Source organism: Pan troglodytes, chromosome 4 (assembly GCF_028858775.2).
Source record: "Pan troglodytes isolate AG18354 chromosome 4, NHGRI_mPanTro3-v2.0_pri, whole genome shotgun sequence".
NCBI classification, from domain to species: Eukaryota; Metazoa; Chordata; class Mammalia; order Primates; family Hominidae; genus Pan; species Pan troglodytes.
Window position 1 is genome coordinate 158,804,249 of NC_072402.2, and position 576,716 is coordinate 159,380,964.

A 576,716-nucleotide genomic window follows, 5' to 3' on the forward strand; every position below is an offset into this window, starting at 1 on the left:
ATTCACAGCTGAAAGTAAAGATTTAGATTGGGCATTGTCCTTTGTGCCTGTAATCCCAGCACCTTGGGAGGCTGGGGTGGGAGAATCACTTGTGCCCAGGAGTTCAAGATTACAGTGAGCTATGACTGTGCCTCTGCACTCCACTCCAGCCTGGGCAACAGAGCAAGACTCTGTCCCTTAAAAAATAGCAGTAAAGATTGAGGATGGTTTTCAAATAAAACTGAGTAGCATAACCTCTTCTACCTTAAGAATTTGGAAGACCTATATACATATATCATGTGAATTCAGTTCATTTAGTCATTCAACAAATGTGTATTGAGTACCTGCTATACGTAGACACTATTTTAGGCATGACACGTACAGGAGGAAACAACCAAATTCTCCTCCTCATAAAACTTATATTCTAGTTTCTCATATTTAATCAAAAGAAACAAAGTCAGCCTAGGTAATGTAAAAAAAGCTTTCACCACTGGAAAGGGACAACCAGATATTATTTGCTTTCTTTTGGGGGACTGATGTCTCAGACAAAGGGACATATACCTTCTGGGGGTAAAAATCAGGATTATTAACTAAAAGATACAAGCTTTCATATCACTGAAGCCAGCCAGGAAATGTAACAGAAAATGGACCAGAGGGGACGGTGGTGTATTAAAGAGCATCAACCTAGTCTAAAACAGCAGCATTTTCCCAGCTGTCATGGCTATGGCAACATTAGAATGTAGACTAGTAGTGTCAAACTAAGAATCTTCCAAGAGAAGGCAGAAATCTCATTTTTATGTGTGTGAAATATTCAATTTTTTAAATAATGTAAGGTTAGTTCAAAGTAAAAACAAAAAATAAAACTCAAAAATCTGTCAATTAAAAAAAACACATACACATCTATTTTAAAGCTGACTAATATTCCATTGTGTGTGTCCCATTTTAAAAACTTATTCACCTGTTGTTGGATATTTAGGTTGTTTTCACACTTGACTATCATGAATAGTGCTGCCATAAACTTTGAAGTGCTAACATCTCTTTGAGATCCTGATGTCAGTTCTTTGGAATAAATACCCAGGAGCTGGACTGCTGGATCATAAGATAGTTCTAAAAGAAGGAAATCCAGGAATATGTGACAATATGAATGAACCTTGAGGACATCATGCTAAATGAAACAAGGCAGTCAACAGAAGAATACGTACTGCCTGATTGCACTTATGGGAGGTATCTAAAATAGTTAAACTCATTGAATCAGAGAGTAGAATTTCATTTGCCAGCATCTGGGAGGAGGGAAATGGGGAGTTGCTAATCATGAGTCTGAGGTTTCTGTTAACAAAATAAATAATTCCTGGAGATCTGCTATAAAAAATTGCCTCTATAGTTAACAATACTGGATTGTACACTTAAAAATTTGCTAAGAGGGTAGATCTCATATTAAGTGCTCTTAGCAAAATAACAATAATAAGACACATCTATGAGTCAGAGCCTATCTACATGCCACTAGTTGTGTCTTATTGTGTGTTTGTGTGTGTGTGTGTGTAAAGACATTAGAAACATACCAGCACTGAGTCCTGTGATTGAACAGGAGGAATGTGTCATTTTTATATATTCAGAACATTTCAAGTCCTCTCTTCTAACTATTCTGAAATACACAATACATAAAAAATTTCTGCCATAAACTTTGAAGTGCCAGCATCAAAGTAGGAGTATGGATTTTTGGCAAAAATCACCCTACTCTGCTACAAAACATTAGAACTTATTCCTTCTATCTCACTGTATGTTTGTATTCATTAACCAACCACTATCTACTCCCCACCTGCACACTCTTCCCTGCCTCTGATATCTGTCATTCTATTCTAGTCAACTTTTTTAGCTCCTACATATGAGTGAGAACATGTGATATTTGTCTTTCGTATCTATTCCAAACCTACTAGGATACAGAATGAAGTAGGCCAGGAACCTTATGAAAGGCCCTATTAAAAAAAAAAATAGGGATGAAATCACACACTGAGGAATATACAAGGAGAGCTTGACAAAAGAATCAGGAGAAATGTCAGAGTCAGCATGTACTTTGCTGCAACAACATCACATAGGGTTCATTTTAACCAATGCCACTTCCCTGCAGGCTTTTGTGCTCTGAGATGGAGAACAGGTAGGTCATTTCTTATTTGTCCTAGAGCTTTGGCAGGGAAAAACTTTTCCTTTGAAACTTCAAAGGCGGGGACAAAGAAAGTCTAAGCTTCCCAGAGGAGTTTTTTTTTTTTTTTAAGTAAATGAACTTGAACCCCACCTGTCAATTTGTTCTCTTGCAGGATCGGGGCATTCCAATTATCTAGATATGCTTTGACTTACTTTCCTACTTACACCAGCCACTGATGAATCTAAATCCAAATGAAGAAGATTCAAATTCTAGAATCATTTAGCAGGACATTTTACCTAGAAATAGAAGGAAAAATATCATCCCTACGACTTTGTATGACTTTGTAAGTACAGAAAAAAAACTGAGAAAGTAAATTATTTTATGACATTTTTGAGTATTTAGTAGAAGGTGGATTTCTCAATAAGATGAGAAAGAACAGGAAGTGCTTAGCTAAATGTCTGACCCATGGTAAGCATTGAGTAAAGGTCAGCAATTAATAAAAATTGTGGTTACCAGGGACTGGAAAGGAAGGGGAAAGAAGTTGCTGTTTAATGGGTATAGACATACAGATTTGCAAGATGAAAGTGTTTTGGACATCTATTTACAACAGCATGAATGTACTTGTATTATACTGAACTGTACACTAAAAAATGGTTAAGATGGTAGATTTTGTGTTTTGTTTTTACCACAATAAAAAAGAGAAAGAAAAAAATGCTAATATTCTCAAGCACCAAGTTTATTGACTAGTATCCCACTACTTATAACTGTGGTTGTAAGTAGTAACCACAATTATCCAGAATCTTGACAGATTTCCTGGCAGTTTTCAAACTTCAATGCTTTTCAGCTCTAAAATGTATACTGTAGTTGCATTATTTTTAAAATTAATACAAATATTTGTACATATTTATGGGGTACATGTGATATTTTGTAACGTGCATCGAGTGTGTACTGATCAAATCAGGGTATTTGAGGTGTCCGTCGCCTTGAGTATTTGTCATTTTTATATATTCAGAACATTTCAAGTCCTCTCTTCTAACTATTCTGAAATACACAATACATAAAAAAAATTCTGCCATAAATTTTGAAGTGCCAACATCGAAGTAGGGGTATGGATTTTTGGCAAAAATCACCCTACTCTGCTACAAAACATTAGAACTTATTCCTTCTATCTCACTGTATGTTTGTATTCATTAACCAACCACTATCTACTCCCCACCTGCACACTCTTCCCTGCCTCCGATATCTGTCATTCTATTCTAGTCAACTTTTTTAGCTCCCACACATGAGTGAGAACATGTGATATTTGTCTTTCGGTGCCTGGCTTATTTCACTTAACATAATATAGGATTATTCGTTTTGAGAGCAAAAATCTGCTGATTGTATTCAAAGATACCAAAGGTAACCATTACATTTATATCGTATTTAAAGTTTAATGAGTGTTTTCACATCTATCATCTCATCTGAACCTTTACAGTGGTCTGGCTGGTATACCGTACCTCATTTTGAAAATCAATAAACTTTCTTTGAGAGGTTAAAGGACTTGCCTTGTGAACTCATGACTTCTGACTCTAGTTTCAGAACTATTCTCATTGCCTCAGGCCGCTGTGAGATGTAATGTATTTTTCACCTTGCAACACTGCCTTTCGCCTGTCATTATATGTGAAGACGTAGTGTGCTATGCCATGGAAATCATTTTACAATGTATTACTGTGTTTTTAAATACATTTACAGACATGAATCATTTTTCTACCACTTAGAAGCTAAGTAATGAAAGCCTGAAAGCCCACAAGGGGTTGTTGAAGACTCCAGCGTATTTATTTATTATAATTTAGTTCAGATGTACACTATTCTCTAGTCACCTAATCAATAATAAGTGATTAAAATGACCAATTAAATGATAAACATGTTGGGGTTTTCAATCTTTTTATTGACTGGACTAGATTGAGTGTACAGCTTAGACATGGTATAGGAATTATTCAAATGCTCTCAAAAATTCTATTGGAAAATGTATTCAATCATAGATTCATAATTAGGCCAAGAGGAAATTCTAAGAATTTTAAAAGGCATATCACAAAATGTTTAAGTGCATGAACTGTGGGGCCAGTGAGACCTGAGTCTGGGTCTCAACTATGTTCTGCCATTTACTAGCTATATATCTTTAGTCAAGTTGCTTAACCTCTCCTAACCCTCAGGCTACTCATCCATATAATACAGTTAACAATTTTACCTACCTGGAATGTTTATTGTGGGGATTAATGAGTCAATTGAAGTAAAGCAATTACCAAATATAGCTAGCATATTATAAAATTTCCAGAAATAAATATCAACTCCTATTATGGTTATTTAGTATCTCTAACTTAAATTACCCTGATTTCTTTAACCGTCAAATGTGGTTAAAGACCACAAGTGGTTAAAAATCATCAAATGTGGTTTAAGAAACTTGTTCAGCTCGTTATGTTGATATCAGAGTTAATTGGATAAGGAAGAAAAAGCATTTCCCACCCAGGAATTTACACATCCAGAGCACTCAATAAACATCAGATACTATACTGGACACCTCCTGTGCCCGGCCTCAGGTCCTCTCAACCTGCCTTCTACTCCAGCCACTGCTAGTAACTAGCTTCATGTTGTAGCGGCCTGATAGCACCTCATTCACCTCGCCAGCGCTATATTGGGTCTCTCAGTTTCTGAGTCTGGACCTTTATGTGGCTGAGTTGAGGGATATGTAGGGAAATCCAGTTGGCACTGGTGCATGTACAAACCTAGAAGTGTTAAACTAGTTAACAGCCCAAGGGAGGCTTACCCAATGAAAGATCAAAGCTGGTGGATAAATGCTCCCTTCTTCCAGCCCTCAGTGGCCATTCTAGTTGCACTTTACACAGCTCTTCAGGGAGTCTTTACAGGATTGAGCCTTAGTTGCTCACAGCAGTGATCAGCTCAATAACACATCCTTTTCTCATACCCTATTTCTAATTCCCCACTGCTGTTTCCTGATATCTCTTCCCAAATAAACTACCTTCAGATAAGTGCTTGTCTCCAGCTCTGCTTTCAGAGAACTCTGAATGTCATAATGTATGGCTATACATCTAAATGAAATGTTATTTTGTCTTTTAGGTTGTATCTCCCACAAATCACATTGTGGAATTTTTACTGTATCGAAAGATTGTTGAAATTGATCTTGAAGGTAATTTGCACCAATCTATTGAATGTTTCTAGACCCCTTTATAATGATCTTAAGTGATACTCTAACCCAGAAGTTGACATACTTTTTCTGTCCAGATTGTAACTATATTAGGCTTTGCAAGTCAGGTGGCCTCTATTGCAACTACTCAACTCTACCTTTGTAGCATGAAAGTAATCAAGGATAACAATGTAAATGAATGGAATGGATGTGGCTGTATTCTAGTCAGTCTTTATTTACAAATACATATGGCTGGTTTAGGCTAGTGGTATAGATGTGATATATAACTTCAGATATTTTTCAGGTGGATCTATTTTAAAAGTTATTAATTTGAACTTTTTCCTCTAAAGGTGCTTTTCTCAAAACTTTTACAATAACCAAATATTTTTCCAAGTATTTCTACCCCTTCTTACCCCTACTCATACAGATGAACTACACTGACTCTAGGAAGGGATTGAGATAAATGTCTGAGAACCTATCAGTTAATAATAGCATTTATTGAGTGCCTACTACATCTCAGGTTTGTACCAAGTGCTTTTCCTGCATTAGCTCACTTAATTCTGAGGCAAACTGAGGTTAGAGAGACTAGGCAACTTGCCTGTATCTTCACAGCATGTGTGTGGCAGAAGTAAAATTCAAACCCAAATTCATCTCCAAAGATAAGCTTTTAGGACCACAAAATACTCTGTAGTATATTTGTAAAGCTAACAATTTTCTTTTACAGCATAGAAAATTATATTTCAATATATGGAGGCTAAACCAGGAGTGAAGAAAATACGACTGTGGTTGTCTTAGTAGATTGTATCTTCTTTTCCCTGTCATAATATTGAATGTGGTTTGGAATAAATGACCAAATCCACAACTCTGAAAATATCTAAAATGTGTTGGTGCTGTCATGTCAAACACAGTCTTAGTTATGCCATAGTAATTTTTAAAATTGAATTTTCATAGTTAGTTCACTGAGATGGGTCCAAGAATGAAGCAGAGCATGAAACTTCATATATGGATATTTAAGTCATTTATATCCATGCTGAGAATATATTTACTGTGGTTGACTGACATCTGTCACTGAAACAGCAGCTAATTAGAAGGAAAAAAATTTAAGAAAAAAACAAGCCTGAGTTCTGCTCTATAGTTTAAGAAGACTCAGCTTCATCTACAAGTTGTGATACACAAGTTCATGAGAATGGTAAGAAAGATGTATTTTCCAACTAAACAAGAAGCTGTTTTGAACACCGTAAATGACAGCATGTTTTAAGCAGTCTCTGACTTAAAAAAAGATGGTGGTAGTAGAGAGGAAGGACCACAGATCTAAGCTGACAAACCACTATTATTGATGTCTGACAGATGGTGCCTTTCATTTCTGTGGAATTGATGCACCACCAGACCAAAGGGATGCGCAACCAGAATGGGAGCCGATGATGAATTCTAGCTAGATGCTAAGCTCAGCCATGGCACAGAGTCTGAGGCAAATGAAGCACAAAGCAGAGTGCTCCTTTGAGATTTACCCTTTGACCTTTGAAGGAGAAGAAGAGAAACTAATAAATGACATTTTTTTAATTTTTTTTTTTTGAGATGGAGTCTCTCTCTGTCACCTAGGCTGGAGTGCAATGGCACGATCTCAGCTCACTGCAACCTCGCCTCCCTGGGTTCAAGCAATTCTCCTGCCTCAGCCTCCGGAGTAGCTGGGATTACAGGTGCCGGCCATCACACCTGGCTAATTTTTGTATTTTTAGTAGAGACAGGGTTTCGCCATGTTTGCCAGGCTGGTCTCCGACTCCTGACTTTAAGTAATCCACCGCCTCAGCCTCCCAAAGTGCAGGAATTACAGGCATGAGCCACCACCCCCAGCCCAAATGACATTTAAGGTTAGATTGGAGCTGAGAGTTTGAACAAACTTCAAATCTCAGAATAACAGCAAAATTTCAGTCACGTTATGTGGATTCAGTCACCTTGTGATCAAAACAGAAGAAAAAGGGTTAACTATCCACTTGAAGAAAAAAGATCTTCATGTAGAGGGAAACAGAGACCAAGAGGAGATAAATTGGTTTAAGGATACATCAATACCTTTTCTTTGAATGACAAGAAGCTTTTGATACTACTCTTTCCTCTTGGAAATTATCCAAAAAATAATGTTTACTATTTTCTAGACTGAAGTTTAAGACTTGGTTGGGTTTTAAGGTCTCTAAAGCTAATATACATTTCTTGTTCATTCATTTATTCACCAAATGGAAATCTTTAGTTTGCTGCTCTTCTTCTGGGCAAAACTCAAAGTTTTTTCTTTAATACACATATCCTCTTTGGCACACATAATTAGGTGGCATGGATGGGCTTCACTACCACCCCTGATGTTAACAGTGCCCTTTAAGAAGCAGCTATTCAGCCTCCTGGAAATAGGATTTTCCTCTTTCTTCCATGGTAGCAAGTAGAAGATTTTCTTTCTTCCCTTGATGGTGTGATATGAAGATATGGAGCCTGGAACAACTAAACCCATTATGCTGCCAAGAGAAGACACCTGGGCCTTGGTGGGTTTGAACCACTGAATTAAGTCTTCACCAAAGTCAGAACACCTTCTGGACTTTTAAGTTCCATGAGTTAATAAACCCTCTTTATTGGTTAAGCCTTTTTGGTTCAGGTTTTTTGGGTCATTTGTTTTCAAGAATCTTTGCAGAGTCAAAATAACATTGTGCCAGTTTCTAGAACTAAGACAGTTAAGACTATCCTATGCTTTTAAGAGGCTTCCTTTGTGATGCAAATATGACCTCTGAGCAAGTAAGAGACTGAAGTACTAGAAAAAAAAAGTCTGAATTCAATTTTTAAAAAGGACAATTATAAGAAAGAAAAGGAAGAAATATTTTGTCAGGGGGCCCGGATATAGGAACAGATAACAAAACCTTGTTCCACCTGCCTGCCTAGGAGAAACAACAAACCAAAAAATCATCTGAAAATCTGCAACGTTTGATCTAAATGCAAATCAAACCAGTTTCTGTGAAAAGCACTTAAACATCCAGAAGGCTTGTTGTGCAGAACTGAGAATTTGGGGATTGCCCACAGCCTTGAAAAGGACAGAACATGTTCTTTCCTCCAACAAATAATTGGGAACAAGATGTCTGTCTGAAATTAATTCAATTGGTGTCAAGGGTGAGTTACAAAACCATCAACATCTAAGAAATCAACTGTGTTATCTTTATCCTGTGTTTTTATCCATATGAATAATTTAAACTATTATAAATAGCAGATTGATTGTATTTTCAGCTCATAGCTATATTTAATTACATCTTCTGTCACATAAAAAATGGCTAAGATTTTTAACCTTTCTTTTTCAAGAGTAAAAGCAGCTCCCTGGCATGACCAGGAATGGGCCTTTTGTTGAACACAAAATTGAGATTTATGGTGCTGGGTTATATAAAGAAAAAGGAAAATAAATGTATTTGTCTTGTGACTATAAAGAATGATTTCTTGTAGATTTAGCTTTGGACTTCTACATACAAAAGAGGGATGTGTGATGTGGCACAGTAAGACTAAATCCTAATGTGTACAAATCACCTGGATATTGTGTTGAAATGCAGATGCAGACTTAGGAGATCTGAGGGAGGGCCTTAGATCTGCATTTCCGGTAAGATCCCCATTGATGCTAATGCATTTGGGCCTACTGGCCACACTTTAAGAAGCAAGAGTATAGAAGAAAGAACTAAGGTATATAGTATTCAAGAAGTCTGGCTTTAGTTCCAGTTTCATCACTAATTAGCCATGAGACCTCACCAATATCAGTTAAATATATTCCTCATGTATAAGATGATGGGGCTGGACTTAGTCATCTCAAAATTCCTGACACAAGAACTGGGAGTGATGACGTGTGCCTGTAATTCCATCTACTCGGGAGGCTGAGGCAGGAGGATTACTTTCTTTCTTTCGTTTTGAGACCGAGTCTCACTCTGTCGCCCAGGCTGAAGTGCAGTGGTGTGATCTCGGCTCACTGCAAACTCCACCTCCCCAGTTCAAACAATTCTCCTGCCCCAGCATCCTGAATAGCTGGGACTACAGGTGCCCACCACCACACCTGGCTAATTTTTGTGTTTTTAGTAGAGACAGGGTTTCACTATGTTGGGCAGGCTGGTCTCAAACTCCTGGCCTCAAGTGATCCACCCACCTCAGCCTCCCAAAGTGCTGGGATTATAGGCATAAGCCACCATGCCCAGCAGCCAGGAGGATTTCTTGAGGCCAAGAATTCAAGGCTGCAGTGCACTACGATCACGTCTGTTAATAGTGAATAGCCACTGTACTCCAGCCTTGGCAAGATAACAAGACCCCATTTTCCAAAAAGAAAGAAATGAAAGAAAGAGAGAAAGAGGAAGGAAGGAAGGAGGGAAGGAGGGAAGGAGGGAAAGAAGGAAGGAAAGAAAGAAGGAAGGAAGGAAGGAAGGAAATAAGGGAAAGAGGGAGGAAGGACGGGAGGGAGGGAAAAGAAGGAAGGGAAATGGAAGGAAGGAAGGAGGGAAGGAGGGAGAGAGGGAAGGAAGGAGGGAAGGAGGGAGAGAGGGAAGGAAGGAGGAAGGAAGGAAGGAACGAAGGAAGGAAGAAAGGAAGGAAGGAAAGAAAGAAAGAGAAAGAAAGAAAAGAAAAAAGGAAAGAAAGAAAAAGAAAGACCGAAAGAGAAAGAAAGAAAGAAAAGAAAGAAGGAAAGAAAGAAAGAAAAAAAAGACAAGACAGACTGAAAGAGAAAGAAATAAAGAAAGAAAGAAAGACAGGCTGAAAAATCGAATCCAGCAGGATTAAAGTGGTTGATGATATACTATGCATGGTGTTTTTAAATCCCCTCTACACTTTTTCTTATTCTTTGTCTTTATGGAAGGTATCTTCTCCCAAGTCAGCAACATGAATACTGTCCTTGGCTCTTCCTTCTCCATCACCTCCTTTTATTTAATCAATCATCAAGTCCCCTCCAGTTCTTTCCTAAATAATTCCACTCTCTTTTGTTTATTCGTTTGCTTTTTTCCATCCCCACTGGTACTTCCAAAATTCAAGTAACCACCATCTTCCTCTTATGGTAGATAACAGCCTCCTAAAAGATCTCTATCCCTTCTCTTCCCCCTTCGAACTCATTATTCATTCATTTATTCAGCAAATGGATATCTTTAACAGCCTGCCTAACAATTAAAGAAAAATCTGGGCACAGTGTTTTTTTGTTTGTTTTTTTGAGAACGAGTTTCACTGTTGTCACCCAGGTTGCAGTGCAGTGGCGTGATCTCCGCTCATTGCAATCTCTGCCTCCTGGCTTCAAGCAAGTCTCCTGCCTCAGCTTCTGAATAGCTGGGATTACAGGCACCAGCCATCATGCCCAGCTAATTTTTGTATTTTTAATAGAGACGGGGTTTCATCATGTTGGCCAGGCTGGCCTCAAACTCCCAGGTTATCCTCCCACCTTAACCTCCCAATGTGCTGGGATTACAGGCGTGAGCCACCACTCCCTGACTGGGCACAGCATTTTTAATACACGCTAGCACACCTCTGCTCCTGTCCTCTTAGCCCTGTGGTTTGGGTGGACTCCACTTACCATCCCATTCCAATGTTTAATTTATATTGAATCACTTTCTACTCCTGCATAAAATCCTTCAGTGATTTCTCACTTCTTTATGAATACAGAATGCAGTCTCTGTCATGTCTCTAACATGATGTAAGGATTACAGCCTCTTTCATGACATAGGCTGTGCTGGATTTCACCTTCACCCATGCTTTCTCTTATATTTTAGTCATGCTGGACTCCAAGTTCTTTGAAAGCAACATGCTTTTTTTTGTTGTTTTTCACATCATGTTTTTTTGCACCTGTTGTTTCCATAGCCTGACATTCACTTCCCCATTCCCTGATTCACTGAGTCCCTTCTGATAAATTATTTTTCAGGGCTTAGCTGAAACACCATTTATTGAGTTTCAAGGATAGGTTAGGTTAGGACTCTGTTAACTGTGCTGTAAGTACTGTGCACTTGACTTTCATAATGCTCAGTGACACACTTTTAAATATTTGTTCAATGCCTATTGTCCCCAGTGAGTACATGCTTGATGGGGACATGTAATCATTGAGTTTGAGAATATTCTCAACAATTATTTACTAAATTCAAACAGAAGGATTCTGTATACTAATTTGGCTGTCCTAACCATTTATATCAGGTTTTATGGATGGTACTTCTGGTAATTTGAGTACTTTGGTCTTTCTGCCTCCAATTTCTCTGTATGTAACTCTTTTCTTTATACTACTAGCAGTTATTTCAAACCAGAGTCCCAATCATCCTATGCCATTATTCAAAATTATTTTTATGCCACCTCATTGTCTACAGAATAACCCCCAAACTCATAGGCTGCATTCAGATTTTTTTTATAATCCATGCCAAGGAACCCTGAGGACACTAGGCACTCTGTAGGCAAATATCCTGATATCCAGCCATAGGGTGATTAGCTGTCTTGCACACCACTCCTACATTTTCAGGTTTCATAACTTTAATATTTTTTTCCTAGAATATTTCTATATGCACAGCTTAACATAAATGTCATTTTATTAGTCTTTTTTATATACCCTAGATTAAAAGTTTTCTTTCTCCTCTATATTCTCTTGCTACTTCATCCATCCCCTCATGCTAGAGTTTTAAGAGAGCCTAATCACCCTTATCCTCTTGTCCCAGTTCTGGAAATTGGAATAGACACAATAAGCCAAAAGGAATAATTAATAAACGAGGCTTAAAGTCTCATAAATGACACATCTTCCTGGATTGTTAAACATGGCTTACACCTCAGGGCTTCCCTATTCCTCCATCCCTTCCCAAATCTACAGCCTAAGTGGGAGAAGTTGTCTACTGAGAAGATGCTTATGTAGCCAACTAATTGCAAAACTGTAGCTTCCTTCACACTCATTTAAAAAATGATTTAGGACAGCTCTGTTCAAAAGAAATAGAATATGAGCCGCTGCTCTAATTTTAAATTTTCTAGTGGCCACATAAAAAAATTTCAAAGGACAAAATTAATTTTAATAATATGTTTTATTTAACACAATATACCCAAAACATTATAATTTCAACATGCACTCAATACAAAAATTATTATTGATATATTTTTTATTCTTTCTTTTGTCATACTAAATCTGGTATATATTTTACCCTTATGAGACACCTCAAATGCTCAATAGCCCACATGTACCCACTGGCTACTCTATTAGCATAGCTTAGAGAGATATAGAGACTACCATTGACTTTTTAAAAACAGTTTATTTTGAACTAATTATAGGTTCACAAGATGACAAGAAAAGGGGAGTAAGGCCCTGGATACCCTTCATTCTGTTTCCAGTAATACTGATATCTTACATAACTGTAGTACAATAAGAAAACCAGAAAATTTATTCTGGTCTGTCATTGCCTTTTAAACACAGCCTTTTCCACCCTATATACCTAGATTTCTCTGAGCTCACAAGTTGAATAAGGTCTTTCTTCTCCTATGGAAATAAATGAATAATAAGATAGAGAGATAGGCTAAAGCTATTTCATTCCAGTTTGCTTTCTCCTAGAGTGTATAGCAGATGTCACCTTCCACTTATAAAATAAAGATCTTTTCCATCTACCCACTGCAGTATATTATACTCTTCCTTATTTTAGATAGTTTTGCTTTTGCTAATGTGGTAACAAGATCCTGGGATATGGAAAAAGTCACTCTTTTCTATAGCTCTCACACATACATTGGTTTGCACAGAGAAGACGCTCAGTGAGTATTTATTGAGCTAGATTCTTGACATAATCCAACTGTTATGTGAAAGGCATTTGTTATTCACATTTTCAAGCTACTCAACTGTTGCATGACTGAAAGGAAAATGACATAACCTTTGAATAAGTTTGATGGATTGCTTTTCTCAGGCAAGAAAGATTGTACTTTGATTTACAGGGCACATGTAAATTAGCCAGTAGGGAATATTTTATCTATCTAAAGATACAAGTTCTTTGCTTAACTTTGTTTTAATTAGAATTAAGTCTTTGAATACTTGTCATCCATTCCATGGATAGTTTTATTGACTTTAACATCTCTACACTTCAAAAAGAGAAAAGCAGAGATGCAAAGACCTCCTAGGCAAACTAGCCTATATGATTATTCCACTAATAATTGGTGCATAGATACAAACCATTGCTTTATCATCCCAATTCCTGCAGCCTAGATATGTTTAAACAGCTCCAAAAGCTACACGTAGATTAAAACCCAAGTACCTCAGCTCTGTGATTAGCTGTATGTCTAGATTCTGGGCAAGGCCTTGACTACAGGAGACACAAAAAATGCATGTTGAATAAATGAATGAATAATGTTGTCATTCATGCTATCACTGAGTATGCGTAGGATCTAAGGATAGATTGTCTGAGCTGGAGGATATTGGTTGTCTATAGAGGGCTTCCAGAGTAGACATTCATCAAGAAATGTCACCAGTTGAGCAATATTACCCTGCAACAGCCCTCCAGAGGCTATGCAAAAAACCCTGAGATATCTAGAGCTAATCCCTATCACTTTCATTTTTTTACCCAGGAATATCTTTAAGTCAGAGCTTGGAGTTCTGATTATTGCTGTGTTTCAGGAGTGCTCAAAGTCCACACAATAAATATCAACATGTCTTTATATCCTTTCTTACCATTTATCTAAATATAACTCCCACCTGCCAGCTAGCACCTCCTTTATCCTTTGACAGAAACCAGGGAATCACCGATTGTTCTCTTTCACTTATTTCCCCACATCCAATTTAATGTCCAATCATTTTCATTCTGACTCTAAAACATCCCTGCAATCTGTCTACTTCTCTTTCATGGGGCCACAACTCATCTCCAACTTGAAAGATTACAGGGGTGCCCACAGTGCCTCATATTTCCAATCTTTAAGCTGTCCATTTGAGGGGTGCAAATGTGATCATGTCACTTCCCTGTTTCAAACCCTTCAGTGTCTTCTCACCAGTAACTGAGCTACATCTTCAGTCTGTCTTCAAAAGCCTGGAATTGTCTGGATGCAGTCTGCCTCTCTAGGTTCATCTCTCCCACTGTCTGTTCCCGTACTATACTCACACTGAACTTCCTTCAGATCTCCAAAAGGAACATGATTGTCCTTCTCATGTCCTTTACACATGTTGTTCTCTCTTATTGAAATACTGTTTTTTATTCTGGTTTCAGGTAGTTAATAGTTATTTATCAAAGCAATAAACTATATGTTTTTATCATTTTCAATGCCCATGTTTTTCTTTCTCTCAGAGACCACATTTTGCTTCATCCTAAAACTCTTCTATCTTTATATAGTGTTAATGATAGTCACTTATATGTGTCAGATTATGGGAAACATGGCACTAGAGGAAGCTGAAGTTATGGCGTGGGGAGACACATTTATCTGATGTAACAAAATTATACTCAATAGGAAGTTAAATTCTGAGTTTTAATGCCAGGGTCTGCCCTTATATAGTTATATAAACTTCAGCCAGTTACTTCCTCCCTATGGGTCTTAATTTACCTTTGTGTAAACTGTAAAGTAGAGAAACTTTAAATGACTACCCAGAGCTAATGTTCTGTCTCTAAGGGCTTCCCAAGAGGAAACCATAATAGCTGATCCTTCTGCCCAGAAAAATGCATGCGTGTGTGTGCATGACACTGACAATTTTGCTTAGAATTTTAAGTTAGGAAGCATTGCTTCAAATGAAATTTACAGGTATTTCTAAGAACACTTCTGGGAAAATTTTTGAAAGAGCTGAAGTCTGATTTTTATTTCATTTCACCCTTTAATTTGCTTTCTTTTTATGGGTGCTTGGATCACTCTCCATTTTGATATAAAATCTCTCAAATATTTCTCAGTTGCCAAAATATATTACTTTTCCAGGAGACAGAAACATTCCAAAAGAAATTTAAAAGCCTAGTGATTATGTAATAATATTGATGGTTAATACATGGTGAACGCTCAGTAAATGCCAAGCATTGTTGTAAGTACCATCCTTGAATTATTTAATTATCACATTTCTACTGCCTCATAGTATTTTTAAGACGGATCCTAGTATTGTTCTAATTCTTAAGATGTGAAAATAAAAGTACAGATAACTAATTTCCCCAATAATATTACAAGTTTGGTAAGTAGCGGAGTCACAAATCCAAGTATTCTGGTTCTGAGTTTTGTTCGTAAAAGGCTTCATTAGCAATCAAAGAAAATTAGTTAACACAGTGATATGCTCTGTTGCCTGTAATATTAGTTATGTTTTAAAGCTAGTATTATTGCTACTGGTAAGGTAAATGAATACTCTCATCCACTTCTGGCTTGAGTATTAGCTGGAGAAGCCATCCTAAAGAAATTTCACAATATCTACTAATAACATTAGAAACATTTATATTTCAATTTAACAATTTTATTTTGGTCATTTATTTTAGTAATCAAATGATACCATAAAGTGCTTATGAATAAATAATTTATAGAAGACTAAAACTGGAGATAATTATAATATTTTAAAATATGCTCAATTAACTTTTGACAAAGGCACTGATATAGTTAAATGGCCAAAGGAATGTGTTTCCAATATATGATGCTGGAACAACTAGATAGTAATAAAAAATAAATTATATTTCTTGTGAGATAGATCATAGACTAAAAGTGAAAGCTAGAGGCATAACATTTTCTAGAAGAACACTTAGGAGAATAAATTTATGAACTTGAGGTAGGCAAAGATTTCTAAAAGAGAATACAAACAACATCAATAATAAAAGAAAAAAATTACAAATTGGACTGCATCGAATTTTTTTTTTGGTTTTTTTTTTTTATTATACTTTAAGTTTTAGGGTACATGTGCACATTGTGCAGGTTAGTTACATATGTATACATGTGCCATGCTGGTGTGCTGCACCCACTAACTCGTCATCTAGCATTAGGTATATCTCCCAATGCTATCCCTCCCCCCTCCCCCCTCCCCACCACAGTCCCCAGAGTGTGATATTCCCCTTCCTGTGTCCATGTGATCTCATTGTTCAATTCCCACCTATGAGTGAGAATATGTGGTGTTTGGTTTTTTGTTCTTGCGATAGTTTACTGAGAATGATGGTTTCCAGTTTCATCCATGTCCCTACAAAGGACATGAACTCATCATTTTTTATGGCTGCATAGTATTCCATGGTGTATATGTGCCACATTTTCTTAATCCAGTCTATCATTGTTGGACATTTGGGTTGGTTCCAAGTCTTTGCTATTGTGAATAATGCCGCAATAAACATATGTGTGCATGTGTCTTTATAGCAGCATGATTTATAGTCATTTGGGCATCGAATTTTAAAACTTCTAATCATCAAAAGACAACATTAATAAAGTAAAAAGACTAGGAAGAAATATTTGTAATACATGTATCTGACAAAGAGTTTGTATCTAGAATCATAAGGAACTTCTACACATCATTAGTAAACACATAAACCACCCAACAAAAAAAGATATTTGAATAATCACTATGCACATGAAAATCAATAGTATTAAGGAAATGCATGTTTAAAGCACATTAAAATACTACTATATCTATTAGAATAGTTAAAACGAAAAGACCAAATATTGGTGAGGATGTGGAGCAATGGAACTCTTATGTACTGTTCGGAGTATAAAATCATCAACTACTTAGAAACCCATTTGGTAGTTTTTAATAAACTGTAACAACTCAATCCTAGCCATTCTATTTCTAGGTAGGCATCCAAGAGAAATAAATGGATGTGTCCACAATGTAACTTTTATCAGAATATTCACAGGTGCTTTATTCATAAAAGCCCTAAATGAGAAGGAATCCAAATGTCCACAAGTTCATCAATATTGTTCAACAACAAAATTGTGGTATAGTTACAAAATAGTATATTTTTCAGCTAAAAAACAAACAAACAAACAATGATTCATAGAACAAAATGGATGAATTTCAAATCATTATATTGAATAAAAGAGCCAGACCAAAAAAAGGACACATTTTACATTCGGTATTAAATAATTTATATGTAAATGAAGAATGTCAAGAACATGCAAAACTAATTGACAGTAATATAAATAAGACTACTTCTTTTGGCAGGGTGCGGTGGCTCACATCTGTAATCCCAGCACTTTGGGAGGCTGAGGCAGGCGGATCACGAGGTCAAGAGATCGAGACCATCCTGACCAACATGGTGAAACCCCGTCTCTACCAAAAATACAAAAATTATCTAGGCATGGTGGTGCACACCTGTAGACCTAGCTACTTGGGAGGCTGAGGCAGGAGAATCTCTTGAACCCAGGAGGCGGAAGTTGCAGTGAGCCCAGATTGCGCCACTGCACTTCAGCCGGGTGACAGAGCGAGACTCCATCTCAAAAAAAAAAAAAGAATACTTCTTTCCTTTGGTAGGGGGATTGACTGGACAGAGGCAAAAGGGAACTTTTTAGCATGATGAAAATATTCTACATCTTGGTCTGAGCATTTACTGGGTGAGTAAATTAAGATTTTTACATTTACTGTACTTAATTATACCTCTATAAAGTTCTGTTAGCACTAAAAAAAGAGCATGTAAAATATGAAATGGCTGAACATTGGAGTAACTCGAAGAGTATTAATTATATTATATTCAAGCTTTGCTTTCAGTAAATATTTGGTGCCATGGGAAACGCTTATGCTATAATCTTAAGTGGGAAAATAAAGGACGATTCACAATTTATCCTATGATTTCAAATCTGTAAGAGAAAAAGTATATGTTTATATGTGTATAGAAATGAATATTTGTATATTCACATACCCATTCATCAAAAAAAGACTGCAAGAAAATTTACTAGAATATGAAAGGTGCCTATCTCTGGATGAGAAAGTTATGTTAAACTTTATGTTTTTACATTATTTGGTAACTTTACAAAATATGGAAGAATGGTCTTCATAATTAGATGAAAATAGAAGCATTCTTTTTATAACATCTTAACTGTCCAGAGTCCCATTTCCTCAGAGTCATTTTAGAGCTTATCATAAAAGTTAATTGAATCCCAAGACTAACAGTGGCACAATATGCTATTTATCCAAGATCATCTGGATGAAGATAATACTTTAGTCTTAAGCCAAATAATTTTATATACAGTTTGAGTGTGTAGTAGGCTAAATAATGAACCCCCTAAGATGTTGATATCTTAATCCATGGAACCTGTGATGATGTGAACTTACATGGCAAAAGGGATTTTACAGATGTGATTAAGTTAAGGATTTTTAAGAGGAGGGATTATCCTGGATTATCTGGGTTGGCCCAATGTAATCACAAGAGTCCTTATAAAGAGGAAGCAGTAGCATTACATTCAAAGAGAAGGTGACATGGTGTCAGAAGAAAGAGAAATCTGAAGATGCTCCTCTGCTGACAGTGAGGTGGAGGGATGGGTAGAGATAAGGAATTCAGGTGGTCTCCAGAAACTGTAAAGGGCAAGAAAAAGGGGTTTTTACCTAGAGCCTCCAGAAGGATCTAACTCTAACAACGATCAGTCTGGTAAGACTGATTTTGGAATTCTGATCTCCAGAACTGTAAGATAATACATATGGATTGTTTTAAGCAAGTAGGTTTCGGGAATTTCTTATTGGCAGCAATAGAAATTAATATAGGGAAAAGTTGATATCTTGAGTTTGGACAGAATTTCATTGCTCAAATATACATACCATGTACATAGCCACTTGTGGTAAATCAAGGAAATTCTGAAAAATTTGTGAAGAGTCGAGAGATAATCAGACTCTTTGATATCATCTTTGGTTTATCCTTTAGTACCAGTGAAGGTCCTCAAAGAAGCTCCTATTTACTTCCCCAACCTTCAGATAGATGGATAATGGCACAGAGAACTCCATATGCTGGCCAAAATAGATACAGCCCCTCTCCCTAGACCCAGAATGCTTAAATTTTGGGAGGACTGTATACATCATTGAGAATCTGATAAAAGCTCTGCTAGGAAAAATATACATTCACAAATTTTTGCACATAATTTTAAATGTCTCAGAAAATTCTCTAAAGCCAAACTATGTTAATATTAAGTGGGGAAATGAAGGAAGATGAATCCTGGCTGAATAACTTCTGCTCTGATGGCAAGTAATGAAACTCTTTCTAACTCAGGTGGTCACATCAAACAATTGCCTCTTAGAACTGCAGCACTAAATCCAGCAAGCTTAATAACAACAACAGCTTGAGGTGCAGCTACATCTGGCTGTGCCTAGAACCTGCTTCTCTGCAGGGCCTGAAATTGTGGACAGACTTGAGACTAGAAGCATGTTCTATTTCATCAATTGCTATGGTTTAGAATAGGAGTAACCACCTGGTTTTCTTTTTTGTGAAAATAATGTTTTAAGTTAAACAGATGGTATTTTCAATCCATTCTACATGCCCTGCCAGGTGGGTCTTTCTCCATCATTGCATTGCTAATTTAGCCTGTGTTTTCTTCAAGAATATTAGGCAACCCTTCATTGCTCACTTTCTTTTTCTGTTGTATATTTGCCAGATTCTAGTATAAGAGTGGTGCTGGCTTTGTAGAATGAGTCAGGAAGGAGTCTCTCCTTGATTTTTTAGAATAATGTCAGTAGGACTGGTACCCATTCTTAGTTCTTAGTGTGTTTGGTAGAATTTGGCTGTGAATCCATATGGCCCAGGACTTTCTTTTATTGGTAGGATTTTCATTACTGATTCAATTTCAGAACTCAATATTGGTCTATTTAGAGTTTTGATTTCTTCCTGATTCAGTCTTGAGAGGTTGTATATTTCCAGGATTTTATCCATTTCCTATAGATTTTCTAGCTTACATGCATAGAGGGGTTCATAATAGTAAGTGAGGATATTTTGTATTTCTCTAGGATTGGTTGTAGCATCACCTTTGTTTTTCTGATTTCGCTTATTTGGATCTTCTCTCTTTTATTCTTTATTACTTTAACTAATGATCTAACTAGCAATCTTTTTTATCCTTTAAAAAAACAGCTTTTGGTTTTGTTGACCCTTTGTATGCATTTTGGGGTCTCAATTTTATTCAGTTATCCTCTGATTTTGGTTATTTCTTTTTTTAAATAGTTTTGGGGTTAGTTTGTTCTTATCTTCTACGCGTTCTTCTACGTGTGATGTTACATTGTGAATTTAAGAGCTTTCTAACTTCTTTATGTAGGCACTTAGCACTATTAACTTTCTCCTTAACACTTTTAGCTGCATCCCTGAAATTTTGGTATGCTATGATCTTCATTTATTTCATTCAATATTTTGGTATTTTCATTTATTTCAAATCATTTTTTGATTTCTGCCTTAATTTTACTGTTTAACCAAAAGTCATTCAGGAGGTAGTAGGCCATTATCCTACCTGATTTAACACCGGAACAGAAAACCAAATACCTTGTGTTCTCACTTATAAGTAAGAGCTAAATATTGAGTATACACAAACATAAAGATGGGAACAGTAGACACTGATAAATACTAAAGGGAGAAGGGTGGGAAGTGGAGGAAGCTTGAAAAATTATATATCAAGTACTATGCTCACTACCTGAGTGACCAAATCTTTCACACTCCAAACTTCAGCAACACAAAATTTATCCATGTAATGAACATGTACACATAACCCCTGAAACTAAAATGAAGGTTGAAAAATAAATGAATAAAAATATTTACATTGCTTTAAGCAATGGATAAGAATGCTAGCTTCATTACATTCTCACTAATATTCACAATTATAAATTTTATTATCATTAAACATTGCATTTGTGTGATAGTGATATCATAGATTATGTGATTTTGTGAACTTTATCCTCAGGTCTATGAGGAATTTTTTTTAATCCTAACAAAACAAAGGAAAGATGCCTATTGTCCAAATACATTTATCTTAAGTTTCTAATTGAGGATGTATAGAAGTTTGGTACTTTTCATGGCTAGTGATTCTATAGAAAGACTGTTATTAAATTGTTAGGGCATGGGGGAAAACAAAGAAAAAATATGCAAAACATATAAACAAGGCAAAAGAATTACTGAATGTCCTTTCAAAGTTATATTGCAGCATTGTCTAACCAGCCTGCACAAAGATTATTTTATTCTATAGGATGACATAGCTTTGTTTCACATGCTACTTTTTAAAAGTTTTATTAAGATATCATTGACTTAAAATTTTGTATATTTAAGGTGCATAAGTTGATGTTTTGATATACATATAATGTGAAATGATCATCACATTCTAGCTAACATGTATATATATACACACACACATATATAGACGTAGAATATATACATACCATGTATATATAGATGTGGTATATATATTCTGTGTGTGTGTGTGTGTGTGTGTGTGTGTGTGTGTGTGTGGTAAAATAGCTTAATAGCTATGCTGTTAGCAAATTTCATGTATACAATAAAATATTGTTAACTATCATCACCATGCTGTATTTTAGATCTCTAGAACCTTTATCTGAAACTTTATGTCCTTTGGCCAACAGCACCTTATGGTATGGTTTGGCTCTGTGTTCCCACCCAAATATCATGTTGAATTATAATTTTCAGTTTAGGGGAGGCAGCTGTTGGAAGGTGATTGGATCGTGGGGGCAGATATTCCCCTTTCTGTTCTCATCATAGTGAGTGAGATATCACAAGATTTGGTTGTTTTACAGTGGGTAGCACTTCCCCCTTTGCTCTCTCCTGCTCTGCCATGGTATGATGTGCTTGCTTCCCCTTTGCTTTCGCCATGATTGTAAGTTTCTTGAGGCATCCCAGCCATGCTTCCTGTACAGCCTATGGAACTGTGAGTCAATGAACCTTTTTCCTAATAAATTACCCAGTCTCAAGTAGTTCTTTATAGCAGTGTGAGAACAGACTAATACATTTCATTTCCTCCTTCCATCGTCCCCTGGAAATCACCATTTTCCTCTCTGCTTCTACAATAGGTTTTTCCTTTTTTGTTACTATGAGGCTTACATAAATCTTCCTATAATTATATTTATCTGCTTTAATTTGATAACAACTTAAGTTCAGGGCATAAAAAAACTACATTTTACCACCCTCCCCACAACACACACTTTATGTTCTTGAAGTCTGAGTTTACTTCTTTCTTATTATGAATCTGTTGCCAAACTTTTGCAGTTATTGTTATTCTTAGTATTTTAGTGTTTAAAAAATCTTTTGTATTAGAGTTATGGGTAAACTGCACATTACCATCACAATGTTAAACTGTTCTGTATTTGACTATATATCTGCCTTTGCTTGTGGGATTTATACTTACAAATTCTTTAATGGTACTGCTTAGTGTGTTTTGACTCTATTTGAAAAACACTCTTAAACATTTCTCATAAGGCAGATCTAGTGGTGACAAATTCCCTTGGTTTTTATTTGTCTTGGAAATATTTGATCTCGCTTTCATTTTAAAATGATAGCTGTGCAGTGTGTAGTATTCTTGGTTGACATTTTTTTTTCTTTTAGTACTTTGAATATATCATCCTGTTCTCTCCTGACCAGCAAAGTTTCTGTCAAGAAATACACTAATAGTTTTATAAGCATTACATGAATGTAATGAGTGATTTTTCTCCTGCTGCTTTCACAATTCTCTTTGCTGTTGTCTTTTGACAACTTATTCACAATGTGTCTTGGTATAGACCTCCTTATGTTCAGTATATTTGAGTCCAGATGTCTATTTTCCTTCCCAGATTTGGGAAGAGTTCTGTTATCATTTCTTTAAATCAGGTCCTTTCCCCCCTTTTTTTTTCTGGAACTCATAATGTGGAAATTGGTTTCTTTGAAAGTGTCCTGTAAATATTATATGCATTCTTTACTCTTATTATTATTATTCTTTGACTAGATAGTTTCAAATGATCTATCTTCAAGTTTGCTGATTTTTTCCTCTGCTTAATAGAATCATCTGTTGAAGCTCTGTTGTATTTTTAAATTTCATTCATTTTATGCTTTAGTTCCAGATATTATGTTTAGTTCTTATTTATAATTTTTTTTCTTTTTCTTTTTCTTTTTCTTTTTTCTTTTTTTTTTGAGACAGAGTCTCACTCTGTCACCCTGGCTGGAGTGCAGTGGCACGATCTCAGCTCACTGCAACTTCTACCTCCTGGGTTCAAGCAATTCTCCTGCCTCAGCCTCCTGAGTAGCTGGGATTACAGGCATGCAACACCATGCCTGGCTAATTTTTGCATTTTTAGTAGAGACAGGGTTTCACCATGTTGGTCAGGTTGGTCTCGAACTCCTGACCTCGTGATCTTCCCGCCTTGGCCTTCCAAAGTGCTCGGATTACTTTGGGTGTGAGCCACCATGCCAGGTCCTAGTTCTTATTTATAATTTATATTCCCTTGTTGAACTTCTCATTTTGTTTTGTATTATTTTATGATACTGTTAAATTGTTTTTCTATGTCTCTTGTAGCTCACTCAGCTTCTTTAGAAAAATTATTTTGATTTTTTTGTCAGGTAATTCATGGCTCTCCATCACTTTGAGGTTGGTAAATAGAAGTTTATTGTGTTACTTTGGAGGTGTCCATAATTTTTCATGTTCATTGTTTCTTGTGTCGATGTATGCACATTTGAAGAAGCAGTTACCATTTCCAGACTTCAAAGATTGGCCTTGGTAAGGAAAAATCTTCACTTGAGGTGCAGTGTGCAGAGACTATGGATGAGATGTTTGGAAGCATGCCGCGGCACTGGATCTAGTGGTGCACAGGATGCCAACTCTGGGCCTGATAAAGTGTGATGGTTTGATGGCTCAGGCAGCAGGAGTCCATGACATTAGCAACTACATGGTCTTTGCTTGCAAAATTGGTGAAGAAATGATACTTGGTGACTGTGGGAGCTGTTGGAATCTTCAGTGGTAACCCTGGGTCTAGAGAAGAGCACGCCTGGGGAGGGACGGGGGCTCAAGCCACAGTGGTGATGGCTGAGGCTTGCAGTAGGGGCCAGGGCTGGCTTTAGTCATGATTGTGCAGTGATGAGGCCCAGACAAATGAATAATTATGACTATTTCTCCTCATTTCCTCCCTCTGTTTTCTTACACTCCATCATCCTGAACTTCTCTTTCTCTTCTTCTTCCTCCTGGTTCTCATTATCCTCTTTCTGCTAATCCTCTACCAAACTCCCTTTACTTTATATGCAGGGGGTGATTTTTCTTTGAATTACCACAATCTTAAAGTTATGCAGGCTGCCTCTTGAAAAGTCATTCTATTCTGGCACCTTATGGGTCGATGTCCCTGCAAAAAGTTTATAAAATCTTCAAAACCAGGTATCAAGACACACGCCCATTGGCATATTCAACATGTTGGGTAGTTTTTGCTGCAAGGAATTATCCTTCCTAATATTAGCAGGATAATGCATAAGATTAGGAGAATTCTATTTAGAATGTAGACAACTGAGGAATTCACCTTTATAAGGAATTCACTTCCATAAAATGACAGAGAAGGTTAGGCAGATTACAAAGTCTAATTGCAAAGACCAACCTACTGCTGTTATACCAATAAAAAAAGAAGTCTGGATTTTCATATCTTCTTTGCATTAAAGGGCTTGCGCAAATAACTTTATTACTGATCCTAGGATGCCCCTTACACAGAGATAATATGTGATGAGAGATCAACTTGAATAGCAGTAGTTTATTTTTCTTATGATGTTAAAGAAAAATCCAGGAGGCAGGCACTGCAGAATCCAGCGCTGAATCATAAATGACTGCGACACCTAAGCAGATCTTTTTTTTTGTTTATTCTCTATGACAAAAGCCTGTAACCATCTTCTAAATTTTGAATCACAATATATAATTACCTTATTTACTATTTTCTTATTTGTTGTCTATATTCTCACTGTATTGCAGACTCTCTGAAAGCAGGGACCTTGTCTATTACATTTTATGGTGTATCTCCTGACGTTGCATTGCCTGGCCCTAACCTTGTGTTCTGCTGCTATTTGTTTAATGTATGCATGAATTAAATGGTTTCTTTTTTGTGGCATGCATATTTCAATTAGCTCCCAACACACCAACAAAACCACCTCGACCACTATAAGAACCCAGCAAAGTAAGATTTTGATAGTATTATGGTGGAAATCTTTGCCAACTCAGGGATATTCATTTTCTGTGCCTTTTTCTAGTTTTTCATTTTGCCCTTGGTATTTTCTGATCTGTAGCCCTTGCTGATAGCATTGAAAAATTGGGCTTGCCTAGACATGATGATGCCTAAATCATAGCTTGGATCCTTCTTTCTGTTCAGCTTCAACATCCATCTGAATCTAAAAATTATACAGATTTTACACATCAACAAGGGTAATGTTAAAAGCATTCTAAGATAATAATGGAGTGCAGCCTATTGACGGGTGGCCCAGACAAGTCTAATATATAAGAAAAAACAGAAGACTGAAACATAAATTTAAAAATGCCTTGATCCTAAAGAATAATCAGAACTGAATTATTATCAGAATAGTTTTGTCATCGCTTAGAAAGCTAGCCCAATACCCCAATTCTAATACACTATTATCTTTTCATTATTTGAATTCTCCAAAAACTGTTTTCTGATTTCTGTTTCTAAATTATGTTAGGTATACTAGACATTCTCTGATTCTACTAACATTCTGTGAACTTTCCGTCAAGGTTATAGTCAAGAGTAATTGATTGGTTTCATGCACAATACATTGCAGCAGCTCATTTACTCCTACGTCTCTAGTCTGCGAGCTCTGTAAAATCCCTTTTTTGTTTGAAATGCATCTTTAGCATCCATCACAGTGACTAACATATAGGAATAAATCAATAAATATTTGAATTATTGAAAATTTTAATTTCATAGTCTTGAGTTCCCATACCTAGTACACATAAATCACCAATTAATAGGGCCATAGGATGTTACCATTGGGAAGGATTTCACAGCATTTTCTAGTTGAGCTCCTTCACTATGTACATGAAGAAACTGAGGTACAACTAAGTATCTTAAACAAGTTTCACAAGTCACCTCTAAGAAGTGACTAATTGTGCCTTTTGATGTTCACAAACACCAAAACTTGATAGAATGTATTTAATAATACAATCATAATGAATATAGTAGGATCTTTTCTCAGTAATTCTCCAGCCCTCAAACTTCTTGAGGTTTTTCTGAGTTCTTGTTAGGCATCTTGGAGAGATGTGCCAGTTAACAGTTTCCTGGATTTTCAGAATGTCAGATGACAGGGAGCTTCATTTTTTCTCTGGGTCAACAACAACCAAAAAGTGTATCTAATTTGAAATGCAGCCAGTGCTTCTGAGTTAATAGATTAAAGACCTTCTAATGTTTATTTTTCAATTATTTTGTGCCAGACATTTTTCAAAGTGCTTTATATGAACTAGCTCATGTAACCCTCATGGCTGTCCTGTAAAGTAGGTTTTATTATTATCATTTTTATTTTGTAGGCTGAGGAAATCAAAGGACAGAGAAGTTAAGTTAGGAAGTTAACTTCTGCAAGGTCACACAGCCAGCTAGAAGAAAAGTCAGGATATAAAACCAGACATAGCATTTAAAGACAACAGAGAAAGTGAAGTATTATCAATCTAGATGGAAGTCTCTCTTCCTAAATCATTTGCAAAGTGAATCATCCAGAAACACTCTCACAGACTCAACTGAATAATGTTTAATCAAATATCTGTGGACCCTGTGGCCCAGTCACATTGAAACATAAAATCATCTTTGGACTGTTGAATTATATGAGCTCATAAATACTCTATTGTGATTGGGCCTGCTAGAGCTGGATTTTGTGGTACTTGCCACCTCATTATTCCTAACTGATATAGTTTACATGTTGATTAAATAAGTCATGTGTACACAGAGCTATGCCTAATACCTGGTATGTATCAATTATTCAACAATTTGTATTCAATATTATGCTAACCACGACTTTCTTTCTACTATTTTAAGCATTTCATTACTGCCTCTAAGCTGCTTTCTCAGGTTCTTAATCTCTCCAAAGCCCTCTTGACCTATTAAAATCTTATCTACATTTTGCAGTCCACCTCTCCTTTTCTCCAGTGACTTTGCCCAGATCCCGGGTCTCTAACCAGACTAAATGAGATGCTTAGGGCCTCTTCCCCTGTGTTCACAGAGCACCTTTCTTCTGTAACTTTACACATGGCATTGTAATTGATTCTTTGTCTCCCCATTCCTTGAGGACAAGGACATGTTTTCTATGGCTGTTTACAGACTCACAGATAGTAGACACTCAATAAATCGAAGTTATCAAATTCAGTGAAGTTTCACTACGCAGACTTATCTTAGGAGTAATGCCCATTGTATTAACCTAGGTTTTCCAGAGAAACGGAACCGATACCTACCTATCTGTCTGTCTATCTATCTATCTAATAATAAATTGGCTCATGTAGTTGTGGAGGAGAGAGACATTCTAGGATCTGTAATCAACAAGATGGAGACTCAGAAGATCTGATGGTATAAGTTCTAGCTTGAGTCTGAGTCCAAAGGCAGAGAAAGACCAAAGTCCCAGCTTGAAAACCAACAGACAGAATGAGGGAATTATCTCCTACCCAGGTTTTTAATGGATCAGATGAGACCCACCCACATTGGAGAGGGCAATCTGCTGTACTCAATCTTCAGATTCAAAGGTTAATCTCATCCAGAAACACTCTCACAGACTTGGCAGAACAATGTTTAATCAACTATTTGTGCACCCTGTGGCCCAGTCAAATTGACACATAAAATTAACCATCACACCCATGGAGAGTGAATAGAAAGAACTCAAGAAAGCCTCCCTGGTATATCAGAATCATGTTAATAATTCATCCCTAAGTAGCATAGGAACAATAAAGCAGACACAGTTTTTCTAACTAACTACATATTTCTGAAAATAACAAGGGATTGGTTGACTGGAAGTTACGTATAAAGCTATAATATATCAGAGTCTCTTGTAATGGTTCGTAAAACCTTGATTTTTTTGGTTAGAAAAATATTTCCTCACGTCCTCATCCTAATGCCCCATATTTAAAACTCATTTTTCAAGTATTGCCGAGCGTAGAATCCAACGAGAGGCTCCCAACCCACCCATGAGGAGTTTTTTCATCATTTCTGCCAGTGATCAGAGGAAAGGCTTGAAGTTTTAGGGAAGGGTGGGGGTTGCTGGGGGACTCCTTGCCTTGGCTGTCTCAGTAGACAGAACTTCAGGCCAAATGTTTTCTTTTAATCCTCAAGTTGAAAGTAATTTCCACATTCTGTGAAAGGACCAGAGATAAGACTGAAGTGAGGTGTTCTGTGAGGGAATGAACAACCTCCTACAAGAGGGCTTTCCAAGGAGACTGATTAGGTCTCTTGTATTGTTCAAGAGGAAAAAGGAGAGCAGAAAGGCATTTGATGCAGAACTCGAGCAGAGCCTCTCTGGGATCAAAAATGCTTCTATCCATCTACTCAGACTATTAAGGTCAACTTCAAAACTCTGCTTCCGAAAGAAAAGCTGGAGTATAGGAGACTCCTCTCCCCTGTGCCCTGTGAAGCTGGACAGCCTGGAGCTTCCTCGTTTCATTGTACTGAGCTGGGGATAAGAAACAGGAAACAAGGACAATGCCCTTTTCCAAATCCAAGGAGTGTGAGAAGGTCATCAAATATAAATATTTCAGTTCCAAATGATAACCACTTAGTTTTGGATTTCTAAAACCAATGCTGTTAATCACTATACAACATCTCTAGTCTTAGTAGAGATTTTTTTGTTTTTTGTTGCTTGTTTGTTTATATTACCATATTGTGTTCTAGTTAAGAATCTCTGCTTACTCAGACTTTCTTACCTGAAACGCAAGGTTTTCAGCAATGTTATTTCCACATCTAACATGATTTCAGGGAAGCCTTTTGATTTGAAATAATTTTATAATATCACCATAGCAACTTATGTACATGTGCAGTTACTAAGAATGTAAATCCACAGCTGAACTATTAGGAAGAAAAAACTTTAAGATATACGGTTAGCATTAAAAACAGAATTGTGTTTTATAGGGATGATGGTACAAGAAGTGTTAAAAATGAATCAGGGCCAGGCACAGTGGCTCACGCCTGTAAACCAAGCACTTTGAGAGGCCGAGACAGATGGATGACTTGAGGTCAGGAGTTCAAGACCAGCCTGGCCAAAAATAGTGAAACCCTATCTCGATTAAAAAATACAAAAATTAGCCAGGCATGGTGGCACATGCCAGCTATTTGAGAGGCTGAGGCAGGAGAATCACTTAAACCTGACAGGCGGAGTTTGCAGTGAGCTGAGATCACACTACTGCACTCCAGCCAGGGCAATAGAGTGACTGCGTCTCAAAAAAAAAAATCTGATACACACACACACACACACACACACACACACACACATATATATATATTTTTTTTCCTTGAGTTAGAGTTTCACTCTTGTAGCCCAGGCTGGAGTGCAATGGCACGTTCTTGGCTCACTGCAGCCTCTGCCTCCCAGGTTCAAGCAATTCTCCTGCCTCAGCCTCCCGAGTAGCTGGGATTACAGGCATGTGCTGCCATGCCCGGCTAATTTTGTATTTTTTTTCAGTAGAGATGGGGTTTCTTCATGTTGGTCAGGCTGGTCTTGAACTCCTGACCTCAGGTGATCCGCCTGCCTCTGTCCCCCAAAGCGCTGGGATTACAGGAGTGAGCCACCACACCTGGACTGATTTATATTTTTAATATGAGAAACTGCAAGGGAAATTCAATGCAATGCGACCGTTTTAAAAAATTCCTGAAGAAAATAGCGCTTGTGCAGCAATATAAGACAGGGTTGCAGGAGGAGTTTTCATATTAGAAGCAGGTAGAAAATGCACTGAGTGGGCATAGCTGTTGAATAATTCAAGTATTGATGAAAATGATCAATAATGGTATTGTCAGATTAGTTCCTTCCCCAGTCAAATGTGCCCAAATTGGGAGTTTCAAAACTAGGGAATTTTTCAAAAAACTATTAGAACTGAAAGGATTCTTAGAGGTCATTAACGATGCTTGACTCCGTTTTTTAGTAAATGAATATGCCAATAATTTTACAGTGGTGGATTTGGCTCTTTTGCCTGCACAGCTTCTGATCTTCTTTCATGTAGTAATATATACCGTGATTTTCTTTGGTAGACTACCCTCCCCATTATATCTCTGTGTTTAAGCAGAGCCTAATCCACCCTAACCTGAGGCTCCTGGGGAGATGCATGGCCCACAACATCATTCCCTGACCACAAAAATGAGATCAGAGCCTAAGCAAGGGCTGAAGTCCGACAGATGAGAGCTCACTCAGATTTTTTTTCTAGAGCTATTGGAAAAGAAGATTTCTCTTTCCACTGGATTTGGTAAGGTGGTAGGATATAAGCCAAGAGAAGCAGGTAGTCATCTTGGTATAAACAGGATTGAGCCTGCCAGAGAATGAAGGCAGCCTCCAGAAATGTGACTGAAAACCTCAAGTGAGCACTTGGCCATGCCTGGCAATTCTTATATACAGTCCTGATAAATCTACTTTCTCATTTTCTGTGAGGTCCATTTCCTTTTTTTCCTTCATTTTCCATTTCCTTTTTCCTTCCTTTCCCAGCATCCAATACATTCCCCTCACCATCCACTGGCATCTGATGATCCTGCCTTTTATTTCACTGTGAAAATAGAGGCAATCAGAAGAGCTTCCCCTGTCTCCAATGGCAAACCTATCAACATTCCAGATTCTTTAGCCATATGTTTTTCTTTCTTTCATTACAATGATCTCTCTGTTCTCCCATCTAATAACAACTCCCTCTTATGTGCATTGGATCTCAAATTGCAGAACCTACTACTCAAAGAGGTTGCTCCTGGATTTACCCCTTGTTGTCCTTCATTGCCAATGTTCTCTTCTCTGTTGTGGTATTGCTACTAGTTTATACGTTTTGTGATTTTCTCAACTTAAAAACACATATGCAAAAAAAATGCCTTCCCTTAACTATCATATCTTTCTTCAAGTTCTGCCCTATTTTGTTGTTGTCATCTATAGTGAACATTTTTCGTAATATTATCCACGCTCCCTGTTTCCTCAGCCTCTCCTCTCATTTCCTCTTTAACCCTCACCAATCAGGACTAGAATCCCCTCATCCCCTGAAGTCACTCTCGTCATGTTCTAATTTTCCACAATGTCTCAATAGCATTCGGCAGTTAATCACTCCTGCCCTCTTGACATATTGACTTCAGTTGACTTTGAAGACATCTGTTTTTCCCTTGTCATTTGCTGTTTCTTTTTCATTTTTGTGGCTAGACCCTTTTTCTCTTCTACAACAGGACTTGGTCCTAGCTCTTCTTCTCTTCTCCACTTACACTCGATGTGCATGGCTTTAAACATCGTCTTGCTACTCATGAATAATTACCATGTTTTTACTGTCATCCCTGACTTGTCCCCTGAGATGGTCTAATATGCATTTCTGTGAATCTCAGAATACACTCACGAATATTTTTTTCTGGTTAGATTCCAAAATATCATAGTCAATCTTCGTTCCTCTTTTTCTCTTACACTGTACATCTAGTCCATTGGTAAGTACTGTTGGTCACAAATCTGACAACCTCACTCTCTCTACCTTTAAGCTTTTTCTTTGTTCATCTCTCACTTGGATAATAACCATAGCCCCCTAACTGAGTATCCTGTTCTCGGAGTGCCTTGTTTCCCTCAGACAATACTAATCAGCAGGCAGATTAGTTATTTTAAAATATAAATCAGGTCATGTACTTCAGTGCTCAAAACCTCCAATGGTTTTGCATCAGTTTTGTAGGAAAACCCAAACTACTTACTCTAGCAACAAGTTCATACAGATACTAGTTTCTTTTCCCTCCCAAATTTCTTTTCTACCACTCTCACTCTCACTCATTTGGCTACAACCAGGCAGAACTGCTTGATACTCCTCCAAATGCAGGTATGCTATGTGCGTGTTCCAGCCCTGGCACCTGTACACCTGCTGTTCTCTTCACTTGGGCTGCTCTCCTGAAGGTATTTCTATGGCTCACCTCCTACTCATTGTCATCTCCCTGATCTGTTCTAGTCCAGCCTCAAATCTCACTATAACTCATTTTTCCTTAACCTTGTTTTATTGTTCCTCATAGCACTTATCATTCCCTATGATATTATATATTTATTTGTTTACTGATTGTCCCTACCACTTGAACATAACTTCATGAAGGCAGAGCTATGTCTACCCTACCACTATGTACTCAGCACCAGAATAGCATCTGACACGGAATGTGTATTCAACAGATTTTTTTTGAAAATATCAGTGAATAAATGAATGAATGAAAGCATCAAAGTTTCTGATACAACATTTGAGCACCCAAATCCAGCAATGCCAGAATGCAGCCCTCCCCACACATTCTCAAACACATGAATGAAAAGACCCTCTCTGATTTATATATAAGTTCAATTTCCTGTAACTTACAGCTGAAATAACTTTGGTACAGACAGTGATATCCTAGAACTGACTCACATTAGTTTATGAGCATGGAAAATATTCTCATTTCTTCCCAACTCCGCTTTCAGTTATATTAGTTTGAAGTCAAGTACATTGGGATTATTTATATGATGGGAACCAGCAAACTTACAAACTAGGGCTTTACTTTCTTATGGAGAACTAGTTTGAAACATTTGCCAGATATTTAAAAAATATCACTCTGGTTTTTATGTGGCGTGTAGATTCTCAGTATGAAGCATGTAGGCAGGGAGGCAAATTATAAACAATCCAAGACAGATATGTAGCTTAGTGTCATCAGTAGAAATGATTGTACCTTGAAGGATCTATTTTGAAGGCTGAGCCAATAACAATGGAGGATAAATTGAGTGAAAGTACTGAGAAATCAAGAATGAGTTCTTGGTTGGTGATATGCACAGGTTTATAGTGATGACATTTACTGAGACGAGAAAGAACAAAGTGAAACCAATTTTAAAAGGACCTAAGCCTTTCATGTCAGATAAATAGGATAGCAAATCCTTTCAGATAGTTGCTGTTGAGGCTAAAGAATAATGCATGGCACATTAGCACAGATTTTTAGCTCTAGGTCTCTTGCTGATTATATAAGTAATCCCAAGTATTCCCCTTAACCACACCCAAGAAAGTCTTATATTTTTTAATTCTTTATATGAGTGGACTAACTTGGGTTGTTTTGAAGGTTTCTTTCAGTTTTTCTCTTCTCTTATTTCCAGCAACACCTGCTTCTCCACAGTCCAACACTCACAAGTTTCTGTTGTCTCACAAAAAGAGAACTCCTTGTTTCCAGAATCAGAACTGAGTATTCTGTTCCTTGCCCTCTCATTTTAACTTATTTTGCATTTTTCTGTTGACCAGGCAACTGACTGAACAACAGTTTATATACATTCATATCCTAGCTTTTCCAGCTGTGTAAGTTCATCCCTTTAACACACAGACTTGAAATAATTTACTTTGTTCAAATTGGGTCTTATAATTGGAGAAGTATATTAGGAGTGTGTTTATATATGAGGGAATCATATGTACTTCTTATCTCTGTTGAAGGATATTTTCCGGTGGTCATATTTGTCCAAATGAAAGACCTCCCAAAATGGTATGGGTAGATATTTATAAAGAAGCAGGGTAAAAGGAAACAAAGTAAGAAAGATTAATGAGTCCACCTTCAGGAGTAATGTGCTGCTTGCTTGAGAAAGAACCAAGTACTGTTAGTTCCAATAATGGTTCCATTAATCAAAACCTTGAAGTAACTGCATAATCAGGCAAAGAAGCTAATGGATATTAACAAATTGCTGTGCTCTCTCCTTTGCTGGTATCAGCAGTAAGGTCAGGGTCTTCTTTCTGTCCCAAAATATTATAGCTAGGGAAAAAGAAGCAATGTCTACAATTCCCAAGCATTGAAATCTGCCCCCAAAGAAGGCAGGACAGTTTCTCAGATAGCACATAGAGGGAACTTTGCATATTCTGTACTCATCTTGGAGCTTTACAAAGCACATTATAAATTCTCACAGTAAAATAACCTGTTTAATTCTGTTGCATCCAAAGTTTCTGAAATTACTTTGCTGTTACTACAACAATCTAGAATACACTTTGAGAAAGGTTCTGTTGAGTCTCTACAGCTTTGTTCACTTAATCCTCTCTCTAAGGATAAACAAGCTAGAATTATACTACTTGGGCTCCACAAGTCTCTATAGCATGGCATTTATATTGTCTTTATCTGAGCAGAGTGCTTGGTATGGAATTTGTGCTAAGTCAGTCTCAAAAATTATTAACTCAATTTGAATTACATTGAATCTTATCATTTGCCTAATGTGAATATAGATTGTCCATCTCTGTTTCTGTCAAAATGTGAAGTCATTTTCCCAGTTTAGCCAATCCCTATTTGAAGTCTCTGTTCTAAGAACATGTTTTGAACTTATTTAAAGTCTCTGCTTTGAGAAAATTCCACATAGTTACTTCCTGGTTTAAAATCTAGAATTACTTTTTATTTATTCAAAACACTGTTCTTAAGCTTCATGGAAGTCTTCCTGGTCTTCATTGTTATATGGTGTTTATTTTGTTTCAGAGAAAATCTGCCATTTTAAAGTTTCCAATTGGCTTCTTTGAAGATGGTGAGTCTTAGAGCAGCTTTCTTTGTTCTGGGAAGAATCTGACTGGCTTTTCTGAGGTGAAGCCTAGATACAGAGGTCCATAGCACTTGTGGGGACTGTGTAACATAATCTTGACAGCCTCCGGGCTCGGCTAGGGAGGAAGATTGTTGTTTTCTATGGCTCAAATGAGCCTTTTGAGAGGGAAGGTATGGAAACCAACCTCTTACTTTTTGGAGAAGTTATTAGAAATTATCTGATAAATTAAAATGGTACTACAAAAGTTTTGCTATCTAAAACAAAAAAACCAAGGGCCTTCAAAATGGAATTCATCATGAGGAAAGAAAAATCTAATTTGGTGAGGAAATAGACAGTTATGAAGAAAAAGCTAGTTTGGACAGCGACCAGCATCCTAGCACTTAGAACAAGCTTAAGGACACTGGCCGAACCAGTGAACATAATGTAAAGAGCTTACACAGAGGCAGGGAACTGCAGAAACAATGGTGCAGCACAGAATCCTGGCAAATTATACTACGCGGACTAATTTTCAGTAATCACACTGTGTGGCTGTAATAAAAGCTCCTGTAAGTCAAACCCAGGAATCTTTCAGTAGAAAGATAATATTTTCTAATTATTTTGTGTGGAAATGGATTTAACCCACTTGGCTGGAGTAAGCCCCCAGTGGCCTGTAAATTTGAAGCAAGAGATTTGGGTAATTAATAGGCTTTTAAGAAGATATGTGACCTTATTCTGTATTTGTTGTTTTTCCCACCCCTAGAGTTGTTCCTATTGCTTCAGAAGTCTGACAACTTGGCTCTGTGCTCTTATACCCTGTCCTCTTCCTTGGATAATTTTAGTAAAATACCCTCCTGATGTTATTCAAGATATCCTGTTTCCTGTGGAAAGAATGCTTGCCTTTTAATTTTTTATTATTTTAACAGAAGAGCCTACTAAAAGCATGTGAGACAGCACAAAGAGGACATTTTTCACTAAAAAGTTTCCTTATCTGATAAAAGGGGGTAATGTCAAAATTCCTCCCTATATTATCTAATATAAAAGCTTTTTTTAACCAAAGGAGTAATCTGTCTTTTTCATTTTCTCCAACATCTAGTAAAAATTCATACATATGTTAGGTATTCAAAAAATACTTGCTGGTTGATAAGAGAGCAAGAAACATGGAAGTAACAGAATGATGTTTATGCAGAAGGCAAACATGATAATGAATCCAGCCCTTGAACTTCCCAGGTGTCACCTAGCCTCTCCTGGCTTCACTTTTTCCTTTTGAATTGTTAGGGTTGACACTAAATTCTGGAGTACCATCTAGCACTGAAATTTTGAAGACCTAGGTTAAGTATAGTATTATTTAAGGGATTTATATTTTGAACAAGTTTCCTTGTTATTACAAGATGACAAATTCTAAATAAAGAAGCAGTCCTTGGTTATTATTAATAGAAGTGTGCTGATTTCCATTTAATTCCATTATTTATCCCCAAGACACATAATCATCAGATTCTCCAAGGTTGAAATACAAGAAAAAATGTTAAGGGCAGCCAAAGAGGCCAAGTCATCTACAAAGGGAAGCCCATCAGACTAACAGCAGACCTCTCTGTGGAAACTCTACAGGCCAGAAAGATTGGGGGCCAATATTCAACATTCTTAAAGAAAAGAAATTCCAACCCAGAATTTTACATCCGGCCAGACTAAGCTTCATAAGTGAAGGAGAAATAAGATGATTTTCAGATAAACACATGCCTAGTGAATTTGTTACCACCAGACCTGCCTTACAAGAGCTCTTGCAAAGTATGAAAGTATGAAGAGTAAAAACCATGGCACATGTATACATATGTAACTAACCTGCACATTGTGCACATATACCCTAAAACTTAAATTATTAAAAAAAAAAAAAAAAAACCCATTACCAGCTACTACAAAAACACTGAAGTTCACAGACCAGGGACACTATAAAGCAACCACATACACAAGTCTGCAAAATAACCAGCTAGCATCATGATGACAGGATAAAATCCACACATAACAATACTAACTTTAAAAGTAAACGAGCTAAATGGCCCAATTAAAAGACATAGAGTAGCAAGCTGGATAAAGGACCAAGAAAGACCCATTGGTATGCTGTATTCAAGACACCAATCTCACATGCAAAGACATACAGGATCAAAATAAAGGGAGAGAGGAAAATTTACAAAGCAAAAGGAAAACATAAAAAACTAGGCATTGCAATCCTAGTTTCTGACAAAAAATACTTTAAATTGGCAAAGATCTAAAAAGACAAAGAAAAGCATTACATAATAGTAAAGAGTTTAATTCAACAAGAAGAGCTAACTATTTGAAATATATATGCACCCAACACAGGACCACTCAGATTCGTAAAGCAAGTTCTTAGAGAGCTTCAAACAGACTTAGATTCTGATACAATAATTTTGGGAAATATTAATACCCCACTGACAATATTAGACAGATCATTGAGACAGAAAATTAACAAAGATATTCAGGACCTGAACTCGGTTCTGGATCAAATGGACCTGATAGATATCTATCAGGCAGGAGGGAGGCTATACCCTGCAAAGCCACAGAGGCAGAGCTTCCCAAGACCATGGGAACCCACCTCTAGCATCAGTGTGACCTGGAAGTGAGGCATGAAGTCAAAGGAGATCATTTTGGAGGTTTAAGATTTCACTGGATTTCGGACTTGCATGGGGCCTATAGCTGCTTTATTTTGACCAATTTCTCCCAATGCTTGTACTGCATTGTATCTAGGAAGTAACTAACTTGCTTTTGATTTTACAGGCTCATAGTCGAAAAAGACTTGCCTTGTCTCAGATGAGATCTTGGACTGTGGACTTTTGGGTTAATGCTGAAATGAGTTAAGACTTTGGGGGCCTTTTGGGAAGGCATGATTGGTTTTGAAATGTGAGGACATGAGATTTGGGAGAGGTCAGGGGCAGAATGATATGGCTTGGCTCTGTGTCCCCACCCAAATCTCATCTTGTAGCTCCCATAATTCTCACGTGTGGGAGGGACCCAGTGGGAGATAATTGAATCATGAGGGTGGTTTCCCCCATATTGTTCTTGTGGCAGTGAATACGTCTCACGAGATCTGAGGGTTTCCGCTTTTGTTTTCTCCTCATTATCTCTTGCTGCCACCATGTAAGAAGTGACTTTCACCTTCTGCCATGATTCTGAGGCCTCCCTAGCCACATGAAACTGTAAGTTCATTAAATCTCCTTTTCTTCCCACTCTCATGTATGTCTTTATCAGCAGCATGAAAATGGAATAATATACTGATTATTAGAGAAATGTAAGTCAAAAAAATCAAAACCACAAGGAGACACCATCTCATGCCAGTCAGAATGGTGAATATTAAAAAGTCAAGAAACAACAGATGCTGGAGAGGTTGTGCAGAAAAAGGAATGCTTTTACACTGTTGATGGGAATGTAGACTAGTTCAACTATTGTGGAAGACAGTATGGCAATTCCTCAAAAACCTGAAGACAGAATTAGCATTTGACCCAGCAATCATATTACTGGGTATATACCCAAAGGAATATAAATTGTTCTATTATAAAGACACAGGAATGCATATGTTCATTGCAGCACTATTTGCAATAGCAAAAACATGGAATCAACCTAAATGCCCAACAATGATAGACTGGATATAGAAAAATCTGATACATATACACCATGGAATATTATGCAGCCATAAAAAAGAATGAGAGCATGTCCTTTGCAGGAACTTGGATGGAGCTGGAGGCCATTATCCTTAGCAAACTAATGTAGGAACAAAAACCCAAATACTGCGTGTTCTCACTTATAATAAATTATGTGAACACATGGACACATAGAGAAGAACAACACACTGGAAGGCAGAGGGTGGGAAAAGGGAGAGCATCAGGAAAAATAAGTAGGCTTAATTCCTGGGTGATGAAATAATCTGTACTACAAACCCCTATGACAAACATTTACCTATGTAACAAACCTGCACATCCTGCACTTGAACCACTGAAAAGCTTTAAAAAAAAGAAAACTAAAAAAAATTCCATTATTGTCAGAGAACATGCTTTGTTCCATTTTAACTTCTAAAAGTTTGTTGAGGTTTGTTTTATGGCCCCAAATATGGTCTATGTGCACTTGAAAACAATGTTTATTCTACTGCTGCTGGGTGGAATGTGCTACAAATGTCAATTAGGTCTAATTGGTTGATGGTGTCATTTGGGTCTCTTATAACTGTTGATTTTTCTAATTATTCTGTCAATTACTGAGAAAGGAATATTGAGTACTCCAACTATTATTGAGGTTTGTCCAGTTTTCCTTTCTGTTTTGTTAGGTTTGCTTCATGTGTTTCAAATCTCTGTTGTTAGCTGCATTCACATTTAGAAAACTCATAACTTCTTGGAGAATTGACCCCTTTATCATTAAGTAATATCCTCTTTTTTTCTGGTAATATTTCTTTTTCTGAAGTCTACTTTTTCTGATATTAACATAGTCATTCCAAATTTGTTTTGATTCATGGTTGCATGGTACGTATTTTTCTATCCTTTGTTTATACAGACATTTCTACATTTAAATCATGTTTCTTGTATACAGCATATAGTTGGGTCTTGCATTTTTATCCAACTTGTTTACCTATCATTAGTTAGTGTATTAGAACAATTTTAATTATTTATATTGTTGGATTTAAATCTACCATTTGTTTCATTTGCCTTTGTTCTTTCTTTTTGCCTTCTTTTGAATAAGTGCTTTTTATTGTACTATTTTATTTCCACTATTGGTTTATTATTTATACCATTATTTCTAATTTCCTTAGTGGTTGTCTTAAGGTTTACAATGTGAATCTTAAATTTATCATTGTTTACCTTCAAATAATATTACATGACTTCATACATTGTATAAGAACTTTATGAGTATATTTCCTGTTTCAATATCCTGTCCTTTATGGTTTTGTTTTTCTATGTTTTATTTTTACATATGTTGTAAATATATTAAACAAAACTAAATATAATATAAAAAGAAAATATTGAAAACTAAATATAACATAAAATATTACATATATTTTATTCTAACATATGTTTTCATATGTTAAACAAAATAAATGTCAAATATTTTTGTTTTATATCATTGTCTTTTAGAGTGATTAAAATAATAAAAAATGTCTTCTATATTTACCTTCATTTGAATATTTTCTAGAACTTTTTATTTTTTGTGTGTAGATCCAAATTTCTGTCAGGTATCACAGCCTTTTGAAGAATTTTATTTAACATTTATTATACCACGTCACCAATAATACATTTTCTCTACATTTCTTTGTCTGAAAAGCCTTTATTTCACCTTAATTTTTGAAAGATATTCTTACTGAGTATAAATTTCTGGGTTGATTTTTTTTTTCCTTTTAGTACTTTTAATATGTAACTTTATTATATTCTAGCTTGAAGTCAAATGACTTCTATCTTTATTCCTCTATATGTAATAGTGTAATAATTTTATACATATCTTCAAGACTTTTTGTTTATATTACAATTAATTTTCAGCAGTTTGTATAGTTTTGATTTTTTTTTCTCCCTCTGCTTGAAGATTTCTGCATTTATTGGACCTATGGTTTGATGCCTTTGAATATTTTTGGAGCATTCTTGGCCACTCTCTCTTCAAATACTTCTTAGGCTCCATTCTTTTTTTTTTCTTTTTGAATTTCAAATTACATGTACGATAGATCCATTTACATTGTCAACAGACTCTTTAGAAACTGTATTTTTTCTGTCATGTTTCCTCTTTGTGTTTCAGTTTGAGTGATCTCTACTGACCTATCTTCAAATTCACCAATTATTTCTTTGACTTGTTGAGCCTATTGCTAAGCCTGTTAAATAAATTCTTCATCTCCAATATTCTGTGTATTTGTCTTTTACTGCTGCTGTATCAAATCACTATAAACTTAGTGGCTAAAAAACAACACAAACTTATTATGTTACAGTTATGGAGGTCAGAAGTCTAAAGTGGGTCAGCAGGACTATATTTTTTTTTTTCTGGAGGATTCAGGGGAGATTATATTTCCTTGTCTTTTTCAGCTTCTAGAGGCTGCCTCCCTTACTTGGCTTGTGACTCCTCTCTCAGTCTTCATAGCTAGTGGCACACTATCTTCAAATCCCATTCCTTCTTTTTGATCTCTACTTCTGTCTTCCCATCTCCTTTTCTGACCTGACCTTTCTGCCTTCCTCTTTTAAGGATCTTTGTAATTACATTGGGCCCACCTGAAAAATACAGAATAATCTCCCCATCTTAAGATCTTTAACTTAGTCACATCTGCAAAGTCCCTTCTGTCATGTAAGGTAACATATTCACAGGTTTTTCCGAGCTAGGATATGGTTATCTTTGGGGGACCATTATTTTGTCTACCACATCCTAGTTTTAATTTCTAGCATTTTCATTTATTTTTTAGTTATAATATAATTAATTACCCATTTGCCCGTGCCAATTCCCACCTTTTCCATTGTATCGTTTAACCTGTTAACCATACTTATTTTAAATGCTGTGACCAACAGTTCTAATAACTGGTTACTCTCTGAGCCTTGTTCTTTGGTTTGCTTTGCCTTTTGACAATGGGTTGCTTCAGTCTGGCTTTTTTGTATGTATTATTATTAATGAAATTCCAGTCGTCTTGTATAAAATAAAGGATACTGAGCTGAATAACATTTATATCAGGAAATAGTCATATTGCCCCTTCTCAGGCAATAAGTATAGAGAATTGAGTCAGTCTAGCCAGGAATTGAATTCATGTGAAGTTTGTTGTTGCTAGTTTCTTTCAGTGTTCTACCAGTTTTTAATTTCCCTAATGATGGCTTGGGCTTAGGGTAAGGCTAGAGCTGCCGGAGACTTTTTAACATTTTTTTTCTTCCACTCTAAGCTTTTAGGCTTCCCTATATACCACTGCACCAGCGGGACCTCTTCATGCTCTTTTCCCACTACTAGTGGTAGATTCTGTTGCTTTACGTGGTTCTTGCCAGGCTGGTTGTTAGGGTCAAGGTGTCTTCTGTGATATATTATTGTTTCAGTTTTAGGCAGAACTTGTGTGCCCAGGGTTTCTCATAAGTCCTGTCCTTCTCCATTGCCAGAAGCCAAACTCTCCCTTATATATATAGTGTGGGAGAATAACATTCCTGCACCCAGTGGTATGAGACCTGTAATAGTATTACTATAGGATCGTGTACTCTGGATTACTTTTTGCCCCTGCCTTATGGGTCTAACGCTGTTTTCCATTTATTTTCTGTAATATTTCCTCTTAACCCTGACTCTTGGGGATTATAGAGTGTACTGTCCCTCTCTCAGATGCTTAAGACTTTGAATAAAAAGCCAATTTGAGGCTAAGGCTGACCTTTTGTTCACATTTGCAATGCCAACAGAGTCTTTCTATGGCCACCTGATGTGCCCCTAATCTTTCCCATGGGCATTGGTCAAAGTTCACAGAAAATAACCCGTGAGTAGGTCCAAACTCATTTTTGTCTGTGAATCCAGCAGGTCCATATTGTCACATTAGTCCACATTTGAGTTTTAGCAATTTATAACAAATGTAACTGATATCTTTTAACCTATTTTTATGGTGGCCCCATGTTTTTCTTTTCCTCTCTTACAGATGAGGTCGTCTAGTGTCCCACTTCTCCTTGGGGGTGAGGTAGGGTATTTCTCCTTGGATTTCAGCCTACTTGGTTTCTCTGCCAATCCACCTCTTTGAGGTGTAATGATAATAAATATTGTGATTTTCCAGTTTATCCAGCTTTTCTTTTTCATTGTTTGTGTAGGAGGGATTGACATTCTCTCCAAATTAATACATTCTAAATAGAAGCAGAACTACCTATAAAATTATTTACTAACAAAATATTGATGTTCTTTTCCAAAAGGGAGAAATGTTTTGGTGAACCATGTAATCTCATTCTTTTCAATTAACAGTCTTCCTAAGTAATAATAAAAATGATAATACTGATGGTATTGAAGATGCTATTGATGAGTATGCCAGCTACATTTCATTAAATGCTTACTGTGTTCCAGACGGTGAGATAAGTGCTTTACATCCTTGATTTATTTTTAATACTTTCAGCAAACCTAGGGTATGGGTAATGTTATAATCATCCTCAGTCTACATATGTGAAAAGATGATTAAAACTTTCCCAAGCTACTGATTAGAAGACCTAGTATTTAAGCCTGATACAGAGCCCCCTTCCAAGTTAATCCCCAGGTTATACCATTGCCTGCTTTACTTTCTTTGTATTTAAGTGCTCTTTTGCTCAAATGCCTTTTCTTTCCCTTGACCTTCACTGGGATTTATGTCTTTTAAAACTGTGTCATTGCCCTTTTAAAATAATATATCATTTCTTATATTTATTGTCATGGCAAGTTTTACTTCTCTATTAGACTCCTGAACTTGAAACTCATGGTGGAATTCTAACAAATTTTAGTTCACTGTGGCCTCCAAAGTTTTTAGTGCAAAGCCTTAAACCTAGATAAGTTTTACATATGGGTTTGCCAATCTATCACCTCCAATTAATTTATAGAAATTTTGAAAAGAAATACTCCACTTTTTGCTACTTAACTTAGGAAAATGGTAGAAGACATCTGAAAATGTCATAAATCACTCAGTCATTTCTAGACTTCTTCAGTTGTTGCTGTGGAGTTTGAAGGATCTATAGAGAACCCAAATAATTCATTCAACATCTCTCACTTCCTGATTCCACAAGATGTCCCTGCACCTAAGTATGTGATTCTTCCTGCAAAGTTTCCTATCAAAGTAAAAGCCACAAACTAGCAGCTACCCTGTTTTTAAGACAGGAACCTTAATATAGTCTTTTGTTTCCTATATTCCCACCCTCCAATCACCATATCCAATCTAGAACAAAACACTCTAGATGCCAGCTCTTACATAATTCTTGAATTACTCACTTTATATCTCCTAGCATCACCCTAGTCAGGGCCACTTTTATATTGTCTGAATCTGTGCAATATTTTTCCAACTCATCTTCCTATTTTAAGGGAGGGATGACGAGTTTCTCACATATCAGAGCTAGAATGATCCTTAATATGTTAATCCAACCCTGTTACCCGCTTAAAACCTTTCAGCAGCTCTCCACTCCTCAGAAAAAAAGGGACAAACTTACTAAGAACTGTTCTAGTTATTATTGCTATATAACCGACTACCCCAGGTTGTGACTTTATCTGAGTACCCCATGGACTTTAGATAGTGAAGATGGCTTGTTTCTCTTCCACAATGTCTAGGGTCTTATCTGGGAAGAATTGAAGACTGGGAGTAACATGATGGCTGAGGGCCGGTATTGTCTAAAGGAGAATTCACTCATATGTCTGGTGGCTGATGTTGGCTGCTGTTGTATATCAGCCAGCAATTGTTTAAATGTCTACTTGTGATCTCTCTTCCTCATCTTTTTGCATGTGCCAGTTTAAGGATTTGTCACTGCAAGGTGACTGAGTTCCAAAAGCAAATGTCATCAGAGAGTAAGACAGAAGTGCTTGACATTTGGATAATCTAATCTGAGGAATCAAAATGATCACCCCGGTTCAAGGGGAGAGGTATAGACTACACCATTTGATGGGAGAAAACTGGGAAGGTCATATTCAAAAAAACATGTGGGATGGGAGGTACTGTTGTAGTTATCTTTCGAAAATACAATTTTTGTAAGGCCCTTCATGATTTGACCCCTGCGTACATCCTTATGACATGCCCTTCATCTGCCTTGAACCCCTCTCACCATGGTATCCCCTGAGGCTAGTATGTGCTGGCCTACAGTAGGTGCTCCAAAATACTCATTGAAAAAATTAAGTACTGTGTTTTCTTGACAATATATAGAGGTTTGTTTGGAGAATTCATGGGGCTAGGCAAAGCTCTTTGAAGAAGGCTCCAGGCTGGAACAGTGCTATGTGAACTGTAGTTAACAGAACTCTTCAGAATTGTCATAAGTCTGTCACTTTAGCATCCTAAGGTTTCTTGCAAGCTGATTCTCTTCATTCCCCACTCAAATCAACATTCTCTGCTCAAAGCAAATAAGCTAAATTGGTCACATAAAACTTGCCAAGTGAAGAGCATCTTAAAATTGCTGCCAGTAACTCCACTAGGGATTGAAAAAAGAGATTATATGGTTTTTCCTCCCTCAAATTGGCTAACAGAGTTATGTGAGCTTCTCAGTCTTCCTATAAACATTGCTATGGTGACTGACAGGTAATTAGCTGTTTATCATACACACTCACAGGCATACTCACACAGTTCCAACCTGGAGTCCTCTTGCTGCAACAGCATGTTAGAATAAGAAAAGGAAATCAATCTGCAGACTGTTTTTAAAATTACATTTTTTGGAAAGTCTTCCCATTGTGAATCTTCCAGGTAAACAAAATATTTATGGTATAGACAAACATTACTAAAAATGAGAATATTTTCAACTTTCCCCTAAACATTCTTTATTTCACTCCTCCCTTAAAAATAGCATTTGTGTTTAAAGTTTTATCATATAGTTTGAGCTGAGGAGCTGAGAGAAGAGATTACAAAGCAAAGGGATAGAGACAATAATAGCAGCACTAAAGGTGAACTCAACTGTTAAGAAAATACACAAGAAAACCAAGTTTTCTTTCAGCTAGAAGTCATAATGACTATTATTTTCTTTCTATTCCTGACATCCTCCACAGTGCTAATCTGAAAAAGAAATAGACAAGGCGGATATTAAAAAAGCACAAATTGCTTATTTTAGTCTGATTCGATATTATTTTATGAGAAGAACACTAAAGCCTATTGTGTATTTTATTCACTTAATTTCTGAACATATTTGTATATAGTAACCTTCCCCCTATGTGTAATTATATCCTATTTATGCATAATCAAAAGAAGCAGTTGGAAGAAAAACAAGCTCATAAGATCTGCTGTAGAGATTAAGAAGAGCCTAATTAATATATTTAAGAAGCAATAAATTCTTTCTCAATGCACACTTATAATTATGTCATTTAAGTTTCTTTATACACACCTTTATTTTGCAACATAAAGAAAAAAAACCTTTGAAATAAATTACCAGACTATTTATTTGGTCTTGCTTAAAGGAACATGGCAGCAGATGCTTCAATGTATGGAGACATAACCTAAGCTAGCCTAATATTTATTAAATGAGAACACATATCATAGATTAAGTGAGTTTAAAGAGCATATTTCAGAAATTGTGCTAATGTGTTTCTCAGCAAGGAGCCTGTGCTCCTTGATCACTTCTCTCCAGGAAGCCAAGTCTCATGTTATACATTACCGGAGAGGGAAGTTGAAGAAGACAAGTCATCAAGACGGAGACAGGAAACTTATTTTGTAAACTCTTGAAATCTGAATGTGTAATATATCTCTCAATAAACTATAATATCGTGAGTTATCACAGTTTATTCAGAGGCATATTTAACAGAAAAAAGGCAGGAGGTATATTTTCTGCCTCCTGAGTGTGACATTTAGGGATTATCTTTCTGGTTAAAGCAAGAAACTAGGGGTGCCACCTCCCTTTCCACATTCCAGATTCCCCAGTCTCTTCCAGATTCCCCAGTCTCCGCCCTCACCTCCAATGAGATGAGACTGTTCATTTGAGCTTTCTAGACTAAGACACCTAAAAGAGGGGCAATAATAGGCACCTGCAGCAAATCTGCTGGCTTATAGTTTGGAGAAAGAGGACATATACTCCTGTTCATCTGAGGTTAAGTTTTGATTTGATCTGACCATCACACCACTCTCATTGGGAAGAGGAGATGCAACACAACTGAGTTTTGCTTCCCTCGGCTCCTGCTCTTGGCTAAACTGGGTCCCCCACCAAATTCACATGTTGAAGCCTTACCACTAAATATTACTGTATTTGCAGATAGGGCCTATAAAGAGGAAATTAAATTAAATGAAGCCGTAAGAGTGGGGGCCTCATGATGCTATAGTGGCCTTATTAGAAGAGACAGCCTGTGCATGTTCTCTCTCTCTCTCTGTCTCTCCACTGTGTGGATGGCAACATCCGCAAGCCAGGATGTGGGCCCTTATCAGAAATCAAATCAGCTGGCACACTGAACTTCCTAGCCACCAGAATTGTGAGAAATACATTTCTGTTTTTCATAAGCTGCCAAGTCTGTGGTATTTTGTGATGGCAGCCCCAGCCAAGACAGCCCCAGAGTCTCTGATGGAGCCCAAACTGACAATGACGTTGTCCATACATAAGGGATCTTTCTGGATCTGAAAGCTCCAGTATTGCCATATCCCTGCCCTTTTATACTTGGGTTCCATCAATTAGTACTTCTAATTTAAGGAATGTTTACAAACATACAGCACTCCTAGTTCTCTAGCATCAACACAATCATGTACTTCACTGTGCTGAGCCTGGGGCATAGGAGAGAGGAAGGCATAGTCAGTGCCCAGAGTCCCTAAAGAATATCTCTGCCTCTAGCTTTCTCACTTCCAGGAAAACTCATGTTATTGTACTATCATTACTTCTGGGAAACTTCACCGCTTTCCAATAGCTAAAACCAGGATCATTTCTTATTCTTATAATTCTCACAACACTGTGAGGTGCTATTCACCTCATCACTCCAGAGGAGCCACCTGAGAAGTTCAGTCGTTCGCCCAAGATCATAGGTCCCAATTCTAGATTTGAGCCCAGGGCTGGCTGATCTCAAAGCCCAAGTTGATGATTGTAATGCAATAAATTCATCCAAATATCCAATGTGGATATATTGCAGAATGCAGAACTAGCCTGATGAAGGAATCCAGACTCATGAATAAGCTAATTCCTCTTAGACAATGTACTGGAATCTTAACGAACATCATTTTCCTGTAGAAATCTTCTCAAATTGGGGAGTAAATTTTTGGCCTTTTAAATTAGATGTGTACGAAATTTGATCTACAAGAAAAAATAATAAAAGGCTCATGGTCAGCTTTGTGGTTTATCCAAAGCATGCAAAGGATCCAGAAGACAAAATTCTGCTTTCCAAAGCTAGTGCATTAAGATGAAAAATACTGGGTATGGGTTAGAGTATCACGATTATGAGTGTGCTTGTCTTTTTTCTCATGATTCCTGTAATGTTATTAAACTGCTTTCACAGGTGAAAAAAATTACAAATTTTGTTAAAAACTTACTCTTAAGCTGTACGTGCTTAACCGATTAATAGCTCATTACATCCATACAACAATCTTGTGAGTTAACTACTATCATTAAATTTGTTTTACAGATGAGAAAACTGAGGCTCTGAGAGGTTTAATACTAGTAAGTGGCAGAGCCAAGATTTAAAAGCAGGCATTCTTTCCCCAGAGCCCATACACTGCACTCCTACAATGTACTGCTTTTTTGAATGTATAAATCTAGTGAAAAAGAGAAATACAGAGTATGAGAGACTGGAGGTCTAAGAGAGAGGAGAACAAAAAGGAGATGGGATTAGGAATCTAGGGTGCTGGATAAAGATGCTTGGATACCTGAGAAGAAGTTGCTTCTGGTGCATAAGAGGTGTCAGAAAGAGCTTTGCTCTGTGGCAGTCCCTTTCTAAAGTTAGTATGTTATTAACACCCAGTCTTAAAATAAGTGAGTAGCTTTAGATCCTTGTCTTCTCATCCACAATAATCATATTTCACGCTTTATTTCACTGAGAGTTTCTCATCACAAATTACAAGGCAAATGCCTTTAATGAGTATGCTTTAGCCTCCTAATTAGCAACCTTACATGGCAAATTATTTTTTAGGTAATCCCATCCAGAAACGGCAATACCTGTAATACTAAAGTGGTTTGCAAATAATGGACACAAAATGAGCTATCTAGAAGCCAGGGCACTAAAAAAACTCAGGTCAAGCAAAACAACTGTCTGATATTTTATACTAACCCATCATGCCTCAAAAATAAATATGTAGGTGATATCAGTTCTACTCAACTTGCAACAACGACAGTAATACAAATAAATCTGGGAGCGTAAATATCCTCCTACTGTGCATTCTAATGGTTTCACCCTTTAGAATGAACACATTTTACCTCATCTGAGGAGAACCTTTTGGCAATTAGCAAAATCACAATTTGGAAGGGCTACAAAGAAAAAGAAATCAAGTTCCTTGCCTCCATCCATCCAACTATCCTTTCATCTCTCCTCCCTTGATATCCACCAATCTAACAGGTATTTGTTGAGCACCTAGCACTGAGTGGTATAGGTCAATCGCAAACTGCCAATTTGCTGCTATATACCTTGTTGAGTGCTTTCTCTTTATCATTTGCTCCTTGTTCATTTCTTTTCTAAGTATGTTCTGTGGACCACCTGGCTCAGAATATCTTGGGTGTGTTCTTAAAAACACATACTCCTCGTACTCATCATGGATCTTCCTGGTCAGAATTGGTGGCAGGAATATTCATTTTTTTAAAATTCCAAAAATAAATTCCATCTAGTATAGATTAAGAAAACTAACCCAGACCAACTCTGTTCCATAAGAATGATTCTTAAAAAAAGTTTCAGAATCGCCACAATGTCTTCCACAATGGTTGAACTAGTTTACAGTCCCACCAACAGTGTAAAAGTGTTCCCATTTCTCCACATCCTCTCCAGCATCTGTTGTTTCTTGACTCTTTAATGATCACCATTCTAACTGGTGTGAGATGGTATCTCATTGTGGTTTTGATTTGTATTTGTCTGATGATCTAAAGGTAAGGAAGTGGAAAAGGGTGCAGAAGACCCTTTTAATGTCCTTTTAAAGGACATTAGCGGGAGCTGCATCTCCTTTGGCTGAACCCCAGAGGTAAGAGCCTAGATTGAGTGAGGTAAAATTAAAGATCTCTGAAAATTCTCAGACAACCTTGCTTGTTCATTCATTCATATCTGATGACCTTCTTTTATGACCTCTGACTACTTATATTCTCTTCAGAAGCCTACATACCTAACTCTGAATTTGGAATCAGAATCCCACATTATTTCTATGACCACAGGCAAGGTACTTAACCTCCCTGATCTTTAGATCCCCTATATGAAAAATAGGATGAATTATACCATGTATGATAACTCTCAGACTGTTTAAAAGCAAATGCTGGTGGCTACATTCCTTTTAGTTTTGCAATCCTGCTCACCACTAAATTAGGCCGTGATGGCTCTCAGCTACCTGCAGCTCTCTAGTCTTGTTGGACCTGTTTATTCTTTATTCCTTTTCTTCTTCTAGCCATCTATCTCAAAGGTCTAAACCTGTCCTTTACACTTACAATTCTGTTGGATATGAAGAATTATTTCTCTGTATAGCTGCATGCTAAGATCTAACAATTGTAGTTATCCCCAACAAGTTGAATTTTGAATAACTCAGAATAGGATTTTCTCTAGCAACCAGTGGAGAATTTCATAGTAGACAGCACTGAAAAAGTACAAATGGGAGACCACACTACATATAAATCATACATTTTAGAAATGCTTCTGATGCAAATAATATCACCAAAACACCATTTATGGACATTCAATACTTAATTCATTCACTTATACGTGCATTTACTTAATTATTGATTGATTTTCTATGTCAGACAGTATGCTAGGGGCTAGGGTTTCAGCAGTAAGTAAAATACCTTGGATACCTTCTCTCACAGATCTTATAGTCTAGGGAGGGAATAGAAACACATGATTTTATGCATGTGGACAGAAAGACGAAAGATGTTCTTTTGTCTTAGTGATGTTCCAGCAAGTCAGTTTTACCTGTAGGTGGAAATTAAACTCGTGTCCATAGGTAGATCTATGCGGAATGGAAAAAATATCTAGCAGGGGAAAAAACTGGAAAGAGAAGTTTATATTTTAGTGGGTATAAATACAATACATTTTAGGACTTTTTGTCTCTGTTCTTTAGATTTACCATGACTATCTTTTATGGAGTCAACACAGCATTGTTCATGGTCGTGTTCAAAATTCTCCTCATTCAGTTTTGATACGTCAATTAAAGTGGTGGGTGACCCCTCTGAGGTAGAGCTCTTTGGTGTGCTTAGGGAGGGGGTTGTTGGTGTGTGAGTGAATGAGGCAGAGAGGATGGTCTTTAAACTAGGGTTGAACTTTTCTGAAACTAAAGTGGCAAATATCTCAGCATGAAGGTTGGAGGAAGCAGATGAGAGGAAACAACACCTATGAAAGGGCCATAGTCTAGTTCTTGATAGGGGCTGGTCCCCAGAACCATTGGGGTACACAAAACTCACAAATATTATCTCCAACATCAGCAGGTTGTCATGTGTAGAATAGAAAAGTGCCTTACCAAAGGACATGATCAAATACTTCTCAAAAGAAGACATACATGAGGCCAAGAAACATGAGAAAATGCTCAGTATCACTAATCATCAGAGAAATGCACATCCAAATTACCATAAGATACTATCTCACACCAGTCAGAATGGCTACTAAGAAGAAGTCAAAAATAACATGTCAGCAAGGTGATGGAGAAAAGGAAATGCTTATACACTGCTGGTGGGAATGTAAATTAGTTCAGCCACTAGGGAAAGCAATTGAGATACATTCCAAAGAAATCAAAATGAACTACCATTCAACCCAACAGTCTCGTTCCTGGGTATATACCCAAAGAAATATAAATCATCCTACTATAAAGACAAATGCACAAGTATGTTCATTACAGCACTGTTCACAATAGCAAAGACTTGGAATCAACCTGGATGACCATCAATGGTAGACTGAATAGAGAGAATGTGGCACATATACACGATGGAATACTATGCAGCCATAAAAAATAATGAGATAATGTTATTTGCAGAAACATGGGTGCAGCTAGAGGCCATTATCCTAAACAAGTTAATGAGAAACAGAAAAAAATACCACATGTTCTCACTTACAAGTGGGAGCTAAATATTGAGTACACATGGACACAAAAAGGGGAACAATGGACACTGGGGTCTACATGAGAGTGGAGGATGGGAAGAGAATGAGGAGTGAAAAACTGCCTATTGGGTACTATGCTCACTACCTGGGTGGCAAAACCATTTGTACATCAAACCTCAATGGCATGCAATTTACCCATGTAACAAACCTGCACATGTACCCCTGGACCTAAAATAAAAGTTGGAAGAAAAAAATTAATTTGAATTTTACAAAAGAAATGTAAGCTAAAGTTAAAGTGAAAACAAAGCAGTGAACTCATCTTATATAATTATTAAAATGTAATTTTTCCAAAATAAAAAAGTGCCTTATCCAAGGCCATGAAGTAAGTTGGCAAGAAAGCCCAAGGCGTTCCAGTTTTCTTTCTAATATTCTTTCTACCACATGTCACTGCCTTCATAGACTGAAGCTTGATACTGCTATCTAAGAGGCCACTCATCCTCTGGATCTCTCTCTGGAAACTGCTGACAGAAAACTCATTTTCCACTGACTATGTAACACAAGTTAAGACTTATAACAGATGCCCCAGTGACAGTGGTAAACTTTTCCCTCCCATGGTGAAGATGAACTGCTTAGAGCAAGATGCTCTGAATGTGGGGCTGCAGCTCATATCAAGAAAGGCTCTACACCAAAGGCTTTGTGCCATGGAACTGACACCTATTATCCTCATCATTGTTATAAATGTCAAAGTCATCAGCATCACTCAGACAAATCACATTAATTTGTGCCAGGCACTTCAACATGGTAAAGAACTCAAATAGTATAATCAGATATACACATATGCATACTTAACTTAATATGCATGAATTCAGCTCTGCACAGTTGCCCCCTACCCCACAAAAATGTGTGTAGGGATTAAGGTAGAGACAGAAGAGGAAAAAACACGGAAAGAAAGGAAAAATGGTTAAATAATATTGGCAATTTTACCCAGTCATCCCCAAAAGTCTTTGCCATTTGGCAGAAGCAATGGCTAATTCCAGCCACAAGATTCTCTTCTTCAGGTAAAACATTTGGCAAATTGTACATTATGTGATACAACAGATATATACTAACATTAAGCATTCACTTCATGCCAAATATTCTGCAAAAAGCTCTGTGCATATTGTCCTGTTTAATCTTCCCAGCGGCCTAACAAGCCAATGGCAGCTTGCATATAGCACAGGTTCTAGAATCATGAAACTGAAAAATTTTTATCTGGCAACACCAATTTTCATTTATGCTTGTGTTTATGGTTTTCAAAGTACATCCACATTCATAATCTTATGGAACTCAGTAATTTCACAGATGAGGAAATAGTAGGAACAGTGGTTGTCTTTCTGAAGAGCAAGCTTTCCTTTGGTGAGTGACTCTTTTCCCCTTCTATGTGGTCTTGGAGGGGATGTCAGTCATCATGCTCACAAGCTGCTACTTTGCCCATTACCCTCCCAACACTCAGTTACCAGCCTAACTTCTCAGATGATCACCTTCACCTGGTTCCTTAATTTTTATAAATAGAACACAGAGAGATGGAGAGACCCTTCCTCCTTTGGGTAGCAAGTTATAAGGCAAAATGCTTGAGCCTACCAATGGCTGTATTTACTACCTCGTTGAATCGATATGAGAAGAATGTCTACATAAAATGGGTCAGAGTTTAGATTACCTCAAAAGAAGGAGGTCTTATAGATGGCGAAGAGACAGACATTGCTATAATTGATAAGACTTTTGATCCAGCCATGTCTGAAACCTTCCTTTCCTCTTTGATTATGTAAACCAATCAATCTCTTTTTCCCATCCCCCTTCTTAAACTAGTTTGACCTGAGTTTCTATAACTTCCAACCAAAGCAGTCATAATAAATACACCTACAGAACAGGGACAAGAACCAGAATCCTGGTCTTTTCTGGTGTGTAGTGCTCTTTCTCCTAAATCATATGTTTCGGGCAATCTGGTGCTTAAGAAATCATCCAGGGAAGGCTACTCAGATAAGGTGGCAGAACTGGAACTATTTTGCTGCTAAAGAAAAGAGGAAGAATAACAGTGTGGAACTGCTTGTTCAGTAGGAAAGGGCAAAATGAAAGAGAATAGTAAGTGAGTACAATGAGGACAAGTAACTTCTTTCTTAATTTTGTAGTTATTCCTAAAAATTATACTCAGTTGGCACCCACTGCTCACTCCAAGGCAACAATTCTTGTCAAGGAATTCACAGCTTCATTACTTAGGCATGGTAACCAAAATGGGGATGGTTTTACCTTTCTTTCCATCTTTACCACTATTTTGCACAATCCAGGACTTTTGACCTGCTTAGAATATGTTAATTCACAGAATATAGTCATTTCCCTTATCAGACCCTCCAGGCAGTTTGGCAAGAAGTATTTTCAGCTACAGACCTTGCAATCAGCCACTCAGACCTGCCGGCTCTTGTGCGCTGACAGATAGAGCTAATTAGCACTCAGCAGCTTTTATGCATTATCTCTGACTCCAGAACATCCCTATAAATGAGGGGAAGGTTTGTCTCCACCCCAAGGGACAAGAAGAAAACCTCAGAGATTTGGAGGTTATACAACTTTCTAAAAGTTCCTCCTTCTATCTCAATTCTACTTATTCTTTAATGGTCAGCTCTTGTCCTGTGTTTTCTGAGCAGCCTTAGGAGAGTACATCAACCTTTTTTGATGTTTTGTCATATAGGCTTGTATGTAATTTTTCTAACATACCATCACTATATACAGTGCAACAACTGCTGGCATTGTTCTTATCCATCCATCATCCATTCCTCCATCAATCCATCCAGCACTTATTGAATGTCTACTATGTGTCAAGTGGGGATTCTTAGAACCATGTAGAAAAGAGCTGAGTTCCACACTAGTTGGGAGAGATAGATGATAGATAAGAAAACAAATTAGCAAGATATTTACTGATCATGATGAGAGTTATGGAGTTAATAAAATCAAATAATGGTATGAAGCATGAGGAAAGGATTGCCATAAGACCTCTCTGAAGAGGTGATGTTGAGCTCAGATAAGAAAGTGTCAGCCAAGCAAAGATGAAGAGATGGACATTTTTTCAGAAAGTCCTGAGGAAACAATAAATGCAAAGGGCTTAGTGTGGAGATGAGGTCTCTGCATTTAAAAAACAGAAGGAAGGTCAGCATGGCTGGACCATGATGAGTGAGAAAGAAGAAAACTTGAGAAGAGGTAGAAGATTCACCTCCTCTTTGAAGTTTCATCTAACTGCAGTGGAAGATCATCAGAGGGCTTTTACACCATAAGGTGACATAAATGGATTTAAGTTTTCAAAAGATCCTCTGGTTATTAAGTGGAGAATGGACTATGGGGCAGGAGACAAGCAGAAACTTTACTACCATCCTCCAGCTTACTATAGGCCTGATACTGTGCTGCTTATGCCATTTCTCCTGCATCAAAGAGGCATTGAGTATACTTGTATTTCATAAATGAAGAACCAGTTGAGAATTTGCCCAATATTTCATAAATATTAAGCTAAGTCAAGATTCAAATCTACATTCAAACCACTCCAAAGCTTTCGTCCTTAAATACTTGATTTATTGCATTGAGCTATGCCATAGATGCTTTATCTTTATAGATAAGAAAACCAACATCCTGTGATATATTAATTTTAATTTTGTAGAAATGTCCATTTTTGTGCATTATAAAGGTGGTGTGTAGCAGGAAGACTGATGAGTGGTTCTTCAGTGGAAAATATGCAGTAACTACTATAAAAGATCTCTCTAGAGGATGAGCATAAGAAACATATGATTCTCCAGGGAACTGTGATTCAAGACTGAACATTTTAAAGACTGAACATTGTCTGAATATACCACATCACTCCCTGTATTCATAAAAAGTATACTTTTACTTCTGCAAGAGTACTATTTCTGCTATTGGTGAAGTTTGGAGGAAGATGAAATAGTCCACAGGAGGACTGTTATATTCAAACTCCACTAGAGGGATTGGCTCTAGAATCCTGTGCACTTAAGAGATCAGTTAACCAGTTCCCCACGCCAGTGTATCACATGCTTCTGGCATGATATTTGATGCCTGGGGGCTATGATATTTATGGTGAATCTGTTACGATGCATGAAAATCCACTCGTGTCTCACAGTGTTGTGTCCGGAATTGGTGGGTTCTTGGTCTCACTGACTTGAAGAATAAAGCCGCGCACCCTCGTGGTGAGTGTCACTGTTCTTAAAGGCGGCGTGTCCGGAGTTTGTTCCTTCTGATGTTCGGATGTCTTCCGAGTTTCTTCCTTCTGTTGGGTTGGTGGTCTCGCTGGCTCAGGAGTGAAGCTGCAGACCTTCATGGTGAATGTTACAGCTCTTAAGGTGGCGCGTCTCGAGTTGTTCATTCCTCCCGGTGGGTTTGTGGTCTCGCTGGCTTCAGGAGTGAAGCTGCAAACCTTCGCCGTGAGTGTCACAGCTCATAAAGGCGGTGTGGACCCAAAGAGTGAGCAGCAGCAAGATTTATTGCAAACAGCCAAAGAACTAAGCATCCACTGTGGAAGGGCACCCCAGAGGGTTGCCACTACTGGCTCAGGCAGCCTGCTTTGATTCTCTTATCTGGCCCCACCCACATCTTGCTGATTGGTCCATTTTACAGAGAGCCGATTGGTCCATTTTACAGAGAGCTGATTGGTCTGCTTTGACAGGGTGCTGATTGGTGTGTTTACAATCCCTGAGCTAGACACAAAAGTTCTCCACTTCCCCACTAGATTAGCTAGATACAGAGTGTGGACACAAAGGTTCTCCAAGTCCCCACCAGAGTAGCTAGATACAGAGTGTCTATTGGTGCATTCACAAACCCTGAGCTAGACACAGGGTGCTGATTGGTGTGTTTACAAACCTTGAGCTAGATACAGAGTGCCGATTGGTGTATTTACAATCCCTTAGCTGGACATAAAGGTTCTCAAAGTCCCCACCAGATTCAGGAGCTCAGCTGTCTTCACCCAGTAGATCTCACACAGGGGTCGCAGGTGGAGCTGCCTGCCAGTCTGGCACCGTGCGCCTGCACTCCTCAGCCCTTGCGTGGTCGATGGGACTGGGCACTGTGCAGCAGGGGGCAGCATTTGTCAGGGAGGCTCCGCAGTGCAGGAGCCCACGGCTGGCGGGGGCAGGCTCAGGCATGGCAGGCCCGAGCCCTGCCCTGCGGGGAGGCAGCTAAGGCCCAGTGAAAAGTTGAGCACAGCAGCTGCTGGCCCAGGTGCTAAGCCCTTCACTGCCCGGGACCGGTGGGGCCGGCTGGCGACTCCGAGTGCGGGCCGCTGAGCCCGTGCCCACCCGGAACTCGCGCTGGCCCGCAAGCCCCGCGCGCAGCCCCGGTTCCCGCCCGTGCCTCTTCCTCCACACCTCCCTGCAAGCTGAGGGCGCTGGCTCTGGCCTTGGCCAGCCCAGAAAGGGGCTCCCACAGTGCAGCGGCGGGCTGAAGGACTCAAGCGCGGCCAGAGTGGGCGCCAAGGCCGAGGAGGTGCGGAGAGTGAGCGAGGGCTGCCAGCACGCTGTCGCCTCTCAGTGTGAGATTAGATCATTCTCATTAGCTAAGATATACAGCATTCTAAAGGCTTGAAGCAGGTAGGAAGACCACTATACTTCCCGGAATGGCCAAAGTGTTTTCTTTCATTTTTTTTTTTTCCAGTAGGAAACCCTTTAAATCAAGTACCAGACACAGAAGTGAGAGCTTTTAATAGCGTGTTCTTTTCCTTTTCATTAATCCATATAGTCCCATTCTGGAACAGTTGTGAATAAACAGGAATTTAATGGGGTCAGGAAAAAAAAAATCAAGATGGAGCTGTTGCAGACTAAAATACTGGAGGAAAAGGAGAACAAAAAGGAAAAAAGGGAGAGAGAGAATCCTGGGAGGCCAGAAAAGCAGTCAGTGAGATGCAGATGGAGTTACACAAGGAAGAATATTTACCATGGCACAGAGCATTACAAAAGCCACTAAAACAAGTTGAAGAGGAGGTAGGAGAGGGAGAGAGGGCAGAGAAAGGGGCAGCGACCAGAGGCAGGAATTGGCCCAATGTAATCATGCCAGCTCCCAGGGAGATTGCTGAGGGGTTCCAACCTGCAGATCCATCTGTCTCCTCGAATTCTAGGGCAAACCTCATTAGTGTGAGGAGGCACCCCACGGCTCAATCCCTACCTCTCGGACCTCAGATCCCCATCTGGCAAGCTAACAAAGCAAGTGTGTTTGCTCTGCCATAAGAGTTAGATTTTCTTATTCATTCTTTTTCTGATAAGTAAAATGTACCTTTCCCACTATTTATTGGCTTTTATTTGGTGTGCCCGTGTTATGTTATTCTAGCCTTAAGAGTCACATTAATTCATGTTGGGTTGATTGCTGCAGAAGGTGAATAACTTAACTCTTTGTGTAATTAAACTCTGAAAAGTAAATCCTCATTCTCAGTCATATGACCTGGCAGGAGGACAAGGACATGTACTAGGCTTCCTAGTAGTGGTTCCTTGGATGCAGGCCTGAGGCTACAGGGCTGGGGTTACTCTGAAGGCTATTGGGTCATGTGCTTGATGAGATATTCTATTTCTTCGTGGAAGAAAACAGAAGTTTAGGGGACCACTGAAAATCTAGATATTTACATTTCGGAGGGGGAAAATGCTATTGTATAGAGAACCCCCCCCAAAATCTGAAAAATATAACTAAAATTTATTCAAGATGCATCCATGCCACATAACCAGAGCTTACTTGATGGTGGTTAAAGTTCGCATAGGCAAGTTTCTTTTTTTTTTTTTTTTTTTTCCCCCCAGACAGGGTCTTACACTGTCATGCAGGCTGGAGTGCAGCAGCATGATCACAGGTCACTGCAACTTCGACCTCTGGAGCTCAAGTGATTCTCCCTCCTCAGCCTCCTGCGTAGCTGGGATTATGGGTGGATGCCACCATGCCCAGTTAATTTTATTTTTATTTTTTGTAGAGATGGGGTCCTAATGTGTTGCCCAAGCTGGTCTTGAACCCCTGGGCTCAAGAAATCCTCCCACCTTGGCCTCCCAAACTTTTGGGATTAAAGGCATGAGCCACTGCACCCAGCCCAAATTCATTCTTATCTGGGATTTGAGGGCTTGTCACTCTCTTTATATCTACTTAATACACTGATTTATTCAACAAATATGTGTCAAGTTCTTACCCAATACAGGCATTGTGATAGGTACTGGGACTATAGTCACGTAAAATATTTTTTTTCTTGCCCTCATGAAGCTTACAATGTTTTATAATAATTGAGGTTGGATTAGGAGAGGGGAAATTTTCAAGCAAACTTTCAGAAGACATAGATTACACTCCTCTTCTTTGGGATAGTTGAAGACACTGCTTCCGATTCCTCTCTGTCCTCCAGTCCATTGAGAATGGAGCAAGAAGGTGGGATTGGAACCGCATCCCCTGCCTTGTACTCCTGGCTCCTCTGCATATTGCTTGTGTGACCTTGGGCATATCGTGTAACCTTTCTTTCTGAGTTTCATTTCTGGCATCTATAAAATCCAATGTATCAGATTTACTTACCTTACCAAACTTCTATGTATTTGAAATAAAATCAAATGCAAGAAGCACCTTGTTAATTGTAAAGCTTTATATGATGAGGTGTTCTCTTCTGCCCCTCTTACCTTTGGCTCTGGCTTGGGGCCTCAGGCTGATCCAATCCCCACTCTGCTGCATCCAGCTCTGTGGCCTTGGGTGTTTTTGTGAGACTCTCTGAGGCTCAGTTTCCTCATCTGTAAAGTGGATGTTATTGTATTTAACACATGACTGCAAGGATTTTTAAAAATAACAATATAAGCTTCAACTCTGCTAGACAAAAGAGACGGAGTCTTGCTCTGTCACCCAGGCTGGAGTGCAGTGGCATGATCTTGGTTCACTGCAACCTCCGCCTCCCGGGTTCAAGCGACTCTCCTGCCTCAGTCTCCTGAGTAGCTGGGATTGTAGGCGGGTGCCACTACGCCCAGCTACTTTTTGTATTTTTAGTAGAGACGGGGTTTCACCATGTTGGCCAGGGTGGTCATGAACTCCTGACGTCAAGTGATCCACCTGCGTTGGCCTCCTAAAGTGCTAGACTTACAGGCGTGAGCCACCGCACGTGTCCACGTTTGCCTTCTTACTGCTCTGCCTGCTTTTCTTCCATTCTTAAGTTTACTTCTAAAAACCACTAGGGAAGCAAGATCAAGATTGCTGTGTGTGGGAGGAAAACTATAGAAAAGTTCAGCTTTCCCCATCCATAATAATTTTTAAGCACTTATCACCTCTCTTCTCTGCCAAAACAGTAGTCACTCTAATAGGGTTAATAATTGATGAGATATTAATAATAGCTAAAAAATTAAAGCTCACTCTGGAGTTGTGATCTAAACATTTCATGAGAATATCTCATTTAATCATCCACTCTCTTAATTAGGTACTGTCATCACCTGCCTTTTGCAGTTGAGAAAAATGAGGAACAGAGAGGTTAATAACTTAAGGTTACAGTGATGGAGCCAAACCTTAAGCCCAGAAAGTCTGATACCAGTATCAGCGTTTTTAATCACTTGGTGTTCTGGGCTCCTAATCTCCATCTTTAATTTTTCTCCCTTCTATTTTTAGTTGATAAGTAATAATTGTACATATTTACAGGATACAGAGTGATATTTTGCTATGCGTATACAATGTAAAATGATCGCATAAGGATAATTAGCATAAACACCACCTCAAATATTTATTATTTCTTTGTGTTGTGAGCATTTAAAGTCCTCTCTTATAGCTTTTTGAAAATATTCAAAAAATTATAGTTAATCATATTTACCCTATAGTGCTGCAAACACCAGAACTAATTCCCCCAATATAGCCATAATTTTGTATTTATTAACCAACCTCTTCCCAACCTCCCCACCTACTTCCTTTCCCAGCTGCTAATACCCACAATTCTACTCTCAACTTTCATGAGCTGAAACTTTTTTTTTTTAGCTCCCACATATGAGTGAGAATATGTGGTATATTTCCTTCAGTGCATGGCTTATTTCATGTAACATAATGACTTCCAGTTCCATTCAAGTTGCTACAAATGACAGGATTTCATTCTTTTTTAATACTAAATTTTATTCCGTTGTGTGTGTGTGTGTGTGTGTGTGATATATATATATATATATATATATATATATATATATATATACAGTTCTTTTGCCCACTTTCTAATTGGATTCTGTTATTTGCTGTTGAGTTGTTTGAATTCCTTTTTTATTCTGAATGTTAGTCTCTTGTGTGATGAATAATTTGGAAATATTTTCTCACATTTTACAGGTTGTCTCTTTATTGTTTTCTTGCTGGGCAGAAGCTTTGCAGCTCAATATAGTCCTATTGTGTATAAATATATATAATATTTTCTTTATTCATTAATTCTTTCATGACACTTAGGTTGATTCCATATCTTGGCTATTGTGAATAGAGCTGCAGTAAACATGGGGGTGCAGGTTATCCCTTTGATACACTGATTTCCTTTCCTTTGGATAAATACCCAGTAGTAGAATTTCTGAATTGCATGTTAGTTCTATTTTTGTTTTTTTGAGGAACATCCATACTGTTTTCCATAATGGCTATACTAATTTACACTCCTAGCAACAGTGTGTAAGAATCCCTTTTCTCCCTATCCTCACCAGCATTTTTTTTGTCTTTTTGATAATAACCATTCTAATTGGGATAAGATGATATCTCATTGTGGCTTTGCTTTGCATTTCTCTGATGATTAGTGATGCTGAGCATTTTTTTATGTATCTTGGCCATTTGTAGGTCTTCTTTTGAGAAATGTCTATTCAGTTCTTTTGCCCACTTTTTAATTGGATTCTGTTATTTGCTGTTGAGTTGTTTGAATTCCTTGTTTATTCCGAATATTAGTCTCTTGTATGATGAATAATTTGGAAATATTTTCTCACATTTTACAAGTTGTCTCTTTATTGTTTTCTTTGCTGGGCAGAAGCTTTGCAGCTCAATATAGTCCTATTTGTGTATTTTTTCTTTTGCTGCCTGTGTTTTTGAAGTTTTAGTCATAAAATCTTTGCTGAGACCAATGTCCTGAAGTGTTTGTCGTCTGTTTTCTTCTAGTAGTTTCATAGTTTTGGGTCTTACATTTAAACTTAATGCATTTTGAGTTAATTTTTATATATAGTGAGAGATAAGGGTCGAGTTTCATTCTTCTGCATATGGATATTCAGTTTTCCCAACACTCTTTATTGAAGAGGATGTCCTTTTCTCAAAATATGTTCTTGGTGCATTTTCAAAAATCAGTTGGCTGAAAGTATGTGGATTTATAACTGGGTTCTCTATTCTGTTCCATTGGTCTATGTGTCTATTTTCATCCAAATCCTATGCTATAACAAGAGTGTAAAAAGTAGACGTCCTTGTCTTGTTCCAGTTCTTAGAGGAAAGTCTTTTGACCTTTACTCATTCAATATGATGTTATCTGTGGGTTTCTCTTATAAGACTTTTATTATGTTGAGGTATGTTCCTTACATGCCTAATTCATTGAGAATTTTTATCATAAGGGGATGTTGAATTTTATTAAATACTTTTACTGCATCTATTAAGATGATAATATGGTTTTTGTCTTTCATTCAGTTGGTATGATATGTCACATTTATTGACTTTGCAGAACTTAGATAAGAAAGTCAGAAACAATGTCAATTTCCTTTGACCAGCTCAGGACTTATAAAATATGAAGACCATACCACGATCATGTTAGATATATCCCAGGAATACAAAGGTGATTCAAAATACACATTCAGTGGGTTGTACAAATATATAACGACCTGTATCCATAATTAGAATATCACACGGAGTATTTTTACTTCCCTAAAAACCCTCTGTACTCCAGCTATCCATCCCTCTCCCACCCTAAGGACTAGCAACCACTCATCTTTTCACTGTCTTCATAGTTTCACCTTTTCCAGAATATCATACAGTTGAAATCATAGTATGCTGGCTTTTTAGATTGATTTCTTCCACTGAGTAATACTTAAGTTTAAATTTAAGTTTCCTACATGTCTTTTTATGGCTTGATAGCTCCTTTTCCAGTGGTGAATAATATTTCATTATCTGGACGTACCACAGTTTATTCGTCCACTCATCTACTGAAGGACATCTTGGTTGCTTCCAGGTTTTGACAATTATAAATAAAGCTGCTGAAACACTCATGTGCAAGTGTGTCTATGAACATAGGTGCTCAACTCCTTTGGTAAATACCAAGGAGTGTGATATCTATGTCATCTTGTAACAGTATGTTTAGTTTTGTAAGAGACTGCCAAACTGTGTTACAAGTGACTATATGATTTTGCATTCTCATAAATAATGTATGAGAGTTTCTGTTGCTTCACATTCTTATGTGCATTTGGTGTTGTTATTCAATGGCTTTGGTTACTCTAATAGCTGTGTACTGATATCTCATTTTACTTTGCATTTTTCTGATGACACATGATATAGAATGTTTTCATATGTTTATTTGCCATCTGTAACATCTTATTTGGTGAGATCTTTGGCCTGTTTTAAAATCAGATTGTTTTCTTATTGTCGAGTGTTAAGAGTTCTTTGTATATTTTAGGTAATAGTCCTTTATCAGATGTGTCTTTTGCAAATATTTTCTCTCAGTCTGTGGCTTGTCTTCTCATTCTCTTAACATTTGCTTAGAATGTTTTGCTCTTTTTATTTCCTAATTTTTCCTCTCCTTTTGTTTCAAACATGAACTACCACATTCAACATCCCTTTCTTTATAGGAATGTCACTGCTGCCATTGCAGTTTCAGCTATTACCCTCAGATGATTTATTAAATTTCTTGGACCCCAATCAGTTTGGTTCAAGTTCTATACATCACAATTACTTTTTCATTCAACTCCAGTTTATTGGTTAGGAATAGCAGAGGGGCTGTGGATAATCAATTTGTTACCAATAAAATTGATAACATAACCATTTGTGAGTCCTTTGGAAGTCAAGAATTATGATAGATTGTTTTATCTTTTCCTCTTATTTCATTTGCATAATGTTCCTGCCAGGTGTTATTCTGCTCAAGTTGCTGATGAGGACATTAGGTTCAGAGACACTGTCCACAATTAATATGTAATGAAATCAAGTTCCATGCCTGGGCCTGTGCTCTTTTTTTTTATACTGAGCAAACTTCCACTGTCCTCCAAGTTTCAACTTTCTGATCAGTGAAGTGTTAAATTGACCAGTAACTTCTTTTGGAGCTCAATATTCTCCTTCAGAAAAAAAATGCAAAATTGCTTTGTATGTGTTTCTATTATGAACATTATCTTTTTCTTTCTTGTTAAAAGAGCTGCCTCCTGATTGTAGTATTCTCTCAAGACCAGTGACACCTAAGAGATTTGCTTCATTCTTACATTTTTATTCACATCACTTTTATCCTTGCATAATCGTCACATATCTATTTTAGTGAGGAGTGAAAAAATAGCATAAAATTCTCTTCTTTACCATGAACGATGTGTTGTGACAATAAATGTAAATAGCTTGAATTTATTCCAAGTGCCAGGTCTATTTCAGCAAATGCCCATTGTGAATGTTCATTATAAATGTTAAAATACTGATCTCACCTTTGCACTGGGCAGGCAAAGTCAGGATAGGAGTTGTGACATTTTCTTTTGCAATTACACCATGTAGGTCCATCTTCTATGCCATTTTCTTGTGCTTCTTGTGGAAGCAGCATGTGCATAAAAATGTTGAAAAACATTCCTTCTTATAATCTTCAAGCATGCTTCATTATGTCTTCCTCCTGTTTCAGATGCATCAACGGTATCTGGGGAAAGCTATTATCTTAGTCCATTTTGTGTTGCTATAACAGAATACCAGATGAAATTTATAAAGAAAAGAGATTTATTTGGCTCACAGTCCTGGAGTCTGGGAAGCCCAAGACTGAGAGACCACATCTGGTAAGGTTCCTCTTGCTGTGTCATAACCTGGCAGAAGGCAACACATGGTGGGGAAGTTCACTTGAAGACAGAGAGAGAAAGTTGGGCCAAACTCATCCTTTTATCAGGAACTCAGTTCTGAAATAATGGTATTGATCTGTTCATAAGGGCATAGCCCTTATGACTGAATCACCTCTTAAAGGTCTCATTTCTTGATAACATCACCACAATGTCAACTAAATATTAACATGAGTTTTGGAGAGGACTTTCAAATCGTAGAAGCTGTTAAAGCAGGCAGGTGCGGTCCTAGCTTTGGAATGGAAGCTGTGTTAATTGTGTCCTCTGGGAAATAGATGACTATGTGGAGTTAGGAGTATGAGTTTTATCGGGTGTGAAAGAGAAAAAGAAAAGAAGAAATAGTGGGCAGAGAAGCTTCCAACCACAGTGCAGAAATGAAAAAAGTCTTGACCAACCCAAAGGGGATCTCTGGAGCAAATATTTCCCATTACAGGAGTTTTGGATTGGAGAAAAATACGCTGGCCTTAGAATCCTCACCATGCTTAGTCTTCAGCTGGAGTTGCTCAGGAGGAGCATAGATACCGCTTGAAAACTAAAGAGTCTTGTGAAGGTGTTAAAAACTGAAAGCTGTCAGCTTGCTCAACTACTTGCAACAGAATGACAAGTTCTTTGTTCAAGGGAGATTCAAGTAGCACACCTCCCTGGCTGTCACAGCCCATGAGAAATCTGATCCTGTTCTCACATGGAACCAGTTAGCCCCAAAATCTCCTAAAACATTCTTCAGCATTCTGCATTCTCTTCAAATGCTTTTTATACTTCATTGCATTTTTAAAAATTGTTGTCTTACAGAAAACCATATTCAGTTCATTTAGAGTGAAGGTAGCGCCTCTTCACACAAATACAGAAACTTTGCAATAGTCTACATCCATGTATACCCAAAACTTTGTTATAGTTGTTATAAACATATTCTATGTGTTATAAATTCATAACTATAATAAATTTTTCTTTTACCTGTTGTATAATTTATATAATCTTCCTCATAAGAAAGTACGAGTAAAATAAAATAGAATAAAATAATATTTTGAATTTATCCAGATATTTACCATTTTCAATGCTCTTCAGTATTGTCTAAGGATCTGAGTTTTTATCTGGCATCATTTCTTTTCAGTATGTAAGATTTCCTTAAGCATCTTTGCTAGAAAAAAAAAAAAAAGTCTCTCAGTTTGTCTTAGCCTGAACCTGTCTTCACTCTTGAAAGGAATTTTTTTTTCCTGCATGTAGAATTTGGTACAACTGTTTTCTGTTGCTTTCAGCACCTTAAAAATATTGTTCTACTCTTCTGCCCTCTGTGGTTTCCGGGAAATCAGATGTTAGTTGGATCGTTGTTCTTTTGTAAGGAATGTGTCATTTTTTCTTTGCTGCCTTCAAGATTTGCTTTTCATCTTTGGCCTTTAACAGTTTGACTGTGAGATAAACCTCAGTGCAGGCTTCTTCGTGTTTCTTCTACTTTATGTTCATTAACTATCTTGTATCTGAAAATTTCTTCTATTAAATATAGAGGTTTTTGAGTCATTATTTTCAAAAACTTGCTGTCATAATTTTAGAATTTTTACCCTCTCCTTCTGGGTTTCCAGTTGCATATATGTTGGATGCTTTGATACAATTTAAGAGGTCCCTGAGGTTCTATTTTATTTATTTATTTAAAACATTTTTCTTTCTTCAAATTGGATAATGTCTGCTAATCTACCTTCACATTAGTGTACCTATATCTGTAATCTGCAGATTTTTTCTTTAGCTGAGCTGTTCTGATTCTGCCCATGTGTGGTCCGGGGATTAATTGGAGATGTGGGTAGAAAGAATTTGGAGATCCCCTTTTTTCCCCTCTGGCATTCTCCCATTCTCTTCAGCAGCCTCAGTTCCCTCTGCTAGAAAAAAAAATGCATTTTTTTTTTTCAGTTGCACTCTGCCACAGCATGTGAGCCATAGCGACTGCACTTAGCCCTAGGCTGAAAGCTGTGGTAATAAGATGTTCCTTGTTCAACTCCTCTCTTCTGCTCAGAACGTGCACTCTTCACTTAAGTCTGCCTTCTGCTCAGGTTCCAGTACCTCAGGTCGCTGCTCTTTTTATTATGTTTAGATTTTATAGGTTTTTTTTTATTATTTCTGGGGAGTCATCAGGTAGGGTCTTACTCTGCCGTTACTACTAGATGCTGTTTTAAAAACACTTCCTCTATATTTCAACTATGTGTGATTTTGTTACTTTGTTAACTTTGCTCCCTAAATACCTATTGAATCCGGTCACCTCTTTCTAGATTGGCTGCCACCCTACTAGTACCATTACATCTGTGCTGTCAACTGGTTTCCTGTTTCGTTTTAATTTTCTCAGTCACTCTCATTCCTCCTTAAGATCTCAGCTCAAACATCATCTTCTCCTGGTAAGACCTTCTGGCCCTTCAGGTTAGGATAGAGGCCCTTGTGATAGGCTCTCAGAAGCCATAATTTTTTGACCATCAGTAGTGTATTATTCTAGCCATTTATCTTGAAACAACATCATTCAATAGTAAATGTTTTGGTTTTACATTTAGGATTTTGAGAAAAAGTTATGTCTCAAAAGATTCTGGGCCTTTTTTTAGTTTCTGTAGATTGAGGCTATCATGCATTGGCTGTGTCTTATATAAAGCATCGAAAAAATTACACATTATAGTAATTAGAGAATTCAGTATGTTTTGGCAGTCAGGGCATAGTAAGTTTATTGGCTATCGGTGCTGTGCTTTTAGAAATTTCGACCCTGTTCTTGCATATTCACTTTTGGCAGCTTTCAAATATGATCATCTTTTGAGTTTTGATAAATCTGAGTGCTTTTATATGATTCAGGCCCAGGGCAAAATTGTATTTATTTTGAATTTTTATTTTTGAAAAGAAGTTAAAGAATCTTGGAATTCATAAAAATTTAGTTTAAAAAGATGTTAGGTTTCAAAGTTTGAGCTGTGAATACATAAACCTGTGGAATAAAGTCCTCTGGGAGAGATGTAAGCAAAATGGGAGAATTGGATTTGTTGAAAAATGCTCTCTCTTCTCTTCCCATTTAGGGAAAAGTATCTTTTATATCTCATGAAAACAGAATCAAAGAACTCAACTCACCACCCTTAAAATGTCTTTGATTTCAGATTTTATATTCTTCAAGAGGACTGAAAAAATCTGACTTTTCTGGATTTATTTATGTAGATTTAATCAATACATGAAAATAGGGCTGTATACTCAAATTGTGCCTCATATATTCTTATGTTTTTCTTGCTTGCACTTGTTTTATTAGGAACTAAAGAAAAAAACAAAACCAGAAAAGCCGCACTGCAAACATATCAGCATGTGGATTTCCACCTCAATACAATGCATCACTTTTTTAAAAGGCAAAATTTCATAACATAAAATTAACCACTTTAAAGCATAAAATTCAGTGAAATTTAGTATACTCACAATGTTATCAAACTATCAACTCTGTCTAGTTTCAAAACAGTTTTATCACCAGAAAAGGAAAGCCATATTCATTAAGCAGTCACTGCCGTTCATTTCCACCCCCAACCTCCCAACTCCTCGAAGCCACTAATTGGCTTTCTTTCTCTAGGTATTTGCCTATTTGGGGTATCTATATAAACAGAATTATACAATATGTGACCTTTCACATTGCGGCATTATCAGTACTGCATTTCTTTTTATGGCTGAATAATATTCCATTGTATGCATGTATCACATTTTAAAAATCTGTTTCCACTTTTTGGCTATTCTGAATAGTACTATTATGAACATTTGTATACAAGATTTTTTGAATACCTGTTTTCAATTTTTTTGGATATATATTTAGGAGTAGAATTCTTAGTCTCATAGTAACTATGTTTAACATTTTGACAACCCACCAAACTGTTTTTCACAGTTGTTGCATTATTTTACATTCCTACCAGTAATGTGTAAAGCTTCCAGTTTCTTAACATTCTCACCAAAACTTATTTTCTTTGTTGTTATTATTTTATTACTAAATAAGTTATTACAACTTGTTATGGTTTGTGTATTTTTAAAAATTTATAGACTAATGAGTGTGAAGCTGTATCTAATTGTGGTTTTAATTGTATTTTCTTAATAACTAACCATGTAGAGCACCATTGCATGTGCTTGCCAGTTATTTGTGTATCTTTTTTGGAGAAATATCAATTCAATTATTTTGCCCATTTAAAAAAAAATTGGATGGTGTATCTTTTTGTTATTGAATTGTAAGAGTTCTTTATCTATTCTGGATATTAGATCTTTTTCAAATACATGATTTGTAACTATATTCTCCCATTTTTATGTTGTTTTTTTCACTTTCTTGATACTGTTCTCTGATGCACAAGCATTCCTGATTTTGATAAAGTCCAATTTATTTTTTTCTGTTAATTGTGCTTCTGGTATAATATATAAATATCCTTTTCCAAAATTAAGGTTATTAAGATTATCCTTATGGTTTCTTCTAAGAGTTCTATAGGTTTAACTCTAACATTTAGGTCTTGGTTCCATTTTGAGTTGATATTTGTATATGAATTGAGGTATGGGCCTAACTTTATCTTGTTACATGTAGATATTCAGTTCTCAAAGCACCATTTGTTAAATAGACTATTCTTCAATTGACAACTGATGTATGGGTCTAATGCATTCTTGTTCACCAATGTTTTAACACCCATAAACATTACCTTGCTTAGATAATACAAACAAAATGTTTTTATTTTAATTGGCATACGTTATTTATAAAGATCAGTCTGAACTCTACATTTTACTCGTTAGGGTAAATATTGATATTCTCTACTATAATATACTATGCTGTTCTTTTATTCAACTCTTCATTACTTTCATTGTAGAATTATGGCTTTTTTGCAAAGACCAAAGTTATTGATGGGCATGGGTCCACACTCTCTATCTTGGTTCTTAAGTTTAATATAAACGTTAGGAGTGAGGAAGAGCAACATGGCCAAATAGAAGCCTCTAGTAATTGTCTCCCCAGCACAAACACCAAAATTGAACAACTATCCATGCAAGAAAGCACCTTCATAAGGGCCAAAAATCAGGTGAGCAATCACAATATGTGGTTTTAGCATCATATCAAGGAAAGAGGCATCGAAAAGGGTAAAAAGGACAGTCTTGAATTGCTGACATCACCCCTCACCCAACCCCCAGGAACAGCCACATGCTATGGAGAGAGAATCTATGCTGTTGGGGGACGGAGAGCACAGTGATGGTGGGACTTTGCATTGGAACTCAGTCCTGCCCTGTCACAGTAGAAAGCAACCTGGGGCAATACTCAACTGGAGCCCACAGAGGTAGCATTTAGACCAGCCCTGGCCAGAAGGGAGTTACCCATTGCAGAGATCAGAACCTGAGTCTTGGCAGCCCTGCCACCACAGCCCAAAATGGTTTAGGGTCCTAAACAAACTTGAAAGACAGTCTAGGCTATAAGGACTGCAATTATTCCTGGGCAAGTTCTGGTGCTGTGTTGGGTTCAGAGTCAGTGAACTTGGGGGACATAGGACACAGTGAGACACAAGTCAGAGAAACCAAGGGAGTGCTTGTGCCACCTCCTCCCCAACCCCACACAGTGCAGCTCACAGCTTCCCCTTGAGGAGAGGAGAGGAAAAAGTAAAGAAGACTTTGTCTTGCAACTTAGATACCAGCTCAGCCACAGTAGGATAGGGCACCAGACAGAGTCATGAGGCCTGCATTCCAAGCCCTAGCTCCCAGAGGACATTTCTAAATACACCCTAGGTCATTAGGGAAGCCATTTCCCTGAAGGGAAAGACCTAGTCCTAGCAGGATTAATCACCTGCTGACTAAAGAGCCCTTGGGCCTTGAAAATAAACATCAATGGTACCCAAGCAGTTTTCACTTAGGTGGGACCCAGGGCCATCCTAGCTTCAGGTGTGACCCAGAACATTACCAGCTATGGTGGTCATGGGGAGAGATTCCTTCTGCTAGAGGAAAAGAAAAGAGTAAAGGAGACTTAGTCTTGCAGCTTAGGCACCATCTAGGCCACAGTGAGGTAGAGCACAAAGCGGTTTCCTGGATCCCCTGATTCCAGGCATTGGCTCCTGCATAGCATTCCTGGACCCACCCTGGGCCAGAGGGGACCCCACTATACTGAAAGGAGAGACTCAGGCCTAGAAGCATTCAAAAAAGCTGAATAAAGAGCCCTGGAGTCTTGAGTGAACATTTACAGTAGCCAGGCAGTAATCCCCATGAGCCTATAGGTGGTGATATCCATGGAGAGGAATTCTTCATGAGGAAAGAAGTGGAAAGAGCGAAGACTTTGTCTTGTGGCTTGGATGTCAGCTGAGCTGCAGTAGGATAGAGTAGCAGGTAGATTCATAATGTTCCCAACTTCAGGCCCTGGGTCTCAGAGAACATTCTGGACCTGTCCTGGGCCAGGAGAGACCTCACTACTCTGAAGGGTAGGACACAAGCCTTGTTGGATTCCTCATCTGCTGATTGAAGAGTCCTGGGTCCTTGAGTAAAATCAGTGGTAGCCAAGCAGTGACTGCCATGGGCATTGGGTGAGACTCAGTCCTGTGCTGGATTTGGGTCTGATACAGCACAGTCCCAGTGTTGGTGGCCACAGGGTTGCTTGTGTCTTCCCTCCCCTAGCTCCATGTAACTTAGCATGGAAAGAGAGAGAACCTCTGTTTATTAGTGGGAAAGTAGGGAGGAGAATAAGAGTCTCTGCCTTCCACTCCAGAGAATTCTTCCAGATCTTATCCAAGACCACTGACATGGTAACTCTTTGAGTTTGCTAGTGTCACAGTGTTATTAGGTTTGAGATGACCCCCAATGAAGATGTGACCAAAGCTTTAGATCACAGCAGTCAACTCTCTTTTGATACCTGGAAGGCCTTCCTAAGAAGGATGGGTGCAAATAAGCCCAGACTGAAGACTATAAAAAATACCTAAGTCTTCAATGCCCAGACATCAACAAACATTCACAAGCATCAATATTGTCCATGAAACCATGACCTTATCAAATCAATATTGTCCATGAAACCATGACCTCATCAAATGAATTAAGGAACCACTGACAATCCCAGAGTGACAGAGATGTGTGACCTACAGACAGAGAATTTAAAATAGCTGTTTTGACAAAGCTCAACAAAATTCAAGATAACACAGAGAAGGAATTAAGAATCCTATCAGATAAATTACAAAGAGATTGAAATAATTTTTAAAAAATCAAGCAGATATTCTGGAGCTGAAAAATTGAACTGACATACTGAAGAATTCAACAAAGTTTCCCAACAGTGGAATTGATCAAACAGAAAAAATAGCCAATGAGCTTGAAGAAAGGCTATTTGAAAATACACAGAGGAGAAACAAGAAAAAAAGAGTTAAAAGAATGAAACATGCCCATGAGATCTAGAAAATCGTATCAAAAGGGCAAATCTTAGAGCTATTGGCCTTAAAGAAGAGGAAGAGAAAGAGATGGGGTAGAGAGTTTATTCTAAGGGGTAATAGCAGAGGACTTTCCAAACCTACAGAAAGATATCAATATTTATGTGCAGGAGGATTATAGAATACCAACCTGGTTTAATCCAAAGAAGACTACCTCAAGGCATGTAATAATCAAACTCCTAAAGACCAAGGATAAAGAAAGAATCCTAAAAACAGCAAGATAAAAGAAATAAAAAACTTACAAAGCAGCTCTAATATGTCTGGCAGAAGACTTTTCAGTGGAAATCTTACATGCCAGGAGAGCATGGCATGACATATTTAAAGGGTTGAAGGAAAAACTTTTATCCTAGCATGGCAGAAAAAAAGAAATAGTAAAGATCAAAGAAGAAATAAGTGAAATTGAAATAAAAATACAAAGGATCAATGAAACAAAGGTTGTTTTTTAAAAAAGATAAAGAAAATTTGACAAACCTTTAGCCAGATTGACTGAGAGAGAAAATTCTAAAAAATAAAATCAGAGATAAAAGAGATACTACAACTGATATCACAAAAATTCAAAGAATCATTAGAGATTACTATGCACAACTATATGCCAAAAATTGAAAAACCTAGAAGAAATAGATAAATTCCTAGATACATATAACTACAAAGATTGAAGAACAAAGAAATCCAAAACCTGAATAGACAAATAAGTAATGAGGTCAAAGCCATTATAACAAGTCTCCAAGCAAAGAAAAACCTGCAACCCAATGGCTTCACTGCTGAATTTAACCAAACATTTAAGGAAAAATTAATATCAATCCTATTCAAACTATTGCAAAAAATAGAGGAGGTGCAAAAATTTCAAACTTATTCTATGACACCAGTACTGCCGTGATACCAAAACCAGAAAAGTACACATCCAAAAAAAAAAAAAAAAAAAAAAAAAAAAGAACACTAAAGGTCAATATCCTTGATAAATATTGATGCAAATATCTTCAACAACAGATTGGCAAACAAAGTTAAACAACACATTAAATAGATCATTCATTATGACCAAATGGGATTTATAACAGGATGCAAGGTTCACTCAACATAAGCAAATAATTCAATGAGATACATCATATCCACAGAATGAAGGACAAAAGCAATGAAGGACAATGATCATTTCAATTGGTGCTGAAAAAGCATTTGATAAAATTCAGCATCCCTTCATGATAAAAACTCTAAAAAACCTGGGTATAGAAGAAACATACCTCGACACAAGGAAAGTTATATATGACAGATTCACAGCTAGTACCATACTAAATGGGGGAAAAATAAGTATTTCCTCTAAGATGTGAAAAAAATAAGGATGCCCCCTTACACCACTGTTGGTGGGAATGTAAATTAATACAGCCACTGTAGAACTGAGAACAGAATGGAGCTTCCACAAAAAACTAAAAATAAAACTACTGTATGATCCAGTAATCCCACTATTGGGTATATATCCAAAAGAAAGGAAATTAATATATTGAAGAGATATCTGTACTCCCACATTCATTGCAGCATTATACACAATAGCCAAGATTTGGAAGCACCCTAAGTGTCCATCGACAGATGAATGGATAAACAAAATGTGGTACATATTCACAGTGGAGAACTACTCAGCCAAAAAAAAAAAAAAAAGAATGAGATCCTGTCATTTGCAACAACATGGATGGAACTGAAAGTCATTATGTTAAGTGAAATGAGCCAGGCCTAGAAAGACAAACTTTGCATATTAGCGCTCATTCGTGGGATCTAGAAATGAAAACAATTGAACTCATGGAGAGGAGAAGGATGGTTACCAGAGGCTGGGAAGGGTAAGAGGGGTTGTGGGGATAGGGGATGGCTAATGGGTACAAACATATAGTTAGATAGAATGAACAAAATCTAGTATTTAGTAGCACAAGAGGATGACTACAGTTAACAATAATTTATTGTACATCTTAAAGCAATTAAAAGTATAATTGGAATGTTTGTAACACAAATAAATAATAAATGTTTGTGGCAACAGATACTCCATTTACTCTGATGTGTTTATTAAACATTGCACGCCTGTAAGAGACTATCTTATATACCCCATAAATATATGTACCTACTATGTACCCACAAAACAAAGAAATAAAATTTTATTAAATGTTAAAGAAGTCCTTATCACACCTACCATGCATGTTAGTCTATTATAAAAAATTATTAAGAAGGCTGTAGGAAATGCCATTGATATTAAATATTTTGAATATTTATTTTAAATATTTTAAATATTTTAATTAAATTTTAATTAAATATTTTAATATTTAAATATTTTGAATATTAAATATTTTGAATATATTTTGAATATATTTAATATGTAGTATTTTTATTATGTTTTTAAACTTTATGCTGAAATTGATGCCTCTTGATTATACTGTCGCTACTACATTATTTCTACTGAATTTCATTATGTTAAGTTAAAATGAATAATTTTCCATTTAAGGATCCATACTAAGCACAAATCAATTCCTATTGAATTTGTATTTTATAAAATTTGTCCAATGGACTTTCTTTTCAATTCTAACTCTACTGGAGAAATGCCTCTAAATATATAGAAATTGAAATCTAAAAGTAATGTGGACAAAAACCTAGGGAGATGAATGGAATCTCTAAGTATGTGCGAATGTAAGTTTTGCTGCATTTACTTTGATTTTTATTAATATGTTTAGCTAAATTTCTAACCATAGGCTGCTGTGTATTTATTTGTGTGTGTATATGTATGTGTTCGTATGTGTATGTATGTATGTATGTGTGTAGCCATATAACAAGAGAATGTCAAGAAAGAAGCACAAATTGATCAGGCAAACCTCTAAGTCAGTGGTTGGCAAACTGCAGCCGGTGAGACAAATCTGGCCTGGCACCTACTTTGTATGATCCTTGTGCTAGAAATGGTTTTTAAATTTTTAAATAGCTGAAGCAGATAGTGTCGCATAAAAATTTTGTGAAACTCAAACTTGCCTCTCGACAAGTAAAGTTGAATTGGAACATAGCCTGATTATTCATTTCCTTATTGTCCATGGTTGCTTTTGTGCTACAATGGCAGGGTTGAGACATTGTGACAGAGGCTCTATGGATCACAAGCAATGCCTGAGATATTTGCTGTCCGAGTCTTTATGGAAAGTGTGTGCTGACTTCTACTCTAAATGAAGGCTAGAGTAGAGTGGTAAGCAGGACGCTTTTGACCTAGGGATATTTTGAAACCGGTGAATTTGAGCTTCAGTTTCCCAGGGCCTTTCCTTTCTGAAAAAGGAGTTTTAATAGGAAACTTGTACTGTGTAAGTCTGGGAAAGCACAGGGCAATGCTTTTAGAGTAAGTTACAAATCAGAAATAAATGGCTCTTCCCGCCCCTAAGGACTGTAATTGAATGTTGCCTTGGTGCTAAGCAGAGTACAGGAACCTCTGAATTGTTTAATAATAAGACCTCCTTGAAGGGGCTTCAAAGCACAAATGAATGCGCCTTAGGTAGTCCAAAGAGCTTCAAGTTGTAAGTTTATTTTAAATTTGTCCCGGAATACTTCCAGGTGCCTGGCAAAAGCAAGTTCATATATGTACTTTTATCATTATGTATTTATTATTTTTTCTAATGTGGTGTCAAAGTCTCTCTCAAAAATGGCTATAGGCTGGGAGTGGTGGCTCATGCCTGTAATTCTAGCACTTTGGGAGGCCGAGGGGGGCGGATCACCAGAGTTCTAGAGTTCCAGACCAGCCTGGCCAACACGGCAAAATCTCATCTCTTCTAAAAATAAAAAAATTACCCAGGCGTGGTGGCGGGTGCCTATAATCCCAGCTACTCAGGAGGCTGAGGCAGGAGCGTTGCTTGAAGCTGGGAGGCAGAGGTTGCAGTGAGCCGAGATCATGCCACTTCACTGTAGCCTGGGCAGAAGAGAAAAACTCCGTCTCAAAAAAAAAAAAAAAAGAAAAAAAAAAAGAAGAAGAATGGTTATAAACCCCAGCCCTGCCCTGTGGGACTCCAGAGGGTTTGGTTGTGGATGTTCATAGTGTTCCTTTCATGGGATACTTCTTTATCTTGGTGGATGGACTAATGTCTAAGTGGCTGACTTGTGACCAGGTGTCCTTCTCATAGGAAATTTGTTTAAACTGACAGATGCCCCTGTGGCTCTTGTCTGACCTGTGTCTAGTTTACTCCTACCAAGATACCCTAGGAGAGCCCTAACTAGGACAGAAGTTAGGCTCAGGTGTGCTGGTCAGGCGAGACATAGAGGAGGCAACTCAAAAAACACGTGAAATAACAGAAGCAGTTTATTTCTCACAGATCTCAGAGAGAGGCAGTCAGCATCCTTGCAGGGTCAATAGGAAGGAGGGAGGCCATCTGGGACACACATGCTCAGCCAGTGGATGGGGAGCAAGAGAGAGAGATAGACCTGTGTGCCAAAGCCTTTATTCAAGTCCAGGGCATTACCCAAGCAGGTTTTCTGTGGGGAGTTCTAATTGAGGGGTTTACGGCAGGCAAGAGATCTGTAGAGACACACTGTGACTGCGAGGTGGTCACTGCAATGTATCTGCATAGTCGGTGCAGGGTTTGGGAGTCGGTGGGGTGAATCAAGTGTGTTGTATCTAGCTGTCCCATAGGGAGGTGGTCACCAGGAGTAAGTTGTGTAAGGCAGATATCTAGATCGACCATATTGAGGACTTTGGAAGAGGCAGATAAATGGAAACTGTCAATGGTGACCAAGCCCTGCTTTGGTATGAGAAAGCGCACCTTATATTCAAAATGGATTCTGAGTCAACATAAAATCATAAGAAATCACTCATATCTCATTCTTCCCTTATTTTCATTGTTAGATTAAAAGTAGAGTTTGGAAAGTTGGTGTCTTAGGCTGTTCTTGCGTTGCTATAAAGAACTATCTGAGACTGGGTAATTTATAAAGAAAAGAGAAACCTTAGGAAAGAGGCCTCAGGAAACTTACAATCATGGCAGAAGGTGATGGGGAAGCAGGCACGTCTTACGTGGTTGAAGAAGAAAGAAAAGAGAGTGAAGGGGGAGGTGCTACACACTTTTAGACAACCAGATCTCGTGAGAAATCATTATCATGAGAACAGCAAGGAGGAAGTTCATCCCCATGATCCAATCACCTCCCACCAGGCCCCTCTTCCAACACTGGGGACTACAATTCGACCTGAGATTGGATGGGGACAGAAATGAAAACCATATCAGTTGGTACATTCTCTGTTAATTGTCTATATTGTCCATTTTTCTGTATTCTATTTCATTAATTTCTATTCTTGTGTTTAAGTTTTCCTTGCTTCTATTTACGGTGAGTTTAATTTGTTCTTTTTCTAACTTCATAAGTTAGAAACTTTGATCAATGGTTTTTAAACCCCTCTTGTTTTCTAATATAAACACTTGAAGTTATGATTGTTGTATGCTACAGATTCACTCTAAGCACTGCTGTGCATGCCTTCTACAATTATTTTTAACTTTTTACTTTGAACTAATTTTAGATTTAGGGAAAAAATTTAAAAAACAGAGTACAGAGAGTTGATGTGTTCATGTCCGCAAGCTTTCCCTAATTTTGCTGCCTTTCATAACCATGGGATGACTATCAAAACCAATACATTAATATTGGCATAATACTTCTAACTAAACTATGGACTTTCCATGAATTTCACCAGTTTTTCCAATTTTTGTCCTGTTTTGTTGTTTCTTCTTGTTCTACTCCAAATGGACAATTCCTCAGTGTTTCCTTGTCTTTTATAACCTTAACATTTTTGAAGAATGTTCATCAATTATTGTGTAGAATGTCCTTCAATTTGGGTTTCTCTAGCACTTTCTCATGGTTAGAATAAGATTATGCTTTATTCTTTGTAAAAATACCACAGAAATAATGTTTTGTACTTTTTATTGAAACACATCAGGGAATTCATAACATTAAATCTTATTATTTTTTATTTAACTTTGATCATTTCACTAAGTATGCTGTATGTTCTTTACCATTTGGATGAAAATGTTTTCTAATATTCTTTGTCATTTATTTTTTAAGTGATTGATTATTTACAAGTGTGCTTTGTTTTATTTAACGAATATCTGGGATTTCTAAACATGAATTTATTAATTTCTAAATTAATTCAATTTCATCAGACAGTGTACTTTGTAAGATTTTACTTTTGTTGGATGGAATCTATTAAAACTTACTTTTAGCCAGGCATATGGGTTATCTTGGTGAACATTCTATGTGAACTTAAAAAGAATGCGCATTCTATGGTTGTTAAGTGAAGTTCATAAATGTCAATTCGCTCAGGGTGTTTAAAATCTCCAACTGTGATTGAGAATTTATCTCTTTCTCCATTTAGTTTTATTAGTTTTTCCTTCATACATTTTAAAGCTATGCTATTAAGGCATGTGCATTTATGGTTATTATATTCTTCTGAAGAATTTTCTGTCCATTATTATAAAATGCTCCTCTTTATCTCTGATAATGCTTTTTGTCTTTAAGTCATTTTTTTCTGATGTTAATATAGCCTTTCAGCTTTTTATGCCTACTGTTTGCATGACATTTATCCTCTTAGTTTTAACCTATATATGTTGTTATACTTAAAGTAGATTTCTTTTTTTTTTTTTCTTTTGAGATGGAGTCTTGTTCTTCTCGCCCAGGCTGGAGTGCAGTGGTGCCATCTCGGCTCATGGCAACCTCCACCTCTGGGGTTCAAGTGATTCTCCTGCCTCAGCCTCCTGAGTAGCTGGGATTACAGATGCCCACCACCAGGCCTGGCTAATTTTTGTATTTTTAGTAGAGATGGGGTTTCACCATGTTGGCCAGGCTGGTCTTGAACTCCTGGCCTCAGGTGATCCACCCGCCTCGGCATCCAAAGTGCTGGGATTACAGGCATGAGCCACCATGCCCGGCCAGATTTCTTGTATACAGCTTATCTTATAACTGGGTCTTCTATTAAATCCAATCTAACCATCACTATCTTTTAATTGAAATGTTTAGTTAATTGAAATTTAACCATTGCTATGGATGAACTTAACTGCTATTTTGTAATTTATTTTCTATCCTTCTGCCTTTTAAAATAAATCTTTTGCTTCTGTCTTTCTTAGGGCTAATACTTTAAAAAAATTTATCTTTTAATACTTCTCTTGTCTTTTTAGCTAAACCTTTTAGCATTATTTTAGTGACTTCTATAGGATTGCAATATTTATTTTTACTTTATCATAATTTTCTTATAGTTAATTTGTACCACATCTAGTAAAATAAAAGAATTACAGCAGTATAGTTTCAGTTACTCTCTGGCCTTTGTGTTATTGTTACTTTACATGTTACATCGATATACATTAATGAGCTCCATTAAACATGTTATAATTTTTCTTTGAACATTCTTATGTCCTTTAAAGAAATTAAGAGAAGAAAAAATCATATATATGTATATATATATTTTTTTCAGTGCTCTTTCTTTCTTCTTGTAGATACAGGTTTCCATCCAACAGCTTTTGGTTTCATTCTATCCTAAAGAATCTTGTTTAATATTTCTTGTAGTGTAGGTCAGATGATGATGAATTATTTTTTGTATCCTTTTATTTGCCAATCTGCTTTCCAGTTTATCCAGCCAATGTGTTCTTTCAAATATTATACTTTATAGTTACAGAATTTTTATTTGATTCTTTTTTTAAACCAAAATCAGGTTTAATTTCTGTCAGAAAAACTCTGACTTCACTTCTCAAGTCAAATAAATGTATTAACAGGCATCCCAGTGACCACTTTACTTGATATAAAGTTTTCCTCTAAAGTAAGTCCCCTTCATGTCAGGTATTTTTAACTCACACTATCCTTGCTTTGCTCCAGGACAATCTCACTCAGGCAAAATGCCACCTTTGACTGCACTTGGGGTGAATGAGAGGAAATCTTTAAATGAAAATACTCCTCGCTACCACATACTCTCTAATATGCCTGAATTCAGAACACCACAATACAGGCCAACATAGGCCATTCATAATGCTTTGTCTTGCTGTTAAGGTATCCCAGGGAGGCACTTACCACCTTTTGAACAGCATTAGTTTGGAGGAATGAGTTTTAGAGCCTAGGAAGCCTGCTGCTGTCTCATCCTTCCCAGGTAGCTCATGGAAGGAGTGGCAGCCCACTCTGTGTCAGTTGCCACTAAACCCTGATGACCAGTCAGTTTGCTCTGGTGAGGAAAGCACAGCAGGTGACTTAGCTCAGTCAAGACAAACCTGAGACCCAAGGGATGGAATTGTGACTTCTAAGGTTAGAAAGCAGAGGCGAATGAGAACCTTTATTTGGTTCTTATAATTTCTATTTCTCTGCTAGGTTTTCACATTATTTCTCTATTATATGCATATTTCCCCTTAAGTCCTTGAATGTATTTAGGATAAGCCTCAAAATCCAAATTCTGTCTTCCCTGTGGTGGGCAGCAAGGCAATTGTTCAGCTCTCAATCTTCCATCTATTGCTTTACACTGAGAATTTTGGAGCCTCCCTGATTCGGGAGCAGCTCAGGAATTGCCAAATAATTTAGGCAGAATGTATTTGTAGACCTTGACAGGCGGAGTTTCCTTCATTTCCACAATTGCCACCGTAATTTTCCAGGCTCTCGGCCTGCATTGAATGTCATTGCCTGATTCTCTAAACCAGTGAGAGTGAGGCCATGCCTGAGGTGTTCAATTACATGAAGTAATAAATCCCTCATACACTTCTTTTTGTCTTAAGCTAGTTTGATTTTTTTTTATCTGTTGCAACTGAAGAATGCCTGACTAATATAAAGTCTGTTACTAATTAGCAAGCCCTCTGGCAAAAATTGTTCTTGTTTAGTGGGGAGTCATGGATTCCAATCCTCTTGTTTGTGTTAAATCTGAGTGGGGTGGAAACTGTGCTTCACCTGTGCCTTCCCCTGTGTAAAGTCACAACTGTAGTTGGTTATTTGTTTAATTTCTATATTTCTTGCTAGACTGCAAGATCCTACCAGAGACATCATCTTCTTTGCCACTGTTTTTCCAGTGCATAGCAGGGAGTGATCAACAAATATTTGTTTAGAGAATAAAATGTGGCATTTGAATTTCTCTATTGGATTGCAAATTACTATTTATTCAAGCAGTTATCAAGTCAGGGATTAATTGTCAATCTATTCTCTATGGTATAGCCAAAGTAATCTATTCAAGAATCAAAATAAGTCATGTCACAGATTACTAAAATTATCCAATGGTTTCCAATGCATTCAAGATAAAATGTAATCTCATTTCCAAAGTACAGAAAGTGCTCCATGTTGTGGTACTTTTCTCTCTCTCTCATCTCATGTCTTACCACTCCCCCTCTTTTTCATTATGCTCCAGCTCATTGGTCTTCTTTCTGCTTCAAGAACTTATTCTCGCCAAGCTTATTTCTGACCCAGAGCCTTTTCACTTGCAATTCATTCGGTTTACAATGTTCTTCCCACAGCTTTCCACATGGCTGGTTCCTTATTCAGATGTCAGAAGCTCACTTCTTCAGAGAGCTTTCCCCTTATCTCCTTACCTCTTATAGCACATATGCATGAGTACTTTCTTACCACAAATATACTCTCTTCAGTGCATTACTTCATTTATGCTACTTATAGAATTATTGCTTTAAGAAGCCATCATGATTATTTATTTATTTCCTTCTTTATGGTTTATCTCACGTCAAAAAAGATAATCTGCATGGGAGCAGACACTTCATCTGCCTTGTTCATCTCCGTATCATGCATGGAGTGCCCCTAACAGTGCTTGCTGGATGCATAAAAAGGGATAAAAAGTATTTGATGAATAAGCCAGGCCTGGTGGCTCACGCCTGTAATCCCAGCACTTTGGGAGGCTGAGGTGGGTGGATCACCTGCGGTCAGGAGTTCAAGACCAGCCTGGCCAACATAGTGAAATCCCGTCTCTACTAAAAATAGAAAAAAAAAAAAAAAAAAAAAAGCTGGGCACGGTGGCACATGCTTGTAGTCCCAGGTACTACAGAGGCTGAGGTGGGAGAATCACTTCAGCCCTGGTGGCGATGGTTGCAGTAAGCTGAGATCACGCCATTGCACTCCAGGCTGGGCAATAAGAGCAAAACTCTGTCTCAAAAAAAAAAAAAAAAAAAAGATTTGATGAATAAATAAATTTAATCCTAACAATAAAACCAAGAGTGACTGCAAATAATCCAGCTGTTAAAATGGTCAATTCACTCTAAACATAAGTCAAACCAATTATTTGGAATCATGAGGTGAAACTGTCACTCCTCTGCTTCTGTATGGTGAGGAATTAGTTTGGACCACAGAAACACAGCCTCCTTACAAGGAAAATAATAAAGGACCAGCCCACATTGTTTTATTGTTCTGTTCTTTTTGAAGTAGAATTTATACATACAAATGAGAAGCATTAAAGTTAATACTCTCATACAGCCAGACCACATAGATTTTTCTCCACAATTGATCTTATTCATTCTGAGCATTTACTATGTACTCAATATTCATTTAGGGGCAGGCATTGACCTCTATATTCATATGATCGTTTTTGTTTTTCATTCTTTTATATTTGTTGCTCTAATCACATCCATATGAGTATATCTGGTAATTTTTGCTGTAGGATCTGCCATTGATTTAAATGTAGATCTCTTCTTAGCACATTTATTTATAAACAGAATAGACAGGTACAGCACTACTTGACTGTTTATGCTATTTGCCCTGCAACTGTGTCTGGAAGTGGCATAGAGAAAATGACTTTACCACCAAGACTTCAGTAGTGTTAAGCAGGAATAAAGACAAGTATAGTTTTCTGGCTCTTTCTTTTACATGTTTTTCAGGCTTGCCAATCTCTGGAGAGTTCTATTCCTTCCTGAAGATTCCCATAAACCATGGAGGTGACTTGAGAATAAGTCTGGTCAGTAATCAGAAACAGAGTACTGTGTTTTCTCCCCTTTTTCTGGCTCTCTTTTAGGGAATGTCATATCTCTGCATATTCATCTTTGGGCACCACAGCTATTTCTTTCTATGTGATTCACTACTTATTTTCTCTGGGTACTGCCATGTGCTATTACTGCCCCCATTGGTATGGGGCTCTGGTGCTCTGGTGTCTAGAAGCACTTAACTGCTAATAGTTGGTATGTCCCCACATAACAACTATTGGTAGTTAAGTGCTTCTAGACACCAGAGCCCTTGAAGTGGCAAAGCCATGCTATTTTAGGAAGAACAGAGGGTTTGATTTTCCATTTTTTGTTTCTTACTTCTCCAGATGGCCTCCAACAAGGAGATGGTGCTTCCTGGTGAATTAGCTGCTTCTGATTCGGGGTTCTTTATCTTCACCTCTATTAAGACTTTTGCACAAATCCATAGTAAGGTACATAGGCAAGAAACAAATCTGCAATAATTGTGCACCCACTCTGATGACTTAAGTCCTTGTTACTGAACCATGTGTATCTGCCTGGATCAATAACAACTACTAATATTTATAGAGCATTAGTCATGTGCTTGGCATTATACCAAGTGTATTATGTCTTTAAAGCTCAATTAAATCCTCTAATGTAGTATATTAGTCAGAGTTCTCCAGAGAAACAGAAGCAGTAGGATGTGTGTGTGTGTGTGTGTGTGTGTGTGTGTGTGTGTGTGTGTGTATTTCCAGTCTGAAGGCCAGCAGGCTTGAAACCTGGGAAGAGCTGAAGTTTCAGGTTGATTTTGTGGGCAGAAAACAATTACAACCACAACCTTTGTTCCAACTTGAAGGCAGTCCAGCACGAGGAGTTCCGTCTTATTTGAGGAAGAGTCAGCATTTTTATTCCAGTCTGGAGGCCAGCAGCCTTGAGAACCAGGAAGAGCTGATGTTTCAGTACAAGGATCATACCAGCACAATCTTGACCACCCTGGTGAAAAGCTAGTTTTCTTTTCCAAGTGAACTTACTCATGGCATAACCAAGGCTATTGTTAAGCTAGTCAAAAAATGGTAGCTGTTTATATTAATCATCTCAAATTGTGTAGAATGTGTCAGTTTTTTGTCAATTGCATGCTATTTTGAATATTTTTTGTGCACATGTCCTCTCTTCAGCTAGATCTCAAGAAACTTGAGGACAGAGTCCATGTTCTTTTTTGCTTTACTGCACACAATGGGGAGGCTATTGTTAGATACTAATCATTTGCTAGTGACTAGAATTGATTGGCAGACATGGTGATTAAAACTGGGTAGGCTCTTGGCAAAGGATACTGCTCTTTGACATCACTGTGCTTTCTTTAAACTCCACTGTGTTGAACCTCACGGTCAACATAATTCAGAACCAGAGTATAAAATTCCCAGTTAGAGAGTGTTGCATGGTAATGGTTGTATTCACTTGAGATTTTAATTTTTGATGAAAAGTTCAGTTGCTCACTTGTTGGAAGGCTTTCTAAAGTATCTAAGCAGTTCATAAGTGATTGCGGTTAAACTTTCTGGAGTAGAGAAAGTATGTAGGCAGAGCATTTGTCCAGGGAAATTGATACTGACTATTTTCTTCCCCTGATGATGATTTGGCCTTGCTCAGCCGACCACGGCTCAAAAATCAGAAGAGTCTAGAATGTGTCAATATTACCTTAAATGGAAGTACAGCACACAGAGAGTTAATTTAAGTTCTTCCTGAATGGTGATATGTCACCACAAATTGGATTTTTCTCAAGTCCAACACCACCTTACCCTGCAAGAAGTGCCACTAGCAACCTAAGCCTTCTACTAGGGACACAGATGTAGAGAAAAATCTAAGATGAAATATGCTGTATCTTCATGTGCTACAAAGTTTCTATGCCTTTGGACTAAACATAAATTATAATATTTATGGGTTTCTGTAAACCTTTGCAATCAATCAAGATCATGTCTGAAGTGCTCAGAGATGTCACCTGTTTGTCTAACACTGAAAAGGAAGGGATTATCTGTTAACTCTTTGCAATTGTGTGCCTCATTTAAATAAGTCTATTTTGTCTCCAATATTTTCAATATGAGTACAGAGTTATTTGGCCCTGGTATATCTGGGTAATTATGCTTTTTCTCTGAATTGTTTTGTCATTTAGGCATAGTCAAAAATGAGAAAAAGATATCCTCCTAAATGTCTATAAGGTATGACTTTAACTAGGACTTTGTATCTGTGAAGACATTTTGAAGCCGTAATTCTTGGCTGCTAGCACAAACCTTAATCTCAAATTGCATCATCTTAAAACATCTTTAAAAGCTGTCATTTCATCAATGACAGTTTTGAAATGATAGACTTAGAGGAAGATGAAACTATGTTATCCCAAGCAGATCACTTTGGACAGGACCCAGGAGCAGAAACAAAGATTTAAAAAGGCACCTCTTCAGGTCTCAGCGGAAGGACACTGGATACTCAGATTTCTAAGCGTCCAACCCATGGCCATTTTGTAGAATAAAATGCATGGAGCTTACAACCTATCTTAAGCCTCATGCATTTGCTGAAATGTGCTATAACTTACAGGTATCTTTTATATTTGCTCTATATTTATTTTTATTTATTTATTTTGAAACAGAGTCTCACTGTGTTGCCCAAGCTGGAGTGTAATGGCGCAATCTCAGCTCACTGCAACCTCCGCCTCCAGGGTTCAAGCGATTCTCCAGCCTCAGCCTCTTAAGTAGCTGGGACCGCAGGCATGCACCACCACGCTCAGCCACTCGTTTTTTGTATTTTTTGTAGACATGGGGTTTTGTCATGTTGCCCAGGCTGGTCTTGAACTCCTGAGCTCAAAGTGATCCACTTGCCTCGGCCACCCAAAGTGCTGCGATTACAGGCATGCGCCACCATGCCCGACCTATATATGCTATTTAATTTCATCTTCTCAACCAACTTATAAAGCTGGCAGGACTACATCTGCATCAAAATGTGGAAATTGAAACATGGAAAGCTGATGATGGTATTGAGAACCTTGTTTGAGTTTTGGCTCTGCCAGAAACCCTTTGTAGCTATTAAGTCAAGTAACATAATCTCATTGAGCTATAGCTTCTTTATCTTCTAAATTAGGACAAATAATACATATCCAACTTCTATGAGGAGTACATGAGGCAAAGTGTGTAAGGTGCTTACACAGCACAATGTCTGGCACATAGTTCGTGATTTTTTTTTGGCTTTTTCGAGGTTACTAAGTTAATAAATCACTGAGCCAGGCTCAACAATCAATTTTTATTAAGAAGTAAATAGTCTAAATATTGAAACTCAGTATAATATTATCTGTCCATTTATCCTCGACAACTTTTGAAATTCGTGTCAGTGATGTCAAATACTAGAACAATGCTATAGTTGGCACCTTGCATTTCTATTGCATTTGGTATTTTCATAAAGGCTCCCAAAGGAGATTCTCTTTCCTCCTCACAATAATCCTATTAATCAGGGTAGACCATATACCTACTTTACGGACAGATCAGGAAATTAAAATGTAGGCCCATCTGGTTCTCTGTCCATGGCAGTCATTGCTTAGTAATGAAATTGGATGATACCACAAGATGACAGGGCTTTTTTTCAATACCTCTTCAAATTAGAAATTGTGGTTGACTGGATTCACTTGTCCATATCTTTCCCCTTCCTTGTGAGTAAGTATTTTGGATTGTACTTTGAAAAGAGTTTCAAATCCATCCACTTTTCTTCACCTAGGTCAGAACCCTGGACCAAGCCACTGTTCTCTTGGAGTCCTACAGTACCCATCTAAATGGACTTTGTTTTCACTCATTTCCCTCTAATCCATACACCATGCTGCAGTCACAGAGACCACCTTAAAGTCTGGTCACATCATGTCTCCATCCTCCAATGGCTTCCCATGCTTATGGGAACGAGTTACAAATTATCATTGTGATCTTGGAGGCCCAGGGCAACCTGGCCTTTATCTCAGGCCGCTCTTCCTCTTGATCATCAAGTAGGAGACACATTGGCTGACTTTTGCTATTTTTTTTTTTTTTTTTGAGATGAAGTTTCACTCTTGTTGCCCCGGCCAGAGTGCAATGGCGTGATCTCAGCTCACTGAAACCTCTGCCTCCCGAGTTCAAGCAATTCTCCTGCCTCAGCCTCCCAAGTAGCTGAGATTACAGGTGTGCACCACCATGCCCAGCTAATTTTGTATTTTTAGTACAGATGGGTTTCACCATGTTAGTCAGGCTGGTCTCCAACTCCTGATCTCCAGTGATCCACCTGCCTTGGCCTCCCGAAGTACTGGGATTACAGGCGTGTGCCACTGCACCTGGCCGTGACTTCTGCTTTTTTCAGCTCAGGAAGCTCTTTTCCATCTCACTGTCTTTGCAAATGCTGTTCCTTCTCTTGAAATTCATGTTCTCCCAACACCACTCATACATCCACAAGGATATGGCTGGTTCTTTCCAGTCTTTCCACCTTCACATAAATGTCCCCTTCACAGAGCTAATATCTTTGGCCTCCTTGACTGAAGTCACCTTGCATGGTTATTCTTCACACTCTTTCCCTAATATTTATCATAATGTGTAGTATTTTATCTGTGTGCATTATTCAATGTTGTGCCTCCTCTTTTAGACGGAAAATTTCTTGACAGCAAATACTAGGCTTGTTTTGTTTATTGCTGTATCTTCAGCACCTAGAATAATACCTTTCTTATTCTAGGAAATTTCTGTAGATCACCAAAGCATATTTATTGAGTAAATGAATCAATCAACCCATTTGTTGTTTACTTGGCCATTCTCTGAGCCCAAAGAGGGCTCAGGGACCAACTAGTGGTTTTTGAACTGCTCTTAGGAGTCTTTTGTTCTATGTTTGTGTCTTAAGGAAGAGCTGATTTCCAACTAGCATGCCACAGATTGACCTAGGTGTACCCAATTCATCATTCCCTCAGCTTTGAAGTGACCTTAGATCCCCCGCCAAGTCTAAGCTAAACCCCCAAGTCATTCACTTTCACCCAGTCCTGCCATCAGCCCATCCATCTGCCTAGGTGAGCTACACAAACATTATCAGTTCCTATGTGTGCCGGAAGTGAAAAGAGTGCCTTAACCTTGGCTCAGTTTGAAGTGGGAGACTGTGGGTGAGTAGAATGGTTTGGGACTGAAGTCAACCTCCTTTCTTTGCACCTGCTGCCCTATCCCACCTGCAACCTGAGGATCAGAGCAGCTATAAACTTATCAGCTTTAACAAGTGAAGATTCTGGTTAAATTTTACTTCTTAGATTTTTTTTTTCATGCAAAGGACTCTGTTCCTGAAAAGATAATTGCAAAATATTATTTAAAAGGCCTCATTTTACTAAATAAAGAAATTTAGGCAAATGATCCTCTATGATGGTCTGTTCTTTATTTCCTCTCAACAAGACATTATAAGGCAGTGGTTCTCAACTTCTAAAGCTGCAGGGTAGAATCTGCTGGACCCTTAAATATTTTTCTAATACCCAGGCTATACCCCAGACCAAGTAAATCAGAATCTCTGGAAATGGTTCCCAGCCTTGAGGATATGATTAAAAATAACAAACACTTGTCAGGATTCATAATAATAATAAATAAACTAAATCTCTGACCCTTCATCTCCCTAGTGACTTGTGGCTTCAGATGTCTCTGAATAATGGCAATAAAACTAAGAAATAATATTAACTTAGCTTTAAATTAACTGGCCTAAAGGCATTTATTCAGTAAAACTTTTTTTAATTGGAAAAGTGATCATTTTCTTTTAACAGTGAAAGAGCTCTGGAACTGAGGATTGAGTTCTGGAAAAAGTTAGGTACTTGCTAAATTTAGCAATTTGTTGCCTAATTGGAGATAGCTATTAACCTCTTTTTTTGAAGGCAACATAAAGTTTTTTTCATATTTATAATAGAGTATTGGTATACTATACAGGCTAGAGTACCTAATGCCAGTTTCAGATTTATGGGGAATATTACTTAATCCCATAAATAATCAATGATATGTGGCCATTTTTAACCTGGGGGCTGTGATTCTCAGTGATGCTCCACCAAAGGCATGTCTGTTACATCAAGTGTGGTGATTAGGCATACTACAGTTTCCTCCTGGAACTGTCCACCTCTACTCTGGTGAAAAGAGTCGTCACTTGCGGGTTTTCTGTGAGATTCAAATGTGAAAAATTTATATCAAGCACTTAGCACGATGCTTGTCAAGTGACATATCCTCACTAAATGTTGTAGGCCATTGTCATTCTTATGATTGTGTTATTATGATTCTTTTATTACTAAAAATAATCTTAAAACCAAGAGGGCTGAAAATACCCTTTTAGCACACTCCGTATTCCTTTGGCTCATTCTCAGCACCCAGTACTGTGTTTGGTGTACTCTTTTCTTACATATAAACTGTTACTGTACACTTAGATATTTAGTAAGTGAGTGACTTCACGGAAGAAAACCAAATCCAGAAGTTCTCCTAACTTGTTAATTAGTGGAGATCTTTACTGGTTCATCAATTTTTCAGGTTCTTATGAAGAAAACATTAATAGTAGAAATTATATACACATTATTCCTCTTTCTGTCAGCACTGAAAATTTCTCGTTGATTTCTCTTTATGAAATGAGATTCCACAGAAGTCAAAGAGTAAGAAGATAAGGAATGTTTCCCCCTTAGTAGAGATAATATAAGGAAAGACAATACAAGCCCATTCATTGTAAAATTACAGATCATAAGTCACTGCTATTACCCTGCAGGTCTTGGTGTTAAATGGAAAACACAGGAAGGGGAGGGAACATTGGTTAAGTTGTTTAAAAACATTTAACTATCCTCACTTCCTGGAAGCATATATAGAAAGGCATACATTTAAATGTCTACATAATAAGAGAAAGTATATTGCACCAATACATCAACACTAGAGCAACAATTACATTATGTCACTCTACAGTGGTGAATCATTAGGAAGCCACACTCAGCATCAGTGAAAAGAATGTTTCCTTGAAATTGGATTGTTTAAATTACAGGATGTGCATTTGGATACTACATTCACCATGCTGGGTTTTAAATAAGACAATTGAGTTACAAGTCTTGTGGAGTCCTGACTTCCGTCCCCTTGCTTCTAAGCAAGAACAAATCTCCCTCACACACTTGCTCTCTTGCGCCCTAATCTTTTACTCTTTTCTCCCTTCCAAAGGATCACCACGTTGTGGGTAGGAAAACACCATCAGCAGTTTTTCAAACAACAGTTGGGTTCTCTTCCAGCTACAAAGATTTTCTTAACTGCTCCTTCATTTAAGCAGGCTTCCCTGATAGTCATGTAACACTCCTGGATTGGAAGTGGACATGTCCTTTTGGGGAGCCCATAGTCTTGTTCAGTCTTGTTCATAGGAACTTGGGATGAAGTGAAGGGAAGAGGAGAGAAGGAAAGGTAGGGGAAGAGAAAAGAAAAGAACAGTGGCTCCTTCTTATCTTTGAGTCTCCACTCAAATGTCTTTCCTTAGTCTCAACTCAAATGCCCCCTTCCTTGTAAAAGCCTTTCCTGACCACCCAAGACAAAACAGCGCTCTTCAGTCACCACCCCCCTATTTTACCTCCTTTGTGCCATATATTCCATGGAATACTATTGTTCTTGTTTGTGTATCCCATTTCCTATCTCTTTTCTCAGATGATGACTGTGCAGGCAGTGACTTTGTTTTCCTTGGTCACTATGGCTTTGAAGCCTAGAACAGTCCCTGGCACACATAGACATTCAATTTGTGAATGAGCTTTTGGAAAAAAAAAACAGAAATATGATTTTTTCGGAGACTCAGAAGCCATAGATCAATATTTCTTTGTCCATACAGGGTACCTTTGTCTGATGTCTTAGTGATAATTCACTTAAAAATATCAAAAGCTAAATTCTTCCAAAGGCCTTCTTCCTTCAAATCATGCTTCCCTTTTATATTTACTTTCTCAGTGAAGGATACTCCTCAAGATGTAAGAAGCACCTTCTAGGATTATTTAACTCAAGTCTATATGACTATAAGCATTTCTCCTTCATTTTCCTTCCCAAATCTCATAGCGAAGAGGAAAGGTGGATTGATTCCCCAGTTCTGGGGGGGAAAAAAAGCCTAAAGAAGAAAAGGAAATCACTAACCTCATTTGAAATTTTGCAAATGCTTGGCTTCCCTTACTAACTAACTTTGAGCTTTAAAATAGTTAAATGCTCTCCTGTACAATAGGAACTAATCACAGGGCAGAGGATTCATTCACTCATCATTTAAGCTAACTTTATTTGAGACCTGTCATGGACAGGGAATAGGCTATACAAAACAAACACATGAATTTCCTCCAAGAGTTGATAATCTAATCAAACATTCTAAATGAGCACAAAACATAGTAAAAAATAAAAAATAAAAAACTAGGGTTAAGTGCATAACTGTACAGCACATAAAAGGAGCCATGAAAATTCATAGGTACAAGAGCTCATTTTTGGAGGTAGGGTAGCATTAATATTTGGCCAACTAATATTTGTTTATAAGCAATGATTAGACATTAGGCCCTGGGTGGGTAGGAAAGAATTGGTCTCTTTATTTAGAAGAGGGGAATGAGAAGTAAAGAGATAAATAATTACAAATTATGATAAGTGCTGTTACAGAAAAGATCAGGGTAGTATGAGAAAATTATCTTAGGAGACCTACTTTAGGTGGTAGGCAGGAGACAAGTAGTCTTGAAACCTTTCTGAGAAGATAGAAGTTGGGCTTAGATCTAGAGCAAGAGAATGACATAGTCAAGAAGCAGGAGGATGCAGGCAGAGGAGACAGGTTTGAAGGACCTAAGGAAGAAATCACCCAGGAATGTTAAAGGAAATGAAAGAAAGTCACATGGCTAGAATAAAGAGAGCAGAATGGCCTGAGATGAGCTTGGAGAAGTGGGCTGATTATGCAAAGCCTTCTAGGACATTGTAAAGTGTTTGTTTGGTTGGGGAAGATTGAAAATTAACCAGGTATGTCATAGCTCCTCATTTATCTGGATATCAGTCAATTAATAATTACTGATTGGGCATAGTGCTAGGCACTGCTTCATGGCAAGTTGAAATAAATAGATCTCAGCTGAATGTTGCTGAAATGGATTGTTGACATCTATTGATAAGGGTGCTTGTCTAAGAATATGATGCTTTCCCTCTCAAGTCCAGTGCTCACCCTCGGTCTCATTAAAAGCATTCAGAGGTATAAATAGCCTCATGTATTCTCTGCTCATTATTGGTAAGAGGAAATTACAAAAGGGGAAAATGCCTTCATCAGAAGAAACTTCTTTAATCTAGTTATAACTAGATAATGTTTTATATCTGCTTCAGCAGCATCCCAAAGGGAGGCCTTTTATTATTAGCATCGCCAAAGTTGTGCTAAGTCTGCTGTATGCCAAATGCCTTGGAAAAATCCCACTGACAGCCATGGCTGTTGTGATGTTTGAAAATTACAAGTGGTGATAAGATGTCAGGAGTCCCACCTGCTCCAATGAGTTGGAAGAGTCTAAAATAGTACTTTGAAGGTAATAAGTGTGAAGAAGAACATGAAGCTTTTTCTTGATTCTGGGAGAATGGGGAGGGGAAATTTCAAACATTTCTATAGCCAGTTATTTCCTCTTTGATCTGGCATATCTTAATAGGTTGGGAGAGCAAAATGGGATTTAGACCAACCTGCAGAATCTTTGCACAGCTTTTCCAACTTTAACATGCAGGTGATTCATCTGGAAAGCTTGTTAAGATACAGATTCTGCCTTAGGAGTTACTGATGAGGCTTGACATGATGTATTTCCAATAAACTTTTAGAGATGCAGGAGGCGCTGGTCCGCAAGCCACAATTTACAAGAAGCTAAACAACTACTTTAGAAGTAGAGTGATGCAGAGCTGTTGAGGGATATTAGAAAGATACTTTTGTCCCTAAATATTTTCCTACTTATAAGTCTTTGTATCTGGAATGTTCCCAGTAAGTTATTTCCTCCCGTGTTTTCCTGTCTCAATTTCTAGTTCAAAATGCAAATACTTTATGAGCTGAAAAATATCAAAGCTCACCAAATTCTGTTGTGTTTACTTCCTAATATCTATACCACAGCCTCTTAATTTTTCATGCCTTTATTCATGCCTTTATCATTTTTCCTCTAAACTGCTCCAGCAGCATGTTAACTAAACATCCTCCCTTTTGTTTTCTTGTTTTTCATACAGGAGGCAGAGCTATTTTTCTAAAATGCAAATCCTACATCATTCCCCATCCTAAGATCCTTCCACGGTGTCTTATTGCCATGAGGATAAACTTTAACAGTATCAAGAGAGGGATTTTTCCTGTTATTCTGAAATTAAGGCCCAAAGTTGAGGGCAAAAGGCCCTAAATTTTTTTATATACAAACTCATCAATTGCTCAGAGAGATTAGCAAGAGATAGAGAAATAGAGATAGAAAGATAGATAGATTGATAAAAAAATTTTGAACAAGGAATTGGCCTGAAACATTTGTGAAAGCCAGTTAAGCCATCTCTGTGAGCTGTTTTCTTTGTGCCTTGTGGGTAGAGAAGATGGATATAAAGTGGGGAGAACAGGAGTAAGCTGGAGCCCCACAAGACTGGCTGAAACCCTACCAGGTTTTCTTGTCTCTGACTTTGGTGACAAAGGTGCCCTGTAGAAGCCAGGGTCCTTCAGCTGGAAACTAAACACATAGACTTTGCCCAGAAGTTAAAGAAGCTAAAAAAATGATCCAGAATAAAGTACAGCACTTTCAGATCTGTCTTCTGCTTTACTAAAACTGTGTCATCCGGTCCGGAAATATGTATGTGAGCTAAATAATGGCTGCTGCTTCCCATTCTTTCTCCAAATTTTCCAAGGATCTTCCCTCAGCACACCCTAACTGGAGAGATACACAAAACAAATACTGGAAAATGTAGTCAACCTAATCAAGATGACACATTATAAAGTCATTACAGTTGAGTTCATTTTTTAAAAATAGGCTCCTAAGACCATATTCTTTTTTTTTTTTTCCTCCAGAGTACTTATCTTAGAACTTGGGAATACATTTTTCTTTAAGTAGGCAAGGAACTCTATTAAAGCAGGAAATTTACTTGGTTTTGCCCCCAGATTATATTCAAAATGACGAGCAAAAGGCTTCACAATAATAAACACTCATATACTTGTTAAATAATACATGGATGAATGCACAAATATATAAAAGCCAAGAAAACTGTAGGAATAAAATATGTTAGTTTGTATCAAGTTTCTGATATATAGAGACCCTAAGCCCATGGGACATTTGAAGTAATTAAAGTTAATAGGACACAGTACTGGAGAGGAGAGAACTCAGAGAAATAGCCACAGAGGGTCTTCACAGAGTATACAGCAGAGTACTGATCAGTGCATGAATGTTAGAAAATTCCCTAAAAAAAGAGACAGAACCATCCAAAAGGATTAAAGACTTAAGTGCTTGGCATTCACACAGGGCAAGAAACAGTGACACAGAAGTGACACAGATATTAGAATTAGCAGAAGAATACTTTAAAGTGGTAATTATAGCCGGGTGTGGTGCCTCACGCCTGTTAATCCCAGCACTTTGGGAGGCTGAGGCAGGCAGATCACCTGAGATCAGGAGTTTGAGACTGGCCTGGTCAACATGGTGAAACCCAATCTCTACTAAAAATACAAAAATTAGCCAGACATGGTGGCAGATGCCTGAAATCCCAGCTACTTAGGAGGCTGAGGCAGGAGAATTGCTTGAACCTGGGAGGCGGAGGTTGCAGCGAGCCGAGATCACGCCATTGCACTCCAGCCTAGTTGACAGAGTGAGACTCTGTCTCAAAATAATAATAATGAAGAAGAAAGTGGCAATTATACATTCAAAAATTAAGTAGAGACATGAAAGATGCAATAAACCAATCAATTTGAACTCCTAGACATGAAAACAACAATATCTAAGAAGAAAAATACACTGGATTGACTTAAAGGCAGATTAGGCATTGATTATATATTTCAGTATAGACTAGGGAATTTGAAGATATATCAATAGAACATATTCAAAATGAAACACAGTAAAAATAAAGAAGAGAAAAATCAATGAAAAGAATGTCAGTGTACCCAGGGACCACTTCCAGTAGCCTAGTATATGTGACAGTAGCATCTACCAAAGAGAGGAGGAGTCCAGATCCATAAAAAATTATCAAGAAACATTGGCCAAAAACTTCCAAGATTTGATGGAAACTATAAACCCACAGGTGCAAGAAAGAAAAAATTTTAATCTTAAGAATTATAATTTTAAAAGCTATGCAAGACATATCATAATCAAATTGCTCAAAACCAGTAATAAAGAATATTATGCATAAATTAGCGAAGTTAAGAATAACAGTAAACTTTTCACCAGAAACAATGCAATCATGTGTGAGAAGACATCATTAAAGTACTGAAAGTAAAAATATGTCAGCTGAGAAATCTATACCCAGCAAAACTATCTTTTGAATAAGTGAAATAAAAAGGATTAAAAGGGAATACTGTGAACGACTGTATGTCAACAAATTATATAACCTAGAGAAAGACAAATTTTTAGAAAGATTCAAACTACTGAAACAAACTCAAGAAGAAAATGAAAATCTGAATAGATCTGCAACAGAATATATTGAATTAGTAACCAAGAAATTTTCCCCAAAGAAAAGCCCATGACCAAATGGCTTTACTGTTAAATTCTAATAAAAACTGAAGAACTAACACCAGGTTTTCAAAAACTTCCAGTAAAATAGAAGATGGAGAATACTTCCTACCTTATTCTATGAGGACAACACTACCCTCATCCAAAAAGCAGACAAAGACATCATAAGAAAACTGTAGATCAGCATCCATTATTCATGTAGACTCAAAGCTCCTTAACAAATAGTAGAAAACATAATTTATTAACATGAAAAATAATCACACCACCACCAATTGTGATGTATCCCAGAAATGTAAGATTGCTTCAACATATGAAAATCAGTAAATGTCAATATACCATATTAGTAGAATTAGAGACAAAATCCCCGTGATCATCTCATTTGATGCAGAAAAAGCATTAGAAAAAAAAAGCCAGCCCCCTTTCATCTTAAAAACATTAAGCAAACTAGGAATACAAGTGAGCTCCCTTAACCTGATAAAGAGCATCTATTAAAAAAACCCATAGCTAATGTCATGCTTAATGATCTAAGACTGAATGCTTTCCCCCTGAGATCAGAAACAAGATAAGCATGCTTACCCTTGCCTCTTCTACTTGACATTGTACTGGAGGTTCTAGCCAGGGTAATTAAGCAAAAAAAAAAAAAAAAAAAAAAAAAAAAAAAAAAAGAGAAAGAAAAAGCTTTCAGATTGGAAACAAAGAAGTAATCTCCATTTGCACATGATTTTATACATATAAAATTCTAAGGAATACACATAAAAACTATTGGAGTCAATAAACAAATTCAGCAAGTTTACAGAATAGAAAATCAATATATAATAATCAATTGTATAATGCTAACAACAAAAATTCTGAAAATAAAATATTAAAATCAATTTATAATTGAATTAGAAAGAATAAAATACTGAGAAATAGTTTTACCTAAAAATATTCAAGGCTTGTGCACTGAAAACTGCAAAATATTATTAAAAGGAATGAAAGAAATCCTAAATAAATGGAATGACATCACATGGTCATGGATTGATCTCTGCTCATGACTAGCCTTCACAAATAAGGGCTATGTTATTCTTCTACAGAGTTTTTGTGCATGACTAGGATTGGGACTGTCTTTGCTACTCAACATGAGCATCTTGGATGAGTCCAGAGCATGCTAAAGACTTCTTGGAATCTCCATTTATCAAAGCTGAGGAACTGGGCAACTCAATCAGTCCTGCGTCTAGTCAGCACTGTTCTTTTGCATTGAAACCGAGCCTAAGCATTGACTCTTTCCTTTCATTTTCTTTAGTACACATCTCTTGGTTTTCCCCTTGTTTGTCCACTCAAGTTTCCCACAAATGAGATGAGAGTATAGTGCTGAAGAGATTCTTGTGGCCTGGTTGTTTTCTCATATTTGTTCTCATCACTTGAATACGGGCAACTGTCAGTCTCCCAAACAAAATTGTCCATCTTACATGCCAATATTATGTTGCCAATATTAGAACACTGAAAATATTTCAAATCAATGACCTCAATATCTACCCTATGAAACTAGAAAAAAGGGGGCAATTAAATCAAATGTAAGCAGAAGAAAGGCCAGAATCAAAATTAAACCCAAAATAAATGAAATAGAATGCAGAAAATCAACTGAAAAAAATCAAGAAAGTCAAGTGGCCTTTTTGAGATCAATAAAATTATCAACCTCTAGCCACACTAATAAAAAAATAGAATATACAAATTGCCAATATTAGCAATAAGAAAAGTGATATCACTACAGATTCTACAGATGTTAGTAGGATAACAAGAAAATATTATAAATGACTTTTTTCTATAAACTTTCTAAAATACACAAACTATAAAGAAAGAGATAACATTAGCCTTGTATCTACTAAAGAAGTTAAAATTGTAGTTAAAATTTTTTCCATAAGGAAAACACCAACCCAAGATGACTTCACTGGTAAATTCTACCAAGTATTTAAGGGGAAAATAATATCAATTCTACACAAAATTATCTAGAAAATTGAAGAAAACGGAATAGTTTTGAACTCATTCTATGAGACAGCTACCAAAACCAAAGACCTTACAAGTAAAGAAATCTACAGACCAATAACACTTATATACATGCATGCAAACATTCCAAACAACATTTTAGCAAATTGAATATTGGGAAAGTACAATACATTGTGACTAATTGGGATTTATTTCAGGAATGCAAGTTTTGTTAAACATACAGAAATTAATCAATATTTTCAATATATTGCCTACCAAAAAAAGAATAGTCATCTCAATAGACAGAGAAAAAGCATTTAACATAATCCAGTATTTATTCCTGATAGACACTCTCAGCAAAAGTAGAGGCCCAGTGGAACAGAATAGAGAGACCAGAAATAAAGTTGCACACCTACAACCATCTGCTCTTCAACAAAGTCCACAAGAATGACCAATGGGGAAAAGACTCCCTATTCAACACATGGTGCTAGGGTAACTGGCTAGCCATATGCAAAGGATTGAAACTGGACCCATTTCTTAAATATCAAAATCAACTCAAGATGGATTAAAGACTTAAATGTAAAACCAAAAACTACAAAAACCCTGGAAGATAACCTAGGAAATAGCATTCCAGACATAGGCTCTGGAAAAGATTTCATGACAAAGATGCCAAAAGCAATGCAATAAAATAAAAAATTGACAAATGGGACCAATTAAACTAAAGAATTTCTGCACAGCAAAAGAAACTATTAACAGAGTAAACAGACAGTCCACAGAATGGAAGAAAATATTTGCAAGCTATGCATCTTACAAAGGTCTAATATTCAGTATCTACAAGGAACTTAAACAAATTAACAAGCAAAAGACAAACAACCTTATTAAAAAGTGGGCAAAGGACATGAAGAGATACTTCTCAAAAGAAGACATCCATGCAGCCAACAAACAAATGAAGTTCAACATCACTAGTCATCAGAGAAATGCAAATGAAAATCACAATGAGATATCATCTCACGGCAATCAGAGTGGCTATTATTAAAAAGTAAAGAAATTACAAATGCTGGCAAAGTTGAGGAGAGAAGGGAATGCTTTTATACTTTTTTCCACAATGGTTAGTTCAGCCGTTGTGGAAAGCAGTTTGGAAGTTTCTCAAAGAACTCAAAACAGAACTACCATTTGACCCAGTAATCCAATTACTGGATATATTCCCAAAGGAATACGAATTGTTCTACCACAAAGACATATGCAGTATCTTTCACAATAGCAAAGACATGAAATCAACCTAAATGTCCATCAGTGTAGACTGGATAAAGAAAATGTGGTACATATACACCATGGAATACTATGCATTCATAAAAAAGAATGAGACCATGTCCTTTGCAGCAACATGGGTGGAGCTGTAGGCTATTATCCCAAGTATACTCTCTTTTTCTTTCCATGACTGCACTGGATAGAATCTTCAGTACGATGTCTAATACGTGTAGTGACCAAGTGCAATGGCTAATGCCTATAATCCAAGCACTTTGGGAAGACTGAAGAGGGAGTATCACTTGCAGCCAGAAGCTTGAGACAAGCCTAGGAAACAAAGTGAGACCCCCATCTCTCCTAAAAATAAATAAACAAAAATTAGCCAGTCATGGTGGTACGCACCTGTCATCCTAGCTACTTAGGAGAATACAGGGACAGAAAACCAAATACCACATGTTCTCATTTATAAGTGGGAGCAAAATATTGAGCACACATGCACACAAAGAAGGGAACCACACACACTGGGGCCTACTTGAGGGTGGAGGGTAGGAGAAAGGTGAGGATAAAAAAACTATCAGTTTGTACTAGGTACTATTCTTATTACCTGGGCGATTAAATAATATGTACATTAAACCCCTGTGACATGTAATTTATCAATATAACAAACTTGCACATGTACCCTTGAACCTAAAAGTTTTTTTAAAAAAACTAGGAATAGAAAAAGAACTTGCTCCTACCACTTGTTTGTTCATTTTTGAGACAATCTCGCTGTGTCACCCAGGCTGGAGTGCAGTGGCATGATCGTGGCTCACTGCAGCCTGGAACTCCTGGGCTCAAGCTATCCTCCTTCCTCAGCCTCCCAAGCAGCTAGAACCACAGGTACGCCCCACCATGCCTGGATAATTTTTATTTATTTACTTTTAGTAAAACAGGGATCTTACTTTGTTTCCTAGGCTTGTCTCAAGATCCTGGCTGCAAACGATCCTCCCAGCCCAGTCTTTCCAAAGTGCTTGGATTATAGGCATTAGCCACTGTGCCTGGCCATCACACATATTAGATATGGTGCTAAGGATTCTACCTAGTGCAGTCAGGGAAAGAAAAAGAGAGAAAAGGAGGGAGGAAGTAAGGGAGAAATGAAGTAAACAAAGGAGGAAAAGAAGGAAGGAAGGGAGGAAATAAGGGAGGGAGGATGGAAAAAAGGGAGGTAGGAAGGCAAGAAAGGAGAGAGAGAAGAAGGAGAAGAGAGGAAGGGAGAGAGAGGGGAGAGAAGAAAAAAGAAAGGAAGAAAAAAAATAAAGAGACATTCAGATTGGAAAAGTGAAATAAAACTACACTGGAAATGAGAGTCAGCTGATGCTATTAGATGAAATTTACAAAAAAAGCTACTAGAACTAATAAATGAATCTAGCAAGTGTGTAATATAAAGTTTGACAAAGATCAATTGTACTTCTGTATGTAATCAATGAACAATCAGAAATTGAAATTAAGAAAGCATAACTATTTATAATATCATAAGAATGTTAAATACTCGGGTGGGGGGAGGTGGGAGGGATAGCATTAGGAGATATACCTAATGCTAAATGATGAGTTAATGGGTGCAGCACATGAGCATGGCACATGTATACATATGTAACTAACCGGCACATTGTGCACATGTACCCTAAAACTTAAAGTATAATAATAATAATAATAAAAAGAAAAACAAAAACAAACAAAAAAGAATGTTAAATACTCAGAGATGCACTTTACTAATGACATGAAAGCCCTACGATACTGAAAACTGTTACACATTTATGGGAGGAGTTAAAGATTTGAAAAAACAGGGAGTTATCAAAAGACTAAATACTGTTCAGGTATCATTTCTCCCCAGATTATCTATAGATTCAGCACAATCCCAATAGCATCAAAGTTTTTCCCAGAAATTGAAAAACTGATTTTAAAATCATTATGGAAATAAAATGGACCTAGGCTAGACAAAGCAACTTTAAAAATTAAAAAAAGCTGAATATTGGAGAATTGATACTACCTGATTTCAAGACTTCGTATAAAGCTACAGTAATTGAGATGATGTGATTTTGGCACAAATATAGACAAATAGATCAACATAACGAAATAAAGACTCCAAAAGTAAACCTACACATTAAGGAACAACTAAATTTTGACAGTGGTGCAAAAGAAATTCAGGAGAAAAATAATAGTTTTTGACAAATTGTACTTGAACAATTGAATATTCATATACAAAACATCAACTTTGTTTTGTACCATATAAAGAAATTTAACTAAAAAGGAAACACAGAACTAAATGTAAAACCTAACATGTTAAAAGTTTAGAAGACTATATGGGAGAAAACTTTTGTAACCTTCAATTATGCAAAGATTTTTTAGACATAACATCACAAGCACAATCCATAAGAGACCAAATTTTAAAATGTAAGCATCAAAATTAAAATCTTTTGCTCTTCAAAGAAGTTTGTTAAAAGAATGACAACAAAAGCCACTGGGATAAAATATTTGTTTATATCTCTATCTATCTATATATTATAAAGACTTGTATCCAGAATATATGTAGACTACTTAATAATTCCAGAAGAAAACAAACAATCCAATTTTTTTAATGGTCAGAAAATCTTAATCAACAAACACATGAAGAGTCTCACGTCAGTAGTCATTAGGGAAATGCAAATTAAAATCACAATGGGTAACAACTACACACCTGTTAGAATGGATAAGATTTAAAAGATCAACCCTACCAATGTTGGTAAGGATGTGAAAATCTGGAACTCATACTGTACTGTTGAGATTGTATAATGATACAATCACTTTGGAAAACAGTTTGCAATTTCTTACAAAGTTAAACATACTACTAATATGTGATCTAGCCATTCCATTTGTAAGAATATACCCCACCAAAATGAAAACATACATCCTACAAAGTTGTACAGTAATGCTCCTAGCAGCTTATTTGTCATAACCAAAAATTGGGAACTCCCATTCATTAATAGATGAATTGACAGACAAATTGAGGAATATCCATATGGTGAATTCTACTAAGCAAAAAAGGGAATGAAACATTAATACATGCAACCACATGAAAGAATCTCAAAATAGTTATATTTAATAAGACAGGCAAAAAAGAATATGCATTGCATTTTTCTATTTATGTAAACATTTTGGATATGCAAACCAATATATGGTGACAGGAAACACATTAGTGATTGCCTGGGGGAGCAGTACAGGAATGGTGGGAATAAATGGTTGTAGAAGACCAGGATGAAACTTCTGTGGGTGATGGATGTGTTCATTATTTTGATTGAGATGATGGTCTCACGATTGTATAGATACATCAAAATTTATCAAATTGTACACTTTAAATTTGTGTAGTGTATTGTATGACAATTATATCTCTGTAAAACTGTTTCTTTTTTTAAAGATCAATTTTAACCTTCCAGGTATTACAAAGTTTGAATGATTCTAACTCTGTTATTTGATTGTCATAAAACGTTTAAATCAGCATTAGGACAGATGCTAAAGGGCATAGAAGAGCTCAGAATGTTTGTGACATCTTGTTATCTGCTGCCTACAGAATCCAATAAAGCAGCAGCTCCCTGCAAGTACAGTCAGATCCTCTTAGAACTTTTTCTTATTTAGTTGAATGACTTTTCTTTTTTTCAACTGAAACGAGGAGTAAAAAACAGCAGGGATTTAAATGTTGTCAAATGTATTTATACAACTCCATTTTCAGTCTTCATGTCTATTCAAAGTTCTTTCCCAATTTAAATTCAAACCCCAAATTTTCTACGTTCAATTTTGCACAATGCCTATTAATTTCTAATTTGCTATTATTTAAATGATTGGCACATGACAAATGTCATTAAAATAATGGAAAGAAGTTATTGCAGTGTCACTGCACAACGTTTGTATTTATATGTATTTCAGACTTGGGTTTCTCATATTACCATGCCAGTGTTAAACTGTTGTGATTTAAAAAACAATAATAATAAGGCAACAACAATAAAAATAAGCCAGAATGATTCTGTTTTCTGCTATGGCACTCATTCAGCAAAAAGATGAACTGGTCGCTCCCTATAGAAATAGCCATGATATTGCCATTAGTCAATGTGCTAGCCTTTTAGTTGATCTATGTTTATTACTTCCATACCTGGTCAAAATGATTTATTATATAATTCTCACTTTTTATTATCTTGTCTCATGCATTTTTCAATAAGGGGATGACCATAATTCTTTACAGTTTTACTAACAATAAAAGAAGGCTATCAGGATAGTTTTCTCTGGAGACCATTTAAAGTCCATAATACCTGGGATAACTTAAGTGATTTGTGGACTGAAGTTACAGATGACACCCTGCAGAAGAGTTCCCAGCTGGAAATTTCAGTTTGCAGTGAGGTTGCCTTGTTGTTGTACTATACCATCAGCTAATTCACTGAGATATTGAAACAGAGATTGAAAATACTTTTGAAACAAAGCAAGAAAAGTCCATTTAGGAGTGGACCTAGGTTTTATGTACTGTATATAACTTCATATGATTTAAATTTTTAAAAGTCAGTAATTCCTTTGCTGGTATAGTTTTATAGCATATATTCATTAATTCATTTAGCAAAGATTTACTAAGAGCCTACATTGTCCTAAGTGCTAGAGATACAGCAATGAACGCATCAGATACAGTCCCTGTTAAGACGTGACCAGTATAATGGAGAATAAGACTGCTTAGATATTTTTACCTTTGGAAACAACCTTGGAGAGTGTTACAGAATATATTATTTTTAATAACTATCTATGTATACATCTATCTATTCATCCTTCCAAGACAAATAGGGATCTCTCTTCAGCTCACGTTCCCAATTAGATGTTACTTTGTCTCCAATAAATAGCAGAATTTAGCCTTTTCTATGAGAATCACAACACAGATACCAGTTCAAATCTGCAGGACAAAGCTGCAACATCACCAAGGAAAGTCATTCCTGGGTAAGGAGAAATTAACACTGAGAGACACTGGAGAACAGAAGGATGGAGAAAAACAAAGAATCTTTCCTTCCTGTATACATGACAGAGACTGTTACCTAAAGTAATTTTGAGTAATGTCATGAAGGCATGAGGTTGGAGTAACATAGAATTGGATTGCAGTACTGGATGTGGATCATGCATCCCATCCCATCTCACCCATTGCTTTCATCCCCCTACCAGCTCTGGGACAATGGGCAATTACTTAATATTTTAGAGACTTGATTTCCTTCCTCTAATTTTATATTAGGTCAGTGCAAAAGTGATTGCACTTTCAGACCATGAATCTTAAATCTTTGTAACTAGGCTCAAACACATCTTTATTAATTAAAACAGGAACCATTAGAATCAACACATTTTTGCCAATGATAAATAAGTTTGTTTATTCCTGTGGTGTAAAAATCCCAGCTTTGGGATTTGGTGAACTCTTGAAAAGCATTTTCTGCATCCTGCTGGTTATGGAAGTGTTTTCCCTGCAAAAAGTTGTCGAGATGCTTGAAGAAGTGGTAGCTGGTTGGCGAGAGGTCCGGTGAATATGGTGGATAAGGAAAAACTTGGTAGCCCAATTTGTTCAATTTTTGAGCTGTTGGTTGTGGAATGTGTGGTAGAGCATTGTCGTGGAGAAGAATTGGGCCCTTTCTGTTGACCAATGCCAGCTGCAGGCATTGCAGTTTTCAGTGCATCTCATCGATTCGCTGAGCGTATTTCTCAGATGTAATGGTTTCACCGTGAGTCAGAAAGCTGTAGTGTGTCAGACCAGCAGCAGACCACCAAACTGTGACCATGACCTTTTTTTTTGGTGCAAGTTTGACTTTGGGAAGTGCTTTGGAGCTTCTTCTCTGCCTAACCACTGAGCTGGTCATTGTTGTATAAAATCCACTTTCTCTCACACGTCACAATCCGATCAAGAAGTGGTTTGTTGCTGCATAGAATAAGAGGAGATGACGCTTCAAACTGATGATTTTTTTTTATTTTCGCTCAGCTCATGAGGCACTCACTTATCAAGCCTTTTCTCCTTTCCAATTTGCTTCAAATGCCAAATGACCTAGAATGGTCGACCTTGAATTCTTCTTGTGTAGTTGTAAGAGATCAGCTTTGATGACTGGTCTCAATTGGTCGTTGTCAACTTCCGATGGCCTGCCACTAAGCTCCTCATCTTCAGGGCTCTGTCTCCTTTGCAAAACTTCTTGAACCACCACTGCAATGTACGTTCAGTAGCAGCTCCAGGGCCAAATGCATTGTTGATGTTGTGAGTTGTCTCCCCTGCTTTACGACCCATTTCAAACTCAAATAAGAAAATAGTTCAAATTTACTTTTTGTCTAACATCATTTCCATAGTCTAAAATAAACATAAGCAGAAAGTAATAAGTCGTTAGCAAAAAATCATAAAGCAAGAAATGCCCATTAAAATGATGCATAACATAACCACATTTATTTAAGAATGTATTCCAATATCAAATGACAAGATCTAGCAATGCAAAAATCACAATTACATTTGCACCAACCTAGCAGAATTGTTGTGTGTATTGAATCAGATGATCCACGGAATAGTTTAACATTGCCTAATACTTATTAAGATTCATTAAGTATTTATTTGAATAAATAGTCAGAATTTGGTTGAACAATCATACAAAACTGAGTAATAATATATAAGATTTGAACATCACCACAATTGATTTATTCTTTCTTTCTACATAAATATAGATATAGATATAGTTAAGTAGACCTCATATATCTTTTGCATATGCAAATATCTATATCTATATAAAAACAATGTATCTAATATGCAAAATATACATTCTTTTCAAGCACTCATGGGACATTTAAAAAAATTAACCCTGCAGTGGTAAATATAATATGTTACTTTTTAAAAGGTTAAAATCACTGTGATGAATACAATAAATTATGCTGGATAACTATAGAATATTACTTGAAAGAATATATATACATATATTTGGAATTCAAGAAACACATATCTAAAAAAACCTATGTGTCAAATACAAAATTTTAATATAATTTATAATATAATTATAATGATTATATATAATTTATAATTATAATAGTTATCTATAATTTATAATTATAATTTATAATTTAATATAAATTACTAAGTGGTTTAAATTATATATACAATATATATAATAGTCATTCATTTAAGCCACTTGGTAATTTACATTAAAATTTTGTATTTGACTCATAGGTTCTTTAGATATGTGTTTCTTGAATGCCAAATATATGTATATATATATTTTCAAGTAATACTTTATAGTTATCCAGCATGGTTCATTGTAATCATCACAGTGATTTTAACCTTTTAAAATGTGTTGTAACTTATTATATTTCCCATACAGGGTTAATTTTGTAAATGTCACATGAATGCTTGAAAAGAATATATATTTTGCATATTAGATGCAATATTTTTATATAGATATAGATATTTACATATGTATAAGATATATGAGGTCTACTTAACTCTATATATTTATGTAGAAAGAATAAATCAATTGTGTTGGTGTTCAAATCTTATCTATTATTACTCAGTTTTGTATGATTGTTCAAAATATATATTATATATATATAAATATATAATATATATTCAAACGTGTGGGATATATTATATATATTATATTATATATTATAATCATTCATATATCCTCATATTCATGTTTATATATACTATATCAAATGATATGTATTTATTTGATATTCTACATGGCAAAACATGTGGGATACGGAATACAGCTAACGCTATCTTTAAAAGGAAATTTGAAGTTTTAAGTTCCTATAGAGCAAAAGAAGAAAGGATTATAATTGATAAGCTAAGTATTCATTTTAGGAATTTAGAAACATAACACCAAATTAAGCCTAAAGAACATGGTAAGAAGAACAGTCTAAAGATATGAGAAGAAATTAAATGGAAAACAAACCATGCAACAGAAGAATCAACAAAGTCAAAAGTTGTTTCCTTGCAAAGACTATGAAGTTGGTAAGCCTTTAGGTGAGACCCATTCTCACATACAGACACACACACACACACACACACACACACACACACAATGAAAAGAGGGTCCTCACTACAGATTCTACAGACATTGAAAACAAAGAAACAAAAACCTAAACTAAATATTATAAAGAGGGCATGAGATTCTTTTTATTTTTTTAATCCACTGGGCGAGTGCTTTTTTTTTTTTTTTTTTTTTTTTTTTTTGAGACAGAGTCTCACGCTGTTGCTCAGGCTGAAAGTCATACTATCTAGGCTCACTGCAACCTCCACCTCCTGAACTCAAGCAATTCTCCCACCTCAGCCTCCCAAGAAAATGGAACTAAAAGTCTGCATCACCATGCCCAGCTAATTTTTCTATTTTTTGTAGAGACAGGGTTTCACCATGTTGCCTAGGCTGATCTTGAAGGCCTAGTCTCAAGCGATCTGCCTGCCTTGGCCTCCCAAAGTGCTGGAATTACAGGCGTGAGCCAGCACACCAAGCCAGAGAGTGCTTTTAAAAGACTGAAGATAATTGATGTTTATGTCACAAAGGCAATTTATAATGGGCCTATTTGTGGGACAAGCTGAAAAATAAATGGTGCTACATAAGCCCTCTGTTCCTGAGGTAGAAGATTCATAAACACAAAGGTCAAATGACTGAGAAGATGCTTTGGACCATATATTATGCATCATGTGGCAATAAATGACATAACCTCTTTCTTCAGTAGCAATTTCGTGTTTCTCTCTTGTAATTCAATGTTTATGAGAACTGAGGTTCAGAAAGGCCAGGAATCTTGCCTAAGGTCACCCAACCTGTATAAGATGGCTTCATCTCAAATAGGTTTGCCTGCTTGTAAATCTAATATTCTTTGTTGTAGTTTAAAATCCATTCACCTCATTAATATGTAATTATGGTTTTATGTTGGTTTTAGACTAAGGAACTGAATACAATTAATTTGAAATTTTGAAATTAATTTGTCTTTTAATATTTTGCTTTAAGTTTCATATTTTCAATAATAGGTGGGCTTAAGTATAAGACTTATTCAAGGCTAATTTTGCATCACTTCTGGTTCAGCTTTCAGACTTTTTCAGTTCTTCAATAGGGCCCCCCAGAAAATCATCTCTAGGGAAGAAAGTTGGAAGGGGCACCAATCTTACTCTCATTCTTTCTTGCTAGTACAAGAATGAAAACAAGTTAACAGGTATAACTGTTTTTCTCTTTCTGCTAGGCTGAATGACCCAAGGGTATTTTTTTTCTTTTTTTTTAAAGAGAAGTCTATCTACTTAGGTCTAAATATTGTTCTTAAAAGCAATTTTTAAAATATAAGGCATTGTATTTGCTAAAATTCAAAGTGATATATGAGGAAGGCCAAAATCCCAGCACAATGTCAAAGAAGAGCACAAGAAAGAATAACTGAATTCAAACATAACATGATAAGGAATAGAATGAGTGCCCAGTATGGAACAGTAAAAAGACTAAAAATAACCAATAGGGCTGAACCCTTCTATTCACAGAAAAGAGGGTGATTTCTCAAAAAGACAAGAATGAACAACTCAGCTAGGTGTTCAGCAGTGGGCTTACATGAGCCCAAACTAACTTATTTTACTCGATACATGTTTACTGACCAATAACTATGTGTTCAGCACTTATTTAATCATTGGAAAATCAGTAGTGACCAAATCAGAACAGGGCATGTTTTTGAAGCTTGTATTTTTAGCATTTTAAGTGAGAGGATCAAACAATAAACACTTAAATATATATATATTTATATATATACACACACACACATATACATACATAAACACACACACATATACACATACTAGGTCAATTATAAGGGCAATGAAGAAGCATAAATCATGGTGATGAGGAGAACTGAATAAGGGTGGAATAATGCTAATTTATACGGAATCAATGATATACCCACTACAGCTATGATATCTGCATAGAGGTATCAGTGAGGTGAGGGAACCAACTATATGAATATCAGGGGGAATATTATTGAAGGCAGAGGAGAGAGAAAGTGCAAAGGCCCTGCGGCAGAAGCCTGCTTGACATATTCAAGGAACATTGAGAAAGCCAGTGTGGCTGAAATGGGGCAAACTAGGTGGAAAGTTATAGGAACCAAAGTAGGAGAGGCACCAGGGAGAGGAGTCAAGCTGACTCCAGGGATCTGAGCTTGTTACTACTACAAGGATTTGAATGCAAGACTATCAAATAATATTTAAATAAGGTGATATATTTAATAAATAATAGAAAATGCATAATGATAATAAATAAAATGATTTGAAGTGAGATTACTCTGGTTCATGTAGAAATTTTAAGTTATTTGCATCTTTGCACTAGTATAAAATAGTGCTGCCATGAATGTAACCCTGTAGATATATATTTTCCTATTCACAATTTAATATTCCATTTTTTTCTTTTGGAAGGGTTTGCATTTTAGCCTCACGTATTACTTTTCAATGAGGACAAAATGGGGTGATTTTCAGAGAAGTCAGACTTTCCCATGTTGAAAATGGGAGAAAACTACAATTATCAACAGTATGCTATCTTTAAGGTTAAGAGATATATCACATGATTCCATTTATCACCCCAACAAATATTTAATAAAAACCTATTAAAACTGGAGATTTGGGAGGAATACAAACTTAACTGAAACACAACATAGGCTTTGATTTTTCAATGTCATGCATTGACATGTTATTGAAGTAGTCTCTGTACTTGAAATTGGAGTACAATTATTTTAGAATTTTGCTAGTGTAATAAAATTCTAATCATGCTTAGAGTCAAAATATTGGGGTTTAACCTCAGTCTTTAATATCTACCAGCTTCAACCTTGAGCAATGTAGTTATTTTCTGTTTTCTAATTTGCAAAAGAAGGCTGATGAAATATTATTATACTAATAGGATAACCTAAGATGATTAGAAATAATACAGTTTGTTAAAGAAAGTTCAATAATAACATCAATGATTCTGCTAATGAGGGAAACAGTTCAATGTGGGGATTAAATGTACTTGGGTTTAAATCCCAGCTTTTGTGCTGGGATTAACTTTGGTCAAATTCCTTAATTTTTCAAGCCTCAGTTTTTCAAAAGTAAAATAAGGATAATTATGACAACTACTTGTCAGAATTGCGGAGAGACCATTTTTTTGCTAAAGACATTTTTGAATGTCCATGAAGTGTTTAACAGAGTGTCTAGCACACCTTAAATATTCAGTAAATTTTAGCTATTAAGGGTGATGAAGATGATAATTACGATGATGATTATACTACTCATGAGCCATAACTGTAATCAAAAGAAAACACTTCTGGCTGATTTAAGGTGAGAGAAATAGAAGCGATGTTGGCAGCTCACAAAGCACAGGGTGAAAGACTAGAAAATCGGGTCCTGAAAACAGGCAAGAACAACTAGGACCTAGGTTACCCACATCACAGGCAAAGTCACTACAGAACCAGATGGTGAGTACAGCAATGAACATGTGACGTCATGCTTTGTGCTGCAGCCACTAAAGGAACAAAGCAGAGATAGTACCAATTTTGCCATCAATACCACTGGAAATCTGTTTGCTACTCCTCGCTTGTCTCTCTTTCTCTGAGTCACTAGTTTCCATCTGAAAGTTCCGGGTTATTGCTTTCGATAAGCAAAACCTAGGTCATATGTTTGTGTCTAACCTCTTAGAGGCATAAAAAAATCCTCATTTAGACCTTGTTTCTCCCTTAGGAGTTCATAAGATAAGTGTTATTCAACACAGGAAAAAACTGCTAATTCTGGGAAGCCAGAAAAAAAAATCCACTAAAATTTTGAGGATTATAAATAGTGAAGATGACATACCTTCATGATATTTAGAGATTGCCCTGAATGGCAACGGAAATGAGCCACTTGTTTGAACTTTGCTTGCTCTTGCTTTTGTCACCACATAGCTGATGCTTTTCGCTCTCTGCTTTTCTCGGGACCATGTTGTAAATATTAGCAGAGAGCCTTTTGGATGCCCTGTGAACCCTACTATTTCCTCGTGGTAGAAGATGGCATAGACAGGCCTTCTTCGTATAAATCATCACTGTTATAAGAGCATTATCCTTTGACAGGATGCAGGAACAATAGACCAAGTAGCACACCTTTGTTTTATAGCTAATATTCATAATAAATCATTTTAAATCCATTATTTAAAAAGTGAAATGATCAATATATACCTGATACTGCTGTAGTATAACCTAGAATAATAATTATTTAAGTTTTGGGTAAATTCTACAGAATTCTTCTCTGGATCCCAACATGTAAGCACTCCTTTTTGGTTGCCAGGCCTTCAGTTTTCAACTTCCACGAGAGCAATATGCACTGTGTTACTCAACATTACCATTCAGGAGTGACTCTGGAGACCTCCTAGTTTCTCAGTGAGTGGCATCCACTGTAGTACATCACTCAGTTTAAAAAATGTGATATTCTACAATATCTTACTTGTCTGAAAAGAAAAAGACTTTTCCTAAAAATATATCCTGTAAAAAAATACCCTGCAAGTCCCACGTGTCTATGGTTTAAGTGATTTTAAAATGGTAAAGTTATTTCAATCAGGTTGCACTCTTTGCTGCTTCCATGTTTCCCTTGTTAATCAGTCTGGTGTTTGGGGTCATTATTTTCTGGATTTTCTTGTTTGTGTTATGTTGTTTTGTTTTGTTTGCTTTCCTGATTCCAGAGGTGCCACTGAGATGCTGCGAAATGCCTTTTGACAGTCTAATGGGCGAGGAGAAAATGATTTGGAGTCCAAAGACTCCCAGTTGTGGATAAGTCTGGTGTAACCTCTCTCTTTGGGTAGTGTTCCCAGATGAATGCAGAATTGTACAGCCTTTATAGATATTTCAGCTCAGAATAGAATACTCCCAATCCCTGAAATTAGACTGAGGTGATCACAGAGTGCCAATGCTTCAAGGCATTCTATAGTATTAGTCCTCATAGGCCAAATGTAAGTCTTTCCTAAAGAAAGATAACATCTTCCTGGAGTTCAAATCATTTATAAAATATTTTTTCAGACAAAATGCCTAGCACACATTATAAAATAACAAGGTACATAGCAGACTATGCAACATTGATGACATTGGACAATATAAACAGGCACAGAGTCTTCAGTCAGGAGTGTCTTGAAATACAGACATTTAAATAATATTTACATTTAAAGAAATTGATGCAAAAAAGATTAAAAATGGACAGTTTTGACTGAGAACTGGAAACTAAAAAAAATTTCAAAAACAGAGAATAAATAATGTGAAATAAAAGACTGAAAGGATAAAAGCATAAGTAAAAAATCCAGAAAAAAATTGATATACCAGAAGGTAGGTAAAAATAAATAAATAAAATAGCCAGAATAAAACACAGAAAGACAAAAATTGGTAAAATTTAAAAGAATAAGAGGTGGTCAATTGTCATGTACATGTGTAATAAATATTCCAGGAGAGGAGAAAGATAAGAACAATATTTGCAAAGATACTGGCTGAAAATGTTCAAAAAGTATAGACATTCGGTCACAGGGCAGGATATACAGTTTTACACACTTCGAGCAAGATAAACAGTAAGAAACCTATCTCTACACACATTATAGTAAAAATGTTCCCAACCAAGAAAAAATATAAATGTAGCCAGAAAAAAACCTTTAAAGCAGCAACAAAAGAACTGACAGCTGACATTTCAACAAATATACTGTAAGATCAAAGTCAATAGAAGCAAATGACCTTTTAAAATTGTGGACCCTCAATTCTATAATCAGCAAAAAGTATTATTCAAGAATAAAAGCAGAATTAAGACACTGTCAGACATAAAAATGTCAAAGGAATTAGTCACTATCAGGTCTGTACTAACATAAATACAAAAAGATGTTCTTTGTGCAGAAGGAAAAGGATCTCATAAGAACTGTCAAAGACGAAAAAAAATAAAGAGCAGTGAAAAGGTAAAAAAAAGTGGGCAATTATAAATAAACATTGATAGTGCAACATAATGTTAATAATATTTTGTTGAGTTTAAAATACATGTAGAATTGAAATATGTTAAAATTATATAAATTAAGAACAAGGTACACCAAATAAAAACATTCTGAAGTCTTTAAGATGATAAATAGTTATTAATGTTAGAGTTTAATAAGTTAAAAATACATGCAAATCTTTAGAGACAACACTATCTATCTATCTAATCTATCTATCTATCTATCTATCTATCTATCTATCTATCTATCTATCTATCTATCTATACAGTGAAAGACTACATATCCTTCAAGATAGGAGAGGAAGTAAAATCCCAAACAGATCAATAATGAATAACAAAATTGAATCTATAATTTAGAAAACCTACCAATGAAATAAAAAGTCCTAGACCAGATGAATTTACAGCTGAATTCTATCAGACATATAATGAAGAGCTGGTACCAATCATACTGAAATTCTTCCAAAAAATAAGGAAGGAGTTACCTCTTTCTAACTCATTCTATTAAACCAGTTTCATTCTGATACCAAAGTCTTGCAAAAACACAACAAAAAAAGAAAACTACAGGCCAATATCCCTGATGAACATAAAAACAAAACTCTTCAACAAAATACCAGTAAACCAAATCCAGCAGCTCATCAAAAAGTTACTTCACCACAATGAAGTGGGCTTTACTCTTGGGATGGAAGGATAGTTCAACCATAGAATCATCTCAATAGATGCACAAAAAGCATTCAATATATCCAAAATCCTTTATGATAAAAATCCTCAATGAAATAGGCATAAAAGGAACATACCTCAAAATAACAAGAGTCATCTATGATGTCCACTCTCACCATTGCTATTCAATATAGTACTGGAAGTCCTAGGCAGAGCAATCAGGCAAGAGAAAGAAATAAGCATCCAAACAGAAAAAGAGAAAATCAAATTACTTATCTTCACTTAGGAGATGATTCTATATCTAGAAATCTCTAAAGATTTTGCCAAAAGACTTTTCTAACTGATAAACGACTTTAGCAAAGTCTCAGCATACAAAACCAACGTATGAAAATCAGTAACATCTCTATAAATCAATAATGCTAAAGCTAAGAGCCAAATCAACAACACAATCCCATTTACAATAGCCACACAAAAAAATACCTAGAAATACACCTACACAAGAAGGTGAAAGATCTCTACAAGGAGAGCTACAAAACACTGCTGAAAGAAATCACAGATGACACAAACAAATGGAAAAGCATTCCATGCTCATGTGTTGGAAGAATTGATGTTCATACTGCCCAAAGCAATCTACAGATTCAGCGTTATTCCTATCAAACTACGGATATCATTTTTCACAGTATTAGAAAAAAACTATTCTAAAGCTCACATTGAACAACAAAAAAAGAAGCCCAAATAGCAGAGAAAATCCTAAGGAAAAAAAAACTGAAAACATCCCATTACCTGAATTCAAACTATGACACAGGGATACAGGAACCCAAACAGCATGGTACTAATAAAGAAATAGATACGTAGACTAATGGAACAGAAAGGAGAACACAGAAATAGAGCCACAAACCTACAACCAATTCATCTTCAACAATTGACAAAAATAAACAATGGGGAAAAGATATCCTATTCAATAAATGGTGCCAGAAAAATTGACTAACCATATGCAGAAGAATGAACCTGGACTCCTACCTCTCATTATATACAAAAATTACCTCAAGATGACTTAAACACTTTAATGTAATGCCTCAAACTATAAAATTTCTAGAAAAAAATCTAGGAAATACTCTTCTAGACACTGGCCTATGCAAATAATTTATTATGAAGACCTGAAAAGCAAATGCAACAAAATAAAAAATAGACAAATGGGACTTAATTAAACTAAAGAGTGTCTGCATAGCAAAAGAAACTCTCAACAGAGTAAACAGACAATCTGCAGAATGAGAGAAAATGTTCTCAAACTATGCATCCAACAAAAGATTAATATACAGAATCTATAAGGAACTTAAACAAATTAATAAAAAAAATCAAACAACCTCATTAAAAAGTGGGCACAGGACTTGAACAGACACTTCTCAAAAGAAGACATACAAGCAACCAACAAACATGAAAAAATATTTAACGTCACTAACCATCAGAGAAATGCTAATCAATACCACACTGAGATACTATCTCACAGCAGTCAGAATGGCTATTACTAAAAAGTCAAAAAATAACTGATTTGGGCGGGGTTGCGGAAGAAAAGGGAACACATACAATATTGGTGGAAATGCAAATTAATTTAGCCCTTATGGAAGGCAGATAGGAGATTTCTGAAAGAACTAAAAATAGAACTACCATTTGGTCCAGCAATCCTATTACTATATATATAGTAATGTATATATATAATAATTTTATATATATATTATGCATATATATAAAATATGTATTTTCCTATAAATAGTTGTACCAAAAAGACACATGCTATTCACAACAGCAAAGACATGGAATCAACCTAGGTGCCCATCAACAGCAGACTGGATTTTTTTTTTTTTTATGGAATCTGTCTCTGTCTCCCAGACCAGAGGAGTGAAGTGGGGCGATCTTGGCTCACTGCAACCTCTGCCTCCCAGGTTCAAGTGATTCCCCTGCCTCAGCCTCTTGAGCAGCTGGGATTATAGGTGTGTGCTACCACAGCCAGCTAATTTTTGTATTTTTAGTAGAGATGGGGTTTTGCCATGTTGGCCAGGCTGGTCATGAACTCTTAACCTCTGGTAATCTGCCTGCCTTGTGGATTTTTTTTTTTTTATGTGATACATATACACCATGAAATACTACAAAGCCATAAAAAGGAACAGGAGTGATGGGCTTCAGAATCCTTGTCTTATTCCACTTCTCAAGGGGAATGCTTCCAGTTTTAGCCATTCAGTATGCTACAGTTGGGTGTGAATCCATCTATTATGGGCTTTTTTTGGTTGGTAAACTGGGGTGACTAAGACAAGGTCCTCTATATTTTTAATGATGGTTTCATCACTTGAACTGTCTTGGATTGATGGGTATGTTCAAGTAAACTATTATTAGTCTGTTTTTCCTATTTCTTTTTTAAAATTTGTTTTAAGTTCTGGGGTACATCTGCATGGTGTGCAGATTTGTTACATAGGTAAATGTGTGCCATGGTGGTTTGTTTCACCTGTCAACCCATCACCTAGGTATTAAGCCCAGCATGCATTAGCTCTTTTCTCTAATGCTCTCCCCGCATCCCCACGCTTCCCTGACAGGCCCCAGTGTGTGTTTTTCTGCTTCCTATGTCCATGTTTTTCCTATTTCTATTGGCAATACCTGTGGTTTCTTCTCCCTGAAACTTGCAGCTGTAGTATTTTGGTACATAGATACTAATAATCGTTATATGTTCTTTGTGGACTGTGGTTTTCATTTCTATAAAATATTCTTCTCTGCTTGATTTTATTTTTGGCCTGATGTTTTTCTTGTTTGATAGCAAGACAATGACACTTGATTTCTTTGCATATGAATTTCTCTAGTATATCTTTGCTGTCTTTTTACTTATACGTCTTGATATTCCCTTTGTTAAAGTTATGCATCTTATACCCAACATCAAATTGTATTTTGCTGTGTTAGTAAATTTGAAAATGTTTTTATTCAGATAAGGGGACTCCATTAAGTGTATTGGCATGACATAATGTCTGTTCTTGTTTCTGATTTTTTTTTATGATTTACTTAAAGTCTTTTACTGAGGTCTATTTTCCTTTTGAAAAAACAATTTTAATAGAATAATTTGAATTTTTATTGTCTTCATTCCTTTGGTTTCTCTTTAATTTTAATACTTTCTATAGTTTTCTACTACAAGGCATAATGAATTAATAACTACTTCTTTCATCTCCTGGCTAAAAGTGGGATAACTTGAGCATTAAAAAGAATGAGGGTGGAAATTCTTTTTTGTAACTATATAACAGTTATCATGTCAGCAGGCCCCACGCTATGGAAAAATATACAAGACTTAAAAGTTAGTTTATGCAATAGAAAATAGTGAAAAAAGAAAAAAGATGGAGTTACCTAAAAATTAAAAGATAATTAGGAGACATAACCATTTAAAGTGCATTGGCCTTATTTGGATCCCAATTCAAACAAAATGTAAACATGCATACCTACATTTATAAGAGAATTAGTGAAATAGAAAACTGACGTTATCTGATGATTTTGAAAAATTATTTTTAACTTTGATTAGTTGCCATAATGGTAGTGTAGATGTGATTTTATTTTTAAATGGGTGTCTTTTTTATAAGCTATACATACAAATACTACAGAAAGATATAAAACATGAATTTGCTTGTAAATCATGTGGTTTGGGGGATGTAGAATGTGGACCTATAGGAAAAATATAATTGCTATAAATTATAAATTGCTTAAGCTGGGAGATAAACACATGGATTTATGATTTACTATTCTCTCAATAATTATATACATTTGCAGTTTTCAATGTTAACAGTTACAAAAAAGAAAAAAGAATAATTACTGCAATTCAGTAGAAGGCATTAGTTATACTTTAAAAGCTACAAATTCAAAAGACATATCTCCTACTCACCAAAATAAGGAGATACAGGAACAAAATATATGTCACTGAGAACCACAGAAGACTGCTAGGATTTCAACCATTTGGTATAACACTGGTAATTAAAGGGAAATAAATAAGTATTTATCATGCTTTTGCCTTTGACCTTGACCCCCAGGGGATTAAATAGCCAAAGTGAATGAGGGACATTTCTTTTTATAAAGAATTCCAGTCTCAAACTTCTGGGTTCTAGCAATCCTCCTGCCTTGGCCTCTCAAAGTGCTGGGATTACAGGCATGAGCCATGGTGCCTGGCTAATAAAAAAAAAAAAGAAAGAAAGAAAGAAAAGAAAAGAAATGAAAATCCAGATAATAAATGCAAAAGCAATGATAGAATTAGAAAAAATACATTGCTTTACAATCCATGATAACATAGATGATTCAAGTAAATGGTCATCAAATAATGGTGAGCCATTAAGTGAAAGATTAATAAGGTACTCTATAATGAAAGAATCAGGTTGTCTCCATCCATAATTATTGATCAATCTTAGTACCACTAAAAGTGAGACATGTATCTTGTCATATGATGCAATAGAAAAGATATGATACCACAATGAATTTTGAAAAATTCAAATTCTGCATTTCATTGTACAGAAAATACAGTTATAATAAATAAGTTCAAGTATACAATAAGGACACAATCTGAAAAATCCAGAATGTGGAGTAGCACTTCATATTTGAATGCTTCAACAAATCAGTAGCATCAAAAGTAGAAGAGGAAGAATTGTTCTATCTTAAAAGAAACTTACGAGTCCTAATCACTCAATACAGTTTAGTGAGCCCTGCTTAAATGCTAATTTGAACAGACTGAATATAAAAAGACATTTTTTAGACAATTAAGGATATTTGAGTTTAGATTTGGTATTAGATGGCATTAACAAATTTATGTTGATTTTGTTTTGTGTGATAAGGCATTAAGATTGTATAAGAAAATGTCATTTTTGAGATGCGCATTAAAATACCTTGAAGTTAAATGATGCTACACCTGAAATTTGCTATAAAATATTCCAGAAAAAAACCTCAGAGAATTAGTTGAGATAATAAAGCAAAAATATTGATGGCTATTGAAGTTGGGTAATTAGGAGATGGGGGTGATCTTTACGTTCTATTTGGGATATATTTAGAAACTTCTAAAATAAACGTGTTAAATGGTCAAAGTTAAAAAATATAAGATTTACAAACAAATCATGATGGCTGAGACAGATGTAAAATCAGCCTTTAACACTTTGCTAATGAAGCCATTAATCCTTATGTCCAGCCCCTGAAACATATATACACATACACACATTTGCAAATCCAGAGTTATATGTTCCTTTTTGGAGATTTTGCCTTATAATTTTATCAATTCACAGAAGTTGAGGAGGAGACTAAATCACAACTGCCTTTGACAATCAGTTTGAAGTCTGACATTTGGTGATAAAGAATAGGCAAAAAGTCAGAACATATATGCCCTCAAAGACTTTCATGTTTTCCAAAACAAACCTGAATCATGCAAGCAAAATGCAAAAGGAACTGTTCGATGACCTAAAATATACAAGTGAAAGGCAACACATGCGTGTATATACAGAATATGTAAAACCTATGCAATGCCTTTGCAAGACAAACACTACTTTTCATTGAAGTCATGAGAAATCTGAATAATCACTTGAGAAGATCTTTTTATTTCTTCTTATTTTTTTGAGTAGTCAAAGGTTTTATTTTTCTATGATCCAAACTGAATCTTATGAGACAAAGAATAAGAAATCATGAGTTTGATAGGCCTTTTTGCCTCTTATTTGCTGGGTGAGCCTTGCATGCTAAATCTGTACGATGAGTATAATAACAATTGCTTCATTCATTTGTGAGGATTAAATAATAAGTACAGAATAAATTAAGTGCAGTACCTGACACATTGGAAGTCTTCACTGACAGGGAGTGCTTAAACAGGGATATCTGTTTATGATGTCTGTAGCAGACATCTCTTTTGATTTTGCTTGCCTGGAATGAATTTTTCCTTCCTCAGGCTGCAACATTTTTATTTTCCTTTGGAAACATTTCTTCTGTACTTCTCACCCTTGGTTACTATTCTCTTATTCCAGGTATAGGCATTAGTTCCAGGTATGACCAAACACATCCTTCCTGTACATTGGCTATAGCAAGTTTTCCCAACTTTGGCACTATTGAATTTGGAGCTGAGTAATTCTTTGTTGTGAGGGGCTAACCTGTGCACTGTAGAATGTTGAGCAGAAACCCTATCCTCTAACCTACTAGATATTGGTAACACACCCAAGTTGTGAAAACCGAAACTGTCTCCAGGCATTGCCACATGTGTGAAATTGCTCCCAGTTGAGATCCCTGGACAACAGTGCTTGACTCTGGAATGCAGGATGTAACTCAAGTCGATCCAACTAGAGTCAATTATTACAATTACTGTATAGGAGATGCACTGTTTCTGCTGGGTTTGCTCAGCCAAGGGATCATAACATTGGAACTACAATGGATTTCTTTTCACTATGTGGCAAGGCTTTTCCTAAAACTAAAAGAGTATAGTCCAGAGATGGAGAAAGAGGAAAAAGACGTAGTTTTGGTGACCTTGTTTAAAAGCTTGTGCGTAGCCATTTCTGAAACAAGATATTCCTGGACTTTTTTTTTAATAACAAGAAATAACACATCCCATTTAATTCCTAAGTCAGTTTGAACTGGGTTTAGGCACTTGCAAACTAGAGACCAGCTGTATTGCAGCTGCAGGTCTGGAGTGGGATCTCAGATTCAGTATTCTGTGAGGCAAGCTAAGATGATCAGTTTTTAACATTTTCATGACAGGGAACCTTATTAAAATATGAAAAAATGTTGAAGTCTTTCTCTTACAACATGTGGATAAAACATAATTTTATATCAATTTCAGGAGACTCAGGGACAGCTCCCCAAAGCCCTAAATATAGTAAATTTCAGGTGTGAGTTTGAGAGTTACAAGTTCTGAAACCTGTTCTGATGCCAGGACATAGCCTAATAGATTCAGACACATTGAATTATTCAGTTGGTGCAAAAGTAATTGCAGTTTTTGATGGTTACTTTTAATGGCAAAAACCACAATAACTTTTGCACCAACCTAGTATGTTTCTATTATCATTTTTTTTTCTTAAAGACACAGACTGAGAGTACAAAGACATGTTTCATTGTCCCTAGAGCCTCCATTCTCAGTGTCAAAGCCAGAAGATGATCAGGATGAAAAAGACACTATTCGTTTCCCTTGTATTAAGAAAAAGAGAGAGATAGCCTTATGCCTCACAATGGTAATTACTGCCTGCCACACTAAAAAACCTTTAACAATCAGTAGGAACTTCACTGAGCATTCTCTGGGCTGCTGGCAGTAAGACTGTACCACATGACCCCGTGCAGCTGGGAACAGCACAGGAGAGTAAATACAGCTGCCTGTGAGTCGTCCTATTTCAACTCACCTTGAGCAATGACGAAGCTGGGAGATATTTTTTTCTTTCACCTAAGAATTGGAGCATCAAATAGGAGGCCTTCTCAGCTCTCCACTTTGGGAAGAGCCTGGGGATTTACCAAGCAGCTTGAAGTAACCTTCTGCTTTACCTTTGAAACAGGTCTTTTGCCCCGTGGCCTGCTAGCTCCAGCAGAAACTCCTACTCTTTGGTTTTTATGAGGGGGGAAAAGAAAAAGGTGTCAGTCGTTTCAGGCACAAATCTTATGGTGGACGTTTCAGGCACAGGTCCGAAGCCTGGGCTTCTGAATTCTTTACTGCCACTACACACATTTCTGCTACGTAGCTCATGTGACTTCTTTGTGATGTAAGGTTCAAACAGATAGCCTTGTTTAATCTCTTACTTATAATAGCCTCCATTATTTCTACATCTCAGTTTTTCCATCTTTACAAGGGGAAGTGATTTGATTAGAAAACCTCTCTATGTCCTTAATATCACAGTGATCAGGGCAGAGTGGGGACTTGGTCATTGAGTTCTAACTCTGTGTAAGTAACTCTGTTAAGTGTTCCTTATGCATTATCTCATTTAGCCTTTACCACAACCCTTTGGTAGGTAATGCTGTTATCCCATTTGAGAGGAAAGTGAAGCACAGTGATGGTAGATGATCTGCTTGCAGCTACGTAACTATATGATGGGAAGCCAAGCTTCTAACCAGGCCACAGGCTACTTTTTCACCTTCTTGTCAATGTTACCTGCTTGATTTTAGATCCTGTCCTTGGTAGCCAGATGTTCCTGACAACTACTTTTAAGGTTTGACATGAAAATCAATGTTCCATTATGCAGCATCTTTAACCAAGCACCTCAAAGGGATGTTGTTGGCACTGTGTACCTATAACCTCAGTGTCAGACACCTGGAGGAGCAGGGCCTTTCAGCCTGCTGAAGTTATCTTGATCCTTGGCTTTTGACATATAGCTGGAGTCCCAAGTATTATATGGTGAAAAATTCAGCATCTTCCTCACTATCTTTGTGGTTTCTTGTGAGAGTCATGTTTCTCCTGGTTATCTTATTTGGAATCTCTGCTTCCATTAATCTGTATCTTTCTCATGTCTCTTCTTGTGGCTATTTCCTTTTCTATGCTCTTCGTTAAACAACGTAGAACATTAAAGAACAGGGCTATTTAATTTAATTTCTTTAATTTCTCCCTGTACCACTTAAATACTTTATGTAATAGATTTTATTGTTTGAGATGCAGGATAAACATAGGGGAAGTTGTATTATCTTAAAAATTTTTCAGTCCCTTTAGTTTTAAGTGGCAATGATTTGGCAGGAAATGGCACAATTTTCAAATTCCCATTCTTAAAGACTGACATCAGTAACCTGCTATACTGGTACCTTGTTCTTTACTGCTTTGCCAAACACCAAAATAAATTAATGCAATAATGACAAATCTGGGTAAATTCATACCTGTCCAGTGGAAAAGGAGAAAAATAAACTTTTTCTAATTACCTAAACCATGTTTATTCTCTTCAGTCTCATAGCTAAGAGATTTGGGAGTATTATTTGGTTAAAAAAATGGGACTAAATGAAATCTACAAAGGCTACTGATTTTCTCTGTGATAACAATGAACTTGGGAGTATGACTGCTTTCTAGAAATCCAGCTGATAGAAATCCAATGCAACAATCTATACGCAGAATTTATTATTTATTTGTTGAACTTTCAAACCTGCTAAAAGTATAATACCTCCTTTATCTGTTGCTTTGTCAAAATTGAATCTTATCAGTGTAATCAGTACTACTTTCATTTATTTATATAAACTGTAAGACTTGAATATGTCTATGGGTTGTTGTGGGGTAAGAGGTAGCTATTAGATGGTATTTTAGTGAAGAGATCCTGGAATAAAATATTCTTGACCCAAGTTACAGCCTTCCTTCCTCTCTGTGTGTTTTCCAGTAAAACTACAAGCTGGAAAAAAAAAATTCAAGTATCCCTTTAAGATGGGCTTAAACTTTAGAAGTGGAACTTTCCGTTTAACCATAACCTTGCCTTACAGTACAGGCACAAGGGGGCACTCCTTTTTCCTAATCCCAAACATTCATCTTCAGCCTCTAGCTTTCTGCCTCCAGCTTTCTGCCTCCTATAACAGAAGAGATCAGAGAGAGGAAAGGAGAAGAAGGTAACTGATCTGTGTACTGCTCTTCTGATATAGTGACCCTATGTCCTAGGGAACCCTGTGCAACAAATATTCCAGAATCTGACAAAATTCTCTTCTCTTCTTGGTTTATAAAGGATAGGTGTGAGAAAGAGAAGAGGAATGTAACTGTTCTATGTGCTGCTCTTCTGATATAGTGATCCTATGTCCTCTAGCTTTCTGCCTCCTATTGTCATAACAGAAGAGATCAGAGAGAGGAAAGGAGAAGAAGGTAACTGATCTGTGTACTGCTCTTCTGATATAGTGACCCTATGTCCTAGGGAACCATGTGCAACGAATGTTCCAGATTCTGACCAATTCTCTTCTCTTCTTGGTTTATAAAGGATAGGTGTGAGAAAGACTTCCCCTGAAGAGAAAAAAAGTTTATTCCCAGTCCCTCTCCCCACCTCTGCTATTGCCTTCACTGTAGTCCTTCACAAAAAAGGAATATGAAACACTTACGTGACCTAAGATAAATGCACCCTAATTTATTTTCATTATCTTGTTTTCAGTCATTTCTTTTTCCAGTGAAAAAGGAATTAGGTTGATGAGAACACAGCTAGTGCAAAATATGTCAGCCAATAAGATACCAATTTTGAAATCTATTACATAGGTGAACATGAAGGAGTAATTTATCATGCTATATTTTAATAATTAATGTACTCTGGGAAGCTGTGAAAAAGCCACTCTCTGGGAGGCACTGGTATTTTGAGGCTCCATTCCTAATATTCCATGTGATTAATAAGCACAGTGAAATTTAATCCAAAGTACTTTGCATATTAGAAAAAAGACCTACACATATACCATGAAAATGAGATTTAAAGGAGACAGTTACCACCAGATAAGTTTGTAAATGAATTATTCCTACCAATTTGCAGCTTTTTAAAAGCTTTTATAGTTAGGTTCTTTGGCTCTAAGAGGTATATTAGGGATGTGAAAATATGTTTGTGGAACACAGCCATGACCAAAAGATGCTATTGAACTTTCCTTCTGCTTTATGCATATATTCATGGAGATAAAATTTGATTACCAAACTGGCCCATAGCAGATTGAAATGGGAGAAAATTAATTTTGGGGGAACTCCCCACTTCCTCTTTATGAACTTTTTGCTCTTTTTGTGACAGTGAGCTATCACCTTTCTTTTTGCTGATCACAATCTGCTCTAGAGAAAATCTAGGATATAGATCATTTTCAAATAGTTTAAATTTTAGTTCCTGTATTTCCCACCCAAAGGGGATTTTTATGTCTTGAGATTTTGACGTTATAGCTTATTGAACAACTTCAAGCATCAAAAAGCAGATGGAGAAGATTTTCTTAGATAGAAGGATCTTTTTACTTCCCACTATATTTAAACAAAAGTTAGAGACTATTTACCTAGTTTTAGTTTTGTTGAAATAATGAAAGAATTTTCATATTGCTGTTTAAAACAACACATTACCTTAGAGTGACAAGGTATTTTCTTCTCATTTAATACATAGCTTTAACCCTAACAAAATGGCTTTTCAATGGCCTTGTAAATACAGCTTTTATTCCTGAACCCCTTTGGCAAATTTCTTTATTCAGAGTTCAGGGGGATTGAGCGGCTGAAAGGGACTTACTGTGATATTAGAATACATCAATTCCACCAACCACAACTCATTTTGGTGATACAAAATGGATATCCACAAAGTCTTCTGTTAGAAAAAATGAGGTTGATCATTTCATTTTGATGATAATTTTTATCATCTTCAATAATCATGAATGCATCCACAGACAGAAATTTATTTCCCCTTTATTTTGTCGAATTCCAATGCACATTTAATTTCCTAAGTTCCATAGTGCTAGATGATAAATAATTGGTTGTGTTCAGTCAGCGATGCCCAGATAATTTATATTTTTAGGTGGCAGTTATTAAAAATGATCTTAATCAATGAAATCACTAAATCAGCAAGCACATTTTCATAAACAAGCAAGCAGCCATTAGGTAATTATCATTACCCCATTTTGTAATGCATTAAGCATGTGACAGAATACCGAAGACTGGATGATTTATAAAGAAGAAAGGTTAATTAAGCACATGGTTCTGTAGGCTGGGGAGTTCAAGATCGGGCAGTTGCATCTGGTGGCCTCTGGTGAGGATCTCATGCTGTGTCATAACATGGCAGGGAAGCAGAAGCAGAAGCAGGCATGTGAAAGGGACAAAAGAGAAGGCACAATGTTTCTAACAACCCATTCTGACAAAAACTAACCTAGTCTAGCAGGAACTAATCTAGTCTCACAAGCAAGACATTAATCCATCTAATCAACCTAATCACATCTTAAAGGCTCTGCCTCTCAACAGCATTACTCTGGTAATTAAATTTCAACCTGAGTTTTGTTGGGGACAAACCACATTCAAACCATAGCACCTAGAGAGAGAGAGAATAAAAAAAAATCCTTCTGGATGGAACTTGTACTAAACCTGAGGCCTGGGAAATATTTTGCAAATGCTTCAAGGAATCAGTTTCTAGCATAATGTCTATTTATAACAACCCCAGAAGCAGCATATTGGAGGTATTATATCATCTGATAGCTGAGAAGTGGCTAAGAGTGTATGCTTTGGGAAGGCATACCTTAATTCAAATTCTGTCTCTTGTAGTTACTAGCTCTATGTATTGGTTAGGATGACCCTAGCTGCTGTAATAAATAAACCCCTAAATCTCAGTGGTTTCACAAAATAGGTATCTCTGGTTCTTTTATGAAAATACCTGAATAAGTACTCTGATTGGTTAGTGGTACTTCAAGAACTCAGGCTCCGTCTGCCTTATGGTTTTGCCATTCTCAAACACAACTTCCAAAGTTTATGGTAGACAGAGGAAGAAGCATAGAGAATTGTCCATTGGAATATTATTATGAGTTAAGCCTAGAAATAGGACTCCTCAATCCTCAAGAGTACTTTTGGTTAGAACTCAGTAACATGGCCACAATCAACTGAAAAGGAAAGCTGGGAAATCTCCTCTGAGTGTTTTTCCAGAAAGAAGACAGAATAGATTGGGTTATGAAGTAACCAAGCTCTGACATTCTGTGTGGCCTGCGAAATACTTAATCTCTCAACACAATTTCCTCATTCATAAGTGGAGTTAAAATGCCTCTGCCCACTGGATTGTTGTGAGGAGTTTATCACAGTGTTCTCCAAATAGCAGCATGGCTATTGTAACTAATAATAACATTTCACTGAACATTTCCTCTATGTTGATAAAGGCTTTATTAATCCCTATTTTTGGCTATTCAATGTTAAACATTTATGCACAATTCAAAATGTATTGTTACAATAAATGACTCTTCCACCCCTACCCTAGCTCTGTTCAAGAAAATCAAGAAACATGACAATGGTAAAGTGACAAATGACACAGAATTTATGCATATTCAAATCAAATGCAGCAGAGGGGAAGACTTTTAAGACTGGCTAAAGTAGTATATTCTTTCTATAATTGTAAGAATGAAGAAGGCTTGAATAATTTTGTTGAAATTTTCCATCACCTACTTACAATGGGAATTGTGAAGATGCCATTTAGCAAAAATCATAATGCTTTTATCAGAACTTCTTTCTTTTCTTTTAACTTGCTTCCCATCCTTTGGATAAAATATAAAGAATTCACCCTCCAATTGCTGATCTCAAGAAAACTAAAATGATAGTTAGACCTAGTCTAATTAATTGAGTCCTTCAGGTAATATCTTCATACACAAAATTTTATAAGAATTTTGATTGGTCTAAAACCATCTTACAATATCATGTTTTTAATGCAAATGAAAGTTTTCAAAGGCTACCAGTTGAAACTGGTTTATAAATCATAAAGAGGTATAATTGTTCTTCTCCACAAGGGCAGAATTTTGTACCCTGATGGTTACTGAATCTGCTGCATTTTCTTTATGAGACATTTTATTTTGACTTATATCAGAAAAGCACCCATTCTTGGCTTGTTTTTATGAATGATTTCCACCAGCCTTTGGGAAAAATCTTTAGTGACATTGATACATTCATGAACTAGTGATATTTTACCAGCCTAAAATGACTATGACACAACCAAGAAAGACTTGGTTACCCTAATGGATCAAGAATGGATAACACTGGAAATAAAACCACTTTGGCACGCTTGAAACAGTTGGGTGCCAACAGTAGGATACAGAGGTGCTAAGTCAAACACGTGGCAAGGAGAATTTAATAGCATGGCTGTAGGCAAGATATGAGGATGGCTTTGTAAAATATATCTGCCACATAAAGACACAGCTAAAATTACCCAGAAAGGGACTAAGGGGCAGAGACTCGAGCGTATAGAATAAAGTAGGTGAGCCTAATCTTAAATATCTTCACAGGGCACATGAAGTGCTTTATGATATGGCTGCTACTCATCTCTTCTGCCCTATCTTTGTGCTCTCCCTTTATTGAACTCAGCTCTTGCTAGATGGAAGTACTTGCAGCTCCACATTTTTCTCTTACTTTTATTGCATTTTATATTCTTTTAAGCACAAAGTCGTGCCTCCCTTCTTGCTCTGGCAACTCCTACTCACCCCTTCGGTCTTGGCTTAACTGATGTTCTTTACAAATAGCCATTCCTGATGTTGTAAGACTGAATGGCGTGTTCTTTTTTATATGATCCTACTTTGATACAGTGATTATCTATTATGGCAGTTATGAATTGCCTGTATCTTTTATTAGCTTTTATGTTCTTTGAGTTTAGAAAATAGATAACTTGTTATTGTGTTCTTCTAGTATCTTATAAAGTGCTACACACATATTAGGTCTTCAACAATTTTATTGAGTGAACAAATGACCGAAGAATGTTATCTGCCCTATCATTTCCCTTAGAAGGGTTATACCAGTTTTTATATATTGGTGAGGCTATGCTATTAGATTTATGCTAAATATCTATTGCCTTTGTTAAAGTCTAGCTTATTTCAAATAACTTCAACTCTGCTGAGATCTCCCTAGAGGTGGCAGATAAATAATGGAAAACACCAAGAACTGGCCAGGCACAGTGGCTCAAATCTGTAATCCCAGTGCTTTAGGATGCAAAGGCAAGAGGTTCACTTAAACCCAGGAGTTTGAGACCAACCTGGGCAATGTAGTGAAACCCCCATCTCTACAAATTTTTTTGTTGTTTAGTTAGCCAGACATGATGCAGTGAGCTATGATCGCACCCCTGCACTCCAGCATGGGCAAAGGAGTGAGACCCTGTCTCTGAAAACAAAACAAATAAAAACAAAACAGAAAACCACCAAGACCTATCTAATGGTTTGGTGGTTATTTGATCTGAGAAAAATGGTAACTCCTTCCCCTGTGCCTTCCTTGGAAGAGTACTTATGTCTTTCTACATTTAAAAAGACATATTTCACATTTCTCAAAAGCTATTTCTTCTTGTCCAAGTCATTCAGAGCAAAATAAATTATGTTTATAAAACCATTGTAATCTAGAGAAGAGCATAGCTGTGTAAACAGAAGATGCTGCATTGTTATCTCCAGTCACCTTTGGAAGTTTTGCATCTGAAAAGCTTCAGTTTCAAAATTAAATTATGCTCCATTTCATATTTCTAACTCATGATTAAAACAGTGTTTGGACCAGCAGGTTTTCTACTAACACACACTTGTATACAAGATGCTGCTCTGCCTTGCTGTCTAAATAATTCTTTGCAGAGATGAAAGGTTAATTACCAGCTGTTCTAATGATTTGTTGTTATTGATTTAAATGCTCCATTTATTTCAATCACATTAGTACAATTTATATTACAAAAGTTTCCATTAACCCTCTAAAGAATGTGCAGTTTCCCTATCAAATAATGCTTTCTAAAGGTCTGAGGCAAGGGTGGCAAGTTGGATGGGGGGAGGTGGTGGAGGAAAACAAATACTTTGGAAATCCTCTCAATAGAAAATTCCAGTGGTTTGTGAATGATTGTCACTCCATGTGGGGAAAAAATATCAAGATTAAGCATATAATATTGTTACTTTGCATTTTGATTCTTAAAACAAGACCATTCATGTTCAAATTTCAAGTTTGCAACTGAGAGAAATGGGGAAATAGCAGTAATGTGATTGTTCAGGTATACCTACTAAATTAAAGCCAAATGCAAGTGTATTACTCGGTTTTCACACTGCTATAAAGATACTGTCCAAGACTGGGTAATTTACAAACAAAGGAGGTTTAATTGATTTACAGTTCCTCATGGCTGGGGAGGCCTCAGAAAATATACAATCATGGGGGAAGGGAAATCAGACACCTTCTTCACAAGGCAGCAGGAGAGAGAGAGCATGTGAAGGAGAAACTGTCAAACACTTATAAAACCATCAGATCTTGTGAGAACTCAATCACTATCAGGAGAGCAGCATGGGGGAAACTGCTTTCATGAGCCAATCACCTCCTTCCTTTGGCACGTGAGATTACAGTTTCCTCCCTTGACACCTGGGGATTATAATTTGAGATGAGATTTGGGTGGGGACACAGAGCTAAACCATATCAGCAAGACTAAAATTTAGGTATCTTTTTCCATCTAGAACCCACATACACATACACACACACACACACACACACACACACACACACACACAAGTGGGCACCCTTGTAAACATTGAGAGAGATAAACGTTATAGGTACTTTATAAATACATACTATGTTTTTGCATATTACCAAAGTAAATAAAGTTATGACTCTGAGGAACTCCTTCAATAGCAAAATTTCCCTTCCTTTTTTATGTAATTGGAATAAAAATAAAATCAGTTTTGAAGAACTCCACAAAATACTCAATAGTAGACGTTTTCAAAAAGGAGACTGAAACTCTAGGAGACCCTGAAAAGTCACTAGTTTTGTTACCTGGAAGTTAAGTTTTAGGCCTTGAAATCTCCATTTTTTCTGACAATTCCTGCAAGAATTGTCTTCAGGGTAGCTAACCAGCTAACCAAAACCTGTTTAAATGGATCGAGTGCTATCTTAACTTCTGGTCTTGTACCCATTTTACATATTGTAGTGGTTTGTTAAGAATTAAGGCTGGTTCAGATCTGCATAATAAATGCTCACTTCTCTTATCTATACACTGTTTTTTTTTAATCTTATATTTTTAAAACCTTCAAAGGTTGCTGAAAGGTTTGTGTGAGCTAACTACGAAGCCCTTTGCACATAGCCTAGCACACAGTATACTCTCCACTAACGGCAGTCACTATTGATGCCATTACCAGCAATAACTACTTACAAGTGGGGCTAACAGAACTTCATAGGGAAATGCCTGCATTACAAAGTTAACTATGAAGTATTGCAAGTACATTACATCTTCATTAAATTTACTGCATGGATACATTTTAAGTGTAACTCTTTTTAAAAAATAGTTACCTTAGTTTTACACTTACACCAATTATGCTGCTATTCACTCAAAATGTTAGAACACAACACTGAGACCAGACCACAGAACCAACCACTATACCAAGTGAAGCACAGATTTACCACTTTACCATTACGCCTTTTATATCCACAAGACATTAGGGTTTATTTCTGAGGGTACAAGTATCTTCACACCTCATTTACTGCAAACCTTTTTGTCCTTAACTGACTTTAGAGCCTAAAACAAAAATCCTTTGTGAATGAAAAATAGTGAAGATTAGCCAGGAAAATGAAGTATTTGTGTCAGGCCTCTGAACCCAAGCTAAGCCATCATATCCTCTGTGACTTGCACGTACACATCCAGATGGCTGCTTCCTGCCTTAACTGATGGCATTCCACCACAAAAGAAGTGAAATTTGGTGCCATGACTCAGATCGGGGAACCTCCCTTGGGAGATCAATCCCCTGTCCTCCTGCTCTTTGCTCCATGAAAAAGATCCACCTACGACCTCAGGTCCTCAGACCCACCAGCCCAAGGAACATCTCACCAATTTTAAATCGGGTAAGTGGCCTCTTCTTACTCTCTTCTCCAACCTCTCTCACTATCCCTCAACTACTTTCTCCTTTCAATCTTGGCACCACCCTTCAATCTCTCCCTTCTCTTAATTTCAATTCCTTTCATTTTCTGGTAGACACAAAGGAGACACATTTTATCCACAGACCCAAAACTCTGGTGCTGTTCACGGACTTGGGAAGGCAGCCTTCCCTTGGTGTTTAATAATTGCAGGGACACCTCTCTGATTATTCACCCATGTTTCAGAGGTGTCTGACCACACAGGGACGCCTGCCTTGGTCCTTCACCCTTAGCAGCAAGTCCCAATTTTCTGGGGGAGGGGCAAGAACCCTGACCCCTTCTCTCCCTGTATCTACCCCTTCTCTGCTTTTCTGGGGGGCAAGAACCCCCTGATCTCTTATTTTCATGCCCCACCCTCTTATCTCTGAGCCCCGATCCCTATTTCCATGCCCCGTCCTCTTCTCTCTGCACCCCAACTCCTTATTTCTGTACCCCAACCTCTTATCTCTGTGCCCCAATCCCATATTTCCATGCCCTGAACTTTTATCTCTGAGCCCCGAACCCTTTATTTCCGTGCCCTGACCCCTTTCTGACTTTTCTGGAGGGCAAGAACCCCCCACCCCTTCTCCCCATGTCTCTACTCTCTCTTTTCTCTAGGCTTGCCTCCTTCTCTATGGGCAAGCTTCCGCTCTCCATTCCCCCTTCTTCTCCCTTAGCCTGTGTTCTTAAAAACCTAAAACCTCTTCAACTCACACCTGACCTAAAACCTAAATGCCTTATTTTCTTCTACAATGCCACTTGACCCCAATACAAACTCAACAGTGATTCCAAATAGCAGAAAATGGCACTTTCAATTTTTCCATCCTACAAGATCTAAATAATTCTTGTCGTAAAATGGGCAAATGGTTTGAGGTGCCTGATGTCCAGGCATTCTTTTACAAATCAGTCCCTCCCTAGTCTCTGTTCCCAATGCAACTTGTCCCAAAGCTTCCTTCATTCCCTCCCGCCTGTCCTCTCAGTCCCAACCCCAAGCGTCACTGAGTCCTTCTAATCTTCCTTTTCTACAGACCCATCTGACCTCTCCCCTCCTTGCCAGGCTGAGCTAGGTCCCAAGTCTCCCTCAGCCTCTGTTCCTCCACCCTATAATCCTTTTATCATCTCCCCTCCTCACACTTGGTCCGGCTTACAGTTTCCTTCTGTGACTAGCTCTCTCCCACCTGCCCAGCAATTTCTTCTTAAAAAGGTGGCTAGAGCTAAAGGCATAGTCAAGGTTAATGCTCCTTTTTCTTTATCCCAAATCAGATACCATCTAGGCTCTTTTTCATCAAATATAAAAACCCAGCCCAGTTCATGGCTCATTTGGCAGCAACTCTGAGATGCTTTACAGCCCTAGACCCTAAAAGGTCAAAAGGCTGTCTTAGTCCCAATATATTTTATTACCCAATCTGCTCCCGACATTAAATAAAACTCTAGAAGTTAAATTCCAGCCCTCAAAACCCACAACAGGACTTAATTAACCTTACCTTCAAGGTGTACAATAATAGAGTAGAGGCAGCCAAGTAGCAACATATTTCTGAGTTGAAATTCTTTGCCTCCACTGTGAGACAAACCCCAGCAACATCTCCAGCACATAAGAACTTCCAAATGCCTAAACTGCAGTGGCCAGGTGTTCCTCCAGGCCCACCTCCCCCAGGAGCTTGCTACAAGTGCCAGAAATCTGGCCACCAGTCCAAGAAATGCCCGCAGCCTGGGATTCTTCCTAAGCCACATCCCATCTGTGCGGGACCCCACTGAAAACCGGACTGTTCAACTCACCTGGCAGCCACTCCCAGAGCCCCTGAAACTCTGGCCCAAGGCTCTCTGACTGACTCCTTCCCAGATCTTCTCGGCTTAGTGGCAGAAGACTGACACTGCCTGATTGCCTCAGAAGCCCCCTAGACCATCACAGACGCCGAGCTTCGGGTAACTCTCACAGTGGAGGGTAAGTCCGTCCGCTTCTTATTCAATACGGAGGCCTACCCACTCTACTTTACCTTCTTTTCAAAGGCCTGTTTCCCTTGCCTCCAAAACTGTTGTGGGTATTGATGGCCAGGCTTCTAAACATCTTAAAATGCCCCAACTCTGATGTCAACTTAGACAATACTTTTTAAACACTCCTTTTTGGTTATCCCCACCTGCCCAGTTCCCTTATTAGGCTGAGACACTTTAACTAAATTATCTGCTTCCTTGACTATTCCTGGACTACAGCCACATCTCATTGCCGCCCTTCTTCCCAATCCAAAGCCTCCTTTGCCTCCTCCTCTTGTATCCCCCCACTTTAAGCTGCAAGTATAGCATACCTCTACTCCCTCCTTGGTGACTGATCATGCACCCCTTACCATCTCATTAAAACCTAATCACCTTTACTCTGCTCAATGCCAATATCCCATCCCTCAGTGCACTTTTAAAAGATTAAAGCCTATTATCACTCGCCTGATACAGCATGGCCTTTTAAAGCCTATAAACTCTTCTTACAATTCCCCTATTTTACCTGTCCTAAAACCAGACAAGCCTTACAAGTTAGTTCAGGATCTGAGCCTTATTAACCAAATTGTTTTGCTTATCCACCCTGTGGTGCCAAACCCATATACTCTCCTATCCTCAATACCTCCCTCTACAACCCATTATTCTGTTCTGCATCTCTAACATGCTTTCTTTACTATTCCTTTGCACCCTTCATACCCAGCCTCTCTTCACTTTCACTTAGACTGACACTGACACCCATTAGGCTCAGCAAATTACATAGGCTGTACTGTGGCAAGCCTTCACAGACAGGCTCCATTACTTCAGTCAAGCCCAAATTTCATCCTCATCTGTTACCTATCTCGGCATAAGTCTCATAAAAACACACGTGCTCTCCCTGCTGATCGTGTTTAACTAATCTCCCAAACCTCAATCCCTTCTACAAAACAACTCCTTTCCTTCCTAGGCATGGTTAGTGCAATCAGAATTCTTACACAAAAGCCGAGACCGCACCCTGCAGCCTTTCTGTCCAAACAACTTGACCTTACTGTTTTAGCCTAGCTCTCATGTCTGCGTGCAGCAGCTGCCGCTGCTTTAATACTTTTAGAGACGCTAAAAATCACAAACTATGCTCCACTCCCTCTCTACAGTTCTCATAACTTCCAAAATCTACTTTCTTCCTCATACCTGACACATATACTTTCTGCTTCCCGGCTCCTTCAGCTGTACTCACTCTTTGTTGAGTCTCCCACAATTACCATTGTTCCTGGCACGGACTTCAATCTGGCCTCCCACATTATTCTGGATACCACACCTGACCCTCATGACTGTATCTCTCTGATCCACCTGACATTCACCCCATTTCCCCATATTTCCTTTTTTCCTGTTCTTCACCCTGATCACATTTAGTTTATTGATGGCAGCTCCACCAGGCCTAATCGCCACTCACCAGCCAAGGCAGGCTATGCTACAGTATCTTCCACATATATCATTGAGGCTACTGTTTTGTCCCCCTCCACTACCTCTCAGCAAGCCAAAGTCACTGCGTTAAGTCAAGCCCTCACTCTTGCAAAAGGACTAAACCTCAATATTTATACTGACTCTAAATATGCCTTCCATATCCTGCACCACAATGCAAGAGGTTTCCTTACTATACAAGGGTCCCCTATCATTAATGCCTCTTTAATAAAAACACTTCTCGAAGCTGCTTTACTGCAAAGGCCATCAAAGGGCATCAGATCCCATCGCTCAGGACAATGTTTATGCTGATAAGATAGCTAAAAAAGCAGCTAGCATTCCAACTTATATCCCTCACTTTCAGTTTTTCTCCTTCTCATCTGGCCACTCCCACCTACTACCCTGCTGAAACTTCCACCTATCAATCTCTTCCCACACAAGGCAAATAGTTCTTAGACCAAGGAAAATATCTCCTTCCCAGCCTCACAGGCCCATTCTATTCTGTCGTCATTTCATAACCTCTTCCATGTAGGTTACAAGCCACTAGCCCGTCTCTTAGAACCTCTCATTTCCTTTCCATCATGGAAATCTATCCTCAAGGAAATCACTTCTTAGTGTTCCATCTGCTCTTCTACTGCGCCTCAGGGATTGTTCAGGCCTCCTCCCTTTCTCACACATCAACTTCAGGGATTTGCCCCTGCCCAGGACTGGCAAATTGACTTTACTCACATACCTTGAGTCAGAAAACTAAAATACCTCTTAGTCTGGGTAGATATTTTCACTGGATGGGTAGAGGCCTTTCCTACAGGGTCTGAGAAGGCCACTGCAGTCATTTCTTCCCTTCTGTCAGACATAATTCCTCGGTTTGGCCTTCCCACCTCTACGCAGTCCGATAGTGGACCGGCCTTTGTTAGTCAAATCAGCCAAGCAGTTTTTCAGGCTCTTGGTATTCAGTGAAACCTTTATATCCCTTACAGTCCTCAGTCTTCAGAAAAAGTAGAACGGACTAATAGTCTTTTAAAAACACACCTCACCAAGCTCAGCCACCAACTTAAAAAGGACTGGACAATACTTTTACCTCTTTCTTTTCTCAGAATTCAGGCCTATCCTTGGAATGCTACAGGGTACAGCCCATTTGAGCTCCTGTATGGATGCTCCTTTTTATTAGGCCCCAGTGTCATTCCAGACACCAGACCAACTTGGACTGTGCCCCAAAAAACTTGTCATCCCTGCTATCTTCTGTCTAGTCATACTCCTATTCATCGTTCTCAACTACTCATACATGCCCTGCTCTTGTTTACACTGCCGGTTTACACTGTTTCTCCAAGCCATCACAGCTGATATCTCCTGGTGCTATCCCCAAACTGCCACTCTTAACTCTTAAGGTAAATAAATAATCTTTGCTGGCAGGGCTATGCTGAATCTCCTTAGGCACTCTCTAATTAGATGTCCTGGGTCCTCCCAATTCTTAGACCTTTAATACCTGTTTTTCTCCTACTCTTATTCCATTTAATTTTTCAATTCATACAAAACCATATCCAGGCCATCACCAATAATTCTAAATGACAAATGTTTCTTCTAACAGTCCCACAATATCACCCCTTACCACAAAATCTTCCTTCAGCTTAATCTCTCCCACTCTAGGTTCCCACACCACCCCAATCCTGCTCGAAGCAGCCCTGAGAAACATCACCCATTATCTTTCCATACCATCCCCCAAAATTTTCACCGTCTCAACACTTTACCACTATTTTATTTTTCTTAACATAAGAAGACAGGAATGTCAGGCCTCTGAGCCCAAGCTAAGCCATCATATCCCCTGTGACCTGCAGGTACACATCCAGATGGCCAGTTCCTGCCTTAACTGATGACATTCCACCACAAAAGAAATGAAAATGGCACGTTCCTTCCTTAACTGATGATATTATCTTGTGAAATTCCTTCTCCTGGCTCATCCTGGATCAGAAGCTCCCCTACTGACCATCTTGTGACACCCATTCCTGCCAGCCAGAGAACCCGACTTTTCCTTTTACCTACCCAAATCCTATAAAACGGTCCCACCCCTATCTCCCTTAGCTGACTCTCTTTTCAGATTCAGCCACCTGCACCCAGGTGATTTAAAGCTTTATTGCTCACACAAAGCCTGTTTGGTGGTCTCTTCACACAGATGCGAGTGAAAATTTGGGCTTGAAAGACAAGTAATTCTCTTAGTAATTTAACATATAAATAAAGAATAAATAATTTGATTTTTCTACACAATTGGAAGCATTTTTTTCAAGTCACCTGCTGACATCTCTATGACAATTTGGAGAAACAAATAGGAAGTCAGGCAGTCTGTGCACTTTACTTTTTAATGATTTTAGAGAGATGAAGGTCTTAGTACAGGCTAGATTGAAACACTGGGCTCAAGCAATCCTCCCACCTCAGTGTCCCCCAGAGTAGCTAAGACTACAGGTGCAAGCCACTGTGCCTGGCTAGTTTGTGCACATCAGTTGTCTTTCTCAGCTAGAGAAGAATAGAAGGTTCCCATGTCAGTTTTGCTGAACAAAAGATCACCTCCTGCCAGCCCAATGTCTCCTGTCCTTTACATTCCTATAGATCTCTGTTCTATTTTTTTTTCTTTAACATTTTTCAAAGTCACTTTTCAACGCCCTGAGACTCAGTGTTACTACAGAATCCTTGCCTAGGTAAGTACTTTTGGTTTCAAGTAAGGAAAATCTGCTCAAACTGTATTAAGTCAAGAAAGCACCTTAGAAGGAAGCAGGAATCTATCGCAGAAGCATGAGCAGTCTAGTCTTAAAAAGGATGGAAATAAGAAAACAGATAACGTGCTTTGAGGCAGCCAGGGCCCATCCTCATCTGTGGACCTGTCGCTGCCTCCCTGGAACCATATCGTCTTTCATCACTGCTGCTCTCTTTTGCCTCACTCTTTCCCCTTGGCTGACTGGCTTTCCCTTCTTTCCCTGCCCATGATGTCAAATGGTTGCCCTGTAACCCCTCAACTTATATCTTCTTAACTCAAACAAAATGAAAAAATGACCAGCATTTTGAAATGCAAATTCCAAACTCCTGGGAGAGGAATTAGCATTAATCCACTGGAGTCAGTCTAACAGCTTCTTTCTGGGACAGACGATTTATGTAACACAAATGCCACATCAGCACCAGCCTCCACTTGCCCACCCCCCACCCCCATTCTCAGGATAGAACACACAATCTTCAGAGAGTGTGGTATGGACTGAGAACAAGTTTCTATTTTGAAAACATCATTTCTGATCCACATTATTTGGTAAAAAGGTTTTTCTGTTTTTATTACTTCAGGGAGAATGTGAAAAGGATACCTCCTGCCAAGCACTTCCAAAGCTATTCACATATTCAAAAGCAAATGAAGACACCACAGCTAATCTCTGGGAGACATCCTGTGCAGCTTGGTGATGCCCAACAAATGGATCAATTTGGTTGAAACAGAACCACACAGATTATCTTCCTGTAAACATGCTGAGCAGCCTCTTCCCTGCTTTTGCTTTGTAGTAGACATTGGTGCTGATCCCATGGAAAATGTCGAGCACACGTTCCAGTCAATATGAGCTTTCTTCTGAATACAAATACAAACACGCTTACTGCCACATGCACAGATGCATTTTTTGAGAAGTAAAACTTAATTTTTTTTTTTTTTTTTTGAGATGGGGTCTTGCTCTGTCACCCAGGCTGGAGTGCAGTGGTGCGATCTCTGCTCAATGCAACCTCCGCCTCCCGGCTTCAAGTGATTCTCCTTCCTCAGCCTCCTGAGTAGCTGAGATTACAGCCACCCACCACCACGCCTGGCTAATTTTTGTATTTTTAGTAGAGACAGGGTTTCACCATGTTGGTCAGGTTGGTCTCGAACTCCTGACCTCGGGTGATCTGCCTGCCTCAGCCTCCCCAAGTGCTGGGACTACAGGCTTGAGCCACCGTGCCCAGCCTTAGATACTTTTCAAAAACAGCTGGCATCCCAGTTCAAAATGACTGGACAGCACTGTACTCTATAGCCCAATCATTTGTGTCTAAAAAATTTCTGACGCTCTGCTAGTGCCAGATGAACTCAGCTCAGCCTGATGATACAGGAGTGCACAACCATGATCCATACCTTTAGAGGGATTTCAGTTTAGTAGGAGGGAGAGTTGAGCATACAGGTTATCAAGATGCAGAACATGAGTTTTAAGATGGGTGAAGGACAGAGTGCTTTGAAAGAATACTTTCTGAGATAAGACCTGAAGGGAGTTTGAGGGAGGAATGAGAGACACTCAAGAGGCCAGTGCAGGTGAAGGAGGGAACTCCAGCAAACATGGTGCAAGATGAAGTGGAAATGAAGGTAAAACCCAGTTGTGCAGAGCCCTATGAATCAAAGATTTTCAGGCCCCTGAGCCCAAGCTAAGCCATCATATCCCCTGTGACCTGCACGTACACATCCGTGTGGCCAGTTCCTGCCTTAACTGATGACATTCCACCACAAAATAAGTGAAAATGGCCTGTTCCTGCCTTAACTGATGACATTGTCTTCTGAAATTCCTTCTGGCTCATCCTGGTTCAAAAGCTCCCCCACTGAGTACCTTGTGACCCCCCAACCCCTGCCCATCAGAGAACAACCCCCCTTTGATTGTAATTTTACTTTACCTACCCAAATCTTATAAAATGGGCCCACCCCTATCTCCCTTCACTGACTCTCTCTTCAGACTCAGCCCACCTGCACCCAGGTGAAACAAACAGCCTTGTTGATCACACAAAGCCTGTTTGGTGGTCTCTTCACATGGATGTGAGTGAAATTTGGTGCCGTGACTTGGATCAGGGAACTTCCCTTGGGAGATCAATCCCCTGTCCTCCTGCTCTTTCCTCCGTGAAAAAGATCCACCTATGACCTCGGGTCCTCAGACCCACCAGCCCAAGGAACATCTCACCAATTTTAAATCAGGTAAGTGGCCTCTTCTTACTCTCTTCTCCAACCTCTCTCACTATCCCTCAACCACTTTCTCCTTTCAATCTTGGCACCACCCTTCAATCTCTCCCTTCTCTTTTTTTTTTGAGATGGAGTCTTGCTCTGTCACCCAGGCTGGAGTGCAGTGGCGCGATCTCGGCTCACTGCAAGCTCCGCCTCCCGGGTTCACGCCATTCTCCTGCCTCAGCCTCCCGAGTAGCTGGGACTACAGGTGCCCGCTACCATGCCCAGCTAATTTTTTGTATTTTTAGTAGAGACGGGGTTTCACCGTGTTAGCCAGGATGGTCTCGATCTCCTGACCTCGTGATCCGCCCGCCTCGGCCTCCCAAAGTGCTGGGATTACAGGCGTGAGCCACCGCGCCCGGCCTCTCCCTTCTCTTAATTTCAATTCCTTTCGTTTTCTGGTAGAGACAAAGGAGACACGTTTTATCCGTGGACCCAAAACTCTGGTGCCAGTCACAGACTCGGGAAGACAGCCTTCCCTTGGTGTTTAATCATTGCAGGGCCACCTCTCTGATTATTCACCCACGTTTCAGAGGTGTCTGACCACACAGGAATGTCTGCATTGGTCCTTCACCCTTAGCAGCAAGTCTCGCTTTTCTGGGGGAGGGGCAGGAACCCAGAACCCTTCTCTGTCTCTACCCCTTCTCTGCTTTTCTGGGTGGCAAGAACCCCCCATCCCATATTTCCATGCCCCAACCCCTTGTCTCTGTGCTCCGATCCCTTATTTCCATGCCCCGACCTCTTATCTCTGCACCCAGATCCCTTATTTCCATGCCCTGACCTCTTATCTCTGCAGCCTGATCCCTTGTTTCTGCACCCCAATCCCTTACTTCTGCACCCCGACGTCTTATATCTGTGCCCCAACCCTTTATTTCCATGCCCTGACCTCTTATCTCTGCGCCCCAACCCATTTCTGCGCCCTGACCCCTTTCCCACTTTTCTGGGGGGTAAGAACACCTGAACCCCCTCCCTCCATGTCTCTACTCTCTTTTTTCTAGGCTTGCCTCCTTCACTATAGGCAAGCTTCTGTCCTACATTCCCCCTTCTTCTCCCTTAGCCTGTGTTCTTAAAAACCTAAAACCTCTTCAACTCACACCTGACCTAAAACCTAAATGCCTTATTTTCTTCTGCAATGCCACCTGACCCCAATACAAACTTGACAGTGATTCCAAATAGCCAGAAAATGGCACTTTCAATTTTTCCATCCTACTAGATCTAAATAACTCTTGTCGTAAAATGGGCAAACGGTCTGAGGTGCCTGATGTCCAGGCATTCTTCTACACATCAGTTCCTCCCTAGTCTCTGTTCCCAATGCAAGTCGTCCCAAAGCTTCCTTCTTTCCCTCCCGCCTGTCCCCTCAGTCCCAACCCCAAGGCCCTCAGTCCCAATCCCAAGCATCCCTGAGTCTTTCTAATCTTCCTTTTCTACAGACCCATCTGACCTCTCCCCTCCTTGCCAGGCTGAGCTAAGTCCCAATTCTTCCTCAGCCTCTGCTCCTGCACCCTATAATCCTTTTATCACCTCCCCTCCTCACACCCAGTCCGGCTTGCAGTTTCGTTCTGTGATTTGCCCTCCCCCATCTGCCCAGCAATTTCCTCTTAAAAAGGTGGCTAGAGCTAAAGGCATAGTCAAGGTTAATGCTCCTTTTTCTTTATCCCAAATCAGAGAGTATTTAGGCTCTTTTTCATCAAATATAAAAACCTAGCCCAGTTCATGGCTCGTTTGGCAGCAACCCTGAGACGCTTTACAGCCCTAGACCCTAAAAGGTCAAAAGGCCGTCTTATTCTCAATATACATGTTATTACCCAATCTGCTCCTGACATTAAATAAAACTCCAAAAATTAAATTCCAGCTCTCAAACCCCACACAGGACTTAATTAACCTTGCCTTCAAGTTGTACAATAATAAAGTGGAGGCAGCCAAGTAGCAACATATTTCTGAGTTGCAATTCTTTGCCTCCACTGTGAGACAAACCCCAGCCACATCTCCAGCACACGAGAACTTCCAAACACATAAACCGCAGTGGCCAGGCGTTCCTCCAGGCCCGCCTCCTCCAGGAGCTTGCTACAAGTGCCAGAAAGCTGGCTACCAGGCCAAGGAATGCCCGCAGCCCAGGATTCCTCCTAAGCCACGTCCCATCTGTGCAGGACCCCACTGAAAACCGGACTGTTCAACTCACCTGGCAGCCACTCCCAGAGCCCCTGGAACTCTGGCCCAAAGCTCTCTCACTGACTCCTTCCCAGATCTTCTCGGCTTAGCAGCTGAAGACTGATGCTGCCTGATTGCCTCGGAAGCCCCCTAGACCATCACGGACGCCAAGCTTCGGGTAACTCTCACAGTGGAAGGTAAGTCTGTTCCCTTCTTAATCAATACGGAGGCCTACCCACTCTACTTTACCTTCTTTTCAAGGGCCTGTTTCCCTTGCCTCCAAAACTGTTGTGGGTATTGATGGCCAGGCTTCTAAACATCTTAAAAGGCCCCGACTCTGATGTCAACTTAGACAATACTTTTTTAAGCACTCCTTTTTAGTTATCCCCACCTGCCCAGTTCCCTTATTAGGCTGAGACACTTTAACTAAATTATCTGCTTTCCTGACTATTCATGGACTACAGCCACATCTCATTGCCGCCCTTCTTCCCAATCCAAAGCCTCCTTTGTTTCCTCCTGTTGTATCCCCCCACCTTAACCCACAAGTATAAGATACCTCTACTCCCTCCTTGGTGACTGATCATGCACCCCTTACCATCTCATTAAAACCTAATCACCCTTACCCCACTCAACGCCAATATCCCATCCCTCAGTGCACTTTAAAAAGATTAAAGCCTGTTACCACTCACCTGCTATAGCATGGCCTTTTAAAGCCTATAAACTCTCCTTACAATTCCCCCATTTTACCTGTCCTAGAACCAGAGAAGCCTTACAAGTTAGTTCAGGATCTGAGCCTTATTAACCAAATTGTTTTGCCTATCCACCCCATGGTGCCAAACCCATATACTCTCCTATCCTCAATACCTCCCTCCACAATCCATTATTCTGTTCTGGATCTCAAACATGCTTTATTTACTATTCCTTTGCACCCTTCATCCCAGCCTCTCTTCGCTTTCACTTAGACTGACTCTGACACCCATCAGGGTCAGCAAATTACCTAGGCTGTACTACCACAAGGCTTCACAGATAGCCCCCATTACTTCAGTCAAGCCCAAATTTCATCCTCATCTGTTACCTATCTCGGCATAATTCTCATAAAAACACAAGTGCTCTCCCTGCTGATCGTGTCCGACTAATCTCCCAAAACTCAATCCCTTCTACAAAACAACAACTCCTTTCCTTCCTAGGCATGGTTAGATACTTTCGACTTTAGATATCTAGTTTTGCCATCCTAACAAAACCATTATATAAACTCACAAAAAGAAACCTAGCTGACCCCATAGATCCTAAATCCTTTCCCCACTCCTCTTTGCATTGCTTGAAGACAGCTTTAGAGATTGCCCCCACACTAGCTCTCCCTGACTCATCCCAACCCTTTTCATTACCCACAGCCGAAGTGCAAGGCTGTGCAGTCAGAAATCTTACACAAGGACCAGGACCGCACCCTGTAGCCTTTTTATCCAAACAACTTAACCTTACTGTTTTGCCTAGCCCTCAAGTCCGCGTATGGTGGCTGCCACTGCCCTAATACTTTTAAAGGCCCTTAAAATCACAAACTATGCTCAACTCACTCTCTACAGTTCTCATAACTTCCAAAATCTGTTTTCTTCCTCACACCTGGCACATATACTTTCTGCCTCCCAGCTCCTTCAGCTGTACTCACTCTTTGTTAAGTCTCCCACGATTACCATTGTTCCTGGCCCAGACTTCAATCCTCCCTCCCACATTATTCCTGATACCACACCTGACCACCATGACTTTATCTCTCTGATCCACCTGACATTCACTCCATTTCCCCATATTCTTTCATGTTCCTCACCCTGAACACACTTAGTTTATTGATGGCAGTTCCATCAGGCCTAATTGCCACTCACCAGCCAAGGCAGGCTATGCTATAGTATCTTCCACATATATCATTGAGGCTACTGCTCTGTCCCCCTCCACTACCTCTTAGCAAGCTAAACTCATTGCCTTAAGTCAAGCCCTCACTCTTGCAAGAAGACTAAATATCAATATTTATACTGACTCTAAATATGCCTTCCATATCCTGCACCACCATGCAAGAGGTTTCCTTACTACACAAAGGTCCTCTATCATTAATGCCTCTTTAATAAAAACTCTGCTCAAGGCTGCTTTACTTCCAAAGGAAGCTAAGGTCATTTACTGCAAAAGGCATCAAAAGGCCTCAGATCCCATTGCTCTAGGCAACGCTTATGCTGATAAGGTGGCTAGACAAGCAGCTAGCTTTCCAACTTCTGTCTCTCACAGCAAAGCTTATGCTGATAAGGTGGCTAGACAAGTGGCCGGCTCTCTGACTTCTGTCCCTCACTTTCAGTTTTTCTCCTTCACATCGGTCACTCCCACCTACTCCCCCACTAAAACTTCCACCTATCAATCTCTTCCCACACAAGGCAAATAGTTCTTAGACCAAGGAAAATATCTCCTTCCCAGCCTCACAGGCCCATTCTATTCTGTTGTCATTTCATAACCTCTTCCATGTAAGTTACAAGCCACTAGCCCGTCTCTTAGAGCCTCTCATTTCCTTTCCATCATGGAAATCTATCCTCAAGGAGGTCACTTCTTAGTGTTCCATCTGCTCTTCTACTACCCCTCAGGGATTGCTCAGGCCCGCTCTCTTTCCTACACATCAAGCTCAAGGATTTGTCCCTGCCCAAGACTGGCAAATTGACTTTACTCACATGCCCCAAGTCAGAAAACTAAAATACCTCTTAGTCTAAGTAGACACTTTCACTGGATGGGTAGAGGCCTTTCCTACAGGGTCTGAGAAGGCCACCGCGGTCATTTCTTCCCTTCTGTCAGACATAATTACTCAGTTTGGCCTTCCCACCTCTACACAGTCCGATAGTGGACCGGCCTTTATTAGTCAAATCAGCCAAGCAGTTTTTCAGGCTCTTAGTATTCAGTGAAACCTTTATATCCCTTACAGTCCTCAGTCTTCAGGAAAGGTAGAACGGACTAATAGTCTTTCAAAAACACACCTCACCAAGCTCAGCCACCAACTTAAAAAGGACTGGACAATACTTTTACCTCTTTCTTTTTTCAGAATTCAGGCCTGTCCTCGGAATGTTAGAGGGTACAGCCCATTTGAGCTCCTGTATAGACGCTCCATTTTATTAAGCGCCAGTCTCATTCCAGACACCACACCAACTTAGACTGTGCCCCAAAAAACTTGTCATCCCTACTGTCTTCCATCTAGTCATACTCGTATTTACCATTCTCAACTACTCATACATGCCCTGCTCTTGTTTACACTGCCGGTTTACACTGTTTCTCCAAGCCATCACAGCTGATATCTCCTGGTGCTATCCCCAAACTACCACTCTTAACTCTTGAAGTAAATAAATAAATAATCTTTGCTGACAGGACTATGCTGAATTTCCTTAGGCACTCTCTAATTAGATGTCCTGGGTCCTCCCAATTCTTAGACCTTTAATACCTGTTTTTCTCCTTCTCTTATTCCATTTAGTTTTTCAATTCATACAAAACCATATCCAGGCCATCACCAATAATTCTAAATGACAAATGTTTCTTCTAACAGTCCCACAATATCACCCCTTACCACAAAATCTTCCTTCGGCTTAATCTCTCCCACTCTAAGTTCCCACGCTGCCCCTAATCTTGCTTGAAGCAGCCCTGAGAAACATCACCCATTATCTCTCCATACCACCCCCCAAAATTTTTTCCATCCCAACACTTTACCACTATTTCATTTTATTTTTCTTATTAATGTAAGAAGACAGGAATGTCAGGCCTCTGAGCCCAAGCTAAGCCATCATATCCCCTGTGACCTGAAGGTACACATCCAGATGGCTGGTTCCTGCCTTAACTGATGACATTCCACCACAAAAGAAGAGAAAATGGCCTGTTCCTGCCTTAACTGATGACATTGTCTTGTGAAATTCCTTCTCCTGGCTCATCGTGGCTCAAAACCTCCCCCACTGAATACCTAGTGACCCCTACTCCTGCCCGTCAGAGAACAACCCCCCTTTGACTGTAATTTTACTTTACCTACCCAAATCTTATAAAATGGCCCCACCCCTATCTCTCTTTGCTGACTCTCTTTTTGGACTCAGCCCGCCTGCACCCAGGTGAAATAAACAGCCTTGTTGCTCACACAAAGCCTGTTTAAGTGGTCTCTTCACAGGGACGCCAGTGAAAAAGGTTAAAGACCTTGGCTCAAACTTAAGCCTAATACGTTTCCACTGAGGGTTAGAGAGAGAAGTGATGTGACTGCATTTCATTTTAAAAGATTACACTGACTGCTGTGGAGAACAGATCAGTGGTCAGGAGTGGGGAAGGCAAGAGTATGAAGTACGGGAACTAAAAATAATCCAGGCCGATTGAAAATTCAAGAATAATGTGGCTGGAGGGTGATAAGATATGAGGTTATAGAGGTGAATTGGAGGTGGGGCATCATAGAGTATATTGTAATGATATGGGGAGATGTCTACCCTATGATCCAACAATGTACACAGGACATTCATTTCTTCTACATCCTCCAAGTATTTCTTTGTTTACAAGGTCAGCCATTTGACTACATTTAATGCCTCCTGTCCATCAAATCAATTTGTCCAAACAACCAATTTTTTAAAAGCTAGAGTCTAAAAAGAATACCTTTGATAAATATCATGATATATCCAATGCCAAGTGAGTTAGTTAGATCCTGTCAGAAAGAAAGAAAGAAAGAAGAAAGAAGAAAGAAAGAATGGAAGAAAGACTTTTTATCCTTCTCTTTTAATGCCAAGCCTCACCATTGCAATTATGATTCATTTCATAAGGTAAACGTTTCCAGAAACTAATATCACATTTGCACTTGCATTAATTATTCTGATTATATGTTATGTTGAAAATACTCCACCAAAATGTTTGAGTCTTTTCTCCCCTTTATTTCAGCTTGTCAGGAGCCCAGAGAGTGCCAAATGAATAGAATTTCTCAAATAAAAAAAAATTAGGCATTATATTCTCTATGATTTACAGAGTTGAGCTCAATGCAAGAAGTTTCCAAAAATGATGAGTTCCTCATTTCTGAACACATTTAAGCAGAGCCTGGAAGATTACTTGAGGGCAAGAAGGTGAAGTAGATGCACGAGAAAAAAATGACCTTAAAAAATTCTTCCCAGCTATTCCCTTCAATAATTTATTGTCGGTCCACTCCACATAAAGATCGAACTGCATTTTAGCTCTTAAACTTCATAACTCTCGAGAAACTAAAATTTTTTTTATACTTACAATTATTTATCTCCAATTGCAGAATCTTACCAAGGCTATTGGGCTTATCTTATTTATCCTGTTTATTAAAGGGGGGTTTAATTCACTGAGAATTAAATGAGGTTGCTTTTGAGTTCTTATGATGTGTGCTTTGCCAAAGCAGATTTTAGAAGATGTTAAGTTTCTATTTGACCAAAATCATGCTTCCAAATGCGACTAAAATCTCTTTGTTTTACAGAGGAGGAAACTGAGTAATTTGAGTTTTGAATATAGGCATTAGCTGATGTAAATATTTTCAGCTTTCTATATCCTTCCATAGCCATACCCCAGCATAGCAGGTGAAAAGTGCATAGATTTTAAAGATAGATAAACATGAGTTTATCTCTCAGCTCTGATATTTACTGTTTACCCTTGGATAATTTACTTAACCTCTCTGAGTCTCTACTTTCTCATCTCTAAAATGCAGATGTAGTATTTAACTTGATATAAGTATTAGAACAACTTATGAACAATGCTTGGCACATGGCAAGACACTGGAAATGGAAGTTACTATTATTATTAATAATGACCTCTCACTCCCAAGATACCAATCTCTGTCACATTTTGATTTTTTATCCTCTCCTTTGTCGTATGTAACCTGTTTCCACTTTATCTCTGCTTGCTACCTCACTCCTACCTGTTCAAAACCAGATCTGCAGGGCCAGAACTGGAAATGGTAATAGGAAAGAAAGGCCTTCTGTTGGTTTACTTGTGGAGCTGTGATGGTTCCAGCCACCTCCCACTTTTTCTGCTCCTTTTCTGGAAATCTGAGCCTCAGCCCAGGAATCCTGAGAACAATATCTTCCAGTGGATGTGGATGAGTCCTCTTTCATCCTTTTCATTCTTTGTGTATAAACACACTCTATTAAGTGGCAACTCTTCCAGGAACTAAGAATTAAAAAAGTAAAATAAAATTATTATAAAGATAGTGCCTGCAGGAAAGGAACATATAAACCTCCTGGCCACCTTTCCACTGCCAGCTGTCTGACCCACCCCTCCCCACCTATACATACACTCTCTTTGCACCAGAAGTGAAACTGTGGCCATTCAACATAGGAGGAAGCAGCATAGTGAAGAGCTGGCTGGACTAGAACCACGTTTTATAAAATCTTAGTCTGTGGCTCTTTTTACCAAGGCCTCAATCTCTAAAAGATATTCTTATGTAGAATTTGAATCAACTCTTTGTTTTTTCTAACTTAAACACAGTCAACACCCAATTTCCTGCACTGATGAAGAAAATAAGTTATGGTTGACGCTAGAATACATTGTATGATGAGTGTTAGTTTTCTAGAGATATACTTTTCTAATTACATTCAGCTGAAGGCAGCATAGTGGAAAGGAACGGGTAACAGCTTAGGTGTCAGAGTGTTTGAGTTATTATTTTGTAGACACTGTCTATATCATCTATCATTTGACCTTAAGATGACAATTCATCTCTCTAGGATCTTTAGCTTTTTTTCCTTTTGGAATATTCATGAATATTTAGAGAAATATGCCATACCAGAATTATGCATTTTAATAAAAGGTCACATTGTGCAAATTCATCTATGTGTCCATGGCATGTACTGCAGAAACTGGAACATAGTAAATGTTCAGGTAATGCTTGTACAAAGAAGGGTCTGCTTTGCTTTGACCTCTGCCATGCACTAGTTGTATAATTTGAGGCAAGACCTCCCTTCTGCTTCTCAATTTCTTCCTCTACTAAATGAGGATTAAAAACCTTCCCTAATAAGTTATGACGATAATAATTATATCTAAAGCTTATTTAGATATGATAATTTACATTGGATACGTCTGTGCACTTTTCTGGCTTCATTTCTTTTGTTCCATATGACAGCTTTATGTAGTAGGCATACTGGTTCCATTTAGCAGGTGAGAAAATAGAGATCAAAAGCGCTTAAATAAATTGGCTTATCTAGGGAATGATTGTTTGAGAAAGAATTCAAACAATGTCTTTAGCTTTTCAAATTTAAGATCTACTAAAGTGGATTTTCATACCCTGAGCACATCACACTGGCTAAAGATGGAAGATGATCAGAAGGTGGCTGAGTGTCACCCAGAAGCCCTGCAGAGGGAAAGTTGCAGCAGGATAGAGTACATTCAGATGTAGATAATAAGGAGTATTGTCCTCTGCCTCAGCCATTTGGGGTAGGCTAGGATATTTAAAAACTGCAGTCTTCTGAGATGAGTAAGGCTCATGCTAGGAGAGTAAGAGGGGCAGCAAAGTACGAGAAAAATCACAGGTAGGAAAAGAAAGCATGAGAGGACATAGTGTGAAGGCATGGCTGTCAGTGGTGTAGCCTGTGTACAAATCTCTGTCCTTTACCATATGATTTGTGACCTTGAACAAGTTTCTGAACCTCCTTGGACCTCAGTTTGCTCATTTAAAATGTGGATAATAATAGTACTGACTTCCCTCAGTGGTCGTCAGTGGAGGATGAGATGATGTAGGTAAGTCCTCAAGACTGGGCACTTAGTAAGTGCTCAGTAAATATTAGCTAAAACTATTAGAGATGGAAAGATCTAGACTATTTCCTGTATGTAAATTGGTGAGTATGCTTAGATGTGTAAAGAGAAGGCATGCTTCCCTGTGCCCATTTGTGACTGTCCTACTTTGCCTGACAGTGGCTCTTTTTTGGGAGTGACATTTTAAATCAGTCCCCTCTGGTTTCTGGATAATGATGCTGCCTAATACAAAGGTTATCTCTCAGGATCACATCATTGTCCTGTGGCAGGTGGTGGCAATGGGTTAGATTAGATGTCAGCAATAGCTTAACTCCAGAAGATGCTAAGAAAATCAGTGCTGCATAGCTTAGCCTAAGCAGTAGTTCAACGTACCACACTTTTCTCCAACTCCCCGTGGTCTTCTCTCTCTGACTTTAGTTTTCTTTATTTTCTCCCTCCCCTCCCCCTTCCCTCCTTTGAATTTGTCCCTGAGGGATGTGACTGTATTTTGAATCCAAACATGTATTATAGAAACACAGAAACAGATAAAAATTCTGCTTGGAGTTGAGACTGTGAGACAGTAAAGCAGATATTAAGGGTTATCAGAAGAGCAATATATCTCCAAATGTCAAATCTCTAAGAATAAAGATCGGAGAAAGGAACCCACTGCCTTACAAACAAAAGATTTTGTGTGTACAATTTGAATGTCTTCACTTCTCCAACACTGTGTCATTTTTTAAGTCGACGAACACAATCTGAGTTCCCATCCTCCACAGCTGCAGGAAATCTGTCAGTTTCTCTCCTTTACCCTTGCAAGTCATTGTGGAAATCCTCTGGGAATGGCAACATATTGTGAAGATTCATTCTAGTTGCTTCTTGCTTTCTCTTACTCTCTTTACTATTCCTCTGATTATCTTTTCCTCCTATGGACACCCTTCCAGCCTACTTCACCCCACACGTGAACCAAACATACATCATCCCCCCCACCAACCATGGCTGACACCAGGTGATGGTGCTTAACCAAGCTGAACTAAAGGCTTAAGTGTAACATACAGAAATTTAAATGCAGAAATAGTACACTTCCACCTCTAGAACTGGCTATCAAATACCACTGTCCCCAGGGACCATGATTTCAGCTATTCTTGGGGGATCCCGAGGACTATCTTCCCTTCTTTCTCCTCTGCCCTGACCTACCACACTTATGCAGATATGTATGTACTGCCCTCTTCTGACCCTTGCCCCTGCCAAGGCTTCCCTGTGGACACAGGAATCAAAATTAAAAATCAAAGTAATCCGTGTGGAGTCGTACTCTGCCACTGATGAAGACAAGACGTTCAGCTCCCCATATCTGTACCCCTTCATTCCAGTATAGGCACTCAGCTTGACTTTGCAAAACTGAGATGTTTTCAGTGGCATATTTTTCCCAAAACAAGAGAAATGTGACTCTTAACATCAAGTTTAAGACTCTATGAAATCACACAAAGTACTTAATAAAACTTGGCATTTAATTTCTCTACTTAAGGCTTCATTCTAAGATCCATTTCTTAGGTTAGGCTCAAGGTCAATGTCACTGGCATTCCTTCCTGGTCCAGACTCAGCCTGTGGGAAGCTTTTTCCAAATCTATGGCAGTGATAGTGGGCGGCATTCAGACCAGGACTGAAGAGATCTTTCTATCCCTTTCAGAACAAAACTTGGGAGTCTCAGATTTATTTTCCTGAAAAATAGTGTAATACCACATCTTTGTCCCTTTCTTTTTGGGAGAGAATAATGCATCCATAATAAGAAATTATTAGTATATTTTAGATAAGCACCTCAATTACCCTTTCTTGACATTCATTAGTTTCTTCATAAGGATTTGAGGAAAAAAATAGAGAGATCTGAAGAGGCTAGCACTTCAACTTTCCCACATATGTACCATGAGCTAAATGTCACTGTGCCATTCATGTAGATGCCATTCAACTTATTTTTATCTGTTGTCTCTTACACAAAGGGTTTCAAATGTTTTACAATGAGAAAGATAAGAAGTAAGAGGAAGGTGTTTGACAAATTGGGAGGAGTTATTGCTGGGGAAACAGAATAAAAATGGAAATGCAATTTACAAAAAGGGAGAGAAAACTGAACTGTAAATAATGAGCAAGTTTGGAATGCTTTCCTAATGTGAACTTTGTTTGTATAATATTTAGGGGATAGAAAGAGGAAAATATCCAAAAATATAAGACAAAATACTTGCAATAACTATGTGGTTTAGGTAGGCTTGAAGGTGATCAGAATATAACACCACAAAATAAAATAAAGAGTAGAAGGTGCCATGAGAAAGGTAATAGGAGGCTGAGGAGTGAAGATGGCTTGAGCCTAAGAGTTTGAGATCAGCCTGGTCAACATAGTGAGACCTTGTCTCAACTAAAAATCAGAAAAAAATTAGCTGTGTGTGGTGGCATGCACCTGCAGTCTCCCTGCTTAGAAGGTTGAGATGGGAAGATTGCTTGAGCCCAGGAGGTCAAGGTTGCAGTGAGCAGTGATTGCACCACTGCTTTCCAGGCTGGGCGGTGGAGTGATAACCTGTCTCAACATAAATAAATAAATAAATAAATAAATAAATAAATAAATAAATGTAATAATTTAGTAGAAATAAAAATATGTTTGTAAAAGTGACTTTATTAAAGAATAGAGTTGGTGAAAAGGTAGTGAAAGGTTTGTGTGCGTGAGGAGTGGAGTCCCCACTTTGTCCTTTTGGTTGGAAATTTATCTGGGACACACAAAATGGCACCAAATTCAGGCCATGTGTAACAAGCAAATGCAAAAACCAAGAATTTCTGTTGTTTACCAAGCCAAGACTCAATAAAGGAGGAGCTGTGAGAAGAAACATAGAAGATAAAATCCTAAAGGTAAGACAATCAATTCTGGAGATTGGAGGTATAAAACCCACAAAGCCCACTCAGTAGGCAGAGAGGCTGCCCTTTCCAAAGGCCTTAAGCACTGTACTGTTCTGCCAGTCAATCTGTAACCCGTGAAAGTTAAGGGAAGCAGAGTAGGAGAAGGATACTATTGAATCAATCTCTCTGTGGCTTTGTTTGCCTAGAAAGTGCAGTATTATATTGTAATGGGAGTATGTCGGGTACAACTTTGCTGGATGCCAGACACTGTGCTGGGTTCTTTTCATTCATTATCTCTAATCTCTACCTCCACTCTGCATGCGTTTTACAAATGAAGACTGAAATACAGATTCATATATGGCAGTGACTAGTGAAGCTGGGAACAATTAGGGCATTGTTAGAGGACTCAGTTAACAATTCTAATTAATAATAAACCAGGAACTTCTTTTATGAAACTGGGGTTTGGTCACAGGGCTTATCTTCTTCACCTTACAGAATATGCTGTGGAAGATGCAGGAGTGTGGAAGTCTGAAGGCTCCAGTATATTTCTGTTTCTGTCACATATGATTTATGTGGTTTTAGAGGTTGTTTAACCTTTCCATGCCTCCTTATTCTTATCTATAAAATGAGTTTTGCTTCTATAGAATGGTATGGCAGTCAAATTTTACAGTGGCTGTGAAAGCCCTTTGGCAATGATTGCCAGTTCTGTGAGTAGTTATTTTGAATGACGGTGCCCTGATTTGGCTACGAGTATATTCTTGTTCTTCTTCTGTTCTAATGAATCTTCAGTTACTATCCATTTGTTTTAATCAAGATGAAGAAATAGGAAATTCTCAATCTAATAATAGCAAGAAATAGAAACTGACTCATGGTAAGTTACTAAAGTGAGGTGTATTCTAAGAGTCCTGGATATTTTGTAAAACTTGACAAGTAGAGCCCCATACTTCATGAGGACAACTGCCAAGATTTCTTTCCACTTCCTTTTTTCTTTTGACATTGGTATCTTGTAGACATTGGTTTAATCTTTTTCTTTTTAAGATCAGCTTCCCTGCCCATTTATCTACGTGCATATGGCCATTTCTTGCGACAATGGAAACCCCTGTAGTCTACATGATCCTTCATTTTGTCAGCCTTGCATCAGATTCTGTGTTTCAATTCTAAATTCCTAAAAGAGAGCATGTGAAAGGCTCAGGTTAGTTCAGGTATATGCCTAGTTCAGGTATATGCCTCTGTCTTCAATCAGAGAGAGAGGTTCTGGGGCTGAGATTAAGTGCATCTTTTCTAGGCTACAATAGGACATTTGTTACAAGAGAGAAGTGGGGCTGAGGAAGAGGGCATTGGAAGAGGGTGTTATCATCTCTTCTCTAGGTGAGCACATTATATGTCTTACGATAAACCCAAAATGTTTTACATGTAGTATCTTTCTACCTTAAAATGATCCTTTGATATACCAGAAATAAAGAGTAAGAAAAGATAAGTCACTTTTCCCAATATTAGTCAGGCATACTTGGATATAATTATGTCACTGAGAAGAGATCTAATGTCATTACAGGCCATGATAAGACATTTAGGATAATACACATTATCCTTTTACTGTATAGCACATGCACTCTCTGTGCTTTACAAATATACCCTACCAGGTAACTTTCATAGCTATAACCTTCTCTGATGCTGAAAATGTTCCTTTAGGGTTACTGGAACCCCATAGACAGTGAATTGAAAAGGCAGAAATGCAGTTTTACTATTTCTTTGGACACCTGTAGAGAAATCATTGTCCTGGGTTTGATTTAATCAGCCAAGAGCGTTAAACTCTAAATATTTAAAATAGATAAGTGAATGATTCTTCAAGGATCATAAAGTTTCTTTGTATCCATTGGCAAATGCATCATTTAAAACAGGACAATCACTCCAGTGTTTAAAATTTGAGTTCTGCTCCAGGACATGGGCTTCTTCCCAGGAATGAGCAAAGTGCAATAACTTAGAAAAGGCTAATAACTGTGAAATGTTATTACATTATTTGGACACTGCTCTGAGAGAGACTAATAGCAGTGACTTTAATGTGTGAACTGCTGGGCTACAGAAGCAAACAGAACTGGTTTTCTGTCCATCAATAATTCCAAGGGATAACAGACCTTGTTCAATTGCCCTGTGTGCAAGCCTCATCAGAATCTGCAGGCTTTTGGATTGCCCCAAAACACTGCCACAGGCTCTTTCCCATCTCCCCACTTTCCTTGGCTGAAGCACTGATTCTTTTTGTGCTTGAAAAAGTTGAGACTGATGGAATTAGTTTTTGAATTGCTTAGAGAAGAAAAGTGTGGGACACTTTTGAAAAAGAAACGTAAGGTGAGAAAGAGCCATAGTGTGCCATAATAGCCACCTTTTGGGCAAAAATTCAACCGCATTCTCTCTGTCAGTTGCTGGAAGTGCCTCTCTGAATAACTTTATCTGGGCCAGGAGAAAAAGCTGAGCAATCTGGACTCATTACATTCTCTTCTCAGAGTTTGGAATTCATTTTTCAAAGAATTTAAAAGGTTCTTTCAGTATTTGAACTTAAAGGGTATTAAAACTTGGGAGCTGTAGGTATGGTCTTTTAAAATTATGTTCACAGAGCATCACAAAATGAGTGAAAGAGAAAAGAATGAGTCAGACGTATACAACAAAAAGTAAAGAAGTGAGTTTACAAGTTTCCATAGAAAGAGAGAGTAAGAGTGGTCACCCTGCTGGCTGATGGCTTTCCCTCTGCTGATTCATTGTAAAGCATCTCCTGCCTTTGGTTTCTGGGAGATAATTGTGAAATCTTAACTAAAACAATAAATACTAAAGTATTCATATGTGAGGTAGTAGGAACAGGTTTCTGTTACTTGTAACCAAAGGAGCTTTGAGATAATTGACAGCAAGTTGATAAGTCAATGAGAATGGAGAAAGGATGAGATAATAAGGAGATTAGTTGAAGAGCCCTTTTACAAAGTTTCAAGACTTTGGTACTTATATTTATTTTGTTTGGGATTTTAAGCTTGTTTTTGAAGGACAAGTCTTACAAATTCCTCTTTTAGAAAATAGAAAATTGAGCAAAATAATTCTTTGCATTTTATTTTACTTATATAAAGCTAGTCAAGATATTAATTTGGGGGAACAAAATAATGAAGCCAGCTTCCAAATTCTCAAAATGAATACTTGATTAAAGCAGACCTCTTCCTTGACAATCAAACTCAAAATGAGAGAAACTCTCTCAAAACAGAGCCCACGCTCTTAACCACAGAAACCATGGCCCAAAGAAATTATTTATTTTACATAATAGTGTGGCCACTTTTAATGATTATGGGTGTAACTGGTCATTTTCTTTAATAAGTATGAAGAGATAAGAATGACAAATCCACTATGTATAAGAGAAAAGACTGAATCAAGAAAACACATTGAAACAGAGGTATTGAAGATGGAGCCATTGCTCCTAAGACAAAAATAGAAGGAATGTTGATGGCTGCTGTCATTTCTCATGCACAATCAGACAATTCTCAGTTGGGGGTGATAAAGAGCCAACAGCTTCTCAGTACCAAAACTGAGGAGAGATGTGATTGGGCAATACTATCATTTCTAGGGGGAGCAGCTAATAAGAATGTAAAAGATGAAAAAAACACATTTATTTGATATAGAATTGAACTATGTTATTAATGGAAAAAATCAATATTTGTCTTCATGACAGGTGACGAGTAAAGGGAACCAGCCGGACTAAGGCTGAGTGTTGAGAAATCTGATCTGTAATAGTGGGAATTACATTCATCCATGTTAATACAAACTTCCTACCATATCGAAGAAACAGATAAGACCATCATGAACATCCTGCTTATGCCTGAAGCAGTTGTTATGCTTCAGAAGACAGAAGCAATAGCCAAAAGGAAAACCTCCTAGGGAGAGAAGTTGGGTTACCAGCTGCATGAGGCAGTAAAAGTGGGGTGATGAACTGCAAAAGACAATTACAGTTAAGAAAGTTGCAGTAATGGCATTCTGAGATTTTCTTATCCCATAAGTTGTGTATCTATGTTGTAGTCTAGGTGAAATAAAGTGACAGGGAAAGGTGTGGTTCGATAAATACTATTTCCTTTAAATTAGTAATTCTTGAATTTTAATGCGCCCATAAATTACTTTGGAATCTGGACAAAATGCAGATTATGATTCAACAGATCTGGGAAACGGCCCCAAATTCTGTTCCCAGGTGATTCCAGTACTTCAGGTTTGGGGACCACACTTCGAAAAGCAATTCTTTCCACTCTGTGGAGAAGTGACTGGCAGGATGTCATTGTCGACAGGGATGTTTTGAGGCAGAATCATCTTTGTTTACTCTCAGTAGATTCTGCCGCCCAGGCTGGAGTTCAGTGGTGCAATCTCAGCTCACTGCAAGCTCCACCTCCTGGGTTCACGCCATTCTCCTGCCTCAGCCTCCCCAGTAGCTGGGACTACAGGCACCCGCCACCATGCCCTGCTAATTTTTCTTTTTTTGTATTTTTAGTAGAGACGGGGTTTCACTGTGTCCACAGGATGGTCTCGATCTCCTGACCTCGTGATCCACCCGCCTCAGCCTCCCAAAGTGCTGGGATTACAGGTGTCAGCCACTGTGCCCGGCCCTCAGTGCTAAGACTTCTATAGCTTGGGAGACAAAGAGAGGAGCCAGGTGCTGGTGAATGTAAGACTTAATTTAAGGTTGCCTTAAGACTCAAATTACTAAATTCTGAAATAAAAGAGGAAACATTACTATCATGCTTACAAAATAAAATGTATCCTAAGATAATGTAATGAATAGTTGTATGCCAACAGAGTACATAATCTAGATAAAGTGGAAAGATTTCTAGAAAAACTCAACCTATCAAAACTGACTCCAGAAGAAATAGATATTTTGGGTAGACTTATAAAAAGTAAAAAGATTGACTTAGTAATCAAAATCTTCCTATAAGGAAAGCCCAGGACCAATGGCTTCACTGGTGTATTGTACCAAATATTTATAGAATAATTAATATCAGTCCTCACAAATTCTTCCAAAAAACAGAATAAGAAGAAATACTTTCTACAAGAGAGGTTAAAGACTTAAATATTAGACCTGAAACCGTAAACATTCTAGAAGAAAACCTAGGAAAAACTCTTCTGGATATTAACCTAGACGAAGAATTTATGACTAAGACCCCAACACTAAATGCAGCAAAAAAAGGAAAATAAATAAATGGGATTTAATTAAACTAAAAAGCTTCTGCACAGTAAAAGAAATAACCAACAGAGTACGTAGATAACATACAGAGTGAGAGAAAATATTTGCCAACTACAGATCTAATATACAGAATCTACAAGGAACTCAAAGAAATCAGCAAGAAAAAAATTAACCCATTAAAAAGTGGGCAAATGATGTGAACATTTTTCAAAAGAAGACATACAAGCAGCCAACAAACGTGAAAAAATGCTCAACATCACTAATCAAAGAAATACAAATTAAAACAACAATGAGATATCAGCTTACTCCAGTGAGAACAGCCATTATTGAAAAATCGAAAAACAATAGATATTGGCACGGATGAAGTGAAAAGGAAAGCTTATACATTGTTAGCAGGAATGTAAATTAGTTCAACTTCTATGGAAAACAGTATGGAGATTTCTGAAAGAGCTTAAAGTACATCTACCATTTGATCCAGCAATCCCACTACTCAGTATTTACCCAAAGGAAAATAAGTCACTATATCAAAAAGACATATGCATTAATATGCTTATCACAGCATAATTCACAATATGGAATCAACCTAAGTGCCCATCAACTGGTGACTAGATTAAGAAAATGTATGGATTTTCTGTGGAATTCTACTGTGGAATACTACTCAGCCACAAAAAAGAATGAAATAATGACTTTTGTGGCAACTTGGATGGAATTAGAGACCATTATCCCAAGTGAAGTAATTGAGGAACAGAAAGCAAAATACTACATGTTTTCACCTACAAGTGAGAACTAAGCATTGAGTGTGCAGGGTCATACCAAGTAGTATAGTGGACATTGGAGACTCAGAAGTGAGGAGGATGGGAGAGGGGTAAGGGATTAAATACTATCTATTGTGTACAATGTACTCAATTATTTCAGTGACAAGTGCACTAAAAGCCTAGACTTCACCACTGTACAATTCATCCTTGTAACCAAAAACCCTTGTAACCCTAAATCTATTGAAATTTTAAAAATCTGAAAAAATTTGTTTAAAAGCCCAGTTTGTAGTCTGTGAGGACATAGAGTACTTTTTATAATTTCAGTAATTCCTCATGCCTTACTTCTTCATATTCCCTGCTTCCTAGGGCTTCTCCATTTCACAGATGTTCTGTTCACTTTGTCCTGCATCCATGTGGAAGAGAAACAGGCTCCTCTTTAGTTTCCTCTAAATTCCTTTACACTGACTATTTTGTAAATATAGGAATTAAGCTTTTAGTATACTTTCCAAAAACTGTGAAAGTTTCTTCAGAAACTTTTCCATTCAAAGTCCAGAGTAATACTTTTTATGTGTTTATTTTCCTTTAATTGACAAATAAAAATTATATATATTTGTGGTGGATCACATGATGTTTCGATATAGGTATACATTGTAGAATGACTAAATCAAGCTAACTAACATATCAATTACCTCAATACTTATTTTTTGTGTGTGATGAAATCATTTAAAATATACTTTCTTGGCAATTTTCACACACATAGTATGTTTTTATTTCACTGTAATCACCATGTTGCATAATAGATCTCCTGAACTTATTTCTTTTGTAATTGGAATTTTACTTTTCATTTACAAATAATAATTGTACGTATTTGGGGGTGTATAGTGATGTTGTGAAACATATAACATATAGTGATCAGACCAGGGTAATTAGCATATCTATCATCTGAAACATATATCATTTTTTTTTTGTGTTGAGGACATTCAATATCCTTCTTCTAGCTATTTGAAACTATATATTAATTATTGTTAACTATAGTCATCCTTTAGTGCTATAGAACACTGGAATGCATTCGTTCTATCTAGATGTAATTTTGTATCCTTTAACACATTTTTTCCTATTGCCCCCTTTCCCCTACCCTCTCCAGCCTCTGGTATCCTCTGTTCTACTCTTCACTTCTATGAGATCAACTTTTTTTTTTTTTTTAAGCTCCCACACATTAGTGAGAACACGTGGTTTTTAACTCTCGATTCCTGGCTTATTTCACTTAACATAATGCCCTCCAGTTCCATCCATCTTGCAAATGACAGGATTTCATTCTTTTTGATGGCTAAATAGTATTCCACTGCGTGTATACACACCACATTTTCTTTATCCATTCAACTCTCACCTGTAAGTGAAATTTTATTTTCTTTGACAAACATCTTCCCAATTCCCCATTTTACGCTTGCCCCGCACCCCTAGCTCCTGGTAACCACTGTCATACTCTGTGCTTCTATGAGTTTAACTTTTTAGATCCACATATAAGTGATATCATGTGGTATTTGTCCTTCTGCACTTGACTTATTTCTCTTAGTTTAATGTCCTTCAGATGCATCCCTGTTGTTGCAAATGACAGGAATGACTTCTCTTTGAAGGCTGAGAAGTATTAACATTTCATTGTGCATGTATACCATGTTCTCCTTATCCATTCATCCACTGATGAACAGCTGGGTTTACCCTATGTCTTGGCTGTTGTGAATAGTGTTATAATAATCTTGGAAGTGCAAATATTTTGTCAATGTACAGATTTCATTGATATCCAAAACTAATACTTTTTAAAGCTACTTGTTCTTCATCTCATTTTTGTATTTTGTATGTCACATACACTATAGCTGCCTCCACAAGCTCTCTCCTCCCACACAAGTCTTCCCCAAACTGCCACCCCCCATCTCAATCTAGGAAGGGCCTGTTTTCTCTTTTGTTTTTTAATTCCTGAGTCAGCTCTTTATTATACTAGATTCCTTCATTTAATTTTCTTCTCACCTATTTCCTGGAATTGGTGTAAGTAAGGAGGACCCTGAGGTTGATTTTTGAAGGCAAGATTTGTTCCTCTTTGGACCTAGAGATGGAGAAGGTGAGGATATTCTGCAGACGGTTAAGGTACTAGGAAACAGAAGGCATAGCCTTAAATTGAAATATTAAAAATACACATATAACTTTTGTTTGTTTGTTTGTTTGAGATGGAGTCTCGCTCTGTTGCCAGGCTGGAGTGCAGTGGCGCAATCTCGTCTCACTGCAACCTCCGCCTCCCGGGTTCAAGCAATTCTCCTGCCTCAGCCTCCCAAGTAGCTGGGACTACAGGCACGCACCACCACACCCAGCTGATTTTTGTATTTTTAGTAGAGACGGGGTTTCACCATGTTGGCCAGGATGGTCTCGATCTCTTGACATTGTGATCCACCCACCTCAGCCTCCCAAAGTGCTGAGATTACAGGTGTGAGCCACCACGCTCAGCCAGAAATACACACATAAATTTCTATTGCTATTTTAAGGTAATAATTATTGTACTTCATAGATGGGATGGCTGAGCTTTTCGAAGGGTGATAACTTTCCCATGATGCATAGTCAGAAAAGTCTTTGGTTTATACTAAGAGGCTTACTGGGAGATTGAACTCTCTCACTCTGGAAAGACCCTCACTGTCTCATGGCTGATCAGTACTGTGGAAGCATGCAGGTCCATGAAAAGATTTAAATATTCCCCAGAGCTCATAATAATATAATAACCAGAAAAAAATAGCTATGTGCCGGGATCTTTACTGAAAGGTATTTAGTATATCTCCTGGTTACAGAAAATAAAACTGAGCCTTAAAGATCTTCAGTGATTTATTCAAGTTTTCCCACCTAATATGTGGAAGATATTCAATCTGTGATACTACATTCAAAAGTCTACGCTCATTTTACTATATCTCTCACAAACTAGTGAATATAATTGAAAATGAAATGCTAATGTTGAACTCTGCCTTCAGAACTCTCTAGGCCATTTTCAATAGCAAATTTAGCATCCCAGAGAGGGTAAATAGCTTGTCAATGGTCATATGAAAAGTCAATAGCAGATCTGGAAGAATTATCATCTGATTTCCATCCAAGTATTTTATAGTGGGGTATGAGACATCTTTATTTTATTCTATAAGTTATTTTCTTGTGTGAATCTTATTTCCTCAACAAGAATTCAAGATCTTTGAGGGAAGTATTGCCTCTTAAACTTTGCTAGCTCCCCCTTTGTGTGCTCTCTCTCCTGTGTTTGCACACATCCAAGCCTAATTGGAATAACATTGCATTTCCATAGTGTTTTTCAGCAGGGGTTATCAACTTTTGATGCTTTTGACATTTTGGTCCTCATCATTCCTTGGTGGGCGTGGAGAGAGGGGGGCTAGGCTGTCCTCTGCATTGTAGGACATTTCACAATATCCATGACCTTTAACCATTAGATGCCAGTAGTAGTACTCTCCTCCATCAGATGTGATAACCAAAAGCCTCTTTAGGTACTGCTAAATGTCCCCTGAATGGGTGGTGGGGGGAATGGGAGGAAATATCTCCAATTGAGAAGCACAGCTTTCAGTTTGCAAAGGGTACTTAAAATGTTTGCATTTATTTATATATTTTCAACTAACTCATAATTCTTAGCCATTGTGAGGAGGTGGACTGTCACCACTTTACAGAAGAGGCTTCAGGAGACTAAGAGCAGATCAGGTCAACTGACCCATAGGTTCATCGTTTTTCTTCTACTTACCTCCTTCTACCACAAAGTTAAACACACAGAGGTTTCTGGATAATATACACTAACTTTAACAATCTTTTTTAAAAATGTGCTATTTTCACTCTCAAATCCTTCATCTTTTATGTTCCAAGCTCTCCCATACCTGAAGCCTTCTTCAGTTAGGCAAGGTAGCCATTTTATCCTTTATTTTACATATGAGGACACTGAGACTAAGACAGATGAAATTTGTTGGCCCAAACAAGAAACTGTTGAAGATGTTCAATGATTGAATGTTCTTCTGTTTTTCCAGGGAACAGAGACTGTCATTTGTAAAGTTTATTCCTACATCCTAGTATCTAACACATTGTCTGGCACATTATAGGTGTTTCATGAATGATTAAGGAAAGAGTAGAGGAAGGAAGAAGGAAAATCAAGATTTAAACCTAAGTCTATCTGGTTTTGTCTCCTTTGCTATCCTGCCTTATGATCCCCTCAAGGACTGTTGACTAAGTCCCAGTGACCTAGGCAGTCATTTCTGATAGGAAAAGTTTTAAGAATGGAGGGGGTGGAGGCAGGAGGAAAGACATGACCCGGAAGTCCTCCACTTAGCCTGGCATCCAAGGAGGTTGCACAGCCTATTCAATGGAGGAGGTCCAAATAAGAGTGAATCATCATTTGAGTTTGAAATCAGATGAATTCCACTCAAATTGGAGACAGGCTTTACAGCAGACATCAAACGCCATTCCCATGTCTAGATGGGCTGGGGGTCCATTCATTAGGATTCCATCAAAAAGGCAAGTAGGGATAAATGCAAAGGTTTTGCCTTCAGGACTCCCTTGATCCCAAACTGTTGCTTGCAAACCTATTTCTCCATCTTCTTTACTGGTAGATTCTCACTACTGCTGAGGCCAGCTGCTCACACAATATGCTTGTAGCAGCATTCCTGGCAGGCTCTTTCTCACCTAGTCTAGTTTATGGCCTTTCCAGCTGACTCCGTGCTCTAACACTCACCTAGGCTTCAGAATCAGAGAATCAGGAGATCACAAATGCCTGTAGGTATGGATGCCTAGGGTCAGGTCAAAATTAGTGGGTTAGAAATCACAGTTATGACACTCATAGCTTCATATTAATACACCAACGATAACAATGGCAGCAGCAACATCCTGGAACACTTTTGTAAAATGCTTAAAATCAGCCAATCATTGCTGAAGACGACTGACTTTGCTGGCAGAATCAAGGGATGGGGAGGACAAAGTTGGTTCCAGTTCTTTGTAACCTAGTATTTCAGACCAATGAAATTAGACTCTTAATGGATCAAATCTACTTAGCTCAAGAAGAAAAAGGGATTTTATTTACTCATGTAACTAAAGAGTCCTGGGCTTTTGTGATATTTAGATATAGGAACTAAACAATGCCATCAGGTATCTCTCTCTGTCCTCTGCCCAAGAAAGGAAAGATCTTCCTCCCAAATTCCATTATCTGTCTCCCCAGAAGAACTCCAAGTGGTCTGTGGGTGACATGTCCATCCCACAGCAAATTATTGAGGTGGGAGTGATTGGTTGATTGCTTCACAAACCACTCTGGAGGTAGAGAATGTGGGGGACCTCCACTGACAGTCCCACTTGCACACAGGGGATAGGGACCCTGATGGGCCTACTCCATTGCTTACTGAGTGTGGAAAGTCAAGGAGTTGAGTTGGGCCTCATAGCGTCATGTGAATTGGATGTGCACTGTAGCACATCCATACAGAACTAATCCTTTCAGAATCTTTTCCTATACTTCTGACATTAAAAGCAGGGTCCTTTCCCTGGTCATTCTCTGCCATTTTTACATCAGAGGTAGAGGCTTATTTCTTATTCATTTTTCTACCCCTAGAACCCACTCATTGGGAAAAGTGGCTTTCTTTTTATTGGATCAACTGGTTTGTCTTTGCCAGAGAAAGAAAATTTCAGTAATAACAACCAAAAAAATTAAACAATTTTGAAGCTAGGAACTTGCTTCTAGTAATTGAATATATTCATCTCAGATTATATGATAACTCAATTATCATATAATAATTGATAACTTATAATCAATTATATGTTATAATCAATTATTATATGCTTGTCATATAATAATTGATAACTCATAACTTAATTATCATATAATAATTGATAACTTGTAACTCAATTATCATATAATCTGAGAATTATTATATAATCTGAGATGAGGGGAAAAAGCCTTGATGCCTGTTCTTGTTTCTCCTCTTTGGGGTCCGCAAAATAGACTCATCAAATCTTCCTATATTAAATACGTAAAGTCTACAAATTACAAGCTCCTGCAACTCGATGTCATGCCATATATATTCTTTGACCTTGCACATAGTACATATTTTGATTAATCATTTGCTATCTTGGGCTTTACAAAGTATCTATCAAGGGCTAGGAAATTTGCAAATATTTATAAACTTACAAAGAAGAATAAGTTTTAGCCACATTTTACAGATAATGAAGTAGATCAGAAAGTTGTTCTAGCAAGGCCACTGAGCTAATGAGAGAATCTAGGATTCATATCCAGATCTGTCCTGGCTCTAAGCCCATCCAGCTTGACTCTCAGGACACTACAGTTTTTATACATGAGACACTGTTCTTTGTCATTTGTGCAAAGATGTTTTTCAGTTGACTAGGTCTTATTAAAATAGCTAAGTGAAGGCACTCTTAAATAAGAAATGCTCTGGGTTTTTGGTTTTGTTTTGTTTTGTTTTTTGGCAAGACAGGGGAATATTGTTCATCCAAACCTTCTGGATCATTAATAGTTAATTTTTTTCTGCAAGTTGATTCTCTCACATCATTGTTTTTCCTTTTTTCTCACTCTACTTGAGTTAACAAGGGAATTAACATGATCAGTGCATAAATACCACAGCAAAATCTATGAGAGGCTGAAATCAAAGTTGAGTCATTCAAATGCTTGCCCCATCCCCAAAGAAAGAGAGGTAATAATTAAATATCTTAGAGAACAGTATGTAACAGAATAACCCCTGACTTGTTTAAAAAATGAAGCTTCTTTAAGTTTTAATTCCAGAAACCATGATTTGATGAATAAGAAATGGGACAAACCCAGGTGATTCAGATGCAAGCGACTCACCAGCATGTAAATTTTGAAAAAGTCTTGTCTAGGGACTCAGGTATTAACTTGATTCTCATTTGATGTGGTCCTCATGACTAAATAGAAGATTAGTAATTATAGTTTATAATTGCTAGATTATATTAGAAAGGAAGTAGTGGAGTGATAGCAGACTGGATTAAGTACCAAGGATCAATAGAGTTCTTTTATGACTGTGGAATGTCTTCTAAAATAATTTTGACAAGAGTCTAAATCTATTTCTCCAGCCTTTTCATTATTCCAAAAACTAAGATGGATATTACAGTGTCTCCAGATACATACCCATAACATGTACCTAAAAATCATTGGGAAAAGAACAATAAAATACACTGATTGACAAAGATAGTCATGTTGCTGTTTTTGATCACTCATTAGTAGGAGGAGAAAAGCAAAGGACTTTGCCAGAAGTAATCAGAAATAATACAGTTTTTTTTAAAAACATCCTTCAAGAAAGATCATTTGCGGGTATTGGTCCAATTATAAGCTGCTTGTCATTTTGCTGAGCTCAACTCTGTTTAAACTGGTAGCCTAGAAATGTATCTATTTTCAAATTTGCGCCTTCTGGGCAGCTCACAAAATAAGAAATAAAAATGGGCAATAAACATAAAAAAATTTAATCTCACTAACAATCAAATAAATGCAAAAGAAAATGGTTGTTTTTTCATGAATAACAAATTGGAAAATGCTTTAAGATGAGCAAAATTGTAACAGTGAGAGAATTGGGTAAGCAGGTACTATCGTTTACAGAAGATAAAAAGCATGGTGCAGTGAAATGTATGAAATTTTCAAAAACATTCATATAGTTTGTCTTAGCAATTCCCTTTATAGTACAGTACTGCAAATAAGAGTAAGCATTAACTTGTCCAAGACTGATCTTCCAAAACCTAAAGTGCCACCCACTTAAGGAGTTTGTCATAATGGAAAGCTCTATGGAAAGGCTTTGCCTCCAGGAAAAGCCACTCCAGTCTAGTGACTAATCAGTCCTGAGGGAATATAAGGCTGGGCTCTTGTCCTGATCATGTCAAAAGAGAGGTGTCGTTTCCCCAGTCATGAACACTAATGTAGTAAGTTATGTCAAATTAGTTGCTACATCACACAGCTATGAAACATGAAATTCTAAGATGCAAATTTTAGAGGAGGGCCTTTGACAGGAATATCACCAGTAAGGATCTTACTCTAGAACATAAGCCCCTCAAGAGCTGGGGAAAGATCTGAGGCTATTCTCCTTTCAATTTATGGTCCCTAGCAGTTTACTTGCAAATAATGCTGGTGATGATAATAATGCTGGTACAAATTAATGTTGATTGATTGTTTACCAATATCAGAAATTTCACATTCACTATCAGGAGTAAATTCTGAGCCTTTTTTTTTAAAGGGAGAAGATGGACTGCAGCTGCTGTAGTCTAACTGAAGTCTTTCTTACTTTTACTTAAATGTATTGCCATTTAGTTTGGCCTCTCAGGCAATCGATTAACATCTTCAGAGCAATAAATTATATTCTATACAATGGATGTACTTTTTCTACTCCTAGGGCCTATCCATTAGGAATAGTGGCATCCTTTTTATTGGATCAATTGGTTTGTCTTTGGCAGTAAGATAAAATTTTGATACATAGGATGTATCCTATCCCTTCATAACACATGGAATCCAACATATCACTCTTGTAAGAAATATCCATCCCACTGTATATGGAGTGACTATGTATACAGTGTGGCTGTGCAGTCACTTTGGGATACCAGCAAACAAGGCCTTTTATGATTTCACAGTCTGGGCAATTAGTTTAGCACCTCTGTCTCTCTTGAGCAAATGGAAGGTGAGTTAAAAACAGGGTAGACAGAGAAAAGGGACCAAAGTAATTTCTCCCCATTACCTATATAAGCAAATGAACCTCTATTTTGGCTTATGTAAATTTGAGTTGAGTTTCTGTTACTTGAACCTTAAAGAGTCCTAAATCATCGAAAGATTATAGAAAGCTCTAAGATGAATGACTGAGAAAGCAAACTCTAAGATGAATGATTAAGAAAGTATTCAGCGTCATAAAGAATGTGCTAGCTAGGAGAATAAAAAAGGAATGAAATCTGCTTTAGCAGGCTAGGGCTGCTGTAACAAAATATCATGGACTAGATTGCTTGAAAAACAGAAATTTATATTCTCACAGTTCTGGAGACTGGAATTTCCATGATCAAGATGCCAGCTGATTCAGTTCCTGGTGAGAGCTTTCTTGCAAGCTTATAGATGGCTGCCTTCTCAACAATGTCCTCATACAGCTTTTTATCCATCTGTGCATGGAGAAAGAGAGAAGTAGAACTCTCTGTCTTTTTCCTTTTATAAAGCCACTTATGCAACCATGAAGGCCCCACCTTCATGACCTAAACTAACCCTGATTACCTCCCAAAGGCTCAACATCCAAATACCATCACACTGGGGGGTATTCAACACCTGAATTTCAGGGAGACACAAGTATTCAGTATATAACATGATCTGAACTATAATAAAACAGTAAATAGCAACAGCAATAATACTAGCTAGGATTTATTTAGCAAGCACTTTGTTTGCTGAATATTCAATGATAATTAAATCATATAATCCTCAGAAAGAAATTTATGAAATTGGTATTGGTATTTATCATCACCTGTTTACAGATGAGGAGAGGAAATTAAGGACTGGTTCTGTATTTTGCCCAGGGACTTATATCATAAGGAGTAGGACTTCAGTTCTAGAGACTGTGATGCTAAAGCCCTTGCTGTTAACCATGACCCTTTACTTCTGTTGTAAATATTTTATATCCCCTACCTCCCTTGGCCACTGAAGTTGTGGAAATTCTATAAAGTGCATACACTGCCATTTGAACAACCAACCTCCTTTTCAATGTTTAAAATCTATTTTCCAAAATGGACACCTTGGGTATTTTAATGTATTTTCTGCCTTAAAATAAAAGCAGCCATGGTCATTCAATCACTCATATACTTATCTGCTGGATACCAGTTGAGTTCCTGCCTGCACAAGCCATAATGCTGGACATAATGATGCACAAAGAACCAGAGCCTTTTTCATTGTTACTATGGTTACTTCTGCCAAACTTCTAACTTCAGGAGAAATGCTTTAAATGAACAAAAGCAATAAACTGTATGGGGCTTTATCTCAGAAACCATTTTGCCATACAGCTTCAGGAAAAAATTCTTTCCATTCTAGTGTGTGGAAGTGAGGGGTTTTGAACTATTCAAATATCTATGATAGGAGGTTGAATCACCAGGTATGGGAAAAAAGTTGACTATCAGATAAAACTGCTGCTTCAGAAAAGTCAGAGAAACCTGAAAGTAGATAATTGCAGGGAGGAAAGAAGATAAAAGCCAAGGGAAAAGGACCTAGGTCAATGTAACAGCTTGTTTTTAAAAATGCAATAATGTGAGATAGCAAAGAATTCCCATCTTCATAGCTTAAAAGAGCAAGTATTTGTTCTTGGCTCATGGATCTGCTGGTCATCTGAGAAAGCTCTGCTATAGACAGTATGCAGAATTTAGATCTACTCTCTTTGTCCCTCTTTTATTGGAATCAGTAGCTTCCAGGGACATCCCCTTCCCATGGTGGGTGGCAGGGCCAGACGCTGCAGGATTTAGGGGAGGATGTTTCCGTGCTTCTTCCTAGCTTCTAGTGGTTGCCAGCAATCTTTGGGATTCTTAGTTTGTGGTAGCACAACTCCAATCTCTGTCTTCGTCTTAACAGAGCCATCTTCCTTTTGTGTCTCTGTGTCCAAATTTCCTCTTCTTATGAGAACAACAATCCTTGGATTAGGGCCCATCCTATCCCAGTATTATCTCAACTTTACTTGGTTACATTTGCAGATTTAATATCTCTCCTTCCATCTCCCAGACTTTATAGTCACTTAGGCAATTTCTTTTGCATGATATGTGCTTCCCTTTCTCTGCTTGTCTACTGGTTCCTTAAGGCCTAATTCATCCATCTGCATCCTCCATTACATTCTAAATCGATTGTGTGCAGGTTTGGAAGACTTTTTCACTTCTCAACTTCTATCCTACTTGGTATTTGGTAAGGAGTCAAAAACAGTTTGTTGAATTTATTTTAATCAAGAAAAAAATCAGTCATAAGGATTTTACCCTCTGCCATCACATGCAGGAAACTGTCCTTCCCTAGGAAAATAGACGAAAGGGAAATGGCATTGAAATAGAAGGCTTCTATTTGGAATTCTGATAACTGATACTATTAGGCATGATTTTTTGAGATATCTCTAATTGGAGTCATGCCTCATTCAGAAGTGATTAAAGGTGTCGTTTAGGTGAAAAATCAAACCTCTCTTTTTGATTACATCTGTAATTATAATGCATTAACAGAACGAATGTAAATACAGAAGACTCATGTGCTTTTGACATCAAAATGTAGTTGTAATGGCAAAAATGAGATGCTGTGGCAGCCACTCATGTTAATTACCTCAGGATTTCCATATAGTCAATCCAGTGTCATAATGCATTATAGAAATCATGTTTTGCCTGTTTAATTGATATGTTTTGGTAGGTGGTTCAAGGTCCTTCTTCTATTTTCAAAGCTAGAACAGTTTCCAGAATTTCCATCATGTAGCAAGTTATGCCTGAGATAGACTTGGAAACTTTTGGAGTTTGAAGAAAAGTTTGAATCATCCTTCAGTCATCTATTCTACTTTTCCCTCCCTCTCACACTCTGTAGGTGGTGAAACTGCAGCTCAGAAGTGAGATGCACTAGAACTCAGGATTCTTTCATTGGGCCACGTGGCACACTTTACTTCTGGCATGAACTAACCTTTCACCAGCATGCCTCCCAATGTAAACCAAACTCCTTTTAACAAAGACTTTTGTCTCAGTTATATTCAGAGTGCAAGTGGTAAAATACAAAAATAAAACTAGTTTTGAACTTTCATATTCGCAAAAGTAGAGGCACAGGTGTCTCCATGTGATCCAATGAAACCATCTGGACATGGTCTTACTCTTTGCATTTCCTGTCTCTGCTCTCATTTGTGCTGGCTCAGTCCCCAGGCAGACACTCTCCTTGTGCTGGCAGATAGCTGCCAGGAGTGTCGCTCTTATGTCCTGCCACATCCTCAAATCCAGCTGCAATAAAGACATATCCCACCCACACACCGAAGTCCCAGGATTGCAGGCCATGGATGGGACTGACTTGGTCTCTTACTTATCTTTCTACAAATCCCTGTGGCCAGGTGGGATAGGTTAGATTAATTGGTCAGGCCTGAATCATGTGGCGGCTCTGAAGCCCTAGTCATCACAAGGGTTATGAGTGGAGAAAGGTGGTTCCCCAAGGTGTGGGTGGGATAATGAAGAAGCGTGACTCAGTGGGGGAAGTGGTATTTTACCTCTGAAATTGTTGACCATTGAGGGATTATGATGATAAAGCTAACTTTCAGTCAATTTTATTATTGTTTTGCAATTATTTTCAGATAGCATATCTCCTTATTGTCTATATCAGGGAGAACTCTTGTCATATCTAATGGTAAGCCATTATCCTCAATATGGTATAGACAGGACAATATAAGAAATGTTCGTTATAAATGTAGGTCAGAAAATGAAGATGACTAGTTATGTCGATGTAAGCAGCATATACAGCATATACACTTTGCATTTATAGCTGCATATATACTTTACACATATAACAATAGGTATAGCATATACACTTTGTACTTTGCAGAATGTTTTCACATAAGTACCAAAAGATTATTTCTTCTACTTTATATATGAGAAAGCTGAACTTCAGAGGGTTGAAATGAAGTTCCTGAGCTCATATAGCAAGTAAGGCCGGTAGCTAGTTTTGTGACTAAGTTTTGGGCTTTTCTATTTATACCCTATATAAAATATCTAGGTCTCATTTGCATTGTCATTCTTCTTTTCTCTAATAGGTGTTGGGATCAAGAGAAGAGAAAATTGTGAGTTGCAAATAAGTAAGATACATGTAAACATGACCCTGACCCTGTGGCAAACTTCTGCCTGGGCATCCAGATGTTTCCATACATCTTCCAAAATCTAGGCTGAGGTCCATTCTGAAACCCCAATTCTGAATTTCTGTGCACTTGCAGACTCAACACCAAATGGAAGCTGCCAAGACTTGGGGCTTGCACTCTCTGAAGCCATGGCCCAAGCTCTGCACTGGCCTCTTTCAGCCACGACTGGAGTGGCTGGAGCAGCTGGGGTGCAGGGCACCAAGTCCCTCAGCTGCACACAGCTCAAGGACTCTGAGTTCAGCTCAGGAAGCTGCTTTTTCCTTCTAGGTCTCTGGGACTGTGATGGGAGGGGCTGCCACGAAGACCTCTGACATGCCCTGGAGACATTTTCCCCATTGTCTCGGAGATTAGCATTTGGTTCCTCATTACTTATGCAAATTTCTGCAGCTGGCTTAAATTTCTCCTCAGAAAATGGAATTTTCTTTTCTATTGCATTGTCAGGATGCAAATTTTCCATATTTTTATGCTCTGCTTCCCTTATAAAACTGAATGCCTTTAACAGCACCCAAGTCACCTCTTGAATGCTTTGCTGCTTAGAAATTCATTTTGCCAGATTCCCTAAGTCATCTCTCTCAAGTTGGAAGTTCCACAAATCTCTAGGGCAGGGGCAAAATGCCACCAATCTCTTTGCTAAAACATAGCAAGAATCACATTTGCTCTAGTTCCCAACAAGTTTCTCATCTCCATCTGAGACCACCTCAGCCTGAATTTCATTGTCCATATCATTATCAGCATTTTGGTCAAAGGCATTCAACAAGTCTCTGGGAGTTCCAAACTTCCCCACACTTTCCTTTCTTCTTCTGAGTCCTCCAAACTGTTCCAACCTCTGCCTGTTACCCATTTCCAAAGCTGCTTTCTCATTTTCAGGTATATTTTCAGCAGCACCCACTCCTGCTATGAATTTACTGTATTCATCTGTTTTCACACTGCTGATAAAAACATACCTGAGACTGGGAAGAAAAGAGTTTTAATGGACTTACTGTTCCACTTGGCTGGGGAGGCCTCAAAATCATGGCGGAAGGCAAGGGGGAGCAAGTCACATCTTACATGGATGGTGGCAGGCAAAGAGAGAGAACTTGTGCAGGGGAACTCCTCTTTATAAAACTGTCAGATCTCATGAGACTTATTAACTATCATGAGAAAAGCACGGGAAAGTCTTGCTACCATAATTCAATTACCTCCGCCGAGGTCCCTCCTATAATATGTGGGAATTCAAGACGAGATTTTGGAGGGGACACAGACAAACTACATCATTATGCACAACTTTTATTATCATTTAAGAGAAAAAGGGGTCAGCAAACATTTTTTTTCTCTGTTCAGGACACATTTGGGTCATGTGCTGATTTATAGATAGAATGAAATCTTTAACAAGAAGCCCGTTGTGGCAACTCAGGAAGTTTAGGAGGCACTGACCTTGTCAGGGTAAATCAGGACCTTGAGGGATCTTCAGCAGCGTTCTCAAACTTTAATGACTATGACAATATCTAGATTGCTTGTAAAAAATACAGGCCAGTGAGTCCACCCCCAAACTTACTAAATTAGAAACTTTGGTTTTTGCCAAGGCAATATTCATCTAGTAAGTGACCCAATTTATGCCTTGGATAGGTATTTGGATATTAAACTTGTTTATTTATTCATTCTTCATTCAATAAATATTTATAAAATATCTACTGTACATATTTTTCTACATTGGGATAAATCAGTGAAAAATACAAACAGGACACATACCCTTAAGGATCTACATTCTAGCAGGGGAGACAGGTGACAAACAGCATAATGAATAAGTTGACTATGCAATAGCCTGGGTAAAGAAAATAACAAGTAGAGCAGAGAATGAGGTAAATATTGAGGATGGTAAATATTGAGTTAGGGAGTAGAGGGTTGGTAACAAAACCAAGTAAGGTGGTAAGGATTGGGCTCCTTGAAAGTTTTGAAGAGGGTGAGGGAACTAAGCAGATTCCAGGGAGATGGGTCCAAACAGAGGGAGCAGAGTGAAAGCCCTGGCAGGAGTGTGTCTGGCTTGTTGAGCTGAAAAATGAGGCCAGGGTGGCTGGAGCTCAGAGTCAGGGGGAGTCAGCATCAGGGGGCCAGTGAGGGGAACCAGGCTGCCTATGGACTTTCAGAACATTGTAAGAAAGTTGTCTTTTACTCTGATTGAAATGAGGAGCCATTACAGTGTTTTGAGCAGAACAATTATGTGATCTGACTTGCTTTTTAAAAGGATTACTCTGCTGCTATGTTGAAAACATTCTGCAGGGAGGCAAGAACAGCAGTGGGGAGACTAGCTAGGAGGCTATTGAAATAATCTGGGGAAAGATAGTGGTCACCCAGAAAGGGAGGTAATAGAGAAGGGAGTGAGAAGTGGTCAGATTCTGGTTATATTTTGAAGGAATGGCCACTTTAATTTTCTGATGGATTAGATGCAAGTTGAGAGGAAAAGAGGAATAAAATAGGACTACAAGGTTCTTGGTAGGAGAAACTAAAGTTGCCATCAAGTTTGGAAGAAAGATCAGTTTTAAATATTTTGTGTCTGGGATGTCCACTAGATGGTTGAAGTGGGATCTCAAGAAGGTGTTTTGAGTTTAGGAGGCAGATGTGGAATGAAAATGTAAATTTGAGGCATTCCAACATGAAGAGGTTGAGGAGCAGATGAGGAACCAGCCAAGGACCCTGAAAAGGGGCAACCAATGAAGTAGCAGCAAAACTCAAAAATTGCTAACAAGATTGGTTCTATGAGCAAAAGCACCCATTATTAAATAGCATATTCTTTCATTTTTTTCAGTATTACATAAATATGTGGTAAAATATTATTTTGAATGTCTCTGTAAGGGCATTTTTTGGGTGAGTTTACATTTAAATTGGTGGACTTTGAGCAAGGTAGATTGCCATCCATAATGTAAGTGGGCCATATCCAATCAGTTGAAGGCCTGAATAGAATAAGAGATTGCCTCAGAGCAAGAAGAAATTCTGCCAGCAGATGGTTTTCAAACTGGGATGATGACTTTTTCCTGAGTCCTAGCCTGCTGGTCTACCCTGAAGATGTTGGACTTGCCATCTTCCATAATCATGTAAGTAAATTATTTATAATAAGTATTTCTCTAAATGTACACACATCCTGCTGTTTCTGTTTCTCTGGAGAGCCCCGACTAATACATCCTGGAAAGAGGCATTGAAAGCCAGAGAGCCCACCAAGCTCTGCATGTGCTGTATGGGCTTGGGAAACTCCCCCAGCATTTGCCTTTCCCTGTCCACTGCAAACCAAGGATTTCAAAGTGGCTGTCCCAGTGCTCCAAGACTGCTCCTGGAACAAGAACTGTAGCCAGGAGCCAGCATCCCTACTATCTGCCAAAGCCAGAATGGGAAAAGCTCCCTTACAAATTGGCAAGATCCCCCATGTAATTTAATTTTAGATGAAGCTTCTTAAACATTTAAAAGTTTTTTTATTTATTAATCATTTTGTACTTTGTATGCATCAATAGTTTTGTTTTATATATAGTGAGAGATTCTCTAAATGTTCAAATGAATTCCTGGTAAGTGGAATGACAAATTAAAATGAATAAATAAAGATTTGGCAAGCCACTTCAGAAAGGTCGCCAACCTTGAATCGAGCTTTGATCCCTCTGAGGGTGTTCTTAAGCTTGTAAAGAGAATGAGGCATGGGGAGAACCCTTCCATTTCTTTTCAGTCCGGTTTGGTTTACGCAGAGGATGACAACTGTGACCTCTATCCTGGGCCTCTCCTGTCTCAATGTACCCAGAACTGTGACATGTCCCTGACACAGATCTCACACAACTTTTGGGAGGGATTTATTAGCCTTCAAGTTTGCAAAATCACTTGCTTCCTTGGGAAGCTTCAGCTTCCTCATGTCTAGTTGTCCAGATGATAGGAGAATCATGCTTTCTCTCTCTGTGTTGTCTTAAGTATATTCAAGGCTTTGTTTGGGGGTGTAGAAAAAAAAACATAATCTTCCAAATTGAGAAGTATTGCATTTACAAATTCAAAATTGATTTAAATGAGGGCATAACAATAGCCATATGTAAAAAGAGATAAAGCAAGCAGTAAAGTTGGCTTTCAAAAATTTGTAGAAGACATATTTAAGTTACTCATATTTAAGTTTATTTCAACGACCGTCTCCTGTCACCCGAATAAATTAAGGGAAACACCAACATATCTAGACTTTGGCAGTTCTCAGCTTTTCAGAATAACTGTAAAAATCTAAAACCATAAACATAAAATAGAAGTTTGGAAATAAACACTTCTTTTTTTTTCTATCTTAAAGATTTAGCCTTATTTCTAATTTTACTCTCAAAGGTGCTGTATCCCCAGAAACTAAACAGAAGTAAGTAATCTACTGGGTAGCAGTCAAGTAAAGGGGTGAAGTGCCTGAGGCTTAGAGCTAGCCCCCTGTGGCATGCAATGCCTGTGGTTGGCATTTTGTGTCCTCTGCAGCAGAGATATGGCAATAATTCACACCTTGCTCTAGCGTGTGAATTAAATTCACAGCTCATGCTGGGGGGTGGTCAGGTGCTGAAAATGTTTCCAAATTTCATCTTTTCCTCTTCCTTTTCTTTCTTCCCTCCTTTGCTTTCTTTCTCCTTCTTTCCCTGCTCTTCTCCAGGGACACCAATGGGGGAGACCAGGTTCCTCAGTCTGCCACAAGAGACTAGCAATTTTCAAACTGTTTTCTTTATCAGCTATACACATATATTATTATCATTAGAGTCAATTTCTTCTTCCTATTTGTACACTCCTTCCTTCCCTCACTGCTGATTTATCCCAAAATTTCTGGATAACCTTCTATTAGTTCTGCACTTCAGGTTCATGACTATACTCCAATCTACATTGAGTCTCAGGGTAGTGGAAATGTGTTAGCAGCTTCTATCGCTCATTTCATTTATGTCCCATTCTCTATCACCAGAGTTGTTGATGTAGTGAAGACAGGGCTCCCTGAGTCTCCTCTTGAGTCCTGAACCCCTGCCCACCCCTTGTCTCTCTCCAAGGCTCTTCAAACCATTCCTTACCCCTTCATAACCCTTAGATTCTCACTAAAATCCCTCTTCTGAGGGCTTTGTCTGTTAGTCTAAGTCAGACCCACCTCAACGCAGAGTGAGTCCAGGAAATGTTGGGAGGGTAAGGGGCTGCTGATGCAGAGGAGAGAGACACTCTGCTGATGCAGAGTGAGCCTTCTAAAAGCCAAATAGACGTTGTTCACACTGTGAAAACGTGTGCTTGCTATTTTCTATACCCATTTATACTAACATGTTTCTATCACTTTCTTCTCTTTCAAGAACACATAAAAAAGCCCTGTTTTACTTTCTTACATTTGCAAGATGTCAACCACCAGGAAAGGGACATTGCTCCAGCTAAAATGGTATAAAAGTTTGCTCAGTCTACATAAATTCTCAGGGAGTTCCTAACATGCTCCCTCCTCAAATTCAGCTTGAGGCTGACAGCTATAGAAACATCCCCGTAGAACTCTGGGCACAGGAAAACTTGATTTGCCAGCCTCTCTCTGACCATTCTGTACCTGTCTGGAAAGTGGAGGATTCAATGTTTTGGGTTTTTTTGTTTGTTTGTTTGTTTGTTTTTGTATTCAAAGATGAATCTGGCAACACTGAGCTTGCAATTCCTCACGGCAACAATCAGCTAGGGTTCAACAGTGGCTGGGTCTTTAGAGCATGTCATGCCAGTTCCCTATGGTTCCCCTGACACCCTATTGTATGACATCAGACCTTTATTACTTGATTACAATTCCCACTAAGCCCCCTGTATGCATTTGGGTTTGCAAGACATAGGATAATGGGCTATATTAATCCTCTACTCAAATTTTGGGTCTCATTAGCCTTCTATCTTTCAGAACTGGAGCCATTACCTCTACACTCTTGGATATCTATTTCTAGGAATAGCATATTAAATTCTGATATCGAGTCCATCTTGTTGTTTCTCATATCACTTCCTGGGGTGGAGAGACCAGGGACACACCAGGTCCCAGATGGAAGTGTAGTGATGAGCCTCACTTCTTAAATGAAACTGTGTAGGAAATGCCACATTTCCTTTCTGCTGAGGAGTCCCAGCCTGTTTGATTCTTGCCCTGTGTTCCCAGGACTCTGCTGCTTTAGCAGTATGCCTGGGGCGGTGCCCAGGGCCTGGCACACTAAATGTCACTGTGCCATCTGCTCTGAGGCCTGCCATTCCCCAGGTCTCTACCATTGAAGAGATTGCATGTCTCTACTGCTATGGAGCCCTGCTGTCCTTCTTCCCCCTCCCAGTCTCTGAGAAACTGCTCCCCTTCTCCTTTCACGCTTACCCTTATACTTTCACTTTCCTGAGTGCTAAGCTTCATCTGCATGTCTCAGTAGTTTCTCTTTTCTTTACCATTAAGATTTCTGAAGTGCAAAAACAAATATATAATCAATACTGTAGCTTATTTGAAACAAAAGAGGAGAAAAGACCAGAATACACACAAATCAATACATTGATAAAAGGACTAATTGTTTTGGGACTTGTCATCCCAAGATTATTCTTGGTTCTAATCCACGTAGTGGGATGGGGTGCTATGGTGCAGAGGATGAGAGAGGATTTGAACATTTGGCTATTGCTCTGTCACAGAGATTTTAGGGAACATTCATGAATTTATGAAAATTTTCTCCATTAAACTGGTATTACTCTGGGAGATGGGTTTCCTGGCTTAGAGAAATATTCTGCATGAAAAATGGCATGTAACATTTGAGAATTAGAACAAGTTTTAGAAGAGAGCAAGGGTATCTAAAGGGTCCACTTTAAGAAAATATAGCTTTTGGAATATGGAGGGGTGAAATTATCCCAAAACCAACTGGCCAGCTTTTTTGGGGGACAGTATCTGGAGACTTTCCTTTTCTGAGCTAAGTTGTAAACTGTGAACCCCATCACTGGTAGCATTTACTACTGGCCCTCCCACCTTCCCCTGCCTACATGGGCTCATAGGCACACTCACATGCGTACACACTAACTCCCTGACATACCATCACCATTTATGTGAGCACGTGCATGTATGTGAGCTTACAAATATTTTCTCTGCTGAAAGGAAATATCGAAACTTACCATGAGGGATGTCAAGCACAGATGTAGGTATTTAATATTTCTAGGTTTTACCATTTACAACATAACCTGATAACTGAGTCTTAAGCATTTTATAGGTGGGTCTTTTATGTAGCTTATACTACTCCTCGACCATAACTCTTTTTAGTCTGTGACTTTATTGAACAATTGTGTTCTGATAGCCTCTCTCTCAAGTTAGCAGAGGCTACCAACCTGCTGTTTTGGGCATTCCAAAGTCACTAAGAGTGAAAAACACTAGGCTTGTCACCAAATGATTCACTGGAGTCAGGAGAGTTTCCCTGCCTTTGAGAGGTGCCACATAATTCAAGAAAGCAGGGACTTTGTGTTCGCCATTGTTTTTTCCAGTATTAGCACACACTCTGGCAGATGGCAACCTCTTGGCACACGTCTTTTGGGAAATGTTTCTCCTAAATGAATGAGAATTGGACAAACCTGTTCCCCAGTTTTAATGATGAGGTAGAAAGAAGTTTCAAGGATGTGGGGATGAGTCCAGCCTGGGTAGAAATCCAGGCTCTTTCTCTCTTGCTGGCAAGGAACTTACTCTTCCTGAGCTCAAGTTTCTTGTACTTTCAGGAATATGGTGAGAATTAAATGAAGATCAATTTTTAAGAAGCGATTACCCAAATGTCTTCAGCAAATATATGTTGAATGTGAACTAAATGAACACCTCATGTTTATCCCTTGTTTTCAGGATTAAAGCCAAATTTTTAATTAGTTATCCTTAATGTAAAATATCTAAACTTAAGGAATATTTACTAATTTTGGTGAAGTTTTAGATCTGGTAATAGCATTTGTGAGATATATGCAGAATCATCTGGAATGATGATTAAAAAAAACAATAGCATCTACTCTTTATAGACCACTTACCACGTAGCTTGTACTGTGCTAAAGTCTTCTTTGGGGTTATTTCATTTTGCCTTCACAACTACCCTATGAAAAAGGTAAAATCATGTCTTCGCTTTATGGATAAGAAAACTGAGAGGCAGGTTGTCACTACACAATTACGCCTCAGAACTGGCAAATCAATGCTCAAATTCAAGTTTGCCTGACAGTAGGTCCCAAGTTCCCAGGCTTCTTATTTCATTTCACAAAAGCCATCATTCTACAATATAACTCATACTAACAGTTCAAACAAGAAATATTCTGAACACAATGAAACCACACACACAATCTTTTTATTTTTATTTATATTTCTTAGTTCAAGAATTACACACTAGCCAACATTATTATATATTTACATGCTGAAACTGGCTGCAATAAGTTTAAATTCAAGAAAATAATTCTTATGTGCTATTCATTTATAATCCTCATTTTTTACTATCTCATGTATCCCAGAGATTTTAATAGTCCTGTTTTTAGAAAGACATGAAAATAGATGCAATGATATCCACTGTGTTTTGCATTTTTCTAGCCATTGGAAAATGTGCATTATGTGCATATTAAGAAAGGCTACAAGGTAATTAGTAAGGCTGATAATCACTACATTGTGAAGAAACTAGAATATCACTTTTTTTTTTATAAAAGGACAATTTAGAACTGTGCAGGGACAATATTCGTAACAGAACTATTTAAACACCCATGCAAAATAAATTAAAAATGCTGTGAGATTTAAATTAAACTATAGGCAACTTTGTTGGGATTAATTATGTTTAAAATGACGATGGTTGAACTCAAATTATTGAACCAAAAACAAAAACAAACTGATGGAACTGTCAACTTGCTTCAAATGGCGCAAGGACACACACATGGGCATCAGATTAGAGGATGTGACACGGCAGTGACATTTGGTTTGGGAACTCAAAGGACATACAGTTTTGTTTTTCATCATTTGAATCATATTGATCTTCATCACAAATAAAACTTCTTTAAGCAAATTAAAATTTGATGTCAGAATTTTGAATATATCTACAGAAATATTTTACTTCAATTTCCAAAAACTTAATAGCTTTTTAAGAGTGCTGCTTTTTTTTTTTTTGGACAGATTTCTTTAGGGCAGTATCTTCATTAGCATTCTGTTCACTCCTTTCTGGTTTTTACAATGTTCCTAGTGCATTTGGAAAATATTTTTTTAAACCTTTGGTGTGAAGCAGGGTCCTTTTTTCCCCCATTATCTCATTTTTTTTTTCCTTTTTCATTTTTCAATAATTCTGGAGTCTTTGGTTGAAAGGAACAATACTACCTAAGGACAAAATACTATTATTAAAAAAAAGTCTTCTAGTGTATATTGTGTAACACATTTCTGGAGCTGGTAGGAATAACCATTTTTATTTTTCTGTAGTGCCATCTATACAAACTTTTACTGTTTGAAAACTGAGATTTAAGTTGCAAACTTTGGTTTCTTGAACTCTGACATATAAAAAAGTCTATTAAGTTATCAATGATCATTTTTGCTTTTCCCAATTGCCATTTCAAAGGCTATCTCTTGTTTGTTATATTGACTACATAAACAGTAGAGTGTTTCCCATAGACAGGCAGAGAGACAGAGTGGGTGAGCAAAAGATTATGTGTGTTTGAGTGTGTGCGTGTGTGTGACTGTGTGTGACTGTGTGTGTGATAGCAAATTGAAACCCTTCTGTCTGGGATTCCCAAACCATTTATGCAAAAGGGTGTTTAAATTACTCTGCTGGGGGCACTGCAGTAATAGTACTTAGTAAAAAATAAATAAAAATTAAGAAAAAAACTAAACAATTATTTGTATCTATTGACTATTCATTTACAGCATGTTTAATTATTTACATATTATAACACATCAACTTAAGCCATAAACAGAATTAGCACATTGCCTTACCATAAAATACAAATTAGAAGTTAAAAATATTTAAGAAATCTGTTTTAATATTTACACACGTTCAGTGAAAGTTATGGTTGCTCACATTACATGTACTCTGTACATTTAGCCAAATGGCATGATTGCTACAGTTGTGAATACTTAGTATTTTGCCCTAACCAACATGGTGGGGTTTAGTTTTTTGTTTTTTTTTTCTTCCTCTTTGGAGGAATTTTTATCATTTTTCATTTTCTTAAGACATGTTTGTTTTCGACTCACCAATGGACAATGTTATTTGTTTCCTTGAAAAAGAGAGCAATTGGACAAGCAATGTGACAACTACTTAACTTCTGATGTTCTGGGGTACAGTACTATTGTCGAGTTAAACTGTGCAATGGTTCATAAAAACTGTAGGCATTGATTTGCTGATAGAGAAATGCTCAGTACCCTGTATTACTTATTTCAGTATGTTGATTTTTGTTTGCCAAATTAAAAATACTCATATACTGGTTTAATGAAGGAAATAAAACATATTAGCTTATTCCTTTTGTTTTCCAACATATGAATGCATATATATGTATGTATGTTTATATGAATCTATATATACACATATATACATGTAGATATGTTGTAAGACCTATTTTGATGATGTTGCTTTGCCATTTTTCTTGTTGAGTATGAAGGTAATCATTAAACTGGAACACGGTTACCTATAGAAAATGGAAATTATCTTAGTTGCCAATTTAATGCAGGTCTTGCTTTAAACATGATTCATTTCCCCATTACGCATTCCACTGCTCTTTCTTTATGTGTTGTGCTTTTGTAAGCTGACAGATTTTTTTGTGTGTGTTCCTAATGCTAGAATGTAAAGTCTTTTGGTTCATAAACCATTTTTATTATTATTATTTTACTTAGCACTGCTTTTGAAGAAATGAGAAGAGAAAAGGTCTAGATGGCACTGCTTGAATCTTTTCCCCTGTTAATAAATTGTAGTAGAAAGAATTTTAACATTCCTTATGCAAACACATGATTATGTTGCATGAGTTTTCAATTCTGAAATGCATTTCATACCTACTAGCAGTCATGTACAATATATATATATACAGATTGAGATCAAAGATTTCATGTAGACTGTGCATTTTAGAGTCAGAATTTGTCCATGAATTTCACAAAGATGAAAAAACACCTTAATTGCTGGCTATCTGGCTGTTTATAATTAAAAGAAAATCTATACATATGTATAAACTGATAGTAATCCCATATCAGAACTACTAAACACACCTTTGTGGTCCTTTAGTTTAACAACTGGCTATCAAGCTGACTGGTCTTCCTAGACTTATCAGGTCTAGCACCCCTCCTCGCATTTGATGACTGCATTTCAATTCAACGAAACATATATTTAAGAACAAATTCTACATCTACTGTTATTTCTGGAGAGGCTGAGTCAGTTGTTTCTATCTCTGTGGTTACTGAGTGCCAATGTATGCTTTTTACTCTAGGGCGTTGCTTCTAAGGTCCCATCTTTTTTCCTTTGCCTTGTTTCTTGTATCACTGAGAGCAGAAATGAATTCCTGGTTTTATGCTTTTGAGGCTCAAGCTGCAAAGATGCTTCTCTACACTTTGATCTGGGTTGTTCTGTTGACTTTCTTGGATATCTAAAATTTTGTTGTAATCATAAATGGCAATATCAAAGATTTTTATGGCTTGTACAGTGATTGCACATAAGAGCCCACTTCTACACTTGGGCTCTGAGTTGACTCTAGAAGAGCCTTTTCAGAATGGCATTTTGGAGTTGTGCCCCTGAGTTATCAATATGTTCCTTCCTGATGTTTTTTAGTCAAACTTTACCCCCTGTTGACAAGGGGCAGGCACTTTACTTAGTGTGATGCCCCAAAATGATTGCCTAGGAGAAAGTGTGTCCTGGAGAAACATGAGGAATCTCTACTCTGAGCCTGTGAGAAGAATCTTGGTCAGATTCTGCCCAAAGATGATACTCAGAGGTGCTCAAGATTATGTAATCAAAATATAATGGCCAAGGTTTCCTACACTGGTGAAAAACAAAATACCATTCCATTTTGGGGCAAATTCAGAAAGCTGAAGGATAAAGGTTTGTTGTTGTTCTTGGACAGCTGGAATGCAAGGGCAATAGTACTCCATCATATTCCAAGCTGCTAAATCATGAAGGAAACAAGAAATCAAGAAAACATACATTATTCACAGGTGGATACTGGCTGCTATGCACAATTAGGGATATTACTCTAAAAAGAAGAGCTTTCTTTGTTTTCAAAATAGAAATAGCAAAGTCATCCTCCAAGAAAAAGTTCAATCAAATTCAACTTTAAGGAAAATTTAGCAATTCACTATTTTCTATAAGAAAAGCAAAATATGAGCCTTATATTGATAGAAGGAAGACATATTAGCTTATTCTCTTCTTGTCCAACATATGAATGCATATGTCCAATTAGTGTAGAAAGAAGCACAATGGCATAATTTAAAAATAGAAAAAAAATACATCATGCCTGCCTGATTAACAGTTATATATTTTTCTGCAATATCAACTGAGGCTCATAACATTTATCATGTTAATGTGGCTTTGTTATTATTTTCCACTAGTTTTCATATTTTCCTTGATTAGGCAGATTGCAACATATACAATGAAAGCACTCTTAAGAAAATCAAGCCCCAAACCAATGAATCCACAAATTAACTCTCCGTGTGTTCATACTCCTTGAAGTATTATTTGCTTTGAAAAATACAATGGTGAATTTCATTGCATATAAGAAAATATAGTTCACTCAATCTCTCCAAAGCCTTACTTTGCCAGTCTCCTAAGAATATAATCAGAATTTTGGAAGCAAAAAAAAAGCTGGAGAGGACCATGAATCCTTTAAAGCGATGAACAAATCCTTCTCTTGAAATACTCTATTAAATTCAGAAATAAAATTATAGGGACAAAAATTGCAGGGACAGCTGACTTCGTCCGAGAAAAACAATCTGTTTGCTAGTTTGTGCTCTGTATTTGTATATTTGAATGACTCTGAATCTAACCTGAATATCTAAGACAATTCTCATTTCTCTAATTTTTGTATTTCATGGTTATCTTTGATTAAACTATAAAAACCTCTTTAGGTATGCTGTCAAAAGCTAGTGATGTTGGAAAAACAATCTCTCTTACTCACCCTTTGCCACTAGACACAGTATGTATAGACCAGATGCTGTGTGGAGCTGATAAGGGTCATGCTTTCTTGCTTGCTTGCTTTTTGTTACAACCGTCGTTTCTGATTTTCTACTCTGCTCTGTGTTGTTAACTCTTACTTTAACCACCTAGGAAATAGCCGTTTAGCAAAAATATTCTTGGCCACCATGCATGATATTGTCCAGAAGTCTCCTCATCTCTAAATGCCAAAATGAAAGACATCATAGTTGATTCTCCGTGCTCAAGCAAAGAGACTGGCCAAATCGGTTTCCTGAGTCTCTGTCTTGATTCCCCTAGCCTGCTCAAATCACAAGAGAATCTTTTAGAAACCAGTGGGAATAATCTTCCCATGACACCATTATCATCTTAGTAAGAAAATCATAGATCATCTTCGAGTAATGTGTTTGCATGGCATTACAGATAATGTTTCATAAGGACAATGCCATCTCAACAGCATGCCGACCTTAAAAAGGAAGATGAGGAGTATCTGGTTATGACCAAATGACTGACAATGCTGTTGAGCCTTCTAAGAATATCTTCCAAATTATTCCCCTCTGAGTAGGCTGCATACTAAACAGACAACATGGAGCACTCAGGCTGTCTAGCCACCATGTGTACAAATCACTTGCGTTTTAACTGGAAAACCACAAGGACCTTAGTGTATTCATTACTTAGCAGAAGCAACCCAAATGGTATGAAATGGACCACAGGATAGGCCAGCAACTAAGGTATTTTAGCGTCACTTTTGTCCTGGATTGATGTGTTTTCCAAGTCCTACATCAGGCTGTACAACTGGTTTGAGGAGGAATCTAGTCCTTGCTTCCAGTGGGAGGCCATGTTTTAGTTCACATAATAAAGCCAATAGACGATGTTGAAGAAGGAAAAAACCACTGGGAAGAATATGCGGGACCACCGATCTATGGCATTCACATCAGTCAAGTCAGGGATGGTGATTTTCAGTTGGGAGGCGCGTCTCCTCAGGCGACTTTTCTTTTGCGCCACATGTCGTTCCAGAGCATTTCGGCCAAAACTATGCCTGGGCAACCCGGCTTTCCGATACTGGATGCTGGAGGCATCATAGGCTAGCATTGTGCTTCTGGGGTCTCCAAGTCCCATCACAGCCTCAGATGTGGCCATTTCATTTTTTATCTCGAGAGTGCTCAGTAAGATGTTCTCATGGGGGTCCATCTGCAAGGGAAAAGAATCAAAAAGACAATCAGAACAATGAAGCTTTACAGGTGCTCACTAGGCAAGGCACTATGATCGGCACTTAAGGGATTTATAGGAGTGGTAAAGAGAGCTACCTTTGCGATTACATTACCAAAGTCTGAATTGAGACTCTACCACTAAAGCTATTTGAGGTTCAGTTTCTCCATTTATTAAATGATATAATAATCCAACCCTAGAGGGTTGCTGTAATGATGTAATTATATAATAGACTGTTGCTAGTATCATTTTCATTAGTTCTACTTAGGGCATGCAGAGAAATCGAAGGCATGGTACCCTTTTGAAGAATTTATAGTCTTGATATGAACACATAAAAATTAAGCTGTGCTAGGCATGCAACAGTGTTAGGAAATTAATTACTGAATTGTGCTCATAATAGTAGCCTAATTATAGATGAATTAATAACAAAACTAGAACTAAAAATAGTGGGTAACTATCAAGTACTTGCCATTTATGTCAGGCATTTTTTGGATACAATTTCATCTAATTGATGTTTCTTAAAACCCCCAGTTATGAGATGTCACCTTAAATTTGTAATGTCAATACAAATAGGGTAAAGAAATAGTGTTGAAGAATAAAATGCAGGACATATGTGACTTGCCAAAGTAACCACAGTATTCAGAATAAGGAGGAATTCAAAAATAGGAGCATAACAGCCAGATCCACTGTTGGTGGGGAGGGCTGAGAAGAGGAAAGGGAAGAGGGTAGGATTAGAGAGGAAGCAACAAGCCTGCAGCTGACTGTGCTCAACTGAATTCTGGGCCTCAGGAGTGCAATTAGTTGGCTATGCAGATAGTCAAATCATCTCTCTTGGATAATTTCTTCTTGCAAAGCTAAAAGCAAAGGATAAATAGATATCATGATTCCTAAACATTAAATTATTACATAATGTTCTTTCTTGTGTTAAGAAGGGAGGATTTGTATGCCTTATTTTTAAGAGGCCTCAACTGCTACAGATAATAAAACCTAGACAGAACAAGTTTTCATTAATAAGAGTATATTTATTTTGGTAGATAATCAAGATATACCAATTACCAGTAAAATTTCTGAAATTATAAGGAAAAAAGATGGCCAGTGATAGGCTCTGATGATATATGGAAACAAGGCATATAACCAAACGCTTAATTGGAAGATACAATGCTCTGAGCTTCATGAATTATGCAGAAAGCAACAAAGAATGTCGCTAAGATTATATATTAACAATTAACTTTCAACTGTGGTTTAATGGCCATGTATTATAAATTCAAATCTAAAATCTTTTGAGAAATAGAAGCTATGAAATATGCTGGCACATAATAATTGACCAATTAATCTCTGCCTACTGATCAGACATTCTGCATGTTTACTTTATGGTATCATTTTGCTTAGAGGAAACACTAAACAAATATATTATTAAAATGAGTTGTGAAAGTTTATATGATTTGGAAACAAAGCTGAATAAATGTTATAAAAGATCTGCCAAGGAAGGGCCAGGTGGTGGCTTTAATGAGGGCTTCCTTGACCTACAGAAGGAAGGAACATTTAAAGGTTCCTGTTAAGTACCAGTGCTTTGCAGCAACTGATTCATTGAATGCTCACGACATTCCTTGGAAGTGACATTTTTTCCCAGAGGTTATAGTTGAAGGCCTTCACCAAATTTCTCAAAGCCACATAGTTACTAAATGGTGGAGCTGGAATTCAAATTTTGACTATTATAGTAGAAATACTGGGAGTGGGGAGTCCTTTCCAACACTTAAGGAAAGTAAACCTGATGGAAATGGGACACCTATCCTTTACTGTTATTTCAACAGCATGGTTGTTTTCTCTTCTTCTCTGGGTTGTTAACTTGCTTTAGTGACTTGGAAAATAACTTAATTTGCAAAATTTCCTTGGCCACCATGCATGATGTTGTTCAGAAATTTCCCTTCTTTAACCACCAGGATATTTGCTTCTCTACTGAGAAATTATAATAAGAAGAGTTATGAGTTGACACCAGACCTGGCTGAGTTCAAACTATAAAATAGCAATAATGATCATAATAAAAATTATTGGCAGCTATGGATTCCTATTAAGGGAAATTTGCCTAAAGCTTAAAACAAATTATTTTTGAGTAATTTATTTAATCTTAGTGGGTTTCTGTTTCATTATCCAAATTCAAGAGTTGAATTAGGTAATTCATAAAGTTCTATTAGTTACATATTTTTTTCATTCATGAATTAAAAAAAATTGATTGAACATCCAATGTGTGTTTAGCCCTATGCCAAGCATCACAGGTACAGCGGTGAGAAAGACGGAATTGCTGCTGCATCCTAGTGGGAATAACAATCTCCAAAATAATACTGGGGTTGGAGTCAGAGTCAAAAGATTGTACCTGTGGCTCTTCCGTTTGTTATTTTTGACCTGGAAAAATTACCTAATCCTTTCAATCTAGTTTCTTCTGTGGACTAAGAATAGGATTCGGGAAGACTAACTGAAATAAAATATGTGAAGAAAAACTTGGAAAAACTAAAGCACCAGGCAAAGTTGATTATTATGACATGCCATAGATGAAGTTTATTTACTTACTGGTTCCACTGACATGGCAAAAAACAAGAAATAATTATACCTAAAAGAAAATTAAGTATGTTGCCCTTGTGGTGTAGATGTATGAGTGATGAAATTTCTGTAGGTAAAAATCATTTCAGCCTTACTAGAGATCTTGACAGGCTGAAGTGGGAGGGTGGTAGGGTGGGGAAGGTGAGGTGTATTGAACACCTGTATCAATTTATGAAGTGCAGCTACTCCTTAGTGTCTTTCATATCAACAGAATACTTCAACTTAAAATAGACTGCTTATTTTAATTTTTATTATTTTACATTAAGTTCTGGGATACATGTGCAGAACATGCAGGTTTGTTACATAGGTATAAACGTGCCATGGTGGTTTGCTGCACCCATCAACCAGTCATCCACATTAGGTATTTCTCCTAATGCTATCCCTCCCCTAGTCCCCCACCCCCTGACAGGCCTTGGTGTGTGATGTTCCCTTCCCTGTGTCTATGTGTTCTCATTGTTCAACTCCCACTTATGAGTGAGAACATGTAGTGTTTGGTTTTCTGTTCCTATCTTAATTTGCTGAGAATGATGGTTTCCAGCTTCATCCATGTCCTTGCAAGGGATATGGACTCGTCCTTTTTTATGGCAGTATAGTATTCCATGGTATATACGTGTCACATTTTCTTTATCAAGTCTATCATTGATTGGCATTTGGGTTGGTTCCAATTCTTTGCTATTGTGAATAGTGTTGCAATAAACATATGTGTGCATGTGTCTTTATAGTAGAATGATTTATATTCTTTTGAGTATATACTCAGTAATGGGATTGCTGGGTCAAATGGTATTTCTGGTTCTAGGTCTCTTAGGAATCGCCACACTGTCTTCCACAATGGTTGAACTAATTTACACTCCCACCAACAGTGTAAAAGTGTTCCTATTTCTCCACATCCTCTCCAGCATCTGTTGTTTCCTGACTTTTTAATGATTGCCATTCTAACTGGCCTGAGATGGTATCTCATTGTGGTTTTGATTTGCATTTCTCTAATGATCAGTGATGATGAGATTTTTTTCACGTTTGTTGGCCACATAAATGTCTTCTTTTGGGAAGTGTCTGTTCATATCCTTCATCCACATTTTGATGGGGTTGTTTTTCTCTTGTTAATTTGTTTAAGTTCCTTATAGATTCTGGATATTAGCCCATTGTCAGATGAATAGATTCCAAACACTTTCTCCCATTCTGTAGGTTGCCTGTTCACTCTGATGATCATTTCTTTTGCTGTGCAGAAGCTCTTTAGTTTAATTAGATCCCATTTGTCAATTTTGGCTTTTGTTGCCATTGCTTTTGGCATTTTAATCATGAAATCTTTGCCCGTGCCTATATTATTTACTTTATTTCTGTCTTCCCCACCATACTATACTTCTTGATGAAGAGAGACACAAAATCTGTCTCACTCATTATTCCATCCCCAAACTTCTGGCATGGCACCTGGCACATAGCAGATGCTCAATAAGTAAATATTTATTAATGGAATTAATTTTGTGAACTCTTAGTAACTCACTTCACCTCTTTGTGAGTCATCAATAAGATGGGTTTAACTTTGCAACACCAGCCTAAAGACTGGAACTTCTGGGACCACCTCTTGAGTTTCTTCCCTGCTCTAAGGCTTCTGCCTTTATTTATACAGGTCTCTTGCTAGAGCAGCATGCTCAAGTACCTGAGATCTGTAAACTGTTATTTTCCACAGTGCTACTTCCATATCAGATGCCCCTTTTTAACCCTAGAGAAGGGAACTTTGTGAGTACAATTAGAAGCCATAACTAACCATTTTACATATTGACCTCTTTCAGTTATCCCAGTATCCCTGTGGGGCAGGCACTGATCTCATGTGTGGAAAATAAGACACAGAGAGGTTAAGACACTTAATACAAGTTTATGTACTGAATAGGTGGCAGAGCAAGAAGGAGAACTGGCTATTTTTATGCTTTTTCATACTGAGGCATGGCAGCCACCCGGATAATCCCTGCAGCATTCCATGGCTCATAAAATAAGGCACTCTCAGTGCATGGTAGGGGCAGTCAACTGGAGGGGCAGGGTAGGCTTGCAAAATTTTCCTTAATGAAGGATGGATAAGAATGTCTACAGTTAAATATGTCACTAAATTTCAGAGTCCTGCTAACTGCAGCACTTGCAAGTAAAGAGAATAGACATCTGTGCTTTGCCTGTTCATCAAGCACCACGCACTCCCATTTCTGTATGGGAAACCACCACTTCCCCATTCTCAGTTACTATGTCTCTGCTGTGGGTGTAGGCCAATCAGAGCCATTCTGACACCATAAGTGACTCAGCGTTGGGCTCATGCCTTTTCTGAGCCAATGGCATGCTGTGAGTCTTCCGATGGGAATAGCAGAGTAAAGACTCTCAAATTTTCTCCCTGGATCTGCACCTAGAAGTGAGTGGCCCCAAATCAACAGAATCTGCTGAGATGGTTCAACTGTAAGAGGAGATGCTAATTTGGAAAGAAGCCAACACTAAAATGAAGAGTCTATGATCTAATGGTGCCTTGTGTCTATATCTGGACATATCTGACTTGCTGATGCTAAGCAAGACAGTATATTATCTTCCTTCTTTCCCCTGTCCCTTCCTCTTTCTTTCTCTCCCTCTTTCCCTCTTCCTCCTCTTCCTCCTTCTTATTCCTCTTTCTCACCTGCTGCCTTCTTTCTTTCTTTCTTTCTTAAGCCAGTATTACTTTGTTTTTCTGTTATTTGCATTCCAAAGAATCCTAACAGATTCATCTCATTTAAAGATCTCATTTAATTCATCTCATTTAAAGATCTCAACAACTCTATAAGACACTATAGGTAGGGCAGGATGGAAATTAGAGGCATTTAATTTATAACAAAAATTTGCAAAACTCAAATTTTCTTATAACTAGGAAAATCTATTACAATAATACCATCTTCAGTATGCAGAACAGTGTTGGGTTTCAATATTTTAGGCTAGGACCTAAAGAACATAGGTGCTGCTAAATTTTAGTGGCTGACTGCTAAACTGGCATCATTTCCCTTTCTTTTCCTTGTCTTGTTTATTGTTCTTCTTTTCACTTCACAAGGTGTGAGATGTGTTGGGAGCAAAATTACAAGGTCAAGAGCAAAGGTATAGGAGATTGACAGGACCTTTTACATGTGTTTTAAAGGGTAAAAGTGGAGAAAGCCTGCACGTAAACTACCCGTAAGTTTATTGAATTTTAATCTCTTTTACTGTTTATATAAAAGAAAAAATGACTTTATAAATCTAGATGTTAAATTCAATAGCAATTATCATTCCTTTTTCCCCTTTGAAATATCTGTTTTCATAAGGTACTTTCTATTTTTAATTTTTACTTTTTTGGAGGCCTACTACACCACAGCAGAACAGCAGCAGAACAGGATAGATTCCCATTTGACAGGGCAGGAAACTGAAGTTCAGAAAAATGAACTGAATTACCTAAAATCTTATGACAAATAAGTCATAGAACATTTTAACAATTCTGGGTTGTTGATGTTTATCTTAATCCAATAATATTCCATGTTGCCTCTAGCCTGTCTTAAAATCAACCAGGGAAACCTGACTCAGGTAGTGGTTTGGTGAGGGATAGTCTATTTCAGTGCTTCCCACACTTGAATGCATATCAGACTACTCTGGAGGCCTTGTTAAAACAGGTCTGGTCTCCACTCTCAGGACTCCTAAGTGAGTAAATCTGGAATGAATCTCAGTAATCTGCATTTCTAACAAGTTCCCAGGTGATGCTGGGATGCTGGCTTGGTGTCCACACTTGGAAAACTGCTAGTCTATTGGACAGAATGACTTCAAATAAAGGAGTAGCAGAGGCCAGAGAAGTAATACACAAGCTGGAGACTGACCACAGTCCACACCACCAAGCTGAAAAACAGCTTTCATAGACAGAGAACAACATATGCAGCTTCCATTTATTGAGTATTTACTGGAGGCAGGCATTGCATTAAAGGTTTTACACAACTATCCTATTTAATGTTGATCTTGAAAGCCCTATAAACAGGATTATTAATATTCCAATTCTAAAAATGAGGAAATTGAGAATTAGGGATAGTTAGCAATTGGCCCGGAGTTACACAGTAAGCAATGGAGCTGGCATTTAACCTGTTTGTTCCAAGGTTTCTGTTCCCAATTACCAAACTATACAACTGCATTCTCAAAACTCTCCTCAATTACGAGTTCTGTCTTGGTGTGCCTTCTCTGTACCAGGCTATATTTAGGGGACTCAATTTTAGCAAATGGAAGACATAATAATGGTCACATGAATTTAGCTAATCCTTAAAATCGAGTTTCCACACCAGCCCTTTTAGACTTGCCCAAATGGATTTCCTGATTATCTTTCTCTTCACTTGAGCAGTGCAGACACAAGAGAAACCACTAAACTTTCTTTCCTTTTTTTTTCGATTAGGACATTAAAGAAAGACAATTTCCCTTTAACCAATCAGAAGGACCATGTGGCAATCTCTATTGCCCTGGAAAACATAGAAAAATATTTATCAAATTTTTCTGTCTTGGCATTTTTGCCTATTCAAGGGGCCATGGGAATTTTGTTGTTAGTAGTTGAAACAAGAGGGAAGAAGAAGCAAAAGTGAATGAAACGAGAGGGAGGGAAGAGGTAGACTGGTGAATAAGCTGCTATTCTCTGCAGATAAATTGCCTTTACAAGGACCTATGCTGCAGGCCTTGCTTCAGTACAAGGCTCCTTACCATCTGCTTTCTAGTCCAGCTTTAACTCCCAAGTCCATTCCTGACAAGGTTTTTTGGAGAGGCTCTATTAAGCATGCCAATGCCAACAAAGAAATCTCCTGCTTCCCAGTCCAGCTTTAAATCCCAAGTCCATTCCTGACAAGGTTTTTTGGAGAGGCTCTATCAAGCATGCCGATGCCAACAAAGAAGTCTCCTGCTTCCAATTCAACTATCTATTCTGGAAATCATGCTTTATCTGGAATTATTGTGCTTATCAATCAAGAAACAAGTGCTGAAATTTTAAGATGGACTGATTTATTTGCACTAACATTCCAGAGCCTTCTCCAAATGATCCTCTGTGAATGAGGGCAGTTTGTATAGCAACTGAATCAGCTGTTCTGTTGGTTGAAAAATGGACTTCACTGCGGACTTGAATTATTTTCCAGACTGACCCATGTGATGATGGTTCTAACAACCATCATGTTAAATGTTTTGGATTAAGAAGTTTTCTTTCCCCTCTTTCTGTGTCTATCCTAACATTTTTCATGACAAGAAAAGAAACAGGCTTGGTTAACAGAGTTCCATTTTATTTAAAATATATTGTATTAAACCCTGAAGAGGGGACCTTATTTTTATATAATAATCAGTTAATTCCAAGTTTGGTTTAGGCTTGCTGCTTCCCTTCCTGCAACTTTCTTCATGGTAGGAATATACTCTGGAGAGATGTCCTTGTGATAGTCTATAGTCATATACAGAAAAACAACTCAAATCCCCCAATAACCTAACAACATCACAGGCTTACCTTGCAAAGGGGAAATGGGACTATCTGAAATCCAAGTTCACCAGTCATATCATCAAGAGAAGAGTGAGAAATTGTAAAAATCCAAGAAATCCTAACTGTGAAATTTCCAGTTACTGTGACTTGTGTGTGGGTAGAGGAGATGGTGTTTTATCTTCCATGAAATGGCACTGTGACCCAAGTGACTTGAAATGCTTAAGCAATGGACTGTTAATCCCCTGGGAATATCCAAAGCGCTCTTTCCAAAAATAGCACTCTGAGACTACCTACCATGCACTTAGTGTTTTAAGAGGTCAAAGAAAGTTCACTCAATCAGAATATGAAATGCAAATTCTATGAGAGCAAGGGAAGGCCAACATCTTTGACTCTTCAAATCTCTGTGCTGAAGAAAATGGAGCAATACCAACAAAAATTGGGAGTTTGGAACTGGAAAGTAAACAGGAAATACTGCTAAAATACCCAGGTAGATTTATGAAAGTAATTTTTAATAAAAAATGGTAGGAATAAAAGAGTGAGAATTCTTTTTACTCTGCCTTTTTTACTTCTATTATGCAATGATAAAGTTAAATCTTACAACCAGACTATGAGAATGGAGTTAGTACTACCAGCATTTTATAACAGCCCTTCCCATCAAAACACAGAAATTCATGGCTTGTTCGAAGCTAGGTAAGTTGTAAAACAATAATTTAAACTTATGTTTATGGATTCAAACCTACGCTTTTTCTACTAATTGTTTTCAATATATAACGAAAAGATACTTATGAAGTGGACGCTGTTGGCTCTAAGATATGATGCTATCTAGTTGTTGTTGTTTTGATTCTTAAATTTTAAATTGTAATGAGTAAGCCACCTGAATGCCTATCTTCAAGTTTCCTTAGTAAACAAAAACTTTGTTAAAGAATCAAATTAATGAATTCATTCTTTATGGATCGGGGACCTATGTCATCTTCTACTTCTGACACAAAATAATTAATCTGATCAAGTGGGTAAATCAAGTGAACATGTATAGCTTTACACTGCTGTTTCAAGTGATGGTGGTTTTGGAGGAAGTAAGAGGCAGATATGTGGAGTACAAAGAGAAGAGTAAGATTTTACTCTTCAAAAGATCCCAGAAGATACAGTTAATTAATTAATCTGTATTAATTGCAAGGTGGTAAGAAGACCTTCGAAAGCATGAGCTGCCAAGAGAACTGACACCCCTTTGCCTTATGGTCCTTCTCAAAGGGGTTCTTGCCCCTCTCAAAGCCCACAAACAGAGTGAAAATAACACTAACCTCAGAGATGAGCGCAGGTTCTAATCCCATGTTACTGTCTCTGGCCCTCAGTGTTCTTTATTTAGGTGGCCTTGTGGAATCTTCTGCTAACTCCCTCCCCCAGTTTCAATCCTCTAACTATAAGTTCAACAAATTCGTGTTTCCTTTATGATGGGAAACATGTGGGCAGGGACTGTGTCTTGTTGCTTAAGTATCCCTAAAGCTGACCATTACCGTTGGTACAAAGTAAGTATTCCAAACAAAACTTACTAAATTGAATTACTGAGAGGGCTAGAGTAAGTCTGGGATCACACTTTCAAATAAGGCTAGGGAGGTCATATAAGAACGTGAAGCAGGTGTAGTGGAGATTAGGGAAAAGTTCATCCTGCAATGAACTAGACTAAAACACAAAAACCCTTCTGAAGAACATTAAAATTCCAAACTTTAAATATTATAGTGGCCCAAATCACATCTTGGTCTAAGGCTTTAGCCCACAGGCTGCTGCATCAAATTCCTTTTCAATTTAATTTATTAAAAATTTGCCTTCCACTTCCATTTAATATAGAATTACCTACTGCCTTTAAAACATGTATGGCATAATAGAGGGATGAAGGTTAAGAAAAATTTGCCTGGCAAAAATCCCAGTAGCTTCCTTGCTGTGATCTTGACCCAGTGCTAGTATTTCTTTTCCCCACTGTGTAGGCCTTGCTGTGGCAACTTCTCTAGTAACCCTTTGGATTAGAAATTCTTGAGGAGCCTGCTTAATTTTTTGTGGCTTGGTATCTTCCATTTCTTTTACTCTCACAGCATCAAATTCATTTCTTTTGGAAAATGGTTCCTTTCTACATATCTGTTAATTTATGTGGAATTCATTAAGAATGGTAAATAAACTATAGATCACTGATTTGTTTTTTTTTAAAGAATAATATTCAGGTTGAGATAGGAAGATGAATGTTAAATTTTGGGGAGAGAAGAGTACATTCGAATTGTTACATTTAATATTATTAAAGCACATTTAATAAAATGCGTGATGAATTGAATAATTTCTTTTAGAAGGCTAGAATTATTTCTGGGTGCCGCTTATTATAAAGTACAGGCTACTAGTTTCAATTAAGGTTGAAAGTAGGGATTCATTTTCATTGTGTGGGGAAAAAGATTGGGATCAGACTGAAAACAACTGAAGAAGGAAAACGGGAAGAAAACTATATTTGTGATATATCAATTTTAATAGACATTTCTTTCATTCAAAGAAGGCATTGGCTTCAAATTATTATGAACCCTCAGGAAGTGCAGAATGAAGTTAAGTTTTGCAATGAGCTTACATAAGCTCCAAATCCTATTTTTGACAAGTTTCAGGGAGGTAGGAATGAGAATCTGCCTACCCAATCCTGATAACTCAAAGAAGTTTTAACACCTGTGAGCTTACATCCTGACAGGTGAAGGCTTGTTCTAGTTAAATTTTCATCTAGCTTATTGACTCAACTCCCAACCTGGAGAGAGACAACTGATCTAATCTTTTCATTAGCTGGTTCACACAACTCAAAAGCATTATGGGTGATGACTTGCTAAAGATTTTTGTACACACCATTTACCTAGTAATTCAAAGTATCCCAATCCATTTTTAAATAACACCACAGAGGACATTTGTTTTGGTTTCTTTCCACAAGACTGGAGACAGTCCAGTCAGTCAACCATTTCTAATGCACAGGAGTAAAGGCAGTGGGGAGAACAGCCAAATGTTAGGAGAAAAGGAGCTATGTTTTTTTCCCTGGGATTATATATATTGTCAATGATGATGACAGTGCACATCACTAAGAGGGAAAAGGGGTGGCTGACAGCCATACTCCTTTCCCCTTTATAATCTTCCAAAATCTCTGACAGTGAGTAGTAAATGTGAAAGTGGATCATGTTAAGTTTCAAGATTTACTGACAGGTCATGACTGACTTAAAGGTTGTCATCCAAATCTTCCCAGGTCGTTGGAGGACTCATGGTTCTCTCTTGTTCATGGGTTTTGAAACTGACGTCAATCTTGTCTCAAAAAGTAATGAGGATGGGTTTGGACATACACAACCAGTCACTGCCTCAGTTCCAGGCAAGAGGGAAATTATAACCTGCCTCTAGTTTTCTGTTGGAAGCAGAGAAGCCAAGGTTTGGTTTCTGTCCCCCTGAGGCAAGGCACTAATGTTTGAATCCTTCTAAAAATCTGACAACTCTTTCTCCCTGGAAGATATTGACTGAAAAAGAATTTCTAAGCTCAGAGACTTCACAAACCCCATCTGGACTACAAAAAGTTCTACTCAGACGTATAGAGATATTTTTTTCCATATATTCCTACTCCTACCTCCTCTTGTTTTTTATTTATTTGGCCAAGAAGCCAGAAAGCTGACCTAATGCAAACCTTATGGCAGGACTCCCAGTGAACACAGAACAAAAGGTTAACAGAGAAGCAGCAGCCTTCTTTTTCATAGGTGTGTGGGGAACACAGCCAGTGGACTTCGCTTCTACAGATTCCGAGTTACATTTGGTTCTTGAATAGCAGGGGGCATGAGGGTAGTGCCAAAACAGAGATCTTGAACAGAGATGAGTTGGATGGGGAGGATACATGGAATCTCATGGATTACTGAATCCTGTGAGAAAAAGTTTTGACACACGTTTAATGCTCAACTAGCATTGGATCTAGTAGCTGTGCTTAAAAAAATTAGAAGCACTGAGGGGAACTGACTCAGCACTAATTAATAAAACATGATGTCATCAAAATAACTCAGTGTATGCTGGTAAGCCTGTGCTCACTGTGTCCAGCAAAAGCCAAATACCTAATGCTAAGGGGAGTGTGATTATGGAACAAATGTCTTTATAACAAATATGTATGGCAAATAACTAACTGCAAAAAGCATTTATAAGCTAAAGTCAAATTCTTACTAGCGCATGGTTGATGCTAAATGATATGCAGCTGTTTGAATAGAACCAAGGGATTTCTAATATTTGCTGCATCATATAATTGAGAGGAGGATGATTCTTCTTCCTCCTTCCTCACCACTACACAGCTCCCATCTTTCACACCTCAGTTCAAATTCTTTTTTCACGAGGAAGTCTTTCCTGATCTTCCCTTATCTGATCAGGCGCCCCATTATAGCAATGTAGGCACTTCCTTCACTGCTCTTATTTCCATTTATAATTATATATTACTTCTAAAGGAATTTGTTTAACCTGTGTCTTCACATTAGAATGTGGTCACTGCGAGGGCAAGGCACATATTTGGTAAGGACTCAATAAATATCTGCTGAAATAATAATATAAAATCACATTTTGTAGATGGTCTTTTGAAAGTAGCATCCTGAATTCCAGTGTAGATAAGACCATTTATACAGTTTCTTAAGTTTTGAGGACATGAGGTTTGGAATCAGTTTTGAATGCTAGCTCCTCTGCTGATTAGCTATGTGAGCTTGGGCATGTTCCATTGCTTAGTTGAGCCTTCGTTTCTTCATCTTTCAAATGAAGTTCTATGACCTAATCTTAAAATGAGCAATGTTATTTGTAGGGATGTTTTAAGACTGAGAAAAAAATCATATTCTTTTTGGTGAGATAAGATAGTTACGGAGCCTACCCTCATGTCTGACATACATGGGGGTAGGTGTTAGATGTTTTGTTAGATGTGTAACAAAAGGTACCCATTGCTATGGATACTTGCAACTTTAAACTTCTCTACCTGAGAGAGAATATATAAATTCATTGATTTATATAGGCAGGTAAGACTAATTCTTTTTTTTTTTTTTTTTTGACCGAGTCTCGTTCTGTTGCCCAGGCTGGAGTGCAGTGGAGCAATCTTGGCTCACTGCAAGCTCCGCCTCCTGGGTTCATGCTATTCTCCTGCCTCAGCCTCCCAAGTAGCTGGGACTACAGGCGCCCACCACCACACCCAGCTAATTTTTTTTTTTTGTATTTTTAGTAGAGATGGGGTTTCACCATGTTGGCCAGGATGGTCTCGATCTCCTGACCTCGTGATCTGCCCGCCTCGGCCTCCCAAAGTGCTGGGATTACAGGCGTGAGCCACCATGCCCAGCTGACTAATTCTTTATATTTTCTCTCTAGCTTCTCACAGTGGATGTTGTAGTTAAATCAATCCCATCCATTGTGACAATAGTTGAGACTGACCCCCTGTTTAAGTGTAGGCCTGATTGTTTTAAGTCAGTCTTGGTACCTCCCCTCCCTTGCCAAAGATTGGTTCAGGAATGGGAAGGACTACTTCAATTGAGCCAATGAAATGAAAAGAGAAAAACATTCCATGCTAATGGATAGGAAGAATCAATATCATTAAAATGGCCATACCGCCCATAAGCAACTTATAGATTCAATACTATGCATATTAAAATACCATGGATATTCTTTTCAGAACTAGAAAAAACTATCCATATAGAACCAAATTCCTAAAGTACCAAAAAGGAGCCCAAATAGCCAAGGCAATCATAAGCAAAAAGAACAAAGCTGGAGGCATCACTCTACCCAACTTCAAATTATGCTGTAGGGCTACAGTAATCAAAACAGCATGGTACTGGTACAAGAACAGACACATATACCAATGGAGCAGAATAGAGGACCCAGAAATAAGACCACACATCTACAACTATCTGATCTTCTACAAACCTGACTAAAACAAGCAATGGGAAAAGGAATCCTATTCAATAAATGTTGCTAGGATAACTGGCTAGCCATATGCAGATGATTGAAACTGAACACCTTCCTTACACTATGTACAAAAATTAACTCAAGATGGATTAAAGACTTAAATGTAAAACCTAAAATGATAAAAACCCAGAAAACAACCTAGGCAATACAATTCAGGACATAGACACAGTCAAAGACTTCATGATGAAGACACCAAAAGCAGTCACAACAACAGAAAGATTGACAAATGAGGTGTGATTAAACTAAAGAGCTCCTGCACGGCAAACAAAACTATCAACAGAGTAAACAACTTACAGAATGAGAGAACATTTTTGCAAACAATGCATCTGGCATGGGTTTAATATCCAGCATCTATAAGAAACTTAAGCAAATTTACAAGACAAAAATAAACAACTCTATCAAAAAGTGGACAAAGTACACGAACAGACACTTTTCAAAAGAAGACACACATATGGCCAATAATCATATGAAAAAAAGCTTTACATCACTGATTATTGGAGAAATGCAAATCAAAACCACAGTGAGATACCATCTCACACCAGTGAGAATGGTTATTATTAAAAAGTCAAAAAACAACAAATGCTGATGAAGTTGTGGAGAAAAAGGGATGCTTATACACTGTTGAAGGGAGTGTAAATTAGTTCAACCATTGTGGAAGACAGTGTGGCGATTTCCCAGAGACCTAAAGACAGAAATATCACTTGACCCAGCAATCCTATTACTGGGTATATACCCAAATGAGTGTAATTTTTTCTATTATAAAGACACATGCACATGCATGTTCATTGCAGCACTATTCACAATAGCAAAGACATGAAATCAACCTAAATGCCCATCAGTGATAGACTAAATTTTTTTTTTTTTTTGAGATGGAGTCTCGCTCTGTTGCTCAGGCTGGAGTGCAGTGGCGTGATCTCGGCTCACTGCAAGCTCCGCCTCCCGGGTTCATGCCATTCTCCTGCCTCAGCCTCCTGAGTAGCTGGGACTACAGGCACCCGCCACTATGCCCAACTAATTTTTTTGTATTTTTAGTAGAGACAGGGTTTCACCGTGTTAGCCGGGATGGTCTCGATCTCCTGACCTCGTGATCTGCCCATCTCGGCCTCCCAAAGTGCTGGGATTACAGGCTTGAGCCACCGCGCCTGGCCCTAAATTTTTTTAAAAAGTGGTACATATATACTCTGGAATACTATGCAGCCATAAAAAAGAAAAACATTATATCCTTTGCAGGGACATGGATGGAGCTGAAGGCCATTATCCTTAGCAAACTAATGCAAGAACAGAAAATCAAATGCTACATGTTCTCATTTATAAGTGGTAGCTAAATAATGAGAACACATGGTCACATTGAGGGGAACAACACACACTAGGGCCTTCTAGAGGATGGAGGGTGGGAGAAGGGAGAGGATCAGGAAAAAACTAATGGGTACTAGGCATAATACCTGAGTGATCAAATAATCTGTACAACAAACCCCCATGACAAAAGCTTACCTATGAAACAAACCTGCACGTGTACCCCTGAACTTAAAATAGAAGTTAAAAAATAGAGAAATGAAAGGAAAGTTTTCTTGAAGGCTTTGTATAAAAATAAATCTCCATCTCTCTTAGATATGAATGGAGAAACATGAAGCCTTGTTGCTACTGGAAGCCACCTTATCTCAGAACAAGAAATCATTACCAAGATTTCTGGCTGGCTTGCTTCTTTCTCTCTCTCTCTTTCTTCCCATGCCTATGCATGATTTTTCATAGGCCAGATACATTAAAGATGAGTGGAAAATCAGAAAAGCCTCATTATCACAAACTCAAAATTGCAATCATTTCAGTTAAAATTCAACCTAGGACGATGGCACGGTTTCTTTCGTGTACACACATGCACATGCACGCGCACACACACACAGATTTTTTATATATTTTTCAAAAAATAAAAAACCTCAAAGAAAGTTTAAAGTTATCCTACAGCAATTTTTTTTTTTTTTGAGATGGAGTCTCGCTCTGTCGCCCAGGCTGGAGTGCAGTGACGCAAACTCGGCTCACTGCAAGCTCCGCCTCCCAAGTTCACGCCATTCTCCTGCCTCAGCCTCCTGTAGCTGGGATTACAGGCGTCCACCACCACGCCCGGCTAATTTTTTGTATTTTTAGTAGAGACGGGGTTTCACCGTGTTAGCCAAGATGGTCTCGATCCCCTCACCTCGTGATCTGCCCGCCTCGGCCTCCCAAAGTGCTGGGATTACAGGTATGAGCCACCGCGCCTGGCCGTTATCCTAAAGCAATTTTAACAAAAATGCCCTCATGTAAGTCCCCTATGTTTTGTCTAACTGCTTTCATATCTTTGATCTCCTCGCCATCTACACCATTAGAATATATTTGACATACCAGGCATGGACTTCCTCAACTCATGGTTAATAAAACTAAAGGTCCAGAGAAATATCTTTCCACAAAGTTGCAGAGCTTTTCAGAGACTTAGCTAGGCTGAGTAACCCTGGCTTCTTGAATTCAAATTGGATTCTATGGCTGCCAATAATAGAACTGAAGAAAGATATTTTAAAACAGCTTCACACGCAATCTGTGATTCAAATGTGCAACTCAGATAGAGAAATCTAGATTTATATTGCAGCTTTATTTAGTCCTAGTTCTACCAGTAACTTGGTTATGTGACCCTGAGCAAGTCACTGAAATTTCTGGGTTTCAATTTCTGTACGTAAAAGTGAAAGAGTATCTTCAGGTAGGTTTCCTGTTCTTAAATCTGTGTTAGGCACTGCTAATTAACCAGCTGGTCTCAGACTCAACTACAGAATCCTCAGTGTAGTTCTCAAGGCAGCAACCAAGAGTCATTCTGAGTTGGTACTTCAGGTATAACTCATTTACATTTCCTAGGATGGATCTTTGCTATTTTAGTCCACAGATCAGCCGCTTTGGCATCTCTGGGAAGTTTGTTAAAAACGCAGAATCTCAAGCCTTACCCTAGACCTACTGAATAGGAATCTGCATTTTCATAAGATCCCTAGTTCGTTTTTATGCATGTTAAAGATGAAGAAGCACGGGGCTAGATAATATCTTAGATCCCTTAAAGTTATAAAAGTCAATGACTATAGGATTTATAAAACAGGTGTTACAGGGAGGAATTTTCCAAGAACTTTGGATACCTCTCCAAGTCTGCTAAATGGTCTTCATCTATTTGGTAAAGGGTAGAAGAGTTAATCAGTAATGTTGTGTGTGTGTGTGTGTGTGTGTGTGTGTGTGTGTGCTCCCCTTTCAGAATGCTAAATCAATCTCAACCAAGGTACTGACTAAACCCTCAGGGGAGTCTAAGATGTAGAGGGAACTATGAATTCACCTCAGCCAGGGATGCCTTGTGCAGCTGCAGTCTGATGGCTTCTGTGCATTTGGCCAATTACACAGTGAATTACCCCAGTGAGTATTCGTCAAATGCACCATCCGCTCTCACTCCTCAACTCCCTTGTTAGAATTCTTGTTAATTTGACACAGCCTTGTCAAATATCTCTCTCTTTCATTCTAACACCAAATTACCCTTGGCTCTGAGATCTGAAGATGACGGCAGACAGTGAAAGTTGCTAACTTTATAAAACATAAGCTGCAAGTTGAGTTGGGAAATTAAGAAAATTATAAATTTAGAAAGGTAAGAAGGAAGGTCAACCCCAGCTGATAATCTGATGCTTTGCCAAAGGATAAAATCTCAGCTAGATTCTGGGTCAAATATTGAAAACTCTCAAAACAAAACAAAAAATACCTGGATTCAAATCCCAGGTTTGCCACTAACTAGCTGTATGAATGAATACGTTACTTTTCTCTGGGCCTCAGCTTTTTCACGTTAGTAAAATTGAGAATATATCACCTAGTGAACCAGCAGGATTTAAAGTTTTGTGAGCATCGAGTCGTTTTGGAAATTTGCCGAAATTTGTATTATTAGGCAAACAGAAATTCTGATTCAGCACATCCAGGGATGAGGGACTTTACATTCTTAGATTGTTGATTCTGATGTTACAGTCTGAGAATGACCCTCTCTATAAAGTGCTGTTATGGGGCAGTGGACGATAAGAGATAACTCAACCAGAGCAGCTCCTGGCTTTATGTAAGCTCTTGGTAAACACTAGCTTCTGAAAGACATCATTAGCAGTCCAGATAGTGGAAGTGGCTTGCTCGATTTTACACTGTGGGTAGGAGAAGGGATAGAACCTTTTCTACTGCACCGGAATGGTTTCCTTTGTGCTAGCATTTCTCAGATCAGCTTTGTTGGAACAATGCCAGGGACTGAGGAAGGATGCAGGTCAAGCTGTTACGTCCTGTGAAGTCAAGGAATGAGAAGCAGTGCTGCAGAATGAGCCCGCGATACTGGAGGCCTGGAATAGAGTCTAGTGTTTGTTATATAACTGCTCTGTGACCTTAGACTAGTAACTCCCTCCTCTAGGTATCAGTCTTTTCATTTACAAAATGATAGAATCCTCTAAACCTCTTTCCAGGGTTAAATTACTGTAATTCTACAGTAGACACATACATTCTGGTTGGACTGAGCAGCTCTTTGCGCCCCTCCCCACTACGTTTTTTTGAGATGGAATGTACCTTTTACTGTGTGAATCTTTTCCTCAACATGCATCTGAAGAAAACACCTCCGTCCTCTGAAACTCAGCAGCATGTATTATCTGTACCATAGACTATTCATTCTGATTAATGATTCAAAAAACACCACCACCGAGACAGTGGACTGACTGTGCCGTTAGACTGAGAGAGCCAATGCTACTGAATTTAGAAATAGATCTTAGGAAAATGGGAAAAGTCAGAGTTCTGCCCTTGTGATCACTTTTCTGGTAGATATCAACTTCAAAGTTACCACCTTCCAAATGGCAGCTGCTGTTCCAAGCACTTCCCCTGTGCTTCTTCATGTGATGCTTAAGACATGTTTCCAGGGTGGGACTGTAAGCCCCATTTTACAAATGAGGGAACTGGGGCTCTGAGCACTTTCCTATCCTCATATAGTGATTAAGGGACAGTCTTGGGGCTTGGATTCTGGGCTTTCTCCAATCTATAATCGAGTAGGTTTGATTATGTTCAGGACTGCCCGTGCTCTTAACTGTTGGCTTGGTCTCCAAGAGCATTAGTTTAATAAATATTTGCTGATCAACACATTGGTGATGTGCCTCCCAAACTTTGTGAGAAAAGTTTCGTGTTATACTGCAGCTGGCTGCATCAGGGTAGCAATGTGAAGCTGAAAGGCTCTCATGGGAATGCAGCCCATGTCTGTGGCTTCAGAGACCAACATTTTCCACTAAACAACTGAAGTCAACAATCCTGGATCATGGGCTAAGGAAATCTGAAATCCTCTGTCACATGTGAGGACTCACTATTACAGTGTGCTTTCAAGGTGGCAGCTGGGGTTAGCAGGCTTGCCCTCTCATGACTCATAGATGCTTAACCTGAACCCTCTTTAGGGAGCCACAGTAGGTACCCTCTGACTCAAGGCAGCATGCCTGCTTTAGTGCCCTTGAAACCGGTCCAACTTCCAGAAATTTTCTGTAGTAGAAGCTAGCAGAAGTGTTGAGAGGCAAAGAGACAGCTTGTTTATTGCTGAGGGAGATTTCAGGATTATGTCAGGTCCATTTTTGTTATGTCTCCCTAGGTGCCCTTCGCCAAAACTAAGTAAGCATCAAGTAATCCTGCAAACCTCTTCTCAGCAGAGGCCATAAAAAATTCCTAATTTCTATAGGAGCACAAGACTTGCTGGAGGTATTGTACTTGTTTTATTTTGACAAAATAATTGAATATAATAATAAAATGGTAATAAAAAATTAATGCCAGCCCTTGATTCCCAGAGCTGTTCATGGAAAACAGTTTCTCTCTCTCTCTTTCTCTCTCTCTCCCCCCTCTTTCTGCCGTCTCCCTTCCTTCCTCCCTTTGTTCTTTCCCTCCCTCCTTCCTTCCTTCCTTTTCTTTCAATAAATAGTCCATAATCTTTCCAGAATTTTCCCAGTGAGAACTACTTTCATGATACCAGAATTTCCTAGGATCTGCTATCGATATATTGACTGATAAAAAAGGAAAGAAGGAAATAAATTAAATGTTAATAATATATGTAAGTCTCATACTAACTTTGGGGGGCTTTAAAAAGGTAATCTTTGTCTTAAGATTGAAAACTATGGCATATTTTTCCTTAAAGGCTATGTTAATAATCCACTAGAGGTGGATTTGGCTTCTGGTAGTGATCTAGTAATATGGTAGAAGTATGTTAGTGTTGTTGTGTTTCAAATTCTAGAATAAAAATTGAGCATAAAAATAGGCAAAATATTACTGCATGCTTTGAAAAAACCACATGGCATTACATATAAACTTTTAAGTGATTTATTATATTTGGTTTAGTGCTGAGCTATGTATTCTGACAGAATAAATATGTTTACAAAATTTAACTTATTGATTGTGATTCTTATGCTTGGAAGAAACCCAACTGAAAGAAAATTAGTCATAGTTAAGTCTTTCACTCTCTGCAGGGCAGGAGATGTCCAGGTTCACTGAATCAGGTGCGATTTAGAGAGAAACTGACTGCATTAATAAAATACATGGCAGGAAGATTCAAGGGCTTTGGTCCTGGGAGCATGTTTCATCAATTACTTCCTAGGTGTCTTTTTTCATTTTCTCATCTATAAAATGGGGATTGTATCTACCTTCTGTATATCTAGTGATTATTGAGATAAATGAAAATGATATCAGGACCCATTATTATTATAATCTAATGTGCCTGACTGCTTGGTTATTTATTACTTTACAACTTAGAAAATATATAATTTGCATTCTAATTTATCCAGTGTAAGAAGCATCTTTTTATGGATTTTTAAATTATTATTTGTTATAGATACATAGTAATTATACATATTTATGGTGTACATGTGATATCTTGGTACATACAATGTGTAATTATCAAGTCAGAGAAATCAACCACCTCAAACATGTATCATTTCCTTGTGTCAAGAACATTTTAGGTCTTCTTGCTATTTTTAAATATACGATAAATATTTATAGATGCATCATTTTTAGGACAGAAATCACATCCGAAGCACATTAAATTGTTGCTAACACGAGGAATTATTTTATAATATTTCTTTCCATAGACATTTTTCATATTTCCAAAAGGAAACTTGTTAAAGCGAATAGGTTTTAAATAACAGTAAGATGTATACTCTTTGTAAGTGTATATAAATTGTACATTAATTACCACTCATTTGTAGTAGAAATAAATGAAAGTAGGTTTAATTGAAAGGAGGTAATGAGACTGATGAAATGCAGACAAGGAAACAATGAATATCTTAGAGCTATGTAATTTTGAGGTTACTGGATGAGATCTTGATGATCACATCCTTATTTTTTGACAGAGGTTGACATTTCTGATATCACATATATGGCTCCTCAGAGTTGAGACCTGAAGCCTGAGACTCCTGAACCTCAGTCTGCTGCACTGAGGTAGACAATTAATTTGTCTTCGTGAAGACCCATATCTGCAGAGCCACGAGCAACACTGCTATAGGTACATCCAAGATTAGAAAAAAAAAATATTAGAGGTGACTTTGTCTAAATGTGTCACTGGAATCTTGACTCTCTGGTGACAGCATTGCAAGAAAGGCCGTCAGCATGGGTTTGCCTACACCCGAGGCAGGGCAGTTACTGTTCAGGCTTAACTAGTCTTTCTTTTTGTTTATTTTTACTTTCCTTCCTCCTTTACTTCTTTCCCCTTTTTCTCTTCCTTGTCTTTTTTCCTTTCTTTCTTTGTTTCTCCCTCTTATTTATTCATTCATTCTTTCTTTCTTTTTTGACATAGAGTCTCACTCTGTTGCCCAGGCTGGAGTGCAGTGGTGCAATCTTGGCTCACAGAAAACTACCTCCATCTCCTGGGTTCAAGCGATTCTCCTGCCTCAGCCTCCTGAGTAGCTGGGATTACAGGTGCCTGCCATTACGCCTGGCTAATTTTTGTATTTTTAGCAAAGACGGGGTTTCACCACGTTGTCCAGGCTAGTCTTGAACTCCTAACTTCAGGTGATCCACCTGCCTCGGCCTCCCAAAGTGCTGGGATTACAGCTGTGAGCCCTTTCATTCTTACTTGACAGCGATAATCATTAGAAATCACTAGAAACGTTTAATGTGCTATTTACATGGGGTTGTAATTATCTTGTGTTATTCCAGTTAAAGGCTATATAAATTGGAAAAGGTAGGAATTTTATTTGTGTGTAGTTTGTATGTGTGTGGCAGGTGTGTGTGTGTGCGTGAGAGAGAAAAAAACGACAACGTAATGAAAAGATCATACTGGCAAGTCAGGCTAGAATATGCACACAGACACACACTCACACACTTACCTATTTTAAAAGTGATATATACTAGTTGTAACAATTACTTAATATGAGTACAGTGTATGTTATTTGGGTGATGAATAACCCAAAAGCCCTGGCTCGACCATTATTAAATGTATGCATGTAGCAAAATTGCATCTGTGCCCCATAAATTTATACAAATGAAACAAAAACAAAAACAAACACTTTAGAAAGATATAAAGAGAAAAGCAGAAGTGCCCCTACCATCCCATCCCACTCTCCAAATGTAACCACTGGGGAAAAGTTTCTAAAATAAGTAAATGATACTTGTGTTACTCATTTGACTTCTGGAAAAATATAAAGTTGATCATTCTTGCACTAACAATAACTCATCCTTCAAGATGCATTAAATGCAAAACATGAAACAATAAATTAACTATTTTAAAAGTCTCAGAAAAATTTAGAAGACCATATGCTTAACCTAGCATTCCAAGAGGAATTCAGCTATTCCAGAAAACATACAGAGAATAATAGAATAAGTACATGGACAATTTAAAAATTAAAAACTTGTCATAGCATGAATGAGAGCTTGGGGAAAAATATCTGAAATACACATATTAATAAATGTTAATATTTTATTATACCTAGAACTCTTGAAACTGAAAACAAAAAAAGCCCTTGATAAAAATGGGTAAGAATAAGAATAGGCAATTCACAGGGAAGCCAATTCAAACTGCATATGAATGTATGAAAAAATGCTTAATATTTTAAGAAATAAGATAAATACAAGTTAACATAACAAGATTATACCCATTATAAACTGCAAAGGGCGAGCAACAATCAGTGCTGCTGAAGGGAAAGTGAGAAAGAAGGTCTTATAGATGCATAAATCGTTATATATATGAAAAACTTGCAAAGTACTGCTGGTGTTTTTTTTCTCAGGAAGATTGGGATTCAGAGAGTTTTACTTTCTTATATTTTTGACTATTATGTAAATGAAAGTAACCATGTGCTTTAAAAATGTAATTAGAAAGAAAAAAATATGGTCACTGTAAATGGAAAAGATTTATCTGATAAGATTGGTAAGAGAGAGAGAAAATATATATAGAAATTAAATATTTTTGCAAGGTTAAGAATACTATCATTCTTTTATACAGTCTGAATTTTCTGCCATGTTTTATCTAATCCATGTTTATTCAAACATTTATACATAATTTTTTGCCTTTTATGTATTTCTGCCTATTTTTAGAAAAATATTTCAATCTTTGACTTATCTAAAATTTAATTTGGAGAAAGGGGTAGGTTAGATATATGGTAATATATTTAAATACTCCCAAATCATTGCTCACTGTTTATTGAATAATTCACAGATTTCCAATGATATGAAATTATACTTTTATTGAGAACTTAAATTTGTTATGCTCTAAGTTAATTTATGTTTCCTTTACATAGAGAACATTGGGCCAGTGCTATATTGCATTCACTGCTGTGATTTTATCAGTCACTTAAATTTCCAGTACAAAAATTCTTCTCTAAAATTTTTCACTTTCTGGATTCCTCACATACATACTTTTCTTTCAAATAAACTTTAGAGTTATTGGGTCAAATTTCTAAAATAAACCACCAAAGAAATAAAATCAAAAATAAAACCCATTGGTTTCCAATGACATTACACAAAGCTCATAGAATACTTTAGAAAAAACTGATCTCTTATAAATTTTACCTTTAAAAATACTTTAAAAAAACACAAAGTTTTCTTTTATTAAAATCTTATTACTGTGAAAAGGGCTCTTTTCTTCCCTTCCATTATATTTTTGTTATTGTTTATATATTTTCTATATAGGAAAAAAGCTGTGGGAACTTCCCAAACTTCTCATATTGTTTCTAAGTCTTTCGCAGTTCATTCCCTTAAATTTTGTTTGAATAAATTGTCGTTGTTCCTGTTTAAGAGTAAAATTATTTCTTATCCTTTTCCAATATTCCTTACTTTCCCTAATGTAATTTTATTAGCTGTTTTTTTAAAAAAAAATAAACAATAGTGGTGATGGCGGGCATCCATTTCTTGTTCTAGCCTGAACTGTTCCATCCTAAGCCAAGAAGCAAGAGTCAGAGTTTTTCATAAGACAGGTAGATAAAGAGAAATAAACACAGAGACCCAGGCAAGGAAGCGTTCTTCACTTTCTAATTTCCTAAGAGATTTTAAATTTATAACCAAGAATGAATATTAAATTTTTGTTAATTTTTCTTAATGTCCTTTTTGGTATCTATGGAAAGGCTATAATATAAAAATATATTATATTTTTTTATATATTTATTATATATATATATATATATATATATATATATATATATATAAAGTTTTTCACCCTTTCAACTCATCTATATGGAAAATATTACCCTTATAATTTGAAGTAGCACTCTGTGGTTATGAGGTAGTTTGCTTTCTGTATTTTCTGGATTTCAGTTGAAAAATCAATTTCAAAAAAATTTTCCCCACTAATGTTCACCAATTAAGTGGGTCCATTGTTTCTTTCACATGCTTTTGTTTTTTGAAATATAGTGTTGGTAAACCTTATTTACGTTATGTGACCATCTAAATCATTTGGAAGTTTTTCCTTCTCTTTGTTATTATTTACAAGAGTTTAAATACCACTAGAGATATTTGAATTTTCATGTCTGATAGAATTCATTGTTGAAATCTTATGGGCTAGATGCTCTTTTTGAGTGGGAGTTATATTTTTCTGTCAATTTTGTTAAGTTCATCTTTAGTTAATTGGTCGTTTTTCTTTTCTATTTCATCTAGGCTAATTTTTTTTCTAATTCATATTTTCTAAGGACATGATGAATTATATATTCACATTTTCTAAGATCTTTGCATAGTTTTCTTTTAATTTCCCCTTAATGTTTAATTGTTATGCTTTTAAAAATTACTGCTTTGGTATATTCATATTATCTTCCTCTTTGTTTCCTTAATAGCCTTTTCCTTTATCGATTATGTCTTTATTTTACTTGTGGGTTATTTTGATTTTCTAATTTGTTAATTTATAATTGATCTTGATTATTCCTTCTGCTTTATTTAGGTATTTTGTTGCTGAACTTTTTCTAACTTCTTAAATTGTATGTTTAATTCAGTTTTTAAAATTACTTGCTAGAAAGATGTTTTAAGCTATGGCCATCTCACTGTTAACTAATTTAACCACACAACTGAGGATTAATTATGTAGTATTTAAAATTAGTATTATTTTCTAAATGTTCTTCAATTTAATTTTTATTGTATCTTTGACACGTGACTTGTGCATAAAAGAGTTTATACAAATAGTAAAATTTATAATTATACCACTTAATGTTTCTGTCATTTCCTCCTTTGATTTCCTATCACTTCAATTTATTTTGATGCTCTTTTGATTTAAATTATATGATTCATAATGATTATATCTTTATTTGGGATAGTAATTATGATTATAAAACTATCTCTTGGTTGTGATACTTTTATCTTAAATTCATCTTTATATAGTAATAATGATCAATTCTCAGCTTTCTTCAGATTTGTAATTGCCTCATTTGTTTTTTCCCATGACTTTATTTAGAACATTTTCTAATACCTTTACTTTAGAAATATCTCTATTATAAAGCATTTTGTTGGATTGGTTGCTAGATTCAATCTGAAAATCTTATTCTTTTCATAGATGAGTTGATATATGCTCTACACAGAGAAGCTTGGCCTTAATTTTGTCATCTGAATTTATGCTCTAAATTAGCTTTCCAGTCATCTTTATCTCTATTTCTGACATCAAGATTTAGCTACATCATCTGTATCTTTCTTCATTTCCTTCAGGTTATGAAGGGTTTTTGTAAGATTTATCAGTTTTTACATCTTCTACTATAATGGTCCTCAGGCTGTCATGCTGTAGTGTATACCACAAAAACCTGGGGCATAGAAAAATGTAGATTAGTACTAAGCTTTCCCCACTAAAGGTTTTGATCTATATTTTCTCAGGTAGAATCTACTTTTAAGCAGATGTCCCAAGTGACTCTAGGTTGGCAATCTATGATAGATCCCTTGAGAAACACTGTCATAATGGTGATCACGTTATCTATGCTAATTTTATTATTAATCTTTAATTTCTGGATTCATAAACTCTAAAAATAAAAGAGTAAATACTAAGTTCTTGTTATCAATTAGCAAATGAACATCTCCTCTCTCCTCAAAAATACCACTGCATAATTTTAGTTTACATCATAAGATTATTCTGCTGTTTTGCTGTTCTTACACATATTTATTATCCAGCTTTTAAAAATATTTCAATTCCGTTTTATTTGGAAACCTTAACTCCTGGACATGTATAGCTTTAGTTCTACATGTTATCTTTAGTTCTAAATGCCAGCACACTGGTCTTTCCTGTTCCAAAGTTCCTAACTTTGACTACATTTTACCAGAGGCTAGATTGTTATATTACAATATTATTTCCCACAAATAAGGACTCACGGAAGCTATTCCTTAATACCTTGCAAATTGAGGATAAAGTATCTTTCATTTGTCATGATGTATCAATAGTAATAACTTAGGTTATACTTTCTCCCTCTCAGAAACTTATAAGAACTTTTCCATTGTCTAACGATATTTAATATGCTGTGGAGTATACTGAAACCTAACTTTTTTTTCTCCCTTGTAGGTCATTCACTTTTTCTTAACTGGAAATTGAGTAATTTCAGAGGAATATACTAAGTAGTTAAATATGTTGTATAATTTTTAATCTTGGAACCCATTACATCCTTTTAAACTTGTTATACATACCTGTAAATAAATTAATTAATGTCATTATTAATTAATTTCAAACGGTGCTAATAGGTAAAGCAAAATTTTTCCAGGGAACAACCTGGTAATTAGCGGGATTAATTACTTTCATTACATATATGTACAAATACAGAATGTACATCATAGCAGTTCAATATGTAGCTTCTGTAGTCATATTTTCTGTTCAACCACTGCTTAGCTATCTAACATTAAGAAAGTTAATCATGTTCTCCAGGTCTCAGCTCACTACTCAAAAGAATATAATAATAACAATATGGGGTAATAATAAAGACTGACATAATATATGTAAATTGTCTAAGCATATAGTAGGTATTCAAGAAAGGTTTATTATGTTATTATTATGATTATTTTGAGATAGAGTCTCCCTCTTTCACCCAGGCTGGAGAGCAATGGTGCAATCTTGGCGTGCTGCAACCTCCACCTTCGAGGCTCAAACAATTCTCCTGCCTCTGCCTCCCTTGTAGCTGGGACTACAGGCATGTGCCACCATACCCAGATAATTTTTGTACTTTTTCTAGAGACAGGATTTTACCATGTTGCCCAGGCTGGTCTTGAACTCCTGGGATCAAGTGATCTGCCTGCTTCAGTCTCCCAAAGTGCTGGGATCACAAGTGTGAATCACTGTGCCCGGAGAAGAAGTGTTTATTATTATCAGCATTTTTATAATTAGATTCTGACATTAGACTTAAATATTTTTTTCTATTCCATTTTTTTCCATTCTTTACTAACATTAAGGTTCTGCATGGTTAATCCACAGTACCTGTTCTGTATATTTATTATGCTTCCTCTAAAAGATTTTTATCCATACAACTTTTTCCTCTGCATTTGGCATGATTTACTACAGCCTGAACTTTGTGCTACTGCCTTGATTTTTTTGGCCAAATTGATTATCTTTCTTACTGTTTTAGATTGATTTGTTAGTTTCATAAGGATTGCTTTGCCTTCATTTTCCCTCTTTTAATCGCTTCTTGTTTATTAGTTTATTTTTGATTTTTGGTTTCACATATTCTTTCAATTTTGGTGAGAAAATATTTTGTTACAGGAAGTTTTAATTTATCTTGAAATATACTTTTTAAATATACTTTTAGAATACTTTTTAATACATTTTTAGTATCTTGAAATATACTTTTTTGTTTTTTGAGACGGAGTCTTACTCTGTCATCCAGGCTGGAGTGCAGTGGTGCGATCTCGTCTCACTGCAACCTCCACCCCATGAGTTCAAGCATTCTCCTGCCTCAGACTCCCTAGTAGCTGGGATTACAGGCGCCCGCCACCACACCCAGCTAATTTTTTGTATCTTTAGCAGAGGCATGGTTTCACCATGTTGGCCAGACTGATCTAGAACTCCTGACCTCAAGTGATCCGCCCATCTCAGCCTCCCAAAGTGCTGGGATTACAGGCATGAGCCACCAGCCCAGCCAAAATATACTTTTTTTAAAATATAAGGGTCATTATCTGTCTTTGCATGTTGAGGTCTTCTCCTTGCCTTCCCCATGTGGTGGTTTTCTCGCATAGCTGTCATGCTGTTTCTTTGTTTAGATGCTTCATCTTGATGGAGACATTGCTTCTGGGTTTTCCCTTATGTTCACTTATAATTTAGGTAGATTTCTTCTGATTCTGCTTGCGCTAATTATGGGATCTGCTTATGCATCTCTGCATCTTTGCAGGGCCTCAGTTTGAGCTGGGTGTTGATAGTTTCTATTTTATTTTTCTATTGACATTTTATTATTGATGGCTTTTGGAAAGAGAGGATAGAGACTAGACACGGGATTTTGGAGTCTTCTCTCTCTCCTCTTCTCCAGCACTTATCACAATTGGACCAAGTTAAACATGTTTTCTGTTTCTTCCTCATTTGTGGGAGTGCAAGGTAATTGTGTGCGTATACACTGTGTGTATGTGTTTATATGTATGTGTGTGTACTACCACACTCTCAGATGGCTATTAGGTATGTAAACTATCATAGAACCTTTCTAGTGAACAACCTGACTACATATATCACCACTTTAGAGCCATATAACTTTGAACCTAGCAAATCCATTTTAAGAAATTTATCAGGAACAATGGTGTGTAAACCTGTCAGCAATGTGATGTTTATTTTATACTTGTTTATAATGGAAAATCACTTAGAAACAATGCAAACATCAAACAATAGGTGCTCATTGAATATATGTTAAATGAATTATGGCATGCACATTCAATTACATATCTTATAGCTATTAGAAATGGTGTATACTTATACTAAAAGTTATGAAAAGTTAACTGGGAAATAACTGTATACAGAAGAGTAGAATATGATTTTTATATAAAATATGTCATTAAATGTGAATAAAAGGCAATGTTGATAATGATTATATCTGTGTGGGAGTGTGCAGGTGATTTTCACTATACTTTGTGTAATTTTAAGAATGACCATGAATTTGTTTTGTAATCAGAATAATAGTTATAGAACTAAATAAAATCTGAGAAAGATACACAATCCCTGCCACCATCTCCAGAATAATTACAACTATTATTTGAATGTCCTTTGCTTGGTACTACATAAGGCCGTTGGTATAATTATCTCACTTATTCTTCTCAGCAGTTCTATAAGACAGAAATTGGTAGTTTTAGTTTTCAGTTGAGGAATTAAAGCTTGGAAAGGTTAAACATGTCTAATGTCACACAGCTTATAAATGACAATGCTTGAATATGAACCCAGTTCATATAGCTATAAAATCCACTAATCTTCCCAGTACCTTTTGCAATTGTGACATATATCTTGATGCTCTTATAGGTTATAAGTTTACTAGAAAGCTTGTTATTTGAACTTTCAAATACTAGACCTTATTTCATAGTGTGAACTTAAAAGAGGACTTAAAGGACAGCATAAAGACATACCCAACATAGAAAAGTATAAAAACAAAAGACGTTAGAATTCATATTTCAATGTAGAATTCATATTTTCATTGAACATTTTTGTTAATATGATATTTTATGAGATAGAGGAAGAGGTCTTAACAAATTAGTGTTCAAATCATGGGATAAGAGAGTATTAACGCTTTCAAGCCATCAACTGCACACTTTAATGCATCAATGAGCAAATTTTCAAAAATATCCTCATCATCTGAGGATATCCTGAATTTTCATGTGGTTTTACCCAGTCTTTACAATAATCATGTAGTGTGTTTGATTTTCGTTTTCAGAAATACAGCCTTCTTCAATCATTTTCATCATAAATCCAACTTTCATACATGTTTTCTTCTACATAATTAACAATTGACCCAGAATAATGCCCAATCAAATCAGTCTACTTTAATTTCAACAAGCGTAACTAAAGTTAAAAAATAAGGACAGCAGCAACAACATAAATGAGATAGTCTGAGAGCACAGACATAGTAGGTGATGGAATGTTTAGGGGATTGGAACAAAAAATAGTGATTAACAAAATTTCAAACATCTCTTCCATAATTTAATTATTACTATTTACTAGACTTTGTTACTATATAACACAAGTAATGAAGTCAAAAAGTGACAAAATACCAGCACAAAGGAGCAATTCAGTAGCTTATCCATTCTCTCCCCTACCCCAATGGCAACAACAATGATGTATTAAAGATTCTGGAGTCAAAGCCACAAAATTAAGGGATAGCCTGATACTTAGAAGATATAATAATGGAAGCACTTCTGGCATCAAGTCCTCATAGAAAAGATTCACAAATATCCAATATCATTTGCTAAACACTGGAGTTGAACAAGTAGTAGATGATAGGGTGGAATGGTGACAATTATCATTTTCCTCCTTCAATTTGGAGGGCAATATGAATGACAACTTGCCAATTAAGATCACCAACATATGAGGATTCAGAAACTAAACTATGAGTCAAAAATAGGCTTTCTTTAGAGTTCATTTAAGTCAAGAGTTTTGGTAAACAACAATGTCAATTATTGGCTTTTATCTATCATAATAATGATGAGCCTGCCAATACAATACTTATTTGTGAAATAAATAACAAGAAATCAACAAGGACTTGATGCAAGCATAACATTCTTAGACACAAGTTAGTAATGTAGACAAATTTCTGAATTCTCAGCCAACCAACAAAAGAAATGTTTAATTCACCTATTCAATCCAAAGAGTCTGAAAAAAGCAAACACAACACTAAAACTAAGAAATAATGACACTCTTGTCCTCTCAGTACAAATGAAAAGGATTCTCAAAATACAATCCATTTAATTTCTTTCCCTAACACAACAACAATTCCTGAGTGAAACACTGAAGCTTAGGTTCACCAAAGCTATACTGAAAAAGCAAACCTAGGAAAGTCCCACTAAGGTCTCCTGAAAAAGTTTTAACTTATCCCCAAGACTCTGTGGATACATGTTCATAGGTTATCTGCAAAGACCCCACACATTTTTCAAGGGAACAGCTAAACAAATTGGCCCCAACAGAAATACAAATAAATGGATTAAAAACTGGCTATCTAACCGTATACAGAGAGAAATCGTAATTGGTAGTCCGTCTAGTTGGGGAGAGGTTTCCAGTAGGGTCCCACAAGGATCGATATTGGGTCCCATTTTGTTTAATATCTTTATAAAAAATCTGGAAGACAAAGTAGAGAATGTGCTAATTAAGTCGATTGATGCTACTAGATTAGGCCTGATGGTTAAAGTAAATTGGATATAGATAAATGCTACTGGCCTTTAGAAATCCTTTAGATAAAGGCTAACAGAGAATGGGAATTTGAGTAAGTTTTTAAAAAATGTTTTGTTTTAAAAACATCAAATTCCAAGCAGTAGAAATAAATTGATTGAAAATATCTTAGTGGCTTTACATTAGAAAAGATTACACACAATGGATAAAGACAACACAAAGAATCACAGCACCCATGAATGCAGAATAAAGAACACCCTTAAATGGAGATCTCTGTGGTGCAGCTTTAGTTAGAAAACTGTTGGCTGCAGGTGCATTTGATATGTGCAAATACCACGGTGGTAAAAAGGCAAGAATAACTTGATTCTCAAATACGCATGTTCTTAGTATTTGGCAGAAAAATAAACAAGGAAACAATATAAAGCTTAAAAGAGAAGTAAGGGGAGTTGAAACTTGAAGCTATGGGCAAGAACAGTGGGTGAAATCAATCAAAAGCAAATTCCATTAGGACACACACACACACACACACACACACACACACACACACAACTAGAAGAATGCAAGGGAAAATGGGAAAGACTCTCCTAGCATTAGAATAAAGATCATGTTTAAACTACTCCAAAGGACACTTGGGAAAAAATATTCAGTAGACCTCATATTGGTTTAAAGTTTATTTTTAAAATCTTAGTACTTTACTACTTAACTTGGCACATGAAGACAACGGTGAAAGTGACACTTGCTTATAAACTTTCATGTGCAGGTAGCTGGGATTTTTCAGGTGAAATCAACTGAGTTGGAATACATAAACTAACATGGAATTAGCTTTTCAGTTTTTGTTTGTTTTTTATTTTTATTTTTTATTTTATTTTATTTTTTTTTTGCCAGCACACTTTTATGTACACTGGAGAAGGATAGAAAAATCCATATCAGAACTTCTAAAAGCTTGCTATGTGACCTTGGCTATTTCACCTTCTTTAGGCACATAGGCTTTTACATCAGTGAAATGACAGGACGGGAATTATTTTAAGAGCTGCAAATTCACTTATTAAAACAAACATTTAAGAGAAGCTAATACCAAAAAGAGGCTGAAAAAAATGCGGTAGCATCTGCTGAATCAACACTGGGCTCCCACCTGTGCAGGCTTCCCGTTTTCAACCCTCCCTGACCTCAGGACAGAGCACAGTTCAAAAATCACTTTAGATAATCTGACACACTCCTTCCATCTTTAGGAAATCACCAAAGGAAGGTGAAAAATTTAATCCCACTCCTGATTTTCCCAGAGCAGCCAACAATGCTTAGCTGATTATAAGTGCTTGATCTTGGAAAAAAAAATAACTATAGAATTACAGTTGAAAAGAAGAGACATTCTTGATAGGAAATGGGGTGGTATTATTCATGATGCTGACACAAAGGACAGCACCTCATAATCAGGAGCAATGTGGACCTCCTCTAACCTTTCATGCTGGGTAAACAAAGAAATAGTGGGAGTCTGGAAAGCTTGATGGTCAGCGTTTTGTTTTAATCTAATCAAAATGGGTTGTAGGTTTTCTGCTCTAAGAAATAATTAATAGAGTTTGATGCAGTTGGTTTGCTATAGATTTTACAGCTAATACCCTTCGAAAAATGATTTTCTTGAATTGACTTTAAAACTTCTAACATAAAACATTCCTGTCTAAACAATATACTGCTTTAGGGATGCTACTGCATTCCACATGGTACAGCATGTAGAACACACACGCTAGCATCACCAATAAGTATGGGGACTGCAAATTTTATTTTAAAAAGTAATATTGCCTACCACTTATTATATTTTAATATTTTATTAATATTTATCACTTCCTGAGTGCTTACCATGTATTGAGGACTATATTACCCTCTTTGCACATTATCACAATTATGTTCATGAGTAACTTTATAAGAGAGGAATTAACCCTGTTTCACAGATGAGAAAACTAAAGGGCCAGAGAGGCTAAATTTTTTGTCTACTGTCACCCAGTTGTTAAATGGGAAGGTAAATATTGAACTTGAAAGACTCTAAAATATTTGTTCAGAACCATTGTTCTAAACCATGACTCATGATGTCTTGATTCTTACACATGCTGCTCAAAGAAAATGGAGAAACAACTTTGCTAAAGAATATTTAGACGACAAAGATATTATTTTTTCAGTACCTCAGTTTCTCATGTTTGAAAACAAGAAGTTACGGGGAAGCTATCCTGCACACTGCCAAATGTGTAGCAGCAACCTGGGCCTCTACACACTAGATACCAGTAGTAAACCTCATCCTATAGTTTTTACAATGAAAGATGTCTCCAGACAATGCCTAATGTCCTCTGGGAGAAGAAAATGACCCTGTTTTGAGAATCACTGAAAAATACTAAATAATCTCTGGTATCTTTTTTGTTCTCTCATATTCCATCACTTGAATGGTAGGGTCTACCTTCAACCAAGAGGATAGGCTTTTCACCACTATGGGGTAACTGCCTAGTGAACTTTTCTCTATTTCCGTTTTAGAACTATCTGAAGCTCTGCAGGTTCAGTTTGTATAAAACCTCCTACCTCTAGGTCTTAACTTTACCATTTAAATGCAAATTGGTATAAAAAATAGGGTAGATGAAAGTGAAGAGATCAGATGTTATCTTATTAAGTCAGCCTTTCATTATGCAATTGATTTAGACTCATTTTGAAGTCCTACGAGATAGCATTATTTGTTTATTTATTTATTTATTTATTCTCTTCTCTAAGACTACTATGTCATGAAAATCAGAAAATAGGTTTAGAAAATACTCTTTCATTTGACAGCCTGAGAGAACCATAATGGTAAATTGGAATCTATTGGCAGATTCCAATAAGTAAAACCTTGGGTGTGGGAAAGAATTTGACAATTTCCTAGACCCTTACAGTTTTTTGGTTTCCAAGAGCCATACTTAAAATTTGCATTGTTGCAAATATCATCTTCTAAGCAAGAAGTGCCTTGGATTAGAGAAGAGTCTAAAACCAAATATTAGACCTATGGATATGTGAAAAACATTACTGAGTTAGAAGCTTCCATATGGTTTGCTCCAAATACAACTCAATGGCAGAGATTATTTATGCTTTTCTATCCTTGGAATTAATTTGAAGTTAGAAATATCAAAACATCAAGGAAATAATCAGCTTTTGTTATAATTAATAATTCCAAATGGTTTAAGAGGATTGATTAATGTTTTCCTAGTCCCATCATGATGAACTATTTATTGGTCCAATATTAGACACTACTTCATAAACAGTATTTAGGGCAGATATGAAAATAAGACTTTTCTTTGGCTATTGCTAAAGGTCTAAATGTGGCCTCTGGGAAGATACATATACAAGTATTCTGTTAGTGCAGCAAGTGCTATAACAGGAAGCCAGGTGAAGTTTAATATTGAGAGTAAAGAGAGCTGGCTCTACTGGGACTACCATCAAAAACCTTAAAGTGGTGATTCTCAAATTTGGATGCAGATTAGAACAACTTGGGGAACTTTTTAAAATTGTGTTGCCCATGCTTTCTCCAAGAAAATCAAATCAGATTTTCTGGGGAAGGGACCAAGGCTTCAGTATTTTTTTTTAATCTGTTCAGGTCATTCCATTGGCACCCATGATTGAAAACTACTGACTTAACAAATAAACAGGGTTTATAGTTTTGTGGGAATCTTTGACCATGTCTGACTTAAGCAAGATGGTGGCCTCATATAGTCAAATGCTGCAATGATAAGTGGTATATGTGCAAGGCATTGTCATTTAAAGGAGAAAATTATTTGTCTTTTCCCCCCTACTCTTCTTATGTTCTTCTGATTGCTTCAAAGAAAAAGTCTCAGTTTGTTGCTTAGTGGGTCTGTAACACATCTGTATACTTGCTTATCTTTCCTTTAAGTCAAAGAGAATGCAGATTTCAGGGCCAGAGACTTCATCTAGTATAAATTAGAACTTGATATAGTTTTTTAAATTTGTTACTTATATATTTGTAAAGCTATTGTCCAGCAAGTAATACTGACTGAAGCAACATTAAATTTCCTTTTTAAATAAATTAGGTGAATAAATTTAAAGAATGCATAAATAATTATAGGTACCATACTCATATGTGAGAAAGCATCATAAAGGTCTTCTCATGTTTGGTCACTCCTCTTGTTAATGGAAAGGGCATCCAAATCTTGTGTCATGAGTTTGGTCCTTAATTGTGCTTCCATCATTAATTGTTTGTGTGCTTTGGGGAAAATTACCCATTCTCTTCCCTGGGCTTGGTTTCCTCATTTGCTCAACAAGGTCATCAACCTGTATTGCTAGCATTCTTCCATGAGTTTAAGAAGCAAGGAGGGCTTGCCCTCTGAATTTACCTTGTTGACATCCAGGCGCATCTTCTCATTGTTGGCACTGGCAGCCTTCTCAGCTGCTTTCTTTTGGCGTTGGGGCCCCCTCCCAAAGAAGATGTAGTTGACTAGGGCATATTCCAGAAGGGCCATGAAAACGAAGACAAAGCACCCCATCAGGTACATGTCAATGGCCTTCACATAGGGGATTTTAGGGAGAGTTTCCCGGAGGTGGGTGTTGATTGTGGTCATTGTGAGGACAGTTGTGATTCCTGAAAAAAAATGGGAGAGTTAGAGTAATAATGTTCCTATCTCTTTTCTTCTTTCTTAATAGCTGGAAAGGTGATCTATATTCATTTTCTCATTCATATATGCCACAATCTATTTATTGGGCCCTTACTATTGCATGCCAGCCCTAGGATAGGGAATGGATATAGGTATAAATTAGCTTACAGTGATCACTGAACGTTTGATCCCTTCTTTTAATTAAATTTTTGTATTTATAGTTATATATCTAGTGCGGGGTTAAAACGTGAATTAAATGCTATGATAGGCACATGTGTAAGGTAAGAGTTCAGAATATGGAGAGGACTCTAGGTCAACTTTCTGATGTGCCAGGGATGAGGTTAGGAAATAGAGACTTTTGAGCTGATTTCTGAAAAATGAGTGAAAGTCACCCAGGCAACCCAGAACTGGGGGTCAAAATTCATTTTTGACTTATGGGGACTGCTGGTGGAGAGAGCTTTTATATCAAGGTTGGATTTGGGGGAGAGTACACAGTCCATTACCATGATCTCGGAAAAATCATTGTGGGTACATTGCAAGACAGGATGGGAAGAATCGTGAGAAGACTGGAGGTTAAGGGCCATGCAGAGAGCCTAATGGGAGAGTTTGAACTTAAAATTAAAGGCAATGTGGAGCAGGGGCCAGCTTCAAGCAAGGGGGCAATTTGCATTTAGAACAATCACTGTGGTGACAGTGTGGATGATGGGGAGAAGCAGGCATGGCAGGAGTAAAGAATGCCAGTTAAGAGGTTTTCAGAGTAATCCAACTGAATGATGGAAGTGAAGTCAATTAAAATAACAGCAAGGGTACTGAAATTAAAGAATACATTATACAGGCAATATCAATAAATGATTATAAACATCTGGGAATTCGGAGTGGAGGGTAACAGAGAAGCAGGAATCATAGCCCTCATGTATATGGATCGGACAGTTAGGCATATAATGCCTAGATAAATAACACAGATGCATTCTAGGACTGCTTATGGAAAATGTGACACTGGGTCAGGCTGTAATTGTTTGTCCTGTTGAGTTGGTATCTCTGACAGTGGGAAGTAGTTTCCCTCTAAGCTGTAATCGGAAGGTAAATGCACTGAAAGTCCAAGGTCCTGAGTATGATAAAGTCCAGCTTTGTAGCAAAATAGTGATGTGAAAATAGACAAAGCTCAGAGGTCAAGATCACACAGATGGAAAGTTGTAGAGTTGCCATTGGAATGAGAATCTTTCTGACTCAGGAATCCAGGCCCTTAAACACTATCCAATAACGCATCCTGAAGGTTAAATTTCATTCCTATGATTTTGGGGGGACACAGTTTTCTGATTTAATTTTATCTCACTAGTAATAATGTCATAGTTTCTATTTTGTTTTTATACTCCACCAAGAAACAGCTACAGAAGAAAAAAATAAATCTGAGCATTTGATTCTGAGCACGCCCATAAAACCTTGGTCTTGCTTTAGATACAGGTATCTTACATTTCTCATGTCCTCTTTATAGCCGTCATTTTGAGACATTTTCCAGTTTCAATTTTCTCTTCATCATTTCAACTACGGATGATCCTGTATCATACGTATATAATAAAACTGACATTGCTGATTTTACTACTTATCTAAATCTCATTTTAAAGTATTTCTGAACCTAGTAATAAATTGCTCACATAAAGACATTTTAAAAATGTCTTCTAAAAAGTTAATGAATTATTTATTGTTCCTGTAATAGATACAAAAAAGACATGTTTAAACTTTGGAAAAATGGGATATTTGCAAATTTTATTCCTTCTTTCATTCAGCAAATGTTTACTGAGCACCATTCCCCATGCAAGACACTTCAGATATAAAACTAGATATGGACCTTTCCTCCATGGATCTTTCATTGCTGAAGGGGAAAAGGACATCACACCACTAAGAAAACAAAAGTTATAACTGTGGTTAGTCTACACACAGGGGAGGTCTATGGTACTGCAAGTGTATATATCACAGGTGCTTGACTCAGCCTGAGAGGTCATTCCTTCTCCTTCCTCCCATCCTTGAGCCACATAATTTAATCTTAACCCAGTAGCCGAAGTGATCCCTTTAAAACAGAAATCAAATCATACCACTTTTATGCTCAGTCAATGGCTATTTCATTCAAAATAAAAGCAAAGCCTTTGTCGTGGCCTACCATCCCTTTGTAATAGCCCTTTTGTGATCTTTTAGGCCTCTTTCCCTAACATTATCTTTGCTACTTCCCCTGAACTCACTTGGCCTCATTAGCCTCCTGCTGACACTGTTGGTTTGTTCCTACCCAGGGCCTTTGCAGTCATCTGGAATATTATCACCCAGGTATCCACATTGCTCTTAATCTTCAAGTCTTAGTTCCAATGACAACTTCTGAGTGAAGTCGGCCCTAATTATTCTAAACTGAACTTCTAGCAAACCCATGCCCCCTTGCTTTATATCCCTCTATAGATTTACCACATTGTATAATTTATGTGGTTATTAAATTTATTGTATATCTTTTACTGCTAGATATAACTTTCAGAAGACTGCTGTATCTCCAGTGCTTAGTACAATTAGCATATATTAGGTATTTAACAATTATTTGTTGAATAATAAATGAGTGGCTCTTCTAAGAAAGTAATGATTGAATTGAGATCTAATGGTAAAAGTGAACAATTCAACATTTTAAAGGGAATAGTCAGAATCCACAATAATCAAGATCGTGTAAAAGGCCATAAATTTACTTTATCTGAAGTTAATAACAAAAATGTTCATGAAATGTAATTTATTCTCCTTTTGTGTTTGTTAGAAAAAAACAGCATAAGATGAGAGATGCCACAGATTACTTCTCAATATTCTTACTTTGTTGTCTCCTGCCTTAGTCATGCTACTCTGAAATGTTAACAAGACTTTAGAATTCTTTCTGCTTATCCATTTGCTACACACAACATCTTCTTGTCTTTCATGCAGAAAAAAACGTAGAAGGGAGGTCTTCTTAGGTAAAGAAGCACAGATACAAATTGAACAATTATGCAAGCAATACTATATGAAATATGTTTCAATAAAAATATCAAACTGATGGGACTAATCTCATTATCAACAGATATACGGTTAACTAATACTGACATGAAAGAGCTTTACTTCGTGTTTAATTGATTTAATGCTGAATCAGATCACCCAAAGTCTCATAGCGAAACTCTTGCAGTGTGAGAGGTTCAGTTGCGTCATGCACCACAAATTTCAGGATAAGGAAAACGCGTGCATGCGAACACAGAAATGTACACACAGAGTCAAAATCCACAAGCAGTAATAAAATGTCCTACCTAATGCCACCCTTGCAGCTGAAGCATCGTAATTAATCCAGAAGGAGACCCAGGAGAGGATGGTAATCAGGATGGAAGGCATGTATGTTTGCAGGATAAAGTAGCCAATGTTTCTCTTAAGCTTAAAGCTGAGGGATAACCTGGGATAGGAACCTAGAAAGGCAATTTTAGAACATCATCATTATCAATCAATATTTATAGGATACTTTTCTTTAAAGGTGCATAAACAGTACATCTTCTCTCAGTTCAATTTTAGCTCTTAGTGAAGGACACTTTCTTCTGCAAAAGTAGTCTGAGAGCCCTGAGTTTCTAATTACCAGGAGTTACTCAGTGTGGAATGCATCCTGTACTCACCAGTAATTAAAAGAATTCCAGCTCTTCCCTACTCAGCCTCATAAAGTGAATCAAACATACCCCTCCTCTGTAATTGTTAGGACAATTTGGGACAGTTCTTTTTTTCATTCTTTCAATTGTTCCTTAGTAAGTTCATCCTGTAAGTTTAATCTTATGTGAGAGTGAGGCTGCATGTTCTGGTCATAGTAAAAGAAAACTCTTCTCAAGACACAGATTGCAGTTTAAGTCTGTGATCAGTGGTGATGTTTCAGGGAACGCAGGTTTTTGTAGGTTTTCATGTATATGCATTCTTTTTTTAAATAGTTTCATTGCTTCCATTGGAGTTCTAAAAGTACACCTTACCAACCAAAAGGTGGACACCCATTGCTTTTGAGCAATATTTGTGGGAGATACAACTAAAGAATCAGCTTCCTAAATTTGGGTTCCTTGATTGGATGACCTGGGCAATTACCCTTTAATAAAACAAGACAAATAACAGAGCACAGTCTTAGACTATAGGAAGTTCACATGATAAGTAGCTTGGAGAGGATATTCTCATTGTTTGGAAGAAAGCCTTGTTTAGTTTTTGGAGGGCTAGGCTAAGTGTCTGAATACGATAGTAAGAATATTCTAAGTAGGAACTTCTTTCCATAGATTTTTAGGAATTCAGCAGACCTCAAACTTAGGAAAAGTTTCTGTTTGTCGTTGTTGTTTTAAAGTTAAAGGCATTGTATTTTTATCAAGTCACATAGCTTTTGCCTGAAGTGGTTTGTAGGCACAAAAAGTATGTGACTTCTTAGCAAAAGGGCCATTACAGTATTAGTTATTTCTGTGCCTGTGGGGTTTATTTCAATAAGAAAAATATAAACAAGGATATCCCTGTGGGTTGAATATTTTTTGCCTAAATGAGTGTCTAGCAAATGATTGCTTTCCTCAGCTTTATTGCTACAAAAATGCAAAAATTTTGCTGATGAAATCAAGTATGACCATATAAAATCTCCATGCTGGAAGGGTGAAGATGGCAAAGGCCTCAGGATAATCTTAATACCTGAAACAGCTTTTAGCTCACACAGGAGGTGAAACTGTGTAAAGGAATTCTTATCCTTTGAAGAAAATGTGAATTCCTCCCGTTGTCTTTGGAGAATTTCACGTGATCAGACTTGAATGAACTGCAACTTGGGTCTCCCAATCATAATCATAATCAAGGGGTTATGGTCAATTCTGTGAGATGTATAATGTTATAATGTTGGGGAACAGCTCTGAGCCAGGTCTTTATTTCTCTTCCTGTATTCTTTCTAAAAATTAGTTGCTTCTCTGGCAAATAGGATACACAGAGATGATCCTCTCAGCTCTGCTGGGGTGGCCTCTGGAAAATAATAGTATGGGTCCCGAGTAGAACAATAGACTTCATGGGAAACTGAGGGTTTTCAGTGGATTTGTCTTGTAAAGTCATGGTGCTTCCCTGGGACAGAACTCTAATGTAAGTGAACATGTTTAACAAAATACGGTGAAGATTATTTTCCCTTAACACTTTTCCATGATACAAACCTGTGGAAAAAACAACCTTCTTGGTGATAAGTTTGTAATCTACAATAGAGAACTGTGGAAGTTCAATTTTCGTTACTCCTGTTACTGCATTATCATCGCCACGCCAGTAAAACTCAATGTCATCAGTTGTGTATCCATCTGTGAAAGGAAACATACACACGCACACACACAAATACAGAAAACAAAAAAAACAGACAAAACAGAAAAAAATACCTGTTTAGAAGATGACCTATATAAATAATATAAAGATATAGCTAAAGGCTGCTATGTGTTTGGTATCATACTAAACATTTCAAGTCTACTACTGTATTTAATCCTCATGACGATCTCATTAGGGTAGTATAATTAGGCCCACATTAGACTTACAAAAGCTTAGAGAAATTAACAGTATAGATTCTCATGCAACTAGGAATAGTATAGTTGGGACTTCATAATAAAATAGGAATAGGTGTAGTTGGGACTTAAACCCAGGTTTACCTGATTAGGAATCCCATTCTATCAAACATTATCACATTATCATATAACATTATCACATAACACTAGTTTTTACTTTATGAGAAGATAAAATAAGAGAACAATAATTTAAAGTATTAGTATAATGCTGATTATCAAATTCTCCCCAATATAAAATATATGAATTACAATACATTTGAATTTCAAGTCAGAAGAGAAGTGATTACAAAGAAGAATCATCTGTTCAATATTCATGTAGTTGATTTTCAAATTTGACTTTGTAGCATATTTAGTTTCAAAGAAAATCTTCCACAGAAAAACTCAAAACAACATTAACTCCAATCGCTTTGAGGAGTAGATATAAATGTATAGTGTACATTGGACATGCACAGTGCATTTTGGAGGCATGCTTCCATTCATTCCACAACTATTTATTAAACACCTACTATGCATATCAGGGCACAGTTGCTGGGGATGAGAGTCTATATAACAAAGACATATTCTCTGTTATTCATGATACTCTCAATACACAGGGTGGAGTATAATCTTAAGAAGTGAGCACACATATAATCCTAGCTAGTAAGCAAACATATAACAGCAATGAATAAGCACATATTAGATTGTAAACAGTGCTGTACAGGGAAGTATGCCATAAAATCCAGTGAATATTAATAATATCTTACAAATTCACTCACCCTCCAAAAAAAACCCAAATAAAAAGCATATGTCACATTCCATGTGAAGAGATATCACATTTATCTTTTCAAAGAACTTTTGCATCTGGATAGTTGATTTTCACAAGTCTGGGAGACAGGCAAGATGGACATTGTTCTGCCATTTCCAAAAACAACCCAATAAATGTAAAAGACTGCTTAAATTCTTTGCCTTTTGACATGTGACTAGTCAGTGTGACAGAGATGACAAGAATACCAATCCTTGAATCTTAGCCCCAGATGATTTTCAACAAACCACTTCTCTTTTCTCCAAAGAGAGGGAGTTCAATCTTTAAAATAAGGTAGAAACAAATGTTTTTTTTTTCTTCAAAGAACTAAGATACCTTCAATTGGAGAATCTACATCAAACAGCACAGCTCAGGCTGTATGGTTTAGCTTTTCTAGAAATCTACAGTTCCCTTTATTCATAAGAGTAGCCATCTTTATCTGATGCAGAACTACAGTTTTTTTGAAGAGTTACAGAGCATTTGAACTTCTAATACCACAACCGAAGCCTTCCGGATATAGTTAATGATTTTTAAAAGGCTTCTTTACTTGCAAACACCACAAACTATATTGAAATCAAAATTGTAGAGTTTTAACTGATTATACATCAGCAATATTTTATTAGTATGATGTAACGTAGAGCCATCTGCTTTGCTATAAATTCTTTTTTTATAACTTTCATTTAAAAGTAAATTTCAGGGCCAGGCACAGTGGCTCATGCCTGTAATCCCAGCACTTTGGGAGGCCAATGCAGGAGGATCACTTGAGGCCAGGAGTTCAAACCATCCTGGGCAACATAGTAAGACCTTGTCTCTATGAAAAAATAATAAAAAATTAGCCAGGCATGGTGGTACATGCCTATAGTCCTCTCTACTTGGGAGACTGAGGTGGGAGGATTAAGTTCAGGAATTTGAGGTTGCGGTGAGCTATGATGGCACCACTGCACTCCAGCCTGGGTGACAGAGCTAGACTCTGCCTCTAAAAAATATATAAATAAATACATAAAAGTAAATTTCAGACTCATGATTTCAACGTACATTCTAGGTATTAAGTGAATTGAACAGTAGGCAAATTCTCAGAAAAGAGCCCCTCGCTTCTGTATAAAATTTTCTACCCAATCCTGAGACATGAGATGCCTATCCCATAGGATAACTGTACTTTTCCTATGATTTCAACTTTCCTAATATGGTGACAAAATACTCAGTCTGAGGCTCCATGTCAAATGTAATCCAATTTCTTATCAGTTCTTTATCCATATCTCTCAGTTATGAAATAGTTCAGAGACAATGACAATCCTACCTTTGATAAACCAGTTCAAAATAACAAAATGACTACAGCTCCTAGAATTGAACTAAGTACTCAGAAATGCACTGTAAAATTTTTTATTACATAAACATGAAAAAGGTTATTTATGAAAAAAGATGGTAATCATTTCCCATGAAGTTATTCTAACCAAGATTCTCCTTGGTTTTCCAAGATAGTAACTGGCAGCATGTTATAAAGTAGCAACTGCCATTTATTACGTTAGTTGGTGGTATACACTAAGCACTTTGTTAACTAGACACCAACCCTTTCTACAGACAGCTAAAGCCTCTACTTCAAGGATACTGGGTTTAAGATGCCCAAGAAACCAGTAGAGATTCTTATTTAGCTAATCAGGAATTGGCTTGGGGATCTGATTTTCTTTTTGATAAGCATTCCAGATAATTCTATTGTAGGTGACACATAAAAACACTGAGAACCACTTGTCTAGCAAATGAAAAAGATAATGATAGCAATTAAAATAAATGCTGTTATTTATTGAGTGATGTTATTCATTTTACTAGGAAGTCTATTAAGCACTTCACTTCCATTATCTCATTTAATCTTCACAACAATCATTTTATAGGTGAACAGTATTTATACGCATTATTTGAAATAATGAGCCCTGATACTGCAAGTTACTTAGTTTTGTCTTTATCTCATCATTGAGAAAACTAAGATTCAGAGAGATTAAGGACCTTGCTAAAAATCACACGTCTGGCAAATGATAGAGTAAGGACTTGATGCCATATCTATGTGACTGACCTCAAAGAAAGCATTTTTTTCCCACTGCATTCCCTGCCCCACCATTAGGACATAAAAAATACATGCTATGTTTAAGAAATGTCCATTTTTTTTTTACAAACAAATGCAGCCATCTTCCAAAGAAGAGAAAAGAAAAATGAAACAGTATTTCTTATATAAGGAACTAGGTCTAAACTAATAGAGTATATGTGGTCCTCCAGGTTTCTTTCCTCCTAATCTTCCTCAGTATTTACCTTCTTTTATCCATTGCGATAAATATTATAACAGAAGCTTATCTGTAGGCAGAGGAATGCGAATGTCTATAGCATTTCAACCAGGTTATATAAGAGATGCTGATTAGTTTTCCAACAGCAGAAACATTACTAGGAACTGCAAACTTTTGGCAAAATGACAGTGTTTGCTAGGCAATGCCTCGTGTGAAGTAGGCACTCAGTAAACATTATTAAATTAATAAAACAATTATTTAATGCACATGTGACTTTGGGCTGGTGTTGGTTTATGTAAATGCTTTCTCCAGATGTTTATATATTGTAAATGATCATGCACTGCATTTTTATTTCTGCCTCTTGCTCTTACCATAGTGCTGGCACACAGTTGGCACTAAATAAACATTTTCTGAGTGAGTAAAGAAACACCCAATAAAGAGAACTCTTTAGAATAATTCAAGGTTCTTCACTATATATTTCTCCCTATGTATTAGTTCATCCTAAGTTACTGCACATCTCTTTGTCTTTTGTTTCTCAACCTGTAAATTGCAACACTAATATAATAATAATGGCCACTTCATAGAGCTGTCAGGCAGAAAAAAAATGTAAAATGCTTAGAACAGCATCAGCAGATAATAACAAATATTTCAGTTGATAGTTATTCAAATAAGAATTATTAAAAATGAATGTAAAACATATTTTATGTCCCATTTTGTGGTTATTAAGTGAATACATACAATTTGCACAATGGAAAACATAGCTGTTCAACCACATTTATAGAACTCTCCAACGTTTTGGAAATTGCTAATAAGAAGTTTCAAAGTTATTTTGATGTTTTGGGTTTTGGAATCTGACACAATAAACACCGCACTGTATTTACTTCTGGCTACTGCCTGTCTTAGAAAATCCAATCCTCTTGACTTTATTTTAGGCTAACCAAGAATAGAAGATTGCAAATGGAAAGCAAATGTTGCTGTTGCATCATTGGTTTCTGAAGACGAAAGAGCAACGAGCTCCATGACAGTTCCAGGGTGGTCAAGTTAAAAGCCAACTCAATATACTATGTAGGATGAGTTTAAAGCAGACCTTGTTTTCTTCTTTTCTTTGGATATTCTCTGGAGGAATATTTAGCAGTCTCTCAAAGTGATTAAAAACTAAAAGAAAACATATGCAAATATATATGACCTGACTTTTACAGCTTTCATAATAATCATGAGTAAAAAAAAAAATTAGATTTCTTTAAAAAGATATCAGAAGGAAATGCACTGAAGCACTTCATTAATGTATTGCAAATTAAACTCATCATTTATATTTTATTCATGGGATTCCAGAAACTGAGTCATTAAATAATTTTGTATTGTTATCATCAAAAACATAAGACACATAATAATTCAGAGGGCCTATAAATAAACTAAAATACAAATTCACTGGCATTCACCTGAAGAAATTAAAGCAATATGAAATGTTACAAGCCTCTGATCAGGAAAAACAAATATAAAAATCTATAAAATATATATCTATAAGATATGAATGGTAGATACGTTCTCATTGAAACATTGAGAAAAACATGTATTATATGGGATCTAAGAAATAGAAATACCATTTTAAAACATTTACACAATAACTAAATATGATCTCACAATTGTGACATTATCTGATTATATAACATGGCATTTTAAAAAGTTATTTTCTCTCTTTACTGTCAATCTATATATTTTGTTATCTACTAAGTCAATATTTCATTTTAGAATTGTTTTACTGTGCAAAAAATCTGAACCTGTGCCAAGATATTAAACAGCAGGAACCAATGAGAACATTTAGAAGAGATGAATTAATGCCACTATTTATTTTTTCTTTTTTTTATATATATATATACTTTATTATTATTTTTTCTAGTGGGAAATTAAGGTGACTTATTGTTCTCTCATTACTTTTTTAAACTTTGTTTCTCATTTGGATTGGTAAATATTCTAGGATTGTATCCAATATAACAATTGTCACACAGCAGTTTCTTTAATCTGTTAATTTTGTCATCATAACCAATTGGCAATCAATGAGAACTATGGGTCAATGTTATTGCGATAGTTCACACTAGTCATGGTGGTTTCAGTCTTTTAAGAACCATCTCAAAATGTGCATAAATTTAATGTGTACATCACAGCATTTTATGTGTACATCACAGCACTTTTTGAATAAAATACCTCATCATAAAATAATTTAACACATACCCTCCATTTGTATCTAAAATGTTGTATAGTTACTATTATTAGTCTTTAAATAACTATTAGTAAAATTTGATTTCTGTTCTGAGAAACACTAATCTGTAATGCGCTTCATGGAAAAGGGTTACACAATCAATATATTTGGGAGTAACTACACATTTTGGCTCTCTATTATAGAGTCATAAAACATTTAAAACAGTAGTTTAGGAAAACCTGCAATAAATAATCTGCTTAATTTTACTTACTCCTGGAATATTCCAAATTAATTTAACCATATACATTTTTTAGCATATAAAAATACCCTCCCTGGTATAATCATTCCATAAAATACTGGATCACAATTATTCACACATTTTAGGGAAGCCATACACAGTGCTATTTATTTACGTCCCCTCAAAAGCCAGGTAAGCACTGGAGAAGACCCACAGTTCCTCAGAACCATATTCTGATTTTTAGTGGGTTAACCATTTTTCCCTCCAAAAATGTTTCCAGGAGAGAAAAAAGTTGCAATAACATAGAGATAGAATTATCTTTTAATGGAGCAAAAGAGACAAATATTTCAGGGAAGCAGCATGATTGAATGTTCAGCCAGAAGGCAAGCATTCTTCTCATGACTAGCTTGAGTGACCATAATTAGAAGTCTGTCAGTCCACCGTTAGAATGAAATCCACTCCATGCAGAGGCCTGTATGCTCTGCAAAGGTACAGGACTGAGCGCAGTCAATGCCAATTAGAGTCACTGGGATCTTTCAAGAGGCAGAGACAGACACACACTTCTCAGTCATAACTCTTTCAACTCAATATCGAAAGTGTTCCAAAGACACTCTGAGTGATTGCTCTGACTCCTTAATTGCATCTTATTCTTCACTCTGCTCTTTAGATGAACTGCTAGACACACATTTTTTTTTGCTGTCAAATCATTTCTAGACCTCAAGTAGCTCAAAATAATCAACCTAGGGTAGGTCAGGCTTGATTATCTAGTGGCGTCTTAGTAAGGACACCATCAAGTAAGTCATGGTCCAGCATTCATCCTTCATCAGAGATGACCTATTATTTTTTTGTGCATGTTCAGTGTTTTGAATTCAAATCTTACGATGTAGGAGAATAGGAAATCGTTAACAATCAAGTAAAATGTCAGATTGTGGGTTTTAAAGACCATATATCTATTAAAATTCCAATGCAAAACTGTGTATTTGTTGTCTTTGTATGGGAGCAAGGTGATCTGGTGGCTGTTTCTACAAATTTGGCTCCACGATGTGTTTCTTAAATTTTCTTACGTATGTTTAGAGAGACTAAGCAGTTAATCTACTGACACAGGTAAAAGAAAGCAGTTAATAATAATAAACAAAATAGCCACAACAACAATAATAATATATAGCAGCTATCAACTATAGAGCCCTATGTACCAGGCACTACCTTAAGCTCTTTATAAGGTTCGTCTCTACAGAGAACTGAAGTTTTATCATTATCAGGATTCTTCCCCTTCATCTAACCTTGATTTGTCTATATGCATGGGCTCTAAGTCCTGAAGTAATATTGACAAGTCAGAAAACCTTTGGCATACAGAGTAGGCCAATGCTTCTTAAGCTAATGTGCACAGAAATCACTTGAAAATCTTGTGAAAATGCAGATTCTGATTTAATAGGTGAAACCCCAGATAGTGAAGTTCTGATAAACTCCCAGGTGATGCTGATGCTTTTTGTCCATGGACCACCCTTAGCATAGCAGGAGATTGGGAGATTTTTAATGAGCATAAGTCATTTGCCATGTGGTAAGTGTCAGGCAAGGAAAATCTTCTATCTAGCCGTATCCAAAGAAGAACAAAATTTTTTCTGAACAAAGGTTTTCATAAGCTCCAGCATTAAAATATTTTTTCCTAGTTCTATTTCCTTTACAAGGAATAGGAGGAAACATTGCTGATGCTGTCTCTATTCAGGGGCCTGGTTTCCTTAAATAGTCTATAACCTACAATCACCAATAGCAGAAAATACAGAGATGGGGCTAGGTCCAAAATTTTTCTGCAAATTTGTAGTCACGCTAGTTTTATGTAAATATTTTGCCTCATTAGGCTAAGAATACTGCACTCTGGCACTGGATTTCTGCATCTTTTATTCATATTCTTCAACAGACTTGTCAGAAACCTTTTAGGGTTTCCGCCTTCCTCCAATTTATGCTACATATGCTGGTACTATTTGTTTTTTTAAAAAAAAAGTTGATGGGAAACAACAGATGCTGGTGGGGCTATGGAAAAATAGGGATGCTTTTACACTAATGGTTGGAGTGTAAATTAGATTAACCATTGTGGGAGACAGTGTGGCTATTTCTCAAGGATCTACAACCAGACATACCATTTGATCCAGCAATCCCATTACTGAATATATACCCAAAAATTATCAATCATTCTACTATAAAGACACATGTATGCATATGTTTATTGCAGCACTGTACCCAATAGCAAAGACTTGGAACCAATCCAAATGCCAATCAATGGATAGACTGGAAAAAGAAAATGTGGCACATATACACCATAGAATACTATGCAGCCATAAAAAAGATGAGTTCATGTCCTTTGCAGGGACATGGATGAAGCTGGAAACCATCATTCTGAGCAAACTAACACAGGAACAGAAAACCAACACCACATGTTCTCACTCATAAGTGGGAGTTGAACAGTGACAACACATGGACACAGGGAAGGGAACATCACACACAGGGCCCTGTCCGGGGCTGGGGGCTAGGGGAGGGATAGCATTAGGAGAAATACCTAATGTTGATGACCGGTTGATGGGTGCAGCAAACCACCATGGCACGTGTATACCTATCTAACAAATCTGCATGTTCTGCACATGTATCACAGAACTTAAAATATAATTTAAAAAAAGAAAAAAATTTGATCAGTATACTTCATATTTGTGCACTTTGTATCTTATAGCACAATAAAAATTTTAAAAGATGAAAAAAAGTTGATGATCTATTTCTATGCTTTAAAAACCAAAACAGAATAAAAAAACAAAAACATAGAAAACTCCTTGATGGATTTCCCAGTTGGGGAAGTGAGAATTTCCCACTTCAATTCAACTTCAATGCAAATTCTTCAGGCATTCAAAACTCCATCATTGTGGTTTCTACCTGCAGCCTCATTTTCTATTATTCTTATTCTTTTTCCAAATCTCTCATCTTTTGCTCATACTCTTCAGCAATCCTCAGAACTCCTTTGACCTCAAGGTTCTGGTTCAAGTTATTTCAGTTACTTGAAATATTTTCTCCTTTCACATCAAATTTCTGCACCCTTTAAAGACACATTTCAACTTCCAACTTTCCCAAGACACTATCTTGGTTTCCTTAAGTTGGAATTGTTCTCTCTTTACTCCTCTAATATTTCCACAGCACTCTAGTTGAATTTCTACTAGTGTGGTCCTCACAGCCACTTTTGCATTAGAGGATTTGTGGATGTGTTGGATAGTCTTCCCCTCTAGACTATCTTTCAAGAGGGTGAAGAACCATGTCCGGTCCTTCTCTATAGCTCTTTTCCTTCTTAATACAGGTCTTAATTCAGAGTGGCACTCACACAAGTTTGCTGAACTGAACTGTCAACTTGCTAATCCTTTTACTTGTGGCTCCTCAGATCCCCCTCTGAGAATATAGTGATGAGCAGATGTCATTCGCAGAATTGCAAGGTAGTCGGATTGCAATCCTAAGCGTCATTAGTGGCTTGGAATATGGAATATCCACGCGCTTGTGTCAGAGTATCAGAGTCATCAAAAGAAAGGTAATGCTGCCAGTACCTGTTTATAAATGGTAGCTACCAAGTTAGAGTAAAGGCCTCTGTGTTGAAGGAAACTTCTTGATGTTGCTGACTTTTAATTCGTAATTTCATTCCTAAGTTGAAGAAAAACTTCCTTTGAATGGCCATGACCCTCTGATAATAACTTTCACTGGCCTGGTAGATTTTGGAAACCACTCTGCCACAATTGTCTCCAGAAGGAGCTAATACCTACAGCTCAAATGGAATAATGTTCCCTGGCGAAAAGTGGATATAGTCACACAGAAGAGTTTGTTAACTCAAAAGTAATAATGGAAGATGTTTAAATTAACAAGGCCAATTGAATGGTCCAGGTGATATGCACAAATGTGCAATAAAGTGTCATCAACTGTTACACCAACATATCTGCTTTCTAATAAGAGGTAACAGAGAAAGTAAAATCCCAGCTGAATGATGTAGGAACTAGTCTGGGTCTCTCCATCTTAACCCATTCTTTTGTACATCTTCACTGGGATGGGGTCAGCTGAAGACTTGCTTATTTAAGGGATTGCAGGCAGGATGCTCCTGAAGATAAACTTTGGGTCTAAAAGAGTTATTAGTCTGTAATATGTACTGTTAGCGTGTATCTTGACTAATAAGACAAATTTTCATACTGTCCCTAAACTCTAGATATGAACCCTTATCTGTGCTATCCTCTCTTAGCACTTAGTACATTTAATTGAAATTATCTGGTAAGGAAATTATCTTTTTTACTCAACTATGAGTTTTTATTTAAACAGAGATCATTCATTCTTTAAATTTGTAACCATGGCTTGGAGCAGAAAGGAGGCAAATATCAGCTATTTAGTACATATTTACTGAGATAGACTGAACTTGTGTTACAAGAAAGGGCTCATGTAAATAGCAAGAGAGAAACTTCGGAGGTGGACAGCAGGCCTGCTGCTCATGTAGACATATATGCACAGTTAAACATGGCACTGCTATTTTGTCTAGGAGAGTCAGTTCAATGAATTGATCTAGAGCATGAGCTTTTTAAATGGCCACTAGCTAATATTTCTAAAGCATTTCTTGTGTGAAGCCAAGTACTTTACATGCATTGCCTCATCTAATCGTTAATAGAATCCTTTACTGGAGAAACTATTTTTGTCATTTTACAGATGAAGACTGTGCAAGTTAAAAAGGTTAAGTGACTTGTCCAAATGCCAGAAATGAGGATTGAACTCAATCTGCTTTAACACTGAAATTCAGTCCCATAGTCACTACATTTAACACTTGACACTATTATTCAAAGCCATATTTTTGAATTATTTTGTAAAATTACAAAAAAATCTGTAATTATGTACACTCTACTTTGTAATGTGACTTTGCAGCTCCCCGCATGCAGAGGTAGAGTATTTCCCCATGCCTTGAATGTGAGCTGCCCTTGCTACTTGCTTTAATCAAAAACAGTATCCTTGGGCCAGGTCTAAACTTATGCTGCAAACAGGCCTTGGATAGCCTGCAGTATGATGAGGGCCATGTGACTCAGTTACCTTCATCATGGCAGCTAGCCAGACAGTCTTCAGCCCACCTGTGTGAGGACCACAGATGCATATGTGAGCCCAGCTAAAATCATCTGGGCCTGGCTTGGATTGGCAGAACCTCCCAGCTGACCTGCCTTCTGAGTGACAATAAATGTTTTTTGTTTTAATCTACTAGGTTTTAGGTTAGATTAAAAAGTAGCAAAATCTAATGGAGAATGCTGGGTTCTGTAGAAAACAGAAAACAAACCATTTTTTTCCCCATTCATTGAATGATTTACACATCTTTAGTTCCAGGATGACATTCATAATCACAGCTGGACATTGCTAAAGGGAATTTCCAACTGATTTTATGAATATTATAGGTTAAGCCATATGACATAACACAAATCGGAAGACCTACCTAGGTTCCTGTCCCCGCCCTGCTATACATGGGCTGTAGAATTTTGAGCAAATCATATATTCTTTATAGAGCTCAGTTTCTATATCTGAAAAAAAATTGTTATTCTAAAACAGCAATTCTCAAGTTTTTGGTCTTAGAATCCCTTTATACTGCAACATTATTAAGGATTACAAAATAATTTTATGTGGGTTATAGCACTTCATAATTATCATGTTAGGAATTAAAACATAAATTTAAAAATATCATTAATTAATTGAAACCAACAAAAATGATCCTATTATCTAATGAATATAAATAACATTTTATGAAGAATAACTATATTTTCCAAAACAAAAGAAAATTAAGAAGACTATATTGCTATAAATTTCTGTAAATCTCCTTAATGTTAATGATTAACAGAAGATAGTTGGATTCTCACATTTGCTTCTACATTTATTTTCGAAATACCTTATTTCATTTAGCTCCTGGAAAACATGACTGTACATTGTGAAAAAATGAAAGTGAATAAGGCAAGTCAAGTCTTGGTTTTGTTATGAAGAAAGTGTTGACCTCAAGGACATATCGAAAGGGTCTCCGAAACCCCCAAGTGTCTCTGGACCACACTTTGAGAATCACAGTTCCAAAGGATCTGTAATCTAAAATCCTGTGATTTAATTAAAATTATAAACAATTCATTACAATTTTAATTATTAAAAATTACCAAAAAGTAGCCAACTTGTCTTCCTCTGTAGTAGAAGCAAACATAATTCACTTTTGAATAGCTAGGGATTTAAAGGTCATTGTTATGTTTTAGACTAAATTAATATAAATATATATTTGAAAAGTTTTAAATTTAATGTAACTCATTTGGTTATCCTTTGATGAAGTGGAGCTTGTATATTTTAAAAAGGAAACTAATGCATTTGTATATAATTGAAGCTATTGTTCATTCATATCAGACTATCAACCTACTGAAAGGCCAATGTATGTGAATAAGTGAATTGCCAACTCTCTTCATATGCCCCTTAAATATCTATGCAAATTAATTCACACAAACAAGACTCTGAAAGTGACTTCATTAGTGCCGGCCAAGAAGTTACCATTTGGGACTTCTCGCACAGAATAAAACATTTTCATCTCAAAAAACAGTTATGCAGAAAATAGCTCAAGTAATACAAAAAGCCTTGACCAATATTTATGCAAATCTGTTCTTTTCTAAACTACCAATTATATTCCTGGCTTCAGGAAAAAAAATTCCTTAAATAAACTTTAAAAAAAAATCCAAAACAAACTACAGGACCCATGAGGGATATTAAATGATTATTAAGATATTGAAAATTAAATAACTGCCATTTATTAAACAATCATCAAGACCCAAATTCTGTCAAGATAAATGCAACATCCTTAAGTATTTATAGTTCTTGTATTCAAGTTGAATATGGAATTAGTATGCTGTGGTGATTTGAAATATATGTACACAAATTCTTTGATAGCCCACAAATGGTGGAGCTTAATTCCCCTCCCCTGGAGTGTAGGCTGTATTTATTGATGCACTTCTGAAAAACAGAATACAAGAGAGGTGGTGCGGTGTTCCTTCTGAGATTAGGTTATAAAAAGACTGAAGGTTCTGTCCAGGATTTCCTTGCAGCCTTTTTCTGTCATTCTGATTTCTTGCTCTTCCATGTTGTAAACTGCCCCATGGAGAGACTCACATGGTGGGAAACTGAGGGAGCTCTCCAGATAACAGTCAGAAGAACTGATGCCCTTTTCCAACAGCCTGCAGGAAACTTAAGCTTGCCACAACTGCTTAAGTGGGCTTGAAAGAAGAGCCTTTCCTGTTTGGGCTTTCAAACGAGACCATAGCCCCAGAAAACAGCTTGATGGCAACTTCATGAGAGACCTTGAGCCAGAATCCCCTAGCTAAGCCAATCCTTATTTTTGATCCTCAAAAGTTATAAAATAAGAAATGTCTGTTTTAAGCTGTTAAGCTTTAGGGCAATTTGATAATCAGAAGTAAATAAATAACAAACATTTTCATAATAATAACTCTTAGCAAATTAGGTACAGAAGGAATGTGGTCAGAACAATAATGGCTGTCAATGACAAATCCACAGCTAACATTCTACTTAATGGGGAAAAGTTTAAAGCTTTTACGCTAGATCAGGAATAAGACAAGGATGTCCACTCTTGTCCCTTCTATTCAACTGGAAGTCATAGAGCAATTAGGCAAGAGAATATAAAAGGCATCCACATTAGAAAGGAAGAAGTTAAATTGTCCCAGTTTGCAGATGATATGATATATACAGAAAATCCAAAAGGTGCCACCAAAAATTTTTTAGAGCTAATAAACAAATTCAATAAAGACTCAAGAAATAAAATCAGCATAAAAATCAGTAAAGTTTCTGTACACTAACAACAAAGTAACCAAAAAAGTAATCAATAAAACAATTCAATTTACAATAGCTAAAAAATAAAATTAAGAATAAATTAAACCAAAGAGGTTAAAGACCTGTACACAGAAAGCTATAAAACACTCATAAAATACATCGAAGATAATACAAAGAAATGAAAAGATAGCACATTTTGATGGTTAATATTGAGTGTCAACCTGACTGGATTGAAGGATGTTCCTGAATACGTCTGTGAGGGTGTTGCCAAAGGAGATTAACATTTGAGTCAGTAGGCTGGGAGAAGCAGACCCACCCTCAATCTGGGTGGGCACCATCTAATTAGCTGCCAGTGCAGCCAGGATAAAAGCAGGCAGAGGAACATGGAAGGACTAGAATGACTAAGTCTTCTGGTCTCCATCTTTCTCCCATGCTCAATGCTTCCTGCCCTCGAACATCAGACTCCAAGTTCTTCAGCTTCTGGACTCTTGGACTTACACCAGTGACTCTCCAGGGGGTTTCTGGCCTTTGGTCACAGACTGAAGGCTGCACTATTGGCTTCCCTACTTTTGAAATTTGGGGACTGGCTTCCTGGCTTCTCAGCTTGCAGACGGCCTACTGTGGGACTTCCCCTTGTGATTATGTGAGTCAATTCTCCTAATAAAGTCCCCTTCACATATTCTTCTATCCCATTAGTTCTGTCCCTTTAGAGAATACACACATGTTCATGAGTTGGAAGAATTCAAATTATTAAAATGTTCATATTACACATTAAATGCACTCCTTATCAAAATTCCAATGACATTTTTCCAGAAATAGAAGTAACAATCCTAAAGTTCATAGGAAATTACAAAAGACTTTGAATAAGCAAAGCAATTTTGAAGAAAAAAGAGCAAAGCTGGAGGCATTATACTACCTGACTTCAAAATATATTACAAAGCTATAGTAATCAAAATAGCATGGTACTGGCATAAAAACAAACACATAGACAAATGGAACAGAATAAGGAGCCCAGAAATAAATCCACATATTTATAGTCAATTGATTTTTAACAATGATGCCAAGAACACATAATGGGGAAGGACAATCTCTTCAATAAATAGCATTGGAACAACCAGTTATGCATATGCAGAAGAATGAAATTAAAACCCTTGTTCCATGCCAGATACAAAAATCTATTCAAAATGGACTCAAGACTTAAATGTAAGACCTAAAAATGTAAAACTGCTAGAAGAAAACAAAGGGGGAAAAGCTCCATGACATTGGTCTGGGCAATAATTTTTGGAGCTATTACCCAGAAAGCACAGGCAACAAAAGCAAAAACATACAAATGGGAATACATCAAATTAAAAGGCTTCTGCACAGCAAAAGAAACAATCAACACATTGAAGAGATAACCTACAGAATAGGAGAATGTATTTGCACACCATACTTCTAATAAGGGGTTAATGTCCAAAATATATAAGGAACTCAAACAACTCAATAGCAAGAAAACAAATAATCCAATTTAAAAATGGGCAAATAACCTAAATAGACATTTCTTAAAAGAAGACATATAAATGGCAAACAGGTATATAAAAATATGCTCAATCTCACTAATCATCAGAGAAACGCAAATTAAAACCACAGTGAGATATCACTTCATGCCTGTTAGGATGGCTATTATCAACAAGACAAAAGATATGTATTGGTGAGGATGTGGAGAAAACGGGACCCTTATATACCACTGGCAAGAATGTAAATTTAATATAGCCTATGGCGAACAGTATAGAAGTTCTTCAAAAACTTAAAAATAGAACTACCATATATATGACCCAGCGATTGCACTACTGGGTATATATACAAAGGAATTGAAATTAGTATGACAACAAAATACCTGTACTCCCATGTTCACTGAAATACTATTTATAATAGCCGAGATATAAAATGAACCTGTGTCCATCAATGGATAAGTGGATAAAGAAAATTTGGTATATATACCCAGTGAAATACTACTCAGGGTTAAAAAGACAAAAAAAAAATCCTGTCATTTGCGACAACATGAATGAACCTAGAGGACATTATGTTAAGTGAAATAAGGCAAGAACAGAAAGACAAATATTGCATAATTTCAATTATATGTGGAATCTAAAAAGTTGAACTCATCTAAGTAGAGAGTAGAATGACGGTTACCACAGGCTGGCAGGAGTGGGACTGGGGAGATGGTAATCAAAGGTTACAAAATTTCAGTTAGATAGGAGAGATAAATTCAAAAGATCTATTGTCCCACATTGTGGCTATAGTTAATAACAAAGTATTTTATGCTTGAAAATTGCTGAGAATAGATTTTATGTGTTCTCATTGCAAAAAATAAGTATGTAAGGTAATGTATATGTTAATTAGCTTGAGCTTGTCTATTCTACTATGTGTACATATTTCAAAACTTCATGCTGTACATAATAATTTTACATATATATAATTTTTGTCAAGTAAAATTAATAAATAAAAAACCTAATAAACCTGTTTTCTTGGAAATGGCCACACGGTCTTAGTAGAACAAACACAATTTTTGGAATCAGGTAGATTTCCATTCAAATTCTGCCTACTTTCTACTAAGTCACTAAAGCCTAACTACTGTAAAAAAGCCAATGATACTGCTTATATTTTCCATGTTGTTCTAAGAACTATAGAAAATACCTGCAAAGCAATTAGAACACTGTCTTAATGATTACTGGCTATTATTATTCTGATTACTTATATTTATAGCTAAGGCAAAATATTTATTTTTAATTTTAGATAGTTTAACAATTAAGCTTCTAATACAACTTTTGGCTTCAGTTCAAATTAGAAAATAGTTGTTTATTTCTTATGCACAAGCTACTAAGTGCTCACTCAGGGATTTGGAATTGGGCAGATCACTTAATCTGCATTGTCAGTGAATACTAAGCACATTAAAAATATCTGATAAAGTAATATACCTCCTGTTGCAGGACTGGACAGAGTAGTAAAGGAAGGAGTACCTTGACCACTACCTTTCCAAACTTGGTAAACCAGTTGAGAATGGGGAAGCCGCTTCCTTCCACATTGGTTATTGACAGATACAGGAACGTTGCTCTTATCCTAACCTAAAAGTAATTAGGTCAGTGATTTCAAGCTGATAAATATCAAAAGCAAGCTCATAATTTCAAGATAATGAGGTGTTTAGGTGAGGTGTGCAAGCTGTTACTGGCCTCCTGAATTGTAGCTCTAGTACTTACAACTTGAATCTGTAACCCAGCTTGTCTAAGACAAGTTGCCTAAATGTCTAAAAATAATTAAGGCAGTATATTTGATTTGGTAGCAGATAAGTCCAATGTACATGGTGTCTTTGTGCTGACCCTACCAAACTAAATCAACTGTTTTTATTAGTAGTTTTCTATATAAAACTTGGATATTCTTTAGGATCCAACATTAAAGCAAACTAGCTACAGTGATTTAATAAAGCAAAACAAAAAACCTAAAGTACTAAAAGTTATTTCTTTAGTCCCCAAGGATTGTGCAATTGCAGATAATAGTGCAATTTTTTGACTGGAGCAAAACTCAATTGATTTTCAGATCCAAGGGGCAGTTTTCCCCAAACTACATTATCTTTATAGAGCTACGGTTTTACACACAAATGGTTTCTACGATGAGAGAGAAAAGTAAAAGACTAATATTACCAACACAGCAAATTGGTATTTAAGACAGTAGCACTAAGACTTAGTGGATGATTTTCCTCTACAGTGTCCTCAGATTTTATTGGGCCACCAAATCACCTATAGAACCTGCTAAATATGCCTAGTCCTGGGTCTAACTGTGTAGGCCTGAGGTTGGACCTAGGAGCCTACATATTTAATAAACGTACCAGCTGATTCTGATACAAGGACCACACCTCTATGCATAGAGTGAAACTCTGCTCTAAAGTTTGAAACATTCCTTAAAATAAATCAAGAATGTCCTATTTATATATACATGCATATATTTATATATTCTTAGATATGGGGTATCCTGGGACTGTGAGACTCTCTAATATTTAAATCTATATCTAAGAGAATGAATAACAGATGTATCTGCAAATGTGACACAACCGCACCCCAAAAGAAAACTCTAGCAACTTCTATGGGCTCTACCTCCAAAATATATTCATCGAATTCTCCTTGTCTCCCTCAGCTGATATCACAGACCATGACTACATCATCTCATGCTGGGGAAACTGATATAGATGCCTAATTGGTTTGCCTGCTTCCACTTTTATCCCCTTACAATCTATAGTGGAAGGGAGCTTAAAAACAGCAACAAACAAACAAACAAAACACTAACTATGGCACCTTGCTCAAAATCTTTGAAAGGCTTCCCATTTTATCATATAAATAAAACAAACCTTTTTACTTGATCTGACTGTGTTCCTGCCCACCTCTTTGAAGTCATCTATTAAGACTAATGCAAAAAAATTACTTTTGTAATTAAAAGTAATTACTTTTTGCAATTGCTTTTAGTTGCAAAAACTGCAATTACTTTTGTATAATCCTAATATTACTACTTTTTCCCCTGCTCTTTAAGCCAAACTATACTGGCCCTCTCTTTTCTCTTTAAACACAAAGAGCTCATTTTTGTCTCTTAGCACTTGCCTTGTATTCCTTTCATGAAGATCTCTACATGGATGTTTCTTAATCCTCATTCAGGCTTTAGTTTCAATGAACTCCTCATAAAGCCTGACTTCTCTGTCTTATACTAAGCTGTCACCCAGGTCCCCTATAATAATTGCTTTTTATAATATTTCCTTGGTTGATTTTCTTTATAGTTGATCATTCAGAAATAATATTCTCTACTAATTAATTCCATTATCTGTCTCCCTGAACTAGAATGTAAATTCCTAGAGGGCAAAAATGTGTCTATTTTGTTCACTGTGACATATATATAATATATAGAAAATATATGTTATATAAAAATACATTAAATATATTATATAACATATGGTATATATGATATAATATATACATATAACAATATATAATGATGTCATAACAACTGTCACAGTTGTGTATATATAACATGTATACATGCATATGTATATAACACACACATATATAACAACTATACACATACATATATGTATGCATATTGTATATACATATCAAATGTCATAGGCATTGCATATATATAACATCTGTGACATTGTTTGGAGGACAGTAGGTGCCTCATAACTGTTTTTGAATAAATAAACTCTACTGATTAACATTTACACAACAGAAAAAATTGGTCTTTTTATCTGCTATGTGTTCCAAGTAAACCATAAACATCTTCAGTAGGTATGTAGTTAAAAATCTATCAGATTAGTAACCGATAAAAAAAAGGATCTGACTCAAACCATGTCAAACATATATACACAGATAGAAAGTTATTCTGATGGTTCTTTATTTAGATGGAAGCTTTGCCACTTTGCAATATGTATAGGAGTGTTTGAAGGTTTATTTAGTATCCAACCTACAGAAGAATAGGTCTTCTCAGTTTATTATTCATGCAAAAGATTTTTATTTATACCAGAAAAAATATCTTACTCAAGAACCAACTTTATTTATTAATTTGCTGACATACCAACTTTAGTTCTCATTCCTTTTCTGCTCTCAACCTCAAGTTTCTCCAACATTAGAGGGCACAGGGGTGGATATGTGGTTTTAGGAAATAAAAGGAGCAAGGATGAGGTGATTTAAATTGAAAACAGAATTTAGAGCCAATGACATACACATGAATAGGATCATGTGAAGGCAACAGTAAACTAATGTTTTGTGACTTTTTCAGATGTACAAACTTACCCAAATTTAAGCAAATAGTAACTTGAATACGCTAATTAGACAATGTGTTTTAAGATATATTGTAGTAAGAAACCACCAGAATAATTCTATTTATTTTTAAGTAGCAACATTATCTCCAAGGCCCTATGTGATTTGAATCTGCCTTCTGTCTTTGTAATTTCTTCTAGAAATACGGCACATTAAAAAGGATGACTATAGTGGATAAATTCAGGTTTCTCTGCCGATCTAGAGCCAACCTTATTGGGCACTGCTCCCCTCCATAGCCCCTGATGAACCAAGGACTATGTCCTCATGTTTGGCATGGCTAACTTTCCCTGGGTGGACATCTGTTTTAGGCTGTATCTATCATATTCTTTTCTTAAAAATGTGGACTCAAAATATTGAGAGAGTGAGTCAGTTCATTCATCATTAGAATATGAAAAGGTCATAGTTTGGAAAGGGCGGAGAGGATAGCAGCAGAGAGAACATAGCTGCCTATGAGAAAGTGGAAGAAGTCAATACACAGTGGCAGAACAATGAATCGCAGGTGCCATGGAAAACGTGCACAGGGCTCCTGAGCAAACCAGAGATGCAGGGAAAGAAACACAGAGAGGCACTCTTTGTTCCTGAAGCCTGCTTTAGGTCCTAGTGCTCAAAGAACCCTGGATATTTTTGGAATACTGGATTTTCCCAAATCTTGGGCATTCTATTCTGGGATGTGTCTGAGATTGCTTGTTGTGTTCCTATTCAATACATATTTATTTAGTGCATCCTATGTGCCAGGCACTGCACTTGGCACTTATGGCACATTGGTGAAAACAAAAACAAAAACCACAGATTAAAAATATCTGCCCTCATTGAAAATACATTTTAGCAGGGGGAGATGGGCTATGGATAACAGGAGTAACAAATAGGTGAATTACATACTATGTTTGAAAATAATATGAGTTATAGGTGCTTTGGACAAATGAAAAAGTAGAGCAATCTAAGAAGTATCTGTTGTCTTGGGAGGACACTGAAGTTGCAATTTTAAGCAGAACCATCAGTGAGGGCCTCATTGGCAAGCTGACATAAATGAACAAAGACTTAAAATGGATGAAGGCCTCAGTTATAATCCTATCTATAGAAAGGCATCCGAGGTAGAGAGGGCAGCCAGTGCAAAGGGCCAAAGCCAGGAACATGTGTGGTATATTGGAGAGGCAATGAGAAATCCAGCATGGCTGGAACAGAATGTGCAAGGGGAACGAGTAGAAAATGAGGTCAGAGAAGTGCAGGGTTGGGAGTCACATAATACTCAATCTTATAGGCTATTGTTTGGAATTTGAGTGAGAGTTTTCACTATTATGAGTGAGAGTTTTGAGCAAAAAAAAAAAAAATGATATGATCTGGCCTGTGTGTTAAGAGAATTATTCTAAGCTTCTTTGTTGGGAATGTTCTACATTGGGTTGGTAAAAACTGAAGAAGGGAAGCCAGTTAGAAGGCTCTTGTAGTAACCCAAATAAGAGATAATGGTAGCTTAGAGCAAGGTGGAAACTAAAGAAATGATGAGAAATGATGGAATTTTATAAATATTTTGAAGATCCAGCTAATAGGATCTTCAAAATATTACAAGTGGGATATATGAAAGAGAGAGTGGACAATTATGACCTCAAGGTTCCTGATCTGAGCAAATGGAAGGTTGGAGTTGGCATCAAGGAAGATAGGGAAGGCTCCATGCATTACAGGTTTTAGAAAGGAAACAGGAGTAAAGTTTTGGACATACAAATTTTAATACACAAAGCTTGGCATTTAAGAGAGAAGCCTGATTGGAGACAAATATTTCAGTGCAATCAGCATACCGATGATATTTAAAGCAATGCAACTTATGAGAAATTCCAAAGAAGTGAATGCAGATTAAGAAGAAGACCAAGAATTAAGCCCTGACGTCTTGTATTAAGAATTCAGGTTGATGAAAAGGAAACCACAAAGAAATCACTGAGAAAAAATTATAAGTAAGGTAAGAAGGAAACCTATTAAGAGTATGGTCAATAAAATCAAAGAAGGAAAATGTATTAAGGAGTGGAGGCTAAGGAACAGTTTCAATTGCTTCTGCTAAAACAGATCATGCAAGATAACACCTGGATTGTCCATTTAAGTTAGCAATCTGGAGGTCACTGGTAACCACGATGAACACAATTTGGGTGTCATGGTGGAAGGGAAAGGCATACTGGAATAGTTTTATGTTAAAATAGAGACTAGGTGACTAAAGTAATTTTGCTAAAAAAAAAGTGGGGGGAATAAGTGGCATGGTAGCTAGCAGGTTCACTGGGGAAAATTAATTTTTTTGAAGTTAGAAGAAATAACAGCATGTTTCTAATATTGTCAGTAGAGAAGTAAAAAAACGATGGTGTGGAAAAGAGAGGGTGAATGGCTGGCGCCATCCCCTTGAGTGGGCAAGATGGAGGGATTATATTTAGATGGAAGCATGAGAACAGCAGGGACAAGGCAGAGCATGTGGGTGTGGATTCTGGTAGGTGGGTAGAGGTAGTGGTGGGAGTATTCAGTGCTCTTATATGATGATTCAGTTTTCTTAGTGAGGTGGGAAGCAAGTTCATTAGCTGAGAGTGAGAATGCAGAAAGAGGTGTTGAGAAAGTAAGGAGAGAGGGGAGAAGGTATGAAGCAGTTGTTAAGGACAGAGGGAGAGTGAATGGGCCAGGCAGGTAAAATGTTATTTTCCAGCAACGTCCAAGGCCTAGGTGGCTTGTGGTCATGAATTTAAAGTGTGAGCAGTCACTGTCCTTTACTTTAGTGAGCTTAAGTGGGCTTTTTCTTCACATCCAAAAAGCCTTGACCAGAATATAAAATTGCATGGAAACAGCTTTGCCTCCTTGAAAATCTGTGGGTGGCAACTTTTTATTTTGATGTCTTAGTGATGAAAATCTAGGGCACCATTATGTGTGACTGTCTTTTTTTGCATTGGCAGAGAGGGGGAAAAAACAAAAAACCCCTAACTCAACCAAGTACATATAAGCACACTTAGTCCAAACTGTTAATATTTCATGGGTAAAATGTACTAGGAAAAAAATACGTATTCAAAACTCAAAAAAATGATTATTTGCTATTTTTTCTCACCTATGTCATTTTCTTGTCCTTCACTATTATGTAGAGTTGACATAGTTGTAAGACTTCCATAAAACAACACTGATAAACTTCTATAAACCTAAATTTTTTCCATTGTTTAAATAGCATTTTTAGCTAAGTTTGAAATGTAATACCTTTCAAGAGCACAAAACTGCATCTGACACACACACACACACACACACACACACACACACAGAGATTGCTCATGAAGGCATAAGAAGGCATAAGATTTCTTTCCCTCAGGGTATCAGGATGGCAGTAGGATAGGTACGCTTTTACCATAATATTGGTGATGATAATACATGATAACAAGAAGACTATTTTTAAAACTTTACCATTTGCCAAACACTATAAAATGTTCTAACTTATGTCTTAATACAATGAAACTACAAATGAAATATTTTTATCCTCTCTCTGATTTATAAACTGTTGATAACTGGGATTTTTATTAGGCTAGAAAAGCACTACAGATGAAAGATCAATAAGTAAGTAATTAACTCATGTTATACTTTGTCTTTAAAAAATGGAGGCCAGGTGCGGTGGCTCATGCCTGTAATCCCAGCACTTTGGGAGGCTGAGGCAGGTAGATCACGAGGTCAAGAGATCAAGACCATGCTGGCCAACATGGTGAAACCCCATGTGTACTAAAAATACAAAAATTAGCTGGGCATGGTGGCAGGTGCCTGTAGTCCCAGCTACTCAGGAAGCTGAGGCAGGAGAATCACTTGAACCCCGGAGGTGGAGGTTGTGCAGCAAGGCAAGATTGTGCCACTGCTCTACAGCCTTGGCGGCACAGCGAGACTCCGTCTCAAAAAAAAAAAATTGTAAAAAGATTATGTATTTCATAGAGCAGGCTACTGAAAAGACCTTGCAAATGACAAATCCTGTAGCACTGGACACTCCTGTTACCTAGGTCGTAATCTGTAACTATTATATTCCATTAAAAGCAACAATGGCTCTTTAGAAAAAAAAATGACTGATTCCCAGTCTGGGATAGGAAGAGTATAGGATGAGCTTAGAATATTTTATCATATTAGAAAGCAAGGAAGAAAACAAAGAACACTAGGTTTGTATCTAAAAAGGTTCAGATGTTGATGTAAAGAGGTTCCCAAGAGGCAAAAATAAGGGGATAATATGGATATCAATAAAAATGGCATCTGCATGGATCATAATACTTGTAATATGTTTATTTCTACAAGTTGTACTCTTTTTCTCTCTCTCTCTTCAACAGTCAACACTGGATGATACTAGAGAACCAATTTATTATTTTAAAAACTGGCAAATACGGAGCATAAAGCCTTGTCCATTCTCAGGGTAATAAAATCTTTGAAATAAGGGAAATTGTTTTTATGTAGAAATATTACAGCTAAAATATTAAGAAAGAACAATAGAATGAGAATATGACCATTCTCTGAGGTGTGATGAATAAATGAATTGAGGCTGCTAACACCACAAAAAGAGAGGCAATTAAATGTTACGTATTTCCTGATGCAAATACCTTTCTCATTTTGAATTATTTTGGTCAAAAAATACAGTAACCTGAATATAAGTTTTAAAACCTAAAAACAAACCCAAAACATAACAATACAAAACACTATGGGAAATAGAAGAAAAAAAAAAACAGAGATAACATGTTAAAGGATACTGCACCCTCACTTGAGCCCAAGAGTTGGAGGCTGCAGCAAACTATGATTGCACCACTGCACTCCATCCTGGATAGCAGGGTGAGACCCCGTCTCTAATAAAAAAAGAAAAAAGAAAAGAAGATACTGCACTACAATAATACCATCAGCATTCTTTCAGACTGTGAGAAACAAAAAAAAAGACTCAGTTTTTCTAACATAAAAATTATAAAAGAAAAATAGAAAGAGAAGGAGGCAAGAAATGAGAGACAATTACAATTGTATGGGCTTCATTTCAATCCTAATTTGAACAACCAAATTGTTAAAAAAATGATATATCCAAATATATAGGAACACTGAATTTTCAATGATGTTAAGAAATTATTTTATTATATTTTTATTTTTTAAACTTTTAGGGAAGGAATTATTTTAAATTGTTAAGTGTAACAATGGTATTTATTTATGCTTTAGAAATAATCCTTATCTTTTGGTGTTACAAAAGAAATACTTATGGATATAATTGCATGATATCTATGATTTGATCCAGACATATCTGGATCACGTTGGGGTATAATAAGGGTATAGACTAAATGGGACTGTTGAAGCTGGATTGTGAGTTCATGAGAGTTCAATATACTATATTTTCTATTTCTGTATATGGTTGAAATTTTTGATTATAAAAAATAAAAAGAAATAAGGAAAAAAGACAAGAGAATTTGAGTTTTCTTGCCTGTTGACATAGCACTGGTAGAGAACAGAGGTGGGATTTAAATTCAGGTCCATGGCTTGTGTTTTTACTTTTTCATTTTTTAAGCTACATCTTCCTGTTTCTGCAGCATATGAAACATCAGATTTGGGAAGCTGCAGCTGAAGGAACCCTTGAAGCCAGGAATTCAAGTCCATCCTGGGCAACACAGCCAGACCCTGCCTTTATAAAAAATTTAAAAATTATTTGCCCATACATACGTCCTGAATGGTATTGCCTAGGTTTTCTACTAGGGTTTTTATGGTTTTAGGTCTTACATTTAAGTATTTAATCCATCTTTAGTTAATTTTTGCATAAGGTGTAAGGTAGGGGTCCAGTTTCAGTTTTCTGCATACAGCTAGCCAGTTTTCCCAGCACTATTTATTAAATAGGGAATCCTTTCCCTGTTGCTTGTTTTTGTCAGGTTTGTTAAAGATCAGATGATTGTAGATGTGTGGTTTTATTTCTGAGGCCTGTGTTCTGTTGCATTGGTCTATATATCTGTTTTGGTACCAGTACCATGCTGTTTTGATTGCTGTAGCCATGTAGCATAATTTGAAGTCAGGTAGCGTGATGCCTCCAGCTTTGTTCTTTTTGCTTAGGATTGTCTTGGCTATATGGGCTCTTTTTTTAGTTCCATATGAAATGTAAAGTAGTTTTTTCTAATTCTGTGAAGAAAGCCAATGGTAGCTTGATGGGGATAGCATTGAATCTATAAATTACTTTGGGTAGTATGGTCATTTTCATGATATTGATTCTTCCTATCCATGAGCATGAAATGTTTTTCCATTTTTTTGTTCCTCTCTTATTTCCTTGAGCCGTAGGCATGGGTAAAGACTTCATGACTAAAACACCAAAAGCAATGGCAACAAAAGCCAAAATTGGCAAATGGGATCTAATTAAACTAAAGAGCTTCTGCATAGCAAAAGAAACTTCCATCAGAGTGAACAGGCAACCTACAGAATGGGAGAAAATTTTCGCAATCTATCCATCTGACAAAGGGCTAATATCCAGAATCTACAAGGAACTTAAACAAATTTACAAGGGAAAAAACAACCCCATCAAAAGGTAGGTGAAGGATATGAACAGACACTTCTCAAAAGAAGACATTTATGCAGCCAACAAACATACAAAAAAAAGCTCGTAGTCACTGGTCATTAGAGAAATGTAAATCAAAACCACAATGAGATACCATCTCACGCCAACCAGAATGGCCATCATTAATAAGTCAGGAAACAACAGATGCTGGAGAGGATGTGGAGAAATAGGAATGCTTTTACACTGTTGATGGGAGTGTAAATTCGTTCAAACATTATGGAAGACAGTGTGGCGATTCCCGAAGGATCTAGAACCAGAAATACCATTTGACCCAGCAATCCCATTACTGGGTATATACCCAAAGGATTATAAATCATTCTACTATAAAGACACATGCACACGTATGTTAATTGCAGCACTGTTCACAATAGCAAAGACTTGGAACCAACCCGAATGCCCATCAACGATAGACTGGATAAAGAAAATGTGGCACATATACACCATGGAATACTATGCAGTCATAAAAAAGGATGAGTTCATGTCCTTTGCAGGGACATGGATGAAGCTGGAAACCATCATTTTCAGCAAACTAACACAAGAACAGAAAACCAAACACCACATGTTCTCACTCATAAATGGGAGTTGAACAATGAGGACACATGGAGATAGGGAGGGGAACATCACACAATGGTGCCTGTTCGGGGCTGGGGGGCTGAGGGAGGGATAGCATTAGGAGAAATACCTAATGTAGATGACGGGTTGATGGGTGCAGCAACCCACCATGGCATGTGTATACCTATGTAACAAACCTGCACATTCTGCACATGTATCCCAGAACTTAAAGTATAATAAAAAAATTAAATTTTTTAAAAAAATTAGCTGGGCATGGTGGCCCATGCCTATAGTCCCAGCTACTAAGGAGGCTGAGGCAGGAGGATCGCTTGAGCCCAGGAGTTCTATGCTTCAGTGAGCTATGATGGTGCCACTGCACTCCAGCCTGTGCCACAGAGCAATGCCCTGCCTCAAAAAAACAAAAAGAAACATTAGGGTTAGAAAGCAATCATTCTTTCTTTAGCTGCAGAAACACAAACTATATTTACAAATAAGGCTGGATAGAACATTAGGAACAGTTAGTTTCCTGGAAACATAAATAGCTGGTGTTTCCTGAATAACCAGAGAGGCTAGAATCACTGTAGTTGTAATTGTAAAGAAGATTCTAAAAGAAGTAGATTTTAAATATTCAGTGTTTTGTTTATAATTTTAACAAGTTACAGGGGAAAATTGTTGTATGTTTTCGTAAGATTCATTTTCCTGTTTCACATTTTATCCAGGGTGCTGAAGTGATAAAAATCACATAGTATTTTCAAGAAAATATAATACATTAAACACTCATTATGTAAATGTGTAATCCAGGAGTAACATGTGCAAGTTATAGTATTTATTCTATATTCCACACTATGTCATTTTTAATGTATATATACTGAATGGCAGATACACAACAATAGGATTATTTATGATTACACACACACACATATAAATCTATATAGGACAATATATTTATTTCTATAACCATAATTATATTTGGTAGTCATTTCATCTTTTATTCTTTGAAAGATTTTCCTCTAGTCTCCTGTTTCAAACTCATCTAGACATTGTGATAGCTAGGAAGAGTATACGATATAGTTTTGGGTTTTTTCTGTTTTGTTCACAGTATTATCTCCATTCCCTGGAACTGTGCCTAGCATATAGAGGTTCTTGATAAAGGCAGAATGAATGAATACTGAATTCTTGATGCTAAATTTCAAAATGGTAACATTCCAAAACATTCATATGTAGGATGATCACTTAAATATAAAATGTTGGAAATGTTGGATTTAAAGGGATCTTAAAATGTCTCTACTCCAACTACCCATTTCACATTTGGTTGTACTTCCCTCTGTATACATAGGTGTACACCCATAGCATACCTTAAAGTGAGAAATAAAAAATAACTTTTGATACTTCTTTCCCTCAAATATTTACATTAGATCCTTCTGGCTGACTGATAATAAGCCACTTAACCTAAAGAAGTACCATTCTAGTCACTGTAATTATTACATGCCATAAGCCAGGTTTCTTACAAATTCATTTTAAATTATTGAATAATTTTTATATTATTTAAAAGACTCTTCAACTATATAATAAAGAGACTTGTCCAGAAGAGCCATTCCATAAGTACTTTTTAAAATGCTTTAATTAAGAAATTTTTTTCTGGCTTTTACTATAAAATATTTCTCCCACCAAATCTCACTCCCATGAATTTTCCTGTGGTCCTCAATCAAGATCACAAATGTATGCTTTTTCAAATGAAGAATGGTTTGGCCATGTTAAGACAAATTAGTGGTACTGAGAAAGGCTCAAGCTACAGCTAAAGAGAAACCATTTTTTGGGCAGAGTTAGTAGGAAGTGCAGACCAATGCTCTTCATCATAGACTTATGATTCTTTAGCCTAGGTTTATAATCCTAGTTTCATGGGTCTCTAACATACATTCCACTTGTGCAGAAAAGAAAACAAGGTGTCAATGTCAATAAATGTCTTTCAAGCATGAGGCCCAGATGAAATGGCTTAGAGGAAGAACTTATATCTTTAGTCCGTATTAAGTTCCCTCTATCTTGAATAACTTTAAAGCAAAATTTGTCATGTCTATAAAGTATTTCAATTTGTTAGTTAATTACACCGTGCCTCTTTGCCTTATTTTGTAATATACATTTCAATGTAGTATTGTTATGTTTTTATATTGACACATAATTTCACATATGTATGGGGTACATAGTGATGTTTTAATACAGATAATGTATAGTGATTAGATTAGGGTAATTATCATATCTGACTTCTCAAACACTTATCAATTTTTTGTGTTGGGAACATTCAATTTTTTAATGCACATTAAGTAACCCTATTAGAAAAACATAATTGTTATGTAGTTTTGCAGATGAAGAATTAGAAACATGGAGAGGTTAAGATATCTGCTCCAATCAACTAGTAAGCAGCAGAGCCATGATTCTTTCCTTTGCCTGTTTATCTCCAAAGCATGTTTAAATTCACTGTGCTTTGGAGCTTCTCTAGCTGACTGCCTCATTCAAGTAAGATGCACAGGAGCCTCTTAGACAGAAGTGTAATGAAGACATTGCTAGTTACTAATGTTGCCATTTTATTTTTATTCTTTTATTCACTACGATTTGGGAATGGCTATTTCTTTCTCTGAAATTTGACCGTATCACACAACTTGTGACACTCCTTATGCCTGGGGTTATACTTAGGTGAGCCTTTCACCTGCACCTGGCAGATACTATTTACTTCAATTGTTCAATGAATTCGCATGAAAAGTTGTCAAGTTATCTAGTATGAACTCCGTAAAGCCAGCTAAGTTGGCACTTTTATGTCAGGGAGCATTTTGTTCTGGCCAATTCCATAGAGATTCAATGTTATAAAAAGTAACCTAGATTCTACAGAATACAATAAACCACTGCGAAAGAAAATGACAGTCATAGAATGGAAACCTCTTTCAAAACTGGATCTAAAATGAAAAGTATGACTGGCACGGCTAGCTGCAAGGCAGAATGCTGCTGATGAAGCAATGACCAAAGAATACCTATTATCTCTCCATCATCTAAGGGTTTCTATGTTTCCATTGCTCTTAGCCATGAAATAGACAAGTGATTGTTCTCCACATTTGGATACTTGAATCTCATTCAAGTAAATGTGCACAAAGGACTATAAATTTAGAACCAATCATTTGACATTATCTGAACAAAATCAGCAGAGATCTAATTTAACTAAAAATTTTTTTTCTATCCAAATGCCAGTCAATCTGGGTACCTGAGAGCAGAAATAACACTCACCATTATACTTTTAGCACAAGGTAAGTGCTCAATTAACTGTTAACTGAAAGAATCCATGCAAAAATGCATGAATGGTACCCTATTTTTAATAGAAAAGTAAGAACAAGGCCAGGCGCGATGGCTCATGCCTGTAATCCCAGCACTTTGGGAGGATGAGGTGGGTGGATCACCTGAGGTCAGGAGTTTGAGACCAGCCTGGCCAACATGGCAAAACCCCGTCTCTACTAATAAATACAAAAATTAAGGAGGCGTGGTGGCAGGCCCCTGTAATCGCAGCTACTCAGGAAGGCTAAGGCTGGAGAATCGCTTGAACCTGGAAGGCAAAGGTTGCAGTAATCCGAGATCGCACCAATGCACTCCAGCCTGGGCAACAGAGAAAGACTCCATCTCAAAAAGAAAAGAAAAGAAAAGACAAATCAGTTAGTATCTACTTTATTGTTGATAAAGATTACTAAAATATTGTTTAAAGAAAAATCAACCTTTTCAGAAATTCAGATATTGCTCTAAGAATATATTCCAATGATAAGGAAAAAAATCTGTGAGAGACAATAACATATTTTCTAAGTTATTAATCTTTCACTGTCTTGTTTAGGAATCTCTTGATATCTATAGTCCATAAAAGTTCCAAATTCCATTCTTTGAATTTCTTCAAATTATCATTTTGCATTTTTAAAACTATTTCAAATTGTAGTCATGAAGGAAATGTTCTGCATGTGATTTAAAAAACATTAAAATACTACAACTTAATTCAAACATATGGGGCTGTTGTGAAGATAAATGAGATAATTCACATGAAAATGCTTAGCATGAGACCTGGCATATACTCAGAACTTAATCAGTGTTAGTTATTATTGTTGTTATTATTGTTGAACATTTAAATAAAAATTGAAAAACAACCATATATTTTGTTTGCTTAACTATTCTGAGTTAACGTATTTTTTTCTCTAAAAGCAGAGACTAAGAATTATCATCTTTTTCCAGCCTTTTCCAATTTGCACTTTAGAATTTCTAGTTTGTTGTATTTAATTCCATTTCCCCTCCAAATTTTCTAACCACACAATTCATATGCACATACACATTTATTATATATTGCATCTTCCTCAGTTGCATTAGGTAAAGCCTAATTTTTTTCGTGCCTCTAAAACACGGCAAAAAAAATGTCACTTTGAGTGTCAAAAAATGTTACCACATGTTCCAAAGTTCAGTGGGAATCATATACACATTCAAAGACTAAGTTTAGCTTCAAAATACTAACACCAGGAAATATTCAACAGAATTTCACAACATTAAATGTCTCTTCCAAAGATAAATAGGCATTCTAATGGGAGATTTTCAAGATGCATCTGGAATAAAAAAATAAAACTTCCGAAGTCCATCTGCAGTCAGGCATCTCATCAGAGATTCAATTCACTGTACATGGCATACCTGATGTAGGTAGAAATCTTAACACTATTGTCCAATGTGCACAGGTTGGTCCATGTGACCCCCAAAATTGGGATCTTGTTTTACAAGAATATCCTATTTAATTTATAAACCAATTCTCTCTCTTTGTGTTGGATATTTATTAAATATCCTATTTAATTTATAATCCAATTCTCCCTCTCTGACACACACACACACACACACACACACTCTTCCACCTCCTAAAATATTTTGAAAAACTAAGTATAGATAAAAAATAATATTAGGAAAGGTGGAAAAATTGGAGCTCTGTCAGCCAAAGACAAAAATACACACAAGGAAGCAATATTTTTTCTGAAATTAACTGCTGAAAAGTCTATTCAATTAACAGTGAATGATCAATAATAGGCCAGAGATTTGAGGAGAGACCTCTGTGTCACTTTGTTAGATATTACAGCTTAGGGGATGGAATAACACATTCAGCAAGGGGTCTATGATGCCCAAAGCTGTATGATGCCCTTATCTTCAAACAATTGTTTCTCAAATCCTAGTCTAGTAGAAATATCACTTTGCTCATTCTGTAAAAAATTCTACTAGATTACGATTTGGAAGATTTCTAGCTTCTCTTGGAAAAAGAAAATTAGACCTGATGGAAATAATCTCCCGGAGTTGAGTAGAGGCTGCCTGTTCGAGATGTCGCATACTCTGCACACCTGGACAAACTGATGTATACAACCTACCTGACATTTGGAGGCAATTCGTTTTTCAGTGCCAGTCTAAGAAGCGATAGTCATCCAAACAAGACATGATAAAGACTTAGACTAGAGAAGTATTTGTGGGGTTAGACAAGGAAAGAAGCTGAGGCATTTTGAAGCAGGATTTGTAGAGATGTTAGAGATTAGATGGAAAGTGAGGTGTAATTTTAGTTAATTGTCTTCTAAGTTTCTGGATTGACAGACTGCTGGTTACTCAATCTTTACTTAAGGTAAAGGTTTCACATTTAGCTAAATGTTTGATGGTATAATGTAGGGCCCTGCATAGCAAATTGTATTTATGACAGAATCAGTTTTATTAGATCTTATTTTTAAAAAAGAGAAGGCAGAAATCGATCCAATTATACATGTTGACAACTAAGTAATGCCTATGGGCCCCACCGCATTTACATTTGGCAACTTCTAACCCTGGAGCTTCTTATCTTTGAATTCTTTAGATCTTATTATTAGAACAACTTGCTTTAGAAATTCTGATAAAGTTCCCGGTTTCTCTCATGTGGCTGTGAACTGATTAGTATGCCCAAATCTATGCTGTGAAATAGATTTCCTGCAGGGAATCTGGCAGCTCCTGCTGTGAGACCATTGAATTGTTCTCAATCAAGGAGTTTTAAGAGCAATACTCTTTTTCTAAAAATAATATTTTAAATGACAGTTCTATTTTTGACTCTGTAGATAAGAATATGCATTAAGATAGGCATATAGTGCAGATTTCTCAAACATATGAGTGAATAGCCTCTTTTCTTTTATAAAGACGAAATTTATATGAGATGGATTTAAACTTGTCCTTTAATTTAGAAAGAACGAATGCTTTCTCAGAGAAAGAGAGAGAGAGGAGGAGAGGGAGAGAGAGAGAGAGAGAGAGAGACTGATGTCCCCTATCAGAAATTGGAATTTATTTGCATGTTAAGTTGTTTAAATGATCAAACTTTATTGAGAAAGAGAGAGAGAGATGCTTGGGGGAATGTTTTATTTATTTATTTATTTTTTATTTATTTATTTATTTATTTTTTTTTCTTTTTTTTTTATTATACTTTAAGTTTTAGGGTACATGTGCACATTGTGCAGGTTAGTTACATATGTATACATGTGCCATGCTGGTGCGCTGCACCCACTAACTCGTCATCTAGCATTGGGTATATCTCCCAATGCTATCCCTCCCCCCTTCCCCCTCCCCACCACAGTCCCCAGAGTATGATATTCCCCTTCCGGTGTCCATGTGATCTCATTGTTCAATTCCCACCTATGAGTGAGAATATGCGTCCCATTCACAATCGCTTCAAAGAGAATAAAATACCTAGGAATCCAACTTACAAGGGATGTGAAGCACCTCTTCAAGGAGAACTACAAACCACTGCTCAAGGAAATAAAAGAGGATACAAACAAATGGAAGGACATTCCTTGCTCATGGGTAGGAAGAATCAATATCGTGAAAATGGCCATACTGCCCAAGGTAATTTACAGATTCAATGCCATCCCCATCAAGCTACCAATGACTTTCTTCACAGAATGGGGGAATGTTTTTTTAACCCTTGGGAATAGATTTGCCAAACTTCACATGGAATTTTCATAACAGGTTTGCTATATTTGCCAATAATTAGAATTTACCCATGTTAATATCGACCTGAAACCTTTCATACAATACTCTTTAGTGTATTTGCCTGTCCTCTTATCTGTCTTTCTTCAGTGCTTAATATGAAATGGTGAATTTCTTACTGTGCATCTAACTTGTGAAGGCAATTTTAATGATGTTAAGGAAGTTTCCCTGACTGATCTCTTCAGACCTTTTTATTTCAAAATAAATTAAATTGTCTCTGCTTGCCAGGCTCCTCCTTTCAACCTGCTGAAAACCAACTCATGACCAGAATCTTTGGGTAAGATCTAAGTTATCATCTCAGTGATGGCTAAAGTTCAGTATGATGAAACTTTCAGCAGGGCTAAAAATCTTAAGACCAAATTATGAAGAAGAAAAACACAAGGTAAGACTTAGTTCAGTGTTGCATGGCATTGGGATATGACCTTGTCAAGAAGATATTTCCTTTTCAAAAATGAAATAGCAAAGAAGTCTAGATTACTTACAGGAAAACAAAGGATAGACTTGCTACAATAGAGGACTATAGTGAGTTAAAGCAAGTATCATTTGGTGTCCTGTGCTTTTGTTAAGCAGTAGGTAAGCTTAGCTCAGTCTACCCATCACAGTGATGATAAATCTGAATTTAACTCCAGTTTTGAGAGGCTAGCTTCTGCAGAAGTAGAGTTGAAAATAATTCTAGGAGAACTACGTGACTTGGGATGGCCTATGTGGGAAGAGAAAAGTGAACAGATCTACCGCCTCCATTTGTTAAAATGTGCCAGGGGCTTTGTGGCCAAACTCTGTAGATCTGTCATTTCACCTAGAGAAAACTGCTCTGTGACTTCCTATGGGCTCTGGATCATCCAAAAAATCTTCTCTCCTTCTTCTCTCCCAGCATTCAATTAGGACTTTTGGCAAGACTGGGTACTCGGTGTCTTCCAGCAAGAGAATGAAATCTTCTGCAGCTTGTAAATAAACTTAACAATTTAATAGTCTAGATACTTCAGAAATCCTCCTGCCATGTAGGTGGCAATAAAACCTGAAGTCAACAGGCAGAGGCCACCTTTATTGCTCACTGGAAAATTTAACATGGAAGAGTACCCAAGTGGCCATTAAAAATGTCCTCTTAATTACAGGTTGGTGGAAAGAGCCATCCATGTGAACAAGTAACCCCAGACTTTAGCTTTTAGAAAAGTCAGCAACTACTTTGCTATAAGTTTCCCAGAGAGCAAGAAATAATGTTCCTAACCTGTTTTTCAAAAAATCATGTAGCAGTACGTTAGTATTATTTAAGAGTTCTAAGGTTAGAATAATTCCTACACTTTTTCTCACTTCTTCCTCCTCTTAGCTCTGACAGCTGGTCAGACTGGGCACTAAGAGAGTGTTAAGACATATTCTTGCCTCCAACCCCCTCTCTGACAAGAATCAATCTCCAGAACATAACAGGGTGGATTACAAGGCTGTTATTACAAGACAATACTTTGTTTCTGACCCATGATCTGGGCAGAAACTCTCTTGAAAATATACTTTTAGAAAGACCTCAAAGTTAAAAGACAGGAAAAATAATGACTAATTGTTTAAATATATATTTAAGCCATAAAGAACTGTCCTATAATAATAATCTACATGTATGTATATCTGTATGCATGCAGCTGTCTATTTTAGGCCATTTCTAAAATATGTTATCTAAGGAGAAGATAAGATACAGTTCAATCTCTTTTAATAGCCTTCAGTGCATCTTTGCACCAGAAATAAAAAAGCTTATTGGTTTGAATTTCTATGAAAAGAAAGTGCTGATGGGATGATACAGCTTAGCACCCCAATCAGCCTATGCAACAGAGCCTTATTCTAGAGCTGGTTGTCAGGGACAAGGGCAAGATCAGGTAACACATTTTCTATGAGATATTGAAAGGAGATAAATTTTAAATTTAATGCTAAAAGTCTGAGGATAAAGAGGGGTAAAGTCCTGATACTAGAACCAAGGGAGAGCCAACTATACGGTTCATAAAAATGTTGGGGTTTTTTTTATTGTTTTTGAGACAGGGTCTCACTCTGTAGCCCAGGCTGGAGTGCACTGGCGCAATCACAGCTCACTGCAGCCACGACCTCCCAAGCTCTAGCGATCCTCCCTCCTCAACCTCCTGAGTAGCTAGAATCACAAGTGTGCACCACTATGCGTGGCTAACTATTTTTATTTTTATTTTTGTAGAGACAGGGTCTCCTTATGTTGCCCAGACTGGTCTTGAACTCCTGGGCTCAAGTAATCCTCCCCTCTCAACCTCCCAAAGTGTTGGGATTACAGGCATGTGTCACTGCAGCTGTCCATAAAAATGTTTTATAATGAGATAAATTCTATGATTACCTAGTCGATTAAATCCTTTTTCATTTGTTTTACTTAGAATTGGTAAACAGGCCAAATCAGATCTGCAGAGGTGTTGCTCTGGACCACCCACAGTATTTTATTTTTTAAAAAATTACTTGCCAAAATTTTCAGGTCCTCATTTTATATAATTGAACTTGCAACTTCTCTTTGAAAAATTAGGAAGTGTGGACCCACTGGGGCTGCATCCCTGAAAAGGATGCCCCTCCATGGCCACGATCATCTGCAGCTGATGGTGCCTGCCCTCTTTAGGAGGAAGAATGTGCTCTTTTACTTATGCCTAGTCCCCATCACCCCCCTTTTGTTGTATACATGTAGGCTTACTTTTTTTCTTAACTCCCTAATTGCAATAGGTGTTTGACATGATAGCTCCTATTTGGGGCTGTTTCTAAAATATGGCTGTAAGTCTGGGAAACTTACTCATTTACGTCTTCCCTAAAACCCAGGATAACTTAGCATCCACTGAGGTATGGCTCCCCCTTTTCTTATACTGTTCTGCCCTCAAAGGGAAGCATTCATGTCCCTGTCTTCCCCTATCAGTATTATTTAGATAATATTAGCAATAATAAAAACAGTTAGTATTTACTCAATGCTTACTCTGTTCCAGACACTGTTATAGGCATGCTACAGAATTCATTCATTCATTTAAAATTCACATCAATTCCAGCTGGGTATTGTAATTCCCTTTTTTACAGATAAAGCAATTAAAGGACCAGTTATGAAAGCAGGGGCAGAGTCAGGCTGTGTACCGAGCAGTGTGACTTCAGAGCCTGCATTCCTCTCTGCTATGCTGCATGCACTCAGCTCTCCTGCATTAAAATCATGGGAACAGTGTTTCTCCATTCAGGGAATAAGTAGCTCCCAGCATGTTTAGGAAGAAAGCACTAACATAGGACATTTATTTATAGAAAAATTCAACACAGTGAAGTGCTATGAGTATCAAGTATTCCAAAGCAACACACTTGCTATTGTATATATTGATGCTTATTTTTTTTTCCACTTAGAAATTCCTAACCGTATGCAAATGTGTGTTACATAAAGACATCCCTTGGGCATCCAAGTGCAATCAGTATGGGTAAATAGTCATTAAAAGAAAACCAAAAGACCCAAGCAAAAGTCCCTTCTCATCTCATACACAAGATAAATTAGTCACAGACTTGCAAGTTCTGCCTTTCTGGTCTTACTGTCCCCACACATTCCCACTGATTCTGTGACTTGCAGAAGCATTTCAAACAGACAATGTATTTCAAGGGAATCAAATTCAGTACACTCATAAAATTAAGAAAAAGACTAAACAATATATAATATGCCCAACAGCACTGGTATTATCAGTTCCAGAACCGTGCTCTTTTGGGGCTCATATCTGAGGAGAACCTCATCTAAAAAAAACCCACCTCCCACGTATTGTTCCACTGATCGAACCCATTTTATCAGCCACTGTGTACCAACCCTTTCTACTTTCACTTTGCAACATTTTTCTCGCTGTCTCTTGATAACAGGCCCTTTTTTGGAATAGATTCCTAAGTGTCAGAAGTATTGAGGACTGTTCTAAACAAAGAAGACGGGAAACTAAAGTATTTTGATTTTTTCTCAGTTATTATATATTCCCAGCTGTAGCCTCTGTGCATGCCAGGGCTTTGCTGCCTCTGAGTTTATTCTACAGCTTTTCCTCCTTTATGGTCCAACTCATCAGTAAGCAACTTCCAGGCTTTTCAGAGCACAGCAAAGTCTTTATTCTCTAAACCACAGTGCTTCAAGTCTACGCCACTCCCTTGAGTTCCTTCTTTACCATCTCCTTCACATTGTTGTCTCCAGTTCAGTCTTCTCGTCTTTTTTTATTTTATTTTATTTTATTTTATTTTATTTTATTTTATTATTTTATTTTTGTTGAGACTGAGTTTTGCTCATGTTGCCCAGGCTGGAGTGCAGTGGCACGATCTCGGCTCACTGCAATCTCTGCCTCCCGGGTTAAAGCAATTGTCCTGCCTCAGCTTTCCTGAGTAGCTAGGATTACAGGCATGTGCCACCATGCCCTGCTAATTTTGTATTTCTAGTAGAGACGGGGTTTCTCCATGTTGGTCAGGCTGGTCTCGAACTCCCGATCTCAGATGATCCATCGGCCTCGGCCTCCCAAAGTGAACCACCACGCCCGTCCCCAGTCTTCTCTTTTGAGCTCTATCCTATTGAATCCAAGTGCCTTCTTGATATTTCATCTAGCATCACCTCAAACTTAACATGCTCAAAATGGAAATCCTGATTCCTAGGACAGACTATTAATAGTTCCTCACATAATGGTCCCTACTTGTCAATGAAACATCCTTTCAATTATTCATCCATAACTCCTCAGTTCTCTCAAGCTGTTCATTGAACCCATCAGCATACTGCATTGACACTGTCTTCTAAATATACCTAAGATCCAATCATTTCTTACAAACTCCACCCTGTCAAAGCTATCAGATCTGGAGGCAATTAGCAAAAGCCTTCAAACTGGTTACTGTAGAGTCTTTGCATTTAATTTAGTTTCTTCCTAGGCATGCTCTTTACTCAATAAACACATGACTCAATACCTAACTTCCTTCTGTTCTCTGTTCAGATCCTACCTTATTGGAATGACCTTCCATGATCACTATATATTGCTTAGCAGTTTTTTCCTCATTACTCTGTTTCCCTACATGGTCTTACTGATCTTCATGGGTACACATAACTACACACCACATTATATATTTATTAGTTTGTTATCTGCTTCCTCTATTACAGTATTATCTCCTTAAGCCCAATAATTTTTTTAATTGCTTATATTCAGCTTATTGCTGAGGACAGGGCTCATGGTGCATAGTAGACATCCAATAAAGATTTGCTGAATAGATAAATAAATAAATATTCCTGCTAGACAAAAAGTCATTTTTTGCATGTTTTACTATTGCTAACCATGTATAGTTCAGCGTGAGACACAAAATGATATTTAGAAACTGATTATTTGCTTTTCACATACTTCATTTTTCAGGAAGCTATTTGTGTGTATGAGCTGAGTCCTAGTCATCTTCCAGGGCTCAGACGCTAGCATACATCACAGCCCACAGTAAGCATTCAATGACTATTTACCAAATGAATGACTTGAAAGCACCAAGGGGAAAGAGCAAGTTTAAATCTTCATGATACATGTTACAAAGAATTGGCCAGGGGACTAAATCTTATAACAGTAAGTGTTGCTTAAATATAATTTCATATAAAAATTTAGGTATCTAGTTTCCCTTGAAAAATCAGAAGATCTAGCAACAGCGGGTTGGTGTTCCCTTCAAGGAGTAATCAGGGTAGTGGAAGAATGGCTCATTGTTTCAGAAATGGTATGCGACTGTGATACTGTCCCTGCATTTCCTACTTCTCTCATGGATGTTGCTCCCCAGAGCCTTATGGTGGTTTGTCTTTGTGATTCTTCCTTTGCACAAATAACAATCCACATCATCCCATAATTAAATAGCTTCTGAATGAACAACATTATAGCAAGAGTAAGAACAAGGCTTTTGGAGTCAAACAGGCTTTGTTTTCAGCACCAGCACTATCTTTCTAGCTGTGGGATTAGAATAACTATTACTTCAGTTCTGTAAACCTCCGTTTTCTCATACTTAAGACAGGGGAAACACAATAACATCATATGGTTTAAACGAGATAATGCTTTTAAATAGCCCAGCATTTAAAAATACTCAATGCGTGTTAGCTATGATGTCAATAATGATGAAGAAGAAGATGATTATTATTATAATGACTAGGATGATGATTCTTGACCAACCAGGATAAAAAATACTACTATCTCTGGCTAATCATTAGAAAATGTAATCATTGCTTTAGGTTCTGTCATTAACCTTAGCCTTCTGTTGCTTATTCTATTTAATCCATAGTCAAGATGAAACATCTCCTTGGATAAAAATGTGCATCTTGATCCTTTTAAAAATTATTTATTCCATAATATCCTCAGGATTTAGCCACATAGTCTAAAATCTATTAAGTAAAAAAAATTTAAATGGTTCTGCATTCATCACTGAAATAATCAAATCTAAAATCTGAAATCATGCATTGGGGATCACAAAGGCACAGCCTCATCCATCTTTTAAGCAGAAATAGAAAAATAAAAGGGGAAGTGGGAACTCCTCTCTTAAAGACATCTGATGGGTTGATGGACAGATAATTAAACTTAATTTATGCGAGCAATGGAGCCGACTTTCTATACATGAAAATGTTTGAATTAGAATCAACCATGGTGTCAAGAGAATTCTAGGATACAGAGGAATTTAAACTTTATAAGACCTGACCAAATGCATAGGTAGCAAGAGCAAGGTCCATCAGAGGTAAAGTGGCAAATGAAGCCCACATGTGAAAAGACGAGAAAAAAATGCCTTTTTCCTAAGTTGAGGAAAGAGAATAAAAAAAGATATTCAAGAGATATTGAGGGAGTGAGGTTGCAGAAACTCCAAAACTTTTGGTTTCATGTGCTGTTTATGTAAGGATATTTATGTGCTCCTGGATTTTGTAGGAAATTAGCTAATAGGTTAATTGAATATAAATTTATAACTAAATATATCTTATCTGCAGTAAAACATAATAATCCCAGCCCAACATTAACCAATACACTGAATGTTCATAAAAAACAATATAAACTGCCATATACCCTACTTCCTGCAATGCATTTTAATTACTGCTGTAATTATGGTAAATTCCACTGCAGGTGCAAGGCAAATGGGCCATGTGATAGAAGTAGGGAGAAAATAAATATGTACCCTGCATTTTAAAATGTTTGAAAAGGTAGCTTGGGTATATATAACAAAAAGAATTTATATAGAAACATCAAAAATGAGCAGGGAGGAAAAGAAGAAAAAAACAAAGAAGAAGGAATAAAAAGTAGGAATGGAACCTAGGGCAGCTAGGACAGGTTATTAAATATAACCATGTAATAATATTCAAAGCTTTATCTAAATTAAGAAAAACTATTTTAACTATTTCTGCCCTGTATATGAAATAAAGCATTTAAAAAATTTAAGTCATAATTGGCAAGCTTTAAATAAGTTTTGGTAAATGATCTTTTAAAAATATATATGGGCATAAACATCACTTAGTGAGTTTTGAGTGTCTGTAGAATCACTGTGTTTGCAGGCTGACGCTCATGTGGAATCAGCTTTCATAGCCCAGCAGCATTTTGTAAAACCCTAATGAAGGAACAGGGCCTCTGTATCTTGAATCTGCCTCCCTAAAGGTAATAATCATCCCTTATCTTCAGGAATTAGTCATAAGTCTTTGAAGTAAGCTTTTCATTTTTATAGAGAATGTTTACTGACAGAGAAATATAACACATGATGCTGTTACTGAGAGATTAAACCTGTATCACTGAGAAAAGAGTATCCTCAGCAATAAATGTAATTAAAAATCATTCTACCTGAAAAGATTTTTTCTCTATTTAGTGACTTGAAGGTTTTATAAAAAGAAAACAAAACAAAGTTTCTAATGCCTGCTGAACAGAAATGATTAAGAATTGTTTTAGATTGCAACTTCTTTGATGGCAGGGGTTACTTTAAACTGGAAAGCAATTTACAAAATATTCCAGAGTAAGTGTTCAATATATTATTAAATTACTTGTTTTCACTAACTTATGTGTGGCATAGGATCCTAGAGATTTCAACATTTATTTTTCCCCTTACAAATAGCCCTTTATTAAATTTATAAACCAGTAATTTGGTACGTGAATCTTAATTTCCTATAAAAAACATACAGTGTCTACATTTGCAGATCAACTTATAAATATTTTATATATGTTTAATTTGTGTAAAATATGTATGTAATACATATTTGTATGTATTTTTATTACATACATATTTAATACAAATACATAATTTGTCTAAATGTATTATTAAAATTGCTACAAAATATTTAACCAACATGCATAATGCTAATTAGATTGAAAATCTAGTCAGAGTTTCTTTCTTGGAATTCTAGTTTTCATTTTTATTACCTATTTAGTTGGGGTTGAGAACTCTGGGAACTCTGAAACTAAACATTTAAGACAATAGGCTTACTAGCTTTGTGTCTTAACACAATTTATTTAACCTTCTGGAAAATCTGTTTCATTATCTGTAAATTGGAAGGATAATCATAGCTAATGGGTGGTTGTAGTGAGACTTAAGAAGGCTAAATTATGTAACTGGGTAGTACATAGTAAATGTTCAACAAGAGTTGCTCCTAATCATGAGAAGAAAAATATCCAGTCTTAAGTATACTGAAATATGAACTTCTAGATGAATTAAGCCATTGTTTCTATATCAATTTTGTTTTCCTACAATACCTGTAAATAAATGTATTCCCAGTACACTTATTCTAGCCCTTAAAATGAGCTAATGGTCACACATGTTTGGCTTCAGTTTATGTGTTTTTTGTTTCTTACTTGTTTACTGTGGTTCTAGGGGCAAAGACATGTTTTTATCAACTGGTCATTTCTGGGTTCAAGGTGATAATGGCCTTGGTGATGTATTTACCATGATGCTCAAATGAAAATGCAGTTATGGGAATTTCTAAGAGTAGATAAAGGGCATTCCCCTAACCTATTCCTATTATGCTAAAAATAACATTTAATATATGTAGATTACAATTACTTGGTTTGAAAGTTACAGCTACTAGAAGTGAAATGCCACAAAATGTCTCAATAACACAATAAAGAGTATATTTGAAAAGTGGCATCTTAAAATGTTGAAGCAAAAGTGAGAGCTATTAAAATGGAATCAGTTCCAGTGTAATTCAAGCTTGAGTGCCTCATGGAAGGCAACATATGTTGCAAAGGAGCACCTGCACACAAGGCCCAGGAGAGCTAGGCAAGCCATTTCATTTTAAAGCAATTTGGAGAAGTGGCCATCTAAAATGATTCAAATAGACTAGAAATCTGATCTCCTCATTTTCACCACTCTTCACTAAACTGCCTTCTCTTACTTTTTGGTTTAAAGTACCTTAGAAATGACATTAGTTATCATTTTAAATGAAACATCTAAAATACACTTTTAGTCTTTCAGTGAATCTGGCCCCCTTAAAAAGATGAGGTCTTCAGGAGCTGGTGCTCAGTGAAAGACAGAACTGTTTAAAACATGAACTCATTGTAGTTATCCAAGCAATGTAAGACGTATTTGTTAAATGCCAACAAAAGCAAAAGCAAAAACAAATTGTGGACATTGATACTCATTTTCATGATGTGGAGCTTATACTGAGATGCAAACACACTTCCTTAATATTCCAAGAATTACTACTGCAGGATGTGTGTGAGTGTATGTGTGTGAATTTCCTGAGTTTAAAGAATTTATGCCTTTTCCTGAGAAGTATGCTTAGACTTATAAACATTTTAAATATTTAAGCACAATTTAAAAAAAGAAATCTCACAGCAATCACAGAACAAGACACCTACAGATGATCTGTATTAAGATATTTCAAATAATACATTCTCAAATTTCATTCCATTTCTATTATGTTGATTCGCCCCTTCAGGTGCTGAAGTATTCTGGATGATGGAGTCCACACTCTGGCTATAGAAGCAGACTTTCATACATTAATTCTAGCATAAATTAAAATAAGTTTTCACTGCCTGCCACTTCCAATTACCCCCTTTCTGAGTCAACTCAACTTGCACTACTAGAGCTTCATTCCTTGGTTGAAATGAAGCTCAGGGTTTAACACATGTTAAAATGTAAATGCAGCTTCCAGAAAGGGGAACATTTGAAGCCACTGTCAGTTACCAGTGCCACAGTGTGAAAGGGCTGACTGCACTCTTTCTGGAGAGAAAATGTGGTAAAATATGGAGGAAAATCCTGAAGAAGAAAAGGGACAAGATGCAAAAAGAGGGGCAAATAACACAATTAACTACAGCAATAAACTGAGGGTCCTGCCAACTTTACAGAGTTTACCTCATTCAATTGCCTTAAAAAAACTTATCTATGTGTCCCTAATTTTTCTTTTTTATTGTTTGGGCCCCTAATTCTATAGAATCTAATTCATTAAGCTTGAAATATGGCCCAGAAGTCTATATTTTAAGCAAATATCTTAGGTATTGATATAAGAATTATAAAGACTACACATTAATAGACAAATAGATTTTGAAATAGAACCTATTGTTTTTGGAATCAGGTATGCCTTATCTCACAATTCTATAATAATACAATTTCCTTTTATAAAATTTTACCTCTTTAGGAATTTAATTTACTACTGGGGGTGTGAATTGTCACCTAGGCCCTGGAAAGCAACTTTATTATTTTACGAAAGGCCAGATCACTTTCACTGTAGCCTACAAAAATTATGGACTTTACAATTTTCTTTCTCTTTCTTAATGAAATGCTCAAATCTCTATTTAAAACCCAATTGTAGTAACTTTGTACCCAATTGCATTTGCAGGTAACAACTACTGCCTTGAGGCATTGAGAGTTGAGCTGCATTCTGACAGTTGAGGGGAATGAGCTTCCTGGGCAGAGTTTCAGGAGCATTGCTAAGTTGCTAACTTTTCTGTTTAGAACATGCAATGCTCTTGTGAAAAAAAAAATCGGACGTTTTAAAATTGAAGAGCTGAGAGTTTCCAGAGCTGAGTTCAATCAAGTCTTAAGTAATGCAGAAAATTTGAAAACCACAAATGCTGCAAAGACAAGGGTGAGCACACACTTACATGGAGCCAGAATGAAAGACTGTATAGTGAGGTGGAAATAAAATGGTTGTGTATTGGTACACCACAATCTTGAGGTCAGTTTTTCTCAAGATTTTACAAGGGTAAAAAGAAATGGGCTTTACTGAATGTGGGGTGAGTAGGAGGGGTTTAAAGGAAAGGTATAAAAATGTCATGGGATTTAAAACAAACAGATCTTTATGTGACTTCATGGACCCTATCATGGAGCTTCAGAACAAAAAACATGCAGAGACACAGAGGCTTGTCCACAAATGACAGAATTAAGAGACCTCTCAATCTTCCCTGTACATATACTTATTTCTCTTTTAATCTTTTTCATTAGAGAAAACATGAGCTTTGGAATCACACAGTACTGGGTTCAAGTTCTAGCATTTGCATGTACCAGCTTGAGTGACCATGGGTAAGTCACTTCAACTTTTTGAGCCTGAGTTTCTACATCTGTAAAATGAAGATCATAATATCTACTGTTGGGACTACTGTTAATGTGTAACACACTGAGTATAACTCCTTAGATATATCAGATATTCAGTGAATGGAATCCATCACTCTCAGCAGCACTACCATCACATCCTTATAATGACAGCAGTATCATTATAAGAATTTATTTAGAATGATGAAAAGTATATGAAGTCAACTTGTGCCCTCCTTGGCACATAAGGCAAGAGAAAGACTCAGGGCAGGGAATTAAGGGTGAAAGGAGAGTCTACAGGTGATTTGTATAGATAATTCATTTATTACATGTAGAGTTGTACTCTGACATGGTTGATGCATTGAGACAACATCCTAGAAGAGGAGATGGGCTTTATTCTGAAGGGGGTGAGTGGATATTCAGGGTACACTTTACAAAAGGAAAAATGTCTCTGCCACTTGGAGGCAGGTCAGGAGCTAAGTAGGGTGACACTGTCCATGGATCTCCATGCTGAAGATGAAATAATAAAGTATACTGAAGAGGTTACGAGCATGAGCTTTGGAGTGGGCAAACTCAGCTTCAAATCCAGTCTCTGCTATCTTTTAGCTTTGCAGTTTATAACAAAAGATAAACACTTCTGAGCTGTTTCCTCGTCTATTAAATAATGATATATATTTCATACATCTGGTGTGCAGATCAGATAAAATGATATTTATATACACAGTACAGTAGAGGATATGCAGTATAATTTCAACACATATAACCCATTAATATTATGAACCAGTTACATTATCTGGTTGCATGTTCAGCATCCTGTTTATTTCCATTTTGATGTAATTACACCTTTACTGAAGTGCTCTTGAAACAGTCAATCTAATCTCAGCCTTGCTGTGCAAATGAAGAAAATATCTGGTTTTTGTCCATACTTGGTCCAATACATTGAAGGCAAAGAAGGAAAGAAGGGAGAAGAACAGGGAGAAGAACCTCTAAGTGGCAGAGGAAAGCAAATGTCAGGGCTATGTGGTTCAGTTCCCTCCAGTCCCAGGAAGAGCGCTATCCTCTACAGCCAACTGGAAAGTCTGGAGAGCATGTCGTTATGGACTAAGAAAGTATTTCATCAGAAACTTTCCCAAAGTTACTGAGATACTCATCAGACTGAGGGGGTACAGAATTGAAGCTTCTCCCTGTTTGCTAGTGCAGCACAAATCCATTTATCCTCAGATGCTTTCACGGATCATAGCTTGAACTTCTACAGTCCTTTATCTGGATCAGCCTTTAATCACATAAGCGAATGATACCATATCAATAACACTTCTGTTAAAAAAAACGACTGCTTATTCCAAGCCCTTTTCTTTGCTCACTGGGTAAATAACATTAGGATATCTCCCTGATTCCCTGTGTCTTGCTTTATATTTTACCCTGGGCCTTCCTCCTTCCCAACCATATTCATTGTCCCATGACTTGGCTCCTAAGGACCTAAAATCTAGTCACTGGTTTAGAATATTCTGGCTTATGTGACATGTTATGTGTCTGTCCCTTATACATTATTGGAATGGCAGCATATGGCTCAATTCTAAAGCACTATTCATGCTCATCCTGCAATCTAGTCCTATAGGCCTATTCTTCACTTTGACAGATCAAGCTTCCATTTTCCTCTCGAGCAACTCCGTGGCTACTCAGAGCTGTCATGAGGTCCCCTGAGCCATTCTCTTGGCAACCTCCTCTGAGGAGAGGCTGCCAAAAATCCAAAGAGCCTCTGCTCATCCTGCAAAGCGAGACTTGGATGGACATCAAAAAATAGGGCTTTAAAGGCTTAATTTTTCTCCTCTACCTTTGTCTACTCAATGTTTTGTTTTCCCTTTTTTCTTAATTTTAAAATATGTAATTGACAAGTAAAGATTGCATATATTCAAGCTGTACAACATAATGAGTTGATATATGAATACAATGGTTAATAATTATCATAATCAAATTAATTAACACATCCATCACCAACCATGCTGTACATTAGGTCCCCAAAACTTTTCCATCTCATACCTGAACGTTTGTACCCTTTGATCAACATGTCTTCATTTCCTTCGCTCTCCAGGCCTGGGAATCACCATTCTACTCTCTGTTTTTATGAGTTCAACTTTTTATGATTCTACATATTAATGCAATCATGTGGCATTTGTCTTTCTTTTTTTTCCAATTTTTCTAAATTTTTATTATGGATGATTCCAAACATATAATCAAGAAAATAACTTACATAAGTCATGTTCTCATTACCCAGCTTGAAGTATTATCACTTCATGCCAATTACATGTATCTGTTTCTGTGCTGTTACTACAGTAGCCCTTCACCACTTATTAATTGATTAAAATTAAATACTATCAAAAATTCAGTTCCTTGACTGCACTAGCCATATCTCAAGTGCTCAATAGCCACATGTGGTGAGTGACTACCAATTTGGATAGTGAAGCTCTACAAAACAGTTGAACATTTCCATCACTGTGGAACAATTTATTAGATAGTGCTAATCTACATCCAACCCTCTTCCCCCACCATAGATTATTTTGAACCAAATCCCAGGCAATATCATGTCATCTAAACTTAACACTAAGAAATTAGCAATACTTGCTGAATGACACTGAACATGTAGTTGACAAGGTTACAAGCAAAAATTTCTTAAAGTGTGTATGTATAGATAGATATATGCATAAAATGTATATATGTGTGTGTATATACACACATATACGCGCAAGCTGGAGTGCAGTGGTGCGATCTCGGCTCATTGTAACCTCCACCTCCTGAGTTCAAGCGATTCTCCCGCCTTGGCCTCCCAAAGTGCTGGGATTACAGGCATGAGCCACTACACCTGGGCCATATAGACGATTTCTAAGGTCCATTGTGTATATACCCACACATATATGCATTTTATGGGAAGATGATTTATCGTGGTTCTCAATTTCTGATAAAGGTCATCTTCTCCAAATTCAAGAATTACCCCTTTAAAAAGATATGTGGTCAATTAATAATTCAAAAGATGAGACACTTTAATTGCAAAGGCCACTGCAAAACTACCTTTATAAATATGGAATAAGGAATTTATTCACAGAGATAAATGTCTTGTATATATCTTATCTCTTTAACTTGTTAGAATGTAGATAAGTGCCTGGATTTTTCATCTGTTATATGGTGGTGTGTAATTGAGGAGGGGGTGGAGTGAGGTGAGACATGCTTATCAGTTTGTCTTTGTATTGATTAAGTTAAGACAGAAAAGTGGAGATTGCCTCAGGCTTCTTTCACCCTAACAGTGTTCAACTTCATTCCTTTATCCAGCCATTCAGCCATTCATTCATCCAACACCTACTTACTAATAGCACCAGCTATGTGCCAGGAGTATAAGTTCTTGGTTTTAATAAGGATAAGAGATGGTCTCAGCTTTTGGTGAAACTTCACCGGAAATGCAAATTTGGCTCTTGGGACAGTTGGTATTACTGAGGATAATTGCATCAAAGCCCAGAGACAACATAAGAGAGTTTTCTTAATTTAACAACAAATGTGAGTATTTATCCAATACTTACTCTAAGGCAGGGCTTGTACTAGGTGAACCCAACAGATGAAATACTTTCCTTATACAGATATATGCTCCCTTTCTATCCTGCCCTCATCCCCATTCTTAGAGTTGGGGGAAGAATTGCCTCTGGATGTATGGTAGAAATGATGTAAGAATGAGAAGATGGGATTATATAGTTACACACATATGCTGTGACTGCTTTTCTTTCATCCTCTGCCATCCTCTCAAAATAGAAGTTTGCCTATTCCCCTTTAAATATGCTTTTCCAAGACCACAGCCCAGGCACCCACGAAGTCGACTATAGAAGAAGCAATCCCCAGCTGCAGCTGGAATCGCCCGCATTGAGCATCCCTGAACTCTTCCAGAAAGTGCCGGGTCTCTGATTTCCTCTGCTCTCTTTTAAACTAAGAGGCTCCATCACAAGAGCTGGGATGAATATTCCTTCCACTCCAGATGCAAATATCTGCCAAGTGTATCTGCATCTCTACATACTCTGCACATATTCCCCACTGAATTCTAGCACATCAATCATTTTTGAAGTGTTTACTGCAAAATCTCTCATAAACATTTCACCGCGAAACTTTTTGCAGCAAATTTATCTCTCCTTGTTCCTTTCTCATCTGTGGTAATATGTAGAAGCTCTCTCATTTGAAAAATTCTTTTGGAACAAACAGAAACAGTCTTGGTAACCGATGCTTGAAACTGTCATTTCATATTATCCTTAGTTTTTCAAGATTTTTTTCTTTTTGGGTGGGGACAAAAGACTCTGGGTAAAGAAATGGGAGCTAGAGAAATTGCCCTTAGCTTGTTAGCATTTTGCGGTTTAAGAATCACTATATTCACAAAATCTGAAAATGAAATTATTTTATGAAGTCAACAAATATTAGTTGATCATATAGCCTGTGCCATGCCCTGCGTTAACTGCTAGGTATAAAATATTGGGTGACACAAACATGATCCCTGCTGTAGTGGTGCTTATACTTGAATGAGTACCAGAGTAAATACATAAGTTAGTCTTTCAATGATGTATTCCAGTAAAACGGCAGGAGAATTAGTAAGAAAGCAGGTAAGTCTAAAGAGACTTTGTGTGGAAGACAGATTATAAGAAAAAAGTGAGATAAGTCAAGTAAAACATCTAAAACATTTAGGATAGTGCTTGGCACATAGTTAACTTTTAGTAACTGTTACCTATTGTCTGGTGTGTGTGTGTGTGTGTGTGTGTGTGTGTGTGTGTGTGTGTGTGACTTGAGAATTCCCAATTCGAATTATTTCTTTTCTACTGTTCTCCCTTTATGTCCAAGTTATTCAGCTAAATTGACCACTAGACAGTTTCCACAGATTCGTAATTTGATGCAATGGACCCAGTCATCATTTTCACCCATTTGAGGTTTGTATTTATCCTAAGTGGCCCTCATGGATTTATTTAAACCAGCAATATCTGCCAACATTTTAAATAGTGACATGATTTCTCCCATAAAATCTCCTAGCCTAAATGACCCTTATTGTGATTTAATGGCACAAGAACCACTTCAATAATTTTCGATGTCATTCAATTATCTCCACAGTAAAGACAGTCCAGAAGCTAAAAAATGAAATTAGCTTGGTGCCCTGATATGCTATAAATGTAGACTGTGAACTCCCCATATTCCTTTAGGAGCATACAGACCTTATTCCTCATACATTCCGGGAAGCTGAGTGATATTTAGAATGCTGTCAAATAACTTAAGGAGCTCAACTTGTTATGGAAATATTGAGTTATACCAATATATTTGAAAAATATAAAATTTCATACTTTTTAAAATTTTTTTTGAGACAAGATCTCACTCTGTCGCCCTAGCTGGAATGCAGTGCCTTTACTTCTGCCTCCCAGGCTCAAGTGATTAACTGATTCTACCCATCCTCGCCCCAGTGCTCCCTTATGTGGGACTACAGGCGTGCTACCATGCCCAGCTAATTTTTGTATTTTTGGTGGAGGTGGGGTTTTACCATGTTGCCCAGGCTGGTCTCCAATCCCTGAGCTCAAACCTCCCAAAGTGCTGGTATTGCAGGCATGAGCCACTGTGCCCAGCCAAAAAAAAAAAAAAAATTATTATTGTTTAGTAGCAAAACATCATAAGAGAAACACAAAACCTAGAAGTCAGAAGGCAAGAAGACTAGCTGACTTGACCATGTAAAAATGTATAGTGTACTTGGGATGGAGGAGGAGGTACAGAAGAGTGTGCATAGAATATAGTTCTAAAGGGCACATAATCTATTAACACTGGCTACCTCTGGGGAACGGGGGGAGGAATGATAAAGAAAATTTATATTTTAGTTTTTATATTTATATATCATGATCAAATAGAAATGCAATATTTTGTAATTACAATAAATGTAATTATTTTCTAATAATGTCTATTTTCTAATCCTGTGGCAGGTGTCCTGTGCTCCCTAGGTCTGAAGGCCTTGTGAATGACTGACTTCACCCTTCTGCACACTGATCTTCCTAACAATGTAAGTTAAATATGTTGGAATTGTTGGTATAATGTGGGGCTTCCTGTGTCCTGGCAGGCTCTCACCCAAGACAAGCAAAATACCAATATCACGAAACATCCCTATGGAACCGAGAGGCTGTGCTCACTGAAGCATTCTGCAGCCTGGTATCCTCTAGTCTTCTCTGCTGAGAATATATCCTTTGAGGTTATCACAGTAACCTGAAGCTTCTTGAAGGTTTATGTGTGATATTTTAGCTTTTTGTCAAACCTAGCCCTCTGGGTTTTATAGAATCAAAGAGCATGTCCATTAAAATCACTGGTGCAAATGTAAAGAGTGTCAGGTATATATGCCACACAGAATCCATCTACTACCTAGTAACTGCTCATACTTTTCTGTTTTTATGCTGAAATGGGTAATAAATCCCATGTAATAGATCTGAGAGACCCCATCTTTCATGTCAAACTGTTTTCTTTAGGGAAGAACTATATAGCTAAAACTTAATAATTAAAGGCAGAAACTCTAAAATCAAATGCAGTGTTATATTTAAAAACTTAGCTTAAATAAATAGTTAAACTATAATAGACTAGCACGTCTAGAAATTTTTTAAATGGCATGAGTTTTGAAAATTAACCAAACTTAATTAAATCTGGGGATATAGTAATATACAAACCCTAACAGTTTTAAGGATTTAATTTCAAAACTAAACCTTATAAAACTGGCACACAAAGCCAACAGCAAGTTTTGAAAGACAAAGTAAAAAAAAAAATGTAGGTTGGTCACAATACCGACAATAAAACTATTATTTGGGTTCATAAACTAAGAACATGTATCTTTCAATTCCAAGTTGCTCTTAGTTCACTTGAAGTAAATTTGCTGACTATAATTCCAACAATCCATGGGAAGATTTGAGAGTAGAAAATGCTGTTTCAATACATATTCCTCTAAAGTGACTTTATGGGGTGCAAAAAGTATCTATGGATGTCACATACATGAGTTGCTGTCTCCTTAATTCCAACTTGTAAAAACATTTCTGAAAGATTCAGCAGAAAAGATACTCAAAACAGCATTCATCAAAGCTGTCAATAGAAGAAGGCTTTAAAAATTAGTCTGTTAGTATATTAAAAATAGCCATTTAAAGATGTATTCTTCCACAAATTTATTACTTATAGCCTATCGAAATTTTTCAAACTGAGAGGTATAAATTGTTTTTGATGCTAGCTTTTTATTATGCACATCACATATTGCTGGAACAAGTGTTGTCTTATAAAGATACACACATTCTTGACTAATTTTAACCTAGAAGATGGATAATATGTATTAGCATTAATAATCTAATAATTCTTAATGCCTTTTATAATTAAAGAATAATTTAAGAATTAATCATTTAAGAATAATGATATAAGAAATAATAATTCTTAATGCACTTAATAATTCTTATACCATACACATCTTCCATAAAATTAGATGCTTTAGGGCTTTGTGTCTTTTTTTAGCTTTTTACTACCAATAAGTAGTATAATGTTTACTACATCACCAAATCTTTAGCCTTCCTCATATTCTAATTTGTCTTCAACAGCAACATGTTGCTTAATTACTCTATTTCAGAGTACAATAGTTAGGCTTTATTTTTGGTAAAAATGGAATAAAATCACATACAATATCCATATAATGTGCCATAAGCCTTGAATAATTCTTTTTTATAATGAAATGTTAAAAATAAATATAATTAGAAAGCTTTATTTAACCAATACCTAACTCATTTATTTTCCAGAATCACAGACTATCAAGTAAGAAGAGACTTATAACCCATATGTTCTAGCCCTGATTCTGTCATTAACCAGATCAGTGACCTTGAAAATATTGATTACTTACCTATAAAATTGGATTGTTAAACTAGACAATGTGTAGTTTTCAATTCAGTGAACTTTCTTATAGCAACAGAGAGTGGGAACAATTCTAGAATTTGATGCATCCAAGTTGAGGCTTAAACCATTAGAAGCTATAGTTTTAACAGTTTGTAATCATCCAGATGGTTCAGTTTAGTAGGTGTACCTGATTTGATCTTAGCTTGTTTACCCCATGAAAACTAGATAATTAAGCTTCTAATACATATTCCCCAAATTATTTCTTCTACTGACTCATGTTAACAGTAAAAAACACTGGACTTTGACTAATATCATCTCGGTACTGAAGCATAAGCAATTTCAACAATTAAGGAGGTTTGTTTTAAAAGTATGATCCTTAATATATCTCATATTCATTAAACCTGCAGATAGATTGATAGATATATAAAAACATATAAAATGTGTATGTGGCCTGTGGGCTCTTGTGTATGTTCGTGGAGTGTGTGTGTGTGTGTGTGTGTAAAGAGAGACAGAAATAGAGAGAAAGAGAAATGAGAAAAAGAGAAGAAAATGAGGGATTAAGGAATTGTTTGGGAGTATGTGTTTAGCAGTGCTGAGGAAATCTTTTTTCTAAAAAGTTTTCACCAATATAATATCAGTATCTTGAATAACTCAAAAACCTCTAGGATGCATCTCAAAGGTAATATTTTACATGGGTTTCTCTCAGAGGAGGAACAAATTACATCAAACCTGAAGTTTTATTTCTTAATGAGTAAACAGGATGGCTTTTGGAGTCAGAAATTATGAGCTGTGCAACTGGGAACTTACCTAAATTTTTCATGAGTTTAAATTTCCTAAATTATAAAATAAAGATAATAATAATGATAGTATTAATAAAAACAGTGATACCTATTTCATAGGGCTGTTTGACAATAACAGTAGGCAATGTATAATTAGGCAACATATATTACTTGGTGTTAGTTTTCTTTCAAGAAAGTGTGAAATCAATTTGCATATGACAAACTTACAACCCATATGTAAACTAATAGATAATTAGGCCAGTTTAATCATGTTGACCTTTACGTGGCCAAATGTAAATATCTCAGTGTAGCCCTGCTACTCCCTTGCACTCAAGTCATCTCTGCTGAATTTTGTGTACTTTCTTAAATAAGTAAATTAAATATTTGGGCAAACCAGTCTAATGATGAGAAAATACCAGACAGAATGAAATTGAATGACATTCTAAAGAATACTTTCCATTTCATGACCTTTCACTTTGGAAGAGTACTGGCTCTTCCAAAGAGCAAAAATTTCTCAGAAAGACTGAGAAATTCACATGCCAGAGGATACTAACTAGGCATGATAACTAAATGCAACACCCTAGGTTGGATTCATGAACAGAAAAAGACTGGATTCCATTAGTGGAAAACCTGTTGATATCTGAATAAAGACTAGTCTAATTAATAAGATTTTATCAATGTTAATTTCCTAGTTTTGATGACTGCCCCATGGTCATGTAAAATATTAACATTAGGCGAAGTTGGGTGAAGAGCATGAAGGAATCTCTGTACTATATTTGCAACCTTTCTGTAAACCTCAAGTTATTTCAAAATTTTAAAAAATTTTAAAAAATAGGTGAAATCTGAGAGCTAACACTTCTTATAAGTCCTCTGGCCTTTGTTACTAGCCTCCATGTCCTTTCTCCCAAATCTTTGCATCTAGTCTCATCCCACAACGTAAGGCTTTCAGCACCATCTCAAACTCGCCTATGTTCTTGCTTCTAAACCAGTAAGCCAAGTAAAACGGTTAAACATATTATATCTACACTTAACCATATGCATCTTCTTAGGTTTCAAATAAGTGGCAAAAATAGAAAATTTACGGTTCAGGGACTGTCAGTGTTGTTGGACAGAACTCATTCCAGTTAAGTTCTAAGAACACAACATCTTTTATTACTCTAATAAATTAACCAGCAATGACAGTTTTGTGGCAATTAGGTTATATAAACTTTTTCCCATAAAGACACATCATTAGGTTATATTTTTAAACCTCCATATGTCACCCAAACTTAGGCAGAAAGAAACATGCAATGCAATCTTTATGACAGATTTTCTTAAATTCCCCAGTTTTCCCATTTCTCCTGACATTTTGTTGAAATTTTAATACTCTACACTTTGGCATTTGACAGGTTTGCTTCAACTAGCTTTGTTAAGCAGGAGCATATGTTTTAAAATGGCAAACTATGTCCCCCTCTTTTTTTTATGTGAGAACTGTGGGTCAATTTAACGAGACAGGTTTTTAAACAATCTGTGATATCAAAGAAGGGTTAGTAGGCTATGCTCTTTGCAAAGCAACTTTAGCTTTTAACTTATTTAATCACTGAGATATTCTCCTGGGTGGTGGGAGCAGGGGAGAGTTGGATGTGAAATATTTCACAGTGGAATAAGGCTTTGTTCTATTTGAAATACAAATTCTGAATTCTCATATGGATTAGAAAACATAACATCATCGCCAAAAAAAGATCATGTAATATTAGCATTAGGAATCATGCCCAGAGAGAAAATGGGGACAACAAATTAAGAAATGTCTTTATCTTTCTTTCTATATGCAAAATGTAAGTAAACATGTTTCATTATTTCTCCAATTAAAACGATAATAGGTACTGACCCACAGAAGTTGGTTGCAGATACCAACAAGATGTAATGGAAAATTTTGCTTTTCTAGAATGTAAAAGGCAAGAAATGAAAACAGACCACCCAACCAGGAGACTCAGCATTCACTGATCTAAGAAGGGACTGACTCTAAGAAGGGACTGACTGCTATTATGTTCCCACACCAGGGAGCATTTCCTAGCCCTGTAACCTATGCTAAGCCTTCTGCTGTCTGTGCAGCACCTCAAGACTACAGCAGAAAAATTGACAGCAGGATTGGTGACAGATTTTGTGTGTGCAAAATTAAAATGTGGGGTCCCTTGCTCATACATTATTAGGAATTTCAGTACCATGACAGCAGAGTATTAATGTGAGGCCCTTCTCATCATGGCCCCTGTGTTCCAGGCCCCTTCTCATCATGGCCTCTGTGTTCCAGGCCTCATGCCCATGGAACCAACGCTGCTAAAATCTAATTCTAAGGGAAGACAGAGCTGTGCTCAAAGCTCATTTCTGTTAGGCACAAAATGTTTATCTAGGACCTTGACAGAAGTACTGTGTGATAGTATTTATGATTATCCTTGCCTCTTCTTCATATGGAAATGATCAAATAGCTAAGAAAACAAGAATAATAATATTTTGAGATAAAGAATACCTAGTAACTTTTTGGTATAACGTCTCCATTCTTTGAAAAACTTAATTGAAATCTGGTACTTGTCAATGGCTCAGACTCAGGTATCATGACCCCAAATCAATGCTCCTTCAGTAACAAAATGGTGCAAGAGAGGTTTTTAACAGCTCAGGCTTTGGGAGCAAACAGCCTGGGACCAAATTCGGACTCCACCACTCTGTGTAACCTTGGGCATGTTGTTTAACTTCTCTATGTTTCACTTTCCAAATCTGGAAATGTCATTACTGATAGTACTTTACAGGATTAAATTAACTACTTCATATAAGCAAATCAAAACACTGACTGGCACATAGAAAGTGTTTAAGAGATGTTAGCTATTCATAGTTCATGCTTCATTTACAGAAACAGCTGTTTTTGAATATCTATAGATAATCATTTTGATTAGTAGGTGAAATGAAAGCTAAATTAGAGGGTTAAGTAAATCTACAGCTAGTTGAGTAAATTCATAAAAAAATTATTAATGGGTTGACATTTATGTGACAGAGTGCATTATTCTTGTATATTATTCAAACTTTTTATTAACAATTCAGATAAAATGTATGTAATATAGTTATAAAATGTGTTAACAGTACACTTCTGGGAGAAAATTCTTTTAACTGGGATGCAGAAATGACTGCCAGAAGGACCAAATAAACAAGATTAAATTTCTTACACAGATTTTTTTAAAAAATAAAAAAATAAAAACATGAAAGGTATCTGGTTGAAAATTTGACTGAAAGCTCCATTTGAAATCACAGGATACCTGATTTCCCAGAAATAAGTATAACAATCAAGTTGCATTAATAGTGTATACAGTGAAGGAAAGGGTAATGGGGCCAAAAGGAACTGCTAAGGTATAAGATTTCTTTATATTCTCCCTTTTATAACTCTTTAAAAATGTAAAAAAAAAAAAAAAAAAAAAAAGCCACACACCCATTTTTAGCATGTGGGCAGTACGAAAAGGCCACGGGCTGGATTTGGCTTATGACTCATAGTTTGCCAACTATGGTCTTAACATTCTCATCCAACTAAAAAGCAGGAGGAACCGTCAAAGCATACAAAAAGCCAGACTCTACTACGTGAGTCCTGAAAGAACCACTTTAAATATAAAGATACAGATAAAATAAAAATAAACAAAGAGAAAAATATTTATTGTGCAAAAAGTATGGATAATGTCAGAAAGGTCATTTTAATATCCTATAAAATGCACTTTGAGACTAAGAATATTACTAGAGATAAAAAAGGACATTTCATTATGATAAATGAGAAAATTCATCAGGAAGACCTAATAATTCTCAGTGTCTATGGAACAAATAATGGTCTCAAGATAAATAAAGCAAACATTTGCAGAATCAAAGGAAATATAAATTACAAAAACATAGTAGGAATTTTTATACTTCTCTCAGCATTTGATAGAGCTAGAAAATAAGCTAATATAAACATAGAAAGTATGAACAACCACATTAACCATTTTGATCTAATTGTCACATTTAGAACAGTATTAATAACCTTCAACTGCACAATACACATTTTTAATGCATGATATATTTACCCAAGATGGACAATTCTCCATAAATTTTAAAAGGATAAAAACTATAAAACAAACTACAAAAGTATTGAGTTAAAAATTGTTAAGATTACTATATATAGGAAAATGCCAACTAACTGGAAGTAAAACAATACAATTCCAAATAAATTATAAGACAAAAATGAAATTACTAAACTGATTGGAAAATATTTTTAAAACAGCATGAAAATACATTAAGATTTTGGGAAAGTGAATAAAGCAGAGTATATAAGAGGGAAACGTGTTGTTTTAAGCCCTTATAGTAGAATTCAAGCAAGATTTCAAATCGGTGGCTCAAAGTATCATCTTAAAAAAATCTAGAAAATAATAAGCAAAATAAATACAAAGGAAGTGCAGGAAGAAATAATAAAGAGCAGTAATCAATGAAATAAAAACTAGAAAATAGAGAAAACTAACAGAGTCAGAAGATGATTCTTTGAAAATACTAACAAAATTGATAAATATCCAGCAAAACTGATCAATGATAGAGAATACAAATCACCATATTAAGAAAGAAAAGGGATTATTGCCACAGACACTATAGACATTAAAAGGATAATAGGTGAATACTGTGAATAACTTTATGCCAAATTTCAACATCTTAGAATAAATGGAAAAAAATTATTGAGAACTAAAATGTACTAAACTAAATATGACATACGAAGAAACAGAAAGTCTGATCTTTTTTAAGTCCCATATCTGTTAAAGATATTGAATTTGTCAAGAACTTACTCAAAAGAAAACTTCAGGCCCAGATGACTTTAGTTGGAAATCTATCAAACATTCAAAAACGAAGAAAATGCCAAGTTTACAAATTTTCAGAAAATAGAGAAGGAAGATGGATCACTCTCCCCACTCATATTTTGAGGCCAACATAACTCTAATATCAGTCCTAAAAAGGCATTTCCAAAAGAAAAATAAATAGGAGTTACAATCCAATATCCTTCATGATGCAAAAATCTTCAACAAAATAATAGAATATCACATCTAACATCATGTAAAATGACAATCTATAATGGCTGCATAAGATTTATCCTAGGAATGCAAGGTTGAGATAGGTTTATCATTAAAAATTAAATAACATAACCCATCATATTAGCATAATGAAGAAGAAAGGATATGATCATCCACTGAAGGGGCTACTTATCCTTCATCTTTGGTAAGGTTGGGAAGGATGCCAGCTGATAGCTGGAGCCCAATTTCTTTATGAAGGGATGGATATACTTTATATTCTGCGAGTTTCTAGCCTTACAAAACACAATAGTCCCATTTTTCCCCTTCTATCTTTCAAAAGTTTGAAGAGCTAGTGATGACCTGAGTTTGAAGGCAAAAAAGAAAGGAGCTCCTTGAAGATGGTAAATGATTAACAAACATGATTGGGACTGGCTATTCCTTATTCATCCAACTATTCATCTATCCATTCATTATTCAACAAATAGTTCTGAGATTTACAATGCTTCGCCCTCAGCACTTTGGGCATAATGATTAAGAAAATAATCATTGTACTCACCTAATGGAGCTGACAGTCAGGAAAAAAAGGCAGACATTTATTATGAAATAACACATATAAGTATCGCAATTGTGCAAACTCCTGTGAAGAAATGTTACAGGTACTTTGAGAGAGGGAAATTAAGAAAGGCTTTGCTAAGAAATGAAATCTGATTTTAGATTTGAAGGTGTGTAGGAGTTAGCTAAGCAAAAAAGGGAAGAAAATATACTGTAGGCAAAGAGAAGAGTGAGTAAAAAAATCCTTGAGGCTATTCAAGAAAATTTTTTTCTGGTACAATGACTTCCCTCTCTGGATCTTAGAGAATGATTGGGCTGAAGAGCCAAGACTGCCCACTCCAGTCCTTATACCTTCTACCTTGCTGTCATCAAAAGGTAATTCTCTCCAACTCAATGTGATTTGCAAGAATATAATAAGTACTTGATCTTCGGAGAATTTGTGATTAAGATTTTAAGTGGAAGGTCCAGGAAATAATGTCAAGGAGAAGTTTCTATTTTCTGATCTTCTCTTCCTGCATTCCATAGCCAAAGAAAAAAGAGAAAAACTTACTTTCTTTGAGTGGAAATTTTAGATGATTGTCTTCTATGTGGCATATTGTGCTTCAGAAATTGTTCCGATATTTTGGGCTCTTATAGCTGCACACAATGGTTAACCAAAAAGCTTAAAATACCAGAAACAAGGCCTAGAAAAATAACAGCTCCATCAGGAAGTGGAAAGCCACACTGAGCCCAAGTAAACCCCATCCATTCCTCCCAGGGAGGAGTTAGATCACAGCCTGCTTAGCCTTTACTATGTTAGAGTACTGTGATTAGAGGGACTGAAGATTTCTCCTGGCTTCAGGACTGTCATTCAACTCCTATTTGGCAATGGAGAATTGGGCAGATCATTTGTCTTTTTCTTTCTGGAAAAATGGATACAGCATTCTCCTCATCTCTGGTTTCCCAGAAGAGAGAGGTTGTTAAAACGAGAATAACAAACCCACTTTTGTTAATAATGAATCCCTTCTGTGGCTCTTGAAAGAGTCTTTTTACATACTTTCTCTGAATTCTTTCCACGGTTTTCCAAGCCTAGTAAAGTATAAGTAAGTATATGTTAAATTGATTATCAGCTACAGGATGCCTGTTTTTTGAGCCTGTACTGTTTTTATTAAATAAATGAGAGAGTATCACCAGCATAGTTGAATTATCAAACTCTGTGTTTGTGGTAGTCATTTCATAATGTATTTATATATCAAAATATCACATTGTACACAGTAAATATACTCAATTTTATTTGTCAATTATACCTTAATAAAGTTATAAAAAATAGCTTAACACATTACCAGATTGTAATTAGACTTTCAGGAGTAAATTAATTCCAATCTCAACACTTCCAAATGTAACTTTTAAATTCTTTAAGCCCCAGTCTCCTTATCTGTAAAATAGGAATGACATTATACCTGTCCAAGGGGCTGCCATGAAGATTAAATGAGATGATAAATGTAAAGAGCTTACCTAGAATGTGTAGCGCAAAATGACATTCTGAATAGTAGCTATTGCTCATCTTGCATTGAAGATATTTCTTCAAAACTTAAAAGAGCCTTTTTGTTAAACCTTAAGGTACATTTTATCAATGTATCTTCACAATCAAAAAATTTTATCCTGTTAGCATGACCTTCACTTAAAGCACTAATAAGAAAACAGTGGAATTAGAAAGACACAGTCAAGTAACTTTTCTACATCTGTAAGAAATCTATAATTCTTTCTGTCTTCTGCTCACATTATTAAAGTGATTTTGATACAATTATAATTCAAAGCAGCCACAATGTTACAACTCAAGGCCGGCTCATCTGTAATAGATGTTTCCCATTTCTGTCCACCAACCTTTACCATTTGGCAGTACATTTAATTAAATTTATACTCAATAGTACTTTATGTAAGTGTTTTAAGTATAAGCAAAATTCCTCAATAAATAACCATAATAAATATTTATTTCTAAAGGTCGCAAAAAGTGGCATGTGAAATCAATTTATATAACAATGAGAGTGGCTTTGTGTCTTAATTAAAAATACATCTTTTTAAAAAAGTCCTGTTTATCAGAAACAAATTTAAGAAACAAAGTGAGGAGCAGTAATTTAGAATATTCTTGACCGATTTATGGATATTATGCTGACAATGTATAAACACTTCTCTTAATAACAAGGACTGAAAGGGACAGAAGAATCACTTCCTATATTAAAACAGTTTAACACCTTAACGCCCAGTTCTGACAGTGCTCGTATGACTTAAGCATCATTTTTTCTCAGTATATTTTAAATGTAGTTGTAGCTTGTTGTTATGCTGATTGAGAGCGTGACACCTGAGGATAGACTGTCTGGGACTGAATCCTGACTTCACATCTTATTAGCTGTGTGACCCTTACTTAATCTCTTTGTGCCTCATTTTATTCTCATAGGGTAGATACACCACAATGAGAAAATGAACATAAGGCATTTAGTACACAGTAAGTGTTCAATAATTGATAGACAGAGGTAGATAGATGATAGATAGATAGATAGATAGATAGATGATAGATAGATAGATAGATAGAGACAGATAAATAAATGTGACCATAGGATAATTTACACAAAGTACCTAATATATTTGTTTAAGTAGCCAGCAATCACTTATCAAATGATTTGCGGCCAGGGTTATACATTCCAGCAGAGGGTCATATATATTAGGGGATTCCTAATTTCACTATTTTGTATTTTCTCTTGAGAGGACCTATATCTGGAGTAAACTTTAGTGAAATTCGTTAAATTGATAAATTTCCTGACTGGCTGTCATACACAAAGCAGTAGACAAGATAAAAGATAACACAGGACATAATCCTTCCTTCAATAAGCATAGTAGTCAAAGCACTTAGCTGCAAACAACAAAACTGACTTTGGCTAAATTAAACTGATAATGAACAGATCATAGAAGGCAGAGGACCCACTGTGGAAACTATGCAGTCAGCAACAATGCCCAAATGTACAGGGCAGAAATGGTCCTGTGAAGTTACCAGTGCTGCCTCCACTGAGCATCAATTTCCACCGCAGATACCATCAGCATGTGCCACTAAACACACTAAACACTGCTTGCCATCCACTGCCACAGCGGCCATCCTTAGGCTGGACTTTTCCATAGACACTGTTTTTTTGTTTGTTTGTCTGGTTTTTTTGTTGTTGTTTTTGTTTTGTTTTGTTTTGTTTTGAGACAGAGTCTCGCTCTGTTGCCAGGCTGAAGTTTAGTGGCGCGATCTCAGCTCACTGCAACCTCTGCCACCCAGGTTCAAGCAATTCTCCTGCCTCAGCCTCCTGAGTTGCTGGGACTACAGGCGCGTGCCACCATGTCCAGCTAATTTTTGTATTTTTAGTAGAGACTGGGTTTCACTACGTTGGCCACGATGGTATCGATCTCTTCACTGTTTTATTTTTTGCCACCAATTTCCAACTCAAAGTTAAGTGATTAGCAGTGCCTTGGTTTTGCACCTGCCTTCTAGTTATAAGGGTGACTGAGAAGATGATTCTCTGACTTTTTAAACTTCTTTTATGGAGGTGGGTTCTGTCTCATAAAGTAAGGAATTCTACAAATATAGTGTTTGGGTATGGGCCAAGCAAAGAAATGTCCACTGAAAGCATACACTTCAGTAGGTAGCATTTGATGAAGTTATCATGCAAAGAGGAATGTGTTAATCATATGTTAGATAAATAAACAAGGAAACAATATGTACACTGATTGAAGACGTGGGTTCTAAAATCAGAATGACCTCAATTTAAATCCCAGCTTAGCCACTCTGCTTGATACTGGGTCCTGACTTACCACAAACTACACTTTCCAGGCTCACTTTTTTCTGTGGTTCTAAATGTGATCCAGACTCTGCCAGTCAGATGTACTTACGGGGGACTTGAATTCAGGACTGGGTTGAATGGAGAGAGAAGTATGGCACAGAACATCCGTTGTGCTAATACAGACTACATGAGAAGCACTGTGGTTTCCATCTAGCAGCTAGAGCAGTGACTACTTTATTCAGCAGGTGCTCCCAATATACCAGCAGGACTAGTGGCTGCCTTGGCAATACATGACTGGGCTGTAATTTTGGGAGTCATCTCTAAAAGCACAGCCTCACCTCTCTTTCTTCAATCTAGTCAATAATTCCTTAACCCATATAATCCCCTTCTGTTGAAGCTAGTTTTATTGGATTCAATTTTCTTCAACTAAACCTTAATCAATACATTCACTTGCTAACATGGGTGGCCTTAAGTAAGTTATACAACTTCTCCAAGACCCCATGTCCTCATCTGTAAAGAGGAAATAATATATGTAGCTGCCATATATTACCATAAGAGGGTTGGGTGAGATCTTGTTTGTAAGTACACAGCACAAGATCTGGCACAAAGTAAACATTAAATACAGGGTAGTTACTACTGATGGTGATGGCGATAATGTAATTTTCATGGAGCTGGCGGCAGTGGAGGTGTGAGCAGGGGTAGATGGTAGATTCTGGAGGCTATCATGAAGAAAGAGGTACTCGATTTGCAAAAACTAGCACGCATTATTGAAAATCTATGGAAAGAAAAACATCTTCAAGCAATAACACAGGAAGCCAAGTCTAGAATCTGAGAAAAGTCAGTCTGTGTTGCAGTTCAATGGGCTGCAACTATCAAACAAAAACAACAGGAGGTTTCTGGAAATGCTTCAGGGAAGGTGTGTGGGTGTATTTACGCCTCTGGCTTATGATGTTCACATCAGGTTTCACAAAGTGCTCTCCAGCATTCACTAAAAATGATAAGAAATCTGCAAATGTGGCATTTTCACCTAATTAGGATCAAGTATGAAATGAAGCCCAGCCAAGAAGGGAGTTTTTGCAGGATGACGGCATTGCTGGCACCTTTCCTGAGCCTAAACGTAAACTAAGTAAACACGTTTGCATTCCCACCACCCTCCCGCTACAAAATTTGCCCACAGAGAGATTTATAATATGTTGTGAAGACCTAAACTGCCTTTTTTAGATCTAATGGGCAATTTGAAGGCAGGGGGAAAATTAGCATTAGAAACTTAAAAGAAGCTGTCCATCTTCTTCAGAAAGGTAAATAGACACAATGTCGGTTTTTGAGTAGAGCCTTATCAAACTCTCAGTGTCCTGAGAGACATAGGAAATCATTTAGGCGTTAAGAAAATGCTTCACTTTTGAGAACCCGTAATGGGAATCAGTATCCTTGTAACTGCTCCTGGCTGTTCTTTGAGTTGAAAGCTGAGCCTTGTGCCAACATATTCCTAAGCTTGACAGCTGTGCTTACCACCTGGTTAAAGGGGTAAGTTGTTCTCAGGCTCTGGGCTCATTTAGTTACAAGTCAGCTTGTTACACGTGAGGGATTGGAAGCCAGTGGATTCAACTTACCCAGGTTTTACATAGAATTTATATTGATTTTTTTCAATGTTACAGGGTAAAAATGTAATAGGGGGTGGTGTCTACTGCTAAAAGACTTCCCCTCAATCTCTCTGTATCTAAAATTCTAGGTTCCAAAAGGTGTCTACTGATTCACGGGAAAGTCTTGACCACTGCCTGGATGATACAGGTAGTCTACCCACACTCTGCCCTCTGGGCCAGCAGTTATTATGGTATACACATGCCCTTCATTAACTGTTTCACTTTGCACACTATATCAGAAACAGTCTAACAGTGTCTTGAGGGAATGAACCCAGAAGGTGGGTTTTCACTTGTAAGAGTGGGAGATAGTAATTTGATAACGTTATGTATTATGTTTCTTTCTGGTTTTTCCACTTAGAAATAATAAAATAATAATTTGCAAATACAAAAATAACTATATTTCAATTCTAAATGTACTTGGGGTCCCCTTTACATTTTATCATACAAACAGGAATGCGTAGAATATATCTACCAAGAGACGAATACATTCAGGGCAGGATTTCATTATTCTTATTAATGTAATAGTGAAACTTACAACCGATAGTATTTAAGGGTAGAAAATAGTTATTTGCCATAGTGATACCTTATAAAATAGATACCCTGCACTGCTATAAGATCTGTTCAAGGCTTACCTTGTACAATAATTGTAATGCCTCAAGTATTAAATTATATCTGCCTTTAACCCATTAATTTTACATTAGAAAAATGCTGCCCATGTAACATTTAAGTTGCATCAAATGTCATGAATGTAAGCCAAGTCTAAAGAAATGATACTATAAAACATTCATGCTGGAAGTTTAAGTAGAAAATTTCCTATGGCACAATATCCAACTGTATATTCTCTATGACGTGCAAACTGAGTATTTCAATTATACATTCTCTATGATGTGAAAATTCAACTTCTATGCATTCATCTTATATATTAGTGTATTCAGCAGACTTTTCTGAGATGATGGAAATGTTCTATTTGTCTCTCCTGTCCAGTACGGCAGCCACTTGTTACATGTGGCTATTGAGCACATGAAAATATGCCTCCTGTAAATGGGGCATTAAATTTTTAGTTTTACTTAAGTTTAATTAATTTACATTTAATTTTACATACCATATAGAATAGCATAGTTATATATATTATATAAAAATTTGTTTATATACAAATATATATACATTCATACATATAAAATCATGGTTGTATTTAATGATACAGCCTCAATCATATACAAATTATAACACTTAAAATAGAAACATGATAGAAATAATTTATGTTCTAAAATAGGCAACTGGTTACAGAAATTATGGTTCATTTAAATGTAGATACTAGGGAGGAACTGCAAATTATATTCTAAAGAATATTTCAGAAAATAAGATATATGTGATAATACTCTTAAATTTTTTAAATGAGGTTAAATATTGCATATGCAGTTAAATATTCATATGTGTATTTAAAAAGGTGAGTTCCAGTTTATGACAGCATATTTACCTTTCCCGCCCTACTCCAGTCTCACAGGAATAACTCTAAAAGGAAGGAATAGTAATAAATCCATACTAGCATTACAAAATGGAAAAGAATGCCATCATTCAGCCAAAAATGTTGAAAAATGTAGAAAAGTTAGAATGTAAATGAGGTTACATAGATTCAAAAATTAAAAAGAGAAACATCAACCTAAAAAAGGATTTGGATGAAGCAGGGCTAAGGAGAGAGCCGATCTTCCCACTAAAGTCCAGAGCAGTGACTTTCAAGCTGTGGTCCCTGCACCAGCAGTATCTGTATGGCCTGGGAATTTGTTAGAAATGCACATTCTCAGACCTCACCCAGGTCCACTGTGTTAGAAAGCCTGGAGATGGGGCCCCAGCAATGTGGGTTTTAATAAGCCCTCCAGGAGATTCTCCTGCCCATTCACATGTGAGAATCACGCTCCAGAACACTCATTCCCAATGCTGGCTGTTCATTATAGTCACCTGAAGAACTTCTAAAATTGCTAATTTAAGAGGCCTGTGGTGTGGCCCGATCATTTGAATTTTTTAAAAATCCCCAGTGATTTTATAATATGCAGCAAGGTTGAGAACGTATGCCCTAGAGAATTTCCAAACTCAGTCAGCAAGTTCAACGTGAGGGTGTGCCCATGGATCTGCCAGACTGGTTCTCTTTCTCTCCTACAACTGGCTGTGGTGATTTAACCCAGGATTACAACATAAGAAAGCCCCTTAACAAAGTGGGGGCTGCGTAGCTCCTAATTTAGATATTGGACTGAAGAGAATCAGGACAGAGTTTCAGATAGCTCTGGGCATTTCTATAAATAGAGGGGAAAAAATGAATCCCATTTCCTCCTAGGAGTGAGAGTGAAATAATCTGAAGTGCAGGAGGCTCAGATGAAAGTTGTGGTTATCTGTGAAAGGTCCTAGCACACTCTCTTAAAGAGGGAGACTGGTGACATGCCCAGATCTCCTCCTGTACCATCCTCTTCAGCAAAGAGGTTGGCTATGGAAACCATCATGTAAAAGTGCTGAGGAAATGCATATAGGTTTTAAAAACCCATATGAGAGACTTGATCTGGTCAAATTAGTCTTTTATTTACAAACATGAAATGAATTCCAAGATTAGCAGACATCTGAAGAAAATCATCAGCATGAAAAAGGAAAGACCAAGATAAGCCAGCACACATCGTCACAAAAAGAAAGAGAAACACAGCAGAAAACGTGTAAAATAACTTAAATTTTCATGTTTAAAACCAAAAGGACATTCCATGAGAACAAGTGACTATGGAAAATGAGTAACCACATAATAAGAAAGAGTTCTTAGAAACTGAAAACGTGACTGCCAAAACAAAATATTTACCAATAATAATTTCTTTAGAATAAAATAAATGTTAGCAATCTGGAAGATAAGAATTGAAAATTTCAGTTCAGATCCATGGCAGATTTATGAAGGAGACCAACAATCTATTTAGTGCAAACCTCAGAGGGAGAAAACAGAGACATTAAAAGAGGACATTAAACAAATATGATTTCTCTTTACTAGGGGAAAGAACACTTTAGATAGAAAGGATTTCCTTGTGTTATTTTTAATATTCAATATTAAGACATATCCTTTATACCCAAGTCGCTAGTTTACTTTCTAATATTGGAAAAATTGAAAAAGCAGAGTCTTTGAGTCCAGATACACGTCAAGGTCAGAAATATCCACAGGAAATGCCAGAGGTTCAACATGCACATCCAAGCACTTGTCTATGGTCATGAAGGACCAACTGTTAAACCAAGACCACATTCCAACAAAGTATCTTCACACAGCAAGAATGGAAAATAAATTCCTCACTTCCACAACACTGGACACAATTCAAGAAAATATCAAAATAGGACAGTGATGCAAATTAAATTTGTATGCAGTGACACCATGGAGCATTTGCAGTGCGCTTTGCTTTTTTTCAATAAATAATTATAACTAAGCCTCACTGTAGTTTTACAGCAGTATTTTTCTAATTTAAAATAACTCAAAGATCACCTAAAATATTTATCAGCTTCATTATGTGACACCTCCACTTTACACCCCCCTTTCACACACACACATAAACAGACACATGCACACATACCTTCTCTTCTGTTGAGCCTTAAGAAGACCAAAATATTCAAGAAGGTTTAGATTATTCAGAAAGACAGAAAAATATTAGAGTTTTAGCCTTTTTCCTTATAGGCACAAGTGTGAGATGTATTCCTATGAGGAAAATCTGAGAGAAGAAAGATTGCTAGCTAAACAACAACAGACCATCAGCAAAACACATACGCTGTTCTACTTTAAATTTTAGCAGGGATGTGATTTTCATCTTTTCCTAAACAGCATTGCTCTCAGAGGTATATGCATATGGGATCTGCATCTTCACATAAACCAGGGCCTGCCTAGTTGTCCTTTAACTCAAGTCCTACATATTTTTGCTTGTGCCAAGTAACCCTTAACCTACAGCTACTTAGAGATCATGTAATCCCATCACTTGCTCAGTGAAATAATTCCTTTATTCCCAGCAAATGGTTTTACAGAATACAGCAGCCCATCTGACTTTTCACCAGCTGTAACTGCTATGAACTTTTCTTTTTTTAACTTTCAGCCAAAAATTGCCTTTTGGCATCTTTTACCATTAGTTAATTTTGTCCTTAGGGTACACAGAGTCTACTCTCTTTCCTTAAGAGGAAATTCTGCATTTATTTGAAAATAGCTATCCTGTTCAACCACTGCCATCCTTCCTAGCCTCAGTGTTCCTTCCTCAGGGTAAATGTTCTGTCCAACACTCCAGTTCCTTCTACTGGCTTTCCAGACTCCATGGTTTATATATCATTCATATTTTGGTTGTTCTGATTGCTAAATATCCCTCTTAAAATGTAACTCTAACTGAGCACAGTATTCCAGCAGTAATTTGATAATGATAATGATGATGCTATAATGATAACAGCTGCTACTTATGGAAATATCAGTACCAAGCATTGCACAAAGATCTCTATCTTGATTATCTTATTGCCTTTAAGGGTCACAATATTGTACAAATGAGAAACTGCAGCTTGAAGAAGCTAAGTGACCTGTTTAGCTAGCTTGAGGAAACCATAATAGACAAGTCTATCTCTATTCAAACAATACCCTCTTAATACTACACCACATTTGCAAAGAGCCCCACCTGCTCACTACTTCCTCTGTTACAGATGTTTTGAGACTACTGTTATACTCTAAGGTGCTATCGACGTTTACCTGGGGTGGAGAAACACAATGCACTTTTCATTTTTTTAAGTTATTAAAAATACTGCATTTATGTTTACTGAAATATTAGTGAATCTATAGCATAACCCAATACAAAATATATTAGCTCCTTGCTATAGTAAATTTGGATGTAATACCTCAAATGCTTCAATATATCAATCTATACTGACCTCTTCGACAAGGATGATTTAGAATAAAATTGTTGAATAAAGAAAATACAGCCCTTATTCCATCAATGACCCAACAACATGTTGCCTTTATATAATATACAAATTGGAATTCAGTAACACAACAGGCACATTTCTATCTTCTGCCTTCCTAAAGCATGGTGCATACGCTAAGAAGAAGAGATGCTTGTACCAAAACACTCTCACACACTCACAAGTACCTTTTGCTATATCAATCAAATAGGCTTTAGATGACCACCAGGGTTGATTGCCTTCCTTGGCCAATTGAAATGTTAATAAAACCATGAAGGGATTATATTTATAAATGGACTGTTCTTTCACTTAATCCAAATCCAGATGTCAAAATGTTTTAAAATACCCATCTTTGGATTTTGAAGCTAGCTATTAATTATTTTCCCTACAAAGTAAAATAAATTAATTTGCATTTTATACTGCAGTAGGCACAGCTGGCTAAAACATTCTATGAGGAAGTAGATAGCACTACAGAAAATGAGACTTACTTGGAATGTCAAAGCAAGGGCCAGAATAAAATCTATGAAGGTTGAGAAGGGTGATGTTGGGCTCTGGGTCTCCTTGGCTAGATTTACTAATCTCATAATTAGTGCAATCCGTGGCAGTATGGGACTTTAAAAATATAACCACCAAAACTGGGATTATTATAGTAATAATAATTATTAATTGCTGAAGTTGCTATTTATTAGATGTCTACCATGGACCAAAGCAATGTGTTAGATTCTTTGTCTAACAGACTTCATGTGAGCTTCACAACAATCTCCTGTGTTAGGTATTATTTCCATTTTACCCCTGAAGAAAGAGGGGCTACTAAGGGAGTGACTTTGCCAGTGTCTCTCAGGTAATCAGTGACTCTGAGAGGCCAGCAACAATTGGTTTCTGATGCTGTCACAAAGGGCAGTGTGTAGGACTTTTTTCTTTTTCTAAATCTTAAAAGGAGATGCCTGATTGGCTGTCTCAGTAAACACTTTGTGTATCCCTGTGAAGGCCTGTGAAAGAGCTGCTGATAAAGTTTTATGTCTTCTAGTTCTTTGTAGATCCCACTATGGCTGAGATTGACTGAGAAATCCACAATGTTGAAAACGAGAACACTAAGCTCCTTCTCTGAGACACTGACTCTGGCCAGTCCAACTTACTCAGAGATAAGATGAGACCAAAACACGTAATGAATGAACAAGAAATGATCCTTTGGAATTTTAGTTATCTGAGCAGCTTATCAATGGGTTTAGTTTAGAGAATTCCTTCTTCCTTTTCAGACAAGCAGTTCACACGCCCTAAGTGGAAAACCTGGAACCAGAGTGAAGACTAGATAAGGCAGCTTTTCTCCTGAGGGAGGGAGGAGGGGGCATAATGAGGCCATGTAGTTGACATTGGTATTGTGTAGCTGAGCTGGCACAGAATACAGCTGAGTATCCCCCTGACTATTCCTATTTCAAAGATATATAATACTTTCACCACCTCCTTTTCACTATTTTTTATATCTGGATGGGACATATTAAGTGGCCTCACAGTGTAATGAGTTTCAATGTCCTCCTGACAATGTGATTAAAACTTATTTTTTTTTAAAGAGAGAAATCTTTGATTTGTACTAACAGTTCTAAATTATACTTGGCAGCATCAGATTCCCAAAGCATCGGCACACCTGGGAAGATTCACTATTTCTGTACTAGAACTCATTCCTAAACAGCAAGTACATTCAAAAGAACTTTGTTTATGTAGGCTTGGGCATAACTTTGTTGTTGTTTGGTGCTTTTTGGGTGACATTTCCCTAGAAAAATAGGCAGTATTCCAGTGTCCCTTTCCCAACCTGTACTAAAAGTTTCGGAGAGAGATATAAACACAATGCATTCTATGTAGACAAAATATGGTGAGTTGCCTCTGACCACACAGGTAACGGCAACATTTAAGTAAAAGGGGGCTTTAGGAGATAGAATTGGAAAATGCCTAGGAATGGATATCTCCTTTCAATTTTAGCAGTTAAGTTTCATGGCCCTCATAGTGATAAATATTATCAAGACCCATTTAATTCTGCAAATCTCAAGAATTCTATGAAACACCCCCCATCCCTGTATATTTAAGAAAAGTTATGAAGTCAGTGTAGTCCATATTAACCTTTTAGAGACCTCAGTACTTTATTTCAAGGCTTGCTTTAAACAGCCTTTCTTTAAGATGCTATAGAACTAAGTACTTCATCTTGGCAGCAATTTTAGCAATGCAATTTTATATTCATGCATGTATTGACTTAAATTAGACATTGAGTATCCTTAATCCAAAAATCTGAAATATGAAAGGCTCCAAAATCCAAATCAATTTGAGTGCTGGCATGACACTCAAATAAAATGCTCACTGGAGCACTTCAGATTTTGGATTAGGGAGGCTCAACTGCTAAGTATGGTAATATACTATTTACAAATATATTGCAAATATTCTAAAATCTGAAACAATCTGAAATTCAAAACATTTCTGGTCTAAAGCATGTCAGATTTGCGATACACAATCTATATATCTATCTCTCTCACCTCAATAAAGGAGGCCAGGGATATTGTATATTGCTATTCACTATTAGATCTTTAGAGCTTATTACGATACCTGGTAAAAGATTAGTGTTCAATAACAATTTAATGAACAAATACATTCCTGAGTGAATGAATGAATGAACAATTAGCTCAATCCTAATGTTCCCTGACTCCAAGCTGCCAAGAGTCAGGTTATGTTATCCTCTCCTGAACTGACCCAATGTATTGATTGTTGATATGCTGACAAGGTATTAATAATTTAGCAATGACACAGTTAGGTTAATTTTCATTTGCCAGAGGGAGGGAGGAAAAGAGGAAAGCAGAGAAAGAAGGGAGGGAAAAACAGAGGGAAGGAGGAGGGAGAAGGACAGAGAGAAGGATAAAGAGAGAGATGAGGGGAGAGCTGGGATGGGAAAGATGAGAGAGGAAGACAGATGGGAGAAAGAGAATGAGAGTGAATGAATGCCTAGGGTATGATTAAAGTAAAGGAATGGATGAATAAGGCAGAATGAGAAGCATCAATTGGAGAACCAGTAGTTTAAGGAATGGGATCCTAAATTCACTTCAATATGTTTAGTTAGTAGACAACCTATTTACAACAATAAAGCCTGGATATCATGTATATTATTAACAAAACACCATATCTAATTCTCTGTAGCAATGATTTGTTAACAGTCTAAATATGAATAAGCCCCAATTTTCCATAAGGCCAGGCTATTTCTTGCTTTTTAGACTAAGGGGTTTTAGAATAAGGGTCTGTTAATCTGGTCCTTCCAAAATCAGTGTCTTTTCTAAGTAAGAAGTCAGCTATCTTCCAAATCAGCACAGAACCACTGTACCACTAAGTGACTGAATGATCTTGAACAAATCACCTTACCTCCTTGATTTTGATTCCCTATAGTTGTAAAGACGGAAATATTAATATCGACCTTATTTAACAAGGTGATTGTGAATTGAAGTGAGATACGTAAAGCCTAAAGAATTATCATGTTAATTTTTAAATATTTGAGTCAAAATTATAATTTAATAACAGAAAAACACTTGGGTGTTGCCTGCATCATTAGGCATACATTCTTTAAAATAAAGAGGCCTTGTTTACTTATCTGAGAGGGTTGTGGAAGGCTCAAATGAAATAATATCCATGAAAGTCCTTCACCTACCTACAACTGTGATTATTTGATATCCCAGAATAATTTTCCCACAAAAAAATGCTCTTATGTTCTCTCTGGCAGCACATATACCAAAACTGGAACAAAACATACTTTCACCACAGAAATTCATGAGTGGTACATAGCAACGTGCTTATTTCAGCATATTCTTACATCAACAATGTGAAATTACAAAAGAATTTGAACTTTGTGGAACATTATTATGCTTTCTAAATTGTAGCCGTAAGTTTAGAAAATGCAACATGCAATGCTATCTTAAAAATATTTACATAAAGTTAATAATTGAAATCCTATGGACTAATTTCATTAACTAGTTCTGTAAGGCAAAAATATAATTTGAAAATAATGATGATTTGAAATACAAGTATGCAATCAGTTTCTTCAAAAATACATGTAATTTAATTACCCTGGAAGCTATCTTTTAAATTGGGCAAAAATATCCACAATGTGTCACAAATGCCATATTTCTGCTCACAGCAATGATTTAGTCATGCTGCTTGCCAGAGCTAAAACTCCTCATAAAGGCTAAGAGTACCCTCACAACAGTCCAGTTACTCATTATTTAGAATTCTGGATATAAAATTGTCAGCTTCCAATTATTTAGTGGGATAAAGATTTAGTGAAATAAAGTATGGAAACATTGCAAAGAAGTGACAGAGACTCAAAATATTCTTCTACCTCAAACCACCCCATATGTGACCTCCAAAATGGAGATGCGTTATAAAATCACCATTTTAGCCCACCCAATAGGGCAGCTGACTGAATCATCAATGTGGAAGCTAAAATCATGGCCTAGGAAAGCAAGCACATTGCAAAACAAGTCAGCACAGTAAACAGAATTCACACACACACACACACACACACACTCACAATCTTGCTCATCAGATGGCCTTCAGCAAAAAATATACTTTAGAGACTGAAAATAGTCCCTTGAAACAACAACAGAAAACATTCTATAAAACCTTACTCTATGAATGTTTTAACTAATCTGAAAGACCACATTTATTTTGCAATTACAAAGATAGAAAGTTTATGAGAGGCAAAGACAGGACAACTTGTGACACTCTGCCACCTCCACCTATTTTCCAAAGTCTGTTGTAACTGTTTGCACCAATTCCATATTTTAAATGCCTGAAATAGCCCTCGGTCTCCTTCCAGGCTGTTAGCATATTCCTTTTATTGCCAGATTATTTCTTCCCTAAATATCTCTCGCGAAGAGTTAGGGATGAGACTAAGAGGGTGGCAGCATAACTGAGAAAAGATGCTGTCAATGCTTCCCTCAACCAAATTTAGTTGGGCTAGCAGAACCTTTGCAGGGCCTGTGGTCTGGACATGAGCCAGGACTGGAGGCCTCTGCGTAAGAACCTTAAAGCAGAGTCCAGTCTAGCTGGATTCTCAGAACGACTTACAGCTCTCAATTTCCAAGGTGCAGTTTTGTTCATCCAGTGGGTACCTCCTTAGGTCCATCATGCAGGCAGCTGTGGTTGTGATTCTAGAAGATAAATAGCAATGATGAGTGTTGTTAGCAGGTCTAAGGCTGGAGCTGGAAATTTAAATCTAAGTATCAAAGAAGAGACTGTGATTTACCCTAAGTACTAATGAAAATGACTGATGCAACTTTGGATAACCATATTCCTTTATGAATCTCACAGCGATTCAGAAGATAGAGTCTGGACTAAATCTGCATTTCCCAAAGTATGGTCCATTATCTACTTGTATCAAAATAATCTGAGAGGGTTTCTTCAAAAGGCACTTCTCATGCCTCCAGCATGTGTTGGGGAGAGGTGGAGTGGTGCCAAGACTCTATTTTACAAGCATCACTGCTGACTGAGAATGTGGGCAAAGAATATTCCCATTTCTCTCACATTTATTTTCTTCTCCTTTCCTCAAGATCAGAAACATGTAATCTATCAATCTTAGTTTTGATCCATCATTTTTCACCTTTCTATACATAGTATAGTATTTTGCAGTGCTTTAATATAACACACAATCAGCCATTTATCTATACCTGATTTTGGTATTTTATCTATACCTGATTTCTGTCCTGAGTAATCTGATGTTTTCATGATCCCCTAGACAGTATACTCCTATGGGATGGCATAGTTATTTATTTAGAACACTTAGTACCTTTATTATGTTATCACTAATAAATAAATACGTTCCTTCAATTTGTCTTTATATTTGTCATGATTTTTTACTAATCTTTCTATTGACCTTCTAGAAGCCAAAAAATATATACATTTAGAGTTTATATATATATATATATATATGAGTTATCAAGGTATGTTTTCTGATTAATGAGGCATCATAGGATCATGAAAGAACACAAGTTTTAAAACATTCCAAATGTAGGTATGAGTTCCATTTTTTAGTAAAAACTCCAACAGAGTACTTGGCACATAGTAGACCCTTTAAAAATTTACATCTGCTGAGGGAAATTAAAAGTAGAAACTAACGTTGAATTTGATCAACTTTAGCTTACTGTAGTGTGAGGGGCACTATACTATGTGTTGGGAACACAGAAGGAAGATATAGCTCCAGCTTGGGAGAAACGATCTATAGCTAGACATTTTTATTTAAAAAGTCTTGGACAAAATCTAAACCGTAACCCAGGTAGACTGAGCCTATGGAATTCCTGAGTCAGGTGTGGGAGTCTCACTCCTCAGGTGCAGAATGGAAACATGTGATTAACTTGAAGTAAGTCATTCTTGGCTCTTTTGTTTGATTTCTGTTTCATTAAGGTTTGTGCTCTGTTAATTCTGTAAGTCTCCTAGAGCTGACGTTTGTCCCAATTGCTTCATTTCTTTCCCCAAGTCCTGTTGGCTCTGCTGCACCAATTCCTTACCATCTCCACTGCCTCCCCTCTGAGTCTACATCCCCGAAGCCTTACATCCAAATCACTGCAGGAGCTTGGTCTCCCAGCCACTCTATTCACTGCCCCACTAAACATTATCCACACAACCGTCAGATCTTTTAAAAACATAAATTAGATCTTTTCACTCCTCTGCTTAACATTTTCAATGGCTCTTCCAAGATGAGCCAGAGTCCTGGCTATAGCCTGTTGTATCTGGAATACTCTAGTCCTTTCCTTCCTTCCCAGTATCATCTCACTCCATGTCCTCAATCAATATCTTTCGGCCTTCTTACTTGTTCTCTCTGCCTAGAACACGTGTCTCCCTGATCTTTATAGAGCCCTTGCTCCTGATCCTTCAGTTAAAAATGACCTTTTCTGAGAGTCCCTTTCCAAGCAGCCCACCCAAAGTGGTTGCCTTAACTAATGCTCCATCTTATCTTTCTGTTTATTTCCTTCAAGCAGTCACCAAAATCTGAAATTATTTTGCTTATTTATGGCTTGTCTGTTTTTAGAGACAGGTTCTTTCTTTGTTGTCCAGGCTGGAATGCATTGGCACAATCTCAGCTCACTGCAGCCTCAACCTCCTGGTCTCAAGCAATCCTCTCACATCCTCCCAGAGTGCTGGGATTACAGACATGAGCCACTGCACTCAGCCTTATTTATGTTTTATAAGAATCTGTCTTCCAATAAAGTTTAAGCTGTTTAAGGGCACAGACTTTGTTCTATTTGCTGTTAAGGAACTCAATAAGTATATGATAGATGAATAAATAAATAAATTTATAAAGATGCCAGGAGTTGGTTTTGCTCATTGTAAGTCTTTCTATTATTTGGAAGATTATTTTATTACATTATTTCTCTTTTTTAATTTAAAATTAGAACGTGTCTTAGGTTGTAGAGGTTCTTTTTATATTTTAACAATAGATACATTTTAATTAATTTAATTAAGATTACATAAATAGTACCAGAGTTTATCTTATCAACTTGATTGTTTATGTTTTCAATGGGATTTACCAAATTCTTATATTCTATAAATTCTATTAAAAGTTACATTCGCATTTTATTGTTCACTCAAGGTTAAAAAATTATAACTTATTTTGGCTCTGTGACACTTGGCTAAATTTCTCACTGGTCCACTGATGTTTTTTGTTTTTTAGTTTGGTTTTACATGTACATTCTGAATTGCCAGTAATATACAGAGATCTTTACTATAGAGAGCAGCCATTTTCAACAGAAATAAAATTAGGTACATGATGGGCATATTAAACACCAATGCTATTTATGTAAAATGGCAGAAATAATCCTGTCTTGAGAAACTAGAGAAAATTAACCTCATCTGATAGAATGAACACAAAAGATATGAAAGTTACAAGGGCATGTATAAAATTAAAAAAAGAGAGAGAGCCAAGTATAGAAGCCTTGATTGTGTTAATGAGTGAAGTTTGCAATTGCTACTAGAGATTGTGGGTCACACTTTCTGCTGATACATGTTCACGGCAACTAGCATCCGTGAACTGGTGCTGGAAACACCAAGAAAAATATGTTGGCTAATGCTACTGCAGGAGCAATGAGTTCTACTCATGTTTTAAAAATAAATTAGAAGAAAGTGTTTTCCTCACAAACACATTCCTATTTAGTCCAGCATTTTACTGTTGTTTTAATGATATAATACACTTCATAAAGCTAAAAGACATTTATAATGTCTTCTAGTCAATATTTACAAAGCATTTGTAAGTGTCTTCTATTGGATTAGAACAGAAACTTTGGAGCCAAAATAGTCCACTTGGAGTCCTGATCATATGGTCGATCATGAGTAACAGACAAGTCATTGTATTCTCTGACACTTAGTTGCCTCATCCTGAAAATTTCAATGAAAACTTGCCACCTTACTTTGCTGTGATATAACAAAAGTAGGAATGTTTTTAACTCATAAACTGTTATGCAACTTTTTTATAGTTATTACTACCTGCTAACATGTAGATACTGTGATAACTCATTTTACTAGAAGTTATTTGGCAGTATGAGTACATGTTTATATACATAAAGACATGTAGAATACCCATACACTTACATTATAAGCAAGGCAGAGATATCAAGATGGATGTAAATAGCTTCCCAACACATAAATATGCAAAATAAATAATTACTCCCTACATATACATGGAATTCTATGCAACAAAATATAGATATACAACAAACTTGCATCTTTCCAGGTGTGTTATGAGATCAGGAGCCACATCTGTTCTGTCATACTTATATCTCAAGCCCTTTGATAAGTACCTGGCACATGCCACCAACCCCAAATAAAAAATATTAATTATTATTATAATAATAAAACAAATATAACAATAAATAAAACAAAGGGAGGGATCAATAAACATAAGCATCCCAAAGCTAAGGATTTTGATGCAATTATCTATATTTAGTAAGTGCCTTATTTAACTCATGTAAAAACTCTCAAATATATTTGGAAGTTAAAATATAGAAGAAGCTGTCCTGGAATTAATCTATTCCAACAAGCTCAGGAATAAACATCTAAATCTGTTGTTTGAGACTTTTTGATTTATAACAGAGCTGTTTCTACAGGAAGAAGTCAATACAATAAACACAGTTAATGAGCTTTTCATGAACATGTCTTTCTGAGTCATGACAAACGTGCTTAATGGACCTTAAATAACTCAACGCCACTACTAGGTGTCTTTGAAGTGAGGCTAGTACATCATTATGCAGGTATCCTGATTAATTTTTAAGACCATTGTGAAACAGCTCTGTCTTCAATCAAAGGAAAGAGTCAATGATGCCTCAAGAATGTGTCTTATTTATCCGTAGTAAGTCGTCTATAGTTAAAAGTGGAAATGTGCCTTCTGTAGGGTAAATTCTATTGTATGATGAAGACCACCCTTGGGAAACGTCAATATTCTCACTGGACTAAGAGATATTTGGGTAAATTTTTTACTACTTAGCCATTGGGAAATATTATCCAAAAATGAATTGTATCATAAAATATTAACACAGAGCAAGAAAACAAATACATAGCACAGCCTAAACAGTCACTCAAGGCACCTATAAAATCAAGAAATGCAACAAGTAAGCCAGGATTTTGTACCAAAGCCATACGAAATATTTTATAGTGTCATTACCTGATATTTATTGATGCTAACATAGTATTCCAAGTTTGGGTTTTTTGTTTGTTTGCTTTTGTTTTTTGTTTTGAGATGGAGTTTTGCTCTTTTGCCCAGGCTGGAATAAAGTGGTGCTATCTCAGCTCACTGCAACCTCCACCCCCTGGGTTCAAGGGATTCTCCTGCCTCAGCCTCCCTAGTAGCTGGGATTATAGGCAACTGCCGCCACACCCAGCTAATTTTTGTATTTTTAGTAGAGACGGGGTTTCGCTATGTTGGCCAACCTGGTCTCAAACTCCTGACCTCAGGTGATCCACTCGCCCCAGCCTCCCAAAGTGCTAGGATTACAGGCGTGATCCACCGCACCCGGCCCCAAGTTTGTTTTTGTTTTGTTTTGTTTTGTTTTGTTTTGAGACTGGGTCTCACTCTGTCATCCACGCTGGAGGGCAGTGGCATGATCTCAGCTCACTGCAACCTCCACTCCCCAGGTTCAAGCAATCCTCCTACCTGAGCCTTGTAAGTAGCTGGAACTACAGGTGTGTACCACCATACCTGGCTAACTTTTTAAATTTTTTGTAGAGACAAGGTCTCACTATATTGTCCAGGCAGGTCTTGAATTCCTGTGCTCAAGCAATCCTCTCATCTCGGCCTCCCTAAGTGTTGAGATTGCAGAGATGAGCCACCATGCCCAGCCAGCATTCCAAGTTTGGATATGACATCTGGATCCAAGTTTGATAATGACCAAAGATAGCCATTAATCAATAACAAATGACTTTGCCAGCCAATACGAAAACCTCAGAATCATAATCAAGGTGACATAACTTGGGCCTTTCAGTAGACTCCTTAAGAGGGGCTTCAGGACTAGAATATATGTTCAAACATGTGACTAAACATGTGAGAATCTTGTTAGGATTTTAACCAGAAATTATAAGAAAGTGACTTTGAACTTCTACCTTCTTTGATTTCTTTATATAAGCAACCATCCAATTATTCCACGAGAAAAAAAAATTTTTAACATCTTTGTATGTTTAAAAAAATTAGATGCCTTGGCTGAGGCAGGAGAATGGCGTGAACCCGGGAGGCGGAGCTTGCGGTGAGCCGAGATCGCGCCGCTGCACTCCAGCCTGGGCGGCAGAGCCAGACTCCGTCTCAAAAAAAAAAAAAAAAAAAAAATTAGATGCCTTAACCCTAACTATATTCAAAACATATTGTTGTAATACACAGCATGCTTTTACTTTGCTCAAAATGTGCATTTACATAAAAGCACAATTTATTCTAATTACAAAGAATAAAGACATTCTCCAGCATTAGTGGGCATCAGTTACTAAAGAAAAATTAACACGTTAAAAAGGCCAATTATAAAAAATATATTGATATATATTTTTGCAAACTACAAAGCAAACTAATATAAAAACTTCAGCTAGTGGGGGGAAAGATCTAATTGCTGAATTTAAGCATTAGAGTATGAACTAAACTTCTGAAAATTCTAAAGAGCTCACCTGAGTCTTTTCCTCCAATGTCACTTTAAAAAATTCTTACTTTCAAATTCTCCAAGAAGACTTGATGTTATTCTGTGTCTCACAACCATTTTAGTTAGAAAATGGAATTAATATCTTACTTATATTTCCCTTATAATATGCTCTTATGTTTTGTAGAACAGGTAAAACATTGCTTGTAGGAGTTAGGTGACTTTCACTTTGGCACTCTCACTAATAACTAACATATTAATTGATCACTTACTATGTTCATGACACTATCTAGTGTCACTGACATATATCATCTCATTTAATGTGAGTTAAGTCATATTGTTATTCCCATTTTATACATGAGAAAATTGAGGCACAGAAAAGTAGAGTGATTTTCCCCAAGAGTCACACGGTGAGTGGTAGAGCTGGAATGTGAATTTTGGATGTTTGACTCCAGAGACCACATTTTTAACTAGAATGTGGTAGCTAACCTCCTAGTTGAACTTGGTAAAGCCATTTAGCTTCTCTGGAGGACTGATCAATTTCTTACATACCAAATGAGCTTAGAAATTCTATAATCCCATGAAAATACATTACATGTTCTGTGACCTTGTATATTCTGTAATTTTGTTTTACCCACACATTCAAATGCTGTATTTCACAGCTGTTCATTCTGTTTTAGTCAATTATGTAGATTAGCCCACCCCAGACAAGCAACTACAGGCCTCTCCCCAAGGAGTCCCACTTAATATTTTTCCCTGATTGAAGGTCTCCCTCAGCATTCCTCGCCATTCTATCCTCTTGATTTACCTCCACAGAGGCCTTCTGCTCAGATTAAAATCTCCAAGACTCATGCATAAATGTTTTTAAAAGCTCTTTAAAAGTCCTCATAGTCACATGCACTACTACGCTCAACTTTGTAATCACCAAAAAAAGTAAGATTGCTAGCAATCATGTTCCCATTTGATAAATCATGCATTTCAGATTAGAGCTATTTGTACTCTTCTGCAGCTGTTTGGCCTTCTGTGACTCTTTCATTTTCTGGAATCTTATCCTCTGCAAAGAAACTGTGACCATTAAAGGGCTACACAGGTTTCTGCACAAATTCAGGCACTATTATGAAGACATTCCCTTAAATAGCATGCTGTGGAATCAAAGCAGCACTATGCAACAAAAATCTCATTTTTGTGAGCATATAAATACTACTCAATTGAAAATATTAATAGATATAGATATATCAGCCTCAGTCATTATTCTTCTTCTGTTGTTAGTTCTTTGATGACCAACCTTTCTCATATTACATTCCTGGCGGTTTCATCTATAGGTACTTTGTTTATCTCAGAGGTGAGAATATACTGTCTTCTAAGTTATGTCTTAGAGGAAGTCTGCATCCCTGAAAAAGGGTAATCATTCTCTTTTTTAAATTGTAACCACTGAAATCTGGACTCCTATCTCCCACCATACACAAAAATTAACTCAAAATGGATTAAGTAGTTAAATATAAGACCCAAAGCTATAAAAATCCCAGAAGTAAACGTAAGAAAAACTCTTCTTGACCCTTGATCTAGGCAAATAATTTATAGACTAAGACTTCAAAAGCAAATGCAACATAAACAAAAATAGACAAATGGGATTTAATTAAACCAAAGGGCTTCTGCACAGCAAAAGAAATAATCAACAACAGACAACCTATAGAATGGGAGAAAATGTTTGCAAACTAGGCATCTGACAACGACTAATATCCAGAATCTACAAGGAACTCAAACAATGGAACAAGAAAAAAAATAACATCATTAAAAAGTGGGCAAAAGATATTAACAGAGATTTCTGGCCAAGTGCTATGGCTCACACCTATAATCCCAGCACTTTGGGATGCCGAGGAGGGCAGATTGCTTGAGCCCATGAGTTCGAGACCAGCAGGGGAAGCATGGCAAAATCCTGTCTCTACAGAAAATACAGAAATTAGCTGGGCATGGTGGCATATGCCTGTGGTCCCAGCTACTCGGAAGGCTGAGATGGGAGGATCACCTGAGCCTTGGAGATCAAGGCTGCAGTGAGCCTTGGTTGAGACACTGCACTCCAGCCTGGGTGACAGAGCGAGACCCTGTGTCAAAAACAAACAAACAAACAAACTAACTAACAAAAAAGATATTTCTCAAAATAAGCCATACAAGTGGTCCACAAACATATGAAAAAATGTTCAACATCACTAATCATCAGAGAAATGCATGTTAAAACCATAATAAGATACCATCTCACCCCAGTCGGAATGGCTATTATGAAAAAGTAAAAAATAGCAGATGTTGGCAAGGACGTGGTGAAAAGGGAACACTTATACACTGTTGGTGGGAATGAAAATTAGTATAACCTTTATGAAAAACAGTATGGAGATTTCTCAAAGAACTAAAAATAGAGCTACCAACCAACCAAGCAATCCAACTACTGGGTATCTAACCAAAGGAAAATAAACCGCTACGCCAAAAGGATAACTGCTCTTATATGTTTATCTCAGCACTATTCACAATAGCAAAGTCATGGAATCAACCTACGTGTCCATCAACAAATGACTGGATAAGGAAAATGTGGTATATATACACTGTAGAATGCTATGCATTAATGAAAAAGAATGAAATCTTGTCTTTGCAGCAACACAGATGGGGCTGAAGGCCACTATCCTGAGTGAAATAATTCAGAAACAGACAGGTAAATACGGCATGTTCCTCACTTGTAAGTGGGAGCTAAAAAATGTGTACACATGTACCTACAAAGGAAAGCAACACACACTGGGGACTGCAAAAGGCAGGGAAGTAGGAGGGCAGTGAGGGTTGACAAATTACCTACAAAGTTCAGCGTTCACTATTTGGGTAATGGATACCCTAGAAGCCCAAGCCTCACCATTATGCAATATATCCACATAAGAAACCTGATCATGTAACCTCTGAATCTATAAAAATAAAAATAAATAAAAATTTAAAATGATCATGATAAGAAATATAGTTGAACCAGAGTCTCTTACAGACTAGAAAGCCACTCTCTGTTTCAAAAGTGATTAATTTTTTTCTCAATGTAAAACAAATGCCTCAATATGCCAGATACTTTTTATTGCATTCATTAAAATATCTCTCTAATATTTTATTTTGATTTGTGACACATCAGAGTCATACCATTTCAGAACAAGTTTATCAGTTTTATCCCAGTCTTTTAATTTTTTTAACAAATGCAAAAAAAAAATGTGGCTTGAAAATGTTGATGTACAACTAGCCAGTGACAGACCAAGTGACAGCCTCAGCTGGGTCTCTTTTCACTTATTCCAAATATTATTTTTCACCCTTGCAAATATTATTTTAAAATGTGAGCTACACATGTTGGGTGACTTCCCTTCCTTTTCAGTTCCACAATCTACCTTTAACCACCAAGTTGTGTATCCCTAAAGAGTAGACAGTCTGGACTTCCGAAACAGGCTCCCTGGGCTTCAGGGCAGATGTGGCCAATGGGGAGTAGAGCAGGAGTCTGGGCTTGGAGGAGAGGGAGACCAGGGAAATTGTCTCCCTCTGCAAAACGTGTGGCCAGGTTGCCCTGTCTTGCTTCTGTAAGACCTGTGGCCAGGTTCCCTTATCTGTCCCCTCCTTTTCCCCTTCAGAAATGGAAGGCTGCAGAGCTGGTGGCAACCTGGGGATTCTATCTCTGGGAGGGAGGGAGTGCTGCTCTTCTTTTTGTAAATAGTCTTTTCATTGCACTCTCCTCAAATTACCCCATTTTCAGTGTGCCATCTGCTGCCTGTCAGGTCTCTGACTGATAGAATACATTGCAGAAGTGTACTTAAAATCTGAGGTTCTTCTAGCTAGGCTGTCCATCAAAAAATTAGAACTCTTCCATTCCTGGGTCCTTTGTGTTGGGATTTTGGCGTTAAGGGAATGAAAGTTCCTACCACCTTAAATGAACTTCCCCCTTTCTATCATTTTGATGTCAGCTCATCATAACCCACCTAAGGAGCCTTCTCCCACCACCCAACTAAAGCAGCCCTCCTTCCCTCACCATTGGCCACTGCCTCGTCCCCAGTTTTATTTTCTTCATGATATTTGTCACCATCTGAAACTGTCCTGTGTATTTGCTTAATTGCTATTTTCTAGGCACTTTAGTGCATTCAGCTCTGTCTAGTGTTGGGTTTTCCAGAAGCAGACCCTGAAGGACATTTATTAAGGACCACCACCTGTGAAAGAAAGGAAGCTGTGGGGTTGAACAAAGACGGCAAACTGTGCTACATGATGCAAGCTCCATGGAGCCTCAGCAACCCAGCAGGGGAGATCTGGCAGGAGTGTTGCCATTAGAGCGACCCCCAGATAACTGAAATGACTTTTATATCCTCTCTTTCCCACCGCCACATGTTTACACACCTTCCTGGGACACGCAGCATCAGTGGATGGAGGAAAAAATATGTGCAATTACTTTTTTTCTCTCTCTCATGGTAAGGCACTTGCTGAAAGTTCAGTGGGCAACATATTCTGTGGCTGACTCAATGACTCAATCTCTAACATGCCTCCACACATATTTTCACTGCAGTACATGGTTGCAACTGCATGGAAAATATGTGTGAGAGCTTGTTAGAGGGTCCTTTGGTGTTGGCTTCAGGAGAACCCAACATCAGACAGACCCCTCAATCCACTATGGGGCCCAGAAAATAGCAATTAAACAAATACATCCACAGGATATTTTCAGATGGTGACAAATATCATGAAGAAAACAAAACGAGTCAGTGACCAATGGTCAGGGAGGAAAGCCTGCTTTAACTGGGTGGTGGAGAAGGCTTCTTAGGTGAGCTATGATGAGCTGAAATTTTCTATAACATAAAATAAAATAAATATTTCTTTTATATAAAATAGGCAGTAAATATGTGGAAAAATTCTTAGCAGCATTAGAAACCACAAATATGTATTAGAAATAAAACTTAAGCCATGACAATTATTGCTTATCTAATCAGCAAAAATTAAAGGAATTATAATATCTGGTACTACAAATTCTGGAGGGAAATAGATCCTCTTGCACATACTGGCAGGAGGACTGTAAATGGGCACAAACTTTCTGGAGGGTAATTAGACAATATTTATCAAAATCCACCAAATGTGCAAACATGTGTTCCTAAAAATTCTACTCTAATAAATTAATGTGAATTTATACAAAACTGTATGCCAGGATGTTAAACACAACTTTCTTTATAGTTGGGCAAAAAAATCTCAGAAATATTCTAGGTAAGTACTATATAGGTATATATGTATATATAGCTAATATACAAGTAGATTTAAATGAATTTTGATTCATTCCATATACATACTATATAGATGTAAATGTATATATAGCTAATACATAAGGATGTTTAAATGAATTTTGATCCAGTCACATGATATAATAAAAAACACTTTAAGAAGAGTGAGGAAATAGGAAAGTTTTATTAATAAGTGAAAGTTAAAAGAGCATACAGGAAATCAAGTTGTATAGTATGATTTCACACTTATTTAAAAAGGTTTATTAAGTGTGCAAATGACTAAAATTATACTAAAATAGGCAGTGCAAATATAGTTGATTTTTGTTTTCTTATATTTTCTATAGTTTCACTGTTTCTATGGTGAATATGCATTTTTCCCTCTAAAAAATGTTATTAAGAGAATTTTCCCTAAGTTTGCACTAAGGGCATTCCTTGTCAATAACTTACTCTATTTGCATTAGCTTATGTTCTCTACATGAGATATGGAATATGCATGGGATACTAACATTCCATGGGTTGTAAATGATCAGCATAACTATATCAAATGTAGGCGCTTCCATAAACTGCATGTGCCATTTAAATGTTGGTGGAAATATCATCATTTAATTACAGGTTTTCAAAGTAGAAAAGATGATAAAATGATGTCTATACAAATATCTTTCTAATGATTGAATTCCATCCATAAGATCTCTATAATTATTGTTCTAATGAATCTCTTTAGTGCTTTGGAACTCATTCTCTCTGAAAGGAAAATATTCCATCTTTGAAAAGCTATGATTACCAGGAAGTTTTTTCTATATTTAACAGTTTCAATTCAGTTTTTTAATTGTAAATTATTTATTCATGTACTTGCAGGTTGTTTTTGTGTGTGTGTGTCTGAGGGGTGTTTCTCTTTTGCTTAGTGATGCATTCTAGTTTTTGATATTTTGTTGTGATAAAAGTTATCAATCATTTACATTGTTATTTCTTAAACTGTTTTGTGTTGGGAAAAATCTCTCTTCATCTTGAGAGAAGAAAGATTTCGAGATAGGCATACCTCCTTTTATTGTGCTTTGCTTTATTGCACCTTGCAGACATTGTGTTCTTTACAAATTGAAGTTTTGTGGTAACCATGTGTCAAGCAAGTCTATTTGTTCCCATTTTCTTCCAAATCATGTGCTCACTTCCTGTCTCTGTGTCAAATTTTGGTAATTCTTACAATATTTCAAACTTTTCAATTTTTATTATGTCTGTCACAGTCATCTGTGATCAGTGCTTTTTGACATTACTATTGTAATTGTTTTGGGGAGCCACGAAGCATGTCCATATAAGACAGTGAACTTAATAGAATGTTTGTTTTATGACCAGCCATACCCATCTCTCTCTCTCTCCTCAGGCCTTCCCATTCCCTGAGACACAACAATATTGAAATTAGGTCAATTAATAATTCTACAATGGCCTCTAGGTGTTCTAGTGAAAGAAAGATTTCCATGTGTACTTTAAAGTAAAAGCTAGAAATGATTACTCTTAGTAAGAAAGGCTGAAAACTAGGCCTCTTGTGCCACAAAGCCATGTTATGAACACAAAACAAAAGTTCCTGAAGGAAATTTAAAGTTCTATGCCAGTGAACACATGAATGATAAGAAAGCAAAACAACATTATCGCTGATGTGGAGAAAGTTTTAGTGCTCTGGATGGAAGATCAAAACATCCACATTAAGGGAATCAGCTTAAATTCCCTTAAGCTGAAGCCTAATCCAGAGAAAAGCTCTAAATCTCTTTAATTCCATGAAGGCTATGAGAGGTGAGGAAGCTGCAGAAGGCAAGTTGGAAGCTAGCAGAGGTTGGTTCATGAAGTTTAAGGAAAGAAGGCATCTCCATAACATAAAAGTGCAAGGTGAATTTCAAATGCTGATGGAGAAAAGCTGTAGAAAATTATCCAGAAGATGTAGCTAAGGTAATCAATGAAGGTGGCTACTCCACACAACGGAGTTTAAGTGTAGACAAAACAGCCTTCCACTGGAAGAAGATGCTATCTAGGACTTTCATAGCTAGAGAGGAGAAGTCAATTCCTCGATTCAAAGCTTGAAAGGACAGGCTGACCTTCTTGTTAAGGGCAGGTGACTCTTGTTAATGCAGGTGGTGACTTTAAGTTGAATGTAGGGCTCACTGACCATTCCCAAAATCATAACGCCCTTAAAAGTTATGCTAAATCTGCTTTGCCTGTGCTCTGTAAATGGAAAGACAAAGCCAGGATAATAGTACATCTGTTTACAGCATGATTTACTAACTATTTTAAGCCTACTGTTGAGACCTACTACTCAGAAAACATAGGTTCCTTTCAAAATGTTACCCTTCATTGACAATGCACCTGGTCACCCAAGAGCTCTTATGGAGATATACAAGGAAATTAATATTTTTAGGCCTGCTACCATGACATCCATTCTGCTGTCTATGGATCAAGGAGTAATTTTGACTTCCAAGTCTCATTATTTAAGAAATACATTTCATAAGGTTATTGCTGTCATGTATAGTGATTCCTTTGATGGATCCAGGCAAAGTAAATTGAAAACCTGGAAAGAATTCACCATTCTTGATGCCATTAAGACCAATAATGATTCATGGGAGGAGTTCAAAATACCAACATTAATAAGAGTTTAGAATAAGTTGATTCTACTCTCACTGATGACTTTAAGGAGTTTATGACTATTGAGGAAGTCACTACAGATATAGTAGAAATAGTAAGAGAGCTAGTATTAGAAGTGGATCTTGAAGATGTGACTGAATTTATGCAACCTCATGATGAAACTTTAAGGATTGAGAATTGTTTTCTTATGGATGGACGAAGAAAGTGACTTCTTGAGATAAAACCTATTCCAGGTGAAAATGCTATGAATATCATTGAAATAACAATGAAGAACTTACAATATTACATGAACTTATTTGATAAAACAGCAGCATGGTTTGAAGGATTGACTCCAATTTTGGAAGAAGTTCTATGGGTAAAATGCTATCAAGCAGCAAAGCATGCCACAGAGAAATCTTTTGTGAAATGAAGACTCAATAAAGATGACAAACTTCATTGTTGTCTTATTTTAATAAATTGTTCCAGGCACCCCAAATCAGCAATCACCATCCTGATCATTCAGCAGGTTGGTGAACATAAACATCAAGGCAAGGCTCCCCACCTCCAAAAAGATTATGACTCACTGAAGTCTCAGATGATCATTAGTACATTTTTTAGCAATGAAGTATTTTAAATAAGGAATGTACATTATTTTTATTAAATATAATGTTACTGCACACAATACACTACAGTATAGTGTAAGCATAACTTTTTGTGCATTGGGAAACAAAAAGTTGTCATTCACTTTATTGTGATATTTGCTTTATTGCAGTGGTCTAGGAAAAAAACCTGCAATATCTCTGAGGTATGCCTCATATTTCTATCTGTCTTATGGTCTCAATATTTATAGTTAATTATTAAATCTACCAGAAGTTAATATTGACATATGGTGTGCATGAGGACATAGCTTACATTTTTCATAGAAATAATGGGGTACCATCTTTCTCCTAGCAAATTGTCTTTTGTTTTTTCAAATATAATATGTGATGAGGATGTGAATAAACCAAATTTCTCATAATTGCTTGTAGAATATAAATTAGCTCAATCTTCATAAAGGGTAACTTGGATATCAAGGATCTCTCACATGTTGACCCAGTAGTATTACTTACAGTATTTTATCCAATGGAAGCAATTAGAAAAGATAAAGAAGGGTACACAAGGATGTGCATCACTACATGACTCATAACAGTGAGGAGTGGGAGCACAGTGTTTGGTAAAGGAACATAAGTTTGTCATGCACACAGGCACTGAGGGCAAGAATGGGATTATAGAAATCAAGCAGTGCTGGACTTGGGTCTTGATTTTACCTCTTGCTATGTAGAGGAGCTGCTAATATGCAAAAGGTCCTTTTGAACTTTGGACAAAAATTTATTCAGAACTGAGTGGAAGCAGAACCCTAAGACTCTCCTCAAAAAGAAATAAGTATAATTTTCTTCTAACTTGTGGAAATCATTTCATTCCTTCAGAAGCTTTTAATTACTTAGAGGAGTTCTAAAGGGTCGACTGGGGGAGGGTGGTACATGCAAATCAGGGCAACCAAAACTGGAACTGAGAGAACCTTTTATAATTGAAGACAGATTAAAACAAAAATCATCTAGAAGACAAATCAGGAAAAAAAAAAATGTACTTGACTGAAAATTCCCTCTCAAAACACACATCTGTAATGCAGGGTTGTTTAAAAACACAAGATGAAATGAAGAAAAACATCCCCTTGTACCCAAATGATGGCATATTTAGTAAGAAGCTCAGTTGACTAAATAAAGAATTAAAGCAGAATGAAATGAATCATAATAAAAAGAAACTGGGGCTCATTTTAAAGAAGGATTTCAAATAAACAAAAAAGACTCAGAAGAAAAGGGTATAAATACTCATGTTGGAAATTACACACAATTTACAATAAGAAGCACTAACAATATTATAGCACATTGGCAAAAAGGCAAGGATTAAAGCGATCACACTTGATCTCTGGATGAAAAAAAGAAAATTGATAACAGGAGCTATTAGAAAAGAAGATGTGTGTGACACCATTGTCATATGAACAATTTCATTTCATACAAGCTGGAAGATGGGAACAGGGTTGAAAGAATGAGAGAATGGTCAACCAAGATAAAGAACAGCTGTGTTGTGACTATTTCCCAATAATTCCCCATCCTGGTCTCTGACTTTTTCCTATCTATGTCTTCTGTTTCTCTTTCTCTTAAAAAATAAAGAGGAAAACCTATGGCAAAGGGCTTCATATTTCAGTGAAATGATACTGGATATTAAAATCTGAAAATTAGTTGTTTGACTAATAGCTGAATGAACTCTGTTTGTCTAACTGGAGAAGAAGAAGACTAATAGATGTAATAACAGTCTCCATTTATATAGAGGGCTTTAGGGAGTGATGATCAGCTGTTCACATTTTCTGCAATGGACCAAACAGGAAGCTTTGACCATAAATTATAACATAAATGACTTGGAGGATTTAGGTTAAATAGAAAGATTACTTGGCGGATAGTGAGGGCTGTAAAATAATGAAATAACTCTACTGAGTAGATGGTAGATTTTCCTTTCTGGAGATGATGGGTAAAGGATAGGTTCACCTGTCAAGGTGATGGAGGCAGGGCCTACCAATGACTCATAATGGTCTCAGTGGGGTTCTGTACGTTCAAGTTCACCAAAGCAGCCTCTATCTTTAATTCCTAGGAACTGAAGCAAATGACTAAATCCTTTGCAGCCTCAGCACAACTTTGTTAATTTGGGTTGTAATGAATTTTAGCTTAAAACAACAGACAAAAACTGTAGGGATTGCTAAATGTAATTACATAACTAAAGAGTGCCAATACAGCCTAGAAATATTAAAGTATTTCAAAGCATGTTTAATGACAACAAGGGCTAGGTAAAGATATATTTCTGTCAGGTAATTATTAACAAAATGGTTTAGGAGTATTCTCAGAGCACTGGGATGCAACATTATAAGTTGGTTACAATTTTCATGCCCAGTGTTCACAGTAGTTAAGGCATTTAAGGTGGTGTAACACTACAACATTGCTAATAAGTCATTATTTCTAGAGCAATTATTTTTAAGTGATTAAGATGCATTGTACTGCTGTGACACAACTGATTTTACATTTACTTTCTCAATAGTCTCCTTGCTTTTCCCACTTCATCCCCTCTCCCCCTGCCCCATTCAAAAGCATATTAGACTCTGTTTTCCTGAGAGGAAAAAAAGATAGTCTAATAATTACCAAATGTATGCCATCTCTTGAGAGAAACACAATGCATTAGGCTAGTGGCTCCTAAATCCTTTGTTTTGTTTTGTTTTTTGTAGTTGCAACTTTGAGGTTTACAACAGAATTAGACAGGATATATATAGACAGTAAAATGGTTTCTACAGTGAAGCAAATTAACATGTCTATCATCTCAGAGAGTTACGTGTGTGTGTGTGTGTGTGTGTGACAAGAGCAGCTGAAATCCACTTGACAAAAATTACTAACACAATTTTATTTCTATAGTCTTCATGTAGAACATTAGCTTTCCAGACTGGTTCATCCTGCATATTTGCTACTTTGTATCCTTTGACCTATATCTCCTCATTTCATCCCCCACACCCTGGGTAACCACTGTTTTATTCTCCACCATCAGGGAGTTAAGGCAAATATAAGGATTTTGAATAGGATAATGTATAAACTTAAAACCTAAAATGTGCAAGTTTATTATAATGTCGTCAATAAATTTCAAAAAGTCATTAAACTACTGAGTTGTAATACACCTGAATGACAATAAATGAATATTAATCTATTCATAGATAGCCTTCATTCAGCATGGTGCTTGCTAAACCCTGTAGAAGGCATTGTATAAAATTGTTATGATGTGGTCTTTGACCTTAAGGACCTTAAAATCAAAGCTCAGATACAGGATAAACTAATCTAGGAAGGTATCGCCTCTGCAACCTTGGATACATTATTTAACCTACTTGAGACTCAATAATAACGAAAGCACAAAAACAATTAGGGCATCTACCTCTGAACATGGATATAAAGACTAAAACAATGCATAGAAACTGTTTGGCATGGAAAAAGCATTTCCACAAATTTTATCTATAAATGTAAAATAATTATATTTATTTTTATTTATGTTTATTATTATTAGGCATCACATGGTAAGTACCAATAATGTATGTTATAAGACCTGAAATTGGCCAGGCACGGTGGCTCACTCCTGTAATCCCAGCACTTTGGGAGGCTGAGGCAGGCAGATCACCTGAGGTCAAGAGTTCGAAACCAGTCTGGCCAACATGGTGAAACCCCATCTCTACTAAAAATACAAAAATTAGCTGGGCATGGTGATGCACACCTGTAATCCCATCTACTTAGTAGGCTGAGGCAGGAGAATCGCTTGAACAAGGGGGCAGAAGTTGCAGTGAGCTGAGATCGCACCACTGCACTCCAGCCTGGGCGATAGAGCAAGAATCCGTCTCAAAAAAAAAAGAAAAGAAAAGAAAAGAAAAAAAAAGAAATCCTGAAATAAGGAAAATGATTGGAAGCTGAGGCAGCCATTGCAGAGAAAATGAGCTAATGAGCTACAAGTTAGGTGATGAAAGATATACCAGATTTTGCTAGATACAGTGTTTAGCCTGGAGGGATAACCAGTCAGCATGGAGTAGTGTGAGCACATGACCAGAACCAGGACATATTGGTAAGATGAATAGGTCAACTTGACTGGTAAGCAAATGTGTTGAGATTTAAACCTGGTGAAGGATGGATGGAAGTAAACAATAGTTGACTTTAAATTCCGGGCTTACTAGTTTGTATTTTATCCATTGAAAACTTCAGAGCATAATTATGACATAATACACACAGAATGCTAAAATTATAAGGGATTTAAATCTAATCAAGGAGCCACAAACTCAGACGCATAGAGGGCAGGCTTATGACCTCTGTAGTATGAGGAGTAGGTTCAACATAAGACAAAAGGGAATGGTGGGGAATGTGGTGAACTACAGAAAACCCTCCGTCTAGATAAGGTATCAATTTCCCAGCTTTAGCTTATTGTTACCTGTGGGAAAGAAGGCCCAGTGTTCATGCTCTTTAGATTTTTAAAAAGATAATTAGGAAGTCTAAATTTTAAAACGAAATATCCTAATTTTAAAAGTATTGTGTTAGTCAAATAAAATAGTTATATGAATTGGTCTGTCCTGAGGGCTAATGTTAAGCAGCCCTTGATAAAATCTGGAATTTGTAATGTGGTATAAAAGCCTCCGAGAAACTAAGTGATTCACCCTAATTGAAACAGAGAGTTAGCTAGAGGTTAGCAATGGCAACTCTACCCAACACCAAACTAAAACTCACTGAAGGTTAAGGATTTATTCCAGTCAGTATGGAACTGTATGAGTACATGGCCACAGCCAGGATATCTATGAGGTTTCAGAGCAACTTTTCTTTTACTAATACAGTACATTTCTTTGAATTTTAGATTATTTTTTCATCACAGCCTTAAATAATGTAGCAGATGAACACAGGACAGAAAAAAATGTTGTGAGTGTTAGCCCACTTTTCTCTGGTATCACTTCAGTAGAGAGGAAAGAACATGCCTTGGGTAGCTACCCAGTCACTTAGACTTGGGGACAAACACCAGAGTTGACCATTTTCTAGTCTTGTAACCCAAAGAGGTCAGTTTGCTTGTCTTTAAAATGGAAATAATGATGCCTAGCATATAGAGTTGCTGTCAGGATAACATGGAATTGGATAGCTTGATAACATGCTATCATGACCATTTGACTGACAGGGTCATGAAACTTGGTTTAAAAACATTGATTTAAGAAAGAAAGAGAAATATTGAATTAAGGATCAGGAAAGGATGTTCTGATGTGAGTACTTATGTTCAAGCGCCCTGGGAAGTGTAATTTAAAGCTCAAACATGATAAAAGCCAATTAAATTACTATTAAACTACTCTCCCATTCGCCTAATGTAAGTAGGTGAAATTTTCATACTATGGTAAAGCAGAAGTAAGAATAGGTTATGCATGGTATTGTTAAGACAAATTGCTTTTATAATTCATTACAAGATAGAAGACTTGTGAGTTTAAGTCAATTTTCACAGTTCAGGAAACAAAGCAAGATTTGTAATAGAACAGGGAAGTTCTCCTGGATTTACAGTTGTGTCTCCAAAAACACAGAATTATCATTTTGAAAAAGAGATGGGATAGCATTTGGAACCAGGCTTGGAAATAAATCTGGACCTGGCATTTCCAGCTCTGTGACACTAGTATTTTATTAATTCCTCTAACTCTGTTTCCTTTTCTATGAAACTTAGATTAAAATGCCTGTTTTATTTCAGTGCCTGTGATAATTCAAATAAGAGGATATATATGAAGTGCTTAGAACAATCATTTGCAAATTATTGTTCAATATATGCTAACCACTCTTATCATCATTATTACAATCTATTTTAATACTCTGAGTGAGGTCAGGGGAAGCATGGTAGAATATTTTCTACCATGACAAGAAAGACAAGAAAGAATGAAGCAAGAAAAATATCATTGCAAGAGATAGCAATTAATGCTTTAAAGACATGTATGCATGTATGATGATGTTTTCTATTAAAAGTATACAACTTATAACAGGTCAAATTAATGTTTATGCCTTCCTTTTACATAACTGGCAAGAATGCTCTGCCAAACAGTAGCCTCCATAACAATAAATAACATGTTAAATACACCTTTTGTTTCATCACAACAATTAGTATTCGACAAAAAGCAGGTAAAGTGCCCAAGAATATAAAGCAGTTTCTACATTTCTCCTGCACAGTCTTTATACTTATTTCTCTAAAACTGTTTGTTCTTTAAAGAAGAGATGCAAACCACACAGACAGATATACCACTTACATCCTTAGATTCATTTGAAAATAAACATCTAAGATTGATAACTTCCTAAGGTAGATATTAATCAATTTTCTTAATTCCGGATAACACGGTTTTATATTCAATGCATAATTACTGTAAGATTTAAGTAGATACTGAACTGGTAGCATTTATAGAACAAGTATTCATATGAAATGTTCAATAAAACTTTCCAGAATACTTTGAAGAACTAGGCCATGTGCAACAAGTTATATAGAGCAGAGTTATACACAGAATAGTTATACAGAGAATAATACAATGTATAGGACAAATTACTGGACCACAGGGTGCATTTAATCAACAACTTACTTCAATTGGTTAGCACACTGCTTTAACAATGTGAGCCTGAATGCCTTTCAGAAGAATGTGGTTTCTGCAGTTTCTCTCAGTCTCCATCCTTTGCATCACACCAGATTCTCCTTACTTTGTAATATAACAAGCCCCAGTGGGTGTCTGAGTTGGCAACCCTGCTCACAAGATACTTGGTCTGCCTCATAGCAGGTATCAGCAGTCCAAGGGCAGAATCCTAACAAGGTTTTGAATGAATTAGTCTGATTCTTGCTTTTTATCATATCAACATATAAGAGTGTTTTGGAATTCAGCTAGCACAATTTATACTGTGAGCTCCCTCCATTTTTGAGGGAAATAAACTCATTTCCAAGTCAAATGGATAGATTTATGAGTTATCAGTGCAAAGGACAATCAAATTAAGTGAATAGCAGCATCTTTAAGAGATCTCAACAAGATAGTGAGAAGGTACTCTAAAATTCTGGGAGTCATGCACATGCTCTCCAGAGTCTAATTTAGCAATATGTCAATGAATTATAAAAAGGTGCATGCTTTTTAACTTTTATTGAAATAAAACAGTTTAAAACTTTTTATTGAAACATATGTCTGGAAAAGGGCTCAATGTATAAGCATAAACTAGATGAGTGTAGGGCCCAGAATTGAGTGACAGCACCCAGATGAAGATGAGTTATTATTTCCAGTATCTCAGAGTCCTCCCCATGGGCTCCCCAGAAACTGCTGTTCCCCGAGAGTCACCACACCGCTGACTGCCATAAACTTAGACTGGCTTTGCCTGTTTTTGTACTTCATATAAAAGGAATATTAATATATGCTCCATTTTGTGTCTGGCTGTTTTTGTTCAATATAACCTTTGAGATTCACCTCGTACTTTATGGGGATGAGGAGATCATGTGTTTACACAGCAGAATCATATTACATTATGTGCCAAGGGCTTTGATGGTGTGCTCACAGGGATGCATACCAATCTGTATGCTCTTCAATGTGTGAGCAATTTGGAGGGATGATGCACAGTAGATACCAAAAAAATTCATAGATATAAGCTGTAACAGGTATTATGTGTTAAGAAGCACTCCAGAAAAAAATCCAATATTTCTTTATCTATAGATATATACATTGAGAAACATGTATATATCTACAGATAAACATCCAAGGTGTTAAACAAAATCACTTTTACTAATTTATACAGTAATTCCAGTAATTCTCTGACAGTAGTTTCTTTGACCTCTGGCCATACGAAAGGAGAATTATGGCTAGGTGTGATGGCTCATGCCTGTAATCCCAGCACTTTGGGAGACTGAGGTGGGCGGCCTGCTTGAGCCCAGGAGTTTGAGACAAGCCTGGGCAATATGGCAAAACCCTGTCTCTACTAAAAATACAAAAAAAAAAAAAAAAATTAGTCGGGCAAAGTGGTGCTTGCCTGTAGTCCCAGCTACCCAAGAGACTTAGGTGGGAGGATCCTTTGGGCTGGGGAGGTTGAGACTACAGCGAGCTGTGATCCTGTCACTGCACTCCAGCCTGGGCAATGGAGTGATACCCTGTCTCCAAAAAATAAAAATAAAAATAAAAGAAAAAGAAATATAAAACAGAATTATGCTTATTATTTTTATGAATTACCCTCTTCTCATCAATTCTTGATTACTTACCAAATAAACATTCATTCAACTTTATTAAAATTGTCCCTAAAAATACATTATTAATTTATTTACAGGTTCTTTCCTATTGGAAGAACCCTGCAGGATGATTCTCTGTTAATATTCAAATATTGAAAAATAATTTATAAAGTAATTATCTTCCTATGTTTCTGTGAAAATATCATTCATCTATTTGTCAATCCTTTACAAAAAAGAGTTAAACTTCTTAGAAAATGTTATAGATTTCCTTAAAACATGCTAAATCTGTGTCTCAATGCTTGATATTTATTTATCATGATGAAAATGTTACCGAAATGTCTCATTATCTTTTCCTATGTATTCGAATTTTAGTGTAATATTTTCAAAGAAAAAGCACCATGGAAGGATTTCTAAATATTAAAATAATGTATTGTGGATTTAGACAAAATGTGCACCCAGGTATCACTCTGATGTAAATCTCAGGGCTAAATTCAGCTCATGAACTGAGAAAATGTTAATATTATATGGCTTACATTTATTATTCTATCAACTGACACTTTGTAACCAACAGTTCAGAAAATTTTCATTGCAATAATAAATGCTATTTATTTGTAGTCAAGACCTAAGAACTCAAAAATTCTAAATTGATTTCTAGGTTATCAAAAAGACAAGTAAATGCAAATTTGATCATGTACTCTCTGATTAAAATTATCAGTGACATCCCTTCCCCTAAAGTCCAGGCTCTTAAAAATTACTAACAAAAGACTCTTCTTCCCTCTCTAACCTCTCTCATTTCTCATAGTTCCCCAGCTCATAGCCCATGTTCCAGCCTTTCTCAAATTCTTTTACTTACCTTTCTTCCTTTACTTTCATTCATCACATATGCTGTTCCCTCTACCTGGAATCCCCTTCCCTCTGCTCTTCTTCACACTCTACTTTATCTGGGTAACTCTAAGTCTTTAAGTTGTCCCCTATGTCTCAGTGTATTTGTCACCCCCTCCCCATCACCTCATAAGCATACACCAAACAGATTACTTAGAAATGTATTTATTTATTTTTTACACTTCCTCATCTGATGGGACCTAGGTGCCCTAGGTAGCTAGGTATCCTGGAGGCAAATAAGCTATTATAACTATTTTACAAATGAGGCCACAGTGGCCAATGAAATCAGATGATTTTGCAGGAGGGAACTAGAAATATGGATATCAGTCCACTATATCCACACTAGTGAAAAGTTCTCTCCATATTGTGACTCTGGTTTGATGAACAAGCATGTCCCATTCCCCAGCTGGGTCAGAAGTCAGGTTACTATCATTATCACAATGCAGTGTTATATAGAGATGTCTGTGTTTCCAAAGCCTTAAAATGTTCATACACATTGACCCAGGAATATGGGTCTAGTTATTATTATAGATTTTTTCTCTCTTCTTAAAAATAGCACTTTATTTTCCTTATGAAAATTATACAAGTTTTGAAAAATCTAGTCAATACTAAAAATTATAATCAAAAAATGGAAAATCAACTCTTAGAAGGTATCAAGGAGAACATTAAAATAGTAAAAAGTTGGAACACACTTAAATATTACAAAGCAGATTTTTGGCCAAATACAGAATTACACACAAATATGATAGATTATGTAGCCTTCAAGATAAAACTGCACAAAAAGGAATAAATATTCACCACATAATAAGTGAATAAAGCAAATTATTAAATAGACATATAATCACAATTTTCTGTGAAAATAAAAAAAATTTATTCAAAGAATATAGAAGGAAATTCTGCCTAACCTGTTAGTGATGAGTATTTCTAAAGGTATAATTATAGGGTATTTTTTTCTAACATTTAACATTTTAAAATTATTTACATTCCAAATTTCCTAGGATGAACATGTGTTATTTAGGTAACCAGAAAGGAAACTCTTACTGTTATTAAAAGGAAGTGAGAGGGAAGAGGGCGGGAAAGAGAGAAAAATACAATTTTTAAATCAGTTAGTACAGGATGGTGGGCAGAGGGCCCAATAATGGCATCCATTGCCTCATATTTCTACAAGCACATAATTTTACACGAATGTCAACAATTTATGTTGCAAACCTTAGCAGCCCATCTAGCCTACAGATACAGTAGACGTGGAACAGTAATATCCTAAGTTGAATAAATATATCAGCAAAACTTCTTGCCTACAATATATGTGGCTTGAATTTCAATTTATAGATTTTATTTTCTTTAACATAGGAGCTATAACTAATAAAGCTAATCATTCACACATTATGTATCTTCCAATATAAAGAGGATCTTTTTGTCAATTATAATATGATTTCATAGAAAGATAAAGGTAACAGGGGCAATACAGAGTAACTGTTATAATTTCAGGGGTCAAAGAGACTTAGATCCAATATTTAGCTCTACCATTGCCCTCTGTGTGACTTTAGGAACATTGCTTAATCTTTCTGAGATTCACTTTCCTCGTGTGTAAAAATAGCCACCTCTTGGATTGAAAAGCTTGTAAAATATTTAGTATAGTGCCTGGCAGAAAATAACTACTCAATAAACATGAATTAAAACAAATGATTGGAAGCTGAGCACAGTGGCTCACGCTTGCAATCCCAGCACTTTGGGAGGCCAAGGCGGGTGGATTATGAGGTCAGAAGGTCAAGACCAGCCTGGTCAGCATAGTGAAACCCCATCTCTACTAAAAATACAAAAAAATTATCTGGGCATGGTGGCACACATCTGTAATCCCAGCTACCAGGGAGGCTGAGGCAGGAGAATTGCTTGAACTTGGGAGGCGGAGGTTGCAGTGAGCTGGGATCTCACAACTGCACTCCAGCCTGGGTGACAGAGCAAGACTGTCGGAAAAAAAAAAAAGAGAGAATGATTGAGGGAGGTGGAGCAAGAGCAAGATGGCAGAATAGAGAGCTCCACTGATTGTTCCCCTCACAAGGACACCAAGTTAACAACTATCTACACAGAAAAATACACTTTCATAAGAACTAAATATCAAGTGAGCATTCATAGTACCTGTTTTTACCTTCATATTGCTGAAAGAGGCACTGAAGAGATGGAAAAAAGAGTTCGAATTGCTAGCACCACCCCCTCCCCATCCCTAGCTGTCTTAGAGTAGTGCTGAGAGCATCTCTGGTTGCTGGGGGAGGGAGAACACAGCAATTTTGAGGCACTGAATTCAGTGCTGTCCTGTTAGAATAGAAAGGAAAACCAGACCAAACTCAGCTGATACTTGCCCACAGAGAAAGCATTTAAACCAGCCCCAGCCAGAGGGGAATCATGGATCCCAGCAGTCCAAACTTGAGTTCCCATGAACCTTGCTCTCAAGGGCTACAGTACTCTGAGTCTCCAAGTAAACTTGAAAGGCAGTCTAGGCCATAAGGACTGCTACTATTTTGTGAGTCCTAGGGCGGATTTAGGCCCAGAGACAGTGGACTGAGAGAGGGTATGTGACATACTGAGACAGCAGCTGGGACAGTCAGTGGAGTGTTAGCATCACCACCCCTCCACCCAATCCTGGGCTGCACAGCTTGTGGCTCCAAAAGAGACCCCTTCCTTCTGCTTGAGGAGAGGAGAGGAAGGAGGTGGGAGGGCTTGGTCTTGCATTATGAATACCAGCCCAGCCACAGCAGGATAGGCCACTGGTCAGAGTTATGAGGCCCCCATTTCAAGCACTAGCTCCCAGACAACATATGTAGACACATCCTGGGACAGAAGGGAATACCTCGCCTTGAAGGAAAAGACCCAGTCCTGGAAGCATTCATCACTTGCTAACTGAAGACCCTTTGGGCCCTGACTAACCAGCAGTGATACCCAGGTACTACACTGAGGACCTTGGGTTATCCTTTGAATCTTGCTGGCGTCAGGTAACAGCATAGCCACAGGAGAGCAGAGCACCAAGTGGGCTCTTGGGGTCCCCTATTCCAGGACCTGACACTTGGACAGCATTTCTGGACCTGCCCTGGGCCAGAGGGGAGTCCACTACCCTGAAGGTTGAGTCCCAGGCCAGGCAGCATTCACCACAAGCTGACTTAAGAGAACTTAGACCTTAGGAGAACAATGACAATAGTCTGACAGTACTCCTCATAGCCTGGGGTGGTGTGGGTAAGGGTGAGGCTATTCTGCCATTGGATAAGGGGAGGGAAGGGTAGGAAAGACTGTGTCTTATGGTATGAGTGATAGCTCAGCTGCAACACAACAGAACACCAGGTAGACTTCTAAGGTTTTTGGCTCCAGTCCCTGAGTACTGCAAGGCACTTCTGGACCCACCTGGGGCCTGGGGACCTTGCTGCCCTGAAGGGAAAGATGCAGGCCCAGCTGGCTTTGCCACTTGCTGATTGTAGAGGGTTAGGGCCTTGAATGAACCAAGGCAGAAGCCAGGGAGTGGCTACAGCAGGCCTTGTCCAAGACCCAGCATTGTCCTGGCTTTAGGTTTGACCTAACACAGTCATAGTGGTGGTGGCAACAGGGGTGCTTGTATCACTCCACCCCCAGCTTGAGGTGCTAAGAACAGAGAAAGAGACTTTGTATGTTTGGGAGAAAGTAAGGGAAGAGAACAAGACTCTGCCTGGTAATCTAGAGAATTCTCCTGAGTCTGGTCTAAGACGATCAAGGTGGTACCTTTACAAGTCTGCAAGAACCACATCATTACTGGACTTGAGGTGCTCCCTCAAACACATACAGCTTGGATCACAACATGCAAATCATTTCAAACATCTGGAAAGCCTCCCCAAGAGAGACAGCTACAAATAAGTCCAGACACTGAAGGCCAGAATACACAGCTAACTCCTCAATGTCCACATGCCAAAGAACATCTATTGGCATGAACACCATCCAGGAAAACATGACCTCACCAAATGAATGAAATAAGTCACCAGACACCAATCCTGGAGAAAGAGAGATGTGTGACCTTTCAGACACAGAATTCAAAATAGCTGTGTTGAGGAAACTCAGAGAAATTCAAGATAACACAGAGAAGAAATTCAGAACTCTATCAGATGAATTTAACAAAGAGATCAAAATAATGAAAAAAGTGTCAAGCAAAAATTGAGTGGAAGAATGCAATTGGCATACCAAAGAATGCATCAGGGTCCCCTAATAGCAGAATGGATCAAGCAGAAGAAGAAATTAGTGAGCTTGAAAACAAGCTCTTTGAAAATACATAGTCAGAAGGGACAAAAGAAAAAAGAACGGAACACACTGACGTATGCCTACAGGATCTCTCAAACAGCCTAAAAAGGGCAAATCTAAGAGTTACTGGCCTTAAAGAGGAGGTAGAGAGATAGGAAGAGAAAGTTTATTCAAAGTGATAATAATAGAGAACTTCCCAAACCTAGAGAAAGATAACATCCAAGTACGAGAAGGTTATAGAACACCAAGCAGATTTAACCCAAAGAAGGCTAATTCAAGGCATTTAATAATCAAATTCTCAAAGGTCAAGGATAAATAAACAATCCTAAAAGCATCAAGAGAAAAACAAACAAATAACAATGACGCTCCAATATGTCTGGTAGCAGACTTTTCAGTGGAAACCTTACAGGCCAAGAGACAGTGGCGTGACATATTTAAAGTGCTAAAAGAAAATAACTTTTAGCCTAAAATTGTGTATCCAACGACAATATCTCTTAAACATGAAGGAGAAATAAAGACTTTCCCAGATGAACAAAAACTGAGGGACTTCATCAATGCCAGCCCTGTCTTATAAGAAATGTTATAAGGAGTACTTCCATCAGAAAAAAGGCCAATAATGAGCAATAAATGATCACCTTAAGGTAAAAAAAACTCGCTGATAATAGAAAGTACAAAGAAAAACACAGAATAGTATAACAATGTAACTGGGGTGTGTAAGCTACTCTTTTCCTAAGTAGAAAGGCTAAATGATGAATCAATAAAAGTAATAACTACAACAAATTTTCAAGACATAGTCAGTACAATAAGATATAAATAGAAAAAACAAAAAGTTTAAAAGTAGGGGGACGAAGTTAAAGAGTAGAATTTTTATTAGTTTTCTTTTTGCTTGTCTGCTTGTATGCTTACGCAAATAGTGTTAAGTTGTTATCAGGTTAAAATAATGGGTTATATGATGAGAATACATGGACATGTGGTGGGGAACAACACACATGAGGGCCTGCCATTGGTGGGGGTAGGGGGAGGGAGGGCATAAGGAAGAATAGCTAATGGATGCTGGGCTTAATACCTAGGTGATGGGTTGATCTGTACAGCAAACCACAATAGCACATGTTTACCTATATAACAAACTTGCACATCTAGCACATGTACTCTGGAACTTAAAAGTTGTACAGAAGAACAAAATAAAGACAATCACATAAAAATAGGTTAAAAAATACTATTTGCAAGCCTCACGGTAACCTCAAACCAAAAAAAAAAAAAAAAAAACACATACCACTTATACACAAAAAATAAAAAGGAAGAAACTAAATCATATCCAGAGAAAATCACCTTCATGAAAGGGAGACAGGAAGGAAAGAAAGAAGAGAATACCATAAGCAACCAGAAAATAAATAACAAAGTGGTAGGAGTAAGTCTTTATTTATCAATAATGACATGAATGTAAATGGATTAAACTCTCCAATCAAAACACATTACTGGCTGAATGGATGAAAAAACAAGACTCATTGATCTGTTGCCTACAAGAAACACACTTCAACTATAAAGACACACATAGACTGAAAATAAATAAATGAAAGAAGGTATTCCATGCTAGTGGAAACCAAAACAGAGCAGTAGTAGCTATACTTATACCCGACAAAATATATTTCAACATCAAAACTACAGGAGACAAAGGTTATTATATAATGATAAAAGGTCAATTTAGCAAGAGGATATAATAATTGTAAATACATATGCACCCAACATTGGAGCACCCAGATACATAAGGCAAATATTATTAGAAGCAAACAGAGATATAGGCCCCAATACAACAAAAGACCCAGAATAGCCAAAGTTATTCTAAGTTATTCTAAACAAAAAGAACAAAACTGGAGGAAACACATTACTTGACTTCCAAATATACTACAGTACTCTAGTAACCAAACAGCATGGTACTGGCATAGAAACAGACACATAGACAAATGGAGCAGAATAGAGGCCCCCGAAACAAATCCACACACCTACAGTGAACCCATTTTTGACAAAGGTGCCTATAACACTTACTGGCGAAAATACAATGTCTTCAATAACTGGTGCTGGTAAAACTGTATATGCGTAAGCAAAATACTAAACTAGACCCCTATGTATCACCATATACAAAAATAAAATCAAAGTGGATTAAAGACTTTAAGACTTCAAACTATGAAATTTCTACAAGAAAACATTGGGGAAAATCTCCAAGACATTGGTCTGGGCAAAGATTTCGTGAGCAGTACCTGCAAGCACAGGCAACCAAAGCAAAAATAGACAAATGGGATCACATCAAGTTAAAAAGCATCTGCACAGTAAAGGGTACATTCAACAGAGTGAAGAGACAACCCGAAGAATGAGAGAAAATATTTGTAAACTGCCCATCTGAAAACAATCAATAACCAGAATATATAAGGAGCTCAAACAACTCTTTAGGAAAAAGTCTGCTAAAAAATTGGCTAAATATTTGAATAGACATTTCTCAAAAGAAGACATACAAATCACAAACAGGAATATAAAAAGATTCTCAACATCTCAGATCATCAGAGAAATGCAATTCAAAACTACAATAAGGTATCATCTCAAACCAGTTAAAATGGCTTATATCCAAAAGACAAGCAATAACAAATGGTGATGATGTGAAGAAATGGGAATCCTTGTACACTGCTAGTGGGAATGTAAATTAGTATAACCACTATGGAGAATAGTTCGGTGGTTCCTCAAAAAACTAAAAATAAAACTACCATATGATCAGCTATCACACTGCTGGGTATATATGCAAAGGAGGAAATTTGTGTATCAAATAGATTTCTGTACTCCTATGTTTGTTGCAGCACTGTTTACAATGGCTAAGATTTGGAAGCAACCTAAGTGTCCATCAACAGATGAATGAATAAAGAAAATGTGATACCTATAAACAATAGAGTCCTGTTCAGCCACAAAAAGGAATAAGATCCATTCATTTGTAACATGAATGGAACTGGAGATCATTATGTTAAGTGAATTAAGCCATGCAGAGAAAGACATACATCTCATGTTCTCACTTATTTGGGGAATCCAAAAATCAAAACAATTGAACTCATAGACATAGAGTGAAGAAGACTGATTACCAGAGGCTGAGAATGGTAATGGGGGGCTAACTGGGGTGGGAGGAGGGAGATGGGGATGGTTATTGTGTACAAAAATAGAAAGAATGAATAAGACCTATAGGGTGACTATAGTCAATGGTGACTTAATTGTACATTTTAAAATAACTTAAAAAATGTAATTGGATTGCTTGTAACTCAAAGGATAAATATTTGAGGCTATGGAAAACCCATTTCCCATAATGTGCTTACTTCACATTTCATGCCTCTATCAAAACATCTCATGTATCCCATAAATACAAATACCTACTATGTACCCCTACAAATGTACTTTTTTAAATAAATAAAATAAAAATGGAATGATTGAATAAGCATATGAATGAATGAAAAAAATAAAGAAACATGTAAGAAAGTAAAGTATCATGAGCAAAAGTATATGCTTTTTGTCAACTTGGGGGAAATTAGTGATGATGAGGTACCCACTCTCGTGCAGAATCTTCCACCAGGACACTGAAGCAGCCCTTTTACTGTCCTCCCTGTGGAGTTGTAATTGACAGCATCAGGGATCTCCTCTTGTCAGCACAGAGAAACAGAGGTATGTGCCCATTCCTACTGCTAAGAAATATGCCTGCTGTAATGCTGAGCAGCACTGTCCTGGGGACCCATGGACTCCACAGGTGGCAGCCATTCAGTGACCACTACCTGGGTCAGGTTGCAAAGAATTCCCAGCCACTGACACTCAATCTGCTTTACCCTGCCATTGCATTCCCTCATTCCCTTTTCAATTCTCTCTCTCTCTCTTTCTTTTTTTTTGATCTCAGAGTCCCCTTCTAGCCCTGTGACATGTTCCCCCATCTGTTCATGCAGATGGTGCTACCCAAAGACATCAAAAAGTCTAGTGTCCCCAAATCTCTCTTGATTCAGTTGGTCCCCTTTACCACAGAGCAGTGGGAAAAATAAGAAAATGAAAGCCACATTTTGAAGCACAGAGATGTCATGGCTCATATGAGGAATACATTCACGTTCAGTACCTGGTTTGAAGTAAATGCTATCTACAGAGGTAAGCCCTTACCCTGATGTTCTCCTGAACATAAAATTGTGTCTGCAATAACTGGATAGCACCTAGAATACAGAATTACACCCTCCCCTCCCTGCTTCCTATTCTTCTCCCCCACCAAATCTTTGTTGTCAGCAACTACAACAATGATCTATTTTAAATTTAGTTCTATGTATATTTTACACTCTGTTCTATCCATGCCTACAGAAACTGACAACTTGCAAGGATAAAATAGCTTTTTGTAATTAAGGAGCATTGTCACTGAACAATAATAATTTCAACAACAATAACACTTTTTCATAATTGTAAAATACTACAAATAACAAAGGTGAGCCAAGGATCCCATTTATGATAGAACAAACAGAAGTCCGAACAGGATACTAAAAAATCAAAATCACAAGAAAGGAAAGTGGCCTAGGGATATAGCCTCTTCCTTGTCTAAGATGCCTGAGATTTTCACAATAAAATAAATATTCGACCTAAAACCTATTTAGTGACACAGATTTTATTCAGCTCCATAAGTCAGTCCAGAGTTTGAGGTTCCCCAAATCAGAATCTCTGATAATCCACATTATTTGGAACTTGGTCTTTCAGATTAAAACCTGTTTTTCTCCTGCTTAGAATTTAGGCAAAGTTCATTTTCACACCGGTGTTGTTGTTCTCCTCTGTTTTTTCAGTTCATAGCTCTGCCCAGCCCCTGGCCACCCATGTGGTGGACACAGCATTTTTCTCCTCCTTGGTAACTTCATCTGCCATCAAGTAAGGGCCGGACATGTGGTTTGTCTCATGCCATCATCAGGGGTAATGACCAATGAGTAGAGCAGTAATTTAGGGAGGCTCCATAAATTAACCCTTAATGAATCATCTTAGTGTAGCAGTAAGAAATATAATTTATTCACACACTAAATTAGCTAAGAAGAGCCAATTTGGGTGGGAAAAAGCGTTTCTCATTATCACATCATAAGCCTTGTTTACACTGGTATATGACTAATCCTCATGTTATGTCTAACTTCCCAAAGGGAAAATCAATGTATAGGTCCAGTCAAATGGGCTTAAATACTTAATATTTGGGAAAAAATACTGTTCTGAGGAAATGCATTTTCTTTTTCCCCAGATAGTATTCTCCTTTCATTCCTTACACACATGTGCATGCACAGGCACAGAAACACACATTCCCTCTGAAGGATAGGCAAGATACTCCAAATTACATAAAGACATACCCTATGCCAATGAAATAATATGATACCACTGCTCTGCAATCAATAAAAAGTTACATACATTTTAGTCATATAACATTTGATTATCATGAATAAAAGAGAACATCCCTTTGAACTTAGCTGTAATGAAGTTCTGAGACATGTTTCTGAAAAGCACTGGCTCTCACTAGAAAGGGTTTTCTCATTGAATCATTCTATGCTAGGAGGCTAATATGGGTCACCTAAATTCTACCACAGTACAATTCCCTCTACTTTGACATTTCTGTATATCTTTGAGAATATCGCAGTGATTGCAAATGATAACATAACATAAGAAAATGCCATGCCAATGGAAATTTTAACACGGTCAACTCATATTTGCACTTAATTTATAATTTGGGAAACTGAATTCATGACAATTGCTGATCCTATCTTTAAAATGTCTTCTTATCAGCTGTTGAAATTGACATCACCTGAAGCACAGTCTCACTACTAATGAAGTTTCTTACCAATACAGTGAAATGCCACACGTTTTCTACTAGATGGGAAAATCAGATTTTTTTCACCTCATTTAAACATAATAGTCTTTGATAATTGGGTTTTAAATAATATCAGTTTGATTTAATGCTTCTCTTTTTACTCCTCTTAATTTACCTCAGTATGCAAATCCATTGTTTGACCCTATTTTGTATGAATTGCATTCATTGACAGACAGAGTAATAAATCAATTTAAGGTAAACCCTGCAGAAACCTCAGATCCCACAAACTGATAAACAGAGTCAGGAGTCAGACTGATAAACTAGAAAAGTGCTGTGGCGAAATGGCAATTACTCATTCGTGCATACATATATTCATTCAGCAAATTTTTTAAATTGGCTCTTGTAGGATGTGCACTCCTCAAGATGCTGGGGTATAAACAGTTGGGGAAAAAGCAGAGGTTTCTACTCTCACAGAGCTTATATTCTAGTGGTGACAGGCCATTAAATAGTAAACAAATACATAATGCATGTAGTTATAAAGAATAAAAAAGGCAGTGATATGAAAGAGAGGGAACATAAAGTTCGGGGTAAAGTAGTTGGCTTTCTCTTCTTGCAAGCACAGGAGTTTGTTCTGCCATTAGGACTACTGTATTTTCATTCTTTCTAACTGGAACACTCATTCCTCAGATCTGTGCTTTTTGAATGTAAACTAAAAATAAAATTCTAAGCCCCCCAACCCCCACCATCTGAATGGATCCCTCCTCTCAGCAAGGACATTCCAAAGTTAACCTGAAAAATCAGTTCAGGCCATGACGGGAAGGGGGAGTTGGACATGTCTCATTACAGCCTCCTCCCTTTTGCAATTACAAATAGAAGAGACTCTTTAAGTCTGATAAGAAACATTTACAATTTTCTCTCTGAAAGCTGCTATCTGGAGGCTTCATCTGCATGATAAAACCTTGGTCTTGAAAACACCTTATCACAACCCAGACATTCTTTCTATTGATAATAACTCTTTCAACCAATTGCCAATCCGAAAATATTTGAATCCATTACCTGAAAGCCTCCAACTGCCCCACCCTTCTGGGCCAAACCAATGTCCATCTTACATGTATTAACTGATGCCTTGTATCTCCCTAAAATGTATGAAAACCAAATAGTGTCTTGACCACCTTGGGCACATGTTCTCAGAATTTCCTAAGAGATGTACCATAGGCCACTGATAACTCATATGTGGTGCAGAATAAATCTCTTCAAATATTTCACAGAGTTTGACAAAATCATCAATACCAACCTTTAGTGATGATATTTCAATTCAAATGTCACCTCCTAAAGTAGGATTACACTTTCTCCTCCAGTAACTCTTTATCATATTATTATGTTTAACTTCCACAATTCAATTCATCACAATTTATAAACCTTATCATTAACATTAAATATCTCTTTTGCTGGTAGTTTATATCTTTCCTTCTCCAAGTACAAGCTTATGGAGTAAGGATTATATGTAGCTTATTCACTACTGTACCTTCTATCCTCCACCTAGAGCAACAAGAGGTGCTCACTCAGGACTTGACTGGATGGATTGATGGATAAATGAATTAAAGCTTCAGTGATTCACTTACCTGGAGTGTGCCTGTTTTATTAAACACAAATTAGAGTTTATTATTATTTTTTCTGGCTTCTTTCTGGAACACTGTACAGACATTCCTAATATTTAGGTAATCAAAGTGAATAATTGCATTCAGCTATTCCTCTTAAGAGAATTCTGAGTACGTCCCTGTCTGCTCTGCCACTTCCAACTGCATGCATGGGGTCATTTCTTCACATTCAACCCATTAAATCATCATGAAAGGCACAGACTTTGGAGTCAGGCAGACTTGGAACCTATCCCCATCTTTGACGTGTATACTAGTACAACTTTGAACAAGTTACTGAATTTGTCTAAGCTTCAGTTCACTTTTCTTTAAAAATGCAATGATTTATTATTTACTTTTGACAAAATTCCTATAAGTTAAATAATACTATTTTGGATTGAGAGTCATTAGTTGACTTATGAAAGACACATGGCCCGTAAAACAACCCCTGTGTCTTTGACTCCAGATTTTGGCTCTTACTTAGCCTATCCTACCTCTCATCATCTGTTACATATTTTCTTCTCCCACTAGCCTCCAAGTTTTTGAGTCACAGAGACTGGATGTGTCATTTATCTTCCTGTATCTCCAAAGCCTGGCATGGTATTGATACATAATAAGAATTTACCACCACCATTTTCTCTTGCCAAAAAAAAAAAAGTCATCTCCCTCTTATCCTGATGAAAAATGCAGAAAAGGTCAAGGCTGGTACCAGCAGTGAGGCTAATAATAGCAACTAATCTTTACAAACAACTTATGTGCCAGGCACTTTAGTAAATTCTTTACAAGCATTTTTTGTAGCTTAATCCCCTCAGTAATCCTACAAGATAGGAACTATTAAGCCCTATTTTACTGATGAGGAAACTGAAGCTTAGAAAGATAGAGCACAGCTAAAGGTATTGAAGCAAGGCAGTCAGGTCCACAACCCATACTCTTAACACATTGCAATACTGCTATTCTAAGTTTTGTGTTGTCTGGCCTCATTATGCAATGATGTAAAATGCACAGATGCCTCCTAGTATTTTTATGCCAGAAGATTTGTTCTTTATCCTGGTCTTTTCAATAGTTTCTCTTAGTTGTCAGCCTGTTACAGCTGCTAAAATATAAAGTCCTAATTATTTTCTCCATTATGGCTAGTGGGAACAATTCAACATGGAATTAGTATCTTTCTCTAGGGATTTATGGTCATTTAGCATTTTGTTGCCTTTTATTCTGTGCATAAGAGTGCAGATAATGAGCTACTTCTGAGAAGTAAAATAGCTTGAGCATTTTGTAATGTGGTGAATGTGATTTGAGTCATTAACCTATTACACCGGTTTGGTTTTTCAAGGAAAAGCTTGCTTTATATGTGATCTCCAAAATAAGGAGACAGGAATGAGGTAGAAATCTTCCCTGAACATCCATTAGCAAAGCAAGTGATTAAAACTTTTACCAAAAGTCTTTTAACAAACATTTTTGGCAGTAACTTCCATAGGTTGTGTAATTTTTTAATCTTCTACCTATTTTTTTCTCCCCATGGGAAATAAGCCTGAAACTCCTGTTACTTATTATAGAAAACAAGTATAGATTTTATTCATGTACTTTGGGATCCTTCCTAATATTCTGGTAGTCAGAGGTACTTTTCTAGTTGCTTGACAGTTAGAGAATAGCTATTGGTCCAGTACTCTCTGATTTCCCCTTTAGAATGATTATTGATGCTCAATATAGAATCAAGAAACTCAAAGGGATAATGATGTTTGTGCAGCCTTGAAATTAAAATGTACAGGTTATTTGGGTAATTTCTTCTTGAATTACAAAGTAAGAATTAAATTTCTTGGGGAGAGGAATAGTCGCTCATGCCTGTAATCCCAGCACTTTGGGAGGCCGAGACAGGAAGATCACTTGTGAAAAGGAGTTCAAGACCAGCCTGGGGAACATAGTGAGACCTTGTCTGTACCAAAAGTTTAAAAATTAGCCAGATGTAGTGGTGTGCACCTGTAGTCCCAGCTACTGGGGAGGCTGAGGTAGGAGGTTTGCTAGAGCCCAGGGATTCGAAGCTGCCCTGAACTATGAGAACACCAGACTGGGAGGACAGAGTGAGACCCTGTATCTAAAAAAACTGAGTTTCTTCAATTGAGCAGAAAACCTGTGGGCAGGATAATTCTCTGGTGGCCTTCAGAGTCTCTGGGAGCCTTAGAAGTCATGCAGAGATATTTCCCTGCAGACCACTTTGCATGGCCTCCTAACTTCCAGTAAAGTTTTGTATCTTTGGCTAATTAAACTGAGGGTTGATCTAATCTTTCAATGGTCAGTTTTCCCTAATCTGGAGTTTTTTTGAAACTTAAAAACATGGTTGTATAACTGTGAAATAGAACAGATTTTCAAAATTTCTATACCTCAAATTACAAACTATCTTGCATGTAGCTTTTACTTGGACTTGGTCGTTCAGAAAAGTGTAACAAAATGACCTTCCATGTGTAAGTAGTTGCATAAGAGAAACCCCTTTAAGAATAATAGATAAAAGGAATTATCATATTAAGTTACACCTGAGGAATGTACTTTATGTGCTGTATTTATAAGAAAAGCAATGGGCCAGCCAGAAACAGTGCATCAGTCCATATTGTGGAGTGTTGTTTAAAACTAATAGAGCCATATTCATCCATTAATGAATGATGACTAAGACATCTCTCCAGAGGGGAATCTCTTTAGAGGGGAGATGAATGACTACTCAGTTCTTTTTAAGGGACCTTGGAAATCTAGACTCTTCAGTCTTCTCCATCCATCAACACTTTCAGTACCTGCTTTCTCAAGAGTCTTTTGCATTCATTTACTTGGATGAAGATTGCATTCTTTCAGACTTTGAGGAAGTGACTTAGATCATGGGTTTTGAGTTCAATCTGAGCCCTGAAACTCATTAGCAAGTTACTTATTCCCCCAAAGTCTCAGTTTCCTCAGCTATAAAATGGACATAACAATAGCTTGTTTCACAAAATTGTTTGATGTAAATGAGATAATTCAGGACTTGACATATAAAAGTATCCAATAAAGGTTACTACTACTACTACAACTGACTCAAGTATTCATTTGCATTTGCTTTGAATGTCTTTATCTAATTAAAACTCTGCTTTAAGTGAACTCATTATACTAGTCTAACTCTGTATTTTTCCCATTTGCCAAGTAAGCTGCCAGCAAAAGCTCCCAACAAAATTTACCGATTTCATGAAATCAAAGTGATGCAAAAGTTACTCCAAATGTAATTAGAGAAAACTTAATCATTAAACCAACACTGAGAACAATCTGCATTATTTCAAGGCTTGAAACAATGGAAGTCTCTTCTGTTGTTTTTCAGTCTAAATGTAAGACAAATGAAAAAACCGTGCCCTTATGGGTGTGTGTACTACACATACACAAATATATACAAACATATCTACAGACATATAGATATATATATACCTATACCTATAAATGAAGATACACACACACACATGCACACACACAATAGCAACAATTTTAAACATCTACTGGGAAATACTTTGCTAAAAAAAATAGAGTAAAATGAAGACCTGGCTTCTTTCCACGTTCACAGTATTCTGGTGACTCAGAGGGTTCACTCCTAATGAAATCAGGAATATGCAAGTACTACCTTTGAATGTACTATGTATAACAATGCTATATATAGATATTTTCAAAAGCCCATTAATAAAATATCCTCAATGGATTTCAATAATTTTCCTCTTTGCAGACAAGGTCTACTTCCATAACACTACTGTACACATTCTTCAGGCCTGCAATATAAAATCCCTACCTTTCTTGGAAGCGCAGCTGGCTTCTTCCCTACTTCAAAACCTCTGGAGTCTCCAGCCATTCCTCTTTCCTAAAGCAATCCCCTTCACAACTTTGGTTTCAGTGCTGCCACAGCGAACTTTCATTCCATTGAAATCAACAGACATGAGAACAACTAGGGACCCACGTAGCCAACAGTCAAGGAGATCCATTGGCTACCAGAACATGATGGGTCAGAAATATTTTAGAAAAAAAAGAAAAGAGGCAAACTTGCTTTTCCTCTTTAAGTGTTTTTTATTTAAAAATCCAGTAAAAGGTTGCAACAAAATGAGCCCTGGATTATTTCCTAGGGTTGCTAAATACAAGTCTCTCCATTTCTAAGGCTGAAGAATGATGTATTTCTGATCCTGCTATTGTTGGCTTGGATTTAAATTGTTTTCTATCATCAGTCAGGCAAGGATGACTCCAAGTAACTAAATAACTCCAGCAGTAGCAGTAGCAACAATAATAACAAGCCCTGGGCTAAGAGTTAGGAGCTTGGGATTCTGCTCTGTGGTTTACCATTGTCTCTAGGATGTTAGGCACAATTACTTCCCGCTCTGAGCCTCCCTTTTCCTTGCTATAAAAAAAGGAGGTGAACTTGAATATATCAGAAATTAATTCTAAATATATTTATTTTAATCTTATAGGACAATCATGGAAAACATATTTTTTAAAAAGGTAATTGCAGTTCGTTAAAGAGGTTGCATTCTATAACAGCCCATCGTATGCATTTTTTTCACATACAGGTGGAGACAGGTGCTTTGAAGACTGGCAAAATTTAGAGAATAGGTTCTCACATTCTGTCCAGAAGGACTCATATTCTTAATGAAATCTCTTTTGTTCTGCTTGACAAAATATATTCACTCAATATCTTTATGAAAATGAATTAGGAAATCTGAGTTAAAAATTGATATATTAATGTTTGATAAAATATATTTCAGTGTGAGATGACTACTCAGTCATCCTGTGGTAAAACTTTCAGAGTAGAGGAAGAGGATAAAATTAATAAAATCCTGCCTGTCTAAATTCATTATAGACTAACATTATCCTTTGCCATTTTACCAATGACAGAACATACAAATCAGGAGGTGGTTGAATTACCTTCTGCTTCCTGATGAATCTTTCTTTAAGAATGTGAGCATTTAATCAGAAGTGACAAGTTTCTGATCTAATGTTACATATGGGAGGTGTATACACATGTGAAGTCAAGGTTTCCCCCCTTACGCAGAAAGACAAACAATTGTTTTTAGATGGGTCAGCTACAACTGAGAACGTAAGAAAGTCATTCCTTCCATAAGAACTGTCCTAACAAAATCAGTAGGAGTATATACCCTGAGCCATTTCTTCAACTGAGACTATAAATTACAACAAGACAACTATAAGATTATAAATTGTGTCACAAATAATTTTGCCTATTTCTCATTAAAATAAGAAGTAAATTTTAAATAATAGTCCTGCATTTGATAGCCACAACCAAATAGTCCATCTTATATAAAAACCATAAGCCATATCCTATATTGGATCAAGAAATATATTTTAAATATGTCCTATCATGGATGAAGAATGATGGTGAGGAGGGTTTTATTGACGTGACAAACATGCTTACTATACATTCATCGTTAATTTAAAAAGATAAAAAATTGTATATATAAGATGAATGTTTTCATAATAAACTACATATATACATTTTTAAAAGAAAAATACTTTAAAGGCATATACAGCAAGACCAAGGTGGTGGTTATCTCTGTGTGGTAGGATTGGGGTACTTTTATTTTCATAAGAACTATAGTTTCTAAATAGTCAATAAGAAACATGGATTATTTCATGATTCAACGAAGATTTTACTGTGTTTGTTGAAGAGTTTTCAATGTGATTAAGTATGATGTAATATTAATGACTTGGCATAAATAATATACAGCCAACTTATATTTAGATTCTAAGTTTTAATGAAAATGTGCACTGTTATGCTCACAAAAACATGTCATCAATTGGTAATTCAAGTTGACTGCTCTTTTGTGTACCTGAATGTTATGATATTTTTGATTTCTTAATAAATCAGGGTTTTCTTCAAGGAGATAAATACAGTTTCTTGAGCAATTGAAATATTTTAAATACCGTTTTATGCATAATAAGATGGAAGTGCTAAAAGGATATATGTCATACATTAACAAAGTCACAGAATTAATGGGCTTAGGGAAGCTAGAATAAACATTTAGCAATCATTTAAATGAGTGATCAGAAGAATCACTAATTTTGGACAAGAATGCAGGTGTTCTGATTTCCTGTCCATTGTAATTATTCATTAGTTTTTGAAACCCAATAAATATCCTATTTTAAGTGAATAATAGTCTGAATTATACCTATGTGACCTTCTTTATGATGAGCATGTCAACACCAGATTAAATCTGATTTTTACCTGCTTGCGCTTCAGCTGAGTTCATTGATAGAATTCTGCTTTCTATTTAATATTTGGGTGATGGGCTCAACAGAAGCACAAACCCCAGCATTGCCCAATATACTTCAAGTATACAAACCTGCACTTGTACCTCCTGAACCTAAAATATATATTTTTTTTAATTCTAGGCCAAGCACAGAAGATCAGACCTGTAATCCTAGCACTTTGGGAAGCCGAGGCAGGTGGATGGCTTGAGCCCAGGAGTTCAAGAACAGCCTGGGTAACAAGGCGAAACCTCACCTCTACAAAAATGATACAAGAAATACCCAGGTGTGATGGCACATGCCTGTAGGTCCAGCTACTCAGGAGGCTGAGGTGGGAGAATTACTTGGGCCCAGGAAGCAGAGGTTGCTGTGAGTCGAGATTGCATCATTGCACTTTAGCCTGGGTGACAGAGTGAGACACTGTCTCACACACAAAAAAATTTCTGTATTTTCTATATCATTTTTCTTTAAACTATTCTGAAAATGATCTAATTGGGTCAATGTTATTTTGGAATAGACCATATTTCAGTCTGTTTTAAATATCTGCTTTTTAAATCGCTAGGATTTCTTCTGCCTAGTCAACTGGAATGTCTTTTGTTGCCACATCTACAGCTAAGCTACTCCCAAGAAAACATTCTTCCCCATATCTAGCCATATCTCTTGATGGAAATCTCTAAAGAGTTTGGTAAATTACAGGAAGTATTTAATTTTATAATTAGATTGTCCTGAATTATCAACAGTGACCAAGAGTGAAGGTGAGTGGTATCTTGTGATTGTCTGTGTCCCACAAATTCATGAGCTGAACCTAATTTCCAATGTAATGGTAGTGGGAGAAAGAGCCTTTGGGGAGAAGATTAGGTCTTGAGGGCAGGATCTAATGGGATTAGTGCCCATAGTTTGCCTTGCTGCTTTCACCTGGTGAGGACACAGTGAGAAGGTATCATCTATGAATCAGGAAACCGGCCCTCATCAGACACCATATCTGCTGGTGACTTCATTTTGGACTTCCCAGCCTGCAGAACTGTGAGAAATAATTTTCTGCTGTTTACAAAGCCTCCCAGTTTATGGTATTTTATTATAGTGCCCAAATCAACTAAGACAGTGAGGATTTTGTATTCAAGACTTTCAATATTCTTTGGTCACAAACTGCAATTTTAAGCTTTTTTAATAAAAAAAAGAAGCACTTGGCCTAGCATAGTGGCTCATGCCTGTAATCCTAGCACACTGGGAGGTCGGGGTGGGCAGATCATTTGAAATCAGGAGTTGAAGACCAGCCTGGCCAACATGTTGAAACTCTGTCTCTACTAAAAATACAAATAATTAGCCAGGTGTGGTGGTGAGCACCTGTAATCCTAGTTACTCGGGAGGCTGGGGCAGGAGAATTGCTTGAACCCGGGAGGCAGAGGTTGCAGTGAGCCGAGATTGCACTACTGCACTCCAGCCTTGGAGACAGAGTGAGATTCCAAAAAAAAAAAAAAAAGCACTATTCATAACTTAATTATTCCTGAAATTCCTGAAGCTCTTCAAATAAAGTTAAGAAAATGGAGGAGTGCTAAGACATGATGAGAAGAAAAGGAGAGGCTTGGTTTAGGAAGAACCACACAACACATTATTAAATGAAAATTATTGAAGGCATGCTACAACTGAGGCACTTGCCTTGGGGATTGAGGGTCTCGGTTAAGAGTTGTCATGACCACCTGGGTCCCATGCCAGGCATCTAATTTCCTCACTTGTGATCTCAAACTGACAAATGCAATGGCTGCAGATACCTGGTTCCTCTACAAGTTTGCGTCCTCAACACTGTTTGACAATCCTTTGAATTTTCTTTAGCAGTTTTCTTTTGCATTCTAGACATGCCTGGCCTAGGTTTTTCCCATTCCTTTCAATGCACTTGCTCAGTCCCACTCTTTCTGTTCTACACAAAGAAACCAGTGTCTTACTTCACAGAACAATGAAAAGATAACTAGTGTAAAGTTCTATAATTTCCCATCCATGCTTCCATTTATTTATTAAATATTAAGTGGTACTGAGCACTTACTATCCACCAATTACTGTGCTACTCCAACTATATGATTTAATTTTTTATTCTCATAGATTATATATTATTTTACACTGATTGATCACTGACTCAAAGAATGACTGGGTAGAAAATATTGATAGCATCTAATTCACCCCTCTTCCTATGAATGAGGACAATAAAACCTGGAAAATATGCTTAAGGTTCAATGAGAAGCCACCGACAAAAGTCCAAATTAAAACCCAACTTCCATTATCATTACTCTTTGTTAAGGAAATTGGTTGGATTGCCCATTTGGGTCCATTTATCTATCTGCAAAGCATTAGAAATCTGTTCCCAGAGCCCCTGGAATGATTTTCATACTGAAAAGCAAAGGAATAACTAAGAGTATGCTGCAATCGTGTGCTTTTAGAGATGGGAAAACAGAGATCCAATAAGGATGAAAACTGTTAGAACTTAGTCTATAAAAAAAGGGTCCATATTTCTAAATCTTCATCTCATCTCCTGAAATCCTCAAGACCACTATAACTTAATGCAAGCTTGCTGAGCAGCTGGTGTGCATGCTTAAATTTCTTGCTAACCAAGCACAAAATATGAGCATGAGTAGACTTAGAGCTCTTGTGCACCATCAGAAGCAGTGGGCATGCTTTTGCAGAAAGAAAATTTGACAAGAGTGGTAGCAAGGTTCTGGCTGACGAGCTTTGAGCACCCCTCTCCGGATAATGGATCAGCCTGGCTATCCGTGATCATGGATCTCACCCACTGAGCCACACATCCTCTGAGATGAGATGACCACCTCTTCTGACACAGGTACTCAAAGGATGTGTTCATAGAAGATTCTCTACACACGAGAGATGGGAACTATCATCCCATGGCTGCAGACCTTTTAAATGTTGAGTGGTATTTCCCAGATAATAGAACAAAAGGTCCCTAGGCCTCTGAAACATGAAATTTTGTTCCCCAATTTTTTTTTTTTTTTTTTGAGACAGGGTACGGCTCTGTCATCCAGGCTGTAGCGCAGTGGCATGAATTCGCTCATTGCAACATCCGCCTCCTGGGCTCAAGCCATCCTCCCACCTCAGCCTCCTCCAGAGAAGCAGGAACTACAGGCACATGCCACCACACCCAGCTAATTTTCATATGTTTTGCAGAGACAGGGTTTTGCTATTTTGCCCAGGCTGGTCCTGAACTCCTGAGGTCAAGCAATCTGCCCACCTCAGCCTCCCAAAGTGCTGAGATTACAGGCATGCCCAGACCCAAATTTTATTATGAAGACATTCAAACAGACAAGTTGAAAGAACAATACAATGAACACTTACATACCTACTGTTAAATTCAATAAGCATTGATATTTTGCAATACTTCTTTCTCTATCTTTATTATGTTTTAATACCTGAAGATTTCACTGAAGAAAACCTATGAAAGAAACTTACTCAGATACTGTAAATGACTGTCCCTCCTTTAACCTACCCCACCAATCTTTGTTTGTCTTAATGGGAAAGAAGTTTAAGCCCTTAGATTTTGCCTTAAACTCACAAGACATTCAGCTTACAGGCTTAGTTCTACCCAATTTCTTGGTCACTGCCTTGATATTTAAAGTTTTTCTTGTGCCAGCTTCCCATATCCACATCTTCATGGTTGCCCTTCAATATGTCTTACCCAGACTAGTAAATTTTGCCACTGCCAAATTATTTACAAAGATCTTGCCTGTGCCTCAGAAATCCAGACAGCAAAATTCCCTACTAAACTGGAACCAGTGTGAACCACAGGACCTAATAATGCACCTTTCATAGAAGACTCAGGCAGGTTGTTCATTAGGGCCTTATTTTTATCAGTCCAGAATAAAGCCTGTACTTATGGACTAATAAAAGTTGTTTCCATCTAAACACTTTTTTATCTTTTTTGTTCCCTGCATGCTCTCAGGTGATTCCTAGTATTCTTTATTTCCATCTTGCCAGTACATAAGCAGGACAGAAGAGTGAAGATCAACGTCTTTACCTTCAGATAACTAAGCTCTTCTGCAGAGCAGCTGTGTAATTTTGTCAGCAAGTTCCCTCATTTCTTCATGTAAGACGGAGAAAATGATGGTACCCATTTTGCTGGGCTAAAGTTAATATTAATAATATAATATATGTAAAGTTTTGGCACTGTGACAAGTACATGCTAAGTCTCTTAATGAGTACTAGCTACTGATATTAATATTATTACTATTTTAAGTGTCATTTCAATGCAGACCTATGGAATACAGACACAAACTTCTCACTACATTGTCAGCAATAGAAAATTACTGGCTGGGGGTGGGTAAGTAGCAGGAGGGGCAAAGTATTGTAGAATCAACTGTAACAATAGAATAATATATTTTAGCATTATATAAAATGGAGCTAGAAATTAAATAGAATAAAAGCTAACTTTAACTGAATTCCTTTTACCTATCTATTGCAAATGAACCTCCTTGAGTTGAGAAAGATCTGATATGCATAAATTTCTCTCTAAGGAATAAATTGTTCTACTATTTGCCCATTGAAACTGGAATTGGACATTTATATATTTCCTGATGAATGTTCTTATTAATCTTCTCTTCACAATTAACAATACAGCTGAGAGAACAATCACCATTCATGAGCCCTCTCCGTGGGGAAGTGTTAATTCTATGTATGTTAGATGTGTTCAGGAACCTGCATATTTTTTAATAGCCCTTGATGGAAGTGGGAATGGGAGAATGATTATTTTCCAATGACATGAATTAAAGGTACAGCAATAGTGTCCCGGTGATCTTAATGATAAGAATAACTTGTCGTCATTTTTGTTTGATTAATGACTTAATGATATAAAGAAGCCAATTTATCATCTATAATATTGATTTACCCCTTTTCCCTCTCAATTCTTTTTTTTTTTTTTTTTTTGAGATGGAGTCTCGCCATGTCACCCAGGCTGGAGTGCAGTGGCGCGATCTCGGCTCACTACAAGCTCCGCCTCCCAGGTTCACACCATTCTCCTGCCTCAGCCTCCCGAGTAGCTGGGACTACAGGCCCCCGCCACTACGCCCAGCAATTTTTTTTTAATTTTTAGTAGAGACAGGCTTTCACCGTGTTAGTCAGGATGGTCTTGATCTCCTGACCTCATGATCCGCCCGTTTTGGCCTCCAAAAGTGCTGGGATTACATGTGTGAGCCACTGCGCTCAGCCCCCTTTTCCTCTCAATTCTAAAGGCATTCTGATTTTGCTGTCCACTCAACTTTGCCTACATGCATTTATGAATTCATCCTCAACTTTTATTGCACTGCTATTTACAGTGTAGGTGCTTAGTCAGTATTGGGTATACAAAGGAGAATATGACATGTCCTGTGCCCTAAAAATAGGTATTCTGGAGAAACAGGAAGAGCGCAGGGTGATTTCTGCATTATTTCTGTGAAGATGAAGTGATATGATGGACAAAATGCATCCAGCACTGGGTCTGCTCTGGGTAACTTATCATTTCTAAGTCTCCTGCCTTCTTCTAGATTCTTACCTCCCTCCATGCTTAACTTTTAAAAAATATTAAACTACAGTCTTTTTTCATTCCCTATTCTCCACTGCACACATGGTCACCCTCTCATCAAGGTCTCTCTGATACTGTATGTTTTGTAGTTGATTCCAAGTAATAATTTTAGTATCATGTATCCGCTGAACACAATTCTTTCCATTAGTACTTTCGAAGTCCACCACTTCAGTAGAATCTTTTCAGACTTTGCCAGTCAACTTACCTTCTCTCTCTTCTATTTCCTTCTTTTCTGAGGCATGTATGTGAGCAGTGCCTGTATCTAACTCATTTGTCTACCACCAGTGCTTGCCACAGAGTACAAATGTGCTCTCATTCTGCCTCTCTTATCCCTCCCTCCCTTGAAGGCCAAATGCCTTTTTCTCAACAAATGTCATAAACAAAACAGCTGAGTCTAAGGATCTAAGATAAAGTATCAGTCAGGAGTACTGAACAAAGCAGAAAATAAAAATGAGATAGAATAGACAAGAAATATGTGGAATTGGAGGCATCCTGTTGAGGGCTTTGGCTCTGAACTTGGAACAGGGTTTATGTACCATCTCCAGAGATTACTTTCTTTGTAATCTTTGGTAAATTGCATCAGCCTCTGTTTCTTCATTTGAAAACAAAGACAATAGCAGTTCCTAATGTATGAAGTTGTTGTAAGGGTTAACTATAATAATGCATGAAAGCACTTAGCTCAATGTCTGACCCATAACAAGTGTTCAATACATGAATATTATTGTTATTATTATCACCATTATGAGAAGGTAACCACATATTCATGTAACACAGAATAAATTAGGCAACTGAAAATCTGAGTTTAGAATTTCTTCCACTCTAATGAAGAGAAATCCTTTATATTATAGTGTTTTCAGAGAAAGATATATTTTTTCTTCTTTTTTTCTAGAAAACCATCTTTTAATATGAAACCATGCTTTCAGTACAGAATAAACTTTAAAAGAAAAACTATCTTATTCTATAAATTATCCTCACCCAGATATCAGAGTATCACAGTTATTTCCTGACATAGAGGTATATTTGAGTATACATTTCCCATTAATAAACATGAGATGACTACTTTATTTATTTGCAAGTCTGATTGCTCCCTGGAAGGTAAGAGGTCACAATAAGCTTTCTCATCATCAGAGGGCCATGATCCCGTTGAGGCAGCTCAGAAGCAATTTACAAAACACAGCATCTCCCATATTCAAACAATTATTTGGCATTCACAATGTTTTTGAATTTTAAAGAAACTCTATGTCTCAGCTATTTTGATATTGTTTATCCCTAGTCCTTAAAGAAAGCAGCTTTAGGATCAGCAGCTGATATTGGAAGATAATTCAGAAAAATGTAGTCTTAGCTGAGGTTAAGTTCCTTTGTAAGCATGCTACCTTAAGCTCTCAAATGTCTAGTGGATAGGAGGCTTAACTGTTTCTTAGTAGAATTGAAGAAAGATAAGGAAAATAGCACAATATTTCCATCCAATGAAAATTAACAGCTATTTTGTTCAGGAAAAGTTATATTTTGAATTGGGGACAACAGACCTGAGTCCATAAAGGACGGTGCCATCAGGATGCAGGCGAATCATGCGGTTCTTAACAGTCACTCCGTGCACAAATGACTTCTTATCGTTCAGGAAATAGGTATCAGGCACCCAGAGCTGGTCTGCCACTCTGTTGTCCAGAGTCAAGTTTAAAGGTATTACATTATAGGACAGCCTCTTATCTCTCCAGGCTTGTTGAAAGTACATTGTCAAGGTATAATCCTGTAAATGTGAGAAAAAAAAACATGGTTAGTTTACACCCAGACAGATCTGGGGGATAAGCAAACATCTCAGTATTAATAAGAAAATGAATTTATTTTTAATTTATTTTTATTTTTTTGAGACAGGGTCTCACTCTGTCACCCAGGCTGGAGTGCACTGGCGCGATCTCGGCTCAATGCAGCCTCCCTCTCCCAGGTTCAAGCAATTCTCCTGCCTCAGCCTTCCAAGTAGCTGAGATTACAGGCATGTGCCATCGCACCCAGCTCTTTTTTTGTATTTTTAGTAGAGTTGGGGTTTCACCATGTTGGACAGGCTGGTCTCGAACTATTGACCTCAGGTAATCTGGCTGCCACGGCCTCCCAAAGTGCTGGGATTACAGGCATGAGCCACCACAACCGGCCAAGAAAACAAATTTATATACATATATATATATGTATATATATATATGTGTGTGTGTGTGTGTGTGTGTATGTATGGCCACAAATACAAACATATACTGTTCACATATAGAGGCAAATACTAATTTATTAAACCCATTCTTACCCAGTACCTGGCATGGGCCAGGCACAGTGGTGGGCACTATGAATACAGAAGTGAAGAGAATATATTCACATGAAATTTATGAAATATTTCTGAGGAAGAAAGATATTAAGGGATAATTACCTAATGATTAATTTGTGCTTCCCAAAGTGGAGTACACGGGACTCTTAGGTGAGATATAAACACAATTTTAAAAATAGTTATGTATTTGTTTCTATGTATACTAAAAAAATTAACTAGCACATCCAAACCTAAGAATCCATCAATTCATTCTTCCATTCATTCATTCATTAAATATATAATTTGTATCTAGTATTTGACAGGAACCATTGAGGTGCTGAGATGAAAGTGGTAAACAAGACAGATTAAATGCCTGCTCTCAGGAAATTTAAAAACAAAGCATAGATAAATCAACAGAATCATGTAAAATTATGCTACATTTTATGAGGCACATAAATCAAGGTGCGAAATATCTAACTGGAATGGTGACAAAAAGCTTTTCTTGGGAGTTGGCATTGTGCAGAGAGCAGAGAAGGAGCCCAAACCACTGGCTCTTGGGAAAAGAACATGCTGAGCAGAGGGGAATCTGTAGAGGCCCTAAGATAAATAGACAGGCTTGACATGTTTGAAGAATCAGTAAGACCTGCTCGTTTGAGCCAGTGATACATAGGGAGAGTAGAAACACAGCAGTCAAGAAAATTAGCCCCATGAAATTTTAGAAGGGTATGCATATTTAAAATAGATTGTTACAAAGTGGCTAACTTATTATGGTAGTAATTGTAAGAGTTTGTAAATGAGAATCCTAATCAGTCTAGTCTGATCAAGGTGGGTTTTCCAGAAAAGGCGACATGCACACTGAGGCTAATGTAAGCTTCTCAGCTATCTAAACAATATTAATTCAGTCAGTTTATCATGAGAATTTTAATCCCAGCCTTACGGACAAGTAGGCTGGGCTGCAACTTTTAGAAACAGTGGGCTGGCTCCTGTAATGTGAGCATTGCTCTTGGGGTCCCAATTCTACCATTTCTCAATTCTGTTTCTAGGACGTAAATATACATAACTTCTTTTAGTTTCAGTTCCATTAAATATAAATGGGGCTTTTAATACATGCCTGATCTAATCAGAAGGTTATTATGAAAATTAAATGTACAACTCAAATGCAATTTGTAAACTACAAAAAGCTATATACTATGAATGAAGCATTTATAAGTGACATATTTTATCCATTAGAAGCCTATGGGTACAATGTAATTGCTCTCTCACCCTCATCTGAATGACTAAGTGAAGGTCCAAATATTCATTTGAAAAGCATAATTACAATTCTATTTTAAAATCAGTTCACAATGCCCTACTTGAGGGTTTTTTAAAAACTAGAATCATGTATTAATTATCTCTGCAACCTGAGAGGCTAGAGCAGTGCCCAGGGCTCAAATAACAAATGAATGAAATAATATATGTCCAGTAAGCTATGCCTAGTGGATTTCTGCACAAATCTGCATAATTTTGTGTATAAGACACATACTTAAATTTCAGTAAAATCTTGCATTTTTCTAACCTTTGTTGAGATTTATACATCTTAATTGGGTTATATTATTTTAAAATATGACTCATATTATCTGCTCTAACACCGAACAGTTTTCATAGGAACAACGTAACTCGTTGTAAAAAATATTTAAATATTTTCTGTGGCTTAGAAAACACACACATTTTGACCTCACTCAGAAATTAGTGTAGGACCCTCCAATTTTACCACCAAACTTCTATCCTATCAAAAGACATATTAATATCCTAAATGTGTATCAAATAGTTGTCGGTGAAATTCGCTTTAACGGATTACTCTGGTTAGCATTCTGGACTGTTCTGCAGCACTCTGCTTTAGTGAAGAATTAGTTTGAGGATCTCTAGAGGAGCATGTTAATTTACAATAGAAGCAAGATGAACATTCATGAATTATATAACTAGAAAACAGTAAAAGGATCAGATATATATTTTTGTGTGTGCCTATGTTACAAATAACCTAAAAACAGGACATAAAAAATAAAACATGCAATTAATATTGTGCTGGAAAGAACGCATTTAGTGATTTCCAATTCTTGAAATGGAAAATTTGACTATTATCTCTACAAGAGGAGAAAGCTACTTACACTTCTTTCATAAGCCCTCTTGAGAGTTAGGAGAAATAATACCGTTTGGAAGGTGCTGAAGTTTACAAATCAGCTGAGATGTGTTTGGACACAGGAAACTATCTTATCTTTTGGACTAAATAAATGTTAAGATTGTGAGACCCTGCATTACATGCTAATTTCTGTTATTTGTCAGCAAGGCAGTGCCTGCTAAAAAATGCTCCCAGACAGGCCCTGGTGATTCTGCAAACTGTCACATCAATTTTGATTTCATTTATTTTCAAATACACATCATGACACTGTCAAGAAAGGAAGAAGCTCCTGATTCGAACTCAATGTTAGTGCGCATAAAAAGAAAGCATGGTCCTGTTTTCTACCCTTTCCCCTAGGCTCCTATCCACCTGAGATAAATCCTTTGCACTTTAATATTACAAGGCTATCCTTCACATTTGACAACTCCACCTTTGGGAACTTGTCTCAGAGTTGGTTTATTCAAACTGAAAAACCCCAAATAAACCACTTCTGGGTGCTCCTTGATCCACGTTATCACCACCCGAGAAGGATTTACATAATTAAAACTAAAGCCAATTGATTTTCAATACCAAACAAGATAAAGTAAACCCATTGCAGGTTATTTCTTCCACGAATTACAACTAAAAATTCTGGACGAAATAAAACCACAACTACCTGATGACTATGCAAAGTAGAAAGACTGAGGAAATAATCAAAGTGTGAGAAATACTACTATAAGAGTGAGTTTCTCGATTATTTTTCTTCTTCCTCTTGTACTCCTTAAAGTAGCATGCATGTACACACACACCACACACACACACACACACACCTGCAGCCAAAAGTATAAAGACCTCAATAAACAGAGAGAGATATTTCTGGACTCACAAAGTGAATATTGTTAAGATGTTGATACTCCCTAAATTGGTCTACAGATGAAATGCTATCTCATTTAATCTCAAATGTTATTCACTTCATTTCAAACCCTATCAGGATTTTTTTTGTAGATGTTGACAAGGTGATTCCAAATATATATATATATATATATATATATATGAAAGAGAATAGCCAAAACAGTTTTGAAAGAGAAAAAACAATGCTGAAAGACTCACACAATCTGATATCAGGACTTACTATACTGATTTAAATACTTACTAATACTACCACTGTGTGGTAGTATTGATAGAAACATAGGGTCTAAAACAGAAGAGTATAAAAGTAAACCCATGCACCAATATGTTCAATTGATTTCTGACAATGGTACAAAGACAGTAGACTGGAGAAAGCATAATCTTATTGTATAACAAAAGGTTTGGATCAAATGGAACTTCCATATACAAGTAGACAAATGGATACGTAGATTAAAAAATTTGACCCATACTTCACATTGTATATAAAATTTAATTCCAGATATGTCATCGACTTAAGTGTAAAATGTAATGCTATAAAACCTTAAGAGAAAAACAGAAGAAATTCTCTGACTTTTGCTTCAGCAAAGACTTCTTAGATACAAACCTAAAAGTATAAGCAATAAAACAAAAAAATGATAAATTGGACCTCAACAGAATTTAAGGTTTTTTTTCCTTTAGGAATGACACTATTAAGGGAGGGAAAATATAAACTACAGACTGGAAGAACATATTTGCAAATCACATATCTGACAAACAACTTATATCCATAAATATAAGCATATAATAATTCTCAAAATTCAAACAGTCTAACAAAGATAAGCAAAAGATGTGAGCAGACACTTAACCAAAGATACAAATATAGTAAATAAGTTTATAAAATGATGCTCAACATGACTAGTCATTATGGAAAACAAATTAAAAAACACAATGAGATGCTACCACACACTCATTAAAAAAGTGCAAATAAAAATATCAAAAAACAACTGACAATTCCGAGTGCTGGTGAGAAGGTACACCCAAAGTCTCATACATTGCAAATGGAAATACAAAACTGTCAGCCATGTGGGAAGCAGTTTGACAATTTATTATAATGTTAACATACATTTGACGCAGAACCTAGCAATCCCACTCCTTTGTGCAATTGTTTACAGCAGTTTCATTTTAATTGCCAGAAGTGGAAGCCATCTGAATGTTCTTCAGCCAATATAGGGATAGACAAATTGGAATGCATCCCTGAAACAGAATACTACTCAGCAATAAAAAGGAACCAACTTATTGATATAAGCAATATCATTAATGGTTTTCAAATACAGAAAGCTAAGTGAAAGAAGCCAGATTCAAAAGGATACATATTGTATCATTCCATTTGTATGACATGAAAAAGGTGAAACTATAGAGATGAAGAACAGATGAACGGTCCCCTGGGGTTCAAGATGGGGGAGCAGTTGACCTCAAAGGGCAAGCATGAGACTGATTTTGGGTAATAGAACTGTTCTGCTTCTTAATAGCAGTGGTGGTGTTAGGACTTTAGGCATTTGTCAAAACTCAGAACTGTATACCAAAGCGAGTGCATTTTTCTGTATGCAAATAAAAAATAAATCTTTCAATTGCTTTCAAAAAAGCATAGTCTCTGGGGTCAGACACACCTAGGTCCTCATCCCAGTATGTTTATGTTCCTCTGATGTGACCTTGAGGGAATCCTTTCAAATCTCTGAGCCTGTTTCCAAGTCAAAAGAACAACTATAGCTAATTAACATAGGAACGGGGGAAACAAAAGATATCTGACATCTGGAGGGAAAAAAAAAGGTAGAGTTATGCTACAGATTAAGTCTCCTTCATGAATACACAGGGACATAGGGCTCCACCAGGACAGGCTGACAAGGCCACCATAATGGTTATAGGCTCTCTATTCTGAAATTGTACAACAATGCACTTAGAGTAGGTGGTTTCAAAGGCCATTTCTAGGGATGAAATAATTCCATTCTAGAAAATCCTCTGCTGACCTTATATTCAAACTCATGTTGTCATTTAAAAATCTTCTATATGTCTAAACACTTTTTGTTTTTGCTTTTATTGTCTTTATAGTTTGTTTTCTGTTGCCAAGATTTAAACCTTTCTTGTCTCTCTGGCTCAGTGTCTAAAAAATACATACTGTAAAACATGTGTCTGTGTTTCTTATCTTTTTTAAGTTTATTGTTTTGTAAAGTGACTATTCATCCTCATTGAACATTTTTTTATTTGGACATTTACTTCTTGTTATAGGATATTTAAATATACACAATACACACACACATACATATACATCATATGTTATTGTCTTTTACATTCGTTTTAACTTTATAGTTTGAAACAAAAACTAGTACAGAGTTTCTGCATAGTTTTTACATTGCTTTCTCTAAGACTAACATTTTGCAAAGCCATAAAGTAATATAGAACCAGGAAATTGACATATATAATAATATTAACTACAGACCTTATTACACTATCTCTCATATCAATAATGCCCTTTTTCTGTTCAAGGATCCAACCCAAGAACCACCTTACACTTAATACTTATGCTTCTTAACCTTCAACCTGTGACAGTTCCTCAATGTTTCCATGTCTTTGATGGGTAGCGGTAAGTTTTTTTTGTTGTTGTTGAATGTCTTTCAGTTTGGATTTGCTTGGTGTGTGCTTATGATTAGATTGAGATTATAGCATTTGGGTCAGTGTATCACTTAAGCAATATTGTATCCATCATATAAAGTGTACATATAAAGTGTACATAATGTCAAAATGACATTCTGGAAAATTCCTGGTCATCTTAATCTTGAATCGTTGGTTAAGGTAGCATCTGCTGGGCTTCCGCACTGTGAAGCACTATTATCCTTTGTAATAAACAAATATCTTTGGTAGATATTTTAGGATTATTGAAAGTAATAACATATTTACACTGATATCTATAACCACTGCATTTTTGTGGGGTATTTTTGCATGCTTTCTAAATTTCTCTTCACTCATCTAAACCTGAATCAACATATTCATTCAATGACAATTTTTAAGTACTAATAAGACAAACCAAAAAAAAGGAAACACCAACATCAGCCATTGAAAGAATTTTATCATTAGAAAGTGAGAAGTATCCCCTTGAGAATCACTTTCCATTTACCCTCATTTTCCATGCCAGTGGCATTGTTCTGGCCACTTGAAGCTATAGAACTGCATTCTGGATGTGTGGTGCAGCATCTCCCCTTGTCTCAAGCCTGCAGGTTGCATGTGAGTGGCCTCTATCCCCACCTGGACTTTAATGACTATTCAACCATGAGCTTCGGCCCTCCCCTTCCCCTTCATTTATCTTCATTTATATGGTTTCCAATATGCATTTTTTTCTGTAGAGACTTCAACATTTATTATCTATGGAGTTTTTCCTCTTTTCTTTTAAAGCATGGCTATGTATATGGGGAAATGGTCAATAAAATTATGTCTTTTTCCCTACCATTTCTCTATTTGACAATAAGATAGCAGGGTAAGGGGTTGGTTTCACATGTATTTGGTCTGCCAGTTAAAGACATAAAGACACCTAACAGCTTATTTTTTAATCATCAGAGTTTAAAGTTTATTTTCATCAGTGATAAGGTATAGTCTGTTTAATTTGCTTTGTCCATTAGAACTACACTTTCTAAGTTTTGAAAATTACCATTACTGAATTAAAATCTTGAGCTTTGGTGATTAAACTTGCTTGTTGAGTTCTTCTAGATAACAGCTTTGTCTCCAAAATTAGATGGTTTCAGAGAAATCACTCTCTCTGCTATCAGGCTTTTGTAATTTTAAACGACAAAATATTTAACTTCATCTTAATTACCGCTTGTTGAAAGAACAACTGTGTCTAATATACCATCATTTGTTATTTTCCTTCACTTACGCTATATCAAAGTTGAGGTTTTGAGCTGAGGATCTGACCTTCTGTCTTTCATAAGACACGGCTAATGTTTTTAAGGTAGTAAAAATCTGTGATTTGGAAACTACAAGAGCAAGTGTTATTTAATTTAAATGTAATACAAGTTTCATGTGAATAAAACTCCACAATTGTTCAGCATAGCATATTTGTAGCTTTTACTATCATTCTGGGTAGAATGTTTTAACTTTAGGCATTTTAGAAAAGTATTTCAGTTTTTTTGTCAGTATTTCCACTTTTCAAAAATATGACACAACAGGACTGATTTCCAAAGATTGGAATACCAAACTATTTTCACAATTAAAAACTTATTTTTTTCCACTTCATGGGAGAAAATACATCTGATGTGTAAATTATTACCTGAATAATACCAAAATGAGGCCTAAGTTATATAGTATGTACATTCTCAACATCATAGGCTGTGAGAGTAAAGATTCCATCTTGGTTATGTGTATAAAGTCAATATTTCCGGTAAATGGTAGAAACTACAATTGCCTCTTACGTGGTATAAATTTCCTGTTGGATACATGGGAATATGTACAGAGATTTCTAAAATGTGCATATTCTTTGCTCTGATCTTTGCATTTGCATGCTTTGGAATATTTATAGAAAATAATTCAGCAGCAAGTTTTGACAGCTTTATTTCCAAATATTGTCACAAGTCTATTACATCTGTCTCCAATACAAACAATCTAGTTTAAGGCACTATTATTTACGAGTTCCTGTAATGCCATTGTTACTATCTCCTTGAGGCTAACCCTTGCTCCTACAGTGTAGCAGAAATGTAAAGCAAATCATGTCTTTTCCTTGCTTAAGATGGTCTAAAAGCATTTTATTGCACTTAGAATAAAATCCAAGCTTATTACGATGGCCTTTAAGGCCTATGTAACCTGGATTCTGCCTACCTCCTTGATCTCACTACCTATTCCCTCTTCCTTTCCCTGAACTCCACTTACTAAGCCCATCCACACTGGCCGGTTCTGTTTTGCAAATACTTCAAGTTCCTTCAGACTTCGTCTTAACAACTGACTGAAAACCTAACTGACAGGCTATGTCCCCAAGCATGGTTGGTTCCTTCCTGGGACTCAGAGCTCAACTCAAAGCTCAAACCTCCTTGGTGGGGTTTTCCCTTCCTCTCAGTCCTAACAATCTCTGTCACATCCCTCATTTTTATAATGTTCACAGTACTTACCATATTTTTTCAGTTAATAACATTCATTTATTTGTCTCCTCATGTATTTTCATGTCGCCCAACTAGAAGGTAAGTTCCATGAAAGTAAGAAGCTTTCTTAGCTTATTCACTGATGTACCCCTATGCCTAAAACAGAGCTTAGAACATAGTAGCAATAAAAAACCCCCCAAATTATTAAAAGATATGAAAGCATGAATGAAAGACACCACATGGACCTTAAGACCCCCAAAAAACTTACTGTTATATTAGCAATAAAATAAAAATTAGTAAAAACCTAACTGTTCATCAATATAAAATTGTGTATATGAAACATAGTACAAATATATAACGAAACACATACAGTCATACATATTATACAAATATTTATGACATGAACAGATGTTATTACTATAACATCTTATTATATTATTAGATCTTATTATATTATTAGATCTTATCTTTTTGAGAAGACTACAAAACAATATGCACAATATATCCCAATTTGGGAAACATACATATAGATCGAGAAAATGTGTCCAAAAATATTTCTAATATTAATAGTAGTATCTCTGTGTGATGATATGTCAAGTGATTTTCAATTATTTTTGTTAATCTGTGTTTTTTTAGGTGTATCATTTCTATAACAAAACTAAACAAGTAATTACTTGTTGAGTTAAATTATAAAACTAGTATCTAACATTACAAATATGTCTTTATGCATATTTCAGAGGTTGGTATGAAGAGAAAGAAAATTTACTCATAGTCACAAATAAATGAGAAGTCTCTACCTTTAGGCTTGTTATTAACAAAGCATAAATTTCTTTTATATTGAAAAGGAGTTCATTTAGAATCACACAAAAAGTAAGAGCACCAATTGTTCCACCATTTTTCCTTTTCCAGGGAAGCAAACGCTTAAGCCATCATTGATCAGTGAAATCACTACTATGTTTCCTCTTATACACCAAAAAAAAAAAACAAAACAAAAAACAAAAAGAAAACAACAACAACAAAAAAGGCAACCTAACTTCAGTCTTCTTCACCTCACCAGGAAATGTTATTTCATTTTTAAGGTAAAGACTTCATATCTGCTTCATGTCTAATACTCAGAGGAGATGGAAACATTATTCACACATACACATACACATACAGCTGTTCACTTAAGTCTAATGGCACCCTCTGTACTGCAATGGAAGTTCAAGTCAAAGGATTCTTCTGCAAAAGCTTTCAAAGAAACCCTATGGCCATGAAGTACAAGCTCCTTACAAAGCTCTTCACAATCTGTTCTACTCACTTCACCTTTCTTCATCTCTATTTTCTCATCCAAAGTTAACAATCTGAGATAGAAAGGATTGATCCCTGTTTAGGAGTTTCAGACATCCTATGCATCTCTGACACTACACTTACCTTCAACGAATCACTTTCCTGATCTTTTGCTTGAATTAAACTTTTCTATCTCTCTTGATACATCTTTTCTTTCCTTTCATGTTTTTTTTTTTAATCATGGAGAATTGCTGCCCCTCTTTTCTGTCTATCCAAACCCTGCCTATCTTTCAAACTTCCATGAGGATCCTTCCACTTCCCCTACACATCAACATTCATCCTCTGAGCCTTCTAATGCATGTTCTGTGGTAAGCCGAACACTACTGAATTGAACGGTTATTTAGATGAGGGGAATAATCTCCACAACTAAACTACACAATAGCCCCCACTTTATCCATGACGGACATGTATTAAGACCCCCATTGGATGTCTGAAGCCACAGATAGTGCAGAACTCTATGTATACTATGATTTTTCCTATGTAAACATACCCAAGATAAGTTTAAATTATAAATCTGGCACAGTAAGGAATTAACAACAACAATAATAAAATAGAACAACTATAACAATATGCCAGAAGCTTTTCTCTTGAGCTGTAGGGCTATCATTAAGTAAAATAAGGGTCACTTGAACACAAGTAATGTGATACTGTGACAGCTGATCTGCTAACCAAGAATGCTACTGAGTGATGAACAGGCAGATAACACAGACAGCACGGAGCTGCTGGACAAAGGGATGGTTCACTTTCTAGGTGGGACAGAGCGGGATGGCGAGAGATTTCATCACACTTCTCTGAACGGCACTCAATTTAAAGTTTATGAATTGTTTATTTCTATAATTTTCCATTTAATATTTTCGGACAGTGGTTGACCACCGGTAACTGAAACCATGGAAATAGAAACCTGAGATAAGGGGAAACTACCATACTATGCTCCCGAAGTCAGAAACCATGTCATCATTTCTTGGTTAAGTGATCCAGGCGTCTTATCTTTAACACAGGTGACCCTTCATGAGTATTTCTTCATGGATACACTAAAGCTTGTTCATGCTTCCTGCATGGGTTTTAAATGTTGATTTTAAAATCCTCTTTAGTCATCATTATTCCTGAATCACCCAAGGAATTTGTTCTCTCCACCCACTGGCATTTGAGAGCTAGGTTTCATTTTTTCTCTTTCTTACCTGTTTCAAACACCCTCAGAGCTACTGGTGATCTCTCAGTGTTTCATAGCTGCTCCAGTTCTACCAACCAAGGTCCCAGAGCTGGGAATAAGGATTTCTGAAGGACATAGTTTATCTATCAAAAGCAAACGAAACTCAGAGAGGAATGCAAGTATTCCCATAAAGCTGTTTCCACACTCCTAGTTCTTTAAAATGCTCCATCTTCCACATCTGAGCCAACAAATTGCAGATCCAATTATAGGTCATGGTAATATTTCCTCATTCTCAACCTCCTAAACTAGAATGTAATGGAGTAAAACTCAGCTCCCCCTTAATAGAAGGCATCACGCCAGATGTTCAATTGCAGCATTTTGGAAGAAGCACATGGTAGCAGCCCTGACTAATTGCTAGAGACACATTCAGGACATGGAAGCTGCACCTAAGATCACCCATAAGGGAAATCTAAGTTCAGAAGTGACTAATTATTTTCTTGTATGTGAAACACAAATGCACATGGTCCAGGCAATCAGTTTTTCCACTATGTTGCTTAGTTCATTTTACATCTTATCATAGACCTACCTTCTAGGTGATAACGGGACTGGTTCTAAGGATTGCTAAAATAATCCAGCCCTATAACTGGCTATCTCTGACCCTTATCTTAATATGTAAAATTCCTAGCAGAGGACTCAGTTCACCTTGAGATAATCAACATTAAAAGTGTACTTTGTGTATATGATTTATTCGCTATCAATTTGTGCTTTTTATTGCCCTATAAATTTATCTCAAATTGCTTTAGAGTATTTTATCTTCTAATTAGTCTGTACCCAATGTTAATACTTAACATTGTCCCTAGGTTCTTGCTTTTTGCATGCATTATTTCATTAATCATCACAATAGCACTATAAGTTATATATTAGATTAACCACTTAACTAGCTGCTGTGAGACCTTTGGCATGCTACTTAACCTTCCCGAGACACCATGTTTCATAAAACAAGAGAGATCACAGTTTCTATGAGTAAATAAATTCACCCAAAGAAAGTGATTAGCAGAATGCCTGGCTCAGATTAAATCTACAAATGTTTGTTATTATTATTAATGTTTATTATTATTAATCTCATTATTTCCATTTTCCAAGTGACACATCTGAGACACATAAAGGCAAGTGATAATTCCAATATCACTCAGTCAATAATTTTCTAAGACCTGCCTGGTTTGGTTGTGGGATTCTCTGACCATTAGCCCGTGTTCTTAGTACTATACTAAGCTGCCTCTGGAACACCCATCTTACTGCCAGTTTTGATTCTGACCCATCCTTCGCCAACATTGCTTCTATTACCCTCCACCTTCCCTCCAAAACACACACACACATACACGCACACACACACATGCATACGCACACGTGCACACACACACACACACACACAGTCATATACTAGAACTATTTGGGACATACATAAAATAAATTATTTCTCGGGTGGGGGTGGGGAGATGAATGTCAGTCCCTGAGAATTCTGTGTGATTTGAACACTGAAGTTGTGCAGGTATACACGTGCTCCTAAACACACACAATTTTACACAAAAGGTAATTACATAAACTTTGTGTTAAATTATTAAAGCATCCCTAGTTTTGGCAGAGGGTGTACTTTAGCACTGAGGGGCCTAAAGTAATTAGAGGGATGTACGGTGCTACCTGTAATAATGTGCTCATTCAGAAATAATTCAACTGGAGAAATATGTCCAACAAACTAAAACATGCTCAGCATAAATTCATACCATCAGGAAGATTCTTTTCAGCAGAATGGTGACAATTATTACTTAACACTTGGGTTGAACCACTAAAAATTAACTTTTTTTTCAGTTAAAAAAGGTGTGACTTTTACCAATTTCATGTGGTTCAACATGGACATAGTAGAGAATATAAGCGTAAAGTTATTAAATTTATTTGACTATGATTAAGAATTTCAGATTCTAAATAATTAGCAACACTCACACAGCCTAATTTATCAAGTTATCAAGCCTAATTTTGAAAAATGAAAAGCTTATTATTTTTATATTGAGTTTTTTAGATGGCTCTGTAATTTGTGTTCAGAATAAGATGGAAATTCAGATTATGCCCTAATGCTTAGAGGATTTTCCAAATTCTCTATTAAACATTTTGCCTTGATAAAGCAATGATAGTAAAGCTATGTAGATTGTATCCGTTTGAATGCAACCATCCCATAGAGAAACTCAGCAGATTTTTCTAAGTAATACAATGATAGCCATTTATATAACTAACTTATTACAAAATGCTGAAGTTGGGCAGTAGGCCATGATCCAAGATGTGGAAAAAGTGTAAGTAAGGTGGCAGGTTCCGGGAATATAAAGCATTAAAGACAACATTGTACTTACCTCGAGGAGGAAAAAAATACAAGAACAAACTTCCTACCAAGAGCATAGGAACACAAATTGACGATTTCATTTGTTTCATGTGTAAGACACCAAGTGGGAGTAATTTTGTTTAAAGGAAAAAGAACATTAGAATAAGGGTTTGATCTCACTTAAAAATTAAATTGAATTTTGTTGCTTGATTTGGTGGATTCTTAGGAACAAAAATAGCATCCTCTGCCTCTCTCCTGCTGCTCTTACCCAGATTGTATGAATACATTTTTATCATTAATAGAAAAATCCTATTTGAATATCATCAGCCACTGTTAGACCCAACAAGCTCTCCAGCCATGTTAAAGGTGCTAAGTGGCACCTCAGTATTTGCTGACTTTTTAAGATGTAGAGTCAAGTAAAATTTGCTGTCTCCATTACAGACTAGGAAATGTGCTAAGGGCTGAATGGATCTTGGTCTAAGACAACCAGAACCCCTGTTTTCACCAGACATCAGTCTGGTAGAAGAGAAAAAGTATAAACAAGGAAACAAATATCAGAAAACAGAAAGTGTAGATGAAGAAGTAACCTCTGAGGAGGTGGATATTTGAGTAGAGAGGTGAATGTGTAGAAAAGCCCAGCCATGCAAAGCTATGAAGAAAGTCCCAAGCCCAGGAAACAGCCAGTGCCAAGGCCCTAGAGCAGGGATGGATTGGGAAGAGACCAGCTCTAAGCACCTTATAATGTATTTTTGGCGTACTGGCTTTTCCTTATCAGAGCTTGGGGAAGATCTAAAGATTGGTCTATAGCTTTTGAGAGGCAAACCTTCCAAAGATCATCAGCAGTCCTTTCATTCCTCCCTGTTATCTTGCAGATGAACTCAATTTTGCGATGGCATTCATTTAGTCAGGATGTTTTGCTCAGTTTCCCTCAGAAATTGACTCATTACAAAATCCTAAATGGGTTTTCTCCCCTTCCTATGTTTCCCATTCTTTCTATACCTCCACACAGTGTGGGGCCTAATTTTATGAACTAGAGAATTTTCTTTGTTACATTTTAATTTAAGAAAAATATCATAATTTAGCTTTTCTAATGCTTCAGAATCATTGCTATTTTCAGAAACACAACATTGTATATATACAAGAGGTAGCATGGCAATTTATTTTTTATTATTATCAGTCCAGAAGAAACACATTTTCAGAAGAATAGGTGTCAATGTGTTCTGCTATTCCCCTTTTGCTTTATTGCTCTCTCTTAGAAGCATTCGGTGATTGTTGGGAAATCATTCATTTTCAGGGAAAGTCATAACTAGAAGGAAATTACATTACGTCAGATATAATACCAGAGTCTTTAACACATTTGTCTTTTTCTCTAACTACATTCAAAATAAATTGTTATTTATATCTGCTCATAACTTTACGGTATAGTCAATTACATACCCCAAAATCCTTTTCGATCAGTAGTTAATTTTATATCCCTAGGCCAATACTATAAAAGCAATCTCCTAGGGGTGCATCTAATTATAATGTCTCTGAGAGCTGGTTGTTCTAGACTAAACGTGACCACCAAAACTCATGTTGACTTCTCATATGCATTCAGAGAAGGCAAAATGTCAACACACCAGCTGGAGAGAGGGAGAGGGTGCAATGAAAAGAATAGTTAATTGGCAAGTTGGAGGGATGCTTGAGGACTACCTCCACCAATTAACACCTGATGGTTTTGGAGAGAAATAGCTTAATATCTCTAAGTTTCATGTTTTGCTTCTGTGAAACAGAATTACTACTACCTCTGTAACATGTCCCAAGATATAGAATTACACATGACATGTGAACTTTGCCCCAAGACACACAATTACATATGATATGTGAAAGTCTAAGTCTACATGTGGGAAGACAGTGTGGCCTAATGTTAATCCTCACTTTATTATTATTATTCCTCACCTTACAGTTGAAACCCAAAAGAAGATGACTTCACTAGTGAATCTGCCAAACATTTATAAAATAATTAGAATCAATCCTCTCCAATCTCATCGAGAAAAAATAGGGAACACTTCCAAACTCATTTTATGTGGCCAGCATTACACTAATCCCAAACTCAAAGACACTATGGGGAAAGAAAACTAGAGACCAATATTGAATATTGATGCAAAAACCCTCAACTAAATACTAGCAAACTGAGCTCAATAGCACATGAGAAGGAATACACATCATAACAAGTAGAATTTATTCCTGGAATGCAAAGATGGTTCAACATATGAAAATTAATCAATGTAATACACTGCATTAACAAAATTAAGAAAAAATCATATGACCATTTCAACTGATACAGAAAAAGCATTTACAAAATTTAGCATCTTTCATTATGAAAACCCTCAACAAACTAAAAAGGAAACTACCTTAATATAATAAAGACCATATACAAAATGTCCATAGCTAATATCATACTCCATAGTGGAAGACTGAAAGCTTTTCTTCTGAGATCAAAACAAGACAAAGATGTCCACTTTCACCACTTCTATTTAGCACAGCCCTAGAAAGTCTAGCCAGAGCAAATAGGAATGAAAAGACATCCTAATTGGAAAGGAAAAAGTAAAATAATCTCTGTTTGCAGATAACATAATCCAATATGTAGAAAATCCTAAATATTCCACAAAAAACTGTTAGAATTATTAAATGAATTTGGCCAAGTTGCAGAACACAAAATCAATATTCAAAAATCAGTTGCATTTCTATAAACTAACGATGAGAAATACAAAAAAGGAAATTAAGAAAACAACTTCATTTACAATAGTATCAAAGAGAGTAAAATACTTAGGAATAAACTTAACCAAGGTAACAAAAGATGTGTACTCTGCAAACTGTAATATGATGATAAAGAAATTAAAGACACAAATGAATGAAAATAAACACCACCTTCAAGGTTTGGAAGGCTTAGTATTGTTAAGATGTCAACACTACCCACGGTAAACTACAGTTTTAATGCAATTCTTATCAAAATCTGAATAGCACTATGGTATTTATTTTCAAAATAGAAAACTGTATCCTAAAATTTATAGAAAACCTCAATATACCCCAAATAAACAAAATAATCTTGAAAAAGAACAAAGTTGGAAGTCTCACCCCTCCTGACTTCAAAACTTATTACTAAGCTATAGTAATCAAAACAGTGTGGTAGGGGCATAAACACAAATATATGGCCAATGGAATAGAATAGAAAATCCAGAAATAAACCCTCAAATGTACGAATAAATGCTCTTAAGCAAGGGTGCCAAGACTACCCAATAAAGATGAGACAGTGTCTTCAACAAATGGTATTGGGATAACTGGATAACTCTAGGCAAAAGAATGAAGTTGGGCTCTTATTTTATACCATATATAAAAATTAACCCAAAATGGATTAAAGGCCTAAATGTAAGACCTAAAGTTATAAAACGCCTAGAAGAAAGTACACAGAAAAGTTTCATGACATTGGATTTTGCAATAATTTCTTGGATATAACCAATAGCTTCAGCAACAATAGACAATGGGATTACATCAAATTTAAAGACTTATGCATACCAAACGAAACAATCAGCAGAGCTAAAGGGCAACCTAAGGAATGGGAGAAAATACTTGTAAATAATGTATCTGAGAAGGTATTAATATACAGGATATATTTTTAAAAACTCCTACAACTCATAACAAAGGAACAAACAACCTGATTAAAAAATTGGCTGAAGATTTTAATACATTTCTCCAAAAGATAATATATAAATGACCAACAAGCATATGTATATATTCTGAAAATCACTAATCATTATAAAAATACAAATCAAAACTACAATGAGATATCTATCACTTCGTATATATTATTATAACTACTATAGACAAACAAAAGCAAAAAAAAAAAAAAAAGAACAGTAAGTGTTGATGAAGATGTGGAGAAACTGGAACCCTTATACTGTTGGTAGGAAAGTAAAATGGTGCAGCTGCTTTGGAAAACAGTATGGCTGTTCCTAAAAAACATAAAAATAGAATTGCTATACGATCCAGCAAGCCAAGTTCTGGCTATATATATCCAAAATAATTGAAAGTAGGATCTCAAAGAGATAGTTGCATATCCACATTCATAGCAGTATGAATCACAATAGTCAAGAGGTGGAAGCAACTCAAATGTCCATCAGTGGATGACAGGATAAACAAAATGAGGTCGAAACATACAACGGCATGTTTTTCAGCCTTAAAAAGATAGATATTCTGACACATGTTATGACATGGATGAACATTGACAACATTATGCTAAGTGAAATAAGCTAGTCACAGAATGCCAAACACGATATGATTCCACTTGTATGATGTATCTAGAGTAGTGAAGTTCATAGAGACATAAAGTAGCATAGTGGTTTTCAGGAGCTGGGGACTGAGAGAAATTGAGAGTTGTCGTTTAAAGGGTATAGGGTTTCAGTTTTGCAAAAGCAAAAGAGTTCTCAAGATTGGTGGCACAACTATGTGTATGTAATAACACCACTGTAAACTGTTCACTTTTAAAAAGTATATTAGGGACATTCGTTAATTACAGCTTTGTGTATGGTAAACACAAAATCATTTTGCAAAGAAACCTTCACTTGCTTTGTAAATTTGGATTTCTATGTAGTTATTTAGCAAACTTTTCTATGTTTTTAAAAAATATAAGAATAACTGGAGCTATTCTTCCCCTCTCCTTTTGAACAATTACACTGAGCAAATAAACCATATTAATCACAAAGTCTCTGTTGTTAGAGTGCAGAGAGATCGGTTTTTTCAAAGTGATCAGGAAAAAATTAACTTGGAATACATATATTCTCTACAAAGGGAAGACATGTAAGGGAAATTGCATTTATGAGTCTCTGACATAACACCATTAAGTTATTTTTAAACCTCACCTTGAATTACAAAGGTTGCATACATATTACCATTCTATTTTCAAACCAAATAAACTCACTGACATAAATTGCTACTTTGACCAGATATGGTAAATCTGATGATGGTCCTGAAAATGATCTTTGAAATCTGTGCCATCAAGTTTTAATAATTAATTTTCTGCCTACAACACATTGGCCAGAAGTACATATTATTATTAAGCACATCAAAACAAAATTATTTACAATATGCTTCTTGTGTTTTCTGACCTTTATGGAGTTTTCTTCAAAGGTTGTTAGTTTGCTGGTTAGAAAAGAATAACCTTGAAAGAGACATTGGGAGAGGATTGGGAAGACAAACTGATATTCCACATAGATTTCCATGAATATATTTCATGGTTGAGTACAATGCATACTACATCATACAATGTGCCCTTCAGATAAATCTGCCTTATTTATGCATACTTGTGATGAGCAGGGTCCATCCCCTCTTAACTATTTTATTTTTTCCTTCAATTCTAAGCAGTGAAAAAGTGTGAGGAAACTGGCAGAGAGAGACAAAAAGTGCTATGTAGATCCTTTTCAATATTTTAGGTGCTTATTTTCATTTTGCTCAGCATGGGCTAGGCTCATTCTCTCTGAAGCAGCAAGCTCTGAAGAGATCTGACAGTAGTAAAAAGAAAGGACATTTTAAAATAAGTACATATCCCTGCTTTCATGCTTTTGACAAGCTTGTAGAAGCTGAGAAGAAGACCAATTTGCAGACCCAGGCTGGTACAACAACAAAAAATACACTTAGTCAAGAGAATTCTCATGCTTCCAAGAGAATACCTGATGGACCAAGATGAAACATAAATGCATATGACTACTTTTAGATGCAAAGACAATGTTTTTTTAAAAAATTGAGACCAAAGTGTCTTTGGGCACAAAGTTTTATCACTCACTCTGTCTACATCAGATATTCTTTATATACACTGAATGCACAAACAGGCCAGGATTGTCAGGGTTGAAGTGGCATACCCTCCTTTGGTGAGAATGACCTCCCAGCTTACCTTCTGCAAGTGCAGAGTTAGCATTTACACAGTACTTCTTACATTGTGCAACCTAATCAGCTCACTCTAGTCCTGCCTGCATGATATATAGACATGAATTTCAGTAGTTTCTAAAATGATGGCTATCAATTTTCATTGTCATAAAATCACCAAAAATTTGAAGACCATGAAAAATTATAATGAAGAAAATTTAAGTTGCTCAAAATAGCAGAGTAACCATGAACACATTGAAACAATTTTTTTTTTTTTTTTTTTGAGGTGGAGTCTCACTCTGTCACCCAGGCTGGGGTGAGTGCAGTGGCGCAATCTCAGCTCACAGCAACCTCCGCCTCCCAGTTTCAAGCAATTCTCCTGCCTCAGCCTCCTGAGTAGCTAGGAGTACAGGTGCATGCCACCACAACTGCCTAATTTTTGGATTTTTAGTACAGACGAGGTTTCACCATGTTGGTCAGGCTGGTCTCCAATTCCTGACCTTGTGATCCACCCGCCTCAGCCTCCCAAAGTACTGGGATTACAGGTGTGAGTCACCGCACCCAGCTGAAACTTCTTTATAAAGTACCTTTTTCAGTGCAGTGCTCTCCCTATTGCAAATTTAGTGTCTTATACTACATGAGTATATGTGTACATGTGTACATACACCCATACACACACAGACTTCATAATCCCTGTATTCTGTGAGACCACTACACTTTTTTCTCAGCTTTCCCCACCGCCACTACCACTACCTCACTGTTATCATTTTGAGGCTATCAAATGTCAGTCAGTACAATGGTAGTCCTTTCTCTTCCTCTCCATGACCCTGAAGAATGACACAGCCCCCAAAATGGAAATGGATGAGTTCCTGAGTAACAACATAGGGGAAAGCTGCTGGTAAAATAAGAGCAGTATCATTGATCTGTTCAATGAGTGAGAAACAAACTTTTATTGTGTTAAGTCACTGAAATTTGGGGTTTGATTACAGAAGCTGGTAATATATATGTAGATAATAATAATAGAGAGATGATGTTTTACACACAAATACATAAATATATTAATGAGATATTTATCTATTAAACTCACAGGTCATAATAGGTATTCCTTGACTACTTTTGTGTGGCTGCCAACAAGGGGAGTCTTGCAGTCTCCTCTGCAAACTGGAGATAATGTTTACAAAGTAAGATTATTATAAGAATTAAAGAGCAGATGTGCCTGGTACAGCACTTCTGTGTCTGATACAAAGAAAGTGTTTGGCATTGGTGGTAATTATTTAAATAAACATAGGAAACAAATAACAGCTATTAAGGAAACATATTAGCATTCCTTTACTACTTTATATTTTGTACCTCACCTAATTCTCAAGATGATTTGAGTTAGTTCATTTAAAACATGTTTACCAGGAATTAGTGTTGAAGCAAATCATTTATCACTAAAATGGTAAACCTGGCCAAGTTGGGGCCATTAGTGCACTTCATAAAATTTAAAAAGTGCCACTTTTATCCATTAAGAAATGCATAAAAGTTTAATTTGAGGGTGAATGTGGCAATCCTTCTTATTTTAGCATATCTTAAGGAAAATGATGGGAAATCATTCCCATTATCAATTAAGATAAAGGGTCATAGATTTGGGATTTTAAATCAATAGTAAGTGTATACTTTCATTAACAGGTATACCACAGATGAAAAACTCATATGAACACTATATAAATATTAATGACATAAATCTACGTCTATTTAAACAACAAACGCATTTAACCAAATATGTGGTTATCTGGTATGTATCAAGTGCCTTGCCAAGTGTGATACATGGGCCCAGTTTTCAAGCACAGCATTTTATATACTAAATCCAGTTTTCCCTGAAAACATTGATTAAAGATGAATGGAATCCATATTAGATATGGCCACATAAGTGAAGAAGCCAACTGGCAGAATCTTTGTAACTATGAGAAGTAAAATATATAAAGCCCTGGCACACATAGGAAATCAATATGGATCACTATTGTCATTTTCAGTACTTTCTCTTCAATAGGCCTCCTTCTAATTATTACTCATACGTACTACTGAAAAGAAATTGCCGTAGACAGAGGTACCGGGACCGTATAGTAAATGAACTTGTTCCTTACACCAAAATGAATTTCTGACTTCCCCAAAGTGAAGCTGTAAATGACAGCTTAAAAATATGTTACCTACTTCCATACATGGCACAAATATCACTTAGAATAGCCCTATTTTGTGAATAATTTTTCTGCAAAGAGTAACAGTATCTAGCCTCATCCAGAGCAGAAGGATGCTAATAGTATACAGTTCATTCCATCAAAAACATGGTATTAACCATGTTTAGCTTTAATCCATTCAAGAAAATTTACTATTAAAAGTATGGTAATACTCTTACAAAAAGTTCTTATACATCTTGACCCACAAGCTTTGAAGGCAGAGTGGTTAATGTGCTTTCAGGGCTTAATAAAAATGGAAAATTCATAGTCTGGAACTAGAATGACTTAGCTAAAGGAAAAATTCATTTTTCCCAGGCTCTAGATTAAATGATCCAGAAAGGAGTCAATGGTCATAAATCCCTCAATCATCACAAGGAATCCAATACTTAGAAACGGGAGGCCTTTATTCCACTGAGAGCCCAATCCTCTAAATTCAAAGAAGATAAAATCGAAACCCTGAAACTTGCCATTTTGCCTGAGACAACACAGCCACTTCAAGGCTGGCTGGGGACAGACCCCAGTGCATGGGATTCCCCTGTCTCAAACTCCTTTCCCATTCTCAGCTATACCATGAATAGTAAGCTTTGCTGCCTTCAAACTTTCCCATTCAACATTAAAGTACTCTCCAGGGATGTGGGTTGCAAACATCCCTCACGAGGTGTGCATGTGTTTCTTGGTTTCAGCGATTTAGAAGATGAACCTATGTGCCTTCTACAAAGGAGACCTACAAAAGGAGTCTGCTAAGTCTATCCAGCTATTGTTTCTGTTCTTTTTGGTTTCATGTAGTAGGGGTGATTCTTGATTGAAAGAATTCAGATAACATTGTGGCAAAGTGGTTACCTGTGACAATTTTCAAAGTCCAACATCATTTCTTCTCACTTTAATTCTTCTTTCTCAATATTGTCTCAGAGACTGCCTCGTGGCAGAAAAGGAGCATCTTGAATGTCTGTTAATACTGTAGCTCCCTTCTTTATCGTGGCCACTCAAATCTAGTTAGAGCACTGTAACTCTCCCCAATATAGTGTTAAATCCACAACTTCTAGTTTAAAAAGGTGATACCTCAAAGGCATGGGCATAACTATGGAATTTATTTTAAAAATAAATACTTTACTATATATAATGCAGAAGTTTGACAAGGCTAATAAAATATTATCAAACTTATTTTAAGTTTGGTATTTTGTTCCATATTTAATTGTTACTTATAAAAAGTTGTGAAAACTAGGCAGCAACTGTTCTATTTGATTTCAGAGTCATTAGACTTTCACAGAATATTTCCTACCTGTCTGTGCTAGGATTTTACATATCATCAGCCTAGACAAAATGTGCTCCACACAATGATAGTTCCACTAATTTTTCAAAAAATATGTGTCATGATCAAATGTGTCAGGAGAATATTACATGCATTCTGTATTTTTCTTAGAAATTTGCTATGCACATTAATTTAATGGCTACCAATAAGTCCTACAGCAAATAAATTTCTTAATCTTGTGTAACCCAGCATTTCTCAAACTCATTTGACTGTGTAATGAGTAGGAACTAGTGGGGAATTAGAATTCTTCAAAACACAACTTGAGACGTGATAACATATTGCATCAAACACCATTCCCAACCTTTTATAATTTATAATTGACGTCTCTGTGTTATGCAGCTTCCTCCATTTGTTCTTATTTCTTCTTAGCCTGCAAGCTATACCAGGACAAGACTTTTCTATGTTTGCTTCTGCATATTTCCAGGGATGAACAGAGAACAACACGTGATTGCCTCTCAAAAAATAATTCTGAATCAATAAAGAAAAGGATTCGTTATTTAAAAATTAAGATGAAACCAGGGGCAGGGGGGTGGTAGGGGAGGATAAAAGACTAAATAGTAGATGAAATATTCCATAAGACTCCTGGCCTGACCTCTTTATTGAAACAGTGTTATAAAAAAGAGACAAATTAAAACAGACTTAACATGAATAACTCTCAGGTGCATGTTGTAATCCTGGATTCAGCAATCTGGTTCAGAAAGGCCTACTGTTAAAACTTTGGAAAAATTTTAATGTGGTATGGGGTAAGAACAAACACATTGTAACAGAAAGAGAGAAATCATTGCTAGTTTAAAATACAGCATAAAATAAATATATTTATGGTTTTGACTAGAAAATACAGTAAAATGTTAAAAGTGGTGGGATTATCATGATTTTATTTTCTTTTTCCAACCTTCCTCTTTAATGAAAAAAGTCTTTCTCCCAAATCCCTGACAGATGGTAACCCAAATTCTGCTTGGATACTTCCAGTAACAAAAATCTCTACCTGGCAAGGTTAGTATGGCACTTTTGGATGGTTACAATTGCAATAAATATGCTTCCTTGTGATTTTCACCCATTGGTATACTAAAGAGGATTCTATCTTTACCAATCTAACTGTTGTGGCTTGAGAAAATGCCATCAATTAAAGCTCAAAAACAAAGAAAATGAAAAAAAAAGCAGAGCTTTATTTTATCTGAATATGTTCTATACCCACTCTGATTGACACTATGCCTATCTTAATTGGTTCATTCCATCAATTTGTTAAAATGGATGACTTCAGTGATTATCACATGTACTTTATAAGCACTCCCAGATTTACAACATCAGCACAAAAATATTTAGAGAGAGAGATTTATTTTCTGGAGACATCCACAGGTATCTACCATTCACTCTAAAGTTAAAAAGAAGTCATCAACTTGTGTTCATTTCTTTTCTTTCAGGAACTCTTTCTTACTAACTTCCCTTCTCCAGGGTGCCCTAGACACTCCATCCTGTGGTTAAGTGTAACTGCACACTTCTCCCACTCCATCCTGTGGTTAAGTGTAACTGCACACTTCTCCACTGAGAAATGACCCACCTTTCAAGTACAAAAGTGGAGCAAAGATGAGACAGTCTCAGAGCAGACCGGCTGGGGAGAAAGGCCTCCAACAGTGTTGGTCCATAAATTCATCCTCCCACCCTATTCCTCTCAAAGGAAACTGAAAGTAATGCTTAGTATTTTCATTGTTAATTTTACAGAAATACTAGGCTATGTATACAACTGAAAAACATAAAGGGACATCCAAGGTCCACAGCAAAGAGCTTACTTTGCGTTAGGTAAACTCTACATATACAATGAATTCACTTGTCTCTATCTCACAGCCTCCACTGTATTTAGGCCCCCATCATGTCTCACCTGGATTATTACAACTAGTCTCACTTCATCTGGCCTTGTTACCTCTAAAGCATTTTCCACACTTTTGCTAAAGACAGCTTCCCAAAAGGCAGTTTTGGCCATTGCATCACCCTGCTTACAATTCCTTCAGTAGTGCTCCAGAGCCTTCAGCATAGGGTTCAAACTTCTTAGTATGGGTTATGAGGACCTGCCCAGGCTCACCGTTTATGCTTCTGAATATTGAATGTCCTTAATTTGCTTGATCTGCTAGGCTCCCGAAGAGCTAGATCTTTGCGTAAGCTGTTTCTTCTGTCTGTATGACCGTTCCCTTCTCCTCTTCATTTGAGCAACTCCTTTTCATTCTCTACTAGGTCCTAAAATATATACCACTTCCTACAGGAAGCCCTGTCTAAGGACGGACTCCTCACCTTCACTGCCATCCTCTACCCCTGCATCCTAATCTGGGTTAGACGCCTTCCAATATACTGTCACAACAATTCATATTTCTCCTGGAACAGTGTTTATAATAAGCCATTGTAATTTCTCATTTGCTATTTCCCCCAGTGGTCTATAAATTGTATTAAAATAGAGACTATGTCTGCCATATTCAGCCTATATTCCCAGTGCCTAGCAATGGCACAGAACAAGCAGTTAATAAGGTTGGTTGGGAACTCACCAATGTAAGAGAAAATGGAGGTCACTACCTTTGCTTTAATTGAGATAAGCATCATTTTTTTTAAGGCATACATAGCTTTCTTTTCATAGAAACTCTGCCCTGACCTCTACTGAATAAACAGGTCTTCCAGTTATACAATGTCAATTCATTTTATAGTACCTGTCCAAAAGCATCCATTTGTAGTCATAGCAAACCAATAATTCCCTTCAAAAATCAGTCCTCTCCCACACCATGTTCATGTCATTCAGATGGTACTGACCTACCCCTTCTGAGGTGTTCATGAGAGATAACAACTGCTTAGATTATTTCATCCTCCTAGTTCATAGATTGCCATGTGATTCAAGCTAGGTCAATGGCCAATGAGACTCAATTCTGCAACTGCTGTTGTAGCAATTTGGAAAAAAATAATCTGTTTTCCTTTACACCCTGGAACTTTCCAGGGCAGAGTGATTTGTGGGGTGTTGCAGTGGGTGTGGGGGTGCATTAGGAAAGCACCTGCCTGGGAATGAAGGCAACAAAAAGGAAAGTACAGCCAAAAGATGGAAAATGGTTGGTTCTTGATGGTATTGCTTGAGCACCTAGTCTCAGTCATACTCTAGACCAAAATAACCCCTTGTTATTTTAATTACTGGGACAATACGTTCCCTCTTTGCTTATGCCTATTTGTGTTCTGTTTCTGCCACTGGCCATTTAAGTAAACTGTAATACATTGAATGTATACTTATGGTTAGGGTAGTCACAGACAGATGGGTCTACACTGAACTTTGAAGAATAGAAAGGATTAGCAGAGAAATAAAAAAGGCAAAGGGTCTTCCTCTTCAGCTACACAAATATTTCTCAAACATCCACCCTGTACCAGATCACTTGTTTGGAAATAGGCACCATAAAATTAATAAGCCACCATTCCTGCCCCTAGAGTTCACAGAGTTTGGTCTGTACATTTCATCTACCACAAATGAGCAGCCTCTGGAAGTAAATATCTTGCCCATTGACTCTAAATTCCTGGAAAATGCACACTGTAAGGCACGTTGTCAACAATGATGGATTGCATTTTAATCTCTTACATATATCAGTGAAAAATGTTCTGATCCCGTCTATGATATGCCCCAGCCTGGTTCTTCCAGGCATACCATCTCAGCCTGGGCACACAACAGGTTAGTCTGGAAGGATGGCACATCGATTTGAAGTGCATCAGTGTGTGGCATGTGAAGTGAGCCATGTAATGCATAAATTTATTCATCATCTCGGTGACTTTCCTTGTGCCACTCTGAAAAAGACAGATATGCTTTTCCCTCCCATTCAGTTCTATCCTCCTAAGTCTCCTCCTCCGTGGCTGGAGATAATAAATACTCATTTCAGAGAGGCTTCAGCTCAACACTGGCACTCTTCTGTTTTCCAAATGCCAGAAAGGTCATTGTGATGAACTACCTCACACAAAGAATTTTGGACATCATTGAACATAGCTCGTGTGCCACTAGCTTTTTGATATCCTCTGAAGTCAGGTAGAGAAAGAATCTTTACCAAATCTAACAGGAGAAAGGCTGAAATTAAGTCTTCAATTTAGCAACAAGACTAGGTAGTTCCTAAGCAAATTTCAAGTAAATTACAAGTTCCTTGTTCCATAGCTTGTCTTCATGCTGCCCAGAAGAACAAAGAATTGATATTCTTTCTAGGTCTGCCTGCCTTTGCGAAAACACAGATACTGAAAATGTTCTTTTCCCATTATTTTCTGGTAAAAACTACTCATCTTTTGTTCCTTGCTCTTTTGTGCGGTGACAAGCCAATCAGGAAAATCATTCTAGGTTTGGTATTTTTTAGCTCATTATAGCATTTTCATTGATATATATAAAACAATCCTAGATAAATGATCACAGAGACCTTCAATACTCTTCCCAAAATAGTAAAGTGATACAAATTGGACTGGAGCAGGTAATAAGAGAGATTTGAGGGACAGTCATTGTCATTCCCATTGTCCACACTCTTATTGATTGCTTCCGTGAAAAATGCCATGCATGATCAATTGTAAACATACTACTATTTGGGTTGAAAACTATGGAACTTGAATGAAAGGGAAACACTCAAATTCATTTTTGGCATATGGAGTCAAACAGAAAAGGTTTTAGAAAGGTTGTTAAATGTGAGGACAGTACTTCCTATCAAGCCCATGCATGGGTTTGGAACCCAGTCCCGGTTATGCTCCTGTTTCATTTGTATGAATTTGGCCTGCTTATTTATCCTTTCTGTCAGTTTTCTCATCTGTAAAATAGTAACATTAATGCCCAATTCCCAGAGTAGTTGTGAAGACTAAACAAAATAACATGTAAAAAGCTCTTTCTCTAGGACCTAATATATAGTAAACACTGGATAAATGGTAGCTGGAGTTACAGGAATTACAAATGGTTAAACAGAACTCTCCCACTGCTGTGCTCCTAAATTCTTACAATTTGTACTTTTACTACCCATGAGTTCGAAGAAGAGTTTGGCAGTTCCTAACACTGAAAAGCTATTGACTGATCCCAGATGATCCAGTGTCATAGGCTAAACATCCCTTAAGAACTACAAGAGAACAGAGTTTGTCCATCTCTATTAAAATACAGATGAACACTTTTTTATATACGTTCCTTCAAAAGAATAATTGATCAGGTGAATGGGATAAACAAATTAATCATTATTCCTCCTCTATGGCTTTGTCTTTTAGTAGGATTACTGCTTCAAGGGTCAAAATGATTTGGATGAAAAGTGGAGGACCCTAGAGAGAATGGAATAGAAAAATTTGGCTTGACACAAGTGGATTGGAGTTTTGCTTTCAGTTTTTTTTTTTTTTTTCCACTTCCTTCTAAAAGGAACTTAAGACTCCAATCACTTCAAGAGGCCCTACCAGTCACATACTGATATGGACATTTAGGTTTAGTCCTAGGAGTATGTTTTGGGGCCAGTAAACCTTGTTCCTTAGCCTCTGGAGGAAGGATATGCTATTTCTCTCACTGTGGTCTTTAGCCTTCTTTACCTATGGATCATTACCTCACTTTAACAATGTAGTTTTGGTGAAATATGATTGTATAAATATGTTTTTACAGCTAGAAAGATACTTATGAAACCTCTAGGCTGGGAAAAAAGTTATTGCCTCTAACTACTTTATGATTATTGGCTTTTGATTACAGAATGTTTTAAAGAAATCTCCCAGTTATAAAAATGGCTGATTTTTGCACATTGCAGTTATATTTTTATTATCCCCAGTGCTAAAATTAATTTCTCTTCTAAATTCTCATATAATCCATTCAATAGTCACTACACCAAGAAAGATCCTTTCCAGACTAAAGCAAAATATGTTTATCTGTTTCTTTGTTACTAATGTTATGTGGTTCCTTTCTGAGAAAAAAAAAAATATTTACAAAAGGTATACACTAATGTCATGGCTATACAGCAAGCAATTGGTGTCATTCCTAGCTAGGAAAAAATAGTTAGCAAGCTCATGAACCAAAAATGTGTTCATGGTTATGTTGCAAAGATCATGATTTTTTACATTATGTTAAGTGACTATACTTTGACTTTGTGTTAAGAGATAAACATGTTATTAGAGATGAGAGATGCTTTCGAAAGAAATGCAAGACATGCTGAAATTTAAGCTGATCATCATCTGATGGTTGAAACTATGAAATCTAATGAAACCGCTGCCATTCTTCAAACAAATAGACTATTAGTGCTGAGAATGGATGGCTTGTGAGTAACAAAGCCATAAGTAATAGATTTTCTAATCAGTTTCTTCCCTATAGAGAAGATCAGCCTAGTTTTTGCTTAAACTGTTTATTTTGTAGTAATACGAGCACAGTAGAAGATAGAATGACCCTTATATTTATGTATACAGCTTTTTCTTAGTAGCCCATGAAAAAAGGCAAGCAACATAAATGAGGCAGATAATAATGGGTAACATTGATCTAGCTCGCAGTCTGTGCCAAGCAATTTACATAAATTATATCACTTAATTTAATCTTCACTAATAATGTTATCAGATAGACATTACCATCATCTTTCTTGCTTATGTATGAGGAAAGCAAAAGACAAACAGAGTAGATAAATTTGTTAAGGTCACACAGGTAGGAAATGAAAGGATCTAAACTCAAACTCAGGTGGTTTGACTAAGGAGCTGAAGTCTTCACTAGCTTAGCATCTCAGTGAAATTACTGAGACAGGCTACATTGATAAAGGTATATCAGGTCATAAGCTCAAGCAATATTTCAGCTGCCATGTAGGTCTTTTTCTGCATAGCAAGTTAAATGAACTGCATTGAGGGAATATTTAGTCAAGAAGCTGTTCTTTGAGAAGCAAAGAAAAAATGCTACCCAAAAATGTTTAGCCTTAGGCTTATCAAAAGTCACTACTTACATTAAGCCTAATAGCTTTAGGCTTATTTTAGTCACCACTTGAATATAAGAATACAAGCTCCTTCTCTTTATGAGATTGCACTGTTTTATAAACTTAAATCCAAAGTTAAATCAAATGTTTCCCTAAAGCATACCAATGGGTTTCAAATTATAAATTGTGGATCAGGGGATAGGGAAAATGATTTCTGTAGTTAAGTCAGAAAATCCAATGTTTGTGCTGTAAGCATAGAAGCTGATCACTAGACTTCAGAGAAAAAAAAATCTGCCCTACATATAAATGTTTTCAGCAAAAATATTGTCTCAGCTGTAAATGTGTTTAGTGATAAACCATTTATGCCACTTACCTATACTTACTGTCTCTGGCTAGGAGCCTTAACAATTTCACAAATTAATTATCTCATTTTGTCTTGTGTTACACAAGCCATGTCTAAAAACAATTTTTAAAAATATAAACTGTAGGCCGGGCGCGGTGGCTCACGCCTGTAATCCCAGCACTTTGGGAGGCCAAGGCGGGCGGATCACGAGGTCAGGAGATCGAGACCATCCTGGCTAACACGGTGAAACCCCGTCTCTACTAAAAATACAAAAAATTAGCCGGGCGTGGTAGCGGGCGCCTGTAGTCCCAGCTACTCGGGAGGCTGAGGCAGGAGAATGGCGTGAACCCGGGAAGCGGAGCTTGCAGTGAGCCGAGATCGCGCCACTGCACTCCAGCCTGGGCGACAGAGCGAGACTCCGTCTCAAAAAAAAAAAAAAATATATATATATATATAAACTGTATGTCCAGCATTTTGAGATAGAATAAACATAAATCTCCACAATAAAAAAACGTCCAAAGAAGTCATAAACATTTGAGAGTACCAGTTGAGAATTCAGGTTTAGAGCCTGGTCAGAGCCTTGTGAACACATGGTTCACAAGGGTGGTTTACAGTTTATCACCAATGTGAACTTAAGTCACATAGGCACCTCCTAAACCCTTTTCATCAATTATAAAATAAGGATGAAAAACTCTGCCAGACTGAACCCTTATGAGGCTTAATTGAGATATTATAAGTCATGAAGCATTTAGTGTACTGCCCAGCACAGCAGAAGTGCTCATAAGCATCCAGAATCATTACTGTCTGCCCAGCCCATAAACTCTAAGACTGTTAAACTCATCTCAGTTTTACAGAAGAGGAAACGTGGGTCTAAAATTAGTGAGTAACTTGATAGAAATTTCAAAGCGTTACATAGTACTTGTCACACAGTAAACTCACATTAAATTTTGATAAGGAGTTAATAAAAACACGTAAGTGCCTCCTGGTGAACATTTTCTTCAAAACATTCTCTCAAACTATGCTTCAAGAGCAAGATATCCTTTCTCACATGCTTATTGTTATTAAGTTGTTTCTAAAAAGTCCTTTCCTCTGGGTCTGTCTCCAAATAACCTTCAGGTTAATGCCAATTGAGAGATTTGCTTCCTCACTCTAGTATCCGATTACTGTTCTGGGAGGGTTCTTAATGCTATCACAATGCCATCGGTCCCTCCCTTGTTTGTAAAACTTTCTGCATAAAAGGGAAGTGCTTTTTGGGAGTAGATAAAGCCAGCATTATAAAATTAAACTAATACTTACCAAATATGTCCATGACAGCAAAATTGATTTTTAAAATGACATAACTGTGGGTCTTGTAATTCACAAAAAGGTCAGAAAAATAGTAATAATAAAAGAAAACAAGTTTCCTATGTATGATGCATGAGTTCCAGCAAATTATTTATAGTAAAAAATTGTTGCTATATATATAATAAAGGTAAAAACTGAATGAAGAGTTGGAATACCAAAGTTCAATCCTATGAGATTTAAGTCAATGGCTCATGACTTAATGGCACTTACCATTAGTTAGCGTTCCTTAAGAAAGAAATGTATTTATTTATAGTTCATTAGTTCATGTTCTCGATTTAAAACTTCTCAGATGCAAATACAATTTATGGGAATTATGCAAATTAAACTATTAGAATAATTACAGAAAAACAATTATTTGATCATCTGATAAGAACGGTACTGGTTCCAAACCAGAAGAAAGGCTTGTGGAGATGTCATTTGGAATCCTTTTTAAGGCCCCATCAATACTGCAATGATTGTTTTATTCATTTGGGGAGGTGCTTGCCTGAGGGCATAGTGGGAAGCACCCCATTCAGAACCTTCAAAACCAAGAAGGATGACTGGTCTTCCAGCTCTTAATTATAAAGGTAAGAGAGGTACGCCTAGAAAATTCTCAGCTTGAGAACTCTATTCCATATTTTACTGGAGATTATGTCTTAGAGCAAATTAAGTAAAATGGCATTCTGAATTGCAAACACACTGCCTTCTGTCTACAAAGGAGCATCTGTTTTATCTTTCGATATGCATTCAGCCTCATGAACAGAACCAAAATGAGTAACAAGAGGCAGTGACGTATCTGTCAAGTCTTGATAACCTTAATAGCATCATGTGAACTGCTCAATAATGAAAAGAATGTGCTATGGAGGGTGACTCCCTGTGACTCAGATGCAAAAACAGATTAATAACTAAGTTAATGTACCCATTACTGAAAAAAAAGTATAGTAGGTTTGTGAATTCTATCTGATTAAAGTCCATATTTCAATCTTGCTTTTTAAATAAGAACTTATGCCTTTACTGTAAGATCTCAGAAAGTAAATATCATTAGGATTCCAGAACTTTTCTTAAAATTGACTCATAAAATACCTTTCATCATACCTATAATCCAAGCAGAGGGTCTTAATTTAGTAATTAAAAAATAATCCTCCATGTTTTATCATTGGACGTTATCGTTTGTGCTTCTTCGTCTCTTCTCTTTATCTAATCACATTGAATCTGCCCTGTAAATAGCTACAGAATCTAGTCCCTTCTCATTATTCTATTCGCTACTTGATAAGTGATCGTCTATGCCTGAATTAATGCAGGCCTTAAAAGTTCTTCTTGCTAATCATCCCATTTCCTTGAAACCCAAGGAAGACTGTTAAACTAAGCCATGTTAAACATGTCACACGGCTACCAGGGTCTAATGACTTTGCATTTCTTTATTGTTTTCCTTTGGAATTTCTTTGTTGTAATTTGTGTGTGTGTGTGTGTGTGTGTGTGTGTGTGCGCTTTTTACCCACACTACACAGATGTATGTTAGTTGTAATTTAAATAGTAACAAAGACATATTTGGTCATAAATTCTAATAATGAAGTATACAACGTAAAAAGGAAATGCTCCTTTGTTACCAGTTTTACATCTACACCACAAAAGGTACCCACCGCAAAACAGCCTGGTATGAGTCAAACGGGATCGTCCTGCACATGTTTAGCTCCACAGGCATTTTCACTCTATGATAGATCTCAGACATCTTTCAAATGAGTACATGTGAGTTTACTTTACTCTTTTTATTTCTACCTCGTATTCTATTTTATTGGCTTACAAAAGTATATACATTTCTTCCCCCATTGACAGATTTTATGTTTTTTCAATCTTCTTGTTACAAATAATGCTAGAACAAATATCATTGCAAATATATATTTTTGCACTAATGCCAGCATTTCTGAATGATAGATTGCTAAAAGAAAGATTGTGTTAAGTGAAAGTAAGCTGCACCAAGTGATACATGAATTTTTAATTTTGATACATACTATTAAATGGCAAACAAAAAGTTTTGAATTGTTTAGAATACAAATAATATTTGAATGTCTTCCAAAAATAAGGTGGTACCTCTTTATTATTCTAATTTATAATTCCCTTAATTTTGACTGAAGCTGAGGAACATTTCACAATGCCTCTTCTCATTTTTCCATTTTTTCCTTATTGATACAAATGAGATGCTTAGATATTGTAGATAATTACACTTTGTTCTATGTGTCCCCACCTCCAACCCCCCGCAACAATTCTGGAAAATAAGTATGAGAGAAAAATCTTCTAATTTATTAATTATAAGTTTTGCCATGTAGCTACTAATCATTATAGTTATTTCATTATTTCCCCATTGGTTTGAAATGTCACCTTTTTATATGCTAGGTTTCACTGAGCTACTTAATTTACAAATTTACTCTTCGAGATGAAAGATTCTGTTTTAAAAAAATTCTCATTGAAATTTTGATGAAAATTCCAATGTGTTTTCAGATCAATCTGGAAAAACCGCTGTGTTTATACCATTGATTCCAACAAAGTAAGAAAGTGTATATTTTAAAAATTATGCAGGTTTAGTTTTGCTCTTCCTTCCACAAATAACTATGCATATTTCAGGGTATGTTTCCATCACATTGTAATGGATTGTTGCTGGTACAGAGGAAAACTACCAATTTGATAGAAGTATCTGAACAACTTCATGGACTATCTTTTTAGAATCTAAGGAAATTATATTATATTTTTTGCCTTTAATCTATTCATAGAGTGAATTATCCTAATGCATTTGCTAATGTTGAAGCATTCTAGGTTTATAAAACTCTTACTTGATGTGAAGTAATTACATATGTTAAGTAGCTTGATTTAGTGATTCCACAATGTGTACATATTCCACAATGTATACATATTTTGCAACAAATGCATACAATTTTTGTCAATTAAAAACCAAAATTTAAAAATCCTATTTAATATGGTACATCTTTCTCAAAACACACTGCTAAATATATATCTACAGTTACCATAAAACATAATCTCTAAAAATATCACAAACTTAAATGCTTATAGCAGCCAAGCATTGTAGGTACTATAGTAGTGACAAGATTGGATAAACATTCCTTTCTTTCAACTAGATTATTAGAGCTTGTAATCTATTTAGAAAGATACCCAAAAACATTATATGAGTTATTAGATTGTAGTATGCTAGTGACTGTCTACACTTGATGACACAAAAAGAAGAATTTAAGAATGCTTACTGGATTACGTAATAGATGAGAAGAGATCATGAGAGTTGACTTTATTTTTCTTCTACTGTCCTAGTTCCAATATGTAAATCATGGTTGTTTTACCATATACTGTCTAAGTCAGTTGACTTATGGTTAGAAATACATTTACACTCACAATTTAAAAGGCAGTGGGAATATATTTACTGTTAGGTATGCGTGTGTGTGTGTGTGTGTGTGTACAATTACTGACAACTGAAAACATTTCCAGAATCTTCCAAAGTATAAAAAGTAAGTTTACTTTTCTAAGTGGAGAAGTATTAAATGTGAAGGGTTTTCTTAAGTGAGTCCATATTTTGCACTATATAATTTACTTGATGTTTCTCCAGGCAGCAAATAATGTTCACAAGGGAATACTGAACATTTTCAAACTTTAAATGCCACCTGGTGTCTTTGATGTTTTTAATTGTATTTAAGGAAAGTTCAGATCAGTAAGGAAGCATTTCATCAACATTTGTCATAATGCTTCCTCCAAGACAGTATATACTATTACTCAGAAATTCTCTCTATATAAGTAGTAAAAATTTAAAATATAAGCCTATATAAAGTATTTTGATTGTTTTCAGGCTTTTAACTCATCTTTCCTAGTACTTTGACATTTGAAATTCTAATTGAATTGCAAAAGATTCCTTATTTAAAGTGGTTGCTGTTGTGATTGTTTTTAGTTAATACCAAAGATCACATGATGCTTAGTCACAAATTAACATCCAGCTATTCCCAAAGTTATAATCTTCATATTTTGAACACTTAAAAGTTTATTCACAAGTATTATTCCATTTCTATATGATAAATGTCAGATCATCTGAACACTGTTATTGTAAAGAAATTTTCCTTGAATAAGTCCTACCTTAATACTCATGAGCGTTATCTATTATTTATAATATCTAGTTATTTGAAACCTAAGTTTGTTCAAAAATAAATATAACAATAATATACAAAAACTCAATGATTATTCCATGGCAAAATACTATAGAAGAAAGAAAAAACTGATTAACATAGCAAAATAATTTGAAAACGAGTGAATGGTTTAATGCCATTAGATCTTATGAAAAAATCCTTCTATTTCACTGATTTTAATGAATTTTTTTAATGATTTTTTTCTAATAAAGAAATTTGAAAACGTTTGCCCCAAATTATCCTGATAGTTCACTATATCAAGGTATCCCTGAGAAATTAAATGTTAACAACTCAAAATAGTGTATTCCATACTCCAGAAGGTGAATGGCATTCAAGGCTCAATAATTAAAATTGTGGCCATAAATGGAAGATTTCTTTGCTAGTATTTGTAGGTTTTCAAGCATGTTATTAGCTGAACCAGAGATAAAGTCAGGGGCAACTCCAAAAGGAGATATACTACTGCAAAATAGAGGCTGTGTGAGACTTCCTCATGAGGTGGCAGCACACAAGAAAGGGATTTTGTAGTTCCCTATCCTTATATCTTCTATAATGAGTTGGAAAATTAAAATAAACTGAAGCAGATAAGCTGGCATGCTTCCTTTGATCTACTACTGCAAACCTTCATATTATACATTCTGTAATCAAGTAGAACTTCACATTTGCATCCCCACTGGACTTATGAGAAGTCAGGAATATTGCTATAACCCACACGGGAAGGTGGAGGTGTTAAGGAGGTCTAATAGCAATGGTGACAAGAACATACCATCTCCGCTTTCTGAGGCTGTTAAGCCACTGGGAACGGGCCACCAAACTGCAATGTGGCACAGGAAGAAAACTCAGAGAAACCTGGGAGTGATCCCTGATTCTATTCCTTACTAGCTGTGTGATTTGACTTTGAACTAATTATGCAACCTCCCCAGCTCTTTTTTCCTACCCGTAAGATGTGATCATAATACCTCCTTAGAGGATTGTTAGGAGGATTAAGTAAATCAATCATTCAAAATGTCTAAACAAGTAGATAGTAGCTACACATTATTTTGATTCATTTTTTAATTTATTTAGTCTCTAGTTAAGATTATTTTCTCAAAATTAAAATGAGGTTTATTGATTTTCTTAGAAAAATAATCAGCTAGTTATTTAACAACGTATATGTACCTTGAAATATTATGTTATACATGATAAATATATAGTGTTATCTGTCAAATTAAAAAAGAGAAAAAAGAAAAAAGAATCCATAGTAATTGTAGAAAAACTGGAAGTCAGAAAAAAAAAGAAAATAAGCCTAATCTACAACCTAGAAATAACCACTGTTAGTGGCTGTCATATATCCATACAGAAGAGCAATATGAGCATTTTATGACCTTACTAAATGTGATATTTTATTTTTAAAATTTAAAACATATCTTAGGTATATTCGACATCATAATTTTAACATCTGCAGAGTAGTTACCTCAGTTTTAGACACCACCAATACTCGTGTACTGGATAATGTGATATTTTTCTTTGTAACATTTTTTTCAACTAATATTGATAACTCTGCAAGGTGCATTCTTAAATATTACATCTTTATGCCCTTGGCAAAATATTTTATCCAAGAATAGTTTAATCATATATATGTATACACCTATATCAAATTTACTAAAACTGCTTATAATAAGGCTGTATTTCCCATCAAACTCATGATCCTCAGATGCCTTTGGGTATTTTTCCATTCACAAAGTACAGAATTCAGTAACATCCAACATTTAAGGGGAGACATCCCTCATCCTCATGTTAGAAGTTTTGTATTTTAGGTATGAAATGTTTAAAAACTGAGTTCAAAGTTATTGAACCTCCCAAGATAAGTTCTATGGGAGCTCTTGCATTATGCTTTAGATCAAGAATATATTGTTGAAACTCACAGGTGATCCCAACATGATTGCATAACTTCTTTAAGTCCATAAGGCAGCAGTGTCCCTTAGAAACAGTTCTCTTAACATCTGGCAAACCTCTCCCAAACCCTGATCTTTAAGGCTTGCTACAGGACTGAATCTGAAGGACACAACCCCAGGTGTGGTGATGGACATTAGCACTTCTCAGGAAGAAAGCACCATTGAGCCTATGGCATGAGGATTGCTAAAGTGTTCTATCTCATAGCTGGAAACTAATCTGAACTCAGGAGAGTATAATCATGAGATCCCATGGGGACTCAAGTTATAAATGCATTGCCATTTTGGACTTTGTGTGTGTGAGTGTGTATATCTGTGTGTGTGTGTGTGTGTGTGTGTGTGTTTTATTTAGTAACAAAGACTAGAATCTCCCAAGGCTGAGTTCAGTCAGTATGTGATGCTGATGAACACCTGCAAAGCCTAGAATATGAGACAGCACAATCAAGACAATAATACCAACATCATTCTCTTCACAAGATCCCTTAGCTACTTGTCCACTCTGCCCTCTAGAACATTACACAAGCTAAGTTCTATTACAGCCTTTCAAGGTGAGTGGTAAAGGAGACAGAGAGGCCTTGGGGCATTCATTTCATCTTCAGCTAGGATGCTGGCCTGCCCTCAAACCCAACTGCACTAAAGAAGCCTCTGGTGACTCTGACTTTGCTCTTGGAGTGCAGCTGTCACTTGTCTATCTCTTTGAGTAAAAATTTCCCTTATTTGGGGTTTTTAACTCAAATGCAAAATTATTTTAAAATTAAAAGAGAGTGAAATGTTTCTTTGAGAAACATTCTGAAATACTCAACATTAAGAAATAGAGTAAACATAGCTTCACCCATAATTTTTGTTGAAAAGCTAACACATAATGCAGCCATAAGAATAATACTTTATTGCATGAAATTTAGAAGGTTTCCCATGGATCTTTGAGTCATGTTTCAGACCTATGTGAAACAAATATAAAAAGAGAAAGGGGACTGACATGGATGTCTTAAAATAGATCATATTGGGTCCTTATAAGTATTCAAATAACAAAGAGTGTATGTGTCATGTAATGCTTCACATTAACTCTTCTGGATATTTTTGATGAACCACCACTCTTTCTTTAATGAAAAGTTGAGACAGAGTCAAAATCTTTAGTTTTTTTTTCTAGCTATACTTAAAATGGCATAATGCATTTCTATTCTGTATCTATTGGCTTTGAGATGCTGGAGCTGAAATGACCCCGTATTTTGGTTGAACAGCTGTCCATGAAGTTGCACTCACCAAATCAAGAATGATAACCTACTAAATTCTTCTTGCAGGTACCCCTTTTCAAAGCCTATGCATTCATCATTTTCTTCAATACTACCTTATCAATCACTGTATTTTTAAAATGTTGGTAGAAGAGCTGAGGCAGGACTGGCTTGTCTGTCATAATGTAAAAGAGTCTTGGAACATGTCCTGGGTCCAGGGTCCAAACTCCCTCATGGCCTTTGGAACACAAGGCTCTGTGCCAAAGGGTGGAAGTCTGCCCTGCCACACCACAATATAAGCCCAGGCATAAAACCCCTCGTGGCTTGAATGGAATCCAAGGCTCAGGGCATAAAGCCCCTTGTGGCTTCTGGAATGTGCACAGACTTGTTGGTTCCTTGCTTCTTGCTCTCCCAGGCTCGTAAACATGTTCTCCATTATCTTAAGCAGTAGAGCATATTACATATGCATCAAATAAAATGCTAAACCGTCACAGCTACGCTTGATGCTCTGCTACCTTTCTACCCCCATGTCCTCACGTCCTCACATCCTCGAATGTTTACCCCCACATCCACACATCCTCACCACCTGCTTCTTTGTTTGATCACCAATAAATAGTGTGGGCTTCCAGAGCTCGGGCCTTCACAGCCTCCATACTAGCATTGGCCCCCTGGACCCACTTTATGCACTCTTCACTTGTCTTGTCTCATTCCTTTGACTCTGCCGGACTTCGTAGCCCCCACGGCCAGGTGTTGGGGCTGATCACCCCAACAAAATATAATTCAAAATAGAAAAATAAGTATTATTTCTCTCTCTTATTTGAGAGAGAAACCATGCCCCACTTATTGTGGCTCAAATTATGAGCAATAATAAGTAGCAAACATGGGAACAGCAAACTGGGAGTCAAAATGACTTTAAGCAAATAATTCTCCTTATTGGGGTCCATTTCTTCATCTCTAACATAAAGACTAGCTAACTTCCATAGGCCCTTGTCAGCTGTGAAAGTTCATGGACTTCCTCCTAAACACCCAACGGTTTAAGATTTCAATAGGCAGTTGAAATTAGTCAAGTGTATGCAGCGTAACTATCTCCAAATGATGGAATTTCAGAACCTCTGGATATCACCAATACCATACTTGTTAATGGCCATGCAGTATTTTTAAAACAACCAACTAAACAAAACTAAAATACAACAAAAATAATTGTTCTTCTAATATAAGAACCATCCAGGGAAACATTTTCAAGTAATTTATCACAATCCCCACTGGATAGACTGGATAAAATAAAAGCATGGAAAGGTCAAGCGTTCTGTCATCATTCTAGGAGGATGCATAAGGCAGTGGTGGCAGGGGGCAGTGCAAAGCATGGTGAACATGAATGCTTCCTAAATTGCCTTGCTTGTCTCTATTAATAATTTTTTTTTAGAGAAAGTACTATATCCTGTAGCCCTTCACACTCTAAGATGAGGAAAATTGATTTCATGGTTCAAATACCAAGCCCACTGGCTAGGAGAGCAATGAAAAAAAGAAGTCATTCAAAAACAATAAAACAAGCCAAGTGGTTCAAAGTCCTCAGGATGTAAGTTCCATGAGTTCTGTGAGTACAGAATTTTAGCTTTAAAAATAATTGAATATGTTGGTTTTCTCTTAGTTCATTTACTAAGATATTTTTTATCACTCTGAGGGTAATGTTCCCGAGTCCACTACAGAGAATGGCACTGAGGATATGGATATCCAAGACTGAATATTCAGACTACTACTTACTGCGTGTCCTTAATTAAGTAAACTAAGTGCCTCCATCTTTCTGAGACTCAGATTTGGTTTTATGAGTTTGGTTGGTTGGTTGGCTTTTTTTCTCCTTTTTTCATTCTTTCCTTTTTTTTTCCACCCACATATAAAACAGATGGCTGGAGTGGATGACCCTGAAGTCAATGTAGAGTAATGCAAAGAACACAGCCTTCCTTAGGGTTCTGGTAAATGGGCCTCCATTTGATTGTTACCAGGAGAAAATGTATATTAAGTGCCTATTATTTTGTGTAATCTGTAACAGGGAATTGGTTAATAGATTTTTTGGCTGGCTTCTTTCTCATTTCTGTTGTCCTTGTTGTGTTTTCCTTTCCCTTCTCTCACTTTATAATCCCTTTTCAAGTAATGTCTAAACTACTAGCATGAATCTTTCTTATGTCTGCAATGATTATAGACCCGTATGTATAATATTTTTTCTTTGTGAAAGTAAAAATCCATTTCATTACAGGGAGATTATTGATAAGTGAATTCCATTTCAGATTTTATGCCACTGAAAGATGTTTCCAAACATAACAGGCAATGTCAAAATTTCCCCCAAATGTTTTAAACTCAAATTGTTAACTTAATCAAATGTTTCTTGATTTTTTTTTCTTTTATTATTATACTTTAAGTTTTAGGGTACATGTGCACATTGTGCAGGCTAGTTACAAATGTATACATGTGCCATGCTAGTGCACTGCACCCACTAACTCGTCATCTAGCATTAAGTATATCTCCCAATGCTATCCCTCCCCCTCCCCCCACCCCACAATAGTCCCCAGAGTGTGATGTTCCCCTTCCTGTGTCCATGTGTATTTTTAAATGGGCATGTATCATCTAGTTAACAGAATGTTTTAAATAATAAACTTCCAGCACTAGTGTAACATCTGAAAAGGTCCTGAATAAGTGGCCCTGTAAAAACATTCATTATAAACTCACTGAATAAATTATAAAACTATCTAGAAATCAAGAAAAAAATCACAAAGAGCTACGCGCATGTATGAGATTTGCCTTCTAAAAGAAGTCTGAACTTCTTTTTAAAAAATATGCTTTGTGACAAGTCTTTGTTAAAAAAAAAAAGTGCTGTGGGTAGTATTCAAAGGATGAGAAAATAATTTGCCTTTAGCAAGGTGGAATTAATTACCTTTCAACAGAGAGTTGTGATTTTTCCATTATCTATTTTATATTGCAGTATTCTTTTGAGTGCTTTATTTTTGAAGTTGTTAACTATGCTACTATGCTATTTCCCTTTTGACAGTTTAAAAGATAGTGACCTAATTATGCTTTCATTTTTCAATGTTATTGGCACAGATTCAGAGACCCACTAACTTAAGTGCTGGGGCTTAGCTTACTACCACAGTTTTTCAATATTGCACAGATATTCCTAATGTATTTTCCAAGGATAATTTGGCAAAATTTGTTTGACATTGAACCCGATTATCTTTTAGGTGTATTGTGTTTGTGTCTGCATTTAAATATAGGTTTTCTCTTGTTATTCTTATCTACAAGCAAAAGAAAACCAGATAAGTTAAATAACCTAAAATATAAATTAAATAACCTAAATATAAGTTAAATAACCTAAAAATATAAAATATAACGTAATATGAAATATAACCTAATAACCTAAAATATAAGTTAAATAACCTGAAATATAAAATATCTTAATAAACATTTCATTATTAAAATTATTTTATATATACATATGAAATAAATGTAAAATATGTAAAGTAAATATAATATAAATTACTTTACACATTTTAAATTATAATTACTTCATGAATTTATTTTATATTTATTCTTATATGGTATATAAACATTTTATATATTTAAGGTAAAAATGTTATATTATCTTACATAAAATACTTTATGCATTATATAATTTATAATAATTTTTCTACATTTTCATAACGTTAGGGAAACCTAAATGTACCTTCATTATGTTGATGGGGAAATCATGATCTAAATTAAAATATAAAACAGGGTGAAAAAATAAAGTTGATTTGATACAATGAACTTCACTATACTATAGACTTAGCTATATTCAGTATAAATTATGATAAAAAATAGACTAATTAAAATATCAGTACTTTCATTATTTAATATAGTCACAAAAGAAATGCATTATTTATTAGAATAGATACAAAACACATACATTTGTCTGCAAGAATTGGGCTAATCTACAAATCTAATGTTATCTTGGATGAGCAATACGAGATGAAAACATATTTCTAACTTCTGGTTCTGACTATGAGGAGTATGAGCATCAGACATGTTACCACACCTCATGTTTCTTCTCTCTCTACTGCCTACTTTAAACAGTCAATCAAACTGTATGAAATATATGAATCAATTGTGTTTAAGTATTGAACATCAGACAGCCCAGGGCTGTGATCTTTAGAGGAAAGAAACATGGGAAATTGAGGTTCGTAAACACCACAACTTCCTGCCTGGGATCAGTGCCTAAAGCACAGCAAAGGAAATTATATCTTCAACAGGGAGCAATACCTTGGCTAGGGAGAAAAAAGATTAAGATTTGGAGGCTGATGAAGTAGCCGAAATTTGTAAAGCAAGCTACTGGGTAGGATACTGGAGAGGAAGGAGTTGCACAGAGAAGAAACTACAGAAATCTCCATAAGGTTTTTTCATTGAGACATGGCCAAATACTAAGCTGTGGTTGAACAGGTCAAAACTTTCTAAGGCCTTGTAGAAAACAATTTCTGGAGATGTGTGAGCTGACTGGGAATTACACAGGTCATACAGTATTTGCAGACACTGGACTTCCAACAAGACAGAAGATGAAAAACATTAAAGGAACTCCTAGACTAGAAGCAGCAAGAAAATGAGACTGATAAATGGGAAAGAAAATAGTTGGTGAAAGAAGATCAAGAGGCGATTGTTGCTATTGTTTTTTTTTTTCCAGAAATTTTGTTATTCTTAGATAAAGACTTTAAAAGAGTTTTTATACAAATTTTTATGTATTCAAGGGAAAAGGATGTGTATAATAAGATAACAGATGGGAAATCTCAGCAGAGATATAGAAACTATTTTTAAAAATCAAGTATAAATTCTAGAATTGAAAAAGAGCAGAAAAATTGGTAACTAAAAGATCTTCAATAAGCATGGCAGAAAAGAATAAAAAAGAGGAACAAAAGACACTTAGGACAAATGGAAAAGAAATAGCAATAAGGTTGGTTTAAACTTCCAAATAGATAATTAATCACATTAAAAGTAAAATGTACTGGGAGGCTGAGGCGGGCAGATCACCTGAGGTTGGCAGTTTGAGAACAGCCTGACCAACTTGGAGAAACCTCGTCTCTACTAAAAATACAAAGTTAGCCAGGCATGGTGGTGCATGCCTGCAATCCCACGGGAGGCTGAGAGCAGAAGAATCCCTTGAACCTGGGAGGCAGAGGTTGCAGTGAGCTGAGATCGCGCCATTGCACTCCCACCAGGGCAACAAGAGTGAAATTCCATCTCAAAAAAAAAAAAAAAAAAGTAAAATGTAATGAAATAGATATTCCATTTATCAGACAGAGATTGTCAAACTGGACAAGAAAGGAAGACTCATTTATTTGCCCTTCACAAGAGAGGCATTTTAAATATAATGATACACACAGGTATGAAAGAATGAAAAAAATATCCTAATACCAAAAATAGGAAAACTAGAATGATTACATTAAAAACTGACAAATTAGACTTCTACATAAGGAACATCTCTAAATATAAAGATGGACTGTCACAATGACAAAAACATCAATACATCAAAAAGTCATAGTATGAAATGTATATGCAACTAATTACAGACCTTTAAAATAAATGAAGCAAAAACTTACCTATCCAAACGGAAAAACAGAGAAAAATCCACAATGTAAATTGGAATTTTAACAACTATCTCTCAGCAGTTGATGAATCAAGTAGACCAAAAAAATCAAGAAGGATATTGAAGATGTGAATAAATCTACAAACTAAGTAACTTAATGAATATGTATAGAACACTACACACAGAAACAGCTGAATATAATACACATGGAATATTTATTAAAATAACCTAATAAACCATGTGCAAGGATATTCAATGAATCTTAATAATTTATGAAAACTAATCTCATTTACTGTATGTTCTATGACAACAACAGAATCACATTAGATTTTCATATCAATGACAAAAAAATACCTTGGGAAATCGCACAACATTTAGAAATTAAAATACTTTTAAAAAATTCACAGCTTTTGTAATAAATCACAAGAGATACTAAAATATTTTGAACTCAATAATAAAACAATAATATTTCAAAATTCTTGAAGCACAGCCAAAAAACTGTTCAGAAGGAAATTTATAGCTTTATATGCCTATATTTGAAAAGAAGAAAGCCTTAACATTAATGATCTAGGATAAACCTTAACGAATTATAAAAAGAAATGCAAATTAAGCACAAACTGGAAAGAAGGAAATAATAAATATGAGTAAAAAACAATAAAATGAAAAACAGTTAAGTAAATCAATAAGACTAATATCTGGAATTAAAAAAAAAAAGGTATATCACCACAGATCCGAACGGAATTTAAAAAAATAAGGAAATATTATGAACAACTTTCCATGAACATTTTAGAAATTAGTTGAAGGGGAACAAGTTCATTCAGAGAGACAATTCACAAAACTGACAAAAAGAAGAAATAGTAAATATGAATAGGCCAATAACTATGAAATATGATTCCAAATGAAAAATTTTGCACACAAAAATCCCTCACAATTGCAGATGACTCCGCTGGTGAGTTCTATCAAATTTAAACAAGAAATGCTGTAAATTCTATATAAACAACTTTAAAAAATGAATGAAGAGTCGAACATTCTGAAGTCTTTTCTTTTTTCCTTTTCTTTTTGTTTGTTTGTTTGTTTGTTTGTTTTGTTTTTTGAGACTGAGTCTCGCTCTGTCTCTCAGGCTGGAGTCCAATGGCACCATCTCAGCTCACTGCAACCTCAGCCTCCTGGGTTCAAGCGATACTCCTGCCTCAGCCTCCCGAGTAGCTGGGATTACAGGCAGGTGCCACCACGCCCGACAAATTTTTGTATTTTTAGTAGAGACAGGGTTTCACCATGTTTGCCGGGCTGGTCTTGAACTCCTGAGCTCTGGTGATCCACCCACCTCCGCCTCCCAAAGGGTTGGGATTACAGGCGTGAGCCACGGCGCCCAGCCAAGTCTTTTCTTGAGACCAGCAAAAACCCTAATACCGAAACCAGGAAAGGATATTATAAGGACAGAAAACTGTGCACCTATTTTTCACAGGAACATAAACACAAAAATCTTTAATAAAATATTTACAAAAAAATTAATAATATGTTAAAAGGGTAATAGAGCATGATAAAATAGAGTGTAGCCCAGAAATGTCAACACACTTTAAAATTTAAAATCAGTTAATACATTTCCGTGACTCATTAACTGAATAGAAAAGAAAAATAAATGATCTCATCACTAAGTTCAGAGAAAACGTGGCAAAATTCAACACTGATTCATGATCTAAAAAGAAACTCTGCAGCAATTATAAATAGGATGGAATTTTCTTCCTCCAGTAAAGAACATCTATAAAAACTTTGTAAATAATATCAGACTTAATATTTGGAAACTTATTTCCTTCCAGCACTAGAAATCAAGCTAGCATGCCTGCTATCATCGTTTCTACTTCTATTCAATATTGCATTAGAAATTAAAGCCAACGTGATAAGTAAGTAAATAAGTAAAATCACAAAGATTAGAAAAGAACATGTAAGACTTTTTTCATAAATGACATGATTTTGTGTGTGTGTGTATATATATATATATATATGTACATGTATATATAACCTAATGAATCTACATACAAAAGTTCTAGGATTAATAAAGGAAGTTAGAAAGCTCATGGACTGTAAGGTCAGCAATTATACAACAGGAAAATAAATTCTCATAAACTTTATAAAAACATTAAAAATTCAACATACTAAGGAAAAGTTTTAACAAATGGGCGAAACCTCTATACATACATTTAGGAGATAAAAAAGACCCATATCAATGAAGACATATGAAAAAGAAAATATTGTTAAGATGTCAAATTTCCACAGATTGATCTATAAACTCAGTGCAAATAAGGTAAAACTCCCATCAGGCATTTTGTAGAAACTGATAAGCTTTTTCTATCATTTACATGAGCCTGTGTAGGAACTAGCCTAACCAAAACAATTATGAAAAACAAGAATCAAGTTGAAGGGCTTACATTATCTGATTTCAAGTTTTACTCTAAATAAATGGCAAATAATTTTCCACACATTGTTGTTTTTGTAAATTACATTTCAGTGGATCATAGCCACAGCCATTCGTTTATATATTATCTATGGCTGTTGTCATGCTATAATGACAGACCTGAATAATTGTGAGAAAGACTTGATGACATGAAATTATAAAATAGTTATTATGTACCTCTTTTGGAAGAAGTTTACCAACCACTATTCTAACATGACAGTAATCAAGGTAGTGGTGCTGGAAAAAGAGACAAGTAGAGCAATGGAGCCAACTAGAATCTGGAAATAGACCCATACTTAATATATTTTATATTTTTGAAAAAGACACCAAAGCAATACAATGAGAAAAGGTCAATCTTTGTAAACAAATAATATTGGAAAATCAGTTATCCAAATAGAAAAAATGATTTTCTACCTCAAATCCATACATAGAAGTTAATTCAAACTTCTTGAAGGAGCCACAGGAGAACGTCTCCAGAACCTTCAGATAGTGACAGATTTTTTGACTAGGACGTAGAAATTAATCGGGTAAGAAAACATTGATGAATTGAACTTTGTAAGAATTTTAAAGCTCTGTTCATCAAAATGCCCAAATTAAAGGACATTCTGAAAATACCTAAGTGGAACTCTGAAAAATTGTCATGAAAGACAAGGGAAACCTGAGAAACCGTCATACAATGGGAGGGAAATGGGAGTCATGAAAAACAAATGTAATGTAGTATCCTGGATAGGGTACTGGATTGGATCCTGGAACAGAAAAAAAATGTTAACATAAAAATTGGAAAAGTATAAATAAAGCCTGTTATTTAATGGCAAATAATAAAGTAGGACAGTTAATAGTATTGTACCAACGTTAATTTCTTAATCTTGATAAATATAACATGGTTATATAAGATGTTAACATCAGAGGAAGCTAAGTGAAGGTTATTTGGGAACTTTCTGTATCATCTTTGCAACTCTTCTGTAAGTCTAAAATTATTTTGAAATAAAAGTACTGAAGGATAAAAGGCTGTTATGAAAGTGAGTAGGCATGTCAAAGGCAAAGAGAAAATTTATCTATATGTAAAAATATATGTGTGTACACACACACATGCACACACATGCATATATGTCTTGTAACAGACTATACCCACAATGTATACACAACTGCTACAACTCAATAACAATGTGACACACAACTCAATTAAAAGTGAGCAAAAGACTAAAACAGACCCTTCACAAAAGAAGATATGCAAAGTGGCCAATAGGCATATGAAAAATTGCTCAACAGCATTAGTCATCAGAGAAAATGCAAATTAAAACCACAATGAGATACCACTACACCCCCACTAGAATGGCTAAATTTATAAAGAACAACACCAACTGTTGTCAAGGATGTAGAGCAACCCAAATTTCCATACATCGTTGGTGACAGTGAAAATGAAGAGACCATTTTGAAGAACAGTTTGGCAGAATCTTATAAAGTTAAACATACATCTACACCAAGACCCAGTAATCCCACTTGTAGGTATTTACCCAAGAGGAATGGAAACATATGTATGCAAAAAGACTTGAACAAAAAATACTCAAGTACTGTTTAAATATAAATACTGTTTTAAGTACTATTTATTAAATAAAAATATTTTATATCACTAAATGCCTACTCTGCTATAGGTACTATACTAAGAGATTTCTAGATATAAACCTATTTATGCCTCACTAAATCTCTACCTAGCTACATGTGCTGTGAATTAATTCATCTATTCCACAGCAATTTATTAAGAGCTTATGGTGTGCCCAACAATGTTTTAGACAATAGAGACATAGCAAAGTAGATACCAGGTTCCCTGATCTCATAAACTGGCATGCTAGATGGAGAGGCAAGTGATAAGCATATTAAGACAACATTGACATGAATAGCAATGTTGTCCCAATTTTAGAGATGAGGCTTGAGAGGTGGATAATGGGATTTGCATGCAATTCCCTTGATCCAAGACCCAGAACCCATGACTACTACACTACACTCTCATGCCAAAACGAGTAACTTATTTCTTGTCTCCCACGATGATGTTCCTCCTCTCAAGTTGTTGCCACTTTAACAAGTAGATAGACATTAAAATACACTTGCATAAGTAATTGTAGTTACATTCATAATAAGGAAAATAAACTGTCCAGTTTTCTAAATGGAAAAAAGACTGAGTCTGTGGTTTCCATGAGGAAGAGACAAGCACAGATCTGAAGGCTGCAGTTGTCTCGATAAGAGGATGAATGCATAGCATTTTGCCTGACACCAGTTCAAAATAGTGTAGGCCAAATTATTTCTCCTCTGTATTCTTAATTGGTTGCATATGTCACATAGATACTATTCTTCATTCCTATACTATCCTAGGAATCATAAAGTGTTCTGCTAATATAAACATACGGCATGAAAATCTATAATCCTCTATTGTATAAGTAAGGTAGAATAATTAATTTGCCCGAACAACCCAATTTCCTCTAAGCTATTCTGTCTTTGGAGAGGCTTTGTGGCTCTTTTTTTAACTAGCAATATGAAATTTCATTATAGATAGCTATATAAAGAAATGAGGCAACACTACATAAATGGAGTGCTAGATTTCTCTTATTTCATTCATTCTGAATTAGCCTCAAAATAAGGGACATAAAACATGGCATGGAAAATTCACCCTTTGATTAAAGCATCCCAACAACCAGTACAGAATTATGTACTGATACAAAGCATATATTAAATATGATTAGCTGAGTAAACTCTAATGATTTCCATCTATGACAATATTTTGTAAGATAAAAAAGCTTTCCACTAATATTTCTACCATTTCTTCATATTTTGTAAATACAGTCCAGCAATATCAATTAATGTGTAGATCCCTGGATGTCACATTCAATTTTAGCACTTCCCACATTGGGAGCATGCAGTTTCCTTTGCCTGAAAAGCACTTATCCCATTTTCTGCATGAGGAAAATCAGTTAAGGCACCACTTTCTCTGAAAAGTCTTTTCTGACATCCTCAGAGAAAGAGTTATTTACATTCCTCTTGGAATCAGCTCCACACCTTACACATATTCATGTCGATTTCTGTACTCATGACACTCTATTGCATCATTTATTTACACATTTCTGCTTTTGACTCTGTCTCCTAAATATTTCCCAATCATCTCTTCACATCACCACCTTCAAGGAGTAATACTCGAGATATTTTACACTTAGAATGAGATGCAAACTAATCAATCAGAACGAACAGTGGCTCCATACAACCAGCACAGCTTTATTGCGTGAATAGGAATCCTTCTTCCACACTCTATTGCTACTATCTTAGGAAAGGCCACTATCATCTCTGCTTTGCCTCTTGAAATAGTTCCTTAAGGCCTCCCTACCTCATGACCTGCATGATCTTTCTATAACATTAATCTATAACTACTCTAAGATTAGGATGGAGTTTCACCTTCCCAGAAAATTATTTTTGTTTTGTTTTGCTTTTATTTTTAATTATTTTTAGTTTTATTTTTTGTGGTATACATAGTAGGTGTGTACATTTACAGGGTACATGAGATGTTTTGATACAGGCATGCAAGGTAAAATAATCAAATCATGGAGACTGGGGTATGTATCCCCTCGAGCATTTATCCTTTGTGTTACAAACAATCTAATTATACTCTTTTAGTCATTTAAAAATGTACAATTTATTATGACTATAGTTACTCATTGTGCTATCAAATAGTATGTCTTATTCATTCTTCTAATTATTTTCCTCCCCCAGCTCCCCCCCAACCTCCCCAGCCTCTAGTAATCATCCTTCTACTCTCTATGTCCATGAGTTCAATTGCTTTGATTTTTTAGACCGCACTAATAAGTGAGAACATGCGATGTTTGTCTTTCTACGCCTGGCTTATTTTACTTAACATAATAATCTCCACTTCCATCCATGTTGTTGCAAATGACAGCATCGCATTCTTTTTTTATGGCCAAATAGTACTACATTGTGTACATGTACCATATTTTCAAAAAATTCTTTTTGAACATAAATCAAAAGCACAAAGTTCTCTCAGTAACCATATTTAAAAACATCTTTTATTACATAGCATTTGTGAATTTAATTATTGAAGCCTAGGTTTTCACTATGGCCTTGAGGATAATAAATGTTTTGTTTTGTTTTGTTCTGTCTGAGATGGAGTCTCATTTCTTGTCACCCAGGCTGTAGTGCAATGGCATGATCTTGGCTCACTACAACCTCCAACTCATAAACGGATATTTTTATTTTCATATATGAGTGTAAATGCCTACCCTTATGTCCAGCATTTAGGGTTCACTTAAAAAATCATTATGGGAAGAAGACAAAGGGGAAGAAAAAATTCATTTCCCATGAGGATTTGTATATCTCCAAGGTTTTACACCTTCTGCTTTCATCCCTTGAAGTAATATCCATAGTTGCTTAGAGGCTCATAATCACATTCTTTCTATATGGTAACCAAACTAATGATGATCACATTGTAGTAACAATCATAACACCAACAGTATTTTGATTATTTGTACCCATACTAATAATTGATCACAGTATAGTTTTAAAGAAAAATAAAAATATTTGCCTATAATAATTGAGAAAGTGGCAACATCACAAATGTACTAAATGCATCATTATAGGGGTACTTTCTCAAAAACAGATTTAATTTCATAGCAAAAGTGATGGTTCTGTCCTACATCAAAAGAGAGAAGGAGCGGTTAAAAAGACAGATCAAAGTACCTAAATAATCTTGCTCTTTTCTTTTCTAAACTGCATAAAACTCTGTTATGTTTATATCCAAAAGTTGACCTTTAAATTGTTCTTTTCAGTTTGTAAAATATACAATCTTTGGGAAAAACTGATAAAAATAAAGAATTACACACAAACTTGGGTAATCACTGTTCCCCAGTTCTATTTCACATAAACTGTTCTTATTAAGCTACTAGTTAAGACAAAACCAAACAAGGCTTGCTCATCACTCAAACTGAAAATGTGGGATAATATTCTGGAATAAAAAATATATCCAAGTACTATTTTTACCATATGTATATTATGTATGTCTTGTTTTCATAATTAATGGTTATCTTTGTTTGCTACGGCTGACACAACAAAGTACTACAAACTAGGTGACTTAGGCAAAACAGATTTATTGTCTCACAGTTCTGAAGGCAAGAAGCTCAAAATTAAGGTGTCTGCAAGACTGGTTCCTTCTGAGGGCTGTGAGGGAAGAATCTGTTCCAGACCACTCTCCTAGGCTCATGGATGATCATCTTCTCCCTATGTCTCTTCATATTGTCTTCCCATTATGAATGTCTCTGTGCCATTCCCTTTTTATGAGAACACTGGTCATATTGAATTAGGAGCTACCTTCCTAACCTCACTTTAACTTGATTTCCTCTGAAAGACCCTATTTCTAAATAACGTATCATTCAGAGGAACAGGAAGTTAGTACTTTAAAATATGAATTTGAGTCACACAATTCAACCCATGGTTAATATTAACAAGACAGACTAATTCATTTTCAAACAGCATATTATAACAACATACTTGGGTTTTGGTAAAGCTCTACCCCTCGAATCTCCTGTAAGAAAGTATCTATAAAAGTCAATTAAAAGTGACTATTCCATGCTCAAGAGTTGGAAAAATCAATCTACTTAAAATGGCCATACTGCCCAAAGCAGTCTTCAGATTCAACTCTATTCCTATCAAACTACAAAAGTCATTTGTTCACAAAATTATTTTTTTAATCTAAAATTCATATGGAATGAAAAAAAGAGCCCGAATAGCCCAGGCAATACTAAGCAAAAAGAACAAAGCTGGAGGTATCACCTTACTCAACTTCAAACAATACCATAAGGCTACAATAACCAAAACAGCATGGTACTGACACAAAAATAGACATGTAGATCCTGAAATAAAGTTACACGCATACAGCCATCTGATTTTGACAAAGTCAATGAAAATAAGCAATGGGGAAGGGACTCTCTACTCAATAAATGGTGCTGGGATAGCTGGCTAGCCATATGCAGAAGAATGAAATGGATCACCTACCTTTCCCATACAAAAAAACTAATTCAGGGTGGATTAAATATTTAAATATAAGACCTCAAACTATAAGAATCTTAGAAGAATACCTAGGAAATATCATTCTGGACATTAGCTTTGGGAAAGAATTTATGACTAAGTCCCCAAAAGTAATTGCAACAAAAATAAAAATTGACAAGTGGGACCTAATTGAACTAAAGAGCGTCTGCACAGCAAAAGGATTGACAGAGTAAACACATGACCTACAGACTGGGAGAAAATATTAGCAGAGAATGCATCCAACAAAGGTCTAGTATTCAGAATCTACAAGGAATTCATATGATTAAACAAGCAAAAAAAATTAAAAACTGGGCAAAAAATATGTTCAGACACTTCTCAAAAGAAGACATACAAGAGCAAACAAACACATGAAAAAATGTTCAACATCCCTAATCATCAAAGGAATACAAATCAAAACCACAGTGAGATACCATCACACACCAGTCAGAACGGCAATTATTGCAAAGATAAAAAGAAAAAAAAAACAAAAAACAAGAGATGCTGGTGGGGCTGTGGATAAAAGGGAACGCTTACACACTGTTGGTGGGAATGTAAATTAGAACAACCACTGTGGAAAGCAGTTTGGAGAGAGGACTTAAAATATTAAGAACTACTTAAGCTACTTAACTACCTGAACTACCAAATTGTTAAAATAATAATAGAACTACCATTCGACCTAGCAATCCCATTACTGGATATATATTCAATGGAAAATAAATCATTCTACCATGAAAACACATGCACTAGTATGTTCACTGCAGCACTGTTCGCAATAGCAAAAGACATGGAACCAACCTAAGTGCCCATCAACAGCGGATTCATAAAGAAAATGTGGTATATATATACAATGGAATACTATGCAGCCATTAAAAAGAACAAAATCATGTCAGTTGCTGCAACATGGATGCAGCTGGAGACCATTATCCTAAGTGAATTAATGCAGGAATGGAAAACTAAATACTGTATATTATCATTTATAACTGGGAGCTAAACACTGGGTACTCATGGACATACAAATGGCAGCAATAGACTCTGGGGCTAATAGTAGGGGAGGGAGGACAATAGCTGGCAAGGGTTGAAAAACTAACTGTTGCATACTGTGCTCACTATCTGGGTGATGGGCTCATTTATATCTGAGGCCTCAGCATTCATATAGTATATCTGTAATAAACCTGCACGTGCACCTCCTGAATCTAAAATAAAAGTTGAAATTATTTTAAAAATTAAAAATAAAATACAGATAAATTTCCTTTCCAAAAAACTCCACAACTGACAGTTAATAGAAATTGCAACAAAAATCACACACACTGGAAATGTTAACTACAATGAAGCTGGAGATGAGCTATAATATTACTAAAATTTAGCTTCCTCATCATTCTGTTGCTTTTTCAAAAACAAATTCATTTCAGTCAGTCATTTTTGGCCACATTTCATTTGAAGCAAGAAAGCAGATGTTTTTCGTATAGTTGTACTCTTCCCATGCCAAAAATATCAGCTAAGTGTGATTTCATTCCAGAACTTCATGATCGCAGCTCCAGGGAGCACAGTGATGTGCTCATCACCTGACACTTTTGCTTAAATGGTTACAAATGTGTTTGCTGATTATATGACCAGAGTGCAGACACTCTTCTCCCACCTCTTCCCAAGGCTTGCCCTCCCATTCTTCACAGCCCAGCTTAAATAAAACCTCCTTGAAACGCCAACCTCTTGTTCTAAAACAGTTCCTCCATCCATAAGCTACTCTCTCATACATCCACCTGCTTAGTTCCTGCACAGAATACTGTGTAATTTTCTTAATTGCATGTTGACTTGATTATTGTTTGTCTCCTGCACTAGAATAAGCATCATAAGAGAAAACATCTGGTCTGTCTTGTTCATCTTTTTATCTCCCAGATATAGTGTCTGACCTAGAGCAAATGCTTAATGAGTATTTGTTGAATAAATAAAATGAAAACAAGAGATTTGCCTTTTCTCTATCCCTAAAAGTATATATACGTGTGTGTGTGTGTGTGTGTGTGTGTGTGTGTAAATTGGGTCATCCATATAAGGTGTACTGCCTCCAAATGGTCCTTAATGTGCATGTAAAATTATGTGCTCTAATTATGAAACACGTACAGTGGCTCCATAATCACTTAGATTCATGGCTATGAGGTCTCCCAGATGTCCCAGCCAAGATTAATGTCTACATACCACTCGAAATTCTAGTCATCTCAAGCCTTCGCTTGAATTTTGAATCAAACCAATCTCTTTCATTTATCTGTGAGAGTTTAGGAAATTGATTAATCTTTCTAATCTCTACTTTCTTCACATTAAATATACTTTACTCTCATAACTGTTAATGACTTTAAGATGAGAAAATGTATGTGAACCCAAGCCTTACCAGAGAACATGCTCATTAGGGAGTAGCCATAATAGCATTCATCCGTATTTGTCAATGCTGCCATGCATAATAATGTATGATAAATTTAGGTCAGTTAATGTCAACTGCTACTGAGTTCACTTGAACATGGCTTAGATAGGTAGAAAAAAGGACCATGTTAAGCAAAATAAACCCTGTTTCTAAAGTTAATCTCTTCTTCGGGTGACATTATTTTTTCATTAAAATATCCCTTCTTATCATTCCCACATTAAAATCTTCAAGTTTTTCTGAAGCTGTATTTAACATTTTGGGTAAATAAAAGTAAAAAGGGAATTAGAATTTTTTTAAAAAAATTCAAAAGTAAAAGGAACTGTTTTGTTTTCAGCAATATTTGGTCTACTATTAGAAAATATGTTCTTTTCTATTCGGGGGATAGTTTGCAAAACAGATCTTTTTACTTTGGAAAATGAATGAGTATATTATTGCCTACAACTGTAGCTATGAGAAACTCAATTTTACTAGAGATTTTTCTGTTTTTATTTTTCCTAAGCACTTTAATTAGCTAAAAAGAAAAAAAAAGGATGTTTAAGGTCTGGTATGCTTCACATATCCTATTAATTCCACAGTGGATTTAATTTCCTTTAAACGTCACTGAATTTTAATTACCATGCAAACGTATTATCTAAGCTTGTTAGAGTTAAAGGTTAGAAGAACATGTAGAAGAACTCATAAAGGAATTTATCTCTTTCATGTTAGTAACAAAAATAATTTGTAAATTGCTACTCCATGGCTGAAAATTTTTAAGATTATTTCCAATATACAAAGAATGTAATTCTCAAATAGCTTCATTTGATAAGTAAGCAAACATGCTCAATTTCAGTCTACGGACTAATCAACAGGTATCAAAAACAGACATAGTAACATAGGTAGAACAAAAAGACAAGCAGCATGCAGTATTAGAAACGTATGTGAAGAAGTCAGAGGCACTATTAACCTGACATGCAAAAGTCAGCCAGATTCCATGGCAGCTTTTCTGCCTGCTGCTTCATGGAGGTTTGTCAAGAGGCAGTTGCTATAGAAAATAAGCCTGGACTTTGTAGTGTCACTCCTAAGCCTTGGAGTCTTCACTCTGACATTTACTACATAAGTATTTTACTTTATCTCTCACCTTTATTTTCCTCAAATGCAAAATAGTACCTGCTAGCAAGTCTGCATATAGTAGAACCTAAATAAATTAAAGACTTTTTTTACTGTTGTTGATAAAACTTAACTTCTTTGGATACATATATTGACCATCAATATTTTAGCTAATATCAATTGGTTGTGTAGTACATACCTGAAAGAAACTATGCTAAGGGCTTTATATGGATTCTTTCATTTAATGCTCATAACAACCCCAAGAGGTAGGTATTATTGCCACCCCTGCTTTGCAGATGAGGAAATTATGTGAGTTTGCCTTGCCTTCACTCAGGATGGGTGAGTGAGTGCCTACCAACAATGTAATTTGCATGTAAGCAGGTTACTCCTTCTATGCCCGTATTACAGAAGATGGAAGTGAAGTTAAGAAAGGCAATGAAACTTCTCCAAAGATAAATAATAAGGGAGCAAACAAATTTGAACTTGGCATTTCATAACTTCAAGGGCAACGTTGTTTTTGATATGCCACACACTCCCTATATATTTGCTGTAGGGTTTGCAAATAAAGTAAAGATTTTTTTTATTGAAAAAGTTTATAAATCAATGGATTTTATTATTGTAAGTTTCACTGTCTAGCACATTTCACCAAATGCTCATACTGAGAAGATGAATTTATTTTGTCCAGAAATTGTTTTGCTCAATCCATGTTCAAACAACCCAACAACAAGGTAGTGTGGACTGCTATCAGTATCCCAGGTGACAAAGACAAAGATGGAAATAAAGCTCTGACCCAAGAACTGAAAAACATTGGTACCCATGTCTATTAGTTCCCAACCTTTCAGATGTCTCCCCTTTTGTATCTAGTAACAACTTATACTTTACTTCAGAGAGTTAGCAAACATCTCACTTCTTTCATGTCTTTTGTCATGAGCCGATTTGTCAGAGAGGCTCGTATGCCCTGTTCTGCTCTGTGACTAAGTTTTGATGGCTCAGGGATTTCCTATGGTTTGAATATAAGAATTACCAAGACAGAAAGTGACACAATGAAGGTTATTATATAGAATATTCATTAGGTGTTTGGGACCCAGCCTTTCATAAAGATAGCTGTGATGAAGGGGTTATATTAGTGACCCTGAGAAAATATCTTACATCATTCTGGGAGAAGTAAAATGGTCCTACCTGCCAAAGTCAACATGGAAAACTATTGATCTAATAGGATATACAGGCTTCTCAGGGCTAGGGTTAACTCAGATTTGAGTTTTTCTCCAAAAATAAATTTGTGTAGCAAAGGATGATATCCTTATTTTTAAAATGTGAGCTAGATTATAAGGGTTAGCTTTCATCTCAGTTTATAAGTAATGATAAATAACTACCGTTTTGTTTTTCTTTCCCCAGTGACATAGGCTGAAGTCAATTGAGGAAATATATAGATCATATACTTTTCTTTTTTAATGTATGTGCATCCTCATTGTTGCCTGGAAAAACACTTGAGAGGGGACTGGTGTAAACACTCTCTACAGATACCCAGGGTAAATTAGCTGGGCACTGCCGCTATTGCAGTGGTCCACTGCCTGCATTACTGCATCATGTGCCCAAAAGGTGTCATAGTAATTCCCAGAACTGTGACTACAGTGGCATAAAAGTCAATTTAAAGGGCCAAATCTAATCAACACATCTTATGTAAATTCTGGCATGAAGGAAGGAAGTGCAACTGAAAATTTCTGATTTTTTTTTTTTTTTTGAGACAGAGTCTCACTCTGTTGCCCAGGCTGGAGTGCAGTGGCATGATCTCAGCTCACTGCAAGCTCTGCCTCCCGGGTTCACACCAGTCTCCTGCCTCAGCCTCCCAAGTAACTGGGACTACAGGCGCCCGCCACCACACCCGCCACCACACCCGGCTAATTTTTTGTATTTTTAGTAGAGTCGGGGTTTCCCCCTGTTACTCAGGATGCTCTCGATCTCCTGACCTCCTGATCGGCCCGCCCCAGCCTCCCAAAGTGCTAGGATTACCGGCGTGAGCCACTGCACCTGGCCAATTTCTGATTTTTTCATGAGAGAATACTGAGGTACATTTGAAGAAAAGAATTTTAGCCAATCATTCTCCACTGAATGGGGGAAGATTCTATTCTTAACATTTTATACAAAATAAAAAGTATGAACAGTAAGAATTCCTTTGAGAATAGGGAAAAGCAGTCATTTTTCAGAAACCCTGAGCTAGAAAAATTCCAATGGCTTAAAAAATGAATTATTTACAGTTTCAATCCATCTCCCAAGTGGAGGCCTCATACAGACCTCGGTAGTTGTGGACATTACTTACCCCTGTTGACATAACTTAACTGAGAAACAGGTAGTCAGGATTGCCTTGTAATGTTTCTAATAGTAAATTAAAATCTTCTGAATGTCCTTGACTTTTGTGATGGTTCATAGTAAAAAATTGCATTTGACTGTGAGAACTGAAATTATATCTGTTATTATCTATGACCCCACCATAAAACAGGTTTTTTATAGGTGATGCTACTAGACTATAAAATTATTCTTGATTATTGAGAGCACAACATTCATAAACACTGCATCCTGCATAAGTCAAAGACTTCTAGGAGTTACTCTAAAAATACTCACATCACGGAGATATTTTGATTCATGCACAGTAACAGAAAAGAGATGCTGATAAAGTCACTGGGTACATTGAGAGGTCACCTTAAAGCATGCTCATTATTTTCAAATGCAGAAAAAGACATATGACAAACTGCAATTTATAAATTAATATCAGAACTCTTTGTATCATACCTACAAATTATTGAGTTACGCTTAGATATTAAATTTTAGTTAAAAGTGGAATTTATTAGCTTTTAAAACAAATCACTGTAGACAGCAGTAGTGATGGTTTCTTAGGCACCAACCTCACAACAACCACCTTTTGAGTTCTATAAGGTTAACAAAGAACAGTAAGTAGCTTCAGGGCAGAGTTTATGAAGTGGTAATGAACATGTTGAGATGGCCATTTCAGAAGCTGTAAAGAAAGGTTAAGTTTCATGTCACTATTTTGAAAACCACTATGCCCTTTAGCGCAAACTAGAAAAGAGATGAATAGGCAGGTCACAGGGTCTCTTTTGGAGACTGTAAGCCACAACTGAACTGATAATATTTTGGAAAGTGAATAGAAATTGATCCATGCACACATATAGACTCACAGCTTTTCATTATGTTCATTTCAATTATCTTGCAATTGAAAACTACTTTGCTTGGCATTACAGTAATTATGTTGGGCCTACATTAAGGCATTACCTCTTGTTTAAAGAAGAATATATTTCCCAGATACACATCCATGACTTTACGAAGAAGGCTTTATGAAGCTCTCCTCTAGGTGCCTGCCCTTCTGACAATCATTCTACCACTAAAGGTGGCCACACGATCTTCCAATGAAGGCAAAAATCAATGAAGCCTCACATTGAACCCTCTAGGATGTAACAGTTGTTTAATATTTTCATATTAGAGAAATTCATTAAAGAACCTTGTTACTTGTAAATCTCATCAAAAATTGAGGATTAATTGAAGCATGAAAACTATAAATAAATGGTTTATAATTACTAAAAAATGAAAATTAAAGGAATGGGACTAAATTCAGAAAAATCTTTCACATTTTTGTGGGAAACTAAAAAGAATCAATACCATCCCAATTTAAGAAGACAACAAATTTGATTTTAAATGATCAAGGTGAGGAAAGATGAAATTTTACAAGTCATTCTGCAGTTTGTTTTTTAATCTATGAAACTTGTGATGTAAAATGTAAGTCTAAGAAATCATTTCAACAAGCCAAGCAAGGTCAAAGAGGAATAAACTATATTTGATATTTTAAATTACATATCTAACATCATGATCATATTTTCTTTTTATAGTTCTTTTTTCCAATGTTGGTTTTTCCTCCTTACCCAATGTTGATACTATATTAGATTTTGCATGAAAATGGAGCATAAAATGGGCCATAGCTACTTGCTTTTAGGATAATTTAATACCAAGTGAAATATAAGGACATTAAAGATAGGAGAAAAAGTTCAGAGCAACCCTAAAAAATATAACCACACCTTCCAGCTGGCCATGAGATTATGTGAGTTGTATAATTAGGAAGTATGTCTGCACCTGCCCCTGGTAGTAGGTTAAGCGCTGTAGCTTATAACAGCTGGATGTCAGATTACTTGTGTCATCTACAACCTTGAACACTCACCTAACTGATACTCAGCTCTTCCATCATAAAATAAAGGGATTTGAACTTGGTGAAATGTAAAATGCTTTTTGCTTTGCTAATTTGTATTTGTATGCTTTAATTTAACAAAGAACAAATCTTCATGAAACCATGTAGTTACAAAATAAAATGATCCTATTTTTTATTTTAGTCTGTTCAATTTCTTAATATTCAGTTACTGGCTGCCCACTATTTCATCCTATATGATAATATGGATATACTATATGATAAAAGTATCATACTTCATCTTCACCCAACTTCAAGATATTTACTTACCTCATTTTACAGTTGAAGAGATTGGGGCTCAGAGATTAAGTAACTTGCCTAAATTCGCAAGTGTTTATGTTATAAATGCCAGCTCTCTGGGTTCAGACCCTTCAGTGCTGTGAAACTGGTTCACAAAAATGCATATACCCTATGCTAGCTGGTACTGTAGCTAATCCCAGAAAAGAAATTCTGTTGTTTTGGTGTGGGCTCCAAGACTATGGACAAAGGATATTTACCTTAGTGAAATGAATGAAAAAAGCACTGCCAAACTCCTCATCACAGCTTGCCATATTAGACCCTAATGATCAATACATCTTGCCAACAATCAATAGTTGCTGCAATACATTGACTCACAAAACAGGGATAAAATAATACTTATTGATTTTTATGCTGTCTGAAGGAGGTCTATGTCTTGTTGCCTGTGACTGAGAACATCCATGATTTACAACACTTAATTGAATGTGTCAATTCTTTAGACTGAGACAATTTCCTATGGACGGGCAAGCTGGAGGACTACTGGTTTTACTGCTTTTCTGAGGTTACCCAATGCATTAAAATGAAATGGTGCTTGGCAAGTCCTAGCTGCCCCTTTAGGATTTACTATTAGGTTTATTGGCTCTTTGAAGGAATATATTTGGTGTTTGCTCCAAGTACCTTACCCATAATCACTAAAACCTCCATCACTCTTTATTCCTATCTTTATTTTTTGTTACCTTGATTATACTTCCAATAACTTGCTTCCTGAATCAGTAAGTAGAGCAGTGAATGTGAGTCTGTAGAATCAGAATTCTAGTTGAAATTCTATTTAGGAACCATATAACTTTAGGTGATAACCAGATGCTTAAATTTCTGGAGTTTATTTTCGAAAAAAAAGAAAGCAAAGAAGGAAGGAGAGCAGTAGGAAAGGAAGTAATGAAGAAAGGAAAGGATGAGGAAAGAAAGAAGAAACACAAACACTTGTTATGTTCACCTCACAGAAACGGTGGGAAAATCAAATGATGTGGATCATATTAATCAAAATCAAACGATGTGGATCATCACTTTTAAAGTCCCAGAATGTGGTAAAAATGTTAGTGTTGGTATTATCATTGTTGTACATATTTATACTCAATCAGGAAACGCCACTGGTAAAACAGAGTAAAGTTCAGAATGTGATAGTTCTTAATGCATGGTAAAAGACCATATCTAAACCAACTTATGGAGGTTGATACCTGAAAAAGTTTGTAATGTCAAAGTCATAAATCTCTGCTCAACAAAGCAGGTAAACCAAACTTTGAAGGTAGAATGGGCCATGTGTTCTGAATCTTTGTATTTTATTTTACAATTTTTTTATACTCTGAGAAAGACCTTGACAAATATTTCCAAATGAATCAGAGAAGATTGAGTTGCCTTTCTAACATTACTAAGCTGCACAACCAGTTCCTTAATTTTTCCTCTATCACAGAAGTCAAATAGAAGTTATAAAGTTAGTAGGACATCTGCATTTCCCTAGGTGCAATCCTATGCTATTTTCAGTAAGAAGGGTGTCATTTTCTGTATATGAATCTTGGATCTTTGTCATTTGAAGATAAAGCTCTTGATAGCCTCATGTACATTTAATAGGCCCCTAGGTGTTATCACACATTTGAGATCAGACACATTTGATTCAGAAATAAAACTACCTCTGGAAAGAGTATCCAGTTTTGCATTTAGCTTTTCAATAAAATTCTTCTCAGCCTTGTGAACTGACATTACCATATAAAAAATACAGCATCCAACAACACTACTGCAGACTCCTGCAGGCACGATACCTTGGGAGGATTATACCTCTAAAGCACTACAGAGTTAGCAATGCACTTATTCTGAAAAACAATTGCAAACTACTCTGTCGGAAAAAAGCAAACTTTCTGATAAACAACACAACCACTGCTTGTCAGCTCTTTTTCTAGCCTAATAAGCAATGCTTGTTTTTTTCTACTTCTTTCTAACTTTGGTTGCAAATTTTAAAATAAAGATCTAGTGTTTTTTTTTCTTTTTGTAACTCAAAGATTTTGAGGATTTCAAGACTAAAAGGATATATCAACCCCTTCCTTTCTTCTCCCCACAGAAATGGAACTAAGTTCCAGAAAAACAACAACGAAAAGAGACATACTCAAGGTCACACATGAGTGAGTAGGTGTATCAGGTTTAAAATCTGGGTCTCCTGAATCATAGCCCAGTGTCCTAGGATTCTCCTTTAACATACAGCTGTTTTGACCATTAAATTTTAATGTGTTTTTCCGGATATTATCATTATTGACTTGGTGTTAATTGTGTATAAACACAGGTCACGAGTGTTTTGGAGGTTTTGTGACATCATGTAAAATTAAATTTGTGTATGTGTGTGTGTGTAATATTATTAATAGATATAATTTATTGAGTTTTAGTATGTGCAGAGAATTTTAATAAGCCTTATACATATAGTAGATCATTTAATTTTTGGAATCTTTTGAGCTTGATACTATTATTATTTATATTCATACCCAAATTATTCATATGGAGGAGAAAAGTTATGATTTAATAAATTAAGTAATTTGGACCATATAACATAGCTAGTAAGTGGCAGAGCCAAGATTCCTTAACCCAGGTCTTTAACTACTATGAACTGCTACCAAGGTTTATAAACACATCAAGTGAAAATACATGCATCCTACAAATTTTCACAAGTAATCCTACCTTTATTAGTTTTAAGAAAAAATTCCTGCATTTCTACCAGTTGGAGAAGTAACAACCAAATGCATTTAATTCTAATCAAGCTAAAAATCCGACTGTGTTACATTTGTTCTTTAAATACATTTCAACCAATTTCAAAGACATTCAATATTAAAAGACATTCAAGAATTGTAGTTAAAATTTGACTCTGACAGGCCACATTAGTTCATTGCTGACTTTCCTGCTTTTCTTACATCTGAAATTACAACAATTTCAGATGTAAGAAAGTTAAGGTTAAGTTGAGGTTAAGTTACAACAATTAAACCTCATTTATGTACAATCTGGTACTCCTGCTTGGCTCTGTTCTTTGGTTCAGTTTTTAACCCTAGCCATAATTTCAGTGTACAAATTTCGGAAATGAATGTTGTCTGCATAACGATGTCAAGTTGCATCTGGTGACCAACAAATAAGAACTACACTTTGAAGAGTTCTGAATATTCTATTGTCACCTCCATTGCTACACAGGATCTTATATATATACTGTAGGACTACTATGATCCTGCAGTATAAAAGCTTCCAGAGAAAATTCCAAAAATCAAAGGAAATATTCTGAGTAGATACTGAAAGTCGAATGGAAGCAAGAATTTCAGTTTCTGAAGGAAACAATAATTTTGTTGTTCTATAACTTCTTAGTAGCAAGAAAAACTAATAAAAGGGATTGGAGGTTATTCTGACATTAATTTCAGTAGTTTCTTATGTAACCACCACTAGTCAGATTCCTTTTGAGCTAGACATGACTTGGTTGGAATAGTCAGAAAAACAGACATGGCCCTGACTTCATGAAGCATAGTCTAATGGGATCTGAGATTATTTCTTCAGTAGAATGAAACTTTTAAGAACCAAGAGTAGAAAACATTGTATTAATTCTCCTTCTTACATTAATGTAAACATTAATGTTCTCAAAAGTATCCATATGGTATTTGGCCATAAAACTTCATAATTTACTACAAAGCAAACTTGAACATAAGCTACAATCACTCTCCTCATTTTATAGTAGAAATGTGACAGTAAAATATGTAGAACTCTTTAAACAATGATTCTTATTTGCTGGCAAGCAGACGCAACTTGATATCTATAGACAGACAACATCAATTTCTGGAGTTTGTATCCTGAAATTATGGCTAAGAGTAAAAATTAAACCAAAGAGCAGACCTGAGCAGGAGCACCAGATTGTACATAAAGTGAGATTCCATTGTTGTGACTTAACAGTTAGCAAACAGTAAATATACCATAATACCTCAGATGTAAGAAAAGCAGAAAAGTTAGCAATGAACTGATTTAGCCAATCAGATCAAGAAAGCCAACTTTTAATGCAATCCTAGTGAGAATCTTTATTAATACTGAAAAAAATTCGTTAAAATAGATTAATAGAATAGAATACAACATGATCTGTTTTTAATGCAAACCTCAGACTCATTAATATGAGGCAGAGACCCTCATATTATTTTCTGTAATTCTTTCAATTTTACTACTAAAGATATTTAGCTTCTTACACTTTCCATAACATGATTTTTTCCATAAAATGTATTTAGCTATGAAATCTCACACTTTCAACACAATTCTTATTTAATTTGAACCATAGCTCATTCGAGTAAAGTCTTAGCAAATATATAAGCATGAAAAATAAGTAATAATATACAATTAAATAGGCTATGGCTTTCATTTCTTGTTTATATACGAAGTACTTTCTATTTTATGTTGTAGTTAATGCTCAGAATCAGAAAAAAAATTTCTGTACCAACCAGGCAGTATTTTGGACTTTGCAAGCCATATAGTCTCTCTTCTAGCTACTCAATTCTGTGTTGGGAGTGCAAAAGCAAGCATAGACAGTGTGTAACCTAATGGATACAAGTGTGCCCTAATAAAAATTTATTCATCAAAACAGTCACCTGGTCAGATCTGGCTGACCCCTGATCTAAAACATCAATAATGTTTTGGCCAACACGAGTTAAATAGAGATAAGCATGATCATCAAGATCATTGTTCCCTGAATTCCAGTTTAACAAATAAAATATTCCAACGTATATCTTTGAAGATAAAAATTTAATAATTTTTAGATTGGAAGATAAATCTATAGACCATTAAGAGTAAAAAAGGTCTTTCAATTGTAATTTAGTAAGCATTCTATTTACTAAAGTATTTTCTCTGTATTTTTTACAAAAATATACAGAACCAATACACAATTGTCAAAAGACCACACTTCTCTTGATACATCAAATCAGAAGCCTGAAATTATAGAAATGTAGTGCATTATATACTTTAATATGAAAACAACCATCTAGTATAGATATTTCATTTCGCATTTGAAATGTATATTTAGTAAAATAATGCATAATAGCATGGGATACCAGCTTTGTTTTAATTTGCCTAGATTGAATTATAAGAAGCACTTTTTCTTATCCAAGGACATAGTTCTTTCAAACTGACACAAGTGGCATTGTTATTTATTTTACCTTATATCCCATCCAAGTAATGCATCTAACTTAAGTTTCCCAGTATTAAATAAATCAACCTGGGGGTGATAAGTTCTTATTTAAACAGAAAAAATAAAAATTTCATACCCAAATTTATATATATGTGTGTAGAGGTGAGTGTACACATGCACATATCTACATGTATGACAACAAAATATTGCATGCTGTTGATAAGACTGGCCTAGTTGATATAAATTCTTTTCTCCTACAATTTCTGAGCTTTTGCCTTCTTCTCAAAGGTACATTTGATATAACCAACACAGAAGTTACAATTCAATGAAAGACTTTCTAAATCTTCTAAAATGTATATGGTATATGTATTCCAAAAGACATAACATATTTTGAGATAATTTCTAGAAATCTTGAACTTCATGTACAACGAAACCATTCTTAGCTGAGTGGATCAACATGATAATAAAAATTGTTCGGTAAAGTAGACTGGCAATTCAATGTGTTCAAAATGGTCAAACCAATTGTGAACTTAGACTACCATAGTGGGAGAGCTTTTGTGACCCTCAGTCTTTAGGTGATCAAGCCTCTGAATGTAAGTCATGTCCTGGTTTAGTATTGAATGGAGACAAGTTATCACTCTAAAACAGGTGTATGAGGCACTATCACACACATTGTGTCAGTTAAGCTGTTTTATTCTGAGTGTAGATGCTCTTATTATGGAAGATCTCTTATTTGTAATGATATCATTTATATTTCAATTAAGGGACAACAGAGTTTAGACACAGCATGTGCTGATGATTTAGCTTACTACATTCAAAGAAGTTTTTTTTTTTTTATTTCTGTAAGACATCCAAAGCACCTCATGCATACATTGAAATGGAAATGCTAGCCTAAGTTGTAAAGTTAAAAGACAACCATCTTCTGATAGTTATATAATATTTGTTCATTTGGCCAAGAATCAAAAATAGTAATTGAATATAAGAATCCCATTGACAATAACCATAAAAACTATAAAGTACTGAAGTATAAATTTAACAAGAATTATGTAAGACATATGGGCACAATTTAGTAAGAAATATGCAAGACCTACATGGAGAAAACTAAAATTTTACCGAAGAACATAACAGAACATGTATAAAACAGGAAACATATCGTGTCCTTCAATAGAAAGAACCAATCCCGTTGAGAAGTACATTTCCTTCTGTATTCCTCAATAAATTTTAAAGCAATTACAACAAAAATAGGAGTAGCATTTTTAAATTGCCAAAACTTAAAGATTGTATGGAAGCATAACTATTTTATAATGGTCAAGTATAATTAAGTAGAAACATAATAAGATATCTGTCTTACATTTAACATTAGAGTAATTAAAACCACATAGTGTTGGCACAAAAATAGGGAGAAATATTAATGAAGCAAATTACAGGGTAGAAACACAGACCTAAGGACAAGAAGGATTTCCTATGTGGTAAAGAACATTTCAAATTAGTAGTGAAAGGACAGATGATTTCAGTAAATTTTATTATTACAACTATCTGTCAATCAATCTACCTACCTGTCTACCTATCAGTATTTCTGCTTCAGAACTTACCCCAAAATATATTTCAAATGAACTCAAATTTTATATGAAAATTTTCATAAAATACTGGAATAATATCTGAATATTTATTTTTTAAAAATATGGGTGTGGAGTTTTCAAAGTCTGAAAACCAGGATCAAAAATCATAAAGTAAGAAATAAACCTATTTTGGTGTGCATAAATAAAAACCTTCTGGACAATCAAATATATTATTCACAAAGTTATTATACAAGGAAATATGTCTGCAATATGTGATATAGGCTCAATAGCCTTAATACATAAAAAGTTACAACAAATCAATAAGAAAAAAAGAATTGTCCAATAGAAAATAAATTAATAAATGACATAAAAAGGCAACTCAGGGAGAAGAAATACAAATGGCCTATAAACACGGAAGAGTGTCTGAGATAGTTAACTGGCAATAAAATTTAGTTAATCATGGAAATTAACTATTTTACAGATTAGCAAAGATGAAAAGAATGTATATACTGACAGAAATGCCCAGGACTGAGAGGTGTGAGTGCAAATGGAATTCGCACACACAGGTGGTGTGAATATAAACTAGCACACTTTTAAGGAACCGTGGCTTTGTAACAAGTATCAGTGCCTAAAATATACATGTTCTGGGGTCCAGTAATCCAACTCCTAAGAATTTACCAAAGAAAATAATTTTACAAATGCATCAAATATGAATACACAGGAGTGTTTAATATAACTTAGTTCACAATAGCCAAAGTACCCAAATGATCATAATGTCCATGAACAGAGGACTGATTTAACAAGTATGCTGCATTCACACAAGGGAATTCTATGCAACTGTTATAAAAATTATAGATTACATCAAGAGATGTTCACAAAACATTAAGAGCAAAAATCATATTTGAAACACAATATATAACACATTTTATTTCATGTGCATTCATGTGAATTCCTATGAAGTCTGAAGATACTGTGATCGTTTTGCTAACAGTAGTTGTATCTGGGTGATGACACTGAGATCTTCATTTTCATTATAGTTTATTATATTTACCGATTTCTATAGTGGAAATAAATAAGTAACAAAAATGATTCTGATAAAAATATGCCAGAATATTAAGAAAATTATGCAACAAGGAAATTTACCTGCTTTACAAAGTAAACATAATGGCTTTCATTTAATTTTCATAATTTCTAAATATAGAAATAGTTTTCTAGAATTTAAGAAATTTGTACAGGTTTAAATATCATCAGTGACAAATTCAGGACAATGCCAGGACTGCCAAGTCTCCTGTCTTTGATACAAATGTTGACCTTTTCAGAATAATTACAGAAATAATTTATCGAAAAATGTAATAACATCTTTTAACCTAAGGATTGTTTGCTTTCCAAAGAAATACAGAACATGGTTATTATTTTTAAATATTAGGCATATATGTAGTATTATACATATGGTACATCTAAAATGATTTTGTTATTAATTTTTATTAATCCAGTTGAATATTTGATAAAGCAGAAAAAAATAGATTAGAAACTTTTTTGAACAACAGATTATTCCCGATCTTAAAAATCACAAGTGAATTCAAACTAAAGTCTTTGAATTGATCTTGAAATACAACACAATTGTTATTTCACACAAAGTTTAACATCAGTTTACTAAGTATTCTGAGATAGGTATGCCACCTTATTAAAATAACATGTATGACATGAAGGGCTGCATCTAAAAGTCTCTTATAAAATTTAATCAAAACATAATTTTGCTCTTAATTCTCAGGATTAGCATATACTTTTTTTCAGAATGGATTTTTGGGGCGAGAATTGCATTGATTCTCCAGTAATGAAAGATGATTTACAACAACCAAGAAAAAAGTCAATTATAATTTTTCAGTGTATACACAAATTTAAATGATGCTGAAACAGTGATAATTACTAGTTGAATTAATTTCAAAATGACTTAGACTGTGTACTTCTACAATAGTACAGATTTTATTATTTACGTTCTATTTGTTCGATTTATGTGGGTTTCCCAAAAGTCATTTAGGAAGCTGGCATGCTGATTATTAACAATCAACCTGGGAGACTATGTTGGAGGCGCTTCCATTTGAAAATTTCAAATTTTCTTTCCCTTAACATCAGAAGAACACAAAATAAATGGGATAGGAGAAAAACCGGGCCCAAATCCCAGCTCCAGCACTTTCTAGCTGTAGCATAGGAGGTTTGTATTGTCTTGGTTCTCACAGGTTCTAGCTTCACAAAAATCTAACCTTCAATTTCTCCATTTGTAAAATGTGATAATACTTATTTCATAGCTTTTGAGAATGAAATAGGAAATTATTTTAAAGTTACATTTCATTTCATAGAAGTTTCTCAATAAATGGTAGTAATTTTTAGTAGTGTTACTAGTCATAATCAAATATATCCCAATTGTATGTCAAAGTTCTAATGTAATTTTTTCAAATCTCATTTTCAATTGACCCTTCTAAATTAAAATTTTGGTTTGTAAACTATTAAATGGTTAAAAGAACAGAGAGAGTTTACATGTATTTTGATATTTTTATTCTGTATTATTTAAATCCAAAACAACAATTCCTGATTATAAACACATTCTTAAATGGTAAGTCTTTACTACATACTTTTAATATTCTTTTATACCAAACAAAACACAGCTACAATGTAAAATAGGCCTTCTGCTATTTCTCAAATACTGAATACACATTCCTTAAGGATAGTAACCACATATGTCTTTCCCTCTCTCCATCTCCCTCTCTGGATCCCTCTGTCTCTGTATCTCCTTAAAGTCCAACAGCATAAGTAGCGTTTGATTGAATTGGGTTTTAGCCTCACCTCGAGTGCACTATGCACTAAAACAACAACAAAACAGGAAACCCAGAGCTCCAGCACTGTGACTATTTTTTAAATGAGAACATGAACAATTAAGACGTATTTTGTCCAAATCTGGGAATTTTAACACCTGGACATATTTCTAACATTTTCCTAAATGCTATATTTGACTAAAGCAGCCTAATTAAAAATGTCCCACTAAATGACAAATTACTATCTAACTGGACTACCTGGTGATAATTATCAGAGCTGGTGGCAAAAATAACAAGATAAAGCCATTTTAAAACATGGTTTTCAAGCTGGCCCATTAAATAGACAGGAAGAGGTTTATGGTCTCTTAGGAAATGTACAATTATGATATTAAAACGATAGTTGATCTTTCTAAATAACCAGAGGGATATATTTGCCAGGAAATCCTACTCTGTAGTGTTACAAAGCAATTGGAAAAAATATATCTCTTCCAATTTCTTATAGAAGAGAAATTTGCCTCAAAATTGCAGTCTAAGATAAAGCATTCCCCCAAATCTGAAGGAAATGTAAAGAAATTCTTTGCTTTTTCTTGTGGTCTATAATTCTACAGCTCTTTCCTCTGAAAATGTGGCAAGGACTTAAAATATTATGACTTTTAAAATAACAAAGGTGCCATTTTTCAGTGAATTCTGTTTAAAAAAGAATGGTTTGCTACACATGCATACTAATAGGATTCAAGTAAACACTTGTGAGCATTCTCTCAAGGCATACACCAGATGCAAATGTGCACAGCCTCCCAGATCTGCCCTACCCACGTCAGAAGCGCACTGGCTTAACGGTGCTTGAAAGAGGAATGGTGCACCCAACTGATCAAAGAACACTTCAAGAGATCTTCAGTCTATTAACTCAAATATTCATTTGGCAAAAGAAACACAAATATGAATTACAGAATAAGTCCTGAAGTTTCTTTGTCTGTATGTCAAGGAAAATAATAAACAAAAGTATCTAAATTGTGTTTTTTGGAGTATGGTGGCTTGAACAACGAAAGGCACACAGAAATGGTGATTAGATTTTACAACCTAAAAATTGGCACCTGCTCACTCATATTTAAAACTCTTTTAACATCTCTGCTCTTAGTTTATGGCATTCTTTAAAATAATTCACAAATCATTTCATTCATGATTAATGTTAAAATTATTTCTGGAAAAATCTACAGTTGATGAAAATTCTATACCCTCACAGAAACCTGACAATTTTTTAAAGATTATCTTTATATGCTTGTTTAAAAGCCAGCTGTTCAATTATTTAGCCCTTTGTCAATTCAGTTAACTTGTAGTTCAAAGAAACAAGAAAATTCAATACTGATTTCAAAACAAACACTCCCTCTTGAGAGGGATGAAAAACACACTCTACAAAACATTATTTTTTTTCTATGTTAATGCTTTAGACTCTACAGAGGTTTAGACTCTAGAGGTTGCAAGGTAGGAATAAATGTGACTATATTCATAGAAAACAGTAATCACTTTTGAGTGATCCATGTTACATACCTATGATCCAATATCTCCCAGTAGCAGACTAATATGCAGAACAAAACCAACTGTAATCTTCCATTATTAATCACTATATTTTTTCTATGAGAAATTAAAAAAAAAAACCCAAAACTGGTGTCAGGGTGAATATGAGATGAAAACATTACAGCTTGCTTATATTTTATCAGATCCTCTTTAAATTTCTATTTCGGATATGTTTGATAACATACACTGCATATTAATACATAAATAAATAAATATTTATTTATTGAGTCTCCATTCTCAACAACGCTGCTTACCAGCATGTGACCTTGGACAAGTTCACTACTCAAACTTTAGTCTGCTCATCTTTAAAATGAGCACATTTTAACAGTCCTTAAGTTATGAAGTTAATGTGAGGTTTAAGTTACCTAAAACTTACTATACATCTTTACGCAGGGTACTTAGCACATGGTAAGAGCTCAACAGCCATGAGCTATTACTAGAGACACATACAGGGATGAATGTTTGGGTGGTCAAATTTTGAATTATTTTTCACACTTTTGTTTCAATCATCACAAATTTGTATGTAACACACCCTAGGTAAATAAGCATTCATATGTATGTATATATGTGTATATCTATGTATACGTGTAGCATATCTGTGTGTATATGTATGTGTGTGTCTGTATTACCCAGTCAGTCCACTTCAATTATTGTCACAGAAGCCCATATTACAACTAGAGATTGGTTAGTTGCTGTCCAATTACTTTATACATGATAATGTTAGCTTCAAATTTCGCTATAAAACTACTATTCCTAAAACAGCGATCCTCCCAGAGACTACCTGAACACCATCTCGGACCTACTGACTCGGATTCTGGTGTAGGCCCAGAAAATATAAATATTCACACTAGACTCAGATGATTATTGCACAGAAAAGTTTGAGAATCACTGTAAAAATGTATACTCAACATTTTATTTTGAGTCCTCTACCTGAGGGTTACACCCCTCTCAAGTCCCACTGTCTGAGACATTCTTCTCTCCCTCAACTCTTCACTTCCCCCATAGGGCAATTAAGATGATTCCTTCTAGATTCCAGAGAGAGCCATACCTGTGTGTAAGAACTATCTCATATCTTTCTTCTATACAGCTTAATTGGTGTAGAGCCAATTAAGTTAGCAGTTGATAAATATTTCCTGGTTTCCTGATATGACAGTCCTTCAACTACTCCTCCAACAAATTCATTCCATATTTCTTGAGCTTCTAAATTGAATGGCATGTGAGAAGTACTGGGGATGCATGCAAACACTGTCCATATATTTGTGCACCTGGACATCTCCTGTGTTTCTCTGTGGCTTATTCATGTATTGCTTTTCTAAGACACATGCAGATTCACCTTAAAGACTTCATTAATTTAATGGTTGCCTTTGTGTTAGGAGAGAAGTCATTTCATCTTCAATTGCCCAGACAATTACTTCTAGGTTAAGACCTCTTGGCAGGTAAATGGGCAGTAGATGCCAAAGTGTATAGCAAGAAAATGAAACTTGGCAATAGGAATGCCAATAGAATGTGAACAAAGAGAACAACAGCAAGAGCCAATGGGCTAAATGTACCCCCTATATTTTTCTATATAAATCATGACAAGATATTATAAACCAATTTGTCTCCTTGTGTAATAAAATATATATTTTTCAAATAAAATGCACAAATGGAAGCAACATAAATCCTTCATTTGTATCTTTTAAAACTCACAGATATCTAATTACTTCGTTCTCTTTTAACAGTCTGTTTCAAAGTATCTTTATGCCATCCAAAAATGTAATTGATTTTGGAAAAACTAAGTAATATTAAGATGGAAACAGAGTAAAGTATAGCTGTATAAATATGAGTTAGAGTCATATAAAGCTTAAAAAATAGATTTTCATTTAGATGCTATTTAAATTCAGTTATTTATTTTGCATATAATTTGCATGTTATTGTTATTGTTGCTTAAGTAAATAATGGGTTCCTTTATTTTCAAATAATCTATAGCAGAAATCTTGGCCAGTAATCTCTAAAACATATTTACTAAGACTCCTTTCTTTGCAAAAAAAAGATAATAAATTAAAATGTAATTATCAATGTGCTCATATGTTTGCATATGTTGTAAGCTCATAGAACATGGAAAAACACACAATAGTTTACATCGGTGGTAGTAGTGGTATGTATTTTTTAATAAAACTGTAAAATTATTTATGGTCTGTTAATTGCAAATGTAGACTATAATACTCTATAAAATAAGTGAATGCAATGTGTAAGATATGAATAAGAAAATAGACTAAAACTGGAAGGTAATATAGGCAAGTGAAAACACAATGTTAATGAAGTGATAGGGATATAGATAATATTTATCTTTGATGTTTGTTGGTATTTTAAAATTGTTTTTCCCACAATGTGCTACTAACCATAAATGAAAATTGTAATCAGGCACAAAAACCATTACTCAAAAAGAAAATCTCTCCTCTACTTTCTTGGAGACAAAAGCACAGCACAATTTTTTACAATAGTGGCTCTCAACCTGAAACAATTTTGCCCCCCAGGGCGCATTTGATAATTTTTGAAGACATTTTTGGTTTTCACCATTTCAGGGATGCCAGTGGCATCCATTAGATAGAAACAAGGGATTCAGTTAAACATCTTACAATGCACAAGATAGCCCTGACAAGAGAGAATTATCTGGCTCCAAATTCCAATATAGCCAAGGTAAAGAAAACCTGCTATAGAATGATTATAAAACAAATAATTGCCCTTTCCCCTCACCAGAACTAAGCCCTCCTTCCCAAGAAAAATACTTTCTCTGACTTACATTCTTGTAGGAATTTCCATGAATATTTAATCCTCTCGGGAAGAAAGAAAGCTAAAACACGCATGATGCGCTTCTGAAATATGAAATTCAAGATACTTCCCTTGTCTATTTTCACTTGCAGGGTAAATGCACAGTCAGATGCTTACTTCACACTAGAGTCAAGTCAGAGGATTGTTGAAGGAAAAAAGCAACAGTAAAGGATGTGCTGTAAGAATTAACCAAGAGAAATAGAAACTGGCACTGTCAAGTGGGTACTGCCTAAAAATAGATGAATTAAGTATTCTAGAGATGTAAACTTTATGATGAACTGTATTTATATTACGTGGGATAGAGCGAGGAAAAACTGGAAAGAAAAGAAGAAAAAACTCCAGAGAAGAAAAATACTCAACCACCTTTAAGAGAATCATACGCAGGAGCAATTTCTCAGTAAGCATAAAAATTCATTCTCATTATTGAAAATCCAACGGAAAATTAGGTCTTGATAATAAAAGAAAAAAAGAAAAAGATGTAGAATATTCATATAGTGCCCACACATATCCTAAAACTACTGAGACAGCTTACAGTTCTTGAACATATACCAGGCAACATTTCCTGATAAATATTTACCATAAATTTTTGACATTAATGGTTACCTGACAGATTTTGCTGAAGCAATAGGAAAATTATTAGACAAGTTAACAAATGGTACCCATTCACAATGAAAGAAATTATGACAGAATCAACATCTTCAACTCCTCAATGTTTTATATAAATCTTTCTTTATTGCTTGGTTTAAATTGTGCTCAAGAGATGTAATATAAAATATAAGATTATCAAGGAGAGTTATATTATTCACACTGTGAATATTATATAATGCACTGTGTATTATATTTAACACACTGTGAATAAAGTACCTACTTAAAAAAACACATATTTTAATTAAATTAAGGTTTTTTTCAAGGTGGAGTAGACAGCAGAAACAGTAATATTTGAGGAAGGATTAGTTTATTTGGTCCACCAACTGTTTCCAAAAAAATAAGAGTAAAAACAACAACTATAACGAAACAAGGTCCTCATGGAATGCAAATGATCAAGAAAATGGCTTTGCTACATTTTAAAATGCAGTGTAACAAGATGGCTAAGACTGAGAGATGTGAAGGCAGTCATTTGCTAGCTATGTGACCTTGAACAAATCATTTAACCTCTCTGGGCCTCAGTTTCCCCTTTTTAAATAGGCTAATAGTGGCTGTCTCAGTTTTTATAAGAGGACTGGTTAACTTGAAGTGCATTAACACAATACCTGCACAAGTTAAAAACTCAATACAAGGTAGTGCCCTGGTTTGGATGTTTGTCCTCCCCAAACCCCATGTTGACATTTGATCCCCAGTGTGGCTCTGTTGGGAGTTTGGGCCTAATGGGAGGTGCTAAGAGTCACGGGGGCAGAGCTCTTATGGGTAGATTGATGCCTTATCTGGGGAGTAAGTTCTCATTCTATTAGTTCCACTGAGAGCTAATTATTAAAAAGAGCCTGGTACCTCCCCCTACTGGCTTCCTCTTGTGCCAGGTGATGTCTCTGCACAGGAAGCCGGTTCCATGTCTGCTTCTGCCTTTAGTTGAAGCAGCCTGATGAGGACCTCACCAGATGCAGATGTTCAATCTTGAAATTTCTAGCCACCGGAATGGTGAACCAAATAAACTTCTTTTCTTTATTGACTATACAGTCTCAGGTACTCTGTTGTAGCAACACTAAATGGACTAAGACAAGTAGCTACAATTATTTCCTTATATTCATGTTATGATGATGGTGGAGAATGTTGAGTGCTGTACGAAAGTTCAGGAGGGGATGAGAGGAGAAACGGAAGGGGGATGAGAGGAGAAACCGAAGGAGGAAAAGAGGAAGGAGAAAACAACAGTTTGCCAAAATTGTGCCCAAAATTGTGTGGGCATAATTTGTTTGGAATTAAGGCTGTCTGTGGTCACAGTGTTCACACCTCCTTTACTCCACTTTATGCTTCCTGAGTGAACTCATTCACCTATATTCACAGTAGCCAATTTTAACCTCCTCTAATTTCAATATAAAGTGTTTAGTACGTTCACAGAGAATATATAAGTCTTCAGGCAAGCCTTTAGTTTCCAGTCCTGCTACCCACTTTGTATCTTCAACCTACTCCTTTCTAAAGATTGTTTCTCCACCAAACTATATATGACTCTCACTCTGTCGCCCAGGCTGGAGTGCAGTGGCACGATCTCGGCTCACTACAACCTCCGCCTCCCAGGTTCAAGCAATTCTCCCTGCCTCAGCCTCCTGAGTAGCTGGGATTACAGGCATGCACCACCACGCCCAGCTAATTTTTGTATTTTTATTAGAGACGGGGTTTTGTAATGTTTGCCAGGCTGGTCTTGAACTCCTGACCTCAGGTGATTCACCCACCTCGGCCTCCCAAAGTGCTGGGATTACAGGCGTGAGCCACCGTGCCTGGGTATATATGACTTTTTAAAAGCAGTTTCCCTCTCCCTACATCCCTTCAGAACCAAACTTCTCAAAAGTGTAGTCTTCGACCACCGAAACTCCTCTTGCTACATTTCACCAGTGCGCTCCTGTTACTCTATCTGGGAGAAAATTTTCATGATTTATTTCAATTGATCACTGTGGCATCTGACGCAGCTGACTATTTGCTTCTCAAACTCAGGTTTTAAGACATGATTATCTGGAGTATCTTGTACTAACTCTCTGACTGCTACTTATTTATCTCTTCTGTGAGCTCCTTTTCTGTCTTCCACTATCTAAAATACGGGGCTCACCAGATTTCCATTTTTAGCTGTCTTTGCATTTTGCCTTTTAAATTTTATGTATTCACAAAGTTAGAAGCACTACTTATATGCTGACAATGCTCAGTTCGTCTCTCTATATAACTGCTTCCTAATTTGTACACCTATATTTTCCAATCGCCTGCTGGTTGTATCCATTTGGAGATTCCATGTGTATAGAAAAAAAAAATCAACATTTCCCAAAGTGAACTCACTATCTGCCCACATGCCTCATCCCCTTGACCTCCACTCCCCTTCCTGTCTTCCCTATATCAGTAAAGGATACTATGAGAATCATGGGATTCACCAAGTCCTGTCACTTTCATTTTATAAACACAATAATTTTATATCTTCTTTTTTTGCATTCCTGTCTTAGTTCATCACATCTTCCTGAAATTTTGCAGTAGGTTTTCAATTCATCTTCCAACGTTAAATTTTGCTCCACTTCAATCCACCCTCTACACTTCAGAACCATCTTCAATAGGTGTGAATCTGTTCATGCAATTCTATTGAAACCATTTCATGGGCCCCTACAGGCTTTGGACAAATATTCAATTATTGAGTAAGACACAAAAATGGTCTTCATCTTTTGATCCCCACCTACGGCTTCAACACCAAATCTATCCTTTCCTCACTCCCACTCCAGTCTTTTAAAATGACTTCCAAATCCCTAATACCATTTATTTATCCTGTGTCACACCCTCCTCTATGTTATTCTTTCTGCTTGGAACATCTATCCACACACTTCTAACCCCCTTCTTCACCTGACTCGTTTCCATGTAATATATTAGTATATTCCCACTATGCCCTATGTATATCCTCTTTCAAAGCACTCATGACCCCACATTGTGATTCTTTCTACACTTGTTGTTCCAAATGGTGAATGCCTGACTTTGTGGGCTATGATTCTGTGTTCTATTTCCCCACATAAATAGTACAGTGTGTAGCAAATAATAATAAATTACTACTATAGAAGTGAATTTTTCACTCAATACTTGTGGCATTCACCCGGGGTCAAATATCCAAACAACCATTTGTATATAAAGCAAAACCACACTGGGAGAGACACCATAACCTTGTCGTGATGTAATTTATAAATATGATGGAGGAAGACAGAATAAATACGTAAAATATAAACCACTTGAAATACCAAATACCCAGACAAGTGACAAAATCAACAAGTGACGAAGGAACTTATAGGAGACAAAGACCGCGAGGCACTTACTTGGCTGCTAAGAAAGTCTTACAGAAAAGGAAAGACGTAAGCTAGGCATAAATACAGTAAGAATCTGATGTAACTATAAGAATAGTAAACGCCTACCTGGGCGGTGGTGGCTCACGCCTATAATCCCAGCACTCTGGGAGGCCGAGGGTGGGGAAATCGCTTGAGCTCAGGAGTTTGAAACCAGCCTGGGCAAAGTGGTGAAACCCCATCTCTACTAAAAATACAAAAATTAGTTGGTCATGGTGGCACGTGCCTGTAGTCCCAGCTACTCGGGAGACTGAGATGAGAGAATTGTCTGGGTCCAAGAGGTGAAGGTTGCAGTGAGCCAAGATTGTGCCACTGCACTGCCCGGGCAACAAAGCGAGACAACTGTCCCAAAAGAAAAAAAAAAGTAAACACCTAGATAATATATTTCATGAGGTCAGGGGATGGGTTGGTCTCACTCACTACTCTGTCCATAAGGCCTAACACATGCTTGGATCATAGTAGCTGCTAAATAAGTTTGTTGAATGAAATTTTAAACTGTGCAGCTGGTGATGCAAGAAAACATCTGTTTAAAAAACAGCAGCACTTTTCTCCATTTGCCATTCCATAAAAAGGTAATTTGTGTATGTGTTTACTAGAACTCTTTCCTCAAAAGTGAAATATTGCTTCACTCTTTGGTTGGCAAATGTGTTGTTTTAAGATGGAGAAGAATCTGCTTTAAATGAAGAGGAAGCTATTTCAGTCCATAATCCTCAGAGCCAAAATTTGAATCTTAAAATGCACTTTTCATCAAAGAATCTTAACAAAAAGATTCCTGCCAATTTAACCACGACATCTAAAAATATTTCATTCCAAGGCCAAGCTTTCTGCTCAGGAGCATTCTAATTGAGACCACATTCTTCCAAAGATCTATTGAGCTGACAGTCACCTAAGTCACATGGTTCTGACACCACCACTAGCTTCCTCAGTAAGGACTCACAACTGCATGCCATTTAGGAGTTCTGCATTTTCCTCATGATTTTCTAGATTTTCAAATTTTCCTGGAACTTCTTTATATCCAATAGAGCTACTATAACTAGCCAAGTCAGAGAAACATGGAACTTTGAGTTGCAAGCCAAGTTAATATATCCTTTCTCAATTAAAACATGGTAAAACTGAGACTTAGTAAATTATATTGCCAACACAAGCACACTTAAGACAGCAGCTGGAGTGGACATTGGGTCTCTTGAGTTGTCTTCATTAAGTATGTTCATAGACGACCAATAAACTTACATGAAGGCATACCGCAGAAAGATACTGCTGGCTCAGTTCCAGACCGCCACAATAAAGTGAATATCCCAATAAAGCGAGTCTCACAATTTTTTTGGTTTCTTAGTGCATACAGAAGTTATGTTTACACTATACTGTATCTAATAAGTGTGAAATAGCATCATGTTAAAAATGTACATACCATAATTTTAAAATACATTATTGCTAGAAAATACTAACAATCATCTGAGCCTTCACGGAGTAGTAATCTTTCTGCTGATAGAATGTCTTGGCTCCATGTTAATGGCTGCTGACTGAGCAGGGTTGTGGTTGCTAAACGCTGGGGTGGCTGAGACAGTTTCTTAAAATGAGACAACAATGAAGTTTGCTGTATCAGTGGACTCTTCCTTTCACAAAAGATTTCTCTGTGGCATGCTATCCTGTGTGATAGCATTTTACCCACAGCAGAAAGTCTTTCAAAATCGAAGTCAAACCTCTCAAATCCGGCTGCCGCTTTATCAACTGAGTTTATGTAATATTCTAAGTCCTTTGTTGTCACTTCAACAATGTTCACAGCGTCTTCACCAAAAGTAGATTCCATCTCAAGAAACCACATTCTTTGCTCATCCTTAAGAAGCAACTTGTGCATTGAAGTTTGATCATGAGATTGCAGCAATTCAATCACATCTTCAGGCTCCACTTCTAATTCTAGTTCTCTTGCTATTTCCACCACATCTGCAGTGACTTCCTCCACTCAGGCCTTGAACACCTCAAAGTCATTCATGAAAGTTGGAATCAATTTCTTCCAAACTCCTGTTAATGTTGCTATTTGAACCTCCTCTCATGAATCATGAATGTTCTTAATGGTATCTAGAATGTGAATCCTTTCCAGAAGGTTTTCAATACTTTGCCCAGATTCATCAGAGGAATCACTGCCTATGGTAACTATAGCCTTACAAATTGTACTTCTTAAATAAGACTTGAAAGTCAAAATTGCTCCTTGATTTATGGGCTACAGAATGGATGTTGTGTTAGCAAGCATGAAAACAACATTAATCTCTTTGTACCTCTCCATCAGAGCTCATGTGTGACTAGGTGCATTGTCAATGAGCAGCCATTATTTTCTTGTTGTTGTTTGTTTGTTTTCTAATTGTAATCTCATTATTATTATTATTATTATTATTTTGAGACAAGTTCTCACTCTGTCACCCAGGTTGCAGTGCAGTGGTGTGATCTCAGTTCACTGCAACTTTTGCCACCCAGATTCGAGTGATCCTCCACCTCAGCCTCCTGAGTAGCTGAGACTACAGGCACATGCCACCATGCCTAGCTAATTTTTGTATTTTTTGTAGAGACAGGGTTTCACCATGTTGCCTAGGCTGGTCTTGAATGTCTGGGCTCAAGGTATTTGCCAGCCTCAGCCTCCCAAACTGTTGGAATTACAGGCATCAGCCATTGCACCTGGTTGAGCAGTAAGTCAGTAAGAATCTTTTTTTTTTTTTTTCTGAGCAGTAAGTCTCAACAGTGGGCTTAAAATGTTCAATAAATCATGCTGTAAACAGATATGCTGTCATCTGGGCTGTGGTTTTCCATTTCTAGAGCACAGGCCGAGTAGATTTAGCATCATTCTTAAGGGACCTAGGATTTGAGACAGCATTCACTTAAGGTAACCAGCTGCATTAACACCTAACAAAAGTCAACCTGTGCCTTGAAGCTTTGAAGCCAGGCATTGACTTCTCCTCTTTAGCTATGACAGTCTTAGATGTCATCTTCTTCTGATAGAAGACTCTCTTATCTAATAAAGTCTTTTGTGCAGAATAGCCAGCCATCTTCACTGATTACCTTGCATCTTCTGCATAAATTGCTGTAGCTTCTCCATCAGCATTTGCTAATACACCTTGCACTTTTATGTTATGAAGAGAGCTTGTTTCCATAAACATCCTAAAGCAGCCTCTGCTAGCTTCCAGCATTTCTTCTGCATCTCCTAAGCCTTCATAGAATCAAATACAGTTAGGGTCCTGTTCTGGTAATCTGGCTTTGTCTCTAAGGGAATGTTGTGACTAGTTTGATCTTCTATCAAGAGCACTAAAACTTTCTCCATATCATCAATAAGCCTTTTCCATTTTCTTATCTTTCATGTGTTCACTGGACTACCACTTTCAATTTCCTTCATTGACTCCTCCTTTGCATTCAAAACTTGGCTGCTTTGAGCAAGAGACCTAGCTATCTGCCTGTCCCAGCTTTTGACACACTTTCCTCACTGATCTTAATCATTTCTAGCTTTTGATTTAAAGTGAGAGATGTGCAACTCTCATTGTAGGGCTGTGAATTGGCCCAATTTCCATATTGTTGTGTCTCAAGGAATAGGGAAGCTCACAGAGAGGGAGACGGACAGGGGGATGACCCATTGGTGGAACTGTCAGAACACACACAACATTTATCCATTAAGTTTGCTGTCTTACCTCAGTGCAGTTCATGGTGCCCCCAAACAATTGCAATAGTAACATCAGAGATCACTGATCACTGATCACCACAGAAAATATAATAATAATGAAACAATTTGAAATATTGTGATAATTACCAAAATGTGACACAGAGACACAAAGTGAACACATGCTACTAGAGAAACAGGCTCATTATAGACTTGCTCATTTCAAGGTTGCCACAAACCTTCAATTTATAAAAATGCAATGTTTGCAAGGCACAAAAAAGCAAGCTAGAATAAAACAAGGTATATCTATATTCTGGTATTCACCCAAGATAGGTAAAATGGGACTATTACTCCCCTTTAATGAATGAGTAAAGTGAGCCCAGTCTATCTGTGAATATCCTCAGGATGACTAAGCATCAGAAGTAGAACTCGCATCTGAGACTCCTGATTCACTTCAGGGTCTTTCTATCATTGTGATTTACAAGGAGCATCACACTGACATGGACATTTATTTGTCCAGTACAAATGAGTCAATGACAATTTAAATGGTCTGGTTCCCTACCATTCTTCAAAGGAAGACATGCTATATCATAAGAGAAAGTTACAATTACCAGAGACTGCAGTCCACAAAGGATAATGAGGGACAAATGTGTCTGTTAAATCAATTTTGAAGTTTCATTTAAGTAACCAATCAACCATTCTTTCACACCTGAAGCTAATCAAAAGGCCCTAACACTCAGACCTACATACAGGGTACAACACACCATAAACATCTGTTATTTAGACACCAGAGATGGAATTTCCCATCTGTTGCTTCAAAACAAATAATCATCTTTAAAAAATAAAACAAACATCACAAAAAATTTCTTTGAAGATAATTTTAGGTTATTAAGGTTGCTAGCTGAAAAAATGTTAATTTTTCAACAAGTGACAATCTAGCTGGACAAATCCATGGGTGTAGCATAAGGCTAAGTAAGGAATCTGGCTTGGAATTTTCAACACTTGGTTCTAATCATTAATGTTGCAGTGTTGTCCCATTTACAACCTGACATTCATTTTTGCACTTCAACATCTCATGATTTTTCAGCAACAGTAAATAGCTTTAAGTGATGACACCTTGCCTTAACTGGATCTATATTTTGACTAGCAGGTCTTGGCATTGTTTCCACCTCAGATATCTCTCCAAAATGTTGCATGTAGGCAAAAAATGAATAGAACTTAAAGGAAAGAAAAATAAAAATTCTATCACTCTAAACAATGTTAGGATATAATACCTTTAAGTTATTAGCTAACCTACTGCAGCAACCTCTAGTCATCTCATGATTATCTCTTTGGGTTCTAAATTTTTCTTGATATGTTTCACAAAATCTCATTTTGTGATGCTCTAAAGAGGGAGGTGGTGGTAAAATAAGACTTGGGACTGAGAGAAGAGCATAAAAAAAGCAAAATGCAAAAGAGAGGAGTCTGAATCAATCACGTGTAGGATGCACAGAATCACACCTGATTTCTATATTACTTTGTTTTAAACAGCATAATTTAGATTCACATTCCTGAGACATAAGAAGGTACCCACATTAAGACATCTTTTATTTTTATGCTGAAGCTCAAAATATAAACTGATAAAAGACCTTTCAAATTCACCAAAAGTGAATATTCGTATATCTGAGAAATTAAATACTATCCCAAGAAACATTCTCTAACCACACAGATTTTCATAATGTGAGGGAAATTTTTGGTTCTGAAACATCCAATATTATCTTTAGTCTGCGTTTATATTGCATATGATAAAAACTTTCTCTAAATTAGAATATGAGAAGATTAATGTCATTAAAACATTTCAGAAATAGCAGAATTCCCTTGCATACTCATAAGGTATAAGCACAGTATTCATTTGCTTCAGAATCTTATGAAATCTCGGGATTATCTCTTATCTTTAGACAGTGTATGAGGACTATGTTGGTTACTGAGCTTCTTCTTGTTTGAATTCTGGGAATACGGAAATTTATATAATGTTGAGAACTAATTTTCAAGTCCTGAGGGGTGGCTTAGAAATGTTTTGCATAAAAGTTTATATACTATACCCCTTTATTTAATAATTAATCCAATTTCTAGACAGAACTATGCCAAAACACAACCTTCTGAAACGTGCTGTGTATTATCAGGACTGAAAGTAACATTGGAATTCTACATTAAAATGTGGCCTATCTAGAGGGACTTCTCCAAAGCATGGGATTTTAAAAACACAGAGTAGAAAAGTCACTGGAGGAATGCCCCCAAGTATGTGGGGGCGTCTGGGACGCTTGTCATTGCATTGCATGTCTGCAGTGTTCCAATATGGGCAGCAGGGGGAGCTCCCGATTGAAGCAAACCCCCCAACACGTGTTTCCTAGTTGGGAACACAGGCTTTTTCCTCTCAACACTTGCCCCAAGTCCACGGAGGCAGCCACTAAGGAGTACTGCTGTCAATTAACTGTACAAGCTTAGGACATGTGGTGAATGAATTGCTAAAGTGAACGGGGATGACACATGGGTCTGAGCCTACCTTTTAGAAACAGGATGGCCAATTTTTATTTTGGTGGGCAGAAGGGATTAAAGCAAGCAGCAAACAATGGAGTTGGGGCAGGAATGGGGGATGGGGGCTTGCCATTAACAGTAAACAGTGATCTTTGAAAGCAACGAGTGGGCATCAGTATTCCAGGGCCTTTATTAGTTTTGTTTGCAGGCTATATTCTCCATTAAATGTCAAATCAAAACTCTCCCTTCTTCCCATGACCCCACATCAAATCCAGAAAATCACTTAATGAACTGGGTTTCTCATTGAGCCTGAGGAGATGAGGCTTCTGTAGGGGGTCTCCTGCACGTGGTTGTGTTTTACACATGAACGTGTGATGCATTTTACTCCAAGTATCTGAACCAGGTTGAAAAAATCCTTAGGGACCAGAAAGAGTCAACTCTCTAACCTCAACACAGGGTATTCTAGGGTGAAATTCCATGCTCTCACCCCCACCTCATACACATAGCCAAGCACACCCCCACCCCCAATAGCTGGCTCATTTCTCCTTCCTGTCCCCAAACGAAAGTTTGCAAAGAAGTAGTCATAAATGTCAATACTCACCATATTGACTTCAGAAACCATATCGATGCTGGCAATGTCAATGTTCATCCCCACAGCCACGGGGGGACCTGCAAAGCAAGACGGCCAGCCACGTGATTTCTTTGAACTTCATTCATTCTCAGCAAGAGTTATCCCTGAGCATAAGACACTCTGCCCAAAACCCTTCTGCACTACTCAATCTCAAATTTTTCAATTCTCTGCTTTTTTTGTTAAAAAAAAAAAAAAGGTAGCAGGCACACACTCCTCTAAGAAATGCTGTATTGAATATGCACACACGTATGCTGTGAACAAGGGATTCCAGCTCTGTCTACATATGCATATGTCTCCGCATGTGAATGCACACAACTCACAGAAGCACAAGAATCCTTCTAGTCTATGGGATTTTTATATTTTGCGCTGAAACCCCCTCCTCCTCAGTCTTTCCCACCCCCTTCTGTGCACAGGTTTTAACTCTTTGAGCTTCCTAAGAGTCTGAAGCAATATTAAGTGAGTCTATCAGCATATATAGGGCTGCAGCCAGAGAGAGATTCTTCTTTCCCCTACCCTCTCTAACCCTCCCATTTTCTCCCTACCCTCCCATCCCCCAGCCCTCCCCACTTCTGTGAGGCTGGGAGGAGTGGATTATATCCAGACATGAGCCACTGTAACCCTGGCCAGAAGAACTCTTCCAAAGTAGGCAGGCACAGGGGGTTAATGCCACCTCTCAACCAACTGCCAGCACGTCTTGTCCTATAAAATGTTAACGGTGGCCTTCTGCAAGCCGGGTTCTCCCGGCACACCATTAACTAAACTTAAGAGGTTTGTGTCTCAACAAAGCAAAGACAGGGAAGCAAAGGATTCATAACAGTGAAGCTGAAAGACAGCAGTCACCAAATTTGAGTACACACTAAGAGGGTCTCATTGAAAGACCACGGAAGTGCTGGGTAGCAATAATCCAGCTTAAGTTTTGATCAGTTTCTCAATATGGTAAAATAGAGACACATTCAGGACACCACATGCACCCACAACTAGGGAGAGGGAAGACAGCGCGCACAAAGCTCAAAAGACAGCTTCGGCTGTGGCTGGACTTATTTGCAAGGCAACCCCATTACCTCCAAAATCTGGTCTCAGACGAATGTCATAGCCTTTCAGGAGTCTATCCACCGTCTCTTTAACCAGCGACATATTACTAGGGTCATTGACACTAAAGAAAGAAATGACAATAAGCAGGCATCAATAAGGAAGCAGGCATAGCGTTTTCAGCATCGGATCCCTACTACATTTCCCTGCTCACAGAGGTATGCAGACAGAACCCTTCAAAGTGAGAACAGAAAAGAGAAACGCTGGGCACACTTACCTCTGCGCACAGACAGCGGCGATTATTAAGGGGAAGGACCAAATCCCAAAGTAGCCCCTTTTCCGCACTCTCCACATCCCTTTAGTTTTTGATGGAATTGAGGGTTTCACTGAAGAGAGGAGATCCAACTTAGTCTGCCCAGTGCAGTAATTCTAATGTGAGGCGCATGCGCACGGCGTACCAAAACATCAAAGGGGAAGCGGCGGCTGCCGGGGACCGAGCAGATTTCCTTGTTTAAAAAAAAAAAAAAAAAATTAAAAGGGAAAAAGGAAAAACATATATATGTATAATACATACATATTTGAATAATATAGAAAAGTCACCCCACAGCAGCATCCAGAATAAAATTTTTGTTGTTATCCTTTCGTTAAGACAAAATAACTACAGCGTCTGGTAAGTTTCGGTAGTTGCAAGAGGCAGTTTTGCACCTAGCGGGTTGTGGGTTTTTGGTGTGTGTGTGTGTCCTTTTAAATATGCAAAACCAGATTAGAAAATTAGAGGAGAGCAGGTGTGGGGTGCCAGCGGAAGATAGGTGCCGGTAAGCCCACTTCTGGTCTCAGCCGGACACAGGGGCAAGGAGTTTGAACTTTATTTCCTTGGCAAATAGCATGCCCTGCCTGGGGCGAGACTCGGATGGGGGGGGCGGGGGTTGTGCAGCGGGTGGGAGGAAGGGGGAGGGGGCGTTGGGAGTCGAAGCGGGAGGGAGGGAAAAAACCAATGGGAGGAATGCTGAGCAACCCGTTGGATTTGGGGCGGGGGGTTGGGGAGGCGGGTACAGAATAAGAAAGGCACGGAAAAATAAAAAAGGAAGAAAGAGAGAGAAAAGAAGAATAAAATAATGGCTGGTCTCTTCTAGTAGTCAAAGAGCAAGCTTTTCTTCACTACTCACGAGCGATTTCTTTCTCCTCTCCTCACCCTTTGCCCCCTATTCCCAGAGAAGAAAACCTCGGGGTCCTGTTTTCTCGCCGTGTGACGTTCCTGACCCGCTAGTCCGGGTTATTTATAGCAGGAGGGGAGGGGGGCGAGGGGAGCAGAAAGGCAATGCTGTCTCTCCAGGTTTCGGGCTGATTCTGCAGTGGGAATTATTAGTGGGCAGGGTGGGGTTTGCATGAGGGGGAGATGGGACGTGGAGGCGTGAGGGATGCGGGTGACGGGCGCCCTAGCGCAGGTGCGGGGGACTGGAGGGCGTGGGCGACCGCACAGAGCAGGAAGGGCAGGTAGCCGGGTGGGACGCGCCCCGGCCGGTCCCCCCGCGCTCCCTCCGCTGCGCGCACCCGCGCGCACACACGTGCAGGCGCACTCCCCACTCGCCGCCATCCCTCCTTACCTCGCAGGCCCGCGCTTGCCGCCCACTCCCGCGGCGTGCGGAGCTGGCGCCCCCGGCCCCTCGTCCGGGACAGGGGACGGGGATTCCCGGCTGTTCAGGGGCTGTACCTCTGGATACAAGAAGCCCGAGCGGTCCCTAGAAGGCAGGCAAAATGAGGAAGAGCCCCCCACCTCCGGAGGCACTGTGTTCTCCCGCGGTCTCCGCGCCACCTCGTCCTCTTCTTCCCTTCCCCGCGCCCAGGGGACTCGCACACCCAGAGGCTGCCTCTTCCCTTCCTCCTGAAGCTCAGGCCGCCTCGCCGTGGCCGCCGGGACCCGGAGGAGGCAGCAAGCTTGGGGTGGGGAAATTGGGGGAGGGAGATACTCAATTCACAAAAGAAGTCTTCTCTCCGCTCCAGGGAAAGAGAGGAGCCACGGGCGGCGTGAGGTGCTACGAGTCTGGGGACACAAGGCCGTCCGAAGGAACCGGAGTCCAAACCAGCGGCTCTCCGGGTACTCCCGAGTTTATCTTGGAACTGGGGAAGAGGCGGGAAGAGTAGACGTTCCCGCTACCCCTCCCCCAACCCCACCCTGGGTGAAGAACTGGAAAGGCCAGAGCTCAAATCTCTATTCTGGACCCCAATGCTTAGCCTCTCACTGCTGCTGCCAATCATGGTCACTATTAAGTGAGTTCCTACTTCGTACCAGAGCGCTGCATTCATTAATTTTGACAACAGTTCTAGCGTTTAGCTATCACTTCAGTGTCCCCATTTTATAGATTCAGAAATTGGCTCACTGAAGTCAAGAAGCTTGCCCAAGGTCACTCAGATGGCATGAGGTGAAACCAGGATTGGACTTCAGAGCCAGCGTTCCTAACCACTGAACTATACAGCCTACACTCCGAAGTCTCCTGAGTCAGCGACCTTGCCCGCTGCCAGCGCTTTGCTGCGGCGGGTCAAGCTCCTGGCGCCCGAGGAGCCCGCGGCGGCTGCGGGTGGAGTTGAGCGCGGACCGCACCAGCTAGACCCGGCCGGTGTCTGCGGAGAGGAGGGGTCGCCGGCCCGCAGAGTTGGCGGCAGGCGGCGGAAGTAGCTCCACAGGCTTGCGACCCCGGCAGCCCTGCGGGCTCCTCAGGGTCCGGTTCCGTGCTGCACTCTTGACCCACTTAACTTCTGATAACCTTTCCCCTCCCCCACCTTGGTCAGAGGGTCATCTCGGGGTAGTTTGTGGGGATGACTCCGGGGGAAGTGTGGAGGCGGGAGGGCTGTAAAAGGGGGGAATCCGACAGCTCCTCTGGGATGGATGATAAACAGGAAAAGAAAGCCGAGTTCCTTCACCGACCAAGGGAGTTTCCAGGTTAGGAACAGGTAAAGCCCAGCACCATGAACATAGTGCTGATCTACCGCGCGGCGCTCTATAGACTCCCAGGCTCATAGGAGCCCATCCAAAGACACGCGCGCGTACTCACACACACGCACACACACATACACACGAGGGTGGGGGAGGAAGGTCTGTAAGTCTCCCATCTGCAGTTACTTGGGTTTAGCGTTACCTCAGAATGTAGAACTATAGCCAAGGAAAACTGCTGATTTTCCTTTCTCTTTACTCCTATACACAGTGAGAATCTTTTGCACCAGCTGAGTAGAATGATGGGTGGGGGGAGGATCGGGGTCGGGGGGGGGGTGGTTAGGACATTATCAGCATGATGTCCAGAAGATTCCTAAAGCAGTTTAGTCTCAAGTAACCAAATGATGAAGTCCTAAAATGCTCCCCTTCCCCTCGAACCTCTAACACATCTCAAAATAGGGTTTTCCTTCTGACCCTTAGTTACCCACGTTTTTCTTTCTGCACCATCAGCCCCTTCTGCCTAGGCTCGCTTCAGTGTAGGTTGAGAGAACAAAATTCAGTAGACAGAACAAACCACAAATACTGTCACCCATTTATAATGATAATAATAATAATAATGGCCCAGGGAATGATGAAACAAGTATATATTAAAGGTCTACTATATACAGAAAGTTAAGAAAGAGAGGGGCAAAGAGTTAAAATAGCTTGCATCTCAGCAAGTAAAATTGTGTAGTGTAAACTGAGAGCATAAAAGAACCAGAGGTAAATCTTTGGGTTCAAAACCCAGGTCAAATACTTAGTAACTTTGTAACTCAGGCAAGTCATTTAACCTCTAAGCCTTAGTTTCCTCTTCTGGAAAACTGAGAAGGAAAAGAATACCCTCTCCACTGGATTGCTCTAGAATGAAGTAAATATAGGTGTAGTATTTGGCTGTGATTAATAAATATTAGTAATCTTTTAATGAATAAGCCATAATGAATGTACAGGAAAACAAACAAGGTTTAGTGTCACTCAGCTATACAAACTGAGTAGGTATAGATTTGGTGCCATTATTATTATTATTTAAATATACTTTAAGTTATGGGATACATGTGCAGAACTTGCAGGTTTGTTACATAGGTATACACGTGCCGCGGTGGTTTGCTGCACCCATCAACCGGTCATCTACATTACGTATTTCTCCTAATGCTATCCCTCCCGTAGCCCCTCACCCCCCGACAGGCTCTGGTGTGTGAGGTTCCCCTCCCTGTGTCTATGTGTTTTCATTGTTGAACTTCCACTTATGAGTGAGAACATGTGGTGTTTGGTTTTCTGTTCCTGTGTTAGTTTGCTGAAAATGATGGTTTCCAGCTTCATCCATGTCCCTGCAAAGAACATGAACTCATCCGTTTTTATGGCTGCATAGTATTCCATGGTGTATATGTGCCACATTTTCTTTATCCAGTCTATCGTTGATGGGCATTTGGGTGGGTTCCAAGTCTTTGCTATTGTGAATAGTGCTGCAATAAACATACATGTGCATGTGTCTTTATAGTAGAATGGTTTATAATCCTTTGGGTATATACCCAGTAATGGGATTGCTGGGTCAAATGGTATTTCTGGTTCTAGATCCTTGAGGAATCACCACCCTGTCTTCCACAATGGTTGAACTAATTTACACTTCCACTAACAGTATAAAAGCATTCCTATTCCTCCACAACCTCTCCAGCATCTGTTGTTTTCTGACTTTTTAATGATCGCCATTCTAACTGGCGTGAGATGGTGTCTCATTGTGGTTTTGATTTGCATTTCTCTAATGACCAGTGATGATGAGCTTTTTTTTGTATGTTTGTTGGCTACATAAATGTCTTCTTTTGATAAGTGTCTGTTTGTATTCTTTGCCTACTTTTTGATGGGGTTGTTTGTTTTTCCCTTGTAAATCTGTTTAAATTCCTTGTTGATTCTGGATATTAGCCCTTTGTCAGATGGACAGATTGCAAAAATTTTCTCCCATTCTGTAGGTTGCCTGTTCACTCTGATGATAGTTTCTTTTGCTGTTCAGAAGCTCTTTAGTTTAATTAGATACCATTTGTCAGTTTTCACATTTGTTGCCATTGCTTTTAGTATTTTAGTCATGAAGGCTTTGCCCATGACTATCTCCTGAATGGTAATGCCTAGGTTTTCCTCTAGGGTTTTTTATGATCTTAGGTCTTACATGTAAGTCTTTAATCCATCTCGAGTTAATTTTTGTATAAGGTGTAAGGAAGGGGTCCAGTTTCAGTTTTCTGCATATGGCTAGCCAGTTTTCACAACACCATTTATTAAATAGGGAATCCTTTCCTTATTGCTTGTTTTTGTCAGATTTGTCAAAGATCAGATGGTTGTAGATGTGTGGCATTATTTCTGAGGCTTCTGTTCTGTTCTATTTGTCTGTATACCTATTTTGGCACCAGTACCGTGCTGTTTTGGTTACTGTAGACTTGTAGTATAGTTTGAAGTCAGGTAGCATGATGCCTCCAGCTTTGTTGTTTTTGTTTAGGAATGTCCTGGCTATACAGGCTCTTTTTTGTTTCCCATTGAAATTTAAAGTAGTTTTTTTTCTAATTGTGTGAAGAAATCAATGGTAGCTTGGTGGGCATAACACTGAATCTATAAATTACTCTGGGTAGTATGGCCATTTTCACCATATTGATTCATCTTATCCATGGGCATGGAATGTTTTTCCATTTGTTTGTATCCTCTCTTATTTCCTTTTGCAGTGGTTTGTAGTTCTCCTTGAAGAGGTCCTTCACATCCCTTGTAAGTTGTATTTCTAGGTATTTTATTCTCTTTGCAGCAATTGTGAATGGGAGTTCACTCATGATTTTGCTCTCTGTCTATTATTGGTGTATAGGAATGCTTGTGATTTTTGCAGATTGATTTTGTTTCCTGAGACTTTGCTGAAGTTGCTTATCAGCTTAAGGAGATTTGGGGCCAAGACAATGGGATTTTCTAAATAGACAATCATGTCATCTGCAAACAGAGACAATTTGACTTCCTCTCTTCCTATTTGAATACCCTTTATTTCTTTGTCTTGCTTGATTGGTGCCATTATTATAAGTCAGCCTGAGAATAAAGGAGCAGATATTTCATGGGAATTAAGGAAGGGTGAAGAAGAAGATGTATTAAAAATCCAAGCAGCAATCAAACAGAGAAAAGATTAAAGAATATGCATTCTCTATGCAATAACATCTCAGGGATATCCCTTACCAACAACAGTAACTAATATAATTAAAAATACATTTCTGGCTGGGTGTGGTGGCTCATGCCTGTTATCACAGCACTTTGGGAGGCTGAGGAGGGCGGATCACAAGGTCAGGAGACCAGACCATCCTGGCTAACACAGTGAAACCCCATCTGTACTAAAACTACAAAAAAAATTAGCCGGGCATGGTGGCACGTGCCTATAGTCCCAGCTACTCCAGAGCCTGAGGCAGGAGAATGGCTTGAACCCGGGTGGCGCAGATTGTAGTGAGCCAAGATCACGCCACTGCACTCCAGCCTGGTGAAAGAGTGAGACTCCGTCTCAAAAACAAACAAAAAAACATTTTGACTAGTTACAAAGCTAAGGTCAACTTATGCCTAAAGTGAGTCTCAGTCATACAACAGGAGCAACACTGGCCATCTATCTGGACGACTTTGCTGACAATACTGACTCAGAAGATGCAAAATGAGAACAATAACGTGGAATCTGGAGATGTGTTAGTTGCTGAAGAGTATCCTCCACGATCCCAAATGTAGAATGAGAAGGCAAAATGTAAGTACTCTTAACAGGCCATATTTCAAAATCATCTCAGTATGAAACATATAAATACAAGTTTAAAAAGTCACCAACCATCTTCCATTAGTATTTAATGTAATATGGAAACATTATTCAGTAAATATGTAGCAGGCTTCTAATCTTTTTTTAATTTTATTATTATTATATTTTGAGTTTTAGGGTACATGTGCACAATGTGCAGGTTAGTTACATATGTATACATGTGCCATGTTGGTGTGCTGCACCCATTAACTCGTCATTTAGGATTAGGCATATCTCCTAATGCTATCCCTCCCCGCTCCCCCCACCCCACAACAGTCCCCAGTGTGTGATGTTCCCCTTCCTGTGTCCATGTGTTCTCATTGTTCAATTCCCACCTATGAGTGAGAACATGCAGTGTTTGGTTTTTTTGTCCTTGTGATAGTTTGCTGAGAATAATGGTTTCCAGTTTCACCCATGTCCCTACCAAGGACATGAACTCATCATTTTTTATGGCTGCATAGTATTCCATGGTGTATATGTGCCACATTTTCTTAATCCAGTCTATCGTTGTTGGACATTTGGGTTGGTTCCAAGTCTTTGCTATTGTGAATAGTGCTGCAATAAACATAGGTGTGCATGTGTCTTTATAGCAGCATGATTTCTAATCCTTTGGGTATATACCCAGTAATGGGATTGCTGGGTCAAATGGTATTTCTAGTTCTAGATCCCTGTGGAATTTCCACACCGACTTCCACAATGGTTGAACCAGTTTACAGTCCCACCAACAGTGTAAAAGTGTTCCTATTTCTCCACATCCTCTCCAGCACCTGTTGTTTCCTGACTTTTTAATGATCGCCATTCTAACTGGTGTGAGATGGTATCTCATTGTGGTTTTGATTTCAAAATTGTTTTACAAGTACTGGGGAATGGTCTGCGGAAAAAGCAAACATGTGGTCCTTATCCTCTTGGATTTTACACCGTAGTGTAGGAAGGAGCCAAGAGCCATCATGGAATTTATTATATGTATAACATGTAAACTGGGAAAGATAGGAGATTATGGAATTCATAATTGATGCAGATAACTCAATTTGAGGATTTGGGAAAAGCTTTTTTCTGATGAAGTCATGCTTCAGTGGAAATTTCAAAGCTATGCTAGCCTGATGAAAGATTGTGGGAAGAAAGTTCCAGACAGAGGAAATAGTATGTACAAATATCTTGAGTCAAGAGAGGATGGTATGAATGAAGAATGAAGGAAGAACAGTCAGACTAGAGGACAAGGGCAAGAGTGGCTGTTGACACAGTTGACAATTACAGACCAGGATAGGTTGAAGCAGAGGGGTGACAGGATGAGTTTTAATCACACTGGAGGAAGATGATAATGGCTGTAGGGGATCTGTTAGGAAGCTATTGCAAGAATCCAGGTGAGAGGTGATGTTGGTCTGAACTATAATAGTGACAGTGAAGATGAAGAGAAGTGACCATAGTCATGCGGAGGAAGTGGCTAAACTTTGTGACAGATGTAATGTGGAGAATGAGGGGAAAGAAGGATTCAAGCATGACTCATACATTTCTGGCTTGAGGAACTCAGTGGTGGTGGCAGAAGAAAGTTGATGAGGGTGATACATTTAGTTTGGGTTGTGTTGAGTTTGGGGTACCTGATAGCCATCCAAGGTACACTAGACATTTTGATAAATGCACCTAAAGCTCAGCACCAAGGGCTGGGCTGGGGCCAGTGCAAAATCTCCATGCTCCATCTTGACAGTATATTTCCCTTTCTTTATTTAAGTTTTCTCTGTATAATTCATAACTGTGTAATCATAACCATATTTTACCCATTTTATATCCATCTTCCTTCATGGAAGGAAAGTTTTAAAAAATTGTGGTTTTTGTTGGCTTGGTCATTGTTGTATCCCAGTAACTAGTTCCCATAGTAGACATCTAACAGGTATGTTTTGAATGAATGAGTATATGTGTGATGATCCTGAAGATGTAATCCACTTATATTATGAAAGTGTATGAAGAATGAACAGAGTGGGTAGACTGGAATGCCGAGAAGATAAACTTCTGGTAAAGGACAGTTGCAGCCACCAGAAGGGTCAAATTAACATTGACACAGAAGGTAGAAAGAAAATGAGTGCAGTGTGATCACAGCCAAGGAAACAGAATATTCTGATAAAGGATGGACTAGTCAACTGTATTAAATCATTTACAAAGATTTTGCATTTTAGAACAGGTATTGCAGTTTATAGTACACAGTTCAAAAGTAAGTCACTCTGTCCTTCTGCCACCATGATCCTTTTTCTAAAAACTAACACAGTTCATTTTCTGGGAGGAATAGTAATGAGACAGTTCATATCATAGCATTTCATCTGTTAACAAACAGGTATGAAATATGTCCACAGGTGCCAGGTAGCCCTCCCTGCCTTACTCCTGCTGGTGAAGCAGCAGAATGATGATTTTGAAGAAGGTTCTCATGGAATGTGTATTACCTGTTTTGCCTAATCATTTAAACTTTTGAATTCATAATTCTTTAAATAAATGAATGAAAGATCTCTTAGCTCTGAATATTGATTGGGGTCTTTTGAAATAGTGTGCAGAAATTTCAGTAATATTGAAGGGTAGGAAGAAAGTCAGAAATAACATGTAGAAAGAAAATATATGCCTAATACTGTCAGCATATACAATAGCACAGACTTTCCAATTACTAATAAATTCTCAAATATATGGCTTTCTGAGCCTATGTAATATACATATAAGAACTCTTTTATACAACCTTTTCATGTATCTTATATATAAATGTAGTTTTATTTATTTTATGTACTAAATTATATGTCTATAGTAGTTTAAATTTTATTAAATATTTTTCCCTTATGCTCATCAAAAATGCCCTTTATTTATTTGTCTGGCAAGCCTTGCCTTCATAGGTACTAGAAAAGAAATTTCTCCTAAATTACCATAAATTCCATATTATGGGTTTATGACTTAATGAGATTTTACTGTGCAGAATTAGAAATGCAAATCACATGTCTACTGAGTCCACTTTCTCCTTCAGCAGCTATAACTAATGCTATACATGAGTTTCTGTAAAACTATCAGCCATATTAACCCTTATGACATAGAAATCAATTTAGATTATTTAACCAAAAATATAATATTAATAATAAAATAAGACCAATGTGTCACTGTTCCAAATCCTGTCTCTATTGTAACTTATTTAATCCTTACAATATACCTGTAAAAATGTTCATCATTTTTAACCCCATTTTATATGTGAGGAAACAGCAGCAAAAATTAATCGCTCTAAGATCACACAGTTAATTTTTTAAAAAGTTAAAGGGCTCAGGCCCTTCCTGACAACTATGTGACTTTGTAAGTGAAACTCCTGTAGATTTGTCTGCTATACATTCTCAGCTTGTCTCATTCACTGAGTTATTATAATAGAAACAAAACCTCAGCCCAGTCAGAGGATCTCTGCACTTTAACAATCAAATGACTAATAGGAAATTTTGAGAATTGAGTTTCTGGGCATCTTTTAAAGGAGGACTACATCAGATTAATCGATCTTCAAGAGCATAGAAAGAAAAGTATGCCTCGGAGTACAAAATGAAATTAGTGATGCTTCCAATGGAGGTAAAATTGTTATATGAGGAAATTACCTAAGCTCTGACACCGTGGGGATGCTAATTATATTCACATACTGTCTTGGCAGAAATAAAGTACCACATCCTTTATGCTAGAAAAGGATAAAATGGGAAGGAAACCCTTTTTTACCAACTGCTATTCAAAGTCCCAAGCAGGGAGAAGAGGTATGCCTTATCAATAAGCAAAACTGATGTACAAACAAGAACATTAAAAAGTCTGAGCAATAATTTCTCAAAATCCCTATCAGGTTGGTTTCTTAGGGATGGCCATTGACAGATAGCCAAAAATAGCTAATCCAATGTGTAAAATGGGATTTTCCCGAATGTGGGTCATGCATCTCAAAGGCCTTTCCCAGTGCTCCTTTACCAGAACTGTGTATCCACTTATATACCATAGTTAGGGATCCTAAGGTTAATAAGTCTTTTGCAGCTCTACCAAAACTCTTGAAATTCTAAAAAATGTACATAATGACTCTAAATTAAAAAAATAATTTAATGTTGAAATTAATGTTTAATTAAATGTCTATAACATGTAATACCATGCCTATAATTATACATGATTATATTCAATATAGGAAATATAAACTTTAATCTGCTTTGTATTATGTGTCAAGGGTTCTCCACAACTTAAAGAACTTGTACATATGATGGTTTTTCAAAGCTCCAGGTAGCTACAGCCTCAGGCAGACTTAATCACTTTCAAATTCTATGCATCTAAAGCCAATTGCAGTGTTCTGTTCTTTTTTTTCCCTTAAATCCTTTTTTAAGGCATTCCATTGCTAATTCTACAAGAAACAAGACTGTATTTTACTTTTGTTTTTATTATCCAATGTATTATACTCAGCACACTTACTTAACTTGTATTAGCACTTGTAAGTTATAATTACAATTATTATTTTTATTAATACTTATGTAGTGCTGACTTACTAGCTTGTTTGCTCTTTGATGAACAACATTAATTCATTATTCATTTAATTCTTTCAAGCTTATGTGTAGTGCTTTTGGGGTTGTAAGTGACAGAAACCAAGCGCAAACTATCTCAGACAAGTGAATTTTAGGTCATGTAGCTGAAACCGTCGAGGATGAGCAGCATTGAGGACAGGTGGATTCAGGGGCTTAAGCTATCTTATTTCTCAATTCCATTTTATGAAAATTGGCCATATTCTTAGGTGGGGTCTCTTGTCAAAATAACAAGGAAACAGTTACTCCACTTTAGCAACCCTGAGATTAACAATTTGGTAACACCAAAATTGCAAGATAAAATACTGTGTGAAGGCTTGGATCGTAGACCTATATTCAACCAATCATTTGCTCTGATCAGTGGTCTTGTGCCCACCTCTGGTCCTGAAGCTGGAGTAAACCATATCTAAACCATGTGGACCATGGGTTGTTGAGGAATGAGAACCCAAAGAAGGATCCTTAACATATTGTTTCTACAAAGAGGAGGAATGGATCCGGAGCAGGCAAAAGTCAAAGATGTCTACTATGGGCAGAATAGGTGTCATTAGTAACCACATCTTTTCGATAAATCAGTTGTAGCATAGGGACTTGAATATGGCTAAAAGAGAGACCCAAATTCACCACATCCATCTTACATGAATGTCCTTGTAACTGTCCTGTAAAGATGAATGAATGAACAAATACATAAATCTAGGACATCTGGGATCTCATATTTATGTCAATTATGGTTGACTGCTACTTACATTTTAGCAATTTGCATAGTCATATGTGAAACAATCACCTCGAAATTGTTTGAAGATAGTCATGGTATAACTGGATGCATATAAGTAAATACATGCAGGAATTGATACAAAAATTTAGTAAAATTATAAGCAAGAATGGCTAGGGATAGAAGGTCCTAAAAATTCATTATTTGAGTAACTGAGAACTACTAGTAAAAAATTATAATGTTAGTATTAAATAATTGCATTAACTTCACTTCTACATAGTAAAACTTGATTAATATTTGTTGAATAAATAAACATTTGAATGAATAAATTCCTCAAAAACCTTTTTGGCTGCCTGATATGGTTTGGCTGTGGCTTCACCCAAAATTTCATCTTGAATTGTAATTTGCATAATCCCCATAATCTCCATGTGTCAAGGGAGAGACCAGGTAGAGGTAAATGAATTGTGGGGCCAGTTTCACCCATGCTGTTCTTGTGGTAGTGCATGAGTTCTCAGGAGATCTGATTGTTTTATAAGTGTTTGTGTTCATTTCTTATTCCTACTGCCTTGTGAAGTGGGGGCCTTGTTTCACCCTCACCTTCCCCCATGATTGTAAGTTTCCTGAGGCCTCCTTAGCCATACTGAACTGTGAGTCAATTAAGCTTCTTTCTTTTATAAATTACGCAGTATCAAGGAGTTCTTTATAGCAGTGTGAAAATGAACTAAAATATTGCCTAAGCATTTAAATATGTCCCATGCTAATAATCATAAACAGTTTCTAAATTTTTGTTAACATATGATTTACCTTAATAATAAAAATGTATTATTGTATATAGTATTTAAAATATATGTCATTGTGGATAGAAAATGACCTTCCTAGCCAGGCACAGTGGCTCACGCCTGTAATCCCAGCATTTTGGGAGGCCGAGGTGGGCAGATCACGAGGTCAGGAGTTCGAGACCAGCCTGACCAACATGGTGAAACCCCATCTCTACTGAAAATACAAAAATTAGCCGGGCATGGTGGCGGGTGCCTGTAGTCCCAGCTACTCAGGAGGCTGAGGCAGGAGAATTGCTTGAACCCGGGACATGGAGGTTGCAGTGAGCCGAGATCTGAGATCGTGCCACTGCACTCCAGCCTGGGTGACAGAGCGAGACACTGTCTCAAAAAAAAAAAAAAAAAAAAAGAAAAAGAAAAAAGAAAATGACCTTCCCTGATACTTATATTCTAACCTCTCTACACTTTTTTAATTCTCAGAAAACACTATGAGGTATATTCTAATGTTATCTTCATTTCACAATATTCTGAAATTGTCAAAGGTTTTGTGATTAAGAAAAGCGTCTTTTCAGAAACAGAAGAATGGAGAATAACTAGTCAAAGTCTGTCAGAGTGAAGATTTTCTTTAATTGGAAACCTAATAAGTAGGTGATAATAACCACTGTTTTCTTTCATTTGTTTTAGCATAGTTATCTCATAATAGAAACGGCATGAAGACATTTTTTGTTCCTAGTTCCTGAGAAGATTAATTTGGTTCTAGCTTCAAATAAGATGATTAAGGGCTGTGAGTGGAAGTGTTCCTACTAAGGGTGTGGTATGTGGTGGTGTAGAGCAAAGTCATAGCTCTGTAAGATAAAGTCTTTTGCAGGAAAGAAAGTCCAACAACCAATTCCACTGATGTTTATTTTTTAAAATGTAATTTCTTTTAATGTGAGCTCAGAATTAAGTGATTGGCTTTTGGAACCAGTGATGCATCAACAAGAACCAATGAGTATTTTGGGGATTTGGTATGTTCCAACCATGCATTTTATCCAGAATTGGGCGTGTGGATTGTTCAGGAGATGATTTTGTATATTACATGGACATGTGTTGTAAATTTACGGAAAATAGATAAAGTAGTAATGCAGTTGGTACTTGGGTGTGACAAAAATAATGCAGGTGGTATGCCAACATTTGGGAATCATTGACTAAACAAATTAGGAAGGAACTATCTGCCAAATTTCTGTAAGAGAAATTCTCATACTTTAAGCTGAAGTGAGGAACTTCCAACTCTAAGTGTCTGTGGTTATTAGAAGTCCCTAGTGTGGGTGATCAGCAGCCATGAGATGTGAGGTGAATATGAACATCATCAGACAACAAGGTCACCTTTTTGACACAGGGATCAAAATCTAATTCAGGAATTCAGTGAATATACGGACCCTCTGTGTATGTGGACATGTTCTGCAGGGAACAAACAGATGAATTTACAATATTATTCCCCTCAAGAAGCTTACAGGGGGAGGGGGAGGAAGAATGGCAAAAATGATTACAATTACTCTAAGCAGCAGAATAGTAATGTCACAAGAAACAAAGGAAGAAGGGAAACTGGCTGGGAGTAAATGGGAAAGCCTTTACTGAAAACATGCTGCTTGAAGTAGACCTCGAAGGATGGCCAAGATATTATTGCAGTTTTTAGTGGATGATGGGAAGTTTGAAATAAATTTTTGCATAGATGTAGCATCTAGCTAAAGTACAAAATTGGCCAAGTTGTGAAGATCCTTGATATCAGGATGAGGATTTTAAATGATGTAGATAGATGTAGGGTACTCTGGGATCTAGTCCTCCTTCCATCCTTCATCAGCAATGTTATAGTTGCTACATCATTTTTATCAGGGATCAGCTGACTTGTTATGATAACAAGTATCAGGCTTTGCAGGATACTCTGATCCACAGTAGTATTATGAAAGCAGCCATAGAAAAACAATAAAGGTGAGTCATGATTTAATAGGAATAATAGAAAAGGTTAAAAATAAAGGAAAAACACAGTAAGATTTTTATCCAGAAAGAAATAAACAACCAAACTAGCAGTTTGTCATGTTACACAAATAGGCACTAGTAATCTGAGAGGGTCTTTTATCTCACCTCCATTTTTAAAGGGGCATGAGAGTATTTGAAAAGAATGGCATGACATCATAGATCATTTTAATCTTAGTGTGAAGTTGAGCTGACTAGAGGAAAAAACCTCAGATCTCAGATTCTTTTAAAAATATACTGGAAATGTACTTAAGAATTTACTGTAAAAGATAGTAAAATGGATGCTTATCTAATTGTTCTATTTATTTTCTTGGGAGCTGGAGTACGTAGCGCCCATAGAGAAGCTGGCTGTCCCCTTCCATTCTTCTATAAGGAAGGGAAGAATAAATGGGACAGGAGAAAAGAGAACCATTAAGATGTTATTTTAACTGAAAGTTCTGGGAGAGTAATTTTTTTTAAAAAAAGCTAAAATTTAAAGATTAAATAAAACAGATATCAGAGAAAACAATTTCTGAAGATAGCAAATCAAACTTAAAGATTTGGAAAGACCCTGAAGCAATCATTGATATATTACAGAAAATAGGCAGTTCATTTGAAAATTCATAGATAAAACAAGAAACTTCAAAGAGCTATCTAGCTTGCCGTGGGCATCTTTGATCTATACCTTTAAACAGGTTATGTATTTTTCTCTATTATTAAAGGCACGCAAAAGATGGTTATGTTGGTGCAGCCTCTCAAGATGCCCATCACCAATGATTATAAGTTGAGGAATAGAACAATTCTTGAGAAACTTATGCTCCAGAGCTTCCTTATAGGATCAAACTCAGCCTACCCTCTACATGGCTCTTCTTTGAAACCTCCCTTGTCTTAGTTTCCCTCTTTCCCTTTCTTACTTTTTCCTGTTTCTCATCATCTGCACAGAAATCCTTCTCTCAAGGTCAGCTTCTGGGAATTGAACCTAACACAACTGGGTACTTCTGGATGCATTCTGGAGGAGAACTGTTTCTGGAAAATAAGACATCATTACTGGAACTCCGCAGATGAGAATGACACCATGAGTCGTGGAAGAACAATAACTAGCTGCTGTGTTGCTGTTTAACACTTCTTGTATGATTTTTTGAGACATGGGGTGACTCCCAAGTTACATTCTCTTCCTGACTTTTAGTTGTACCAGATGTAAAATGAGGGTGTAAAACTAGGTGATTGCCAAAGTTCCTTCCAGCTGGAAAAATTCTATGATGTGAATCAGGGGTTGGCAAATTATGGACCTCTGGCCAAGTCCAGCCATACCTCCTTTTTTTTTTGAGTGAAGTTTTACTGGAATGCAGCCCTGCTCATTAGTTTAGGTATTGTTTATACCTGCTTCATGCTGCAGAGTTGAGTAGCCTAGTCTACTCTGCAACTCTATGAGACTCATAATGATTATTATCCTCAACATTTTAAAAAACAGGTGAGGAAATTGAGACAAAGCAAATTTAAGTTGTCCAAGTTTACAGGATGATTAATGGCAGAGCTGACGTTCATATTCAGCCAATCTGCCTCCAGAGTTGGTGCTTTTAACCACAGTGCTAAACTGCCCTGATTTAAGAAGCCCACAATGAAAGTGAATGTTAAAACCTTTTGACTCATAGTAATTAAGATGTGCTTGCTTTGTTTTTAGTATTAGGGTTAACGTTAACAGGAACACATATGGAAGCATGGATGGAGGAGAGGGAAGGGGGAAAATTCTGCAAGCTCAACAAAGTTAGAAAATAATATCAACAATAAAATATAGCCTGTTTATTTTTTTTTTACCATCACATGCAATCCTACAATATGGTTTCATGTTCCCTTCATTTTTCCTCATGGTGCAAATCACAGACACATTTACAAACAAATTCACAACTAAGATGCTTAACTTGGTCCTCAGCATGCCAGCATCCTGTGTCTGTGGAGCAGAACTAATCATTTTATGTCACTTCTCACTTCTCCTCCCCTCCCACTTCCTTTGAGATTGCAATTCTGCTTAGGCAATGTGATGAATGACAATGCCAAGGGTAGATAATTTTGCTTTTGACAATTTACACTTTCACAGTGCATCAGCACAATGTTTTGTAAATGTTTTTGGTTTTTAGATCACATTGACATTAATCCTCTCAAAATATATTTGTGTATCCTTTTCCACTGTGGTGAAGGCTCATTTGAATGGAACAAGTTTAAACACTAACTTAAATTGAAGAAGGAAATATCTTAAAGAAGAAAGGATGGAGAGGTATTTTCCAATTTATCTTTCTTAAATCACAGCTAGAATTCAAGTCATAGAGGAGTAGGAGTGGCTAATATAAATTTTTGTTTCCTTTTTTTTTTTTCTTTTTTTCTTTTTTTTCTTTGAGATGGAGTATTGCTCTTATTGCCCAGGCTGAAGTGCAGTGGTGTGATCTCAGCTCACTGCAACCTCCGCCTCCTGGGTTCAAGCAATTCTCCTGCCTCAGCCTCCCAAGTAGCTGGGATTAGAGGCATGTGCCACCATACCCAGCTCATTTTTGTATTTTTAGTAGAGATAGGTTTCACCATGTTGGCCAGACTGGTCTCGAACTCCTGACCTCAGGTGATCTACCTGCCTAGGCTTCCCAAAGTGCTGGGATTACAGGTGTGAGCCACCGTGCCTGGCTTCTATTTCTTTTTTGGTAAATATTTTGTCATAGTGTTTTAACAATAACCCACAATGTGAACTCATCTCAGAAAATTTGGTTTTGGCCATTATAGCTGTAATTTAACTTCTTTCCTAATGCATGTAAAGTGGCTGATAAATTTCTTATTCTGCTCAAGTCAGCACTTCCTAACCTTACTATTTTTGGCAGTGTTTGGGACTATAATAAGATTAAACCAGTCTTGCTCTGTTCCTCTCTGTCTTTCTGTGTCTGTCAGTCTCTCTTTCTATCCTTCTCTGCCTCTCTCCTTCTGTTTGTTTTATATTTCCATTATTGCCTGATTGCCTGAGTACTTATTGTGCTAGCCACTGTGCTATTTAATATGCTGTACTTCATTTATTCTTCACAGTAACCACTGAGTTTGGGATTGCCACTGACAATTTTCAGATAAGGCAACTAAGGATGTACAAAGTTAAATGTTACACAACTGTAGTAATAATAATGTAGTTTAATAATAAGTTGTTATATTAATGCAATAATAATGATACACTCAAGATTCCAACTCAGAATGGTCTCCCTCCAGGTAGTAACCTTAAACACTGTGCAAGAACACAAAAGGTTCAGAAATCCTCAAATAGTAATGGGAATCAAGAAAGATACAGGCTTCCATGTAGGAACCAGATAGTCATGATCCTAGGCCAGCAGACTGAAGGTAAAGAACAGACTGGTGATAATCAATCATGCAAGAGGTTAGAGAGATAAACATTTAACTTGACCAGAACTTGAGAGAGCTCAGAGCTTTGATGACAGGTATCTGATGTCCAAAACAGCACCTGGGCTAAGAACCAGGATTGTAGGACCTGTTAACTCCAGCACCTTTTCTTTGCACAGAAAAGATAAAAGAACCTGATTCTGTAGCAGAAATTTTCTGAACTTGCAAAAGGGGATCAGCACTTACTAAGTACTGATTTATGTAGTTTAATAATAAGTTGTTATATTAATGCAATAATAATAATGATAAACTCAAGATTCCAACTCGGATTGGTCTGCCTCCGGGTAGTAACCTTAAACACTGTACAAGAACATAAAAAGTTCGGAAGTCCTCAAATATTAATGTGAATCAAGAAAGATACAGGCTTCTATGTAGGACAATTTTCTCTTTTTGAGCACCGTGCATAGACTAGTGTATGTCAGCTTATTTAATACTCTTCACAAACATACGGGAAGCAGCTATACTGCCTATAGCTACACAGGTAGTAAGACTGCACATAGATATGGGTAGCATTGGGAAGCTTGCTGGAACTTAACTGAATTTAAAAAAATATGTGCGTAATAGAGTGGTGCTACTATAAGCTTGTAAAAGCAAAAGAGCTCTGATAGCTTAGAAAACTTTGAGTTTTGTTTTTTCTTATAAATTGAAAGAGAGCAGGGAAACAGAGTATGATGATTTGGGGGAAAAAAACTCTTCCATATATTATTTAAATAACATCTACTTGCTTTGAAAGAAGTGTATACCATTCTTCATCTACGTTTGAATGCTATGTATGTTGTTGAATCTAGATATATAAACCACCAATCTGTCTGCGACTGGAAAAGTATCAGGAAAATCAATAAGGGGAAGACCTCTAATATCTTTTGATGAGTAATATAAAAAGTTAAAAACAGGCTGTTTAAAAGTATAAATTGTGCCTCCCTAACACTTTAGTTTTAGGAGGATTCTCCATAAAGAACATAATGCATTTAGAATCTAACTTGATTTGTCAAAAGTTTCTCTTAAGATTTGACCAAGAAGAAAACTGAACTGTTCCTCAAGTGTTTGCTAAGACTAAAACAGAAGCAAAAACAACAAACAAACAAAAAAACAAATCCAAAATGGTGAAACTAGCCCTGGAATATATTAGAATTGGTGATTAACTTCTGTTGACAGTCCACAGACACCTTTTAAGAAAAACTAGTGACTGTGGCATCCAATTCCCTTTGCTTGAATCTAAAGCACTACTTTGAGAACTTATACAAATAACACCTTTTCATTTCAGCCAGGCTCATTTTTGCTTGTCTAATTATTTTCAATGATTTTTTATCACCCAGGCTGGAATGCAGTGGCATGATCACAGCTCACTGCAGCCTTGACCTCCTCAGGCCCAGGGGCTCAGGTGATCCTCCCACCTCATCTACCTGAGTAGTTGGGACTACAAGCATGCACAACCATGCCCGGCTAAGTTTTGTATTTTTTGTTGAGATGAGGTTTCATCATGTTACCCAGGCTGGTCTTGAACTCCTGAGCTCAAGCAATCCTCCCACCTCGACCTCCCAAAGTGCTGGGATTGCAGGCATGAGCCACCGCATCTGACCCTTGTCTGATTTATTAGGCTAAGGTTTCTTTCTTCTGTAGTGGTGGTTTTAGTTGTGCTGTTTTCTTGCACAACTTTAGTGGGTGCAGCAGATTCATCTAATCAAATCATTTCACTCCCTGGCCCTCCACATGTTCTATGTTACTTCTGGAATCTCACCTGGTTCACTTTCTTCCTCCTTCACTACTCTCCACCTACGCTTCCCATCAATACCAAGCAGGCTTCTGCCCCCGAGCTGTCAGTGTTGCTTCTCTGCCTGGTAAGCTCATCTCCTAGATCTTCCTCTGGCTAGCTGCATATTCAGGTCTCATTTCACATATGACCTGCTCAGAGTGGCCAACCACGTGCCTCCCCAGCACCAGTCAGTATCACTCTATTATATTACAGCCTTTCAATGGCTTTTCATCTGAACTGTACTTTTTAACTTGTTTATTGTCTTCTCCTATTAAAATGCAGACTTCAACAAATTGTGTCTATCTTCTTCATTGCAGTATCCAAATAATCTGACACATAATAGAGCTAAAATAAAATGTACATTGAATAGGAGACTGAATTTCAAATCTCTCTCTCTGTGAATCTTTCTTCTTTGACTCGATATTGCTACTTTCCTCCTCTAATCAGCTCAAGAGTTGCACGTTTTTTGAGAAGGAGTACATGAGACACTTTACATACATTATATATTTTAATCCTTGCAACAACTCAGTAAGGTAACTATGAATATGTCCATGGAAACTGACAAAGCTAATGAACAACCAGAATTCAAACAAAGGTCAAATGACTTCCAAGCTGATCTTCTTGTCATTAAGTCATGTCACTGTTTGCTATCTGAATAGTAAAGTGAGGCTCTTGATTGTACTCAGAAGCTCACTTTATCACAAGCTGTCTCATTGGTTTTTCGACCGCATCCTCTCCCTTACCTAAGCATGGGTTTAATTCTTGTAACATGCATATGGTTATGAGTTATTTGGATACTTTGTCATGGATTCCTTTTGCAATCCCATAGCAACAGGGATTGTGTAAGGCCATTTTAGACATGTTATCAATATTTGTTGAGGTGAGTTGATTAAACAGATAGATAACACAAAAAAGGAAATCTAGGAAGCCCTTGAGAGGACTTGCTGGTTCTGGATTGAATGGTGATATGGTTTGGCTCTGTATCCCCACCCAAATTTCATCTGGAATTGTAATCCCCACGTTTCACTGGAGGGACCTGGTGGGAGGTGATTGGATTATGGGAGTGGTTTCTCCCATGCTGTTCTCATGATATAGAGTTCTCATGAGAACTGATGATTTTAACGTGTGGCACCTGCCCTTTGCTTGCAGTCTCTTGCCTGCCACCAGGTAAGATGTTCCTTGCTTCACCTTCTGCCATGATTGCAAGTTTCCTCAGGCCTCTCCAGCCATGTGGAACTGTGAGTCAATTAAACCTCCTTTCTGTATGGATTGCCCATTCTCAGTAGTATCTTTATAGCAGTGTGAGAATGGACTAATACAAAGGGAGTCTACTGGTCAAACAAATGTGGAGTTGGAGTCATCACCATATATTTCTTATGAGGAAATACTTGAAGGGAATAGTATAGTTATATGTAAAATTTAACCAGCCAACTCAAAATTTACTCAAAGAAATTTCTGGAAATTGACTTGAGGTAAAATATTTCCTTATGAGATTACCAAGTCGTATCACAAAACTCTCCTATTGAAATGAACTCTTAACCTCAGGTTACTTTCTGCTTCTGAGAATTTTCTTGAATTTACATTGATTCTCAATGACTTCCTATATGTAAATCACTTTCCAAAAAAACTAGCAGACTATTGAATGGGAACAGTATATATTGAGTTGGTAATTAATTTCTAAGCATCAGTTAAGAACACTAAAATGAGGAAAAACAACTGTATGTAAGTTACATCACTTAATAAGACTGTTAATGAAGAAAACCAATTCAATTTTTAGGAATTAAATCAGCTTATACTTACAAATATTTAATATTCAATGCTTTTACTGAGCAACTACTGTGTAGCCAGGTATTTTTCAGGCACTAGAAATACAGTGGTAAAAAAAAAAAACACTATTCCTTTGTTCAATGAAGATACATTTTAGTAGGGAGTAAACTGCAAGTAAATATAAGAACAAATTGTGATACAATGGTTTTTTAAATAAGGGGAAATTATGAGGGGAGGAGTTAGAGGTCAAGATATGCTACATGAACAAATTATGTTTAAATTGGAATCTAAAGGTTTTACCCAAGCTTAGGGTGGTAGTTATAAGATTCTAGTGGAAGGAGGATAGGGGAGTAGGGGAAGACGAGTCTAATGGAGGGAAGAGCAAAGGTGAAATCCCCCTCCCATTCTAAGGCAGAAGAAAGACTGACTGGATTGAGGAACTCCAGCATGGCTGCAGTAAAGTGAGCATTCGAGGCCCCAAATAAAGAGAGCAATCCACGTTTGGTAGGCAAACCAAATAAGGTAGAGTTAGTGACAGTGGCTGTTGAACATACATTATGATGTGTGGTTTTTGTTTTTGGGTTTTGTTTGTTTGATTTTTGGTGATAGGCCTGATTTGATCAGCTACCTCTGTTTTCTTTTACAAAGTCCTAATGAGTTCATTTATTTCATCATTTAAAAATAAGTTACTGAATACCTTCTATATGCAAGAGAGTACAATATGTGATGATGGCATCTAGAAATGGCCAATCAAATCTGAACATTTACAATCTGAGTTATAGAATACAAAATAGTTATTTTCATATTAAGAATTGCTTTATATTTAATAGCCTTGGGTTATTGGGTTAACAGGAAAAATGAAAGAATCTACAAATTGTTCTCAGAGTTTATAATTTGGACCAAATATCAGGCTCCAAGTCTCACTTCCTTAGGTTGAATCCTGACTTCACTGCTTCCTAATTTTCTGTGTGTGGGCAACTGCATTTTTTCTTTAAGCTTCAGTTTACTGTTTTATAAACTGAGAGTAATGGCAAAATTCTTACATGGTTATCTACAGAGGAGGGGATAAGAGAGGTAAAGTGACTGAATAGATATTACATGAAATAGAGGTCCAATGCATGGCACATAATATTGACTTAATAAATAGTAAGCATTATATTTTACTCCACACAAATAACTCAAAGATAATTTTTTATTGTAATCCTCAGTTTGAGGACATGTACTTGATGTTTCTCATACTTGTCTGGTTGTTGGAAGTACCAGACATAATCATGTGATTGGTCTGTGGATACGGCTGGGCTACTGTAGTTGTTAAAGCTTCCTAGGTGATTCTACTGTACAGTGATAGTTGCAAACCACTGACCTAGAGGCTGCTGGAGGATGACAACATCCTGCTCCCCTCTGCGTCCTGACCTACCTCAGTAAGAATTTAAGTAAGTGTCGAAATCGCCAAAGGGCAGGTAAAAGAAGGTACACACTGGGGTGTTACAGGAACCTGATAGATTTATATAGTGTGATCCTAGGGCCCTGTTTGTACTGCATTTTCAGTCTGTTTGGTGAGTGTTTCTAACCAGATGTGAATATTCAGTTTCTCTCATCCCTGGGATCCTAGGTCCCATTACATCTTTGCAGAATTCATTGACACCAAGAGTGGAAATTACTCTTTAAAGTCATTAATAGGCACACTGTTGCATCATAAAATGTTAGTACATTTAATAGTCTCCCAGCATCCTGAATAAAGCCTATGTATTTCTGAAAATGTCTGATGAACTTGAAGGAGTATCTGACATGGAAGATTTTAGACTAAAGATCCCTCTGCTCTTTCACAAAGGATCTCCTTTCCCCAACTATGCTAGATAAATCTTCCTAAGCCATCCCTTTGATTATGTCATTCTCCAGTGCAAAAACTTCCAATGGCTCCCCACAACTGCAGGAAAACTTCTAACCCCTTGAAAATGGCTTTCAAGTTTCTTGACTGCCTGGATCAGTCATCATTTATAGACATGCCAATATTTTTCTCTTGCACAAACCCTGTGCTTTAGCCAAATGATCTATTGATTGCACCCTGAACATACTTTGTGCTTTTCACCCTCTATATCAATGTTTCTCAAACTTTCATATGTATACAGATCAACTGAGAATCATGTTAAAATACAGATTTGGGTTCATTAGCTGGAGTAGAAGTGCAATGAGTTTCTTCATTTCTAACAATCCCTCAGGTGTTGTATGTGGTGCTGGTACCACAACTCCACTTGGGGAGTAAGGCTCTACGCATAGGTTAATAAAAGCTGTCAGGCAGAGCAAGACTCCGTCTCAAAAAAAAAGAAAGCTGTTAGGTAAACCAGAATAATTTATCGTATCCTCGTTGCATATTTCATTCCTGTTTATTTTCAATGTTTGTGTGACAAAGTTATTAACTGAGATATTAATTTTTAACTCCTCATGGTATCTCTCCTTTTCAATCCATTTTCCAAAAATATCATGATCTTGTGTGACCCCTTATCTCAGGACAGGTTTGTGTTTCTGGTCCATGAGAAAGGTGGCTTGCAAGATGCACCCTGGTCTGGTTTGGTTTTCCTACAGCCTAAGACATTCAAAAAAATGTTGCTGGATTTCTTTGGGAAGAGGAAATGGTCTGGCTCTTTGAGGAGCAGACAGCAGTGAGGAGAATCCTCTAGCCTAGAAGGGGATGGAGGTTTGAGGAGGCTACTCTTCTGAGGGATGGCTGTGTGTTATACACACACAGGTTACTGGAACCTTAAGAACACAACTCCAAAGCTTGCCAGAGAAGTAAGTACCCCAAGCTTCACAAGTAAACTGTAGAATCTTGTGCATTAAAGGAGAGAAGCTGCTTTGTCCCCATTTTAGAGCAAACTTAGAAGCTCTGCAAAAATGGGGCTGGGGTAGAATAAAAAATGACTGATAAATTAGATGCCCCACATGTTGGGGAATTGAAAAAGGTTTTAGGTAGGAAAGAAATTGATATTCCTTTTAAGGTTCAATGTTTGAATCAAAATCCATATGTGCTAAACTTATTTCAGATCCAGCATCCTCCTGAAACCTGCTTTGGTGTACACAAGGGCATCATGACTGAGGGAAGCAGACCTGACTCTGGGATCAAATGAGCCCAGTTTGAAATTTTAATTTGATATATATGTGCGTGTCAGAATTTTTATTTGCAAAAATGTGGCTAATGACATTTATTTCACTGGATTGTTGAGAGGGTTAGAAATCATAAATATACCCATGTTGCATGTGGTGTATAGTCAGTAAATGCTATTATTATAGCTATTGCTTCTTTACTACTACCTGTAACACTTTTACTATGATCCAAGTAGCATTTGAGGATGTCAAATGCATCCAAAAAATTCCTAAAATTGTGTTGTCTACATAATTAATTTGAATATTATTAATAATCTTTGATAGTAACCAGACACTAATAACTTTTGATCATAATGATGCTCGTTAATTTATTACCTACTTTTAACGGTTATTTCCCAAGTGTCTCAGTATTGTACCTGCAATATAAACTCTGAAGCAGGAGATTATAATTTGTACTTCTTGGTAATTCATTGATATTTAGTCTAGTGTCTCATATATAGTAGATACTCAGCAAATCCTTGGCACCTGGTATTGCAAAACTATGACTTCTCATAATTTAGTAGAATGTTAGGGGACAAATATTTTCAATAAAATTTTTGCAATGTGGAATTAGGAAAAGTACTGCATTTTAATCTACATTACTTCCTTATTGCTTGAACAACTATAATATACTCTCAGTCTGAAGCAAGTGAGCTTCATGCTTCATCACATCCAAATCTGCTTATGTTTTGTTTCTTACCAAGTAGGCTGAATTTTAAGGTAGATGCAACTATGGAAACTCCAGAGTGGGGGCAAGCAGACCAATGAAGAGAATCACTGTTTCTTTATCTGTTGTATAAATATTTTTGCAGAGCTTTTGAACCCAGAATATCAAGGCAAAAGCCATTATGCTCTTTAATTTAATTAAATAGGATTCAATATTTTTCAAGTAATATCCTGATATATATTTCAGGAAAATATAACAAAGAATCAATTTTGTAGAATTCAGTTAGCTAGGGGTTAAATTCTACCCTAGAAACAGAAACTTTACAGCTGCTGTCAGAAACAGTAATTACTCTGGTCAATATTCTCTAAGAAACTCCAGCTGTCTTATCAAGCTTGCTTTGTCAGAAAGACTCCTTTCCTGTTAGGGGCATCAGTTGTAGAATAACCATGATGGTGCCAATGAAAGAGTTGAAAAAAATGTTTTAGAAGCCATAGTGTGGCATATATATATATATATATATATATATATATATATATATATGTTTTTTGCTTAAATTTAAAGTTCTGATAATATCTACTGTGCTTTTAGACAATCTTCCACTGAATTTTAAAGAAAGTACAAAAATGAGAATTTTTCTCTTTGAAACAAACTCCTAAGAAATTAATACTAATGATGGCCTTCAATGCAAATCTCAACCCACCTGGAAAACAAAGCTGAATATAGTAGCAACTTATATCCTGGAGGCTCTAAGATGTTATCACCTCAATGTGACATCCTATGAATAGGAGCTTAGCTTTAAACCTAGTCAGAGGTCACAAATGATTCATTTTGTTCATGTATATATTCATGGGAATTCTCATCATTCTTAGAGGTATGGTTCTTCAGAGGTGACTTTTAGCTCATACAATTACTTATCATGGTATTTCCCCTTTTCTACTGGTGGGGAAAATTTAGGAAGGAGGAAATAGGGACTAATGAGCCTATACTCAGGTGACAAAAAGGGATATATGAGGAAGTGAATGAGCGGTTGGTGTTAATGGAACTGATTAGAGTACAATTAGAATTGAAACCCTATGTTATAGCACTTAGCAGTGGAAAGTTTCAGTAGAAAACTAGAGCTAATTATTACCATCCCCATTTTACCTAAAATAAAACTTCAACTTTTTAACCTGAGTTAATTTCCATGATCGATGCTTAAATACTTTTTTAGCATCGTCCTATGCCATGCTTAGACACTGAGACCTTTTTTAATTCTCAGACTTACCAAGCCTGTTCTTAACTTAGGCACTTTGAGCTAGATGTTTTTGGGGTTTTCTTTCTCACATTATTGTTCCCTCTTTCCATGTTGCCATCTCCTGATCTTTGTATAGCTGGCTCCTGCTTACAATTACAATTTCATCTTAAATGCCTCATCTCCCAAGGGGTCTCACTTGATCATCATACATAAGGTTGTCATCCACTAGGTTTCTATCTGCCTTAATTATCTATATGACACTTACTATTACTTCCCCCTTCTAAATATACTTGATTATTATCTTCCTCCACTTGAAGATAAGCTCTGCAGACGCAAGGATCTGGTTAGTTTATTCACTTTGATATCAGAAATTACAATGATGCCAATTATTAGTAGACACTTACTAAACTGGTCTTTGAAGAGGTGAATGAATTTAAGAACACAAGTTACCTTAGAGATTTTTATTCATGGCATCCTTAAATTGAAATCCATAGATTACATAAATATTTTCATATGAATAATACTTTCTTTTCTCTGAAGATGAGCCATGGTTTTCAACAGAGTCTCAAAGGGGTCTCAACCTATTGTCTCAAGTCTCAAGCTGGGTTTCCCAGAAGTGGTGCTGAGATGAGAAATCATGTAAAAGTGATGTGTTAAGAAGTGTTTTTAGGAAAAACAAGTTGTCAAGTAGGAAGCAAGGCTGGGAAGGGAAGGAAGCCAAGCAAGGGTGTGGCATCAAACCAAGTCCCACTGGGGAGCTTTAGAGACAAGTGGCCTCATTCAGAGCTGTATCAAGGGCCTAATGAGTTTATACCTCCACATCCTTAGTCATTGGCTCATGGTTTCCCTGGGGAAAAGGAGGGTGTAATTCCGGCTCTTTCAGTTTGCACATAAAGCGGTATCAGGAAGCCTGAGGGTGGCCCTGCAAATGAAGGGAGGTGAGTTCTAGCCATTAGCAGTAAAATTTCCTGAGATCTCATGTTCATGTTCCTGAGATCTCATAATCATGGAATCATGATCATCCATGTTTCAGAGGCTATGGGTGGAACACTCACAGTATATGCTACAGCTCCTTCAAAAGAAAAACAAGTGGTTTAATAATTATCACTCAGTCTATTATAATTCCCTCATTCTATAAATTGGGAAAATAAATTGTACTGAAGTGAGGTGGTTTTCTTAATAATACTTTGGTAAACTTTGTTTGGATCAGATCCAAGATTGAAAGACTACCGGCCTATTTATTCATTACTGAAAACTCTGTAAATAATTACACACATATATACACATAGATTTTTTATTAAATGTAAGATTTCTTCCCAGAAGTTATGGAAAATACAATATCAATAAATTACTACCATCCTCAGTGACTCTGTAGTGCAGTAAAAGACAAAAGATATATATCAACAATGAGGACTATAAAATATGATCACATAAGAAGGAATACATTTTTACTGAGATACTGAGCAGAGAGTAATCACATCCAGCTTAGGGACTCAAGGAAGAGTTCACCGAAGTTAAGACCCTTAACCTCAACATATCTTTCTTGTTAAAAGAAAATGTGTCCATTCAGAGATATTTGAATGAGTGTCTACTATATTCTAGACAGAGTAATGAGCACTGAGAATATGGTGGCAAATGAAAAAGGCAAAGTTCCTACTCTCCTCTACTTTATATGTATTTGGATAAAGAACAATGATGACCAGGAAGAATGACAAACAAGAGAATGTCAAATACTGACAAGAACTATAAAGCAAGGAAAAATGAACAGAAGTGGAGGGAGGAAAGTTGACACTAGTTTAGATGTAGTGATTAGGGAAGATTCCTCTGACACTAAAAATTTGAATTGAGACCTGAAGAATGAAAGGAGCCAGAAGCAGAGAGGAACACGCATAGGAGAAAAGAAATCCAAATATAAAGGGCAAATTCAAAGGCTCTGAGGCATGAACAAGCTTGGAATAATCAAGAAATAAAAAGACAGTGAATTTGTATTTCAGTAGTCAAAGAGGAACCCAGTAAGAGATTATTTTAGAGAGATTGGCAGGGTCTTGTAGCCCAGAGTGAGGAGTTTGCCTTTTAAGTGCAGTGGTTAAACATGACATTGCTCATGTTTTAAAACCTCTGTGTACCAACTATTAGAAACCAGAATTAAAATTAAAAAACATACTGTTTAATTAGCATCAAAAATTTATTAGTTATATACGTAACAAAATATGTTCAAGATCTGTAGGAGGAAAACTAAAAACAACAACAACAACAACAACAACAAAAAACACTGATGAGAGAATCAAAGAGCTTGATAAATCTAGAGGTATTCCATTTTCATAGACCGGAAGACTCAGTGTTGTTCAGATGTTCTTCCCAGCTTGATCTGTGAATTCCATGGTATCCTAATTAAAATTCTAGCAAGCTATTTTGTAGGTAACAACAAACTGACTCTATTATTTATATACAAATATAAAGGAAACAGAATGACCAACACGATGCTGAAGATGTAAAACAAAATTAGGGAACTAACACTATCCTACTTTAGGATTTACTATAAAGCTGCAGTAATCGCAATACCTTGTTATCAGTGAAGGAATAAACACATAGATCAATGTAATAAAATAGAGTCTTCAGAAATAGACTCATACAAATTTGGTTAACTTACTTTTAATAAAGCCAAAAGGCAATTTGATGGAGGAAGGATAATCTTTTTAACCAATGTTACTGGAACAATTGAATGTCAATATAAAAAATTTGTACCTAATCACAGGTATTACATGTTACATAAAAAACAATTTTAAATGACTTAGAAATTTAAATGTAAAATAAAAAATATAAGCCTTCTAGAAGAAACCATAGGGCAAAAAAATCTATGTGAACTTGGGTTTGGTGATGACTTCTACATACAACTCCAAAAGCATAATTCATTAAAGAAAAATATGATAAATTGAACTTTATTAAAATTAAAAACTTTAACTCCACAGAAGACAAAGAAGATCTCTCAGTTTCTAATACTATTTTCCAATGAAAGAACACAGATCTCTTTGAATAAAAGCCTCTTCCAAGGCTGGGGCAAGGTATATACAAACTGAGCCTAAAGCACATTGTAGTGCCAGAAAGTAAGGAAGTGCTGAACACACTCACACAAAAATGAAATCAAACTCCTACACAATGATAGAGTATGCCAAAAGGCATAGAAGCCAACTGACAGAGCTCCCAATGGCCAAAACTGGAACAATTTGAGGGGAAAAATAAATAATATACTGTTAGATTATAACACAAAGTATAAAATAAATATCATTTAATCTGTACTTATGTAAATGGTTAAATAAATGAATGAATGGGAAATGAGAGACATATTTCCTTTGCAGATGAATTCCAAATCCTTTTTGTAGATACTCCACCCTCAAGTCAGGGTTGGGTGGAGCATAATTCTCCACCTTCCTGTTGGCTGTTCATGGTCACTTCCTTTCAAAGAGTGCAGTATATGAAGGAGGAAACAGAGTACAACGATAGTGGATAAACCCGACAGACACGACCTCAGCTAGATAATCACAGTTTAGACCCAAAGTGATATCATCATGTTGGTATCATGAACCCTTGCTATGATGTGATGGCAGTGGAACCTGACCTCTGTAGCTCTTCCCCAAAACCTTAGTTTAATCATAAGAAAAAGAAGAAAAAAATAACTCCACCAATTCAGGGCTATTCTACAAAATGTCTCTCCAATACCCTCAAAACTCTCAAAGTCATCAAAATAAATGAACAGAAAAGTTTGAGATAAACATATCAACTAAGTGTAATGAGATATCCTGGAATCAAAATGGAAATAAAGTAAACTGTAAAGAAATATGAATAAAATGTGAACTTTTGGTAATAATGTATCAACATTGGTTTAGTAGTTATGACAGATGTACCATACTAACATAAGATGCTAATGATAGGGGAAACTGGGTGTGGGGTGTAGGGGAACTCTTTTTACTATCTGTATAACTCTCCTACAAACCCAAACCTCTTCTAGGACAATGTTTACTAAAAATTCTGTGGCATTATAACCAAAAATAGGAAATAAAAGTCCATCTGACGTAAAATGGTTATGCAAATTTAGGTCCACGCTCATGATGGAATACTACACTGCATTAAAAATAACACACTTCTGATGCATGCAATAATACAGATACATTTCAAAGTATTTTGTTGAGGATAGAAGCCAGAGAAGCCAGAATCAAAAGAATGCATACTCCATGATTTCATTTATATAAAATTCAAGAATAGGCAAAGCTAATTCATGTAAAAGTAATCAAAATGATGATTGCCTCTGAGGGGTAGGGATTGAAAGAAGGCATGAGAGAAATTTCTAGAGTGTTGGAAATGTCTTGTATCTCAATTTTGGTAGTAGTTGATGAAGTATATGTTTATCAAAACTCATTGAATTGTAATTTTACAATCTGTTCCTTTCATGGCATGCAAATTTTACTTCAAAAATGCCTACATTAAAATTCTATAAAAACACTTAGGCTACTGGGAAGAGAATGAGTTTCAGGGAGCAAGGATACTACCAAAGAGATCATTTAGGAAGCTACTTCAGAAGTCTAAGAGAGAAGTGATGGTGACTTTTCATCGTGATATGATAGAGAATGAGATAAATGTATGTTTTTAGATATATTTCAGAGCTGGAGGCAACCAGGATATACTGTTTTAGTAGATAGAAAAAGTAGAAATTCTTATAGAAAGAACACTGAGCTTAATCGACAGATCCAAATATGAGCTTCAGCTTTGCTATCTTTTCAATTTTGTGATCATCCACAAATAACTTAATCTATCTGTGCCTTTAATATCTCATTTTTAGGTGAGCTGATTAGACTCATTCTAGGTAGCTCACAGGATACAGAATGTGTATGTGGAAACAGTTTGTACATTGTAATATATCACTTATGTTAAACTTACTAAATACATTACATAAGGAATATGTAGTACTGGAAAATATATCATGGATTACTTAATCATCAACCACAAACAGATAAACTATTCTGACTTAAACAGCTCTATTTCTTTGCACTAACACTCTATTTATTTGACTTACTACACAGCTCAATTTCTTTTTAGTTGGGATAAAAATCTCAACTATGGACATTAAGAATCTGAGACTACAGATCAGAAAAAAAATGTTGTGTACATGGTAAGAGATCAAAGTTGCAGTACTGAAGACATTTTGTTATACAGTGTCTAAAAGTTCAAAATTCCATGGACAGATCTTACTGAGACATGATGACACCTCAAATAAACTCAGTTTAGTTCACATCTGCTTGCAAGTAAGCACGGAAAGCATTCTTATATCTTCGGAACGATTTAACCAAGGTTATGCCACTCTAAATCTATGCTCAAAACTCTCATGATAAATCCAAGAGAACAGCCAATCAAACCTTAGTCTACTAAGGTTTCCTAGGAGACTTACACGCAGTTAGAGAAATGGATTGTACACAGTTGAGAAAAAAAAATGCTGCAGCAATTTCACCTTACTGAAACTTTCCCTTTCTAAAAAGATCACACACACACACACACACACCCCTAATTATTTGGAAAATAAAAAAGGACCATCACAGCCAAGAGGCAAAGGACCTGAACACTCATTAGAATCTATGAGTACCATTGTCTTCTATACTATGGTTGCAGATGATAATACTGCAAATAGTGATGTGATTTGAAAAAATGTGTTTAACTTCCTAGGAATGCTCCTTGGGATAGCATCCATGTTATGGTCTCATTCTAAACTGGGAATTGTTAAATTATATTTGTACAAAAACCTGATTGGGTGGGTATTCAAAAATGTGTATTTATTTCTTTATTCTCAGAATGTAGAAAGTGCTCAAGACATAGTAGCTGTTAAGTAAACCTGGTTGCATTATTTGAGAAATAGCACTGAAGTTCCTGATTTTATAATGTCCTATTCTATCCTCAACTCAAGGCACACTCATGATTAGCTCAGTGGGTGACCAATAAGCATCAGTATTCTTGGCCATTTCCCCTTTCCTAATTTGACTCCACTGACTCCATATCTAGAATACAATCAATTTGCCTAGTTAAGCTTAAGTAGATGAAATGAATCCCTTCCTGTCACCATTATATTCCCGTATGTGGATTTGGCACTTTGAGAAAAGGTGAAACTGAGTAGTTAATTCATCTAATACATATTTATTTAGTATTTAGTATGAACCAGGTAATGGAAATGTTGATTGGTATCCTAACTAATTTTGTACAAATCCTTAACATCTAAAATTTATTGTAAATTGTGCCTAGACAAATCTAATAGACTTTTATAGCTAGAAAGAACTCTGCTGGCATGTGGCAAGATTCAGGATTTCTAAATCCTTAAGTGCTATCTCATCAGCAACCACCATGATAGATTAGAAACTGAGTGATGCACACAGAAAACTAGCCAGCCAAATGCATTTTCTTTGTTACTAGCTAAGATTTAACTCTCAGTCCTACCTGTGTGATCTGTTGCCCTCATATGCCACATGTGTGCCTCTAGAATTTCTAAAGCCAGGTTGAGTTATCAAATCTAGCCTAGAAGATGGTTGAAGTATCAGAATATAAAAGTTGTTAGATGGAGTTCATATCTGCTTGTTTACACCTATATTCAGAGTGCCCAGCACTGAAGCTGAGTTTAAGTTTTGTTGGGTGAAGACATGAAGGTAAACTGCTTCATGCTTCTTTTCCTTAGAATCTCATTTCAGTAGGCCAGGAGAACAGGGACACTGATTAGGGATCTGAGAGGAAGCCCTGATCTCCATGGAAGGATTCGATGAAGTCACTACTATTCAACAGTCATTTATTGTAATTCCTTCATTGAATAGATACAAACAATTATTCCAGGAAGGGCAATGTTTGCTCAAGGTCATTGTGTTAGTCTGTTCTCATGCTGCCAATAAAGACATACCCAAGACTGGGTAATTTATAAAGGAAAGAGGTTTAATTGACTCACAGTTCGGTATGGCTGGGAGACCTCAGGAAACTTATAAATGTGATGGAAATGAAGCCAACATGCCCTTCTTCAAATGACGGCAGGAAAGAGAAGAAAGAATGCCTAGCGAAGGGAAAAGCTCCTTGTAAAATCATCAGATCTTTGTGAAAACTAACTCAGTATCATGAGAACAGGATAGAGGAAACCACCTCCATTATTCAGTTATGTCCCCTTGGTCCCTCTCATGACATATGGGGATGTGTCAGTTCAAGATGAGATTTGGGTGGGGACACAGCTAAACCATATCAGTCATATGTCTAATTTGTGGGATATTTTCAAAACATGTTCCATTTTCCTTTTGCACCACAGTGTAATTGAAAGGAATTAACAGACTGATTGTTGGATGATGAAATTTGGTGCAGCCTCTCTGAAAGGAAATATACACGATTGTTCAGAGGGCGGAATCTGGACTACTGAGAGTAAATATCTGCATATTAATGATAACAAAAAGGTAATAAAACTGAAAAACATTCATTCTTATAATTTTTAAATCATACTACATTTCCAAATGTTCTGTGGATCTTATTTTTGAAAGTTTTCTATGTAAGAATACGTAAAGAGAAATATCTAGAGTGATCTACAATGAAATATTTTCAGAGCTCCCTGGGAAGTAAAATTTTTGGTCATCACATACTTATTGAACAACAATGTTGATTCTAAGACCATTTTTCAGCAACATGTTTATTACCTGTATTAGGTCTAAGATAAATATACGAATATACAACCTCATGCATATAGACATATGAGTCTGTGTATAATACAGTGCGTGGCATATAGTAGGTGTTTAATGTACGTTAGAATGGTTTATATGTAATTATGCAGATATACAAACATTCATGCATATATACAAACACACTATATAGAATTGATTGTACTGCTTTCAGAGTTTTGGATTTTATGAAAATCTTAAATCTTTTATTTGGCTTTATGCATACACCAAAAGATATATCAAAATGAATGATTTTAAAAGGAAAACAATGCTGCAAATGAAAAGTAAGGCAGGACTGCTGCTCTTCCAAGTATAGCTCTCCAAAGCAAAAATCACTAAAGTAATTACAGGCTTGATTATGGTCTTTAAACTGTCAAAATATTCAATTCCATATACTCTCTATTTTCTCCTGTTTGTGGATTGCCAAAGATAGAGGGAAAAGGATAGAAATATATACTGCTCAATATAGCTATTCTTAGATGATTCTCTCAGGTGGTTAATCACTGGGATTAATTAGCAAGCAGCTACTGTGAGAACTTGATCTTTTTCCTTCATTCTTAGTCTTACATCACCAGGTATTTTCTAAAATCAGCCTGAGCACATCCATAAATTAAGTATCAAAGCTTGTCACTGAGGGAAGAATACTCACAGGTATCCATCCTGACAGTAGGAGTCGCGCTTTGTGTGCTAAGTGAGGCGGTGACTCGAAAAATACATTTGTTTCCACCCACGCCATCTCCCACTGACAAATGCTGTTCCTCTCAGGGCCAAAATTCTAGAATTATATTCCAACAAATAGATTTACTAAAAAAAAAAAAAAAAGAAAGAAAGAAAAAGAAATAAGAGAAAATTAAAAGTTAAAAAAAAAACTGTCAGAATTATAGCACCTGCCTAAAATTGATTATCTAGTTGTTCCCCTACCCCAAAATCAGTACTTTCTAAAGCAATCTAGTGTTGCTGTCTCAAACCAGGGCACATGTCTAAATGGGCCCATAGTTAAACACATCTGGTTATAGGGCTGGTAGACTTGCTGGAACTATATAAAACATCTATTCTTTTATAACTCCAAATGCTCAGCTGGTTAAGAATACCGCCTACTTTCTGCCACCTCAATCTGGAGCACCATATCCAGAAGCTTCTCTAGGCTTTCAACACATAACCAACTAGATACCTGAATTGGTATTAAGCATTATCATCATTTTTATCTGTGTTTTTTACAGACAGGGTCTCACTATGTTGCCCTGGCTTATGTGGAGTGGCTATTCACAGGCACCTGCAACTCCTGCGCTCAAGCAATCCTCCTTCCTCAGCCTCCTGAGTAGCTGGGACTACAGGCAGGCCCACTGTGCCCAGCTCACCATTTGTTTTTTAATAAATATTTTTAAGCCTGTGATGGAGCCGTGGGGAGGTGGTGAGAGAACGAGGGATGGGGACAGGTACTACCAAATATACATGACTCATTTCTTCTTCCTGCATGTAACTTATCGTTGAATAAGTTTATTATTTGTCAATCATATTATTAATTTATATATCCATGATTTTGTGTAGAACACCTTTACATTGTACATAAAAATACAGAACCTGAATATTCATTAGTACATGATTGAAAGAAGGCTGAATAATTGATATCAGGTTTCAAAGAAAAGTGGATAACTGGAAGACTAAGAGGTAATACTGAAACCATCTAACTAAAAAGAAATAGTCACTGAGTGCATATGTATGAGGATCTATGCGAGTCACTTTCTGAGAGCTTTTGTTTTCTCCATTATTTCCTCCTCTGACTTGCTTGTCTGTAATGGTTATCTGGATTAGAAGGTTGAATATTTTTGAGATCACAGAGAGTCAACCTGAATCACAGTCTTCAGAATAGAAGAACAGTCGGAGGGCTTCCGGGAAAGAACCACAAAGTCATTTACAAAGCAAGATCTATTTGCAAGACTTTTTCCTTTTTTGAAGCATCAGGAATGATGCTCAAATAAAGTAGATTCAATAAAGTAGATAAAGTAGCTCTCAATAAAGTAGATTATTTCAATAAAGTAGCTATTTCAATAAAGTAGCTCTCAATAAAGTAGATTCAATATGTGGTACACATGTACTTAGAAACTCAAAGTGCTTTGCAATATCATAAAATATTCCCACATAATCACAGTATTTCTGTTTGCAATTATTTTTTAAGGAAGCAAAACAAGTATTTAAGGGGGAGAGAAATTATTTCATGTCACAGAATAAACTAGGCACTCAAGTTTCTGTTTGATTGCCCAGGTTTCTGCTTCACTGGGCAAGGCATCGTAAGTGTGATTATGAAAACCTCAAAATCATTTCTGTGTGTAAAACACAACTTAACTGAAATAATAATAATACAACATAATAAAACATTATTGAGTCTTTAATATATCTGCCAGGCATTTATGAAAAGAATTTCATCTTTATGTAATTTTACAACTAGTTTGTGCCAATGATTTGGGCTGCCCTTCAAATATTTCCAAATCTCCTCCAAGGCATATGATAGGATTACACATTTCTGCCCCCTTCAAGTTGAGCGAGGCCATATGGCTTTCGTTGGCCCCCAAAATATAAGCAGTTAAAACCAAGTCAGGGCACAATTAGCTGCTCACACTTTCCCTCTGCCCTGGTGATCAACAAAATCTTATGTGGTGGCTACTCTATCAGCAAAAGTTTCTGAGTGAGAAGGAATGGTGTTAAACCCACAACTGACCCACTAAGGACACGTAGCATAAGTGAGGAAGGAAAACAAACAAGACTGTGTTGTGTCAGACTGTAAAATTTTGGAATTTTTTTGTCACTGCAGCATAACCTGTACTAGCTTATCCTAATTGATAGGTTATCAAATAGATATTATCTACATTTACTGATGAGAATTTGAAAACTCAAATAATACTTATAATATGGCCTAGGTCAAAGAGTCAATAAAAGAGTGAACTGTGATTTGAACTCAATTCTTTCTGACTTTAGAGTCCAACTCATCACCACTAAACTTATTTCACTAACTTTATTGCTTGCAATAAGTTTACTTTTATGTGATCTTCCTTAGACTTAGTGGTTCTAGGAAAGACTTGTTTTTGACACTGTTTCATTGGAATATATTTTTAAAGCTAAGCTGAAATAATAAAACATATCTTCTATAGCACTTTATGATTTACAAAACATTTTCACATATATTGTTAACTCATTGTTTCCTCACAATAAACCTGTGACTTAGGCAGGGCAGGTATATTATCCCACTGTTACAGCTGAAGAAAATCTAGGTAGCAAAAAATCAATAGCTAATTGATATTCCAAGGTCATATAGCTAGGCAATGACAAACTCTGGCATCAGAACCCCATTCTCAAGAATTCTACTTTAGTAATAGCAGCAGGAGGGATGTCTGTAGAGGCTGATTCCTGGCACAATAGAGAGAAGCTGGTTGTTAAACTCAGCTCTGCAATTTGCAATTTCATTTTGCCATCAGGGTCATTGATAACATTTTCAAAGCACTCTTCATCATAATCAGTGGTAAAAATAGCATTGATTAATAATAATATAAAACAGTAGAGCAATTCAAGTTTACATAGTAAAATGATAACAAGAAGGTAACCCAAACCGCGTCCTAAACCTATAGGGACATACTTTATAAATACAGCTTATTTCTGATCCTTTAATTATCACCTGTGTCCAGGCACACTGGATCGTGTCTATAATCTCAGCACTTTGCCAGGCCAAGGTGGGAGGATTGCTTGAGCCCAGGAGTTCAAGACCAGCCTAGGCAACATAGTGAAACGCCATGTAGAAACGAAAAAATAGCTGGGTATGGTGGCATGCACCTGCGATCTTAGCTATTTGGGAGGCTGAGGTGGGAGGATCACCTGCGCCCAAGGAGGTCAAGACTGCAATGAGCCATGATCACACCACTGCACTCCATCCTAGGCAACAGAGCAAGACTGTCTCAAAAGCAAACAAAGAAACAAACAAACATCACTTGAAAATTTCTAAAAGACATAGATTATCAATAAGGAAAAACTTTATATTGTCCAGAAAATTTGCTGGATTTTTGTGTAAAAGCAAACATTCTAATAATTTGACAATGTGACTTTGCTGCTATTTTTTTAACTTAAAAAAAAGTAATTTGTCCCATTGATAATAATTTCAAAGGTTTATTTCAATGAAGGGTTATTCATCACTAATTAAGAATATGCTTGATTAAATGTTTTATAACTTCATTTCATTTTATTTTATGTGGCTAAAACTATTTTTTCAGCCTGTAGTTATTAAATGTGGTATAATAAAAAATTCTGAAAGTGCCACAAGAATATATGTCAATTTCAGCCTGATGGTGCTTACACTTTTATAGAATGTTGACAGAATCATTTTTGTAAATGTTGTCTGGAAAGGAAATGAGAGGGCTTTGGGGTTTTTGGGGTGCTGTCCCCTTTCAATTTTGAACAAAAGATATTGTTTCACTAGGCTAACTTCACAGCAAGTAGCTGAGTCAGGGCTAGAACCCAGAATTCAAAAATATTTGTCTCCCTGTCATTGAATCACACTGTACTCAAATGGTTAGCTCTCTCTTATGTTAGTATAGCATGGCTTACCAGATCATCTAGGGTTGTTAACATTTAGTCTTACATCACAGAGAAGAAGGCTGGAATATTTTATGTAATAAACTCCATTTGTAGCACCACTGGAATTTCAAATATCGTCTGAAGCCACCAACAGATTAGCTTCAGACATAGCAAAAACTTAGGACTGAGGCACACATTTTGCAGTTCTCTTGAATAAGAAAGTTTGTATCCACATTTTAAGTGTCAGACACGTTGCTAATTATGATTTTAGCATGTCTCTGATGAAGGGAGTAAAATAATTCTGGTAAATGCATTGAACTCATATGTTGCATGATTTTCCTTGATCTCTTTAGATTTGCAAAAGTATTAGTATACAGGTCTTTTTACCTTGTTCTTGATGTATTTTTAAATGACATTTATAATTCTCATGTGTTTTCTTAAATGCATATGTTTGTATTTATATCTATATAGACATTTAATTTGTATATACATCTACATCTGTATCTATATATATCCCTATATACATCTTATATATACAGGTATGCATAGATACATACATATATAGATAATTGTGTATGTAAATACATATATGTATACAAAGATGTATATATAGACACATACATATAGATATCTAGATATAGACTATATCTTTACATATACAGACATAGATATACACATGTGGATACTTATATGCTTATAGAGATGTAGAAGGATGTATTATGTATATGTGAAACACTGCAAGCAAATATCTTGAATTAAATAACTTCCATCCCTCAAGGCCTGCCTCAAATGTTAAATTCCCCTAAAGAGCCTCTTCTCCAAATGGAAATTGTTGCTGCCTCCTTTGAGCCTCTTAACAGTACTCTTCTCAGGAAACTTTTTTCAATCAACTTTGGAATAATATTAATGAGAGTTCACAACTGTTGATGTGCCAACAGTACCTAATTCACTCTATCTCCAACTGAAATCTGAGAAGTAGCTATGTTATTCTCTTCATTTGAAGGAAGAGAAAATCTAAGACAAAGAAGTTGAGAGACTTTCCCAGTATCAATATAAAAAAAAATGCAGAGGAGGAATCTGAACTAAGGTCTGTCTGACTCCAATGCTTCATGTATTGTTTAGTCTCATTAATTAATTAATTAACTAATTCACATTATTTATTGAGGCTTACTAAAGGCTGTACCAAGTTCTAGGCAGTGTGGTAGGCTGAGGCTCCAGTGTTAAGAGTACATACATGCAGCAGCAGGCATCCTAACAGGAAGCCAAAACCAGGGACATCTGACAGGCAGAAACTGACAGTTATTAATTAAAGGATTATTAACTCCATTTTAAGGCAACTTCGGCAGCTACAAAGTGAAACAGGAAATGTTTGAAACAAGAGTTACAGAGTACATGTCCCCAGTTCTTCATATAAACTCCAACTAACTGTCTGGATAATCATGAACTATCCATGTGTGGAACAGAATCCAAGATTACTAGCTAAGACAAATGAACTGAATAGAACTCTCAGAGATAGGAAACAGTGTACAGTGTTTGAGTTCAGCGGCCTACTTTTATAAATTTTACATTCTTGAGAAGACCAGAATAGAATCCACAGTATCTGTAACAAAGTATTGACAATATTTGGGATACAATCCAAAGTACAATGTATAAAGAAACTGAAAAACACTTTCCATACTCAATACAAAAGACAATCAATGGAGACTGACCCAAGATGAGCCAGAATTTGGAATTGGCAAACATTTTAAAGCAACCATTATAACTATAGATGTAAATGACAGTAAGATCATAAACAATAAAAAGCCTCGAGAGGCTGAGGTGGGAGGATTGCCTGAGCTCAGGAGGTTGAGACTGCAGTGAACCGTGATTGCACCACTGTGCTCCAGCCTGGCCAGCAGAAAAATAAAAGCTATAGAAAGAATCAAGTGGAAATTAGAGGACCAAAAAACACAACGTCTGAAGTATAAAATTCACTTGATATATTTAAAAGAAGATTTGAGATGACAAAAGGAGATCATTAAGATAGATTCATAGACATATCCAATCTGAAAAATGGAGGGAAAAAGATTGAAAATGTTGAGCAGGAATTCAGAGATTTGTGGAGAGAGAGCAAATGGTCTCACATGTGTAGTTGAAGGCCTAGAGGAGATCAGAAACAAAATGGAGGAGAAAAAAATTTCTTAAATTTGATGAAAGGCAAAAATTATGTGTTTCAGAAAACTCAACAAAGTCTATGAAGTATAAATGCAAAGAAAACTACATTTGGTTTATCATAGTTACCTTGCTGAAGAACAAAGATGAGAAAAATATTTAAAGTAGCTAGAGAAATATGACACGTTATGTAAAAGAGAATCAATTGTCTCTCAGTCAAAAAGATATCAACTATTGCTGAAGAATTATCAGAAACAATGGTGTTAAGAAGACAGAGGAACAATATATCTGAAGTTCTGAGAGAAGGTTAAAAATCTGTCAACAAAAAATTACATATATAGGCTGGGTGCGGTGGCTTACACCAGTAATTCCAGCACTTTGGGAGGCCGAGACAGGCAGATCATCTGAGGTCAGGAGTTGCAGACCAGCCTAGCCAACATGGTGAAACCCCATCTCTATTAAAAATACAAAAATTAGCTGGGCATGTTGGTGGGCGCCTGTAATCTCAGCTGCTGGGGAGGCTGAGGCAGGAGAATCGCTTGAACCCAGGAGCCAGAGGTTGCAGTGAGCCGAGATCATGCCACTGCACTCCAGCCTGGGTGACAGAGCAAGACTCTGTCAAAACAAAACAAAAAAAATAAAATTACATATATAAAAATATCACTACACAATGAAAATTAAATACAAACATTTTCATAGTAATAAAATCTATATGTGTGACTTGCAAACATGCACGTGAAAGAAATGCCACAGGAAGTTCTCACTGAAGGCAAATGATCCTGGATGAAATTTGAATCTTCAGAAAAGATCACTAGACATCATAAATATGTAAGTATAAACACGAGAAAATGCGGTATTTGGTTTTCTCTTTCTGCATTAGTTTGCTTAGGTAATGACCTCCAGCTGCATCCATGTTGCTGCAAAGGACAAATTATTTACGTGTAGAAATACTTTTTTTTTTGCTGTGTAGGTTTCATGGTGTATATGTATCACATTTTTAAAAAATCAAATCCACTGTTGATGGGCACCTAGATTGATTCCATGTCTTTGCTACCATGAACAGTACCGCAATAAATGTATACATGTGTCTTTTTGCTAGAAAGATTATTTTCCTTTGGATACATACTCAGTAATGAGATTGCTGGGCTGAATGGTAGTTATATTTTTAATTCTTTAAAACTGCTTTCCAAAAAGGTTGAACTAATTTGCATTCCCACCAGAATTGTACAAATAAGTGTTCTCTTTTCTCCACAACTTTCCCCAAATGTTTTATTTTTTGACTTTTTAATAGTGGCCACTCTGACTGCTGTGACATAACATCTCAAGGTGGCTTTGATTTTCATTTCTCTGAACTTTAGTGATGCCGAACAATTTTTCATGTTTATTAGCTGTTTGTATGTCTTCTTTTGAGAAGTGTCTGTTCATGTCCTTTGCCCACTTTTTAGAGGGGTCGTTTGCTTTTTCCTTAGATGATTTTTAAGTTCCTTATACATAAATCCTGGATATTAATCTTTCGTCAGATGCATAGTTTGTAAATATTTTCTCCCATTCTGTAGGTTTTCCATTTGCTCTGTTGAGAGTTTTTTTGTTTGTTTCTGTACAGAAGTTCTTTATTTTAATTAAGTCTCAATTGTCTATTCTGATTTTGCTGCATTTGCTTTTGAGGTCTTCATCATAAATTCTTTGCCTAGGCCAGTGTCTAGAATACTATTTTCTGTTTTTCTCTAGAATTTTTATACTTTGAGGTCATTCATTTAAGTCTTTAATTCATCTTTCTTTTTTTAATTATTATTATACTTTAAGTTTTAGGGTACATGTGCACAATGTGCAGGTTTGTTATATATGTATACATGTGCCATGTTGGTGTGCTGCACCCATTAACTCGTCATTTACATTAGGTATATCTCTTAATGCTATCCCTCCCCCCTCCCCCCAATCCACGACAGTCCCCGGTGTGTGATATTCCCCTTCCTGTGTCCATGTGTTCTCATTGTTCAATTCCCACCTATGAGTAAGAACATGCGCTGTTTGGTTTTTTGTCCTTGTGATAGTTTGCTGAGAATGATGGTATCCAGTTTTATCCATGTCCCTACAAAGGACATGAACTCATCCTTTTTTATGGCTGCATAGTATTCCATGGTGTATATGTGCCACATTTTCTTAATCCAGTCTATCATTGTTGGACATTTGGGTTGGTTCCAAGTCTTTGCTATTGTGAATAGCGCTGCAATAAACATACGTATGCATGTGTCTTTATAGAAGCATGATTTCTAATCCTTTGGGTATATACCCAGTAATGGGATTGCTGGGTCAAATGGTATTTCTAGTTCTAGATCCTTGAGGAATCACCACACCGACTTCCACAATGGTTGAACTAGTTTACAGTCCCACCAACAGTGTAAAAGTGTTCCTATTTCTCCACATCCTCTCCAGCAGCTGTTGTTTCCTGACTTTTTAATGATCGCCATTCTAACTGGTGTGAGATGGTATCTCATTGTGGTTTTGATTTGCATTTCTCTGATGGCCAGTGATGATGAGCATTTTTTCATGTGTCTGTTGGCTGCATAAATGTCTTCTTTTGAGAAGTGTCTGTTCATATCCTTTTCCTACTTTTTGATGGGGTTGTTTGTTTTTTTTCTTGTAAATTTGTTTGAGTTCATTGTAGATTCTGGATATTAGCCCTTTGTCAGATGAGTAGGTTGCAAAAACCTACTCATCTGACAAAGGGCTAATATCCAGAGCTAATATTTGTATATGGTGAGAAGTGGGCTACAATTTCATTCTTCTTCACACAGTTAGCCAGTTTTCCCAGCACCGTTTGTTGAATAGGGTGTCCTTTCCTGCATTGTTTATTTGTGTTGACTTTGTTTTCAGTGTGTGGCTTTACCTGAGGGGACTCTGTTATGTTCCAGTGGCCTCACTGCTTATTTTTGTGTCAGTACCATGCTGTTGAGGTTCCTTAAGCCTTATAGTATAGTTTAAAATGCGATTTGTCTTTTTTTTTTTTTTTAGGATTACCTTGGCTGTTCAGACTGTTGTTTTGTTTGTTTCATATGAATATTAGAATAGTTTTTTCTAATTCTGTGAAAAATGATGTTAGTTTCATAAAATAGCATTGAATCTGTAAATTTATTTGGGCAATATCGACATGTTAACAATATTGATTCTTCCAACCTATGAGCATAGCATGCTTTTCCATTTGTTTGCATTGTCTGTGATGTCTTTCAGCAGTGTTTTATAGTTCTCTTTGTAGAAATCTTTCACCTCCTTGGTTAGGTGCATTCCTAGGTAATTTTTTTTGTAGCTATTGTAAAAGGGACTGTATTGATTTATTTTTTAGCTTGAATGTTATTGGTGTATAGAAATGCTACTACTGATTTTGGATGTGATTTCATATCCTGGGATTTTGATGAAGTCATTTATCAGGTCTAATAATCCTTCGGCGGAATCTTTAGTGTTTTCTAGTTATAGAATCTCATTGTCAGGGAAGATAGATAATTTGACTTCTCCTTGTTCTATTTGGATGCCTTTTTATTTCTGTCTCTCACCTCACAGTTCTGATTAGGACTTCTGCTACTATGCTGCCTAGGAGTGGTGACAGCGGGCATCCTTGTCTTGTTTCAGTTCTCAAGTGAAATGCTTCCAGCTTTTGCCTGTTCAGTATTATGTTGGCTGTGGATTTTTCATAGATGGCCTTATTATTTCTGAGGTATGTTCCTTCAGTGCCTAGTTTGCGGAAGATTTTTATCTTGCAATGATGTAAGATTTTAGTGAATGCCTTTTCTGCATCTATTGAGATGATCATATAGTTTTTGTTTTTCATATTGTTTATCTGATGAATCACATTTATTGATTTGCATAAGGTGAATCATCCTTGCATCCCAGGAATAAAGTATACATGATTGTAGTGAATTAACTTTTTGAAGTGCTGCTGGATTTGGTGTGCTAGCATTTTGTTAAGAATTTTTGCCTCTACGTTCATCAGGGACATTAGTCTATAGTTTCCTTTTTTTTGTTGCTGTGTCTTTGCCAGATTTTGCTGTCAGGATGATGCTGGATTTGTAGAATGATTTAGGGAGGAGTCCTCCCTCCTCAATTTTTTTGAATAGTTTCAGTAGGATTGGTAACAGCTCTTCTTTGTACATCTGGTAGAATTTGGCTGTTAATTGATCTGGTCCTGGGCTTTTTTAGGTTGGTAGGTTTTTATTATTTATTCAATTTCACTACTCATTATTTGTCTGTTCAGGATTTCTCTTTGTTCCTGGTTCAATTTTGGGAGGTAGCGTGTTTCCAGTAATTTATCCATTTCCTCTAGATTTTCTAATTTTTACACATAGAGATGTTCATAGTAGTCTCCAGGATCTTTTGTATTTCTGTGGGACTGGTTATAATGTCACCTTTGTTATTTCCGATTGCACTTATTTGGATCTCCTCTTTGTTTATCTTTGCTAATCTAGCTAGCAGTCTATCCATCTTGCTTATCATTTAAAAAAACACACTTTTTGTTTCAATGATCTTTTGTATGGCTTTTGGGGTCTCAATTTCACTTAGTTCTGCTCTGAGTTTATTTTTTTTTTTTCTTCTAGCTTTGGGTTAAGTTTGTTCTTGTTTTTCTAGTTCCTTTAGGTGTGATGTTAAATTATTAATTTGAGATCTTTTGATCTTCTTTATGTTGCCATTTGGCACTATAAACTTTCCTCATAACACTGCTTTTGCTGCATCCCAGAGGTTTTGGTATGTTGTGTCTCTATTTTCATTTGTTTCAAATAACTTTTTGATTTTGGTCTTAATTCTGTTGTCTACCCAAAAGTCATTCAGGAGTAAGTTTTTTGTTTGTTTGTTTTTGTTGTTGTTTGTTTGTTTTTAGCTTAATTGTATTTTTTATTTGAGTGTCCCTCTTGGTATTGATTTTTATTTTTATTTCCTTGTTTTCTGAGAAGATGTTTGATATAATTTCAATTTTTTAAAATTTATCGAGACTTGTTGTCTGACCAAGCATGTGGTCCATTTTTGAGTATGTTCCACATGTAGATTAGCAGAATGTATATTCTGTGGTAGTTGGGTGCCATATTTGGTGATTTTTTATTAGGTCCAATTGGTCAAGTGTCAAATTTAAGTTCATAATTAGTGCTATGCCTTGAAGATCTGTCTAATGCTATTAGTGGGATACTGAAGCTTACCACTATTACTGTGTGGCTGTCAACATCTTTTATCAGGTCTAACAGTAATTGTTTTACAAATCTGGGTGCACCAATGTTTAGTGCATTTATATTTGCTAGAGCAAGAACCTTAACTAATGCCATCTGCAGTTTAGGTCCCATGAATTTTCTTTAGATTACTTCCAGGATTTTTGAACTAATCTTCAGTGTTCTGGTCTTCCCATCTGTTTCCATGTCTCCACATCCTACCTACAGATCTCCCAGTAGCTGCAGGTCACAGAGCCACAGAGGCTGCAGCAGAACGACCTGGGGCCTCTAGGAGTGGCAGAGACACAGCAGTGAAGATGGGACCCAGGGCTGACAGTTGGGTACATATATATTTAAAATAGTTAAATCTTCTTGTTAAAATGAACCCTTTATTGTGGTGTAATGCTCTTTGTCCTTTTTTACTGTTGCTGGCTTAAAGTCAATTTTATCTTATACAAGAATAGTGAACCCTGCTCCCTTTAGTTTTCCACTGAAGCAAGACATTTTAGAATGATCTAAGGGTCAATTCTTTGGTAGCACAAAACAATTATATTTTGCATGCACATAGTAGCAGAGCTTCGAAATGCATAAAGCTCCTTTTGACAGAATTGAAGGGAGAAATATATAAATACACTTGGAGATTTAACACTTCCATTCAGTTATTGACAAAACAGTGAGACAAAAATGTTAGTAAAGGCACAGAAGATCTGAACAACACTATGGACCACATCGACTTAATTGACATGTATGGAACACTACCCCCAAGAACTTCAGAATACACATTCTTTTCAAGTGCATATAGCACATTCACTGCAATTCTAATATAAATTAAGTTCTAAGTATAATGCCTACCACCATGAAATTAAAATAGAAATCAATATAAATATTTTGAAAATCCCCAAATATTTGAAAATTCATCAACATGAGATACTGTTATGAAAATAAGCAAGCTGGCCAGCACGGTGGCTCACACTTGTAATCCCAGCACTTTGGAAGGCCGAGGCAGGAAGGTCACCTGAGGTCAGGAGTTTGAGACCAGCCTGGCCAACATGGTGAGAGCCCATTTCTTCTAAAACTATGAAAATTAGCTAGGCGTGGTGGTGCATGTCCGTAATCGCAGCTACTCGGGAGGCTGAGGGGAGAGAATCACTTGAGCCCTGTGCCTGGGAGGCAGAGGTTGCAGTGAGCTGACATCGCATCACTGCATTCCAGCCTGGGAAACAGAGCGAGCAGAGCGAGACTCAGTCTCAAAAAAAAAAAAAAAAAAAAAAAGCAATGGGCTGGAAAATATTTCCAAACATATATCTGGCAAAAAAAGTATCCTGAATACAGAAATAAATTGTAAATACCAGTAATAAGAAGATAAACAATCTAATTAAAAATAGGAAAAGAGTATGAACATAAGGATTGCCAAAAGAACAAAAACAAGTGCTGAACATTATTAGTTATCAGAGAAATGTAAATTAAACTACAGTGAGATACTACTACATACCCACCAGAATGGCTAAAGTTAAAAAGCTTGACCACTTCAAATGTTAGTGACAATGCTAATCAACTAGAACTCTCATGCATTTTTGGTGTGAGAATAAAATATGACAACCGCTTTGGAAAAATGTTGGATAGTTTCATATAAAACTAAACAATCATCCATCAATTCTGTTTCTAGATATTTACACAAGATAAATTATAATATTTTTTCACAAAAAGACTTATACAAGAATATTTACAGCATCTTTTTTCACAATAGACAAAGACTGAAAACAATCTAGGTATCCATCAATAAGAGAATGACTTAAACACACACACACACACATTGTATGCATGTTCATATAATGAAATACTATTTAACACTGAAAAGAGAGGAACTAATGCTACACACAAAAACATGGATAAACCTCAAAAATAATAGCTACATAAAAGAAACCTTACCCAGAAGAGTACATACTGAATGATTTCATGTACATGAAATTTTAAAACAGGCAAAATTAATCATGATGAAATGTAATCAGAAAGGGGACTGCCTCTGGGGGTGGCAGGAATGGGATTGATTAAGAAGGAGCATAAAGAACTTTTCTGAACTGATGGAAATGCTTTATGTTTTGTTAGGATTTGGATTCCATGGGCGTATTTATACTGAATGGTACAGTTAAGATGAGTGTTATTTTAGGAGGGTGCCTTCTCCATTATCACAGAAGGGAAGGAGAAAATTGAGCTGCTTTCCTTTTATACAATAATGTTCAGGGACTGAGTTTCATTATCTTTGATTCCTCATCATCACCAGCAAACTGCTCTCAGAAATATTCTTCTTAGCAAATGTTAGATAAATATATATGCTTCTGTTATTTTCTTTTCCTGTTTTGTTCTGTGTTCAACATTTTTATAAACTACAGTAATAGTGAGCTCATTGATGCCATTGTCAAGTAATTTAATGGGTATATATTAGTTTTAGTTCTCACCAAATTTATGTAGTTCATGTGATACACAGTAACAAATACATAGCTTTAAAAAGGTAAAGTCAATAGCTTATACTTTTGACCTGCTCATAAAAATGCCAACAAGAGAAAGCAGGAACGATCTAAAATAGACACCCTAACATCACAATTAAAAGAACTAGAGAAGCAAGAGCAAACACATTCAAAAGCTAGCAGAAGGCAAGAAATAACTAAATCAGAGCAGAACTGAGGGACATAGAGACACAAAAAACCCTTCAAAAAATCAATGAATCCAGGAGCTGGTTTTTGGAAAAGATCAACAAAATTGATAGACCACTAGCAAGACTAATAAAGAAGAAAAGAGAGAAGAATCAAATAGACGCAATAAAAAATGATAAAGGGGATATCACCACCAATCCCACAGAAACACAAACTACCATCAGAGAATACTATAAACACCTCTATGCAAATAAACTAGAAAATCTAGAAGAAATGGATAAATTCCTGGACACATACACTCTCCCAAGACTAACCCAGGAAGAAGTTGAATCCCCGAATAGACTAATAACAGGCTCTGAAGTTGAGGCAATAATTAATAGCCTACCAACCAAAAAAAGTCCAGGACCAGATGGATTCACAGCTGAATGCTACCAGCGGTAGAAGGAGGAGCTGGTCCCATTCCTTCTGAAACTATTTCAATCAATAGAAAAAGAGGGAATCCTCCCTAACTCATTTTATGAGGCCAACATCATCCTGATACCAAAGCCTGGCAGAGACACAACAAAAAATGAGAATTTTAGACCAATATCCCTGATAAACATCGATGGAAAAATACTCAGTAAAATACTAGGAAACGGAATCCAGCTGCACATCAAAAAGCTTATCCACCATGATCAAATGGGCTTCATCCATGGGATGCAAGGCTGGTTCAACATATGCAAATAAATAAACATTATCCAGCATATAAACAGAACCAAAGACAAAAACCACACGATTATCTCAATAGATGCAGAAAAGACCTTTGACAAAATTCAACAGCCCTTCATGCTGAAAACTCTCAATAAATTAGGTATTGATGGGACATATCTCAAAATAAAAAGAGCTATTTATGACAAACCCACAGCCAATATCATACTGAATGGGCAAAAACTGGAAGCATTCCCTATGAAAACTGGCACAAGACAGGGATGCCCTCTCTCACCACTTCTATTCAACATAGTGTTGGAAGTTCTGGCCAGGGCAATCAGACAGGAGAAGGAAATAAAGGGTATTCAATTAGGAAAAGAGGAAGTCAAATTGGCCCTGTTTGCAGATGACATGATTGTATATCTAGAAAATCCCATCATCTCAGCCCAAAATCTCCTTAAGCTGATAGGCAACTTCAGCAAAGTCTCAGGATACAAAATCAATGTGCAAAAATCACAAACATTCTTATACACCAATAACAGGCAAACAGAGAGCCAAATCATGAGTGAACTCCCATTCACAATTGCTTCAAAGAGAATAAAATACCTAGGAATCCAACTTACAAGGGATGTTAAGGACCTCTTCAAGGAGAACTACAAACCACTGCTCAATGAAATAAAAGAGGATACAAACAAATGGAAGAACATTCCATGCTCATGGATAGGAAGAATCAATATCGTGAAAATGGCCATACTGCCCAAGGTAATTTACAGATTCAATGCCATCCCCATCAAGCTACCAATGACTTTCTTCACAGAATTGGAAAAAACTACTTTAAAGTTCATTTGGAACCAAAAAAGAGCCCACATTGCCAAGACAGTCCTAACCAAAAAGAACAAAGCTGGAGACATCACACTACCTGACTTCAAACTATATTACAAGGCTACAGTAACCAAAACAGCATGGTACTGGTACCAAAACAGAGATATAGACCAATGAAACAGAACAGAGCCCTCAGAAATAATACCACACATCTACAACCATCTGATCTTTGACAAACCTGACAAAAACAAGAAATGGGGAAAGGATTCCCTATATAATGAATGGTGCTAGGAAAACTGGCTAACCATATGTAGAAAGCTGAAACTGGATCCCTTCCTTACACCTTATATAAAAATTAATTCAAGGTGGATTAAAGACTTAAATACTAGACCTAAAGCCATAAAAACTCTAGAAGAAAACCTAGGCAATACCATTCAGGACATAGGCATGGGCAAGGACTTCATGTCTAAAACACCCAAAGCAATGGCAACAAAATTGACAAATGTGATCTAATTCAAGTAAAGAGCTTCTGCACAGCAAAAGAAACTACTATCAGAGTGAACAGGCAACCTACAGAATGGGAGAAAATTTTTGCAATCTACTCATCTGACAAACGGCTAATATCCGGAATCTACAAAGAACTCAAACAAACATACAAGAAAAAAACAAATAATTCCATCAAAAAGTGGGCAAAGGATATGAACAGACACTTCTCAAAAGAAGACATTTATGCAGCCAAAAAACACATGAAAAAATGCTCATCAGCACTGGCCATCAGAGAAATGCAAATCAAAACCACAATGAGATACCATCTCACACCAGTAAGAATGGCGATCATTAAAAAGTCAGGAAACAACAGGTGCTGGAGAGGATGTGGAGAAATAGGAACACTTTTACACTGTTGGTGGGACTGTAAACTAGTTCAACCATTGTGGAAGACAGTGTCGTGATTCCTCAAGGATCTAGAACTAGAAATACCATTTGACCCAGCCATCACATTACAGGGTATATACCCAAAGGGTTATAAATCATGCTGCTATAAAGACACATGCACACATATGTTTATTGCGGCACTATTCACAATAGCAAAGACTTGGAACCAACCCAAATGTCCATCAGTGATAGACTGGATTAAAAAAATGTGGCACATATACACCATGGAATACTATGCAGCCATAAAAAAGGATGAGTTCATGTCCTTTGTAGGGACATGGATGAGCTGGAAACCATCATTCTCAGCAAACTATCACAAGGACACAAAACCAAACACCACATGTTCCCACTCATAGGTGGGAATTGAACAATGAGAACACTTGGACACAGGGCGGGGAACATCACACACCAGGGCCTGTCACGGGATGGGGGGAGGGGGGAGGGATAGCATTAGGAGATATACCTAATGTAAATGACGAGTTAATGGGTGCAGCACACCAACATGGCACATGTATACATATGTAACAAACCTGCACATTGTGCACATGTACCCTAGAACTTAAAGTATTAAAAAAAAAAAAAAGGAGTTAGCTGCTGAGTCACATGGTTTAAATGATTCTGTGAGAATTTCACTGATGCAATTTGCAACTGTTAATCAACACCATTTAAGCCTGGTCTGCAAGTCATCAGTTTTAGTGGCTATATAAACCCTAGTGGTTTTGTGAAATAATTTGGATTTGTTATTTATTGAAGCAACTTTGTTAAAGTCAGCAAATTGGAGGTGGAAATATCTATTAGAAAAAAATAACAAATATTGGCAAAGGTGTGGGAAAAAAGGAATCCTACTACACAGTTGGTGGAAATGTAAATTGGTACAGCCGTTAAGGAAAACAGTATGGAAGTTCATAAAAAAAAATAGAGCTACCATATAACGCAGTAATCCCTCTTCTGAGTATATACCCAAGTAAATACAAGTCACCACTGTGTAAAGATACCTGCACTCCTGTGTTCATTGCAGCATTTTTCACAATAGCCAACGTATAGAAATAACGTAAGTCCCTATTTATGAGCAAATGAATAAAGAAAAGGATACACACACACAAGCACACACACACACACACACACACGTATATATACATATATATATATATATGGAATGTAACATTAATCCATTATTCAACCTTAAAAAAGAAGGAGATTCTGCCATTCGAGTCCATCTGGTTTCTTTGGATGGGCTCGAAGAACATTTTGATAAGTGAAATAAGCCAGATAAAGAAAAAAATATTGCAAATACAAAGAGATAGAGAGTAAAACAGTGGTTGGCAGTGGTTACCATGGGTGAGTTATGGGTAGGAGAGGAAATGCGGATATGTAGGTCAAAGAATACAAAATAGCAGATATGGAAGATGAACAAGTTTAAATAGCTAATGTATAACATGAAGATTAAAGTTAGTAAAATTGTATTGTATTAGGGATTTTTATTAAATAAGAAGATTTTAGCTGTTCTTGTAACAAAAACTAACTATGTGAGATGTAAAACGTGTTAACGTATTTCACTATAGTAATCATTTACTATTTGTATGTATCCCATAATATCATATCACCATGTTGTAAACCTCAAATATACACAATAAAATGTATCCAATTTTGTAAAAGCCTAGTCGCTGTAACAGAAGTCAACGGAGGAAGGAGATATCCGCTGGCCAAGCTCCTTGCTTTCAATTCCCCTGACTGACACCCTCTCTCGGGAGGTTGTCCAGGAAAAATGATAAGTCATTCCAGGCCCCATCAGGAAAGCTGTTTGGGTTGGAAGATGATTTTCCTTGTTTTCATCAAACTCTCCCAAAAATGAAGTGAAAATATATATGTATAAAAAAGAAGAAGCTGCAAATCTTCACTCTAAATATTAACTTATTCTTACATTAAACAACAATACCTCTGGCTGTAGGATCTAATTTGTGGTCCTACTCGAAATGATAAATCTTGTCCTGATGTTCTTCATCTATAAAATGTAAAGCTTTTCTTTTGTGTATGACCTCTCTGGGCTCCCTACATTTTATTCATTTAGCTTTATTTCCACTCCTATTTTCAGAAATCGTGCTTGAGGGTCACTCTTGTTACAGTTTTACTTAGAAATAAGAAGAAAAGGCATTCTTCATACCTCAAATTTAGCATATTCAAAGGGCAAATTAAAATCAAATTAGGTCTAAAAAATTTCTACAGGTGAAACAAACTCATCCAGTGTTAGCTGAGACATTGTCTTCTCATTCTGAGGTTTCTGAAACTCTGTATGTCTCTGTGTGTTTGTATATGTGTCTATCAGATGTATAAGTGTTTTCTTATAAGGTTGACTGAGATATAACTTTCATAATACTTTGTCATGGGGCCAATTTAGCTTTCTTCTGTAACTTAAAAAAAAAACACAATGTTTCAGGCCTATATTACTAGACTAGTTTTAATAAAAATCTTATACTTCAGCATTATTTCAGTAAATACAGTGCTCCATAAATGTGTGTCTTAAAGATGAGGACATTGCTAAGGCCAGTGTCATAGATTAAATTGTGGCCCCCTACTGTTGATCAGTTTCGGTGCAAAGCCCCAGTACCTCAGAATGTGACTTTACTTGGAAATAGTCATTGCGTATATAATCGGTTAAGATGGAACTCATCCTGGAGTAAGGTGACTCCTAATCTAATGTGAATGGTATCCATATAAAAGGGAAAATTTGAACACAGACACACATATACGGGATAATTTCATGTGAACATGAAGAAAAATACTAGGCAAGGAAAGCCAAAGATCGCCAGCAAACCCCTCAAAGCTAAGAGACAGGTGTGGAAAATATTTTCCCGCCTAGTCCTCACACAGAACCAATCCTGACAACACCTTGATTTTGGATCTCTAGCTTCCATAACTGTGAGACAATAAGTTTTTCTAGTTTTAAGTCATCAGTTTGTGTCACTTTGTTCAGGAACCCTAAGAAGTAGAAAGAGAAATAAAAGGGTCAGTTATAAAGTGGCCAAGAAGAGGGAGAACAGAAGTTATACCCAAGGAGGAGTAAGTTATTCTTGTTGAATCTTGCTGACAAGTCTTGCTGACAAGCCACTTTACTCATGAGAAATGCCATGCGAACATGCATGTCTGTGTGGGTGGTCTCTACTTTACAGACTCCTGGGTCTCTCTCCCAGCTGGTACGCTACATGCCACCACCAAACCTGGTTGTTAGAAATTGAAAACGGTAGCAGCAGGAGGATTCCCACCACTGTGAAGCCACTGGAGAACAATGAAGGATTAGGATTGTTAGTGATGGAAGTCCCTAGGGTAAGGAATTTGGAGGCTTTTTCCACCTCATCAAAGCTCTTCTACTTTATGACCTTCTCTCTCCCATACCTTTTTCTTAACATTGAACTTTGATTCCTAGAATTTTTTTTTTTAAGAGACAGGGTTGTGCTCTGTCACCCAGGCTAGAGGGCAGTGGTATGATAATAGTTCACTGTAGCCTCCATCTCCTGTGCTTAAGCAGTCCTCCTTTCTCAGCCTCCCAAGTAACTGGGACTACAGCTGCACAATACTTACTGAACCTGGCTAATTTTTTCATTTTTTATAGAAACAGGGGTCTCACGTTGTTGGTCAGGCTGGTCCTGAACTCCTGGGCCCAAGAGATCTTCCCACCTCAGCCTCCCAAAGTGCTGGGATTACAGGCATAAGCCACTATGCCTGGCCTGAGTCCTAGCATTAAGACTATGTCTTCTGTTTCTTTTGTCCTATTTATTGACCGGCATGACCCTCAGATATTCTGAATAAATTGTGTTTGGAATTTAGATTTGTTTTTTTGGTTTCAGAAGTGGTTAATAAAAAAAAAAAAGAACTGCAAATTAAATAAACTTTTATTTTAAAATTTAAAATGGTGAGGGTTATCACAATACAGTCAGAAGTAACTGATCAAAAATTTAAGTAACATTGATAGAGGACTGTTTCCTTCTATTTCTCAGATCTGACTTCTTTTCTCGGTGGGAGTTTTAAAGCAATTGGGGGCCATATTGAAAACCCCCTCCTCCTTGTGGTGGCTCCTTAGAAAATCCTGGCATTTGCTCTGATTAGACCAACGTGGATCATGTGTCTATTTATGAGCCAGTCACTGTGAAAATTGTTCAGATTGACTTGGGCTTAGATGGCATACATTTATCTGAAGTTCTGATGGAGCATGGATTAAAGTCATGGAGAGATGCTTTACCAAGAAAATTAAGGGGTTGTAATCAGAATAAAGGGAAAATAATTGTTGTTATTAAATATGAAAGAATTCTGCTTACATCATCTTAAAATAGGTTAATATGAACTCTGTAGAAGGTACTGTGCAAGGTACTGAGCATTCAGAGTTGAATTAGACATGGTCCTACTTTTGAGAGGTTTATAGTCTACTGAGAAGACAACTGTATAAGGCAATAAGTATACTAGTGTGTTATGTGTTTTGCAACAGCAGTGCAAGTGAAGTGGTAAATGAAGAGAGAGGACATAAAAGTTACTAGTATTCACTCCATCTGGGGCATGGCAGGTCTTGGAGTTGGTGGAGATGTTTGAAAACACTCCACATAATGAGTTTTTTTGAACTGGATTTGACAGATAAATGAGGGTAAAAGAGATGGGGATGGAGAGGGAAGCATTAAATCAGAAGAACAAAATATTTCTACCAGTTACAAATAGGAGATATAGCTTCTGTGAGGATGGCCTGCCACCACTAAACTGTTAAAATGATTAGACTTAAAACATTCATCTCTGGCTGTTTATGTGCCTGTCCAAACCAGAGCTTATGTTTGGTTTCATTTCTATTTGAGAATTTTAATCACATACGATTATGGCATATACTATATTTATTGTGTGGAGGTGATCAAGAGTGGAGTCTGACAGACAAATGTATTTAAGTGATAAAGAATTAACTCATCTAATCCTTATAACAAAGCTGTCTTATGAACATATAAACAATCATTAATTTCATGCCAATGCCCTTTGTGTTTCCATGTTATTTCTACTTATTTTATGTGGGGATATCACTTTTTGTGGTTAAATACTCTAATTCACTGGAATGTTAAAATATTAAATTCAGAGTCCTATTGATGTTTTTATAATAATAGTTAACGGTAGTGCCTTTAATCCAAATGAGTTTGTATTTTAACCTTGGATTCCAACACTAGCTGTGTGATCTTGTAAAATTACTCAGACTCTCTGGGCCTCTATTCTATCATTAAAGTGATTATAATAGTATAATCCCTTAGGATTTTTATGGCGATTAAAGACATAATATATGCAAGTGCTTAGTAGAATCTTTGGGACAAAATAAATGTTTATTAAATGTGACTGCTAGAATGACAATAAAAGCAATTTGATGGTTTAATAACCAAATCACTGTTGAAATGGATTACCATAGACCCATTTTGCTCAGAATGCTGATCTTCATTATTCTAATTAAAGATAATTCAATCATAGAGCCCCATTTTAAAAAAATGAATTTTTTCATAGAGCATTGATCACAGGATTGGGTGTGACAGTGTCCCAATCTTAGTTCTTTCGCAGTTAGGTTTTGTTATGAACCCAAAGCTTCCTCTTAAGACTTCAGTTTTTGCATTCATAAAATGACATTAATGACCTCTACTGCCTTTTAAATAAAAAATTATATACTTTTAATACCATAAGTAGCCCTTTACAATAGCCCTTCTTGCTCACTAGCCTGTGGTTTTATCAAAAACATTTTGTTTTGTATAGTATATTCAGGCATTACATCGGAATATGAAAGTGCTGATTCAGCAAATGTGTTAAACTTTCATTTTATGGTGAAGCATTTTATGAGAGTACGTGCATTAAACATCAAGTACAGAAAGCGCATACCCATTTAAGTGTAAATATATGTATATGTGACATTTATCCTCCTATAAATAAGCCTGTGGATATACAAAAAAAGCAAAATATGATAAATATTTATTTCCTAAGCCTAGCTCTAAAAGATTTCACTTCCAAGCACTGTGAGCCTACCAGACAAATGCTGGCCTAAACTGAAAACTTTGAAATGTGCCTTAGGAGACAGGAGATTTTGATTTTGTAGCAATGATGCAGAGGGCCAATGTCAATGTAGCTCTCCTTCCAAGCATTTTGACTCAATAGCGAGGTCCATTTTCACGTATGATTCTGATGACATTACCTAAGTGGAAAAGGATCCTCTTCCTATAGTACCAGATCAATCTAAATGCTTTTGATAGTCTTCAGAAAGAAGAGCCAAGTACATTAAACAAAGTGAAGTCCTGGGGACTCAACAAAGCCTTCTAGCCTAAATGTATTAAGAGATTGTCTGAAGCAACAATTTCACTATCCTGGCAGATGTGTTTATTTGGTTTTGATGCTGATATATATCCTCTTGTATTATCCATCAATGGGAAAAGGATTGGACACCACTAATGTACACTATGATCAAAAAATAAATACAATAGAACAATAACAAAAAAGAAAAACCAATTTTCTTAGAAGGTCATCTGAACTTAGTATACATTATTTTATTATTTATTTATTTTAGAGAGAAGGTCTTACTCTCTTGCCCAGGCTGAACACAGTGGTTGTGATCACAGCTCTTTGTAACCTTGAACTCCTGGGCTTAAGTGATCCTCTGCCTCAGCCTTTCCAGTAGCTGGAGACTACAGGTGTGGGCCACCATGCCCACCTAATGGATATCAGGTTTTGCTATGTTGCTCAAGCTGGTCTCGAACTTCTGTCTGTAAGTGATCCTCCTGCTTCAGTCTCCAAAAGCACTGAGATTACAGATGTAAGTCACTGTGCCCGGTCCTTAACAGCATATTTTAAAGAAATGACACAGAAACACAGAAATCCCCGGAAGAACTTGCTATAGTACAGCATGGGGGCTGGGAGGGTGTTCTGCCATATTTAGTAAAGGACTGCAAAGATGGACACAGAGTACATATTAGAAAAATTCTGATTACCTGATGTACTCAAGCAAAACGGGAGTAGAATATAAACCAGCAGAGCATTTAGAAAAAAGTACTGAACAATGAACTGGCTGTCCCAGGATGAAGCCCTGAATCCTCCACTAATAATGTCAGAGATATTGGCACATTCATAAACTCTCTGAGTTTCTTGTGTAAAATGGAATTTGTTTAGTCAAACTCATGTTATTGTGACACAAACTGTATAACATGTTTAAGTAATTTATAAATTTTATTTGTTAATTCAAAATTTAAATCTTGCACATTTATGAAGACCTACCTAAAACACTACAGGGAATGGCCAAATAAAAGACAAGGTATCTCTTACATCAAGTTCTTCCTGTATAGTTTACAGACAAGTCACATGCATGAATCAAGTAGAGAATGAGAGACAGTGAATTATGATATCTCTTCAACTATGTATAAACATAGCAGCTAGAAGCATTAAGTATGTATATTGAGTTTTTTCTCCTCTTCCAATAACTGGACTTTTGCTGGGCTCCACTTTTAATGGCTTTTTATATAAATGTTCTCCACAGCCTTCTCTCAACCATTTTTGCTGTATCCTTTCTCACAAGTTGAACTTAATTACTCTGCCATCAACGCAAGGTGGAACTTCCTGCATTCTTCACTGATACAACTATACTGGCTACCTACAGCCGGCAAATGTTCTGATTGCCCAGAGCCCATGCCCTATTGCTGATGACCGGTACCATGTTAGTTATTAACTGTCGGCTTTACATGGATAACTCTTGTCCACATTTCCATCCTCCTTTCCAAACACTGCACCTGGAAGTCTTGCCAACTTGTTAAGGTTATTGCTAAACCTTAACACATCATCTGCTTTCCTCACATTGGCTTTCTTTTTTCTAGTGCTTATTTTGATACAGGGTTTATTGTTTTAGTTGTCTCCCTTTCTCCATACTTATTAAGTGCTTTTTCTTTTCTTTTCCATTTTGAAATAACTCTTGTACACTTTTTTGTTCAGTTCATAATTACTGTACCTAAGTTGAGGGCCATTTCCTTGAATCATTGCACATTTTTTTTTTGCTCCTACTTCATTTTCTCTCTAATTTCACAACCAATGTTTACAAATTAACCTTAAGTCATTTTTTATTTTTAAAACTTCAATGCTACTTCTCTAGTTAATAAAATCACCATTCAACAGGCTTCAGATTGATACTTTGAGTCCAACATACCTTCCCTTTCATATTTTCACTCACACACTGTATGCTGTGTTCAAGTGCACTGAGACTTATTATATGCTAATCAGAAAAGACTTCATAGAAGAAGTAGTATCTGATAAGTGTCAGGAACCCTGCTTTATGCTTGTGTGAAACCCTGAATAAATCCCTTATAATATAATTTTCTCACTAGATCAAGTTTCCAAACCCACCCACCTCAATGGTGCCTTCCCTGATTTTCGCACAGTAAAATGTGATTTCTCCCTATTTGAAAACTTCACGGTAGTTTGTTCTTGTTTAAAAATGACTTACTACTTTCTGCCTTTCATTATAATGATTTGTTTTATACTTGTAGTTCTCCCTCATTAGATTTCATGCTCCTTGAGAGAAGGAACTTTATCTTATATTCTTTGCAGTATCTTTGACTATATTTATATTTGATTTTTTGCAGTATCAATGGCCATTGAATTGAAAGATTCCAACAGACAAACTAATGCTTGTTTTGACTCTCATTTACAGGACTGCAACTAAACTAAAATACAAAAATTACACACACACATACACACACACACAGACACACACACACACACATACACACACACACACTAAAATTAATCATCAATGGTGTGCTGGTATATCAGGTAATCAGAGTCTTCCTAGCACATAACCTGTGTCCATCTTTATTGTCCTCTGCTGAATGTGGCAGAACACCCTTTCAAACCCCATGCTTTACTGCAGATAGTTTTTTCTTTTATTATTATACTTTAAGTTTTAGGTACATGTGCACATTGTGCAGGTTAGTTACATATGTATACATGTGCCATGCTGGTGCGCTGCACCCACTAACTCGTCATCTAGCATTAGGTATATCTCCCATTGCTATCCCTCCCCGCTACCCCCACCCCACAACAGTCCCCAGAGTGTGATATTCCCCTTCCTGTGTCCATGTGATCTCATTGTTCAATTCCCACCTATGAGTGAGAATATGCGGTGTTCGGTTTTTTGTTCTTGCGATAGTTTACTGAGAATGATGATTTCCAATTTCATCCATGTCCCTACAAAGGACATGAACTCATCATTTTTTATGGCTGCATAGTATTCCGTGGTGTATATGTGCCACATTTTCTTAATTCAGTCTATCATTGTTGGACATTTGGGTTGGTTCCAAGTCTTTGCTATTGTGAATAATGCTGCAATAAACATACGTGTGCATGTGTCTTTATAGCAGCATGATTTATAGTCCTTTGGGTATATACCCAGTAATGGGATGGCTGGGTCAAATGGTATTTCCAGTTCTAGATCCCTGAGGAATCGCCACACTGACTTCCACAATGGTTGAACTAGTTTACAGTCCCACCAACAGTGTAAAAGTGTTCCTATTTCTCCACATCCTCTTCAGCACCTGTTGTTTCCTGACTTTTTAATAATTGCTATTCTACCTGGTGTGAGATGGTATCTCATTGTGGTTTTGATTTGCATTTCTCTGATGGCCAGTGATGATGAGCATTTTTTCATGTGTTTTTTGGCTGCATAAATGTCTTCTTTTGAGAAGTGTCTGTTCATGTCCTTCACCCACTTTTTGATGGGGTTGTTTGTTTTGTTCTTGTAAATTTGTTTGAGTTCATTGTAGATTCTGGATATTAGCCCTTTGTCAGATGAGTAGGTTGTGAAAATTTTCTCCCATTTTGTAGGTTGCCTGTTCATTCTGATGGTAGTTTCTTTTGCTGTGCAGAAGCTCTTTAGTTTAATTAGATCCCATTTGTCAATTTTGGCTTTTGTTGACATTGTTTTTGGTGTTTTAGACATGAAGTCCTTGCCCATGCCTATGTCCTGAATGGTAATGGCTAGGTTTTCTTCTAGGGTTTTTATGGTTTTACGTCTAACCTATAAGTCTTTAATACATCTTGAATTGATTTTTATATAAGGTGTAAGGAAGGGATCCAGTTTCAGCTTTCTACATATGGCTAGCCAGTTTTCCCAGCACCATTTATTAAATAGGGAACCCTTTCCCCATTGCTTGTTTTTCTCAGGATTGTCAAAGATCAGATAGTTGTAGATATGCGGCATTATTTCTGAGGGCTCTGTTCTGTTCCATTGATCTATATCTCTGTTTTGGTACCAGTACCATGCTGTTTTGGTACCAGTACCATGCTGTTTTGGTTACTGTAGCCTTGTAGTATAGTTTAAAGTCAGGTACTGTGATGCCTCCAGCTTTGTTCTTTTGGCTTAGGATTGACTTGGCGATGCGGGCTCTTTTTCGGTTCCATATGAACTTTAAAGTAGTTTTTTCCAATTCTGTGAAGAAAGTCATTGGTAGCTTGATGGGGATGGCATTAAATCTGTAAATTACCTTGGGCAGTATGGCCATTTTCACGATATTGATTCTTCCTATCCATGAGCATGGAATGTTCTTCCATTTGTTTGTATCCTCTTTTATTTCCTTGAGCAGTGGTTTGTAGTTCTCCTTGAAGAGGTCCTTCACATCCCTTGTAAGTTGGATTCCTAGGTATTTTATTCTCTTTGAAGCAATTGTGAATGGGAGTTCACTCATGATTTGGCTCTCTGTTTGTCTGTTGTTGGTGTATAAGAATGCTTGTGATTTTTGTACACTGATTTTGTATCCTGAGACTTTGCTGAAGTTGCTTATCAGCTTAAGGAGATTTTGGGCTGAGACAATGGGGTTTTCTAGATATACAATCATGTCGTCTGCAAACAGGGACAATTTGACTTCCTCTTTTCCTAATTGAATACCCTTTATTTCCTTCTCCTGCCTAATTGCCCTGGCCAGAACTTCCAACACTATGTTGAATAGGAGTGGTGAGAGAGGGCATCCCTGTCTTGTGCCAGTTTTCAAAGGGAATGCTTCCAGTTTTTGCCCATTCAGTATGATATTGGCTGTGGGTTTGTCATAGATAGCTCTTATTATTTTGAAATACGTGCCATCAATACCTAATTTATTGAGAGTTTTTAGCATGAAGGGTTGTTGAATTTTGTCAAAGGCTTTTTCTGCATCTATTGAGATAATCATGTGGTTTTTGTCTTTGGTTCTGTTTATATGCTGGATTACATTTATTGATTTGAGTATATTGAACCAGCCTTGCATTCCAGGGATGAAGCCCACTTGATCATGGTGGATAAGCTTTTTGATGTGCTGCTGGATTCGTTTTGCCAGTATTTTATTGAGGATTTTTGCATCAATGTTCATCAAGGATATTGGTCTAAAATTCTCTTTTTTGGTTGTGTCTCTGCCAGGCTTTGGTATCAGAGTGATGCTGGCCTCATAAAATGAGTTAGGGAGGATTCCCTCTTTTTCTATTGATTGGAATAGTTTAGGAAGGAATGGTACCAGTTCCTCCTTGTACCTCTGGTAGAATTCGGCTGTGAATCCATCTGGTCCTGGACTCTTTTTGGTTGGTAAGCTATTGATTATTGCCACAATTTCAGCTCCTGTTATTGGTCTATTCAGAGATTCAACTTCTTCCTGGTTTAGTCTTGGGAGAGTGTATGTGTCCAGGAATTTATCCATTTCTTCTAGATTTTCTAGTTTATTTGCGTGGATGTGTTTGTAGTATTCTGTGATGGTAGTTTGTATTTCTGTGGGATCGGTGGTGATATCCCCTTTATCATTTTTTATTGCGTCTATTTGATTCATCTCTCTTTTTTTCTTTATTAGTCTTGCTAGCGGTCTATCAATTTTGTTGATCCTTTCAAAAAACCAGCTCCTGGATTCATTAATTTTTTGAAGGGTTTTTTGTGTCTCTATTTCCTTTAGTTCTGCTCTGATTTTAGTTATTTCTTGCCTTCTGGTAGCTTTTGAATGTGTTTGCTCTTGCTTTTCTAGTTCTTTTAATTGTGATGTTAGAGTGTCAATTTTAGATCGTTCCTACTTTCTCTTGTGGGCATTTAGTGCTATAAATTTCCCTCTACACACTGCTTTGAATGCGTCCCAGAGTTTCTGGTATGTTGTGTCTTTGTTCTCGTTGGTTTCAAAGAACATCGTTATTTCTGCCTTCATTTCGTTATGTACCCAGTAGTCATTCAGGAGCAGGTTGTTCAGTTTACATGTAGTTGAGTGGTTTTGAGTGAGATTCTTAATCCTGAGTTCTAGTTTGATTGCACTGTGGTCTGAGAGATAGTTTGTTATAATTTCTGTTCTTTTACATTTGCTGAGGAGAGCTTTACTTCCAAGCAGGTGGTCAATTTTGGAATAGGTGTGGTGTGGTGCTGAAAAAAATGTATATTCTGTTGATTTGGGGTGGTGAGTTCTGTACATGTCTATTAGGTCTGCTTGGTGCAGAGCTGAGTTCAATTCCTGGGTATCCTTGTTGACTTTCTGTCTCGTTGATCTGTCTAATGTTGACAGTGGGGTGTTAAAGTCTCCCATTATTAATGTGTGGGAGTCTAAGTCTCTTTGTAGGTCACTCAGGACTTGCTTTATGAATCTGGGTGCTCCTGTATTGGGTGCATATATATTTAGGATAGTTAGCTCTTCTTGTTGAATTGATCCCTTTACCATTATGTAATGGCCTTCTTTGTCTCTTTTAATCTTTGTTGGTTTAAAGTCTGTTTTATCAGAGACTAGGATTGCAACCCCTGCCTTTTTTTGTTTTCCATTTGCTTGGTAGATCTTCCTCCATCCTTTTATTTTGAGCCTATGTGTGTCTCTGCACATGAGATGGGTCTCCTGAATACAGCACACTGATGGGTCTTGACTCTTTATCCAATTTGCCAGTCTATGTCTTTTAATTGGAGCATTTAGTCGATTGACATTTAAAGTTAATATTGTTATGTGTGAATTTGATCCTGTCATTATGATGTTAGCTGGTGATTTTGCTCGTTAGTTGATGCAGTTTCTTCCTAGTCTCGATGGTCTTTACATTTTGGCATGATTTTGCAGTGGCTGGTACCGATTGTTCCTTTCCATGTTTAGTGCTTCCTTCAGGAGCTCTTGTAAGGCAGGCCTGGTGGTGACAAAATCCCTCAGCATTTGCTTGTCTGTAAAGTATTTTATTTCTCCTTCACTTATGAAGCTTAGTTTGGCTGGAAATTCTGGGTTGAAAATTCTTGTCTTTAAGAATGTTGAATATTGGCCCCCACTCTCTTCTGGCTTGTAGGGTTTCTGCCGAGAGATCCACTGTTAGTGTGATGGGCTTCCCTTTGAGGGTAACCCGACCTTTCTCTCTGGCTGCCCTTAACATTTTTTCCTTCATTTCAACTTTGGTGAATCTGACAATTATGTGTCTTGGAGTTGCTCTTCTCGAGGAGTATCTTTGTGGCGTTCTCTGTATTTCCTGAATCTGAATGTTGGCCTGCCTTGCTAGATTGGGGAAGTTCTCCTGGATAATATCCTGCAGAGTGTTTTCCAGCTTGGTTCCATTCTCCCCGTCACTTTCAGGTACACCAATCAGACGTAGATTTGGTCTTTTCACATAGTCCCATATTTCTTGGAGGCTTTGCTCATTTGTTTTTATTCTTTTTTCTCTAAACTTCCCTTCTCGCTTCATTTCATTCATTTCATCTACCATTGCTGATACCCTTTCTTCCAGTTGATCGCATCAGCTCCTGAGGCTTCTGCATTCTTCACGTAGTTCTCGAGCCTTGGTTTTCAGCTCCATCAGCTCCTTTAAGCACTTCTCTGTATTAGTTATTCTAGTTATACATTCTTCTAAATTTTTTTCAAAGTTTTCAACTTCTTTGCCTTTGGTTTGAATGTCCTCCCGTAGCTCAGAGTAATTTGATCGTCTGACGCCTTCTTCTCTCAGCTCGTCAAAGTCATTCTCCATCCAGCTTTGTTCCATTGCTGGTGAGGAACTGCGTTCCTTTGGAGGAGGAGAGGCGCTCTGTTTTTTAGAGTTTCCAGTTTTTCTGTTCTGTTTTTTCCCCATCTTTGTGGTTTTATCTACCTTTGGTCTTTGATGATGGTGATGTAGAGATGGGTTTTTGGTGTGGATGTCCTTTCTGTTTGTTAGTTTTCCTTCTAACAGAGAGTACCCTCAGCTGCAGGTCTGTTGGAATACCCTGCCGTGTGAGGTGTCAGTGTGCCCCTGCTGGGGGGTGCCTCCGAGTTAGGCTGCTCGGGGGTCAGGGGTCAGGGACCCACTTGAGGAGGCAGTCTGCCCGTTCTCAGATCTCCAGCTGCGTGCTGGGAGAACCACTGCTCTCTTCAAAGCTGTCAGACAGGGACATTTAAGTCTGCAGAGGTTACTGCTGTCTTTTTGTTTGTCTGTGCCCTGCCCCCAGAGGTGGAGCCTACAGAGGCAGGCAGGCCTCCTTGAGCTGTGGTGGGCTCCACCCAGTTCGAGCTTCCCGGCTGCTTTGTTTACCTAATCAAGCCTGGGCAATGGTGGGCGCCCCTCCCCCAGCCTCGCTGCCGCCTTGCAGTTTGATCTCAGATGGCTGTGCTAGCAATCAGCGAGACTCCGTGGGCATAGGACCCTCTGAGCCAGGTGCGGGATATAATCTCGTGGTGCGCCGTTTTTTAAGCCGGTCGGAAAAGCGCAGTATTTGGGTGGGAGTGACGCGATGTTCCAGTTGCCGTCCGTCACCCCTTTCTTTGACTCAGAAAGGGAGCTCCCTGACCCCTAGCACTTCCCAAGTGAGGCAATGCCTCGCCCTGCTTTGGCTCATGCACAGTGTGCGCACCCACTGACCTGCGCCCACTGTCTGGCACTCCCTAGTGAGATGAACCCGGTACCTCAGCTGGAAATGCAGAAATCACCTGTCTTCTGCGTCCCTCACGCTGGCAGCTGTAGACCAGAGCTGTTTCTATTCGGCCATCTTGGCTCCTCCCCCTGCAGATAGTTTTTTTAGAAAATTTATTTCATTCAACAATCTGAATGAATTTTTCCTCTTATGCATAAACTTAGAAGCCATGATTGCTACTATTTGTGTTTTCTTTTCTAATATATTTTAATATAATATCTTATTCCATTGGCAAATAAAATCAGTGCTTCCAGGTAAATAAAAATTGGCTAGCCTATTTATTTATTTATTTATTTATTTATTTTAAATTCACTTTCTAGTTGAAAGAGACTTAAAGTGCTGTCAATTCACAAACTTCTGTCTCTGAAAATAACATGGCAATTTTCCCAGGTGATAGTGTTTCTGTATCTGTTTAAACCCAGTTAAAATTTCACATACAATAATGGGTTCTATTAATCTTTTAGAAAGCAGTCACTTTAAAAGACAATAGTTAAATGAGATGAAGAGTGATGATGCCTCATCAGTATATAGAGTGAAGCTAAAAGTCTTTTAAATATATCTCTATCCACTGAGGTCACTGTCATAAAGATAAACTATCTCCTTATCACCACAAGATGGTGACACTTTCTGAACCAGGATTTGATAATGGATGGACCTTAGATGTAAATTATTATGAATGTACATGCAATTTTAATTACCATTTATTCTTTCTGCAGAATTGTATCAAGTGGCCACAGTATCCTGGGAATTGTATGAGAGGCTAAACCTATAAAAAAGATTTTGTTCTAAATGTATTCTTTATTATATTTACTGTAATAGATGCTCTTTGGAGAAAAAAAATCCTCTTGTCAAATAATGTTGGGAAACATCTCTATCTCCCTTTTAGAAATGTACGTGCATATTAGCATATGACAATTTCAGATAATGCCGGCAGTAAAAAACACCCTGCTTGACTTTGTTTACTACAGTTTCTCCCACATGTTTTTGACAAGAAAATGTTTGTGTTTATGTCCCCTCTTGCCTGGTCATAACTGTCACCAATAGATAATACTCTGGATAAGCCTCTGGGACTTTCCATCATCTCAGTATAACTTATAAAGTCTTGATTACACACTGACATACACATATTGAGGAAGACACACATCTCATAGGAAACTTGTCCCTTGTATGGAAGATGAATAAGATTTCAATTTTTATCCTCACTCGCAATCTGTTTAACTTTGAGAAAATCACTTCACCTCTCTGGGCCAAATTATTTCCATTGCATACAAGTAAAAATAACAATGAATTTGTACTCTAAAGTTGAGGAGCAGATCTTATGATGGCTGTTAGTATTATGATGATAGCATAACCTTATGATGATATTACCACCAACTTTGAGAATGAGAATGTATGCTTATGATACTATTAGGATGAAATATAAACTATAGTGCACCTAACAAGTTATGAACACAAGTGAAGAACATGTTGGGTTTGGCTCACATCCAGGTGATATAGCTTATTTAAAGATACATGGCTCTCCTGAAGCGACATCCGGAGATTTTGGGTGATTTTCCCCCAGTTTTCTAGAATATAGCACTAAAAGGTTTTTACTGTTCACTTATACATGATTAGATTTGGCTATGCATGTCCCTGAAATAGTTGATAAAGAAAATATATGATTGACTTGAACAATTGAAAGGATGTAAAATTTCATAATAAATAAAAGCAGTTATTAAGAATTTTTAAGGAGCCAGTGTACCAAGAGAAAATTGAATGCTGTGATGATATTTAATATAAATTCAATCCAAAACAGCCATTTTATGGAAACCCAATGAGTTAATCAACACTATTTCAGAGGTTATATAGACATGGGCAAGAGATTTATGCTATTTTACTAATAAATAATCTTTGTTATACTTTCTTTTAAATGTAAGAAATTTTAAAATTTCAAACAGAGGTAAATTTATTACCTGAGTTCTAAATCTGTCCCTAAAGAGCTGTGTGACATTAGGCAATATTGCTTTACTTCTATGTTCTCATGTTTTATATATACATAGAGAAAGACTTCAACCATATCTATTTTCAGATATAAAAATTATTATCAAATAAATAATGCAGAGATGTCAGAACTCTGATGAAAATGAAGGTAAGTCATTCCAATACATATTTTCTATTCGCCTCAGTTGAAAAATGACCTTTAGTATAAAGTTATTTGAAAATACTAATTCATGGGTAAATTCAGTTATAGCTACTTTGAGTTAATATGATTTGTGGAAATGCACAATTCAAATGATATTGGATGTATATTTGAGAGATTGTGACAGTCTAATAAGTTACTAAATATGAAGGAGTCACGAGACAGACATCATACTCAAGCATTACAAAATTTAGTTGTGTGGTCCTTCTACAGAGCCAAAGAAAATATCTTATTTAACATCTTAGAAAAAGTGTGTGTTTGAGCCATGGAAATAATAATATAGATACATTTTAATCACCTTTTGGTAGCAAGGAATAAATGCCATGTATAAAGACCACAGGTCACATTGCCTATCTTTAAACTCTAGAACTGAAACTCCCGGGGCAGTTCTTTCAGTTATGTGCTTTGGGGAAGGAACCCTCATTCTCTATGGTTCAGTTTTCTCATCTGAAAAACAGGAATAATAATAGTAAGTATCTTACAAAACGTTTTTTGGTAATTAAATTAACAATGCATGCAAAACATAGTAGCTGTTTCTTACAGAAAGTGCTTTATTAATGTAAGCAAATTTTAAGATTAATACTCAAAAACTGGTTTCAATAAAGGTAGAGTAACTTGATTTATACTAATTCTGCTAATAATAATAAGCAATTATTAAAATGACTGCTATAAAACAATTGTCTAAAGACAACTAGAAGAGAAACAATCCTTTTTAAAAAAAAGGATTTTAAAAAATTCTGAGAGTTTTGGAATTCAATAGCTTTTCTCCAAAGGAACCTCTAATATACCTTGGAACCTTCTAGGTGCAAGGCCTACAAAAACACAGAAGCAGGCTGCATCTGGGAGAATAAAGACTTGGGCAGAAATTAAAGCAGCTTTATGTTTGAGAAACATTTGGGGTTCAAGTCTTAACAAGTTAGAGGGGTTCAGTAAACACCTTGGGAGTTTCATGGAAATCCCAGAAGAACCATGTCTTACAAGTAAAGATAAACGGCTACATCCTAGTTCTAAGAGCAAAACCAGTATTCTTAACAGCCCCACTTAGAACAGAGCTTAAATAAGATAAATCAAACTTCCCATTTTCTAATTCCCTACTGAAACAAAACACATTTTTTTAAAAAGGATGACATAATTCAGATTTTCTACAACATGGTATGCGTAATGTCCGGTGTGCAGCTAAAATTTAAAATGTGTAGGAATAAAGAGGAAAATTGAACACAAAATTAAAAAAAAAAACAGAAATAGACCTACAGATGACCCAGATACTGGAATTAGCAATAAAATTCATTAAAGCAGGTTTAATATACATTAAAACGGGTTTTATACATATATGAGAGGAATCAGGAAAATATGATGAAAATAGGTAAACAGATGGAGAGCCAAAGCAGAGATGGAAAAATCTAAAAAGGAACCACATGGAATTATTACAAGAGAATAATATATCATCTACAGTATAAAAGATCTTTGGACGGACTAGACATAGCAGAAAAATGAATCAACATGTGAAAACAAATAAAATATCAAAGATGCTAGAACCCCCCAAACACTTTAAGCCTTGAGAAAGATGTGACTGTAATCCAAGTCACATATGGTTACAACTTCTGTTCTTAGATTATGGATTAAATCGCTTTCTTTTTTTTTTTAATTCTGTACAATGACTGGAGAGAATTAAATGATGTACGGGACAAAAAAATCCTGCTTTCCTAATTAATGACCCTTATTATAGATTAACTTCTTGTTGTACTGCTTTGATTAGACAAGATGACAGAAAACCCATGTTTATTACATCTTGTGTAAAACATGTTAAATGTTCATTTCCTAAAAAGAAGCACTGACTATAACCAGTGAAAATGCCGTAACTATGTGCCAAACTTGTGTGAATAATGTTGTAATCTTCCGAAAAACTCCTTTGTCTCTGCCTATAGAATGAAACACTAACTTCTATGCTTCGGAATGCTGACTCCATTGCTCTGCAGTTGGAGTTTCCAGGTGGTCCATTCTCACACATTGTGCTAGGATAAGCTTTTTAAATTTGATTCTGACCCTTTTGGTTAATTTAAGTTGGCAAACAGATACAAGGACACATCACTAGAAATTATTTGAACTGAAACACAGAATATATGAAAATGAAAAGTCATAATAGAGCCTGTAAGTCTTGTATCATGGCCAGGTGCAGTGGCTCACATCTGTAATCTCAGCACTTTTGGAGGCTGAGGTGAGAGGATCACTTGAGCCCAGTACAAGATCAGCCTGGGCAATATAGCAAGATCCCATCTCAAAAAAGGGCCTGTATTATAATACCAAATGATAATATGTAATTATCAAGCAGAGGAGTGAATAGAGAAGAAAATAAGTATTTGAAGATATAATAGTGAAAATATTTCTAAAAATGACACAATGTATTTAGCCATAGACCTAGAATCCACAAAACTCTAAGCAAAAACAAAAGCAAAAAAGAAAAACACACCTGTAGGCATTATATCAGACTATTAAAAACAAAAATGAAGAACAAAAATGATAAAAGCAGTCGAATATAATGGACAATAATAAGGATTTAACAACAGTAAGGATGATAACTCACTTATTATCAGAAAAAAAAGAAAGCCATGAAATAAAAATATATCTTCTAAGTACTGGGGGTGGTAGTGAAAGGAGCTATGAACATAGTATTTTCCAAATGTCTTTAATAGAAGAAGAATAAATTCTTTTGGAGGGAGGAAATAAAAACTAAAATAATCTGTCATGAAAAAGTGAAGAAAAGATTAAGACAATTGGAAATAGTAAATATGTGGGTATATAAAATAGGTTATATTTTTCTTATTTAAAAATGTCTAACTGTTTAGGGCAATAAATACTGATATTCACAGAAGTAAAATATTAGCAGATTTGGCAAATACAATTATACATGTTAAGGTATAATATTAACTTGAGTAGCAACCACTGAGAAATAAAACAAAGAAATATAGCTAATAGATTACAAGGGGAGATCAAATGAAATAATATGAAGTACTCAACTAGGACAAAAACAAGAAGGAAGAATGGAGCAAAGTACCAGACAGAACTTTTAGGAAACACATAGCCAGATGTCAGACTTAAACTCAACATAACTATAATGTTATTTGATATATATGGACTAAACACTCCAACTAAAAGAAACATATTGTCAGACTAGTTTTAGTGATGAATCATACTACAAGCATATATGAAGATATGACCGGGTTGAAAATGATAAATTGGGAAAAGATAGGCAAAGCAACCACATATCATAAGAAACCCATATTAATAGCAAACAAAGTAGATTTCAGGAAAGTGAGTATTATCAGAGGTAAATAAGGATATTTTACAAATATAAATGTTTTTTTCAAAAATTAATAGAACACAAAGACAGAAATCAGTAAGGATATATAAAAATTGGGCAACAGTAGTAACCAATGTGATGAAATTGACATTTACAACATACCACCTGGAACACCTTCAGAATACATATTCATCTTAGGTATGTATAAAACATTTACTAAAAAATAGACCATATGCTGTAAATCAAGTACTAATTGATTCAAGATTAAAAATAAACAGTATGTATTCTTGGCTCATAATAAAATTAAAAATACATGACAAAAATAAAATTAGAACTTTTCAAATATTTGAAATCAAGCAACACACTTATAGTCAGTGGACTGAAGAAGAAATCATGAAAGACATTAGAATAGTCCAGGTGTGGTGGCTCACCCCTGTAATCCCAGTCTTTGGGAGACTGAGGTGGAAGGATCTCTTGAGGCCACGAGTTCAAGACCAACCCAAGCAGCATAGTGAGACCCCACTCCACACACAAAGACACACACACACACACACACACACACACAAATTTAAAAATAGCCAAGTATAGTGGCATGCCTCTGTATTCCTAGCTACTTAGGAGACTGAGGCAGGAGGATCACTTGAGCCCAAGTGTGTGAGGCTGCAGTGAGCCATGATCCAGCCACTGCACTCGAGCCTGGAAGACAGAGTGAGATACTGTCTCAAAAAAAAGAAAGAAACGAAAAGAAAGAAAGAAAAGAAAAGAAATTAGAAAATATTTTGACATGATAATATATAGAAAATTTAAAAATTGAGAGGGAAATATTTATGGTCTCAAATTTATACATTAGAAAACATGAAAGTTTTGAAATAAGATAATAACTCAAGGAGATTTTTAAAAAGATGAGCAATTAAACCCAAATGACAAGAGTAAAGCAAACATAAATAAGAATAAGATGGTACTGCCATAAAAAGACACATAGACAAATGGAACAGAATAGAGAACTGATAAGTAAATCTATGCATTTAAAGCCAACTGATTTTTTACAAAGACACCAAGAACACACACTGGGAAAAGAACAGTGTCTTCAATAAATGGTGCTGAGAAAACTGGATATATATTTGCAGAAGAAAGAAATTAGACCCATATCTCTCACTATATATATATATATATATGTATGTATATATAAACGCTAAATGGATTGAAGATTTAAATGTAAAACCCAAAACCAAAACTGTGAAACAACTAGAGTGAAACATAGGGGAAATGCTTGACAAAATTGGACTGAACAAGGATTTAAAAAAAAAAAAAAGCACAGGCAACAAAAACAAAAATAGACATATATTATTATGTCAAGCTTAAGAGCTTCTGCACAGTAAAGGAAGAAATAGTGTGAACAGATATCTATAGAATGGAAGAAAATATTTGAAAACTATTCATCTAACAAGGGATTAATATCCAGAATATATAAGGGACTCAAACAACTCAATAACGAAAATACAAATAATCCAATATAAACATGGACAAAGGGTTTGAATAGGCATTTGTCCAAAGAAGACATACAAATAGCAATCAGTTAAAATTTTTTAATAAAACATTTCAATATCACTAATCTTCAGGGAAATGCAAATCAAAATCACTATGAGACCTTACCTCGGTTAGAATGGTTACAATCAAAAATACAAAAAATAACAAATGCTTGTAAGGATGTGGAGAAAGAGGAACTCTTATGCAGTCTTGGTGGGAATGTAAACAGCTGTTATACAAAAGAGTATGGGCCGGGTGCAGTGGCTCACACCAGTAATCCCGGCACTTTGGGAGGCCAAGGTGGGCAGAACACCAGAGATCAGGAGTTGGAGGCCAGCCTGGCCAACATGGTGAAACCGTCTCTCTACTAAAATACAAAAATTAGTCGGACGTGGTGTTGGGTCGGGCGCCTATAATCCCAGCTGCTTGGGAGGCTGAGGCAAGAGAATCACTTGAATCCAGGAGGTGGAGGCTGCAGTAAGCTGAGATCGTGCCACTGCACTCCAGCCTGGGCAACAGAAAGAGACTCTGTCTCAAAAAAAAAAAAAAAAAAAAAAAAAGAAAGAAAAGAGTATGAAGGTTCCTCAAAAAACTAAAAATAGAACTACCATCTAATTCAAATCCCATTATTTGGCATATATCCAAAGGAAATGAAATTAGTATTTTGAAGAGATAATTGAACTCCTATTTATTGCTGTGCTATTCACAATAACCAAGATGAATGCTCCACCTAAATGTCCAACTACAGATAAATGAATAAAGAAAATGTGAATAGTATTCTTCATAAAAAAAAGAGTAAAACCCTATCATTTTTTGGTAGCAGATATGTACCTGGAGGACATTATATGAAATAAGCAAAGCACAGAAAGTCAAAGACCACATGATCACACTCACATGTGGGATGTAAAATTGTGATTTTATAGAAGTAGAGCCTAGAATAGTGGTTATTAGAGGCTGTGGAGGATAGGGAAGATGGGAGGACTAGGAGATGTTGGTCAACCAATACAAAGTTACAGTTAGGAATTGTAAGTTCTGGTGTTCTATTAGAGAGTAGGGTGACTATAGCTTATAACAATGTATTGTATATTTCAAGAATAGAAAATATTTAAGTCAAGAAAAAACAATAGAAAATAATTAACAAAAGAAAAAGTTTTTTTTCATTAAAAACTGACAAGATCAATATCAACACTTTTCAAGAAAAAAGAAGGAAAGAACACAAATATCTAGAAAGAAATAGGAAACATCACTATATAGGTTACAGAAATGAAAAGGATAATGAAGGGATAATATTAAAAACTTTAGCCTAATAAATCCAATAATTCATATGACAAGGACAATCTCCCTAACTCACTAAAATGAATACAAAAAGAAGCAGTTAAACTAATAACTAGACAACTTCTCACAAAGAAAACTCCAGGGCCAGATGGTTTCACTGATGGATCATATCAAATATTTAAGAAATAATAGCAATTTACATTAATTCTTTCAAAACTAGATGAGGAAATGTGTATCAATTCTTTAAAATGGTGCCAGTATAAATCAGATGTGAAAATCTGACAATAAACATTATAAGAAAAGAAAAATTTAGACAGTATTCCTTACTAACACAAATGCAGACACGTCATTGAAATCTTAACAAACACAACAATATATAAAAATGATAATATACCAGGATTAAGTTATTGGAACACAAAATTGACATACCTTTGAAATCAATTATTGTGTAATGTGTTACATAAGAATAAGGAAGAAAAATCACATAATTATCTTAATAAACAAAAAACTCCTTTGATAAAATTCAATAATCTTGAAACTTGTAACAAGTAACAATTAAGAGATATGTTAAAATCTAAAATTAGATATTTATAAAATGAAGCTACAGCTAACATCATACTTAATGGAGAAGTGTTAACATTTCTACAATTAGGAGCAAAGTAAGGATGCCACTTTCACGTTTTCTCTTCAACATTATTCTGGATTAGCATCATGGCAGTAAGACAGGAAAGAATAGCATAGAAATTAGAGAACAAAAAGAAAATGGACATTTGTTAACACATTGTGTAATTACATTTAAAATAATCTACAGATTAATAATTAGATTTTTTAAAGTAGCAGGATACAAGGTCAATATAAAATAATCAACGGTATTTCAATATTCTAGTAAAAAACAGAAAATATAGTAGAGTTCTCTAGAAGGACAGGACTAATAGGATAGATGTATATATGAAAGGGAGTTTATTAAGGAGTATTGACTCACACGATCACAAGGCGAAGTCCCATAATAGGCCATCTGCGAGCTGAGGAGCAAGGAAGCCAGTTTGAGTCCCAAAACCTCAAAAGTAGTGAACCCAACAGTGCAGCCTTCAGTGTGTGGCAGAAGGCCTGAGCTGCCCTGGGAAACTGCTGGTATGAACCAAGAGTTCAAAAGCTGAAGAACTTGGAATCTGATATTCCAAGGCAGAAAGCATCCAGCACGAGAGAAAGATGAAGGCTGGAAACCTCAGCCAATGTAATCCTTCCATGTTCCTCTGCCTGGTTTTATCCTAGCCACTCTGGCAGCTGATTAGATGGTGCCCACCCAGATTGACGGTAGGTCTGCCTCTCCCAGTCCATTGCCTCAAATGTTAATCTCTTTTAGCAACATCCTCACAAACATGCCCAGGAACAATACTTTGGATCCTTCAATCCAATCAAGTTGACCATATTAACCATCACAGAAAAGAAATTTTAAAAACAGCATATTTATGAAAACACGATAAAACCTAAAATTCTAAGAGTAAATTAATCAAAACATATGCAAAAATTTTACACTGAAAGCTTTACACTTTGCTGATAGAAATTGAAGAAGACCTGCATAAATGGAAAGATTGAAAAAGGAAATACTGTTAAGAGATGCTGATACTCTCTAATTGTGTCTACACACTTTGCAACCCCAATCAATATCCAGTAGCCTTTTAAAAAATTGACTAACTGCATCTAAAATTTGTATAGGAATGCATAGTATCTACTGTATGCAACACAGTCTTGAACCAGAAGCACAAATTTGAATTACTTACACTTCTTTTTTTTTTTTTCTTTTATTATTATACTTTAAGTTTTAGGGTACATGTGCACATTGTGCAGGTTAGTTACATATGTATACATGTGCCACGCTGGTGCGCTGCACCCTCTAACTCGTCATCTAGCATTAGGTATATCTCCCATTGCTATCCCTCCCCCCTACCCCCACCCCACAACAGTCCCCAGAGTGTGATGTTCCCCTTCCTGTGCCCATGTGATCTCATTGTTCAATTCCCACCTATGAGTGAGAATATGCGGTGTTTGGTTTTTTGTTCTTGCAATAGTTTACTGAGAATGATGATTTCCAATTTCATCCATGTCCCTACAAAGGACATGAACTCATCATTTTTTATGGCTGCATAGTATTCCATGGTGTATATGTGCCACATTTTCTTAATCCAGTCTATCATTGTTGGACATTTGGGTTGGTTCCAAGTCTTTGCTATTGTGAATAGTGCTGCCATAAACATACGTGTGCATGTGTCTTTATAGCAGCATGATTTATAGTCCTTTGGGTATATACCCTGTAATGGGATGGCTGGGTCAAATGGTATTTCTAGTCCTAGATCCCTGAGGAATCGCCACACTGACTTCCACAATGGTTGAACTAGTTTACAGTCCCAACAGTGTAAAAGTGTTCCTATTTCTCCACATCCTCTCCAGCACCTGTTGTTTCCTGACTTTTTAATGATTGCCATTCTAACTGGTGTGAGATGGTATCTCATTGTGGTTTTGATTTGCATTTCTCTGATGGCCACTGATGATGAGCATTTTTTCATGTGTTTTTTGGCTGCATACATGTCTTCTTTTGAGAAGTATCTGTTCATGTCCTTTGCCCACTTTTTGATGGGGTTGTTTGTTTTTTTCTTGTAAATTTGTTTGACAAAAACAAGCAATGGGGAAAGGATTCCCTATTTAATAAATGGTGCTGGGAAAACTGGCTAGCCATATGTAGAAAGCTGAAACTGGATCCCTTCCTTACACTTTATACAAAAATCAATTCAAGATGGATTAAAGACTTAAACGTTAGACCTAAAACCATAAAAACCCTAGAAGAAAACCTAGCCATTACCATTCAGGACATAGGCATGGGCAAGGACTTCATGTCTAAAACACCAAAGGCAATGGCAAAAAAAGCCAAAAATGACAAATGGGATCTAATTAAACTAAAGAGCTTCTGTACAGCAAAAGAAACTACCATCAGAGTGAACAGGCAACCTACAAAATGGGAGAAAATTTTTGCAACCTACTCATCTGACAAAGGGCTAATATCCAGAATCTACTTACACTTCTTTAATACATGCTATAAAATATGTAATTAAGACAGTGGGGCTGGGTGCAGTGGCTCACGCCTGTAATCCCAGCACTTTGGGAGGCCGAGGCAGGAAGATCACGAGGTCAGGAGTTCGAGAACAGCTTGGCCAATATGGTGAAACCCCGTTTCTAATAAAAATACAAAAATTAGCCGGGTGTGGTGGCGGGCGCCTGTAGTCCCAGCTACTCAGGAGGCTGGGACTAGAGAATCGCTTGAACCCAGGAGGTGGAGGTTGCAGTGAGCCAAGATGGCGCCATTGCACTCCAGCCTGGGCAACAGAGCAAGAGAGACTCTATCAAAAAAAAAAAAAAAAAGACACTGGAGTATTTGTGTGACCACAGATAATTATTGGAATAAAATCTAGAGTTCAGAAACAGATCCACATATATAAAGTTAATTAATTTTCAACAAATACATCCATATAATTCTGGGTGAAAAAATATACTTTTTTTCCTCTGACAAATTATGCTGAGTAATTGAATACCTATATAAAATATAAATTTTCAATCCCACCTAATACATTAAAATATATAACTATGTATTATGCCTATAAGTTTTTGTTTTTTTTTTTGTTTTTTGTTTTTTGTTTTTTTTTTGAGATGGAGTCTTGCTGTTTTGCCCAGGCAGGAGTGCAGTGGCGCTATCGGCTCACTGCAAGCTCCACCTCCAGGGTTCATGCCATTCTCCTACCTCAGCCTCCCAAGTAGCTGGGACTACAGGTGCCCGCCACTGCGCCCAGCTAATTTTTTGTATTTTTAGTAGAGACGGGGTTTCACCATGTTAGCCAAGATGGTCTCGATCTCCTGACCTCGTGATCCGCCTGCCTCGGCCTCCCAAAGTGCTGCGATTACAGGCATGAGCCACTGCACCTGGCCGCCTGTACGTTTTATATAAGAAAGCAAAAGAGAATATATTCAAGAGGCAATAATTTTTCAGAAAGAATACAAAAACTTTGACAATAAAATTCAGAATTGAAAATTGGACTTTGCCCAAATAAAAAATGTTCTGCTAATCAAAAGACACTTAGAATATATATATAATATATTCTAATATATATATACACACAAGACACAAGGAGATAACATTTTTCATATATTTATCTGAAAGAATTCCTATCCCTAAAATAAATAGAACTTCTACAGATCCCTAATGAAAAGATAAGTAGCAGAAAAAATTTGGGTCAGGCATGGTGTCTCACGCCTGTAATATCCCAGTACATTAGGAGGCTGAGGTGGGGGGATTGCTTGAGTCCAGGAGGTGGAGGCTGTAGGGAGCCATGATCAGGCCACTGTGCCACTGCACTCAAGCCGGGGTGTCAGTGAGACTCTATCTAAAAAAAAAAAAAAAAAAAAAAAAAAAAAAAAAAAAAAAAAAAAAAAAACAAACAATAGATAGATAGATAGATGTACTATATATATGCAAAATTCTTTAAGCAAGAATTTATATAGGAAGGTATAAAAATGGTCAATGATCACATGAAAAAATTCTCACCTTCCTTAGATATCATAGAAAAGCAAAGTAAAGCCACCACACACTCACTGGCATAGCTAAAATTAAGATCTCTCTCTGTTCCTGTGTTAGTTTGCTGAGAATGAACAGAAAAACAAACACTACATGTTCTCACTCATAAGTGGGAGTTGAACTATGAGAACACACAGACACAGGGAGGGGAACATCACACAGTGGGGCCTGCCAGCGGTGGCGGCTAGGGGAGGGATAACATTAGGAGAAATACCTAATGTAGATGACAGATTGATAGGCGCAGCAAACCACCATGGCACGTGTATGCCTATGTAACAAACCTGCATGTTCTGCACATGTATCCAGAACTTAAAGTATAATAAAAAATAATAATAATTTTAAAAATCTCTCACAATAACAAGCAAGTATTGACAAGAATGTGAAAAAACTAGAAGTACGTTGCCGGTAGAAGTGTGAAATGGTAAAACCATTTTGCAAAAGTACTAGACAGTTTCCATTGATTTCAAAGATACATGTACCCTATAATCCAGAAATTCCATTATTAGTTGTCTACTTAGGAAAAATAAAAACATATGTCTTCAATTATAAATAATATTTACAGAAGCTTTATGCATAATAGTCAAACACTGGAAACAACCCAAATGTTCATCAACAATGAGGGAATAAACAAATTTTGGTATATAAATATAGTGTAATATAATAAAAATGATGCACATGACAACATAGATCATTCTCAAAAATATACTGCATAATTCTTTTATATCAAGTCTAAAACAGGCAAAAGTAATCAACAGTAACAGACAACATATCAGCTATTGTTTCTAAAGACAACTGACCGAAAAGGGGCATGAGGGAACATTGTGGGGTGATGGTAATATTCTATATTTATGTTTGTGTGATTGTTACATTGATGTATTTATTTGTCAAAACTTATAGAACTGTAAACTTGAGATTCATTCTTTCTACTATATAAAAAATTTATCTCAATGAAAAAGAAAAAGAGAGAAAACAAAAGCCCAAGGTCACAGAGTTAATGATTGCAACACCATGAGTTAGAATGTCAATTGCTCATTTCTTTTCTAGGACATTTTGGATTTCAATAATTTTAATGTGAGCTGAAAAAATCCTAACAGTAATAATACCAGTCATTTTAGACTGGTGCGAGACATTGAATTTAGGTTAATATCTGTGCCAAGACATTGAACTTAGATTCATCTATGCCAAGGAAATCTTTTTGGTATTAAAAGTTTACAGCACGTTGTTAAAGAATAGTGGAACTGGATATCACAGAGAAGTACCTAAGAAACAAGCAATGAAATGTTGTTTTTACCTACAGAGGCAGCTAAGAAAAATACATATTAGAGAAAGGTGAAGATATCAAGTTTTATAGCACAAGCAAGACTGAAGAGGCAAAAGTTTCAAATAATTTGGGCTAAAAAATAATCAATGATATAGAAATGCTTCCATATAGAAGAGACTAAAAGCTTTCTTCTATTCTAGCAAGACAGAAAATAGCAAGGGCATGACTAACAAGCTTTAAATGGATGGGAGAGATAATTGAATTCACTTAGAAGGAAACTTTGGTAAACTCTTCTAATCACTAACTTATTGAGGAGTTTCTTCTATCTCCTCAATAAATAGCAACAATATTTCAGCTAAAATACTGATTATTTCATTAGTAATGGCTGCCTGAAATCCTATGTTAAGACATATTCTGGAATATATCTAGGTTCAGTGTAAAGAACACCATAGTTGACATGTTCTCTAGTCATGGAAGAGGAAAAGTGGAGTGCTCTCCAGCACTCTTGACCAAGGATTATAAAACATGTTCCCTGAATAGCTACAGTCTCCAGAAAGCAAGTGCCAATATTGGATACTCCATTGTGAGCTAGAATTGCCTTCACTTGGTGTTACCTCTGGTCTGTTGGGTTACGTGACATCTAATCTTCCTTCAACATCTCAGCATTTTAGATATTTGGAAAACTCTATCATATTCTTATTATTTTCTTATTTAAGTCAAATATCTATTTCATTCAGTTATTGCTCATAATCCCAGTTGCTGTTCCTGCTTAAAAATGCCAAATGGCACCTTATTCCAGGAGGGTTGGAACCATATCCTACTTATCTTTGTATCTTAAGCACCTCCCACAAACCAGATAATGAAAACTTGTTGAGTGAATAGGACACTTTACTTTTTTCAGTCTTGTACTTAAATTTTGATGTTAAGATTCTAGATTTCATATTAAATGCTCTCTCCATAATGTAGAAGTATCTGCTATATACCTAGTAACAAATTTACAAAATTTTCAAAGTAATACTTCAGGTGTTAGAGCAGACTGATATTTCACTATATACAAAATGAAATCAGAGCAGTGTATGCTTCCTATGTATGGTCCTGACATTTTGTGTCTATTAGTCTGAGTTACAAAGCAGATATTTTCATCATAGCACAGTTGTAACCATTATTTTGTTTTTCCATTGCCTATACTATGCTCAGCACTGGTTTAGGTGATTCACACATTTGATCTCATTTGGTTTAAGAGAGATTTGCCGAGTACTTCAGTTGTGGCTATTGCTCAGCGGTTATTTTCTTGTCTTGTGTTTTTCCACTAACATGGTGTATAAGCTTGAATAGGCCTTTTATGCTGGTCTAATTATTAGTTTTCCCATTTTAAACTATAGGCAAGTATAGTGTCTCTCACCATGGCACCTCCATTACATAGGGAAATGTCTGGCATACAATAGATGATCAATAAAACTTTGGTGATTACGTGGATGATAGAATGAATTCAAACAACCATCTCTGCCTTGAAGCTTTTGCTAGTAGTTCAACACTGATCTTTTCCTGTTTGAATCAGCAATGGCAAAATCATAGGTTTTGAACAGCGACTTTGTTCTAAGAATTTCACTATATACTTTACATATAGTATTTGTTCCACAGCACAATTTATTAGGGTCAAAATTTCATTATATGCATGACTCTCTATCCTCTGCTACTGCCAAAAAATATACATTAGAAAATAATTTCTTTAAATTTGTGGATCATAAGATGAATGCTGTGTTACTTATAAATGACAATTTTGCACACCCAATTAAACAAAAGTGCTGTGTAAACAGAAAATTCTATGTTACTGCAGATAATATCTATGTTTCTGGTGAATATTTTTGAAAAATTACAAATTAATTTTATGCTACGATTAATTATGATTTTATAGCACTATTAAATTTAAGATAGTTTCTTTTATGATACAAATGTAATTATTTGGGGTGAATAGAGGTAAAATAAATTATTAACACTGATGTATATTGCAATTAACTCCCAAGACAAATAATTTCATTAATAATTCTGTGTCAAAACTACAGTGCTTTCAACATTCATTATACAAATTATCTTTTACATCTTTTCATAATTTAATTTACTCACCTAAATGAGTATAAAATACATCAAAATAATTAGGAATAACTGATTATGTCATTCTTATATGTCCATAAATATATTTAAGGTGTTATGCTGCATATATTATATTAATCTCTAGTAAAGTAAACTTCTATAAAATCAAATTTATTTTACATTAGTATAATTTCCCTGGGATACATTTTTTAAAATAATAACACAATTATCACATTCTTTCAAGATAATTAGCAGATCTAGACTAAATTAAAAGATTAGTAATATTTTAATTTATAACCCAAGATTATTGTTTGTTTGTTTGTTTTTAATTGGCTCCCAGGGTGTCATTTCTACTATTTTGTGATGTTGTTCTTTCCATGAATACACTTCTTCTTCAGTAGAAAAACTCGTAATTTCCACACATCATCCCCCACAAGACTTTAAAGAAGTTTCAATTCCATAAGCAATAATTACAGTGCACTTTATAAATAGGGAGTTACAAAATAAGAGAGTATGGTGTTACAATACCATCCCACTTCCCACTCTACCATCTCTTCGAATAAAGATGTTACGATAAGTTAATTTCTTCTAATGAAGTCAGAGCGTATGGTTCTCCCAAGAACTTAGTGTGAGTCACTTTTTACGGTATCTCAGATCTTAGAAGGGAAGGAATTGCTGGTGGTGATATGTTACAGTGGTTTCTAAAAGGTAAGATATTTTGATTTGTACATGATAGAGGTTGCATTTGAGGCCCAGAGAAGTTGTTGTGTGCTGGAATTAGTAATACAACTAGTAAAGTCCTAATACCTCAAGTTCCTGGATTTACGTCTAGGTTTAGTTGCTGTATTATGTAAATTTGTTAGAAGAAATGCTTGTTCTCTTCCATTTGTGTTTCTAGAGAGAGGAAGAGACTTCCGATTCTAAGGGATGATTATTTGGATGCATATTTCCAGCTCCTTCCTTCGGCTCCTTATTTTTTCCTTTCCACGGTGGCATCCATCAATCTAAGGAAATTTAGCGGTAGGTCTCAAATGCATGCTAGATAGAATTTGCCAAGGTTTTTTGTGTTACATTATCTATCTATTTTACAGTAATGTTGAGAACTCTCCTTTATTTGGCTAATAAAGACTAATTATCAATATGTTAGGAATCTAGGAAAGGAGGGGTGAATGACCTAGTGGCCCCACATCTCCAAAAATTGGAAAAAATTACCCCCACCAATTAAGATTCTAGGGTGCTTCCCAGTCCTTGTCACATCAAGACACACATATGAAATTACATTCTTTAGCACATTAGGGTAAATAGAGGAGGCTGTCTGGAAATAGCCAGAAAAGGAATCCCACTGCCTTAGACCCAGACCATTCCCTCCCAGATGCAAAGACAATCTCTTACTGAGTGTTTACCAAATTTTTCTTCCGTCCTCATTCCCTTCCTCCATCCTTCTCTCTCTTTTTCTATCTTCTCTCTTGTCTTTTCCGTTCCTTTCCTCACAGTTGTTAAAGAGTAGTAATCTTAAGGAAAAAGCACCCTCATTGCATGAAAGCCAAGGGCAGTCAAGGAGAGCTAGAAGCCAGCCAATTATAACATTAATACTAGTAGAAGCCAGATATACCTAACTGGTAGTTTGACATGCCAATTACAACTCTTCTTATATATTCCTTAAAAGTCCAACAGACTTTTATACTAGGCAACATTAGAGAATGGTATAGTGTTGCAATTACTTGCCTACTTTTCTAATAAATAACAGTCTCTACGTTAAACCATCTGTTTCTCAGATGTATCCTAATTAGGCTAAACCATAACAGAAAGAGGACAATTTTCTGTTTGAAAAAACTTTTGTCATTTACCAAGAAGGAAATATTTCCTTTTTTTTTTTTTTTTTTTTTTGCTTTGATTCTATCCTCCTCTTCCAATTAAATGATCAAGTAGTGCTTGGTTCAGTTGAAAATATATTATTAATTATCTCTGATGCTCTATAACTCAGTGCATGCCCTAGATAACTTAGCTTCGTGATCTGTTGGTTTACTTGGCCCAGAAGAACATGAATAGTGAGGCTTTGGAACTACAGAAACTCAAGGCAGAAAGTTCTAAGTAAGCATCTAAACAGAGATAAACATCTAAGCCATCTAAACTGCAAAGCGTCAAATGGTGTCTTTTCAGCATTGCTGACTAGACAGGTCGCCCTAGGGACTACTCAACTCTGCTGTTGTAGGGCAGCCAGGCAGCCATAGACAATACCTAAATGAATGAGTGTGGCTGGCTCTGGCCCATGGACTATAATTTTCCAACCTCTGATCTAAATGTGCCATTTGTAGATATAGAATGTGCTATCTCAAGAGGATATAACTTCTGTATGGTCTCAGATCCATGGCAGGAAGCCAGGTCTCCTACCTCCCAGATGTTCACTCTTTACATACTATCATACTTCTTCCACTTGTGGCCCAATACTAGGGCAGATAATGATGCTAAAATAATCAGAGGTGTTTTATTTGTAATGCAAATATAAAAACTAAACAGACAAATACCACTAGCTAATATTTATTTATACAGTACTATGCATTATGCAATATGCTAAATTTTTACACATACTTATTTAATCAGCTCCCAACCCTGTGAGAGTAGATAGTTTTATTATGCCTAGTTTGTGCATAAGAAACTGAGGCTTAGAGATTTTAAGTTAAGTTGCCAAGGCTACAACGTCAGTAAGAGGCACAGCTAAGATTCAAACCTGGTTACCAAATCTGATAGGGATACTCATATCATATTGCTTCCACTTACAAATACGTTGACTGTGTGGGGCATCCATTGTTTAGGACCACTAGGCTCCCATTTCATATTGTTGGGTAACTGTAATAGGTTGAATATTATCCACTCAAATGTCACCAGGATAATGCCAGCCTAAGCAGTTGGAATTTTTATTTTGACAGTTTTTTTTTTCAATTTAATCTCCTGATCCACAGGCATGGCTACTTAATGAACCCCAAATAGCTTGGGATGCCCCCAAGAGATTTATGATCCTTTGCCAAATACCAGAGGGAAATAAGAACCATGCCAGATGGGTTCAAGTGAGAACTGGTACCCAGTCCCCCTCCATTTACCTTTAAATCATTAACATATAATTGTAATGCTAAAGTCCCAACCCACAGGAGAAAATCATCGTGATTTTCTAAATATACATCATACGAAGAGGGATGTGTATGATCTGCGCCTTCACTCTGGAGTTCCTGCCTGCACGTGTTTACGTACCTCCCCACCCCACATCTCAATTCTGAAAATTCCCCAGCTTCACATAGCTCAGCTTCTGGAGGTAGGAAGGGGTTCTTTAGAGTGACAGCTCACTCCATCTCCATTCCTGGCCAGGAATAAAACCTGCTTGCCTTTTTCTCAATTGGGTGTTCTTTCTTTGTGATCAAAATAAAGTAGAGAAATAACCCAGTTTACCAGTGACACAAAGACATCACGTCCTAATCCTTAAAACTTTTGTACATTTTATCATATTTGGAAAAAGAACCTGTGCAGATATAATTAAAGATCTTGAGCTGAAGAGATCACTCTGGATTATATGGCTGGAACATAAATAAACTTACAGATCTAATAAGAGCTTTGAGAGAAACAGAGGAGGCAATGTGATGATGAAATCCAGGCTGGCAATGGAGTGATGCAGCCAGAAGCCAAGGAGTGCCTGGGGCCATCAGAACCTGAGAGAGGCCTGGATCCCATTCTTCCCTAAAGTCCCTGGAGGGAGATGGCTCCTGCAAAATTTTGAGTTTCTTGCCAACAAAGCTGTGGAAGAATAAATTTGTATTGATTTAAGCCACCCAGTTTGTAGTAACTTGTTACAATAGTCTCAGGACACTGATCCAGAAACCATGTCCTGATTTCCCTCTGGACCATCTCCCCTTCCCCACCCTCTGCCCATGTGCTCCGCATTGGAAGTGGCTGCTCCCTTTTCTCTAGGAGTGGTACATTTGACCGTGTCCTAAGCCAGTTCAACTTTACATTTCTTTGGCCTCAAGATTAGCTCAGGAATGAATACATAACCCAGACATCCAATGAAAGTGAGTATATGACATTCATAGCTACTAGAAATACTTTATCTTTCCTGCTGTATTGGAAAACAAACAAACAAACAAACAAAAGGGGCTATAGTTGGATTACCTGACTGGTATCCTGCAACCATGAGGGAAGAGGTTGCTGAGTAATGGAAACATCTTGAAGAAATCAATCCAGAGACTGGTAGATTTGAGTTCGAGTGGTTTCTTTTGGGCCCATGTCTAAAGCTTGCAGTAGGACAAGGCCTGCTTTTGGAATTCCTGAATACAGGAGCCAAACATTTCCTTTTATAGATAAGGGTAGATAATAATGAGTTTTCTGTCATCTCAGCATAGAGGCTCCTAATTATGGTGGGCTAAGCTTTTTAGAAACTTCATATAAAGTGAAATTTATGTCAGCTTATGAAATCCTATTTTATGAACTTTCAAAAAATCTCATTGATAATGTAGAATCTGCCAGAAAAATATTTGCACATCAAAGTATGCTGTGTCAAGACTAGTTGATATTTTATCCTAGTGAAACGGGAGAGTTCTCTTATCCCCCACGCAGGGTGTGCGACAGGGGTTTGGTCTCTTCTTCATACCCTGATGCTCAAACCCCTGGGGGGAGCATGCAGGCAGGTGGTAGGGAGTGTTTTGGGGCTCCCACCCCACGGCAGCATCTTGGGGTGAGTGTTTACAACTCCGAAGCCCCAGTGGGCGTGTGTTAGCGTGCTCTTTCAGCTTTGCTGTCTGCAGGTGGCTTCTGTTAATCAGCTCAGTTAGACCCTCTGTCTTATCGAAAGGACAGAGGGCTTTCTGTATCCGGAGTTCTTGCTCTTGTGTACTGGAAAAATTGGATCACACGTGGGCTTGGAGGATGAGTGCAAGATTGTATTGAGTGGTGAAGGTAGCTCCCCGTGAGATGGATGGGGGGCCAGAAGGGAGATGGAGTGGGAAGGTGGTCTTCCCCTGGAGTCAGGCTGCCCAGCGGCGGGACTCTCCTCCCATCGCCCCGGGGCATTCCCCTGGCCTCCACCTTGTTTAGCCTTCCGTGGCCTGTCGGTATCTGTTGGTGTCTGCCAGTCTGTTCTTCTGCGTCTCTTGATGTCCAGCTGCTTGTGTCTATGCCTGCTAGGGTCTCGGGTTTTTATGGGAACAAGATGGGGGGCGTGGCAGACCAAAAGGCAACTTTTTGGGCAGAAAACAGAAATGCCTGTCTTCGTTTAGGTCTGTGGGCACAGGCCCCAGGGTGGAGCCCTCCAGGGACCATGCCCCTTTCTTTTCTACCCAACACTTCTCTGATCCCCTGCCTTATCAATAGTGCTTTCAGGGGAGGAGAACAGCCTCCTTTTCAGTCTTCATTCTTTATCTAACAGCTGAAATGGTATCACAACAGTAACATTATTTTATCACTTCTTTCGTATTGTTCTCCAAACCTACTTCTTGCTTCCAAAAATGTTCAGAAACTGTATAATTCTTGTGAATTTGTCACTGTTTCTCATTGCTGCATTAATCTCTTACTCTCTTCCTCGTTCTTTTTTTGTTTTGTTTTGTTTTGAGACAGGGCCTTACTCTGTCACTCAGGCTGGATGGAGTGCAGTGGCACGATCATCACTGCAACCTTGACCTTCTGGGCTCTGATGACCCTCCACCTCAGCCACTTGAGCAGCTGGGACCACAGGTATGTGCCACCATGCCCTGCTAATTTTTGTTTGTTGTTTGTTTTTGTTTTTGTAGAGATGAGGTTTGGCCATGTTGCTCAGACTGGTCTCAAACTCCTGAGCTGAAGTGATCTGTCTGCTTTGGCCTTCCCAAAGTGTTGGGATTACTGGCGTGAACCACCACACTCAACCTCATTCTTAACTCATACATTTAAGTATTAGTTTTATTTTCTAATAAAAGTAATCAGAGGAAGATAATTTTTCCATATTTTTTGGACAGGTGCTTTTGTATTTTACCTCAAAACAAATGATTTCACATACTTACCTGTAGCCGAAATGATCTCTCTTCATAGTTTGATTAAAACTAAAAACTTAAAACCAACTAAAAATTCAAGTTTTCATTCTGGAAGTTGTTGTTTTTTTTTTTTTTTTAGACAAAGTCAGCTTATGTGACAGCACATTCAAGAGGGCTTTTCCTAATTTAATAAATATCAATCAGTAATATATAACTAAAACAACACAGTTTAATTAATTATCCATAATTTCTATGTTCCCAACTTTGTTTAAAAACATTTTTCTTTGGGAGGCCTAGGTGGGCAGATCACGAGGTCAGGAGATTGAGACCATATTGGCTAACATGGTGAAACCCTGTCTCTACCAAAAATACAAAAACAAAATTAGCCGGGTGTGGTGGCAGGTGCCTGTAGTCCCAGGCGCCACTGCACTCCAGCCTGGGTGACAGAGTGAGACTCCTTCTCAAAAAAAAAAAAAAAAAAAAAAAATTCTTTTGTCAACCCCTAAATAGAAAAGGTAGCTGAACAAATGACATAAACTTTAAAAAAAAGAAATGAAATAATACAGGCATTGAATATGCACATATGACAATCATTACAGCATAGTGCTTCCTTCGATTGAATTTTTTGCTAAGAAAATTACTGAATATAGGAAGTTTCTGGTAAAGACAGAAAGAAACCAGTGACTAAGTTAACAACACTTTGTAATACTTGGCATATCCATATTTTCATGCAGAATAAAATTGTTTCATAATATAGCATGCATGGTTTTCCTTACATCTAAGAAATGTCATCACAGCTATTGCTGATGCACAGAGGAAATAAAAAACATGGAGTAAGTTGACTATATGAATTACAAGAAGTTGAACACTTTGGATAGAATGGTCTTATGAACTACAGTTCCCTGATGCATTTCCTAGTTTATATGCATGGTGGTTGAGCTAAGTGTGTGGGTCACAGTGCTCATTATTTCATACATAGATGATTAAATTAACACCATGCTTGGTTGTTTTAATCTTCAAATCACCATATCCCAAATTTTTCTGAAATTCAGGTTTCTTCTATCTAACATTCAAAACACAACTAGAAATATAGTCTTGATATCATAGACACATTGTTCTTTTGCGCAAATTGGGCAGTGTGTGGAAACACACCTGGGAAAATTTTTTTTGGCCTGTTATTCTGGGAATAGATAGACATAACTGAAATTAATTTTTTTTGCATGGGTCATCCTTCCTATCACTGGGATCGGTATCCTGCCTCTAGAAGCTGTGTCTTATTTTCTTTATTCCCTTATTTTCTGAATAAGTAGATCTGTCGAATATTGAAATTCCAAAAATCCTCATATTGTATAGAAAAAAGGGGAAGGCGAAATATTTTGGGATGAAAGGCTTTAGATTAGTCTCTGATGGTTAAATTTAAGAAATGAAGAGGGCCGGGCGCTGTGGCTCACACCTGTAATCCCAGCACTTTGGGAGGCCAAGGCGGGCGGATCACGAGGTCAGGAGATGGAGACCATCCTGGCTGACACGGTGAAAACCCGTCTTTACTAAAAATACAAAAAAATTAGCCGGGCGTGGTGGCAGGCGCCTGTGGTCCCAGCTACTGGGGAGACTGAGGCAGGAGAATGGCGTGAACCCGGGAGGTGGAGGTTGCAGTGAGTTGAGATCACGCCACTGCACTCCAGCCTGGGCAACAGAGTGAGAATCCATCTAAAAAAAAAAAAAAAAAAAAAAAAAAAAAGAAATGAAGAAATATAGAGTGATAGAAAGAGGACTAAACCTTAAGCTAATAGCACATGATCCAGAATGGTTGTGATACCAGTTAATCAGGAAGTCTTAATATAGTTCTTCATTCCTACTAAAGTCATTATCAGCATGTGCTAGCAGGTATGGAGGCAGATAGTATTTCAAAAGGAAAAGAACAAATATTCATGGATGTCTGCTTTGTGCCAGTCAGTTTGCCCAGTAGTCTTCTTGCAACATCATGTGTGATGCTCATGACCTCTACATAATTAAATAATTAATAATATATGTTAAGTAAATACTAGATAGAAAATGAAAGAAGACTTATAGTTCAACTGCTGAAAAGATGGATTATTCAGTATTTATTTTGGTAATAGGAGAAACAATTTAGAAAAAAATAAATTATGCATCAAAATAGATTTTGAATGCAATAACAAGTTAAATGTAATAAATAAAACATTAATAATACAACTTAGAAGAATCATAATTAAATAAACCAGCAATTTTTTATTCAGTGCCTACTACATATGCTGCATTAGATTTTATGGTCAATATAACAGTTATATGCTTTTCAGTTTTTCTGAGTAACATAAAGTTACTTAGAAACAATTGGTTCTCAAAATGGTTTCCTTAGAGAAGGTAGAAGTAGAGTGTATTGAACACCTCTTATACACTGCTTCAAAATGTTTTGGTCCCACTTCTCATTCCAGTACTGCTTCTATGATCAATTCAGAACAGGTTTTTAATTGCTTCATCCAAACAGAACCTCCTAGCATTTGCATCCAACTCTAGGATTTTTTATTAGGTACTCCAAAATGTGCAACCTGGAAATGAGCTTGAATTAATTTGCTGGGGGTCACTCCTGGTCTGTGGAGGATGAGACTCTGTGAATAAATAATACCCCCTTTCATCACCAGGTGGACATTTTTGAGGACATATTTTGTAAGATTCCTTAAAATATCACTCAGGATGCAGAATCAATAGTACATTAGTGGTGGCAACCTGGATAACATGTTTGCATTAACTTATTTCCTGTTTTACAACTTTGTCCTGAAATCTGGCTGTCTACAAGTAATCACAAGAATCAGAAGGACTGTGTTTTGAATATAGGCTCCACTCATTCTAGCAAAGTAAATCTCAGACTACCTAATTAATAGATCTAAGCCTCGGTTTCCTTATCTACAAAGGGTTAATGACAGAATTTTTGTGAATTTAATGTGATAATATTTGGTAAATAGTAAGCATAAAATAAAAAAATGACATTTTTTCAATGAAGAGGGCAGTATTAGGAAGAGAAGAATTTTTATACCATGGACATTTAAATATTCAGTAGGGTATGTTTGGATTATACTCAAAATGCTGCTATTAGGGGCATCACGTACATAAAGAAGCTGTTAAAGACATAATTGTGTATTATCATTCCTCACTATTGGATTTGTTTGCCATATAGATAAAACAAATCCAATGCAAATCCAAAAATCAAATCACCACTGATCAATTTCATTTCTTATCTACTTTATCAGAGAGTAAAATGAAACCAATGAACAGGAATGTTGTCTTCTCTATGTTAGAGTTTGTTCAGCAAATTCATTTTTTTTAAGATTCCTTACCCCATCGACATCCCTAACATTCTTAAGGCCAAGTTCAAGACCTAAAAATGGAATGATTGACAATATTTTAGTAGGTGGTAGAGGAATATGTGACTGATACCCACTAAATTATTTGTTCTGAGCTCTTTCAATTTTACTTGTTTAGGAGAACCATTATCATATCATTTTCTTAAAATAGGTTGTTGGTTACTTGTTAAGTGATCTTTGTTAAAAAAAAAAAAAAGATAAAGTTTCATTTTTGAGGTAGACAGTATTTTCTAAGGACCTCTGAACTAAACTAAGGCTTCCAGCTCTTTGTCATATTTTACATACTTTTTTCTATTTGCTATAACATTTCTTTTCTCTACTCTCAAGGCTTGATAGCAAAGAGAAATAGCAAAATTCTATTTGTCATAGCAAATAAAAATAGTAGTGCTACATTACATAAGATTCAGAAGATATGTCAAAAAAAGCAATTTTGTAGATTTGGTTACCCAAGTTATTCCGCTATATCCATTCATCTGTCTCATGTATATGATGAATTGCTAATTTTTCTGTAACTCAATTGTATTTTTGCTAACATGTCTTAACTTCCACATTAATCATTTTCTGCTGTTTTTATTTTTGCTTATTTAGATATGTTTAAAATGACTTATAGTGCTTTTTTGGTGGCGTAGACTATTTAAAAGATTGTTGAATTTACTTAACTTCGTAGTTTGTACGTGTGGAACCTGTAACCACAATAATTTTAGACCCAACATTAAGTACAGAACAATAATTTTGTGCCAGCTTCATGCTTGTCTAGTGACTTTTCTTTGCATTTTTGCTTTGAAAGCTGAACATTTTTATAATTCTATTGGTAAAGAATAGAATTTCCAATTTTTTCTTTTATCATTGTTTATGAAGTTTTTGATCAGTTATCTAGATGCATTGAATAAAGTAGACTTATAATCTAAAATTTGATGTACTTTGTATATTCATTATTGAAAAATTGATTACATTTTTTCTTTCTTTTCTTTATATATCAATTTCTTTTTCTGTAAATTCCTTTTCTATGAATTCAACAAATATTTGGATGCTATAAAATTCCAACCATTATTAAAATATTTTCATTTTATACAATTTAACTGAATTCATCAATTCATATAGGATTTAAAGAGTAATGACTTTATTAAGTGTCATGAACAGTATCCAAACTGAGCATCATTGTCATGATCCCCACATAGGAATAACTATTTCAATAAAACAAAGGTTTAATTTTGTTTTGTCAATTCGTTTTCATAAAAAATTTCAACAGGAAATTATACACTTCTGAAATTCACTTTTTTCTTTCTTTCAATAATAATCAGCCCACTGAGACCAAAGTCCATGTGGTCAGACACAAAAGAGCCATCGATTGCTGAACCTGTTCACGCCTACCTTCAAAGGCACAAAAAGAACACAGGAAGTCAATATAAAGCAGGTAATTTGATGTGATGTTTTGTAAGAGGTTATGTGGAAATTACTAATGAGTCTGTATGTGCAGAACTAAAGCTGTTAAAGTTACATCTTAAGAAATTGCTGAACCATAAATTTAATCTTTGTCTTGGCTTCCAAAGGACTTACATAAAAGAAATACTCTTTTTTTAGAACCTCACTTGGCCATTTTGCTGTCAAACAATAGCCATTGACAAGCCAGAGGCAGGACATGAGGTGTGAAAATAGAATGATAGCTATGAAGGAAAGTACTCATAAAAATTTATGTAGGTGTTAACTCAGTAGTATCAAAAGTGAGAGGAATGCTAGTCTCCTTTCACACTTTGGTGATACATCCTTTGAACATATGTCCAGCATCAAAGACTCTTCCCTGAAACATCTTTGGATCAAATTGAAGTTAGGTGACATGTTTCAGGCTGAACAGATCTGTTAAGATGGCATTTTCAGGAACAGGAAGAGCACAGGGAATTGAAGATCTGGGATGTGAATCTCTGTTTTCCTGCTCTCAATACTCAAAGGACACAGATTGTACTGAAATACCCTGTGTCATCACTTCCTGGGGAGACTGGCACTTATTTAAGTGATTCTAGACTCTCTACTAACACTCTTGATAGAATTATGTTGGTGAAATTAACTGAGAAGTTAGTTCTTCTCATTTTATAACCTCATTTGTCTTTTAAAAACCCATGTCTCTTCTGAAGTGCAAAAGAAAGAAATTTTCTAGCCAAAACACATCCAAAAGTAGATCGAGGACAAATCAAGTAAGCGTACAGAAATGCCTGCTTTTCCCTATTTTACACTCTCCCCTTTTCACACAACTTTTCTTTCCTATGTCTCTCTTATAAGGCAAGCAGCTTCCTTGAGATATTGGCAAGAATTCTCCCCAAAACTACTGTGAACTTGAAAAGAAAATGGGATCTGTAGATATTTCAAAAGTATCACTCACCTCCCTGCCAGACCAAATGTGTCACTTTCCTTCCAATTTGCTTTCCATCCAAGTAGAATGAACAACTATATGCCAGAAAGCTCCAGGCTGGTTTACCTAAGGTACTTTATTGTAATCAATTCCCTGAAGCCTTTTCAATGTCAAGGGCACAAACTCTTTAATTGCTACCCAGTAAAAAAAAAAAAAAAATGTTGTATTTGGTGTTAAGAGAAGCAAGAAGAGTACTGAATAAGTCTAAAATGTTTTTTATAGGAATTTGGGAAAGAGATGTATTTGAATGCAATTTTAAGTACATGGGTACCATAATGATGCTTATCACAAAACTCTGAAAGAACCACATTGTAATACATTTTGTAAATAAAACAGAAAAAAATTATTCAATCATTGGGAAGGAAGTATCTTGATACTGCATTTTCACAGCTGAAACACTGAATTTATAAGGACTTATATACCTCTTGTACATACAGAAAAACATCCTTTTTCTCTATCTGTTTTCCAGAACCTATAACATGTAGCTTATAGGCAAGCAGAAGAACTACTCACAGACTGCCTTTTCTTCTCTTCTTTTCTTCCCCTTCCAAGTATCAGTGATGTGACTCAAATTAAGTTCTAGAAAATTTGCATCTCTGCTTTCTGAATTTGAAACCACCAATTCAAAACACCATGACTCAATTTATTTTTCTTGTTAGGCTTTGCCCTAATAATTTATTTGTCATTATTTTATAAGACAGGGAGCTAATACTTGTTTTTATTATGTAGTGTAATTTAATAGAACAAACCCTGTAAGAGCTAAACAAGCACTGTAGAGTACAAAGTAAGGAATTACAGAATTGCCAATAGTTTTATTGGGCTTTCAAAGGCTCAAGAGTCATAGGTTGTAAGAAAGTAGTAGCAAAAAACCTTATCTTATATCTGACAGTCTATTACACTAGATAATATCTTTTTATACTACTATCAACATTTATATGTCAGGAAGTTACGAACATAATTGGATGGGATGGAGTTGGGAGGAGGCCAGCCAAGGAGGGTGCAACAAATGCCTTTAATATAAAAGGGAGCAAAAAGATTTCAGTACATTGAGAGAAAACATGTTAATATACAAAAACAAGAAAGATCTGAATAGATAAGAACTCAAATACAGTGGGATATGGAATACAACTTATAATTCATGAATCAGGTAAGATGCTCCTATACTAAGAATATAACAGCAATTCTCATCTGGCCTAGATTCAATGATCTTTCTCGCTAAGGGAGGACAAATTCATATCCATAATAGAAACTTATTCCTGTCATATCGTATTGCTTGCATATAGATGCATAGATGTTACAAACAATAACGTTTGAACTTCAGTTATGCAAAATATTATGTCAAAGAACTCACTTCTATCAGGCTGAGTGCCTTCCAAGGATTGGAGGACACTTAAGTAATTGGAGAAATTTTCTTATGTTTTCCCATATCTAGATGTCCTATCTGCAAAATGCTTACAGATGATAAGTGAGAAGTGGGAAGAATTCACAATCCTTTTTTCTAGTAAGAAGAACTTTTTATAATAACTTCTAAAAAACATTTTCTGCACAATTTTCCTGGTGCCATTTTTTTCTATTTTCTTGTTAACTAAAAAGATAATAAAATGAACTTATAAAAATAAAATTGATGGTCAAAACCCAACAACTCAATTATCCAGTGATCAACAGTTTTGCTGTTTTAAATGATTTTATAAGTAGTTATAATTATATTGAAAAATACATATATCATATAGAAAAACTTTATCATTACTTCCTCATTTGTTTTTAATCAACAAATTTTGTCAATAATATTTAATTACTTCTCACTAATTTATGTAGTCATTATTTACTTATCTTTGTTCTACATCAATGCAGAAAGAACATTCTTGATTTAAAAGGATGATTAAAAATATAGCCATTGTTTAATGTTTTTCTCTCTCAAAGTTCTTTTAAATTCTTATTTTAATAGACCAGATAAATTTATTTATTTGACAATTCACCCTTCCTTAAAGCTGTTACTATAAATGAACATATATTTTTGTTGCTATGGAAAATTTAATTGTAAATGTATTCTCCTTTGCTAAAAAGAATCTCGATTTTACAAATAGAACTCAGATTAACTCATATTTTATTAACATTTTACAATTTTTTACAAAATTTTACAAGTTGCAATCTTGCAAAATTCAAATATTACCCGCTACAAGCTCTCATTTTGAAGACAAAATAAAGAACAAAATGACAAAAGTTTCTCTCAAGATCATTTTGGAACTTTAAGGTTAAGTGACTGCCCTATTGGATTTCAAAATTGCGTGGGGCCTAAAAGCCCCTTTGTTTTGATCAATTTCTCCCAGTTGGAATGGGTGTATTTACCCATTGCCTGTATCCATATTGTATCTAGAAAGTAACTAACTTGCTTTTGATTTTACAGGCTCATAGGTGGAAGGGACTTGCCTTGTCTCAGCTGAGACTTCGGATTGGACTTTTGGGTTAATGCTGTAATGAGGTAAGAATTTGGGAGACTATTGGAAGGGCATGATTGTGTTTTGAAATGTGAGGACATGAGATTTGAGAGGGACTGGGGCAGAATAATATGGTTTGGCTGTGTCCCCACTCAAATCTCACCTTGACTTGTAATAATTTTCATGTATCAAGAGCAGGACTAGATGGAGATAATTGAATCATGGGGGCAGTTTCCTCCATACTGTTCTTGTGATAGTTAGTTCTCACGAGATCTGATGGTTTTATAAGGGGCTTTCCCCTTTGCTTGGCACTCATTCTCTCTCCTGCCGCCCTGTGAAGAGGTGCCATTTGCCATGATTGTAAGTTTCCTGAGGCCTCCCAGCCGTCCAGAACTGTAAGTCAATTAAACCTCTTTTCTTTATAAATTACCCAGTCTCAGATATTTCTTCATAGCAGCATGAGAATGGATTAATACAGTAAATCCATTTCCCAATTCAGCTCTCTTCTCATATCATTGCACCATTTTGAGGCAAACTTTTCAACTGTTTATTTGCTTTTACTGCTTCTTCACATTTTATTCTTCTATCTCAATCAATCAGATTTTTGTCTCCACCACTACTTAGAAACTGCTTTTGTCAAAGTCAACAGTAACCCTCAACTTTACTAAAGTTATTTCTGAATATATCTTATTTATTCAATGTTTAACTCAGTGGAACTTTTTATTTTTTCTGAAGAATAAGCATCTCAACTTAACATAGTCCACAATGACCTCTTAATTTCTTATCAAGTACCTCCTCTCCTCCCAACTGTACCTCCCTGTATCCCCTCTCTCCGTTACTTATGTATCATTCACTTAATTATCCAGGTCAAATACCTAAAAGTTTGGTCCTATCCCTTTTTCCCCTTCTTGACAGTCAATTAATCAGCAAATTCTCTTAGCTTTTCCTTCAAAGTACAGCCTGAATATAACTACATCTCATCAACTCTTCTGCTTCTGACTTGGCCCAAGTAAGCAGCTCCCTCTTGTAAAATGTAACTGTCCTCTTAACCAGCATCTTGCCTCATTCCTTGCTACACACCTTTCTTTGTATATTCTAAAGAAAATAGTTTTGGCATTTAAAACTGTGAAACAGATAATATGGTTTCCCTGAGTAAAACTGCAGTAGCTTCACACAATACATGTTTTAAATTGTACAATGTTCTACATAATAATTAATTCTAAACTCTTTTCTGTAACTCATGTGGCCCTCTCTAAAAGATGTTTCCTCTATGAACTTTCCTCCTACTCATGTATCACCATCACCCATCACTCTACAGACACGCAGTTTCGATTTGGTCATAGAACACCCTGGGCTTTTCCCTGTTTTGTTGACTTTGGGACTCTGTACTTGATCTTTCTTTGTCGGGGGTGACAGTTCGGAAGATGTAAGTAGGCGTAGTAGACATTATTTGTTTTATTATTCAAGCTTCTTCCCTTTCTTATTTCATGTAGTGTTGATGTATCTGTAAATCAAGGTAATATTTTTCTCCTGGCCAAGAGTAGGCACTTTACTTAAACTTGGTCAATAAGCTTCTTTCTTGCAGAATTGTGTACTTTGATTCTGTAAGGATGGACAGAATTCACACTTTATCAGTGCAAAGGCTGCAGTTCTGAAGTAAATATTTATTAGTTTTTAAGACAATTCCTGGATATAACCGTATTTTCATCCTTTCTGAGACTTGATTCTTCAGGAATGTATCTGTTTGCTAGGGCTAGTATAACAAAATACCACAGAATGAATGATTTAACAACAGAAATTTATTTCCTCACAGTTCTGGAAGCTAGAAGACTGAGTTCATGGTTTGGTTTCTTCTGAAGCCTTTCTCTTTGCCTTGGAGATGATTGTCTTCTTCCCGTGTTTACACATGATCTGCTTTCTGTGTATGACTATGTCCTAATTTTCTCTTCTTATAAAGGCACCAATCATATTAGGTTGGGGTCCACCTACATGACCTTTTTTTTACCTTACTTGCCTCTTTAAAAGGTCTGTCTCAAATACAGTCACATTCTGAGGTACTTGGGGTTAGGACTCCAATATGAATTTTAGGAGGACACAGTGTAGTCCATACCAAATAATCTCTTTGATTTTATGACTGAACCTATAACCTTCCCCTGTACATACGTATTTTATTTTGCATATCCTGAGTCAGTCTCTGTTGCTTGCAAAGAACCCACTGACTAAAATGGACTACTTATTTTTACTCAGTATATGTGTATCTCAGATACAGGACTCGTTGAACTATTATGCCATTTTATGGCCTGTTTACAGAGAGTATAAAAACACATGGCCATTCAGTTGTGTGAGAGAGACTTTATGAGGCCTGACTGAGCAGGGACACTTTTGCTCTCTTTATTTAGGGCCAACTGATTTCTTTGAAATTTTGTATTCATAGTTTTTTTGTTTGTTCGTTTTTCATTCTGGTTACAATGAGAATATTTTGCTTGATCAAGGGGAAGAAAAAGCCATTTAAGGAACTAGCATAAATAGCAGTCAAACTTTATTAAGCTTATACTAACCTAGAATCAGATTATTAAATTTGTACACACGTTTTACAATCAGACATTATTTTGCTATGGAAAGTCTAAGTTACCTAATAAAATGCAAAGTGATTTGAGACACTATTTCAATCTTCATTGAAGCATCATCATTTATTTATTTAAGTTTAAAGAATAACATATTATACTTACCCTTCTTCAAAAAGGTGCATCACATAATCAAATGTCCAGTCTTCTGTACACAAGAATGCTGGTAGTAGGTTTTTAAAAGACACTATATGGCTGGGCACGGTGGCTCACACCTGTAATCCCAGCACTTTGGGAGGCTGAGGCTGGCAGATTACAAGGTCAGGAGATGGAGAACATCTTGGCCAACATGGTGAAACCCCATCTCTACTAAAAAGACAAAAATTAGTTGGGTGTGGTGGTGTGTGTCTGTAATCCCAGCTACTCGGGAGGCTGAGGCAGGAGAATCACTTGAACCTGGAAGGCGGAGGTTGCAGTGAGCTGAGATCGCATCTTTGCACTCCAGCCTGGGCAACAAAAGTGAAACTCCGTCTCAAAACAAAAACAAAAACAAAAACAAAGACACTATATTGATACAATATTAAAAAGAGAAAAAATATAGTATATAAATTAAGTTTTTTTAATTTTCCTACCTTTGTTCACTAGTCTTTCAACTTGTATTTATCATTAGACAATATCAATTGATTGTCCCAATGACATCAGAAAACTGGATATGATATCCTATTCTTGCCTCAGAGGTACTCCTATTTCTATTTTTACATTTACTGACTTTTTCTGTGTTTACATATATTCAGTAACTAAGCCAAAGACTTGAAATCATACTTACTGATTTTTTTTTAATTTGGACTTGTTTTATCACCAAGACTCATTTCTCTTGAGTTACCACCTCACTGTCAGTCCATAGGGATTAGGTAGAGATGATTGTATCATTGGGTTCTGAGGCATCCCACTGTACTTTATTGTAGTGGTAAGTGATGAACCAAATTAGCTTGTCCAGTTAGACTCAATCTTGGATTTTTTGAGGGGAGTGATTAGCAAGGAGTAGCCGTATTTTCTAGAGATGTCACTGAGCTGGAAAAATATAAACCTGAAGTTGTTACTAGTCACCTTCTGTCATAAGGTAGAAGCCTTTCAAAAATAAAGCCAACCAGGGTAAACCAGTGACTAACTATAGAGAGATACACATATTCAATGACACTTTTGAACTCCTAGTTCCATTCATTTTTCATGTCAGCAGATATCTTTGAGCTTTTTAGTTCCCTGAACAAATAAACTTTTCTTTGTTGCTTCAGTTTCAGTGGAGTTCTGTCAATTACGGTGGAAAGAATCCAGAATATTGTAACTCAACAAATGAATAGGTATCATTTTAGCATTTTGGGAAGTCATTTTCCAAATGCACTAACACTCATGGTATTCCCTGCTTTCATGGACTCCACTTGCTTCCTTTATGTCATTATTTAGATGCTTGTTATAACATTCTTTTTTTTTTTTTTTTTTTTTGAGACGGAGTCTCACTCTGTCACCTAGGCTGGAGTGCAATGGCGTGATCTTGGCTCACTGCAACCTCTGCCTCCTGGGTTCAAGTGATTCTCCTGCCTCAGCCTCCTGAATAGCTGGGTTTACTGGCGCCCACCGCCATGGCCAGCTAATTTTTGTATTTTTTGTAAAGATGAGGTTTCACCATGTTTGCCAGGCTGGCGTCAAACTCCTGACCCTAGGTGATCCACCTGCCTTGGCCTCCCAAAGTGCTGGTTGTTATAACTTCTATTCCTCTTATCCTTTGGCCCAGTTTACAGAAGAAGTACACATTTGGATCTTGGCTGTTCTGTAATTGTTAAAATTGCTGAAGATCTCTGTGAGTGTGTGTGTAAAGAGTGGGGAGTTATGCTCCATTTCCTCGACGTTAAATACTAACAAAAATTTCTTTGAATTCTTCTACGTGGTAGATATGTCCATTTCCCCCATTTATTTATTTCTTTAAGGTTTTTTATATTAGCATAGACTCATGGATATTTATTTTATTCTTCATGTTATATTCCAATACTAAATTATTTATTTCGTTTCTCAAGGAGCTCTTGTTTTTTTTTTTTTATTGTGAATAGTAGGAGCAAACAAGATCTGGGCAGTAGGTGTGCTCACTGCTACTGGGGAATCACGCTTCTATGCTCTCTCAGATGACAGAGGAAGAAAACATATGTATATATACTGTACCACGTATAAACTCTTACTATAAATATTTTAATATTTATCCATCCATATGTATATTCAGGTAGACATGAGATAATACTGATGTATCCAACTCTAAACCATTACCATATGAATTATCCTAGATTTCTTTCCTTCATTGTCTGTAACCTCCCAGTTCAACAGTGAGAATCCTGGCTTCCACAGTTTGCCACTGATTTACTTAATTATTTAATTGCTTGTACATGGATAATCATTTCCAAATTGTTAATCACAGTCTTGTGGGGAAAATACTTTATGAGCTAGAGTATAGTGTACGTATACAGTTCCTTTTGCTTTCGTCTTGCAGATTCCACTTATTTCCAAAGCTGCTTAGATCAGCAATATTTTCCCCAGCCCCTTCAGTGAGGTGGTTTCAGATATTTGTAATACAATTTGATTTTTTCATTCTTAATTTTATTTCTAGTTCTGCCAAATTCCTAAATAATTTAATTTATTTAATTTGTGTATGCTAAAGTTCACCATTTCTTTTTTAATTTTTTAAATTTAAAAAAATGTTTTATTTATGTTTATTTTTTAATTCAATAGTTTTTGGGGTACAGGTTTTTTTAATACATGGATAAGTTCTTTAGTGGTGATTTCTAAGATTTTGGTGCACCCGCCACCCAGGCAGTGTACACTGTAATCATTGTGTAGTCTTTTATCCCTTGCCTGCTTCCCACCATTCTGTCCAAGTCCCCAAAGTCCATGCCTTTATGTTCTCATAGTTTAGCTCCCACTTATAAGTGAGAACATCTGATGATTGGTTTTCCATTCTCGAGTTACTTCACTTAGAATAATGGTCTCCAGCCAGGCGTGGTGGCTCATGCCTATAATCGCAGCACTTTGGGAGGCCTAGGTGGGCGGAACCACTTGAGGTCCAGAGTTCCAGACCAGCCTGACCAACATGGAGAAACCCCATCTCTACTAAAAATATGCAAATATATATTTTTTATATATATATATATATATATATATATATATATATATATAGCTGGGCATGATGGTGCATGCCTGTAATTCCAGCTACTTGGGAGGCTGAGGCAGGAGAATCACTTGAACCTGGGAGGTGGGAGTTGTGGTGAGCCAAGATCATGCCATTGCACTCCAGCCTGGGCAACAAGAGTGAAATTCTGTCTCAAAATAATAAAAATAATAATAATAATAATACTCTCCAACTCCAACCAGGTTGTAGCAAATGCCATTATGTCATTCCTTTTTATGGCTGAGTAGTATTTCATGGTATGTAGGTGTGTGTGTATGTATGTATATATATGTATGTATATATATATATACACACATACACACACAGATGTATATACACACATATATACACATTTTTATATATAATTTATATATTTATATATACATTTATATATGTATATATACACATCAACCAACAAGTGGAACATATATACATATATTTTTTATATACAGATATATAAAATGTATATATATACAGATATATATATATAAAATATGTGTGTGTGTGTGTGTGTGTGTATATATATATACATACACACATATATATTCCACTCATTGGTTGATGAGCATTTAGGTTGGTTCCATATTTTTGCAATTGCGAATTGTGCTGCTATAAACATGAGTGTGCAAGTTTCTTTTTCATATAATGACTTATTTTCCTCTGGGTAGATACCCAGTATTAGGATTGCTGGATTAAGTTGCAGTTCTACTTTTAGTTATTTAAGGAATCTCCATACCGTTTTCCAGAGCGGTTGTACTACTTTACATTCCTACCAGTAACGTAAAAGTGTACCCTTTTCACTACATCCATGCCAACATCTACTTTTTTTTAATTTTTTAACTATAATCATTCTTGCAGGAGTAAGATGCTATATCATTGTGGTTTTAATTTGCATCTCCCGGATAATTAGTAATGTTGAGCATATTTTCATATGTCGTTGGACATTCATATCTTTTCCTTTGAGAATTGTGTATTCATGTTATTTGTCCACTTTTTGATGGGATTATTTGCCTTTTTCTTGCTGATTGTTTGAGTTCCTCATAGATTCTGTACATTATTCCTTTGTGGGATGCACAGTTTGTGAATATTTTCTCCCACTCTGTGGGTTGTCTGTTTAATCTGCTGATTATTTCTTTTGCTGTACAGATGCTGTTTAGTTTCTATTATAAATTTCTATAGGTTTGATAAACACATAGTGTCATGATCTACGATTACAGCATCATACAAAATCTTTTCCCATCCTACAGTAATCTCCTATACTTTACTTCCTCAATCCATATAACCTATTTTTTGAAAGGCATTGTTTTCTTTTTTTAAATAGCTTTTTAAATTTACAGTAGTTTTACATTGACAAAAAATATGCAAAGATAGTACAGAGTCCCCATATATCCCAAGCCAGTTTATTCTTGGTGGAGATACTTTCGTTTTTACCTAGATAGTTTTGAGGGACAGTGGCCAGGTATTTTTGTAGGATTTCCCTTATCGAGATCTATCTGCTGTTTTTCTCATGATTAGACTGAGATGATAGATTTAGGGGAAGCAGATCATAGAGTTAATGTGCCATTCTTGTCACGTTATATCAAAGTTTCCAAAAAACCCTGGCAATCACTGAATTGTTTACCATCTCTATAGTTATACTTCTTACAGAATATTTTATGACTGAAATCATACAGTATGTAGCCTTTTTATAGACTTTTAAGAAAAGAGTAGTTTTAGGTTCACAGAAAAATTAAGAGGAAGGTACAGGAATTTCCCACATACTTTTTGCTCAACACATGCACAACCTCCTACACCATCAATATACCCCTTCAGAGTGATTCATTTGTTACAAATGATGAAGCTCCACTGACATATCATCAACACCCAAAGCCTCTGGTTTAGGGTTCGCTCTTGGTGTTGTAAATTCCATGGTTTTGGACAAGTGTGAGATGATATGTACTCATTATGTTAGTATACAGGGTAGTTTCACTGCTCTCAATTTTTTCCATGCTCTGCAAATACATCCCTTCCTTCCCATCCCAACTGCTGACAACCACTAATCACTTACTGTCTCTGTAGTTTTGCTTTTTCTAGAATGTCAAATAGTTGGAATCATGCAGTGTTTAGCGTTTTTATATTGGCTTATTTTACTGAGTAGTTTTACTCAAGGTGCTTCTATGCCTTTTCAGGACCCCGTGGCTTGTTTTTTTGTTTTTGTTTTTTTTTTTATCACTGAATAATATTTCATTGTCTGGATGTACCACAGTTTATCCATTAACCTTCTGATGGACATCTTGGCTGCTTCTAAGTATTCGTGTTTATAAATAAAGTCATATAAACATCTTTGTGCAAATTTTTGTTTACACATATATTTTCAGTTCCTTTGGGCAAATACCAAGGAGCATGATGGCTGGATCATATGGAAAGAATATGTTTAGTTTTGTAAGAAGCTGCAAAGCTGTCTTCCAAAGTGGCTGTAGCATTTTTCATTCCCACCTGCGATGAATGAGTTATTGTTGCTCCACATTTTCTCCAGAATTTGGTTTTGTCTGTGTTCCAAATTTTGACTATTTTAGTAGATGTGTAGAGATGTCTCATTGTTGTTTTAATATGTATTTTCCAGATAATGTATAATGGGGTGTGATATGGTTAGGCTCTGTGTCCCCACCCATTTCTCATCTTGAATTGTAATCCCCATAATCCCCAGGTGTCGAGGGCAGGACCTCGTGGGAGGTGATTTGATCATGGGGTGGTTCCCCCATGCTGTTTTCCTAATAGTGAGTGAGTTCTCACGAGATCTGATGCTTTTATACGTGTTTGACAGTTCCTCGTATGCATGCATTCTCTCTTCCCTGCCACCATGTAAGACATGGCTCTTCCCCTTCTGCCATGATTGTGTTAAGTTTTCCGAGGCTTTTCAAGCCATGCAGAACTGTGAGTCAATTAGACCTCTTTCTTTTATAAATTACTCAGTCTTGAATATTTCTTTGTAGCAACATGAGAACAGACTAATACAGGGGGCATCTTTTCATATGTTTATATGCATCTGTGTAACTTTTTAAAAGAGGCGTCTATTCAGGTGCTCGGGCCATTTTTAAATAGAGTTGTTTGCTTTCTCATTGTTAAGTTATATTGCTTCTCTGTGTATTTTGGATAACAGTCCTTATCAAATGCGTCTTTCCAAATATTTTCTCCCAATCAATGGCTTGTCTTATTCTCTTGATATTGTCTTTCATATGGCAGATTTTTTTTAATGAAGTCCAACTTATTCATTTTTAAAAAATAGATCATGCCCTTGGCATTACATCTAAAATGTCATTTCAATACCCAAGGTCATGTAGGTTTTCTCCTATGTAATTTTCAGGGAGTTTCATAGTTTTACAATTGACATTTAGTTCTATTATCCAGTATCATAATGCAGTCTTTTCAGACTGGCTTCTTTCACTGAGCAATGTGCACTTAAAATTAATTAATATTTTCAGGGTCTTGATTCCCTTTAGTTCCTGAATAGTGTTCTATGATATGCATGTACTACAGCTTATTAGTATGTTCACTTTTTTTGGTAATTATGAAACATTTTGGCTACCATAAGCACTTACATGCAAATTTTTGTATAGACATAACTTTTCAGATCAGTTGGGTTGTATGTTTTGCTGTGTGAGAAACTGCCAATTGTCTTCTAAAGTTTCTCCTCCACTTTGCATTCTTAGTAGCAGTGAATGAGAATTTCTATTACTCCACATCCTTGCCAGCAATTAATATCAGTTTTTTTGGACTTTAGACATTCCATTATGTGTGTAGTAATTTCTCACTGTTGTTTTAATTTGCACTTCCCTAATGATGAATTATGCTGTACTTTTTATCATATGCTTATTTAGCATTCACATATATTGTTTGATATTCAAATCTTTTGTTTATTTTTTAATTAAGTTGTTAGTTTTAACAGGGCTTTGTACATTTTGGATGCAATTCTTTGATGAAATACATGTTTTGCAAATATTTTTCCCAGTCGGAGTCTTGTCTTTCCATTCTCTTAATGGTATCTTTCTCAGAGCACACATTTATAACCTTAAGGAAATAAAGAATATCCAGGAATGATTTACATGTTAGTAATTTATTTACTAACAAAAACATTATTGGAATGATGATGAGAGCCTGATCCCATTTTCTTGCTGTCCCTGAAGCCTAGCTTGCCCTCAGCAGGAAACAGTCTCAGTGAACCAATGTCATCTTTAAGAAGCTTTATTTTCACACTTAGACATGTGATTCATCTGGAATTGATTCTGTGTATGGTTTGAGGTACAGACCAAGGTTTCTCATGTAAATTTCGTGTTTATTTAACATTTATCCAAAGGTCATCTTTTCTGCACTGCAGTGGTACCTTAATGATAGATAATTCAGTTGTCTGGAGTCATCGTGGATCTAAATGTGAATTCACTATTCTGTTTCTGGTATAATTATTTGTATATCCCTATGCACGTACACATCTTTTAAATTACAATAGATATTTAAATATGTTTGAATGTCTAGTAATATGAGCTTCATTATTTAGGGTCTTTTGCTTGCATTTCTACATAAATTTTAGAATTAGCTTGTTTGCTTCCATAAAAGAAAATGCTTTGCTTTTGAGTTATAATGGGTAAATCTATAGATTAATTGAGAGATAAGACCTTTATCATATTGAATTTTGCAATCCATAAACTTGATATAGTTCTCCATTTATCTTCTGTAATTCTTACATAAATGTTTTAAATCTGTGTAGATCTCTTTCACATATTTTTATATTTATTTCTATATAAATATAGAAACATACCTGGAGGTATGTTTATAAGACCATAACTCCAGGCGCTTATTCTCTTTCTCAGGGGCATTCCATGCTGAGAAAAAGAATTCAGTGACATTTCTCCCATTTGCTTTTGAAAGAAGAGAAATATGGCTCTGTTCTGCCTGGCTCAGAGTTTAAGGTTCTCTCTCTTATTCCCTGAACAATTGCTGTTATCCTATTCTTTTTTCAGGGTGCTCAGATTTCATATTGCTCAAACACACATGCTATACAATTTGTGCAGTTAACGCAATTATCACATGGTCCTGAAGCAACATACATCCTCCTCAGCTGACAGGATTAAGAGATTAAAGTAAAGACAGGCATAGGAAAGCACAAGGGTATTGATTGGGGAAGTGATAAGTGTCCATGAAATCTTTACTATTTATGTTTAGAGACTGCAGTAAAGACAGGCATAAGAAATTACCAAAGTATTAATTTGGGGAACTAATAAATGTCCATAAAATCTTCACAATCCATGTTCTTCTGCCATGGCTTCAGCCGGTCCCTCTGTTTGGGGTCCCTGACTTCCTGCAACAAGGCATAATCACTTTTATAAAAATGGTTGCAGCAGTGGCTTTATTTTTCATTCTTTCCAAATCCACAAATAAAAATATGTAGAACAAGTATAAGGAAAAAAACAAAATCCTTGGACAACACTGACAATAAAACTAGATGACAAATTATTCCTATGGATGCTAAAAAATAAAAGTGGGTACACATACGCCATCAAAAGACCTGAATAGTATTGGCATTAGTGCTGGAGAAATAAGAAAAACAAAATTGGAGTGGCATCTGACAATGACATGAGAATAGGATAATACCCAAATAGCCAATTGGTATTCGTTGTAGCATAAGGAGTTTGGTTTTAAGGCAGAAGCTAAAATGGGCAGGGGTTTTGTTCACTCTAATAGTGAGTGAGTGCAAAGGGTTCCCAGAAAGGGATAAATGAACTGCCCCAGAGGCAGTCTTGCTCTCACTGTTTCTCCAATTGATTCATCAAATTTTCCTTCAAAATATAGCCTGTGAAGATAAACTGCTGATGGTGGAATCAAAATTGATCAGGATAGGGACAAGAATGAAGAAGGGAAGACAGTCTACAGACCAAAGATTGTGAGGGAAGAGCCAGAAAATCTCAAAAAGCAAGCATCTATAGTGTTAAACTTTACACAAAAACAATAGAAGAGTAAGTTCTGTGAGACTGGAAATTGTTTAGTGAACCACACTTCAATTCTAAGAGTTTAAGGATACTAATTTTACACGAGGAAGAGCAACAGAAAAATATCATAAGACCCAGTACAAAGATGTAGAATAAGGAGCAGAATAACCTCCCTGAAGACAACAAAAGCACATCAGAAGGCTAGGTGCACAACCAAAATCAGAAGTGTAACTCACTTTAAAATGAGTTAACATATACTTGGAAAATTATGAAAAACATGAAGGAATAATGCAAATCAGAATTAGAAAAAAATCAGAAATGTGATGAAGGAATTCAGGAGAGTTTTGATGTCTTATCAATGGCTTTTAGAAATGTTACTATGATATGCCAGGAAATTATTTGTTTTGTTTGTTTTGTATCTGTACTTGGTATTTATAAGTTTTCATACATCTGTACATTGATGTTTCCCCTTTTTTGGAAAAATTGTAGCAGATATTTCTTCAAATATTGCTTCTATCTAAGTATCTTTCTTTCTCCTCCCCTTCTGAGACTTCAACTATACATACCTCAGATTTTTCACTATGCCACACACACACATATTGATAGGCAAATATGATGTCCATTTCTGCATTTAAAAATATGTGGGTATTTTCTACCAATTTACTTTCCAGGTTACTTATTCTTTCTCTGACACGTCAAATCTACTATTAAATCTGTGCTTTCAATTCTAAATTTAAATTTAAATATTTAGTTCTTGGCAGTGACTCTTAAATATTAAGGTTATTTGGTGAAAATTTCTAATTTTTCTAATATTTATGAAAATTATTCATCATACGTTTAATAATATTTCTTTCTGGTGACTAAAATATCTGAATCAGTATGGGTCTACCTTTATTATTTACTTGTTCTCTTGAATTTTGGTCATTTGCTCCCTGATGAACATCAGTGCAAAAATCTTCAATAAATTACTGACAAACCAAAAAGCTTATCCACCATGATCAAGTTGGTTTCAGGGGGGATGCAAGGCTGGTTCAACATCAGCAAATGAATAAATGTAATTCATCACATAAAGAGAACTAAAGACAAAAACCGTATGATTATCTCAATAGATATATAAAAGTCCTTTGATAATATTCAACATCCTTTCATGTTAAAAACTCTCAATAAACTAGGTAATGAACAAATATATCTCAAAATAATAAGAGACATTTATGACAGACTCAAAGTCAATATAATACTGAATGGGCAAAAGCTGAAGGCATTCCCCTTGAAAACTGGAACAAAACAAGGATGCCCCTCTCTCACAACTCCTATTCAACATAGTATTGGAAGTTCTGGACAGGGCAATCAGGCAAGATAAAGAAATAAAGTGTATTCAAATAGGAAGAGAGGAAGTCAAATTGTCTTTGTTTGCAGATTACATGATCCTATATCTAGAAAACTCCATCGTCTCAGTCCAAAAGCTCCTTAAGTTTATAAGTAACTTCAGGAAACTCTCTGGACACAAAATTGTTGTGCAAAAATCATAAGCATTCCTATACACCAACAACAGACAAGCAGAGAGCCAAATCATGAATGAACTCCCATTCACAATTGCTACAAAGAGAATAAAATACGTAGGAATTAAGCTAACAAGGAAAGTTAAGGGCTTCTTCAAGGAGAACTACAAACCACTGCTCAAGAAAATTAGAGAGGACATGAACAAATGAAAAAGCACACTGTGCTCATGGATAGGAAAAATCAATATCATGAAAATGGCCATACTGCCCAAAGTAATTTATAGATTCAATGCTATTCCCATTAAACTATCATTGACATTTTTCACAGAATTAGAAAATACTATTTTAAAGTTCATGTGGAACAAAGAAAAGAGCTTGTATAGCCAAGACACTTCTAAGCAAAAATAACAACACTAGAGGTATCATGCTACCTACCTGACTTCAAACTGTACACTACAAGGCTACAGTAACCAAAAGAGGATGGTACTGGTACAAAAGCAGACACATAGACCAAGGGATCAGATAGAGAACTCAGCTATAAGACCTCACATCTACAACCATCTGATCTTCAACAAACCTGACAAAAAGAAACAATGAGGAAAGGATTCTTTATTTAATAAATGATACTGGGAGAACTGGCTAGCCATATGCAGAAAATTGAATCTGGACCCCTTTCTTACATCTTATAAAAAATTAACTCAAGATGAATTAAATAATTTAATGTAAAACCCAAAACTATAAAAACCCTAGAAGAAAATCTAGGTAATACCATTCAGGACATAGGCACAGGCAAAGATTTCATGACAAAATTGCCCAAAGCAATTGCAACAAAATCAAAAATTGATAAATGGTAGTTAATTAAACTAAAGAGCTTCTGCACAGCAAAAGAAAATATCATCAGAGCAAACAGACAACCTCCTGAGTGGGGGAACATTTTTGCAATTTATCCATCTGACAAACGTCTAATAACCAGGGTCTACAAGGAACTTTAACAAATTAACAACAACAAACAGAAACTGTTAAAAAGTGGGCAAAAGACATGAACAGACACTCCTCAAAAGAACACATTCATGTGGGCAACAAACATATGAAAAAAAGTTCAATAGCACTGATCATAGAGAAATGCAAATCAATGTCACAATGAGATACCATCTCACACCAGTCAGAATGGTGATTTTTAAAAAGTCAAGAAACAACAGATGCTGCCTAGGTTCCAGAGAAATAGGAATGCTTTTACACTGTTGGTGGGAATGTAAATTAGTTCAACCATTGTGGAAGATGGTGTGGAGATTTCTCAAAGATCTAGTACCAGAAATACCATTTGACCCAGCAATCTCATTACTGGGTATATACCCAGAGGAATATAAATTATTCTGTTATAAAGATACATGCACACGTATGTTCTTTGCAGCACTATTCACAATAGAAAAGTTATAAAATCAACCCAAATGCCCATCAATGATAGACTGGATAAAGAAAATGTCAACCTATACACTATAGAATACTATGAAGCCATAAAAAAGAACAAGATCATGTCCTTTTCAGGGACATGGATGGAGCTGGAAGCCATTATCTTCCGCAAACTAACACAGGAACAGAAAACCAAACACTGCATGTTCTCACTTATAAGTGGGAGCTGAACAGTGAGAACACATGAACACAGGGAGGGGAACAACACACACTGGGGCCTGTCAGGGGTCACGGGGAGGGGAGAGCATTAGGGAAAATAGCTAATGCATGCTGGGCTTAATACCTAGGTGATGGGTTGATAGGTGCAGGAAACCACCATGGCACACATTTACCTATGTAACAAATCTGTACCTCCTTCACATGTACCCTGGAACTTAAAATAAAAATAAAACAATTTTTTAAAAAAAGTTATAAAATAATAATAAAATAGATTCTGAAGTTTAAAAATACAATAATTCAAATACAAATTTATTAAAGAGAGTCACAGCAGATGACAGCTAGAAGAATAAATAATCAATAAACTTGGACAAAATTAAATTGATTTTTTTTCAGTGTGAGAAACAGAAATAAAAAAGAATGACTAAAAACAACCTATAGGATACCATCAAACATACATATGTATGTGTGTGTGTGCATATTTATATTGTGAAATATTTGTCAAGCCCTCCTTAAAACTGTTAAGGTCATTGAAAACAAGGTAAATCTGGGAAACTGTCATAGCAAAGAAAAACCTAACAAGACTTGGAGAAGAAATATAATGTGAAATCCTAGATGAGACCCTGGAACGGGAAAATTTTATTATACAAAAACAAAGGAAATCTGAAAAACGTATAGACTTACAGTTAATAGTAATGTATCAATATTGATTGTAATTACTGTAAAAGTACTAAACTAATGTAAGAGGTTAATGGTTAGAAAGCTTGTTATGGAGTATATGGTAACACTTCTCCTATCTTCACACTTTTTCTGTAAGCTAAAACTGCTCTAAGAATAAATAAAAAAGAATGAAGTATTGATACATGCTGTCACATGGATTCACGTTGAAAACATGTTGTGAAAGAAACCAGTACAATAGACACCAAATGGTATGATTTCATTTCTATCAAACATTCAGAATAGGCAAATATATAGAAGCAGAAAGTAGATCAGTAGTTACCAGGGGCAAGAAAGGGGAGTTACGGGGCGAGAGTAGATGAGGATTGTACTCAGTAGTGGATACAAAGTTTCTATTTAGTATTCAAAAAGTCTTCTGGATTTAGTAATGATGGTTGCATAACCTTGTAAATATACTTAAAATTACGGAATCGCCTAATTTTAAGGGTGAATTTTATGACCTGTGAATTAAATATCAATAAGCATGTTATTTTAAAAAAAACACAGAGATATAATGTTAAAATAAAATTGAAAATAATAATGACAAAATTGTAAAATCTACCAACATCCATCACATTTTTGATGAATCTATTTGATATGGGTAACTTTCATTTAAATAATTTAAATGATTTAAATAATTTAAATAATTTACCATTTAAATAATTGCTTTTCTTTACAGCTAATTGGTTTAAGTATTTCTATTAAACAAATGAGTTTCATATTTTGGACACATTTACTACTGTCTGTGAAGAAGAGTGAAGGTGAGAAAGGTGTAAAATGTCTATATTGTTCCATTTCCTGACCTGATAAAACTATCCAAATTTGGAATTTTGAGGTACAGCATGAGGTGTTAGGAAGCTGTTTGTAAGTTATTTATACTAAGAAAAGGGAAATTTTTCTTAGTACAAAAATTAACGTTGCAAAATTTTCCAATTTTTTTTTTACGTTCTTCTCCTTTTATCATGTGGTTGTTTATGGTGTTAGATTCTGTATTACCCAACAGGCAATCTAACCATGTGCATAATTTCCATCAAAATAAAAACACCAGGGTAGTAAAAATAATTGAATGAATTTGTTATATAATATTTTTTAAAACTCCATGAGCTACCATGAATTAGAAACCAATAACATTTATTGGCTTTCCTTACTCATATTTTGTCATTTGGGTTATACAATTTGAAATCCCTATGCAGAAACATGATATTAGTTCAATAATGCTTTTAAAATGTTCCTGAATACTTTGTAATAGAAAGGAAGTGAATAATTGGCAAATAATTGTGATATTGAAATTTATACATTCTGTCCTTGAATATCTTTTTTTTTTTTAAGCATCTAGTCTTGGAGGATATCATGTATTCAACAAAATCTCCTGAGTCTTTACTAACCAAGTACTTTCTGTGGAATCTTGTAGCAGGGAGAATGGTCCTTATTAATTGACTCAGGTGAAGATTTGTAACAGGCATCAGAGAGCATGGAGGAGCAAGGTGAGAAGGAATAAGCCAAAGGAGTGATAATTATATACATAGGCCTGATAATTTTGGGCAATATGGATTTAAGTGTGTTTATAATATTGATGGTTTGAGATTTTTTTTTTCCAACAGTAAATAGCAATCTGAGAAGGTGGTGCTCCGAATTGAGTTGTTTGCTTGGCAGATGTGGTAGCGATACAAATGTGGCAGCAAATGAGGGCTAATGGGTAAGAAAAAAAGTTGAGACAATCAAGCCTGTGATTCCATTAAAGTAGGGAAGAGCACTAAGAAGAGGCTTATAGAATGAGGGAATTAGAAATATCAAAAGATTATACACCTGTATAACAACAAAGAGTATAAGCAATGAGAATGAGGTGATCAGAAATGGGTTGACAAGGCTTCATGCTCAGACAGTAAATATTGTTCTGTATGACTTTTTAGGTGGGGCTTTTCTAGGTCCTGAAGATTTTAGGATATGTGTCTGGAAATAGGTGGATAAAGTACAATCAAAGAAAACATTGTTGAAGTAAAATAAATCCAGAATGAGACAGTTACATGGACAGTTAAATATCTCATAATTATGATTGAAGTTTTAGTGGAGATAAAAGCTGAGCAACATACTTCTAAATGAGTAAGGCTAAGTGACTCAAAGGAGAAGACTTTAGATTCCCTGTCATTTCTTTATGAAAATATTTGAACTAATCCACAAGACTCCCTCTCTATGGCAGTCACTCATGCGATTTGTCTAATATTCTGACTATTTGTCCAACAAATACATAATAGAATTGTACATCATAGCCCTCTTGAAAACCAAGATGGTAGATTTTAGATGCACTCAAACCTTTATTAGTTCTATTAATTTAATTTAAGTAATGGTAATAACAGTTAATATTTATTATTTCTTTTGGTTCTGCCCTGTGCCGAGCAATTGAAATATATTATCTCATTTAAACTTTACCACCACCCTAGGAAGTTGAAGCTGCTATTACCTCTGGGAAACAGATTAAGTGAAGGCACAGAATGTTTGTAACTTGAAAGTAATGTAACTATTTTCAACCAAGGCATTCTGACAATGAAAGAATAAAAATGGGTTGTAATAGTTAATTTTATGTGTCAGTTTGATTGGGCCATAGGGTGCCCAGATATTTGGCTAAATATTTTTTCTAGGTATATCTGTGAGGTGTTTCTGGATGAGATTAGCATTTGAATTGATTTATTTTGGCCAAATAAAGTAGACTGCCCTCCCCAATGTGAGACATCATCCAATCCAGGGGCTAACTAGGCCAAAAAGGTGTAGTAAAGCTCAATTTCCTCTCTCTCTCTCTCTCTCTGCCTGACTGTCTTTCAGCTCAGCTGTGATGTTTATCTTCTGCACTTGGACTGGAATTCACACCTTTAGCTTTCCTGGTTCTATGGTCTTTGGACTTGGATTGGAATTACACCACCAGTTCTCTAGGGTCTCCAGCTTGCCAACTACAGACTGTAGGATTTCTCAGCCCAACCTTTTGTGACTATGCTTTATGAGAAAACTTTCTATACACCTATCTATCTATCTTATTGTTTTGGTTTTTCTGAAGAACACTGATTAATACAAGGTAACTAATTAATTACATACAACTTTCCACTACAGAAAAATTAGAAGTAAAAGTACTGCTGAAATACCTAGTTTTGTGTTAGTATCCATATCCACTTTTATTCTAATCGCTCACATATTGACACTTGCTGGTGGGTATGAATTACATTATTTGTTACCATGTAAACATTTTCATAGCCCATTAAATATATTTTTAATTAAATACATTAAACACTACAAATTATGCTATTTCACGGATATAAGCAGTACATAAAAGTAAAATTTAAAGAAACTATATCAAACCATGAGGCAAAATGAATTTGAGTAGGTCTTTTTGTCGCTAATGTAGATTTCTACCATTTTCTATTCTACTACTCCCTCCCTTTCTACCTTCATGCAGATTCTAAGAACATCATTATTTCCTCTACTGAGTTTTTGTTCTATTTATCAGTAGATACTTAGTGAGCATCAGCCAGATAAGACTGTGATTTAATTAGAATGCTTGAGGTTTTATTCTTTTTCAGCTTTAATATAATATTGCCTGTACATTTCTGGGCAGTTTCTCAGATTAAACAAGGACCTCATATGGCTAATCAATTTACACTTTTTACCTAAGAACAAAAATCCACACTAAAAAAAAAAAGCACATTTTTGGAAATTCAATATAGTAACATCTTTTGGGAAGATGTCCTTATAAATAATTCCAAGTAAAGAGCATTAGAAATAGGTATACATTTACATACACCTTTCCACTACAGAAAAATTAGAAGTAAAAGTACTGCTGAAATACCTAGTTTTGTGTTAGTATCCATATCCACCTGTATTCTAATCACTCACATATTGACACTTGCTAGTGGGTATGAATTACATTATTTGTTACCATGTAAACATTTTCATAGCCCATTAAATATATTTTTAATTAAATACATTAAGCACTACACATTATGCTATTTCACGGATATAAGCAGTACATAAAAGTAAAATTTAAAGAAACTATATCAAACCATGAGGCAAAATGAGTGCCTTTTAAAAATTATTTCCTAATCTTGTGTATCAAGAGTAGGAATACAACAGAAATCATAAAAGTTATCTTAATGTTTATTTTATGTTTATTAAAACAACATGCTGAGTATGTGATTATGGCATTTTTGACCCAACTCACCTAAAACAGAAATGAACTGCCTGTTACTGGGTTTCACCTCTTGTGTAATTTTTTTTATTACCACTCGTAAACAATAAGGTATTGTGCACTAATGGGAGACCATATTTTATCTGTCACAAATCTTCAGATACTTGTGTTCTTAGGACCTTCAAATGTAACTGATCAATGTGATTGATATGATGTGACAAATTACAAGTAATTTTTAATGGGTTGGTTTGGTCACTTTGGGAATTGCATTTTATTTTGCCATTTTCATTTTTTTTCTTGACAATGTTCTTTGACATTAAGGTTCTGATATCTACCCACACACTGCGGGTTGGAGGTATGTAATTATATTTTTTCTTAATGAGTTTTTTTGCATAAAAAGCTAATCTGGAGCCCCATAAATCTCTCAGATGTGCAAATACATGAAGAGTACTCCAGGAGAGATGTGTAAGCGAATAACAAACTTGAATTGCTCATCACATCATGGCTCTCATTTAGGCACATAGATATCCTTGAGTATGCTTTTTTGGAATATTACACAAGCGTGGTGCAACAGCAAAGGCTACAGAAAGGAATGCAACAAAATCTTTCATTCAACTTTCATGTTTCAATCTACTTATTCTCATAAGAAATGTTAGCACCTGACATATTTCTTACCCTTTGTAAAATGACAGTCATTTGAAATATTATCTTTCAAATAGCTAGTGCATGTGGGGCTTAATACCTAGGTGATGGGTTGATAGGTGCAGCAAACCACCATGGCACACATTTACTTATGTAACAAATCTCCACATTCTGCACATGTATCCCGAAACTTAAAGTAAAATAAAAATAATTTTTAAATAAAGTTTATTATATCTATATATCTCTCTATCTATCTATCTATCTATCTATCTATCTATCTATCTATCTATCTATCATCTATCTTACCAGTAACTTAAAGAGAGGATAGAATATATTCTACAAGTAGAATCAAAACACTAGTAAATCCCTGCCTCAAGTCTTCTTGGAGTGAGGTCATATGCAAATAAGTGAAATCAACATAATTTAATTTTGTGTATGCCTCTAATTTTTTTCCATCAGCTCTCAATTATCATGTAAAAGCTCTTGCTCCTCTGAGTTCATGCTAAACTCTATTCCACTCTCTCCATCCCCAAGTCCATTTCCGTTACCTTCTGATGTGTAGACATTCCCTTTATGGATAAAGACTCTGGTACCTCATTTGGGGTCTTCATCATAGAAAAAAAAATAAAATAAAATGTTGTCTTTTCATAGAATATATGCACATACATACACAAACATGCATGTATGTATACATATATGTGTATATATATAATTGGGAAGAATTGAAACAGTAAACTGAAATTTATTCAGTCACATACTCCCTCTCTGTGACAGTCAGAAATATTTATTAAATAGTTATTGTGCTAGCAAAGACTTGGAACCAACCCAAATGTCCAACAATGATAGACTGGATTAAGAAAATGTGGCACATATACACCATGGAATACTATGCAGCCATAAAAAATGATGAGTTCATGTCCTTTGTAGGGACATGGATGAAACTGGAAACCATCATTCTCAGTAAACTATCGCAAGGACAAAAAACCAAACGCCGCATGTTCTCACTCATAGGTGGGAATTGAACAATGAGAACACATGGACATAGGAAGGGGAGCATCACACTCTGGGGACTGTTGTGGGGTGGGGGGAGGGGTAGGGATAGCATTAGGAGATATACCTAATGCTAAATGACGAGTTAATGGGTGCAGCACACCAGCATGGCACATGTACACATATGTAACTAACCTGCACAATGTGCACATGTACCCTAAAACTTAAAGTATAATAATAATAAAATAAAAAATATATATATAGTTATTGTGCATCAAACATTGTGCTAAGTGCTATGGAAGTAACTCATCAACTAACATTCTAATTGGAAGGGAGCCCGAAACAAAGAATTACACACAGAAAAGATTTTACTATGATTAAAAGTGCACAGTAGAAGTATTATGTGCTTTGAGAATACATAATTGAAGAATCAAAACTTGTTATTTTTGGAAGTTGGGAATAGGTAGATTTAGCTATGGAATTGACATTTAAACTGCGACTTGGAGTATGAGCTGAAAGATAATGAGGAATAGCAAGTGATATCCATCACAATAGATTCATTCCTTAGATAATAAATTCATACATTTCTCAGGGATATGCCTCAGTGGGAACAATGTTAGGTAATGAATAAAAGCTTAGGCATCAAGTACGTGAATATTTAGCAAACCCTCTACCACCATTATAAATGAGATTTTGCAACTAGAGACTGAGGTTAAAAAGTGTTTCTGAGAAGAAAAACTAGTTCATTGCTTCCATTCCTCTGTTCTAAGTAGTGTTTTCTGCACAAATTATTTTCTCATTTTGACCCCCAACAGTCCTAAAGGTGGATTATGAAATAATGAATGAAGTAGTATTTGAACAAAAAGCAAATAATAAACAAGAGACCAAAACCTTACACTTTTCTTGCAGACATAGATCTCAGTTGACAAATTCTGGCACACAAGAAATGAAACTTTCTCTCTCCTGATACTACAGCAGTAGGATCCTATGCAGTGCCAAGACATGGGTTGAGGACAGGGCATCTGTTCTTAAGCATCAGTTCACTGAGTTGACAGTGAAATATAATTGTCTCTGTCTACATGGTCTTGTGAGATGTAGCAGTTTTCTATGGCTTCTGAGCTATTCCTGCGGGACAGACATCTGCTTGTAGTCCCGTTTGCTTGACCTCCCATGACACTGTTTCTACTCTGGTACTGTGTCCAGGTGGTGTAGCTAGGATGCATGGCACAGTTCTTTCGTACTTTCCAGACCTACGTGTATTTCTATGTTTCTCTACTCCCCTAGCCTGGGGGATTCTCTTTGTAGTCTGTGTGAAGTGTTCCTCCTTTTATTTTTCTCCAGGCAACCTTGTTTATGCCTATACCTTCAGGTCTTTCTGAAAACAAATCTAGAAACTAGCGTATTATCTGCTTTCTGCCTTGCCAGAAACACTCCTGAGGCAAGAAAAGACAGAATTTGCCACTGCTTGAAGAGGAAAAAATATACAGTTAAGTTAAAGGGGAAAAAATAAAACATAAATTAAGATATCAAAATTTTTTTCAAAAAATATGGAATAAGAATTGTCCAGAAGAAACAGTTAAAATTAGACAAATAATTCATTAATAACTGGAATAAAATAAAGCCTTCAAGTGAGATCTCAATAATCTGATTTCTCACTGCATTCTGTACCTCTGCATTGCGTTGATAATAGCCTGTTTGCATTATGTTATTTCATACTTGTCTTATTATTCCTTGAGACAGGTATAGTTTCTTGCTTTTCTAATTGTTTTCCTTTAACAAAAAACACTTCAATATTTGGCTCATAATAACTGCCCACTGAATATACTAAGCAAATTAATGAATATGAAGGAGGAATATTTGAATCACAGCATTTCAAATATATAGTCAAATAGAAATATTGGCATAGTGGTTAAAAGAAAGCCAATGGATGGGCAAGAGGCTTCATGATGCCCTTTTTAAAAAAATTTCTTGATTCATGTGTAAGCTCTAGTACAAAATAGATGTAAATGCAATTTTGACTTTTTTTGGGGGGGAGGGAAAAGCATAGGGTTTACGTTTTCATGATATAATCTTTCAAAACACTCTTTAGTGATACTTTTGAAATTACATATATGTTATAACTCTCCATTTTGACATAGTGGCAGATCTTAAGAACAGGTAGCAGACCACTTAAAAAGATAGGGGATAAAAATTAATATATATTTAAAATTGTACTGAAGACCACAAACTGGCAGATTGTCAATAAAATCTGATTTGAGTCAGAAACTGTATTCTTCAGAAAGCAGATTCTGAGACAGAGGTTAGCCTGCAGGCGATTCAGTAGTGAGTTCCTGTTGAATTACTACGTGTGGAAAGGAAGGGGGGTTGGGCTGCAAAAGTTCCGGTCTCAACAATTGCAATCTCAAAGTTGCCTCAGCCAACCCCATGGAGCTCTGAAGATGAGACGATCCTAGAAATGTGTTTCAAAGCTTGCGGAGAGGGCTGTACGTTCGTATATATGTCAGTAAAGGTTTCCTGCCCAAATAAAGGTTCAACAAGTTTATTCAACTGAGGGAATTTCTAAGGGGACTCACAGCAACTAGAGAAATAAATCCTTTGGTCTCAAATGGGATTTAGTGGGAAGAGGAACACCAAAACATCCAAGACACATTTTATCTAAGGGAAAAAAAGTGAAACAAACAGGTGTGCATATAACTTAAAAAGTCAGTGAAACAGAATCAAGAGTCCAAAATACATTCTCCAGCAAAAATGGGAAAATAATTATATTATAGAGTGGATATTAAAAATGTGTCTTACTCTAGTTTCTGGTGTTATACCAAAAGGCCACAGACTAGGTAATTAAAAAGAAAAGTTTATTTGGCGCATGATTCTGTAGGCTGCAAAGTCCAAGAACATGTGCCAGTGTCTGGCAAAGGTCTTCATGCTATGCCATCTCTTGGTGAAAGGACAAGTGAGCATGCTAAACAGATAGGAAATTGGGCCAAACCCATCTTTTTATCTGGAGCCCCTCCCATGATAACTAACCCACTGCCATTATAAAGGTGTTAATGTATTAATGAGAGCAGAGGTCTCATGATCTAATCATCCCTTAATGATTCCACTTCCTAATGCAATGTATTTGTTACAATGGCAATCAAATTTCCAACACATGAACTTTAGGGAGATGCTTCAAACCATAGCAAAACCAATGGGGAAAAAATAGATTATTCCCCACTTGTTATTAGAACAATTGCATTATAATTCGAAAAATAAAAGAGAGTCTTAGTACTACTCATTCATAAAAGTATATTACAGATAACTAAGAGTTTAGGCTGGGCGCCGTGGCTCACGCCTGTAATCCCAGCACTTTGGGAGGCTGAGGCGGGTGGATCACAAGCTCAGGAGATCAAGACCATCCTGGCTAACACGGTGAAACCCTGTCTCTACTAAAAATACAAAAAATTAGCTGAGCGTGGTGGTGGGCACCTGTAGTCCCAGCTACTCGGCAGGCTGAGACAGGAGAATGGCGTGAACCCGGGAGGCGGAGCTTGCAGTAAGCCGAGATTGCGCCACTGCACTCCAGCCTGGGCGACAGAGCGAGACTCCTTCTCAAAAAAAAAAAAAAAGAATTTAAACGGTAAAATTTAAGTGTAATAATTATCTACCAGCTAACTAAGGATTTAAATAGAGTACTGCTAAACTATTGGAAGAAAACGTGTAAGATTTTTTTTTAATGATCACAGTGTACAAACTTTATTTTGTTCTCATAAAAAGTATGTGAAGTATTATTAAGCTTGGATTATTGATGAGGACACTGAGGCTCAGGAAGTTAAGTGACTTACCTAAGGATTCACAGCTAGTAAGTGGCAGAGTCTGAAATCAGATACAAATTGGTCTGATACCCAAATCAGAGCTCTCTGAACCATCACACCATATTGTTCACTGTCTCTGAACAACTCATTTGAGATTCAGAAGTCCACTTAGCAGAGATACAGATGAAATTCAGACAGATGAGTACAAACACCATCAAAACTTTCAATTTTATGATGACATTATCAAGGTGTTGAAAGATGGGAGAGAAAAAAATTAAGATGGGTTTACAGTGGGAGCTCAGACTTAAGGGTTCATTTTCATAGAGATATTTTGTCATTTCTCCTAAAGTCATTTTTATGTCCATCAGGGAGACAGGAGAGAGGGAATGGGCATATTCCTTTGAGACTCATAATTAATTATCCTAAATGATGTGTAAAATATTTTAACTTATAGAAGGAAATACTTTATTAGATAGGCCCTGAGATCACTGTTAATAAGAAAAAACAAAATACACTTTATCATATTATTTTTTTAATCTGTGTGACAAAATATATAATAAACAAAGTAACACATTGGGGAAAAAAAAGCACCAGGTAAACATATAAAAGCAAAGTATTAAATAAATAAATATATGAATAAATGAGTAATAAAATAGATAAAGGCTATAGAATGGATAAAGGCAATTCAAATATGAAGAAATCCAAGTAACCATTAAACATTAAAATAAAGTTCAAGCTTAATAATAAAGGGATACAAATTAAAGTAACAATGAAATATCAACTTCTCAGATTAGCAAAACAACTTGAACATCAAATGTCTCAGTTTAGCAAAATAAAAGCCTGTTGATATCAAAATTTGGCACAAAATAGATAAGAACTTTCATGTAATAATTCTGTTTAATTGGTGAGTTGCTACAACAGGCTTCAGCTTTATCTGGAACGTTCTATAAGAATAAGCAATGACGAGTTGCTAGGTGCAACAAACCAACGTGGCACATGTATACCTATGTAACAAACCTGCATGTTGTGCACATGTACCCTAGAATGTAAAGTATACATACATATCATGTTTAGGCCGGGTGCAATGGCTCACTGGCTCATGCCTGTAATACCAACACTTTGGGAGGGTGAGGCACGTGGATCACCTGAGATCAGGAGTTCGAGACCAGCCTGGCCAACGTGATCAAACCCTGTCTCTACTAAAAATACAAAAATTAGCTGGGCTTTGTGGCATGCCCCTGTAATCCCAGCTACTAGGGAGGCTGAGGCAGGAGAATTGCTTGAACCCTGGAGGCAGAGGTTGCAGCGAGCCAAGATCTTGCCATTGCACTCCAGCCTGGGTGACAAGAGCGAAACTCCGTCTCAAAAAAAAAAAAAAAAAAAAAAAAAAGAAAGAAAGAAAAAGAAAAAGCATGTTTATGTTTGTGATTCTGTTTCTATGTACTGATAAGTGTTCTCTCAACAATTTTGTATTTTAAAAAATCTCATCAAATAAAATAACAATAAACAAAAACAATTTCTTCACCACTGTTTATAAGAATCACAGTTAGCATTCTGTAAAACAAATTCCAATTGAAAAAATATTGAAGAAAACATAGGAGAAAATCTTGAGTTAGGCAGTTTTTTTTTAAATTTTCTTTCAGGTGTTTATTATATTTATAGATTGTATTTGCCATAATTGTAATCAAAGTACAAATACAATTTTGTATTCTGAATTTTGTTTCATGTAACTCTTAAGTATTTCCCATGTTGCTATGAATTCTTTGTAAAAATTTGTAATAGTTGTGTGGTATTTCACCATGTTTGATCATTTATTTTTCTAGATTTGAAAACTTAGCTTTAAAATTATATCTAATATCTTCAATCATTTTCCCCACAGTATTTTTAGTTTCTTATTTAGGATCCATTTTAGGCAGTGAAATCTCTAGGTAAAGGGTGTGAACATTTTTTAACTCTTATTTTAAGTACAGGGGTACAAGTGCAGGTTTGTTACATAGGTAAACTTGTGTCATGGGGATTTGTTGTACAGATTATTTCATCACCCAGGTATTAAGCTTAGTACCCATTAGTTGTTTTTCCTCTCCCTCCTCACACCTTCCACCTTCCAAAAGGCCCCAGTGTGTGTTGTTCCCTGCTATGTGTCCATGTGTTCTCATCATTTAGTTCCCACTTATAAGTGAGAACATGTGGTATTTGGTTGTCTGTTTCTGTGTTAGTTTGCTAACAATAATGACCTCCAGCTCCATCTATGTCTCTGTAAAGGATATAATTTCATTCTTTTTTTTGGCTGCATAGTATTCCATGGTGTATATGTGCCTGCCACATTTTCTTTATTCAGTCTCTCATTGATGGGTATATAGGTTGATTCCATGTATTTGCACTTTAGAATAGTGCTGCAATGAACATATGAGTACATATGTATTTATAATATAATGATTTCATATTCCTTTGGGTATATACCCAGTAATGGAATTGCTGGGTTGAGTGGTATTTCTGCCTCTAGGTCTTTGAGGAATTGCCACATCGTCTTCTATGATGGCTGAATTAATTTAAACTCCTACCAACAGTGTGTAAACGTTCTTTTTTCTCCATAAACTCACCAGCATTATTTTTGACTTTTTAATAATAGCCATTCTGACTGGCATTAGATTGTATCTCATTGTGGTTTAAATATTACCACCAAATTGTACCTTATTATAGAAAACATTGACATATTAGACTTCCTCAAAATTAAATATCCTTGTTCTGCAAAAGACGCTGTTAAATAATGAAAAGTCAAGTTACTGACTGGGAGCAAATTACCTATTTGAAAAGGTGTTTATTTAGAAAATATTAAGAACTCTTAAAGTTTAAAAATAATAAACAATAGAATATTCTCAAAATATGCAAAAAGTTTGAACCAAGATATATACATAGCAAATAAGCAATTATGCTTATTGGTCATTAGGAAAAGGAGATTAAAACAATGCCACTGTGCACCTATTAGAATGATAAACAATTGTGCCAAGTACTGGTATAAATTTGGAGCAACTGAAACTCTCATAAATTGCTGATAGGTGTATAAAATAATACATATACTTTGGAAGATATTTTGGTAGTTTTTAAATCAAATTAGTCATCAATTTATAAAACAACCTAGCAATCTCACTCCTAGATATTTAATCTAAGTAACAGAAAACTTACATTTACACAAAAATCTCCATATGAATGTTTATAGCAGCATTATTCATAATCACTAAAAATTGGAAACAACCCAGTTGTCATTTAATTGATGAATGGATAAACAAATTGTGGTACATTGTTACAATAAAATACTACTTTTCTTTAAAATTTGAACAAATTATTGACGCGGTCAACAACATGGATACATCTCTAACGAATTATGCTAAGTGAAAAAACCTAACCATTAGTTTATGTGCTGTGTGTATGACATTCTGAAGAAGACAAAAGTATAGCTGTGAAAAACACCATTGGTGGATGCCAGAGATTAGGGATTTTTGGAAGGTTTGGCTACAAAACAGCAGCATAAGGGAAATTTGGGGGAGTAAATTTTGGGGCTTATAATAATTCAAAGAGCTACACACCAAAATAAGTAAATATTAATGTATGTAAAAACCAAATTAAAAAAATTAACATTAAAAATGGCAGTTTCACATAAAGAAAAATTTCTTCTTTAAAGACTGGAAGATATGTAATATTTTACTCAAGTAGTTTCAAATATAAGTTGGCTGAAGGTGAACAGTAACTGTCTCCTTTCTGTAAAACATATACTCTACAGTTTAGTGCCTGATTTTCCTAGAACCTTCTGGTTCTAAGTCTCCTTTAAGAGTTAATGTCTTCTCCATTCTGGATTCATCCATTTTGTTCTTGGTTTTAGTTTAAACACTACTCCAGATCAAGTAATCGATAGGTAATATGAATATAATTGATTCGAATAACTCAGTGGCCCAAGAAAATCATCAATTACTATCTCATTCACTACTATTTATTTGCATCCCACTCCTTCCTGCAGAATTTTGAGGAACCTCCTAAAACAAGACAAGTACTAAATACAGAGTAGCAACAGAAAAACAGGCACAAGAATAATAGAAGACCAACACCAACAAAAGTCAGCTATACTTCAGTTTTGACTTTGAGTTCCCTGGCAGCAAGGCTGCAAGGAGAAACACCCTCAGTTATGCATTTGTAGAAAGAAGAAAGCATGTCAAATCCTCATGAAGACAAAGATTTTCCTATCACTTAATTTTATATGAAATTTCTCAGGTGGGATTTAATAAAATGAATACTCATTGATGGAATAGCTTTAATTTGTAAAAATCATTTCCTGTAAGAAACTTTAAAAAACTGCCAGTATATAACTTAGAAATACAACACAAAAAGGGAAATTCTGGGAAGTGCCAAACTAATGTGTTTCATGGATTTCAGGCCTTTTGAAGGCCTGGATTCTTTAACTGAATATCAGGTCTCACTTGCCATCAGCTCTTGGAAAGTAACTGCATTACTCATATTCAATGGCAATGGAATTCTTCAGAATATCTTAAAAATACTAATGACTTTTAGGAAAGGACTTCTCATAATTCTCATTAGAATGGGCAATTCACTAGTTCACTAGGCTTCTGTACATATGTGTGCAGATTGAGCATGGCCCAAAAGCTGAGTGGGCAGTGGCAACAGAAATGCAGGCTACACTCTACTCCCTAAGTATTCATCCCAGAGTCAAGGATACCTGCTGTAATTAACATGCCTGGAGGGAGTTCTCTGACTGTGACAAATCTTTCAGATGGCTAATTTAATAATGATTTCCAACTCTCATCTTTCTCTGCCATCTACAATTTAAAGAATGAAAAACTTAATAAGACTATCCCTTGCTATTGAAATCTGTTCATTTTCCTAGGTTTCAATAGTAACAAAAGATATTTTGTAGAATTCATCTGAACATTTATCCATACATATTAATTTTCTAATTTGCCAATTCAGAAATCAAGGGGTAGTTTACAATTTCCCTAGCCACACTGTAGCTAGAGGTGGCCACGTGACTCAGTTTTTTACTTCTGTTGAATGCCGATATGAAACTGAGGTAATCACAAGATAAGGCAGCATGAAATACAGAGATGTCAGCTCTGCTGTCTCTTAGCTGCCAAAGCCAGGAGTTGCCTCCCTCCATATTTTTTCTAGTGTAAGAAATGTAAGCCATTTTGTTTTACCACTGGAAGTTAGATCTTTCTGTTTTAATAACTAACATGTTCCTTAATAACCAAAAGGATGACAACAACAATAAACCCACAGCAAGTCCACAGTTATATACCTCTTTTAATTCTGACAGTACCAAATACTCTACTCCTAGCACATTCTCTCCAAAGCCTGTTTGTTAAAAATCTATTTTAAATAACTCATTTATTTCTTGGAGAGTCAGGATTTGTTAGAGAGAATCTTTACCAATTTTTTTTGGTGCAATGTTATCAATCACCAATGAGTCAGTAGCTCCAAATTGTGCAGCAAACACCTCTCAGCTTTTCTCTGAGTCCCCTGAACCCACCATTATTTATATTTTCCTTCTGTCACATTGAATCACTCATATAAAAATGGCAATTTTTTTACATTTAATCCTAATACAAAACACTGTCATTTAAAATAATAATATGAAAAACACATTAATATTCTTCACATAATAACATGAAGAACCTGCATTCCCATGAAATCCTCTGACCTTTCCAAGGCACTTTCAACATTTTATTTGTACTCTTGCTCTGAGAATGTCCCTGTGCATGGCAGTAGCTTTGGAGTTTACATCTTATCCAAGTCCAACAGAATCCATGTTTAATTGACTTCCATTCTGCTTGTGCTTCTATAACATTTCCCCAGAGCACATCACTGGGCTTGAACCCAAAATTCTGTCCTCTCTTTTCTATACTCCAAGCATTTGATAAATAGGCAGATTCCAGGGCATGAGTAGCACTGCCAGAAGACGATGCTCAGTAGTCCCCTAGTGGCCTGAAAGAGTTCACACAGTTTACTAACGTGCTTATTCTGTTCCATGGAGGTGTGAGAGACTCATTAAGCAGCAGTTCATTAAGTAACTGCCAATTAGCTTGGTCCTTTCTGGAATGGCCAGGAAGCAAGTCCAGGATTCCACCTTTTCTAGGTTTTCTCTCTTGTGGGTCACACGACCTATCTGAGTGTCCTACTGTATTGTCACAATCTGAAATTCTGCTTTCATATTTGGAATACAGCCTTCTGAATTAAGCTCCTTTGAGAACCTAGTGATAGAAAACATTTAATTTGCCTTGAAGAAAAAAGAGGAATTTATAATAAAGACACAACCCTTTCTTGGGGGAAACCAAAGGCAGAAATGACACCTAGATTATGAAGGAATAAAATCAGGGAGGCTGTCAGAGATCCAGACAGCTGCTCTCTCAGATTTTGGGGTTGCAGTGACTCTTGCCTATGCCTCCTTCCATGGGGCTGCTGCAGTTCGGTTTCTTTCTGTCTCTGTTGTTGCATTAACTCAGCCAAACATGCCCGCCCCCAAAACCGACAGCCTTAGGAAATGACACTGAGCAAACGCTAATTTCTCAACCCCATTTCTAAATGCTGGAGAGAAAAGGTTTGATATGGCCAAAAATGATGATGACAATGATGATTATGGTGATGACGGTGGTGATGATGTTGATAGATATTTTTATTTATTGTTTACTATGGATGTGCCCCATGATAATTACTTCCATGCACATTTCATTTCATCCTTGTCATGAACCGATTACCCCATTTCATAGGTAAGGACAATGATGCCTAGAGATAGTAAATAATTTTCATAAGTAACTTGCCTGCTGGTGACTTCAAGTTTCCTGATTCCAAAGGCCTCTAATCAATACATGGTTAAGCCTGTAGCACAAACATTGCAAGGCCCTATTTCATGCCTGAATTTCTAACAGCCTCCCTGATTTTACTCCTGAGGGCAATTCTCAGAGAAACAGTGCTGTTAAAAATTGTTTAGGCAGTCATGTTCTGGTCTGCTATAGAAGTCCATGCCTTTTCTCAAATCCTCCAGTGAGGAGCATGCTCCTTTATAGGACTCCGTCTTCTCTTCCAGTCTTTTCATCTATTGCATTTCTCTTTGCTTCCTCTATTTTCTTGGTTTGTTGTTTACAAACACAACATACATTGTGTCACCTCTGAGCTCATAATGCAGCCTGAAATGGTCTTTTCTAATCTGCTAACAGTTTATTCAATCTCAGAATTTTAGCCTAAATATCATTTCTTTGATGAAATAATCCCTGATCCCATTCTTTACCGTTGGTGCCTCCTCATTCAGTGTCTCCATAGCACATGGCTAACAATTCTACTTTTTAGCACCTGATGTCTTGCCAGTACTATTATGTTGCATAGGGATACCTAGAATGTGAGCTTTCTGAAGGTGAACTTTCTCAAAATATAAAAAACCACTTGATAAATAAAAGTTAAATTGAATGAATACCAGTTTAGCAAATATAAATCACGCATTCATATACATGTGCTCTTTAAGAAGTGTCTTTTTGGTTCTTTGGTATTTGTGTTTTGAAGTTTGAAACAGCTATTCCCGGCCTATATTTTTTGGGGGTCCCAGAATGCCCTCTCATGTACTCAACTTTCTACTCCTAACCAAGCCAAAACAATTTAAAGCTGCAGTCCAGAGAAATGTCGCTTTATTGTCCTTTGCTTCCCAGAGCAATTAGGTCCTTATTGCACTGGATCCTCCAAAGGGATCACATGGGGATTTTGTCACAGTGTCCACTGAGATGGTGGGTATTATTTAACAACAATATAAAAACTATTATTGGTCCAGAGAGTTTAAGAGCCCTAACTTTAGAGAAAGGATCAGATCTGATATAATACATAAAGCACAATGTATAAAAGTGTATTTTGGCATCAGAGGTAATAATAGCTCTGAGTCCTCAGGTAATAACGTATTTTTGTGAGTCTCATTCTCCTCTTTTGTAAAATGAACATAAAAAGGCTATTTTGTAAAGTAGTTGCACAGATTAGAGACAGTATCATTGCATATGCTTGAAATATGTTGTGTTCAGTAAATGTTATTATATAATCCTTTACTTTTGCTCCCTCTTTTAGTATAACTCCGTAAGCCCTCTCCTTTTTTCTCCTTAACAGTACATTGTACCACCAGGAATCTCTTTAAATTTCCTTTCTCATGTCACTCCAAAGAAACTCTGTAGTAGAGTTTTCATTACTCCAAATATTCACTTGAGATGTCTATCAATCAGATCTTCTTTAGAATACCCGCAAGTAGCCTCAGTGTCCTGCTGAATGTTCATGGGGACCATGTAATTTCCTCATAAAACATACATCCCCAGCCAGGCATGGTAGCTCAAGTCTGTAATCCTAGCACTTTGGGAGGCTGAGGTGGGTGGATCATGAGGTCAAGAGATTGAGACCATCCTGGCCAACATGGAGAAACCCCATCTCTACTAAAAATACAAAAATTAGCCAGGCATGGTGGCGCGTGCCTGTAGTCCCAGCTACTCAGGAGGCTGAGGCAGGAGAATCACTTGAATCTGGCAGGTGGAGGTTGCAGTGCGCCAAGATCACGCCACTGCACTCCAGCCTGGTGACAGAGCGAGATTCTGTCAAAAAAAAAAAAAAAATCCCCATACAGACCATATTCCATACTATATTTGAATACTGTTGTTAATGGGAAACTCATTTTTTCCTATGATAGCCCATTCCACCCTTCAATAGATAATGACAGTCAGAACTTTTTCCCTTTAATAGAACTGAAACTTACTTTTCACTGACTTCTGGCCATTGGCCTTGGTTTCTACCTAGATGCTTTTGAGTTAGAATAATCTAGTTTTAAATCTTGATTTTGCCACTTATTAGCAATGCGAGATTGTGCAAGTTACATATCCTGCTGATCTATCAAATTGGCACAATTACAGGCAACTCATAGACATTTGTGTTAGCAATGAATGAGTTAGAGTCTGTAGATTTATTAACATAATTCTTGATACACAGTTAATGTTAAACATTTGCTATTATTAATGTTACATTAATTTCTCCATATACAGCCCTAAATTTTATTTATTGTTTTTTGACTGATTTGATCTTCATTACAGGTTCTAAGACAGTTAAGGAAAAAAGTTCCAAGTATTCTGGTACTGAATGGGAAGTAGTTACACAAATACTGAAATTCTTTGGTTCCAGACCCTCATACTGTTGAGAAAACTAATACTCAGAGAGAAGTAATTTGAGTTATTAGTAGACAAAGCAAGGGCTTTTGTTTTTGAAGCTCAGTTTCATTCTCCCCTGTCATTACATGATGACTGAAAACTATTTTAGTCAAAATCAACTTAGTGGCAACAAGAGCCTGGCATATTGGTTTATCTGGCTTACTTAAGAATTATTTGAATATGAATCTACAGATTTGTGTTCAGCTCTACCCTTTAATAGCTTTGCAATCATGGATAAATTATTTGACCTCTCCAGGTCTTATATGTACCCAAGTAATGAGAATAATAACACCATTCTGCTTAATTTGTTTGGAGAGGGAGATAAAAGTGATATATTGTACTTATAAATGATTTATGCACCTGAATATGCTACACAATGAAAGCAAATTATATCATATGTTTATGTAGTATCAAACTTACATGTTACCAATAATTTTACCTATGACAAATATCTCAAAAGAAACTTTTAAATCCAATTTACTCTTAGGACTTCTGGAAATTATGTTAAAAATCCCTTTTCTGCTTACCTTTTTGGCTCAATATCATTAATATTCTTCTTTCTACCAATCTCCAAATAGGCTTTAGAGTATTTGGGGGTTATTTTTAAGCCACATATGTTTAAAGAGGAGCAAATTACAAAATGCAGGATGTACAGCACGTAACTGGTGAGATTTGTTCCTGTAGCTAATGCAAAGATTATTGGAATACATCCTTCATTGTGCAGATTTAGATGCCATTTAATAATGCTAGAATAAAGGAGCCTGTTCAAGAAAATTGCATTTGAAGGAGAGAAGAAATTGCTGTTCAGCCTTGCTGTAACCCCTTCTGTGACAGGTTGGACAAACAATACAGCTTCCAATTGCTATATGTCCTCAACACCTTTTTTGGAGGTAGGCCTCTTCTTGCATGGTCAGATGGCTACATGGAGTGATCAATGTTTCTGCCCTTCCACCTGCCTTTATGTTCCTTCATACAAAGCCATGTGAGTCACTAGAATCCACTTGTGCACTCTTGCAATTCTTCCAGGAACTGGAACGGAGAGGGTTACTTCCCTCTTTTCTGAATCATACTACATCACACTGTGTTCAAGCCCCACTAAAATTTGCTATTTTGGGAGGCCTCTGGTATATAGATTGGAAGGTAGACCAGTCTATGTGTTTATATATGTATGCCTATGCCTCAGGAGAACAATACCAAACTACCTTGTGTTTCTCTCTGGGGCCTCTGTGTGGGCCTTCTGCTTTTCTCAGAGCAAGTGTATTGCCAAGAATGAGGATGTCAGTAGGTTCTTCTTCTAGACATTTTCAATTTTTAGGAGTGAATAACTTACCATTTTATCATCTCTTTTACTTGTCAGAGAGGGGACTGGCTCTTCCTTCCTACAGAAGGTGATAGAAAACTCTAATCCAGTGGTTTTTCCCAAGTATCTATGTCCTTTTTCTTCTCCCCAGTTATGTACTTACTTTGGGAGGGAATAGTTTAATGAGATTAGTTTTGCTAATCTACTGTAAACTTATCTAAGTTTTTGGATGCAGAAAGATGGCTGATCCAAAGAGCAGGTATTTCTTTGAACTTAGCCTGCAAAGCCTTTAGCACATTTTAGTTTTAATTATGAACTCTAGTCAAATTATTGCATGTTGCACTCATAATGTTCTCAACTGGGAAAAATAAATCCCCACTATAAAGCATTTTAAAATATGAAGAGAATATTTGGTTGTTAGCACACATAGAGAACACTAGAGACACTCCGTGAGTAAAAGCAAGAGATCCTAAGTATCCTGAAATGTGTGGGACTGTCTCGCCTAATGAGGAATTGCCCTTCTTCCAATATAAATAGCATATCCCATTGAAAACACTTCACTGAACATCAGTCTGTAAGAATTCTTAATAATTTATGACCATGAGATAAATTTACAAAATTTTTGTTTTATTTGAATTGAATTGATTTCTCTTAATCAAGAGACCACCTTTTATGTTTCTTGACTATTTTCATTGTGAATTGTAAACTTATATATATCCATATATCCATTGAAGTTATTGGCCTGCTTTTTACTTATTGTATATTTACATAGCAATCCTTTTGTAAATTTGCAAATGTAATCTTTATATTTGTGTTGCTGGCTTTAACTCCCTTAATAGTGTGCTCATTTAACATCCTTATTTGTCTCAGAAACGTAGGTATGTTTGTATGTTTGGACAAGTAGCTATCCTCAATATATCATAAGGGGGAAGTAAAGACTTACAAGAACACTATGCTGTGAAAATACTGTGAAATGAGTGGACTTGAGAGGCTAAATCATTCATCGAGGAACATTTTACTAAAGTTTGAGTGGTTTTAGTCTAGGGCAAGTTTTCTCAGCATTGGTACTACTGATGTGTTTTGGCAAGATAATTATTTTTTGAGGGGACTGTCCTATGCATTGTAGGATAACAGCATTCCTGGCCTCTACACAATGGCTGCCAGGGTATATAATCCCCCACTTGTGGAAGAATACAATTTCTGTAGAAAGCATACTTCCAATGCTGTTTTTGAAAAGATCAATGGAGATTTTTAGGGAGAAAGTGTAAGTAAATGTTATCCAAGAGGCAATTCTGTAGCTAACTTGAATATTTGGTTTGTTTATATATGCATGCATAGACATATTGATTTTTTGTATTATAAAAAGTGCCATTTAGTGTCTGGTGCCAAGTTTGCTCTTTCTGTGCAATAATTTTCTCTAATAAACATTACATCTTTAATAAGTCATTTTATATAAACAAAGCAGTGTTGTTGTGAGTCATATATGGAATTAAAGTACAGGACACAAAAGGAATGATTTCACATTATTCTTTTACAAAATCCAGCATGTTAATAGCACTATCGTTGAACAGGATGGTAGTTCTAGGCTTCCCAGTGGAGATAAATAACAGAGCATGCAAGTGTTTGTCTAACGTGATTCATAAAAGAGAAAATATTTTGGAGAAACAGCTACAAAATATGCATGTATAAGATAGATATTCTTAAATTTGCCAAACGGAAGTAATTCTCTAAATGAAAGAGCTCTGATAACTGGTTTACATAGTCAAAACGCTACATAAATATGACCATACATCTCCCAAAGTCGTAGCCATTGTCATATTCTTAAACTCCTTTTTTTTTTGCTAATTCCACAGGAGAATAATAATTGCAATCTAATTAACAGTGTTGCTAATAGATCTTGTCTGCCCTAATTCTGACAGAGATGTGTGAACAAGGGACTTCATTACATACAAATTATCAGATTACAGAACTTGAGTATCTTAGATATCGCTAGGTCTATCACATTCTTTTAAAGGTAAGCTCAGCAGAGGGAAAATGACTAAGATTACATAGCTTATTATCCCTTCTAGCTCTACTAATATTTTTTCCTATTGAGAGTAAAAAAAGTCTTCCTTCTCTTACATTAATTTCTTATTAATTAAAACCTATGAAAAAATAAAATCAGGTGTGTTAATCTTTTGTTTAGCGACAACTGTAATTTATTAAGTGTTTCTGGTTGAAAAAATCATTTTAATGAGAAATTCTATAGGAATATTTGTAAAACTGTACAATATCATCCACAATTTTTTTTACATGTGAAAAAATTTCTGACAATCTGCAGAATGGGAGACAACTTTTGCAATCTATCCATACGACAAAGGTCTAATATCGAAATCTACCTGGAACTTTAACAAATTTACAGGAAAAAATATTAAAAATTGGGTAAAGGAAATGAACAGACATTTCTCAAAAGAAGACATTTATGCAGCCAACAAACATGAAAAAAAGTTCAACATCACTGATCATTAGAGAAATGCAAATCAAAACAATGAGATACCATCTCACACCAGTCAGAATGACGATTATTAAAAATTCAAGAAGCAACAGATGCTGGCGAGGCTGTGGAGAAATAGGAACTTTCTTCACTGTTGATGAGAATGTACATTAGTTCAACAAAGATAGTGTGACAACTCCTCAAAGACTTAGAACCAGAAATACCATTTGGCCCAGCAATCCCATTACTGGGTATAAAAGAATAAAAATCATTCTATTATAAAGATACAGGCATGTGTATGTTCATTGCAGCACTATTCACAATAACAAAGACATGGAATCAACCCAAATGTCCATCAATGATAGACTGGATAAAGAAAATGTGGTACATATACACCATGGAGTACTATGCAGCCATATAAAGGAATGGAATCATGTCTTTGCAGGGACATGGATGGAGCTGGAAGCCATTATCCTCAGCAAAATAACACAGGAACAGGAAACAAAACAAAACACCACATGTTCTAATAAGTGGGAGGTGAACAATGAGAACACATGAACACAGGAAGAGGAAAAACAACACACACTGTGGCCTGTTGGGGATGTGGGGAAAGGGAGAGAGAGCATCAAGTTAAGTAGTTAATGCATGCAGGGCTTAATACTTAGGTGATGGGTTGATAGGTGCAGCACAACACGATGGCACACGTTTACCTATGTAACAAACTTGCACATTCTGCTCATGTATCCTGGAACTTTAAATTAAATTAAATTTAAAAAAGAAAAGACAAAAACATTCGGTCTGAAAACCCTCACAAAGCTTTCTCTCTGATGACACAAATCAGAGATGAATGGTAAACATTTCAATAGGAAAAAAAAAGAAACACAGATCTAAAAAAGATAACAGGGATAAATATAGGGTTCTCTGGTTGAAAAAAAGTTGTGATTAATCTGAAGAGAATTATTTCATAGCATCATATATACCAGATATTTAGGGGATTTAAGTAATAGCACAATTAATGTGAGTTGAAAATACATTGTGGTCACCAGTGGTAGTAGGTTTAAAGGAGAATAAAAAGAATGAGTAGAGATGTGAAAATTGGATCCCATAACAAACATGAAAAGGTTTTAGGGGTGTTTCCCTTAAATTAGAGAAAACATTGTAGGTATCTTCATTTAAATGGCTGCCATGTGTCTTTCCCTGACAATAATGTATTCAGATGTTCCTCAAATGATTTATGTCATGTTCTCAAGTGTGACTGTTACGGCTGTGCTATATGTCTGCAACAGTTACCATGGCCTTTGTAGAATTTGAATTCCAAAGATACAGACTGTGAACTGGGTGAGTAAGGAATGAATTTGGCAGGAGGATGGTGAATTGAGACTTTTGATCCTCAATCTTATGTTCCTGAATTTAAATATCTGTGTGTGTGTGTGTGTGTGTGTATCTTATAAAATATAATATTTTATATTATATATATTTTTATAATATATATTATAATATATTTTATAAAATATATTATAATATATATTCTATATAATAGATATACACACAGACATATATATTCACAATGCCTTTAAAATTTTTTTTATTTAATAAATTTTTTATTTAATAAATTTTTATTTAAAGAAAAGATTAAAAGTTTAAGGCTTAAATGAACTTTTTTTGACTACAACTTCCTCCTAGCAGAACTGAGAATAGAATGCTGTTTCTTGGATTCAGACATTTTCCTTTCGACCTGTGGCAAGCCTGATAAAATAGTGCCAGAATCATCAACATTAACCACGTCTATAGATGCTTTATTTTTGCAACATTTCTGCATGAGGAGCCTTAACCTGCTATTTCTCAGGTATTATCTCCTATGGGTGGCATTCAAGAGACTGACCAGGTCTCTAATGATAGCAGTAGATCCCACTTCTGTCTTAGCTTAAGATGACACACCTTTGACAAGAAGGGTCAGCAAAGTATCTTTAAAAAAATATTTAATCCACAGCAAGATGGCCGCGAGTTGTTCTGTTGTGTTACAAGTGCTGGTAAATAAATCATGAGCAATAATCTTTAAATACATAAGGGCGTGGCTGTAGCTAGTAATGCTGATGAAAATCAGAAAGGGAATCCAAGAGGGTCGCAATAGTGTTAGACTTTTTAAACAGTAAGAGCTGTGTAGGAATCCTTCTGTGAACCATAAAAATAATAAACGCTGAGCCTATTGGAACATAATCTCAATCAGCAAGATGCCAATGCTTTCCAGATTTCCTCACAGGGCCCTGCTAATTCCATGCCAAAACTGGCAGTGGATTTCTTCCTTCTAATCTCCCTTAATGCCTTATTCGATTATTGTCACTGCTCTCCGACCATGCACGGTCCCTTCAGACTCTCATTTCCCAACTGAGTCAGTCAGAGGAGCCTGGGTGTCTGCAGGACATAATCTAAGACCACAAACCACCTTGTTCCATGTGAGAAGAAGGAAACAAGAAAGAAGGGAGCCAGGGGAATCCTGCAAATTTTTAGGCAATCTCTTTATCTATTGGATTACTGACTTGAGGCAAACAAGGAACAGAGATATGAAGGGTTTGAAAGATTTCTCCAGTTGATTGGCAGAGAAGAGCTGGCTAGCAGGGCGGACGACCCTAGGAGGGTGAATTCTGCATTTCAGTGCACTGCAGGATGGCGTCGTCTCTGCCCTGGCTGTGCATTATTCTGTGGTGAGTAAGATCCTTTTTCCTGATTTTTCTTTTTATCTCAGAGGAAAGGAAAAGTATACATCCATTGGGTGACTCCTATATCAAATCATGAAAGAGGCCAGAAGTGGTGTAGCATGTATTTGTAACAGGGTGGAATAGAGTAGATTGGACAAAACCTCTTCTCTGAGCCTGGGAGTAAGGATCATTGACTGTCTACACACAGGCTAGAAAATGCCCTAGGGAAACTCGAAGTTGGAGGCAACTTCTACTCAGAAAACGTCAGTCGGATCCTGGACAACTTGCTTGAAGGCTATGACAATCGGCTGCGGCCGGGATTTGGAGGTAAGAAGCTGCATCTTTGCTACACAAACACCTGTAGTTTCCTTCCTCCGTTTCTGCCCTTTGAAGACCCAGAAGAGTCAGAAACTAGGTAGTGGGAAGGGGCAGGGGTACGGGAGAGAGACCATGTGTATGTTCCCATCCAGTCTCTGCCTCATCCACCATTAGTAGCCTTGTTCAAGTTATCTGAACTCTCTAAGCCTCATTTCCTAAATTGTAGTGTGGGTATATTATCAATGTTTGCCTCATAGAGTTGTATGAGTGCAAAATGAGATTATTCATGTAAAACAGTTTTCTTAGCACTTTCCCATTAAAGCCATCAATATACATTAGTTATTATCATTTTCATTAGAACGAATCTAGCTTCTTTCATTCCTTAATGTTCTCCCAATTGACTAGAATAAATTCTAAATAAGGCCACTGACGTGAGTTTTCAGAGTTGAGAGACCCAAGGATCCCCACTACTGGAATGCAATAGGACACATTGCAGATACGGGCTATGATAAGTAAGGGGTTTGGTGGTAGAGGGCTGAGATCAATCACCTTAACATCAGTGGTGATAATTGTTTCATCCCTCTGGGCTAATTTCAGGTGCTGTCACTGAAGTCAAAACAGACATTTATGTGACCAGTTTTGGGCCCGTGTCAGATGTGGAGATGGTGAGTAAGTTCTAAGTGAGTTGGGTGTTTTCATTTCGGGGAGGAGAGTGGAGTCCCAAAACTAATGATAATGGGCATTGCCGCCAAGCTTGGCTCCAGATTCATGACACAATATGTGTATTCATGCTGGGAGGGCATGACCATTAGAATGGATTCCTGGCTTAATCTTCACATTTCACTAAGGGCTTGAACATTTTAAGCTGAGGGACTTTTTAAAATTATGTCCTCTCTTCCATCCACATGCTATGCACTAATTCTTCCCTCCAAAGAGAAGAGATTTTCCCCTTTCTTTGTGAAGCTCCAGCAAATTTATTGGAGGAAGAAAAAAAACACACAGATCTTATTCCATATAAAAGTTTATTGAGTATGTCTATAAAACCTAAAGCATAATTGTCTTTTGTGGCAACATCATTATCAGTATATTTTATTAAGACAGTAAAGAGGTCATTTGGAAAGGCTGATGCTCTCCACCTTTTACATTGAGGATGGACCAGTAGGTGTTCTGGGGACTCTGTTCCAGGTACAGATGGCTGTAGCATTCATAAGAGGGTATTTATAGTAAGTAGCAATGAAAACTTGAACTCATCTTTTAGAACAAAGTGTATCATGGTATTCTTTAACGGTTCTCAGGTGGCATTTCTCTCTAAAATGGAAGTGTAAATATGAATGCTGAAGTAAACATAACTGTCTTTAAAGAGGTTCACCATTAGGTTTTATTAAGGAAATGTAATTCTAAAGAAACAGTTATTGGAGACTTTTTCATTTTGTGCTTTTTTAAGTTGGCAAGAAAAGAAGATGTAAAGAAAGGAAAAAGGAAGGAGTAAAGGAAGAAGAGAAAGGGATATGGAGGAAAAGAAAGAAGAAATAAAATTGAAAGAAAAGGAAAGAGGGAGGAAGGGCTTTATTCAGGAGATAATTATCTTACTATATAAGGAGAAAGAGGAGTTAGCAATATTCAGAATCCTGAATTATTTTAGTAGCATATTTTTCATTCGTGTTCTAAGCCACTCCAAGTATAAACAACTACAACAATTTGCTATTGAATTGTTGAAGTCTGAGTATACTTAGTGTTCTATCTTATGCTTGTGTCTG

At 36.5% G+C, this 576,716-nt stretch overlaps 2 protein-coding genes across 6 annotated transcripts in view; one reads left to right on the top strand and one right to left on the bottom strand.

Moving 5' to 3' along the window:
• Nucleotides 1-179,027: 179,027 nt before the first annotated feature.
• Nucleotides 179,028-439,103, bottom strand: GABRB2 (gamma-aminobutyric acid type A receptor subunit beta2). Of its 5 annotated transcripts, none has more exons than XM_016954152.4 (11): nt 438,595-438,683; nt 437,268-437,496; nt 437,023-437,114; nt 435,932-435,999; nt 350,076-350,296; nt 301,469-301,551; nt 226,594-226,731; nt 224,713-224,865; nt 221,159-221,403; nt 216,639-216,752; nt 179,028-185,025 (listed from the first exon to the last, which is right to left on the bottom strand). In XM_016954152.4, the coding sequence occupies exons 2-11, from the start codon at nt 437,342-437,344 to the stop codon at nt 184,678-184,680; spliced, it is 1,539 nt and encodes a 512-aa protein (XP_016809641.1). In that variant the 5' UTR covers nt 437,345-437,496; nt 438,595-438,683; the 3' UTR covers nt 179,028-184,677. The 5 variants fall into 5 exon arrangements, with proteins under 5 accessions (XP_016809641.1, XP_016809642.1, XP_016809643.1 ...); XM_016954153.3 differs by lacking the exon at nt 438,595-438,683 and adding an exon at nt 438,157-438,514; XM_016954154.4 differs by lacking the exon at nt 438,595-438,683 and adding an exon at nt 437,591-437,828.
• Nucleotides 439,104-574,337: 135,234 nt separating this feature from the next.
• GABRA6 (gamma-aminobutyric acid type A receptor subunit alpha6) overlaps nt 574,338-576,716 on the top strand; it is a 16,902-nt gene continuing 14,523 nt past the window's right edge. The window contains exons 1-3 of the mRNA XM_001144345.6: nt 574,338-574,647; nt 574,850-574,968; nt 575,557-575,624. Of these exons, the coding sequence (XP_001144345.3) occupies nt 574,610-574,647; nt 574,850-574,968; nt 575,557-575,624 (225 nt within the window). The 5' untranslated portion in view covers nt 574,338-574,609. The remainder of the gene's footprint in view (nt 574,648-574,849; nt 574,969-575,556; nt 575,625-576,716) is intronic.

Coding starts and splice junctions, on each gene's coding strand:
- GABRB2 (XM_016954152.4), bottom strand. CDS start 437,344: ATGTGGAGAGTGCGGAAAAGGGGCTACTTTGGGATTTGGTCCTTCCCC. Junction 436,000..437,022: donor TCTGAGACCAGATTTTGGAG/GTAATGGGGTTG, acceptor CTTGCTTTGCAG/GTCCCCCCGTGGCTGTGGGG. Junction 221,404..224,712: donor AGCTGCAAGGGTGGCATTAG/GTAGGACATTTT, acceptor ATTTTTTTTCAG/GAATCACAACTGTCCTCACA.